At 41.9% G+C, this 576716-nt stretch overlaps 8 protein-coding genes across 33 annotated transcripts; 2 read left to right on the forward strand and 6 right to left on the reverse strand.

The window, feature by feature from the left end:
* Window positions 1-3254: 3254 nt before the first annotated feature.
* NAP1L4 (nucleosome assembly protein 1 like 4) lies at window positions 3255-31997 on the reverse strand. 7 transcript variants are annotated; one of them, XR_014184685.1, is made up of 17 exons: window positions 31881-31996; window positions 29907-29947; window positions 27645-27676; window positions 26358-26419; window positions 24706-24805; window positions 23635-23776; window positions 23412-23498; window positions 21812-21937; window positions 21006-21077; window positions 17335-17474; window positions 15105-15250; window positions 13612-13634; window positions 12853-12972; window positions 12533-12562; window positions 11223-11300; window positions 10052-10089; window positions 3255-4529 (listed from the first exon to the last, which is right to left on the reverse strand). XR_014184685.1 is itself a non-coding variant. In XM_082058815.1 (17 exons), the coding sequence occupies exons 3-16, from the start codon at window positions 27656-27658 to the stop codon at window positions 10084-10086; spliced, it is 1125 nt and encodes a 374-aa protein (XP_081914941.1). In that variant the 5' UTR covers window positions 27659-27676; window positions 29907-29947; window positions 31881-31996; the 3' UTR covers window positions 3255-4529; window positions 10052-10083. The 7 variants fall into 7 exon arrangements, 5 of the variants coding, with proteins under 5 accessions (XP_081914941.1, XP_081914938.1, XP_081914942.1 ...); XM_082058815.1 differs by having other exon boundaries at window positions 11223-11279; XR_014184684.1 differs by lacking the exon at window positions 10052-10089.
* A 5873-nt stretch (window positions 31998-37870) lies between these two features.
* Window positions 37871-73435, reverse strand: CARS1 (cysteinyl-tRNA synthetase 1). 2 transcript variants are annotated; one of them, XM_082059504.1, is made up of 23 exons: window positions 73363-73435; window positions 67295-67540; window positions 64339-64430; window positions 63404-63492; window positions 62997-63093; window positions 62442-62540; window positions 61324-61473; window positions 59934-60074; window positions 59090-59178; window positions 57866-57987; window positions 55854-55966; window positions 55198-55326; window positions 54862-54991; window positions 54440-54543; window positions 53334-53431; window positions 51719-51908; window positions 51123-51191; window positions 48171-48252; window positions 43687-43767; window positions 43238-43305; window positions 41832-41891; window positions 40451-40534; window positions 37871-39366 (listed from the first exon to the last, which is right to left on the reverse strand). In XM_082059504.1, the coding sequence occupies exons 1-23, from the start codon at window positions 73382-73384 to the stop codon at window positions 39232-39234; spliced, it is 2490 nt and encodes an 829-aa protein (XP_081915630.1). In that variant the 5' UTR covers window positions 73385-73435; the 3' UTR covers window positions 37871-39231. The 2 variants fall into 2 exon arrangements, with proteins under 2 accessions (XP_081915630.1, XP_081915631.1); XM_082059505.1 differs by lacking the exon at window positions 67295-67540 and having other exon boundaries at window positions 73363-73427.
* A 178-nt stretch (window positions 73436-73613) lies between these two features.
* On the reverse strand, window positions 73614-84252 carry LOC309441994 (uncharacterized protein). The gene is made up of 10 exons (XM_082057386.1): window positions 83815-84252; window positions 82425-82518; window positions 81475-81606; window positions 81149-81260; window positions 80485-80558; window positions 79698-79790; window positions 78686-78720; window positions 75751-76086; window positions 75232-75280; window positions 73614-74348 (listed from the first exon to the last, which is right to left on the reverse strand). The coding sequence occupies exons 1-10, from the start codon at window positions 83842-83844 to the stop codon at window positions 74053-74055; spliced, it is 1251 nt and encodes a 416-aa protein (XP_081913512.1). The 5' UTR covers window positions 83845-84252; the 3' UTR covers window positions 73614-74052.
* A 1358-nt stretch (window positions 84253-85610) lies between these two features.
* Window positions 85611-269260, reverse strand: OSBPL5 (oxysterol binding protein like 5). 3 transcript variants are annotated; one of them, XM_082058624.1, is made up of 22 exons: window positions 269126-269260; window positions 151715-151871; window positions 145796-145869; window positions 135678-135758; window positions 134918-135019; window positions 133124-133327; window positions 126583-126667; window positions 114534-114705; window positions 109177-109396; window positions 105120-105304; window positions 103621-103702; window positions 102893-102991; window positions 101831-101927; window positions 100794-100892; window positions 99449-99546; window positions 97344-97433; window positions 93504-93640; window positions 90608-90793; window positions 89930-90068; window positions 88703-88820; window positions 87953-88055; window positions 85611-86942 (listed from the first exon to the last, which is right to left on the reverse strand). In XM_082058624.1, exons 1-22 carry the CDS (start codon window positions 269138-269140, stop codon window positions 86807-86809), a joined length of 2679 nt encoding a protein of 892 aa, XP_081914750.1. In that variant the 5' UTR covers window positions 269141-269260; the 3' UTR covers window positions 85611-86806. The 3 variants fall into 3 exon arrangements, with proteins under 3 accessions (XP_081914750.1, XP_081914752.1, XP_081914751.1); XM_082058626.1 differs by lacking the exon at window positions 269126-269260 and adding an exon at window positions 230904-231036; XM_082058625.1 differs by lacking the exon at window positions 269126-269260 and adding an exon at window positions 230260-230448.
* Window positions 269261-283727: 14467 nt separating this feature from the next.
* On the reverse strand, window positions 283728-365343 carry LOC309442310 (receptor-type tyrosine-protein phosphatase eta-like). 5 transcript variants are annotated; one of them, XM_082058060.1, is made up of 24 exons: window positions 365246-365343; window positions 312431-312449; window positions 311227-311394; window positions 310330-310596; window positions 309511-309777; window positions 305124-305390; window positions 304223-304489; window positions 302851-303117; window positions 301396-301662; window positions 300220-300486; window positions 298215-298505; window positions 297830-297964; window positions 295155-295365; window positions 294892-295010; window positions 294237-294324; window positions 293134-293175; window positions 292117-292204; window positions 290925-291015; window positions 290011-290084; window positions 289716-289850; window positions 289186-289305; window positions 288255-288415; window positions 287647-287782; window positions 283728-286925 (listed from the first exon to the last, which is right to left on the reverse strand). In XM_082058060.1, exons 3-24 carry the CDS (start codon window positions 311354-311356, stop codon window positions 286767-286769), a joined length of 3849 nt encoding a protein of 1282 aa, XP_081914186.1. In that variant the 5' UTR covers window positions 311357-311394; window positions 312431-312449; window positions 365246-365343; the 3' UTR covers window positions 283728-286766. The 5 variants fall into 5 exon arrangements, with proteins under 5 accessions (XP_081914186.1, XP_081914185.1, XP_081914187.1 ...); XM_082058059.1 differs by lacking the exon at window positions 365246-365343 and adding an exon at window positions 362549-362702; XM_082058061.1 differs by lacking the exons at window positions 309511-309777; window positions 365246-365343 and adding an exon at window positions 362549-362702.
* Window positions 365344-411680: 46337 nt separating this feature from the next.
* Window positions 411681-497929, forward strand: PTPN5 (protein tyrosine phosphatase non-receptor type 5; the record flags this gene model as incomplete). 13 transcript variants are annotated; one of them, XM_082058634.1, is made up of 16 exons in its annotated part: window positions 411688-412105; window positions 415250-415381; window positions 415536-415682; window positions 416640-416800; window positions 459352-459533; window positions 460430-460549; window positions 462352-462435; window positions 468373-468611; window positions 471924-472113; window positions 475074-475158; window positions 478937-479016; window positions 479504-479641; window positions 482967-483077; window positions 487841-488001; window positions 491833-491946; window positions 496046-497929. In XM_082058634.1, 12 exons carry the CDS (start codon window positions 459372-459374, stop codon window positions 496137-496139), a joined length of 1578 nt encoding a protein of 525 aa, XP_081914760.1. In that variant the 3' UTR covers window positions 496140-497929. The 13 variants fall into 13 exon arrangements, with proteins under 13 accessions (XP_081914756.1, XP_081914760.1, XP_081914758.1 ...); XM_082058632.1 differs by lacking the exon at window positions 415536-415682; XM_082058637.1 differs by lacking the exons at window positions 411688-412105; window positions 415536-415682 and adding an exon at window positions 412194-412208.
* Window positions 497930-503961: 6032 nt separating this feature from the next.
* Window positions 503962-523979, forward strand: IGSF22 (immunoglobulin superfamily member 22; the record flags this gene model as incomplete). Its single annotated transcript, XM_082059238.1, is given in 19 exon segments — window positions 503962-504059; window positions 506467-506519; window positions 506522-506581; window positions 509114-509194; window positions 514942-515021; window positions 515023-515103; window positions 515567-515611; window positions 515613-515642; window positions 515646-515651; window positions 515655-515696; window positions 515700-515964; window positions 516313-516339; window positions 516503-516600; window positions 519772-519957; window positions 519961-520043; window positions 520045-520057; window positions 520061-520082; window positions 522655-522818; window positions 523788-523979. Coding segments are annotated over 19 exon segments (1560 nt in total). The 3' UTR covers window positions 523914-523979.
* An 8107-nt stretch (window positions 523980-532086) lies between these two features.
* Window positions 532087-563036, reverse strand: TMEM86A (transmembrane protein 86A). The gene is made up of 3 exons (XM_082058644.1): window positions 562895-563036; window positions 543147-543411; window positions 532087-538973 (listed from the first exon to the last, which is right to left on the reverse strand). The coding sequence occupies exons 1-3, from the start codon at window positions 562913-562915 to the stop codon at window positions 538546-538548; spliced, it is 714 nt and encodes a 237-aa protein (XP_081914770.1). The 5' UTR covers window positions 562916-563036; the 3' UTR covers window positions 532087-538545.
* Between the last annotated feature and the right edge of the window lie 13680 nt (window positions 563037-576716).

Consider the following 576716-nt stretch of genomic DNA (forward strand, 5'->3'; position numbering starts at 1 on the left):
TCCTTTGGGAAAGGACAATTTGCTAGGAGGTGATTTTTCCAGTGTGGGTCTGTTACCGGGAAAGCTTGTAGAAGCCGGGAGGCTGTGCAGAGCTGCGCTGGCAACTGCAGCACACGCTCACTGGGTTGTATTAACCTGGTTTGGCATCCCCACAAGGTGTCCGGATTCCCACGGTAAAAACCAGAGGGTAAGGCGGCTTGTGCAAGAGGCTCACCGGGCTCGCTGCTGGGTGGAGCGTGCGTTCTGCTTGTGTAATGGCAAGGTGAACAAGCAGAGAGGAAAGCCAGTCTGGAAACAAAAACTGGCACTTGGCAAGCAGTTCAGCCTTCATTCATACAATGCTTCACAAACAGTGTAAAGGCTTGGACCTTTTTTTTTTTTTCAATGCTCGTCAAACCAGTGTGATTTACAGCATTTTTTGTTTGGGTTTCCTGACCCATGAGAGACTGGAGGTGTTTAGGACAGCAATATGAGCATATGGAAAAAATAGCTCTGCCTGCCATTAGTGTGAAGGCTATGAACTGTTTGGGAAAGGGAGGATGAAGGTTCTTCCATGCACAGGTGACAGCTACAGTGACAGAGCTGTTTGCACACTGGCTGTAGTGAAAAACATGGGCAAAAAAAAAGGTAAAAAATGTGAGGACTGCAGCTTCAGGGAAGGAGGCCTGAACAGACACTACACTGCCAAAAAACAGTGCCTTCCAGACTTTATTTGGGAAATAATACAGATATTTATCTGTGGGAAGGGGCAGAAGATAAAGAAGCATGAATGCAGCACCTTTTTATTTTTTAATAGATTGCCATTTGCAATAGGCTATCAAGAGGTGATTTGGAGGAGCCCAAGTAAACTTCATGTTTTTCTAGAAGCCACACATTGGTGGACATAAAAAGCTGTGGGACCAGGTGAAGTTCAGCATGTAACACTTGCTCAAGCAGCAGGTCTCCCACCCAGCTGCATCATCTACTACTTGTGCCTTTAAGCTCAACTAGAAATGATGTTTCTTCTATTTTCTGGTTGAGCTATAATTGTTTCCGAAAGAGGTCAAGCTAAGATGCTTGAGAAGGTGAAATTTCAAGAACAAGTTCATAAGGTTATGTGCTACCTCAGTGTAACGTCAGCCAGCTGGAGCATGTCTCGCGTCTCAGAGTCACCTCCTGAATCGCCGAGCTCACAGGAACAAGCGATTTCCTCATGCCATTACTGGTCTGACCTCTTCTTACGTGTTCCTCTCCAGCGTGGCCTCCTCCGGACGGCGCTGTGCTGAGCTGGCTTCCTCGGCGAAACCTCATTTGCTTGAGGAACTGCCGTCAAGGCAGCATTTAACCAAGGATGAATTTATTACGAGTCTCCTTTATTTCAGAACAGGAAAAGCCTGTTCAATAAGGAGAGTGGAAACGCACAGAGACAATTTTAATTTTTTCCACCTACCACAAGTCCTAACCCAGATAGCAAACCCCAGATAACTGAACTTAACTGCAGTTGGCCTGAAAGCCTACAGCTCCTGGTTATCCCAAAAACCAAGCTCCCATGAAGGTTCCTTAATGCTCTGCAAAATGCTCCTGAGAAACCACAACCCTTCCCCAGTTTTCAGCCGGAAGCAGAATATTTGGCATTTATTCCTGTATGAGATAGGGCAGCGGGGTAGTACCTCCAAGGCTTTCTTCCTAGACAACCAAGGCACTGAGAAGCTATTAATCATGCTGCAGCCCCAGTAGGTGACATGCCAAATTAGTCTCGCTTGGAGCGCTTCCCGCTGCTTCAACTTTCAAACCCAGAAATGGAACGCTTTTTTTTCTTCCTCAAATGAGAAGCTCCCGACATGAAGATTGCATCAGAAGAGTGTGTTCCCACAGACTGAACCTAGAGTTTATCATGTTGCTGCGATGGTAATCAGGCTTGTATGCATGCAGACTCACTTTTTTGGTATCACCTCACCATTTTTAGAACTTCCCCCCATAGTTTTGCATAAGGCCCTCAACTTCTTTGTCTTAAGGCCCAGTCTTCAGAAAACACCAATACTGATTTTTTTAAATTTTCTTTTCCAACTGTTAATCACAGTTATCTTCTTTTTGCACATCCTCACTCTCTGTTTTTACCATCCAGCCTGGATTTGTCCAGCTGTGACATTCTGAAAACTAAACCATCAGTTCTCTTTTCTGCTGAAAGAACAAGCCGAGCTGTTCAAGTACCTGTTAGTTACTTTTCCCATAGACAAAGTCTATAAATAACCATCTGAAAACAGAGAAGTCTGTGAAATGCTCATCTTTGCCATTATCAGCTAGATCCGTAACGCCAACATCTTTGACAAGATCTGGTTTCCATTCAGCTGTGGCAAGTGGTGTTAACTCTGCTTTAACAAATCCCAGCTCAGCTTTCCCATCGCCTTTCTGGGGACGAACATCTCGCTAGGCAGCTTCAGCTACCCACCCATCCCATTTGCGCTCCCTGAATGCTGGCACATTTGCTCTGTGTTCTGGAATTTCCCGTCTTCTCAAAATTAAAGTTAGCCTTTCAGGATTCGCGCACATAAATTACTTATGTGTGCTAATTTGCAGATGTTTATCTCCAGGTAGCAGCACTTGTGTTTAACCATGTAGTGGAAAGTACTTCTTTAGGATGAGGGAACTATCATTCCACTTCTTTTGATGTAGAAAGAAAAAAAAAAGCTGGTCAAATACCTCTATTTGATGTGCCTAACATCATTGGCACTGTAATTAGCCAGTTTGCACATTTGCGAGCATCATCCAGAACACCTTTAAAGCCCAGAACCTACTGCTATTGCTGACCACCTCCCCCTTCCTTCGTTCCTGCCTTAACATTGTCACTTGAAAATTAGTGCTATGCGTTTTCTGACTGTAAGGTATTGACATGGGGATATCATAACGTCATAAACCCGTTTCCAGTCCCCAACACCTCATTTAGTCCCTGACAAAACTGCACAGATCACATTGCATCTTTGATAATGACACTGCCCCACCAAAAAAACCCAATTCCTATGAAACATTCCAGACAGCTACAAGTTAAGGGAAATGTTCACTCGCAAATTGAGCAAGTTGGTTCTGACTCACATCAAACAACTCCACAAGGCAGTATTTACAAGGGCTCCTTTTCTTTGGCTTTTGACAAAGGACATGAGCAGGACATTCAGACAAGAAGCCAAAAGAGCCAGCAGGCCTCTGCTTTAGCCCTACTGAAAGTCAAAGGAATATTCATTTTACCTAGAAAGTATTATGGACCAGAAAGGCACCAACAATCATGTTTCACAACTTTAATAGAATATTCTATCTAGTCTGTACAAATTGAAAACACTGTATTGTTACAAATGTGTAAGGTAAGGCTGGAGCACTCTACATGCCTGGTCACAGTGTTGATACAGCTGCTATTCAACTGCTGCCAGAGGTTGGCAACGGATGTTGAAACTAGAAACGTGTACCTGAAGTGCCACACAACAACAAAAGGTAGTTTTGAAGACTTCAGAACTTAAAATAAAACAAATTGTGGAATGGAATAATTTCAGTGTTGCAAGTAAGACACCAAAACTTCAGATTTATTGAATTGAATTTCTGTAAGTTGCCGTGTTCATAGTGAAAGGTCCTCCCATGCTGGACATTAAGCAATAAGACTACTGGAAATTTTCTGGTTCTTTGGCTGCAACCCACTTCCATCAACAGCAACAGTTTGGCCTTTGTATTTTGATCTTCATCCAGAAGAGTTGTCATTTTGATGCAAGTTCGTTTCTTCTGTCTAGACTACTACATTTGAGACCAATTCAAAGTATTTGTTTTACAAGTACCCATATTGTATGCAAAAGAGGAAGAAGTTTTTCAAGTATATTAAAAACTATTAAAAAGCACTAATTCTGTCAAAGTACTTACAAACATGAATAAATAAATAGTAAGATGAACAACTAAGTCTCAAATATGACACCCCCTTCAATGAAGTAAAATTACTTCAGTTGGTTTACTGAGATAATAAATATGACATTTAAAGCTGCTCAAGCACTAGTTCAATTTGTAGGTTGCAAGAAATATTAAAAAAGGGGGAGGGAACTAGCAAAAAGTCATATTGCTCTATCCGTTTCAGCTACCATACATGTAATCCATTTACTTTAGCTTCTCAGCACATTGCTATTCCACAATTTTCAATGTTTAACAAGAAAATGGATAATCCTCACTTGGTAGTCTGGACTATTCCCCTATGCATAGGGCAAAAGGCTCTAAAGGCCTACTGACATACTTAGCTACAGTGTACCAACGGCTGTAGAGTGTGCTTTATTTAAACCTCATATTTCCCAAATGCATTGAAGTTGCCACTGTACATGTTAAGCAATAAAGAAAAGTTAGTGAAAATCATGCATTTTAAAACAAATTAATTTTAAGCATTGTTAATAAGATTGTGCTGCAGCAATGGAATATCCTGAACTGCAGGCCAGGTATCCAAATATTTGTTACAAGTTGTTCAAATATCACTTCCAAGTGGTATTTCCTTATTACTGTTGTTTGCATTCAGCAGGTTGGCTGGAATCTTTCTGTATAAAGGGAAAAAGAAAAAAGAAAAAAAAAAGTAAAAAAAAAATCAAAATGGCATACAAGAAAATACTTGAACAAATAGAAGACATTTGCTATGCAGTTTTGAATTAGCTAGAGATATCATCAGCACATACAAAAAAGCTACATGTAACCTCAACCTAGATCATAAAGGTCCGAACAGCAGCCACCAGATTTACTGGGTTCCCCTCACCCACAACTGCTTGGTATCCAATCATATTTTTAAACTACGTTTGTGTTCTTTACATGCCATCCAATAGACCGAGGCTCAAACAAGAAAGCAAACCACCTTCTACTCCCCCCAATCAGAGGCTCAATATGAGTTTTAGTTCCTATTAAAACGGTTTCACAATCAACTGCCACCTCCTCAGCAACTCTGAGGAGGGAGGAAGGCAGGCTGCTTATTCCACAGCACGCTTGAGTTTTTCCTTAGAAGCCTTGTCCTTTCTGCTAAGGTGATAAAAATGGAATTAATGTGTTGTTTTTTTCTAGGTTCTGCATCACCAGCAGGTAACTATTCAACAGTTTAACACTGGGCAAGAAGTCCACATGTTGATCTGAATATGTAAGAGTAAAAACACCTTCATTAGGTAGTAAAACAACTTCCCCTTTGGCAAAAGGAAGTGTATTTGTAAAGGAGAACATGTACTCAAACAGCTAAGAACTTCAGGTTTTACACAGCACTTCTTGCTTTTTTGTTGTAAAATTTGAATTGTTAGAAAGCAGAAGAATTTATTCAGTGTATTTCCTGCTAGCTTCTCCCTAGTTTATTGTAAACCAAAGCAGTCACTGAAACCTGTTCAATTCTAGTAAAGTAAAATACAGGCATAAAATATGACAACTTGAACACCACTTACTGCAAATAAAATGTTTCTTAGAAACCATCCTAAAGAAGATGTAAGAAGATGTTTGTTCATTATACATCAAGGGACCACAAGCTAAAACAGCTTAAGCATTTGCCTGTGGTGAGGAACAAGTACCCTCGAAAATCTGCACTAAACCCAGACTGTTTTTTCTCTTCCTCACCTAAAAAGTTTTAGGGTTATAGTGGTCACTGTCATTCCCACTGTAAATCACAGATATGCCTAAGACTCTTTTAGACTTCTTCCTTGTGGTTGCCCTCCCCCAGCACCCCAAGTTGACTTAAGCTTTGCACCCTCTCATCTGCTTGGGGTTCCAAAGAACACTGATGTAAATTCATTTTCATAGATATGGGCCTAAATGCGGCATGAATTCCCTCTGTTTACACAGAACACGAAATTATCATCGTCCCTCTCAAAAAAAAATCTGCCTGCCACTGATAAGAAGTTGCATGCTATTCCTTTACATTTAGAGGCAGACAAAAACTGGCAACATTTTTATCAAAAAAGCTTTCAAAAACTGTTTTTCTTATAACTGCTTTGTATTAAAACATGGCCACAGCATAGTGCACAGCATCACTTCCCCACCATCATGCATTCTGGACAAGAGCCATAATCAAGTAATAAACCTGTTATTTAGAAAATACTTCAAATTCTTTCTATCTCCCTCCTTCCTTCCTATTCACCTGTTATATCAGACACATTTAGGCTGACCACTGCAACCACTCCGGCCAAGTTTTAATGATCAAGCAAAGCCCCTGTTATATTTTCTAATAAACTTCATTATGTTTATACTTGTCTTTATTTCTGTAAACACTTAAATCATATTATTGCATATAAATCTTCATCCTGTAAAAACTGAGTCACGGAGATGACAAAGTTCATTCTTAAGGCCCTTTCAGTATTTATTACTGCTCTCAGACAAAAAAAACCCACAGTTTAAGGGTTTCTCAGATATGAGTCAGTTGTTGGAGAATTTTGAGAGAAATACTGCTAGTTTATGCTATTTTTAGCTTACAGTTCAGGGCATAAACATTTATATTGTCAAGACTGATATGCAGGGCACAAGTAAAAAGGCAGTATCTCAGATCCAGATTCCAACATAATCAATTTTCTTCCACTATTTCAAGAGCACAGCATCACTCTTGCCGAGCAAGCCTGTACATTAGCTCCACCTTGCCTTTTGTTACCTGTCATCCTCACATAAAACATCTCTAGCCTAATCCCAACATGACCACAATTTTCTTCAAGTTACAGCTGCCACATCAGGCACACACATGTTGAAATTAATCTTTGGCCTCTAATGGCTCCTGTAAGATCAGAGACCAGACCCCAGGCTGCGAGTGTGATTGAGATACTACCTCCATACTCTCACAGGCAAGGCTATTAGTAAGTTTGAGCCTGCCCTTCCCATGGTGCCCAGGCTGTTGGTGATACGGGTCAGCCAGCCACTACCAAGCCATTTACTGGCCTTAGACCCTGTGCTATATATCTCCCCATTCTAGCAATGTTGCCATTCATGCTCTATTTCCCAAAGTTAACTTCCCAAGATATCTTAGAAATAGCAATGAAATGCATCGGCCAAGCAATAAAGACTAGAGAGACTTTAAATGGCAAAGATGAAGAGGAACTGCATCTTATTTTAAAATAAATTTAGCAGCAAACACATGTTCCCTACCAGTGGTACAGAGACCAGTAAAAATTCTTGTCTTAAAGAGATTCTCTATAGTAGTTATGAGCAATGATTTAAGTTCATATGAAAAGCTGTAGCATTTTTAAATTTTTACATCTGTAAACTATTTCATAATATTTACTTATTCCGGGCAACAAATTTAAACTACTTCAGGCCTTTGATTCCAGCTTGAGACACTGTTCCAATGGAGATATACAAGCTGAATAAGTTTACACTCCCACCTTTTTTTCTCTTTTGCTAATAAGCATCAACATATGACTACTTTTCCACTGCCTCTTATTTACTGCATCACTTGCTCAGAACGAAAAAACAACACCACACAACAACAACAAAAAAAACCCCTCTTGCCACAACGTACATGAACATTTTTCTCCTGGCATTTGATTACCCAGGGGAACAATGCAAGAAACTCGAGCTAATTAGCTTACGTACAGGCCACTTGCCCAGACATCAGCAATTACATCAGCCAAAGCTACTTCTGGACAGAGGACATGCATCAAATTTAGAGGGGAAATTTGACCTAAAACTCACTGAATCATAGCACTAAAATGGAGAAGAAAAGCAGGTCTGAAATAATGTTGCTTTCATGACTTTCACACACAGAGCCCACTGCTTCTGCCCATCCACTTAACCCAACATCCTGGAGGATGGGGGCATAAGTACAGAGTATCTGTGCCATTTATCATAGCAATTTAATCCTTTCAAACCAATCTTTTTCACATAAAGTTACTGCTGAAAGAGACACTGAATTTCTGTTCATGTTCAATATTTAAACAGATTAGGAAGGACACATTTCTAGGTGACTCAAAGAGCAATCAAGCCTTTACCTCCTTACTTTTACAAATCACTTCTCGGGAACCTTCTCATCTGCTAAAGTAGCCGTGCAGGCATAGGCAGCTCATCAAGATCTCATCTGACTCCCAAACAGACTTTGCTGCCAACAGTGAGATCAATGCAAACAGCAGGCACTAAAGCTGGTATCCTTTCCAGCAGAGAAGGAAGAAAGCCTTTCAATATTTCAAGTGTCCTACCACGAAATAGTCCAGTTAGGGGTTCTAACGCTAAACCTTATCTTTGTTCATTTTCTAATCAACGTTATTGAATGAGGAAAAGCAAGGATATCAAATATATACATGGGAAGTAAATTAAGATCTAAGTGCAGCTAAACAAGCAAGTGGTCTGAACTGCCTCCGCCACAACTGGATGGAACACTTCAAAGATTCTGAAAATTAATTTGCTGCTAACAGGTCCTTCTGCCACTGGTACTTAAAAGACAGAATAAGCATCTTGAAGCACATGCAGTCTCTGCCCACAGCAGCCTCTTAATTCATAATTCAAAACAGCATTCTGTATTACCTTGTCAGCTACTTCTCTATTAAAGCTTAGCATCAATAACGTGAAATAAAGGCAGCTAAAGGAAGAGGGCATGCAAGCACACAACAATATACTAAACAAGCTACATTATCTGTTTTCATAGCACCTTCTGAAGCTACTTCAAATCATCAGCTCAGTCTTCCAAAGCCACAACTTATACATAGCATAAGTGCTTTGTGCAAGAGATGATAATGACTTTGTTCTAACTGAACAACTCAAATGTACTTAAAACTGACAGGAAAGGAAGGAAAAAGGAAAAGTTAAAGTGGAGAGTGTTGACATTTATGTAACAAATGCAATAAGACAATAAAGGAGGAAGTAATATGGAAGCAACTGAAGAAATTTGATTTGAAAGGAAAACAGACCAAAGAACAATTATTTATTTGTGTACATGCAAACTATTCTAGATGCAAGAAAAGTGGGAGGGGTGGAGAGGGAAAAGTGGGGAGCAGGAACTGAAAGGCAAGGAGGGGCAATGGACTAGGAGAAAGAGGACCAGAAACTAGGATGGACAGAAGGAATGAAAAACAGGATCAGAGCTATGAGTCTTAAAAGACAAAAAAACAGAATTCCAAGTTGACTGGCAAAACCGGAGCCTGGCTAACAACTTTTAATTGTAAGAAGTGAAGACAGTTGTGTAACATAGTGCAGCAGGACTACATATAAACTGTTGTGACAAATGGATGTTGTACTATCGCAAGTGAATAAACAGTGCATGTATGCTGAGGCAGGGTGGCTGGCTTCTCAAAGCATATCAGATTAGAAATAAAATAATTTAAAAACACACATAAATTGAGTTTAACAAAGGCAAAGAGAGGCATTATCTATGCCGAGAGGGAATGAGCTGGAAAGATTACAGCCTCTCCTAAGTAACCAAAGGAAAAAAGATACAAACCTAAAGTACAGGGAGAAAAGGTATGGAGTGTGTTGCAGGCATTGTTCTCTATGAGGCACAGGATGAAAGGTGAAAGAGGACAGTATACAACAGAAGAATTTTTTCTTCATTTAAATAAAGAGACAGATGAGGAGGAGAGCAATACCTGATCAGAATCAGAGTCTTTAAGAGTGACTGACAGCCTTTGTTAGGCAGCATAAGTAAGAATAATGTTGGAAAAGACACACTAAGTAAGCTGATGACTTACAAGAGTTCTCAAGAAGAGCAGAGGAGACATTTAAGAAATAATTTGCAATTACACTAGAAACAGTAAAGAGATGCAACATCAAATCAGAAACAAGGAAAAAATCTGACAAGCATGATCTTTGATCATGTGCATATAAAATACAGTTTGACTGCAATAAAGGCAAAGCAAAGAAGTTGTGCCAGGATGGTAGAGAGGTCATTTTGAAAAAAAAATCATCTAATTTAATCACATGATTTAAAGGCATTCATCTCTACACACATTTCTTCCTATTTTTTTACTAATAAAACCTAAACTCTGAAGTCACCTTTCCCCCATTTCTTTTACCCATACAAGGAAAAAAACCCACAACACCAGAAAGCCCTACAAAACAAACTACATTGCATGGCTATGAATGGGACTCTAGGAAGTTAGGTATGAACAGAATTCCACCTTACCTAGAAATGTATGAATGATAAACAGACTTAAATTACACCTAAATGGGAAAAAATTGAAAGGAACCGTCAGCATGAATGAAAGTGAGATGTACAAAATAATACAGGAGGCAACAACTATAACCTTCCACGATACCTTTTTTTTTTCTATAGAATACCAAATCCTTTAAAGGCATATTCGATACTTAACACAAATATAATTTGACTCACATCTAACAATTTTCTCACCTGTCCCACTCTTTCCCAGAGATCCACCACTGAATTTTGACCCTGCAGAACAGAGTCACAATACCCATTTCGACCACACTAAACCTGTTTGAGCAATCTTTCCACAAGACTGACTTTCTTTAGTAGACAGTATTCCTCATTAAAGGAATCATTCTTGATATGATGATAAAAAGCATTTACTAGTGATATGATGATGTAGATAACCTCTATGTCAAAACAGTGACATGTTCAGCTGCTGTTCAGACTTTCACTGAAAGATCAAGCAGTTGTGCACACCCTTCACTTCTTCATCTGCTTTTATAAAAGTTAAAAGCTGATGTTTTAAGAAGTCTGTTATCACTGTCCCAGCTTCACTAAATGTAAGCATTAACTTTACCATGATGGAAGGACTGAAAAATACTTATCAGAAGAAGCACTAACTGTTAAGGCTGAATTTTAAACAAGGTCTCAAAGTTTAAAATTCAAAGTTGGGGACTTGTTTTTATTTCTAGCTGAGTACAAACATGTGGAGTCTAACCTGCAGCCATCAGGACAACCAAAAGAACAAGTCTAAGAAAATAAACAAGCTAGTTGAGACTTGTCAGACTAATTCTAAGTTGAAGTCCAGTCACAGAATCTTTGAAGTAAGACCTTTCTAAAGGAAAAATATTTGTCATTATTATACAGCAATACCATTAAAGAGAAAAGGCAAACAGTTCTGAAATTATCTTTTTCTTGATATACGTTGGAAGAAAAAAACCCTGTGTTTTCTCAGTTTATGGAAACATGAACCTTTCTTTTAAGAGCAATGTGAGTGCTAAAGAAGATGAAAACATTGCAGTCAGAAGACAGGGGTTGTGGGGTTTTTGTTTTTTAATAATTTATCAATCTTTTCACTACTATAACCTTAGTTATATTGCTCATCATTATAGTTTGTGTTATGACTAAGCAGACAAAAATTTCTTACCTTCGGATCACTCTCTGCATCATCATCTTCTTCTCCCTCCTCTTCCCCCTCCAACTCCTATGACAAAATAGAGATAAACTAACAGAAATTAAAACAGGTTAAAAGTGCAACTTTCTGTAATGGAGAAAAAAACCAAAATAAATTATTTTGTGTTTCAGATGTCAACATTAAAACTACTTGGGCTGACTTAAAAGAATTCAGCATCTTCAAAAACCTTAAAGTAAAATCTTTAAAAGAAGATTTAAAACACAGATTTAAAAGATTCAGCATGGCTTAAGGCAACCTTTCTACATAAGCTGCTGCAGTCTCACAGCATTTTTTTTTAACTGCTGACATATTATTTTGGAATTTTATAGTTCTGGTAGTAAGAATGCAAGTCAGATTTTGTTCTTTGTTTTGACTTCCTTCTAGACAGTCTCTATTTATTTGGATTACTGTGGACAGGGTATGTATTCCTGCACAGGATTTTACAGTATCTTCACTCTGTTGTACACACACCTACATTCAAGTAGTCACATCTGGCACTCGAGACAGATTAAAAATACATGTACACTTCTATCAAGACACATCTTAAAAAATAAGATGTTTAGACGCTCAACAGCCTGAGCCCGGAAGTCTGGATTACAACTTGCAAAGAGAAAAGAGACTGCATGCTGAAGGCTGCCAGCTCGTATCAGACCACCAGCTTGGTAACTTCTCATTTACTCTGCTATGGTGAACTTGATGACAGTCAAGCATGTGTCTTTAACCAATTAGTAAGAACACAGTAGAATAAAAAAAATAATCTGTAAAGGGCATTAGTTCATAGTACAATAGTATAATACAATAGTATTACAGATGGACCTCCTGGTATACTAAAAATTCTAGCCTAAATCAAGCCTTTACCCTGAGCATTTGTACATTCTCCCTTTTTTACTTTACATTTAGCAAGGCCCAGTCTTCAAGCTTATGACAACTAAAAGCTGACAACTGAATTCCAGTACTGCCACAGTGGCAGATATTTAAAAATAAGACTAAATATTTTTACCATGCAACCCTCAAGAAAAAAAGCTTGTCTTAAATTTTAGAGTCATGTCAGAAAGCAGCTTTCAAAATAATAGAAAAAAATGCATAAATGTTCTTGCAGAAACTATTTTTGTGAACAGGAAGAACAGGCATAGATTTGTAAGTCAGGAACGCCGAAGTCTTTTGGAAAGAAATATCATACACAAGAGCATTTATGAATAACTATTTTCTGTCCCACATAGCACTGTTTCTGGAACTCAAATGCAGTATGTATTTATCTATAAAAGACACAGTGTGCATCTCACCTCCTCTTCGCCTTCTTCACCTTCTTCAAACTGAAAAACAAACCCAAAGTGTTATTAGCTTCACTAATATTTGCACAAAATCTTCGCAGCAACAGGGCTAGTATATTCAAACACAGTAACTGAAACTAAGCCCCTTCCAGAAGGGCAGATTAACAGCTCATAGCAAGTTGAACAATTCTTTCCTTATGCTAAGTCACAAGAATCTATTCAGGTTTTTTTGTTATTCTCATGTCATTAATACTACATACTAGTCTAATCAAGGAAGGAGGAGAATGTTTCTATCTACACGGTGACTAATAAAATGCTGACAGCATACATACGTTATCATCATCCTCTATGGCTTCCCCAGTGAAATAAAGCACAGCACGAGGGACTATTCTTTCGCGGAAGAAGTGTCCAATTTCAAAATCTGCTGCTAAAATAAATTCTGAATCTTCATCCTGTAAGGCAAGTCAGTTTGATTTTTCTACTAAAAAGGTGACGTGCTACAGAGGAGCAAAAGTATTTAAAAAATACACATTTGAGAAACATCACACTGCCATCAACATCAACCTTCAGGTCACATGTACTTTCAGTATATTTAACTTTCTAACAATAAAAGAAATATTACAAGTCTAATTCCAGATTTGCAGAGTTGAGATTTATTTTAGAAGTTTCCTACTTTCTACATACAGGCTACTGGCCTGCTGGAACACCTTTTATTAATTAAAAAGTTTCACAAAGACTTTGCTGATTCTGACACCTCATGTCACAGAATTGTTCATCATATTGATTTATGTAAGTCAGATACCAGCCACACAGTAGAGCTGAGAGCCTAGAGAAAATGATGACCTCTTCACAGCCGTGATCATTATGGATGTATTAGATTAGCAAGACATGTAACAGCAACATGTCAACAGATTACTTGGAGAAGTCTGTCTTTCATTTCATCAAGAAGCAGCTCAGCTTTGGCAAAAACCAAAATAACGATTAAAAAAACCACAGTACTTAATGAAAGAATCTGAATAGTCACTATAGAGATGTTTAGCAAAAAGGATATGGCGAAGAGCAATCATGCCATTTCAGAAATGTAAACTCACCAACAACTCTCCATCAGCAGATACTGAAAAAAAAAAACACAACATTAAATTTAAGAGAAGTTTTTATAGTCTAGCGCACCTCAACGTTCAAGATAACAAAATGCAATATAAATAGAGACCTTCTCATAACAGAAAACACTGGGGTTATAAAGTCTCCAGAAGCTAACTATTAAACCCTTAAAGACTATTCATATTCATCCTAAATCAAACCCACAGATTTTGCACAGGAAATACCCTTTCTATAAAGATGGGTTCAGAAGGCATGTAGACCACATTTCTCCTCTAAAGGAACAACACATTTTGTTTATTAATGCTGTAATTACAGTAACTTTATTTTGCTGGAGCAGTACAAACCCTCTTGTCTCCACAAACTTAGGTGCTATGAAGTAGATTAGCATTTTGTCATGAATTTGCAAAGCACTGTTGACAAGAGGCCTGGTGCTGTAACTGTAACCAGTAAGGAATGGGGTAGGGTTTTATGTTTGTTAAAAAGAAACCAAACCAACCAACCAAAGGTCTCCCTTCTGTACTTGGGTGCCATAGTACTGTGATCCTACTGTAAAAGTGGTAATTTGGCCCAGTCTGTTCTCAAGTTGAGAATGCAAGTATCAACTACCAGCAGACGTCATAGTCTTATCTGTTTTATACAGCTACCTCCAGAGTACTTTAAAAATCTAATATAAAGCCATGATGAGGCAAACAAATCTTCCTCCCTTTCTGAAAGCAGCAACTACTCGTAACAAAAAGATAAAGTTCTTTAAGAACAATGTTATATAACAAACAAATTCCAACTCTAGAAATGCTTATCGCTTGTTTTTTATCCCCATGTAGATGGGCATTTGCAGTGGTATTTAGAAGGGACAGGTAGTTCATAACAGCCCATGACTGAATCAAGAACTAGCATCTGTTTTGTTCAGTACATCTCTGAAGTCCACAAAGTAAACTGCTCTTCCACTCATGTTTGAAAAAAATACGACAATGGGAGATGTATCAAGAAGAAATAATGTTTCTGGAATTCATCTAAATTGTTTTAAATATGTGAGTACACGTCTGACTTGAGATAACTAGGAGAATTAGGAAGCATTAGTCATCACTAATTAATCACAGAAGAAACCACAGGAAGCTCTATCACTTAACACAAAGATCTAAATGAAACCCTAGAAGAGATTTCTTTTGCATGCTAAAAACCTCAAATTGATGCATGGAGCCATCCTGTGGTAAAACAAGTCAACTTCTTTAGGAGATTCTGCATGAGACTCTTTCCATACTATGAATTCTGTTTACATGGCACACCTAATGATCAAACTCTACAGAACACCACCAGCATGACGTGATCTGTTTGAATGGGCCGTTTGCTACCCTCCTCTAGTTAGAAGAAAGTATACAAGGCAGCAGCATAAACAGTTTGTAGGTTTAAGCTGTATAAATACAAATACGCACAAATAAAACATGACAAATTTTAAGAATCCTAAATTCTCGATTTTCAAGCTTACCTTTTATTGGACTGAAGAAGTTAAAAAAAGAATCATTAGGTACTTGTTTAGTAATTGTCCGAACTGTGCCACGACCCTTGTGTTTCTGTTTTTTCTTGATTGTTTTAACTGTAACATTTTTTCCTTTCTTCCAGTCAATAGTACACCTAGAGACAACATGTAGGAAACAGCATTTTAAGACAAGACATCAGTGAAAACAAGAAACTAAGCATCAGAGCAACAGACATCAAGGCAAAGATGGCTTATCATTCTCTAAAGCTAGTTTTTACTGACACTGGCAACTTAAGTCTCTAGCACTACAATGCATCTACTTGACATCTTGTCTATCAGATTATATATATGTTAGACATAAATATTTCCCTAACATGAAAAAGCTAAATTGTCTTCTCAGAGTAATAACTTTCCCCACCCATATTTTAATACTACTTTGCCCCAACTACTACAGTTTTGTAACTGAGGACATGATTAAGCTATTAAAAAAAAATCTCCACAGTTGAGAATTATTCTTCCAACAGTCAGACCAGTAGAAAACAATATGTCATGTCCTCTCACTACAGGCCAAGGCAGCGTCCAGTTACCCTAAAAATAAATGCACAAAGAGTGGGCAGGGAGAGGAACATTTCAGCTCTTCAAAGAAGAGTGCTGAGGCTGACTTGGCAGTCAAGTACAGCAAGCTAGAAAGAGCTTACTTCTCAGTTCCTTTCTGCTACTGTGCAAACTGACACTTATGTCAATTAAGGGTCTCTCTCCATCCACCTGTAGTTTTACCCAGAACTGCACATGGCAAAGAATGAGTAGTCAACATAGCTAGTTTTCTTCTAATGGAAATAATGGCATCACAGTAACCCTTAAATGCCACCACATATCTTCTCCTATAGACAAAAGCTCAAAGTCAATGGTTTTATAGCTCATCAATACGAAAAGTCACAGAAAAATGTTTTCTGTTCTACTTATTCCAGTATCTATAACATTCATCAGGCAACATGAACCGAAATCAAAGTTTTGACATACCAGCAATTTTAGAATGGGATTCCTCCTCTGTAAGACTTAAACATAAAACATTTTGTTGGAATTAACTAAAACTATATTTTCTTCAAAATGGAGTAGCCTTTTACGTAGACACAACTCTCACTAAACATGCAAGTGGACATTTTGCCTCACTGTGGGTGAATACTGAATTCAAAAGCCAACATGTAGCACTAAAAGCCAATGGTTTTGAGGTTGTCAGGGTGCCTTCAAGAAAGCAAGAATTTGGCATATCTTAAGTGTTAGTTTACAATACCACCACCCCACAGAAAATAATTTTTAAAACCCCAAAACACATTAAAAAAAACCAAACACACACCAAAACCAACCAGAAAAAAAACCCACCACCAAACCATCACATAAAAACCCCCAGAACAACCCTGTAACTAAAGCCCTACATCCCATCCGTGAAGGTGGGGGGAAACCAAGAGGAAAACAAACAAACAAACCAACCAACCCGGAACATAAAGAAGCTAAGAAAAATAAGGAACAATAAATAAGGTGGCCTGGTGTGGCACTGGACATTGGTCACAGAGCAGAGATCACGGATTGGAAAAGAATAGATTATGTAAGACAGAGCCATCTTTTCCACAAAGTCTAACACGGTGTCCAATTCACTAGACTTCCAGAACAGAAATGAGAATTCAGCATCCTACAGACTATTTCTGAACACATTTAGCCAATAAATTTGCTGTGTTCTGAGTTCATTCAGAAGTACAGTCACAACTGCCAGAACCAAACTGCATGGCCAGTACATTCCAGCCTCAAAACAGGCTGTAAGAACAGATCCTACATACAAGCAATTCCTGCCAGATTCTAAAGTACTGCTGAAATAAAAATAGCTGAGGAGATAAGTGCAAGAGAGTCTAAGACTACTTATCAGAATGTGGGTGAGGTCTATGAAATATAACAACTAAAATCAATTTACACAACTATCTGGAAGTAAAAGGTTTGTCACCTCACCAATAATGTATTAAATTTGAAAGGTGTAAGATTCAAAACACACAGTATGTTAAAATGTATTTATATATCTGCTACATCTGCATACTGAGGCTAAAATTATCATCACCCCTACAAACATTCCCACTTTTTAAGTCAGCAAAAGCTTTACCTTCATTAATCATTGTCAGAGTAAGAAAAAACAGCATCTGGAATATATGGACTATTACTTCAGGAGGTTTTTTGAATTTCAAATTTTCCTTACCCCTCACAATCAACTATTTCAGGTCCTTCAAATGAAAAGGGATCTGTCTTGTCTGGCTCCGACTTCATCTTGTATGTTTTCGTCAGGACTGAATTAGAGAAGTAGTCATTGGGCCCAAAGTGGAACTCTAATGAGAAAGACTGGAAAAAAGTTCCATTAAAGTTTTACATTACCACTAATTCTTATCTTTGAAATAGTGCATCAGTAGAACTACCACTGAACAAACTCCAAAGAGGGGGTGGGGAAAGAACTTGATGGCAAGCGTATCTTTCAAACTGTAGGGGAAGCAGGAAATGAATAATATCAACTAATTCTGAACATGCAAGAAACTATAACAACCTTGGCTAATATTAACGCTCAAATGACAATCAGGTAATCTAGCAGATTTCATTCACATTTACATATAGAACTTTCTTAAAAGCAACCACAGAAACAGGTACTTTGAGAAAAGTCTTGGTTAAGTTTTCTGTGGAAGCTCTGTCATCACCTCTGTTTTAACAGGATATCGCCAGAATAAAGTATTTCTGCTTATATTTGAGTTCACCCCTCCTGTAGCACCTGAAAACTGCAGGAATTCAGTTTCTGACACGGAGAACAAAAGGCTCCAGTTATAGAAAACTGCAGCACACACAATCCATAAATTATCAAATACATAAAACTTTCAAAATCAACTGTGCAATACTATATATGCCCACCTCACACTCGAGATCAACTATGAACTACTTAAAACAAAACTCAAACTACCTTGTAACAGGGTAAACAAGATTTCAGCAGCATTGCTTTAGTTACTTGAAGGATGAAAAAGTCTGCTTAGGCAGGTCAGTTCAACAACACAGAAGGGTTGAGAGTCAAAATCCCTAACATCACCGTATCTACTGCACACAGCCACAGCATGCGTAACTACTACCTTGAATATTTTATTTACTACCCTGGCAATATGCCATAAGAGCTAGACCTAGTGCACATATGAAATAGATAATTGCCAAAAACACTAGCCTTGCATGTTGCATAGCTCATGGATATACTTCCCCAGGTACCCTACAGACTCAGATCAGAAAATGGCCTGTTATCACCCAAGGCTGTCTTGGCTTCCCCTCTTCTTAAAGGTCCACCGTACAGACAGGATAAATAAGTCTGGGGACAGCAGCCTGTTCATTAAAGACATTTATCCCTCACTCATCTCCCAAAGGCCCCTCAGTCTTTCCACACCATCTCCTTTCTATGATCACATGAATCTCCTAATGTGACAGAAATTTGGAACGACAGTGGTCAAGGAGTGATGGGGACTGGTGGCAACAGCAGCTTTCTCAACTCATGTGCTCACAGTTTCAGGAAAGGAAGCCACTGGGAACCAGATATGCCTTGAAATATCTGTATTTGTTTCACATAGTTTGTTTCAGCTTTACTTCCTTATTAAAGCAATTCAAGACAGCTAGTATGGTTTGGAGGCTGCAAGTGAGGCTTGCCTTAACTGAAGACAAAGATGTTCAAGGGATGAGTTACAAACAGCTTATCCACTACCAGTGACTAGCATTCATACTCAAATAATCCCACAAACTGTCACTGTGGTTATAAATAGGTAGCCAGTGGCATCACTTAGCATGCAGGATCCTAAAGACTAGCAGGACAAAAATATCTGCAGAGATTGCATTTTGGTATTTCATTCCATACCTGCCAATTAGGAGACAATAATAACAGGCTTCAAGTTTCACATACTATTTGAAGAGCTGTAATAATCTTTCCAGTAGTCTTTATGTGGCTGGCTTTGCTTTTGATATCAGCTTACCTTTGTAGCATGCATTTCTAGATTTCCCCTCAAGTACGAGATGTTCTCATGAAGTTCAAAAGAAGAGAGAACTTCCTTATTTTAAGCTACTTAAGTTATACCCAGACACATCATCCAAGTCTGAATATGCTAGCTAAGGATCCTGATGTCCAAATAGATATCTAAGTAAAAACTGTATTTATACAAACATATGTAAGTTTACTCATATGATTATATACAACTAAAAGCAAATAGTAAGTAAATCACTTAATGCAGATAAAAGTTTATATATACAGGCTATAGCAACTTTGTAAGCACCATTACTGTAGCCAGATAAATTACTTTTGGAGGATGGCAACTAGTTAATCACTTTGGGTCAATGGTATATCAGAAAATTACTAACTATCATGTATTTCTCTTAGCGGCAAAACCTAATCCCCAGCAGAATTAGCTTATTTATTACACACTGGTTATGTGAGCTTTCTACAGCACTAAGCTACCATTGCTGCAGCAATTTTCAATAGTCAGAGAATTTCAGACAAGACAGTCAACACAACTGGAGAACAGGTTTCACTTAGGTAGTTAGGAACGCATCCTTTTGTCTCCAAATACAGAAGGGACATGGAATTTGTCAGCCTTCCATTAATGGATTTAATGTAGCACTGGAATGGAACCTATTCACAGAAATATGCTGTCAAGAGGTTACGAACAGTGCAAGACAAGATGATGTTTTAAGAGCAGTTCTTCAATCTAAGGTACTGTAAAACAAAGCTGAATACGAATACAAAAATGCTGTGGGCAAAAACTATTCCCAAATCATCCAAACACCACTGAATAGATATGCTTCAAGATTAAAAAAAAAAAAAACCAAAACAAAACCACAAAAAAATGCACAACATCAAAACACCAACTTCTTAGAATACTTCACTTTGTGCTTAAACAATTTATTTTTGTTATAAAACTCATATCCCCTCCTTCAGCCCTAGAAATATTTAGGAACTTAATTCCCAATTTTTCTCTGTCCATACTACTTCCCTTGCCTATTAACAGCTCAAGTTTTTGGTACTAAGAGGAGAAAGACAAGGAGGACTAAAACAAACAACTTTGCTTCAGCTATTATTAACCTTTAAAAGGTACTTTGAGAGAGTCCTTCAATCTTTCTTACGTGAATCTCCAATGAAGAATTTATTGCATTTATTTTAGACTTTGTCAGAAGATTACAACTCCATAAGACAAACCAAAAACCACCAAACATAGGGAAAAAGGCCTTTCCCTCAAAGGGAGTTCAAGGAATAAGTATAGTCTCCATAAGCAACAGAACAACTTTTTGACAACCACAGTATCTGTTTCAGTACACTAAACAAGAATACAATTTTCAAAGAAGGCAAAGTTGTACTCTAAGAATTACTCATTATGTACACTCCTAAAAGACCATCTGTTTTTCTATATTTTTCAATAGGCTCATGGAAATATCCATCACCGTTTTTATTGGCTAATATCCATCACCGTTTTTAATTACTACATCACATCTCTTCTTTTGATGAAATACTCAATACAGTAAGTAGCACCAAAATTTCTTCCATAATTCATTTTCCAACCAAAAGCAGCTACACTAGCTACTCCTACTAAGAAAATTAATCTGGAATTTGAGAGAGAAAAGAAAGTGATAACTAGACAGAATTGGAATCTAGAAACTAGAACGATATCAGAGATAGCCAGGCTAAGGACGAAAGAGCAAAGGGACTGGAAAGCTGAAGATAAATCTTTAAAAGGTAAAGCATGAAGATATTAGCCTAGAAAGACATCACCCACATGTATTCCAGCTGAAAAGAATGGAATTAAAATTCTGAAATCCTGTTCACTTCATTACTACAATCTTTATGAGAAACAACCAGAGAAAACTCACCATAGGCTGCCCGGGTTCAGAAAACTTAACTTTAATATCCTGCAGGTGTTTCAAGATCGGTTCATCATACTCCTAAAAGAAAAAAAAAAAAAAAAAAAAAAATCCTATTCAACAGGCAATATGTAGAAAAACAAATTTTAACCGAGCTTGTTAGTTTAACCTGTTCTTAAAAAAAGAACCAAACCTTGTAATTATTCAACAATTTCAGCTAAAGTTCAGATTTGGATCTAATTTTCTTAATTGTAGTTGCAAACACCATGAGCCAAATTCTCAATTGCTAAGCCTCATCTTCAGTAAATAAAGCTGCTACCACGCTAGGCTGCATGAACATTACTGAAAACAAAATAACTTCATTCAGGATACTTATTGCTGGTGAGATTCACAGAAAGGCTTCAATTCTTCCTTGACAGCATTAAAAGCAATTAATATAACTGATGGCAAAACTATCTAAGCTATTTAACACAAATTCAACAAATCCATGGGAACGCTTATATTATCCTTGTAAAAATAATCCTTTATGGACTGAATTAGCAAACCTACAGGGGAACAGCTACTGTAAGTAGCACATAAACTTCCACTTTAGTATCTATGAAGGTTGTTACATGATAATTTCTTAAACAATCCATACAGTATTTAGCAGGTCGGGTCAGCTGTTCTGCTTGTCCATTACCAGCCTTTCATGCATCTTCAGGAATATTAAAAATTCTGAAGACTCTAAGATTTAGTCTCTCACGCACATTAACTGGAAAAAGTAGTAATTCACTTAGCATATGACAGAAGTTACTCTTTTCAGAGGAGAAACTTACTTGTACTACTTCACTTAGCATATCTACATTCCTAAAGATAGTAAACCAGAAGTCTGGAATTCCTTTGACGTTTGTCTCTTCTGCTTCCGCTTTTTCTTCTACTACCACTACATTTTTCAGGTCTCCCTGCGAAACAAATACAGAAAAATTTAAGAAATGAAATAGTGACTTCTTAATATAGTCAATAAATGGTGGTAGATGGACAAAACATTTGCTCCTCTGAAGCTGAGTTTAAGGAATGTTTAAAATTTATACTGTTTTTTCTCCATAAATAAAGTTAAGAGACATAAGGTTCATTTAATTTACACAACTAAGCATATGTATGTTTAATTCAGATTTACTTTCAACTCATCTGGAATTCTTCTGTACAATGACTAAATAGTCCAAGTGACCGTTTCACTGCCTTGACAAATAGAAATAATTAAAAACATTTCTATCTTTCTACAAATAGAAATATTTTTAATTCATCTCATGCCTATAGCTTCATGTACCATTTACAGTACTTCATCTAAAAATTTAACTTTGCCCTTTGAAATACAGGTTTAGCTTCCTAATTTTGCAGAATACTTGGAAAAGGTGGCTTTCATGCTTATTTTTCATTATTACACTGTCTTCAATTCTTAATCTTTTGTGATACAGGATTCCTTACATATAACTGACGTCAAATGTTATAAAAAAAAGAATGACTAAGTCACTTCACCCCCCAAAAAAACCCAAGAAATTCAGTCTGATTTCGTTGTATTGCACCTTCCCTTTTCTACCACTAGATGGCAGCAAATATGCAATAGCTTCTGAACGGCAGCTATTTTGATTATTAGCAGCCAAGAATATGAAACAGCAGTTTACTTGCCATCTAGACATGTTTCTGATCTTATAATTGCATGGAACGTGGCCTATCAATATTGTATTTACACTAAGCCTAACAAACCTTTTTTGCTTATGCACACAGAGTACAGTGTGATGCTAAATCTGATGACATCAGCAAGAAACAAAGAACAATTCACTTTGTATACAGAACAATGTGCAAAAGAAACGGAAGGAAGACAAGCCAAGGAAAAAATGCAAAGAAAACCCAACAGAATGGCAAACACAGCACTGTAAGTAGGTCATTCCTCCAAGAAAAGGAAGCAAACCAGGAGTACAGTTCTCCAAAAATGATGATAGGAGAGTAAAATGCATCCTATCCTACAGATCATATTATCCTTCCTAAATCTAGGTAATTCCTACTCAACAGGCAAGTAGTAATCCACTGGCCAGCATGCATTTTATTAGGTAAATTCCATTTTATGACTAGGTGACATTTGTGTGTCTAATCTGTTATCTATGAAAATGAAAGCTAACTATGTCCCCCACAATAAAGGAGACAGGCAGACAAACAGCCAGCCTTCTGTTATCTTGGGGTATCATGTAGCACTGGAATGGAACCTGTTATCAGAAAGGTACCGTTAACAGATTACGAACAGTGCAAACAAAGGCATCTTTTCAATTCACTCAAGTTAAATGAAAAAAACCCATGAGTTTTTCAATGGAAAACACTGTAGAGGAATTAATTCCGAATATGTGATTTATTTGTAGTTCGTGACCCACAGCTTGTACTCACAGCTAGTTTATCTTCTTCCTCATTTTCACTGTGCCACTCTGATTCTGCATCTGTGGGTTCAGCTTCGCCAGTAATAAACTCTCTTCTCTGTGTTAAAAAAAAAAAACACAACACCAAACAATAATGTAATTGAAGATGTAAAATTAGAGAATGTATGTAGAGATGTAAAATGGGAACTGATGCAGCTACGAGGAGACAAAAACCACACACATAGTCTTCCCACCTTATCAAAAAGGGGTTGATAGAGTGCTGCATATTTTCTCTCTAAATCGTGTACTTCTTCATAGAATTTAGCTTCTATATGGGCACATTTCACCTGGAGCTGTTTCAAGGCATCAATTCTTCTTTTCACTGCTTTTGGTAAACTAAAAACCAAACAGTTTTTTAAGGTTAGAAGTTAGTTGCCTCAGCATTATTTAACATATCACTGTGGAATAGGTTGCTTATAACTAAATGCATTTTTAAAATAAACTTCTATCAAACATATCTAATTCTTCAAAACCTATTTCAAAAAGTTGAAAGAATCCTCTCCTACCCAAGTTGTTCTCAAAGGTGTTATCTTCTGTTCCATTCCCTGGGGCCACCACCCTCCCCGTGTAGTTCAGAGATCTGAAATTAATACCTTTGTTTACACCTAATCTTTGTGACTAGAGTTATGGTGATCCAACTATGAAAAATAAGAATCATGCATTCTACAAAAGAAAGTTTTGATTCATGGGTCGTACTCAGAAAAGTACACAACTGCCCACCTGTACTTTACATTATTAAGCATTTATATAAAGTTGGTAAAAATAACTTTAGCATTTTTTTTTTAAAAGAGGTCTACCAGCTATTCCCAGTCAAGAAATAAAAGCACAAATATCTACTAAAGGCAAAATTCAGAAGTTTAAATCCACTCTAAATTTAATATAAAACTAAGCTCCAAACTAAGTATTTCTAAGTCCTGAACTTTCCACTATATCCTGGACAGCAATCTTACAGAAATGATCCACCAATGCAGCACATACTCTGACAGAATAAGGGTCACAGAAGAAACAAAAGGGGGCAAGGTGAGTTATTCCTAACCAAAATAATAACAGCCAGGGAACATACTGAACTGGACAAAATTTTGCTTGCGCTTTTGTGTAAATAATGTAAAACTTGACCCTTCCAGAGTAGGCCACTATGAATCACACTTAAAGCCAACCACTTTTCTTCATGAATCATTTGTTCTAATTTCCTACCTTAATTTTACAGTAATAACATTATATTACACTTTCAGTCTTTCAAGAATTTTATTATGCCCTGTACTTACGTTTCAATGTAACTTGAAGGAGTAAGTGCTGTGTTGTCAAGACGTTCCTGTAGAGCTGCCAGGACCTGTGGATTTTGCATCACTTGGTCTGCTAGCTTTTCTATGAAGACAGAAACCCACTTTTAAAACAAGTCTGAATACATAGCACTTTCACTATACTGTGTGTCTTAGAGCAGTCACAGTAAAAGTACTCACTATTTTCCAGATCTCAAATAGCACCACTGTATTAATAGTTAACTAATAATTCCAGCAAAATTACCTCAGGATCAGATTTCAGAAAGATAAAATTGGAAAATTACAAAAAATGCACTTTTCTCTCTGCAAATATACCAAATATTTGCTTTTAGAAGCAAGTAGCACATTGACAACATAAACAAATTTCATGTCTTCCCTTTTATGTAAGAAAGTGCAAAACAGGAGTTTCTCCATCCTCCCCCTACACTAGATGTAGCTCATATGCCACATAGATATTTGCAAGAGAAGAACCACTGAATTATACGTCCAACACACTTGTAGAAGTGTTTCTCAGTCTCACTCCTGAAAAAAACTGACAAAAACTTTGTGTATGACAAAGCAGCATAGCACCACAACCACTTCTTTGACAACTACTAATTTTTTTACATCAAGATAACTTTAATAATCTTTAAAGCTCCTCAGTCATCACAACAGTTCACATAAGACTATTTTTACAGGACATCAGAACTAAAATGCTTCTGGTTAGCAGTTAAAATCCTTACTAATAACTGCACAGGTGGTCATAGTGGGAAGATATTTGCTTTTCAAATCTTTCCATTCCTTCTCACTGCTCTTCTCTCCAGACATTTAAAAAAAAAAAAAAAAAAATCGCACAGAACATGCTAACCTGATGAAGCTTTTATATAGGTGGGTTTGTGTGTTATTTTGTGTTTGTTTGGGAGGGTTTTTTTGTTTTAGTTTGTTTTTTTCTTAACCCAACTTTACTATAAGAATTATTCAATGGCGTCTACCAGTTTATATGCCATTTCCAATTGCCAGTCAAAGACTTTCTTAAAAAATAAATTTTAAAAAGTGAGACCTAAAGAATATTCAGTAACCACATACATGAAACATATTTCATTATAACTTATAAATTTGATCATTCAAGTTAATAACAATGGAACTGTAACTTTTCTGTGCACAGGAGTATTAATTTGAAAAGCATTACTCAGCAGTTCTGTAGACCTTCCAAAGAAAGAATAAAAGCCTCAAGAGGACACATTATAGACATGCATTTTCCTACAAACAAGATAGTAAAGCACTAGCATACATACAGGTGTGCTCATTTCATAATCATGCTGATAAAAATTACATGTTGTTAAAAGCTAGTCTACACAGGCCTTATTGCGAGCATCTACTGTTATTTCACACAATAGTAAAGCATCTCAGTCACAACATATGCAAAAATACTTTCACTGTTACAAAAATATAGCCTTTATTTTGCTCTTGGCTGCAATACACATGGAAAACATCAAAGTGAACAGGTACCCTAGAAACCATTGCTTTGCTTTCAATAGTGAACATCTCTGTAGTTTTCACTGTAAAGGTTTTGGACCTGTAGATAAAGAAGCTTCAATACACAAGGCAATAGGCTTATTCCACCTTTTTAATGCTAGCTGCTACCATGTATTTCTTACCTTTTTTGTCACTTGCATTTTTAGCAGCCTCCACAGGATCTGAAGCAGTATCTTCTGTTTTACTAAAAGAATTAAAAATGTAACATACTAAAAAGGCATCACTTTACAAAAAAGTTAACACTTAAGAACAAAAATATTCTGAATTTTCAGTGTTTACTACAGGACAAGTTCTATAAACAAGTATGCCACTAAAAGGTATTTATGGCTTCAAGCGTCTCAAAACTTAAGAGTCTGGATATGAAACTAGTTCTCCTAAGATGAAAAGAATGCAAAGGAGAGAAAAAAACCCCACAAATACAAAAACAACCAAACACCACAAGCACCTATCAACATACCAAGAATGCAAAACAAAACAGAAAAACCCCCAAACAAAAAGCAGTGACAGATAAATTCATCTCATTAAGCAAATGGCTGGCCTTTCATCTGTACTGGGTCCCTCTGAACAGGAAAATGTTATCACTCACAAGTGGAAATACAAGACACCCTTTTAGGGTAAGTGATGAAGAAAAAAACAAGAACAGACAGAGTTAAGAAAGTAAGATAAATAAGAGATAAAAGCTCTTTGTTTCAAATTTCTATAGCAAGTTGTTTTGATTAAAAGTAGAAACAATTGCTTCTACACTAAAAAGCAATGTTCCTGTCCTCTCCACCTCTCTGCCGCAATGTCTTCCATCACACTTCCTGTGCTGGAGAGGGCCCAAAATGAGCTAGCAGCCAGCAAGCTTTCCCTGTGCTCCTTGCCAATTTATAGGTTGCAAAATACAGATTGAGTATTGCTGAAATTGACCCTCAGATACAAAAGGAAAAAGATATCACATATGCAAATGGGTAGTTACCAGATAGACTAGCTCATCCAGCTTACCCTGGTGCACTGCAAGTTTTGAAAGTCCAGCATCACATACGTATTTACACCAGTTTAACACTGTTACTTGTTTCAAAAATGCTACAAAAACTAGAAAATATGAGTGCCTTTTGCATGCTTAAATCATACAGATCAGAGGAACACTGAGGATCACTGTTCAAGTCTTTAGAGCATTTAAATATGAACACTGAAAACTGAATCAAGACAACATAAATTACATTAGTCCAAGAACAGAGTAATTCTGTATCCAATACACTATACAGCTTCTATACCTAAATGAGTGTTTTGTCCTTGCTGTATGGGAACACAGTCTAGTTAGAGAAAATATTATAACATTATTCTTATCCAAATTTGGTAATCTGTTCCTCATGGGCAAAAGGTACTCTCCCACAGAAGATCAGGTTTCAATAAACAGTCCAACATACCTGTTATCTGCCATCTGTGTGCCTGTATCCACCTGCAAGATAAAATACAGTTTAAAAATACTTTCATGGTAATTTGTTTACCCCAAGAGAATATGAAAATAGAACAGGTCCTTGTTTAAAACCTCGATATAAATTAATAGCTGCTGGTTTTGCTAAGAAATTCATCAGGCACAATCTCTTGAAATAAATAGCTCCCATAATACCCAATCCAAATTGGAACTTGCTCATAGTTTTCAAACAGTCTGTTATGTGCTTTCCTTTATCCCTCTTATATGTATTTTTTTTCCTGTTAGGTATTCCAGATGTTAACCCATTTCTACCAGGTCATAAGCATTCAGTCTGCAAACAAGTGTCACAGACTCCTAAACTAGCTCCACATTCTATTGAAAAAAAAATCAAGCCAAAGAGAAACAAATAAATATATTCTAATTCCTTGACAGTATCACAGTACATAATGAATTTTTAATCTCTGCATATACTATATTACTATGCCTGATCTGAAAGCAATAAAAGTTCAAATGAATTACAACAGAGTCCTTTTTTTGTCACCTGAGCAGAAAAATATGCCCACTTGTCTAATAAGGGCTATTTTTGTGAACAGCTGCTTCTGCTGCACTATACTGAATGACAACGTAAAACTGTTCCTACATAAAGAGAAGCAAAACACTGAAGGAAAGAAAATTATCTACCAAGAGAAGGGTTTCTGACAGCAGCCACAAGGGCAGAATCCCTTATACAAAGCTTTGCCTTGAATTTATTTCTTAGGAGTGAGAAAACAAAGAGGAAACATAGAAATTGAAGTTTCGGTATTAGTAATGATTGGAACCAAGTTTAGTGCAGCTATCCCAGCTCCAAGGTCTAAATTAGCTCTCCTGAGAAATCAGAGGAAGCCAAACTGCGTAACTTATTTTGCTGTTATTTCTTTACTGGGGCAAAATATTCAAGCCTGTATTATCTACAGGGTGTTCCAAAAAGATAGACCCCATTTCAAATTATGTGTGATATCAAATTCGGTCCATCTTTTAAAAACAGCCTGTATTTTAGTCATACAGGTTGGCTTTTTTTCCCCCAATTCTGAACAGTTTATCATAAACACAAGTAAGAACTACATACCATAGATAGGCACAGGTGATATTTTTCACTATCAAGAAAGCAGATGTTAGTCTGCAAGCCAAATTTAGAATAAAAAGTACCTTCCATCATTCATTAGAGTCAACCGATCTGATTTCTTAGATTCTATAAAGGCCAAGCAGGCTGATCTTTAGCCCAGCTTCCAAAACACGGCTACCAAAGAAGAGCTTAAGTGCTAATGACATCTTGAGTGGCAGCCAAAGCAGGGGGGCCAGAGATTGCATGCACTCTCCCATCTGGAAAACACTGATTCCTGCTGTAAGCTAAGAGAAGTAACACTTTCACAACCACTTCAATAGAGTTGAAAGCTCTGTTCACTTACAAAAGTACTAAAAGTATATATATATATTATATATTATTTCACAAGAAGTAAATCTGCTTGATATCTACCAAATAAGCACGAGCCTATCCTACAGATTAAGTCCAGGAAGAAACAGAAGGGGCTTCTTGTAGACTAGGTTTATTTCAGCAACCCAGGCATATTTATTTGCAAACACTCTTGCCTTAAAGGTAACAAGGGAAAGTGGCAATGCAAGCAACCATCCACTAGACCAAAACAGAAGAATTTTGCAATCTTACAGCTGAAGAAATAAAGGAGCACTTACAAGGAGCTCTTTCCAGAGCAGGCAGAAGACAGGAAAAAGAAAAAAAAAAGATAACGATAAAAAAGGTAATATATAGCAAATTGACCTAATATCAGAGTTCATCCAAAAAGTTGTACAATTCAACCCACTATTATAGCAAGGAATGATAAACACCTAGAAATACAGACTCGCATTACTTGAAAATTAGCCTCAAAGACTTGTCTTTTCCAACCCAGGCCCAGTGACAGAGCTAATGGAAAAAAATACACTTCACATCCAAATTCTTCTGCTTAGTTGTTTGTGCTGTATTTCCTGCAGGGAATTACTTCTCAACTCTGCTCAGGGAAGACAAGATTCTTGTTCCGTTCTCATTTATGTTTGGAAAACATGGAATAAAGTTCCCATAACTTGAATAACTTTTAAACAGTAGTTGAATTAATCTCCACTGGAACAGACATGAATTGGACATGTTCTGACAAAAGCCATTCACCTAAGAAACAAGAAAAGCAACAACAAAAACACACCATTCCCTGATGCAAATACATACTTTAAGTCTTGTTTTGCTCCTTAAAGTTGCTCCCTTGGTAACTAAAAAGTAAAAAGAAATATATAAATAATTACAAGAAGCTTTCTTACAAAACAACTTGTGAATACCCACTGCACCACAGCTGTCTCCTCTAAAGACTTACCTGCTGCCAAGTTACCAACAAAACTGTTCAGTAAAAGCTGGTGGGGACAGGGGATGGGAGAGCAAAGTGATTTTAGAGAGACAAAGTTAAATGCAGACAGCTAGTTGAAAAAGTACAGTAGCAAAGCACTGAGCCTTCATACTTGTTGCCTTAGTTGTTTTCCAAGCAAGTGAGCTCAGTTTACAGACAAGGCATGAGAAAGCTATCAGAACTCCAAGAAAAACAGAATGTAAGGTATTGTTATTATTGCTGCCACCACAAATAAGGGACCAAATCCATATCTTATTTCTGCTGGACTGTTCACTGTTTTCAAATAACTAATGTGTTTATTAGGCTTTTGAAAAAGAGCGGACTACAACAACCAGTTGTCCCACAAAGCTGGCTGCTGCAAAGCACAAATGTCACACACCACTAGTCACTTAAAACAGCAGGAAACCATAAGCTTGATGCACACCGAGACAGCAAAAATTCATTATAAGGACATGTCCTGATGGATGCAACTTTAAAGAAAATGTCTGTACCTTCTAATGGCAAGACATATTTATAAATACAAGAGTAAGTATTCTCTGCTAAAACCACCTACATTTTGTTGTACAAACCTTCTAAACACAACTAGAATATGAAACAGGAAACTAATGGAGTCTTGAACTCACAGGAAGACTTCTACCCACAATTGTTACTGTTTTTCGTAACTACAACAAATCAGAAGGGAAAGTCATGACTTCCGTTTGAGAGCTGCTGGGATGCAACCCTGTGGGAAGCCACAAACATAATAGTCTGATACTTTTTGTAAGGAAAATGAGAAGAAATAATGAAAAAAATAGTCAAGAGGAAAAAAACTCATTAACCTGTGCACAAGTCCTGAACATTGGCAATGCTTAATCTCACCTTGGAACTTTTCTGGAGGGAATACTATTTTGGTTAGATATGACTTTATAAAAATTTGACTAGTGGCTCTGGTTTACCTACAACTTAGGAGTAGTTACATTTATACAGTCCTAAAATTGCATTTGGCCCTTTGAAAGCAACTGCAAGGCTGATGTTGCCCCGGGTGAAAATGAGTTTGACACCCCTTACATACCTGCTTCTCTACCTTTTTATTTTGAAGCTTTGCAGGCAGACGTTACAGGAAGAGACTCCGACAAACCTCCGACAAATCCTACAAACACTGGTATTACATATATAGTAAACAGCTGCTGCAGCAGCAAAAATTGCAAACAGGGCCTCACTGGGGAGATGGAGAACCTCGAAATGAAAACTGAGCGCCCAAGTTCCCACACCCGGCTGAGGGAACGCAAGACCGCGGATGAGGTCAAACGAAAGAACCGCGCCTGACCAAAGCGGCTACGGGCCTGCCTCAACTAGGGCACCGCAGGGTGAGAGAGACGGAGAAATTGTTCACCACAAACAACAGCTCTCCCACCCTCTTCCTCCCCCACTTCCCCCGGGAGGGCGGGGAAGGGAAGGCTCACTGGCAGGCTACCCAGGGCGGGCGAGAGCGGCCATAGATGTGGCCAGAACCGCTCCGTCACCCCAGGGCCACTAAGAGCCACGCAGAGTCCCCGTTCTCCCGGTCCAAACTTCTCAAACCTACCTTAAGATGGTGCCTGACCGGGCCGGGCCCGCCCCTGTCCGCCAGGCGGCTCCAGCCGGCCCCGCCGCCACCGGGCTCCACCCCGGAGCAGGCCCTAACGGCTACCGCACGCGCGCCCCGTCCCGTCCCATCCCCGCGCTGCAGTCGCGGCGGCCAGCTCGGGCCCTCCGCGGGTCCCACCGGCCACCCGCTGCCCAAAGGCCGCGAGCTCAGCGCCGCGGCCTCGCCGAGCCCTCACCTGCCCGCGCCCCCTCACGCCCGCAGAGGCAGCAGAGGCAGCAGCGCCAGCCGCTCGGCTCCTCGCAGGCTCACCCGGGCTGCGCCGCCGCCAAGAAAGCTCTCTCCCGTTGGCTGAAGCGCGGGCGCCCCCCTCAGCAAAGCAGCCGCCAATTGGCCCTGGCAGCGCCACAGCCGCTGCGCCGCACGCGGGCCATGTTGACTACACCACGACGCGGCGCTCAGCCAATCACAGAGCAAGCGCGGGAGGGATGTGCGCGCGGGGCTGGCGGCGCGCGGGGAGAGCGCGTGATGCGGCGCGGGGGCGTGGGGGGTGAGGCGCCTCGTGCCTTCGTCCTTAAAGCGACAGCGGCCGCGAGTGGGGTGGGTAGCAACATGGCGGGGGCGCCCGGCGGCCGCCGCTGCTGCGCGCTGGAGGCCGCGCCCTCGGAACGAGCCGGGAAAGGCGCTCGGCGGGCGGCCCTGGGGGGTGGTTGGGGCAGTGGTTGGACCGCCCCGTGTCCGAGGGCCGCCTCGCCCAGGCGCAGGGGGTGACCTCCCGCTGTTCGTGTTACGGCTCCCAGGTGTTCTTTAGCCGCCCCTGGCGGTGCCGCGGCGTGAGCCCTTGGCTCAGGCCGGGCCTCGGGCGGGCCGGGCTCTGGCCGTGCTGGCCGCGGCGGTTGAGCGCTGAGCGCCGGGATGTGTGCGCCGAGCTGCCGGCTCGGTGCTCCCTGCAGATGGGAGGAGGCGGCGGGTGGAAGGCGTGTTTGCGGTGCCGAGGACCCGTAACCGCTGCATGTGGCAGCCGCACGCAGTCAGCTGTGCCGGGCCCTGGCCTTGTGCTTGGGACTGTCCGTGCAGGGGGCTGGGAAACGCGGTTTCTGAGGCGCCAGTGCCTGGGTGCTGGGATGCGGTGCTGCTTTCCAGTTTCTTCAGCTGCAAAGACAAGACCTGGCGATGCCTGTCACCTGCAGTGTGAGGTTTACTGTCCTAGCAGGTACATGCACCTCTGTTGGAGGGTTGCATTTTAACTAGATGAATACTCTGATAATGATTTTAAGAACCGCTCTGTATGTAATCTGCATGGATAAGACTAAAGTTTCAAAGTTGATAGGCAAATCAAAGACCTGAGTGCTTCCTATTAAAAAGCCCTTTCTGGTGTTTCAGATTGAGCACCTTTTTGAAAATGCAGATGTTCACATTTCCAGCGTTGTTTCTTAGTATAGATATGGCTGTAATTTACTCTTCTGTAAAAAAGAAGCAAAACAAAACAACAACCACAAAACAATAATCCCCTAACAGTCCGGCTTCTTTTTGTATGGTGACTTGTAAGCAGCAGATGTGTAGCATGATGTTAGAACAGTGCAATTTCAGCATTTGAAGCCACTTAAGAGTTTTAGTAATCTTTCACTCAGTAGGAAAAACCTTTATCCATTTATTGTGTCACTGGATTCCCTTGTTCTAAAAAATGTGTTCTGCAGGTCTGCAAATTCATCTTGGATTTCAGTAATTAATGACTAGGATTTATCACAATTGTGGGCAAAATTTGGAAATTATGAAACCAATATTAATTAATTAACAACCAAGCGATAGATTAATGTTGTATTAATTCAGGTTTTTGTAGGAATTTAGTGCTGGGAATAATTAAGGAATAGTTAGTTAAATAGGTACCAATACTGTAACTAAGGAATAAGGTAATTTTGAGTAATGTAACAAACCGTTAAAGAACTGCAGGAATGTAGAGTCACTTGTACAAACAAGCAGATTTGGTGGGCCAGACGACATGCTCCGTAGAAGGTTCTTCCATTTATTTTCTTTGCTCCCAACTCTTTTTCCCTATTTTTCCATACCAGACCTTCTTCTAACATCAGTAGGTTAATGGCCTCTTCATACTTCCATGAATTCTTATTTTGGGACAACTTTAATCATTACAGTGGCCACAATTATCAGTCTTCCAAAGAAGAGCATAATGAACTCTGAAAGGAGGATTTATCTGAAGGTATTCCTGCCTCACACTTTTGTTCTTGCTGCTGGTTCACAGCTGTTAACTATTCTTTCAAGCTTTTCCTGTCAGTCTCCAGTTTGTTAAAAGCTATTTCTCCTTTCCACACAAAAGATGTTTGGAGATGTAGGAGGTTTTGCTTGAGTTTTGCTTGAGATGTAGCTGCACCTTTCTGCTGTTGCAGGAATGCACTGCAGCCCTGTTCAGACTTTCTGTTGCTCTGCTGTATCTTCTGTGGCATGTGTAGCATTTGCCCCTTTGCATTAGTCACCATCTTGTTAATGCAGTTCTCATAAATGCTACAAACCATGAATTATATTAGAACTAGGATGGTCTTGTAAAAGTAGATTGGGTTTCTTCTGGACCAATTATTAAAACCTTGAAACAGTCCAGAGTGCTGGAAGTATTTGGCTCTCTTCCTCCACTGATGTCAGTTGAACGCATATATTTAAATTACTTTACATCCTTGCATTTAATGCCCCTCTCCAAAGGCATTAATCTCCCACGATCAGCAAGGGCTTTTTGCTGACTGTTGTCTAACCTCTCGTAGCACGGTGGTGGACACTAGGACTACAGATAGGCATGATCTGTGGAGTCATCTTGCTGTCAGGTGCTCATACCCTGCAGAGAGCTGCAAAAAGATATTTGCTGAATCACCCTGGCTTGATCTAAACACGCAGCCTAGCATACCCGAGAGCTGGGAGAACCAAAACTGGGAGAAGGGATTATGGCAGAGCTGCTGAACAGATGCACTAGACACTGGAGAGAAAGCTTAGGCTGAGATCTGAAACTGGCATTAAAGCGTCTGTGGCTTCTGCCCTTGGGTGGGTATTAATGGAAACTGCTCTCAGTGAGATGCCAGACATTCACAAACTAACTTGAGAGATAAGACCTGGTTCGTCAGTGACTTTTTCTGAAGGAAGAACTTTGATCATTGCTAAGTGGAGTCTTGGTACTAAATAGCTAATGTGCTTCTTAATTAATTTGTTCTGTCTCAGGAGACACATTAAGTACTATGCATGCTAAATACTATGCATGTGGTGCAGTGACTTGTATAGAAATTGCCCTGTGAAATCAGAGAGACGAGTAAAAATTCCTTTCCATATTTGTTTGGTAGAAATTCTGTAATTAAAGAGGGAGCTAAAGTTGGTCCAACAGCTACCACCACCAGAAAGTGTTAGCTTATAATGTAGAAAAATAAGCTGAAGGAATGTACGGTATGTTGCAGAGATTTGCTTATTTGCACAGCAGACAGCATATACAAACATTAGGATAAAGAGGTCAAAGACAGTATCATAAATGTAATTAAGCACTCATTAGTTAAAAGTGTTTGAGAAAATTGGAGGCAACAAGACCAGGGTGAACAATTCACAGATTCTTCTACCAGTATCTGAACAAACAGTGATGGAAGAACTTATTCTCGTCAGTGGAGCAGTATTGACATTTGACATCAATGTGAATATTCACATTGCAAAGGCTGAAAAGCACACTCTGAGCAAAATACAGAAAATTTGCTACTGCCAAGTTTGGCCTTCAGCCAAGGGTGCAATTAAAAACAGAAGCACCACACTTTTACCTTACCATCTCTCAATAAATTCTTAGATAGACGGAAAATAAAAAGTTCCATGTTTTACAGACCACTATGAGGTCTGTGTTCCAAAAATTCCAAGATTTTGCTGTGGGAATTTTAATTTTCGTAATGCTTAGAAAATCATATTCCAGACTAGCTTCCCTGAGCAAGTGCATGCATACATGTACATTGTAAAATGAAATAAAAAAAATTATAATACTGTGGAGTCCTCTCTCCATTTGCCTTGCTGAGAGACAGGTGACTAAGACAGGGAATGCAGATCATTGCTGTTGCATTTCTCTTGTGGTTGCCAGGTGAGTCTCACTAGGCAAGTGCAGTGGAATTCACTTAAGTGCCACCTTGATGGATTGCCAGGGAAGAGGTCTTACGCTGTGCATTTCAGTGATCACACAGATGAGCTGGAACACCTTCACCGAGTAGTCATCTTAGTGTGCATCCAATCCTGGCTGCAGCATTCTTTGGTGGTTACCAAGTTTTCCTTCACCAGGACCTTTGGCACAGTGTTAAGTTTTTGCTAAACTGTGGCTCCAGAGAGGATAAAAGGAACCAATCTGTAGTAGCTCTGCAACTTGTTTTTGGTTACAAATTCTTGGCTCTTTGCCAAGGTCATTCTTTCTATTATCCTGGTGCTTTTGGAAAAAAAAAAAAAGGAACTCAAAATATTAATTTACTCTGATTTTATTTGGAGAGCACAAATTAACTTGCTGTTAAGTAAAATCTTAGCAGCTTCTTTACAGGAAGAGTTGCCAGTTGTGTGCCTTTTTTTTTTTTTTAAATAGAAAATACTTAGTCCGGTCCACTAACTCATAGATGCTTCACGAACCAGACATTTTCCTTGCTGACAATACTGACTTCCAAGGATAGCTGAAACAGATAGGAAGAAGAAAATTTTAACTGGAAAACCAGTTCAAGTATTGGAAGAAACGTTCAAGTATGGGAAGATTTTGAGGGCTTTACTGCTGGAGGATTCAAGTGAGAAGCTTGCTTGAAGGCGGCAGCTTCAAAAATGCATGAACTAGATAGCAAAAGACTATGAAAAGCAGGGGAGAATAAGTAGTTGTGTTGAAGAGCAATGATCACCCAAGACACAAGGTGAGCCTGAAGAGGAGAGGATTTCAAAGGCTCTGATCCTTGTGATGTCTATGAAAAGAATACCATTAATTTTAGGAGACTTTTGATTGTGTTCAAAGAGAATTCAAAGACAGGAATGCTGTTTCTGCTGTAGCAGAAGATGGCTTTAGCAGCACTGATGTTTCGGATAAGGATTCTTTCAAATCATCATGGTTTAAAACAAATTGTCAATCAGACAAAACACAGAAATGGCAAGCATGAGCTAAATAATTTTGCAGGTAGAAGACAACATTAATGGAGCAGTAAATACAGCAGAGGTCCTTATCTGACATGACTAACTATGATTTTTTTAAAAATATTGAGCAAAGAAGGAGTATGTGCATGTGGGAAGCATACAGAAAAAACGGATTATAACTTTTCAAGAATATGACTCTGTGCAAGGAGAGTTGCCCCAGAAACAAAATGAAGCATTTGGGAAGGGAAAAGGCCATTTTAAAAAAAATGCTTCTACATTGAAGTAGTAGATAAACCATGGAATTGAATGAGGTGCTACTGAAAACACAGCAGGAAGAGAAAAAACTGCGTGTAGTAGGTGGAAAGCCAGTATATTATCATGAAGATGTCCTGAAGAAACTAGAATCCCAGACAGCGATGGATTAACAGTGGCTTCTCAGTAGTGACATGCTAACTATTAATAGCTTTAAACAACTGGTAACTCAGATCACCAAAAAAGAATTTCTGTAAGCAAATTACTCTCACTATTTGACATTAAGTAGCACCTTCAGAAGCAGTTCATGGTCAGAAAGGTAGGTAGAGCAGTGAAGTCTGTGCTGTCGTTAGAAATTATTCAGGTCTAGGATTCCTGTGAAGTTTGCAGAACTAACCCTGGAATCTGTCGAGGACTGCGGGGAGTTTGGAATTGGAGAACCTTATCTGGCTGAGAAGCAGCATCTTGTGACTGCAGCTTAGGCACATCCCATCCCTTAATGGATGTCCTGAGTGCACGAGTGTCGTGGAGGAGCATGTTCGGAAGAAAACAACGAGCTGCTAATGTTGAAGGGGGTTAGAATTTAGAATGGTGTAAAAATGCAACTGATCTTCTTCTGTTTGCAGACCAAAGGATGGAGAAGTGGCCCTTGTGACTGTGGCTGGCTGTTTAAAGTACAACTGTGCAGTTTAAACATGTGTTTATACACTTAATTAGAAATTAGCAGAATAAAAAAAATACTGAATGCAAAATGAAATTAGAAATAGCAAGCTAAAGGAAAAGCTCTGTAAACTTCATTTCAAAAATATGGTTGTGGCATAAAGATCTACATTCTTCCCAATATACAAAGGTCATATACAATTTGTACTTCACAACAGATTTTATTATACTACCTGCATACAAGACGCATGTGCTTTACTGACCATATAATTGTTTTCAAAGGCAAATACAGACAAACTGGGAAAAAAACCTACTAGACCTTTCTGCTACTCCAAATATGTTCATTCTTCAGAAGGAGGAATATAAATACAAAAAAGATAAAGCAAAGATGTTTTAATTAAGGACAGGAATATAGCCTAATGGTTATAGCATGGACCTAAGAGTTGAGAGAACAGAGATGTCACGCTATAACCTTCCGCAAGTCACCTTGAGGTTTATTAGTTGATTAATATAGTTCTGCATATCAGACACATAGCTGTTATATGCAGTTGTGAAGCAGGTGAGATGTTTTTTAGGATTTCGTGAAGTAGATACTGCCAGTGAAATGCATTACTAGGCAGCAGAGAACTGTCCCTGCAGACTTGTGACCATATGACATCAGAAAGATTATTGAAGCAGGGTTAAACTGTCATGTTAAAAACATCAGTCTTGAATAATAAGCAACTTATAGCTGTATTTCTTAATTGCAAACCAATCCACAAACCGTATCTCAGTAGGAAACCCTCTGTTAATTCCCCTTGGCTCTGAACAGGTATCAAGTCCTTTGGCAGCACTGCTGTTTCCTTGGAGGGTTAGCTCCAAGAACACACCACCCACTTCCACTAGCCCTTCATGTCTTCCCCAGCTGTTCGTTGAATGTCTGCCTTGTACTCCTCCACTTGATTTCAACTGCAGGTTGAGCAAAGATGAATATCTGTTCCCTTTTGCAACAAAGGGACTGTTAGCTTCTACTGTGCAAAGTGTTCTGAGTATACTTACAAGAATTTTTAATAACAGCAGCTAGAGTAAGTATCATAACGGAATTACTCAGTTTTTCCTGCTTATGTAAAGATACTAAAGTCATCTGGAAAATACTGTTCTTACTGTGGGACAAATTACTCAGCTCCCATTTAGTAATAAATTCTGCTGACTGTGATATATTCAAGAATGCAAGCTACAGTGGGGTTTAGATAGAGATCAGTATGCAGGACAAATTAACCAAAGCCTGGACAGCTATAAGAAACAGGAATCCTTACGTGGATTCACTGACTAAGCAGCACCTTCCCAAATAGAACTGGCAACCATTCAAACTGCTACTGTTGTTGCAAAGAAAGTTCTTACAGGTTGGCTTTTTTTAAGAACGGATTTTTATTGACTTTCCAGATGACATTATTAATCCACGTAAACAGGATTTTTACTTTGCACCTAATAGAAAGTGTAAACAGGAATTTGAGCATCAGTATATGCTCTCTTCTTCAATGGTGACCCAGCACTCGCCTTTAAAAAAAAGAGTCCTCTTGTTTTCAATTTGCACTTCCATTCTGAACCATTTGTAGATATTCCTTGTATAGCTTTTCTTGGGTTTCATAAAGTTTCTTTAGCTTCTTAATTTGTCCTTTGCTGAGTTCTTTGCCTTCTGTATCATGGGTGGGAAAGCCCTGAAACATAAAAAAAATAAGATAAATTCTTGGATTTCTTTTGCTCCTTATGAAATCGTGTTTTATAAAGATAGGGGGATAATGACATAATGACAAACTGTCAGGATGAGGTGCATCTTAGCTAATTTTAGTCACCTAAAAGTTTGACAACTTTGACTATTTGTGTATTTTCCTTTTTCAGGTAATGAAGAGTCATGGGGTGTATTTATTTTCTGTCCTGGACTAAGTAAGGGAAGCTTAGACAACTAACTTCTAGATGGTTACAGTTAAGAGAATAATGACTAATCCCAAACCAGATGGTTAAGAAACCACTTTTAATCATACTAGAATATTGAATCCAAGGTTTAAAGCAGAAGCAGTAAGAGCTTTGCATTCTTGATGGAGAAAGTATGATCAGAGTTTTTTATGGATTTCTCCTTGACTTGCAGGGAATTTTTCCAGTATTTACAATCTCCATTTTTACTGGCCTTCAGGGCCTGAATTTGCATGGGTGAAGAAGACAGGGAGAAGCGTGACCAATGTCATGGATGAAGTGCTGAAAAAGCAGTGCTTTATGTTTTCCAGGTAACAACTTTATCCTCAAGGGGAGCAATCGAGCAAAGTTCTCTCTGCAGCCCCTTGAGATATGCTTTGCCATGAGAGAGCAAAACAGTGGGCAGAACCAAAAAGGAAGCATAGGAGCTCTCTGAGAAACACGGATGTCTCCATCAGTTCTGGCAGAGTTGGGGAGTTTGTACATGCAAGTGAATTCCTTGCCTTGCAACAGAGTAATCCATGAACAAACATCATACATATTCCTACCCACAATACCTACAGAAAAATTTTCTCTGCAATGAGAGGGCCCAGAGGAGACCAGTGGACAATTAAAATACCCTTGAAATGATGGCTAACAGAGAGCCTTGCTCCTCAATGCAAAGTATGTGCAATAAAATCAATGTATCACTTTTTCTTTCTCTCCTTCCCTCCACCCACTACATTAATAGCACTACCCTGGAGGTTTTGGAACAAGATCAGCCAGGTACACATACAATTACATACCACTGGGGAAGGAAAACCACTCCCTATCTAAAGAAAAGAGTCTTACGTTTTCATCAAACATAGAATATTTGTCATGTTCTGATTTAAACATTTCATGTGGTGGAATCTTCATTTTTGCCAGTTTTGCTGCCTGTAATATAAAGCATGCATTAACTGCATTAGCATCACATTCATTACTGACACCCTGTCACATGCAAAACAAAAAGTAGACTATAATTTACAAATCAAATAGCATTTAATTCACAATTATTTATCATTTGAAAATAAACTTCCAGTGAGGAACAACTCAGTAAGTCTTAGCTGTGCTTGTATGGTGGAAAAAAAAGTTTTAAATCTGTAGAGAACAACTGAATAAAACAGATGCATAGCAGAACTCAAAATAACTCGCTTTAATAGGTCAAAAACTACATCTGATTTTTGCTGATTGGGTTCCTTAAAGTTTTAGGTATAAACACAAAAGTGAATAGTTGCTGTGAGTAAAGAATATTCAGCAATTAACTCACTGCAAAGGGAACCACCTTTATCAACAGTTTCCTGCTGAAAAGCAACAGTTTCTCTGCATGTCACAGCAGAATCAGGATGCAAGTAATTGCACTGAAAATAAACTGAACTTCATCTTATCTGTAAACAAACACATCTTGGAATCCTTTCCAAGTAACTTATGCCCAAAGCAAGGGAATCAATTTTTTGAAAGAATGCAAAAAGCTACTTAGAATTTGTGGATAATAAATACTATTTATCTGATTGTCTCTCTGTACACAGTGCTCTCTAAAAGTTTACTTCCTCTTTTAAGCCAGGAGCGCATTTCCTGTACTGTTAGAGTCATCAGCATAGCAAACAATCTTTTCTCCTTGTGAGTCCATCTCCTCTGGCTGTCTACTCCTCATCCAAAGCCTAAAACCTTTGAGCTATCTCAATTCCAACTGCAGAGATAAAATGTGTTTTTTACAAAACACTACATTTCAGAGTTCAATCATAAGGAACAGGTGGATTCTTAAAGAGAAAACAACCAACCAAACAAACAAACCAGCAACTGTTTTCACACATACCTACAGCACTGGAAAGGGAAGAAAATAATAAATGACACATGCAAAATCTTCTCTAACAAGCATGTAAGAAACTGCTTTGGGAATTAAGGAAGTAATACTGTCTATAGACTGAAATATGTGCTACAAGATCTTCTGAGAAGCCTTTGCAGTCTGTAGTTGTGTTTTCGAAGATGGTTTCCCTATAATAGGACCTGAATATTCAAATTGGAACTGCAAGCCAAAGTCATTCTGAGCAGGAAATTGGAGACAAAAAAAAATAAATGGAGGCCCAGCTAAGGCCGGGCAGAGAGCCTATGTTCTAATATAATCTTTCCTGCACGTGACTATCTCTGTTAACACTTTTCTTCAAAACCAGATTAAAAGGATCTGAACACTTACTTCCTGCTCTTGTTTTTTCCTGGCTGCTTCTTCTTTCTTCCTTTTTTTCTCTTCTTCAATCTATGAAAGGCAATGTTAATGAGTAAAAGGTAACTACTTGGTTGTTTTCTAGAAATCTGAGCCAGCTAGCTCCCCTGGATATCTAATTACAGGCAGAACTGGCAGCATGACCTGCAGCAAAACCACTATGCCTTATAATTAGGATTGTCTGATCCTTTCCACTGTACGACTTTGATTTCATTTGCTTTTCTTCACAGTTAAACCAGTTTTAACTGAGGAGAATGCATTTTGCATGCAGATTGCATACATACGAAAGAAAACCTACAAAGCCTGCAGAAGAAGTAGTCCTGCCATTTCACAGGGAAAAATGTTTTTCAAATGACTTTTTTAAAAGACCATATTTCACTGATATTTTAAGCTCTTGCCTGAAACTGTGAAGACATTACAGTTTCTCAAGAAGCAGTTGTACCGCTTGATGTTCCTACGGAAACAACTATCCAAATTTAGCCAACTTACAAAACTTTATGAAAAACAAAAATCTCATCTTGCACTTGCTGAGGAGAGACCAAGGGTTCTGACAGTACTGAACATAGTACTGTTTCCAGGGAAAATGTATTCTGGGTTCTACGCAGCAGCTACATACAAACTACCTTCAAATGTCTCTGATGAAAATATCTGTAATTGGCTGAAACTACATTTACTTCTTCCTTTTCTGAAAAACATCTACATGGAAAGAGAGGTGTTGGAAAGTCTTCCAAATATTTCTAGTCATGGAGGCATTTTATCATTCATTAAAACTGAAGAAAGACATATGAAGTGTTACTTTTAAATTTTACAAAGTCACATATTAATGCTAGGAAGTGCCAAAAGGAGGGTTTCTGTGCAGATCTTGTGCATTTGAATTAGGATTCACAATCTTTATACAGTAACGTGAATTATTATCCCCACATTCTGAATATCTCACTCATCCATACTACATTAATTAAGATTTAGCCAGGGCATTTTGTTCTCACATATCAGATAAATACAGTCTAGTTCTATGGAAAATGTCAACTTCATTTGTACAGACAAAAAAAGTCCCCATTAGCTTCTCATTGGAATTGTTCTTCCAGAGAGACAAGATAGTGTGCATGCAACATTCTACATCTCTTAATTATATGAAGATTTTTTAAAAAGAAACAAAAAACCTTAGGGCTATTCATTAGGTCCCGTACAACATTTTCAAGAAGCTACTGTTTCAAAAACTATTTCCCTGAACACCACTCAAATTTTAGTGCAAATTCTTTTATGTTATTTTCCTTGTTGTTAGTCTAAAATTTTTCTTACAAGTTATCAGATATGTAAAAGTATCCACACCTTACACATTACTTTAAATTTGAAAAATATAAAATGCTTAAAATAATAACCTTTTTCTTTTCTTCTCTTTCTTTCAATAACGTGTCCTTATCCACTAATTTAACCACAGTTGGAAGTCCTGAAGAAGCAAAAACAGATTAATAAGTTTCCAATGCTTGAATAGTCAGAGGTAAATGTATTTACCCCATGATAACTGTTTTCTTTTTGCTAGCTGAGTGCAAATACAACTGAGTAACTGCTCAAAAGTTACTAAGAAATTAGGTACTACAATTATATAAAAAATATTGCAGTGTACATTTTTATATTCCATTTATATATTCCAATATACAGATTTATAATATACATGCATACATACATCAGAAATATTATATGCTATAGTTTTGCAGGCCTTGAGTATGCTGGATTATTCCAGATTAGTTTTGACAGGTTGTTTTCCTGCTTCTTATGAAAATAGTAAGATTAAGCTACCTACAAAGTTGCAAGACATATAATTGGGTACCTTCATGATCTTCAAACCGAACACCAAGTTCAGGAAGGATATCATCTCGAAGAGCATCACTCAACTGCAGAACTTCAGTTACTACAGAGGAAGAAAAGTACTTTTAGTAAAGTAAGATTTATTGAAAAGTATAGTTATTTAAATACAATTAAAAATCACCACTCACACAGCCCAGAGAAAGGTCTTTTGTTTTAAAGTTATAAACCTTTTAAGTAAGTTCTGCCTTCTTTCAGCTGTACAGAGAAGCAGCATGTTTTTCTGCATGGACTTGAAATTCACAAATTTCTTCCAAGATACCCTCATTGTTCCTGAAGGGGAACAGAACGAAAACCCAAGCCAATTCAGGAATGGTGCAACACAGTGGAAGGATATACGACTTAGGAAGATCCTAATGGTTGCTGTAGAATTTCCAGTAAGAAGGGTTAAGAAGCCTTTTTTAGAAAAATCACAGATTAACATATCCCAAGCTACATCTAACAGTGCCTCTGAAGGACTATGATTTTGATGTTTTGATAACTACACATATTTTGTCAGAGCAACTGTAATCCAAACATCTCCTGTTTGTACAGAATAGGTTTCATCTAGTCTGACTAAGCTGCTTTTTTTAAGCAAACAAGTTGTAGCAGAACAGAAAATTTCTATTTGGCTTTCTGGATGGTGATCAGGACGCCATGACTACCATTTTTGTTCCTTGCAAACTTATTAGAGAGCCTTTAACGACGGCAAATGGTTAAGAAGTCAAGATGTTACTGAAATAGATGCTATCAAGCCTTAAGAGAAAAACAGATCTTCATACAAGTTATTTACCTGGATGAGAAATTGTATCATCAGCTGAGAATTAGCAGAACTGTGAAGAGGAATTAAATGCACCAAGAAGACCCTGTATGTTGCTGTTGTGAACTTAATTCAGGGGCATTTTTTATAGACGGTCTTGTATTTAAGAGGAAACGCTTACCAAGTGTGACAAGATAAATTCTCGAGTTAGATGATACTACGTGCTTGCAATAAGCAAATGTTCTCCCTTTCAGCAACTCTCGGCTGGTTAAATGTAAGAAGTAATAGGGGTCTCAAAGGTAATAATTCTGGCAGTAGAAGGTACCATCTAGAGACTGTACTCAACACTGCACATATCAGTAGATAAAACTACCATCCCTGAGCCTTCATCTCTTCCGTAATTCTTAGAGCCTCAGAGAGCTGAACAGTGAATAGCATCAACTATCCTAATCCTATAAAAAGGAACAGCCTCCCTATTTCATTGCATGGAAGTGTTCTGTGACTCTCTTTGTATAGGAAAGCACTTAATTTTATAGAAGCTCTTTTGTGTGCCACAACTAAGTAGTTATTTTTCGTAATCCAGAACAGTTATACACAGTGAAACACATTCATGTTCGATGCAACTCTAAAGAAGCCATTAAGATAAACGAGGGATAAGATCACCTCACTGGCTGTTAATACTAAAAGGTGTTGAGTCTAACCTAGGCAAAGGAATTGCATGTCATACCAAGAACGTATAAGATATACCTACTGCTTATTCAATAAAACAGTGTCTGCTAGGTTATAAATATTTACTTGTCTGAAATAATGAATAATTGGAAGTTTAAGAAGAAGAAATCCATCAAGATAGAGAATAATGAGAAATGTATAACAAAACATATTATTTATGAAAGGACACATCATCTGATCAGTCCTGTTATCCAGACGAGTCAGCACCATGCTTCTTAGGGCTGAAATGTGCCTGTTCTTTGCATGTGGTATCTCCAGAGCACAGGTATTTAGGGATTGGGCAGGGGGTTGTTTATGGGCTGCCTCAAGATATAAGCCTTTATCCTCACTGAGGAAACCAGTGGGGTAGTATCTTATCACCAGTGCCCATTGAACGCCCTGGTAGCTAAGCACTCTTTGAGCCTGTAACTGTTTCCCAGGCCTCTTTTCACATTTTCTGTGAGTTTCAAGCCAAGGGCCTCAGATGTGAAGCAGATGTTGTGCTGTTGTGAATGAGAACACTGTGATGGGGAGGAAAAGGAGGAGCTTGAGGTATCTTGAGAACGCTGGATGTCAAGACTGGCAGCAAAAGACAAGAGCAGGCACAGTTACAATGAACAAGTTTGTCCCGATTCTGGCCAATTCATGATACTTCAGGAAGAGGGCAGAGGGTTTCCCACTGTGTCCTAGAAACAACTTAGAGTAAGATACCACATGGCACCAGCACCCATGGCTGAAATGAAGACGCAGGCAGAGTTCAGTCATGGACACCTTTACCACAGGGCAGTCAATTTAAGCAACTGAAGACACTTGCTCCTTTTGAACATCTGAGTAATGATTTGTCACTCATGAGAATTCTTCCCAAGCATTAGGGGCTGCACTAGAGCACAGATCTGCTCCACTGTGCATCTTTGCAGAGACAATCATACAGGGTCTTTGCAGCTGGTCAAGTACTCAAGTAAAACATCAGGCTATGCAATATAGAGATGTTCTGACCAACCAGTCACTGATGTCTTTTGCAGAGGTTTTCTGTATTTCTTTTGCTTGTACAGCTAGTGCAGCTTTTTCGTGTGTACCATCACTGCTAGATATGCTCACAAATTAAGTCAAGACTCAACTGCAAATGATCAGTACAGATCTCCAGTTGCATACTAATAAGCTTACAAAATAGAGAATTAATGTTATTAATATGTTTGAATGTTAGCTTTCTGGACGATGGTAAAATTTTTGTAGAGTATATACATTTTGGTTCTTACAAAAAGAAAAGTTTTACAAATAGCTGTTCTGAGAAATGTTTTGTAAATATAGATACATTTTTAAAAGTTATATGCATATGAATGGGGACATTTGTATTACTCTGCAGGTTTTACAGACACAGCATACTTTTTATTTAACCTCTACGAATACTTGAAGCAATACAGATTGTGGACTATGATGGGGAAACCCCCTTTACTTACAACCATGTAGAGGCAATATGCCCAGCCATTAATCCGAAAAACTTTTAGAGTAATTTAACACATCCTGCATGCAAGAATTTAATGGATACAGGGAAACAAATCAGTTGCATGTCAGTGCAGGTCCTGCCAACCACCATTCAGCTTCCATATATCAAGTAGTTTAATGAAAGTTGCCTCCCTCGTCCCACTGCAGATTGTTCCATATCCCAACCAAATAGCAACTAGATCCAGCTTTATTCTTACTGCCCAATTTATTTCAGGCAAAAAATCAATACCTTCCAAGTAAGAAACTCATGTGCCAGTAAGCAATCTAGTGCTAAGTATGTTCTAAAATTGATCTACAAGAAGCCACATGATAGTTAAACCTTATCACTGTTAAGAGTGAGGATCAGTTTAGCTCAACCATCAAAAAGCAAGGGGGGAAAAAAGCCTCATATAAATTGAGTATTTATGTTAAATATTGAAAGACCAAAGGTCACATTTTTAGCTGAGGATACACACACAAACTTCTTGAATTAATTCAAATTACATCAAGTATTTGCTGTTGGAGCTAATATGCCTATTTCTCACCATCAATTAGACCTATAGGAGTCTAACAGCTGAGTAGTCAAATTAAGAAATACAGTTTTGTGCTTTTAAGGTAAACTTGTTAGCTCTTAGAAGAATGCAAAACAGTAGCAGCATTAGGGTTCAGATTCTTTGCCAACTGAATAGGTTATCAACCAGACACTACAAGTAATTTTATATTTCTGTATAATATATGGGTTATTTATATATGTTTTATGTATTTTAAAATGCCCTATTTTGCCTTCAAGTACAAATTTCCATGTAAAAAGTTTTAAGAAAACAAGGATCAAATACATATTGAAGACATGTAAAATTCTACAGGGAACAGCAGAAAATAGTAAGAGCACCATTTGGAACTGGTAAAATCAAAGAGGGCTTAATGGAACAACCTTTTTAACACTCTGTAGTTCTGCTGCCAACACATACAGCATGATCAAAGCTTTTCAGAGGTAGAAAAAAAAGTGCCCAAAACAACTCCTAGCAAACTCCCAAATGAATTCTCCAAGGAGAACACTCAGTTACCATCAGGGGAGCTACAATTCCAACTATACTAACAAATAAGAATGAATATCTCAGGCTACTTAAGAAAATCTCAGGCTATTTACACAGACAGTACCATTGTGTAGCAATCTACACTTAAAAGAACTGAGCTCCCTTGGGGTAGAGATCATGGGTATTTTAATACCTAGAAAGCAGGGAATCCCATAATCTACAGAAACAACTAGACCTCATCATTCCAGAACTTTCAGATTCTTTAGGAAATTAAAAGAAAATTACTTTAGTAGCCTGTAAAACTTTCTCAAATTAAAGAAACAAGTAGCAGAGATTCAGATATTCAAACCTGCTCTGATTTAAGGATGCCCTTTTTTTTTAAGATGCCTCTAAGCAAATAGAGACTATCAGCTGGCTCATCCCCCCAGTTTGACTCTTACAAGCTGAGTCTCTGGCACAACAATACAGGAAAAAGTGAACTCTCACCTTTCTTCTCTCTGGCAATTTGTCGCACTCCTTCTCTGAACTCAGAAAGAACTTGTAGGTATGGCATCACTGTAGATTCAATCTGCAGGATAATTATTTCTACAGTTAGCTAATCATCATTTAGATATAAAACATGTCCTTACCCACTTCATATTTATGTGCTCTTGGATGGAACTTAACCCTCAGGGCAGATATGCATCAATAAAAATTGTCATTGCACTATTGATGTCAAAGGATAGATGACAATTTGCATTAGCTGACAATTTTCCTTTTGTGCAGATAAAATCAATTTGTGGACTTCTGCCTCTACCCTTTCCTTTTTTGTCTCCTTTTGGTTACAGATCTATCAGTTCCACAGGGATATGCTAACTACAGTCCAGCTAACTATAATGCAGTACAGCAATAAAAACAGCATCCAGACAAATTTGTCCCTTCATCTTCTGTGTTGCCTTACTTAGGTCCAGCTGCTTGTCAGACATAATACCAGGTGAAAATGATGTTAGGACTTATTTTCATTAGAACATAGATCTGTTCCTCAGATGTTAGCTTATGTTAATCATATTTATTTCCAATACAGTGCAGTTGTCCGTATTCTTAATGACTCCCTCCCCAACAAAAAGTGGGGAGAGATTACTGTTGAATTATTTCAGATGTAAGTAAATGCTGGTCATGAAAGCTCAAAGAAAAAGTCCTGAGAATCCTGCTCTCAATGGTAGTGAATAGCAACAGCAAGCAGTTAGTGAAGAACAGCAGTGAGCAATTACAAAAAACAACTAGAGATCAGCACTGTCTGCCAACACTGCTCTGGAATCCCAAGAGAAGCCAGACACCCAGGGGACTGCTTAAATTAAAAGTGTCATTACTTTGGAGGGTGGGGAAGAGAGAGAAAAAAAAATGCACACTTGTTTCCCCTACAGTTTCCACATGTCCTTCCCAGCTGTTTAATCTCCATGACAAATTTCTGTACAATTAACAGGATAGTCTGTTGTGCTCTAAAAGTGCCCATGTGAAAGGAGCTGAGGGGCTCTGCTAAAACTTTTCATAAATGTGAATACTATGCAAAAAGCTTCACAACTGGAACCATTGCTGACGGGTTTGGCAGAAAGAACAGACTATGGAAAGTAAGCAACAGTCACAACCCCAGTACACCCTCTACACTGAAACCAGCTCAACACGCAAATGAAGTGGTGTCAGGAAAACATGCACTGTCACTACTTTACCAGCCAGTTAAAGATGAAAGATTTTTATTTCCAGAAATAACTAATTTGACAGCAACACTTAATGCATTTGGAAAATGAGACTACGGAACCTGAGGTTTTCTGACTTCAAATCTCTTCTGTCCCCTTTCAAGTAAATTAGTGAACCACAGTAATTAAGCTAGTTGTTCTTTCAAAGCATTTGAAGATGATTGCACCTTTTCTGGAGATAATGACTCTATTAGTTCCTTCATCTCCAATTTAGACAAAGAAACAAAAGGCCTGATCTACAGCCTCCTGTAATTAATGAGAAGTTTTCCAATCTTGAACGTTCGCCTGGTATTTTTTGCTAAGAAAAATAAGTATATGCACGGAAGACTGAAATAGGGTTTAATATTTAATGAAACAGTCAAAACATTTGTGATATTATGCATCTTTATAATATAATGCTTAAAACCGGTAATGTCTTAGGTGATAAAACTAGAAGTTTCTTATGCGTAACAGGTGTTAGCACAAGATTCTTCTAAGTGTGCTAACAGATGTTAGCATGGGATTCTTTGTGCACAAGATTCTTCTGACTCTACTACTCTTGGCAACATTATTTTAAAAGACTGAAAGGCCTTAGCTTCTTGTTCCAAACTATTGCAAATCCTTCCATAAAGCACATCTGTTGTAAACACTACCTAAATGAAGCGCTAAAGAGATATTTGATTTTCCTTTTCTCCAAAAAGATAAGTGTCAAGGTGCTGCCTTTCTTCTTCAAAATAGTTCTGAGCTAAATTAAATTCACTGTTGATGGGGTTTGGTATGGAATACTGAGCATCTTTCTTATTATCCTTGTTATAGCATTCCTGGAGATTTCCACAGCACAGTAATGTAAGTATTTGCACGGGCAATTATCAGATGAGTGTTCCTTCACATTCTTCAACCACAAGCGAGTTTTCCTCTTCCTTTGATGAATACAAAGTTTAGCTCTTTTGTTACACCACAATGTTTTATTAATAATTATTCCTTCTAAGGAGGAACAGAGGGACATATGGTCACATCTCTGAATGCAGAAAAATAGGTGAAAACCAGAACTGGTTTGTCCATGTCAAATATTTTGCATGAACAAAGACAGCAAAGTGGATAGCTTTCATGTGAAGTTATTTTTCCTGCCTGCACCACAAAACATTACTGTTATTACAGGGCTCATCAGCACTTTCATCAGGTATCTCCTAAGTATTTCCAGAAAAATTATGAATCACAGTGGAACTGCTGGGTGACCAAAGCAAAACAGCCTTCAAAAGCCAGATAAAAATTGTGGCTACAAATGAGGTCAGAAGAGATTGAAATGCAGATAAAACTCCAGCTGCCTCCAGGTTGGTTTCTGGTGTACCACAAGGAAGTTCAATCAGTGTCATTATATTTTTGAAACTACTTAACATATAAATACTTATAATGAGTCTTACACACTAGCGTGTGCTGTCTGTCGTTAACGTGGTTTCTTAAACAGACTCATCATTCAGAAGACAAGATAATTATTTTTCTGGTTGCTATACAATTTGTCTGTCTTTAAATCAAACAAACCTATAAAAATCAAGCTCTCATAAAAGAAAAATCCTGCTTCCTAAGCCAATTAATTACTTCAGATTCAAATGTTAAACGCAGAAAGAATGCGATTCAGCTACATATCAGTAATGTAATCACTTTATCTAACCTGAGCTTTCAAAGGACACAGAGTAATTTCGCATCGTGTACTTTGTCCTTCACTTACATTTATGTTTTGACTGCTCCCTCCAACAGGAAAACCAATTGTGTCATCACTTTCTATGGCACCAAAAATCTGGTCAAGGGGAGGGAAAAAAAAAAAAAAAAAAAGAGAAAGAAAAAAAGAGATTGCATACATCAAGTCCCAGGTATATGAAAAATGAGCAAAATCACAAGTACTAGGGTTTTGAAGCCACCTAGTTCTCATTTAACCCACAATTCACTGCTTTAATAAGATGATATTTTGATTTTTAATTGATAAAGCATACTAAGCATTTGCTTTCAGATTTAACTTTAAAGCTGTCAGATTTGACATTCTGACTTCATATATTTTCTACTGTCTAATTTTCTTTGCATGTACTAGGGGCTCTCCGCTATTCAACAAAACATTAGCTGAAATTATAATGTAACATAATGGACTCCAAATTGCTCCTGCTGCAGCACGCACTGCAATTTGGGGTTGTTTTGGTTGGGGTGTGTGTGGAAGATCTCTAGTTTCCTACAAGATTTAAGTAACAACTGTACAGATCCCTACATATTTGAAAAATACAACATTTATAATTTCACAGTGCAATAGCAACGTTACTACTTGCTATTACATACCTTTAGCATTTGAGTGAGATAGGAACTGATGTTTTGTAAAAGAAGTCTGTTTGGCATTTGTCTGGAAGATTTCTTTGCAGCAATATAGGAGTTACTCTGACTGACTAACGAACGCATTTCTTCTAAGACAGAGCGAGTGTCAATATTGTCACACAGTGCTTCATGAATTGCTGCCTTCTTGTCGTAAAAACTAAGAAGAAAAAGATTTTTTTTACTGTTGACGGCAAAAGCATCTGCAACCTACTCTGAAGAACTTCTGCTGGAAGAGTAAGGGGACCTAAAAGTGAGATAATGTTTTGTTGGTCATAGTTTATATTTGAAGGAAAACAGATGAGTGAGAAAAAGGCATTATCACGATGCTGTTGTTTTGCAGCTATGGCCAAAGGTAGTCAGGATAATCTAATTGGCAACAACCATCCAAATATCTAACACTTTTTCCAGCAACTGACCTTTTCATACCAGTTTTTAAAAGCAGTATAAACTGCTTACTTAGTACCTTCTTGTGTTTACTATATTTTTAAATAGTATTGCTCTCGTATCCCAATGTACCAGCCAAGTACTCTGTTTAGTATCTTTCCAGTGAGGAACATCAATTTGGAAATTAACTTACCACAAAGTGAAGTGTTACGAAGCTGTTACAAGCAGATACAATGAATAAATTTATGTAAACCTTTGTAATGTTCATGAATAGGCATAATAGATAAAAAAGTATATTAAGTACCATTTTATCACACAAAGGGTACTGCTGTTTCAAACAAAATCCTTTTTCCGTAAAAAAGAGAATGAGAAGTGGTAGAGAAAGAAGACAAAACCAAACATTCATGAAGCATATATTTTGTTCTTCCCACTCCTTTGTCCCTTCCCTTTGACCCTTCTATTACTTACTATCTTTCTCTTTTTTTTAGTAAAAGGGTTCTCTCTACCATCCTCAACTGAAGATGAAATTTTAGAGGACATCACTAAACTGCATTTGGTCCTTCAATAGGCAACATCTCTGTCCACAACAGTGAACTGAACTAGGAACATTTTTAGTACTGCAATATAGAGGCTTCTATTTTAAATTTCACTCATAATAGAAGTCATACAGAAACTGTTCGTATTACAAATGATAATGTAGTTTTGTTATAAAAGTGAAAGACTGCAATATTGATATCACTGTCTCTGTCAATAACACATTTTCAAACATTGGCACTCTGATCTTTTGTGCTTTTAGTCAGGTCATTTAACTTCTGTTTGACTCAGTTTGGTCACTGCATTTTGAAATGTATAAAATACTATTTTTTCCAGTTTTAATGACTGTGAATTATCAGTCACTTATCAGATAAAAGGACAGCATTTTAAGTAGTGAGGAAAATAACAGCTATCTAAAAAAAAAAGTTCTCTTTCCCTTCATAAGCAGGGCATAAACAAAAAGGAAATTAACAATTTCATATATACTTCATAAAGCTGTGGCAAGATTAAATTCCCTAGCTTGTATAGAGTTGGGGAACTCCATGGAAATGCTATGGACTTATAAATATCACTATATACAGAGTAAGAAATTTTGTAAGAAAAAAAATTTAAACACGTAGCTACACAATGGCTATTCACAGAGTAGTAGGAACATTCCACTCACTTCTTGTTCAGCTCTGCTTCCTGATTTTCCCATTTCTGAAACCGGCCTGTCACATCAGTGGGAGCTCGAAGAATATCCTTCACATTTAAAAAGAACTCCTATAAAAGAAGAATATAGCTAAAAATAAATTTAAATTAGACAGAACCAATATTTACTACAAAAATAAATTATTTCTTAATTAGCCTCCTAAATTTTATGGTTTCAACAGTTTCAGCCAGGATCTACTTGATATCTGTCAAAACAAGGAAACCCACACATTTTGCATAACTCTGTAAATCACAGTTGGACTATAATTCAGTTCTATCTCTTGGCTCTGCCACTGTACAATACGCTATGAAACTGAAACTGCTCAAATACAATACCATTTTTTAAAAGTTTAGGCAAGAGTTCTTATCGCAGATTGTTAATGTGTGGCTAGCAATGGAAGCTGAAAAATAATAATGGCTTTACAGTAAGGGCCTATTTTATATGGGCAACAGCTTGGTGAAAAGTCATTTTTCACTTACTCTGTGGCACAAACCAAACATTTTATATAAAAAGCAGAATAGCTTCAGCTGGAGAGACCAACAGCAATCGCCTCAAAATGCTGTACAGCCTCCTCATAGGAAATGTGGGTTTAAATCACAGCTCCAAACTAAACAGGGAAAGGAACTGTGCATGACCCCTCACGTACGCCCGCAAAGCATAGAGGCAAATGCTTGATATATGTGGTGAGGAGACAAGGTAGGAAGGACACTCCTTCTTCCCCTTTGGCTATATTTGTGTAAAGTCTGATCTGGTAGACATGTTACAAAAGTGTCTGTTGGACTGAGTCCTATAAGCAAGCTGAACTGAGAAACTAATCTTGCATATAAGTGCCAAGCTGCTCAGAGATGTTAGAACTTTGAGAGAGCACCCAGCTGCAGAGAAATGTAGCTGTCTGTGGAATTTACAGGAACTGAATGTTCAATGGTAGCTAAACAAATACTGTGACATCCCACCTGATGAACTCAGAAGGCAAACTCAGTCTGTGGATATGGCCTATATATCCTTGGGTTCTATTCCTTGAACCACATAGGACAACACAAAGCCTAGAAAGCTGGAGGAGGAACGGAAAGCTTACTTACATTCATAAACTTCTCATACTGAATAGCTGACTCCATGGTATTATTTGAATAATCCAGTGTATCCTTCCAAGAGTGCATGAGGAAAGCCAACCGCAACTGTCGCGCTATTAGGAGTTTCAAAATAAAAAAGGAAAATAATAATAATAATCTAAAGTATTTTTATGGCCTTCAACACTGCAGTGGCTAAGAACATATTTTTTAATATTCTTACTATCAACACATCTACCAAAAAAGCAAGAACACTATCCTCCATACAGATAATACCAACAAGGAACAGAAGAACAAGGAAGCCATTCTAAAGTTAGTGAAGAAGAACGACACCTGAAGTTAGTCATTTTTGGAAACTCTATTATATGTCTGAATAATAAAATTACCACAGTCATCACTCAAAGTACATGAAAAGCATCCGGAGTAATTTTTACCTGTATGTTTCTTCAGTGCATCTTTTATGGTAATGAAATTCTTCAAAGATTTGGACATTTTACAGCCAGCAATTGTTAAGTGGCCAGTATGCAGAAAATACCGAACCCAGTGATTGTTTTCAAAGTACGCCTGCAGCAAAAACAAAAAACCCCAAAGACACAACACTGTTTATATACATACCATGAAGTAGGATAATTTAAGAATAAGAACCGGAGAACTGAAGTTATGCTTATATAAAACACACATAAAGTTTTAAAAATTAGTTGATGGATTTATGCAATCAAAGCAAAGCATGTTGCTTTTTCACTGCAGAAACTGAAGGCCAGTTCATTCACCTCGGACTGTGCCAGTTCATTGTCATGGTGGGGAAATCGGAGGTCAAATCCTCCTCCATGAATATCCATCGACTCTCCTAGAATGCATCCAGCCATGGCGGAACATTCAATATGCCAACCTGGACGACCCTGTTAAGAAGAAGACATGACTTGGCTACTTAGTTAATTGTCTCTCTCTCCTGCCTGTGTATCATTCCCTCATTGCTCTGCCCCTAAGCAGAAAAAATGATAGTGTTACCAAGAAAAAAAGATTCTCAGTCTTAGCTTCATAAAAATATAGTGTTGAATTTAAAGATCAAACATGGCATATCTATCTGTGATGCTTTATCTGTTTATTATTCTTCTAAAAATTACATTAATATTTTTGATCACAAGGGAAAAAAAGGATATAGAAATTACTGCAGATAAAGCCTGTAGATAAACAGAGGACAAATGACCAGTAACAGCCATCATGAGCATACATGGTGATTTCTGTTTAAAAATTATCAAACAGATAGATGGATACATATTCTAAATTATTAAACTGACATAACAACAGAACCTATGATGGAATACAAGATCCCCATAATCTATGCATTATTAATATGAGAAGAGGCAAAGTATTTGTGTAGCATGCTATCTAATAAGGTGTAGAATCCTGCTTATAATGTCCTTACCCTTCCCCACGGAGAGTCCCATGAGGGCTCTCCTGGCTTGGAGGATTTCCACAAAGCAAAATCATTTGGAGAATGCTTCTCACTTAAGCGATCAGCTGAGATGCTCAGGTCACCTTTCAAAAGAGAAAATGTAAATATATAAATTTTATTTAAACACTAACAGTATTGATTTTTTGCCTCACTGTACCGCACATCAAGTTAATTTAAAAAAAATAAGAAATTTAAATTAAAAAATTAAAACAGTCCTCAAAATCCCTCATAATTAACCTTGATAATCCTTTAGGGTTTTGATTAATGTTTGGTTGGCAGAAAATGTGACAAGTGTCACTTGCACTGCCTTCTAAGTTTTAACATGGGATTTATCTACATTCTCTCTGTAGGCACAATTCCAATATTTCAGTTACAGAAAAAGAAATATAGAAACAAAAACTCCTATACCCATAGACAAATATGTCTGCAGAATAAATTCACTCTAAAGTTAGAAGGATCCAAATTAAGACTAAAATTGTCTTTTTTGCATGCACAACGTGATCATAGGATATTTCTTCCACCTCTAATCTCAGTTGCTGCACAGAATGGCTGGTATTTGTTCAATAGCTATGTTTACTGTTCTGATACCATCACAAATGTGTTACGCAGGATATGCTGTTAGCTCCTTAGGATCATTTAGGTGTTACTGTCATTATAATATCTTTAAAACACAAGGAATTTACCACTTCTGCAGTACTGTCAAAGACTAAAAGTGATAAACAATACCACCTACCACAAAAGAATCCAAGACAGATTAAAGGCAAAATTGTCAAGGTTAAACTTGTCATTTAATTTTGACGTACAGGCTGAGATACCTGCAGTCTCAATTGTTTAGAATATCTAACATTATGCACTTTGAATATAAAAGTATTATGTTTTTATTTACATTAGTTGCCATATTCAAAGCTTAGCATTTCTGCTGCCTGTAACAGTCAGAATGACATTATCTGTCAGGTTAAGGACAGTCATCACAAATGAGCCAAAGCAGCTAAGCTGACAAGCAATAACTTGAGGTATGTGTACTGTTGGTTAGTTACATTAATCACTCAGCATCAGTTCCTATTTCCAAAAGGACACAACAATTCAACAAAATTGACTAGTTCTGTGGTGGAAATGATACTTTCATGTTACCACAAAGACCGTGGTTTAGGCTGGCACCTCTTGTTTCATATAGAAGGTTTCAGCTATAAGGGTTTGCATTAAAGAAGGAATAAATCATTATATCCATTTTAAGTTGCATCTCTCAGATACTGCTAGTTTCACCTACTATGAGTACCCTAATTTCACCTAACATGACTGTTATACAAAAACCTTTAAATATTCTTCTTATAGATTTTGTGGATGATTTGCTACTAAAACTGTACCACCTTAGGAGGAGATAACTAATGAGTCTGGTTTACTGAGCATTTTAAGCTACTTCTCTGCTGTGGCTCGACTCAAAAAAAAAAAACAAAAAAAACCCCCCAAAACCCAAAACAACAACAACAAAACTAAATCCAAATGTAGGGGTTTTTTTCTTTAACACAACAAGGTTTACAAAGTAAAAAGAGTCCTCAGTACAAAAGAGGTACTCAAATATTTGTAATGAAATAACCACAGCCTGGTGTGGAGAGCTTTCACCTGGCATGTGGAAGACCCAACTTCTAGTCTTTGCTCATCCTCCTTTGAACCAGATGAACAGCCATATAACAGGTCTATAGTCAAATGACTGAGCTATTCACAATTCTGACCGAAAAAACCCACCAAACAAAACCATCCCAAAATTAATGTTTCTTGGTATTTTCCAATTAAAAACTTTTCTAAAAGTGCTGGTTCACGCTACAAAATCTTGGAAAAGAAATCTATTGGTAAAGCAAGTGCAGCAGGTAAACCATTCAACTCTGACAGTAACTTTGATCCAAGTATCAGTGAAATGAATTGAAAATATCAACACATCATCAGTTTCTTCAGCAACTTAATCAACTTTTATTTCCCCTATTTACCTTCACCCTCTTGAAGAGCTTTTTGGTCACCTACAGCTTCAGGAACCAACTTAGCATAGGAGTGTTTTTCACTAGAATCAAACTTCACAGTATCAAAGTATACAGATCCATTGGACACATACCTGAAAATTTAAAGATCATTATTTAGCTAACTTTCTACAAAGAATTAACTGAATTCTATTCCCAAAAAAATCACTGTCTTAAACTTAAGTTCTCTAGTGAAACCATATACAGTATGGTACTGCTCAGTATTGTAAAGATGACTTAGGTGAGCATAAGCTTGAAGGCCTTAGCATAAAGAATTCAAACAAATCACTGAAAGTCATAATAAAATTGATCAAGGGGAAAACAACTAACATCCTTTGTTAAACTCTTAAGAGGTGAGATGTTAGATAACTGTCCAAGAGAATATCTTCTAAGAATCATGTTTGTCTCACAGTCCACTTTGTCCACCTTCACTTTGCCAATTTTTTCCCACTACAGCCACAATAAAAACTCTGACACAAAAGTAAGTTTCAGGATCACCAAGAATGCTGATAATTCAGTGCAAACGATTTTGAACTGTCCCCCCTTTTTTTTCTTAAGAAAATTCTAAAATGTAGATTTAAAGGAAGAACATGCAAGAGAAATTATGACAGATTGAATAACAGATTTGTTTTCTTCACAATAAAAATACATCCATGCCGAAAAATTAAGATTATCAGAAAGATAACCCAAAAATTTCAGACAGGAATCTATCATGATACCTAGGAACTTCTGGAGTATTAGCATGATTTTCACAAATATTAGACAATGGCAGAAAACCAGTACACAATTACTTTTTTTTAAACTTACTTATTTACAAGTGATTTCTAGCCATCTACTCAGGCATCCATTTTTGAAACTCCTTGCTGAAGTCCAGGAGTCAAACACAATTCAAGTGAATGGGACTTGGACTATTTATTTTAATGAACGAGGATTTCACACGATAGGTTAAATAATCTATCTTTTCTCTTTGTAAGACATCATAATAAGCATAGAATAGCACATTTTCATCAGGTGAGAAATAACAGGTCTTTTGCAAAAGAACCTAAAGTTTCTTTATTTGATGAAACACTACTTCTGGAGAAGACTACTACTGCATATGGAAACCAAGAAAACAGTTCACTGTTTAATGTTGAAAGCAATTATTCTAGCTCTGATACAGTATAAGCGGTAAACAAAAGCATCCAGTAGCAAACCTACCCATAACCATTATCCACAATCCTTTTCACAAAATCCACAATTTCTGGCACATATTCACTAACCCGTGTTAAAACATCTGGAGGTAAAACCTATGGATAAAAAGTACAATTTTATATATTTTATATATAAATGTTTACACATATGCAAATATGCACTAGATATATATTTACATTGGTTAAAAAACGGCTCAAAAGCAAGTGTCAGTAGAATCTAAGACTCTCATTTCAAGCTTTGTGCTCAGAAACAACGTGCTGTGGCCACTTTTTCCTCAGCCTTTAAGGCAATGTTAATAACAGACTCCTGTAGGAGATGTCAGCTCTTCCACTTATTGCACTTCCGACAGAACAGGCAATAAGTCCCTCTGATTTGCAGGTAAACAAATAAACCTTCAGTGATCTGAACCATTGCATATGACACAGCATTTCATCGGTAACACACAAATCTGTCCTTGGTGGTTATTATCACATAATTTATTAGTGGCTGAAGACTGATAAGTAGTCAGTATCAATGCTGAGGTTGGCAGGGCGCTCTTGTGTAGCTAACAGACTCTACCTCAAACTTCTGGATCAGTTTATGATTACAAGCCCATGTTACACCAAGGGGAAGGGATGGAGGGCACACATGAAACTCGATCACCAGTCAACAAGCTTTGGTAACATGTGCAATGGATTTAAGACTGTTGGCACCGAAACAGAAAAGGTACCTATTCATGTTAAAGGAAATACTTTATCATTAAGGTTAAAATACCAGGTTTTTGAAAGTTATTAAGGAGATACATTGTATTCTGGATATTACGAGGCATGGCACATATACTTTTAGAACAGAAAACAGTTTGTTTACTTACATTGAGCGCTTCCATATCTTTATGAAATTCTGCTTCCCAGAATTTGGGGAGCTTTGAGAATATGGAATTGTCAGTCACCTGACTGCCAAATTTCATATCCAGCCAGTCAGACAGCAAATCTCTGGCTTCTTCCAACAGTATCTATAAAACAATAATTGTAAATGCAACTGATTGAAGACTTGCCCTGTTTAAACTCTGCAGAAAGATCCTATTCTGAACAGAGAGATTTGCTTAAGGAAAAGACACTTAGATATGAATACAGAGTAATCTGTGATTCTACCAGATTACTATCATATTGCTCTTCATAAATATGGATTAAACAAACAGAGGAAAGAAGATAAACTGATAAGTGGTATCTGTTTTGATATCAATTACTTAAATAGGCATGTGGAATTTACATTGGGAACACCATATGGGAACTGCAGTTATATCATGTCATCTGTTTCCCCCCATTACTACTGGATAATACTAACAGAAGCCTTACTGTGCACATTGCTAAGAAGCATTTGAAAGACTAATTTGAACACTGACAAGGATACATTTCAGTCTTATATTAAAAGATTACATTTTTTTGCAATACATTATAGCCCAGAAGGTGTGATTGCTTAGATTTTAATTGTTTTTAAAATTGTAGGTCAGTATACACTTTTATAAAGGCACTTCATATTAGAATAGGTGCACTTTTTTTTTCAAAAGATAATTGAGAGTTTTCTCAAGAAGGGACTAACCACCCTATGCTTCCCATAGTAATTACCACAAATACTCTGAAAGCAAGAAAAGATGAAAGTGGAAACCAATTGCTAAAAGACCGTAGTTATACTGACCGACTTGGTTACTGGGACAGTACCAAAGCCCAATAATGTCAACAAGATTACTATCACTAAATGTAATGGTCTTTGGATAAAAATTATCCCGAGTATAATTTTTGGGATGTATTTTCTTCTCTGATAGGAGATGGAAACACTTGTGTAGAAAACTGTCACTGATATTGGAATGTCAGTAATTTATACTGAAATTAATTCATCAAGACAAAAAATCAAAGAGAATGTCTAAATATATGCAAGAGAAAAAATCCCATTGGAAAGATAAAAATAACTGAGTAATTATCACAGTGACAGGGGAAAAAAAAAGTCATTGATAAAAAGAGCATCCAAAAAATATACAGTTGAATTTAAGGATCAAATTTTCTGTATTGAATACAAAGTACTAAAAAGTCCTCAAGCCCACCATCCCTCTTTTTAAGAATAAAATTTCCCATAATGTCGCAAGCGATTACCATAAGCTAAATATTATTTTTAAAGCCCCTAACAACTATAAGCCAAATATAACTTAAAAAGTAATAATACTAATACTACTACTAATAAAGTTATAATAAATAACTCAAACTGACCTCATGACATCTGTTGATCTCTTCTGCAGGGAGTTTTGCTTGCACAGCTTCTTGTAGAGGGTCAAAAGCAGACTTCACTGCATTCTGAATTCTTTCCAACATTTGCTTTTTATCTGGGTCAGTTGTCTCATTTAATTTAACTGAAAAGAGCTACAATTAAAAAAAAAAATTAGAAAGTAACTTGCAGTACAGTAGTGCTGTTTTCCATAAACAATATATGATCTTAGCCACATAGTACCTTGCTAGTGATAATACATTATGCCACATAAAAAGCTTTGATATTAAACTACTGAAATACACTCCGCATGAGAAATAAAGGTGAAGTCAAAAGAATTTAGTTCACATCCAAATTCAGTTTTTCAGAAAGATTATAAATTACTACATGATCATTACTGTTGTTTAGTAATTTTTATTTTCTATGCAGTTATCATCTTAATTACACAGCTGATTATCACAAATCTGAAAAGGAGAAGCTTTAATGTGAAACAGAGAGATTAAATGCTATGCTTAGAGAGTATGTCAGGCAATGATACTTGGGCAAAATTTCCAGGCCTCCTATTCCCAGGCCTGTATTAAATTCATTAGACAATCTCTTTGTAATATGCAGTTCTAAAAAGTGATCAAAGAATCACCTTTCCCCACCTTCCGTCCAGCATACACAATTTAGTAAATCACTAAGAGCCTTTTTGCTCTTTCCAAGGCCATCAATGGTAAAAAAGAGAACTCTCGGAAGCTTTAAAAGATTATGGACATAGCACCAGTTTAAAATATTTTAAAGGGTTATTTTTAAAGTTTGAATTCTATCACACAAACAACCAAACGCATTTTGAGTTTCTTACCCAGCACCCCAACAGCAACATACATGCACTCACAGTTTATGGACATAAAATCAGGTGTGGCTTTACACAAATAGATCTTGTCAATTTTAAACCAATGGAAAATCAAAGTGATGTGCAGTTCCAATAACATTTCTAATTTGTGTATTACAAGTTCAACAGAATAACTGAAACAAGCAGAAAGTTTAAGGAGGTAGCAAAGTCAGAGGCATTTTTTAGATGCTTTGTTACATTATTGAGTAAGAACCTAAGACACTAGAGGGTATTAAATACTACTCCTACCTCTGAGGCAGTTTTAACGTCTTCAAGTAGCTGATCTGGTGCTGATTTGTTCTCTCTATACCGTTCAAAAAGGTAATTTTGTCTTGCTCGCTTGATGATCTACAAAGCAGAAACACAAAAATATTTTCATGAAGCAACAAAAGTTAAGCAAAGTGCGAATAAAATCTATTACATACCAAAGGTATTTCAGAATCCCTGTAAATTTGACAAGCGACAAGAATTACACTCAGTAATACAAATTAAACATACCATACACAGTTAATCAGCCACCTCAGAGTTAATTAGGTATCTCAACAACATGCAAATAAAACACGTTATCTTTGTAAAATGCTTAGTCTTCGTTATTTATGACAACACTCATTTATATACAAGAATACAGGTTTTGCTATCATAAGAATGCTACAAAACTGAGAAAACTCAATGATTGTGTACAAAATGTATGTCTGAGTTAATAAGTGCAAGATTTATCTTGTCTTATCAAATGGCAATTACATATGACTCTGACTTCCATACTCAAAGCACAGTATTTTAGATTGCAATTTAAAAATACCTTACCTTATCATCAATATCTGTAATATTCATACAATATAAAATTTCATATTTGAAATAATCCCTCAATATTCTTCTCAGGATATCAAATGAGATGTATGACCTAAAAACATAAAAGATAAAGGGGTGTTTTTAGTGAACAGCTCAAGTCTATTTCTATTCTATGAAAAAACAACTTTAATCTCAGAAAGTCAATAATTTTACAGCAGTTTTAATCTTCCCTCATCCACTAGTAAGTTTTAAATCACACAATGACATAGTATAACATGCTTTTAATCTTAAATCTAAAGTGTTGAGTGTAACAAGACTATTTTCGAGTAACACACTCATCTAAATGAAGTATCTTTTTCTATTAACCTTTTGCTTCCAATAGGCACTGTTATTACCTATATCAAAATAAGGAACTGGAGTACCTGGCATGTCCCATGTGAGAAGCATCATAAACTGTTGGACCACAGCAATACCACAAGACCTTTTTTCCATTCTGAGGCTGAAATATTTCCTTAATTGAAAAGGAAAGTACAGTGATCAGATGAAATTGAATTGAACGAGATCTCAGGCCAGTAACATTACATTTGGGGATTAGAACATGACAATATGTCTTATGATTACAAAAAATAATAGTCACTCCCAGGCTTACCATAAGAAAAGATCACCACTAGCTTCTTCATGTAAGAGAGATAACAGGGTGTGGCTGCTTATGCTATTTGTACTCTTTACCAATCAAGATATCAGATTACAAAGACTTGGACTAGGCAGGGCATTGAAAGTGTATTTATAAAAGGGAAGATCATGCTTTCTTTTGCATTGAAAAAGGCTACAGAGTATAATAATTCCACGTACACTTGGATACTACATCCCATATGACATTATTATTCTTAATATTTCCTCTCTTTCACCAAAGATCTTTAAACAAGACCACAACAAGTTTTACCAGTTTATATGCAATAATACAATTGGCAAGACTTTTTTTCTTTTTCCACCACAGACAAAATCTACAGAAAGAAACTCTGATTTTGTTCTGTTCACATTGCCTTTACTTATGTGTATTACAGTTGAGCTCCTGGCTGTTTTACATGATGATAACTAGCAATGGGGAACCATCTATTATGCGATATACATATACATACACACACTTGTAGTAGATGTATATTTATTGTGTATATGATAACACTTGTGCAGCAAACACGCTTCACTGACATAGCATCTCTGGCACGTGCTTATTAACATTCCACAAAATTACCCAGCAATGTGTCTACCAATAGGGTAAATACTTAAGAAACAAACATTTGATGACTTGTCTATTTGTGTTTCTATGGAAATTTCCACTTCTCTTTCATTTAGTCACCTTATTGCGAGTCAGGCTGTTGTAGAGGCAGAGCCTAGAATGTTTTGTCCCTTCAGGGGGAGACCAGGGAGGCTGCACACGCTTGCCTTTACCTAGGGGAAAAAGTAGCTTGAAGAGAACTGAAAAGACACTTTTCACAAACAGATTTGCAATATAACATTTTCTTCTTATCACATCATTAATTTATTTCAAAAGAAAAACCAATACATATAATTAGGGAAAGCAGCTCCAACCCTACTAATCCAACTACTTCTGTTAGAGCTTCCTACAAAGCCACTAAAAACAAAGTAAATTATTCCAATATGGTTTATTTTCTACTCTCTGATGCCCTATTCCTATTAATTTTTGATCCAAGTAAAAGGAAGGAAGAGGGTATATAAGTGAGAGCATGTAATTCAGTTAAAGCATTAACAAGAGCTTTGAAATTTAATGAATTATTAATAAAGTGTTATAGCAGCTCTGGCCTTTCTGCAACACCACTGATTTTACTGTCCCAGCATAACACAGATCTCATACAGAATTTGCAAAAAATCTCCGGAGACCAGAGTTAGTCTCTAGAGCCAATATTGACAGAGTATGTGTATTCAAGGTGAGAGGGAGGGGAGATAGAAAGGTTTAGAGAGAACCTCAGCTTTTAATCATACATTGTTGCTATGTACACAGGGCATTTTTGAGCACATTCATTTACCACAAATATGCTCCATTCAGCAAAAAGCTACATTTTACCATTAAAGAGAGTAGACAAAACCCAGTGTAATATTAGTGACACTACTCTTCCATTTGTTTTCTTTTAAATTTTTAAGAAGCAAAATAGTTGTTAAATTAATGTTTTTTTCAAACAAAAGCATGAGTATGTCATCTGTTGAAGAGCTGCAGTTTGCTATGCACAGGGCTGCTTACAGCCATAATGATGTTAAACTAATTATCACATTAACTAGGAATTCAAGCAAACCAGGAAATTCAAAAACACAGCAAGGTTTCCAGCTTAATACACACAGCACTGTCTTTAGGAATTCTCATGGTATGCATTTTAACTGCAATTAAAATGTTACACAAACTATTCGTTTTGACAACAAAATTGCTTTCTGATCCTGTCTCTCAGGGTGCTGCTCTTCATTAACTCTGCTTCCCCCGATATCTTTGTATGAATATTTTGGCTGAAAAACTTCAAGTAATGCAAACATTCGTGGTATAAAAAATTTAATATATTCCTCATCTTCCTTTTTTGAATAACTGCCTAAATAAGAAAAAAATACATTAACCGTAGTACTCTGTCTCAAAAATGGGATCAATTTAATCTCCATGTTATGGATCCACAGAAATATGTGTTTATTCTAAACATTTTGGTGTATGAGATTCCCTGAACAGATTACCTCAAGTTCAAAAGCAGTACATCCATAAACCAGACCATATACACAGGTATGGATGTGTTTACTCTTTGATTTACAAAGATTATGCCGGCATGCTTAATTGCGGCTAACGTTTCCCTCAGGGAAAGAAGCCTGTGTGGGTTAGTCTAATAAAAGATAAATCTGTAAAGCTTTCTTTACTTACAACCACACTAAACATAAGAAAAAACCCAGATACTGTACTCAGCTTATGAGTTAGGTGTCACGTTATATCCACTACATGGACACCAAGGGCAAAGTAAAAGGCATACTGTTTAGTCTGTTCAAATACAGTCTTCCCTCTGGTTGAACTAAAGTTCATTTGCTCTAATCCACCCCTGGAGCTCCCTGATACACCCAAAAAAAAACACTGATAAAATATCCAAGGCCTAAGACATGTGGCAGATTCATGTGTAATTTCCACAGTGAACACTGCAGAACACCATTTCAGGACTTCTGATACATATGCACTGATCATGAAGATAACAAGACATAACCCTTTAGAAAGAGAGACTTAACATTAAAGATTTCATGGACAGGAAAACAGAAACCTTTTTTCTTATTGTTCCGCCCTGACCCACAGAAGTATGCAGACAAACTGTAGTTAGTATCATTAAATCTGCCATTAGAGCCAGCGATACAGCTGAGATCTCTTCACTGCTGAAAGGAAATCAATAGCCAGCCTAAACGCATGCAGGCACACACACATACGCAGCATCTACTTGCAGCAGTCTGATTTTAACTGCTGGTCTGCTAGGAACTGAAAACACATCTGATGAGAGGTTGTGAGAAGACGGCATTGGAGTAATATTAGTCAACAACCATCAACAAAAATGACAGACATCATGCATTCATTTGTAGGTATTGCAAGCACTATACAACAGCTCTGTGTTATTAATTATTTCATGACTCCCTGAGCAAGGATCTCACTATAAAGCAATTAAATTAGAGTAGCTCATTGGAAAACAACTCAAGAGAGTGATCCATCTCCCAAAAATGCCAGCACCCATGCTTACATAATGACCTAGATTAACTGGTTACTATTTCTTCAAATCATCAGCAATGCCTAAATTACCAGGGTTAAAAAGAGAACCCCAAACATTCTTTTTGACATTCAGTGTTAATCACAATCATAAGAGGCAGTATTCAGTTTATTTTGAATTTGTATAATGTACAACAACTATTTAGTTACCCTTGCAGTGGAAAAAAAAAAAAAAGTGGACTGAGCAAATCCTGATATTTTAGGAAGTAAGCCAAACCCCACATATTCTTTTACAATCAGTGGTTAGCTTTTTAAATAAAATACACATAATCAAATTCTGTACACTGAGGAATTCTAAAATTAAAGAAAAGTGGAAACAGAGCTTTAACATTCAAATAGGTCAGTATCTATGAATCACGCAGTAACTGTATGCCAGTAGAATTTAATGACCTTGAACATAAGTTCATACAGTAAATTTAAAAGTGTGCAAGAGTTTATGGAAGGGAAATTCTAGGAATTCTCGGCAATAAAAACCAATACAATGTCAGCTAGTCTATAACCTGCCCACCAGTTTCATATTACTCACTTGTTTGAAGTTTACAGGGCTCATTTTTTTCATTGCTGCCATCATAGATTGCTTCTATGTGTCTGTACCACCGGACAACATGGATATACTGGTCCACAGGTGGCCTTGAAAACTTTCTGAATACCTCCACATCTGCATGTGAAAATGTGAACCCCTGGATATAACTACGAGTGCTCAGGTACTCGTTCAAAGCCTTCACCCTGGCTTCCTCTTCACTAATGCTCAGAATAAAACTGTAGCTGGAAGCTGTAAAGAGAGGTACAGGACATTTGGTCAGCATCAAAAAAAGAAGGAGATCCCAGGACCAAAATATATCCTTATACTATACATCTTCCCCTCTAAATAAGCTCTGGCAACTGACAAGAAATTTGAGAAAAACATATTTAATACAAGCTGCTGAAAAACTATGTATTTCCTCTTAATAGGATTATGCTCACGCTGTGATAAGTTTTTTGGAGACATCTTTACAAAGAGTAATAAGGACGAAAGCACAAGTCCTTTTCATGAAGAAATGTTTGTTATCTACTTGAAATTGGAGAAAATTCTTCACACACGGCAAACATAATCAGTCACTCTTTTTCATGCTGCTAAAACACTCATCCTGCAAATATTTAAATATGGTTCATTTTATACACTGTGGATATGCTGTGAATACATCTACTGAAGTTTAGCGTATCGTTAAATCTTTGCAGGGCTGGTGCCCACACACAAACTCCCAGTATGATGCTCAGTTACACCCAACTTGCTCGAACAACTCAAAACTTAAGCTGTTGCTGCATATTCCCAAACTTCTATACCACTTCCTCTCCTCAGGCATACGAATACTAATTAATATGACTAAGACCTACTCAAATGAACAGAAAGGATATTAGGCTGTGCTCCTCCCTCACGATTTTTTTATTCCACTATTTGTTTGGTATAGAGGCAAACCAAGTTCAATTATGTCTCATCTTTGCAAACACAGGGAGGAAGCAGTGGAGGGGTTCTGGCACTCAGTGAGGATGCTCACAGTGACAGAAAGCCCTGTGCCAGCCAGTGGGTATGGAGCACTGCAGAGGATAAGGCATCTGGGCTAGCACTGACATTAGGTAAACCTGGCATTCAGATTTTCCTAAAATGATTCAACATTTGTTAACTCCATTCATATTCAAAGCACTGTATAAACACTGAACCAATATCCACTTAGGTAGTCAGCCAAGAAGGTAGTCTAAGATGTACTAAGATGTGCAATGAAGTGAGAGCGGCAGCATGAGAACACATGTCCCTGCTGCCAAACCCTGACAGAGACGACGGTCACTGAACAACTTTTGCACAAGTGGTTTCCAAAGCACTGGAGGTGCTCACAGACCAACACTCATGGAAGGGGAAGGATGAGAGGAGATGGGGAAGTCATGGCTAGGAGAGGATGTGGGGAACTGCAGAACTGAAAAGTTTTTCCAATATCATCAGTTAAGATTTTATGAGCAGCTTATTTCCTACATGGAAGTCAATTACTAAAATATTCAACAGGAACTCAGGATGACAGGGAAATGTCAGCTAGATATCAAGTATGCTTGTGTTTGACTCCTTTGAGTAAAAATGAGATATAGTGGCACACCAGCAGAATTAATAGAAAAGATCTGTGATTACAAAATAATAATTAAAAAAAACAAAGGTCACAAAAGATATTTAAAATTCATACAGAAAAGCAAAGTCAGATTCATGTAAACTCTCGATCACCTCTCAAGAGCTATACAGGTAATTGTTCAGTAAATATAAGGATAACAAATAAATAATGGTTCATAACTTGACCTTATAGGCTTGCCTCACCCAGCTGAAAGGGATTCAGCTTCAGCTCACATAGTTAATATAAACATTTCGGGTTCCTAAATACTGATGTTTATCTTCATAGAACTTCACATGTTTATACACATTAAATAATTGGATGTAGTTATGTCCATTAACTATGGAAACCTAAGACATAAGTCTTCCTTGAATGTGAATTTTGTATCCATGAATCATGAGGGAGAAGGCCCCAAAAAAAAAGTATTACAGGAATGATCTGTGTAGAAATGAAACTATATCTCAAAGAAAGATCTTTAAAGATCTATTGCAAGGAAAGCAACACTCAATTTGCAAAGTATTATTAAGGTTATTATGGCCATTATTCACATACTGGGCTGCTAATGGGAAACAAGTCAGTGTATCTGAAACAGTATAAGTGCTTTCCAACCACATCTGCAAACCAATCTAAAAGGGAAGTTGCACAAACTTACACATAAATACAACAAAGATGACAGAACTCATACAAGCTAATTTTGGTAAGGAGAGATGTAAAACATGACCTGTGAATGTCAGTGCCAGCTCAGCCCTGATAAGAAGAGCAATCAAAATTACTTTGAACAATCTTGGCACGCACATTGATACTTGAAATTACAAAGTCTGACGTTATTTCTAGTTGCAAGACCAACAGCAGCCTTGAAAGTATAACACACCAAAGAAACCAGTTAGCCCAGGGGACCTAGCAGGAGGATGTCTTTATGCTGAGACTGATCACTGACTCAAATTCAGCCCAAACTCAATCCGTGCCTGCACACCACAGCAAGTGCGGTACAGCATGAACACCCCTGAGCAGCTGGTGAGAGGGTTGCTCAGGGCACAGCAGCAGCAGCAGCTGAGCCACAGCAGTCTGGAGCGCCCAGCAGGCTCACTGTACCAATTCCAGTTTCCTACACTGGTTTCACAGGCTGTGCTGAGTTCCAAACTTCCTTTTCTAGACTGACAGGCACTTTTCCAAGCATGACAGCTAGCTTAACGCTAGCACAGGTGTGTTCTACTCTCTGCTGCAGACAACTGCAGAGATACAAATAAATTTGCTGTGTTTGAGCGAGGACTGAATGATCAGTGCAATTCTGCAATACCTCTGAGCATCCTATTGCAATACATACAGGATAATGTCAGTTTCACTTCTGGCATTCTTGTGAGTAACTCCAAACTGGACTGAACTAACTAAACAAAAGCTATTTTTTTTCCTGAAGCACAGGGTGCTCTCCTGGGAAGAAAGAATGTATATGTTAACAGTCTTTTGGATAGCAGTATACCAGAAGACCATTTCTTTTCAAGCAAAAGAAATCAGTCAAAACTATCTTTACATAAAAGTCTGTTCCAATTTCCTTTATATCCCTACTAAAAATAAGAGTAATAAATCTAAAGAATCTTGTTTGTCTGTGATTTATGTTCTGCATGCTTAGTTCACCTCCTTAAGTGTCTTGCATTGCCTTTAGTTCATCACACACTCCCACCAAAATATTTCCAGGTACCTCCTAAGCACTTCATCCTCTCTCCCCACACACTTCGGGATCCCCATCCTCCTGTACAGCTCCAACCCATTTTTGCTCAGTCTGCCAACTGTGTGCAAGGCACAGCCCACTGGGGCAAATGGACATATATAGGTCTGACCTGTTTTACCCCTGCTGCTTTAGGAAACCAGCCTAAGAAATAGCTCTTCTCTCTGACTGCAACTTTTTACCCTCCCAAAACAGAAAAATTACAGCTGCTACTACTCAATTGCACTAGGAAGTGCCTTCTTGACAAAAAAAAAAAAAAAAAAAAATCGCAGCAGTATTACAGAGCTATTGCAAAACACTGAGTATTAACTCATGTGAATGGAATGATCCATAGACATCAAATCATATCGCTCAAGAGCAACTCCGTTCAGAAAACAAGCACTGAGCATGAGTACTGGAGAGGTAGCAAAATACCCTTGAAAAAATCACAAGAATAAATGTTTATAATTTAACACTACTCCTGCATTAAAAAGTTGTTTCAAAAAAAATGCACTCTAGACATTAATAAATACACTTCTCAAATAATAATTTCCAGTGTATGATCTCCGTGGAAGATATAATTGTCACACATTCTTCTTTCCATCATGGGGTGCTTCAGGGACTATTCAAGGACACGGGGAATTTGTCTGCAAGACTGCAGTAACACAGAGACTCAAAGGCATAAGATCACTTCTACATTTTATTTGAACACAAAATATCTTTGAAGTTTAATCAAGAAGCGTAACCCACACAATATCAAATTTTATGGAAATTTTTCACTTTTATTAACTTGAAAACAAAAACCTCCGTTCCTTGAAGGTGTTGACAGCAAATTAAGTACAGCAAAGCCATAAAGTAGGCAGTAAGCTAGCTGACACAAAAACAGGGAGTTAACTTTGCTTGAGGGAAAAATCAGGTTTCCTGGGCTTCCCTGAACCTGCTAACCTTGTCAGTAATAATTAGATGTCAACTGAAATGTTTCAGGATTTCTGCATGGGCATTTTCTGAGAAGTCTTAGATGTTTCTGAATATTTTAAAATGTAATTTCTTTTCCAACTTGGCTTTCATAAATTTAAACACCTCACAGAAGGTAAATGTAACATAACATTAATAAAGCTCCAAACTGGCCATTTATCATTTTGGCTGGTCACTCTAGTAGCTTTGGAAGTCCAGCTATATGCTCAGCCAAGATGAAATATCCTTTTCCATAAATATTTCAGAAGAACGGAACCGATGCAGCTATCCCAGCTATGCGGAGACAGCATACACGCACAGAGACCAAAGACTTTTCAAGATTCAGACAAAAGGATCAAGAGGCCTTTAGCAGAGAAGAGATTTTTAAGATGGGAGTATCCCAGCAAGGAAGAGCTTGTCAGTCCTAGTCACTTTAGCCCTGTAAGTTCCACTTCCACTTTTCCTGAACTGAAACCAAAAGTAACGATTACAATTTCAGTAAAAGGCAAATACTATTTGCCCAATAATAAACATAGCTAAAAAGTTTCTTAAAGCACACCTGAACTGAGACTTTGGTGGGTTTTTTCGCCCCGCCCTTACCATAACAAAGGTACTGAAAACACATCTGAAAAAGCCAGTCCCTTGACAACAATAAAGGTTTCTGGACTCCCTTACAGAGGAATGTTACTTGTGATAAATAAAGAGCAAAGTAACTTTGAGTAACAAAGAAAAAGGGGCAAAAAAATTGAATCTACAGATCCTTGACTAGAATGACAGAAATTTCCAACCCCTTACATACCATAATGGTATTTCATACTTGTATGACTGGTATTCCAAGTTTCTATTTGCTACAGTAATGCCAAAAATTATAGGACTACCCTGGCCCTCCTTCCATATGGAAGACTGTAGCATAACTCATCATTGAAACACAAGCACAAAAATAAGTCCAGAAAAGTAAAAAACTTCAGACGTGAGTTCAAGGAGAGCACAGACGACTAGGAAGAACAGTAAGAGTGACAGAAGCAGGGGAAAGAGAGCAGACAATGTAGTGATAAGCACACAACTGACTAAGCTGTCTCTTCGAACCCATCAAGCTGGAAAACAGCTGTTTCCAAACTTCAGTACTGAGAAGCTCCGAGTTTTTTTCACACATCATCATGTGTCATCATTAGCCTTCACATTAGAGGCAAGGCACGACGTGGATCACCTCCCATGGCCTTTGCAAGGCACCGGAGGTGCTCTGATCCATAGGCACCAGTGTGAGAGGTGCAACCGGCACCTGTGGATCCACGTTTCCCACCACTCCATACACACACGAACCCAGCCACATGATACACTTTAAACTGGCATCAGGAGCTGCCTACGTGTCACCCGCCGCTGAGGGTCACAGGTGACCTCCCCAGGGACACCCACCCAGCAGCGGGTGAGGGGGACTGTTTCCACACATCACCTCTGCCCCTCACGTGTGGTGATGGCTGACGGCCGCCTGTCTCACACCTCAGAGGCTTGCGGCGGCGGGGCCCCCCGACCCACCCCTTCGGGATCCCGCCGGCACAGGCCCCCAGGGGCACACTGCAGAGGCCGCCAGGGCGCCGCCCCAACGCCCCCGGCCGCCATTTGCCGCCCCGCCGCCTCAGCCGCCGTGACAGGGCAGCCGGCCGGCGGCCCCCGCCGCCTGACGTCACGACGCCCACCTGACACCGTGACAGCGGCGCGGCCGTGACACCACTCTCCCACCGAGCCGTGACAACCCCACAGGACCCTTCTCCTCGCCCGGCCGGGCCCCCCCGGCGCCGGTCGCTGCCCTACCCTGCTCGGCGGCCGCTGCCATCCTGCTGCCTCCTGCCCCCGCTCGCGAGCTGATGCAACAGCGTGCCCGGAAGCGTCGCCCCGCCCCGCCCCGCCCGCCTTTACGCTACTTCCGACGGGAGCCCCGCGTCACCACGGCAACGGGGGAGCACCACACCCCCCCTTCCCGCCCACGGCGCCTTCCCGCCAAGCGCGCGGCCAGGCTCTGCTCACCCCACCGCCACGCGCGCACAAAGGTCCAAGAGCCAACCCCGTCTTCCGGCTCAACCGGGCTTTTATTGCCGCGCTGCAAACAAAAGAATTCCAAGCATGCCGATACAGAACATAACTGTTTCAGAAACAAAAGCATGGCAGTCTCCTCAAAACCAGCAGCAGCCTCTTCATTGCTGCTGCCCAGGCTGACAGCACGGTCCTGCCTCACACGGAGGGAAGGGCGAGCTGGAGCATCTCACGCTCAAATTGGCGCCCGAGTTTAATATCGTACAACTCAAAAGCCCGTAGTGAGCCTCACAACCAGAGTCCATGTCAACAGCAACGGCATTCGGTCACATCCAGCTCCCCGCGGGAGGGTGAGGAGGATATCAAGTCCATGCCATGGCTTTTACTACCAGTTTGTTGATGTCCTCATTTACAGGAGGTTTGTAAACATATATATGTACACAGAAACATTTTTTAAGTCCATAGTAAACATTAATCTGTAGCTTCTATTTTAGTTATAACGTTATTACTTTTTAAAGTGTTCAATATGTTATCATAAGCCTTGGTATCTAGATACCTTAACTCATCCAGTAATTTAATAATACATCGTTTCTCTCCCAGTGTGTTTTTCCAAGTGAGAAGCATCTGATAATACTGTTCTTCTCTATCTTTAGGAAAGTCATAAATAATTTTAGTAATATCATTTTCCTGTAGATGAGTTCTCATAAGCCGTTTCCATTTGTTGGGTGGTACTTCATTTATAAAGGCCCAAAAGCTATCTCTCAGTTCTGAAAGAAAAAACAAACACCACACATCAGCTTAGGTTTTAAAATACAGATTTTTTCTTTTCCTTTAGCTAACGTACATGCTTTCCCATTAATTTTCAGCCAATACATGCACAGACCAAACAGCAGCAGCAAGGCCACATTTGGTAACTAAGACACAGCAGGAAAAATATGTTTCCTACTAAATGATGCTGAAAGAAGCTAGAGGTATCAGTCTACTTATCTCAAAAGTAGTCTTTTAAGATGAGACATCATTCAGTAAAGGTAGTTTTGAGGAAGTTTTCATTGGCCTGCATGTCTTCACTTAAGCTTAATAGGGCTGCTCAGCAATAGGCTTGAACCACTTCACTGTTCTACCGGTAAAGGTTTGTCATGGGAGACCAGTGTGAGCAAAAACCACCGCTTGGACATCCAGCACATCACCGTGCTGTGTACAGGTAGATGTGTGGGGAATCAATACGGTCCACACCATGTGAGCAGACATTTGACAGAAAGATCTGCTCTGATCTACATCTCACTCATTAAAGCAGAGTGGACTGCTGCAATGCAGACTTGTTTAAAACATACAAAAACCATTTTCTGTGATTCTTAAAAGCATGCCTGCACTAAGGCCTGTGCAAAAAAGCCATGCTTTAAAGTAGAACAATTCACCGCAAGGATTAGAACTTCTCTCAACCACAGTAATAATCCTGTTTCAGCATATTTTACAATAAACTGAAAGACTTGTAGCTCTAAGCAATATTCATTAGCGTCCCCTGTGCTATTCCTTAATTAGACTGAAGTCAACAGAAAAAAAAAACAAAAACAAAAACAAAAAAAAAACCCACAAAACCAAGCAACAACAAAACATGAAATTCCAAGTACTGTCAATTTATGGAATACTTACCTTTTTGAGAGAGATCTTTAACAATTATTCGAAACTTTGGTTCTCGGGCCTGTAATATAAAATTGGACTGTTACTCCAACATATCAGGGCGCTTCACTCACGATTATTCCTGAGCTACTGGACAGTTTGCTTCCACAGCATGCATTCTAATAAGAGGGAGGGGCAGATTTCACAATACAGATGAAAGTATTTGAGTACAGAAAATTGCATACTGGAACAGCCATCCTACTAGCTCTAAAGTGAAGCAACAAGGCAACACTTTTGCTGCTATTGTAAAATATTAGCTGCTGTGTACATATTGAACAGGGAGATGAGAGAAAGAGCACATTAAATGAGGGACTGAAGTTTGCTTTCCTGAGATGTCACTTTCCGTACTTTCTATTACATCTTTAACGCAAAGCCTCCTCTTCCCTATTGTTCCATCTGAAAACAGTATCTATCGCTCAAGGAGTAATTATGAACTCAACAAAAGTCACGCATATCATAGAAAAATATGATCATAATTTCACCCACACTTACCATACGATTTGCTGGCATCCTCCCGCTTTGTATGTTAGACCGGGAATTCTGATGAAAACCAGGATTGTGTCCAATTTTTGCTGGTAGTGAAGACATAGCGATCCTCCTCCAGAACCTTCCCATGTGGCGCCTCAAGCCCCCACGCAGGATGGCAGCCCGCTCAGAAAGCACACCACCATTTTCCTCTGGTGATGTGTTATTCACTTCCAAGTTAACGTTGGTTTGTGCTTGGCCCTCTGGGCTCTCACCAGAGTTCTCACCCTCTGTCTTGGCTGCCTTATTTGCAGGTGCCTCCACTTCTGGTAAAATGAGGCTTTCAGTACTGCCCTCCAACTCCTGTAAAGAATAAGAATGTATTTTAAGAGATGCTTCATAGGTATCCCTTCAAGGACAGCATGGAAGAAGAAAACAGAACACCTGAAGTCACCAGATGTCAGAGAAATAATAGGAGAGCAGCTCATTTGGTGAAGTTACAAACACACAAGTTACATCCTTTAGAGACTTGGACTCCAAATTAATTCAGAGCCTGAATTCTCTGTTTCTCTGGCTGTTCTGCTCCCCTTGGACTGCACGGTAAGACACACAGGCTGCCCCCACAACAAACACAGGCAGCTTTTCCTAATGTTTTCACTAGCACATATTGCTACTTGCTCCTTTCTAGCTGTGAGGCAGGAGGAAATTAAATTGCCTTGCTGCACCTGAGCTGGCTTAACAGCAACAGGGGCTTCCAGCCTATTCTTGTATCAAGGATGATGCTCTCAGAGCTTTTGCCAAGCTGATGATAGCCTGTCAGCTCTATGTAAGCACACTAGCTTGGGCTTTTTTTTGGCTGGATTAGTTTTTATGTCACATTTACAAACTAGAACCAGCTGAAAGAAGCCAGTAAGCACTGGTGCATATTGCATAGCTTTTGTGAGGGGACAAAGATGAAAGCAAGTGAGGAGGGCTGCATCGTTTCTAGCATTGTCAATACGTTCAGCAACCATATGACAGGGAGCATAGTTCCAACTCTTGTGTTTAAGGTACAGTTCCCCCACAAGCATAAGTCAGTGTGACTTCTGTTTGTACAAGGCCAGTGACCCATGTGTGATGCCACCATGTGACTAACATGCGTAGGCAGGGATGTCAGGGGAACCACCCTACATATTACACATGTAGTTGTACAACATCCTCACTGAATACACATTCTGTTTAAGGGTGCAAACAGGTTAAACAAGTTGATCCTATTTGTACAGAATACTTCTTAAGTAGGTAACCGAGTGACTGAAGGTACACAGTATGACTGACCAACAGCTGCTGCTGCTCCATTTTGGAATGAAATAAAGTATCAGCAGGTTCAGCTTTTGGTTTTTGTTTTTTTTTTTTTTTTTTCCTCCTCAGCAGTATTAAGTTCACTGGTGCTTTGGATAGGACAGTGTATTGGTGCCAAAACATCTGGTCTCAGTACTGCAGTGTAACTCTCCTTAGCAAATAACATTTATTACAGTAGCACAAACACTCCAAGTGTGCAGACATCACAACTCATGCCTGCAACAACCCTTACATCAGAGCTAAGCATCACCATGCACCATTTGCAATTGCACTATTCTGCTACCATTTTATTCAAATTAAAGAGATGTTACATTTGCCTATTCCTATCCTACAGCATTTCAATCAGGTTTTCTGTCGTATTTCTTCATCAGCTTTTATGAATATACATGAAGCGCTGCGATTCTGGCCGGGGTGTCGGGGAGGACACAACCCAACAAAAACCCATGGGTGATTCACATATTTGAGGCACTTATGGACCTTCGAAAAAGAAGAGAGTTTAAAGTGATTTTTTCAACAGATCTTTCAATTCTGTTTCTTCAGTCTTCAAGTATTTGTGGCATAATTAAGATGCATTACTTTAAATGTTTAACTAGTAAGATTAGACAAGAGCTTACACAGCAGGTGAGTAGTACATGCACTGGGTCGGGGACAAGGAAGGCAGCAGGGAGAAGGTGCTGCACATGTGCTACAAAAGGAATCTGGATGCTTTTCTTAATTCCTCATCAAGACAAACATTTGTTTTACAGCTTGGTGTTACAAATAATTAACTATACTAGTGAAGACTGAGTTCATTTTTGCCTTGCCATGCTGTTACAAGCATAACTTCTAAATAGAGACCCTAAAGCAAGACTAGTTAAAATACAAGATAGTCTTGTCCTTATCTTGCAAAATGCTAGACTAGCAATAATCTTTTGAGACTGAAGGTTCTAAAATAGTGTTTGACTACAGGAGGCCAGGGTGAACCTAGCTTTAAAGTGGAACATGTGCCAGCAGCCAGTCTTAGCTTGATAAAATCTTTTCAGGGATGTACTTCTCAAGTGCTCCGCTCAGAGTCCTGAGCCCCTTACGAGTGTCTAGCACCAAGGAGTTGGGCTGCCAGGTCCTGGTCTGTAGCTTGTGACATGAGTCCAAAGGCAGAAAGACTCAGTCACTTTGCTGGAACAAGAGAAGTCAGTCTTCTAAACAAATAATGTCACCAAAATGCAAGGAAAGCTGGAACACCACCGTGCAGCATGATGGCTGATGTTGCCATGTGGAATACACACATGAAATGGCAAAGAACTAACTGGATCAAGGCATCACTTGGAGGCAGTTTGAAGAGAAACCTTGCACTCAGCCTATTTTTTTTTCCACTTTCAAAACATCCTGGCCACAGGCTCTGGAATGTTTCCAAGGGAAGTACTGGAGAGGCCAGCTGCAGTAGACACGTGCAGCTGATGAATGCATCAGGCCTTTGCTAACACCTGGTCCTGAGTGAATCACAACTTGTCGCATCCCAGGAATGCATCCTAGCCCAGGTACACAGCGTGACAGAAATTGAGAGCTGTGCAGCAGGTACAATCAAGCACTGCACACTTAAGCTGCACAAAACTGAGATGAAATACTTGATCCATCGTATACTTACCAGACCTTTCTCCACATCTTTAACAGTTGAAGGAGCTGGAAAACAAGATAAATGTCTAAGAAACTTTCAGGAATTGCAGCAACTTGAACATATATGAATTGACACAAGATTTATATGCAGGAGACTCATTTGTAACACAAACCAAAGCCCTAATACAAGCCATTCAGTTTCCTTAACCTGACATACATTACATGAGAGTACTATCCTTAGTTTGCACCAAAGCACAAACACCATACAGGGGGATGAAGAGTCCTGCCTAGTAATATACAGATCGCAAGATGCAGTTTGGCTTTTAAGCCACTCTTTCAACCTCCCCTCCCAGCTTATGCTTCTTAGCATTTTTATGGGCTATTGCAATACAAAGGAGGCAGAAATTGTCTTTACTGCAATACAATATTTAAGATATGATTTGAACAAAGTTAACATCCAAAATTCAGAATAATTTTCAACATTATTCTAACTAAACTAGTCACAAAAATACTTTAATATGCAGTAGTGGAAAGAAAGGTTTATCATGAAAACATCTCCATTTCCACTAAAAAAATAAATTCACACAGGAGCTAAACCTAACATTTATGTTAAGAGGCTCAAGTGATGAAAGGGCAACAATTTCTAGCAAAAATCTCCACAATTGAACACAATGAATGAAAGTAATTAATGATCCAATTAGTTGCTACTTCTCGCATCATGTCCCTGAGCTTATGCAGATTTGTCTCACTCTTTGCCAATACAATGCAAGTAGATAGGAAAAGTCCTTTTAAGGACCTTATGCTGATCTTGCTTTGAAGAAAAGGCATCTGTCAGTGAAGTAAAAATGTGTCAATTTTAACTATGAGCTTTCTGTTTACTGAACAAAACTGGTATCCATTATACAGGAGTTACTTAATTGAATCATATAGTAAATAAGCTAGAGCTTAAACAGGTCCCCATAAGGTAACACAAAAACCAGGGTAGCTTTGGTGCATGCTTTGCCTAGTTCTGGAAAGTTTATGGATAGTAATCAATCAGTTACCTTTATCACTCTTCAGCTTTCTAATGACGAAAACCAGCACCAGAACACCACAACCCAAACCAATCACAATACTCCACGCAAGAGCTGCGCTTCCTGCAAAGGAACAAGGAATAAAATTAGTAGTGAAGCAGTTCCCAAAAAAGATATTCTGAGGTACAAGTCTTCTCTGCCACCCTAGAGACCAAGCCAAGCTCAGCACTAGTACAATGACCCAGCCAGCTTGTCCTGGTAAAGGCGCTGGGACTATCAGCTGACCTGAATGTGCAAGTACTCATTCACACTGCACATAGTTACCCCAAAGGCAGCAGGGGATTCTGTATAGAGCTGCAATACAACTTGTACAAGGCTTTCTGCAGAGAGATTTAAGAAGAAATGGAAACAAGAACGCAAAGGATCACAGCAAGCTTCAGGTGCTATAGTGCTGGTAGCATCAGTTTATTCTTTTTCTATTCTGGCAGAAGCTACCCAACCAGCAGAAGAAACAGCCACTCCCTGTGCAGGTTCTCAGACACAGAAAAAATGAAAGAAATATTTGCATTATCTGTAACTTTCAGTGTCACTGTTGCAACTTAGAAAATCTTGGCAATATATGTAGCTTTTCACTATTAACATGATTTGTCACTCCAACCCCTTTGAGAAACTGTCTTCAGCAAATAATTCCCAAATCAAAATAAAAAAGCTCTTAAACATGTTACAGTAGTTCAAAACACTGTTTCTCATACTGCTGTTTTTTAGCCTGAGGCCACAGACCCAACAAACCAAGCAGAGTGATATTAGTGTGCCAGACCTTGATCAGGTAAGTTATATCCTAGGCCCGTAGTAGCATTGCAATTCTGCACAGTTTCTTTCCCTTCCGGATACCTGTAATGAATAGCAACACATGGTTGTATTGACATTTCCAGAGCAATATGCAGCTCTGCCCAGGCCTGATTTTTTTCAGGTAGAGCTCAGAGGCATGAACAGAACACACATAAACAGATAACTTTGTTAGAAGTACACCTTTAAACAAGATAATACTACAAGATTAGATGGAAGCAAAACAGATAAAGCTCATCTATGTTAGCCTTTAAGTGGTGAGGAAAAAAAACCCCACAAAGTAGATGCATTATTCATGTACAGTTTGTTTCCTTAAACAGGTGTTCCCACCTCCCAAAATTTTGGACTGGCTGCTACAAAGCTCACTCAAGTGCATTTGTGAGGAAGTACTAAACTGAAGACACTAAAGTGTAAGCTTACAGCCATAAGCAACAAGTACAACAATACCAAAATATCTTCCTAGATCTCAACCTCATGTAATTTGACACCAAAAATTTAAAAGCATGAATAATGCAAATTGGCTTCAGGGCAATTATTTACAGCCTAATAACATGTTATGTATGGGCACAGATTAGGCCACAGCTCTAGTGTTCCCTAGAAGGAAAAGAATCGCTTACATTAATTATCAAACTTACACTGTACTGCATCTCTGACATACTTCACAGCCCTCAGCAGGGCAGAAATACCCTGGTTTGCACTGGCATTCAGTATCACGCATCAGAGTACAGGCTCTCAAAGTTATCTGATCTAAAAATAAAATATAAGTTAGAAAGTAAACATAAGAGCTGTAACTCCCTGCCACTATGCAAAAAATAAACTCAAGCCATAAATGCAATTTATTTGTAAGTTCAATATTCTCAGTGACTGGAAGTCCAGAAAAACAAACCACAACAAAAAAACAGGCTTTCCACATTAAAAAAGGGGAAAAGGGTTAGGGTTTCATCGAAATCATGCTTCGTACCATCTTTGCACTGTCTGCACAACAAGCATTCTTCCAAGCCATTCTCATGAGCAGTATAACTTTCTCCTTCGATGCAAGGGAGGCACGTTCCTCTCAAATGCGGAGCGCTGCAGTGCTGATCAACGTAAGTACCTGTGGAAGAGGAGAACCCACAGCAGTCTCAAGGGATCCTTTACCAGCCAGAGGACTACAACAGGATGTTACAACAAAGTCATTTTCAGTTAAAGTTCAACCCTTCCTCACAAGTGAACGGTGTGCCACAGGAACCGAGCAGCACAGCCAAGTCAGGAGGCACATTGACAGCTTCCCCCCCAGACAGGGAGTGGTGGCAGAAGACACATCCCACCAGGCCTCTGTCAGGACTAGGATGACTCACCATGGCAACACAGAGTCATCCATGGGGCCACCACCATCTTCTCTGAAGGGACACAGCGGGTACACGGAGAATTGCTTGTAACAACCTCTCTTCTCCTTTGTCTGAGTTATCTCTAATCTGATATCTATCCCTCCAGTACTATCGAAGGGCAGCGTGCTTCTTGGCACAAAGCTTATTAACTCTGCACACATTGAGCAAGGAAGAGGCAAACCAAAGTCTTGCCTACAGATACAAAATTATCAAGATTCCCCTAGGCCTGTTCTTTGTGCTAACTAAATATAAATAAAACCAAACAACAAATCACCACCTGACTTTGAACGTTTCATCTTCAACTACAGGCAACATTTTCCTGACTTGCTGCCAAGGCACCTCTCCCAGTTATCACCTATTGCATAAGTGGCTCTCGCTTCAAAATGGAGCCTGGCCTTGACAGCACCAGGAAGCCACCACAGCTCCAAACGGGCTTACGCTTTCACCAGATGTAATGTAAAAAAAAAAAAAACAGTAACCATGCAGTCATCTCCATGGGGGAAAAAAAATGGCTGTTGTCAGCCCTAACTGCTTGAAGTCTTACCTGCGGGACAAAATACACAGCAGCGACCTTCGTGTAAGTATTCTCCCTCCCCACAGCCCTCTGCTCCGGTTCCAGGCACTATCAGCAGGGTAACCTGCAGCAGAGACAACCAGGTGTTTGAGCAATTCATCCTCCCAGGACACGATAACCATCTCAGGGAGATGTTCCTGCAAAGACTTGAAAACACCTGCAGAAGTTCATAGAAACCACAAAGGAAACTCAAACTAATTTCTTCTAAGTGTGCCGCTCACAGCGGTAATTACAATCACAAAGCTGGGGTTAGAGAAGCACCGTGCAGCAGCTGATGGGTTGTAGTCAACTGTTGCCCCAGATCCATTTTAAACTTCTATTTTCTTTTTAACAATCCATTGTAATTGAACTTCAGAGGCCGAGATGTCTGCCTTTGTGCAAGGGATTCGTTTCTTCCTCCTCCCACCCTGGTAATTCGGGATGGCCAGTGTTAGTCTTCTTACAACAAAATGGTGTAAATGTCCCAGAGACCTCATCCAACACTTCTCGCTGGCTCAGTAATCTTCATCAGAAGGCAAGTAGTTGAGTCATGAACAAAAATAACTCACAGTAGCCCTCGGAACATTAACATTAGAAACTTCCCGCCCCGCCTCCGGGAAACTTGCACGGCCGCACACTCGGCACAGCCTCCAGCGGGATCAGCTGCATGGCAGCCAGGTGTTCGCAAGGAGGCGAGCGGGTTGCGGCCCACGGAGGTACATCCTCACTTAGAACACACACGCGAGGGAAAGTGGTGAAACAGAGGCAGGAGGAAGGGAAGCGGCGGCCGCGGAGCTCCCTGTCGCTAATCGCCATCAGCTGCCGCTTTCTAAGCTGAAATCAAGAGTCCTCACTCCCCGGCTGCCGTGAACTTTCAACTCTCCCCTGAGGACTGAAAGTCTTTCTCATAACCGCGGAGTTGAGAAAACCACCAATTTCACAATTAGATAATGTGAGGAGTATTAAAGAACTCACGCCCGACTTCTAATTTTCCCGAGAGGGCGAGCTGCAGCCACTGCGCACAGAGAGACCCGGAGAGGCTCCACCTGCCCCAACCCCCCACTCCGGGGGATTCCCCGCAAACCAGGGCTGAGTTTACCCCCACGACAGCTCCACTTCCTTATCTTTTTAGGTTTAGGCCAGCTGCGTTAACTCAGGATTTCCAAAACTTCAGGCAACACGAAATAAAAACTAAGGGAAGTTACTAAAGTCTGTCGAGGAAGAGGATGGTAGAAAACCCCGCAAGGCCGGACTTGAATGAAGTTTTTCTCCTCTCAAAAGCAGGGATTTGGGGACCGGCTGCGGCCAGGTGGCAGCCCTCACTCGCGACGAGCAGCCGGAGGACGAGCCCCTACCCACAGACAGCGACCCCGGCACTCACCAGCAGCCCTGCCACCCCTCCGGCTCCCATGGCAGCGACCAACTCCGCACTGCCCGCTCCGAGCGGCACGTCCTGGGGCGGTGCCGCCGCCGCTTTATCCACCCCCGGGGCGGGCGGCCCCGCCCCTCCGCGGCTGCGGGGCCTTCGGGAAGCAGCGGGACAACCGGAGGGCGTGCGCCCCAAGAGCCCCCTGCCCGGGCGCAGGGCCGGGGACAACCACGTCGGGCGCTGGGCCGTGCCCCGGTGCCGCGCCTGGCACCTACGAAGAGCCGGCGGAACCCCTATTAGGAAATGGCCCGATTGGTGTCTTCCCACCGAAAGCTCACGTGCTGTTGGTCGCTGATCGCCAATAGGAGGGGCAAAGGGTGCAAGGGGAATTTTTCCAAAACCGCACCAACTGGGTGCGTTACTGCGTTTTCTCAGGCGATAAAAAGGTTCCCAACTTTTCAACAGCAGCTATTCCTTCTAGAGAAATAACATTTCTGGCCATGATTTTCCTCAATAATACCTTTCATCCTCCATTTGCACGTAACTGGCATGTAGGGACATTCACCTCCAGATGTTGAAACTGGATTAAAATTAATGGCACAACAATCTATAGATTGTTCCTTTTTGGATTATTTTTTAATCCCCTATGGCAGCAGCAATAGATGTTGGACATTCCTCATCTGCTGATGCATAATTAGTTTATGTAGGTTAATAGTTTCTTTCATTGAACTGCTCCTCTTGTGGTAACAGCATTTGTTTTATTTAACTGCAGCAACAAGTTCCAGTGAATCCCTCTGGGTGTGTAGTTTGGTAAAATGGAAACAATCCAAACAATTCCAGGCGCTTGCTTTTACACCTACTGAAGGCTTCCTGCTCAGCACTGCTTCTCTTTGGTATAGGTGAGTTTGGGGATTTTTTTTTTTTTAGTAACTATTCCTCAAACCCAGAATACATCTGTATCCAAGAGACATACATATCCCCACAGCAGAGGAGAGGCTCCTATCAGTAACTCCAGTCCATGGTCTCAAGGGGGGATGTGTGTGATGAGGACAGCTGTGCTGACAGGACAGAGATGTGCTGACTTGCTGATGCATTCAAGGGGAGATTTAGGCAGGAAATTAGCAGGTGTGTTTGCACAGCATGAGGAGCGAACACTTTCAAGGTGCATACAGGACTCAGCATAGCCGGGCAGGCATGATTAGCCACTGGACAGTCTCTCACAGGCAGAGGTCAGGGGGACACCCTCTCACCAAGGTTTACACCGCAAAAAAGGCATCCAATCTGGATTGATAATGTTGACTTTCTTCAAGGATGATACCTCAAGGATGAAGAATCCTTTGTTTTTTTGAAGATTTTTGCTGATAATGATGTGACTCTCACCCTTTATGATTTGTGATCTATTTCTTCAATGTCAGTTTCTGGATGCTGGTTCTGATCCTGTCCATGTCAGAGAGCTGTGGTTCTCACCATGGAACTATCTAGTCTCTATCATCAAGTTACCTCCTCAATATAAAGGTTTTCTAAGTCCAAGGCAAGTCTGTGCATTTATATGTACAACAGTGAAAATCAAAGCAACCACTTTTCTTTCTATTTTGAGGAACCTGTTACAAATGGAAGACACGGCCAATTTGAGTCCAAGGGGCATAAAAACGCTATTGCTGTTCTAACTTACAGCCTATGTCTGAGATTCTGTAGCTTTTGTAGCTTTTCCTCTAAAAAGCATGGCCGAAGAGTTATTTACATGTAAAATGCTACAAAACACAAAACCAAGTTCAAACACACAAATAATTTCTCAGATACACTGCTACTGAAAGTTGTGTGTAGTTTTATTTCAACATATCAAGCACAAACAGGTTTCCCCTAATTGGGGAATATGACGAGGAATGTACTTAAAAATTTGGAAACATTTACATTGAAAGATAGTCCAGACTGGCACCACCACTAAGTATTTTAAGGCTGTATATATAGCAGTACTTACCACTTGGAACTACTTCAGGCCAGAAAAGAAAGGCTTAGTTTTGTCCGCAGTCTACAGAAAATATTGCAAATCTTTAAAAAATGGTGTAAAATAGGAAGACTATTAACAGAGTTGAACAATGCAGTGGCAAAACCTTCCTCCTTCCTGACCTTTGACAATAAATGTGCCTACAACCAAACACTTGTACACCTATGTCACTCCCGTCATCACCTATCCTGGAGCAGTGGATTCCTCTCTACAATGCTAGTGTGTGACTTTATAAAACAGCCATATAGCAAATAATAACAACAATAATAAGTGACCAGGTTTTACGAACAAGGCGTGTCTGAGGTTACACTTGATGGGCCCAGGACACCAGTCAGCTCCGTAACCAAACGAGGAGCTTTCACTGAATACTTCCCCTTTCCTAAAGAGGAATGGCTCTAGGAAATTGTGCATATTTACAGTTCCCATGGAATGGAAAATAAAACACATCCTGAGGTCCCATTCTGTGTGTGCGCTGACAAAACAGATCATGACTTAATATCCCGGGGGGTGGAATTTCTGCACCAAGTATGCTCCCTCCCATAATTAAATGCAGCCGGATAGGCACCGTGGACATCAGTTCTTTAAAGCTCCCCAACTGCATTCCCTCACTCATAGAGCTATGAACCAGGCCGGCATGACCTTCCCAAAATGCTGGGGAGTTTACCATTTTGGGGGTATCAATACTGCTAATTATTAATTGCATCAGAAAATGACAAGACACAGAAAACAAATTGCACAATTAAAGCTACATTTGGCTTCAGCATTAAGGCCCGTACAGGTTAAGAGGTCCTTGAAGATGTACATGTAAAAGGCAAAAATGACATAATCTGCAGGAACAACGTTTTGCAGGTTCCTAGGTCCCTTTTAAACCTCCTTTTTCGACTTTATTCCACCTCTGCCGCGTTGGTTCTAAAGTGCTTTGGTGCCTCGCTGGGCTCCTTGCGTGAGTGGCCCCCCTCCTGCAGCCAGTAATCATTATTGCTGCCAAACGTAGTGATTTTATTTGAAGACATAATTAATGAATAGTTGACACGTAAGAAAGATGCAGAGGAGAAACCAACAGCGAGAGTCCAGGAGGAAGCTTTCAGAAGAGACCTTCCTGTGGAAGGACTTTTTGTTCAGAGCACTGAGGTTTCTGGAAAAGAAAGCAGCATGTTTATTTGGGTGTCACAGGGTGGTGTGCATTCACACGTGTGCGCGTACCCAGAGCTTCCTCACAGGGAGGGATCCCCACACTTCAGAGACACCCCCATGGGTACAGCACTGTGCCCTGCAGACTTCACCTCCCCGCTTTTGAACAGAAAGAGAAGCACTCCTGGCAGACACTGGATTGGGCAGAGCGTGCTGGTTGGCATAACAAGGTTTAAGGGCACAAACCCCAAGAAATCTCTTCATCCAGCACCCACTCACAAACCTATGCCATAACATTCCCAAATACAAGAACTTGCCCTGGACACCCCCAAAGCAGCATAGAAAAGCTAAAGCCTTATCACCAATGGCTCCAACACCCAGAAATGGAGGGCCCCAAGTGATCCCACCCCACTGAAGCCTGCAGGACTCACTGCAGCAGATGTAGCAATTAATACTTCCCCTGCCGTCCCCACAAGAGTCTGTGGTGCAAAGCCCTTTGCTAGCACTATGTTACACAGGTGTGCTCACTACTTTCCTCAAACAGCAAATAGCATTTTATACAAAAAGCGGGAATTTAGTGCTTTGCACTCATGGAGCCCAGTTTTGAGACCACATGCCTGCATCTCTGCAGCAACCAGAGCAAATTCATACCATGCTTGCTAAGAAGGGAAACCCGAACACCTTCTTGCCTAGCAGAGATTTATGTATAGCCAGGATCTGGCTGAGCCCTTCCCAACTTCTGCAGCTGTTTTGCAGTTAGGAGTGCCAAGAGACAGCTTAACACGCTGAGGTGATGCTTTATTGTCCCATAAAGACAGTCTTAAGAGAAAGAGATTTCTTTACTGTTTCAAGGAGGGAGTGGCTTTGTCCTTCCGGTGTGTTAATAGGCGTGTTAATAGGGTGCTTATTGAAACAGTGGTTAACGGCAGCCCTGCAGGTGATAAGGACGCTCCAAAGGCCACAGGTTATTTTTAGCTTATTAGGATGATTCATCTGATGAGAGAAAATGGTTACCTGTGTATGTCCTGTTGGGCTCTCTGTAAGGATAAGACGGCTGAATGAATTTCCTTCAGGTGATTCATCTCTTTTCCGCACTGAGCGCACAGGCTTTCAAACCCTACAGCAAAATATTGAAGGACACTGTATTTTGCATCACTGTCTCTGGTGATGGTGATGAAACACAAACTAGGTTCACCCAGCAAGTGGCTGGCTGTGATCAAATTGTCACAGCCAGAGGGAACATTTACAGGAGGAAACCTGGGGAGAAGGAAACCTGGGGAGAAGGAGACCGGGGACATACTCTTCCACCCCAAAGACACAGGTCAATGGAACAAGTCCTGTGATAGTGGCCTGGGGCTCCTTCTTGGCTCTCAGTAAACAATTTTTGCAGCATTCTTCTCAGCTGAGGGCAGGGGAATGGAGTGCTCACACCTGTCCTCATCTCTGAAATATTCAAGGTCACCACCAACAAAGGCAGAGAAAATGGAATGAGAAATGAAGCCTGGCTCCTCTCTGTTGATTGGAACTTCAGTGTATTTTTCCAACATGTTTGTGCCAGGAGTTAAGAAGCCCTTGTTGGCATGAATAGCATAAGGCAGAAAAAGTATGTACACAGAACAGAAAAGCAAAACATTCTCTGTGTTTGCCTGTGGGGTATGGGCCTACGACATTAACTGGGCTACAAAATGTCCCAGGGCTGGCTCAAGGAATAAGGTACCAAGGGAAGAACATTAAAGCCTGACCCAGTGATACCCAAATACTTGCCATCATCATCTGAGAGCTCCTGCACCGACTCAGGCGTTGAACAGCTGCTCTCTGTGTTCTGGCTGTGGTTAGACGGCTGATCGCTGGTTTTGCGGCGCCTGCAGTCTTTGGCAGACCTCTGAATAAAACAGGGATTAAAAAAGACTCAGTCAACAGTCAAATTGAAGACTCTTGTGTTTGACTTTAAGCAAAATAACCTGTGGTGCTGGGGAGTATCTGTGAGATTGTGAAGTTTGATTGCTTTCTCAGCAACTCCTGGTAGTTGGACCCCTGGCAGCCAGTTAAGGATATTACACACATGCCCCGTACAGAAGCATTTCCTCAAATAACATCCTTAAGACACCCATCCAAGTTATTCTTGTTGTAGCTTTAACTGACGCATATTAGTGAAGAATCTTGTAGTTTTTTTTGCTGAGTTGCATACCCACCAACCAGATACATAAGAGAAAGAATGAAAAGAAGAAAAATTTAGAATAAAATTTCCTGGGGAAGATTCCTCAGAAGGTGCTGGGAACATTTAAACATCACAGAACTTTTACACCTAACTTCTTGATGCACTTTGGAAAGTTTCTCCCTACCTCTTGAATGGGTAAACCAAACATGTCCAGAGACGTTCAGATTCGGGGTATTAGAAAAGTCTATGTTCATAATAAGATACGAGTTCCTCAGTGTAATACAGGTTATATCTAGCTAGTTCAGCAGTTCTACATTTACAAAGCATTTTCTGAATGACATATATTACTTCAAAGATAAATGCAATGAAATAAGAAAGTATCATCCCTGTTTAAGGGAGAGGATGGAGGAAGGTTTCTTGTCTTGTCTAAGAGGAAGTAAGTAGTAAAGGCAGATGGCAAAGACCAAAATTGAAGTTGCAGGATCTCAGTTGTGTACTCCAAAACCTTGCTCACACCCTCACTATGGGAAGTTTTCTGCTTTGGAAACACCAAACAGTAAAGTTCACCTCAGTCGTGCAAAACCCATTATAAGAGTCACTGTCACCAACACTGAGTGGAAGAAAAATACCAAAACAGATAGGATATGTCAACCAAGAATTACAATGATTTGCAGCTAATGATGGTATAACACTGCAGGTCTAGAGTCATGAGCTGTATTTACCCAAAACAAACCTTTCAGCCTATGCCATGCTTACATGAAAATGCTGCAGAAAAAGGCTCTGTATCTAAACAGTCTTAAAGAATATTATATTCCCCAAAGCAGGCTTTTTACCTTGTGCCGTGTAATTTGATTGTTTACGCATGTTGTTTTGTGGTTTGACATCCTTGTGGATAAGTGTCTTTCCATGGTCTGAAGTATTCCATCCTTCTCAAATTGGGCAATGTCGTTCAAAGGATCCCAAGGTCTTAAACTTTTGAGACCAAAGGAAAAAAAGCATTAGAAAAGCAAGAATACCACCAGGTGTGTTAAAAGCAATGCACCAATTCCACATTCATCAGGGCATTCACTCCTGACACGAACAAGAGTTTCTGCAGATGCAGTGTGAGGAGTAACAGATACTTTCTCTTATGTTCACATTTCCTAGCAATAAATAGGGGGAGTTCAGTCTCCACAGGCTTCACCCTTCTTGCCAGGGGAGGAGAGCGCAGTTGTCAACTCTGCTCGCAAAGTGTAAAAAAAAGTCTGCAAAATGATTCCACGCTTCACTGCACCAATAGGGATTTCCACCAATGGCACAGCAGATTTTCCACTGCCAAGCCCCCTTTTCCAGCTATTCCCAAATAGCATCAGCAATATGTATTCTAATAATGAGATGGAGCTCAGAAAGAAGAAGCCCAGGGCACAGTTTGGGGAAAGGCAGGACTCAAATTATGGGTCTGCAACTTAGCTTGCATCCCGGGGGACTCAAGCAGCGAGGCCTGCTCGTAACCCCCCAGGCGCAACACTCACTCCTCGTATTTGTAGCGCCACTCGTTAGTTGCGGCGTCGTGCCTGAAGAGCAGCGGTTTCCATTCTGTGCCGTTCTCCCTCCGCTCCCGGGCGGCATTCCTCTGCTCCTCTTCCAGCACAAATTTTTCCTGCGTCGCCTTGTGTTGATCTCCTTTGTTTATTGCACTGGTAACGTGCTGCCAAAGCCTAGAAATAAACAGGGAAGCAAGAGAAACCACCTTAAAACTGACAATGTATCTTGCCAACTTGAATGTTGGAGCAGACACTTTTCTGCTCTCTTGATACTCCAGAAGAACTGTAACAGGACTGCTCAGCCTCAGTTTTGGCTTGTAAATTAAAGGAACATTATGAGCATGGCACCACTGGATGCTGTATACAACGATCCACTGAACAACAGGGGAACTTTCCCTTCGATAACATCACCTACAATACTCAGCAAAATCTTCAGAGCTGTCTGTGGGAGTTATAACATAGTTATGCTCATTGAGGTCAGCGGCCTTTTTAGAGGTGACTGATGTGTAATGGAGAATCTGTTATCTTCCTTGCCCTTTCAATCATTTATATTTAGGAGCCTTTGTGTTAATGTCTATCCCTGAAACAAAGGCTTTATATTTAGAGTTTAGAAGCACTGGAAAATGAATTCATGTGCACAGCTTGCAGCTGCACATGCAGTGTTTTACTTATACATAGGATTAGCAACCAGATCTGTAGAAAGCTGCTTCAATCTGCAAGAAATGGATCTGCACTTGTGCTCACAAATGGTAAGCATGAACATAAGCATTCACTTGCACTTGTTGTCAGATGCCAAAAGATATGTGATCTTTCATATGATATCTCATTGAGTCTCTGCCCGGAGGAGAGGATCTGCCTTTTACAAGAGAAAAATAAATTTATTTATTTATTTATTTATTTATTTATTTATTTATTTATTTATTTTTAACTATAGCCAAGCTGTGATTTCCCTCTCCACACTTCCTCTAATCAGAGCACTCTAATCTTCATTTCGGATTGGAAATAGTTCTGAGATTAGCAGCTAGCCCTCCCAAAACATTACCGAGTGGTTTAGCACTTAGAATAGGCACTGGAGATACAGGCAGTTCTAGTATTCCTAGCTCCAAAAAACACCAGTCCTTCATTTAGAAGATGAATACATTACTGCATTTAATTTGGAGCTTGCTGTGAAGCTCTTAATTTAAAAGGGATACTGATGCTTTCTTTATATTTCTGTCACCATATATTGACACAACACTTCTAAAAAATCAGCCTCTTTGATAATTACCAGAGGAACACTTTCCTGACATTTGACACGTCCCTCCCATCTTCCTGTGTATTAATCTTTTCTCCCAGAAACAAAGGAAGGAAACTCAATTCAAACTCAAAGTGATGGGGGCAGGGGAGGGAGGAGTGAAAATAACGTCCTGAAAAAATACTGTGGTGGCGTAAAGAGTCAGTTCTAAGGAATGCAGTGGTGTAAAGAGAGTCCTCTAATTCCAGGAACCTCAGAGAGACACACACAAAATTGTTTGACAAGGGCAAATTATTCCATCAAGAGCTCCATGTGTCAGAGGAAGAGACCCTCCATGGTGAGCTGCATAATGGTATGAGCTTCAGAGACTCTCCAGCGTTCGTGAAAATAAACAATTTTCAGCACGGCAGGAAAGACTATGCAATTCAGATAGAACATAACCTGGATGAGATGGTAATTTATTCATGCGATCGTCAGCATTATAAGGAGCTCGGTGGAATGTCTGTTAGGAATCTCTAGAATTTTTCCTTTTGCCTCTTTTCCCTGGCTGCATGTATCATTATCAATCTCTGATGTAGCAAAGGGAGTCAGATTCTTTGTCTGCAAGACTGAGATTTCTCTTCTCTAAAAGAATCTTCTTCAGAAGAATATCAGAGAAATGTGATGCCATCTGCTCTGCTCTGTGACGACGAGTAAGTTACAAATACAGATTTTGTTGCCCATAACACCCACTGTAGTCCAGAACAAACTAAATGTTCATGTATTTTTATATTTGTGCACTCCCTTTCTTTTTTCATAAGAAGGAGAATCTTGGTGTGATGTGATGCAACATCAAAATTACATGCCCACAGGGAAGTGGCCAATGTAATGTAGGCAGCAAATTGCATGTGCTGGTTCGGGATGTTAGCTGGTATTGGCAAAGCATATTGCTGAGATGGTCGGAGTAGTTGGTTTGAAGCCAGCATCACATGATGTTGCTGCAACTGTTCTTGCTCAAGAACTGGCTCAGGGATGCTCACTGCATCAGGAAGTCAAATTCCTTCCATTTCCTAAGTTGTGTGCTAGGACGATAAATTGTGTGCCAGGACAATATTTGTAGGTAATCTAGATTACCCTAAAAACACTGGTGCAGACTTCACTGGAGATCTCAGCTGAGATTATGAGACAGGTTTAAACTTCTGTTTAATTACATTCCCTCATAAAATCCTGTTATGTGGTTCAAACTACTGCTCTGCCCATGCCAGGACTTTCCACTTGATTCCTGCACCTAATTTATGATCCTGTGGTTGAAATAACCCTTCTTAACAAGACATCCAACCTCAGACTGACATCTTGTGCTTTCATAAAATGTTCCACCAGTTACAGAGACTCTGTTCAAGATGTCTGGAGTTCAGAGACAGCTGTTATTTTAGCAGATAAAATACAGCTTCCACAATTTCTCAGCCCAGCCTCCTGGCTAATTCAGAGCTATACTTCATGGAAATACTCCAGAGTTAATAGACTAGAAAAAAACAGGTAAATGGCTGGGTAATATGTACAGGCAAAGCAGGTCACTACCTTTCCAGGACTGTACTGTGGAATTGGAGCCTTCTGATGAGAGCCCTGCTTCAAGTGGGGAAGCAGCAGCGAGGCGTTCTCAGAGCTCCTTACCTCTCCGACTCAAAGTCTGTCTGCTCCTCAAACAGCACAATATGGCGCTTCAGTCTCTGCCTTCGTACTTCACTGGTCGGATTCCAGAACATTTCTGCGTTCCCGTTTTTCAACTCATTTATATGCACTTCCCCATCCTGACACGGAAAATTAAGTGAAAAAGTTAAAGACAATCAGAAGTACAAGGCAGAAAATAATCCTGACAAAGGGAAGCTGCTTCTGGGTGATGACTGGGGATGGTGCTTGGTTAGAAGGCTTCTTTTCTCCTCTATCCCATTAAATCTCACTGAACACTTCCTGAAAGTTTCTAAAACTAATGAAGAGAGACATTCCTGGAAACACTGGCTGGATTAATCAGAGAAGAACTAGAAAGGGACCCAGTCCCTTCTGTTAGTGTTGTCAAGCGTACTCACAGAAGCCCTAAGATGCTCTTCTTTCCCTACTGTTCCTCCCAAGTACCACCCAGCACACATAAATAAGATCCCTAGTTCCTCTTCCAGCCTTTCTTCTATTCCTCAATGCTGAAATCTCATGCAGGGCCTACTGAAATACCATCCTCTCTAGAAAGGACAGCTAAAGCTGAGATACTCTTACACATGGGTTGGTTTTTTTCAGTTTAGCCAGGTTTTTGCTCCTGAATTTAATTTAGCACTTCAAAATGCCAGGAGTCTTCAATCCTTATTCCTTGCCAATTTACCTGGCAACTATTAAAGCAGCACTTCTCTAATCTGAGGCTGGCTAGACAATATTATTAAGCTGCCTCCCAGATGCAGCAATGTCATGGAGCCAGGCAGGGTAGTTTACAGGGTGCATAGTGAACAGCACGATGCTGACTGCAAGTGGGATGAATCAGACAATTACAGCTGCTGAACAGCATAAGCACTGGGCCATTCAGCTGCCTGGACATGGGACGAGTATCACTCAAACCTTTTTAAGTCATGGCTATAGGCTTTGCCTGTCACTGCCTAATTTGCTGCTGCATTTGTCCCCCTGCCACGGTCCAGTCCCTTGATGCACTTCTCAAAGTCCATCTCCCACATCTTCAGCTGTGAAACTCCTTCAACCCTGAGGGACTTTCGTCCCTCCCTGAAGTCTCCCTCAGGACTTCCTCTGCATGTCCTGAGGTGCCAGTTCTAGGACAGATCTCAGGTCCCCAAGACTCCCCCAGCTGTGGATAGGAGGAGGCAGGCAGACATTACCAGACATCACTACGTGCATCTCTAAGGGGCATATATACAGGCTCTCAACTGCTGCTTTCATCTGGGGCTAAAAAGCATTTTCTTCCCTTCTTTATTCAGGTGGGTTTTCAGGTCCTGAGGCAGAGAATTAGCCTCTCAGCTGCAAGGGTTTCTGTCAGGAAACTGGACGGTGCCAGAGAAAAGTGTGCAGAGAACAGGAGAGCAGGCTAATACTCTCAGCAGGGAGGGCGGAGAACAAACAACGTCCCTAATGCTGCACAGCAGCTACTCTATTCACAGCATGCAACTGCAAACAGCAGCTTATGGAGCCACCCTTTCAAAGCCATTAAACTTCTTTTCTACATCATTCTAATTTTGTGCACCACAAACAACCAGCACAAAGAACAAGGGAGGAATAAATTATTTTCAGGCTGATAAAAACCAAACACAGAAGGGTGGAAGCTGAGCAGCACACAACCATGTGGCTCATTGCCCCAGGGGAGCCAGATTACGTGTTCTCATGGATGGTGTTTGCAGGACCCACCACAGACAAGGTACTCCACACTCCATCACAACCCACAAGTGCCAAGGCTCATCCTGCAGGAAAGGGGGCTCAGAATGGAAAAGCCACCCAGGCACAGGGACCAAATCTCCTTGTATACACCTAGAATAGGCAAATCTCCCCATTTCCAAATAGTCATTAGCTTTTTATGTAAAGAGACAGATTGCCTGAGTGGATGAGTCCAATACCAAAGCCTACACTGGGGTTAGGGCCTTACTATAGAATGAGCTTTATCCAAGCACATTTCATCTGATCTACTCTAAATACCTCCTTTAGAATGAGAAAAATCTTGTCTCAGGAATGACAATTTATGTGGACTGGAAAGGGAGCATAGCTAAACTATAATGAAGATGTAGATGCCTAAATGTAGCTGACATAAATAACTAAGTATGCAGCCCAAAGCCAGGGCTCACTGCCTTTGCCTCAGTTATCAGGAGTTCCCAACCAAAACTCTATCACAGTATCACAGTATGTTTGGGATTGGAAGGGACCTCAAAAGATCATCTAGTCCAATCCCCCTGCTGGAGCAGGAACACCTAGGTGAGGTCGCACAGGAACATGTCCAGGCGGGTTTTGAATGTCTCCAGAGAAGGAGACTCCACCACTTCCCTGGGCAGCCTGTTCCAGTGCTCTGTCACCCTCACTGAGAAGAAGTTTTTTCTCAAATTTAAGTGGAACCTCTTGTGTTCCAGCTTGATCCCATTACCCCTTGTCCTATCATTGTTTGCCACAGAGAAGAGCCTGGCTCCATCCCCATGGCACTCACCCTTTATATATTTATAAACATTAATAAGGTCCCCCCTTAGTCTCCTCTTCTCCAAACTAAAGAGACCCAGCTCCCTCAGCCTTTCTTCATAAGGGAGGTGCTCCACTCCCTTAATCATCTTGGTTGCCCTACGCTGGACCCTCTCCAGCAGTTCCCTGTCCTTCTTGAACTGAGGGGCCCAGAACTGGACACAATATTCCAGGTGTGGTCTCACCAGGGCGGAGTAGAGGGGAAGGAGGACCTCTCTCGATCTACTAACCACCCCCCTTCTAATACACCCCAGGATGCCATTGGCCTTCCTGGCCACAAGGGCACAGTGCTGGCTCATGGTCATCCTGTTGTCCACCAGGACCCCCAGGTCCCTTTCCCCTACACTGCTCTCTAATATGTAATCTCCCAACCTATACTGGAACCTGGGGTTGTTCCTGCCCAGGTGCAGGACTCTACACTTGCCCTTGTTAAATTTCATTAGGTTAAATTTCATTAGGTGGCGTGCGCCTGTTGTCCCAGCTGTGCAGGGAGGCAGAGCCTGTCGGATCGCTTGAGCCCAGGGTTCGAGTCCCGCAGAGCGGCGCTGAGACTGCGGGAGGTGTTCGGTGTTGAACCCCGGAGGGGTGGGGCTGGGGGCACCAAGTGTAGTGTAGTGTAGTAGTAAACTCTAGTCTACATCCTTCAATGTGCAACTTTATTCTTGCTGGATTTTGGCTCAAGGATACCTTGGAGTGATTCACTTGTGGGTAGTAGGTGTGCAAAGGTGCTACCTGCTCTGCTGACTATTCTGAGCTGCCCATACAGATAGACGCCCACAGAATCTGTCTCTTCGTCCTTCATCTCATGAACAGACGAATAACCATCTATCATAACCATTTGCTGTAAAAATAATGAATTTTAAACCTTGTGAAGTTCTTCCCTGATGTTGCTGTAGCTGGGGAAGTATTAAACACAAGACAAAAGGAAGCCTCATGATTGTCACAATCACACGTAAAACATACTATGTCTCCTTCCATCAGTGCTTGTCACAAACCTGGGACCCTAAATAGTGATACTGGCTTTGATAGAAACACACCTCACTGGTCCCAGCTTTGGCCCAGGCTCTGGGCGTGCAAGCGTTACTCGCTCTGCGGGTGGATGGGACTACAGAAGTGTGAATGACCTTGAGAGCTGTGGCCCGGAAAGCTCTGCTCGCCTGCACTCCCTGGGGACGGCGGGAGGAGGCAGGACAGGGCCCCCACAGCCCCCGCCCGCCACGGGGCCTGCCAAGGGCTGCCCGTCCTCCCACGCACCCGCTGCCACCCGCACTCCGACTGTCAGCAGCTTCGATTATCGCACATTACCCAGTGTCCACTGAGACTTGCTAACACTTCTTCTCCTGATTTAATCTTCCCAGAGATTTGATTAATGCTTGCGCTGCCACCGAAGAAAGGCTGTCAGGGGAGAAAAGAAATAGAAAACACGATCAGTCCAGTGAGAATTGGGAGAAAGCCAAATGTGGTGATGTAGCAGGAGGGAAGGAAAGTGCAATCTCCTTGATTTCCACTATTTCTGGGGAAAGGCAGAATGAATTCTAAAACAAATTTTACTGTCTAGCACTGTGCCCTCCTCCTTTTGTCTGCAATACAAAAATCAGTGTAAGAGCTGCAGGAAGGGAGATAAGCCTTCAGGTGCCTTGTCTTCATTGCAAATACAGTTATTGTCAGCTAGACATCAGGATAAGTGTATGTGGGCAAGTCCTTCCCATTGTTCAGAATCACATTGCAGTTTGCAGCCTTATACTTGCAGCCTTGTCCAAAGGAAAGGAGCAGCACTAACACAACTGGTGATTTTTCCTGCTTATGGCGCAGCAAGAACAGTGTGGCACTGCTGCTGGCTGCATCTGCATGAAGTCTCCAGTGTGAAGAAGCTCTCAGCAGCAGCAAACAAAAGAAGAAAAAGGGTATTTCCAGAGTGAAGGAAAAGAGTCTCAGAACAAAGGAAAATTCCCCTCACCTCCTGCCTGCCCAACACAGGAAACAGCAGTGATAGAGTGACCAGCTCTTCCATTCATACCACACATTTCTTCAGATATTTAGGCAGCTACTTTCCAATAACATTCATGCAGAGGAACTTTTTTTTTTCTTAATAACAATATAAACCTAAATTTCCCACAATATCCATGGAAAAAGAAATCACAAGTATCTCAAGAATCAGTGTATGCAATCCAGTAGATAATTGGTATGTATCCGAATTAATAACAAAGTTACGGGGTTTATCTTTAATTTCTCACAATTCTACTAAGAAAGGTGCCTAAAAAATATCCAAAGCAGAACATGTAATTATGTCCCAGGGAACTTTCTGAGTCATGTTTGGACTAAGCATATTGTTTACAAGACAGAAAAGAAGGGGCTGCATTTTAAGCTCTGAAGTGTTTGTAGGTTTGAGATGACACTGACTGAAGTCAGGGAAATACTCCATTGGCCTTGACACAGCACATCATGCCTACACGAAGAAGAGGTTTTAAAGAGAAGTGTATGCAAATGTCAAGGAAAGACATGGAGCAACAGTTCACTTTGTAAGGGCAAATAAAGACAGAAAATTATTACTGTTCCCAGAAAAACACAGTCTGAAAAAGACTCCCCTAACTCCAGTAATCTCTCACGTTTATGTTAGCTAAGGCTGAAACTCTGAAGTCCTGCAGGCTCTCAGTTCTCCATCCTTTATTTTATGCTCAGGCAAGTTCGTTGGAACAGATGAGAAATGGATGCTCCTTAAAAACCAAGTTAACTGTCCAAGAAAAGTTACAGGTCATCACCTTCCCTCCCAAATTCTAACACATGTAACTACAAGAATGCTCTAAGATGTCTCAATTTTATCTGCATACCATAAATCTGTATCACCAGGCTTTCTAGGGGAGGGAATAGCTACATGAACAAGTCAGTACAAGGCAACGACAGTGCAGCTCATCAGTGTGATAGCCACTCAAAATTATCTGCCTGAAAATGGGCTCTTATCCTACCACCAAAGCAAGATCCTGTAGCCTTAAGAAACACAAGGTACAGTTCATTTTAACACCTGCAAGGTAAGAGTACATGTATGATGACTACTGGAGACGTACACTGAAGATCCACATTCTAACTTGGCTCAAAGTAGCTTGTACACCTCGCTGTATTTTGCAAGCAAAAATAATTGTACTTTTCTGAACAGAAGCTACGCTGTCATTGCCAAACATTCAGCTGGCTGGCAGTGAACAAGTCATGTGTAAAACTCAGGCTTCCTGGCTTCAAATCGAGTTGCACTAGGAAAAACTGACTGCAGGGTGATGCCTCCTCTCTGGGTAGGCCACCCCGTCATACATGCATATGTTGCTGGTACATAAATGTTCTAGTGTGTATGGTCAAACCTTGCCTGGAGCACAGGGGCAAGCCTGAGACTCATTCAAAATGGGGGCCACGATGTCTCTTACCTTTAGCTTGAATTCCAGTTCTGCCCTGTGGTTAGTTTTCTCACAGTCGATGGTAACTTTTCCTCCAAGCTCCATTGTCATGGTACCATATAAAAGTCCTGAAATGGAAAAAAGAGACTTAAGAGAGGCCCCACTGGAAGTAATCTGCTTTCTCAACTCAAACTGGCTCTCACTGAAATGCTGTGAAATTCGCTGCTTGGCTTAGAGTTCTGAAAAGACAGAAACCAAAGTTTCTTGAAAATGACTCTTTACTATAAGCATGAAGAATCCTCCCCTGAGTCCCTATTCCCCGCTTATTACACCAGTTAGGAAACAGCTTGACTCAGAGATTCTGATAGTGCCTCTGTGGCAAGCTGAAAGTGGGAAAGGGAAAATAAGGAAGACTGCTCAGCAATCTCATTTATACTGGTGCTTAGACAGCCTCGGTTGCTCCTCACAAGGTGGATGGGGCAGAGAGGAGCTGCAACGGGATGCAGCAGAATATGGGAGACTAGCAGTCATGTAAGGGATTCTCTTTTACACATGCTTACCATTTTCTGAAAAGGTCATTTGCAGAACAAGAAATATTGACAAGAGAAATATTTATGCACAGGAATAGTTCACAGCATAATTTACAGAAGCTACTGTTTCCAGGTAGCTAGACCCTCCACAAATATTAACTTAGAGGTCAACATGCCAAAACAAAAAATATGGAAAAAACAAAATTGGATCAAACTGCTGCAGGAGTGATTTTATCACTGTGGTTGAAATGGCACGCAGGCTTCCCATCCTACCGAGAAATGCAAAGTTACAAGAGTGAATCAGCAGCCATCCCTGGCCTCAGGGCACATTCAGCTCAACAGAGCAAAGCCACATCATAACAGGTAGTAGCCTCACTGAGGCAGCTCATACACTGAGGAATATAATGATTAGAGTAACAAAGGAATCAGAAGTCAGGAATTTCCTTTAGTCTCGAAAAATCAGAAAATATATTACACAATTTCAGTGTTAACATTAGAAAAACTTTTTATCCTCAGAAGCGAAGAAATGTACTCTTATTCTTTCCATCTTCACTTTATCTGCCGTGCATGTATGCAATATTTTTTGTCTCTACACAGTGTTAAAATTAACTTAGATGGGCCTAATTCTGTCCCCAGCTCTGCACAGACAAATCGAAAAGACTTCAGTGAGGATTACCCGTCTTCTGCTGAGCGCCATGACTCATGTGTGGAGCAACAGCTCCCTGGAATTACCAGCCCTGCGCCGCCCAGTATCCCAGAGGGGAGAAGAGAGCTGGTGAAAAGTCAGCCAGTAACATACCATTACATTATTCTGTTTGCTTCCTATTTGAACAGTCACAACGTACCTTTACAGTGGGCGTATGGCATAGTAATTATATACTCTTCCCCCCTGTTTAGAAACGTAAGCTTTGCTTTCCCATCCAAGAGTGCAGAAAGTGAGTTACCTAGAATTTAAAAGAACAAATATATATATATATATATATAAAGAAAACGCATGTTATACTTGGTCACTTGTCCTACTTTAGAAAAACACTTCCATTTAAATCTAGGTCACTAATAAAAGAAGAGATACAATAACTCAGGACCCCTGCAAATCATTTACTGTTGGAGGCAGTCAGTTCTAATGAAGTCTGGTGTATGGCTCATATTTGCTCTGGCATTTAGCTCCCGTTGCAGAAAGAGCAGTAGATTAAATGAGTCATCAGTGGAATGCAGAAAGCAGTTCCAATGCTTAGGAGATTTTCAGGTCCTTCTGCTCTCACAACTTTTCTGATTGTATATGATCCCAAATAACAAATAAAATTGCCAGAAGGACAGCAATGACTATTTACAAGTGTTTCAGCAAATATATTTACCAGACGATCTTACTTCAGAGGTGTTTGTCTTAAGGATTTCCAACAGCAACACTGTTTCAGAGCCTGCAGTTGAGCTGTCTGCATTGCAATTAAAATATCCCAGAAAGATTCAACTCTCAGAAATCTGGGAGCTAAATAAATGGTTACATTTACACAGAGACTTTTGCAAAAGTCAGTTGGATGATCACATAGCTATAAAATGGCTCATCGGTGAGCATATGCAAAGTGGTCTGACAAACAACTGCCCATACATTCTTAGGAACCTTTGCTTTCTGAAAACCAGGTTTTAAAAACTCTCCATTTTTCTATCCGATTTTTTTTTTTTTAACATCAGTATGATTTCCCACTGAACTGGTGGAAATGGGGAAAACCCAGGAGAGCCAAGACAAGGAATTAGGGTGTCCTGCTGGTAGATGTCTTAAGCATTTATTTGTTATTAACTCTCAACACACTCAGGAGTGACTGAAAACCAAACCAAAACCAACACCACAATGTTACCCGAAAGATGCCCAGGCTTAATGCCTTACCGTAAAACTTGGATCTAGCCAGAATGCTCCCCGTAATGCAGAATCCGTCCTTCCTATTGCTGACATGAAAAGCTGACACTGGCGGATGATGGGAGACCTAGAAGAAGAAACAGGCACAGGTCACATGCAGTGGTGTGTACAGGCTGAGCAGAGCAGTGGGTGCACACGCAGCCCCACACGGTGTTACACCTGCCCCAGGGGAATGGCAACACGGGGGCCACAGGACTGAGCAGAGACCTCTCAGCCCCAACCGTACCATTAACCTCGGTGCTAAAGGAGGGAACATTATATGTGAGACCATTATATATGAGAACATTATATACGTAAACTTTCTCCCCTACTCCGTATTTTCTGGTCCTTGTGCATTTGATATCACTTTGGGCCAACACGCACACTGTCACATTTTCAACACAATAAATGACAGCACAGAAGTTTTTGGCAGCATCTGAATAACCTCTATAAAATGGATGCAGTGGCTGAAATAAAATAAAACAAAATAAAAATTCTCTGATAAAATAGAAAAAAAAGTACATGAAACAAGGGGTCCCTGTACCAAAGTCCACATGGTTCTCAGATCCCTCTATTAACACTGTAAATCTCAAATTTTGTCAGGCCAGTTACCCTGTGAGCTCTGCCCTTCATTTTTCCCCGAAGACATAGAGATAATTTACTCCTGTTAAAATCATTATAGAAAGTTTAGAAATAAAGGAAGGTAGGATGTGGTGATGTGTTTTATGTCCCTTTTGACAGAGGCAACACAAACCATGTTTTATGAACAATAAGAAAGCAGTAAGGCAGAATCCTATGAAAAAGGTCTTTATTGAAGAGGCTAATGTTTCATGAGGGACACCTGCTTTTATAGTCTTGAGTGGCCACCAAAGCTCACATTATTACTGTAAAAAGAAGATCAGCAACTAGTTTTATCCCAATGTCCCTCTCTGGATGTTTACACAGAACTCCCAAGTTTCTCTCCCAGGGTGAGATGAGGAGCATGTTCCTAAGCACACAGGTTCAAGGAGGATGCTGCTTGCAACACCTGAGCACTCAAACAAAGCAACTTACCTGTTCTGCTATGTAAAATGTGTGACTGTTCGTCTGAGGGTGAAACCAACAGCAGCGGAATGTCTCTCCCAGAATAGGGTTGTATGGCTTCTTTATTCCCTGAAGAGCAAAGCAATCAAAACCTGCTACAAATGAAGATTTGTGATCCAGCTCTATAGAGATGGCCACAAAAAAACATAATAATTTTCTCCCTGATATTTTAAACTAAGTCAGTCACAAGAATCAAAACTGAAGAACTGGCTACATACATCCTCCTAATCTAATCTTGTAATCTGAGCCACAGATTCATCTGCTATTCTCACCAACCTTATCCTTGATACTGCCTGATCAAAGCTTTACAAGATGATCAAACGTTATTATTTCTGCCACTACATGCAGCAGGTGCATTGTGATGTGCAAACATGGCACTATGGTACTAATGGGCCTGAAAAGATAAAGGAGACTTGCTTTCAGCAAAGGGAAAAGTCTTGCATCAGAGGACATGTTATTTGTTGATGACTAGTTTTGCCTTCTAACAGTCCAGTGCAAAGGCTCTGAGGTTGATCAACACTATTTTGCACTCAATATCTACTCCAAAACCAAATGCAAGTTCAGATTTATAAGTAATGGTCAAAGTCTTCTGAACAACAGAAGAGGTAGTGTGTCAAAGGAAAGGCAATAAAGAAATACACAACCATAGCAGAAGATTTCAATGTCTGTTACAACCCCAATATCATGTATTCTTTTACCTTGGGCTTCTTATAGAAGCCAGACAGATACCACCTCAAAACTTGCTTCATTCGACTGTATGGATCATCTTCAAGGACAGCCCTGCAGGACAGAACACAAAATGCTCTTTATACTGTTTACACATCATATTCATTGCATACAAGTATAATAATATTACTTTCAATAATATTTCCCTAGAGCTAAAGGGAAGTAACTTCTGTGCTGCTGCCAGTGAAAAAAGTGTCTGCCAACACAAATGATTTTTTATAGTAACCTACATCACACAACACACACACAACTCTTAAAAAGTGTTGCTCCTTGCCCTGCATTCCTGAAAAAATACTAATAAAATTTCTGGAGTGCATCAGGTCTGATTGCCTGTTCAAGTATGTTAATGTGGCACTGCCACTCACATTAGCATTTAGTTACAGCTAATAGTCCTGTGTGAGTCATAAAAACAATAATACTTATGCCACCAAAATAAAAAATGACTGTTTTTCTCTCTTTTTCTTTGTTTCCCTCTTCCTTAAAAGATCTTTAAAGCTGATGTGCTATGTGGCCTCATTCAGTCCTTTGAGATTTCATACAATAATGTAGGTTGGAAGGGACCTGTCAAGGTCATTTCATCCAACCCTTCCCTGCTCAAAGATGAAGTGGGAAGTAAACATAAATCGAGTTACAGGTACTTCCAATCATTTAGTCAGATTTGAAAATCAACCTGGATAAGTTCTTGCAAAATCCATTCAGAAGGATCATGTGTATCACAAAGAGCTTTAACAAAACCTCCAAACCTCTTGAAGTTTTCTTAGAACTCAGCACTGAGGAGAACAATTTTCTTAACTTCAGACATTACAAGTACCACAAACAAGGCTTGAAGATACCACAATTCTAATATAACCCAGAAGCAGTAGAATAAACTTGAGTAACTAGTGCTGCCACTTGAATATTGCACACACTGATTTTAAAATATGCCAGGCATATCTCTTTGAGGAGGCTGGTTCTATTTGCAAGCATAACATTTTCTACTTTCTACTCTGCTGCTCCCTGCAGGTCTCTCTCATCAGTGTTGTTAAAAGATGTTTCTTATTTGTTTACCAACCAACATCATTATATTGCTTTTGGGGCTAGAAGTGTTTGACAATTCTGTATTCTCTCTGTCCTGTTCTGCTCTGTACACGAGCACACCAGAAGGTGGCACAGCTCTGCTGCAAGACGCTCAAAGGCAAGAGCTGAATTCCCCATCAGCTCCAGCCAATGCTGGTAAACATGTGCATGTACAAAGGTAGTTTTGTCTAAGTTTAACTGTTTTCCTTGCCCCTCGCTGGGGGACAGTCCATCTTTAAAAGATCACTGAAGCTGGCGCCTGGCTTGATTTACACTGAATCCAGCAACCTGGGTATTATTTGGGAGCCTTCCAAGCACACAAATGCACCCCAGCCAGCACCAAGCTAACACTGTAACTCAGTTTCAGAAACAGAAGAGAAGTGCCAATGTTGGGAACACTCAGTGTGCTGCTTACTGGGAAAGCAGGTCGGCATGGTAGTAGTAATCAGAGAGTTTGTTAAGGAACGAGCGTGGCTCCAGGATGAAGGTGGGCAGCACCACACGCGACAGGTCCATGCCAGGCCGCAGCTGCTTCAGCAGGATCCACATCAGGCTCTTGTTCTCCTCAGAGACAGTTTCTGTCTGAGACGATTCACCTGTCTGCAATGGGAAAAAGGAAGTTCAGGGCAGAAACATGAAAACCATTTCTTGTGGGTGCATCTACCTGAACAGCCCAAGCTCACCCAGGCACACCTGGCCCTGGCACAAGGGTGAATACTCAGCTACACCACTGCAAAGAGACAGCAGCTCTGTCGCAGGAGAAGTGAATCCTCAAAGCACTGAAGTGAGTGGTACGGAAAGCCCCGATCCCCTGCGAGAGCTGGCATGAGGCAGGGAACACACATTTGCTGTGCCCCTTCCTGAGCCACTGCCTCCACACACCCAGGACTGCACTGGGCCAACCTGTACCGACAGTAACCGAGGGGACTCTGCGCTGCGGTCCCTCAGGGGGTGTGGACATGCCCAAGGCTGTCACAGCATCACTGCAGCCTGGTGGGATGCATATGAGAAGCTCCTCTCAGTCCCATTCTCAACAAACGAGAGACTCTAAGATTTAACACTATAGGCATAGAAAAAATTTAGGAAGTAAGCAAGTGATTAACAAAGAATGGAAGCAGTCCTCCCAGTTCAAAATAAGAAAAATTGGTAGTGTAGGTACAGCAGAGGCCCCTCTGCCAGCAACATGCACAAAAACTACAGCACCCTGTAACGGTGCTCAGTGCCCTTTGTAGTAAAAGTGCAGGTTACAGTAAAAAGGCCAGGGATTATGTTGTGGTTTCAGTTATAACTGTGCAGTTTCTCTGCATTTACTGGGGCTACCCAAGCTTTAACATGGGGGACTTGGCCTTTCAAGCCACTGGAGAAAGTCAATTTTCAAACATGAATGTCATTTTAACGCATCATAATTTAACAATGAAAGATAATACTTTGGCTTTCTACTGTTTCTAGGCAAAAGATTTTTATGAGAAAAAGAGCATGGATCCATTTCTGAAATGGACTTTGGTTTGGGAGAGGACACACAGTGTATCCCAATATGATCTGCAAATGGTGTAAATCACTAAACACTCATTTTCACCACCTGAGCATTCCCAGCACTCCCTTCTTAGCTCCCAATCAGCCCTTTTACTAGTCATGCAGAAACACACTAAGTCCTGCTTGCAGGCTGAGGGGAATTTCAGATTGAGGAACAACAAAGCTCTTTCCATTTCACTGCTTTTCCATTACCACACCATTCCTCTTGTGACAGGCTGGTGCAATACACAGCCTGAACCTCCAAGAAGAAATGGAAACCATTAAAGAACATAATACCACAGCATCTGCTAAGGCTTACAATACATATGGGTCTCTCAGAACTTTCATTATTTATCCAGGTTCTCAAGTGTGTGTGTATTGGCAATATAAATTAATGCCATCTTGAAAATGCTGTACAAATTGTTACTTAGAATTAATCATTGCAGAAGAGATGGATGAAAAGGGAAGGAGAAGGTGGTGCAGGAAGAAGAAAACAATTTCAAGTAATTTCTAGTTTGCTTCCCCCTAAGAGATATCACCCTCAATAACCCTTTTTATAACTTCTTAAAACTAAAAGATTGGAAAAAAAGAGGGTTTTTTTGTTATCTATCTACCTACTAATGAGGTGTCTTTTTTATATTCTAGATCAACTTTTTTCAATCTCAAAGTCTTTCTTACACCTGTCTGTGCCACCACATGCCTATTGCAAACAAGGCAAAGCTGGAGCATCAGATGCACAAGCACACACCTTCAAAGGCATACAGATGCACAAACACATGTAAACCTTTCAAATGAGCTTGCAAAGCCAAGCTGAAAATTTAACAGTGATAGTTTGCATCTCCTCTGACTTTTGTCGTGCCAAATTTTGAAGGAAGATACACAAAAGGGAGAGATACACAAAAGAGGAGTTGGATTTCTTTGCCTCTGCAGGCAACAGTTCTGTTTGCAGGGGCCTTCACCTCACACGTGACATCTGAAATGGCAGCAAACATCTGCCACCTGGATTGGTGGCTCCAGACCACGAGCTGGTACTCTTGGGGGTGGTTCAGCTGTGGAAAGGGGGAGGAAAAACTGAACTTCTCCTGCACCCCTGCAAGGTGCTAATGGCAGAGGCAGTTTTTGTGGTCTCTCATGTAGGTTGTCCTGCTGTGAGAAGTCTGTGGAGAAATAAATAGGAGTAACGTAATCTGGACATGGAACACCTAACTATTCTCAGTGTTTTAAGTTATCACTCAGTGAAACACAGAGTGTAACTAGGATATATTGAACTACTTGTTTCCTCAATATTAGTAGTACACTTTCAGGAAAACATTGAAAGAAGAGCCTAAGAGGCTGTTGAAGGGTCTGGAACACAAGTGTTATGAGGAGTGACTAAGGGAACTGGGGCTGTTCAGCCTGGAGAAAAGGAGACTGAAGGGAGATGTTACCGCTGTCTACAACTACCTGAAGTTGTAGCGAGGTGGTGTTGGTCTCTTCTACCCAGTAACAAGCGATAGGACAAGAGAAAATGGCCTCAAATTACACCAGGGGAGATTTAGTTTGGATATTTTGAAAAAAATCTTCACTGAAAGGGTTGTCAGTCATTGGAACAGGCTGCCCAGGGAAGTGTTTGAGTCACTATCCCTGAGGGTATTTAAAATATGTCCAGACATGGTTCCTTAGGGACATGGTTTAGTGGTGGACTTGGCAGTGTTAGGTTAATGGCTGGACTCAATGATATCAAGGGTCTTTTCCAACCTAAATAATTCTATGATTCTAAGAAAGAAACAGCTTTCTAGCAATGTGGTTTTCTTCGAAGCATCAACCAGACTTCAGTTTCCTTGTTCGAAGTGATAGGCAAGGGAGCACTCAGAGCCCTCCCAGCACTGGAGCAGAGCTCCTCCTCTGCCTGCCCAGATGGATTCGCATCCAACACACCTTCTGCCTTCCTCAGAGGTGTCACAGTGACATCCAGCTAACAAAGGCTCTCATATGGAACAGAAATGCATCCTCCTGCTGTTAAGTGACATGAGAAATGGCTTTCCTACAAGAAACTGTCATTTAGGAATCAAGTGGTTCAAATGCTCCCTTAGGACACACAAAAAGGATGTTCCATGCATAATGAAAAAAATGAAAGTATCATATTTTGTATCATGCAAAGACTGAGCATCCTAATTGGCCAGAACACATGCCCAGAATAATAGTTCCCCCTCCCGCTGGCTCCACAAAGCACTGTGCCAATGCTATGCAGCTCTTTAATGCAATAACTGGTTAAAGCAATCGCTGATGCTGGAAACGCGCCAAAGCGCTGTAGCGGAGCTGCTGTTCATAATGCATAATTATTAGAGCAGATGATAATTCAACATAATTTAGCAGAAAGCTGTGCATTGCTTTATCCGTAAAGCACTGGAACTCACAAAACTGGTTCTTAGCTGCCATGCATCTAAAAGGCCGAATGCTAAATACTATGAACAAAGACATTTTAACAGAAACAGGCAGTGATTAAAATGATTTCTTTTTCAGTCTCAAAGTCTTTCTTACACCTGTCTGTGCCATCACATGCCTATTGCAAACAAGGCAAAGCTGGAGCATCAGATGCACAAGCACACACCTTCAAAGGCATACAGATGCACAAACACGTGTAAACCTTTCAAATGAGCTTGCAAAGCCAAGCTGAAAATTTAACAGTGATAGTTTGCATCTCCTCTGACTTTTGTCGTGCCAAATCTTGAAGGAAGATACACAAAAGGGAGAGATACACAGAAGAGGAGTTGGATTTCTTTGCCTCTGCAGGCAACAGTTCTGTTTGCAGGGGCCTTCACCTCACACGTGACATCTGAAATGGCAGCAAACATCTGCCACCTGGATTGGTGGCTCCAGACCACGAGCTGGTACTCTTGGGGGTGGTTCGGCTGTGGAAAGGGGGAGGAAAAACTGACATTTTAACAGAAACAGGCAGTGATTAAAATGATTTCTTTTACCTCTCCGAATTCCTCATAGATCTGTTCAATATAAGTTGTCCCTTTCCTTCCTGGAGAGACTTCCGCCTGCATTTCTGACTGATCGCTCTCGCTTTCATTTGTTTTCCGGCTGTTCTCCTGTGTTTCGTTCTCCGACTCTTCTACGTTGTCTCTCTCAGATTTGTCCGAAAAAGCATCATTTTCCAAATGGTGATGGTTCTCCAGGCCTGATTCATTCAAACTGGAACACACAGTTCATTACTTGCTTCAATTCCATTTACAAAGTCAGATTACTTTAGGCCCTTTAGATAAGGTAAAAACATCCTCCAGGACTCAAAATAGAGTGTGCAGCCAAGGAGAGTGTAAGAAATTGTTTTCCTGAATACTAGGGTTTTTATCACAGAAACAGTGGGAGATTCTCCATCAGAATTCTCCCCTCCAAACTGCACTTTGCAAAAGCTGCTCTACTTACCCACCCCTATGCAGAATTGCTGCTGGCAATGGGAGCCCACATACTGGAGGGATACAGAGCACACACTAAAAACTGTACACGGCTGATCAGAGAACTGAAATGTCAATCAGGAAAGATATTTCCCTTTACAGAAGCAAAGCAGTGGATTGTAGCATATGGGAAAAAATGACATTATGGGATACATTCTCTTTTCAGCACTACTGCTACTTTATTTCAGCAGATGGTGGTCCTAAGTCAGCCCTACACTAGAAAAGGCAAATTTAAAAATCAATAGAAGCAAGTGTTTTTTCACACACATACACACCCCCACAGTAACCTGGGGAATGTGCTTCCCCCAGAAAATGCTGTGTGGAAGAACTCAGCTGAAAGCAAGGACAGGACAATTACATGTAAGAAGAATATCCAGATTATAACAGCATCCAAGGGAAAGCACAGAAGGTGTAGCAAACATCATGTTCAGTGATCCAGGCTTTATAGAATGAGGAGAAAGCCAAAATTCTCTCTCAAGTAGCCTATAGCATCTCCATCTGAAAAAGCAGATGCAGTTCATATGACAGATGGCAAACATGATCACATGGGCCAGAGGTCAGACACTGTAAAGTATTTACTAAATGCCCATTTTTTTCAAGTGATATTTAGCATGGGCTTCAGTTTTCCCTATTTATACAATTCTTGACACACATATCACCTCTTCCATGGCCTAGCCTAGCTCGCAGGTGCTGGCTGACCTTCTCAGTTTGACCCTCCTCTGAATATTTCTTACCCAAGTCCTCAGGCAAAATTTCCCTTGGACAAAGCAATACGAAAAGATTTCCAGCTATACAAGGAGTTTCAGAGGATCTAAACAGGCTCTGGATCTTGAAGAGTTTTGTTACCTGCTGTAGTGCATCTCCCTCTCAAAGTAACATTTTTCTCTTCAATACATGGGAGTGTTCTGTCAAGGTTGAAGTCTCTCCATGATGGGGCTTTTCTCAGGCCATTCTGGCCATATTCCAATTTTGATTATAGCTTAATGTTGAAAGGTTCCATCCCTGGTTCTCCCTCTCTCTTTTTTTTTTTTTTAATTAAAAAAAAAAGATAATAAGGCATTGCTAGTTAGAGCCAGATTAAAAATCAAACCAACAAACAACAGAAGACTCAGAACGTAGAACTGGCATCAGCTTTTCAGAAGATCTCAACTTCCAGCTATGCACTGAAATAAGCTCATGATTTTAACACGCCAAGCAAGCCATATTGTGACAGTCACAGCCCAGCTTCTGGAGAAGCTCAGTTTCTAGAGTTCTTTTGAAAGTGTCGTCTACAGCTTTCTGTGCCTGTAGAAAATCTTTCTTTTAACTCCATATATGTATGTATGCATATATGTCTATGTGTGTATATACATAAACTGCAAGTTTTTTTAATTTACAGTTCTACTGTAAAACAAAACTAAGATCATAAATCAGACAGTCAACGACTGCTATACTCCAGCAGTAATAATTCACTATCAGACATTCCATGTCTTCATAATTCCAGTGCCAGGATGTTCCTTTTCTTTTTTTGCTGTTTTTTGCTAGCAACTAGCAAGTGTAATGACTGATAACTAAATACACTGGAAGTACAGAGTACAGCACATGCATAAGTTTAAGAAAATAAAGGAGAAAAAAGGTGAGGAGAGAGGTGTCTAGAGAGATTATCCCATGATTCCTCAGCAAAGATACTTCCTGGATGATAAGTCCAGGAAGTTATTAGTTGCTGAGCATTTAAATTTATTTCTAATTTATTTCTTAATTTTTCAATATGTTTGCCTGTGGTTGCTATGCTCCCTTACCTAGTGCAGTTTTTCTCCATGGAGCAAAAATGTTTGAAAGAACAATTCATTATAAGGCTTATGGTTCATGGCTGAGAAGTAGCACTTGTTTCTATTTCACATTTGTAAGAAGAGTGTTTTTCAGTGTCACCTGTCTCACACTTGGGAAATATTTCAAGTTTCAGAGGAGCAAATGACTCTCTCAGTTTCCTCTGCTCTCTCCTATTATTTTTTAAGGATTTCAGATTTAGTTAAAGAGGGAATTAAATTCACATGAAATCCCACTCAACTGTGTGCTGATTACCTACCAGCCACAAACAAGACAGGACTTAACACATCCAGAGCCAAGGAATCGTTTTGGAGAACCAAAGTGAAAACAGGTGCTCCTCATTCTGAGTATGAGGAACAAATCTGAGACGTTGAAGTGGAGCCAGGCTCTTCTATTCCTCCAAACAGAACCATCACCAAATATATACGATATTCTAAAAACAAAAGCCACACCATGAGCTTGAACTACACTCAATGTGAAGACTTCTCAGGGGCTTCTGATGAGATTTGGACCAGGCTTTAAAAGCTGGGAAAGAATGACTATGCTAAAAGTCAACACTGGATTTCTGCCATGAACATGGCATTTTTAATGGCTAATTTACTGTTTCAGTATATTGGGAGCTATCTTATACCATAGTTTTATTCTCTAGGGCATTCCTGGTAACTTCAGTAGGTGACCAGGACTTCTTTGGGTTTGATACCACTCTTCTACACAAAGCAAAAAAACCCTTTGGCTCTTGCTAAACAGGAAAACCAGCCAGATTCTTGGGGTTGCTGGAGATAAGACATGGAAGCCACAAGAAATACAACTTCATATTAAAAAGAAGAGTACCTGTTGCACTGAAGGCCTCTTGTCTTAAATCACAGATTTACACAGTATTTTAGCCTTTGATTCACTTGCACAGTTCTCTCCCTCTCATTTTTATACACTACTAAAGATACACATTTTAAAATCACTATATAATCTTGACTTCTTTCCCAGCGGGAAAGGAGCAAAGCAGCCAGCAGACAAATGCAACTTTGGCTCAACAGAAGATTCGCCTTTGCCAGCTCCCTTGGGTTTTGTTCCCCCTATAATATCCATGATCTCCCTTTTCTTTTTCTTTTATTGACAGAGCAGTTTGGCTAATTTGAAGATAGAGTTAAATGTAATTAACTGCCCCCCTAACAAGAGCATGCCAGTTTAATTGGTAAGATTCCCTGTAGGGAAGGCATTTAATTAGAATGATTGAATCCCTATGAGGAAGCCACTGTCAATGGTAAACCTAAAAACCTTTGCTCAGCACTTGCACAGCTTTGGTTTTGCATATTCCCTTCTTTAAATGTTCTTTATTGCTCCAGGGATGGCAGCAAGTCATCTCCCTGTCCCCCAGCCATCAAACTCCCCTGGGCTTTAAGCACTGGCCAGAGTCTAGGTACATATTAAAACCAGTGGTAGGACTCAGAAAGGAGAGTGTATTGTCCAGACAACCAGATGCTGAACACCCAGCGTGAACCAGACTCACTAACATCTGAGTCTGTCAGAAAAAATCTGGTTCCAATTGTGGGTACTCTGTCTTGCTGAAAATGCTGCCACATGTGCTACTACTGAGCCCAATCATTCAAGAGGGCTTTTAATGTGGAACAACTAAGAGGTAAAACAGAGGCACCATTTTAGCATAATTTACGCATAATATTTTATAATATTTTGTAATACAACTATAACTCTATCTCTGCACATCCTTACAGTAGCCATGAGTCTGCCTGTATGTTTTCAGTGCCACAGGCTCTTAGGATTTCTGTACACACATCCACCAGCCGAAAACCAAGTCCACTGCATTCCTGGACTCATTATCACAGCAAGTACAGCCCTAAGAGACTCTCTCTTAGGCAGAAAGAAATTAGAACATAAAGTATTACAGAAGAAGCCCAAGAACAACAGAAGTATATGCACAAGTACTATGTGACACACCCTGGCAACACATCAGATTGCCTGCTCTTCTACCATTGCTCCTCAGTAAAGCTCTTCTTCAAACTCTAGCTAAAAACCCAAACAGCAGGACTGGAGAACACCTGCTGTGAATATCACAGCCTAAGGGCAGACCAAAATGCTGCCATGGGACCAGAGATACCTTGGCTCTCAGAAGAGGACTCAGATCCCTGCTGTTATTATAACAGAGCCTAAGAAAACAGTTAAAGTGAGGTCCCACTGTGCAAGGCATCATCTTTGAGGGGTGCAAGAATTACCACCTTAAAAACTGTGTAACCAATGGTGCATTGCTGTGAACTCTAAGAGTCAAATTCCTATCAGCAGAACTAGAAAAAGACACTACATCTCCCTGCTTCCACTCCAAGGGCCACGTGTCTACACCAGAGGGATTTTTGAAGTTGCCTATTTAGCTATAAGCAACAGATAAGGCCTGGGTTTTTTAAAGCTTACAGAGCTTTGATGTGAGTTGTTCCAAAATGCTGCAGTAATACTAGGAATATGAATAGGAAGAAGGCTGTGCGGACATTTTTCCCTTATGTAAAAATTTATCTGATGCATCAAGGAAGAAATTGGAAACCACTCAAAACCCCTGTAGAGAGAGAAAGTAATTATAAAACTGAGGATGCAGTCTGTGCACTCTGCTGACTATGACACAGTATTACTAGAAAAAAGAACACATTATTAAAAAATAGATCAGACCCAGAGCTGTATGTGCTAGCCAACAGACACCATTAGTGATTGTGTGAGGAACCACGGGTGTACTGTAGTAGATGGATTCTGCAGTCTTTACTTAGGAAAGCTATTTTTCATGCCAGCATCTCCAGACAGCATTTTGGCCCAAGCAGGCAACAGCAGAAAATTGTTTATGTACACATGAGCACAGTTGAAGTTCCCCCCAGTCTGTGTGCTCAAGCGTCAGGTGACAACAATCCTCATATGCACCAAACCCACTAGTGATGGATGCAGCAGAAGAACATACAGGCTGGTTTTTAAACAGGTTTTCTTGGTGGACTCTGGCTGGATTATGCTAAAGTTAAAAGAATGACAAAGTGTGAGCCATGCAACAGCTCTCTGTGCATTAAGAAGTGATAATGCCTTCTTACTGGAAGAACTCCTGGTCTGAGATGGTGCTTGTGTGCAAGAGGTGGTTGAGCCCTGCATGTGCAGAATCACTGGAACAGTTCATTTCTCCATCCTTTCCCTGCTTGGAGGCACTGAGCCGGAAGAGGCTGGAGCAACGCAGGGCAAGTTCCAAAGCATCCAGCCAGCATCGGCCTGTGAAAACAAAAGGAATTATCTAAGCACAGGAGAGTAAATAAGACCATTCATTGCTTCTCAAAAGCTTGTTGCCTGGGAGTAAAGCTCATTAGAATTCAGGAAGTCATTGTGTACAATAACCTATTTTTCATATACATAATCCCTAGGTTATCTTGCCAGAAATCGTGCATTTTAGTGGCTGCATGAGTGGTACATCTGCACAGGTAATACAATGGGAAGCTGTCCTGGTTTCGGCTGGGATAGACTTAATGTTCTTCCCAGCAGCTAATTTAGTGCTGTGTTTTGGATTTATCATGAGAATACTGCTGGTAACACACTGATGTTTTAGTTGATCCTAAGTAGTCAAGAACTTTTCAGTTTCACGTGCCCTGCCAGGTGCACAAGAAGCTGGGAGGGGGCACAGCCAGGACAGCTGACCAAAACTGGTCAAACGGATGTTCCACATCATATGACACCATGCTCATTATGTATTTTTGGGGAGGACGTGTGGAGTTACAGCATTTGCGTTCCCCAGTAACCATTACGTGTGATGCAGCCTGGCTTTCCTGGAGATGGGTGAACACCTGCCTGCTGATGGGAAGTGGTGAATAAATTCCTTGTTTTGCTTTGCTTGCCTGCGTGGCTTTTGCTTTACTTATTAAACTGTCTTTATCTCAATCCATGAGTTTTCTCACTTTTACTCTTCTGACCCTCTCCCTGTCCCATCTGGGATGAGAGAGCGAGTGGCTTTGTGGGGTTTAGTTGCTGGCTGGTGGTAACCCATGACGGAAACTCACCCCAACTCCCTCTCCCCTAATAGCGTCTCTTCCTCTAAATTCCCACAACCTGTTCACATCTCCTTTTGCCCCTTTCTGATTTAGTCTGAAATGCAGGAAATGTGTACAGATACGGTCCTTTCAAACCACCTAGCAGCTCATGATTGCAAGCAATACACCCCGATAACACGTTCAGCATCTGGCATCCCCATGACACACACTCCCCAATGGCAGGGAGACACCAGGGCACTGCGCCGTGCAGGAGAGGCCCCTGCTTGGTGTGGGATCACTGAACCACAAGCAGGCTCGAGCATCCCAAAAGGGTGTAGTGCTGCAGTAACAATCTCTCGGAACAAGAGCCAGGAAGATCAATACTTGCCAGACTGATTAAGACTAGAGGCAGTTGCTTGTCAGGCTGTTTATTTTTCCTTTTCTCTGTATTTTTTTCCCTTTTCTCTATTCCTTCTCCCTGTCCAGTCCACCAGACAATGTGGGGGGAGCATCAGTTTTCCTTATCTTGTCACAAAAAATCTTTACTTGAAGGGTCTACTTTGTAATACCAGAAACTACAAGCATGACTCAGAGATGAGACAAACCACACACAGCTTCACCAGACTTTTTTAAGGCCTGAGCAGGTCCCACAGGCAGGCAGCAAAGGAAAATCACAGGAATCCATACAGACCCTTGGCTCCTTCTGCAATGATCCATACAAATCTGCAAAGCTGTGTGTTAGCATAAAAGCCAAATCACCACAATGCTGGAGTCACTGTGTTCGGGGAGCATCTGAAAATAGCCTGCTTCTGTAGCGCAGTCATTAATGAGGCCAAGACACCTGCAAATTGGCTGAACATTCAAGAACTGAGGTATCAAGGGAGTTATCCTCTAATTTCAAGCATGTAAAACAGAGCTCTTCATTACACTCCTCAGAATATATTTTCCCAATAATGAGAAGTGTGCTTGAGAGGCAATGAAGAAAACAAGGATTTTGCTCTAGCAATGGCAAGTGTTACAAATAGGTTTTCCCTGGACCACATACATTCTGAGGTCCCATTTGGGAAACGCTTCCATTACATTCAATTCCATCACACACTTAGCATCAAGTGCATGCATAAATCCCACTGGGATCCTGCTCTCTTGCGCAGAATTCCCATCTACTTCAATATGACCAAAATTTGGCTCTATAAGAAGATCAATGCGAGTTTTAAAAAAAATCCAGGTGATATGTCTACAAAGAAACGTTTAAAAACTTGAGTGTCTTTTAGTGGCTGCTTTGGAACAAAGCTGCAACCAGTAAATGAGAGAAAAATACCCCAGACTTCGAAGACTTACACTTGAACAGTGATTCACAAGCACCACAGAACCCAGTCATTTATTCTAATCTCATCCCATAAATTTCTTCAGCATCAGCTTACAATTTAATAATAAAATCACACATAATGGTTAATAAAAGATTAAAAAGGTTGAAGGCTGTTGGAATTGATTTCACACTATTTTGTATTTAACAAATATTCTTGCATTAAGGCTTCACATGTAGAGATTTATTCTCTTCTCGCCATGAGGAGGATTTGCATGGATAACCCATTAGAGTTAATGGCTGTGCTGAGCACAAATCCCTCCTACATATCCCCTCTCCCCCCAAACACATCAAGATGAAAACCCATTTCACGTTATTCTGTACAAGGGAGCACATTCCTGTTTAGGCTCAGCTCCTTCAACTTTACCTTTTCTTTTCCAGTTCTGCAGAATGAGGACTGCATGATTTGACATTTGTAAATGCTGCATATGTCAAGATATTTTTGCATTCAATGAGCTTGTAAAATCAGGTATTTTGATAGGTAGCTTGATTTGTAGCAGCATGAGCACTTTGGAGCAGTAATGGGGCTACAAAGATGATTAGGGGTCTGAAGCATCTTTCTTAGTTGGAGAGACTGAGAGAGCTGGGTCTGTTCAGCCTGGAGAAGAGAATGCTGAGAGGGGATCTCATCAATGTTTATATATATCTGAAGGGTAGGTGTCAAGAGGATGGGACCAGACTCCTTTCAGTGGTGCCCAATGACAGGATGAGGGGCAACGGGCACAGACTGAAGCACAGGAGGTTCCATCTGAATGTGAGGAGAAACTTCTTTACTTTGAGGGTGACAGAGCCCTGGAACAGGCTGCCCAGAGAGCTTGTGGAGTCTCCTTCTCTGGAGACATTCAAGACCTGCCTGGACACATTCCTGTATGATCTGCTCTGGGTGAACTTGCTTTAGCAGGTGGGTTGGACTAGAGGATCTCCAGAGCTTCCTTCCAACCTCAGCAGTTCTGTGATTCTGTGATGGGGGTCAGCTCCTCCGCCCTCTGGGGCACTCACACAAAGACAGGACCTTATGATGGTTACAGAAATGCACTGGCTATGTTCACACTTTCTAACAAGGGTGGCAAGGGTGACCCCAAAGTTCCCTTCAGCCACGTCGCTCTCCGGATCTGCAGGCAGAGCAGTCTCCGCTGGCTGTCACCCTGTCACTGCCACTGGTATTCACTGGTACTGACATGGTACTCACAGGCTTGGTCAAACCTTTGGGCTTCTCCACCACATTACCAGAGGAAATTTCTCCATAACATATCTAGGATTTTTATCTCTTTGGGTAACTCCCTGGAAAGGGTTATGAGTAACTTGAATCTTTTGGAAACCTTATTCAAGGAGCCTAAATTAAAAACAAAATTACAAAAAAAAATTCTGATTTTCCAAAGCAGAGACACAAAGCTCTAGAGGAACTTGCTATTCTTTAGCAGTCAGAGTAACTTGTGCCCCACAGAACACAGAAATGGCATCAGTTTGCCCTTGTTTCCATTTCTAACAGAAACTGAGTTCAAGGGAGGCACAGAATCCTCAAGGTAAGAAACGGGCCTTCAGCCATCAGGTGGTGCTGTGAATCCAAACAAATACATGCCACAAAACCAGATGTAAAATCTAGGATTTCCTCTGCAAATGAAAAGGTTACATTTTCTGCAAGTCAACAGTGTGTTAATTGCAGCACAACACCGTAAAATTATATCCTCTCAATTTCAGGGATTGCACACAAGATAAATGTATTTCATTGCTAAGGGCCTACATAAAATGTTTTTACATTTGAGTGATCCTGCTACTGAGCAATATTCTTCTTTATTGTGGAAATGATACAAAAATGCTAGCATTTGGATTACTTAATTGCTTACCTGACAGGTCTACTCACTCCCTCAGGAACTGCAGAAGGGGAAAAACATATGTGGTCACATAATTAAATGTTGTCATCTATAGTCACAGCAGTCTGCATGAAGGCTTCATGGTTACCTTACTTCTCACATTTTTTGAGTGGTTGACTCAAGTCAGGTTTTTTTGTATACAAGGTAATTGGGAGCTGGGAACTAAGTATTCCTTTTCAAATGTTATTTCCAAGATTGACCTTTTCTTCTTTGTATTTAGTATTTTGTCACAGACTTCCAAGGGGCAGCCCACAGAGTAAGCTCTGGCTCTTACCTGGGCTGTAGAGGGGGAAGGATGAAAGAGGGAGAAAGTAAAATAACACTCCCATGTATCTCACAAGCCACATAACAAGGGTTTACAAAACTCAGCAACAGAAATCTTTCATCCAAGCTAACAGAGTTCTCAGTGAGGATAACAATCAACAGAAATGACACCCCACCCAGAGAAGATCCCCAACTCTGACGTTCAAAGCCCAGCTAGATCATCATACTGGCAGCCAGCACGAAGGGGACGTTCCACATCACCCCTTTTCGGCACCTGAACTGGTCGGGTGGGTGGGTTGCTCAGCCACATTTGGCTCCCTCCAGGAATGATGAAGAAAGAGTGAGACTCTTTGATAAGGCTGTTCCTAAAGCACCAGAAGAGGATGTCCTACCAGAGGGCTAGAGCTAGCCTGGGTTTCTGCTCTCTTTTGTAGCAACCTCTCTCCTTGCACTGATCATGGGTTTCAATATCAAGTCCCTACATCACTTTAGCAAATGATGATCACAGCATTTGGCACGTGACAGATGTCCCAGGAAAGTGAGATGTCAGAGGAACACATCTGCACATCACTTAGATGTGCTCACTGAAAAAAAACAAAAGAGAGATGAAACAGAGTTGTCACCCCTAAGTAGGCCTGCAACCTTTTTTCTCTGCTATATGTGTTCACGGTAAAATGACAAGAGTCATCAGTGACAATTTGAAAAAGAAAACTCATTGAAAAATCAGTTAAATACAGCTGGGTTCCAAAGTTTATTCCTTCATGAAAAGTTTGGAGAAAAAAAAAAAAAAAGCTAATACAGGATGTGTGTCGCCTTGACTTTGCAAAAACAAAGCCAAATGTGCAGCCCACATATGGTTTGAAACCTTCCATATGCTTTCTCCAGGCCTTTTTGGCTCAGCAGGCTGGAAAAGCACCTTGTGGTCCTTTGAGATGACTCCTGCAGTACAGCTGAGCAACTGGGAGTCACTACGGCTCCATGCAGGTCGCTGGGCACTGCTGGCACCATGTGGAAACCTGGAGGCTGCAAAGCTGAACAGGAGCAGGCACGTGCTCACACCAACTTTCACACGCAACAGGAAATACTAAAACTAAGTGACAAAAAATTCCTTCTCCTCCTTGGAATAAAAACAACAAACAAACAAAAAAAGAAACCAAACAAACCCAACAAAATGAACAAAACCCAACCCAATCCAACAAAAAAACCCACAAAACACAAAACCAAAATAACCCAAACAACTGAAGTTTGCTTATGCTGCTAACCTAGGCTCAGTTCAAGAAATAACTTGAGTTTGTCCTAGTCTTCAAACAGTATCACAGTATCACAGTATGTTTGGGATTGGAAGGGACCTCAAAAGATCATCTAGTCCAATCCCCCTGCTGGAGCAGGAACGCCTGGGTGAGGTCGCACAGGAACATGTCCAGGCGGGTTTTGAATGTCTCCAGAGAAGGAGACTCCACAACCCCCCTGGGCAGCCTGGGCCAGTGCTCTGTCACCCTTACTGAAAAGAAGTTTCTTCTCAAATTTAAGTGGAACCTCTTGTGTCCCAGCTTGATCACATTACCCCTTGTCCTATCATTGTTTGCCACAGAGAAGAACCTGGCTCCATCCTCATGGCACTCACCCTTTTTATATTAATAAACATTAATAAGGTCACCCCTCGGTCTCCTCTTCTCCAAACTAAAGAGACCCAGCTCCCTCAGCCTTTCTTCATAAGGGAGATGCTCCACTCCCTTAATTATCTTTGTTGCACTGCGCTGGACCCTCTCCAGCAGTTCCCTGTCCTTCTTGAACTGAGGGGCCCAGAACTGGACACAATATTCCAGGTGTGGTCTCACCAGGGTGGAGTAGAGGGGAAGGAGGACCTCTCTCGATCTACTAACCACACCTCTTCTAATACACCCCAGGATGCCATTGGCCTTCCTGGCCACAAGGGCCCAGTGCTGGCTCATGGTCATCCTGTTGTCCACCAGGACCCCCAGGTCCCTTTCCCCTACGCTGCTCTCTAATATGTAATTTCCCAACCTATACTGGAACCTGGATCTAAATTTACAATATCTCCCAGAAAAAAAAAAACAACCCACACCACAACACAAAAAAACAAACCACTCACAACAAAACACACACATATGCACAAAAAAAAAAAACCCACACCAAAAAACCCCGAGAAAACAGGCAGTACTAAAACTGCTACGCTTTTTGGCTTTGAAATTCTTAACAGTCACCATCATTCACCTGGAACAACTCATAACTTAACGTGTCAAGACTATTTGCCACATTTTGCAACAGCTGATCACAGAGGAGCCAGCCAATCTTCTCTCAGCACTCACCAATAACAAAAATCTGCTCTGAGATGAAATCACATTGTTGCACACTGAAATCTCAGTCTGCGACTACACTTTTTTTCCATTGCATTCCCACTTTTTTTCCATTGCATTCCCGTAGCTACAGAACAGCTGGAATGAATCTCTTGCCAATTAAGACTTCAAAAGCCTCACACCCAGTAACCATACATTCCTCCAGAGAGGCATCACTGAGGGAATATTATTCTTCTTGAATTATTAAAGTAATCCAGCTTTTGGCCTCGTGCCTCACACTTACAAGATAGATGCTTTTAAAAATCAACCTGACGTAGACTGTCACCTGGAAAGGATGAATTCCTGCTCAAGTGCACACAAATCACGGATGATGAGGAAGAGGCTGATTTGGTTCAGTCAATGCATGTTAAGGTCATCGTATTCAGCTGACTGCTTATTTTGCTGTACCACTTGGGTGCCTGCGTGCATGACTTCTTACACTTCAGCTGTCAAGATGCAAGGATGTGATCTCTCAGCTGCAGGTACAATTTATGCACTGAACTAAATGAAATCTGGTTGCAAATGCCTGGATTTTAAACTGCTGTGAAAGGTCTAAGGAATATGAAGGGCAGACATAAACCTAAGAAGGCAATTTCTATTTTTTCCAGTACTGCCAGGATCCAATGATATATTTCATTGTCAACTTGGTTTCAAATTGCAATCTTCCTCCTGTTTCACTGCTTCTGTGCGTGACCCTTATTTCAATAATTTAGTTTCGTCCCCAGATCAGAGCATCAGTTTTGGGGTAAGGGCCAGATGCCTAGCAAAGAAACACCACCACTGTAAGCCAGACCATCAACATTTCTGCACAACTCCCCCATCAGGCCATGGAGACTACCCAAAGCACCCCTGAACGAAAGGACAGACATAAGGAACAAAACGTAAGTGTGGTTTACAATTCCACTGCTAAGTCTTTAACCCCTGGTAACCTGCCCCATGGCATCCCCCTGGTAACCCCTTTGGTGGCAGCACCTGTGGCAAGGTGGAGACCTGCACTATGAGATTTAAGCAGGTGATGCAAAATGCTTAAGAGGTCTGGGGCACCAGTTTGGAGACCTCAAGGGCAGCCCCAGAATGATCCAGTCAGGAAGCTCGGAACAGGTTTAAACTACTAATTCTAAGCCTCTCATCAGATAAAGCTGAAATGTATACACAGTCACTGCTTTGGAAAAAGCACTTTTATTTTCTGAAACCAGTAAGAAAGACCCTGTGTTTGTACAGATTTGTATGGGCTGACATGACCTTCCAGATGTCTTTAAACCACATCACAAAGCAGACTGCTGCTGCAGTCTGTGAATGGAAACACTACTGCAGCTCGGTGGTGGTTCTGCAGGCTGTCCAGAAGTCAGGAACTTAAATCCAACCAACAGTCTGTCACAGATGGGATTCTGAAATGCTGAGATAAAAAGTAGGCCATGTAGCTGCCGATCATGATATAGTTGCCTGGATAGCAGAACTGCACATCGAACATATGCCGCAACTCAATATTCCCCAACAAGTCAAGAGGCCTCCGTCAATTACTATTAAATCTGTCAAATCCTCTGTGGTTCATTTTCCACTACTAACATGGGAAACTGCATTATGAAGAACACAGTCAGGACACCTCCTTAGAGATGCTGTAGATTCATACAATATCGCATCTATGGAGGAGATGCAAACATACTACAAATATACACTAACATTATGCAAGGAACCAGATTCCACCTGCCCTATTTGTGTCAGCTAGCTTAGCTAATATTACCTTTATCTTCAGTCTCTCTTGACCATAACTGCATCATCTACGTTTGTCCAGTGTGTTGAAGGAATGAAACAAATTCAGGTGCACCCTCCTGGAGATGCCTCTTTACAATAGGTGAAGCTATATAACAATCTACAACCATTTCAGTAGTGTCTTCTGGGCTTAAAATCAAATTCTATTAACTGCAAAGTACAAGCCTTAATCTGCTGCAGTTTATACAGGTTTTTTTTTAGCAGTTTCTACTCCTTGTGTCCTTGTCTGCATATGTTTTACACCACCTACTGACACTAATACCATTTCCAAGTCACCCATCTCCGAGCGTGACACCCATGTGTTTGGCCATTTGTCAGTACATCTAGACCACTCAGTGGAGCAGATGTCCCCAGGCTGTCCCCAGGAAGGCTAACTCACAAAGAGATTCACATCCTCCCCGTCCTGCACAAGGCATGCTAGTATTTCTGGTGTAATACTATATATTTTTTTTTCTGAAGTCCACCACTAAATGGATAGATCCCAAAGCTTCACTTCACATTGACTGTCACGGTCACCTCCTCAGACTCTCAGGATCTACCAGGCATAATGTGGGCACTCCAAACCTGTGCAAGTGACTCGAGGGCGTTGCTAGTGCTGTTCAAGAGCATGTATTATTTCATCCCTAAGCAAAGGCCCCAGTTATTTCCTATATACACATTTACGATATTTGATTGACAGGTATTTCAGTTCCTCCTCCTTCCCTTGATCACATTAGTTTTCCATCTAACATTAAGACCCTACTGTAGAGAAGCAGCAAAGGAAAATCATAGTAAACCCTAAAGTAACTCTACTTTGATCTGCCTGGCCTCTGCATGCTTACCAAGAATCTTGGCCAATATCTTGGCTTTAAAATACATTTCAGGAACTCTCTATTTTAAGCTCTTATGATACCAGAGACATGTAATAACTCACTGAGCAGAAAGCTTCCCACAGGCATTTAAATACTGAAAATTCTCATGTGCCAGATATGGTCCCTTTTGCGTTTTTTCAGCAAGTGGTGTATGACCCAGATAGAGAGATCACAGCTAGAAAAGTCTTACCTCTGCTGATCTCTTGGGAGCTACTGCTGGCTTGGGAGCCTTTATGGGTAAGGTTAGTTAGAACAAATCTAAAGCTATTCTACTCCACATAAGTGGTCTATGGCAGTTCTCACAAAAAGAGAGAGTAGAAGTGCAGCCACAGGTCTCTTTGCCAGCCTGGCTGTAAGGTTTGATCATTAGTTTTCCACCAGAATGAAACTTTTCATTTAGAAGACAGCTGAAATGCCAGGAAAAATACTTCATGAGACGGCAATTTGTCCTGAACGCACAGAATGACCACATTGGTCCCTCTGTGCATTTTCTAATTAAATTAATGGAAACACAAGTTACACAGACCTCTAAGGAAACAATAATTTAGAAAATCTGGGTTGACAGACAGTTGTTGAAGCTACTTGGTTGCCTAAGGACTCTGTAGGACTATTCTGTATATCTATTCTGTGGGCTATCTGTATAACCAAGGTTTGAAATACCTATAATTTAGTAGCTCTACCCCAACAGCACTTTTTTTTTTTCCCCAAAGAGAGCATTATATCAATCTAGCCCTTTCTAGGCAGGTAATTTTTGGAGTCACGTGGGAATCCTGTATTCCTTTACACAAATAAGTTGTACTGTTCCATAAGCTACAAAAGCATAATATTCAAATAGATGTGCTTGTACGGCTCTATACAAGTTCCACTTATTTTCATATCATTCACTACACTGGCATATGCAAACGGCTTTCAATGTTGAGCTGGTATCCCTCATTATGAACAGCCCTCCTTGCACAGTCATAGGAAGAACAGCACCTGTAATTAAAGGTTTCCTCCTATTCTAAGTGCCATGTCAAAGATGCGTTGGGCATTGTCCCATTTCCAGCCTTTAGGAGTATGTAAAACTGAATCACTGGACCAGAGGGCTCTGCTTTCAAAGAGAATCCTTAAATCTTAAAAAAATCCTTGCATCCTTAAAGAGCATATGGGCTACAAGAGCACCCTTGGTGGGGTAAGTGAAAAATAAGCATAAAATGAACAGCCTGGGTTAATTTGCTATGTCAAAAAAAATTACAGTAGTCTGAAGGTCAAATGGAATGAAAACATGTTTTTAATCTTCTTATCTACTTATAAATCACTGATTTAGGTCCATTAAAGTAATTTATAGAGATTTGCACATAGCAAACCAGCATGCTTGAGTATACTGACCTAAATTTACCTTTCATAATTTTGTGAATTCCCAGAATGGTATTTTACATGTGGACTCACCAGTATCTGGGCCTGCTGTAGTGTGAACCATGGTACAGCAAGTTGTGGCAGTGGCACGTTCCCTGACGAGATCAATGGGGCAGCTGATGGCTCTTTAGCAAATTTGTGCCCCACCTGTTGGTACCTTGCTTGGTATCAAGGTGTGGACAGTCACATCCCCGCACCCTGGGGCACAGTGACCCCAGTCACCTCCGCGACCAGGGCAGCAGGAGGGCAGGACCCTGACAGGGTCTTCAGCCAAGGAGGTGCCCAGGCCCAGAGAAGCTGAGAAGCTTCAGGACCACACTCATAATGACCACAGCCAGATGCGACCAGGCTATAAAATGGGGCCCCACCAAAGACCCCTTCTGATTGGTCTTCTCAGAGCAGCAGGTCTGCGAACAGAGCCCTCCCCTTAGCCTGGGATGCTATCTAAGGAGACTTCCTGGGACTGAATACCCTTGCCTCTTTGGTGAGTGATTTTCCTTCTGCAAAGGAAAAGGGGCAAGTGATTATTTCCTTCTGGGTACCCTTGAGTGAAAGAGGCCTCTGTTTTTTGTGAATGAGTGTGTGCATGCTGTGGATCCTCTTTATTCTTACACGGTTGTACAATAATAGTATCCTCAAACGGTACCTGAGCCTGTGTTTTATAACATTGTTGGAGTGCTAAATAATTTGGATAAACCTCGTTTCTGGTTGGTGTCTCTGCTAAACAGTTTTGGCAAGAATAAAGTCTGTTTGGAGCTTGTTGCCTGCCTAAATTGAATTTTGGGGTATCTCCATGACACAAGATAACAAGAAATTCTGGTGCTTGAGAGACAGATACCAACAGTTCCTCAATATTACTATGTCATTTTCCTCCATCAGATCCCTACTTGGTGTAAGACTTAGGCAGATAACCCACTGAAGTCCTTGCTGAACTGAGAAAACAGTTAAGCCCCCTCTCATCCCAATTTTGGGAACAAGCTCTTTGATCCTTTAGTATATACTTAGGTTTTTTTTCCCAGCTACACGCCTAGGTTCATCTTCCATACATATGGCCAGAAAGGTGGCTCTTCGGTGAGGAATATGAAATGTGCCTGTAGTTTGCTTGATGTATTCTGGACATTGCTAACAAACGGCATCTCAAGCTGGGTGAGCTGCCATTTTTCCCTTTAGACACCACGTGTTTTTTTGCACCAACCTATCTTCTTAACTAGCACAGAGTATGCAGTCTGGAGAAAGCGAATGAAGACCAAAACTTACCATCCGATTCAGAGGCTGCTCTGAAAATCAAGTAGCTGCTGGGAAGAGGCTGAGTGATCGAACCAACGTTTTCTCCCTTTGGGCCCTGGAAATGCACACAGACAAAAAGACATAAATAAGGCACAGAAGATGCAACGGACCATTCAAAGTCTTTCTACCCTTCCTCCGCAGAGTGTCTATGTTTGTGATAGGAAAGAAAGAAGAAGCAGATGGAGTAATTTAGAGAGACTCATTAGTAATCACGATATTGCTGCTGCAGCTCCAAAGCAGTAATGAGCTCTGACGTAAATGGGGCTTGGTCTAACCCATGCTCAGCTCAAACCAACTCTGTTTATTCAGATCCTTGGGAATGGAAAAATCTCATTCCTGTAGCTTGGGACAGAAACAGTAGTATATTTGCTATTAGCCATCTTTTTGCAACACCTGAACAGACTGTTCCATGTGGTGCATGCCAAGTCATTCCATCTGCAGCCTGACACACTGGCAATAAAACACCTTTTATGTGTCACCATAGAAGTGGCAGAGCCCACACCTTGTGCTCCAGGAAAGAGGCAATGGCAGACTTTCTGGAAGGAAATAGGAGAGAAACTCCATCCTGCAAACCTGTCTTTGGGAAAGGAGGAGACAGGGAAAACGACAGGCTGGGGACCAAAGGTCTCCCAGCATGGGCAAGTGCTGCAGGGTTTCAGCCCTTCACCTCTACATCAGACCCTTTCGGAACCTTTATGCTGTGGTGCCTGGGGTGACAGCCTCTTCAGGCTTTAACAAAAACAAGCTTTGCTTGTTTATGTTGCCTTTAGTTTAGAAGTTGTGGAAAAAAAAGATTATAGTGTCTTGCAAACATCCTGTCACCATCCCTTCAGCACGACCCTCCAGAAATGATTCCCAGAGAAGCAGAGTCCATCTTGGATGAGGAACTTCTCTGAGCAGAACCACACGTTCCACCTTGATCTTCTCCCTGTTTTCTCTTCTCTTGAGCTCCAGAAGCTGTTAAGAAGAAGCAGTTCCTGCACCTGGTGAGCACACCTTCATACCCTCCATGGTACATACACTTCATGCCACAACCTGGCTGAAATGGGAAGTTCAAGATGACCTGGCAATACGCACTTCCAGCCCAGAAGGCCAACTGTACCCTGGGCTGCATCAAAAGAAGCATGACCAGCAGGTTGATGGAGGTGACTCTCCCCCTCTGCTCTCGTAAGACCCCACCTGGAGTACTGCATCCAGCTCTGTGGCCTCCAGCTTAAGAGGGGCATGGACCTGCTGGAGCAGGTCCAGAGGAGGGCCATGAAGATGATCAGAGGGCTGGAGCACCTCTGCTATGAAGACAGGCTGATAGAGTTGGGGTTGTTCAGCCTGGAGAAGAGGCGGCTCTGGGGAGACCTTATAGCAGCCTTCCAGTATCTAAAGAAGGCCTTCTTACAAGGGCATGTAGTGATGGGACAAGGGGTAACGGCTTTAAACGGAAGGAGGGTAGATTTAGATTAGATATTAGGAAGAAATTCTTCACTGTGAGGATGGTGAGGCTCTGGAACAGGCTGCTCAGGGAAGCTGTGGATGCCCCATCGGGGAAGTGTTCAGGGTCAGGTTGGATGGGGCTTTGAGCAACATGGTCTAGTAGACGGTGTCCCTGCCTGTGGCAGGGGGTTGGAACTAGATGATCTTTCGGGTCCCTCCCAACCCAAACCATTCGATGATTCTATGAAATAAATGCAAGTCCCTCGTCTTCCTCCCTTGGATTTCAAAGTGATCCAGACTCCTCAAGTTCCTTCTCTTCCTCACTTTGTAACAAACAACATGAAAGCAGGTTCTTTTTCAAACATGCAGACATCAAGTCAGATGAAAACACAGAGCAGAAAACATCACCAATCCTCGCATGACCACTATGCCAACTGCAGGGTAGAAAAATCAGTTTTCTCCAGGATGCTCAAACACAGATTTCCTTGAGTTCCTAGAGAATACCACACAATGCTGAAAATCTGTAGGGAAATTTTTGCAGTTTGAGTGTGACTCTCCTCCCTTACATGGTCCTTTATGGTATTCCATCCTGCTCCTTGAAAGAAGGCCTTTTCCCTAGCATTAGTTTGTAAGCAGGGAAACTACGACTGCTACTGAAAACTGCTCCTGTATACAAGTGTCTGGTAGTTAAACAGTGATTTTATCTGGATTTTTGTTATTTAGTTCCACTCAGGAAGCCAAAATTTTGAAAGAATGCAGAGTGCAAACATAAGACAAGTATCAAATTCTATCTGTATCTATGCCACGAAGATGCAGTGCTGAGAAGGCAAGTCTTCAGTCTAGCTCCTTGTCTCCACATCTGCAGGGCTCTTCTGCTGCCAGGAGACATTGAGATCCTTGTTACTCACTTCTTTTTCTCCTCCCCTCTCCCACAGGAGGTTCACAAAATTAAGACTGTTTAAAGGCTTAATAGTGAGGACTGGCAAAGCTGAGATTTGATTAGTAAACCAGAGCAGAGCAGCTCAAGACATTACTAGTGACATTAATGCAATCGGGCATCATTCCCAACGGCATTTTTCCTTTCAGTTGCTTGCAGCTGAGCAGGGTGTTCAAGAACTGTTGATAACACCACTACTTGTTCTTTCAGTGCAGAGATTGATATTTGCTCTCTTGGAGGAATAACCTTACAACCAAAATACTACAGATCCAGAGAGATGTTATTAAAAAAAAGGAGGAGAGCAGAAGGAGGGAATAACACAAGGTTTTAACAGACATTTAGGCAAGTGGATAAACACAAGGAGCCGCCAAGTCACTCTGTCAAGGAAACATATTCAACAGTAAGGCACGCTCATACATGGAGGGGTCTGCTTCCCACAGAAAGGAGAGGAGGCCATAAACATAAACATCTTCAGAGAGAAATAAGGTTGTGTATCTGCATGGGTGAGATAATGACGCTTTCTGTCTCCCAGCCTTTCAGTCTAAGACCTCCAAGACAATGATAATCTCTTACAAAAAGTGAATGTTATCCCTGCGACACTGGGACTCAGAGCTCAGCTGCAGCCTCTGGACAGTACAATCAAGAAACTATCATCTTGTGGTCATTCCTGTCTTTACATTTGATTTGAGACTCAAAGGCATTATCAAATAGCAATGGTTGATCAGGCTTTGAGAAATGGAGTGGACTCACACTGTTTTAGATAGTGTGATGAGACATCTAGTCTTGGAAAGACATAAAGCAAAGCTTCAAAAAGGGGAAAAGAAACCTTTTATAAACAGTACTGCGGGTAACTGTGCTGTATTATGGAACAGAACAAACAACTGTAAAAGAGCCGCATAAGCCCATTACTAGAACTCCTTTCTTTAAAGGAACAATTCAAAGCTCTTAAAATCAACAAAATTAAAATTATATATATTTCTAGATTCAGTGGGTTTGACCTTGATTCACTTAGTGCTCTAAATACATGCCAGAACAAACTGCAGTCAGTAAAACCTTCCCACACCACACTGCTCAGCTAGCTTCTGAGCAAGCTCAGAGGGAAATGCAAACTATTCCAGGACGCTAATTTGGGACAGCCGGGCAAACCTTGCCAGCAGACAGCCCTACACTCCCCCTGTGAGACCAGAGGACTGACACTCACACCCTCACACTCATTACTAGGTTGGCATTCTCTGGTCTCTTCCCTGAAGCAGCGTGGGATCGCGCTGCCTTCACATGACGGACAAAGTGCCTCTGGAGCAGTATTTGGAGCATGTGGGGAAGCTTTTCTTACTGCTGCTTTTGCTGACAACTGATTTGGAGACCTTGGTGGTTTTGGCCTTGGGTTTACAAAGCCATGGGCAGAGCAAAAAGGTAAGAGGTCTAATCTATTCTCCCTGTGAAGGAGTTTCAGGCTAAAATGCTCAAAAAGCCAGTGAAACTGCGTAGAATAAAGAACTCCCTCCTCTCAGGGATATGCTTCTAAGATAGCTCTAGAAACCAGAGAGCTTTACAGAAAAAACAGTTTCCTCTGCATATATTAAGCTTTCCACTACAAGCAATGACCTTACATATTACCTACCTCTCATCTGAAAGGCACCCCAAAATTTCATCTTGCTCTAACTGAAGTTAAATGACTGCACATCGTATTTAATAGGCTAGCACAACTGGAAGTGTCTAGGGCACCACTTGAACCAGACCTTTGTTCCAGGGCTGAGCCCTGCACTTAGATCCAAACATCTTCTGAGCAGCCAGGCCAACCAGTACAAAGGCGTCCATTAATTACCCTGAGTCAGATGAAGTCCACTGATGTGAGAAAAAACTGGACAATCAACTCTAGTCTGGAAAATCCTTAAAATTTCACAAGCCATTTCAGCCAAAAGTGAAAGCTGTTTAGGCAGATCCTACTCCTACCATGATGGATAGTAACCTGGGCATTTTGCTTAAGCTCAGGCTAATCTATATTTCATGAGAAATGGGCTTTCTTTGCACAGTTATACATAACCAATTTATATCAGCCAATTCTCCTCCAGTTGCTTCAAAAGGTGGCCATGAAATGACATGAAATGAAACAGTATTTTTAGCGGTTTCAGCCTTAAACTGCTGTCAGAGTGCAGATAGTTTATCTCACAACAACCACATCAGTGATGGTTTTCTTCTTCAGGTGTATTTTGGAGTTCACCTTGTGGTGAAAGCATCTATCACATGTAACAATCCAGACTGAACTCAGGTTTCAGGAAATATCCTACCGTGCAGCTCAAATGCAGCTTTCTAAGTATGTCTCAAGAGACTTAGAATACTGCTTTGACTTTAAAACTCATACCTCTTGGAAATTCCTCTAGTACACAAATATTTTCAGAGATATATTCTCTTCATATTTAATACACTAATTCCTATTTTTGTCATATATTTCCTCAAGAGACACAAAAATTAGACATACATAAACACACGCAAATACATATACGCGTTGATAAAAACTCTTCTTTCTTTTGGCTGATCAGTTCAAAGGGAAGGGCATTCTGCCATAACACTTCAGAACTGTCAGCAACGCTACTTTTCAGTACCTGACTGTGGTTTTGATTCTACTTTTTCACTAGGTCTCCTCACTGTGCTTTTCGGAAGAATTCAGTTGACCTGTCAAATCACAAGGACTTTTTTGTTGATGGACAGCAAATAATCCACAACCTTCTTGGGTGCATGGTCTGAATAAAAAAAAACATCAAAGCTCTCAAAACTGAATAAGGAGCAAAGTAGCAATGAAACCTTTGGGATTTAAAGCAAAAGCAGTGCATCTTGGCACAGATCAGAGCTGTGCTACTGTCAGAAGACAGCAACTCTTACCCTGGTTGTTCGAGTTCATTTTAATTCTCCCCTTCTACCTTACTAAAAATCGCAAGACTTTTTATAGTGATTGTATAGCTGTGCTTAAAACTGTTCAATTAAGTGCAGAGATGAGCAGGGCTTCTCCTCCATTTTGTTAGACCTTTGGATGCCAATGACAAATGCTGTCATCACTCTCGCAAGACTCTTTCCAAGTAGATTTACTCTGCTGACCACCTTGCAGCAAGGCAGTAACTTGTAAAACCTTGTTTACACTGGTGATGTTTCCTGGAGAATTTATGTCTGCAATAACTCCACTGAGTCACTGCTTTTAATGGGGAAAGAAGAGTTCAAGAATAATGTAAGTTTTGTCTTCAGGGTATCCAAAAGATGTTGCTCTTGGTGCCTCCCAGAAAGTTCTGGGGTCTTCTTTGCTCAGAGGCATTAGATAATTTTATTCTTTTTTTTGGCCTATTCTTAAAGGAAAGAAGGAAAAGAAATGCAGCTCTTTAAAATTTGTACGGAGCTATTTCAAGAAGTGTGAAAAACTATTAATCATTTGTGTTACATAGAGATCCAGAGGTCACTGCAAGACTTACTGTGTACACAGGACGAGACTGTTTCACCCTGGGAATACCAACAGACTGAAGAAGAACTCAAAGTGAAGGAGAGACAACCTTGCTGTTTCTCTTTTAAAGAAGAGAAAATTAAGGCAACCTATAGGAAGTCACACTTTTGTGGAACAGACAAATCTTGAGCAGACCAGACTTCCAAGTCCATCGCAAACAAACACAAAACCCCAGAGGCATTAGGAAAAAAAGAGTCAAATGATTAATCTAAAAAAGTCAAATGATTAATCTGTTTTCTGCCACTTTGCCAGCCCTCTTCCAGTGTTGTGCAAAGCATTTCGTGCTTTGCGCATCCTTGTTTTGGGGAAGTCAGTTAATTGGGTCTATTCCTCACCTCTTTTTAAAGATGTAGGCCATAGCTTGATACAGCTTCTAGGTATTGATCATTTTCCTGCACTAACATGCTTCCCCTTTCCTCAGTTTATGCATGCATCTATACACCAAGAATGACACATTTGTATATCTAATCACAAGGCACCATGTTCCTTTGATGTCATATGACCAAGCTTCAGTGTCTTTAATATTTTCATGCAGTCAACTCACCATCACTAACAGCAAGTGAAGAAGTGGGAAACTAGATAATATCAACACTAGATAACACTAGTGCTCAGACACTTGGTGACCTGGAGGAGGTTGTTTGACTCATCAGGATTGTTACCTTTACTGCCCAGATTGACTGATCCAAAGGATGAAAAAGTTTAAAACAGAAGCCATCCTTTTTGGAGGGTCTCTCAATCAGCTCACAAGAATGGAGTAAGATTGTCCCAACCCACTGTCCAATCTTTGGTGTCTTATAAATCAGCAGCACTCCTGGTTTCAGAACACACCACAGCTTGGTCCAACTCTTCAGAGTCCCACGAATCTGAAGGAGAGAAAGGAAAGAACAAAAAGTTGCATTTACATTGCTCCTTAAAAGAAAACTAGCATTTATTCAGTGTTCATACAGTATTTCCAGTATGCGTTTCTCCCAAGGCCACACTTAAGAAGATACACTGCATTATCTGAACAGTCTTAGCAATCTCATAGTAAAATTCTAGACCTTGTAAATCTCACTATCAGAATCTAGTCTTCATATTTTTATTACTGGCTTAGTGTTAGCAGCTTGCTTAATTTTTTAGGCAACCAGCACTGCTAGCCCATGTGAGAATGACTTGTTATTAATCACAGAGGACATGCCAATTAGAACATTGCACAGAAAAATGTTATAACTAGTCTAACTCGACTTATAAGTCATTTTAATAGTGTTCTGTAGAACAGAGCTATTAATGGGTTTTGTCAAATAGCCCATTTTTAAAAGCACCTTCTCCAGCTGGTTTACTTCTATGTCAAGCTCAATGTGCACTCTCTCTTGTATTGGAGACATTAAATCTGACCGCGTATATTAAAGATAACAGCTATAAGAACAGGGAAGTTTCTCAGTAAGGTTAGGTTTTGCCTAAGGTGGTCTTGTCTTCAACATACATAGGCCAAACCCCAAGTCTTCTGTTGGTGTTGTGTTTTTATGGCCCAGCATCACTTGCTGCTGAACCAGAAACTTCCAGCCACAGCAAACATGCAACAGCTCTTCCACTTTAAAAGAATCTTAATATTTAACTACCATCAACATTAAACACAATGGAAATACTTTGTTGCCAATTTAATTTCTCAAATAAACCATAAGTATCACACTTTCTGGCCTCTAATACTGATTGTAGAACAATGTTGGAGGTTTTTCACACTGGTCAAATGTGATTCTATTGTTTCATGAAATCCCTAAGTTACTTTTATTTTTCTTTTTTTTTTTTAAAGAGCTGTGTGTTTGGCAATGTTTGGAAACTAAGTTCTGCCATTATGAAAGGGGCAACCAATTCATTATTAGTCAAGAAGACTAAATGGCACCAAATGAGGAGAAAAAGAGGGTCAAAAATAACAGTATCAATACAAATTTATTTGGCCACATACAAAGTTTCAGGACTTCAATGAGAAACTGTCACTAGTTGAGTCTTTGCACAAGGAGAAATTACAGTTGTCATCAGGTCCAATATGTTTCATTCTGTGCTGTGGCAACATAAAATCCAACCGTCAATAGAACAAGCTGTATCTGCTCATTTCCAGGCTGTTACTCTGTCTATTCCCCCTTCAGTACAAAGCCACATCTTCGGAAGAGGCCAGCAGACTCATAAAGGAAAAAATAAAGAAACGTCATTGCTTCCTTTTGTACCTCGCACTTTTTGAGACCTTGTTGCTACTTAAGGACATGGAAGAGATGGATGAAGTTAGGTTAAGATGGAAAGTAAATATTCCCCATAACTCTACTTTCATAGCAGTTATTTAATCACAGCTTTAGAGCAACTTCAATTCAAAAGTATTCAGTCTTCCTTCACTCAAAAAAGTGCTAATGCATAAGTAAGTCTCAGACATATCAAGTACTTCTCACTTATTTTTTCCTACAGCCTCAGAATCAATTAAATACCTTCAGCCAGTCTGCTGTGATCACTACACTGGGATCCTTCAGAGCACTGAAGAGTTGTTTGGTAGCTCTTTTCTTCTCCTGTCTGTAATTTTTTTTTTGTACCTGATAGAGAACAGGGAAAATATAGCAGCTGTAATCATGGCCTCTTTTGGGGAAGAAAGATCATAATGCATTAAGAACAGCTATGTATAGCGCAGCTAGAACCTGACCCAGCACAGGTTCCCCAGAAATGAGCACAACGAAGAACAAAACCATAATGAGATAACAGGTATTTTCTCTGCTCCTGAAGTTTCACTAAACATAATCTAATTTGGCTTTTCTTTGGGGGAAATGGAAAGAAGCTGAATATCCGCCCTTCAAATTAAAGATATTAAATCTAATTTCATCTAAACCAAGTTATTTATGCTTTTGGTTTGGTAGACAAGCAAGTGTTCAAGCAATAATTTGCTCAGAGTGCCTAGGCATACCCCTCCTAACAAGACCAATGAAGAATTACAATCCTCTTGAGGTGCATAATAGCTCTGGAACATACAAAACAGAGTGAAATAATTACACTGATTTGTTCTGTTTGCAGTACATAATCTAATCCTCTGTATAAAGCCTGTAAATGCCCTTGGCCTATAATGACTCCTAGAAGAGTCAGAGGCTTCTCTGGGTCTTGGGAAATGACTCAGAGTAGTTCCCAATGGTTTGTTTGGAAGGTGCTACTTGTTTTGTAAAAGAAAGTCAGCTGATGCTGACTTGGCTGCTTCACACATACCTTCAATGTTTCCTTCTTTGTGAATTTGGCTGTGGGAGACACACACTCTTTGTCAGAACCATTGCAAAGTTTATATTCGATCTAAAAAAAGAGAGAGGAAACAGGAATGTGTTAACATGAAGATGTTCAAGTTATGCTCTAATGAAGAGTCGTTTATATCTTCCAGGAATCCGTGCAAGAGCTGATTGCAGACTTCAGCAACAGAACAGTAGGCAAGTGCAGAAAACACAGATTTGCAGTGCACTCCAAACTCCCTTTTTATACTCATAGTTAGCAAATTCCCAACCAAATTTTCTTCATATTTCTCCCATGCAGACATTAACCTTGGTAAAACAAAACAAAAAACCCCTCTATTCTTCTTCCTACCTTTGAAAACTGTCCATCCCTTTTCAGATCTGAAAGCATTTCAATTACTGGATTAAAAACTATGAGGAGGCGGGTATAGATCTTTCAGAACTAGACTCGACATTGGCAATGACTGTTGCCCTAGCTGAAATGTCCAGAAACATGAGTGGGCAAGAAATGACCTAATCATGTTACAGATAATACAGGAAATCATCATCATCTGGCCCTGCAAAGACAGGCACAGAATATACAGTCACTTCAAATCATGTTTGATAGTGTCAGTGCTGTTTAAATTCATTTTCAGAGGCTGCAAACTGATCTCCTAATTGTGCAGATGGGCTGAAAAAATGTTTCACTTTTGTTAGACATGGTCACAATATTAGTGTTCCTACAATAGAGTACGCTTAGACAGTATGGCTGTCTGGAACCTGACTCACGACGAGGACCCCTCCTTGGATACGTACTGTCAGCAAATTGTCCAAAACTTGGTGGGGTTAGTGGCATGAGAATTATGGTAGAGGCTGGACCCTGCTACTTTTTATGTGACCATAAGAAAGTTACTTTCTCTCTCCATACCTCTTTTCCTTCCAACCTTTCATGGGTCTTATGCATTCAGATCATGATCTTTTGGGGTCAGGCACTGTCTCACCCACTTATGTATGGTTGTTTTATTAAAAAAAGCCCTTGGCCACCTTGATTGCATGGGTATGACATGAGAATAAGCTGTACTAAGGCAAAAAGTATCAAATATAGTTCCCATTTACAAATTCACTGCTATGATGTGACACAAAACTACTGGGCTCTCAGACTCTCTCTCCTGTATGTCATGAGTTGATGTAATAGTTTTACAGCACCTTCAATTTTGAGAGACCCACTTTATTTTTCCCTTCTAGTGACACAGAAACCTCTCCGACTGCTACAGCCACAAACCATGCTGAATGTTAGCGTGAGCAGGAAAATATTTAATGACAGCTGGATCAGTCCTTTTCACATAACTTAGATAAAACATGCAAATGCAAAACCAGGACACAGCAACCAGGCCATCAACTGTGCTTCAGAGACTGGCAGGAGCAAAAATGGGAGATAAAGGTGCATACTCAACTGAGCAAAACTCACTCTGGATGATGCAGGATTAGAAATTAAGGGCAGAAGGTGCAATAATGTTGTCACATACCCTTTTAGTAGTATTTCACTAAAAATGAAAGTACACTTGACACTTAAGAATAAATAGAGAAATGAAAACTCTATGATGGCACATAAAGACCAGTGAAGTTCCTGATACTGTCCAGTGTACAAGTCAATACGGCATTGGATCCACTGAAAGAAAAATACAGCTTTGGAATCCTGTAACTGTTCAATATTCGTCATTTTTGTTTTAACAGAAAGCGAAGCCTGCCTCCTCTACTCTCTGATGCAAATCCTTTATTTCTGCACATGGGATTCACTGTGAAAACACAAGATTTATGATGGGGACAACTGCACTGATACGATGTCTGAACAGATAACTGTGCCCACAGGGTCTTTGTCACATTTCAAAGGGCAGTAGCAGACATTTGGGAGATATGCTATAAGCTTTTCTTTATGAGGAAACATTTCTAAGTGCTTAAATGTCTCTGAGCAAGAATCCTTTGGAATTACTAGGAGATTATGCTTTCATGATTTGAGACACGCGTCCTCTGAAACTGGTCAGAAGAATTCTCCCCCTTTCTCCCAATTAGCAGGGAGAATGTCCTGTCCTTGAGATACAACTATGAGCCAAATGCTTATCAGTAATTTCACTCCCTCCAGCCTGAGAGATCAGACGCAGAGAGAAACACTGCATACTATTCTTCATTAGCCAGAGTGCGAAGCAGAAAAAGCACAGATGTCCCTGAGATTTGAGGAAATCCCGCTCAAGTGTCTGCAAAGCATCAGGATATAATGGATGTTTTTTGCTTAACTAATTAAAACAAGCTACAAGTCACTTGCCTATACAATTACATATTAGCACTTATAAAAATAACAAATGATTGGACCCTAAGCTCACTTGGCTTGAGGAAACTTACTTGAAGATGAATTCAGAAAGGCTTCCAACAACCACTGCAAACCTGAGCCCTAAACCTGCTTCTCGTGGGGAACAGGCACCAACACACACAGAGGCACTTTCACTGCTCTACCAGCCACACCTGCCTCCTCCTCGGAGTCTCTTTGCGTCATGCTAAAAATAGAGTTAAATCACCACAAGACTTCAAACCTGGGACGCTTACACAGAAAGACATTGATCCACCTCTTCAGGAGGGCCGACTGGTAACTCCGTGACCAAGGACACCACAAGCCCAACGCCAGCTGGTACTGCTGTGCATGTCACGTAGCTGCAGCACACAACAGCAGATAAAAGGCTGATCTCCCCTTACACCACTGCAGCCTTTAGGAGCTCAATAAATACAGTGAAACTTGCCTGAAATAATTACAAACTGGTCTTTCAGTTGGTCAAAACAGCTGTATTAACAGCCTTGGAGGCTGCTGCAGTGGGCTCCTGAACCCCTGCACTGCCTCCATCAGGCACTGCCTCCTCTGGGGCTGAGCTACGTCCAGACATGCTGAATTTGCTGACTTTGCCTGTAAATGGAAACACAGCCACAGGGATGGTGCACACTAAGGCAGGCTTAAGGATGGATGAGAAAGAAGCACTAACTTAAGTGCCCCATCACCTGTGTAAGAATTTCTAGGTGTGGGAAAATAAATATCTGTGCTGCCATGTTCCAAAAGCTGTGATGTATCAGCTGTGTGACAGCACAGCTCCCCAAGATGGTTGTAAAATGACCAAGATTTATAAAGACAGAGAAAATGTTACTGAAGTCAAGCCATGTAACTAGGAGCCATGGACAACCTTTCAGATGTGCCTGACCTGGGACTACTGGTTTTGGAAACTGGACGCTGTTCCCCAGTTAATTTGTCAAAGAGTCAAACTGATTGCTTCTCCCTGTTGACTTTGCTTCTCGTTATGCTTATGAGGGAAAATCATCACAGATCCTAGATAGCAGTTTTCTTGCAGGTGATCTCCAGGTCTACAGAGTGAAAAGCATTGCATTTTTGGGTTTAAAGTTCCTGCCTTTTCACAAGAAAGGTGGGATCTAAGGGCCCAGGACTGCATAACACAGGCCACCATGCTGCTGGTAGCAATGTACACTTCCTCCAGGTTTAACCTGCTAAGTGACTTGAAGTAATATGATATCATGTTTTTACAATTATCTGTCTTAATAGTTTTGATTGTACCTTGTGCCATACGTAAGATTCAGTAAACCTGTGCCATCAGCTATAAAGATCCCTAAGACAAAGCAGGGCCTTACACTACTAAAACACATCAAAACCATTTAATGATGTCCTCCTATTGCTTTGCCTTTCTCAGCCTGGCTGAAAACTAAGAGAAGCCATTTGTCACCAGAACAAATCTTTCAATGGGAAAATGCGTGTGCAGGATATCAGAATTTGGCCCTCCCTCTCTACAGCAACACGTGAACAATATTAACCAGAATGAGACGTTTTACAATGGGAGGGTAGGGAATTGGTGTCCTTTTTAAAATAAAACCACAGGAATATTCTAATAAGAAAGCAATACATGTGTTTTTCATATACTGGTTCTCATAATTGTAAGGAGGGAAGACTGTTAACCTGTCAAAAACTTCCACCAGGGCACGCAGCAGCACTTGCAGAGGTAGGAAACTGTTGTCCCTCTTCATTCTCTAAGCAGATCTGTTCTTTCCAGGACTGAGCAATGACCTTGCCAGCTGATGACAGGCTGTACTGTACTCAGAGACATACTTTTCATCCCTGTTAAGCTTCTCTTCCCTTTCATTTCAGTTACGTAGCTCTGGAGATCCACTGCTGATTGTTAGCAGTTATGACAATACCCTTGCACTTCTGCTAGGCTTTGTAGGAGTCCTCACAATAGTGCTATTATGATCCAGTGTCTTTTTGGTGAATTCATTTCCAAGAGGAACCACATTATTTGACAGAGAAACAGTCTGCGATCAGCTCTGGCGTGAGGGATGGCAGCCCATCCGTGCCTTGGGTAACTGCAAGAGGAATATCCTATTGTTGAGCACACGCAACCCTTGCTGCATGGGATGAACACAAAAAAATGTGTAATGAGACAGAACTATTCCAAGTCAGAAACATCTAAATGAAGTCATTCTCAAGCTGTGGTCGGCATGTTAACAGCAGTGACAGCTTACAAGTCGCTCTTTTTTCTTCTTTGTTTCTAAGTGAGAGAAAGATGAAATCAGATGGGAATTTGAAGGCAGAACAAAAGTAGCTGGGGTCATAAGTTATGTTTCACAAAAGCAAAAATAGTTGTCACATGGGAGGCACATTGTTGCTCACATGTAATTTCTCCAGTATCTTTTCCACATAAAATTGCTGCAGATCTGTATCACTGCAGAAATAAAAGAAATGAAATGGAAGTTCCTGAAGTAGTAAAAACACTATGGAAGAGCTGAGTTTAACGTTAGAAATGAGCAGCTTCTTGTTACTGATGTGAATATTCACAGATATCAACCATGCTTAAACGATTTTGTTGTAAATTTACTGTAAGCAGTTCTTTTTAAAAACTTTTTTATTTTACTGTGAATTAACAGCTCATCCAAAGCACAGGTGAAGTCAGTGAAATGATTCCTGCTGACAAACAAGCTTTGCATTAGAAAGATTACCCTTCAGTTAATATGCTGCTTTACAGCAAGTTGAATAATTTTCACCTAAAACTTTATAGTTAAAAAAAGAACACCACAAACAAAACCCCCACAACTATCTTATTTTGACAATGCAAAAATGTTACAATGACATATTAACTGTGTTTACAACACTAAAACAGTACAATGATTAGCACAAATTGAAAAGCCTGTACAAATAAACAGCTGACATGACAGCAATATCTGAGGAAAATAATTAGTGAAATTCAGCTATTCAAGCAACTCCAGATATCAAGTTATACTACTGTGTAGTGGAATGCTTTGCTCCATTGCATCAGATTATAGTAATTAAAGAAAAAGCCATAGATCTCATGGGATTTCTGTATGATCATTTACGTGTGCCTTTCATGGGAAGAACATTCTGCAGGTTTTGAATATTTAAAGAACACTTTAGGCAAGATGGGAAGTTGCACTCTGAGAAAGACACTGTTTCACATGACTGGTACAGTTGTAGTGCTAAGCAGAAATCTGAAGCAAAGCTTTGATTTCCCCTCTGGCTATAAGCACAACTTTTGTTCCTAGGCTGAGTTTAAACAAACCAAGAAATTGAGCAATGAAAAACTTTCAGCTTAAAATATTATTTTCAAAACTGTTTAATGAATAATTTCAATTTTAGCACCTCCATTTACCCTCACTTCCCCCATCAGAAACACTAGAGTAAGGAATTATGGTCACCAGTGACCCATGGTGACATGATATGACTGCTGTGGCTTACCCAAAGTTATCAACTTTGAGACTTCATTTCTGTAAATGAACAGTTACTATTGTGTTCCCCTCTGTGAGGCACCTGGGAGTTCAGGCCTTGTATGCACCTACACAAGTTAAGGGTGCTCCCTGTTTCCTGCCTCTCAGTGCAAAACCCCAGCCCTCTTCTATGCAATTCTCCCAGGATACTCCAGGCTACTTCTCTGCTCATCTGAAATCACTGTGGACAACAGTGATTACCCAAAAATGCTGCACATGGAACTGAAGAAGCAAGGTGTGCCTGAGCCAGGCACAGGAACTGAGTGTTAGTCTTGATGGAGACCACTAGCTCCAAAATAATTCCATCCATAGCATCAACAGCACAAAGCACAGTAAAGAAAAGCCAGCAAGGGTCCAGTGAAGCATAACACCACCTGGAAGGGCCAGGTTCTCCAGGAGGTCTGTGTTTAGCACACATGGGGGATATTTCATTCCTGAGCCTCTCTGTGGTGATTCTGCAACATCTGGATCTCCCTTACAACTGATTCCTTGTTTTGCTGGGTAAGGAGAAGAGAGGGAAAGGTACCCTTGGAGGTTGCCAGAGTTGTGAATGATCTTTCATGTAACCATGCCTGAAATTAATTGAGAGATTAAGAGCATGCTTCATGGATCTAAGATGAGCTTGAGACAGCATGGGAGTTGCAGCTTAAATCTCAAGTGATCAGTATGAGGCCTTTCAAACTACTTTGCAGCTGCAAGAAATTTCTGGTTGCCACTTAGATTCGTATTTCAGATTATAAATCACACAATAAAGACTTGAACAACTCAGGCACATGCAAAACCTCATTCACGATGAGCAGAGCAATCTAAACTTTGACCTCTCCTACATGATGTAACTGTACACACAACAGCTACACTCCTACAATGTGATAATTTTAGACTTCATTGTGGCATTAGTGGGGAAGTGAAAAGAGTGAGGTACCACTGAGTGCCAGCTTCAAGATTTTTCTGACCGTCCCTTAAAATACACCACAACTGTCTGTAGGCTCTGCATGCATATCAAGACGCCCCAGCTGTTCTCCAGACTGTAAAATAAATAGGTACACATAGGAAGGCAAGAAAGAGAAAATGCATCACTGCATAATGCAATGAAAGGTGCCTTAAAGCATGCTAACAGTCCTGAATGAGGCACAAAATGGGAGAAGGGTATCTCCTGTCACTATCAGGCACATGCTGACTGTACTAACTGGCTGCAGAGACGAGCTTGAGGCTTGGAGACAGTTCTGTGATACCTTCATACTCCACTATGAGCACTGGTCCCAGAAAACAAGGCTAAAGCACCCTAAAAACCAGAGAAGCTAATATGAGAAACAAACAAAAATAAATAAGCTAATAATGTGGGCTTGTTTTTGTTTTCCCTTGAAAAAGGAGATGAAAGAGACCCCACTTGAAAAATGAAATAGTGAAAATACACTGAAGGAAAGTTTGCCATGTAATGTGTAGCTGAACTGTGCCTTAATTTTGCTTTAATAAAATTTGGCATGAGAAGCCACAGCTGAAATCAGAAATATATCTTGCTAAGAACTGCACAAACACACTGAAAGCAAATGTTCCAGCATCAAACATTTTAGTGTCTGTACAGACAGGACAATTGGGATGTGTTCACACCTCAGACATGGACTAGCAGTCCGTCTATGAGCTCAAGCACAGGGTAGTGTGGTTGCAACTAAACGGCTTCACAGCTCACAAATTCACAGACATTTATAGGGTTTTTATGGGACATTCTGCTTGGTGTCTGCTAACCTGAGAAACCTGCAGCCTGCTCCATCACGCAGTGTGGACACGGCCTGAGTGAATGAAACACAGAACAGCTTCCACCTCACTGATGAAGATGTGAAACAGAAACACAATTATTCTGCCTAGGAAAATGCAGGGACTCCAAGTCAGAGCTGGGAATTCAAGGTCCCCTAAGACCCAGTCCAGGGACTGAATCACTTGCCTGGTTTTCTTTTCCTTCTCATTACTGGGTGAAAAGAGTCAATGTGGTGTGGTACATCAAAATAGCATTGCTGAAGGGACACTGATTTCCAACAAGGCCTGCTATACCCAATGTGCCAAAAGAAGGGTAAGTATTCATGGCACAGATCTGTTACCTAGAACATTTACTTTTGAATCCATTAATTAAACCTGCACACCCTACGGTTTAGTTTCTAAAAATTACTTCCCTCGTGCTATTATGAATCTAAACATGACCCAATTAAAGCACATTCTTTCCTTTGGTTCAAGTAGGTAGAATCAGTGCTTATTTTTAAACTGCAATACTGTGACACTACCGTATTTACTGTTCTGGACACTTGACAGTAAGATTTCATTTTATAGTCTTAGAGGTGAGTGGACGTGAAAAACAAAATATTAAGGAAACTGACTACCAGTTTGTCTGAATTTTTAAATTACAAGACATTTCACAACATGGACTCCCTACTGTCACTGACACTGCAAAGCAAGACACAAGAAAAGCTACATGACTGGAGAAGAGCAAGGTAGCATACAACATAGCCAGGCACAGAAGACTGAAGTGAGAATGACAGGCACTACAGCAGAGATGCACTGAGACAGAAGGTCTCTGAATCAAACACTGTGTGTCTAAGCAGAACATTCAGGAAGAAAAATCTAGCTCTGACCCATTCAGTAGCCAAAGTGAACAGGCAAGCTGAAGCTTGGTGTTTTGGTTCCTCATTTGTTTTTTGTCCACTGGTGTTTCAGAGGAATTTTCACTATTGTAAAACTAAAGTCTTGGGTTGGTGAAAACAGAACTCTGGTCCAGGTTCAGACCCCCGTTTGTTTTGAGTCACCAATCTGATGCAGTTGTTCTGCACTCAATGACTGCTGTTGATGCTGTCAAGGAGAGACCCACCAATGCCTCCCAGGTGCACACAAAGCACAGCAGAAATCTAGATGTGCACCCCAATCTTCCAAGGGTGCCTCTCCTTTCAAAAACACACCTGTAGGAGACTGAATAGCAAGGCAGACCCTGAGGCTGGGAAAACACAGCTGGGTTGTGCTCTCACTCAGATACCTCTTAAATACATCCCTACTCTTGCGTTCATCCTGCATCTCAAAAATCCAACTCCTTTTCAAACAGCATTTCAGTGCTCTGAGTTGTCCTGTCAAGAAAACGTCCATCTTCTTTACATTCCTAATTCATTGGGAATTGAAGACCACTCCTTATAAGGTGCGTAAAACATCTGGCTTTAAAACAAAAGCCCTGGGTGCGGTTGCCTGGTCCTTGGGCCTCTCCACTGCCAGGATAATTGGAAGGCTGGGTTCCCATGAGGAACCTGACCGAAAAAGCAAAACCAAGATCGGTTTGCAGCTTGTCAGGTTACAGCAATAGCAGAGGAGATGTACACAAGCCCTTGTTGCATATTCCCAAAGCTCCTCTCATCCCTATCTCCCTGTGCTGACCTCTGCCAGGGCATCCCAGCAGAGCAATCTGCAAGCTCCAAGCAAGCACAGCCAAATGTATTTGAAGATGCAGAGCCTATTTTCATGTATTATAAGAAATCACTTGTCTGCAGCTGCTTCCTTCATGTTATATTTTCACTTCAGCTGGTATCATTTGCATTTTATAGCTTCATAGTTGAATACATTTAGTTAAAAATTTATTAACAGGCCTTGCTTCTATTTCTAGTTACCCTCTAGAAACATGGTAGGCAGCTGCAGCCAAAAAAGCCTGTACATGAAACTCAAAGCCAGATCTAATTTATAAGGTTGATTCCATCTCTACAGGAAATCAAACCCCGGGACTCAGTAGCTCTAGATGCAGAGCCAGGCTTTTAACACCCAGATCGAGAGTCTTTAGATCCAGTTTTACCTCTCCATAACAGGTTGGATGGAAATGTGTTCAGGAAACGTTAGCTAGTTTGTGTTCTTCTCCTGCTACACCAATTCCAGAGCTCTCCCAGAGCTCTGCAATATGCTCAATATTACAGCTTTCTCTTCCAAAACAGTGAAGGTTTATGATTGCCTTGCTGATCTGGAACAGCAGGAGACACCTCTGCTGACAAAATCAACCTTTTAACCAGACTTATTCATATCTAATTACACTGCCAAATGAGGCCCAAATAAACAGGGTTCTTCTATGATAGGTGCTACCACGTCAGAATAAAGTGTGGGCTTTGCTGTCATCCCAATCATGCAAAATCACCCATTTTCTTTCTCTCAAAACATGCACACACAGTTCCTGCAGGAACGGAGGGAGAGGCTTTCGCAATGACTTAAAAAAAAAAAAAGAATGATTAGTAACAGCCTGAGAAGAAACGAATGCAAGACTAGGGGGATGAAGCCCCTGCTCCACAGTACCTTACTAATGGAGTTTGGAGTCTGTGGTGTCTCATCCTTCAGTGCCGACGGGCTGTTTCCTTCCACGTCTTTTCCTGCAACAAAGAAATGCGATTCAGAAACAGAATAATACTGTGCAAAATCATGGCTCCTATGGCCTTATAAGGGTTACTGCTGCAGCAAGCACATCTCATGCACATCAGGATCACAAAAAGGGATCTTGCAGAGTTTAAAATAACCTGGATCCACATGCTTGGGCTATGCAACAAGTACTGCTTAAAGTTAGGTCTGAAAACACTGTGTTAAACCAACACAATGGTTGCAAAGTCCAGCATATGAAGGCTGGAAAAAAACAGAAATAAGGTTCCTTATGCATCCTTAATCAGCTCCCTTCTCTGTCTGCATTATGATGCAGTCTTTAACTACATTACCACAGTCTGTTCTTTTCTTACATACCCCATGCCTCATTCAATGCAAATAACAAATGGGATTTAGTTAATAAGCAGCTATTCAATACATTATCTTCCTTTGTCAGTAGCCGGCAACTATACACAGATGCACTTGACAGCATGCTTTGTTTGACAAATAATAACTATGATCATAAAATGTTACAGAAGACAGAACAGCATCTAGACATAATTAGTAAAACAAAATAAAAAAGCCTGCAGAAGATCAATGTCTTCTGACCAAGTTATTTGTTAAAATAAGAAACATTATCAATTAACAAGTAGTATTTATGAGCACTATGACATCTCCAGTCATTGAAGAGATACATTACCACTACCCAAATGTACCAAACTTGCAGTACATTATACACATTATATACTAGTATGAGTGTGTGTAGTCCTTGTCCAAGCAATAAAATGTAATGATAAATTCTGTTATTTTTTCCAACTGCAATCATGTCCTTACAGTAAATGAAATCATAGAGCTTCTATTAAAAAAGCCAAAAAATAGTATCTGATGAGACTCGCTTTTTAGTGCCAAGACAGTTATTGCTATGCAATTGCAATGTAGTTTTCTTCTCAAAATTGTTAACGATCAGAACTTCAGAATACTGGACACAGTAAAGAATCACCACAACAGTGAAATATAATCTAATTCTAGCACACTACAAACATGGAAACTCCTAAAAATGTTTTTCAACATTGTGCAGGCCAGTCTTGGCAACACCATGAAATTCAAAACTAGCAAGGGAAAATCCTGATTCTCTTGAAGTCAGTAGAAGTTGTCACAGATGTGTCAGAAGCCATAATGTTTCCGGGAGTTTTCAGAGCAGCCATTTAAGAGGCCAAGCACCATTAGCAAAGCCAGCCAGAGAAGCTTACTGAAAAATAAATATCCTCATGGCCATGTTCTGCACCTCTATCATGAGAAATGACAAAGAATAAGTACGTCCCTTTATAAGCGGAACTACAACTGTGCTACGGGGTTTCACTGGTAAACGGACAAAACCCATGTCCTTTTAACAGGCATTAACAGGCAGTTTGGTTTATCAGCTCTTCAATTTGAGAAAAGGCTTTGTGGGACAGCTGTCCCTAGAAGGTGTTCAGCCTCCCACATGGTGACTAAGGGTGGTACGGGTTTCAGCTGTTTCTCACCCCACGGCACAGCGCTGCCCCACATGCACACAGCTGCGCCAAGGCAGAGAGCAAATGCTTCCAAGCCTGGGAGAAGCGGGACAGCACGTGCCTTGCTCATGTGGGAACTGAAGCAGAGGGAGGACCTGTGGTGTCACACAGGAAGGTGGTGTAACAACAGGGAACCTATATCTTAACCCAGTTCCTTAATTGTCACTCCTTCCCTTGAAACAGCGAGCCCTAGATAATGCACGCAGAAATCTAATGTCCATGAGTAGGAGAAAATCCCAAGCGGCTGGATATTTGCCAGTCCCCTTGTGCTCCCATGACAAGAGGAATGGCCATAAGCACTGCTGTGCATGGACAAGGACCTGCATCTCCATACCTTTTATTTCTCTGATGGTGCTTTCCCCTCTGCAGCCCCCGCTCCCCCCAACAGAGGCAGAGGAGGTTGGAACAAACACACAAAGCCATGTAGCTGCTGCACTTGTTTCCCATGAAAAGGTTTTTCTGCACATGTATGGGAAAGTAACATATGGTCTAAAGTTCAAGCAAAGTTAATGGGAATCAGCTGCTGCCTGCTCTGAGGGAAACACATCTATTAGCATAACAGAATTCACATCCATCCTTTATTATGTTTCATTTCTTAAAGAAATCTTAACTCCAAGCTGGTATCCATACTAAAAGCCCGGATGTGAGAGATTTCTGCTGTCTCTCAGGGCTTGTACCTGAAAAATTAGATATTCAGTGCTCTTGAGGTTCTGGACCATCCTATTAACAGGGTATCATGAAACACTGGAACACTCAACTGTTGACTCCTGCTGTATCATTTACAAGGATTATAAGATATGTTTATGGAGAAGCGTTATACTGGTTTCTTATGACAAACACGTTAAGCCTATAGGTACTTGTGAGGAAAAGGTGGTTTTTGGGATGATAGCTGTATTTGTTGTCTCTCTCAAGCAGACCTGCTGCAGCCGTGCGGAAGGAGAGAGCCAGCCCTTGTTGGGTAAACAAACTTCATTGGAACCATGTGCAAGTTTCTCAAACACCCACGCACATAGTTAACTGCACAGAAAACCCAAAAGCGAGAGTCCCGCTCAAAGCACAACAGACATAGCCACCTTGAGAAAATAAATAGGAAACCACATAAAAACATAAAAGGAGCTAAATATTAACTGGCTATAGAAGCTGAAGTTCTTATCTCCTTGATCAAGAAAACATAATGCCCACAACAGAAACAGAGCTGCATCTCTCCTGATTTACACTGCTGCCTGCTAGCAAGGCATGCAAATAAGGGTCCTCCACAAAGTAGCCCAACAGTTTTGCACCAAATAATTGAAAAATATTTCAGGAAGCGAATCAGCAGTGCTTATGGAAGCAGCCTTCACCGCAGCACGAAGAAAGCTGCCAACACTTCAGCCTTGCAACTACAGAGTTCAATTACTGATACCTTGTTCTAACCCATTACTGCCATGCACAGGAAAAATAAACACTTAGTTCCTTTCCAGAACAATAACTATTCCTTTTCTCTGGTTTTCTGCTGGGTATCAATCCTTGAGGTCTTCCCCTTTATGAAGAATGATGCAGCACGCATGACTGACCGATGGCAACAAGAAGAAAAATAACTGGGTTATTTAAGAATTCATTACTAGCTCTATGCAGCACAAATTGTTATTTTATAGACTTTCTGGTGAAGTATTTGGATAACTACAAGAGGAAACACAGGCTTTGACGTGCAGCAAAACTATAGCAAATAAAGTATCAGCCACATGGCCCAATGTATGCAGACTAAACTTTAGTTCATGTATTAATTAAATTGTATCTCTGAGGATGCAGACAGCCTAATCTAAATTTTTATGTAAAGCCACTGTGTGATCTCGCAGCCCAGTCAAAAAGAGTGATTCTCTATAAGTTTTTTTAGCTACTGTCCCAATACATTTTCTACCCTCTGAGAGCAAAAAGAGAGGAAGATTCTCTCCCCTTTTTGCTATGTGAAAGAAAGACATGGACAAGGAACATGAATTTATGTCTCTCTAGTTTGTGAACTTTCTAGAAGAAGAAAATGTCTTCCTCAAACTTCCTTAAGTTACCATAATCATTAGCATTTTTGTATGCAGGCAAGAAGCAAAAAGTCCAAACTGTTATTCTAGGAAGTGCCCTCTGTATTTCCCATATGTTTCCTTTACAAAAATCCTCTCACTGAACTGAATCTCTACAACACGGCTTTCCTGAGGTGTAAACTCTGACACTCCCTTCTCACTGAATGATTTACTTGCACACCTTCGTTGTTGGAGGGCTAATCCTGAGTGTTGGTGCTGTGAGACCTGCAGCTCCAGTCACTCTGCAACCCACCAAATTCCTGGCTGGAAATCCCTGGGCTTTGCTGCTCGCACTGCCCACAGCACCCATCCAACACCATCAGCCCAGTGTCCTCACAAAGAAAATCTGCTGGGATCAGGCACCAATACACAGACCACTGGAAAAGCCTCAAGAACTGAAAGTTCATGTAAAAAAACAGAAAAAAATGGGGGACAGAGAAATATTGGACGCAGCTTACGGAAGTACAACTTTGGCTTATTTATGGTGACAGCACCATCCTTCAGAGGGATGGGAGAAGATGGGGGGAAGCATGCCAGGCTCAGAGGAAAAGGAGGCAGCAGCAAAGGAGCGAAAGGAGAGCCTGTCATATGAAATAGCAACTGAATGTGAAGAGTGACAGATACTCTTACAGGAAAGGTAAGGAAAACAACGAGACAAGGCAGCTCTGTGGGGATCAGTAAAGAAATAAAAGGAGTGAAAAAAAAAGTAAGGGTAAACAAAAACCCAGACACTCTGCGAAAAAACCTCTGGCTGAAGCCATAACTTCTGTTTGTTTAAAAGGGATGTTCTCTCCTCTACCAGCTCTCTGGCCTATGCTCTTCCTTTGCAGCAGAGGGATGCCACCCCCGCTGATGCCAGTGCTGGAGGTTGCCCGGCAGAACCGCGCAGCAGAACAAAAGCTCCAGTGTGGTTCAAGGTTCTGCTGAGCCCAGCAAAGGCTGTTTGGTCTGGCTGCCAGCAGGTATCAAGGAGAAACAAGGTGATGGGTGAAGCTGAGGGAGAGACAAACTCTTATAGCTACCTCCTCCAGCCTTCCCTGGTTTCTGAAAGATTACAGCACTGAAATACCTCTGTGAGGAAGTCGGTAACTTTTTTAGCACTGAAAATGCTGGTAAGAACTGAAGAACTGGGCAAACTCTAAGCTACAACTCTCCACCTCCCCAAAGCAAGGGGAAGTGACTACAGCCTGAGAAATCAGCACTTCAGCTATTTACTTACCAGACATTTGTACAGGCTGTACTTACGGGCAGTTAGCTGTTCAGAAGTCCCCACAGGTTTGAAATGTATGAGATTTTAGGTATCCCATTTTAAATAATTTTCAATTTGACTACCAAAGGTTGTTGAGGCTTCCAGCAACCTCAGTGACAGTCAGGATTAGTCAGCACTGCTGAAAATAGGCTCCCCATTGCCTTGAAGCAGACATCCACAAATAGAAACACCTGCGAAATCAGAGACCCTTGAAACCTTTACACTTAAAGAAAATTAGCTCAGGAAACCCGGACCAGGTTTTGCTCTACATCTGCAAAGCCCAGAGAGTCTGTTAGGTGCTACATCTATATGAGCACTGAGACCTTTTGAGAGATGCTATGTTCTTTCTCTAGATTTGAGAGTTCATGAAGGTGCTGTGAGATTTGATTATTTAGCACTGACATGGCAGCTGCAAATGACAGCTCTACAAACTTGTGATTGTTCCCTGAAGCACTTGTTTACAGACTGGAACGAAAGCATTGTTTGCAGACTGCAATCAAGGAAAGAATTGAATGCTTACTGCAAGCAAAAAATTCTGCAACAATGAAATGAGCTCTATTTCCTTCAAAAAGGATGCTAGGAAATTCAAAGCAAAAAAGATGTAAAGAGAACACTTAAAGCCAGTCCGTCATTCACTGCAACCTGTCAGGATTCTTGGTACTTGTCATGCTTGTAGATATTTACAGAACATTAACCACAGAAAGTTTGCTCTTGTAATATTTATCCTGGGCTCTAAATCTGAACAGGGAAACCTGCCATTAAACGTCTGCAAATAGGGCCAGTAAATCTTAAACGAGTTCAATGCTTAAACGAGTTTAATGCCACAACAATGAAAGACAATAGCATCATGAAAGCAGTACTGGCTGGGATCCACAATACCTGTGTTGCAACAGCTTCTCTCTCTTTCACATTAACTCGCTTCACTGTTTCCTGGCAGCCCGCTAAAGTATCTACTTGCATCCAAACACCTGAGACATGCGACTTTTGCACTGAAACACCAGAAACCAACCTGGGCTGAGTGGGTAGATGTCATTGTCGGCCCCGAAGAACAGATTGCGTGTCAGCTTGCGAGGATCAACCTTCTGAGGGGTGGACGAGGCTGGACAGAGGGAGAACCTGCGACGAAGGAAGTTCTCCTCCTTCATGGCATGAGCTGTGGGGGTTTTCTGAAAAGGAAAGATAGAAATAACAGTTCATTTCAAGACACAGGAAATCAAAGTTTCACACCCAGATGACTCTGCTGCTTTAAAGCCACCTAATCCTATGTAGTGTGCCAGATCTTTTTATAGAGTGCCAGAAGGCTATGCAGAAAGAAAAAAGAAAGTGATATTAGTTTGAAGCTACAATTACTGATTTGCTGACTCCCAGCATTTGCAAATGGCAGGGAAGGAGGACACTGCTCCTTGGTGAATCCAAGCAGTATAACACCCTCCTACCTACAAGAATCTATCTAAGATAATAGCTACTTACTCGGTCTATCCAGTGCACAGCAGCTAAAATTCGGGTTGTTTAGGGTTTTTTAATGCTTTGGAGTTTTTTTCATAAACGTAACTCCATTGGTGTCAGCAGAGTCACACCATCTCTGCAAAAATCCACATTTAATCTGAGCTGCATAGAGGAAGAGCTGCATGAAGGAAGACCAGCTGCACTGGCTGCAGAGAGCAGCAAGCAGAGATAATGAGTGTCAGACCTGCCCTTATTTCCAGTTACAGCACATAAAAATAATTTTGGTCTTCTTTAAAATGCCATTTAGATCAGCCTTACAGTTCAATCAATAAGATAAACCTTGCTGCTCTGTGAGGGTAAAGAATAGTATTTGTCTCCCCAAAAGCCTCCCTGCACCCTCATACAAGAGCCTGGTGGTACTGTGCTCTTTACCAACACTTGGCTTATGTGTTAGACTATCCTGGCTGGAATTAAAGGTTTCTTTTATACCCATCCAACAAGCAGTTCTTTCTTACCCATTACAAACAGATATTATGACTGTCTCCTTCCTGAGTTACAAGCTTTATTCTCTCTCCATGTGCAGTCAGAGGCAGGGCTCTCAATAGCAGTAAGAAGTGTTAACCCAGCCTTTGGATAGGCATTACAGACCACAAGGTCTACTGCTTCTCCTGTGGGCAGCTGCTATGGTAAGAAAAACTCTAGGATGGTACATGTTTCCTGAAAAGAGCTTCCAAGTTTTCCCATCTCCTTCAGGCTACTGGGAAAGCAAAGGGGAAGAAGTTGCTCAGGGCCGCAGTGCAGGTCAGGAGGGCAGAACCAGCATGTGAGGTGACCTGGGTAGCACTAGAGAAACTCTCCTCCTGTGTTTTATCTGAGATCTGACCCTCCACTTGCCCTGATAATCCCTACAGAAGTCCCAATGTTTCAGGTTTTGCATTTTAAAAATTTATTTACACATTAGGCTGCATCAACTTTATAAACTAGATGTGATTGACAAGGTGAGAAAGCATCTGCTCCTTCCTTCCTTCCTTCCTTCCTTCCTTCCTTCCTTCCTTCCTTCCTTCCTTCCTTCCTTCCTTCCTTCCTTCCTTCCTTCCTTCCTTCCTTCCTTCCTTCCTTCCTTCCTTCCTTCCTTCCTTCCTTCCTTCCTTCCTTCCTTCCTTCCTTCCTTCCTTCCTTCCTTCCTTCCTTCCTCCCTCCCTCCCTCCCTCCCTCCCTTCCCTCCCTTCCCTCCCTCCTTCCTTCCCACAAGCGATGGCCTCTATGCTCACAAGCTTAATTTGATCTAAACCAGTCTTGATCCCAAAAATGAGCATGGGTTACCAACACCACTTTGAGCACCAGCTCTTTCTCAGTCCAGCTCAACATGCTGGGATGGGTGAGCCATCAGACCTGAGGGTCTGCAATATCCAAAAAGGCGGTAATGGCTAGCAGCCAGAATAGCCCCCAAATGGCCATGCAGCTACAGTTTGAAGGGGCTGCATGTCCCCTGTTGGGTTTGCATTTTCTGTGGAGAATGAATTAAGGTCTGTGCACAATGTTCCCTAACACCCCTAGGTGTTTTCACGTCCCCCCCGTGAAGTGGCTGTAGGACACAACAGCTTCAGCAGCAGCATTGCACCAAAACCACCTCACATGACTCTCAGTGAAAGGCTTCATACTTGAACTCCAGGACACAGTGCGCTGGATGGGGCTGCCACGGATCGATGCTTTGCACAGTGTCTCACATGAGACTGTTTCAGGCCAATGACGCACAATGACAACTGGTAAAATGAGTGGTTGCAGCACTTCCCACTCACCACTGCCCAGCCTCCTGGCCATGCAAATAGCCAGCAAAACGCCCCTGCAAACGCATGTCCAGGCTCATAAAGTCCCCCGGTTCCCAATGCGGCCAACAGCATCTCTGAAGTAGAAGGTAACTTAGCTACCTAACATTTGGCAATGTAAATAAGCCTTTTTTTTGCATAGATACTCTTGATTGCATACAGCTGGGTGGGGAGAAGATGCAAAAGAAAAGCTACCTTTAAAAAAAGAAAGAGAGAGAGGAGGAAAATGCAGCTAGTTACATGTCTGAAAGCCAAATATTTAAAAATAATCCAGGCCTAAACAGCTGGGTTTGGAATGCTAACACTGAGCTATTTTCTGCCCTTGTTCCCAGAAGGGCCATCTCAACTCTCTGCCTCTGGAACTGCTCGTAAGTCTCTCAGAGAAAAAGCAGATCCATGGGGTACTCTCCCCAAAAAGCAGTGACCCAGCAACGCCGAGCCGGCTGTGTGGGAAGGCGTTCAGAAATCCCGGGTCCATCCAGTGGAGAGCAGGCTGGGAAACAAGCTACAAACATAAAACATCCATCCATCCGGCTCTTAGGCCCCTCTCTAGTGGTGGAGACTCTTCTTGACAGGGTAACAAAAAGGCTGCATTCAGCATTATTTTGTCTCAGCAATACCACAAGCCACAACAGTGGAGAACCAGCTCACACTACTGTCGGTGGCAAGACCCTTCCAGACACCGAGCAAGAGCAGGCTGCATACCAGGTGGACATAACAGAAGATGAGTTCTTTCAACTGCTGTTATATTTACTATGCAGAGAGACTGATGCTCTAATGTTTCTCTCACCTATTATTTCACACTATTCCACCACAGGATAATTGACAGAATTACTGTGCTGATGCTCTCTTGTTCCCACACTTAATTAAGCCACGGGCTTGACAGCAAGAAATCTGGATGGCCTGTTTATATGGGAACAGCCACTGGGCAATAACAAGTGAAAATACTTTTCTCCATTCCATAACTTGCTCTGGCTTTTCTCTTTCATATCTTAATACAAGCTTGTAGGAGCAGCTCATCTCTTTTGGGCCACAAAGATCAATTTGAGTAAGCTCCTCTTTAACTGTGTCCTTTTTGGCAGAAGACCTCCAGCGACTGAAGTTCCCTGAGAAGCAGCACCGGCGATGTGTCTGTCAGCCACACACACGTAACCACGCAACGCGCCGTATCACCAGCATCCCAGCCTGTTTTTCACAGATCATCTAACATTGCATTGCTCCAGCTCACGGGCACAGATCCTTCCTGCATTCGACCCTCCTTCAGACTGGCTCTTATGCCATCTGCTTTTTTATGGGCTTCACTCCAACTGGAAGTCGACAGCAGCAGAGGGTCTCCTTCAGCACACTACATGGTGTGTGCACAGTTCAACTTATTTCTTACCCAAAGTAAATGAAATGTAAGATTTGTTGGCCTGTAGTTCATTCCCTGAGATACCAACATCTTAGATTACTACAATATTTTTTTCAGAGAAAGGGTGAGACACACACACTCAGTCTACAAGACTTTACTTCATTATGCAGTGCAAAATGCAGGACAAAAATCACAGAAAAGGGTGTTTTTTTGTATTTTGTTTTTTTTTTTTTATATACATCAGACGCTTTTTTCCTTGGTGGGAGATAACGTAGTTCACACTATTAATATTCTACAGTACACCCGAAATATCAGAGAATCACAGAATCAAAGAATGTTAGGGATTGGAAGTGACCTCAAAAGAACATCTAGTCCAATCCCCCCGCTGGAGCAGGAACACCTAGATGAGGCTACGCAGGATATCTCTCTGTGTGTCTGTATCTGTAAATATACTGCCTTATCCTCCCTCCCTCCTAATCCCTTTTGTACCATTGGCAAAAGTCAAAGAAAACCAACAGGCATTTGAAAACCTGAAACCATTAGCTTCTTAAAAGTTACATGAAAATCAGTTGTTAAAGGAAGGAGGGAAACTGTGCCATTGTCCTCTGAAAGAAGGGCAGTACTGTGAACTGAGCTATTACCAATCCAACATAAGCCACAAAACCATACGAAAATGAGGCTTCATTAGCTCACTTACTCAGAGCTACGCGTTATATCTGTCCAGAAGGCTCTGCCTGCCCAAGCTGGCTTCAAATTACATAAAACTCATGAGAATTGCAGGGGATGCTGAACGGTAGATGTCAAGGGCAATTTTCCAAAGGGATGTAAGAGAGGGAGGTGGGAGGTGTGTTCAGTGTTTTTCACAACGGGGTCTTTAGATGTAAATAACCCAGCCTGTGCCCAGAATCACCTCTGTGAGACGGCAGGGTGTGAAGAGTTCCAAGAATAGAGCCTTGTACAAAATCTACTTCTATACTACTAATGTGTGATTGTCTAGAAGGCATACAAAAATTCACTGGTCATGAAGTGTCTGACAAGAAATAAGCAATCATAGAAGATGCTCGTCTAGACATGAGTCCTTCTGAGCATCAAATCTTGCATGGCTGATTTGAGGACAACACTGTTCTTCTGAAACACAAACTTACTTCTAAATCAGTATTTTGGAGGTTGCTTCAGGATACGGCAGATGCTTCACAGAAACCAGTTCTGCGGGGGCTTGGGGAATAGGGAGAAGGTAAAAATCAAAATTGGGCCAGAATTGTAGAAGGCTAAAAATTGCCATTATGTTATCAAATCACTTAAACAACACGAGGCAACAAATTCACCCACTGCTCCTGTGTTTCCTCCAAATCCAGCAAATGAGATGCAGAATTGTCTAAGAAAGACATCATGTCTTGATTTGAAGACATCAACTGATGCAGAATCCATCCATAAGCTCTCTTAGGAAGCTAACTTCATTGCAAAAAATCTTCACTCTAGCTCTTGCATTAATTTATCTGGTTATTAGTCTTGGTATATTAAAGTGCCCTGAAGTTTGCAGCTCAGGTAATTTCTGGCCTTCTATTCTGTGCTCTTGACCATGAAAATGAAGGAAAGGTATTGACAGAGCCACTAAACACAGTATTTTTCAGGATTGCCTCTTTTGCTTTGACAGCTCTCTACGCAGTAATGGACTATTAAATGTGGGCTGTTCGCCGGAGCTTAAATAGGAATAAATAATTCAGCAGCAAGAAATAAACTTCTTGCTAACCTTGTCTTTGAGACCACTTTATCTTTTAAAAATGAAAAATATAGCATATGAAAAGTCTGAGTCAAGCCCTCATGAAACACAGAACAAAGAAAGTGCTGAACTTAACAGGCTGCAATTGCCTAATGGGACTTTCACTCCCAGGTGGCTTCAGGAACAGCCAACAAAAGAGCAATGGGGCAAGAACAAAAGTTATTTTATCAACAAGCCTTGTGGCTGCCATTAAAGCAAATGGGACCTTCCAGCGCTCTCCTCTTCTGGCACCAGAGCCGTTTCGGGTGAAGGCAGCAACTAACACATTTACAGATGACCAGTGTTGGTGCAGAAATGCCTTTCACGTAGCTGCTCTGCATTTTGAGCCTTTTGTGCTTGCTGGGACGATAGTGGCAGCTTTCAGCATCAGGCCAGAGGCTTTTGGGGATGGAATTTTCCTGGCTCCATCTTCAAATTTTCTAAGTTCCTGATATATAATTACCACACAGCTGAACACTGTGCAGACATTATGCTGCCCCTACCCTCTGCAAACTGGTGGGTAAGTTGGTTTGCTTGCTCTCATTTCCAGCATTTTAAAATAGATTGGAAATATGCACATCTCTATAAATAGTTAATGAGGGGTTTCATATAGTCAAGAAGGCTGTGCTAGTTATGGGGGGTTCTTAATTTATTCAAGGCTTGTTTCAAACAATCTTTTCTTTTTCTGGTCACTGAATATTTCCCAGAAATCAAATTGAACCATATTTTGTATTCACAGCCGTCGTTCACTCCAGAATCTGCATCAATAAGGAAAATTAAATCTAAAGGTACTGACATTTCCTGATTCAATTAACCCTGAAGCGGTAAAAACTTCATGAATGAAAAGAGAAGGCAAATTGTTAGCAGACACATTTCTAGCGATCACAGACCTAAGTATTCACAAGGAAAAACAGCAGCACAGATCCTCAACAAGGGTAAATTATTAGTTCAGTGGTGCACTGGTGATTTACAACAGCTGAAGAACCACAATCAATTCAGAAAGTCTGTGAAATCTGTTTCTGGAAGCTTTTCCTAAAATACCCATTTCTAAGTTAACTAATTAGACAACAGTTAAATAAAACCTGAAAAATGCCTGTGCAGGCAATTTCTTTCTCTACCTAATCCATGTTATTTCATTAGGGATATGGAAAAACACACATTTTACAGCTGACACTGAATGTTTTGGGCTGACATGTTGTTAGCTGGAACCTGAAGCAATGGAACTTGACAATATCAGCTATTCCCCAGAATTATTTGGGTCAGCTGCTTCTCTGTGGTGCTGGTAAGGGGACCTCTCCTCAACAGTGGTGGTCCCTGGCATGCTCCTCCTAGACCATGTCCTGCTCTGCTGGATCTCAAACCACCCCAGGAGCTTGATGAAGCCCCGCTCTTTGCATCCTTCATGTGCTCTGGGTGAATACACTGGAATGCTGGTACTGCCGGAGTACTCCAGTTTTAAGGACTGCCATGCCCTCTGCTGCATGCCATGTCACTCAGCAATCAGTCCAGGCTGGAAAATAAAATAACATAGGTTTCTGAAGACACCCATCTGCAACAAAGGAACCAAGTTACGGAAAGCTAAAGATACAGATGTCTTATATTAAGATCATGTGCAACAGGAAGTATTTCTCTCAGCTTCTCTGGCAAGCTCAGAAATGTGGTCAGTTCATCCCTACAACTTAACTTGAAGCTCACATGCCCTGAAGAGTTCTTAAAGCTGCCTTTCTCATGCTGTTTTTGTGGAAGATGCCTACCACAGCCACAGCAATCTGCTCTTGCTCTCTCCAAGAACAGAAGATCAACCTCTTTGTGTCACCTCCTGCTTCTCTGCCTGCCTTTTCCTGCACTGGGCAGTGAAAATTTTGTAGTAATCAGGAGACAAAACTATTTCCTCCCTTAATCCTCTGTAAGATGTCTTGATTAATGTTTCCTTTGTGTACACCAGAACATTTGCAGCTTTAGGCACACAAGCAGCACTTCCACACATAATCTGCTCACAACTAATCTCTCTCTACAGTGAGCATTATGTACAAACACTACAAACAGAACAACTACAAGTGAAACTGTGCGATTCTGTGAAACCAGGCACTGAATGTCTACGCTGAGCAAAAAGCATCATAGATCATGTCTTTTGGGGCTCCCTATTTACTTCAGAACCAAGGAATTTGGAGGTAGGGTCACAAAAGGCAAAACTTTTTTATTTGACAGGTAGGAAAACCTCATCTTTAGAATCACCTCTGGTTTGGATAAACATCTCCTGTGAGCAAACACCAGCCCATGACTAAAGCCATGTTATGTTTGGGAAAGGGATCTAAACCTTATGGTTTATTATTCTAAACGTTATGGTTTATAAATGGGCATTGCAATAAGTATTAAATATACAATCCTCACGCCTTTTTTTCTTAAAACACTTGCAATTTACCCTATAAACATTATGCTAGAGATTTCTTCTGACTAAGAATATCAAGTGGGTCACCAAAATTAAAGCTTAATGGTTTTTACATTCACCTCCTCTGCCCTCTGAACTGTAAATTGATTGTTATACAGAAGGTTATTAATTTAACAAAGCATATTAAATTTCCCACTAGCACTGACGGGCTTCTCCTGACTTAGAGATTTCACTGGTCTTTCCCCCTGCTAACTGCATAGATCATACCTCACTTGCTGTAATTACAGCTAATACATCAACATTAATTATTTCCCAGGTAACGTCCAGAACTGAAGGGGTTTTTTACCCATACTACCAGAAGGATGAGAAAGTGCCCAGCACACACGAAAGACAGGAGTGAGCACCTTTAATGCAGACTTTTGTCTTACTCCTTTATTTTCAGTGATCATACTTTGCATAACCTCCTCTAGGCCCTGATTTCTGAAGGCATCTCTACTAAATAAAACTCAGGCAAAGGCATTTCCTTGAAGCACCAATCTATGCAGGAAGATAATGTGCTTTCTTTGAATCCTCTCCAACCTTTTAAAACCATGTTCTAATATATTCAACTGAAGACAACCAAAAGGTAAATCACAGCTGTTAAGCATACACCAAGCACCTGAATGCTCATCCTTCTTACTGAATTTTCGCTTAAAGTTTATAAATATGTGTTACTGCTATCTCTAGTTGACATTCTTTTAAGTAGGAAGACAAAGTCAAAATGCGGATTAGCAAAGACTCCCCACCAAAACATATAGGAGGAAATGTGTCATCACAGATCACAACTGATCTCCTGATGTAGTTTTTGTAACACACCAGCCAAGAAATTCCAGTAAGGATCCACTGTGAAACAGGAGCCAGATCTGTGTCTCTAAATTTCTGTTTATCTAGAAATATTGATATACTTCTTTAAATTACATTTTCATATAGATGACACAAGGATTCACGTGGCTATGACAGCTGCTTCTTGGCAGTGGACTCAAGAGGCTGTTGGGGATATATTTACATGTAAATTAAGGTATAAGAGCAGCTCAGGCACACATACATAAAGGACCTTTGAGCTAGCTAGCTGGAGCAGGGCTAACAGCGTGGCCACAGTAGCAAGGCATGCTAAAAATTGTACCTGAGAAATAAGGCAAAAACCACATGGCCAGATCGTTCTGAAATTCTTGCTAATGTCTGCTACTGAGCTTGTTCAAGTGTTCAGGTAAGCAGACACAGGCCACCATCACACCGCACTTGCAAAACAGGCAACCCCGGCACCCCTGCCGCTTGCGCTGGCAGCTCGGTCACAGCTCTGGCCAGCCCGCAGCCGCCTGCCAGCGCAGGCCCAGCACAAAGGCAACGCTCCCTGTGACTCCACGTGTCTCAGGCTCCAGCACGGACACTGTAGGAGATTAGGCACTAAAACACAGTGCTAAAAGCTTTGTGCTAGTTAAGGAAATAAGCACTAAGTTATGAATTTCAATATAAACAGTATCAGGTCCAAAGAAGATTTGACATATGACTCAAAAACTGTCCACCTGAAAAGCAGATTTGAAGTGCTCTGCTTCCTTTTTATTTCTGTTATTAATATTAATAGCTCACCCATCGCTTGACTTTTTTTTTGAGGCACACTGTGAACACAATGTCTCCAAGCCTGAGCATTTCAGAAAGCAAGACTCAGAGTCCCATGAACAGTATTAATGAGTTGCATAATTGTAAACCACATCCACCTTTGACACATTGAGCTTTCCAGTAATTATCCATAACTCAGTACACATGCTACTTGGGGAACGGATATCCCACAGACCTCCGTGCCATGAAGTTTTAATGCTTGCTAATTATTATGACCTCCCATAAAATCCTTTTAAACTGTAGCTGACTACCTAAGAGAACAGCTTTTTAATAACCCAGTTTTTGTAGTGATACCATAGGGGCTAAAGACCCCAGACTGCGGGAAGGGTCACCCTGACAGAGTCACCAGGACCAGCCCTGGTAAGAGGGAGCCTGGCCCTGCATGGCATCCGCCATTCCCACTGCCTGCTAGAGGGCTCTGATGAACATGGGTCTTTCCAGGGCGTGACAGGATTTGGGAGAGTCCCAGGGCAGTGAGGCAAATACAGTATCAGATACATTGAAACAGAAATGAGAAATTCACTTAGTTGCTTTAGCTAAAGCTCTCAGAGATTTAAAGTCATGACAAGAAGACATCACTTTGGACAAGCCTGCAGTAATATCATTTGCAAGCAGGCCACATCTTCAAGGTCAGTTCTTGCCTTGATATTTTTCTTTAAAAAGAACATATTAAAGAGCATCATTACAGTTTCATACCACTATCTAAATCACATAATGAGATCATATTCTCTTTTAATGGAAGGATCCTACTTCAAGCTTTAATGACATTTAAAAAAACCCAGGCTACTGCAAGCCTCACTGATGGCTTTCTATGATATCCACCTCTGCCTTTATATAATTAAATCTATAGAAGATTGAGCCCTGGGGCTACACTCCCACCACACAATTATGAGGAAATACCAAGCTAATTTTAAGACCTGCATTCACGCTTGATAGTGTCCTTCTGACATTATTCCCTTGTTTGTGAAATATTACCCCCCTTGTAACAAAGTAAAACAAACCCAGACTTCTACCTCAAGTCCTGTTGAGCCATTTTCAGACTCAGGCTCAAAACGGAACTTTGACATGGTAGTAAGGCAAGGGTAATGGCAGGAAAGGATGTTAACAAACCAACTTGGAAAACAAGAGCTGTTCAATCTCACAAAGATTTCCCAGAACCAGCTCCAGATTGTTTATGTCATGAGCATCCACCATCCCAAATGCATGTTTAGAAAGAATGAAATGGACAATCCTAAATGCCAAGAATTTAGGACTAGAAGCGTATTTCTACCTTGACCTCCTGTATAAGCACAAACTATATTTCCACCCAATGTATTTGACACCAAGCCCATTAAATCATAGCTGACTTGGCTCATCTGCCTCTCTAGTACAGTTAAGAGATGGAGAAATGACCACATCCCATGGCATGGTGCTCCGATCATGCTGAATTTTCCACTCCTACTTGTCAGATTCAAATGGGCTCCATAAACTGCAGGGCCCTTCACAAAAAGGGGTGAATAAACAAGATCAAATCAATTTTAAGCAAGTGCATTTATTTTTGAAAAGATCCTTATATAGCCCTGTTCAGCTTTTCAGACTTTTGGGCACTGTAGTATATACCAAGATCTGCTGTACAGTGGTTTAAATTTAGCATCCACCTATACTTCCTCTGATACAGCCGTTCTCCCTCAAATTCTACAGGAAATTAAGCTACTCTGCATTTTTACATAAACTTCACTGTTTCTCAGAGAAGAGAGCATCACGGTCTTCTTTCAACAATAGTTAAGAGATGGCACTGCAGTTATTTTGGTCCTGGATTTTTAATTAAAAATCTCTGTGGGAGGAAGGAAACTAGACAACCCACAAAGAGCATTTAGGGTGGAATTTATGCTGTGCTAAATGAGCCCGAAGGACTCAAGCCATGCACAGGCTGATGTAGCACGCACAATAAAACCCACTCTCTGCCTCAGTTCTCAAGCCGAAACCATTTCCGCGCCTGCCTCAGTCCTTCCTTCCCTCCCAGTTGGTCCATGATTATCCAGTGAAAACAAGCAGATAGGATAAACACTTTGCACTGGTGCTTTCCTTTGATTCAGCCAGAGGGAGCTTAGGCTCGCAGGTGAATGAACACACCCACCTCATACAAATTTAACCGTGCATTTGTCTCTGCTGATCTCCTCCTACCTGTTCAAATAATACTATCCCAATATTTTGCCAGTGACGACTCTGGTACAACTGTCCCACTACCAGATGTAGCCGCGTGCGTGTCAGGAATCAGCCAGCCAGAAATTCTTCGTGTGAATTATCAGCCATAAGCTAAAGCCCTGGAGAATCCCAGCAAGAAAGCAGTTGTGACAGAGTATGCATTTTGTCTCCGAATTCATTTCAATGAGAAAAGGAAAAAAAAATGCGCTCTGTAGGGATTGCAAGCTTCCTTTCTAAGAGCATCTAATACATTTCAATTGTGATTAGTTGGAAGCACCTGATACTGAAGACCTGAGTCACCTTTCCCTCATACTGCTTTTATATTGAAATAGTACCAACAGTGGCAGTGAAATTCCTCCCTGTTCATGCCAAGGCAGGATCCGACTCCTGATCTTGTGAGCAGCAAACCTCACAATATAGTTCTTGACAAAAGACAACAAATTTCAAAGACATGGAATTCAGACAGAGGACTCTTCTCATCACTTTAAAGCTAACCTCTACCGACACCAGCTTTTTTTGTCACTGAATGGAAAGATCAAAGCAAAAAACCCCAAACTGAAACAAACCAGTACTGCTCGGGTACAAACCCTTCTTGCTACAAGCACTGACAACTGGAAACACAGGGAGGTTGAAAGCACCCCTGGAGAGCTGGGGCTCCCAGCCGGGGAGGGTGAGGAAGCGCTAATGAGGCAGCACGACACCAACACAAGGATGTCTGCACCAGCTCTGGTGTTGCACCAGGGAGGAAGGAGAGTGCCAAGGAGGATATGGAGAACACGGGGCACCTGCAGACCCCCATCAATAGATTTATGGATCACACTGACCTTCATCAGCTCCGTGTCAAAGGTGTAAAGGTGGCTTTAAACAAACAAACAAAAATCCCCACTTCCCACACAAACACAAGCTGAGGCCTGGCACAGAAGGAAGATCAGGTCCTCAGCGTCCAGACTGGCCCTGGCTGAAAGGAAGCCAAACACAATGCAGCCAATTCACAACATTTTCTTTATCGCAGTGGTGAGAGCAGCCAGACAATGTTTCCAATACAGACCACAGCAATTTGTCATGGAGAGACAGGAGTTAGCAGGAAACACTCCCATTATCTCCACTATGAAAAGGAAGCAGCAAAGAGAACGGCTAAAAGGTGACAGAAAGATTTTATGATGCCAGACTTCAGTCTTGCTCAGGGCTGACCAGCTCATCTTTTCCACACCAAAAAAAAGTGATAGGCTTCAGCTGTGTGGGTCTTACAAAACTGGAATTAGAGCTGCCACACTGTAACTTTTCCAGAGAAACAAACCAAGAAAAATGAAAATATTTCAATGGCAACTGTGCTGCCCCAGATCCCCAGGCTGTCTAAATCAGGGAAGTTTTGTGGCCTCCTTAGCAGGGTGATGCTGAATTGCAGCTGTGAGTGCAGGGCTGGGCATCCAACATGTGGAAGGGAGGCAACCTCAGAGACCTGCAATGCCCTGAGGAGAGGGCAGAGGAGACAGAGTCTCCATGGTGCTTGCTGGCAACTGTTTGGTCTGTATTACAAAAGTAGGCTTCAAAGTGGTTGGTGCCCACAAGCTCCAAACACAGACATGTTTATAAACAAAAGAGCCCAGATGGAAAAGATTTGAAAGGTTTGGGAGGGTAACAAGGGGCGGAATAAACAAATATCTCTGAAGTGAAGTAAGGAGCACCTAAAATGGCAGATGGTCTGTACAGATTTTGTGGTGCTCTAAAAGGTACAAGACCTTTAATGTCCCATGGCTGTGTGCACATACTGAATTCTCCTACAGTGCATAAATACAAACTGCTATTACCAGTTGCCAGTAATAAATACTATTACGCAACAATTAGCAATCAGTTGGCACAGCAACGAAAAGTGTTAGGAGCTGTACAAACATGTAGTAAATAATTGCCCCTGCCTCAAAAAGCATTTTGGGCTTCTAATCACCTCAAGCAGCACTTGGACCCAAATATATTTGCTGAAGAGCAACAGACCAAACTAGCTAATGTCTGAGTGAAGCAGACAAAACTAAAGAGCACAACATTTTAATGTCTTCCCCTTGAATAGGTCAGCTCATTCTGTGTCCTCCCCAGCAAAACTAATCTTCCACTGCAGTCATCTCTTCATCTTTAGGGAAATGTATAAACATGGATATTAATGACTTCTGTGCAGCTCACAACACATCACCGCAGACATCAGTGATGTGATTGCTATAAGGACGATTGGGTGTTTTATAATGAACAATTTCATGTCTGGTTAAAAGTGGAGGCAATAAGATAATAAAAAGGAGCTTTACAAAACTGCTCACCAATAGCTTCTGCAGACTCATGTCGGAGCAGGGCTGAGCTGAAATGCTTCTGTCTGTCAATTTAACGTTAACTGCCCCAACTGCAAGCCTCACTGCCAACAACTGCAGGCAAGGACCTGCCTGATGCCTCTGCCTCTTCTTCCATGGCTGCCAATGGTGCTGAACTCTTTAAGGAGAAAGATCAGCTGTTGACAGCCTGTGGTTCCCACCTGATGCAAAAGGAGCAGGCAAAACACGAGTCAACCCAGGGAAAGAAGTAATTTAAACCAGCAAAAGCACCATCACAGATCACTTTCCTCCTAGAAAGAAGCAGCAAAGGCCATGGCGAGCTGGACACCGGGCTGGGTTACAGCCCAGCTGCAGATTTGTCCAAGGTCAGCTGCTTGCTCCTGATGATCATGGGCCAGTTTTACCAACCACTGCCAGCCTGTGCCACCCCAACAGCCCCAGCAGCACCCAGCCCCAGCCTGCTCATGGGACCCACCTCCACCATCATCGCAGTCACAGGGAGTCAATGAGCTTGGGGAAAAAAACAGCAAAGAAGTTTTCCTCCTTGCTCTGCAAAACAAGCCGCTTGCAGTTCAGAAAGCTGCTTCCGAAGCAGCGCTCGGTCTGGAGGTAATGAAGTCGAGAAATGCAGCACTGAAATGGCACTCACAGTAAGAAAAGGTGGGAATTAAATGAGATGGAGGTGACACTAACTCACAGGAGGAAACTATTAGGTTCTGCAAACATTTATTTCCGTCAACAGCCTGGCAATGTAACTGTGCCAACAAGCAGCACAATAAAGCACATTCCTCCCAGCATAGCTTCGCAGTCCCCTAACAGGACCAGCCCTTCTCCTCCCCACAGACTCCTCCACCTCACCATTACCTGCCTTAAAATAATCTCTTATCTTGCAGCAGAAAAGGGTCATATTGCTCTATTTACTCTGTGGTAGGAGAAAACCTACAAGTTTTAGTTAGGTCCCATGTTTTCAGACACCTGTCAGTCATACACCATTAAGTCAGTTCCTCTCCAGAAGACCCTAATCTGGTCCTGGCACTGCCTCCCCCCAGTTACTCTGAATATAAGTGTTTCCACACTAAATGCAGTTCTCCTTTGCTTGCAAACACCAAGAGTCTTTCCTACGTGGTTCCTGGTACAAGGCACACACCGATCATCTAGATAAGCAGCAGTACTGGGAAAAATCTGACAATAAACCATATTTGGGATTATATTATCTGACAGGATTTTTTAAAAGTTTCTCTCTGTACCTGTCACCCATTGATCTCCAGCGTGGCCTGCCCTGCCGGTGACTGAGGCAGATGACCACAGATACAAATGCCAAGTATTTCACACCCACCAGGCACTGTCTTTTCACTGGTGCAAGTGGCTTTTCAGCACCCAGATTTTCAGCATTGCTAGAACACCTCTGTTATTTCCCTGCCAGCTCAAAGGCACTTCCAAGTAAGCATGACTGGAATTTGCATCTCTGCCACAGCTCTGTTACACTGTCAATATGCTGCAAATAAAAACAAATGTCAGCTACCAGTCTGAAAGTGAATAAAGTCTGACGTACTTTATTTAAAAATAAACTACAGCCATGACTAACAGTCATGACTTTATAGCCAACACACTGACCAGTTCCCAGTTTCTTAATTGTGAATACATAATGACAATAACACGAAGTCTTTCCACTGTACCTCCAGTCACAAAGATTACAAATATAGGGCATATTCAACACTTGCTTGTCAAGGAGTTACTGAGGCAGTCTGCAGACCAAGACTTGTTCTGTACATGATTTTGTACCAGTTCAGCCATGTTAAATTACAAATATTGTTTGCTGGTATATTTCTGCCAATAAAACAAAAGTGTGGAGGTAGTCAGAGCCAAATAAAAGTGCTCAATGCTGGAATAGCTTGTTCTCCTTTCCCACAGGGCAACATGCTACACTGGTACAAGCATGTTCATACTGGCATACCCAAATCCCTACTAGGGGAGAGTTATATCAATGTTACAGAACAGTGGTTAAAGTATTGCAACTTCTTTACATAGGCAAGACCTAATTTTGTAGTCTATTTGCTCCTGATCTTGGAATTGCTACTAAATCTCCTTAATTCTACATGCAATCTAGACATAGAGCAGAACTGGGCTGACCAGGGTTTTAGCTGAATAGACTATATCACAAATCAACGCAGACCACTGAATAATAATAACAACAACATAAGGAAGATGTACACTTTCGTGTAGGTTCTCACTAATAAAGTGTCTGTGTCTATTGTCTATGTCTATGTCTATCTTATGTCTAGAGGACTCCATCCCTTTATGTAGGTAGGAGTTAACTAAGTTGTTTAGCACTGAAGGGCAGTAAAATGGCCAACCCTTGATTTATCAGGCCAAATTTCTGAAAATGTCAACTGAAGAAGTAAATCACAGGATGCCACTGCCACAGCTGCTTCTAGCAGAATTCAAGCCCCAAGGGAGCTGAATGCTGGCGTTTTGAGCAGACAGGCAGAAATGCAAATAGGGTGTTCAGGTACTTCTCAATCCATTACCGACAATTTCTGCCAGTCGACAGTTCCTAAAGCATAAGGCTACAAAGAACCCACTGCATTTGCATGAGACTGTGTCCAGCCTCACAGGCACAAGGACAGAAACAAAGAAAGAAGGGGAGACTGAAAGGAGAAGAAGGAGAGATGAGAGAAGGAGGGCAGGTAAAAAGAAAGAGAGATTGAAAGGAGTTTAGAAATAGACTACAGGAGGGGAGATTTTAAAGAGCTACAGGAAAGTAGGAAGGCTGGGATCAGCCTGGGGAAGGAGGAGGAAAGGACACTCACCACAGCGCTCGCTGTCTCAGACGGCAATCGCTCCTCTCCCACGCGACACCTGCGTTCAGAGCCACCGTCCCTACCCCAGATCCACACCGCCTGCTAAACGCACAGAGGCTTCCTGGTCCCCTCCTGGACGCTACGCTCCTCCAGGCTGCAGGTCAGCACAGGACCCAGAGAAGACACCCGCACGCAAAGCCTCTGCTCCAGGGGCACATAGCAATGAAATACACCTCCCACACGCTGCCAGCGCGCTGTCTGCGATCCCAGCTCTCGCTCGGAAAACCAGAGCAACTCTCTAACCATGGGGACTGTGGAAGAAAATCCTGAAAAGAAGCACAGCGTGATTCCACATGGCGATATATCCCAAGAAAGCCTGAAACAATAGCCCTGACGGGTGTGATCTGCCACTGTTAGTCAGGGGAAGTTTAAAGTGCAATGCTCATCGACAATAATATAATTGTCAACCCTGTTAACAGTTTCATGGCTGAACAAAGCAGCTGGGCAGCACCGAGACAATTAGAGCCAGTTGCAGCCACTTACCAAAGCGCGCCAGCAAGAAATAACCTGCAACTCTGTGACAGACCCTATTCCTGTCACACACAATCTCTTGCACTCTTTCCTTTTCTTTTTAGTGGCTTCTTGGCACACAGAATCACCGTGCAATCAGAAGAAGAAAAAAACAAAGCCAGTTCACTACTCTCTGTAATTAATCTGTAAGGAATAAAGTAAATCTTTGCAACAGTGGGCTGCTGGTGCTGGAAATCACTCAGTGCATTCTGCACAGGGCTCAGATACACGCAAGTTTGACAAAGATTTCTCAGCTGATGGCAGCTGAGCACAGTAAAAACAGAATTTCCTAAGCTGCACAGCACACAAACCTGCCATGCAGAGGTAGGTTTGCCAAGCACAGGCGCAGACAACAGGCACACTAGCACAGAATTACAGCTTTAGCTTTAAAAATAGCCCTATATATGTTGCTAGTTACAGTATCCCGTAGTGACCGTACACATATTTCAGTAGGCAAGCATGCTTAACTACAGCCCCTCTTCTTCCCGCATCATTCCACAGATGGAAAATACCCAAATGTTTTTCCTTCGTGGGTTTTCCCGATATTGCTAAATTAAGTGATAAGCACAAGACACACACCTCAGCCAAAGCTTGCTCCCAAGGCTATTTGTGTTGCTGCTGTTCTCCACAGCATGTGCTCTTCCCTGGCCCCCGTGCTGAAGGAAGAGTTTAGCAAATAACATCTGTATCTGCTGGTGTCACCAGCTGCAGTGTATCAGCCTGCGTCTTTCTGTACACAGTTCTACAGTGACTTCTCTGGGTTTATGTCAGATCAGATTCCCCCAAGACACCTGGCATGACGTGACTGAAAAAAATAGGAACTAAAAAGCTTTGGAAGAACTCCCAGTTGTTGCACTGATTTCTCATGAATAACTGATACTCAAAATGATGGAAAATTAAAATGACAATGATAATAGTAACAATAAGAAGCCAGCATTTCTGAGGTATTTCACACCTTCACAGTACTGTGCAAACAAGGATTAAAATGTATGCATAAACATCACTTTCTACGCTTGACAGTCCATAGTTTGCTGAAGCCACAGCGTCTGCTGAGACATGAAGATTTTTCATTAGATGAGAAATTTCGGCTATTGGAGACACTGTCGCTGTGGGAAACTGTTGAAATCTTCGTGGGAGGCAATGCTCATGTGTCAGGCAGCATGAACACTGTCTCGGGGGACATGATACACCCTGGGGGGCCCCATGCCAAGGCAAGGGGTTCACATTCCCTCTCCCACGAGGGGCTGGGAGAAGCAGGGCACCCAGAGACACCGCCTATGTGTCTTGGGGTAACGAAGCAGGGGAGGAACTATGCGGGGCACACACTGTGCACAGAAAAACATCCAGCCTTATTTAAGAGGGAAGAGAAATCCTGCAGTAAATTCTGGCAGTACATGACACAAAGAATGGAAAGTAACATTTTTTTTTTAATTGCATGTACCAGAATTGGTCTGGGCAGGGGGTACAGTAAATTCACCCAGTGCATTTGGGGTCCGGGAGCCAGTGTTCAGACTAGAGTGTTTTTCTCACTTTCAAACAGTTATTAAAGGAGCCCTCTGTGGTTGGGTATTAATAGCCAAAAGAAAAATTTGTGATGAATTTGAAGAAAAAGGCTCACAAACAACTGGTCCTACAAAGGGTCCGAGGTGCCCATCCAGACGAGGGGATGTGGGCGGGCTCATGACTGGGAAGGACACCCTGGGGCCACGCTTTTGTGAAGGCACAGGGCATTTTCGACGGCACATGAGATAACAAGGTGCCAGGAACAGTTTTGCCCGGGAAAAAGACTTGACAGTCTCTGCAGGTCCCCTCCAGCCCTATGTATCCTTTGGTTCATAATTCCTACATTTTCATCACCCAGTACTACAAAGGCAAGTCAGTCGTTCAGCACTTGCTCAGGCTGTCTGGCGTTTGCAGCAAGACCAGTAAATCCAACAGTGCTGTGGCCAGTCACCTCTGAGAGAGGGCAGGGAATTTTTGAACGGGTAGATACAGAGGCAGCTCTAAGCAACTCCTCCTGTACTGAACCACCAAATGTCACAGCAACCTGGAGGCTCCTCACAAACAACTTTGGACTGTGGTCTGCCCTTGGCAGCCACAGAATTGCTGGCTCCATGCAAGGTGTGACAATCTGGAGAAGGGAACTGCTGCTACCTCAGCCATGCCGAAACAAGAGGAAATCCTCAAATTTCTTCCCAGAAGGAAGCTATTATACCTCCCTTCTAAGGTATCTTGCCTCTTCTTTACACAGACTAGGTCAGAATTAACGGTGTAACAAAACTAATTTCTGCAAACTGGTGTGTGGTTGCTTTTCTTCCTAGCTTGTACTGCTCAAGCTGGACTTGGGTCAGTGGTGACTTGCTTGGGGTCAGTGTGAACAGGATCAGTCTTAACGCTTCTCAATCTTAAAGAGACTTGCTTGAAAGTCATTTTACACGTGCTTGGTAATCACATTCCCACTGTTTCTTTCTTTGTTTATGCTCCATTTCTGCCAAGCAACAGCTTCCTTCCTGTACTTGGAAAAGCACATCTGGGTCCCCAAGCTTATACCAAGTGATTTTCTTTATAAGTTTGGCTGAACTGTTTGCCTTCTTAAAAAGCAGGCAAAATACCTTGTGCTTAAAACAAAACAAAACAACAAAAAAACAACCCCAAAACAACAGTCAAAATGACCACTATTAAATGCTGTTAGAAAAACGGCAAGTAGCACATGCAGCTTTATGCTGCTAAATTAATAATGTAAAACCAGACTTTAGGGCAGACTCCCACATTTAAAATCCCTCTAAATTCTGATGCTTGCAACAAATCAATGATCAATTTATAACCAGAAAACAACTGAGCTGGTGCCTGGATTATGCAAGTACGCTCAGCTCCCACGCAACAGCTCACTGTGCAGTGGCAAAGCTGCTGTCAAAGTCAAAGACACTACAAACTGGAAAGAACTTGTTAACCTGTCTAGGAAAAACTCAGCACACTCCCGCCTCAAAGTCTACACTGGCTCTTTTCCTCTGGGCATGACTTACTCAGCGAAAGACAATGCCCAAGTAACATAAAACACTGCTCCTTCCTATGACCAAAGTAGCAAAGGCCCAAAGGCATCTCCCCTGTATGTCTTCTGATTTCCTGGAAAAAAAGGCACACCTTTTCCCTTCAGATTTCTCTGAATCATCAAGTGGACGGGCAGTCCTTAACCCTGTTCTGGCCAGGCAATGGGACACAGGAGCCTCCTATGTCCCTGCTCAGCCCTCCAGCCCCTGGAACCTTCAGCGATCCCAATGCCAGTGCAGTGCAGAGATGCCATGAGGTCTTCTCCAGCATCTCTGGCAAGGAGGGCTTAGCGCGACTGAGCCTACCAGGCCTTCCCCTGATTGTATAGTCTCCACAGAATATTTCTAGCTCTAAAAAAATCCAAATCAAAGCACATAAACACACCAGAAACAACTTTTATTTCTCATGTTAGGTCTGGGATCCTCTTGAAAGATCATTGAGCTGAAAGAGATTTGAGCTTTGCCTTCTCCTGTGGTCGCAGAGTGTGAACATACATACATGGACACAAAAGAAACATGCCAGGCTCTACAGGTCTGCTTTTCCCTTAAGCAAGATGAGATGGAGAAGGAAGAATTGCTTTCTGGTGTATGCCTGTCCGTGCTTCCTCACTGCTTCCAGACCCACCATTAACTGCACATTTTCACAACTGCACATTTTGGAATGACACAGGCAAGTTCTTGGTTACTAGTAAGCAGCACATTAAACCATTTTATATCCAGAATTTCAATAAAGAAAAAAAATTTTGGTTCTAAATTGCTGTTCTCAAACACTCTTACAGTGGCTTTCATGGTGCACCTTATCATGCTATTTTCAAACTAAAGCTATTTTTTAAACAAATATAAGAAGTTCATCTGCTTTCCTAAACTGCCTCCAAGACGCTCTGTAAAAAGGGCCAAGTCTTAACCAGCTCCCTATCATACCCTACAAAAAAAAAAAAAAGAGAAGTATAGAAAGTAACATTTCAGTTTTCCAGAAAATACACGCTTTTATTGCTATGGTTTAAGACTATTTGACAGGTTGCACCAGTGGCTCTACCAATACAGCAGCCAAACCAATTTCCTGCTATTTCTCCAATTCCGTACACTCATCTCATGCCTCTCCTCTGTTTAAAGTGGCTGCCACAGTCTTTTATTTGGCATTCAGATATATCAAGACAACCATAGGCATGAAACAGAGGCCATAGAAACCAAATAAAAGTTTTGACAAAAACTATAGCAGTAACAGCATTTCACACACTAAGCATAATTTCATAGAATCATAGAATGTCCTGAGTTGGAAGGGACCCACAAGGATCATTGAGTCCAACTCCTGTCCCTGCATATGACAACCCCACAGTTCACATCATGTGTCTGAGGGTGTTGTCCAGTCTCTTCTTCAACACTGTCAGGCTTGGGGCTGTGACACCTCCCTGGGGAGCCTGTTCCAGGGCTCCACCATCCTCTGGGTGAAGAACCTTTTCCTAATGTCCAACCTAAACCTCCCCTGGCACATCTTCCTGCCATTCCCTCAGGTTCTGTTGCTGGTCACTAAAGAAGAGTTCGGCACCTGCCCCTCCTCCTCCCCTTGTGAGGAAGCTGTAGCCACCATGAGGTCTCCCCTCTGTCTCCTCCAGGCTGAACAAACCAAGCAGCTCCTCATACAGCTTCCTCTCCAAATCCTTCACCAACTTCATGCCCCTCTTCTGGACACTCACCAGTAGCTTAATATCTTTTTTATCCTGTGGCGCCCAGAACTGCACACAGTGCTCCAGGTGAGGCCGCTCCAGTGCAGAGCAGAGCGGGACAATCACCTCCCTGCCCCGCTGGCAATGCTGTGCTGGATGCACCCAGGACACGGTTGCCCTCTTGGCTGCCAGGAACACTGTTGGCTCATGTTCAACTTGACGTCGACCAGAACCCCCATATCTCTGTAGAGCTGCTCTCCAGCATCTTGTCCGCCAGTCTGTATGTACAGCCAGGGTTGCCACGTCCCAGGTGCAAAATCCAGCACTTGATCTTGTTGAACTGCGCAGTTTCTCTCAGTTGTGTGTGATAACAGCCTGTGTCTGTGGCTTCACTGGAGTCACTCTGGATTTATATCGGTGCCAAGGAAACCAGTGTGCAGATGCGGCAGGATGGTGCCCACTGCCAGGTGCTCCCGGCTGGGAGGAGGAGCCCCTCTGGGAAGGGTCTGCGCTCTCACAATGAAACTGCCCTGGGTCAGAGGGAGCAGGCTGGAGATATGCCAGCCCTCTTCTATTATGCTAACAGTCCTACATGCTAAAGAGCCTCTTTTGCCTAAATATCACTCGTTTCTGTCTGCAAATTAATAGGGCCACAGGAAGTGGGTTACTGAGGCATGTTTGCTGCTTTATGCAACATACAGCTTTGATGGGATGCTGCTTCTCAACAGCAATGCTGCCACTGTCATCGATGTAGCTCATGTAAAGGTAACCTTTCTGAATCACAGCACAGAATTACCAACAGTACCAATCCCATAACCAGGCTTGAAAAGGTGGCTGTGGGTGTTTCTGTGAATGCAGTCACCTGAAAGAATACAAATGCAGAACTTGGCTGATTTGTAGTATTAACCTCTATCATACAACCCAGGAACTTCCCTGCCACCACCACTATCAATACATGTGATGCTTTGCTATTTCACTACATAGCTGACTTTTAGAAGAGCCGTATCTTCCTGCCGTCACTGGGGCTCCACTGTACTTAAGCAGCAAAACACTGTAGTATCAGGGTAGAAAAGTGAGAAAGTGCAAGGCATTATGCACTAGCAGCAATGAAAGTATCAGATTAGAGAGGTATCATTTTGGAGGTTCATAGACAGACACTTGAAAACATCTTAAAAAAAAAAAAAGAGAGAGAGAATGAAAGAATTACAGCCGGTATTTCTTGCATTTCAAAGAATTAAGGATCCCAGAAGTCAGAGAGATGCGAAAGGACAGCTAGCCAGAAAAGCACCTGAAGCTATTAAAAAATAATAGAGAAGCCTCAAATGGCAGCCATGGGGAAGAACTAAGAGCAGCAAGAATATGTTCACCACCCATCCCTCTAGGCAAATCACTCTGCTCCAAATGTTTCTGGGTAACAGGCTAATCTTGGAAACGCCTTTTTTACATTCTCTGTGCCTGTTTCTAGGAACAGAGAAATAAGCTTGCTAGGAAGTATGGATAGGTCTGGGACTTCGGGCCTTAATTTAGGAGAAAACGTAAACCTTTCTCCAAATACGTGATTTAGGTCCAGCGATTCAGGAAGAAGCAAGAAGATAGCTAATGTGTATTTATAAATCTTTCCACATTTGATGGCTGCTTCCAAACTCTCCATTAACAACTTGGTGAGTGTCCAGTAACAGGAGGTTTTCCAGGGCTAGAACATTGAGGAAATACCACCATGTGAAACGTGCACTATTGTAATGATATTCCCAAAAGACATGATATACTCAAGACAGGATTTGTGCTTGCCGCCCAGTTAGCCTGAATCACTGCCATACTGTCAATAAAGGACACTGCTTTGGTTTTGGGGGGTTGCTCTTTCTTCACAGTTTAACAAACAAAAGCTGCAAGGAGATATCTTTTTCTTGAAGGCAGATTGCAAATCTGCAGAGAAAAGAAGAACAGGACAGAGTTTGTCTTTGAAAAGTAAAAGATACCACAGAAGCATGAAACAAGGTGCAGTTTCATGCCCACAAAAACAAGGAAAGATCTTTAGCCAAGCTGGAAGGTACCAAGAGACCAGTGATGTACCCTGAGAGGACTCACACACACACAGAAACCCCTGCAGCAGCCGCTCTGTTCTCAGGGAATTACAGCAGCAGGTTTATTTGCAGTGAACAGGACTGTGCTCCAGAGCAACACTGCCCTACCAAGATCAGCCCCACACTGGGGGCAAACAGGGGAAAACTCGATGGGCAAGTCCACCTACCCAACTTTGCCAGCAGGGAAGAGACAAGGAGGACTGGCAGCCCCACAAGCTGCTGGGTTGAGAACTGGACGAAAACGGCTGTGGCTGGGTGAGTTCAGCGAGCCATGGACAAACGGGTCACTAAACCAGGCAAACCAGGAACAGCATATTGAAAATCAGAGCAGAGGCTACTAGGACCTGTTTCAGAGCCCACTAATCCCCAGCAGAGTGAGGGCAGGCCAAGGGGGCTGCTCGCCCACCCAAGCACCCTCCTCAGCTCCTGACAGCTATGGAGCACAACAGGAGGTTCACATTGAAAAGCTCCATATGGTGAAACATATGTGGGCTGCTACAGGGCAACGTAACACTTTCTAAACACGCTAAGCTATCAGTATTTCATGCAATCCTGAATTTTGTTGTAACTTTAGTTACTGAAACAGGTAGGAAAAAATATCACCCCTTAGTTTTATATCATACTGTGAGAAAAAGTCAGCAAAAGGGATGAAGAGGAAATTGCTTTTCCTTGTTGCCTAACACGCAAGAGCTGAACTCTGACTTCTACAACGAAGAAAAGAGAGTGAAAAAGCATTGTTTATCAAATCGTGTCCTTGCCTTCTGAGCAGTGTCAGCTCCTTTCCATGAAACAGCACGTCTCCCCACCTTGGGAAGGATTTTGTTCCAAATCCAATCACTCATTCGCAAGAATTGTAACTGAATCCACAGCTTTGGTCCATTTTCAGATTTACACTTAGTGCTTGGTGCAAACATGTTTTGTTCTAAACATGTAATATAGTAGGATACCAAAGAGGACCTCTCATAAGAAACAGGGTCACCGAGGATGAAAAAGCACAAAAAAAGGCTTTTCTTGGTAAGATTTATTCAGATCTAAAAAACTCCAGCTAAAGACAAATTTATCCAAACCTTCAGAAACTCAGCTTTCAAATGTTCCAAAGCTTGTGGGTTTGTATCAGAGAACTCGGTAGACTGAAGTAATTTTGATGCCTCCTAACATGACTTTGATACTACTTTACACAACAAAAAAACACATACTTCAGACTACACCAGTAACTTGTTACATGGTCAGTTTTTTGAGCACAGTCAGTGCTGACTAGTTGAATGTATTGGGCACTTACATTAAACTGCTCATTAGGCTTAATTTGCATTAACTGTAACTGCTTGAAGATGAGTTTATTGTCTGGAGCTACATAAGGACACAGTGTTTCATTAAACTAGGAAGGAAGGAACACCCATGAAAAGTAAACCACTTTATTTCTTCCAACACTCTTGTTTTCATTATGACTTTTTACACAGACAAACATAGTGTATTGTATCTTAAAATGAAGCCAGAACCATAGGACTGCAGACAAGATGACCGGTGTGTCAGCTGCTTTTGAATTCAACTCTAAGCAACCAGGGTCAGAAACAGCCTGTTCTGCTCCCTGTTGCTGAACACTTCTGCTTTAATGCTTTCAGATCTACAAGGTTTTTATTTTAAAACAGCTCCCCAAAAGATGTTACAGCAATGGTTAGAAAGCAAATAATGGAGCCAGATGCACTAAGAGACAACAGAGAGAGTCAAAAATCTCAGTAAAGGTCACTTTAAATATCATTATCTCTGTTGGTAAAGAACATGCCAGACATGTGGAGCCAGACCCACAGCTGGTGAACTGACTTTGATGCAAGTGAGGCTATTTACACGATGTCTTTTTATGTTTAGCAGAGAGCAGGATCTGTTCGAGAGGACAACCACGAGGCTCCAGGCTGTCTTTGAAGAGCTAACATACCATTTCATGCTACAGATAGCTGGGTATCATGTGTTTCATTGGCTTCTGGTTTTAAACCGTGCTCCCATGGTTAAGCAGAGCGGCTGCACAGCAAGGAGGGAATGACTCACGATCCAAGAGAAACCCCACTGCCTGCACTCCAGCCGGGAGGGCGCCATACGCGCCGGAGGCTCCAGAGCACGACATGTGGCAGCGAACTCTGACAGAACAAAGGCAGTCGGGCTTGAGCCCCATGACTCAGAAAACAGCTTTTCCCTCAGAAGGATGGACACCTAAAGGAAGGACCTCCAGCTCCAAGCCTACTCTCCGCACCAAAGGGCACATCTCTAAATCTAAAGCAAGCAAGAGTGCTCAGAAGCAGTGTTTCTGGCAGAACGTGCCATTTTTAAAATGGCAATTAACATGTTTGCCAAATTATATTTGTTCTGAAACCACACCTGTTATAGTCTCTTCTTCAAGAAAATCCTTTTCTGCGGCTGTGCTATCAGTGACCCAGAGATTCCCGAGCTGCTGAGTCCCCTGACTTGTCTTGTCGTTGGCACCATGGCAGCATGAGCAAGATGGGGTGATCAGCTCAAGAGGGCAGGGAAGCAGGACTGACAGACACATCTGAGCCAGGTTGGCTTCTGGAGGATTTTTTGTTGTATTAAACAGAGTGAATACATCAGTGAATGCAAAAACAGATTGTGAGCTGTGATCCCATAGCTGGAACATGGCGGTGGAAGAAGGGCAACACAAACATTCTTTCTCTGCAGCTCCCTGCATTGATCACAACAAATGGAAGGCAAGACCCATGTAGTCTTTGTGACTGCTGTCCCTGTTCCGGCATTTCACAGCTCTTCCAAGTTGTGCTGGTTTGACTGCAAATGAGTTTATTTTCTTCATGCAGTTAGAAACCTTTCTATTTCATACTAGCACGCTCATTATTTTGACTTAGTTTGAGAACAAGAGATAACAGCACAGAATTAATGGTTTTAATTGCTCTGGTCGGAGAGTCAAGGACACTCTGAGCGCTCTGCCCACAGGTGTGAGGCATCAAAGAAGGGGGGCAGTGATGGGGCAGAGCTTGACTGACATCCACACTGATGAGTATTCCATCCCATTATGTCATGCTAATTATTTAAGGAGTCGGGGCTTTCCAGTTTCAGGCTCTTTGGAACATTCTTGCTCTTGCTTGCCATAGGGCACAGCCAGGGGAGTTCGGTGCGGGATGTTTAGTTTGTCTTTTTGCTGTTTTGCAGAGGCCTGTCAGCTTTTCTCCCTTTTTCCCTCTTTTCGGGACTGGGGTGCAGCTTCCTGGGACTGGCTGTTCAGTGTGTTTGTAAGGAATTGCCTTGAGTATCTTTTATTTCTAATTTGTATATATATATTTACTAATAGTGTATTAGTATTGTGTTATTTTAAAAAACTGTGTCTATCTCAGTCCAAGTTTCTCCCCTCCCTTTTGATTTTCTCCCCTATTGGGGGGGGATGGACTGTGGGGTGTGAGCAAGGGGCTATCATGGTTGTATTGCTAGATCAGGTTAAGCCACGACACAAGTGGACTGAGTTCACAGACTCATTATTCAGTTTAGGGTCTGACAAAAAGAAAAACAGTGCAAGCAAACTGCTTCCCTGTGGGGCCAAGCAAGAAGGCGGCTAATCAGGAACCTGCTGGTGAAAATCAATGAAGAAATAAAACAAGACACATGTACATATAACCTTTTGAAATCTGTCTTCAAATCTTGAGTTCACAGCTGGTGAACCCCAGATCAGGATTTCCAGGGATGTTAAATGGGCCTGGGATGGCCTAGGAGGACCACATCCACATTATGATCTGAGGACCAGAGCATGACAACAGCTGCTTTGCATGACCATGGCACTGAGGTGGTGCTTGGGGAAAGCCAAACCTGCAAAAAGCACCAGCAAACGGGGCTGAAACATGCTCAGTGTTGTTTGTACTCAAGCCACCCAGATCTGCAGGCAGGACCAGTTGGGCTCACACCATCACACTCCTCACAGTCAAGGCCTTTGCCTCCCTCCTGAGCACTCTGGGCACCAGCTGACACTGACCACACACCAGAGGTGTTACAAGGGCGATGAAGCTGGACAGAAAGCAGGCAGAGACTGTTTTTTGCTCAGATCTCTATGTGATAACATCCAACATACCCTAATGGTTCAATGATAGACGAATCCAAAATCAGTATGTACGAGCTCTTCACAATTGCACACACAATACATACAGGTATATATTCATGTACACACCAATACATATATATGCATACACACAAGTATGGATTCGACACTATGCTCATATCATCACAGAAAGGCAGCAAGATACACCCACAATATTACACTGCAGTGATGATATCTTAACTGATTGCTATTTCAAGACACTGTCACTGGAAAAGATTTATATCCCTGTCACTGTGCCTGCCCACTCAATTAGTCTGTCTTTGTGCCAAATGATATTAATGGACAATGAATGGAAAATGTTAAAAAAAATCATTCACAGAAAAAAAAAAATCCTGTGTAAATACCTTATCTACAACAAAAGAAAAAGCTCAAGACTGCGAAAGTTTAGTGCTATAGTTCCATGCACAAAAAGCATCAGAAAATTCCAATTATTGTCTGTTGACTCTTGTGTATCAAAATATTGTGCTTATAAATGAAAAAGATCACTGCAACTTAATTGGCCAGGTAATAGTAGAGATTAGCTTATGGTGTATGGAGAGGCACAGTTAAGCTTATTAACATGCATTAAAAGTAACTTTGAAGTCATAGAATCAAACCAGGAAAACCTATCATGACTGCAAAAGTTCATCCTTCACAAGAGGTAAATGTCAATTTGTACATTCCTTCAGAAAACTAAAATAGGAAATTTCCCTATCATGCACCTCTCTAGATGTACAAGCACTACTGAGACACGAAGGAACCACAGGTCCATAAGAGGCTCTGCATCCAGGCTGGGACAGGGGAACCCAATCATGCAAACTCCAAAGGAAGCGAAGCCAAACTGAATGTGCAGCCCCCCATACCTTTCCAGGGGAGCACTGCAACAAAGCTCTCAGCATGACTGAAGATTCTGCCCCAAACTCTGACTGTTCCGTACTGAGTGGCACAGGCTACAAATGATTTTTTTTGCATTCATTTCATAGGAATTATGTTACAATAATTAAATATAGCAGAACTGTTCTGCTGGCTCCAGCAGCAGGCTGCTGTTAGAACTGCAGTCTCTGTCTGGGAGCACCGCACAATAACCTTCCAGTCACTTGGCTGGCAAAAGCTCCTCTTCAATCCTGAGTCACCAGTGAGCTACAGCAAGGCATGGAAGAGCAGTATCTAGTCTTAAATTAATTCACTGCTAGGATTTTCATAACGAGAAAAGGGCTTCCCTCAATGCACCTCACAGTCCTTACACGACAGCCACACAAAACAGAGCTCAGGCTTCAGAAAAACACATCTTCTTGGCATCTCACCAACTCTGTGCACTGAGCTGACTTTTACCAAAGCAGAAGAAAATTTCATAGTAACTTTCCAACTTCCCTTGATCAGACCATTCAGCTCAATCAAACACTGCAGGAGCTAACAAACATGAGCATCTTCATCAAAACAAATAAAACAATAGTTATAAATGGAGCTTCCTCCAAAGAGCGACGTATCAGGTATCAGAGAGATAGATTGGCAGGTGCCATTTATCTAATCCGTAATCAAATGAAAGGTAGGTATTATATAGTATTTCAGCAAAAGCAGAGAAACATGTGAGGATGAATATTCCAGTATTTTCACAAAGCATCTTGGTTCAGATCCTGCCCTGGTGAAAGCTGGAACCACAGTGCACCATAAAATCCACCCAGGTTTCTTTTCCAGGACAGCCTGAGCTCATGCACCTAAGAGCAGAGCAGTGGCTCTTAAGCTGCCACAACTGGACGCTGCTCCATTGAAATCACAATTCATTTACAGCACGGAGCCTTTTTTACAAAGGTTCCCTGAATAAACGAGGTGATCCCACTGGAAACATTCTAGTGCAAGAGAAATCTTTTTTAATAAGGACCAATCTCTGATAATCTCCCACACAGTGAATAATGCTGTACTCCACAAATAGCCTGACTGATCTGAATGGGTGGTTATGATGAGTAAGGTACTATTCACAGTGAGTAAAGGTGATAAAAAATGCATTTCTTTCTGGTTATCAAAATAAATGGCCTTCTACTATTGCATATATGAGACTAATGGCATGTAGGGAACTGACTCATGTTTTTTGTGTCTTATCTTTAGAAAGACTGTTACATCAAAAAAATGAAAATGTGGATTTTTACCTTGTATACAGCATGGATTCAGTATTCTTAGATAAGCAGAGAATGCAATTCCTGTCTCCTCTGCCTTACACCATTTAAATGACAGATATACACACATAGGTAGGCTGAACATGACTGAATATACCAAGTCACTAAGTTTCAAGTATCTAAAATGAGCATTGGGCATGGTAATAACCCATCCTGGAGCTAATACTTCCTGCTGTTCTCCCACCACCAACAGTCCATGTCCTGCCCTGAGCAGCCACTTACACATTTACCTACATAAGACCATAAAGTGGTCTGAGATCAGAACAAGTATCCTCCGTAAATGTTCACAATGGCTTTTACAGGACATTGAAGTGATTAACACCATCACTTTGCAGAAAAGTAATGTTTTTGCCTATATTGTCCTAAATGTATCTATTAATATTACTAACCTGTTACTACGCAGTACAAAAGTAAGGATCTGAACGAACTCCTGTAACACTCCTCAAATTTCTTACCAGCATGATAGGACTGACGTTTCCAGAAATAATGTGAAGTCAAAAATGAAACCAAGCACTTTGCTTTAACTTTCTAATACAAGGGTAAAATCTCTCCCACTTCTGCTTCTCTCACAATTTCTTTCTGAGCACTTCAGCTTTCTTTGCTCCAGAACATTTTAAGTGTAACCACACTTGGGAACAGTCAGCTGGTGTACTCAGCACTGACGCTGAATATCCAGATGACCATACACATGCAGCATGTTGTCATACAGATCTGATGGTCTTATGGATATACACCGAATTGGAAGTTAAAAATAAAAACCCAAATCCCACATCTTCTGCATTTCTGTTTTCTAGCCCATGTTTAACTGCACAAACATGTAGGGTGGGGACATTCACTCTCCCTGTTGGGCAATGCATGAACACATTTGGTTTCTGATCTCATGAGAAGTCTTGATCTACTGTCAGACTTGTTCACAAGGGATGTTATTCCAAAAATGACAGTGCTGTGCAGATGCCTTTAATTTGGAAGAACATCTTTTCTGAAGAAGTGTTCACCACCTAAATGATCAGCCAGGTAGTGATTCCTTGCAATAATTTTCCAAATGCGGTGGGCTTTCCAAGCCCAGACAGGCTAAGGTGTGCCAGTAGCTCAGCTCTTTATTTCCCAGCTTTCTTCCTCTTACCTGAAGCTGTCACAGGCCACACATCGTAAGGCATTACCAACAGTCCTTTCTTTACACTCACCTTACTTCTTTGTGGCAAACAACATCCCCAACTCTCAGGCTGCTGTGTTCACAAATAAAAATATAAATCTCAAACTGGAAAGAGAAAAACCCTTAAACTGGAAAAAGAGTTGAAACTATTAGCAAGTGCAATAGAGTGGGCTCAGGATGCATCTTATACCTGGAGGAATAGCATTAACAAGAAGATTGATGGAAAACAAGCAGCAGCTCAAATCCTGCCCCACTATTCTTCTCTGGCTCTCTTCTGTATAAATCCCTGACACACAACTCCAGCAGCAGGGGAACTAAGAAGCAAAAAGACTATTGCTCCACCCTGCAGAGAGACCATGATATCAACAAAAATAATACCCAGGCTTTCCAAGCAGACGTCTGCTAGGAGCAGACTAGGACCTGCAAAGATAAGCAGTACACATACACTGAGAATAAACCCAGTTATACACTAGAACACAGGAGGCTAATTTTGATAATACCTAATGGCAAATTTAAGCCCAGAGTAATTCTGGTGGCTTTCTGGTTGGTGTAAATCATGCTCCATCTGCAGCAGATTCCAGAGAACTGTAGATCTAGTAGGTAAGTATTCTAGCAGTTCTCTCCTCTTTCAGGAGGATCCTTCGTGCTGATATTTAAATTGCCCAATTTCTGGTAACCAATTACGGCTCCTAATTTAGGAAATTAGTCTGTCTGTTTTTCCTGGAAGGAGAGAGGCTCCTGCCAAGAGTGACTCAAAGCAGCAGCCTCTCTTAGCAGGACAGTAGTATCCCTACACTCGTAGGCCAAACATTTAAGTCAGACAACTAAAGGTAGCAAGTGAAAACATGCACTGAAGCTCCTTTCCATTCCCCTCACATATATCCTTTTTTTGGGAAGGGTGCACTATTTTTGGTTACACAATTTTGGCTCCTAAACAGCTATTTAAAGTATCCTTGTACCTTTCTACCACTAAAGTACCCACATAGGGATGCACCTGGGTCAAGGGTGCGTTACTCTCTCTGTCTCCCAAGACTGGCAACAGCTGCACGTGAAAGTCTCATACACAAATGGAAATACTGAAGGGGGAGAGGAGAATCCCAAGTCTAAAGGTTTTTAAGATTTGCAGCTCATGACCTGGAGCAGAATTTGGAGCAGAAGGCAAGACTGTAATGTTTGAGAAATGCCACTGCAGTGACTCTTGATACATGCCGTGCAGCATAAATGCAAGATGCAATGCAAGCATGTTTACCACTCTGTCTCTCTGGGGCTGCACAGCATTTGCCTATGCTTGCTGCCTTGACTCTCAGAAGTAAAACCAAAACCAGCCCTGAACACCAGCAGATCATCACACAGATGCAGCTGCCTCAGAAGACTTGGATTTGAGAGTTGCACAGCAACAAACACAAGCTGATATGCTTTCAACCCAAATGCTTCCTTCAAACACAGCGATCTCTGCTCTGTTCCACAACTGCCAATACCCACACAAAGCTCCAAGGACACCCAGCAGAGCACAGCCCATTTGTTGGGCTTTCTGAAGCTGTATCACTCGCTGCTGTCCTTAATATACTGCACCTGGCAAGGAGTGCCAACTAACTATAGTCATGGTGCCTTTTTGATAAGGGGCTGCAAGAGAAAGCAAATTACCACTTAAGGCAACATTAATTATGCAGAAATGAGAGACATGGAAGAAAATTATGTGAAATGGTTATTAACTCATGAATGTGTTATTCTTCCATCCCAGGCTGAAAGAGATCTCAAAAAGTCCTGTAATGCATTTCTTCCCCACGCCTCCCTGCAAAGCAAGACTAGTGTACGCAGGTCATGCCTGGCAGGTATTCCTCCAGGATGCTCTTTAAGACCTCCAATGAGGAACAGTGCCCAGCTTTTCCTCCACAGCCTCTTCCAACACCTCATGATCCCTACACTTTCATGGTTTTTCCTAATGCTTCAGTTGACTCATTCATACTGAGAATGAGAGTGCCATGGGCAGTGGCTGACAAACTTATTAACATCACTACAATGTCTTATAATTAAAGCTACCCAAGACTTCCCAGAATAGGACTACTACTTCACTGAATTTCAACTCTTCGTGTTGAAATTCAGCACCTCAGTCACCTGCCTCAGGGCTGGTTTAAAGGATACTTCAACCAAGAGTTAATCAGTGATTCTATGAATGAGTAGAGACAGGGTATAGTTTTCTTGCTACCAAGAGACCTTATCTTTGAAAACTTTAGTACTGAAACCCTCTCCCAACTCTCTGAAAGCAGGAACTTACAAATACAGGCCAGCACTGCTCCTATGGAAAATTATTGAAATTTGGCCAACCTTCCAACCCACCACTGAAGGGGCTCAGGGGTCCACTGCTGCTGCAGCCACTTCATAAATGAAGTCAGGTAAAATCAGTGGCAGCTGAACCTAGCTCACATGGCACTGGATCCAAAACAAGCCATAAACAGCTCAGAAACACTCACAGGTTGGACAAGGAACTTACTTTCCATGCTGAGCTTTTCCTGCTATCAACTGTGAGCCTGCCCTTGGCATGCTGAAGGCTGGAGGTGTACTGAAAGCAAACTATGGAGTAAGATACAGGGAAAGATGCGACCAGATCTAAGTCTCCAAAAACACAGTCTAGAACCTGCTGCTCTTCACTTTGAGCTTGGTGGCAAAGCCCCTACTAATCTCAGTGGAGCAGAACATGGTTCTGAGTACTTCATCCACCATCTGCTCTTCCACCTCTCCTGTAATCCCTCACAATTCAAAGATGAGGTACAAGGCAAGGAAGTAAAAAAATATGTGTCCCTGCTTTATGTATGGTAATCTGACTGCAAATAAATGGAGTACTGCAGTACTGAGTGCTGTTGTGTTTCTCTCTTCATGGGTAGAAAGTTTGTAAAATTGATAGATCAGTCAAGCTGAAGGCATAATACACTCCAGCCTGCAGCTGTAAACTCCATCTCACAGATGCCTGATATGCCACATTAAATCCCACTTTAATTACCTTTTGTCATTACTTTCCATCACAATGTATAGAATGGACTCTCAGGGACAGGCTGCCTGGAGGGTCATTCCAAGCAGCAGCAAGATTTTCACAGCTGGAGCATGGGAAGGGGCACGAATCACATCAGTACTTTTCAAAGGGACCACTTAGGAGGAAGTTCTCCATTTGCAGTCACTCAGTGCAAGAGAAACAAATAAAACCTTAAATGGGCTAGCAGCAGCTTTGAGGACTGATACGATTTTGGGAAAAAGGAAAAAAAAAAAAAAATAAACAAACCTTGATCTCTTCTGGTGGAATTAACCATAATATAACAACATACAAGTAAACAAAAGAAGATAAGCCAGGGTGGGACCCTCAGTACCTGGAGACACTGTCATCCATCTTGCCTGTCTGTATGAAACACTGTGTGCCAGTTTGCATCTTAGGGGGTTCTAACAAAGACAGAGCATTTCAAGAGGGCACACGGAAATAATTTTGTTAAACTTGGTCTAATCTCCAAATCTTTTTTTCATTCCTGAGTTTACACTGATGAGTAACTTAATTTCCATGATCATTCCTCTTAGTTCAATCTACATCTATAGCTACATCTGAATCTACCGAATTATTTATGTATACAGCTACCTGCATATATTAAGTTCTCTTTTTTTCACTTTGCTCCTGCAAGGATGATGTTAAATGACAGAAAAGAATCCTATTCAGGCTGTGTTCGAGGCAAAGGAAGGATTCTCCCCAGTCTGCCTTTCAAACTAGAACTCCCTAGTTAAAAAAAATAAAAAGCTTTAAGTGCTTGACTGCCTAACAGACCTATTCACACCAGTGAAATTACTCAAGTGCGCAAATGTTTGCAAAAGAGGGACCTGTCGCTGTAAGCTTCCCACACACATCTGATTACAAAGCATAAGCCAATGAGTGCATGTATTTGACAGCTCTCACACACACATATCAGCACATCCAGGGGCATTTGAATGTGTGAGGGCTGAACTAAGCACAGCTGTGTTTGGACTCTGTTATGTGCCTGGTCCTGTTGAGACCGTGCAGGATTCAAACCCCTGCCATCTGGAAATGCACGGCCAATGTGTAAAAAGCAAGAATGTCGCTGCTCTACTGGGGATGTAGCTCTCATTTAAATCTCACCTGTCCAGAACAACCTTCTACAGACAGTTCCAGGTGTCTGTCCTTGCTGAAGGCCACGTAAATTTTTACAGACAAGTTTTCTATATTACTCAAACTTCCAAATACAAGAATAGGGAAAATCATCATTTGGTCACTTAAAAAACCCCAAACACTTATTTTATCATGTTTTCTCCAACTCAAAAATTATTTGTGTGAGCAAGCATGTGAAAAGTTGAAAGAGAAGATTTTTGGTTCTAATCACTGTGGCATCACTCTAGTCCTTGGAGAAAAAGCTTTATTGAAATCCGTCGTATCTTTGTAAGGTATTGGACTTAATAATGTAAAGGACTTTCTTACATTTTTCAACTCTTTTAGCATATGCTCCCAATTATAGCACTGTCATTTTTATAACAGCCAGATATTCAAACTCACAGTTTCATAAACAAGCATCTTGGCAGCTTGGAACTACACAGAGAGGAAGCTGCAGAACAAAAACCACACCCTGCACTCTGCTATTTTCAAGACAAGCGAATCAGAACCCACCACTTCTTCATGAGGGGAACTTCTCTGGTTTCAGAAGACACCAGGACTGACCAGAGGGAAATACCTCTTACAGTGAAATACACAGCTATTTTCTAGGATTTTAACAGACTTCAGCAAAAATGAATTGTACCTTTAACACATATTATGAAAGCTGATGTTTAAAATGAATGAGACAAAAAACATGCAAAAATTATGCAAAGTAGTGATTTTTCACAAACAGCTGTCAGGTAGGTATTTATTCAAAAATACCCGAAACTAGCAGGCATTTCACAAATGCACCAACAGCTCTGAACGTGTAGCAAAGTGAGAGCTCTCAGCTGAAAAGTCTGGCATTTCAGAAAATAAGCTGACATCCCCCCAGCCTTGCCTCCCATAAATGACTAAGCTAAACAAACAGTATCTGCATGCTATCAGATATGAAAAATTATTGCAAAAGGTACTGCTGCTTTATACACAATGGCTCACTCAGAACAGTTACAAGGATAAGTTTAGGCTTTTATTTCAATGCGCTGCCTGAGACAGAGGTTCCTGGCAATAATAGAAGGTATTGAGAGGAAAAGGGAAGCTGAAATAAATCTCTTTGTAATGTGGTTGGTTTTTTGTTGTTGTTTGTTTTGTTTGTGGTTTGTTTTGTTTTCCCTTGAAAGTGGTTATGATTGCTGCAAAGTAGAAAGAACCCTAACAATCAAATGGTGATATATATCCATGGGCTGTGACGTACACACAGCAATGCCAGTTTGGGCAGGACCAGCCAAGAAAAGCTTCCTTGGACTTCTCTGGGTTTCAAAAGAGTTTTCTGGAGTAGAAGCATACAGTGACACCTAACCAAGTCGCTCAGTCCAGACCACAAGGTGGGTGACCACACAGACTAATTTCATAAGCATGGTATTGCATAGGTACTTCATAAGATAAACGAGATCACGTCTTGTACCCTTTGGTGAGGCCTAAGGAGATTTACTGAACAGAGGAAAATATTGGATTACCTTTGTGTTTCAAATGACCAAGAAAACCTCTACTGGGATCAGTGCAAGTAATGATATTTGTTAGTAAAAATTCAGTACCAACTAACCTGATAACCAGGAGTGGCTTTGCTGCCACACAGCTAGGAAAATCAGCCTGTGAACCGACAAAGACAGGAGTGAAATCTGCAACACCAGAAGTCAGCTGCAGTGCATGGTACCTGTTAAATTCTAAAATAGTTCTAAGTACATTTAAAACTCTCAATATACTTCAAATATAAGTTGCAGTCCAGGATTTCTACATTTCCATCACAATCACCATTATAAGGATAGTCTGTGGCTACAGAGCTCTCCAGATGAATGATTATGAACCAGTTATCTTAAGTGGTCTGACATGGCTCTTCAGATGTATTTGTCTGCGAGATGTGAGTGTTCCCTCCCTGCTGTCACCCCCCCAAGTCTCCTGATAGTATTTTCTGCATTCTCTCCTGTTCACCTTCTGTGCTTATGTTACATTGGGTCCAGTCTATGACACCAAACTCCCTGTGGCAAGAGCTCCAACTGCATCTCTCACGTACAGGCTGTAATTTCTCTGCAGGGCAGTTACCAGTAAAAGTTATGACACCAATTACTGTGCAGTCATATTCACACAAGGAAGGATTAAAAAGCCTTGGCTTGTGGAAGTCTTAAAAATGCCTGCTACTTGCTTTCTGTATTTTCCCTTTAGCAACACATGGAAATTATTAAATAGATCCTTTTTGGTGCCCTGCTTGCTTCGTGACTGCAAGCATTTTCTTTCCAGTTGATGATGTGGCTTTTTGATTTGGTTTGGATGAAGCGCAAAAGGAAGGAGTCATTCACTCAGAATAGCAGAATATTTGTTTCACATGACTCATGCTGAACTGAAGGCAACTGCACTCTGGTCCTGTACCAGGACCAACTCTCCACTTGCTAGCAGTAATGAACTGGCAGCATTCTGGCACTGCTGTTTTCTACATGTTCATTCAGCACCTCCTGCAAAAAAAAAGTCTAATGCTGTAAGCCCATCAGCTTAGTTGCAATAAAAAGGCAAGCTAATAAGAGAACATCCCAGCAATCTCACAGACTCCATTCCCAAGGCACATAATGAGAGGAGAGTCAAATCAGTGATCTTCCCAGAGGTATTAAAATGATATTTGATAATTTTCACTCACCTGAAATTGACTACATCTAATAACCAGCTGCACATTCTCCTATCTCCAAAGCAGTGCTCCCAACTCAAACCTTTCCTCCTGCACCCTCTCACATACAACTCTTTCAAAGACATGCAAATATGAAATAAGCTAATTGAAGTACATGGTGTCTCTTCCCTTTTCTCATATGTAAACATGTAAATACATGTATGTATGTACACACATACACAAGAGGACATGAAGAGAGATACTAGCATATATTCATGCTCAAAAAGGTATTTTGTCCCACAGCATCTGTTTGTTTTCAAGGTAACTGAGTATGCATCCTCAGGATGTGTGACTGTCAGCTTTAGGGAGCTCACATCATTTGGAGTAGCTCAAAATGCCTGGCTTCTACAGAACTGCCCTCCATCAACACCAGCTAAGCAGCTTTAAGCACCTTATAGGAGCTTACAGAGAGACGTGTCAATTTTCAACTGCAGTTGGGTCTGTCTCTTATGTCTTCCCACTGAATTTCTCATTTCAGAGAAATTAGGCTGAATTCAATCATCCAAGGACCTGATCTATCCACACACATTCCAAAAGGTGGTTTACATTCCAGATGAGCAGAACTGACAACAAAAAAACCTCATTTGCCTACTGCTTGCGCTTATTTTATGATAGGTTTTGTTCATTAAATCCAGGAACAACAGGCAAAGTAAATGCATTTGAGTAGATGCTTTTGCAAGCAACCACATCTATAGCACTGTAGAGCATCTCAGTCTCTTAATTTGTAAATGATTTTTGCTCTCATCCTGCAAATACTGGTGGATAGCCTCAATACAGGACACCTGCATGAAGAGTGCCCTCAAAAGAAGCAGGAATATATGTGTGCACTGCTCAACAAACACAGAGATAGCAGGAGTCTAAAATTGGCAAAAAAATGTAAAGCGCGTCATCTTCACCCATTCGGCAGAAGCCAAAGCAGCGCTGCAACCACCAAGAGACAGCTGCCTATTAGGCTGAAACCAGAAATATCTTCTGCTAAAGCTTGAAATGCACTGTTTATATTTATCTGTGGCTGAAATTAATTTTCTCTCCCATAGCTCACAATGTATTTCAATATACACAGAAAGATATTTGTCTCAGCTAAGATCACATCAGCCTAAATTTTGAGACAAGCTATTTACAGAAAAAACACACCTTTTAGTATCGCCCCAGTTACAGCTATTCAGAAAGAACAAAAAGGTCCTGGTGGTCAAATTTAAATTAACACTTCCTAAAAGCAGCTCAGAACCTCAAAGAGCTGCACACCTTTGGAGGTCTCCTCTTCTTTGTGAAAGCAATTAAAGATTTAATACCTCTGCTTCTGCCAGTTGTAATTCATCTAATGCAGGTCACTGAGACTTGTTTAAACAGATTTGGTTTTGTTCTTTTTATTAATGTGTTACTTATAAAACCGTACTTAGGACTGGATCAGCATTTCCATGCTAAGGACTCCTTTTCTAGAATGTGGAACATGCTTTTATGTGGTGCAAACCACATTATTCCCTGGCTGAAACCTATCACAGAGCTTTCCAGTACCAAGATGCTTTTTATTCTGCTTGCTTTTGTTCAAAAAAAGAAGATAAATTATTTTTTTTTTCTGCTCTGATACGGTCAGTTCATTTTCAAATCTTCATTTATGTTACTACAATAAGAACATGTTTTGATGAGAGAACTTCTCATTTGTTTTCTTCAGAAACCAGAGTAGGGACTATTTACATTCCTTGTTTTACCATTGATTTAATTAGAATGGGTCTGTATCTTATTGGTGTACTGGTTTAGCTGGAAACAAGTTAATTTTCTTCATAGTAGTTAGAATACTTTCTGTTCAGTAGCTAGCACGGTCTTTTGATTTGGCTTTAGTTTGACAATAATGTGCTGACACTTTTTTCCCTGGAATAAAGTTAATGTTTTCTTTCTAGTAGCTGGACTGTGTTTTGGAAAAGAAAGAACTTACTGATATTTTGGCTGCTGCCCAGGAGACCAAGGACTTTCTCTGTTTTCCAGCTGCAGGTGCAAATAGCAGCTGGGAGGGAGACCAGCAGGACAGCACCTAGACTGACATCCAGGCTGGTCAATGAAATACTCCCAACTGTTAGTGTCATGCTTTATATATAGCTGGAGTCAGCTCTTCTGGCTCATTAGTTCAGTTTTTGGCCTTTTGCTGTTTTGCCCTTTTGCATTTTTGCTCCCTCAAGGATCAGCTGTTCAGGACCAGGGTGCTCTCTTTTCTGGGACCAGTTGTTCGAGCATGAGTTGCTGGCTGGATCTCCATTCTTCCAAAATCAGCTACGCGGGACTGGTATTTACGCACAATTGCCTTGTGCATAATTATTTTACATTTAATATATTGTTATTAGCGTATTATTATTATTGTCTTAGTAAACTGCTCTTATCTCAACCCACAAGTTTCTCCCTTCCCTTTTTATCCTCTCCCCCAACCCACTTGGGGAGGGAGGATGGTGAGCAAATGGTTGCTGTGATTCTAGCTGCTGGCTTTCCCATTTTTTTCACTAGGAATTAAGAACCTACATAGTCTGTTTTATCTGTCCCAAAGTATCTGCTCCATTATCCCTTCTTAAATCACAGCCAGAAAAATCTCCCAGCTCTCAATTCTTCTCCTCTCCTATTCCTGGTTACTGATTTTAATTCAGAAATAAAACCTAAACCCATAACTCAACATGGGTATCTCTGTGAAGAGAGGGAGATCTACATTAACAGTGTTTTACAAACTCAAACACATTTGGAGATTCTTCTCCTGGGGTCTACCAGTATAAGACAAAGAGTTAATTTGCAACGTATTATCTCAGTATTCATGGCAGAGGAATGGGGCTTACTGGCAGGATCCCAAGTCATTACCTGTCTCATGTCTAGCTTGACAAACAAACAGGCATCTGTTATAAAAGCAAAGTTAGTCTTTGCATGAAAGTTGGGGTGTTTTTTTGTTGTTTTTTTGTTTGTTTGTTAATATGTATTCTGAGAGTTAAACTCATTGCTAGCATGTGAAAGGGGCTTCCAAACAGAAAAGATGTGACTGGAGGATTATCAGCAGAATAGAAGGAGAGCAGGGGTGTCAGACAAAAGCCATGTCTGTGACGTGAAAAATGGTGCTGATAGAAGCAATAAGGGAATAATTTCACCTACAATTACTGTCCTCTAGGTCATGATTTGTGCTGTTGTCATAGTCTGCAGAGGCCACAAAGTGTCCAGCTCATCTGCCAACATCATTCTGAAAAGACGGTAGTGAGACAATTTTCCCTGGGCTCTGATTTAAGAGGCAAGATGATGCCTGGTTCATTACACTGCAACAAATTCTTAATATGGAGCCCTGACACCATTCTCCACCCCCAGAATCAATAAACAACACAGATTATAGGTGTTGCTACTGACTTCGTCTTCAAAGGGATAGGCTCTGGAAAAGAGCCACAGGAGAGAGAACATTTGCCAAGACCAAGCTGAGAAGCAGAGCCCCACACCTTGGGGTGCAGGACATGCAGGAAGTCTGCAGGAGAGCTCCTCTGTGTCAAGAAACTCCATACCACATCACAGCAAGCCCAGGTTTGACAGTTCTTCATTAAGATCCTTGGCCATGACTCTGCTTTGTGAAGTAACAAGGGGTTGCAGGATGGAGCCCCTATTTAAAAAGCCAAAGACCCATAACCATTCTATTCCAGATGACCAAGATTTGTTTGATCTTCTATGATAAAACGCAGCTCCTGTTTCCTGCCTAGAGAGAATTTTCTCCTACCTTGAAGCATGACTAACACACTGAGGACAAAGGATACATGTGTACACAGTACTTTTGAAATAGATGCTACCATCTTCTGCAAGCAGACCAGGTAGGAACATGTGAAAAGAAACAACATCCTGTTACATAGCACCAAGCAAGAGCAATATGCCCAGAATATGTAGCTGGCTTGCTAATATTATTTTCTGTGTTCCTGCTGGAGATGTCACAAGAGGAGGAGCATCATAGAAGCTTAGACACTATGCAGTTCCAGACACTAAGTCATTTTCCTTGTACAGAAAGACTAGGATAATTATGAGGCTGTATTTGTCCTTCAGTGTGACTCCCCATGATGGCCAGAAGACTCCAGCGTGCTCACAAGACTGCCAGAACACAGCGCTATTACTCATGAGTCAAACCATAGAACTCACAAGGCTAACACACACACAAAAAAACCACACATGAGATTTTAAAACATAGTAGTTTTTCTGTTCTTTTATTTCCTTCCTGTTTTTCTAGTAGGAGATGGAAGATATCCAAGATGTTTTGGCACTGGTTGCATTTCTGGGCAATCCCCTAGTTCCCAGAATCAGGGCCTAAGGGAAAATATCAGCCACCCCAGCTCTAACATGGCAGGAAAAGGAAAGCAACAACTTCGCAAGACACCCATCCGAGACAAAAGACTGGCTCTTGGTCTGTTCAAATCAGCTAGCGTCGTAATGTGGATTGCAAGAGAAGCCTCCATGCCCCATAAACACTCAAGGGAGGAAAAGCCCTGGGAGGTACCACTGTGGCTTTTCTCCGTCCTTGTCAAAAAAAAAAAAAAAAAAGAGCCGGCTCAAGAAAAATCGATCGAGCTTTACAATTGTATATCTGAGGATGTAACATTAACACAGGAGCTGTGCCATCTTAAGCAGAGGCACTAGCTGGGCCTTGGCTTTGAAGAATTTCCTTGAGGCAGCTTAAGAAGCATTTTTAGGCTGAGATGCTGGATTTTTTACTGCAGCTACTAATACATGTTTCCTTTTGCTGTTTCTGTTATGGGTCCAGCATCTCCAGGATAGAAACAGGAGCAGGGAGCAGTACCTTTTACAGCTGCGGTAGCAAGATTGTCCAGAGCTCATCAATCAACATCCAGATGACACAGCTCAGTAAAATGCTCAGGAAGATGACTGGACTGTGTGAGAGAAGAACACCAATCACTATTTTAACCAGCCCAGAGAAATTCAAAGGGTCAGAAGTGATTCATTCTTGCCTATATCCTCAGTTAATAGCATTTTCAAGGGCTCATTTCAGAACCATCTAAACTGCAATTCCAAACTATATGCACAATGATTTGTAGCAATTACTGAACTTCTGTGAAAGAGAGGCTGGACTGGATGTTTGTCTCTAAATATGTCAAAAACAGCTAGGATGATCTGGAAGGCTGGTGGGTAAATGCATGCACCGGAAGCTTTCAGCACACTTATGAAAGCTGGCTTTAGTTTGGGAATATACTCACCTTGGTCCCCTTTTTATGGTTCAGCAACCATCTGCTACAGATGCTGGCTGAGAAAAACCTGCCAGTCCTTGGTCTGAACTGCCCCATAGCAGCAATCCTCCCTCCTACCCAATTCACTGCAGAGATAGCATGAGTGAGTCTGGTGCACCCTCCCCAGCTTTTGGCCATCCACTAGAGCCCACATCCAAAGCATCCCAAGGTGGGACTGTGAACCACAGACAAATGCTTTGCTTCTGGGATGAAGGATTCAACACACAACAGCACAGCTTCAACAGGGAGCTGCTCCCAAAAGGGGGAACATCTGCTCCTCACTGGGAGGGAAGGCAGCTCTGCACTCTTGCATCTTCACTGAGAGGCACAGTGAGCTGATTCAGGGAGTTTAACTACTCCAAAAGAAAAAGATATTTTGCAGGACCTGTTTTTATGTGCATGGGTGCCAGTTCATAAAAAGTGACAAGCAAATGGCGATGTAAAAGGAGTTCAATGGAGTGGCAGCTGGCCCTCATATCAGCTGAGTGTAGTATGAACCTATACCCCAAGTACTGGTACTATTTGGCATCTTTCCACAACAGATAGGATGCAGTTACAATAGACAGTTTAATTTCTTTGCCTATGAGTAACAATTCTGCCACTCATCCAACTGCAATACACCAGTGTCTCCTTTAGATAAGACAGATCCCACAGGCACCTCAGTTTACAGAAAAGTGGTCAGGGATTTCAATAATTAGTTTTAAATAAACTGCAAATTTGAAACAGACCTCACACTTCTTTGAATATAGCTAACAGTCATTCCCAGTTATTTAAGAGTGCTAGTCATGTTCCTCAGTTTGAGGAAGAAAAAAAATGGGCCATTTTTGTTACATCAGTGGTGGAAAGCACCTTGCAACTTGGACCTCCAAGTGGAGAGAATGTAAGAGATCCTCATTTCAAAGAGCTCAGCAGCCATGTTTTGCATGCTAGAATCTTCTCCAGCACTACAAGTGGCATATCAAAGATTTAAGATAAACTGAAATCTGGACAGACATTTGAAGAAATCTTGACCAGTCTACATTTGTGATTCCTTTTCAGCTTGTGCCAAGAAATCAATTTGCACACTGGATTTCCCAGGAGAATATACTTCATTCTGTGAAAGCAAGCCACATATTCAGAGTCTGGATTTCAAGACAGTATTCCTGATGTAGCTGTAATCAAACTGAAAACAAAAAGAGAGGACACTGAAGATTTGGGTCTGAGAAGAACAATCATGACTTTGCATTCAGACCTGATGAAAAGGAGACAGGGAAATGGGAAAACAAACCTTGAGACCAATAGTTCGAAACAAAACATCCTCAGCTGAAAATAGATCATTGTCTTAAATGTCTAAGGATAGATGAAAGTTTTATTTCACTTAACAGAAGAATACAGTCTCCAAAAACATCTCTGAATTAAAAACTAAAGGAACTAGCACAGTACAAGAATATTGTGACACAATGTCTAACTTTGAAAAACAAAACACCAAAACCCCTACCACAGAAGTGATAACATAGAAAGATCCAGAGAAGCATCTCTCTGAAGTATTCATTGCTGTGTTTTAGAAATCACATAAACTCAATTTAGAGCACCTTTCTAAGTCAACAATTCAGCAAAATATGCAAGTGCATGCTTAAATATTCCAGTTCAGCAAAACACAAGTATCTGAGCACACGAAGCGTTAGCAGGGTATAGGCTAATGCCTAAACCGTATATCAGACTCTATATTACAACAGATGAGATGGAAAGAAATTTACTTCCATACAAAACTCATTGGCTTCAGCTTCTTCTAGAAACAGAGAGCTCGGTTAGCAATTGCATTTCTGCATACTTCCCAACAATGAAAACAAGCTGAGAAGATTATAATGGCACAGAGAAATCAAAGTGAAAAGCCATAAGCTGTCCTCAGAGTGCCAATGTGAGCTGTGAGCCTGCCTGCACAAAGTTCAATCCCATCATAATCAAAAGATAGATGATCTTATCACATGGAACTGGGTAAACACAGGAGAGAAATAAGTCATACCTAGATGAGCTGACTTGAATGCGGAAACAGCAGCACTTAATTTTTCTTTAAATGTGACCACTTAGATTTAGAGCAATGGAGTGACTTTTATCAACATTTTAAATACTACATACCTGTATTAAAGTATTCTTTGTCTTGCCAGAAGAAAACTATGGGGTATGATTCTCATTTACAGCAGCAACAACTGCTTACTACTGATCTGTCAGTGTAAAGAGATATAAATGTAATTTTCCAAATGTGAAGATCCCTTTGTCTTGCCAGAGCAACAGAAAACATCCCAAGTGTGAGATGTTTGGGGTATGTGTGGTTTGTGGTGTCATGTAGTTCCCCCCCACATACTTAAAAGATAATTGAAAACAAGTTAAAATAAAATGTGACAAATAGGGGAAAACACAGATAGCCTCTTGATATTCTTTATAGCAGGAATTAATCTAAAAGCTGTTTCAAGTAATTAACAAAAACCATAGTCATTAAAACCTACCTAGATCTAATTGAAAGAGAAACACAAACTGGAGAGGTTCTCACAGTGGAGCCTTTCCAGGATCTATCTGAAATTGAACCGATCACAGGACTTCTGGTATGAACAGGAAAAAGCAACAGTAACAAATCAGGACCAGATAGCATTCACTCAAGTATTTTAAGAATACTCACAGTTGACACGGCTGGATTACTGGAAAATGAAAAACATGAAGCCTTTAGAAAAGATTTCAGGAGGATCTAGGGAACTACAGGCCTATATGACTAAAGCTTATATCTGGCAACATTGTGAAGTCTCTAATAAAGGACAACAGATACCTACATAAATACAAGCTCATTGCAGAGTCAACACAGCTGCTCTAAGGGGGAGTCCTGCCTTTCCAGCCTCTTGGAGTTCTTGCAATGTCAGGATTTTATCCAACCACATGGATAAAAGTGATTTATCTCGCATAACCTGGATTTCAAGAAGAGTTGTGACAAAGACTTTCATCTAAAGCTCTTGAAAGCTAAAAGCTGCAGGATAAGAAGGGAAGTCCTTGCATAGGAAAACAATTGTTTACAAATTAGGAAACATAGGATAGCTCAGTTCCCAGTGGAAGGAGGACATCAGTGAAGTTTCATTAGGAGCCCACAATGGTGGAGGAAAGACAGCATTATAAATCCATGGCTAATCCACACTTTGAATTCTACATGAAGTTCTGGTCCTCTCAACTCAGAGAAGATAAATTAGAGCTGGAATATGCTCATGGAGAGACACCAAGAATGATTCAAGGTATTGCTCTGCATTAGGAATGACTGAATAGTCTGGGACTTGTTAGTCTACAAAACACCTGACTTAGGCAGACTAAACAGAGGTCTGTGAAAGGATCACTGGGATCGGCATGGATTACAACTGATGGCTTTCTGTCTTTTCTAAGGCAGGACCCTGAATCTACTAAGTGAAGCCAACAGCATCCCTGTTCTTTACGCAAGTAGGATTGCCCTGTTAAAGGACACTATGGGTGCGAGAAGTTCACAGAAGCTCAGCGGGAGACTGAATCAGGAAACTGAGATTTGTTATTAAGCAGGACACTGGATCTTGAAACTGCTGCCTGGATTTCCCTACTCAATCATGGCTTTAAGTCTGATCATCTTGCAGCTGGGCAGGTGAAGCTATTCAGGGGCAACATATAAACCATGCTAATACTGCCTCCTCTAACACAGTAAAGGGAGCCGTACACTGAAGCTTCTACATAACACTGCATTCACTTTTACCTTCAACTTGGATCTCTTCCTCGCATCTATGAATACAGAGTCAGGATGTACACAGACATCCAAGCCGATATTCTTTCCATATGTTGCATTAGGGAACTGGCTGATGTTCATTCTGCAGTCGCTACCTGTAAGATGAGCCAACAGCACAACAGGAGCAGCAGCTGCTGCAGAATTATTGCTCATCTTTACCCCTTTTCCACTACAAAGACATCACAACTTTGTCCTGTGTAATTTGAAAACTGCAACAGGCACTTTATATAAATGCTGGTCACATTTTCCCAACTTCATTGCAGACTCTTTGCTAGTTTAGAAGCAGAAAGCTCATTAAACATGACTTGTAGGTCAAATAGTTAACTTACAGAACAACAGGGAAAGTCTGCATTAGTTTAGTCCAGAAGGTGGCTGCACTTAATCGCTTCTTTCATTGAAGATCTGTTTCTTTGTGAAGGATGGTAAAGAATTGCTGATCATTATTATCAATTTGTTGAGACACTTAAAATATCAGTCTCCTTACACAGAAAGCATTTGCTGAAGTTATCACCATTTATGTTGTCTGATGAGCTTTTACTCCTCTTTGCAATTTGGAAGCAGGCCACCCCATTAATAGATTCCTAGACAGGTTTGAGCAGGAAGGCATTAGTGTGGCCCTGCTAGTAATAACAGTATCATGGCATAAGTACCAGCTGGCCCACTGAAAGGCAATCCCACAAGCGTCTATAGGCTTCCTATGCACCAGGCTTGTGCAAAATTAAATTCCTGCCACATAAATTAAAATCATGACTGGTTTGTTAGCTTAATGAATGGCTGAGGTCTTAATGAACTAAGGATAGAAACACCGGCAAAGTCAGTGTTAGACCCTAAAATAGAAAAAAGGTGTTTCTCTGCTCCCTGCTGAATTAGGCTGGGGATGGAGCTGATCGCTTAAAGATGACACATTTAGGTCCAGATTTATAAAATCTTATTCCAGGTACTCCTGCAAAGAATTACCCTTGAGAGATGCCTGGAGACCAGCAAGAGCCCCATACCCTTCACACCTCACTGAAGAGCCTGAAGTTTAGGGGGAAGGCTCTGGGACTCTGTTCCTTTATCTGATCTACCACAAGTCCCCAAGCAGAGCAGTTGCTGATAAAGAATAATCAGCCATGATCCCAGCTCCTTTTCACAATGGTACCCTCAACAGCAATCATTTCAGCACAGGAAGCAGCAGCACAGACCAACTGGTACCAAACAGAAGGGTGAGATTCGTCACAAAGGGCAGTTTAGGAGTCATTTCTGCCATTTATCACTGCACTGAAATGCCTCAGAGTCCTAAAAGCATCCTTAGCTCCTTCCCATGTCGCACTCACTGATGTTAAGGCCATGAGCAGGAACACGATGCCAAAGGCACAGGAGATAAAGGTCCAGGCAGCTCCTCTCCCACATCCTGACTGACCATCCTTCAGCACCCCAAAGTCATTACTACATGGTTCCTGTGGCAGCAGCTCATTTTATAGCAGTTTAATTCCACTCAAGACATATATGCAATGTTGGAAATCTTTCTGCTACCATCTTCCTCCCACAGATCTGCAGCATGTGAGGCAAGATTCAAAGCCTGCTTCATTACTTTCTGGCTGAACATGTGCATTCAAGAAGCCACATAAAGAACTGTCACAAGACCCGGACCAGGTCCAAATGCAGACACTTCAGAGCCAGGTGAGTGTTTTGGAAGGAGATGAAGGTGGGTGCAGCAGCTGGCAGCTGTGCCACAGGGTGCTACTCACCTGGCACAGCCCTTACGCAACCCAGCAGGCTGCCAGGCTTAAAGCCCTTTATTGAAAAAAAGTGAAGGAGGCTTGATATAAATAAAAAAATAAATGCAATACTTTTGCTCAGCTTTTGTTACTCAAATATTAGCTACTTAAAAATCTAAGAAGAACAAAATAAAGTAACCAGACACACTTAAAAGTAGACTCCTGGAGTTATACATTTACCATCACTGTATTACCAAAGAACATAGGCAAAGTTAAGCAACTGCAGGCTTGAGGGCAACCTTTTAAAATGTGCTTCTAGTCAACTGAAGAGAGCTGTGAATTCCCCTACAGTTTAGATGTGAAACCTGAAGACATAAAGTACTTCAAGTAATAAGCAGTTAACTGCCAGTCAATTTTAAAATAATTAACACACATACAAGACAACATTTGTCTTGCAATTAGTTACATGCCACATTAGGTTTCTCAGCAGCCTGTTCATTTTCAGCTCTTTCCCTCTTGCTTCTCAACACCATCCAAACAAGCCAGAAATAGCTCTCTGATTCTTAAAATGCCCCCGCTCGTTTCTTCAATCGTTCTGCAATTCAAAGCAGCCTAAAAGCTATGTAATACAGCCCTCCTGGCTACAGTCCTTACGAAAGTATACACTAATCCAGTCTGCATTAGGGAAATTGTCCCTGCTCCACCCTTTTATGCCATCTTCTCCTTGGGAAACATCTTTCCCTGCCAGGCTGGAATAAAAAACTCAATACACCAACATTTCACCTGGATACAAAGAAGAGAGGAGATGCATCCAGAGACCAGTATGTAAGTTAAGCAAGGAAACAGGCCTGGGTGGGATGAGGTGGCTCAGAGTTTGGAGAAGTAAAGTAACTCTGGTCCCACATCAAGCCTGGCTGGAGGCTTTTGCTCTCAACTTCTCCCTGGGACCACTGTCACTTGGGGCCATCACCATAGCAAGTAATGAAGGCATAAAAGAAAAGCCAAGTGCCCAGCATGGCTGGGCCCAGGGATGCTGTGTGGTCTCATGTGCAGCCAATAAGTTTCTGTTATTAGCTATTCTGAATAGCTACTCTCAAAAATGCCTTCTGTTCTGTTTAAAGGCGGAGAGACCTAAATTTGGATCTGGCTGCTAAGCCTGGCACATCTCTGAAATTAAGCTCACCAGCAGCAGCAGCAACACGAAGCCAAGAATGGGAGCCAGCACAAAAACAGAAGTGCAGGCTGCACAGTTCCAAGGTGGAAGAGATGTTTGCCTCCTTGCTGGCAGGAGAAACACACTGTTGTTAAAAAAAAAAATAATCCCAAAACAAGACAACAAACAGAACAAACCTGACCCCAGAGTGCTTTAGGCACCCTCCTATTGAGGCAGATTATGAAAAACTGATTTTTTCCAAGGACACCACCAGACTTGGGTGGACAAATCCCACTGGTACAGGCAGAACTGCGGAGAAGGCATTTAAGATGAGGAAGACAATGTTTAAAGCCTCCATTCCAACAGGAGGGGAAATTCCAAAACTTTGTGCTTGCTGGGATGCATTCAGCTTTCACTTTGTGGCGCTCTGAAAAAGTCTCCCAACTCACTGCTATAGCTTTTCGTGCACACTGAATGTGGTCAGCAGGTTTGGGCTCCTCCAGCTTGTCCAGAACTCCCTTGAGGTAGGGGGAGGCATGAAAGGGTAGAAGAAAACATTAATCTCCTTCAATCTACTGGCAATGCTCCTCATAGTGCAGACCAGAGAGTAGTTTGCCTTGTTCATAATGTCAGCTCATCTTTAATATCATGTCCACAGTGACCCTACAGTCAGTCCTTCTTGGTGGGGCTGCACATCAACCAGCCAGCTCCAAGCCTGGCTAATGCTACCATCCAGCATATGACAAATACCCAGATTTATCCAAAAACTATATCAATTTAATCCATTTAAGGTCCGTGATGCTACCTCTTGTAGCACAATTGTAGCAGACTTATGCCAAGCAGGACTTTGCCTAGTAACGGGAGCTTTGCAAACTGCTTTGCAGAAGTGGAAGATGTGGAAGCTTGTAGAATATAGACTAGGGCTATACTTCCTAGAAGCTCAGGCCAGGTTTTAGTTCAGAGGATTATACATTTGACTCAAATTTGTCATGCAAACTTCCTACCTGGGATTTCCTAATTTCTGTTTAAACAAGCCTCTTGTGCTCACTGATCGGTGAAGCTGGCTGTAGTCTTGCAAATAACAGCAAAACCCATTCTGCTCTGAAAAAGCACTGCAAATATTTTGCAGAGGCAACAAAAATGAAAACACTTTGATAATTGCTGTTTTGCTGGGGAAAACAACATTTTCTATCAATTTTTTATATATATAGATATATATATATATATATGTATTTTTTTTTAAGGCACAAACCTTTGCCATTTCAAAACAAGACAGGTGGAGTACAGGGACGATTGTTTATCATATTGCACGTGAATGATTTCCTGCTACCTTTTTCTGTCCCTTCTTGATATCATAAGGTAAGCCAACACATTCCTAGGACAGTGAATACTCACCTTTAATAAACCAAGTCTATGTAATATCTAGCACAATGGAGCTTTGATCCTAGATTACAAGCTGTAGGTATTACCATACAAGTAAATAATAATATTCAACCTGGATAATAACAGAACCCTAGATAAGCAAGTCCTAGCAAATAGTTGCAGTGGGCAATTGCTTGGCAAAAAAACAAGCACATAAAAATGAAAAATAAAACCAAAAGGATTAGACCGATATTGCAAACTTCCTCTTGAATATTCTCCTAGAACTGACAAAAGACTCAAAACCCTCTGAAGAAAGTCTCTTTGTAAATCATATTTCCTAATATAATCTTCTAATAGCTGATTAAGCACTCCAGCCCAACAAGCCATGTCAGACTGTTATCTGATCTCTGCTCACGCAGATATTCAGACGGTTCTCTCGGGTATGTAGGCTGCCTGGCTGGATAAACCGGAGCATAAATCACAGAAAATAACAGAGCATCACATTCCCTGTCACTTTGCTTTTCAGTTAGATTTGTATAAAACCACACAGGACAGCAGAATATTTTCATAGGTAGGAGGCATTTAACCACTGCAGAACAAATAAAGCCAAAGGCCACAAAACTGCCACCCAGCCAAACCTTGCTGCAGAGTAGCATTGCTACATCAGTGGGCCAGACTTCCCCCAAACAGCGAGGAAAATGCTGATTTTTGATGGTGTTTCTGAATTACAGTACTTGCTCCCACTTATGCATGAATCCAGTCATTCCTGCATCACCTCCAAATAATACAGGCAAGTTGTAAAATACATTAATAACTGAGATTTGCCTAAAATCAGGTGATGCTCAAGCTGACTCCAGCAGGACTTTTGTTTTCAATTCAGTGAGAAGACTCAAGTGGTTTAGTACAGCTTCGGAGCTATGGTCTCTTCTTTGGCCAACATAAATAAGGCAGATGGGATGAGCTGCCACTCCAGGCATATTTCTGTCTGAATCATTTTGTAGACTTAATTGTGCTTGTTGGGACAAAACCATCTGACCTTGTCTCCTCTGTCTGTAGCAGAAATTCTGCTACTGACATTCAAGAGAGGAACCTCAGCATCTCATTTCACATACCCAGAAGTTCATGTTAAATAGCTAAATCTACAGGAGATTACCTGAAGCCAGCTACCTCAGCAAAGCCCTCTGGTAACAATCCTCAAGTCCAGGACCAGAAAGGGCACTTCCCATGTTCATTACTGACAACAGTGATATAGTCTCGAGCTAAAGTTACTCCTTTACTAAGATGCTTCACCTAAAAAGAGGCTGATCTTAAGCCAGGCAACCTCACTTACCTGCTGTTTCACTCCCGCTGAGAAGCTACCAGATGCTTTAAGTTCCAAACATGAAGTGTTTGCTTATCTGGAAACACCATTTCTTGGAAACTGGTCCCACCTGGGTCTCAGGGTGCAAACACTCATTCCCACAGTCTAACGAGGAAACTTTCTGATTCCTCCCTATGACCCCTCTAAAGCCTTCACTTTTCTCTCCTGACATTTCGACATCAAGGGCACACCAGAGTGTGACACTAACCTGCATGCACTGCACTGTCTATCAGCGGGGCCTTTTCTTGCAGCTGCTACCACCGGAAAATCAAACAGGATTTTTCCTTCCAATTAATTCAGCTGCTGAATTGGCTGGAGGAGTCAATACTGAGCAGTGCAACACTTACCCACCCTTACAGAATAGATCAGTACAAATGCTTGACTATGCAATTCACTCACATCAGCAAACAATTGTTCACATGAGAAGGCCCCTGATTTCAGGGAAATCACTTCTGCAAATACGTGCACTTCAGTATGAGTGAATGGTGCAACAGGAAGATTGAAAAAGCAAGCGAAAAGGGGTATAAGCAATTCAAATCGCTAAGTCCACCCTTGTGGTACCTTGTGTTTCTCTGTACAGTCTTTCTCCTCCCATCTCCTAATGGACTCCTTACCTCAGTCTTAAAGATCTGGCAGCTCCGAGGAAGACAGTGACCTGACCACTACTCTCACAAATAAAAAGAAACTCAGCTTTAATTCTGCCTGCTGCTGCTCCAATGAGAAAAGGAAAAAATCAAACCTGATCCCATTTCTTAGAGCAGCACAAAAAGATACCGTAGTCTGTGAGCTAGCAGGCCAAGTGTTCAACAAAATGAAGAGTAGTAAGAGAGAAGTATTTTGGTTTGGAACCATATGGGCAGCTTGGAATTAATACGCTGGCTGGCGTTTATCAACTATGATCAAAGGTGTATCTTAAAACTCACCATAGCAACACCATGGTCCAACCACTCACTGCCTATTTCTGAGAAGGAGGAAAAGAAATAAAGCAGCTAAGTCACTACTAAATGCATTTAAACATTTCTCACTTAAAGCTGGTGCAGGGAAGAGCACTGTTCACTCAGAAATTTGTCAGTTTGTATCTATATTTTGGATTCATCTTGAGACCGGATTGAGCTGCAATGGAGGGGGATGACAGGAGAGGCCAAGGCAGCAATACTGTCTCATGCTTCCTACCAGCTTGCAACGCTACAGATGTCAGACCTTTCAGCTCCTGTAGCTGACAGGCTCAGCAGCACAGCTTACAGATTTCTGAGGTCCCCAGTAACCATTTTCCCCAGAGCTCCACGGTAGACAGCTTCACATTTTGTGGCGTGAGCGCAGAGGCAATTCAATTTTTATGATATATCTTCATGTGGGACCTCTCCCTGTTGACACAACAGCATACACTTTGGCAGCTAACCAATAAACCCTACCACCGCAACAGATCCATCTCAGCCTTGAGGAGCAGATGGAGTCAGCTGAGAGATGTATCTCTGGACTCCCAGGCTCCTAAAGGGAGTGTCCAGACCCAGTACTGACCTCAAGTCACCAGTCTGTCTGGGGAAAGGGCTGACAGTTTCACTCCATTTCGTTTGAAGTCATACACCTGCTAAAACAGTGCTTTGTTTCCCAAGCTCTTCCATCCGCAAAGCTTAGGAGAGGCTCTTTATTGCCAGTGCCTGGATGGGAGCCCAGACACCAGGTTAGGGTTGTGCATGGTGTCTCTGCTCAGCACCACTCTTATCACCCTGAGGGGGCTTAAAGCCCAGTGCTGGCACAAAGAGACAAAAGGGGAGAGGAGCTTTTGTTCCACAGTAGTTACAGTTTAGAGATTGTGTGCTTGGAGGGGTCCAGAGAAAACAAACACAGACACGCAACAAAAGAGCTTCCTTTTATAATGCAGATTGAGGAAAAGCAGACTTTTCAGCAAGTTCCACATATACAGAACAAAGGAGGGTGAATTCACAAAGCTAAAGGAGTCACATCCCACCTTGGAGCTGGTCGTAGATGCACTGGCAAAATTCAGATTCTGATTTTCTACATTTTAATTCTCAAGAGTAAGCCAAGATCTCCAAGAGCGCTGCTGCTAATTCAGACACCTGAATAACACATGGCAGCATTTCTTACCAAGTAAGTCTGCCCGAGACACAGGCCATGTTAATATTCCAAAGCTGGCACCAAAGCTGGGAAAAATCAACACCGTTCTCAACCTTTAGCTGCAAAGGTATTGCTTTCTAGTGCCTATTTGTACCTCACATGAAATCAGCTTCGAGATCCATGTTTAAAATGGTTTCTAACAGCGTCTGACCGAGTAGCAACAGCCATACTGTAGAAGATAGCTTTTTTTCTTAATTCAATTTGTGCCTGAGAGAAGATGGGGAATTTAGCCAGATGGAGCAAAGCCTGCAGTACATTTTCCTCAGAGTTGTGGAAGGATAAGTCAACAAGCAACAACTTAGACTACACCATCCTGTTCCACCCCAGCAGGAACAACTTTCTAAGTGCCAAAAAAAAAAAAAAAAAAAAAAGCATATTAAAGAAAAAAAGGATCAAACTGTTTCCTCACAGCAACCTATTGCTTGCAATATTGTTTGCATAATACACGGAGTGCTGAAGAGAGGCTCCATCATCACCCCTCTGGAGTTTGGTCACAAGCTTTGGCATTTCATTAACTGTAAATCTGCTCATGCAGATGCAGCTACCGTATGCTCTCAGGTTATCAGTCCACATTTCTTGTTGTCCCAGTGAAATTTAAAACAGGTTCACCAACAGGGAAACTCATGCCATTGGTGAAACATAACCTTCTCACATGACAGCTGTGAGCTGCTTCCAGTCCATATGACATTTTACACCAATAAGGACTTTATCAGCTGAGACCTACAGCACAAAAAGATGATTCTGGGATTGATGTCAGCCAGAGCTGTTCCACTAACACCTGTGTGCCTCACTGCAACCAAAAGGACCTCACTCCACAGGCCCTGTGAGATATGAGACACTAACATCCATCCCCATGGCTTGGAGGTCTGACTGTGCAGCTTCTGTGTAACCAGAAGGAGCAATAACCTCAGAGCAGATGGAGAGATGCACTTGCAGAGGGTGTTCCTGCAAAAGAAAGCCCTGGGATGGGATGATGAGCTGCTGAGCTCTCACCATCTTTCAGAGTCCTTTAAAGGTTTTAGGAGTGTTGCTTGAAGCTGACTCAAACTCTGGCACAATTAGATGTTTAAAATTTCCTGGCTTTAGAAAGGTATGAGCAAATGCTTCATATGGCAAACAACTCCCTGTCCAAGGCCAAGCAGAAAACACAATACAAACGCTAATGCACCGAGAGTTAAGCAGTGATTGCACACTTGTTGCTGGTCCTCTTCCCCCAAACCAGAAGTCTAACAAACTGGCTATTATTTTCTCTTTTGTGCTGGTAGGTGATTTTTGCTCACACCTTAGAACATCTTGACCCTTTCCTGTAGACCAATACATGGGGGGAGACTTTCTGGACCTACAACTGAATTACACAGGGTTTACAAAGACACCAGTGATGTGACAGTGTTGGGGTAGGGGCAAAAATATCAGGGTTAGGCCCACAAAGGTGAATATTTAGGGGCATAGCACTGGGTTTTCATATATCCCAGAAAATGAAGGCCTAATTTCACTGGCACAGCCTCCGACACTATGTTAGAATGCATAAGAAAATAGTATGGTATGAATAGCTTGATCAAATTCAACTCTGATCAAGCTAATTAGACTCTTAGTAGACTTTTCAAGCTTTACACATGACACAGCCAATGAACTACAACCTATATTAACATGAGACGGTGAGAAAAATCCCTTTTTTTCGCATAAATTATGCTTGGAGATGAGGCTTTTACTTATCTTCCCAGAAATACACTCTTTCCTCCACATGTCTTGTCCTGGAAAGAAGAAGAGCTGCTGGGTTTCCTTCAACTTACTGGAAAGGGATGTTGGCATATGAAAAGGGGCCTCAGATGACATTTCCGAGAAGGGCACTGCAGACTTGCTCAGAAAAAGCTACTCTTGTGTGCCCTTCAGTGCTGGATAGCCTGTCATTAACAGTGACACATCCACTTCCCTCTGCCACTCACTTGGAGAGTTACACAGTGCTCATGCTCTGCCTTCCGGTAAAAGGGAAAAAAGCATTTATGTTCATACCTTTTAAAAAAAAAAAAAAAAAAAAAAAGGAGGGTGGAGGTGGTTGAGTTTGTAGGTCTCCTTCCACAGAAGCAACTTGTGCACCTAAAGCTAACCTGGAGAGCAAAAGAATGGTGAGATAAGAACAAAACCAAAAAACTAAATCCTCATTAACCCACCCTTTCTTACCTGAAATTAACTGATATAGGAAAAAGATTTCAAATCTAAAAGGAAAAAAACATATTTAGAAATTAAATGTACAAATGAAAGTCTGTTCTTCACGTATTTTGCTGCCAAAATAATTTCTAGTATCTTGTGTTTCCTCGGTGATATTTGTTAGTAATAATTACACTGAAACAGCACAAGACTACTGTCTCCTGCAAGTTTAGGTGTTAGCTACGAGAAAAAACACAAATATTGAACTCAAGTTCTGAGAAGGTTAAAAGCCCTCCAGTTTGCCTTGGAACACAGAAGACCCATGAGAATGAAACTGAGCTCTGACACTTGTTAGTCAGAACTCAACAACATCAGTGACCACATTAAAAATATCCCACTCTGCTGGGGCCAAACTTAGGAGCAATGTGACAACCCACAATACTTCAACCCTATTAATCTTCCATCATGCTTGGTAAAGGCCCTCAGACAACCTGTCTCCTCCAGGCTCCCACACAGCACATGGGCCAATGGCTTTAACACCAGGCTGATTTCTCGCAGACCGCTGATGGGCTCCTGTCTTTCATAAACACGAAGATCCAAACTTATGAACTGTAATTAATGAGACTGCAGATGAATCCAGATTGGGGAATCATGTTACAGGACAGGTTTTACTCTGGACTATCTCTCCTGGTTATCATAAGCAGCTGGACCACAACTTAGTTTCATCTGAAGGTAATCCAGTTTGCATATGCCAGGACTGCCTCACAACATGAAAGAGAGAACAGGAAGCGGAGGTTACTCCACAAGTGGAGACTGTATCTGCAAAGCACGATCCTTATCTGAACAAAAATGCTACTGGCAAGAGTCTCCTCCCACCACACCATGCACAAACCAGCCCTCAACCTCAAAACCAGACAAGACCTTAAGCATGTACTACACTTCAGTACATGCTATAATTCTGGTGGTACAAGCATGTATGTAAAAATAGAGTCTTGTTTTTTCTTTCCTGAGGTTTGTAACTCACACATGGATCACAACTCATCTAATCAAGACTCATAAAATCACCCCAGCTGAGATCTTGAGGGGGATCACAGGTCCCTCTCGCTAACACTGCATATCTTGTTTTCACACAGGATCCATACATGCCTGCTCCATGCAGGTAAGCTGGAGGGAGAGCCCACTCACAATCCAGTCACTGAAGATGCAAATGTGATAGCCTGGACCACAACACAAACTTCAGACATAACTGCTCAACAGTGGCTCTCCTAGACCCTACACACACAGCACTGCGGTGGGCAGAGAAGGGAGAGCATCCCAACACTGTATGGGGAGTCTCCAGAGCTGCCTCTTGGTTGCCTGCCTCAACCACAGCTCAAGTAGGCCTGCATGTCTTTGGTCAGCGAGCAACTAGGAAACAAAGAGGGCGAAAAAAAATTCCGTGTATCACATATGGAAAAAGAAGATAAAAGCCTATTTTGGGTGACAAAGGCCTGACATTTCAAAGTGATGGATCTGTGGTCTTTGTAAGGAGTCAGCCTTGCAATTTGCAGCCCACATTACAGTGCTCCAAAGCTATTCATGCCAATTTGCCAATGCTGGTATTGTCTTTGCATGCTTGGCACTTCTGGACAATTCCAGGATTTCCCCCAGTGCTGACCGGACACATTCTTCACTATGCTAAGAAGGGGGTGATCCATCGCCTCAGGCTGGGGGGAAATGCGGATAATTGTTTTTGAGAAACACAACCATCATATTTCTGGCTCATGGGGGAACAGCTTGACCCTGCTCTCCCACCCAGCAGACCACAGCAGCTACACTAGCTCAATGCAGCTGCGCACTGCCTGGTATTTATAAGGAATTTGACATTTACATTCTGATTTAGTAAAGCATAAAGCTCAATCTGTTCAAGAACCTGCTTTCTCTGATTTGCCTTGCCCTTTGCCTAGTTGGCTTTGGTGCATGCCACCCAGCACTGGTGCTTCTTGCGGTACGAGTCTTTGTGTTCAGCAGAATAAAAGGGAACCCTGAGCCTCATCCGCAAAACTGCACAGGCTCATCACCCCCCAGGGATGACCACACAGCTTCCTCAGAGCAATGGCAACTTTTCTGTTCACAAACAGTTTAAAAAACAAACAAACAAACAAACCACACACCCAAATCTCAAACCCTTAACAACAATCCTACCTTCCAAAATGTAACTTTCATAGACTTTGTCCCCCTTAGATTCATTGTGTGTTTATGCAATTGTAGGGTGTGTCCATACTTGCAGCTTTCCAGCACTGGCAGATCCTTGTGCAAATGAGATGCCCCAGAAAAGCCTGATTTCAATTATACGTTAACAGTGGGGTATTTCCACTTGAAAAATCCTACTATTTGACAGCACTATTTTGCCCCTTACTAAATACAGCCCTTCAGGTTTTCCAGTGCATTTGGTACATATTAATTAAGCTTACAACACCTCAGTGACGTTAATCCCAAACGTGCAAAGAAAAAAAAAGCCCCAGACTGAGAGACAAATAAAAATTACTTACAGATAGGTTAGAAAGGAGTCAAGTGGTAATGACTTTCCCTGGATGGATCAGCAATAAAGAAAGAAGCTGCTGAGAGCCATTTCCCACAACAAATTAACTTGGAAGGACTAATTTATCAGGCTGTGCTGGAGAGCGCAGGGAAGAGCGGAGGAGAGAAGCACCCACGCTGCAAGGGGCGGGTGACCCTGGGGCTGGGGGAGGCACCTGCTGGCGGGGCTGCCTGGAACACAGCAATCCTGTTTTGCAAAGGAACCCAGGGCCTCAGTGTTTGTTTTCACACTGCACTACAAGGTAGTAATGGTGCTGAGCTCCAGCAGCACTCATCTTCGAAGGACCAATCTATCCAACTTGTTCTTGTTCCTCCAAGCACACCAATATAAATGAATGATGAAGTCAAGGAGATTCCACATCCAGGACCTCACACACTCATTTGTATAGGCAAGTGAACACACAGCAATCTCTGCATGAAAACAGTACTATTTATACAAAATGACTATACTAAAGGAAAAAGCTATAAACAGAAAGTATTGTATTTATACTCTGCTATGGATATTAAAACACACAGTAGTCGTACATTCTAAAATGGGTGTGATTACGTATCAGCAAGGCTGACATAATAAGATAAAGGGGCATCTCCTTGGTTAGCATCACAGACCACATGCCCTACAAACTGTAGTCTATCATGGAATTTATAGCATTATTTTTCAGAGACTAAAATGAAATGTCTGTTTCTAGATAGCAAATAATGGGGCAAGGGGGTGGAGGCGGGGTGAAGGGGGCAGGGGCACATGGTCAGACACATATAACCCAAATATGAAGTGAACTGAAAATGATTTCACAGATATTGAACAAAATGCCTATGAGACGGTGTCTGGTTAGATAGACAGAAGGCAGAAACAGAGACGAAAATGACCTTGTTCTGCACAATAGAGTAATTCATATGGATAAACCAGATACCCCAAATTACCAGCTACTAGGACAACTGTATTGCAAATGTAGCTCAATCTCCAACATACCAAGTGCTGACTCAATCCTATTTGCAAAATGAGAAAACATGGACAAAATAAAGTCAGTCACCTTTCTGAACTTGACCATTTTCCACCTGGTAAAAACGTGTAGCAGCATACTGAGCAGGAACTCTGGGTGGTATAAATCAGCGCAGCCCTGTTGTCACCACGGATGGCAAAGGATAATGTAATTCTGCAGTAGTTGCTCTCCCACAAAATCAAGTGCACACATGGCTTGATCTCTGCAGCCTGTCTGCATACGCTTGCACACAGGCACACCCACAAGTTTCACCAACCCACCATGTTACACCTCTGAGTTGTTGAACACTTCACATGAGGGGGTCTTAGCTCTACTCTGCCATGGTCCTTTTCTGGGCATCAAGGGAAAAAAATTGTATGGATGACAGAGTTGGAAAAGCTCAGCTTCTATTTATGCAATAAAGATGTTTTCTTCTAAGGAGCTTTAATCTGCAAAACTGTAACTTTCACTTCCCAAATAGAGCTCAAATTCCTGACCTTGGCACAGCATCACAGAGGACTTGTTTTCACTCACATGGATTAACTGTCACTGAACGACTCATCCAAGATAATTGGCACAACCCCTCCTCTTCTTCAAAGCTAGCATTTCCTCACCTATTTTCCTTTCTTCCTCCAATGAGTACATAATGTACAATAGTGAGTACATAATGGATAACAGTGACTTTAATTACCACCACATCAATTGGCAAGTGTTATCCTGACTAAAGTCTGCCAATTACATTAAGGGAACGGAAACGCGGCACAGCGCTGTATAAAAGACACCTGCAAGTGTGCTGCTCCAAGTACCAGACGTGGTTATGTGCATTGCTACGTTCTCCACCTGCCACCCCAGAATAAGGTGCAGCAGCCCAGGAGCATCGCCTGGCACACACAGCTCCCTCACCTCCAGACTACAGGTAAGTGTGCCGGTACCGACCGCTTCCTACGGACAAGCCTATATCCGTGCTCCTGCCTCTCCCATGTGGTTTACACGCCAACAGAGAGGCCTGTGACCCATCCATACTATTACCTTGGGGTAAAGTCCAATATATTATTTTCTCATACTGAGGAAATGGCTTCCCTTGGCACTAAAGCAACTACTCATAAACTTGAAAGGTTTCAGGATTGTAAAAGAGAATACTAAAGAGATGTTGGCTATATTTTGTGTTTTAACTAGGCTGCTATGATTTGCTGTTTCATAATCAATTTCACAGTAATTTTTTCCCTTTTAAACCTCAGGGGATTGCTTTGAAAATAAGTTTGTTTGTTAGTAAAAACTGAAAAAAGCCACCTTTTCTGGCTGGAGAGAAAAGCTTGGAAGTGTGCATGGAACACAGGCTAGAATTTTAAAAATTACACAGTAAAGAGGGCTCCTTAACCCCTCTCCTTCCCTCCTCAAAGTTTCTATTTTTAAACTGAGCTTCACAATTTCTAAAAACTTTGGGATCTCCGAGACTGACAATATTTTCTGACAAATGGATGAGCAAAGTACTGTTTAAGAAGCACTGTTCCAACTATTTTGACTATACCTACATACTAGAGCTTTAAAATTAAACATCTAGTCATATGCAATCTGCAGCCTTGAACTGGTTTCTGTCTCATCTAAATTTGGAAAAAAGCTGGAAGAATGGCTAGAAGCTCAGCAATAGGGCAGTTCTGCCCACTCTCCCACCAGCAATTTTCAAAGGGCTGCAGTCCAATGTCCCACCTAACTGCACAAACACAGGCTTTCCCCTCTACCTCCAGCTCCACGTTCCCTCCTCTTGCCTTATATCCAGCAACCATGCAGCCTCCAGGATGTCCCCTGGTTTATGTGACAGAAAGGCAGGGGGTGCAGCTTCCTCTCAGATCAGCTCAAGTCATTGGATTTTATACATGGAACGCAATGGGCTTGCACAACTGCGTGTGCAGAGGAGCCACATCATCCTGGCTCAGGGAGAACATCAAATCACCTCCAAGAGTTAGGAACCCAAAGCCCACATCCTTTCCAGGGATTTACACAGCACAGGAAGCCTCCCTTGGTAAATCCCAGCCCAGATCAATTAAAAAGCAAACAGGTGACAGAAGTTAAATGCTGCTATTGTAAAGTACTTTCTTAATTTCGAGCACACCTCTGAAGGAAGGAGCAGCCTTTGAAACTACAGCACAGGAGCCTGTTTCTGCCCTCCCAGCTGGCTGGAACTGCTCCCACTTCTGCAGAGCTCTTCAGCAGCCACGCTCATTGTCATCGCTGCTCCAGCTCTCCATCCAGATCATCACTGTCCACCACCGGCTCTCTGCGACCTGTCTGAGCAGCATCTTGCCCCAATCAAGGAAAAGGACTTTGGGACACCACTGCAATATCAAATCTCAACAGCAGCACAACACATGCCAAGCTGCTTGTTTCAGATGATCTGAGGGAGCTGTAAGAGGAAGTGAAGGAACTGGGGGAAATTTTAGTCATCACACAATGCAATCTTCCCTGACTTCATCCACCAAAGACAAAATGGTAACAGAGCCTGAACAGGGCCCACAATCATTTGGGTGCCAAGCTGATTTATCTATAGTGATTTCTACACCAGCTCTTCAAGTCTCAGCTGCGCAACTTAATTGGGAATTTTTGACAGTGAAGGGGCCATTTCAACCCCAGTAAATTACTCACTTCTCACAAAAATTCCTTTCTGCTTGAGGGAGGAAAACTAATTCATCAAACACCTTGGTGCCTTTTCTGCTTGCCACGTGCCGCGATCACTTGCTTTGGCACAGCAGTTCTCTGGACAGCAAGCAGGCACACTGCTATCTTCCCCAGCAACAGCATAGAAAAAGGAAAACTCACAAATTATAGCAGTCTTGGGGCTGTCTTCATTTATCCTGCAAAGAATGAGATTTTTTTGCATGTCTGGTGCTAATTCTTTTTGAAAAAAGACATTGTATCACTGCTCCCAGCTTTCCTTGCCCCAATAGGGGACAGTGCTGAATGCATGCCCAGCTGGGGCTCACCAGTGTGCAAATAAAGCTCCGTGGAAGAAAGCCTTGTCAGCACAAGGTACCTGAGCTCTGCACATCCTGGGGGAAACAGGGAAAGGTTCTCTGCCCTGATTTTACACGTTTTGCATCATTTTATACTGCTAGAGCAGCTGCTGTCTTGCATACTGGAAAATTAATAAACTCCTAGTAAAGGGCATATCCTGCTTGCACGTACAAACATGGACTGTAGAATGTTGGGGACCTGCCATCACACTACACTGTCAGTCCATGAAACATGACCACACCAAAAGCCCAAATATGTACTAAGATAATGCTTTTACATATTCATGCCATGAGTGTAACCCATGGCCTTCATTTACTTCCTGTTCCCATCATTTGTTCTGTGCCTCCCCACTCCCCGATGACTTCAATGGGATTTAGATCAGGGCCTAAATGGATATATAGAAGCCAAAAAATCCATTTCAAGTTAAGGAGAGATGGGAAACAGCTTCTCGCTTTCTTTTAAAGCATTTAGACCATCTCCCCTGGGAAGGACTGCATCAAACAAAGGAAAGTAAGGTATGTGCCCACCTGAGTTGGGTGTCTGAAAGAACAGAATGTTACTTGTAGGAATAAAGCAAAGACTCTGGACTATGAATTACTACTACTTCTAATTCTAATTAAATCTTGATTTAACTGGGGCTGCAATTTTTAATCTGGATTTCGTTACTAGGAGAACTGCTGAAGCATTCCTTATGTTTCCTTAACATCACTTTATCCAGCAGTCCCTGGAATGTACTGAATGTCAATCGGTATCTTTTCCCTGGGACAGACATCTACGCTGGCAGCTTCTAGCACTGACACAACACATCAACTCATGTAAAGGGAAAAAGATCACCATTAGCTAAAAATATCTGAATGAAAACAAAAAAAGTGTTTCAAATGCTGTGGTATTACCCTGCCTGCTTTTCCTTGGCTCCATCTTTCTTTTCTGTGACCACTGAGATGGCATCTGATATTTGCATAGCTGCCTGATTTATTATTATATTTTCAATACAAGTGGGAGACATTTCCTTGAATTACATTTATTAACAATCTGTTGGGTTTGGGTTTTTTTTTGTTTGTTTTGTTTGTTTTTATTGTTTTTGTTTGGTTGGGTTTTTTTTGTTATTAATCCATTGAAATTCTATGAAAAACTAGTGAAAATATCAAGAAAAGGCCCAGTAAATCAGCTGTGAATGAAAATAGTGGCAGACGATGACATACTTCATTCCCCACTTTCCAGAAGCTGCTCATTAACTTCAATTTAACCTGGGGTGGAGACGAGCCGCAGAAATTCCCAGGGTGAGATAACACTAGTATGTGATTAACAAGAAAAGTAACATCAATCAGACAGACTTGTAAGAAAGATAGCACTGTCCTGCATATACAGGCACCGATGTTACACAATGTGTTTGCCCCAGAGCATCCTGCCCACCTGCTCCCTTCCTGTTCAGCTCCAACCTTCCTGAAATTGGAACCGTTTCTCCAGTCTCATTCAAAGTTTCCACCTTTATCTCTCAGCCTGCCTAAAGACAGTTCTGGCTAAACAAAGAATTTAGGAGCGGAAATGACTGTATTTTGAGAGAGACATACTCCAGAGAGCAGAAGGACCGGTACACAAACCCAAAACATAGCGATGCCGGATGCTTTCACAGGGAAACCTTCTGCGTCCTCTTTTACAGTAGAAATGACCTTTGAGAGGAAAGAATGATCTCCAGATATAAGTCATCCTAAGGGAAATATACTTTAAAGATAAACTTAAGATTTTTGTACTTTGTGTGCTAAACATAAACCCTCAGGGGTTTTCTAGTAAGCCTGTTCACCCTGAACACATTTGCTGGGTGAAGAAGAGCAACACGTTTGTTCAGTAGAAAACAAGTACAGCAACACACTGTGTTTCTCCGCACAAGCACGACAACCTTTTAAAACATTTAAATACAAAAGGTTAGAAATGCAGGCAGGAATGTGATTCTCATGTCCCTTGGGATGGCAGGAAGCTGGGAATGCTCCTTCAGCCCTCACACAGCCAGTCATTTGCTCCAGCCCATTTTAGCACTTTATAATGCAGCAGACACTGTCAGGACCAAAACGTGCAGAGTCCCAACACATACAATGCTCTGTAAAAATGTAAAACCCACTGAGTTGCCTGAAAGTGAAGTAATTCAAATGGCAAAACAGCACTTTCTGAAATAAAACCATTTCAAGCAGATCTGGCTTGTTTCCGACACCAATTAATAGCAATATTGAATTTTTGGGCAGCAAAATATGCGGCCTCTGCCCACTGGACTTTTATGTAATGACACTGTAAAACACTGAAAAAACCCCACTCACTTATCCAGAGACTACACATGCTGCTTTCCCCAACATTTCATTTTTTGAAAGTATTTACATTCTAATTCACTCTGAGGGTGGCTGGCAGTAGGAACTGCAGCACACAATTCCTTTGTCCACCGTAGCCATATAATTGTTATAACTCAGCCTTCTAGGTACGCATTCTTGGGTATCTACAGAGATGCTTTAAGGAGGGGTAGCAGCAAACGCCCTGTTACAAGAGCAACAAGCCAGAACTCCCTTGCGAGACACTTTTGTTCATTTCCTTTACCAGAAATATACCGGCTCTGTTGCCTTTTTGTACAAAACAACAAACTACCCTAATTCGCAGCACTAATACTCATCAACCTGCCACCAAAGTGCCTGCTGCCTCCACAAACAGCAGCCCGCAAAAAGCTGGCACCCTTCCCTCCCAGCTCCCACACGCCACCCGAGCTCCCGATCATGGCTGGTGTTCCAGCATCTCCAGCTCCGCTGCCGACGCTCATCTGCTGCCCAACCACTACTGCTATATTTGAGCCACAGCCTTGCCCCCAACAGTATGATATCGGTATCAATAAGGCCCGTTCGGGGTTGCAAGAAAAACAACAACGCAGTTTCAAACTGAGGCATCTCAGAGACAAAAATCAATAGGGAAGATTGGAGGCAAGGAAAATAAAGGATGCAATGTTGTATTTCACTGAATTGCTGTACTTTGGACATAACAGGGGATTGTTAATAGGTTACATGGAAAACCACTGCTAGAAATGAGGAATATACAGGATCTTGTGAACTTGATAGCTGTGAGATTTATCCTAGCAGCCTTTTAAATCAACGTAATGTCTCATTTTCCAAGCATCAACTTCCAATCATTTATTTTCACTACTGTATTCAGCGTTCAAGGAACGCTTCTGTGTATCTTCCCTATATCCTGCTTCAGGAAAAGACAAATCACTGGAACGAGGGCCAGTGGCATACAAAGGATTCTTGGGAAAACTGCTCTTTTATTTTAATATATTTGTACCAGCTGGTAATTTATCTTTTACAAAGCTGTGGATGGCTGAAATTTCATTGCAAGGAAACCATGCTCTGTTTAATAAGAAGAATAATAAAATGCCATGATTTGTAGAAAGTAACTTTTTTCCTTGACCTTTTTATTACTGGCAAAATGTCAGCAGATTATTAAAGTGCAGAGAGCACAATCTATGATAAATAACCTTGTATTGCCACATACCAGACCCAAACACCCCCTCCTCTCTGTCCAAACATATACCTCAGTTTTCCAAAATGGCTCTGATTTGTAAAGAATTACAGATAACTAATAGAGTCTGAATGCCAAGTGTAATACTGTGGGTGAAGAGGGCTTGCTCAATTCCTGGAAACATAAACAAGGAAGGGAAGGAACAAAAAAGCACAAGAGCCAGAATGCAGCCTTACTTCTGTATGTGGCAGCTGCAAGATCACTAATGGCATAATACATGCAATCTTTATCTTCACCTGAAATAGAGCAGCATGAAAATTTGGAAAGGACCCAGCCAAAAACCACAAGGCTGTCACCAGGTCTTAAATCAACTGCAATGAGAGACTGAAGGTGTTGAACCTACTTAACTAATCAAAGACACTTAAAGCATCACCTGATCATAGAATGCAATTACTTAGAGGGAAAAGATGTCAAAAAGCTGGAAAAATGAAGCTAGAAAAAAGCCAGATTAGAGAGGAAGTACACATCTTTTATTGTAAAGATAATTACCCTTTGCACACATTGATGAACAGCATGAAAGAACCACCAGCAAAAATTGAAATGCACTGCATGCCTAAGACACATGCTGTAATTCAACCATAAGTTACAGTATATAAGGTAAGAATCCCAAGCTTAAATCCTGTGGCTTGCAGGTGCAAAGCCAAATTAGATCAATAGGACTGACACTTCTGGCTTTAAAATCCAGGATGCAAAGAAAAGCTGAACTGTCCAAAAAGCAAACTCCAGCCTTCCTACCTGAGCCCACTTACTCACCTGATGAGCACCTTACGAGATCACCGTGCCAGCTGCTATGGAGCCTTTTCCCCAGGCTGCCCGAGTGCTGCACCTCGCTGTGCTGTAAGCAAGCAGCCCGGCAGCCTGCGACAGGCAGCTCATGCTGCACTTTAAACACTTTTAGCCCCTAAACACCGCATTTATTCTTCACTTAATTCTTCTAGGGTCCATCTCCAAATCAGCCTAAGGAAAAATTGTTTTACTGTCTTCAGTAAAATAAACCTTTTGATTATTTGATATCCTGTTTCATTTTCTGGTACTCAAAACTAAATGGTACATATATTTACAGTACTGGGCGTCTCATCTGTATCTCATCTAGAGATGAGACAGACTCACTGAACCAATGGCTTAGAGCACAGTAGGATTGCCCATTAAAAATACTATGCTATAATTCAAGGCTTCCTACAGGCACCGTCTGTTTGCAGCTCAGCTCATTTTCAAAACATTATTAAGAGCTACACTATTTAACTCACCATTTAATTTTGACGTTAAATGAAAGCAAAGAGCACGATGATGAAGCGTCAGTGAAAAAAGATGGGCCTGAAGATTTCCCACTAGCTTTATCCAGAGAGTAAAGAGGCATACTCTGGCTGGGACAGGACAGGTAGAGAAGGCCAAATAACCCAGAGAAGAGATCAGATCCACTCCCCACCCTCATAATAGAGTCTTGTAGGTCAGCAGCACAGGAAAATAAATAAAAACCCAACCCCAAAACTTACTTTCTGTTTATTATTTTTCCAGTGCAGCCAGAGGCATAGGGGTGCAAGCAACCTCCCCACAGCTACACAAGGCCTGTGATGGAAGCAGGAACTAACACTGATCTCCTGGATACAAAGCCTTAACCACACAATTATCCTACTTTCACTGCCTCAACCTGTCTGAATCCAGAAGTACCACATTACTGGGGGAGGGAAGAAAAGAGAACATTTATTGGGAATATTTCTGACCCACCTAGAAGCAGACACTGCCTCCATTGGTTAAGTCTCCCATATTGCAGTCCAAGGAATTTGGAAAAAGGGTATCAGCTTTTAGTGCTCAAAACACTCAACCTTCTGAAGTTCAGGTGAGGCACAGACCCTCTATAAATCAAGCAAAAAGCCCCACATTGCTTAATGCTTTTTAGACAGGGGACTGGAATGCTCAAGAGACTAAATAATTCACACACTGCCTTTCCCCGGGAGTTCACATCCAGCCCAGATTACAAGTGTCAAGTACAATCATGTGCACTCTTGATAGAGTTTGAGAGGTAAGAGAACAGCCCGAGTGCAATTCCCAGAAGACAAATGCTCATATGGGAAAAGTCCCTGTGGATTACCTTGGCAGCAGTCCTAGCAGGACAGCAAGAGAAGCCAGTGGAGGGAATACTGCAGAGAAGTGGTGTATTGGACCCCTGGGTATGGTACACAGGTGAATAAATGAGGGAACAAGCTTTTGTTTCCCCTTGACGGTTTCAGCTTCTGAAGACCCAGTGAAATCCTGTCCCAAATAAATCCCTTTTATCCCCACGGAGAGGCAGGGTCTGCTTTCAGCAGTTCCACATTCAAAGCATAAAGATACCATTCTCATTTGCAACCAAACATGCACAAAAACAAAGAGCTGGTGAGTTTTAAATAGTATACACAACTCTGCACACCTCAAACAAGGGAGCCAGAGGGAAGTGAGCGCCCGCACAAGCTGCCTGCAGCTCCAGTCAGGGCAGAGCAGCAGAGGCAGGGGCTGGTGTGCACCCACTCAACCAGCCCAGCAACCTGAGCTGTTGCAACTTGCTACAAGCAGCAAACTACACCTTGCTCTGCAGCATGGGCAGCGCACAGAGGGAGCAGGGCCCGCAGGGAACTCTGCTACAGGCCAGTGCCTTCAGAGCTGGCTCCCACAACAGCGTTTTCCTAGAAGTGCCCTCCTTGTGGAGCTCCAGGCTTTGCTTGAAGGTGCAATCTATTCCTTCACTCAATTTCCACACCTGTTTTCACTTGGAGTGCCTGCTGTTTCCTTTCAAAAATTGCTGCATCCCTGAGGTACAAAGGGCAGAAAGCTCTTCTAGCAAAACCTGGGAGTCAGCAATAGAGAGGGGAAAATAAATTATTAAGGACCACACTGATACAGATTTTCTTTCTCTCTGGAGCAAAACTTAAATCTTTCTTCCCCCATCCTGGCTATGGTAATAATGTACAACTATTCATTATCCTCATCTAAACTAGAAAAGCCTCTTTCAATTTAGCACTTAATACAATTATGGTAAATTAAATAGCATCTAGAAAAAAGTCTTACTTTTTCACAGCTATTATCTTACCTCTACGAAACTCTAGTTAAAAGTGAATCTAGCTATTAAACAGTAAGGGTTTGTATCTATTCAGAGAGCAGGAAAGCAAGATGTTCAGCTGAAAATTGTTCAAATTCTGTTTCCAAATTCAATACCACATCTCCAAGGGAAAACAGGAGAACTTCAATAATGATAGCACAAAGTCTCTTTTGCATTGTGGAGGCAGTACTTAAGCACCAGTTATCCATTCACTTTCATTCACCTCAAAGTTTCTTTTTTTAATATGAGGAAAAAAATACATTTTACAAAATAACAAGGCAAATTATTGTCTTGGTGTGCTTTCAACAAGAGTTCTCTGCGGCTACTGATATGTTATTAGTGTGATTTCTATGAGAGACACACAGGATAAAGCACACATGGCTGCCATGAAATCAACAGGAAAACACACCAACTTCAAGAGGGTCAGGATGTCAAACACAACACAGGAGAGATCAAACTACAGAGGCCAGGAGATCACATAAGAAGCCATGCACATTTATACACCATCTAATATACAGTGATAAGCAGTAAAAGCTTGGAAGATCCAGTTCTGTAAACACTGCCCTAAATAGGGACTTGTTTGTGTGAGTCCATGTCATTGCAGTCAAAGTGGTTTCATTTGCGAGGACCAAGTGCAGACACAGATTTCATACCTATTCACATCCGTACCATGGAAGGATGTGAAAATCTCAAACACAGATCTTTCCTAAAAGCTTAGTCTCTTTAAAGCAATTTATTTCTATTGCTACTCAGGGGGGGAAAAAAAAAAAAGAAAAAGACAACAAAGCAACTACAAGAAGTATCCAGGAGAGACTCTTGGTTAATGGTCATTCTGCATTCTCATAAATAAATACCACCTTGATAATACTTGAACTGATATTAGAAGCAATATTTTTAACACAATGGAAGCATACCAGCCATCAGGAATAAAACATTAAGAAGAAAATATCTTTATTATATTGTTGTTCAACAATTGTGAGAACATTAGCAATAAACAGCAGCGGGCACTAGAACTGCTCTCTGCTAACTGTGCGTCTTGTGGATAACAGCGAAACTTACATTAACACCATGATGTCAGTAGACAACAGCTTTATAGCAGAGAACAGCATATTGTGCACTTCTGGAAAAAGGAATCTTTAGCATTGCAGGGATTATCGTGGTTAAATTGCTTATGAGTCACAGCCAGTTGCTCAATGTTTCTCAGTTGGTTCCTACCTACCTTTTATTTCCTGAGGATGCACCAGTTCAGACTGATGGGCCAAGGCTAGTTGTATGAGGTTCAACAAGGCCAAGTGCCTGGTCCTGCACTTACTTGGGTCACAACAACCCCAGGCAATGCTACAGACTGGAAAGCTGCCTGGCAGAAAAGAACCCAGGGGTGTTGGTTGACAGTGGCTGAACATGAGCCAGCAGTGTGCCCAGGTGGCCAAGAAGGCCAACAGTATCCTGGCTTGTATCAGGAATAGTGTGGCCAGCAGGACTTAGAGAAGTGACCATCCCCCTGTACTGGCACTGGTGAGGCCCCGCCTCAAATCCTGTGTTCACTTTTGGGCCCCTCAGGACAAGAGAGACACTGAGGTGCTGCAGTGTGTCCAAAGATAAGCAAAAAATCTGGTGAAGGGTCTGGAGCACAAGTCTTACGAGGAGCATCTGAGGGAACTGGGGTTGTTTAGCCTGGAGAAAAGGAGACTCGGGAGACTTTATTACTATCTACAACTGCCTGAAAGGAGGTTGTAACATGGAGGGTGTTGGTCTCTTCTACCAGGTAGCAAGTGATAGGACAAGAGAAAATGGCCTCAAGTTGCTTCAGGGGAGGTTTAGATTGAGTGTGAGGAAAAATTTATTCAGAGAAAGCATTGTCAAGCCTTAGAAGAGGTTGCCCAGGCAAGTGGCTGAGTTACCATCCCTGGAGGTGTTTAAAAGATGTGTAGATGTGACACTCAAGGGACATGGTTTTAGTGGTGGACTTGGCAGTGTTAGGTTAATGGTTGGACTTTATGATCTCAAAACTCTTTTCCAGCCTAAACAATTCTATTATTCTGTGTTCGGAGAAGAGAATAAAACTGGTACTGTTACACCCACTCTCTTAGCCAATTAAAAGGAGTTATTCAGTATCTTGCTTACACAATAGGATTATTTTTATTTATATTAGTAGAACAGTCCAGCAGAAGCCAAGACAACACTTCACTAGACAATGTGTGAACTTACAATAAAAAATAGACCTTGGCATCACAGAACACGTAATCCAAGCAGACTTAAGATGAAAAAAGCATGGGAAGCTGAAGTTAGCACACCCTGGCCACATACCTTTTCAGAGTGCTCAGGAATAGCAGACCCTACACCACACTTCTCAGATACACTCATGGCTGGGGGATTCTCCCAGCTTCTCAGCACACCTCACCCTCTTGGAAAAGAAACCTTTCAGCACCTGGGCTGAGGGTTTCCACAAGCTAGAACTTGAATACCAGCTTGGAAAAAAATAGCTTAGATGCCTGACAGTCTGGGCTTGGTTTACACAGCCTCCAGCCCTGTCCACAACTAGAGCTCCAAGTCTACTGCAATGCACAGATGTGTGAATAAATGAGTGCAGTATAACCATGTGCCTCCTATGACCTGAAGTCCAGAGAGAAATTCAGGTGGTAACAGCAGTCTGATTACAGGCAACAAAGCCTGAGTGTGTCATCAGTCAAAAAAATACGGGGCCTGGTTTGCATCCACTCAACCTGAATTAAAACAAAGAGCAAGACAAGGAGGTTGGGTCAAATTAACAGATATTAAAATGGAATGGAGAAAATCTATTTTAAACCAAACTCAACAATAAAGACTGTGTATTTCATACCTAACACACCTGTGTCCTGCTCTAGACTGACAATAAACGAGAGCTCCATGGAAGGTGGCTTAAATTACTGCCTTCCCCAATACTGCTGTATTCATATGGTGCATTCAGTGTTCACAGAAAGCCTCTGTAATCCAAGTAAGGATTTACAAATTTCTGGAAAAAAAAAAATTACATCGTTCAGACCTGAACTATCTTTGACCCACATATGAAATAAAAGGTCATGAAATGATCTGCAAATCCAGATTTGTTTCCATAGTAAGGTAAGGGGAAAAAAATATTCACTGCATCAGCAGCTGTGAGGCTTGCAGCATTGTGTGAGGTTCTTTTCAAAACACCACAGCATGAAAAGGCAGAAAGATTCATCTTATAAAATGGAAATCTCATCTATTTGCATCCATGCCAGGAGTTTACCAGAATAACCCCCCCACCTAGCATTACTTCCAGTGGCAATTTCACATTCAGCTTCCAGGGATTTTACAGACAAGGCAGCAGCAGCTCCCTGAGTGAACTGTGCAATGTTTGATAAAGTGCTAAAAAGCCTCCATCACTTCCTATTACTACATAAAAGTGATTCTCTCCTGATGCTGAAAGTCATACCAAAAAGAAAAATAAGCAAAAAGGAAAGATTTAAAAAAAAAAATAAATTTTTCTTTTCATTCTGCCAAGATTACCCACAGTGACTAATAGCTACCCACATCATGCAATGCAGCAGAGTTCCCTTTTCTCCTCACTGGGATGTGGCAATTTTTTGCTGTGAAGAGAGAATTCCCTGTCATTATAATCTGAGAAATGATCTAAACAACTGAATAGCACAATGCTAGCGTGGGCTTCGCACTCTTAACTGGAATCAAACAACACAGGTAACAAAAGCCAAACTGTCTCTGCAGCGCTGAAGGTGGAAAGGAGCAACACCACAAACAGTTGTCTGGAACAAACTGCATTACCATAGAAATTAATTTGTCTTTTAGAGCAATCTTGTGGTTTTGCAGTGAGAAAACTGAAGGAGAGTTTGCAGGACACTGCTTTTGTGCTCAAAGTGCTGGGATGTAGAAGGACCAAGTCCACATTCAAGCTTTCTGCTCAACATAGAACTAGACATTTCATCACTCAACACCTGTCTTCATCTTATAGATAAGCAGCAAGTCAGCTTTTATCTCAGCCTCTACTGATCAATTTAGATAGCATACCCTTTGGGACTCTACTACAGTAGCATGCCATTTCAGGAATACACAAAAAGTAGCTATTACATTATTCTTTGGGAATACAGTTTCACATTGATTGATTCAGTGACAGATTAGATAGAATTGAAGCAGGCAGACCCGCTGCTAGGGTTCCCCACACCCCACCCCAGGATAGCTGCACACGGCCCAGCTTATTAAGGACATGTGTATTTCTCTTTTGCCTTTAGTTGCTTAATTTGACATTGATACTATAATCATGCAAATGGTAACTAGGTTGCCAAAACAGCCAAATTCACACAGCCCTACAGCCAATTCTCAAGAAGTCAGAGCTTGGCTTGGGGTTTAATAAAACAAAAACTATCAAGAAGGCTGCCAGCACAATACAGTTATTGATATTGCCTCATAGCACAGACCTCAGCGACACATTTCAAAAAGGAAGCTTAGGTATACACCTAGCTGTTTATTAAACAAGGAGGAGAAAAGAGCCTTTTCAGTCCAGAGTTTGATTTACGCATCCATAAATAGTTCAGTCCAAAAGGAGTGTAGGGGAAATAATGGCAACAGTTCAGCTGTAGTTCTACAAATACAAAACAAAACCATCTGAGACTAGAGAACAAAGGGTATGCCCATATTTTTTTGTCTAGGTTTCAAAAATTAAAAAAAAAAAAAAAAAGCAGCACACACAACACCAAAAACAACCAAGCAAAAAACACCTACACAAGCAGCTGGACTATTCTAACCTAGAGAAAAAGTCTACTTTTCACATCTCTCCTTTTGTGATGGGCAGAAACAATTTAAAATGTATTCTTACTAGCCTGCTGTCAGCTGCTTCCCATTATGCACAATATTCGCCTTTAATCCCTTCATCTTTTCATATGACACAGATGCATATACAGTACCTAGAGCCTGATGCAAGCACAACACCCCTGTACCTTGAAACAGTATTCCAGTAATTCAGAAATGCAGAAATTATCAAAGTAGTCTTGGCTTTTGAATGTGTCCATGATAAAAATACTCCTGGTCAGCAGGTATTATTTTGGGAAGGTTTTTCTATTTCCTGCCTCATCTGATCTCACATTCCAACCTTGGGAGAGAGCACCCATGAATTAATTTTGCTACCACTGCCTCCAGAGTAGCAATGGACAGAAGCACTTCAACAAGGAGTCTCAAAGCTGCTACTAGTTGAAGGCTGGCTTAAAATATACAGTATGCTAAAATGTGCTGTGTCCAATTAGTATCACAGCAGAAGCACGTGGGTAGTAAATCCTACAGACAGGAAAACTGCTCCTGAAGAGTAACCCATCACCATGGTGGGGAGACATGAAGAAAGCAGGCAGGGACAACGGGAGGACAAGACTGCAAAACCAGGGCAGCATGTAGATAGGTGTGAGGAGAACCCCTCAGGATATGGGAGAAAGTCCTCAGCAACTCATCCTCTGCAGTAACAAAGCAGCAAGTGGGAAGGTCTGGGCAGGAGGTACACTGCTCCTTAGCCCTCCACAGAGGCTCAGCAACTGCTTCTCAAAAGGGTGTTTGTCAGGATGATTGCCTCCTTCCTCCTTCATTGCACGGCCAGAAAGAGCCACAGTGGTGGGGCGGGGCTGGGATGAGGACAGAACCTGTGATTTAGACACAGCCCTGTACAATTAAATGAACCACAACCACACTGCTCCATAAGGAGGGCAGCGAGCTCCACACTCGGCAGCAGCTGGGAGGAGTTTGCTCAGCCTCAGAAGCTGGTTGCTCTGGAAAGCACAGCACAAACACCAGTAGTGACAGTCAGGAGCCTGCAAGAGAAGTAAGCAAGCCCAGCCCCACACTGAGACAGCCTGGCAAAGCAGCTCACCGTCATTCTTGCCCAAACCCACATGTATTTGGCATTCGGATTGTCTGTTCCCATTCCCTGAGCTGCTTCTTGTGTTCCCTTTACCTCAGTAACCACAGCAGGCATGCACAAACACCTACAGTGTGCTGCCAGAGACATCTCATGCTGAGGAGCGGAGGCGTGAGGAGCAGCATTTCTGGCTGAGAAAACACTGTGCTATTAATGCTCCAAAGGCATGGAGGTCAGGAGAAGAAACATGAAATGCAACCTTTTTCCCAAACAAAACAGGAGATCAAATAGCACAAATCTGTGCAGTTGCAGGGGGAGGTCTGTGCTCCATGGCTCAGAAGCAGCAGGACCCTGCTGACACACTTCAGGGCATTCTCATTTTCACCTCTGAAGCTCCTGATCCAGCCCTAAAAGACCTTCACCACTGGCAACACTGATGATCTCACAACTGCCTCCAGCAGATAACAAGTCCCTTGGACATGAAGCGAGTCTAACCCAATTCAGATGTGCTTATTTTTTTTTTTATGATCTATAAACACAATATGAATTAGTTAAGTCTGAATTTCGCTCTGAATACAGCACACTGACTTCAAACACTGCCCATTACAGGTTACAGAAATGGCCTTTCCCTAGAGGTCTCCCAGATTGCAAACTGCAGCACCATATCAGAGCCATTTTTCCCCAGCTGTAGCCAAGGAAGCACCTTGCTTTTAATAAATATCTAACCCAGCAATAGAAACTGAGCCACCTGTACTGTACAAGCCTCCCTCCTACTCACCTGATGAATCAGTGTTGCAATAAAGCACATGGAAATTAAATTAAGTACCATGAAAAGATTACAGCAGTAGATCCGCCTTTCAGTTACATCCATGTAGCACCATGATTAAATCAGTCCTTAAGTTCACATTGTCCACTTCAGATCAAAACAGGCTGCGGGCAGGATTAAGGCCTGCATTTTTTCCCTTGAATCGGAGAGTTGCCATCCCTACCTTGATCAACAGCAGCACAAAGTAAACCCTTGTGCTGAATCAGACTCCCTTGCTGTCCCCACAGCTTTTCAGCGCAGCTCAGTCATCATCCTCTTCACCAGGCTGGGGTGAGTGTACTCTCAGGGTCACCATCCACCCCGCACCCTGCAGAGAACATCCATTCTCCACTTTCAGCAAGAAAACTTACCACGCACAGAAAGGAAGCTGCCACAGAGCACAACTTGAGGCTTATCTCCCTCCCTCTCCACTCACACCTCTTTGGAAACTTGCTGCCAAGGAGGAAAGGTGGCAGCTGGGGACACACACAGTGCCACGACTGCTCTCTGCTGTACAGACATTGCTCAATACTATTATCATGTGCATCAGTGTAAAGATAAGAAAGGAATATTTTCACAACAAAGATACTGCTGCAGCTGGATGAAGTGAGGAGGTGACTACACAGCTTAAAGAAGTTTCCTCCTCACTGAAGTTAAACAACTGTTTCACACTACAGCACTTCAGGTTTGCTTAGCACTCAAAAAACATGATTTCTGATCCAGCAGACAGTTGTATGTGCTTATATTTATTTATTTATTTCTCCAGGAATGCCGCTTTGCTTCACTCAGTGCAAGCTAAAAGCATTTCCAAACTCATGTGTGGTTTTTAGACAGCAATGCAAATGGTCTCCAGAATGGTATCAGTACTAGTGCCTATAGGAAAGGTCATTACTATTGTCACTTACACATAGGCAATTAATACCATAGCAGACAGTCCCCTGACTATTTCCTCACCATCCTGGAACAAGTTCATTGCAAATGGGTTCTACCAACCAGACAGGCCCACACATCTAAAGAAATGATGTCACCTTGACAGCCTGCAATCCTCCATGCCATGCCAGGCACACATCAGCCATCCAGTCCTGCCATGCAGGCATGCCAGGGCGGTGGGGGCCACGCCGCAGCCCCCACCGTCAAACCCCAAACCGCAACAGGCACACAGAAACAGTAAAAACTGCTGCTACACACAACCTGGGCACAAAGCATTTGCACAGGTAGTCGGGTTACCTTCCCGGAGCTGCCAATGCTCAGCCTCTAACTGAATTCACTCCGCTCATGAGATGACTCCGGGGTACCACGTTACATTTCAAGATAGGCAGCTGGGCTGTGCGAGGGACAGGGAGAAGGGCTGGCGTGGGTGGCTAATGGATTTAGTGGGTTAATTGGGGGGAAGTATTTGATTATAAAGACTGTTTTGAGGAGGATGGCCTTTGGGGGTATGGGGAGGGAAGTGGCTTTTTGGGGAGCAAAGAGGTCGGAGACAGCCGACCCACAGGCTGGAGAAGGGGGGAGCCCGGCGCGTCTTACCTTGTCGGGGCGGCCGAGCCCCCCGCGCCGCCTTCAGCACAGCGCGGCCCGCCGCCGCGCCGCCCGCATCGCCGCCAGGACACGCGTGGGATGGGGCGGGGAGGACACGCGTGGGCCCCGCGGAGCCCCTGCCCCCACGGCAACGAAAGCGCACAGCGGCGGGCCGCGGCCGGACAGCTGCTCGGGGGAGGCGGCGGCGGCGGCAGGAAATACCAAAAGACTGATCCAACAACGCTCGGGAGGGAGGGAAGAGAGGGGGGGAATAGAGGAAAAAATAGAAGGAGGAGAAAAACAAAAAGGGAGGAAAAAAAAAAAGAAAGGAAACGTGCAAAATCCGGGCGGGATCGGCGCGGAGCGGGCGCGGCGCTCGGCTCCCCGCACCGCGGCCCGCGGGAGCGTCTCCGGGCCCGCCCCGGGCTCTCCCCGCCGGCCCGGCTGGGGCTCGGCTCGGTTTGGTTTGTTATTTTCCCCCTGGAGTTTGTTTCGTTCTTCTCCTCGACACAGGGAGAGGCTGAAACCAAGGCAGAGCAAATAAAGCAAAGAAAAAAATCCCCAAACCAAAACCATGCAGACCCCCCGTGCAAGCAGCTAGACATCCTTGGGGTTCACTGACACCGTGTGCAAGGTAATGGAGAAAAGTCAACCTGGGGAAATCACCACGCTGAAGCCCTCCAGCTGCAGGAGCACTTTGTCTCAGCATCCAGCCATATGCCGACACCGACTCAAAAGCACCCGTGCAATACGCAGCTCTGACATGCAGCTGTGCACGCTCCCAGCTTCGCCTGTACATCCAGAGTGAAAAATCAATCCCATGGCAAGCACGGATATCTAAGCTCCTCCAGACAAGGAGGACAGTCCAATCATCGCATCCCTGGCCACAGCCTGCCTGCCCCTTGGGGGAGTCATGTGTTTACAGGCAGTACAACATCTAGTAAAACGCCGTGAGCAGAAAACTACCCAGCCACACGCATTTAACTGCTGCTTCCTCTCCTCTACACTCTGCGGGTCCCATGGTTCAACACTGGACCAAGAACAGGCAGCCAAGCTGGACTTCACACATCCTTCATAGCTGTGGGGAAAAGTAATGCTAGAAGTCTACCCAGACTTGGAAGAGCAGAGTTAAAAAGCACCCCAAACTTTCTGAAAACAAAATCACATGATTGGGTAAATGTGACCAGCATGTGTGTCTGACTTTCGTCATCAGTTCTGAATCACCCATGTACAGCTGAGACCTTGGTGCAAAACATAGTAGGGAGCTCAGCCTCACGCCTCTGAAACCAGAAGTGTTAAACCAGATTCTTCAAGTGCTCTGTTACCACCCCCACCCCCTTCACAGAAAAAGCTAGATCCTTTTTCTCTTTACTGTGTGCAACCTCTAAGCCTAGACAAAGATCTACCAGCTCTGATGTTCCTCATGCTACCCAGGAAGCCAGCTTCCAACCCTATAGAGCAATAACTCATTAATTGAAAAGGCCTCCCAGATCTAAGAAAATAAATCCTGAATTCATCCAAAGCTACAAGCTCAACTTAGACCAGGACACAATTTCTCTCACCTCCTGACAACTACAGCCCATCCACAGACTTCGAGGCTTCACTCTGCATCACTTACATCAACATACCAAATGTTAGCCACTAGTATTAGCTGGTTTTCTCCTAATGAGCTTGGTGGGACATAGAGCAATATGCACTATACCTAGCTAGGAATACAGCATGGTGCCGAAGATAAAAAAATCACCGTCTATTTTTTCTCGCTTCTAGAAGTTCTAGTACAAAGCAGAAACAGAACACAACAGGTTAAGCTGTCCTTGCTACTTAAGAATCACAACAGGCCCCTCTACCTGTTAAATAAGCCCTAGAATCACTTGCGTAGGGAGGTAATTATTAAATTCACTTGTATTTGTAGTGATTTCTGCCATCATCGGCAAGGTGTGGAGAGTTGTTATGATTCCAGCTGCCTTCAAGTCTGTTGGGATTTTGACTTAATCCTCACCAGTATTTTACCTGAGGGCAAACTTGTATGTACCATGCAATGTGGCTGAGCACTGCACAGAGATGCAAGGACCAGCATAAGCCAAGGCCGCTCGTCACCCTAGCTCAGGGTACTGCCAGGCAGAGCCACCATGTTGGAGGCAGAAGCAACTAACCCTGGCTCTTACTGGCTTTCCCTCTCCTCGCTGCCTCCTGCTGTGTCTGCTCAAGGTGACACCAGGTTCCTCTCTGTGCCCTCTGTTCCCTTCACCTTTCTGCTTTTAGGGTTGGCTCCCTCAAATGCAGCCAGGTAGTTTGCCAGCACCTCGCCTGGTCTAAATGGCTTTTTCACTAAACTGTGGGCTTGAAGTTGCTCCTGCTGTCTGCATTCAGATTGGCTTTGTCCAGCCATAGCAACAAAAGCGGCTCCTCAGCTACTCTGGTATGGAGATCTAGGGTTCCTGGAATCCCTACACAAAACAAGTGGGACTCAGAGTCCACTTCCCAAGGACTTGTGTTTTAAAAGTTTTTAAAACTCTTTTAAAAGTGTTTTGGCTACAGTTTTCCACTAAAGGATTCTCTGCTCAGCCAAACATTTCATTATTATTAATATTTCATCTGTTCACTGCCACATTGCCATACAAAGCTGATTTGATAAAAAACTGAGCATTCAAAAACATTCCTGTCAAAATAGTTACAGACCCTAATAAAGAATAATACTTTATGTTTTCCTATGTGTTCTAGGACAGTGCATATGATGTTAGTGATGTGGCTACACAGAGCAAAAGGCTTGCCAGCTAAACAGTCAACATTTTGTAAGTAAAACTGAATAATCAGAGAAAATTTACATCAGACTGATGATTTGCATCGTGTAGCCATGGCATTTCTGATGTGGTCCAGGGAGTCCTGAAATTGGATTTCTGTGCTTGCACCAGATGGGTCCTCTGACGCTGACTTAAGACAAAAAGAGTGACATCCATCATTTCCTTGCCTGTCAGACAGGACCTGGACCCATTCTCCCCCTTATAAATCCTCTTTAGAAACGAGGGGAAGCTGAATCATACAAACACTAGTATTTTCAAAGACTATTTTCCACGGCCCTCTAGTGTCTCTTCTGTTAACAGCCATTCAGGAGACAGCACATCTGCTTGGGCTCTGCTGGTTATCATTACCTTGCCTGCACCATCTGCAGTTCATGCGGATACATCTGAGCTGCCCGTAAAAGCCTGACAGGGTAGCTGTGGAGCACAAAGCTCGTGACCCAACCCTGCATTTGGGGTGAGGTTTGCTGTGTGTGTCAGCTTCAGTCTTAACACCACCTGAGATCCCTAGCTTAAAGCTAATTCATCAGTGGCCCCCAGATATGACCTATCCCTTTGACAAAAGCTTTCTGACAGATATACCTGGCAGTTAGGGTTGAGGTTCCTTCTGGTTTCAATTCTACTTTGCAAGAAAAGAGCCTTTCTTTTAGGGGGTCTGCAGCTGTGATATTTCCTTTCAGCATTTGCCAGTGTTTGCAAGGCTTACCTTTCTCACCACAGCAACAGAGCTCTGTCTTAAGAGGGCCTGTAAATTGGTGTGAACTCTATCTTAAGCAAGGGTAACAAAAACAGCAAAGCACAATAAGCTGTAATTGCAGTGCTGTGAGAGTGAAGTAAGAGTGATTCAGTTGTGTTACTCCGGTCCTTACCATCCAATAACACAACCCAGAGAGTTTAATAGTATGGATGCTTAAAAACATTATCTAATGTCCTTTTATGACAACCCTAGGAGATGTGCAATACCACAGTATCAATGCTGTTTAAAAATTATGATAAAGGGAGACAGGGAGGTAAGCTACAGCAACAGAAAAATCCTTTCTACCAGGTCAGCAGCCTGCCCTTTACTCTAGGAAATTATTGCAATCCTTTCCCTTACATCTTCCTTTTTTAATCCTTCACCTTTTGCTAACTGCTGAGCTCCTCTTCTCCCGCAACAGACATCAGACCCCACCTATGTGAAATGCAAATGCAAAGTCATTTTGCAATGCCCACAAGACTTGGATTTTATGCTTTCCTGTATCTTACAACACATCTACAACTGTTCTACAAGCTCCCGTTTATGACTAGAAAGGTTATTAAATACCATAAAAGCCATCAGATATATTTATTGGCCTCTATTAAAGTGGAAATTGAGAGGAACAATCATATTCCTATCATTATAATTAGTACTATAGCCATAACTGCATTAATCAGACATCATATGAACGGTTGTTAGCATTGCAAGATACTTGCCCTTAAGCTTATAACACATAGCGAGACAAGAAGCAGGAAGCTTTAAAACCAATGAGTTTAAAAAGAAGTTATTAAACTTGGGTCTTTATCATTAGGCATAAGCTTCAACACAGCTGTATACAGTTAACGATAAGAAAAAAACTTTTACCCGCATGCGTTTTCCAGTGCAAAGTTCCTTAGCAAAAAATATTTAATGCCATAGCTGGATAGAGCAGGAGTTTCTCGCTAACAAATAGTAGTCCATCTGCCTAGAGCTCAAAAAAAGTAAGTCAACAGCTAAACATGTTTGCTTATTTTACATTTTGAAAAACAGAGCTGCTGCTAAACCAGGTTCCTAATTGCAGGTTTGCTAAAACGGGTCTCTGGGGAAGTTAGTTACAAAAAACCACAAACGTCTGCCTGGGAGCTGCTGGAGATTGGAGTCCTCTTGTGGCAAAAGGTAGAGGAAAATTTTCAGCAGCTGATGACTGCTGAAAGTTGGGGCTTTACACAGGAGGCTGCACGGTGAGTAACAGATCCAGGGAGTATCAGCTTTGCAGAGTTCCACGTCACATTGCAGAGCATAAAAGCAGCAGCGTGAAGACTTCACGGCTGGCAGTGGGCAAGCATCAAAAGCAGCAGAATGCCATGGCATTTTGATACTGCAGACAGTGCTACTGTTTACTTTAGTAGCTCCTGTCTGTTAGTGTGTGTTCCCTGCTGAGATGATGTTTTTGGCTGGTTTGTTGTTTTTTTTTTTTTTTTCCCTTTGTTAGTAGAGGTAACTTTTCCTGAGTGTTTCGCTAGCGAGAACTTTTCTCCTGGCTAATACATTCACTGTACAGTAACACAGGCCAGCTCCCATCCTTCTTCTTGTCAGTCTGCTGCTGAGATGGGTAGATAACACAATTCTATAATAAGATATTGTTTAGATCCTGCTGCTCTGTATTTCATCTCCTTTTCTGCTGTGTTATTTTCTACCTGCAATAGTCCCTGTGGCCTGCCTTGAGTTCAGCTTAGGAGACATTTAGCGTGAATGATGGATGTTGGCCATGTTAGCACCATGCTCCCTGCCTGGAGCAGTACTAGAGAAGACAGAGTACATAAACAATCTGAGGGTCTTTCTTTACACACACGCTGCGATCAGAAGATTTTTCGTATGTCCACATTTGGGCTTTGGGTTGCAGCAAAGAGGTTACCTAGCTAGGAACTTCAGCCAGTGGGCTAAGCCTCCAAAGGGCTCATGCGCCACTCACAGCTCTGATGTTCTGTAAAAGAGGGTTTGAACTTTCAGGAAAGAGCCTCCAGCAATCGGTTGCAGCAGAGGCTTTGGACACAGTTTTAAAGACCTGCCAGCAACAAGTTAAAAGATCATAGATATTCATACCTGCTTTGTTTTCTCTATAGAACCGGTCGTATGCTTGGATGGTGCCCTGCCTTCTACAACCTTAACACCAAGGATGTTTCTCAGGAGTCTAAACACAGTGCCATTTCAACTACTTCTACCCAGACCTCATCCCATAGAGGTCTCAGGTACCTTAGATTAAACAAGACTTCTCGGGCAGATCTCACCTTCCCTAACCTGCATCCTCACTAACATAAACGTCTGTCTCAAGGGGGCTCACCCTCAGGAGTCCTAGAGTAAGGTCTGTGTTGGGAGGTAAGACTCTACTTCCATGCACCTTGGTCTTCCTACAACTGGAGTTAAATGAGGTTTAGTTGTCAAATGAGGACTACCTTAGGTCCTCATTTCTAATTGCTCATCTGAAGGCTGTTCACATCAAGCACCATGAACCTGTTTTATTTTTCTCTAGGTGTCTAACAGCAAATTAAGCTGAATGCTGCCATTGTGGCTTTGGTGTGAAAAATAGATCAAAGTCTCATCTGAGAGAGCAGCCCAACACACTGAGCTGATCTGGTGAGCAAGGTCCCCTTTGCAGCTAGCAGCAGGCTGGAAAGCAGCCGAGATATTCAGGATCTGACAAACTGTCCAGTGAAATCTGGGCTAGATTTCAAACCCCTTGATAAGACATGACATGAAACCAATTTGCTATTCAAAAACATTCCAATAGCCCTTGTCCTTGGTCATATTTCAAGCTAATTGCAAACCAAGCTAGCTGTTATAAAGCCTTGAATGATAAAACTAAAACGTATGTATCTGTAAATATATGCATACATGCATACAAATATATGTGAATGAACTTTTTGCATGGCTGGATAAGATTGGAACATCCACATCAGTATGGATAGCTGACATGTTTTTGAATGATTACAGATTTCGTCAATAATTGATGGGAAATGTCCACATGAAATCAAACTTTATAAACAGAGAGGGCTTCTTAGTTTATTTTTCTTCCTGCACCAGAAAAACTTTGGAACAGAGGCCAGCACGTTTAACCTGTCTGGACTGAGTGCTGTTGTCGTACAGGAAACATTACAGTGAGAAGAAACATAAACACGTCTCTCTATAGAGGAATGCATTATCAGACTCACAGACACACAGATCTTTGGATAGGCCAGTACCAATCTCTCTACACATATCTATTTATTTATTGACTGATATTCTGTCCATACATAGATCTGGATCTAGGCAGATAGAAAGCCACAGCTTAGTTCTGCTTTGTTCATCACTTTATCCTTTCCAGAGAGGGGCATTTTAACTTACAGATGAGTGAATCTAGTTCCTGACACCAAACATTTGCTATTAATCTGGAATTCAGGCCAGTGAGTCACAAATCTGATCTATTAGTAGCTTTGTAATAACACTATATCATATTCCCAGCTTGCAGCTGCTTCCAAACATTACAGGATGTGTTTGTTCTCATACTTGACCCCTTTTATTTTGCCTGACTCTTGACTCACTCTTGCAGCCAGCTCATCTCTGATAAATTATGGAACCTCTCACAGCTTCTCTCTTGCTCTTTTCTCTGAAATCCATCTTCTGTCTCCATTCGTGATCAAGCAAAGTCTCCTTGACTGTTACAATTCATTTTAATGATTCTTAGTTATTGCTGATGGCTCCCATGAACAGGACGCCTGCGCTTGCCACAGGGACTTGAAGGAGATCAGGAAGAGAAACTACAATAATACTTTCTGCTACTGCTGAATGGCAGCTTGCTTATTGGTTTGTCTGCACAGAGGGATGCCAGTATTTTTTTCCTCTTTTTGCTTTAAACAGGGAGACCTGTCACGTGTTCCTGTCACAAATTACAATTGCAGATGTAAATCACTAAAGAGTGAAGCCTGGATGAAAAAATTTGTTTCCTCAAAACAGATCTAACAGTATCAAAGACCATGGTCTGACTTACAGCCCAAAAGGGCAACACACAAAGACTGGTTCCAGAGCAAAACATCCATTTCTTTTATGCCATAGAGGACCTCATTTGATCCCACAGTCACTGATTATATCTGTGCTATTGAAGTCCAAACACAATGGCAGTCTCACAGAGGATGGCTGGATTTAGCTACTATTTGAGTCTTGGAACAGAGGAACAATAGCTTGGGAAGAATGATGGTGACCACAGAGAAGGAGATATTTGCTCCATCATTTTGCCAATAAAATTATTAATGTCCCAGCTGTTTTCAGCCATATGAATGTCATTGTTCTACTGCCACTTACTATGCCTCCAGATCTCCTCATACAGTGAAATCAGGCTTGCTGTGTTGTGTGGCTATTGCTACATTAGCAAGCAGGAGTGGATCTGTAGGGTGAAGAAATTAGTAGTGAGGATGAAACATCCACACTATTTGCATTTCAGAGAGCTGGCTTTGGACTGGCTTTAATCTGGTGCCACCAAGTCAGCCTCTGTCAGCAGCTACAGCGAATTAGGTGTGCTTCCAGAGCACACCTTCCCATGCTGATTCACTGAAAGGGAATCCAGGTGTATGTACTCCGATACTGCTCTTGCTATCAGTAAATAAAGACAATCTGGAGATTTACCTCAAAACCACATTGCTGATCTCTCTGAAATAAAAAGAGTGACACATCTGCGATATAAGCTGGCTGCTGACTGAAGAAACAGATACTGGTGGAAAAAAATACTGCTGAATGTAAAGAGACAGATTTTTAGGATAACATGTCACCTTATCTACTGTCTGTTAATAGCTCCTTAGGTTTGTATAAGCCCTAGAGCACATTGCTCAGCCCTTCTATCATACGCTCTCTCAATTACTACCTGGCCGTGAGGGCTGGGCTACTTGTCCCCACTTCACACCTGTGGGGGACGGCTGTGCAGCACGTGGGGCAGCTGGCCCACCGGGGCACTGCTGGAAGCAGCACCCACAGCTGGAGCACCGCAGCCCCATATTCCACCCAGGCCTCCACTGCGTGCAAGCCTCGCACGGGGCCACAGGCTGCTTTCTTCAGTCAGCCACCGTCATATGGTGACACAGTTTTACGCTAGCCTTTTGAAGATGAACCGTGTTAAAAGTAGCAGCCATCCGCTTTGAACTCTCAGGGTAAAAATACAGGGATTAAAAGCAAGACCAACTTCTAAGAAGAGATGCCTTTTTAAAATCGCAGTCAGTGAAAAACACATCATAGTTTGGAACAACAAATCCTATCTGTGGTTACATAGACTGAGAAATTGTAGTAAATATACAAAATCTGTTAGTTTAAAGCGTTATTACTTGCATTTATATTTGCATGACTACAGGACTAGAGGAGTAATGTTTCAGGTATATTTCAGGCATAGTTCAAGACCATCAATGATCTCTTGCTACCCAGAACAAGAGACCCTCCGGGACACTATGACCTACAATTAATCCCTGTCCTGGTTCCCATTAGATCCTTGGGTACAAAGGAGAGAGTAGAATAAAGAGTAGAATAAACTATTATCTTTAGCTGATCTCAGAGAGACACAAATAATTGCATTTGCATATGGAGAGCTAACTTTGTAGTACTCTGCAAAAGTACGTTAAGTAACCCTTGGCAAAAGAGTTTTTTAAGGAGAGTAGAATCCAAAAGAAACTTCCTGGGTGTGGGGTGATATTAAAACCTTAAAGTTCAGCCTGTTTTCATCAGAACTGTGCCAGGCATATCAGCCAACTTGTGGTTTTGCAGCAGAACTTTGTGCTCCTCAAAACTGTAAAATTTTCCAGATGAAACTCAGCAGTTCTGGACTCAGTCAGAAAGCTTGTAGGAGACTTACATCAGCAGCAGCACAGATACAAAGCTCTGCTGGTTAAAGCCAGAGTGAAGTCCAGCATATAGCTTGGTTTTTAAAAATTTCATTTGCCAGTGGTGGGCAAGTTTTTTAACAGAAACACAGCAGACTGGATCTGTAATGGAGCAACGCCATTTGATGTCAGCTGGGGGTTTGGAGATCATTGTTTATTCTTTTTCCTGACCTGAGAAGATTGCTCTGAGCTTGGGTCACTGCATGATGTCGAATAGGCTGGTAAATTTTAGGGATATTTGAGCAAAACTGTTTTTTCTTCTTCTCTCAAATAGGTGTCTTAGAAACCTGCTTATGCATGTACACACAGTTTCTCCCTGAACAGATGTTGCTCTTCACGAAAGCACAGACTATCATCTGTGATGAATACTAAATAGCTTCAAAAAGCCTATTCTGCGAGCTGGTACAAAACATAGAGCCCAAAGGAAAGAAAGGAGGGTCTGGTGAGGAAAATAACATCCTCATAAGGCCAGATCCCAGTTCTGGACACTGCTACTGAATTTCTCCGTGCAAACCTTTTAACTGCTCACAGTTCTTCGTCTGCAGGATTGAATCTTTCCTACAGACTTTGTTTACTTACACTTTAAATTCTTGATGTCAGTGGATATCTTACCTACCATGCCTGCTTGCAATTACTCATATTCTGACGTAAATAACAATATTTTATTTCAGTTCAGTATTGCACTTTATCACTTGTAGAGAGAAACACAGTCACTGGATTGTTCTTCTCTATTGTTTTCCTGTGGGTTTGCCAGATTTTCTCTTAAAAAGCCCAAGGAGTTTCTGAAAGTGCCCATGAGTTTTTGGAATAAAAAATATTATTTTCCAAAGCTAAAAGGACCTGCAAAGAAGAAAAATTACTTTTAGAGAAGATACAAATCAGTCAGAGATGGCGTCCCTATTGGTGCTTAGGCTCTTGCCTGCCTAGAAATAAAACCTAATAAAGGTCTTTCCATGCCTTTATTCGTAAGACAGCCAGTAAGATATACCCTAAATAACATAACTCTGAAAGTGTAACGCCACAAATTTCTATTCTCCTCTCCTCTCTTTTTTTTTTTTTTTTTTTTTTTTTTTTTTTTAACAGAAAGAAAAGCTTGCTTGGTATGGGAGCAGTGTGCTTGGTAATGGAGAGAGAGGCTGGGGATGGAAAGGTAGGATAGTGCTGCCTGGGGAGGGAGCAGACTCCTAATTCTGTTCCAAACTGCAGGTAAATGGCAGCAGCTCCAGAAAACCCAAGGGATTCAATGTCTGGCAGTTGCCTGCCAGGCACTCAGCTCACATGTAAAAGGAAATTCTGTTCAGTTAAAATGGGAAGAGACCTTTCTAAACACAGAGTGAATATAAATAGATACCTGTGAGCTTGTCCATGCAGACTTTTTTTCCTGGTTTTACTGGTCTGACTAAATGGCTCATGTTAGACCAGGGTGGACACTCTGATTTTAGGTGCAGAATAGCTTAAAGAATTCATGCAGCACTACAAAATGAAAAGGGTAGGCCTTGATTTTAGACACAAAGCGTCCTCCTGGGAACTACTGCTGGTTTAATTACAGAGATTGAAACTCTCTCCCTTTCCATTTCTGTTATAACTATCCCATGTCAATAAGCCAAGTTTGAAGGCAGACTGAACTGATTGCTCTGCTGCATGATATTCACCTTCACTTGAACAGATGCCAACTCAGCTGATAAGTACTGTAGCTCTAATGCTAATACACATGAACTATTTCACTTCTCAACGAAGCACACAAGGAAATCAAAGGACCAAAGGCTGTGGGCCTGCAGAACACTTCCTAGGATACAAAACTTGAAGAATACAGAACTTGGCTGCTGGTGTGCATAAGACGAATATATTTAAGTCTACCTATAGTGAAACTGCAAGGAAATCGGGGGAGAGCACCTAAGGAAGTAATTTTTCTAGAAGTGGTTAGAGGTAGGCTCAGCTTTGAAATGCTAGAGAAACAATACTCTTGTTAACTAATTTCTCTCTTATTCCCAGAGAGACACGCTTAGGCTCTGGAAACAGGGCACTTTCATTGCCCCCCTCCCCTCCCCCCCCGAGGTGTAGCACTGACCTGATGAGTGGGCAAGGGTTGTTGAAGGGTTGTTGGAATGTTTTCAATGAGCTTCAGTGGCTTTCTTCAGGGACTTCTAGAGCTTAAGATGCTAAGAACAGTTTATCTCAAAGTATGACAACGAGCAGGAATGAAAAAGGAAACGGGACAGGCAGTCTGCTGAATTAATTGCACTGCGTAGATATTATGCCTTCACAAAATCCGTTAACAAAACAAGAGGTTTTATAATGACAGAAGTAAGTAGTATTGACTGCTCTGGATGAATTATATTCTGTGTTTTTGGAGGAATTCTGTGAGAAGCCTTCTCTGAGGGTATCAGAGAACATTTGCTGCCAGTTTTCTGAGCATCTCGTGATGTAAGAAGCAAGACTGGAAATCACCTCTGCAAAAGGGCATAAATACAAAACATATACCACCAGCTGGGTCTGAATGTAGCTGTCATCCACCGCCAGCTTTCCAGAGCCACCACAACACCCAACACATCCTCCATTGCAGAGAGGGTACCTGGTACACGTAAATCCTCACAAAATGGAGCAAATTCAGCCCATTGTGCTGTAAAAGTTCCCCATGTAACTGTTGAAGAAGTACACACAGTCAGCCACAAACCCAACTAACAACCCAAAGTGAGGGTCATAGTTGCAAAAATTTGCTTACAGGAGTAAATCTTATGGCCCTTCACAAACCTCATTGAAGAAACAGGATGGCTCTCTGCAGTAGCTGTTTGACTGACATCACAGAAAAAGTGATTTACTCACTATATGTTCCTTCCAACAGTGCTGCCTTTTGAGATGAATATTTCTAGCTAGGAAGGCAAATCTTTGCCAGAGAGAAAGTGTGGTGGAAGGGTAGACTAGATATGAAGTTCGCTAAAAAAGATTTAAATTTCCAATAGCAAGTGGATTTGGAGAGAAAATTAAGCAGTCTCATGGTGTCCCACGCCTATGGCTCCCACAAAGGCAGGGCTGGCGTTCTTAAAGTGATTAACGTGAGACATCCCAGACCAGTAAAAAAAAATCAATGGTTACCATATCTTGTCCAGATTCATGAAAATCTACTAACTCTGAATGAAGAAGGCCTATTAAGTCAGCCCATTGTGTCTTGCTCCAGTATTGTTCCTAGCCCTTGCTATATTTTCTTCACCCCCTCCAGGGGAGCCTGGCCACAGGTACCCATTTGCAGCACAAGGGCTGGAGATGGTGATCAGGGCACAGAAAGCCTGGAAAGAGATAACCACAACCAAATTGAACTAAACAGGTGCGCTGTTTGGGTGTTTGTTGGTTTTAACATTGCTTTTAAAATAGACAGGACAAGTAGGTTTTGTGTCTTTAAAGCAAACTGAAAGAAGAAGAATTTATATCAGATAGTATGAGCAGCTTTTCATGCGAGCTGCACTGGCAACCCCAGCTGTAGCGCGGTGAAGCTCTCCCTCTGGTCAGATCCTGAAAGATATTTTCTCTGAAAGGATTCAGAATCAAATGTGCATTTAACTCGTCTTTCCATTTCACACTCCATTTCTAGTGATTAATGATTGTGTTCTAGATGGATGAAAGCTAAAACAGATGTTATCCACTCACAATGCCATTCTGATAACCCTGAGTTAAAGGCTGAAATCCGTAGCAGATTAGAGGCTGAAATAAAAATGGATAAATAAGTGGGGAATGTGGGTGAACAAACTCTTATAGGTTTTATTTCTGTGGATAACAATGCACAGAAGCTATGTAATCTCTGTGCTAATCTGCCAGAAGAAAGATTAAATGGCAAAATTCCAGAACTGAGACTCACAACTCTCCTTTGCTAGACTGCCTCAATGTGACCATATATCTTTTTAGCAGAATGTCACTGTATAGACTCTATTATGTTGTTAATTTTTTTTCCAGCTTATTGTCTTTTTATTGAAACAACAATAACACTTTTTCTTATACATTCCTATGAGTTTATGCCATTAAATGCACTTGCGGCCACAGTATGATTCAAACAGTGCTGAGGAGGCTAGGAAAAGTATTTCAGTTTTCACTTAAATGAAATTTTGAGTGGCTTTTATCAAATAAGACACACTTTTTAGAGAATTTGGGACTATTTTCTATATTCCTTCAGACCTTGGAAGTCTTTTGGAGCAATGAACCTGGCACAGCTCTGGCAGTCAGGGAAAAACCTTAAACAGTCTCCCTTTTTTGTTCTTCACCTCAGAGAGCTAACAAACATGCCAAAAATCTGTGGCATATTAAACTACAGGCAAGATAAACCCACTTGGCTGAGGGCATGTTTTTAGAAATTGAGAGAAAAGGATGAGATCTGCAGCATCAGTACCCTAAAGAGCAGAGAACTGGTGAGGCATGTACCAGCTATATAGCTCAACATATCAACTAAACCTCTGTTCTGGGTGGGTTTTTGTTTTAAGATCTTCCAATTACTCTCTTTAAAGCACAGGAATGGCAACATGGATGCAATAATCTAGTCCACTATCCTGCCTCAGACAGTAGCAGATGTTCCTGGGGAAGGAAATAACAATGTGCAGTAGGCTGGTGTAGGATAATCTTAACCCACAGATCATCAGATCACAGCCTGGTCTTCAACAGTTAAGAGACTGCCTTAAACCAGGGTATTTAATAGGCTTTTCAGAGGGTTTTCTACTCTGGTTATGTTAATGATGAGGCAGGTCCCCTAAATTCTTTGCTTTATGTATCAGATCAAGTCTCATAAGACATTTACAATTGGAGAAAAGACTATTATAACAGTAACTCAAACCAGTTTTTCCAAATGCAGAGGGGGATACCCAGCTTGCCATGTGTAAATTGTTGTTCTTGGTTGAATTCACATTGCAAGCACCTCAACACCTCTTACATCATTGCCAAATCTGTGCTAGTTCTGGGTCTATCAGTAATGCATAACAAATCACAGCAAAGCAATCAGACAGAAAATTCCAGCTCTTCCTCTTCTCCTTAAGAACAGTCCTAAAGACACAGTCTTTGCAAAAAAGACCTTGCAAAAAGCATGATGGTTGCGCTTTAATGTTGACACAACAGGCATGAATTGAAAAGCAAGAAGGTAAACACATTCCCTTAAAGGTATGTTATAAAAAAACACTTCCAAACTTGTGAACCTCTTCCCACCACCTCCCAAGAATCATCTAGTTTTCTTACAAACCATAGGACGACTTAGCTGAGGAGTAACACAGCATTGCAAATTTCAGGGTGTTCACTCTCTGATGCAAAAATCTTCAGATCTCAACCCCTGGGTAGTCGCAGGGATCTCTGGTTCCAAATTGCTTTTAACCTTCTCCAGGCTCCACTTCAGTTCAGACCTCAGTTACAAGTATTAATAAATCTGCACCTTTCCCAGCTCTTCAGTGACACCTTCTGGGACAAAAATAGACCAAGCCAGTCTTAGGCTTTCTGCAGCTGTTTTTACCTACGTGTAGGAGTCAAATGCAATATTTGGAAGCTAGTTCCCAAGAAATGGCGAGCACACAAGAAATGCTACCCAGTACACTGCAGCTGCCTCTACGCAGCACCCTGAAAAGTGCCATCTCTCTGACGACTGGGCAGGAGATGAATCCCAGATGGCCACAGATCTGTAAGCTTTCACTTCTCCCAACACGTATTTTGATTTCCTGAAATTGCTAACTGAGAGGGAAGAATTCTCACTTGAAGAGCTAGATCCTCCCTGTAAGAGCAGTAAAGATGAAGGTAGGAGTTTATATTAAAATATTCTATTCTTTGTGAGAGTGATCTCGTCTTGGCTTGAGGGTAAGTTTTAGATGACCTCACGGCACAACACTTGCATTTCATTGTGACAGAAACACTGTAAAGGGCTGGGCTGCAATTCCCACTCCCATGCAACCACAGTCACAGAGCAGAGGGGCAAACAGGGAGGGTCCCCCAACCACAGGGGGAAATGCACCTCTTCATTCACTCTCAGGGGAACATGCTGAGAGGACAAGGAGGCTGTGCTAGGCAGGGAATTAATTTACTGAATAGGCTGGAGCTTACCTGACAAAGAGAGCACATTTAGCAAAGCGGTCTGATCTTCAGCACTCATACATGTACAAACCCAGATTTTGGTGATACTGTGCAAATTTACAGCTACTCAGAACAGCAGAAACATCTGATTTTCCTAAGTACATACTCCGTCTCACATAAATTTACCTTTGATCACATTGTGCTCCATCAATTATCCATCTGGTACTTTTTGGCATTTTCAGTCTGCCTGTCCCTGGCGTCTTTAGTAATTTACTGATCTATAACTTTTTAATGCCAAAACATGCACCTTGGGTAACAGTTCTTCATGCCTTGTGCAGCTACTGTTTTGCGAAGAGAACACGTAGTGCGTGAAAAAAATGACTCAAAAACCTGTGATGCTCTTCAACTTTGACACACACATGCTTTCATCTGACCTGAACAAAAGGTGAGCCAGGAGAAGGGTATCCTCACCACCCAGGGCAGCTGGCAGCACTGCAACGCTGACATAGATACTGTGCTCCAAGCCCAAAGGCAAAGGGTCAGCGGTCGCAGTTACATCACTGTGACCTGCTCTTGTGTTGTGTGTTGACAAGTTAAGCTCCTCTGCGTAACTTTTTCTGTATGCTGGCCCAACGCAGATTGCTTTCATCAATGCACATTTTCCTGAAACGGTAGGGATTTCTTGTAAAGGAGGGTGTATCCAGCATGACACATCAGAGCCTGGAGAATTTACTTATTATAAATGGGGAGTGCCGCACAGACGAGAGCCACAGATAAGGTTGGCAGTATGTAACATCAACAATGGAATCTGTAATCAATGCAGAAAGCTGTCACTCAGAACATCTCCTCTGGACTGGTGCATTAATGACCCATGTCCTTCTGCTGGAAGGATCCTAATATAGCCCACAAATCATGTATAGCTTAAAAAGAAAAGAGAACCAAAGAATAACTATACTGTTGTTTCCCTTCATTTTTTCTCTGCAGCGGCCAGAGGCTGAGCTCTTTGCCTAGATGTTAAGAGCTGCTAAGTACACTACCACAAAGTAGAAAATAAAGGAGAGAATTCCCTGTGTGTCTGTGCTCATCCTGTGGCTCTGGAGCAGATGAGAAGAGATCTTCATGTTCTTTCTTCCTGGCCACCTGAAGATCCAAGTGTCTAGAACCCAAGAACAGGGTTGTATGTGTGTGTTCACCACTGCATAAGTAAATTGTTTCAACCAGTATCATTTAGTGCTCGGGTCCTAAGTAGATCAGTTCTTGCCAAATAGATGGGGCCAGGTCTGGGAGTTGTTCTCTTGTTGTGGCTCTTGGTTTGGACACTGAAGAAAACACCACCCCTCAAAACTTTTCTGCTTCCCTCTCAAACTAGAGTATTATTATCTCCCTCCTATAAATTCCCAAATACACAAGTCTGGACACAAGTCTGATTTTTTTTCTTAGGCAAGATCATATATTAGAAGCCACAGAGAGCTTTTTCAGAGTATTGGGTTCTTGCAGTGTATCAGAGCTTATCTGCGTATCTGAAAATGGTCTGCTCTCACAAATTTTTTCAGGGTTAAAAGACAAATACCACATAAATTGTAAACCTCTATGATAACAAGAATGGTCAGTAAGAATATTTTCTGCTTTAAAGAGACAGGATCTTCCAATTATTCTTCACTCACTATATTGCGGCAGCCTGACCCAAACTGAGGCCCCAACAAGCTGGATTGTTTCTGTGCAGACACAGAAAGAAAGTAGCTCATGAGAGCCGAAGGTTTCCAATGCAAAAAATTAAGATTCATGTTTGACCTTTTTAAAAATTGCTCTCAGCTGTCCTCAAGGACTCTGCATATTTTCCTGTTAGAACTCTCTTACTAGCCATCTTTGCCATAGGCTACATCCAGCCTTGTTCCCCTGGAAGCACTGGTTCACCAGGAGCTGCACAGCTATGGATTAGTGCTCCAGAGAAAGGGGTGGGGAGCACCAATCTCAGAGCCTCTCGTCATGCACTTTGGTATCTCCACCCTCAAAACCAGGTTATGCCTTCTTTTTGCAAATGACTTAGAAGGGATCCCCTTTCTGCTGTCCAGAATACCTGTTCAGGAAGTAAGCATGCTTCTGTCCTCAAGTGTAAATGTATTGAAGAGGCTGTAGGTTCTCTCCTGTGCATGTGGCATGGGCTGCCCGGGGTGTAATGTGCCCCTCTGCCCCACTTGCAGGTACGCATTGGCCTTGGGAAGACAAAAAGTGTGACCAGACAAAGCCAACTGAGGTGCCTACACTCACTCTGGACCCAGTGAAGTGTGTGCTACTGGTGTCATTTGGCTATCAATGCATATTCCAATGTGCTCATATTTTAGGCACTCTCTGCACAGATACTAACAAGTTGCTCAAGGGCATGGCAGCAAAACACCAAAACTTAGGGTAGAATTACAGCCGCACTCAGCATGACATATCAAGAAGTGTGCCAGAGGGTCTGTTTATGATTTACAGCTTTTGGGTTAGTATTTGCCATTGGCTATCACTGGTCAACAAGAAAGGCAGTGTATTTTTAATAAACTTCAAGATAAGGGGTGGATAAACTGTCCTGATCATAGCAGTCCAGTGACTTCTGGGCAAAAGTTATCTTTCACAATTGTAGATTGTAAGGGATCCTAAGTTCATCTGGCATGGGGAAAGACTTCCCGTATCGTACCATGAGGTCTTATTTACTAGCCTGGAATAGGCACAAAGTCAGATAAATCCTCAACATGATTGGAAATAAACAGAAAAAATGCTCTCTGGGCTTTGTGCAGGTGCTCTACTGCAACTGCCAGCAAGAGGGCCTCTTCCCACTACCAGCATCAGTGACTACAGAACAGCAATCCTAGAAACTGAGTCCTAGGCAGGAACAGGCTGGAAGCACCACCTGAATTTTACACCAGTTAGCAACAGCTAAGCAGATCTCCCAGTCTGCCTACACTGGGTAAGGCCCTGTGCTTTGGAAAACATCGGAGCAGTGGAAAACAGGTAAAGTGCCCCAATACTAGAGCGTGCTAGGAAAACCCAAAGGCTTTGGCCTCCTCTTGTTACTCCACATCTTCGGAGCAGAGGAGGTGGCAGCTCTCACAAAGGGGTAAGCAGAGAGTTTGCTGAGCTCAGGCAGGTTGGGTACATCCTGCAGAGGCTCTGTGACCACACTAAGTGCCCCATCATCACTAATTAAAAGGCTGAAGAAACCCAAAGATTTAAAAGTCTTTGAAGACATCAGTCTTTCCAAAAGACACAGCAACAACAAAAAAGAAAAGCTAAATAGAAGTTTTAGCAGCAAAACTGCTTTAACAGCTACTGTAGGTCTAGTGAGACTGCAAAGGAAAGATGGAAAGTATATGGATTCGATTTATTGGTATAAATGTGGGGACATCAGCATAGCTGCAGAAAATGCAAGACATCATCAAAATCTTTGGAAATAATAAAAAAAATAAGATAGTCTTTTAGTACAGAGAAACAGGGAAAAGAGGAGGAGTTAGGAAATGGTATCTCAAAAGAAATAGATACCTGTGTTATTCCATAAGTATTTTGGGCTCAGTTTTCCCCTTGCATAAATCAGCGGAAAACTCATCTTCAGCAGCATATGCAAGTACATAATTAGCTTTAAGTACAGGCTTCGTGCTGATTGAAATAAATGTGTGTTTAATCACATTGCTGCATTTGTGCCTAAATCAAAAGTCTACAAAGGCTCTTAAAACTACACTGGTATAAAAGAGGTGTAAGAGGTCAAAATCAGATACTCCAGGGTGGAAGATAAATTGCTACTGCTGATGAGCTGTTAGAACAAATCGTGTTACCTTTTACCAAGAAATTACACTGTGCTATGTTATGACAAAGAGAATTTGTCTTTTTGGCCATTTCCTACTCTGGTTCCCATCAGATGATGACTCCTGCAGGAATCAGAGGCCAAATTACAGCCCGAATTCTTGGAACAAAAGCTAAAATGCAGCAAACTTTGTGCATAACAATCAAAAATACTTAATGAATGACATGAACCGATTCCATATTCCACAGATAAATGCAGCAGCTGACAATACCTAAGAGTTAATCAGGCTCACCAGATATTCTTACACTCTTTTTTAATTTAAAACATCAGAACAGATATTGCATGTCTAAATCATAAATATGGCAATACAGCAAAATACTTCAACATGTTATTTCATTCTCATGGAAGTAGAGCTGAGATTAGAAAACACACTGTTATGAGGCGGTGAAGAATACCACACCAACTTCTGGAACTTACAAGAATTGAAACAACAACTAAGAAATCCATATTTAAAAAAAAAAAGACAATTTCAGTATTTTTATCTGCTAGAAAAAACAGCACAGTAATTCATAAGAACATCATGAATGGCAGAATAAATAATCATTCAATGTTTAAATTGCCCTGTAAGTCAAGAACATAAAAAGGTCCACAAGTTGTTTCTGAACTAGTTTCTAACAGGATGCTTACAGAATTAGCATGCCAGAAAATTTCTTGGCAACCCACTGTTACATTTCTTCACCTTGTTTTCCCTTTGTCATTCTTCAGTCAAGAGAGTCAACTTCTGATTCTCCAAAACCAAAAATCCTAATTGAATTTTCTACAGGGAAAAAAACCACACACACCCCAAAACCCTTCCATATCCAGGATCTGCCCCTTTTTAAAAAAGCCAAATAAAAATCTCCTTTCCCTTGACACCATTCAGGGAGGAAGGAAGGCTAATATAAGCAACTCAGGCCTAAATTATTTTAAAAGTTATGCTAGCTTCACAGGTCTGGCTGATGCCACGCTGCCTGAAGACCCATGTTGACCACAGTATCTTCAAATCCCCTTGCACACACCTCCAGATCTCCCTGTCTGTCAAACCCATGCTCTGGAAAGGACCTACTTTTTGTTCTCTGTTTTTACTGCACTAACCACCATGGAGCTGCTTGGTGAAGCGTGGGAGGAAAACAGACACGCGAGATGAAGAGAAGTGAGAAGGTAATGTGGGTAGGCAAGGAGGACACACACACCTTAGTGCATCTGAGTGGTGTACGCAAGCAGGTAATAGTGGAAAACATAATTGTTAACAATTAACAAACACAAGATAGTGATTAGCTCATGGCATTTGCCATTAAACCTTGATGAAACTCAGCATATGTAACTATCTTCGTTAATGGGAGTCACCGCTAATGTATTTGTGCACAAAATCATTCCAAAACACCACTGACATGGGAAAATAACTCTTAGTTTTGTCACACTCTTCATAAAAATCATGGTAGGTATGACATTGTACTGGGACTTTAAGATGGAAAGCCTGCCTATTCCCAGCTGTAACTTTTCACATTGTAAAATCTTTGAAATAATCACTCAGTATCTACGTATTCAGTGTCTTGGACAAGCTTGTACTGCCCTGCAGCATGAAGTCTGCTTCAGCACCACTTGATCTCCAGCTAGCTAGAATAAATCTATCTCAGGAGCATCAGTGCTTTGCACTCATTTATTCTACCTCACTTTCTTGCGTGGAACAAAGACCTACGGCTCAAGCTAATACGTTACAGTGCAGGTTGCCATAAATCAGGCACATGTGCACACACTCAGGCACCTCATTTATCCACCTGTAAAAAATTAGTTGAGCACTTCTGGTTCAGCACAGGCACACATGGAGCTGTTGAAGCTGTACAGTTTCAATAAATGTTAAGGTAAACTGCCTGCAGGCTGCTGGCATGTCTCCCCATCCTGAGAGGGGAAAAAATGCTGTGCTTAACCTTTTCTGGATCCTTTATAGTCTAGTACAAAGCTCTGCAGAGAAAGGGAATAATAATAAAAAAAGAACCAGGAGACCAGCCATCAGAAACACTCAAGAAATGCCTAGCATGAAGTTTGGACAAAGCTTTGCTCTCTGAATCATGCAGAGCACTGCAGGACATCTTTCCTAGGAAGGCACCCTGGGGGCTGTTGCTCACCCTGAGCTGGGTGCTCACTTAGCAAAGTGGAAGGAAAAGCCCAACCCTTGGCTACCAGCTGAGGGCTGGGCCCAACATGTGGCCAGTGTGAGGGCTGCTCAGGTGCTGGAAATATAAGAGAACAATACTTTCTGCTTAAGATGCTGCTTCTACCTGGTAAATTATGTGCCTTTTTAATCTTTATTAGACATTTCCCTTGGGCATCAGGTTTGCACCACAGCTTCGCCTTAAGCCAGCTTCATCATAGCGATTTTGCCAGTCTCATGTTTAGAGATATCACACCTGACTTCCACAAAATTTTGGAGGCAACATGAAAAAAACAAGCAAACAAAAGGAAAAGGTGCTACTTTTGCACATTAATGCTTTTCTTGTGGACACATCTTCTAGAAATGCCCTATGCAGTGAAACACAGGGAACCCACACCTGGAAATGTTCAGAGTCAGGGTTCTGTTGGGAAGGCTTAAAGGGAGAGTTTAAGAGATTTGTAAGCTTTGTGCCAGGCTTAGGACTGAGATAAATGTGTCCCCAGAACACAGAGCTCTCTCATTTTCCCTATGGCCCTTTTCTCCCTGAAAGAGATTTTTAGAGAGGAAGTATTATTCCAGCCCCAAAGAGATTGACTAGTACAAATAGAAGCTAATGTAACTAAACCTTGGAATTACTAAAAAAAGATAAATGAGACCCCAGTGCTAACAGCAATAGAATTAGATGGTTGTCACATGGGACTGTTAACAATAGACGCTTTTCAAGAATAAATCCTTACACTTCCAAGAGATATGTCTTTTCAATCACTATCTCTTTTAAGAGGCTTCAAGATAAATGTGTGCAAAGCGAATTAATGGAGAACATAATGTAGTCACTTAAAATTCCTGATATTGATTCCATTTCATTAGCTGGCAAGCACTTTATGCTCCAGAGAGAGATTTTCCTGCTTCCTCAGGTATCTGATTATAAGAACAAAAATAATGTTAAAGAATCTTCCCCTTGGAGCCTACCTCTAGATATATTTCCAGAACTATACCTTCATGTATTTCTTTTTTCAGTAGGATTATATAGAAATTTTAGTACTGAGAAGGGGATGTGACTAGTTTTCCTGAAGCCCTGAAGCATTTAATTCACCTACTAGAAACACTGTCCATTAAACCTGTGCTGCAGTCCTCGTGTTCTTCAGAAAGAGTGGCAGAGAAAGCCAACAGATGTGTCAGGACAGTATTTGCTGTGCCCAAATTAGCAATGGGTGTGTGCACATCAGTTTGTGTCTTTAAGGGTTGTAAGGGTTGGCTTCCTGTTTATGGAAGTTGTTCTAGGACAAAGCTTGGGCCTTTTTGAGTCGTGTTGGCCATTTTATAAGGGCTACAAGAGTACTGAGGCAAGGAGCTGTGTTTTAGCCAGAAAACAGCAAATCTATCTTGCAGTACAACATGTAGGAGCAATTCAGCTTTTCTGCCCACCCAGCTGAAAACAAGGATGCACTGGCATCATTCGCCATGGCTATATGACTGCTCCAGCACTCAGGGTACCTCGAGCACCTTGCTATCTTTATCCAGCACAATGCTGTAGCATGTAGATATAGCCTCAGCTTTCACCGAAGTCATAATGGGTCTCTCATACAGAGCAGATGAACAAAAAAATCAAGACGACTGAAAAACACGTCCCTGACCAGAGAAAATCACTAAGGTCTACAGGTAACTTAAAGGCCTAATAAGAAAGGATATACTGTTCAAGAAGATTTCGGGTATATTGAGAAAAAATTTTTTTCTCTTCCTGAACTATTGCAAAATGCACACAAATTTTCAAAGTGTTTTGCTGATTTTCAGTTTGCATTTTTTGCTGAACAAGATTCAACCACTTCTACTACGGACTAGAATGGAAATGACAGAGTAACGACAGGAAATTGCTTCTTTCTGCTGCTCTCCACAGCAAGTGGTTTAAACACTCAGAAATCAGCATATTGTTCAGAAATGGAAATCATCCAAGAAATGAAGGAAGTACAATATGCCTTAAAAGACTAAATCCACTCCAATATTTTCAAAAAGGCATGCAAGGCTTGAGTTCATAACTCCCACTAGCACCAGGGACAGTCACAACACCATGGTACAGGCCTTTAAGACCAAAATTTCTGAGATGTGATTTCACGAAGCTTTAACCAGCATTGCCTTTCAAGAGCTTACAGCCTTCTGGGAGTATACATGAGAAAGCAAACAAACAAAAACGACCAGAAAAATAACTGAGTAATGAAGGCAATGTGTAAGCGAAATGTACGCAGAAATAAAAGTATTATTTGCATTCATTGCCTAGAAATGTGGCCACAATCAAGGTGATCAAGTTCTAGGCTTTTAAAGAATGGATAATCTGAGTTCTTTTAAATTAAATTCACTGCTAGTATGAACTGTAACTATATATACACACATTTTGACAGGGAAAAACTGATTAAGTTGAACTCTTTTTCTAAGTACCTAAGGATAAGAATAAACACTTGGAGTGAACTACAGGCAACTGTAGTCAATGGTGTAATTGCCACAGTCAGGGCACAGTGACCCAGATCTTCACAGTGTAGTTAATGCTGTACAAAGGGCATCACTGAAGGGTACAATGATTTGCCCTCTGGAAATGCTCGCTCTCCACTGACTATTCGAAGATCCCTACTAAACAGCAGTCTAACTAAAGTCAAATTAAAAAGTCCCTCAGCTAGTCTGACAAGGTAAAATAACTTCTGTAGAGTTAAAATTTGCCTGGAAGGCTTTTCTGACATGGCATTTTAGATTTGTTTTCACTGAAATAAAGATCATTTTATTATTTACTTCAATGGGAGAACATTCTCATCAATACAAAAACTTTCAAGAATGTTATGGTCATTATATTAAAGTGTAAAATCAATGATCTTTAAGGGTGAGCTATCAGAAAGAGAGCTGAGCTTCCTCCAGTGATTAATTTGGTCTGAAACACACCATACTAAAAGATATTATCTTGGATCCTAAGGCCTTTATGCAGAGGTTCATCAGATTTCATATTTCCACAAGAAAACCCTGGTTAACTGAAGAGGCTTAAAGCAGCTCCTCAAAAGGGGAGCACTCAGAAACTAGTTTGATTGCCTTTTTTTACCAGCAAGACACAAGGCAACACTGCCCAGCACCTTATTGCACAGAGCGACAGCCAACTGAGAAGGAGCCAGGTATATGACCTAACTTTATATTTCAATTGGAAAATCATCCTTTTTATGCCAAAGGCTTCTTTACCATCCTAAAAACAATCACAGAAACAAGACAAAGCTAGCTTTTCACTTAACACACTGAAAAAGAAGATTAAAAAAATCATTCTTACCCCAGTGTTGACACACACATACATAAAAATTCAGCCTCTAAAACAGTAATCTGAAAAGAGATAAGGACTGGCCAGGTATTCCTGGCAGGGTGTTGGTAGAGTTTTTCTCTCTTCCCCATCCTACGTGCTCTAGGACATTCCCCCACAGCTAGCTCTTCAATCCTGACCAAGGCACCGAGAATCAGTGGTAAAACCTCCTTGGCAGGGTCCTCTCTTTCCTGAGTAGCTGGTATCCCAGTTGCAGTCTCAGGATTGCCATGAACTGGGACCAGCTATCCTTGCATTCCCTCTGTAGACTGCACAGAGCCACGGAGCACACATGGTCATGCTAGGGTTGAGACTGCAGTTTGCCAAAATGAAGTTTGTAAACTACAGCACTGCCAAATATCATCTAATAAAAATAATTCTAGTGTGAGGCCAGAGAAGAGGGTTGCCAGTTTAAAACTCAAGGCTAAGGGTACATTTTTCTTCAAAGCGAAGGGAATATGAGGTGAAAAGAAGCTAAAAATCAAGCTGCAAAAATATTAGTGCCCCCGGGCATGTCCAGAAACAACTAAAGAGTGAATTATCTTTTGTTTGATGGAAGAGAAGGGCTCTGTTGCCCAAACTAAAACCAACTGAATTCCATTTATCTGAATTTACTACATTGCAGGCTTTATCTATGTCTGGCATAAATCCTGAAGTCGTTGGAAATCATTTCAGTACAATGGTTCATGTTTATAGTGAGTTTATAAGAGCTTTTGCAAAACGCTTGCAGTAGACACAAATTTGCATATTTGGATCTTCACTGGGACCAATATCAGAGCGCGAGAGAGTGGTGTGTTCCCTCTGTGGACACACCAAGAAACCACAAGGCAAAAAACTGGTGTAAGAGAGCTGATGTTTGACATTCTTAGGCCAGAAGCCAACGTGGCAAGCATAGCACCTGCAAAGCTCTTACAGAAATTGTTTAAACTATACCGTAGTGGTTGCTAAGGGTTTTGTAATCCTATCCTCCGGAAATCAGTAACCTATTTCTTCTCAGCTTCTGGCAGAGCACACACTTCTCTTGTTAATAAAGCAAAGCATCTCCAAGGAATTCACAGTAACTGGAAAAAAAGTCTAAAGTAAAGTAGTAATTTAATTTGCAAAGCTCCCAATAAAGGTATTTTACTTTGGGATACAACTGGCCCCTCTTCCATGAGGCAAACATGAACAAGACAACACTCTTAACCATGAACAAGGTGTTCATGAACTTCTTTGACAGCAGAGCCAAGGCCATGCAGAAGTGTGCTCCCAACTTGCGGCACGTTGTCCTGTCCCAAAGTTCAAAACCTTTGGCCGTCCTGCTCCTTTTGCAAGGTGTGCTGGCGCCCAGGGCAGCCCTGCTGCCAGTGACAGTGCCCTCCAAAGCGGAGCCTGGTTCTGATCTCACATCTGCTGAGGCACTCGGGAAGGCAGCAGCTGGGCACACCAGAATGCCAGAAACCCCAGATCCAACTCTACTCTAAACAGCCCCAGCGAGCTACCTCCTTGAAATCTCTAGTAATGTACACATAATAGATCCCAGCAAAATACTGCCTATCGTAATTAAAAATAACTGCTTCTGCTGATGGTCACAACAGGGAGCAATGAGCAGGTGTATGGAAAATAAGCAAGAAACCTAATGGGCCTGAAACATGGTAAAACCTCTTCCAGGGAAGCTCCTCCAGTCTGTTAAGTGGATTTTGACTCCATATTCAAAATCCCTTAATTTACATAAATACTAATCTTACTAAAATTCATGCTTGGTCATGTTCAACTCTGCCAATGTTAAAGAGACTTTTTTTTTTTTTTCACATTGGGTCCTCAGTCCTTCGGCAGTTCTGAACTCCAAGACTTCAGCTTTCTGTACTTAACTCTACAAGGCGATTATGAAATACTTGGAAAAATGTTAGTTGTTTTATGCCAGAACAAATGAAGGTCACATTAACTAGCTATGAAGAACTAATTTGTTATTAAATGTACTTGTGTGTCAGAAGCAGGATCCAGACATAAGAGCAGACATCTTTCAAGATAAAATTAATAATATAAATCTAATATTCATTTTAATGTTATAAATTATGCATACAGCAATTTTCTTAAGGCCAGAAAAGATCACTGTGATTACAGTCTGGCTGCTTGTTTGGAACAAGGCAGAAGATGTCACTGAACTCACTCATACATATGTATTTTCTGTTTTAAAGAACATACATCGTCTTGATTTAGCAGTTGCAAGTGATGAAGAGCCCACAACAAGCACTGGTAGGTTGTTCCAGTGATTGATTAACCACTTTCATGTAAAGATTATGTTTATCTGCTTATCCTCTGCTCGCAGTGCTGACTGCCAGACAGCAGAGCCTCTGACATGCAGTCGTCTCTGATAAGAGGTCCCCGCAGCAGGACGCAGTGCTGGGCAGAGACAGCTGGGATAAGTCAAGTGCAAACAGCGGCACAGCCTCTAGGCACTGCTCCCCACCTGAGTTAGTCTCATTGCAAGGCAGGCTCAACTAGCACAGGTTTGGGGCTGAGCTAAGGGACTTATGCTGCTTCTGGTACCCAGAAAAAAGCTAAGGGGAAGCAGTTCAGGTGTCCCTGTGTGGCGTCCTCTCATGCTGCAGACACCCACAGGCTGCAGCCAGATGGCATAGGAAAGGAGCTCCTCCTGGCGCATCATCAGGATGCAAGATGGACAGTTCGTAAGCCACCCACTACTGTCCTTCCCAAACCGCAGCCTGTGGTAAGAAGACTCCAAAAACCAGCTGCACCAGACTTCTCTCCTTGTGCTTCCCTTGCCTGGTTCAAATGCCTGAGGAGACTCCCTCCTCCCCCTCCTCTTACATTCACAGCACAAAGATGTGGCCACACAGAAACAGAGTTTGCTTCCTGCGCCCACCGCCAGCCAAGCCAGACAGCCCTGGCCCAGCAACCATCTTCTGTTTCATGCCGCCTCTGACCCACATGTCATCTGCTGCCAGTGTCAGCAGCGCTTCTGCTGCTTCCTTCCAGGTCACTGCCCTGGCTTGAAAAGCATATTCCCTCCACCTCCAAAACCTTGACACAGTCTGATTTAAAGCAGCCACTGTAGCATCTGCTGCTGGCAGCCTGACCCTCAGCTGACAGCCACATGAACATGTTTGCAGTAACAACATAAGCTCAGGTACCTTCCCTCTCACCACTCAAGAACATTACAGCAGCCACTGGAAAAAAGCCTTTTCCTTCTCGTTTCTGCTGCTCACGGAACATCTACTCTCTGCCCATCCTCACTGCTGCCCAAATAGACTTCTCTAATGAAAGCAAATCAACTTCAGGTAGTTACTGAAGGAGTAAAAGAAGAGACAGATTTGGTTAGATCAATCTGATTGCTGCCCTGAATCTGCTTAGACACATCAAAACTCCTAATGAAGTCTAGCTAATATTTAGCAGATTATAATAACAGGTCTGTTTCCAGCCAAGCATTTCTAGAGGAATATTTCTCTGCAGAACCTTTCAACAGAAGAACCTCCTGACATCTCATTGCTCACGAGGGTCTGAATAGACACGGCCTAACTCTTTTGTGTTGCACCTGGCTGATCTTTGTGCATGCAAAACCACTCAGCCTCTCTCCAGAGGGTTGCCATTTCTCCCCTCACCCCAGAGATTCTGGGGATGTGGTCCAGCAGATGCAGGCTGGGCCAAGATCAGTATATGGGACGCTCCCTGAAGGTGCAAAAACTTGTCTTCAGTCATTTCAGCTCTGGCAATGCACAGATAAATCTTATTCTGCATCCATCCATGGCCAGGCCAGAAATGGCTTTTCCAGAAGCAGCTGATGAACTTGGCAGACTGCATCCTGCTGCACCAAGAGGGGCAGAGGGAAAAGCAAATCCCTGGCAGGCAGAGCAAGGAGCATCAAAGCAGAAAGCTGCCATGAATCCTGTCAGTGATTTTTTGATGGAGGACCCAGGGCCAAATTGGACAGGCTTGCCTCTGCCTTCCACTGCAGGTTGAGCAGCATGTCACACCTCCAGATTGGTAACATTCTCAGCAACTGGACCTTGATCAGACTTCCCCCCTCCTTTTCATGGGAAAGTGCTGTAACATCTCACCAGCAACACTTCCTTTCCCAGCTGGAATAAGATATATAGAGTTACTCTTGAGGATTTGTTATTTGTGATTAGGGAAATGAGGAAAAAAATACAGTTTTTACATATATTGTCAGATACAAAATGTATTTTGTTTCTTATGAGAAGGCAACAGACAATCCATATTTAATGCTACATCATTTCAATTATGAAGCCCTACATTATTTTCCTGTAATTTTGTTCAAGAAAATTGGTTAAAGTTCCAAATTGCCTGATTTTCTGCTGCAGGAAAATGGTAATTTCTCAGCAAGTACTATGTGTTTACTTACAGTTGAATGAAGCTTGAATGGCACTTGTCTTTGTAAGTGGCCAATGAATGTCACTGATACTTGCCCATGGGGTTGGTTCCCTGCTGGGTGGTGAACTCGGCTGCTTTTGGCGGCACCCCACCGAATGGTGCGAGGCATAATTCTGCCCCAAAGTCTGAGATTACTTTTTTTCAAAGGTTTAGCTATTGGTCTTATTTTGCAAGTCTTCCAGGAATGGCAACCTCTCTCAAAGGTGACTCTGGGGGATTGTGAACACCTGGGAAGTCCAAGCATACTCATACTAATCAAGACATCCAACCACCCCATCCAAGCTACAGCCTTCCCCTCAGTGCAGACACTTGTCATAATGTGCTTGCCTTCAAGAGCTGTACCTCTCTGCTGAATGTTGCTGGAAAGTTAATACTACACAAAAAAAACAGAATCACAGAATGGTTAAGGTTGGAAGGGACCTCTGGAGGTCATCCAGAGCCCCACTCTGTACCATGCCATTGTCCTACAAGCAGCTGGACAGTCCCCACAGCTGTTGACAAAGGAAGCCCTGCACCATCCACCTTCTCTGCACTTTGGCATGATCCTACAGGCACCTGAGGGTTCCTTCAGCTGTGGACAAAGGGAGCTCCACACCACTGACCTTCATCTGTGTGAAACAATTCAAAATAAATTTTATGATTCATGAACCCATTGGCTGGTGTGTGCTGCCTTTTTTGGGAAACCTTTTGGGGCTCTGCCTTCACATAAGGATTGCACAAACCTCAACTTCTCAGGAAAGTGGGCTAAAAAATATTCAAAGCATATTAAGTATCCTATCTAAGATTAGTCTCTGCAGGCAGGGATATGTAAACCAAATGTGTGCTCTAAAGGAAAGAGCAGGTCCTTCAGCAGTGTAACTGAACCCAGTTTATGAGCTCATGAGAATCTCTTTCACATCTAGACTTCAAACCTCTGATGGGCTCTCTAGGACGCAGGAATGGACAAATCTTTGGTTTGGCATCAGAAGGGACAGACCCTTAGCACAGCAGAAAAACTGAAGGACTTGATTTGATTTATAGGCACCAACTGTCAAACCCTATAATAATTAATTTCATTAACAGGGCTGAGATCAGCCCTGAGATCTCCTTACCAAAAAAGTGTCAGAAAAACCCTCAAGTGAACCAGCAGAAAATGCTTTCATTATGCATCTGCAACACCTAGACTGAAAAATATTTTGCTACCATGCTGGCAGGACTGCTAATGTCACAAGGGCAGCTGAACCACTCGCTACATGAGTGAAATGAGCTTTCTTACAAGACAAGAAAATGCAATGTGCTGTGAAGTTGCGTGTGAGGACCTGTGCTTTTAAGGTTAAGGAACACAATGCATGGCAGCCAGCTGACCTACATTTACAGCTGAAAACGTAAAGTGAACCCACAGGGAGTTGTGTCTAACCTACAAACACAGAAGGAGTGCTAGTCAAATGGACCATGTCTTTTAAAAATATAAAATAAGCAGTAGCAGCAGCATAGGGACAGGCTTTTCCTGCTGCCATGCGTAAAAAGCAAACGAGTATATAGCACAACAGAGCCACTGCTGGCCTGGGAAATACATCTCAGAGTAACTCCTCCCTCCTCAATGTGCGGTGCTGCAGGGAAGGAAGCACACTGCTGGTATGTGGAGGCAGACAAAGTGAGCAGAAAGTGAGTTTGCTGCATGGGCAGAGCTGGACAAACCAGGTCCTGGGGCCCCACCACAGGCAGTAATGCTGTGGTAAAGCCAGTGCGGCTGTGCCTCCACTGCCACGAAGCCCATGGCATCAAAGTTCACACAAGTAGCAACACAGCCAGAAACGCCGCTCGCCTCGTGAGCATGGATAACCTTCCAAAAAACATGGCGATAAACAGCGCATTGTAGGTATGTTAGGCCATAAAAAGAGGAGAGAACAAGACAGAGGCAAAGCCTTTCCCAGGCACATTGGTGGTAATCACATCATCATAAGGAGAGAATCACACACATGGGACCAGATTTTTAACCCCCACCAAACAAAGTAGTTCTGTTGAGATCAGCGCAGTGCTGCTTTGCACTGAATGAAGATGTCCCTGTTGGCATAAATCAGCCTTTAGAAGAACAGCCTCCCAGTTAGTCCTGCCCCAAATACATTGACTTTTCTTGAACAGAGCCCTCCCTGTCCCTCTGTGGAGCTGCATGGTCATATGACAGATAAAGAGCACACAAGGTCTTTTTCTACTGCTACAGTACAAAAGGAAAGATGGAAAAGAAAAATGGAAAATTACTACAAAACAAAACCACATATCCTAAGCCTGCCTATTAAAGACAAACTATAAGTGTTAATTAAGCCACCATGCCTATAGCTAAATTACATCACGCCAACACTTCATTCCTGGCAAGCATGAGTGACAGCTCTATACTTTGGAATTTTATGAGACTAAACCAGAGCAAGGGAAGTAGCTCTGTTGGGCTCAGTAAAAGTACACAAATAACCACAGTAGGAAATGATCATTAATAAAGCCTGGGTGGAAAGACATCTCCTAGATTACTCAGTGTTACTTCCCTTTTAATTTTATTTTTTCAGAAACCTAACTCCCTTTTTTCAAAACTTCACCCAGACAAGACAATTCCTGGGCCCGGCTCGTGTGTTTTTGCGGCGTTTGGAGAAAGCCTGAAAGGCAGCTGTTAAACCAATGCAAATGCCTGATGCAGATGCAATAACCTCTCAGCGGCCAGTGCAGCTTATCTGCAGTGTGAAGTGGGGACTAAGTGCTGAGACACAGCCGCCTGCCCGACCTGAGACTCACAGCTTGTGTTGGTGCGAGTTGCTGCAGTGAGTGTCTATATATATCACAGACTTGACTGGGTCGACTTTGTTACGTTCACTCTTATGCAGAAATCACCATCCATACAGGGTCTTCATGGCATTTCTATGATACTCTGATGAAAAGTGTGATGTCCACATATTGGTGTCAATGTAAGGCATAAACTTGAAAACAAATCAGTCATGTTTTTATGTATCATATCTTTGTTTCTCCAACCAGGCAGAGCCTTGTACCACAAAAAAAGAGATAAGAAGTTGACTAAATGTTTCATTTTTCATATTAATGTCCACCATACTAAATAAGGGCAAGAAGAATGAGGTTTGGTTTGCGCACAGGCAGTAATATTTAATATAAAAACCTAATAATCTGTGATGGAATGTCTTGAGGACATTCCTGTTTCTGGCATGGATTCTGGAAGAAGGAAAAATAATTCAAGTGCTTACTGCTCGTCTCCTGACACAAGTGCAGTTTCCCCCATCCTTAGTTTCAAACATAATCATCTACAATGCAAAGGCTGAAGCATTTACATATTACTGTCCCTGACAATTTTATCCATTGAGCAAGTCACTTCCAAATTTTACTCCTACAGATAATATTTCAGCAAGTTCACAATAAGCAATGCTTTGTAGCCAAAGTTAAGCATTTTTTACTTCTGGTAAAAAAAGAAAAACAAACAGCTTTCTACTCATTCAAGGAAGATGGACTAGAAGATATTTCAAAGGTCTTTCCATGATTCAACAGCATAAGCCCCTATCTAAACCACTTTAAAAAATTAGAAAGTCAGTGGCTTTAAAGCCACCTTGGACAACTTCAAGCATTTCACTCTGATCTTAAACTACAGCAATTTACGATGACCTGAGGAGGTGACAGACCACACAGTTTGAAACACCCTGTCAGACATCGTTTTTTCTAACTACCATCTCCTCTAAGAACAGAGGTGGTGACCAGCATACATTCCACATGGCAAATTACATATTCCCTTAAACATGCACTGGTCATCTGGATTTATGAAACACGGCAGAACTCTCTAAAGGGAAATCAAAATAACAAGTATATAATCCCTCTGTAGTCTAGCCTGAAAATTACAGACATGTACTATCAGATAGAACATTTTCCTCAAAAATCTCTCCTAAAAAGTCAGCTGAAAGGAAAAAACAGGTATGTTGGGGAAGCATTATACATATTAACACTAGAGTACTGGCTGAAAGTTCACAACACTCTTGTTTTCACAATGTTTTAAGTCCCTTATATTTGAGTTCCATGAAGCAGTAACTTAAATGATCACGCAATCTTTTAATGTTTTTCCTCCCCCCGCTTTAGTTCCATATGTGGAGAAAGATTTTTTTCAATTTTGTGCCTTGTACTAACACTCCACGTGAGAGCTTATTTTAGCCTAGATTCCCACAAATTGCCACATTTTAGTGGTTCCTTCATCAAAGGAGCAATACCCATCTGGACACACTTAGCCAGCCACATTTCATCACACACACGAAATGATGCATGGTACGGAAATGCACCATCTGCCTGGGGTTTTAAGCTATCATGTTGTACCCATCATTTGCAAAAGGTTAAGGGGACACAAATCTTTGCCTGTATGGAGCAATGGGTGAGTTTGTGCAGTTTGGTCATTTGCTACTGTCAGTTCAGAAGTTCAGACTACTCTAAGGGGGCTGACAGTGTTGCAGCACATTACAAGTGGTCGTAGGTTGCTGTCTTACTGATAAAGCTTTCCCAAAGGGAGACCAGTTGGCTTTCTCCCTGCATCTCCTTGCCTCAGAAGGATCACATGAAAACTATGAAGGAGGAAACCTCTTGTGCTCAGGGAAACAGAAGAGTACATACAGGCATGCTTTGTAAACACATAAGATTGCATTAAATATACGAGTCTTGTAAAATCTGTATAATTTTTTGGTAGAAACATCCCAGGAAGGTCCCAGTCACTGGCTGCCTACTCAGATCAAAGTAGCTACAAGAGCTACACTGTAAGGGAGGACACAAGCTGCTCTGGAGAGATCCTGTCACCCATCCATCTGTTGTGACAGTGGGTGTAGAAAACACCCACTAAAACTAGTTGTCGCCTAGCTCCTGTTTTCTCCCCAACAGCAATGCTCTGAATATAATAATGAGCAAACTTCAGCAAGCTTTGCTCTCCAAGATGGTATTTCCATGGAGATATTCCGGAACATCTCCAGTTGGTGTCCTGGCTATGGATTTTAGTTTTGCTTCTAAAAGGTATGAGAAATACTGGGATTAAAAGCAAATAGGTTGTCTTTATTTCAAGGTGTGCAGAGCAGGGGAGGAAGGTTGGGTTGGGGTTGTTTTTTGTGATGCATATTTCTCTCATGCAAAGAAATTCTGATTTTGCTTTGCCTTCTAAACAAAGCCCCCTTCTCTGGTTAGTTTTCATCTGTCCCTGCATGTCAGGCATCCTGGAATCTGGATTGTGTGCCATGGAAAAACCATCCTTACACATTCTGTGAAAGAATTAAATTTGCTGGTGGGGCAAAATCCTTCCTGGTTTTACCCCATTTGATTGGGAATATGAAGAAGTTGCTGACCCTGCTGCTGAGGTCCGTGTGACATGCACCAAGCCTTCAGACTGGAAAACTCTGAGCTACCTCAGGTACCTTCTCCTGGTAGTGTCCGTTTTCTCACTCAGACAATCTTCTGCTCAGAAAGCCCAGATTAAATGTTACGTTTTGTATTCCCTGAAAATAAATGCCTTACTGTTGCAGAAGCTGCAGAGCATGTGATCAAAGGATGCCATATGGGCCATTTATTAACAAAGAAAAATGAAAGCACCATTTGCCAGGCTGTAATTAAAACTGAAGAACAGTATTCCAGTTTCCATTTCCATTGTTGATCTGGCTATTTGTATCACAGAGCATAAACAGGTTCTTGCCTTATTACTCCTAGCATGAATTCACAGCACGTCAGGTTTACGAATGGGGATTGGTAGTAAATATTTCATATTATGGTGCAGTAATATGCTGATATATATGTAAGGACATTGCCTGCCAGCCTCCTACTTACATACATGTTAACAGGATTATGTTTATATACATATAGAGAAAAATAAATTCACATCCGAACTAAAACAAAACCAACCAAGACAAAAATTAAATAATTGCAGTCAGTTCATGTGTCATTTTGAATTTCAAGCACTTTACAATACTACTGTAATTTGCAAGTCCACATTCTTAATCACCATATTGTAAAAGCATTACAAAAAAGCTATTTTAACCATCAAAAAAACAAATCAATTATTTTGCACCTTGTGATGGTTTTACCAATATTGAGTTAATTTCCTTCTTATTTTCAGTAGCTAGCACAGTCTTTTGGTTTGGATTTAGTATGATAATAATATGATAACAGCCTTTTTCCCTGGGATAGAGTTCATGTTTTCCTTCCAGTTACTGGACTGTGTTTTGGAGTTACTGATGTTTTGGCTGTTGCCCAGGAGACTAAGGACTTTCTCAACTTCTCAGCTGCAGGTGCAAATAGCAGCTGTGAGGGTGACCAGCAGGACAGCACCTAGACTGACATCCAGGCTGGTCAGTGAACCACATATAGCTGGTCATTAGTTCGGCCTTTTGCTGTTCTGCTGTTTTTCAGTTAGCCTTTGGCCTTTGACCCTTTCCCTTTTTGCTCTCCTGCTGGGATCGGCTGTTTGGGACCAGTGTGCTCTCTTTACTGGGACTGGCTATTCAGCATGAAACAGGCCATTGATTGGTGAGAGCAGTTGCATTGAGTATCACTTATTTCATATATCATAGTAGTAGCACTAGTAGTATTTATTTATTTTTTGCTTTTGTCTTGTTAAACTGTTCTCATCTCAGCTCATGAATTTCTCCCTTCCTTTTCAATCCTTTTCCGCATCCCACTTGGGGAGCAGGGAGGGTGAGTGCACAGTTGCCAAGGTTTTAATTGCTGGCTGGGGTTAAACCCCAACACACTTTCCACTCACATCTTAATTTAAAACCAAAAACTTTCCAAAGAAATAGCATTTTAAAAAAAGTCTGAGAATCATAGTTTTCTCTCAGATCCATTTCTACAGAATTGCCAAATATAACCATTAACAAAGATCACAAGCTTTATAATACTTTTAGTTGCCTCCTCTTCTGAGATTTTTCCACTTCTCTCCATTTTCTCCCCAAAAGACAAAAGGGTTAGAAATGCCCTTATCTTTTATCTACTCCAAGAAAAATGAGAGATCAGAATCCTGGCACATTTACAAGGTTGGGGGAGGCAACTAAGGTGCAGAGCACCACAGCAGACGACTGACAGCAGAACAGCCATAATCTGCCGCTCTGTTTTGTGGCTGGCTGCAGCCGTGGCCTTCACACTTCTACAAGCTGTGGGGCAGGCCAGGAAAGAGCAACGCATCCAATGTGACCTGTCCTTCTCCCCTGCCCTGCCACAAGGCCCTGAGCCACCCTCGCTCCCAGGGACTCCTGACAGAGGCCACCAGCACAGCGCAGGCACAAGGAATGGATATCCATTCCATGGCTGCTTGAAGTGAGGCCACCTTTACCCTTGGCTTGACAGTGACAGAAGTCACCAGCACTTTAACTGTTGTGGCACCTAGAGTTATTGCAAATGCTCAAAAAAATAAATGAGCAGCCTGCATTTAGCTTTTGCATTATTGCTGTCTGGCAGAAGCACACCAGCAGCAGGCCGGCAACAGGGTATCAAGGAGCCCTCTGGAGACTCAAGAGGACCATGCATTCTCCTCCAGGTAAGCTGCATCCTGCTTAGCGCAAAAGAACCATTTCTACCACAGGTTGCTTTCAAATTCTTCTAATTTAAACCTAAAACTAGCAGAATTCACATCTTCATACACAGTTTCCTTTCCTTTTCCTTCATTTTTAGTATAAATACAGCAGCCACAGCTTGCAACTTCACAGATGCACGCCTGACATTCAGAGAAAGAAATTTTCCAGGAAGGTGAACAGGTACCGAGCTGGTATGTCAATACTACGTTTTCCACATATATTAAACATAAATCTTAACCTGAAAGAAGCCCTAATTGAAACTCCACAGCAAAATCACAGGAAATCACAAACACATCTCTAAAACTAGATGATTGCATTCTGCAGAAGTCTCACCTTCCATTTAATGGCAGTGCCTGTGATTTCTAGAAGGGATGTTTGAAATCAAATGAGTATGAATGTCAGCTTCCCATGGCTCCTTTGGAAGCCTCAGCCAGTGAGAATGGGAACAGGAGCAGAGCAGAAACACAGGAGCAAGCAAAACAGTAGTTTTGACTATTTACAAGGCCAACAAAACGAACGTTTAGAAGACACACCACCAAAGTTTGTCAGTGCTACCTGGCACAATTGCACCGAAGTCATACTAAAACACATTTGCCACATAATTTCTCATTAAGATAAGACCTTATTTCACTCTTATAACCGCAACCAATAACAGAGCTACACGACTTCCTATACTGCCATTGCCTTTGTCATGAGAGCCAGTTCAACAAGGTCATTTCCTCCTGCAGCTGAAATACAGCTGAATTGCAGCTGAAATACAGCAGAATTGCACCAAATGAGGCCACCCATCCTCCCTACTTGGAAATAATGGGGAAACTCTTCCCCACAACTACAGCATGTCTCTCCTCCACCTGGAAAACTTGGCCCTCCTACTCTGACCTCTTCCCGTAGTTCTCAAAACAGCGCCGCAGCTTGGAAAGGCAGCTGTAGTGCAGGTGATTTTAAGAGGCTATAGCCAGCACAATTCCATCTATTTCTGGCTCCTTAAGCAACCCATTGCATCCCAGGCCAGCATGGTACTGCAAAGTTCTTCCAGCCAAGGCAAGTCATGAAGCTGTTCAGGTTCCCCCATGGTGCTCAGGAAGAACAAAGAAAAGCTGTACTAAGCACAGCCCAAGAGTACAGAAAGTTCTAGCTCACTAAGTGTTTGGGGACTGTGTATAACTTTACTCATCTTAAATTTAATAATTTGTCTTAGCCCTGAAGATGCTATATTGCCCCGCACTATGCTCAGTGGGGATGCTTGCAGGAAACGCTGCCACCCCACTTCCTCCCCCACCTCTCCTAAAAAAGAATGACGAAATATTAGAGAGAGGTGTTTTGAACAAGTACCATGATAAAAGGTTGTTTCCCAGTGCTGGCGAAAGTCACATTTTCCGACTCCACCTGGCTATTAGGGGCACTGCAGGTTGTTAGAGTGAAACTTAAAATATTTGGTAGTACTTCTGAAGCAGTAGATAGGCTGTGCTCTCAGGATTAGCTACATCTTTAAATATTACATAGCTGCTGCAGTCGAAAAAGCTGCATTTCTTCAATCTGTTCTACTGCTGAGAGTCAACCATCAATTCCTTAGGTAGTAATAGTTTTGGAAGCTCTTCCAGAAATGTTCATCTGGAGAGCTGTTTCCAACTGATGTAGGTGCAATGCAGTAGGCTGCCACTTTGAGCATCACACATTTTGGGGGTTACATTAAAAAATGTTAGCTTCCTTAGCTCTGCTCTATTTTTGCTCTGTTGCAAAGCACAACTTGCAAAACAATCCATAGCATCAAACTTCAGTGAAGTTATCCTTAAAAATAAAGGAAAAGATTAAACAGCAATTATCAGAAGACTTGAGCAAATACTAGCAAGCAGCTCTGGTATTTTGAGTTTCCACTAGCAAAAGAATAAAGCTGAAAAAAACATTTTAAGATCAACATCTCGCAGCTGTATTTTGTTCTCTCATGGCAAAAAGCTTAAATCAACGTCTTGCAGCACAGGAAATAATCAGAAGAGGAGACAAATGCAGTGATTCAACTTAGGTCATTGCAACAGTTAACTGAGCATTTTGTGACAGCAAGCAATTTACCAAGTACATTTTCACATAACTAAGCAGCAAATGAGACGCAATCCGCCAGAGCTGCACATTTAATTGTGTCAGCAATTCAATTATAAAGCACTTTATACATACATATGTGTGTATACGGACCTATCTTTATATACTTACTGTGCAGCAAGGCATGGGTGTTACGTTGGTCTCTAAACAATTGGTTTACAGCCTCAGGCAGAGCAACCTTCCTCTCACTCTCATCTTGGGCAAGTCAGTGTTTCTGGAAGGTGGCCAGGCAAGATCAGATTCATCAGCCAATAAAATTGTCTAAAGCTGCCGTTCCACAGGAGACTGTTCCTCCGGCTGCAGGCTCAGGAGCAGCCAATAAAGAAGAAAATCAGCATCAGAGTGCGGGCGATACTAAGGGTCTGCTCTCCAAAAATCCAGCTTCCCCCTGCCTGTGCTGCCGTATGCAGTCATCCTGCATGAAAAACAACTTGCACTTGACTTGCTTGGCTAAAATAGATGCACAGCTATTCTGAACACTGACAAGGGTAAAGAAATCAGTCAAGCAGTTGCCTCATGTGCTGGGAAGCAATATAGCAAAATCCGGAGCCATGAATTCCCACTGCTGGTGTGGGTATCGCATCAGACCTAGCTTTGCAGAGGGTGGTGGGAATCGCTGCTCAAGCAACTCAGCATTCACTTGAGAACAGAGGTGTTGTTCATGGCAGGTAGTGTGGAGACCACTGAAATATTACCTCTATTTTATCTTCCAGAGCTGGACCTGCTGTAGTGGCTGTGTGATGCTGTCCTGTCCTTGGACCCACGTGCTCATCCTGGACTTCACTGACATGTGGAAGAGCCCTTGATTTCACCCTGCCAGTCCTACAGCAGCAGCAAAATATCCCAGCATGGAACAAAACTTCGCAGAGGTGGCAGTCAGAGCTGGCTGACATCCGGGGAACTGTGGGTCTTGTCTTTACTAAGAAAACGAAAAACAAGTCAGTCTTAGTATGCGTTAGCTAACCTACAGCAAATCCTAAAGATGACCAGGTATTTGTCTCAGTTTTGCATGTTATCAGGTCAGGAACGGCCTTAGCAGGTCTTTACTTCAAAATTAACACTAGGAGGAAGAGCAGGACTATATGTCATCTGTCTGAAAATGCATATTTTGACAGTAGATGACCCATTTTGCTATGAAATGGCACAGGTGGCCTCTGCACACTGTTTTGCTCCCTTGCTGGCATTTACCTCTCCTAACTTCTTTGAGGTAAAAACTATTTGGACTTGTTTCCACAGAAGTTTTGCATCAAGGTGCTTAATCTGCAAAGCTGATGCACCACCCAGTCTGAGGGCAGACCAGGCCAAGGCTCACGTTTCCAGCAAGATTTATTCCTGTCTCCTGACACAAGTGAAAAGCAAATACCATCCAGTTGTCACCAGTAACATGACATACTCTCAACTGCATGTATTAGAGGACGAAGATGTCTGTAGTGCAGACAACCTCTTGGAAAGTTAAGACTTTGCAAAAAGCTACACTGTGTATTGAAATGAAAGGTTTCTTAATAAAAATGAAAAAGCAAACGGTAAGGAAAAAAGGGTTGTATTAGCATAGGGTCAGAAGACTGTCATTAAAAATAACCACTTTTCCTTTCATGTGCCATTGCCTTTAATCTCCTGGTTTGATATGGATGTATTTTTACTTATTTATGCGAGACAGTGCTACCTCTGCTCTCTTTAGATGGTGATTCTCCAGCTCTTTGGTGGACCACAACCAAAAGACGTTACCCCCAGAGCTCTGAAGGCTGTGTTACACTAGAGCTGGAAAAGAGGCTCCTAGAGAGCCACAGTGCTAAAATCAGGCAGCACAGACACACAGCCTAGCTGAATTCAACAGCCTGGACTTTGTACTCTGATCTTAGAAAGCTACATGTGCAAGCATTTATGATCTCAGTTTTCCTTTGATGTAAATTGGCACAGACCCACGCCAATTCACACAGGCTTTCTTCCAGCTGGGAATCTTCTGGTATCTTTGGAAAACCTGAGGTTTTATCTGAAGCAACTGTACGCTGCCATATTGCCCATTCAATGGCAGTGCTGGGCAGGGAGCACACACCACCCTGAAGGCAATTACATTCTGGGTGCTCCCTCAGAGGGGGTCTCAGTGCTGTGGAAAGAGGCTTGTTGAGTAGTAGCTTAGCAAAACAGTGTCCTGGCTGCAAAGAGGAGCAGGACATATCCTTACTGTAAGCTGTTGTCTTAAGGAAACTAAAGGAAACATGACAAGCAAGTGAGGAGCCCCCACGCCTTTGGGAAAAAGAGCACAAGGTCAGCAGCAGGCCAGGGCCCACACCAGTGGCATATGAAAGAGGGGGACACCAAGCAGGTTACCACAGCAGCCTGCCTCCAGGAACTTCTTCATTTTCATATAGCCAATAAATCAATTGGCCAGGCAGCTGTGCTGGTCTCCCATCCCACTGGCAAGCACTGGGTTGATTTATGTGGCAAGTTACATTGAGCTAGAAACACAGTAAATACCTACCTTTCTCGTCCTGCGTATTTGGAGTGTGGTCAAACTGCACAGAGAGCTGCAAACACGGGATTTGGTTTCTCATTCATCATTAACTTCGTTGCACTGTTTAAATGCAGTAATGGAGACCATTTTCTAAGCTGCTTTCTTCACATATTTGAGGTGGTTTTGGCTCTAATTAATTTGGAACAGGGCAGAGAGTTCAGAAATTTTCCTTTCCTCTCTCACATCCCCGTGTCCCACTTTACTTTTAAAGCGGTAAGGCACATCTAGATCAAGGTACAAGGAGGAGAAGGGAAAGAAAAAAATCTAACTAAATTAGAGTTGGCTGACAGGGCAGTTCATCATCACGATCATGTGCTCAAAGCTTTTCAGAAACCATAACATGAATGGCCATGCAAATCAGTGAGTCACTGCAAAAATTGAGGGGGAAAAACTCTACCTAAAAAAAAAAACAAAAGAAGCAGAACTCTGCTCACCTGCAGAACCTGCTCACTGAGGAGTTTCTGTAGCATGCTTATGCTTTGCCTGGCCATAGCCCATTTTTATTCTGTGTAGTGCATTTATCCTTAGGATGGCTTTGTGAAGTAGGACATTACTTCTGGGAAAGTTACGTTACTTTCTTGCTACTGGGGTAGCCCAGCAGCACGCAGGAAGCCTCCGGCACTTCAAGGAATTGAAGGCATATCTTGTAGTCACAGCTAAGGCTTTTCAAACTGCACTGGGCTTCTCTGTAACAAAAGATCAAAAGCTGCTTCCCTCTTCCCCATCCCTTCCAGCACCTGAATACACAGCTACATCAGCATGTCCTCAGTGAAGGGCTTGTGCAATCTTAGCCCTTTAACAGCAATGCCCTGCATCTGCGTATTTCATGGGCCCAGCATTTGCATGTTTTTTAAAAGATGTATTTTTAATTACATAGATGACCTCTAATGTTCAAAGAGAACATACTGATTTTTGTGCGACAGCTGCCTTGTAGTCAACCTTTCATGCTTTCTTTGCGCACAAGTGACAGTGGGAAAGTTTCAGTCTTTCTAGCAAGGAATGATGAAAGAGCATGTACAGGAAAAAAAATTAAAACAATTAGAAGAACTCAGACTGTTTTTTCTACACCTCATGTCTAAGCAGTCCTTGCTTGAGGTTACTATTCTGTCACCTCCAGAAACACAGAGAAATCCAAGTGCAGTCCCTAGGCAAGGAACTGCAATACATACCAGAAAACAGGCGTCAGTCGTAGAGGAGAGTAAGAGAAAACCATTTCCCTGTGTATTGTTTACACCTGTGAGAAGCAGGATACCCTCTCTTGGAGCAGGCACGTCAGCAGGCACACCCAGCAGCTCTTGCTTTAAGGAGCGAGGCTGCTTTGGGGTGGGCAGAGCCTGGAAGGAGTGACAACATCAAAGGACAGGTGTTTCAGTAAGACTGTGTGTGAAGGGTGCAGCAACGGTAGGAAAGGCTTAGTGCTCAGCTCCTGGTGGCTTCACACAATCCTACTCCAGGTGCAGCCCATGATGAACAGAAGGGGTAAAGCCAGCTCTGTCAAAGCTGGGGTTTTGTGTGTCAGAGTCGCTATACCAGCTGTCTGTAATAAACACCTTCTGTGTATGGTGTCCTGTGATCTATCATGACAAACACCAGCTTATATGTTAACACAGGAAAGGAGACCTTAAGCGATTCACAGTGGAAAAAAAAAAAAAAGTCACACTGCTCAGAACTCCAATTCAGATGAAGCAACTTTGCAAGCCTAATAGTGCAGCTTTTGGCCTTTAGTGTTATTTAGAGGAAAACCAAATTTGAACAGACTTGCCAGGTTTGTTTAAACAAAGGAAAGGACTGGATTTTTATTTACACACACACACACCCCCCTTAAATCAGTTTGACACTGCAGTATAGAATTAATGCCCTCTGGTTGGCAGTCTCATTACCATCTGTAACAAATGGAGCATCTAAAACCTTAAATAATTTATATTGTGACAGCAAACACAGTTTGGAAGGAAGAAGGCATTTGGGGAAACTGGGATCAGAAAAGGCTGGAGTGAGTCAACACGGGCCTTTCGGTTTCCATGGAATTATGAGCATTATCCTATCCGCCTTAACTTCAATCAAACTGCAGCCCAAACAACCAGGCTGACTCTCAGCACGGGAAATATTGCATCAGATTATTGAATAGGAAAGCCGAGCACTAAGCAAGGAGGGAGATCTCCCAGGCAGGGAACGTGATGGCCTAGGACACAGCAGGAACCCAATTTATTTTCCAGTTCACTTGCTGATTCCTGTCCTACCCTGGGCAGAACCCCTAACTGTGAGGGGGAGGAAAACTGTATAAATAAATGAAAAACTTTAACAAACAGCTGTTCTGGCATAAATATCTAGTCACATCTAATTTTATGCTCATTGAAACAAACTTTACCCATGCTTCCTCTGCTGCGCTTGGACTAATTTATCATGCATTATGTATGTTGCCCTGTCTCGGTGTTTAATTATTCATTAATCCCTCCATCTTCGCCCCCTTCCCCTTGCACAAGGATCAATCTGCACGATTCATCACCCCAAGCCCTTCATCCCCTCCAGGGTGTGAGCCCGGGGCCTGGCCCAGCTCTGGGCTTTGGGAACTTCTGCCACAGAAACCCAAATCCCGCCTGTTTACTGCCCGGTCTGGTTCAGACCTCGGGCAGGTGAAGAAGCGCTGTGTTAGCGCAGGAGGCTGCTGCAGGGAAATGTCCGCATCCCTGTAGGCTCCCCGACAATCCTCCTGCCCCTTCAGCAGATGCTGCGGGCTGGGGAGAGCCGCGTGTACTCCTAAAAAGTGCGGTGGTGCAGCCACCTACATGTGCCCCGGACACCGCGGTGCGAGGGTGGAACAACCTCCCCTCAGCGCCGCCCGCCCCGCTGAGGGCGCTCTCGCCTGGGATGGGACTCTGTGTTTCCATCAGCAACATCTTCATTTCTACCTTGAGGGACGTGTCTGAGTGAGGCGGTCCTAAACGCTGGGTGACACAAGAGAAGGTCCACACCGGGTGTTGGTTCCCGGGTTTGGCAGCGAGGGCGGCCGCTCTGAGGAGCGGGACAGCCGGTTCCAGCCGGTTCCACACGGCTCCGCCACCGGGCACCGCCCGGCCGGGCAGGGGAGCTGGGGGCTCCTCGGGTAAACGTTCTCCATAGGGAGCCCTGTGCCACCCAGGCAGCGAGGAGCGAGGGGAACGGTGTGTGGAACAGCCCCGCCGGAGGGGAGGAGGGCGGGGCAGCTCGGGCCAGCGGAGCCGGGACCCCCCTCCCGCCGCCCGGGCTGTGGGGAGGCGGGAGCGCGGGAGGGACCGTTTTAGCGGTCCCGGCCCCGCTCACCCTGCGCCTCCCGGGCAGCGGCGCTGGGGGGGAAGGAGCTGAGGTGAGCCTGGGGTGAAGCGGTGCGTGTGTGTTTTAATTTGTCTTTATTTAGGGAAAATTAATGTATTGTGGACTAAAATAGGTTTTGAGAGTGAGAAACAGAGCCATTTTGCCCATGGCAGTAATTGGTAGGCAGTCTCCCTGTCTTTATTTCAGCCCACAGGATTTTTACCTCCTCTTCTCCCCAGTCCAGTTGGAGAAGGTGGTGAGAGAGAGAGGGGGTCTCCAGCCAGCCAAGGTCAAGCCGTTGCATGTAATTATTTATCAAAGTATAAGCGTTGCACTCGTTCTTTTCTCTCCTGCTAGCTTTATGATTGTCTCTCCGCTATTTATTCTTCTTTAGATTTGCTGTACTTGTTTCTGTAGTCAATTTTCCTGTGTGTTTCACTCTCTTGAGTCCACTTTGGTTTCTCCACATCTTCGTGCCTCCAGGTGTGTTCCCTCAGGGTCACAGGTACATTTTCCACAGCAGAACCACCTCTGCGATTAGCCCACTGTTTTCACCGTGCTCTTATGTATAAACCCATGGAATAAGATACTGCTGTGTACAGCACAATGGCTTTTTCCGTGAGCCATTATCTTAAAAGCTGTTCTTAACTGCCGGTGCCACAGGAGTCCTGCTTATCTCATGTATGTGCTCAGTAGGATCATGCATGGGAGCCATGAAGAAAACCTTTGATGCCAGCCTTGTCCTTCCAAGTCAGCTCTTCAGTATGCAAGTCCATAGGCCCAGCCAAACTGAGGAAAAGTAAGAAATTATTACTGGCTTCTGTAGTTTAAGTACCAGATACCATTGCTTGTGTTTTATTCCAGCCCCCATTTCCAAACAGCCATAAACAGATTTTTGTTAAAAACCCCTTTCTCCTCCTTTTAGTAACAGTGGTGTGTTGCAGTGTAGGGAGGTATAAATCTGCTGTGACCGCTGTTCTGCTGGTCTGGAGCCCTCACCTGCGCTGTGCTGCAAGTTCAGTTAGCACAGAACACCTCAGTCAGCATCACCAGCACATGCATCAAGTATAATGTGCTTTTTTTAACTTTTAAGGCTTCCCCTCCAGCTTGCATAACATTATACAGCTGATCTCTTAATTTCCTACATGCAAAAATCGAGCTCTTTGTTCTGAAACCACACAGCTTTCATCTGCTGCCAAAGGGGAATCCATCTGGGCGCTGCGACTTCCACCCTTTGAAATGAGTCCTCCCCACACCCGGTACGGGCAGCAGGCCTGTGGCCACACTCAGGGTGCTGCCTGGGTTTGGTTTGCCAGCAGAGCTGCTCCTAAACCCTTCCTGGGAGCTAAACCAGCCAGCTTCCAGGGCAGGGGGATTTGCCCAGGTATAGCAAGACTCTAATCATCACCATGGTTTCTCTTTGCTTTCTGCCTTTGCTGTGAAGTTACTTAGGAGTAGTTGGCATTTCAGTTAACTGGATGAGTTATTCTGGGTTTTCCCACCCTTCGCAGCCCTGTTGTGTCTCCTGGATTCCTGTGCTGTGGATCTGCTTGGCTCCTCCTGGGAACTGGCCTGTGATGGGCAGATAGAGCCCTGCCAGTTCTTTGCAAGGCTGGCAAGGCACTACAGTGAAGCGCTGCTCTTGCCACTGCAACTTTTTGGGCTGGCTCCTCAGCTGATTTTGCGCAGCAAGAACCAGATCAAGAAGCCAGGCACATCCTCAGATGACTGATCTACCCCAAATGTCTCTTACCCCACCCATGGCCTTTAGCACCTGCAAGGCCCCCCAGCCTGACCACCCTCACACCTGCTGCCTGTGACTTTGCACAGCTCTGACTCCCACCTTATGTTTTGGTTTCATTGCTGAGGTTATTTTGCTGTAATTAGTCAATTCCCTGATATGCAAACACTGAGCCATCCGAGGCTGTCACTTCAGAGGACTTTTGTCAGATTTGTCACCAATAATTAAACAGTCTCCACCCAAGCAGACTGCGCTTTTGATCAAGAATATGCAGTTTGCTCCTGACTGTGGGCCAAGGAAAGCCATGATTTGATCACAGCGCTGGCAGATGTCCTGGTGAGCAGGGGAAGCTCGCTTTGTCATGCTTAGCAGCTCCTGCCTTTCAATCATGGGAAATCATAATTTGACTATTAGCATGTAAGAATTTTCCTTACATGCCAGCAGAGTTAAAAGGCCTCTGTCAGCTTAGAGCGTGATGCCTTCCCTACGGAGGCTGATGAGAGACTCCACGCTAATCTCACCCTGCTGTTTGCCTGCTGGTTTCTGGTACAGTCCCAGGTTATTACAATGTTATATTAGTTGTTATGGAATTATTTAACTATGTGGAAATTCTTTATTTTTTTCCCTTCTGTGTTGCATGAAACAAGAAGAGGCACCACAGCCTCACTTCTGCAAACATTTGTGCTGTACACCTGTAGCGAAACACGCAGGTTTTCCCCACCACAGCCCCTCGGCTCCGGCACAGCAAGAACGCATTCTGCTTCTCCCAATGCACAGGAAAGCAGTTCAGCCCAACAGTGCAGCTGCTGGTGAAGATGTCAGTTCATTTTGCCAATCCTTTTCGTGGTATTTCATAGGTGGCTGTGTGTCTTTGTTAACGATACCAGCAGTCATTGTCCGGGCTTTGAACCACCCACGAATTCCTCTGATTTTAATCTCCCTCCACCCATTTTCCAGAAAGGAACTACTTGTGGACATTTTGCAACACTGCCTTCAAATGCCTCAGAAAAATTTTGTATCTAAGAAGTCCAGAAAATGGTAGATAATTGCAAGTGCTGCTTATTAGGGTGACCATGTTCACCACACTGCTGTCTTGCACCTCACTCAGCTGCTGGTTATATTTATCTCCTGCCCCGGGTCATGTCATTGATTGCAAACTCTCATCAGGAGGTGGCCCTTCACTCCTCAGCAGCTCTGTCCGCAGCCCAGAAAGCAGCCAGCTTGACTCCTCTAGAGCCATCCTACCTTTTGCAAAATTAAACTAAATAGCGAAGGCCCTGAAAGTTGAAATGTTCACTGAGTGGAAGACCAATTCTGGGAAAAATTGCATTGTTGCGCAGTGAGAGCAGCCTCTGCAGACGACGGCGCTGGTGGTTGTGTTTTCACATAGGTTCTGGCTCTACCTAGTAAAAGCACTTACAACACATTGATCACTTCATGTAGTAAATTGCCGCTACAATCATTTTTCATCTGGAACCACCTGGCTACATTCTATAGAATAGAATTAATACTTCCATGTACCTCTAATGTAATTTCAGGTCAGTGACTTTGAGAGCACCTTAAAGCTCTGGTTTGGTAACAACATTTTGTTTTCCTCAGACCGACTTGTAAAATTTCAGCCTACTCATCCATGCACACTTACTTATTGGAATAAGTTGGTTAGAGGTAAAAAAATTTTGAAACATCCTCTAATTTCTGTCTGTGAAATGGAAAGTTGAGTACCTAAATACACACAGTGGATGGCTCAGTGCAACGCTCTTCAGGAAAAAGCATATACTTTCCACAGCTGCTTAAGAAGAATGCCCTGACTCAAATCGATAAATCAGGTGAGAGAATACTGTGGAAAAAATGCATCTTATATGTATTGACCTATTTCAATACTAAAATCTGCATATAGGAGAGCTATCACTGTTACGGTAATTTGTCTTCCCTTCTAGGTAGTTCAGGTTACCATCTGCAGAGAGTTTAGAGGGATATTGCTGATTGATATCCATATATATTCAGATTCCCTGTTCTCTGTCCCACATTTTCTAACTGGGTTCTTAGTTTTGCTCAAAAAAACAAAGTAAACTCGATTTGCAAAGGGCCTGTGCAAGATGTTTGCTCTGGGTATGCCTCAGTTCTCTCTCTTGTCCATCTTGCAAGGGTAGCAGTGCAGGGTTAAGGTCATGTTCCACATGTGACTGAAATCGGTGCTTTCTTTGGATTTCTCAGTATTTCAGTTCCCTTGCTACAAAACATATTGTAGAGAAACAAAAATATAATATACTCTTAATCCTGATTGAAACAGTCATTGTTCATCTTTAAAAAATGTCCAAACGGTGAAAAAATAAAATTGAAAGAATTTCACAAAGATTTTTTTTTCAGTTACTGTGGAACTGTTCAAATCTTTGGTGGCATTTTTTTAAAGGCAATGCTTTCTAAAACCCTAAAAAGCTCATTTTCAAAATACCAAGCGGCAATATCAAGTGTCTTAGTAGAAATAACATGACTGGTACTAACATGTTGGCAGTGAGCTTGACAAATGAAAATATTGATGATCTCACTGCGGCTAACACTATGAAATATATTTTGCTGACATCTCAGTCACCTTTTAGGAGACCATCATGCAGAGGAAGAACAGTCTGATAGCTTTAGACATGGCTTATAATTAAATTACAATGGTTTTAAAGGTTTGGTTGATCTTTCTTGTTCAGAAATTTTTCTCAGGATTTTGGTAACCAAGCTACAAATGGCTTCTAGAGCTCAGCTTTCCTCCTGCTTGTGCCACCATGGCCTGTCACTGCCAGTGCTGGGAGCGTCACCCAGGCCCGGGGGCAGCAGCTGAGAGCCGTTCAGCCCCACCAGGCCCTGCTCAGAGAGTGACTTCCACAGGACTGGTGCTGATATACGAGCACGAGAAGTTTGGATGTGAAGTCATGGAATCATAGAATGTCCTGAGTTGGAAAGGTCCCACGAGGATCATCGAGTCCAACACCTGTCCCCACAGTTCACACCATGTGTCTGAGGGTGTTGTCCAGTCTCTCCTTGAACACTGTCAGGCTTGGGGCTGTGACACCTCCCTGGGGAGCCTGTTCCAGGGCTCCATCACCCTCTGGGTGAAGAACCTTTACCTAATATCCAACCTAAACCTCCCCTGGCACATCTTCCTGCCATTCCCTCAGGTTCTGTTGCTGGTCACTAAAGGAGAGTTCGGTGCCTGCCCCTCCTCCTCCCCTTGTGAGGAAGCTGTAGCCACCATGAGGTGTCTCCTTCAGGCTGAATAAACCAAGTGACTTTAACCACTCCTCATATGGTTTCCTCTCCAAACCCTTCACCAAATTTGTAGCCCTAAGTAATAGTTCTGGTTAGTTCAGCCTAAGTGTTAGTTTTGGTTTTGATTTATTCCTCGTTCCAAGGCGGAAGGGTTTGTAAGCTGAGCAGTTTTAGATACGCCTTCCAGGAGATTGAGAGCATTTGCTGAAGCTCCCTCACACACCCATATCCACTATGGCAGTGCTTGTAAAAATATGTATCTATCATTAGAGCTTTGCATTCAAATCCCACTGTATTTCAGTCTGGAGACAGAAAAAGCCAAAAGTAACTCAGCAGATGTTGCCGGATGTTTTAAAAGGTGCATTTAAAACCTCCCTAAGGACCTATGTTAAAAAAGGCCCAGAAAAATCACAGTTAGTGCTACACACACACACATAAACAGATCCATTAACTGAAATAGCCTTTTAACTGTTACACATATTGAGCAGTATGAGCAAGCACTTTGTTGTTTGCTGTCTCTGTTGATGTATCTGCACTGTGTTCAGCATCCTATAAATCCATTATTGCCAGGAACAGCTGCAGAGCAGACTGATAACCTGGGAAATGAGAACACAGCCAATAAACCAGCCCCAGGCTGGTCCCAGCCAGAGCCCTTACACCTTGGACTACGTGCACCATCAGATAATGTCTAGATATCAACAAGACTCAAGTGTAAGAGCGCTTCCCAAGGAAGCAAAGGGCTGTTTGACATTGTCAGGCTATTGCTGGGCTTGAAGAGTTTGTGAAAAAAGTGATCTGATGAGGTGTACAGGGCTCTGCACCCAGCTCCTGGGGAGCAGGCAGGCAGGGGCTTGGCCAGGGCTAGAGGAGACAGGCTGTGCACCTGCAGCGGCGGGAGCAGAGGGGAAACAGCACATGGGGTGGAGGAAGGTTGTGAGAATCTGGGCAGGCAGCAAAAAATCAAGCAGCCTGGCAGGAAAGGCTCTCCCTGGAACGAACAGTGGTATCATGTGCCATCTGGAGGCTTAAAGCAGAAATGAACAGGCTAGTTTCCTTTCTAGAGAGACAGCCATCACCTTTTAGGTAGATACATGCCTTAATCAGAGCTGACATTATGTCAGCCTTTATCACAGAACCCGTTTTCCTTCTGATAGTACATTCCCAGCGCTGGAAATACCACATCAGAAAACCACCAGAGTGAAGAACAAATAAAAAATAAAGAGTCCAAATTTTTCTTCCAGAGCACCCGTGACTTGAACTCTGCCAGGGGAAATTTAGGCTGGATATTAGAATGAAATTCTTTCCAGAGAGAGTGGTCAGGCATTGGAATGGCCTGCCCAGGGAGGTGGTGGACTCAGCATCCCTGGAGGTTTTTAAACTGAGATTGGACATGGCACTTAGTGCCATGATCTAGTAAGTGGACTGAAGTTGGACCAAGGGTTGGACTTGATCATCTCTGAGGTCTTTTCCAACCCAGTCGATTCTGTGATTCTGTGACTGCTTGCCCATCCTGCCCTGCGCTGAAACAAGAGCAGAGACACGGCATGGTGCGTGGAGAGCGCTCTGTCCCTCACACTGAGCATGCAGCTCTTGTGAGCCTAGCAATCTTCTCGTAAGCACTATTAATATACCAGGGATGTCTGTGAAACACAAGTGTTACAGCCAAAATATCATTCCAAAGAATCTGGCTTCTCCCTGGTCACTTGGAAAGCTGGAGGTAAAACGTGAATTGAAGTAACTCTCTTTAGATCAAAATAGACTACGTTTTCTAAGTGAGAAGGGCTAATTTGCTGGCTTTGCTCTGGCTGTTGGGAGATGACATCAATTTAAAATGAAATAAACCCAGGAAAAACAACTTGAATGAATAAATGGGGTTCTGCCAGGTAACAGGGGCAGAGACGAACAGGCCTGGATCATGAATCTTTTTCTTCAGATCTGATAGTCTGAGAGGGGCTCCCAGTCTCTCCCCCTTGTGAGATGTACAAACAGCTCCTTCCCTTCTGCCAGCAACACAGGCAGGAAGCAGCTCCTCCTGATGCTTCCAAGTCAGGTTTTCTGCTTTGTTTTCCTCCTTCTCCTTCCCAGGCAGGAGGCTGGTATGGGCAAAGAGCTTGCCCACCACAACAGAGAATGGAACAGAGCACAGCACTGGAGAGACACACTGTTTCCTACCAACGCCATTAACATTTCTGCAAAGTGCTGAAAATGGAACCATTTAATGACAGAGGTTTCAACAACATGAGTCTTATGTGAAGAGGTGAAGGGGACTCTCTGAAGCAGAGCCACAGTAACTGGAACAAGGAAGTACAGTAACTTCTCTGGTGGAGATAAGAAGTGGGAGAACACTCTGCCTGCCTACCTCGGAAGTAAATTGTTGATATTTGCATGCCATTCATTCTGCTGCTGGACAAAAGTGACTGCATCTGCATTTTAAAATTATTTTTTACTCAAATCACCCAGGAGCTGTTAAGACTTAGCATCTTTCCCATCACTAAGAGGTGTTTTGTTTTCACTTGAGAAAAGAAGCATGTGTAAAGTTTTTAGGTGTTTTTCCCTTCCAGCCTCCTGTTTCTGAGCCTCTTCTGCAAGCACATCCACATCTATTCATCTCCAAACTCCACTCACTGCCTGAAAACACCCAGCCAGCAAGGGCATCCAAGGGCAGCATTATTTCTGACCACATCCCATTTATCAAGCAAAGAACAGGACAGAAATGTTACATCCTCTCCTCTCTGACCTCCACCTTTTTAGTCTCAAAGGCAGTAAAACCAGTCAATGACAAGACTAGGTACAGAACACGATTTCCAGACAGGTTCAGCTCTACCCACCCAAACAGACTAACAGTCCAAAGGGCAGCCAGAACAACTGGCTTTACTCAGTTTTATTATTTTAAACCTATGAGATTTAAGGGGAAAAAAAAAAAAAAAGGAATTTTGCTCTGTAAGTGTCTCCCTGAGGCTGATTGCCCCTGGCAGTGGTGGTCACCTGCTGCAGGCCCTGCACTGGGAGGTTCATTGTCACAGCTTTGCTTCTGCAGCACAAGTCTCACCAAGAGCACTCAGACAACCATCCTGTGGCTGCCACATGCTCCCAATGGAAGGTGATAAGGCAACCAGTCTTTGCTCTTCCCATCTCACCATGCAGTCATTTCAGCAGATGCAGCAGTTACCATGGAGGATCACAAGATTCTACAGAACATGTCAGCACCATGTGACAAACTGGAGAGCTGCTGAGTGCCAGTATCACCCTCCAGGCACATGATCCTCCTTGGGAGTGATTCAGATGGCAGCGAGGAATGGAAACTAAGAACTGTAGAAGAAAGGAACTTAACTAAGGTAATTTTATATATATCAGCGGTCAGGTGAACTGTAATCAAGAAACCAGCTAGAACATACAAAGATACTTTTGCACCCCCTTGTATCATTGCCCCCTGACAACAGAGCATCTCCTTCAAGAGATGAAAAAGTCTTCACTCCTGATTTTCTGGAAGTAAATGAGTCATAGAAACACTGGCTCTCCACCAAGGCTATTTCAGTGAGTGGAAATCTTTTGACTGACTTTTGATCAAGATATTATTCCCTTAACTAGTACCAAGCTCCTCATGATGATCTTTTGAGGTCCCTTCCAATCCCTAGCATTCTAAACCACCAACCACCAGAACACATGAGCATTAGGCCTGGTCCTGCCAGGCAGGTCTCAATGATAAATGAACACCCTTGCAGGGAGTCCCAGTGACCATAATACAAATCCAACTCAAGTGCCACCCTGGAGGATGGCAGCTCACTTTCTATATCCATTCTAGAGCCAATCTAAATGAAGTTATATTTTGGCAAATTAATTTTATTCAAAAGGAACTGAAAACCCCAAGAAAGGGACAAGACAGGAAAAAACCCACAAAACAACAACAAGACAGAAAGTGCTCTAGGATGATGCTTTTTAATTGTTATTTTTATATCTTTAGAAACAAATCAAACCATTAAAAACATTATAGACATGTGCTGAAATTTCCTGTACAACAAATATGAAAACAATAAAATTTGTACATCATTTCAAGATATTCAACAGTCACTTATTTGAAACACATCACTTTTCCCTTCTTAAGCAGGCCCCAAATGGGAAAAAGAGTAGAACAGAAATGCAGGAGATGAAATTGCCACACAGTGGAGCTTTCAGCCCGAGAAGCTTTAGATAAGCAATGAGAGAAAACACTGACCAAAGAGACATCTCAGCAACTGTAACACAGAGAACATCAGAAGGCAGGGAAAAAATATTTGCAGGAATTCAAGTCATCTTGACCAGGTAGATCCACAAGGTAGTAGGAGCACTACCTGTAGTCCTCCTGGAGAGAGAACCTATGAGGCACATCCCACTTATTCACATCAACACTATGGCCAATTTCATGTTTATAACATTTCAAGCCTTACCAACCGCTTCCACCTATACCTGGGATCAGCAGGTCATTTACTTCAAACTTCAGTCCCTTCTCACAATGAGTCAGTTTTGGGAAAACACATGCATACAGTTATATTAAAAATGGATAATCATTAGATGATGACACAAGTGAGAATTTGGCACCTGCTTCCAACATCAAACCAATGGGACAGGGAGGTTTGTTTTCTGCAAGAGTATCTGGGCAGTGGTTAGGCAGAAACACACCACTCGAGCTGGTTTTCTGATGTTCTGCTGCAATATAACGCAAACACACAATCTAGCACAGAAGATTCATCTTCCTCTCTTCTGTGCTATGTTAAACAAGGGCCTTCTGAAGCAAGAAAGCATTTGCCACCCTAAGGCAGCAAGTTCTTGGAAGACCTGGAATAGTGAATACTGGCTCTATGCTCCACACAGATGGGCAGTAATTAAAAGATTAAGAGGAAAAAGAATAATGTGACTGTAAGGGGCGAGCTGTCTTCCCCTCCCAGTTCCTTTGGAATGGTTCTGTTTGGTCCAAGTGGTTTATCTTTGTGTCATCTGACAGCAGCTTAGGAAGAATGCCAGGTGAGAGATCCACTATGTGGGGACTGCCAGTTTGGATGGAGTTGGGAAGGATCATTTTGTTTGTTTATTTACAAGTATTTCAGAGAAAGACCAAAAAAATATATATTCAAGAACACACAAATGGCTGCTACAAAAAAAGCTGAAGCGCACTGTGGTTTGTCCTCCAGTTTTGCTCACAGAGCACACCACGTTGTAAAAGATTCCTCTAGATATCTGTAAAGTTACAGTTGTGCACCAGGAATTCCTGTTTTCTTTCAGCTGACAGTGAATCCTGTGAGGTTGTCATGTTCCACTGCAATGCCACATATAGTCCTAGCATCTGTAGCTTTTTCTGACAACTCTGCTAAAACGAACAAATAACCAAAAAAAAACCCAAACAAAAAAAAAGCAGCAGAATTCAAGGAACTCTGGTTATTAAACCTTCATAAGATTTTCACCTCTTTATAGCTATTCTATAGCATTATTCATAAACTTCATATTCCTCTGCAATGCATCCAGTGCAATGATCCGAAGACCAACAAACATCCCCCCAAGCTACTTAAGAAGTCCTTCATTGGTAATGCCTTCATAAGTCTAACAGTTATGTACCAGCAAAATAAAGCCAATCTAATCCCTGACTTGTAACACCAGCAACAAGGGGTCTTCTGCTTGTTTGTTCCATTTTTAAAAGGACCAGTTAAAACAACAGCAGCAGTATATTGCAAATAATTATAAAAAAATTACATTAGATCAATGAGATGCAGGCAGGTAAGATGTATCTCAGTTTCGAATGGCTAAAACAACAGAATAATTGGTCTTTACAGCAGAATGTTGTGCAATTTGTTTTGGTAGAAACAGTAAAGCCAGTCAATCTGTTTGGGAGTACTTGGACACTTGGAACCTTAGTTCAACATTTTCACAGATTTATATATTTGAGGAAAACAACAACATTGATGAAAAGACACCGACCTGAGTAAAACTCTATTAGAATAGAGTGATCATTATTCAGTAAATCATATATTGCACCTTCAAATAAATCTTTATAAATTGTACAAAAAACCAGAATACCAGCCAGAAACAGGGAGGAGCTATTCTGTCCTTCATACACACCCACACGCAACCCCGCACACACATTCACATATTCACTTGCTCAGGTTTTTTTACTATAGTTAAAGCTCGGAGTGCAGACCACACTCCTTTTCCTCTAGCAGAGGCACTGAAACATTAAGGCAGGTGATATTTGTGGTGAAACGCAAAAACAAAGCTCACCGCCAAACTTCTGGAGAGTCCTGCCAACAGTGCAACTACAGTTACATTTGACATAAGCCTTATTTAAAAATCTGTGTTCTCATTAAGAGTTTCAGTACAAAAATAGAATCTCTGCTGGTTTTTTTTCCTAGAGTAGCAACTAGAAAAGGCACGATTTCCAAGTACAAATGTCCATTTGAAGGAGCTGTTTGTACTCCTTTTTAAATAAAAAGGAACACAGAAAAAAAAAATATAAATCACAGAGGCACATATCTATTAGCTAAGTAACCAGATACAGTAGATAAAATATGTTCCTGAAACTTAAATATATTAAAACAGCCCACAAGCCTGGTGTCTGTAAAATGAAATAATATAAAATTGTAATAAAAACTTTGTGTTATTCTTTTAATATTTAAATTCTAGTTCACTGTTCATACTGCAAATGCTATTTTGCCTATCAGCACTGTTATATTCCCAAGAAAAAGCAAGATTCCTGTGTTAAATTTAAATAGTTTTGCTTGATTTTGTTGTTTGTTTTTTTTTTTTTTTTTAATATCAGTCTGCAGCTTCTGCCAGCATTGTGGTTTTCCTCCTGTAGATCACATCTTCGAATGCAGAGAGAACGGCAGAAGCCGGACGTGAGACACTGCACACAATCCCAGGAAACGTGAGTAGAACATCTCCCTTTGCTCTGTGCAGATAACACCTGGAGACGCTGCCTTCCTTCCCGGTTACGCATGGTAGCCATTGGCCTTCCCGAAGCTTGACCCAGGTGTGAAATTTTCATAGATTGCCATTGCTGTCATGTTTTGGTAAATAAGATCGGTTTTCTTGTCTTTCTGGGATCTAATAATATCCATAACACACTGGTTTAGGAAGACGTACTGGTCCTGGTGGGAGAAGAAGAAAAAGGAGGGTAATATATTTCTAGAAAGTACATGATTTTGGAAGTAATTCTGCTCCTGAATATAGGTTTTGGTTTTCAGATGCACTGCACCGAATGTTATCAGAGAGCTTTATTTAGAAGTTGTACGTACAGTCCACAGAAAATAGGGCTGGAAGGGACCTCATGATGTCATCTGATCACCTCCCATAAAAAACTAGGATCAAATTTACTGTCATGCCAAAAACTCTTACACTTTCTTGATGGAGATTTTACAGCTGTTTCCAAATCAGTTTGAATTAATCCACACACTTCCTTCAATCAAAGTGATAATTTCAGCATGAACATGTGTGTTCCCACAGAACACAAAAGCAGCACACCAAGACCACTTGACTCAAGATAATTCTGGCTCACAGCTATAAAGATAAGACTGACACAGGTAAAACAAGCTGCAAAGAACTTTTTCGGGATTTGATTCTTTGCAGCTGCAAATGCCGGTCCCACAAAGTACTCTGTGAAGGGACTGCTTAGACATATCACAGCCCCTGGCTACAACTGCAGCTATGGAGAGAGATGAGGCAGGAAGGAGAGAAGTTAAATAAAAAGCAATTTCAGGTTGCTCGTTAATATCTCATTTTCCTGTAATTCTGAGCTACATCTTGAGTCCACTCTTCCTGGATTATTAAGCATTTTGGAAAAATATGCTGCTGGGTGACAGGCAGCCCCACCTCAGTCTGCACCATTAAAGGCCGGTGCATGCGAAGATCGTACACCACTCCGTACACATCCACAGTGTTCTCCATTTCAATCTGCTGAATCAGGCGGTCAATGGCAATGAACGTCCCTGTCCTCCCGACACCAGCACTGCAATGACACAGAGAACTAGTTACTGCTTCCTCTCAATCGCCTGCTCACTGGTGGCCCGATGAAAAGACAGTGAGGCTAGTAAGATGCTTTCTGTTATTTCAGCGGCACAGGTGTTACAAGTCTCTGCAGTCCAGAGGGGTGGTTCTTGACACCACCAAGAAGGAGGGAGGACACACTTCTGGGCTTCCCAGCCTTGCACATGCACAAGATTACAGAAAAAAGCACTTGAAAAGGCAAGTTTTGCAGGCTAGAGGAGACAGTCTGTTCTAATTAACTTCTGTATTGTGTACTTTGCTACCTACATAGCACTACTATGTTTCTGAACCATGAGAAAAAGGTTTTCATTTAGCAGGGTGAACCTTTAAGAAAAGAGACCTTTTTCCTCCCCAGCCCCGCTGAAAAAGAATTGTTTTTTAAAAAGCCACAAGGTAACAGTGTGTCTAATACAAACATGTTAAGTTGTTCCTACCTGCAGTGCACCAGAGTAGGAGAGTCAATTGGATTTTGACTGCTGTACTCGTGAACAAGGTGTCTAAAGTTGATGAGAAGGTCTGTTGTCTCCGGCACTCCGTGATCTGGCCAGGAGGTGAAATGGAATTGCCGCACTGTGTGGCTCTCTGGGGTGTTGGACTAGAGGAATATACATTAAAAAAAAAAAAAAGAAAAAAATGACTTCAGAGGAGCACCAGTTGGGCTTCCTGCCGTATATACTGGGCAAAGCTCAGCTTCATTAAAGATGCTTGTTATAAACTGTGCAGTCATTTGACCAAGGATATTTCAGTTTCCCTTTTCCACCTCCTCTGATAGAGAATACTTTGAAATAACTTCCTTTTAGTCCAAGATTTGCTTCAAGATCATCTCTCCTGCATTACATTTGTTGACAAAGATGGGGCTAAATGTTAAGTCTAGGAGATATCACAATTATCTACATAAACAAAAGTTTCGGTGCAAGTCTCAGGGAAACATGAGCTGCAGTATCACTGATGGGGCAATCAGTAATTCCCATTAGCGGGCTGGATTTTGCTGGCACATCCCTTTCTGCCACAGGGAGGGTCTTACTGACAATGTATTCCCACCTCTGGATATGTTACTAACAGTGTTTTGGGAAGCCAGGGCATACGAACAAATGCATATACAGAAAGATCACAGAAATCTCATTGGTACATAGTGTGAAAGGTTTTAAGAAAGACTTTTGACAGAAAGCAGACCAACACATTCAAAGCCTCATGTTAAAATAAACCACTCTTTCCTTTTTCCCCTCAGATAACTATGAATTCTATTAAGTTTTAGTGAAATTATTACATTCTGTCACTCCAGGGTTGCTTGACATATGAAGTCACAGTGATACAATAAACCACTTCTACAGATACTTATACACTAACAACTGAGGGGGTACTCACCTTTTCTACAGTGAAATCTCTTATTGTCCATTCTGGAAGGACAATCTCTGAGACCATAGTCACAATGATGTCACCATAGCTCTTGGGTTGTTTATCTGGCCAGTATTGCTCACATTTTGTCTAAGAAGAGAGTTAAAATGTTAGACACATTACACACAGCAGTGAAGCAGCTGACAGTTAAGTTTTAAATCACACACCACTTGAAGCAAGGCTAGAAAGCACATCACCCTTCCCAATGGCCTGTCACAAGGCAAGAGGAGCTCTACCAGAATAATTCTTTAGGGAGAAGAACACACCCTTAAAGATAGTGATTCCACAGCCCTCCTAAGATGATCTATTCTGGTAGCCAGCAGATACAAAAAATGGGAAAAAGCTAAAAACATGTGGCTTATTTAATTCAGAAAACAGTTTTCCAGGAAGCGTACGGTTGTTAGAAGAAAGTGGTCTGTCTCCAACCTGCTAGGACAACAGCAAAATTGGAAAGAGTCAGCTGTCCTCAAAGAGACCATTCAGGTCTAATAAAAACATACCCGAGCTTGTTCAACACATTTTGTCAACATAACAATAGAGTAGATATTCTTTTCCCAAATCATGCGCCAGAAGTCTTCTATAGTATTGGGTAAAGGACCCTGTGCAGCAATAAATGCCTTCTTTGAGTTATAGCCCTAAGAAGAAAGAATAAAATAAAATATATATATATATATATACATACACACACATTTGCATCAATGAGACATGTAAAGCTGATTTTAAACATTATGATGTGTTAAACCTGCATCATAAAAATACATGTTATATTCCATTTCAACTAACGAAGCAACTTACAGGCATATAGTTTGCATTAATATAATCATCAGTTGCAGAGCTTTGATCTGAAAGTTTAACACGAGAAATATCATCTGCAGAAAGATAAAAGAAAAAAAATTATGAATTTTAGAACCAGAGCTTTTCAGAAATATACTGCTTCATCTATTGCAAGGTTTCTAAATAAGAAGTGGTCTAGAACAATGTGCATTTTAACAAGAATATAACTTAGGGGATCATACAGAGCAGTAGTTTAAAATCTTTATAATGAAAGACTTCAGCAAAATGAGCCACCAGAATAAAAATACAGAATACTCAGAGAATTATTATTATTTTTTTAAAACATAGTTTGGATTTGCAAATTTATGAAATTTACTATAGTTTTAGTTACTGGAGAAAAATAGGTAATTTGTCTCCTGCTGCCATGGCAGCTGATGTTTTCCCTCCAAAGCCTCCCTAAGCACCCACCACTCTTTGCGCTCAATTCCATCTTACACTCCGCCACGCTGGGATGCCCACAGACAGCCTGGCAGGGCTTAGGATCTTGGTTCATCTGCAAAGCTGGCCCACAGGGTCTTAGTATTTCTCATAGCTCTGCACACCTGTCTGTCTGTAGTCAACCATGAGCCTCTTATTTTTTCTATCTGGACCGCATGTTTCTCAAAAATGGAAAATTAAAATTATTTCAAGGGCAAGTTCTTCAAGGAGCTTTCCTGAGGGAAAGTTTAGGAACTTTAGGGAATGTTCTCAAGAGAAAGCTCTTTAGGTTTGCTTATATAGTGATTTTGGGAAAGCAGCAGCCCAAATTCATCTATTTGGAAAGTGACATCAATCCCTCTTTGAAACCTCTGGGTACTATTAAAGCCAGATTAGCCAAACCCAAGGTTTTCACCTGAAAACCAGTAGAAGATGCAAAACCTAAGAGAGCAACTCACATGGTAAGACATTATTGTATCTATTTTTTCCCCTGTTCTCAGCAAGTTCAGCAGCAAATTTGGGCTGATGAACACCAGCAGACTTGAGTTCCTACAATAAAAAAAAAGGATTCATGAGCACCTGGTCCTAGTTTAGGAATCTTACAGAAACACAACTGAAACAATACAAATACTCCAAACACTCCTGGCCTTTGCTGTAAAAGTAGCCATATTAAACTGGAATAAATGACAATAAAAGTCAGCTTTTTACAGAGTGGGAGTGTGACAGTGACAAACCAGCTAGAGAAGGGATTAATACACAATGTAGGAATAGCAGTGTGTTTAAAACCCAGAGATGAGCTTTAAAAGCGTGGAAACGGTTCTGCAGAAATATATGACAGGGACATCAACTGCACCCTCACTGTGACCCTGAAGCATAAGCTTTGCAGATATTAGAGGGAAAAAGGGAACAAGTACATCATGAAAGGCCTGAATAAAGCCATATCTGTGAGGAAGGCAAGGGCAGAGCACCAGCCTGTAAAGTAAAAAAAAAAAAAAAAAAAAAAATCAAAGAGACAGAATTGGATCTGGAAAGAAGAAAGTCAATAGGTTCGAGGAGTTGGAAAATACTATATATATTATCTAACAGCAGACATGACAATAGAAGCCTTACTGACACTCAATTCCTGTCTTTTGTACCATAGAACAATTGTGCTTTAGGGCATTTAATGGGAAAACAGTTGTGGTCACTAAGGAAATTCTAATTGCTGTTTCCTTGACTGCTCCTCGAGCTGTTCACAGGTGTGGTTTGCAAATCACACCTACACATTCAAGGAGTCAGTGATATTAGCAAGAAACCTGTCTTGCTTTGTACAAAAACAAGATTAAAAAAACAAAGCGCAGAGAAGTTAAATAGCTTTCCCTTAGCTAACTCGGGCAAGGACTCTAGAGATCCTGGCTCTGGTGAGAACTCTGAGCAGCAGCCATGCTGGAAGCTCACAGGTAGAGATAATGGTTCAGATGTGAAATATTTACCATGCACTTCAACTAAATTTGGAGCTGAATCACGGAAGGGAAGGATAATATACATGCAGCTTAATAATCTTTACTATAAAGGACTCTTCTCCTTCACTAAGCCTCATACTCCAGAGGAATGTTAATTTGCCTTTCCCAAAATATTTGTCATGAAGCTCTCTCCACTGAGGACACATACCTCATACTCTTCAGCAAAACCACAGTTGGAGTCAGCTTGCTGTTTCTTAAAGTAGGACTCAAAGTTCTCCACTTTAATCATTTTTGATCTAAAATGAGAAAAGCCGTGTATTGGTAACTGGTATTAGGTAAATAAATTATGAATTCAGTTAATGCGTTAGAAAGTGTATCTTACTTACTTCTTGACTCTTCAGGGGAGGGTGGGGGGAAGAAAAAAAGGTTGATTAGAAACATGCAGCTGTATTTTTCACTATGTGAATCTAAGAATGAAAGCATGACTGTTAGTAGCAGCCACAAAACTGAGCATTTACAGAGGTCAGGATGTCAAGCATAGCACTTAACTGATCTGTTAAACCAAGGAGAGAAGAGCACATCTTTCAGGAAGAGAATATCACAGAAGGTGTCAGCCCCTTCTGTGCTCCCATCAGATTGGCCCCATGCCCTGGTGTCTTTTAAGTCAGCTGTCAAAGTCTACACAGGTCTTCATAGGACACTTCGACCATGCCTTTCCATCAGCACAAAAATTGGTGCAAGAACCAATGATGTGATTCAATTGCACTGCCTGTGACTTCCAATACAATGTGGTTACCCTCCCATTGACAGCTTTTACATTCTCAACATTATCAGAATGGCTGAGCACAAAGAAGTCATAAAACAAAGGAAAATTCAGGCCACAGCACAGAATTTTGCCTGTGTGCACTTTCTGCACAATTTGGATTGTTTCCTCGGTGTGCATGGAAGCCTGTGTCTCATTCAAACATCCTCTTTTTCAAGACTACTTGGAGCATTTGTGTGTCTAACAGAGATTCATGAAGGGAGCACTCAAATCCCTGTGGCAACTCTAGAAGTCTCAATATGATTCTTTTTAGTCTGCAGGGTGGAGTCTTGACATTCCACAAGGAATTAATACTGCAAAATACTATAAAAACTGCACAGAAAACAAGTATCAGGGTTCAGAGTAAGTTTTGCAAATATCACTTGAGCTCACGAAGCAATGCATGAAAGGATCTGGACTTACTTAATTGGAGAAAAGGACACTTCAGTATTTCTTTTATCTTTCCTATAAGGTGAAAGAAAACAGAATAGGTTCACAGTAGAATTTAATGGAATACATATGAGATTTCTGATGACAGCTATTTCCTGTGCCTGTTCAGAACAATTTCTTTCAATGCACCTCATTCTGTCCAAAAAAACCCCTCCTGGAACTAACCTTACACCTGGAGTAAGAATAAAATACTTCATCCTTCATTCAGTGATTTTATGCAGTGGGACTGTTTCTTTCTGCTGGAAGCAGAGGATAACATCTGCATACAAAGTACATGGTTTGGTGGAAGTAGTACACCTGAGGGATCAGCAACACTAGCTAACATCTCCGGGGAACTGCGACTTATTCCCAGAATCCCTACACTAAGTGTTCAACAGTGATGTGTCAGTGGTACTGAAAGTGGAAGCTGAATGAAAATAAGTGTCACTAACTCTGAAGGAAGCTCATTAGTGTCCACAGCTATTGGACACACTTGCAAAAATAACAGTAGTTAATTGAAGAAACTAAGAAAACTGGACCTAGGGCGCTACAGCTAACACTTTAGAAAGGATGTGCCACATGATCAGAAGCAAGAAAAAGCCTTTGTGGACTCTTAAGTCCCAGATTATTCAGAAAAGATTGGAAACAGAAAGATCAGCTCAAACCCTGGCAACTCATCAGCGCCTGGAAACTCCAGAATGGAAGTTTCATGTGACAGGCCATCAAGCAATTAAAAAGTGTGATTAATGGGTAATTTAAAATAAAACCATCTACGATACAATTACATATGTCTTTTAGCACAAAAATTTGTGATGTTTGCTCTCTTCTGACTGAATTATTTCAGAGTGTATAAATTCAGAAAAGCTAAACAAAACAAATCTTAACTCATTAGTTCGTAACTATAGGGTTGAACAAGGTAATTAAAATAGTTTGATACATCAACTAATCTGCAACATCCAATAACATTTTTAATGGAATGTATTTGAAAGCATTATGACAGAAGTGGATAAAGTAGAGAGGCCTTTTTAGGAGAAGATACTGAAGTGAAATAGCTGGTGTTCCTTATCCCAACAAATACAATAATGAACATGCATTACCTTCCCCTTCTCCAGAATATGAAAGCCCCGATAGCGACTACAGCCAATATAGCTAAAAGGCATCCAATAACAGCTCCAGCAATGACCCCTGATAAAAGAGAAACACTATCAGTCATTATTGATTTACCTCTTTGGTAATGATCTAACTCAATCCACATGCTACAAGAGAACACTCTGCTCTACCACACATGTTGGTATACTGTGTCCTTTGGCAGTACTTGAAAGTTTGAAAGTTTGTTAAGAACAATAAGCCAAGAATGATAAATTAATAAAAAATTGGGATCAAGGGACCAGTATTTGCATTTCAATACACCTGCTTCTAATTTACCAGAACTGTTAGAACATTAGATACTTTTCACTACTTGTTTCTGTACCAAAGCCTCTGTGTGCCACCCAATCCCTTTGAGCATGCTATGGGTAGCACAGCTTTCGGTTACTTCCACAGTGTAAGGCATACATGCAAAAAAGAGGACACCCACAAAACTACTAAGGTGTGAATTTACAGAGCAGTGTCACTGCAAAGCTACAAAGAAATAGCCCATCACAGAGAAACCAACAGGTGTTTTGCTGTTATTATGAAACTTGCCATAATTAAGGAATCTCCACACACTGTATGTGCCAAACCAACCAGTCCTGTATTTGACATTAACTATACCTGGATCCTGGGGTAGCAAAACCAGCTGAGAACAGGGTGAAAACGATACATAACTATCTTCCCCCACAATGATGTTGGCCATAGTAAAGCTTATATTAGTGAAACCTGCAACACATGCCCTGTTGATACGGGAGAAGAAAAAAGAGAACAGCTACATTACATGGTTTTAACAGCCTTAAGCAACATATGTAATCTTTTGATTAGATGATCTTTAAGATTTCAAGCACAGCAAAATTAAGCAAACAGCAGTTTGAGATAAATACCTGTATGAATGAAGTGGAATCAATGGTCCGTTTTCGTAGCCATACATTGTGTTTCCCTTGCCTACATTAACGATGTTTGTACCACTCTGAGAATGGAAAGAAGGCGATTTTGCCTGCTCTGTATCTATGACATATGTTACATAGGTGTCTGTCATCTTCTTCTTGAAATCTTTGTATGTGTTGTTCAATTTAGACTTCAAACACTCACAACCTTCAGGAAAAAACAAGGATATATGTGGTATACATAATCCACTGATTTTGTGTCAATCAGCACAGTGGCTGAGATGCTAATACAGTGTGTCACATTAACCACAGTTGTCCTTTCTCCATAAACACCGTGTGATATGAAATGCTGAGTGCAACAGACAAACTCAGAAATCTCTTCTACTGCAATACAATTTACTGAACTACCTCCCTACTCCCCAGTGTTGTTTTAAAATCCTTTCAGTTTTACTCCTACTGTGTATCGTAGAGCTTCTCTGTAAAGGTACATACACACTCTATCAACTAACATATGCAGAGAGTACTATGCAAACAGTGTAGAAAAAGTCAACTGGTATTTGGTAACATTGTGCTACCCAAACAGCATCCAGCCTCATTTGGGGTGACACTAACCTTGTCCTGACCTATACTTCCTTGCTGTGTCTTACAAGAAGTCTTACACCTATGCCTAAAGAGATGAGTCTATTTCTGCCTTCTCTTGACACAGATAAGCACTGAACCAGTCATCAGAACAGTTTCTCTTTCAAAAGACCAAGAAGAACAGGCTACCACAGTCAAACAGTGACCAACAGGACACCATCTACAGAACAGCATCAGTTTACAGTGTCTGTCATTAGAAAATGAACTCTAGAAAGTTGAGGCAAATTTCACAGTTGAGGCACCTGTGACTAAGAGGTAATAAACAAGCTCAGGTTACCAGTTGTCCAGCAACTCAAGAGCAAGCAAGCTGATGTAAACATTCAAAGTGTTGCAGGAGGAAAAAGAGTCTTGCTCATTTGACTGAAGTGTACATACATTGGTCTCTACTGACTGCCTTTACAAAGCTAAAAGCTCCTTCTAAAACTAGATATAGCATTGAATTCACCTTTAAAAAGGAGAAGCCTTACAGCAGCTCTGAAAGGTGGAAATGCACTAGTAAATTTTCTACAGCTGTGTAGACAAGGTTTGATCTGCCACCAGCAGAAAAGCTCTCATCAACTGTAACTGTGCAGGAACAGGGTGCAAGACAGCTCTTCTAATGTGCTCATTTATTGAAAGCCACCAATGTTGCAATTAACTCAGTTGCCTAGAAATGCGTGTTCAGTACTACCTGAGATACATTTATGTCCTGTCTGGTCCCTAGTTTCCATTTCTAAAGGATGTATGTCCCAAGTTATATCTGCAGCTCCTTGTGGATGTCTTGGATATCACCTGATGACATCTCCAACAGCCTTAGACACCATCGCTTACACAATTTAGTAAAGTCCCTTCTGCCTAAAGACAGAGAAACATCTCAAGCATATTAATGCTATGTCCACACTATAAACCTGCAGCAACACTTGGCCATAAGGACGTTTTTCTGCTCCTGTCAAAGCACTTGGAGTCTATTATAAATACAGGTGATCTTCCTTCCTTATTTCTCTCAATCACATCTTGAAAGTCCTCCTTTAATACCTTGCAATTAAAACCACACCGAAGAACACACTGAATCTCATCAAGACTGAACAGGGTTGGCAGAAGGTACAAGCAGAGCTGGTGCCGCATGCAAGAAACTGATGTTCTAAACAGCAACTCCTGGGCAGCTGCATAGGCATTTGAAAAATAGCAATTTTCTGCACTGATGTACTATATATATAGGCATTTCTTGGACATATGTTGTATGGAAAACAATAGAAGAAAGATCTACAGTCAAAGTGCTGCAAGATCAATTTCCAGTGTTAAGACAAAGGATAAGCATGAACATCAGTTTCCCCCAAGTGGGAGATATCTCCATCAGCTGCTTTATTCCTCCAGTACACTGGCAAAATGAAATGAAAAGAAGCTCAACTAGAACCTGTGCTGCAAAGGTAAACTCCTTAATTTTATGATTTATCACTAGATATTCACCAATTAAAGTATTTCTCTGTTTAGATGCTTTAAAGAGTTGAATTTGATACACTACCCTTTAGCTTTCCCTGGTGCTCAACCTCCCATGGCACGAAATGCTGACAATGTTATTCAAGCCCTCCACCTGCACCCATCTCTCTCAGTTAATGAAGTGTTTTAAGTCAAATCAAAAGGAAAGCGTGCTCTCTGTCTCAAGATCTCACTGCAGATATCTTCCAACTGAAGAAGGGAGAGGGAAAAGCTGCTTATATTAGCAGCTCCGAAAAATTATTCAGGGCTGGCAGGATACTACACAATCTTGTGGCAGGAATTACTGGCAAACTGAGATGGCAACACGGCAGTGGCAGCACACAAGACATATACAAGGGTAAGTCAGGCTGGAAAAGGCTGAGTGAAGAGTAGCTTTCTGAAAACAAGGAGTGATCTGACTTCAATAAAACAAGTTATCTGCCTCACGATTTTTGAATGGTGATTAAAAAAACTGAGACAGCATTTTCTCTCTCCATTTAACACCTATTTAGCGCTTAAAACAATGCTGTCTGATAAATTGTTTCACATAGCTACAAGATAATATCATAACATCTTACCTTCGTCTTCTGTTGTGATCATTACTGCATAGGCTTTTAATGGTCCCTTCCTTGACTCAAAGTCAGAGAATTCAACAGACAACGAGCTGTGACTGACTGCCTTGACTAAGGGAGCTTCGCTTGGACGAGGTGGATCTACAAACAAATACTTTTTAGTACTTTAATGATTGATAAAGTTTTCCAAACAAGAAAATGCTGTAATACTGATGCTGTTCATATAATGTATTATTTATTGCATGTCATATTAGATTTTGCATGAATGTAGTATTTCATTCATAATCTGTAGGCTGATAAACGTCCTGCATATCAACTTTGGTATTCTGCAATCATGAAGTTAATATTTTAATTTTATTAATATCTTTCCTTTTCAAATCTTAATGCTTACCAGTAATGCTTGTATTACATGTTTTCGACACTGAAGGGCTTTCAGAATTATTTGAAAGAGTTGTAATATTAACAATATAGGTGCTGAAATAATCTAAAGGTGCTGTCGTGAAGGTTTCCTCTGAGCCTTCCCTCATGCAGGATGGAGCCTCTTCTTCTTTCCATGTGCCATTAGACATTTGAATTTTAATTTTGAAGCCAGAATTGTTACCAGAAGGACATTCCCACTTCAGCATTAGGAAAGACTGATTTGCCACTGGTTCACACTGAAATAAATTCGCCGAGGCAGGAACTGGATAAAAAAAGAAGGAAAAAAAAAAGTAATAATAGAAAAAGAAGAGTAAGAAATCAAATATTGTAGTAAATAGAAAAAGCTGTCTATTTGTAAGTTCTGTGTGTAAACATTTGTAAAACTACAGTATTTCTTTCCACTTTTAAAAACATGAGGCTACTGCCTATAGGACTTGCTACCTTATGAGAAAGAGAAGTATTTAGCACACTAAGTACACAGACCTCTTCTGCACAAACTCCTCTGCAGACAGGTTTACTGAGAAAATGTAGGGTGAGTATCTGTCAAGATCAAAGTTTTCAAAACACTGTTCAACCATCAAACATACTACTCTAAGAACATTTTAAAGTAGTATGTAGACTGACACTAACCTCTTGTATAATTATGTAAAACTCTTAGTGGCCAATAGATAAGAAAATGGATATAAGGTCTGTGCATTAAGAGCACAGTGGTAGCCATCCCTCAACTACAACATGTCGGTTTATGTTCAATAGAGTCATATAGAACACAATATAAAAATTGCAACCCTGTGACCACATACAAAATTATATTTAAAAAGTCAGCGTAGCAGTAACACTGAGAAGAAAGATCCCTCTAAACTAAACATCTTGTAAGACTTGGCCTTCAAGACGAAAACTCTTATAAATTCTACAATTGTAATACATGGCAAATTTATTTCTTCTCTTGATAAAGAAATACTGATACTTCAAAATAAAGTGTTAAAAGGCTCATGGATTATTTTGCTATTAAAAGGGGTATTTTTTAAGAAACTAAGGAGAAGCAGAATTCTGTACAGGATGTAACAGAATTAGTTCAAAGATAGATATGAGCAACTGGGACTTATTTCACTGAAATTTATATGTATTTCTTTTCCTTCAGTAACACTGTCAGCTAGTCCTACAAACGTGGCCACATTATAGAAGGTTACAGGGTTTACATCTGTAGTAACAGCTCTGGTGATACTGGATATCTGGTTTCTAGAGGAGGAACCATGACTTTGGTTCTCTGTCCTGTAGGTGTAGCTAGAAGTGCCATCTGTGCTCCATGGGAAAAATCAGAGGCTAGCATACTCCATCCAGATATGGAAAATGGAGCTGGGCTCTGCGAAAGTCAAGACTCCACAAATGCTCACGAATATTTGCCAACAGAGACTGAAAAAGAAGAGGCACAGCCAAGCTTCCACATTTTGGAAGGAATGAGCATTGTAAGTAGGCAAACAGCACTTTCACAGTACCAGAGACTCTCTTAATAGGTTCATCCTGTAGCACCTCTGGAAACTCCACTGAGGATAGATTCACTTCACCCCAGTTGAAACAAGACAAAACAAACAACACAGCAGCACATATTTGCAAGAAGGTGGAAAAATGGTCACAATGCCAGCATGAGGAACAGAGAAGCACCTCAACCTTCTCTTTGCTGATAAGCTCAGCAGAGCAGCATGGCTGAGTGCCACACAGCACAGTGCTGCCCACAGCTCTGCTGCAGCCACAGGCCCCTCCAGTGGGGGAAGTCCCCCATGCACAACGCACTGTGTGGGAGCCCTTCAAAATAAGTAGAGAGGGCCTCATCCACAGGGAGAAGGCAACAAAACCTCCCACAGAATTCCCTTCCACACATGAGCATCTCTGACTGCAGGCAGGCCATGTGCGGCACTTCTGCTTGAAAGAATATAGGCAGAGCCCCACCAGAAACAGGGCTGTAAGAATCTGTGACTTACTTGTATATTGACTTACGGACATCCCTTCTCCTTCTGTCTCACCATCAGCTGCTACTGCAAATACTGTGAAATCGTACATCGTCCCAGGGATTAACTCAGTAATTTCAACTTCAGGGACACTGGACGTCAGGTTTCTAACAGAGATGGCATTTCCAACCTCTATCCTGTATGTGTAGGAGTTGGAAGCAGTGTCGTTCACTGCCCATGTTAAGTTCACAGAAGTCATGCCAACATATTCTGCCTTGAGATCATGGACTTGACTTGGCTCTGTGAAAGGCAAGACAACAACCTGTCAAGAACATCCACTCCCATACATGGACAGAAGGAACACAGTCACACCACTATGTCACTCTTTACATTGCTCATCATTTGGAGCGCAGGAGCACCCCAACAACATCACCAGATGCTCCTGGAGGGTTTTGCATCAATGCGCAGCAAGAGAGAACTGAAAAAAACTCATCTTAAGTAGGATTCATCTCCCTTTGACACTCCAAAGCAGGACCACAGGTCACCACAGTGCCAGCACTCCCAGGATTTTACTTGGGAATTCAGAGATGTGGTCAGAAAAGATAAAAGGCTGCAGAAGAAGGTGGGCAAAGAAGATTGTGGCATATCTGTGCACAGCAAAAGGTGAGGAACATCAAATATCACTGGAAGAGGGACAGAGGTGATGACACAGGCATTCTGCTGCTTTGCCACCCTTCATGCCCTGAGCTCACTCCTGAGCCAGCATTGCCCAAAGCTCACACTCTCCTGCTGCAGCCCAATGGCAGCCACAGGCCCCCAAATCATAAAAGTTCCCTGGGCTCTCCACTACTCTCTGTGTGGGAGCCCTTTAAAATAAGGGTGTGATTCCCCCACCCTGCAAGAAGTGAAGGCAGCAAAACCGCCCACACAAATCCCAGGCCAGGGAGACAGGTTCTTGGGAAGAGTTCGTTGTGTAAAAGGCCTTGGTGACCACCTTTAACAACTACTATTTTTGAGGGGTTTTATTTTACTTTTTCAAAAAAGCCTTGTGTTGCTTCCCACAAACATCTCTGACTGCAAAGAGTCAAAGCACAGTTCCTCTGCCTACAGCAGTACTAAATTACAACAGTCAGACAGGTAGGCAGAGCCCTGTGCTGCACATCAAAATACAGTACTCCAGAAACACAGCTGTAAGAATCTGTGACTTACTTGTATATTGACTTACGGACATCCCTTCTCCTTCTGTCTCACCATCAGCTGCTACTGCAAATACTGTGAAATTGTACATCATTCCAGGGATTAACTCAGTAATTTCAGCTTTGGTTGCATTGGACGTCAGGTTCCTAACAGAGGTGCCATCTGCCACCTCTATCCTGTAGGTGTAGGCGTTGGAAGCAGTGTCGTTCACTGTCCATTTTAAGTTCACAGAAGTTACACCAACATATTCTGCCTTGAGATCATCGACTTGGCTGGGCTCTGTGAAAGGCAAGACAACAACCTGTCAAGTTGCAAGAACATCTGCTCCCATACATGGACAGAAGGAACACAGGCACACCACTACATCACTTATTGTTCAGAGAGCAGCAGAACCTCAGAAACATCACCAGATGCTCATGGAGGCTTTTGCACCAATGGCTGCATACAAGAAAAATAAGAAAGAGGCATCTCAAGTGCCATTCATCTTCCTTTCCCATTCAAAAGCAAGAGCCTCGGTCATCACGGTGCCAGCACTTCCAGAGTTTACCCTGGCAATCCAGAAAGGTGGGCAGGAAGGAAAAAAGAGTAGAGGGGAAAAACAGTGGTGTATCTCTGCATAGCAAGAGCTAAGGAACATCCAGTATCACTAGAAGCAGAACAGAGGTGATGACCCAGGCACTGTGCCACTTCTCCAACTCTCATGCCCTGAGCTCACTCCTGTGGCAGAGAGACCATATCAAAAACCCTCTCTGCAGCACCTTATTCTCTGTGCACCTTCAAAACAGGGCAACTAGCCATTACAGCCAGGCAGCACAGGAGAGACTTTTGGGAATGCACTGGAAAGGTAGGAGCACACATGCAGGTACATTTCAGGACAATGCAAATTACAAAAACAGGCATCTGTTTCCTTTCCAATACACCCCATGGAAGGACCAGGCTGGGCTATAGCCTTGCAGGCCAGCTCCAAAGTGGTCCCTCCAAGACCACACCAAGACTTTCAATACTCAGCACATCAGGTACTGGATGGCCAAAGCAGTTCCCCTGAACTAGCACTGCCTAAATCTCACTCTACTGCTGCAGCCTGATGGCTCCTATCAGCCCCCAAATCACAGAAGTTCCCGTGGTGCAATAGGCTCTGTGTGAGATCCCCTTAAAATAATGGTCTGAGATGCCCATACTCTAGGAAATTAAAACAAACCTCCTTTCCCAAATTTAGAAGATAGAGGTTCTCAGAGAAAAGTCAGAGTTGTCAGCCTCAGGGACAAACTTCACCAACAGCTTTCTATCAGGGCAAGGCTGCTTATGCACTTTAACATCCCGTGCCGGGCACATTGGCCAGCTCCAGGACCAAAACATCACCTCTGCTTACAACAGTACTAAATTACAGTCAGGCAGGTAGGCAGAACCCTGTGCTGCACATCAAAATACAGTACTCCAGAAACAGGGCTGTACGAATCTGTGACTTACTTGTATACAGGCTTATGGACACTCCTTCTCCTTCTGTCTCACCATCAGCTGCTACTGCAAATACTGTGAAATTGTACATCGTCCCAGAGATTAACTCGGTAATTTCAGCTTCGTTGACATTGGACGTCAGGTTCCTAACAGAAGTGCCATCTCCCACCTCTATCCTGTAGGTGTAGGTGTTGGAAGCAGTGTCGCTGACTGCCCATGTTAAGTTCACAGAAGTCACACCAATGTATTTAACCTTGGGATCAAGAACTGGGCTGGGCTCTGTGAAAGGCAAGACAACAGCCTGTCAAGACAGAAATTAAGGAAGAAGAGCCACAGACACATTTCCCTGTTCCACACAGAATGAGCATTATTTGTAGCCAAGCAGCACTTCTACAGTATCAATGCCCGCTTTCAGACATTCATGCTGGAGCATCTCTGGAAAGGCCACAGGAGTTCTGGGATATGTGCTCTTTATTTCATTTCACTTGCTAAAATTATTTCGTTGCACAGTGGGTTTCCAGACAGAGACACACATGGAAATCACGGAAGGAAGGAGACTGTAGCATGATTTTGGTCTGTTAACTCAAAATTGCACCCAGGAGTTTGAGTCCTTCAGCTCAGCCTCTACCCAACATCAGCAGAAGGAAATGGGCTCCTTGAGCAGGTCCAACAGTTGACCCACCCCAGGGGCTGTGTCTGCAAGCCTGATTCAGCATCAACACCAGGCAGACAAGACTCACCTCAGGCAGCTTAGACAAGTTCATCTACTCAGCAGCAGCTCCAGGACACACTGCTTCTAATTGCTTTGTAGGGGTGTTGCCTATTTCCTTTCCCCTTCTAAATCAAACACACAAAAAAGATCTCCTCCCATCTGTCCCTCTGATGTGGGAAAGAGGTGCCATGGCACAAAATGGACAAAAACAGCAGCTCATTCGACAATGTGGCCTTAGACAGCATCACAGCCTACAGGAAACCCCAGGGACTCTGCAAAGAATTCAATTTTCAAGATAAAAAAAGCCTCTGTGAACCTGGCCACCACATCCCTGCACACTAGGTCCTTTGGTATAAGCTGTGATAATCTGCTCCCAGAAGCATTTTAGGGGGCCCGTTCAGCCCTCAAGTGTAGAGAAAATCATACAGTTGTAGCAGCTGAATCTCTGCATAGACTTGTGCAGCCAAGCTGACTCAAATAACTGCTTTCCAAGCAATACAGACAATCTCAGACCTTTTCCCTTTTACCAAAGACTGCTTGATACTCATGCTCTCAGGCACATGGAGCAATGCAATAAGAAAGAATACAAAGTTGGAAACCCAAGGTAAAAAAACAAGGCAATTTGGTACAAACTGCATGTTTACGTGGAATTGAGAGGCACAATTTACTTACTTGTATACAGGCTTATGGACAATCCTTCTCCTTCTGTCTCACCATCAGCTGCTACTGCAAATACTGTGAAATTGTACATCGTCCCAGGCATTAACTCAGTAATTTCAACTTCAGGGACACTGGACGTCAGGTTCCTAACAGAGGTGCCATTTCCAACCTCCATCCTGTATGTGTAGGAGTTGGAAGCAGTGTCGCTCACCGCCCACGTTAAGTTCACAGAAGTCATGCCAACATATTCTGCCTTGAGATCATAGACTTGACTTGGTTCTGTAAAAGGCAAAACAACAACCTGTCAAGAACTTTTGCTCCCAGAGATGGACAGAAGGAACACAGGCACACCAACACATCACTCTCTTTACATCACTCATCGTTCAGAGAGCACAAGCACCCCAACAACATCACCAGATGCTCCTGGAGGCTTTTGCTTCAATGGGCAGCAAGAGAGCACTGAAGAAAAGTCATCTTAAGTGAGATTCATCTCCCTTTGACAGTCTGAAGCAGAGGCACAGGTCAATGCTGTGCCAGCACTCCCATGGCTTCCTTTGAGAGTCCAGAGAGAGGTGGGCAGGAAAGAGATAAGGTTAGAGGGGAAGGCAGAGGGTTGGGTTTTTTTTTTTTTTTTGCTTGGATCATTGGGTTTAGGTTTTGTTGTTGTGAGGGATTTTTTGTTTTGGGATGGGAGGGAGGTTGGAGGGGATTTAGTGTTTAAAAACAAACACACCAAAAAGACCAAATAAAACAATGCGAAATTGAGGCTATGTTTCTTCTACATGTTAACACCCCATTTGCAGTAGACAGCCCAGGTAAGGCCTGTGTTATATTTCAGCCCTCAGGCAGAACCCTGTGCTGCACAGCAAAACACAACCCACCAGAAACAGGGCAGCAAGAAACTGTGACTTACTTGTATACAGGCTTATGGACAATCCTTCTCCTTCTGTCTCACCATCAGCTGCTACTGCAAATACTGTGAAATTGTACATTGTCCCAGGCATTAACTCAGTAATTTCAACTTCAGGGATACTGGACGTCAGGTTCCTAACAGAGGTGCCATTTCCAACCTCTATCCTGTATGTGTAGGAGTTGGAAGCAGTGTCGTTCACTGCCCACGTTAAGTTCACAGAAGTCATGCCAACATATTCTGCCTTGAGATCATGGACTTGACTTGGCTCTGTGAAAGGCAAGACAACAACCTGTCAAGAACATCTGCTCATACATGGACAGAAGGGACACAGGCACATCACAACATCACTCTCTTCAGTAGGAGCACCCTCGCCACATTTTCAGACACTCCCAGATGCTTTTGTGCCAATGGACAAAAAAGAGAGCACTGAAGAAAAGTCATCTTAAGTGGGATTTATCTCCCTTTGATGGTCCAAAGTACTGCAAGAGCTTCCCTTAGGAATGCGGAGGTTGGCAGGAACGAGAACGGTATGGCATCATTTCAGCTGGAAGGGACCAGCAACGATCACCTAGTCTAACTGCCAGACCACTTCAGGTCTGACCAAAAGTTAAAGCATATATTGAAGCCATTGTCCAAATGCCTCTTAAACACTGACAGGCTTGGGGCACTGACCATCTGTCTAGGAAGCTTGTTCCAGTGTTTGACCACCCTGTCTGTCAAGAAATGCTTCCTAATGTCCAGCCTAAATCTCCCCTGGTGCAGCTTTGAACTATTCCCACATATCCTGTCATTTGGTCCCAGGGAGAAGAGATCAGCACCTCCGTCTCCATGTCCCCTCCTCTGAAAGGTAGAGAGCAATGAGGTTGCCCCTCAGCCTTTTCTCCAACCTAGAAAAGCCCGAAGTCCTCAGCTGCTCCTCACAGGACATTCCTTCCAGCCCTTTCCCCAGCTTTGTTGCCCTCCTCTGGGCACATTCAAGAACCTTCACATCCTTATTAAATTGCACACAGTACTCAATGTGAGGCCACACCAAGGCTGAATACAGCAGAATCACCTCTTTTGACTGGCTGGCTATGCTGTGTTTGATGCACCCCAGAATGCAGTTTGCTCTCTTGACTGCTGGGGCACACGCTGCTGACTCCCACTGAGCCTGCTGTCGACCATCACCCACAGATCCCTTTCTGCAGGGCTGCTCTCAAGCCACTCCTCTCCCAGTTTATACCTGAGCCTGGCGTTACTCCATCACAGGGTGTAGAATCCCACATTTGGATTGTCAAATTTCATGCCATTAATCATTGCCCTGTGCTCCAATCTATCTAGATCCCTCTGCAAGGCCTCTTGTCCCTCGAAGTCAACAGGGCCTCCCAGTTTGGTATTGCCAACAAACTTGCTAATGGTGCATTCAACTCCTGCATCTACATTGTAGAGAAATATATCAAACAGAACTGGCCCTAGAATTGAACCCTGAGGAACACACCTCTGGCAACTGGCCACCAGTTAGATGTAGCCCCATTCACTACAATACTTTGAACTCTGCCAGTTCTTGACCCAGCACAATGTGAGCCTGCTCATCCCACAGTTGGACAACTCATCCAGATGGGTGCTGTGAGAGACAGTGTCAAAAGCCTTACTAAAATCCAGATAAACCACATCCACTGCCTTCCCTTCATCAACTAGGCAGACGACCTTCTCACAGAGGGATATCAAACTAGTTAAACAGGACTTTCCCTTTGTGAACCCATGTTGACCATGCCTGATAATTGCATTATTCTTTAAATGCCTTTCGATAGCAACCAGTATGATCTTCTCCATAATTTTTCCAGGAACTGAGGTTAGACTAACAGGGCTACTTCCCTGGGTCTTCTTCCCTCACATCCTTTCTGTCGATCAGAATAACACTGTGTAGCTTTCAGTCAGCAGGGACCTCCCCAGGCTCCATATACTTTTAGCAGATAATCCAGAGGGGTCCTGTCATAATGTCTGCCAGCTCCTTCAATACTCTGGGATGAATCCCATCAGGTCCTATGGACTTGTAAACATTCAGCTGATACAGCTGGTCCCTTACAGTTTCAGTGTCCACAAATGGAAAAATCACTGTTGCTGCATTTGTGGTCCTCCAGCTTAGGGGACCTGTAGCCCAAGGTCTACCCATTGAAGAGAAGCTGCTAAATTAATGTATACTGTGATTAAGTTACAAAAGATGTACCCATCATTAACCAATTGACATGATAAATGCTTTCTAACCACCTGCAAAACAAGGGGATATTTTTCAAGTTTTAGATCCTTCTGCGTGACAAGAGGGAGACAGAAGATTAAGTAATACATTGTTTAGAAGCAGAGTGCTTAGCTTATATTTAACCAGTATTTAATAGATGTACTGTAAGTAAGAAACTAATCAATTACAACTAACTTTATCAATTATTTCTTAGTATAGATGTATTGCATGTTAAAAATTTCCAAAAATTGTAATGAATGTGGAATAATTGTGTGAATATAAGCAATGCAAGAGCATCTAGTCATTGCAGCACTTACAGAGGATGATCCCCAGTGTTCCCCAGGGCCAATAAAATAAAGAATGCTTGCTTAACAGTATAATTGACTCTGCTGTTAAGTTATTTATTCGTTTCACCATATCATTAAAGACCGAGGCAAAAAAAACCCAACCAACAAGCACTGAATGTCTCGTTTTTGAATTCATCCCCATTAGTCAGGTGACCATCTTCAAGCATCAGTCCCACATTTTCTTAAGACCTCCTCTTGCTATTAACATACTTTAAAAAGCTTTTTCTTGTCTGACACAACACTGGCCAGTTTCAACTCTAAATAAGTTTTAGCCTTTTGTGTCTTCTCCCTGCACATACAAACCACAGCTCTGTGCTCTTCCTGCAAAGCCTGACCTTGCTTCCAGAGATCATACAGTTTCTTTTTCTTCCTGAGTTCCACGAGTAGTTCCCTGTTCAGCCAAGCTGGTCTGCCCTGCTTGCTTGACATTCTGCACCATGGAATTGCCTGCTCCTATGCTTCTAAAAGGTGGTTCTTAAAAACTGACCAGCACTGATGGACCCCTAAGCCCCCAAAAGCAGATTCCCAGGGTACTCTGCTAAGTAGCTCCCCGAACAGCTTAAAGTTTGCCCTCTTGAAGTCCAGCATAGCAACTCTTTTCTTATTAGGCTGAAAATTTTAAACTCAACCGTTTCACCATCACTGTGGCCGAAGCAGATGCATCTCCTCCATGTCCTCCTCTATTCACAAATAGCAAGTCTAGAAGGACATCTTCCCTAGTTGGCTCACTTAGTACATGTGCATGAGACTAAAAGGGTAATGTCTCAAACATTGTGGCAAAACCAGTTCTGCAACATCCAGCCACAGGAGATGGGACATAACTAGGAGCAGCAGACCAGAGATCACAATATGGTGAATTCCAATTTACATGTCAAGGACAAGCTAAGGAGCCACAGACAAAGGCAGGCTGGCTGATACAGGAGGTGAAGGGCATGTCGAAGGACACATAGCCCCGTGCTCTGATGGCACTAAGGGAGAGGACCCCAGACCGCCTGAGACCCTTCAAGGTGGCCTGAGACCCTTCAGGACTCTTCAGTCTTTCACAATCACCCCCCCAGTGACACCTGCACAAAAGATGATGCAAGTGGGTGATCCAGCGGTCTATAAGAAGCCCACCTGTGCAAGCACTGGTAGCACGCTCATCATCCTGAGGACTCCTCTGCCCACCAGGCTCACTGTAGGAACTGAACCAGACACTGGAGGATACTGCACACCACTGGATCTGAGACTACAACCCTATCATACACATCACAGAGCTATAAGGGTGGTGAAATCCCTCTCTCTCTCATTCTTTCCTATATTTCTATTCTTTTGCTTTCCTTTTTGTAAGTAATATAGTAACATAAGGTTTACAGCCCCACATGCTGCATACATTTTATGTTTACCAGTTGAGCCTAAATAACGTAAATCCTTCTGCCATCAAATCATTTGCCAATTTGAAACAAGCTGCAAAACAAAAGGCTTTTGTTTACAGAACTTAAGTATTGTGTATACTCCTTTCCAACCAATGGGACAGACTAATCCCAGTCACTTCTCCTCCCACCCATACCTCTGGGTAGTATGTGACAATGTGACAGGAATTCATCTCCCATATGAGGATGGAAAGGAATGAAGGTGAGGTTTGTCTGTCTTTATTTTATTTTATTTGTAAAGCAGGGATGTCTCTTCCACACATTAAGACCCCATGCATAGTGGACAGCCCAAATTAGGCTCCAGGATTAAAACATCACATCTATACACCAAAGTTCAATATTTCAGCCCTCAGACAGGTAGGCAGAGCTCTGAGGTGCCCAGCAGAATAGGGCAGCAAGAAACTGTGACTTACTTGTATACAGGCTTATGGACAATCCTTCTGCTTCTGTCTCACCATCAGCTGCTACTGCAAATACTGTGAAATTGTACATTGTCCCAGGCATTAACTCAGTAATTTCAACTTCAGGGAGACTGGACGTCAGGTTCCTAACAGAGATGGCATTTCCAACCTCTATCCTGTATGTGTAGGACTTGGAAGCAGTGTCGCTCACCACCCACGTTAAGTTCACAGAAGTCAAGCCAACGTATTCTGCCTTGAGATCATAGACTTGACTTGGCTCTGTGAAAGGCAAGACAACAACCTGTCAAGAACTTTTGCTCCCAGACATGGACAGGAGGAACACAGGCACACCAACACATCACTCTCTTTACATCACTCATCGTTCAGAGAGCAGGAGCACCCCAACATCATCACCAGATGCTCCTGGAGGCTTTTGCTTCAATGGGCAGCAAGAAAGAACTGAAGAAAAGTCACGCTAAGTGAGATTCATCTCCCTTTGACAGCCTGAAGCTGAAGCACAGGTCAATGCTGTGCCAGCACTCCCAAGGCTTCCCTTGGGAGTCTGGAGAGGTGGGCAGGAAAGAGATGATGATGCAGGGGAAAGTGGGGAAGGACAATAATTAAAAACAAAACAAAAACATCAAGGTTATGTTTCCGCTGCACACTAACATTTCATCCTTTGCATATAGCCCATATCAGACTTCAAGACTAAAATATCACGTCTATACACAATAGTATGGAATTACAGTCCTCACATATGTAGGCAGAGCCCTGAGGTGCACAGCAAAATACAGGCCATCAGAAACAGCACTGCGAGCGACTGTGACTTACTTGTATACAGGCTTATGGATATCCCTTTTCCTTCCGTCTCATTATCATTCACTACTGAAAATACTGTGAAATTATACATTGTGCCAGGGATTAACTCAGTAATTTCAGCTTCGGTGGCACTGGACATCAGGTTCCTAACAGAGGTGCCATTTCCAACCTCTATCCTGTACATGGAAGAGTTGGAAGCAGTGTTGTTCACTGCCCATGTTAAGTTCACAGAAGTCATGCCAACATATTCTGCCTTGAGATCAAGAACCAATCTGGGCTCTGTAAGAGAAAAAAAAAATAAAAATAAAAATTTTTAAAAATTCTTTTAATCTGCAAGAATATTTGCTGACAAACACGTAAAGCACTCTTCCCCTGCCCTACCCAGACAACAGATCTCTGTAGAACAGTAATCAGCCTGGGAAAATAATCAAGCCATCCTCATATTTTGCAAAGTGCAGTTGCTATCTCTGCAATATACTCTTCCCCTAACTTCTCAAGTTTCTCTTCATCTCAAGGAGTAAAACCATCTAGGTGCAGCAGTGATTATCATCCTGCCGCAGCTGTTAACTTCATGCAGGGTGCTGAGAAAGACTGAACTACACAACTTGTTGCTAATTTTTCCTAAGCTGGTCTTTCTAGCTGCAAGATTCACATAGATACACGATACAGCACCCTCTGTACTAGGTAGTGTACTTCAGCTGTGCTCTGTTACATATGTATTTCAAATCTGTATCTCACAGTACGGTTGAACTGTTGCAGCTCATTCTCTAGTCCAGTAAAGGAGGTGGATCCACACCCCTGTGATGCTCTTTGCACTCTGGACTAGAGCTCAGGCTTAAAACGCTAACACAGTATAAAAGCAAAAAAACCCTGAAGATTCACAGTCCAGTTACATTCTGAACCACTTACCTATTACATTGCTCTCATCAATTATTGTCCTGTTGAACTGTGACACATCCCTGGATGACCTTACACCTCCATAGGTTTTGTTCCCACTGGTAAAGTTTATTGATAAGTTATCATTAATACTGGTTCCCATTTCTTCAGTTTCATTATTTGAGCTGCAACCCTCAGTGCCTGAAAGAAAGAACACAAAGCAATAAGTATCTTTGCAAAACTTCTGGTTTTCCCATTTGCTAAAATATGGTTATTTATAAACATGCACAGACATGCAATCACTTCTGTTTTCCCAGTTCGTTTTCCTACAGAGATTTCACCGCACATTTCCTGGTTTTACCACTTTTTATTTCTCTCAGATGATTTGAATTAGGTTAAGAGATTGCCACATTATTTTGGTCATTCACTGACTCTGCTCATGGTTTGGATGAAAACAACCATGATCTGTTCTTTTTGTCAGTGCAGCTTTGTTTGAAGAGAACTGAACAAAACTGGCAGTGTGTTTTTCATCATGCCTGATCAGAAGCTAGCTGCTTTACTTAACCTGGCATAGCAACTTTGTATCTTCCCCTCAGTATATGAGCAAAAAAGTCCTCATATTCCCACAATGTGTTCCCACAAGTAAGGAAGAGACCTGGTATACCTACAGAGAACAACTTCAGGTGGGTACAGCACAGCCCAAAGAGACTTGGCTCAGGCCTGAAAGCGTAAAGGCTAACTCATGCAAGTCTGATGGTATTAAGGTAGAACTCATCTGTTAGCACTTTTGGAAACTTTTGCCACGTGAAAACTTGTCATCTTGGCAAGTACAGCAGGTGCCGTACTCACTTCAGAAAATCCTTAAAGCAACACTTTGAGTGTCTTTTTGTTTGTTTGTTTTGGGGTTGGATTGTTTTGTGTTGCCTTTAAGTACACTTCCCAGTCTTTCAAAGCACAGACATTTGTATTTGATTTTACTAGAACTCTTTACAAACTGAAAAGCAAAGAGATTAAAGTGCACATTTATATCTTTAAACATCTTTAAATGCATTGCAGAAATTACAGCCACTAAAATAAGCAAGTTTATATTTTCAAATGCTATTTCTAAAAATTCTTTTGAGGAAGTTTTTTTTTTTTAAATACTTAGCTGATACTGTTCATTCTTTCTTAAAAGAAATTAAGATAATGAGAGTTATATACAAAAGAAAATATAATTGAGTAACAGAATTATACTTACAGGCAACTGTACATCTGACCTGGAAAAAAAAAAAAGGTAGAAATTAAAGCTCAATTAAAATAAGGACGAGTTTAATTAACACACAGAAGGAGAAAAAGCATCAGTTAAAAAAAAAAAAAAATCTATTATTGCATTCCAGACTTTTCAACCTGCAAAAGAGATACCTAAAAATCTACTGACATAAAAAATAACACCAAAAGTATACTAAACTATTAGAGAGAAGAAACAAACATGATATACATGCTGCTAAAATGTTGGTTTCCACTTTTTTTTTTTTTTAAACCACACAGTTTATTTTGTCACAAAACCAGCTTGCAAAACATATGCTGGTTATTTTGCACATATCAGTGGTGAACTTGGCAGTGTTACATTTACAGCTGAACCCAATGATCTTAAAGGTCTTTTCCAATCTAAGTGACCATATGATTCTATATAAACTTAAAACCAAAACCTACAAGATTTTAGTTAAAAGACACTTCAACTCTATCCCACAAAAAGCAGCAGATGCAAATTAGATTTTTAATTCCTAAGAACTTTTCTTTCCTCCTATTGCAGTACAAACTTTATTACTTCTCACAAAATAATGTTTTGCATTTTCTGAAACTAACTCTGTGTAGTAAGAGTCCAGAACATTTAGTATATATTCTGAAATCTAGTTTACATATGTGTACATATCACAAAGTATCAGCAGTTGTCATTTAAGTGCAACCTGAAACTACTATGCTAGTAATACTGACAAGCACACCAGAATTTTGCTTTGAAAGAGTTTTTCAGTCTTTCAGCTCTATGCTGTTACCTCCGAAGAAGCCATTTCCCTTCCTGTTAGTGTGCAAACCGGCCTGGAAATTGTTTTCTTCATCTCCCTCCAGATGGCAGCACAAAATGCTCCTGAAGGAGCAAAATAAAAGCCCCAGACTGAGATCTGCAGGCACTTGAGAGGGAAACTCTGATTTCCTGAAAGCCCTGAGACTCTGGTAGCCAGCTGAGGCCAACCGACCGCAGCAGCCACTTTTGTCATGTAACAGACAGATCACTTCAGCAATTGTATCAGAGATTAAATATGATTCACCTTGCAAAGCTACACATGACATGGTGAAGACAAGTATGCAGAGATACACACACCCCATGGACAGGCAGGTCCCCAGCGCTGTGCTGAAGATCCACAGGTCACAGTGCTTTGTGCCAGGGAGGCTTGCAAGCACAGAAGGTTTCTGCCCCTGCCCTTTTGGGTCTGGTTTGGCATCACGATGGGTGCAGGCAGAGACGTATCTCCAGCCCTGGCTGTGCTAACACCACCTGCAGAAGGGCTGGTCCTTTGGTTGGACTCTATATGGTGTTGCTCCTAGAAAACCCAGACTAGCTTTATGACAGATGGTGCCTTACCCACACAATGCACCAAGCCTGCTGATTGCAGAGGTTGACACATTTATCTCATGTACTTGAAATTGTCTCATTTTCTCTTTCCACCCTGTCGTCTTAGACAGTTTCTTAGCTGTTTCTGCAACTCCACAAGCTAATTCAAAATAAGCAGCTATATCACAACAACCCAAACCTTGAATCCCAAATCACTCATGTCCCAGATCTCATATTGCTGGTACCTCAAGTAGCTCCGTCAGCAGTACCTCCCCACATCACAGTCACAGGCCCAAGCAGACATACCCTCAAAAAATAGTCAGATACCATTAAATCATCTTGTTCTCCATATGAAAGACTCCAAAAAGCACTCTTCTCAAAGGTGATGCAGGCCAGCTGACTACAAGCAACACTAGAAGCAACCTCTCCAGCTTTACAGGAATGAGAAATGTAGCAGAAGCCAGCTTCGAGTAGAGAGACCCCCTTCCAGCCTGCAACGGTCTTGATGCCACACCAAGAAGAGCTTGGGCACACTTTCTAGGCAAAAGAACACTTGTCAGCTTCACAGAACTAACACCTGGTCTTCTCTAGCACAGTGCTACTGACAACTTAGGACACAAAGGACATTACTTGGGACACAGATGTCCTACATACAAGTGTGAGGCTTCCCCTCAACCTTTCTGAATATTTGAGAGCCCAGCCAAACTGCAGGGCTACTAGGAAGCAAGGAAATGTTTGTCTGTACCCAGGTCAAGAGCCCTTCTGTATTCTTTCACAAAGAAGTGGCCAAGGAAGAAGAGGCTACAAAGGAAAAAGCCACTCTTAGGACAGGAAAACACTACCATGCAGTGTTCAGAGTACAAGCGCTAAGCTATATAGAAACAGGTGCTGAATGATGAGCAGCAGGTGAGATACCCTGAAAAGCCAGGCAATCCAAAACCAAAAAGATGCTATGTTTAATAAGAAAGGGAAATTGCAAAAAAGAACAAAACCAACAAAAACCACCACAGTACTGAGTAAGTCACAGTGATTTCCACAGCCCTACAGACAAACAGCAGAAGCCTGATATCATTCACGCCTGTCCTTCAGTTACTTTCTCTTCTGTAAAGCTGCCTGAAGATGACAAAGTTCCTAATCTCCTCCTGCCCACATTTTGGGTTCAAAAGCACAGCATCCTTCCAGAGCAACAGGACAGACATCATGACTGAGAAACAGGTATGACACTGCCAAGTCCCCTACACCCCTGTTTCTCACCTCCCCATTTCTTCCCTGCCAGCTCAAATAAGCAGCATGTTGATTCCTGTTTCACCCCCAGCTACAGCCACCTGATCTAATGGCAAATTATTACCAAGCTACCAGAAACTTGGTTGTACTGTCATGTGTGGGTTTTGTTACCAACGATCAAATAACAGAAGGACAGTTATGCTAAAAGTCCCGTCACGTGATGAGCAGCTTCCCATCATGTTACTTGCTTTTGTTTATCACACACTTTGGCAATACCCCTAACAATACCCCTCTGACTTTTCAGAACCCTATGTGCAAACCAAATTCAAAAAAAGCACATGGTGTCGGCAGCAGGCAGGCCTCCTCCTGAAACACAAAACCACACAAAACAAATGATCCCATTCCCAAGCGTCAGCCTGCCTGACTCAGTCATTCCGTGCTGTATTTTTCAACACAAGCCATGAACTGAACTGCTCTCCAGCCTTATGTTATTACTTAATGAGATGCTATTTATACAAAACATTTGTTTATTATTTCAGAGGATATTTGTGCTGAACACCTGATTCTCCTTGTGTTTGCATCTAGTATACCAGGAGCCCTGCCATTTCCGCTTTTCTTTCCAATCACACAAATTCACATTATTCATGTATAGAGTTGGGGTTTTTTTTTTTCACCAAAAATCTGGATCTTGGGGTGAGAGCGGAACATCCCTCCCCAAGAAAATAACCTATCAAGAAAAGACAAAATGCAAAACACTGAACATTTCAACTGAACAAAGGAGAGATGCGTATACACAAACTTGGCACTGTCATCAGCTACGGCAAATGAATCTTCTCGTGTGTCACACAGCCACAGCCTTTTATCAGGCTCGAAGTGTATGTTCCAGAGGAGCAGAATAATTCATCTTCACTCGCACAAGCTTTGTCTTGTGCTCCTTATGTGTGCAGTTTATTATTTACCAGGAGCTGGTGGTATGTGTAATACATGCAGTTGTTATACAATTGGTTACCTAACTGAAGAATTATTATTATTAGTCTCCCAGGTAATCTCATAGAGGAAGAAATAAGATGTACTGTAGGAAAACATCTTCAAAAATACTAAGTAATAGAGAAGCCCAAATTCTACCGATATTTGATAAGACTTAGACTAAGATATTTTCAAGGCAGGGTTTAAAATGTGTCCCTTGTACACATTGATTGGGAGAGCCACAGGAGGTGGTCACCAGCAGGGGAGAGGGCAGCGCCTCCCCTTCTGCTGGCCTCAAGACTCCAGATCAGCTTGGTTCTGCTGCCAATCAAGTTAGGGTTCCTGCACTGGAGGAAAACCCTCGTCAGCAGCAGCCCACCTGCCTGGGGTGCTCCAGTTTCCAAAACAAACAACATGGGTTTGGTTCATGTAAATACAAGGGTAAGAAGCTGGCTAAACAGTCAAAGTGAGCAAACCAAAAAATCTTAACCAAAAAACCACAAATCCTTTCCGAGAACGCTGCTTGAGGCTGCTATTTCTTGTGTGCTCACCCCTGTGTGTGCCTTATGACTCAGACGCAAAAAGCCAGGAAATTAATCACACCCTTCTCAAAGCTAACGATGTTTCACATGTGTACCTTCAGATCTCTTTTCCACCCACCACTCTCAGGTTTGGAGGAGCTGCACAAAAATACCACCAAGTTGTCACAGTGGTCTCCAAATTCTTTTTCAATACGCTTTCACAAAAGCATAATTAAGATCACTGCCCAAGTTACTCTGGTCTCACTTTTTTTTTCCTGCTATGCTCACCTACCATTAGTTGTCCCACATCCATAACTATGGGCTGTAGGGCAAGTCACCACACTGCAACCATCACAAAGGTTTTAAGCCTCCAAGCTTCGCTTTGCAGACATTCAGTCATTGCTGCTCAGCTGACAAACATTAACCAGCAAAGATGCTGTAACTCAGCCACTGGCAGGCTGCTCTGTCACCTCTTATATTTCACACTTGGCATAGGTTTATTCAGAAAGCGCTCTCACAGGAAGGTTTTATTCAAGGTCACAAAGTGAAAATTAAACCCTGGAATTCACAACAACGGAAGTGGGATTGCCCAGGTATTGCATCCACAGCCCGATAGAGCTTTCCAATACTTGCTGATTTTCTAGGATTTGTAAGGCACTGAGTGCTATTCCAGCTGGGGACATCTTCCCACTTCACTGGGAGTGTAAAGTCTAAATGAGCAGGCAGTGACACCTTTCTGCAGGAGACAACAGTCTCAGAGACAGGATGGGGTTCGGAAAGATGAAATGTTTCGGTCTCTTGCAACCCATCTCAGGGCTGTTTCACCTCATTCATTTCCACATTATGTTCAAATTAATGAAGTTTGTAGGCTTACAGCACCAGGCAACAAAAATGAGATCAGTCAAATTGGGGCATACAACTATGTGCCTAAACCTATATGAACCTAGTTCAAGTTTGTCTTGGGAAATTTCTTGGGCTTGGGGTGAAAAAAATATTATATTGGAAAATGAACAAGCATACTTGTGTAATATTTTGCCTTTTTTTCTAGCTCCTTCCTAAAATGTTGTAAATCTTCAGTTGCAAAGCATTTCTCTGCATTTAAGCAGACAACTTCTACGCACAAATCATTGTACTGTTATACTATTATAAAAATGCATACACATTAATACATAATTAAAGATATGTGAAGCCAAGAAAAGCAAGAGTTTTCCTCTGTGCTAATTGTATGAAAAGAAAAAAGATAATGTAGATTAAGCCTGTGTGCTGTAGATTTGCTCCAAGCTACGCTAACAATTCAGTTACACATTTCAGCAGCATTTGTGAATACTCAGCCCTCCTGTATCAAGTCCTTACTACATGAAGGAGGAAATAGTCAATAGGAGGCTAAGTCAGAAGCTAATATTTAATTATGTTACATAGCTTCATTTAGCATTATTTACTTTCAGGATTTGATGCTAGGGGGTTTGTTTGTTTGCTTTGTGTTTTTTTTTTTTCCTTTTCCAGTGTATACTGGCTCTGCTAAATTCATTTTAACTGTAACCCACAACAGGTTTTTCAATTCAGATTAACTCTAGATGATCTCAATAACATGACACATTCACTTCCAATGGAGAACTGAAAATATGCTGCGGCAAATGGCAGCATCGCGTGTTTTCCCTCTGGTATCTTAAGCAGGCAGTCACAGCCCATCCACAAGAAAACATTTCACAGAATGTTTGGTTTAAGTGGGTTTATCCTGGGGAAAAAAAAAAGCTCTAATTTTGGAAGCAGTACACTAAGTTTTTGCAAGATCTTTGGAGTCTTCTTTTAACCCTAAATGAGCAGCTCCACTAACGAGACTGCATGGGATCAGATGGAGATCCAGAACCCAGAAGAAAGAAACATGAGCTGATGCTTGTTATTAATTGGGTAGGGTTGGACTGGCTTAGGACACCACACTGTATGAGGAAGCTATACAAAACCCAGAACAGTCAACAGCCCTACAAAACTGCGCACAAGCTATTTCGAGCTATTATGCAGTTATGTGAAAGAGGAAAGCCTATTTCCACTTTGCATGTATTTATATTTTACCCCCTGACATTTCTAAATTCTGTCTTCCCTGAAGCAAGTTTTTCTCTAAAGAGGGACCAAATATAATTTTTTCCACTGGCTTTTATGAAAACAGATGAGGAGATTCTGGTTTGTGCAGTACTTCCAGTGAACTAAAAATGTTGCAGAAGAGAAAAGCCCTGTAGGAAAGCCAAAATGAGATACTGGGTGAAAATTTGTGGTGAAACAACCTGGAAAAAATTGTTTCTTCCTTTCCTGACTTTTCTCAAAATTTTACCTATATCTGCCTCTCAGATGGCCAGCCTGGGAGCGAGGAGTTTTCTGGGCAACATATCCAAAATAAATTTTCAAAACCCATAGAATGGATCTCATCTGAATTGTATGCGTTAGATCTGTTTTCCCCTTCCTCATTCCTACCTTCAAGAAAAGATTTCTTGGGTAAGTTTTGCTGTGGTTTGATACAAGGAAGTGATTCGCCTACCTGTCCACATAGAAAATAAACAAGTGACAGAAATACCCACGATCAAGCAGCACAGGGTTTGGTGGGAAACAGGCTGACAAAAGGCCCAGACACCAAACACAACTGCATCGCAACTGATAGCTGTCTCACCAGTGACCCTAGGAAGCACCATCAGACTTTCCAATGGCTTCCAGATGAAACATCAGTTTAAAACTTCTCTGTGCAACCCAGTAGTTCTTCTCTGTTTCCTCCAAACATGCAGCTCCTGATGAACTACAGGCAGTAGGTGCTGCAAAGCACCTTGCAGTTCAGTAGCCTATCTCCAAGCATCCTGCAATCTTCCAACCCAGAGAACAACAACAAAACTCCATCCTGGAGAAAGGCTGAAAAGTTTCAACAAGTTTAAATTATTCGCATAACCCAGTAAGTCCTACACGTAATTTCTCTTCAGATATGATCCTGCTGAAGGAGTTTACAGATAGAACAGTGTGCTTCCTTGAGAATGGTGATGAGTAATATTTAAAACAACTACTTAAGTAAAACCCAAGTTGTTATCCTATTCGATCTGTATATCATATTGACATCAGTGGAACTGCAGCTGGGTGTGTAATGAGCAATGCCTGAATTGAAAAATCTCCCCTTTTAATAGCAGTTTTCAGTTATCACTGCCAGTCATTTTCTTTCAAAATTAAGAAAACATCAACCTTTATTTCATGTGAACAAGGCACATTCCTGCCTGCAGCCTAACAGCACTATTTTTTCGCTCTGAGTCATTACTCGGGCACACCCTGGAAGAAGCAGGATACAATGAAAAAAAAAAGAAGAAAAAAATAAAAGACTCCTGTGGCAATGACACAATGCTAACTGTCCCCAAACCAGCAGGGCTGGCCACCCAGGCACCATGGATGGAAAACATACAGCAGAGCCAGCAGCTGCCTGGTCCTTGCAGTGCATTCATGAAAATCAGGGGCATTTCCTGACAGGGCTCCATTTCAGATCTGCTCAGATGAGAGCAACTGAGACTTACGTTTCTTATCCCAAGTAGATTTCACTTTCCTGAGCCAGACACTTTATACTCTACACGGTCTTTTCTCAGGAAAGTGTTAAAAGATACTTTACAAGGAGAACAACATCAAGTTGGACTTGGTTTGAGACTTTTCCAAGCAAAACTAGCTGTAAAGGGATTAAAAAACTTATACAAAAGGTCAAATACAACATGAAGAAAGATGATTGTATAGAAAACAAAGACCAAGTTTTTGATCTATGACACCCTGTCTGGGAGCAGGAGAACCATGGCCCGCGAAAGCCTTCAGCTTGCTCACACTGAGCTCAAAACTGTCTTGCTAGACAGAAAATACTTCTTGTTGTTGCAGTCTTAATGCTGGGACTTAAAAGCCTTGTTGTTTCCTGCCTTACTTCTCTACTTTTCTTAGGACAGTTTATATCTTTTTTCCCTTCAAAGGGTCCTGAAGCTTCCTAATTGACAAAGCAATGAGGTGTGCAGCTGGGAGAAACCAGCCTGTGACCACTGCCCGACACAGAGACCTCTCAGGCTAACCTTCATCTCTTCCTTCACGGTCTGTTACTGTTTATTGCCGTTTATTTATGATCCTTCAGCACATTCAGTTCCAACTCCACATAAAATGCTCCATTAGGATCCAAATACGTCACCTGTACAGCACTGCCCATGCCCCATAGCTGGGTAAATCTACTCAGCAGGAGGGAGGAAAGCAACCCCTTCTCACCACCCCCAAACAGCAGCTCTGGGTTGGTAATGCAGTCTTGATACCACTAGAGGCCCCAATAAAACCATCAAACTTCAGCCTGAGTGACTAAGATCAGTGAAATATGCCTAAATTCCCATAAAAGCTGACATATTCTGGAAAGTACAAGGCTAAGGATGACCACACTAGAGCATAAAGTATGGATGTAGATGTAAACGCTGGCTCAGATGCAGATCATGGGAACTAATCACACCATGCTGTGCTGGCTAAGGCAGGCTTAATGCATCTTCAAGCATCACAAACCTGTTATGAGGGAAGTAATTTTATACAATAAATTACTGGCTGGACCATAGAACTTCTTCACGGCACTTATCTACCATATCTCACATTTTCAGCTGCATTGTTTTGTATTGTACCATTTGATTAACTTCTTCAAAACAAAAGAAAATTGCCTCATAGCAAAAAATGTGGTGCGAAACCTTTTTCAACTCTCAAATCAGAGATCTGGCTGTTCTACATGGATCAAATTATCACAAACAATTTGATTTAACAAACAATGTTTTCCCATATGCTGTTTTCAGATGCAGCAACTTGGGGATGGGGGGATACCCCTGAGGTTTGCCTGCAACTGTCAGCCCATTTAATCCTTTAATGAATTTGAACTGTAGCAAAAGACAAATGGACTGCAAGCGATCTAAACATGTAGTAGTACTCCTGAGAGAGAACAAAAGATCTCATTGTACAGCTCCAGTAAGTTCATCTAGGGCTCTGATAGAGTCTCTCTTCTCCTTCTCTTTGAACAGAAGCTTCATAGAAACAGGAATGAGAATTGGCTCAGCCAGCACCCCATTGCCAGACTCGCCTCTATGAATACACTGGGGCTGCATGAGAAGTTATTCACTGACAACAACACGGGCTCTCTCTCACCAGTCAACAGACACATCTATCAAAGGTCAACTTCATGGCCATCTGGGAGGACCAGCTATGGTGGAAAAAGGCTGGGTGATGCAGGGTCAGAACCAGAGATCAGCCTGACACTGCAGCCCGGCCAGCTGCAAACTTTTTATTCTAAAAAAATAATATCCATGGCTTCTTTCTGCTTCCAAGACACATGAAGGAGTTCCTGCTGATCTGTATGCTTGGCTTAGCTCTGATACAGATCAAATAGGTCCTACCTCATTTCAAACTCTTATATTTAAGAGGAAGATATCTTTATATTATTTATGATGAGTCTCAAAACATGTTCATTTCAAATAAATTGCATATTGTATCAGGGTGCAGTGCTTGCTTAGCCTTCTATGTTACTTGAAACAAGAAACAGAGGAAGCTTTTGAAACTCAATTTTTACAACATTTTGGTCATTGTTCACTTAGAGCAACAATATCACTGATATGGCTTCCCGTAGCCTTTCCTATTTCCCTACAATTAGGGATTTTCTGCTACCTATATCACCAGAATACAAAAGTATGGTTCTTTCCATTGCATGGGCTTAACAGACAAATCCAAAGTTTTCATAAAAGATTACTGAAAATAACCTTTAAAAAATGCAATTGCGAGACAAATATTCCTTAAATTTACCCAATTTAATCCCAACTGATTTCAACTGCCACTAAATGAATATCCACTACCAGCAAGTTTAATGATGAAGCAAAATTATTTCAATCAGAAATTCACCTTCCACTTGAACATGTTTCTTGCAAATTTTAAGAGCACAAGATTTTAAAAAGAAAATTTCTATAAAAGTTACATTTTTGAAGGCACATAAATATATTTTATATACAGGCAGACTTCTGTCTAACAGATCGCCTTGGCAAAATGTTTTAAAAGCACTTTGAAGATTTATTAGAAATAGTGGTGCACTATTAAGAATAATTTTGTCACACAGGCCTCCACAACATTTGACAGTGTTACCTGTAATGGCAAACAAGAAGGGGGCAGCAACAAGTGCAGTACCACCCTCCAAACACTTTGGCAGGATGTCACTTTGGCAGAGTCTGTAGTAGCAACTATTGCCTCAACTGTGGCCAAAGAAACAGTGAGATATTAAAAAAGAACTAATACTGCACCAACACTGCAGAAGAGACTGGGGTAGGGGAGGGCTTCCTCAGTATCTCTCTTTTTCCTATCTATGTTATTAACCCATTTAGTCAAATTATTTTTTAAAAGCATATTTGGGATAGAAATTCAGGTCTAGGGATAGAAATTCAGGTCTAGGGATGTCCCCCGGTATCCTCAATGTAGTTCAGACAAGTCTTAATACTTACATACAGTATGGCAGGATGAAAGAAGAGTAGCAGGTACTAGAATCAATCACAACTCCTCATCCTCCTGCTTCATTTTCGTTGCATCTTCAATATCACCTAAACAGTTCCTTCAGTTAACTATTCTTTTGACTCAAACTGAAAGTCACAAGATTAGATTTGATTTTATTTCACCGTGATTATATGCTCAATGTCTTTGAAACATTAGATGTATTGTCTTTTGCTCCTATGTCCTCAACAAACCACAATCACAGAAACTGAAAAATATCACTGCTTCTTCTCTAGAAGCTTTCTAACCTTGAGTTAAACTGTAGAAACAGTTTCCCTGCATCACCATAAATGCCTTAGAAGTCTAGAAGGACAAGAACTCTATGACTTATATACGTACAGGTTTGTATGCATTTCACATGTTAAAGATGAAACAATGCCTACAATAAACTGTAGTAAAGCATTTCCAGCCAAAAGAATAACAAATTGGAGCAAAAACATTTCCATATCAGAGATATTTCTATCTGGCCTGACATTTAGTGTTTAATTTTTTATACTTTGCAATAGCTAAAGTATAACATCTCTATAACATTCAGGGAGGAAACAAGCACATACCCAAAACCAGATAGAGAAAAAAAATTATTGATATTATTTATTTGCTAAAACAAACAAAAAAACACACACACAGACAAAAAATTAAAGATATATTTCTAAACTTTCTCATCTCCATGTTTAAGGCTGAGAAGTACCACAGTTTTGAATAGAAGAAAACCCATGTAAATGTGTCTGTATGTCTGGAGCAGGAACTATGGAGGGGTGGAGGAGAAGCTCTTCAGTTCACTGTTACACATCTCACTGTGCACACATGGGGCAAAGCTTCATCTTTCCACTCAAATACTAAAGCCACATTAAACTTTAAGACAGATGAAACCAAGTCTTCCACGCCTGCATCACGTTTTATGCGCAAGTCACATTTACTGTATTTGCTCAGGTAATAGCCAGATTTCCCGTAGATTAGGGGGATAACATCTATAACCATCTATAAAGTGCTGCTTGCCAACAGTAAAGCCTGTAAAGCAGGAATATAAAACAGGAGATATGCAAACCTTAAGCACTCAGCAGCACGCAGCTGGGTGGGGTCTTCTACGGTCTTGAAAGTTTAGCACATTAAAAAAAACGTATGAGAAGAAGGGTGCTGAGTCAGAAGTCAAAGCCTTGTGTCAGGTGCCATAAATAATTGACCTTTGGTACCTGCCATGTGGCTGTTCACCTGCATGAAATGTGCAGCTAAGGGAGATAAGAGTGAAGAGGAATTTAATCACATTCCAGCTGCTAAAACCTTGTATCTTGTACCTTTTAATTGATGTGGCTGTGCAGACTTCCACATCACATTCCCTGAACTGCCTCCTTCCTGGCCTTGTGCTCTTTGTCCCCACCTGCCAACCAGGTTTAAACCAAGCGTGATTCACAAGCTGGATTCCCTCACACCCCCCCCACCAGACATAGTCAAAAATATCAGAGTTATATAACACTGACAGAAACGTGACTACCTGAAAAAGAAGTTTGAATAAAGAATGTAAAGCTTGCCTAAGTGTGATTACATACCAGAACAAAGCAGCACATCCTTCACAGGCTGTTGCAGCCTCTCATCTCTAGGAGATGCTGCTTTATCAGTGCTTATAGCAACTACATTAGAGCAGTTCAACTGCAGAAAACAAACTAACAAGAAAAGGCACTTCAGACCAATTTCTCTTATCAGCAAGAGGTGCCAGCAGGGTTTGATCTACACCCAGCAGGGTTTGATCCTTTCCCTGCATGGCAGAACCCCCACCCTGCGTGTCAGCATCAGTGAGGAGGCATCTTGCAGACACTAACTGGGAAGAGCTTTATCGAGATGAAAGACTAAGCTAAAATGATCCATAAAAATGAGACTGAAGGCATACCAAGCCAAGTCAAACTAAAGACCACTGTTCGCTGCACCCAGACTGCCCAGTGCAAAGTTAAAAGACTTTTCAATGACTGAGAAACACATGAGCTTGAATACACTAGTGCACACAAGGCTCCACTTCAGAAATATGCCTGATCCATCACCTGACTCAAGCTATGAAAATGGACATGTACCCAGAGAAGGGAATACCATGTATTGGGATACGAGCCTCCAGATGCCAAAAGGCCTGAAGGCAGATGTCTGTACAACTCCTAAAGGCTGAACTTTATTTATAAAGACATTTTGTCCTATTCTAGTGCTATATTTTCTCTGTATGACTCACAACCATTTAAAATCCACTGTTTTAACACTTTCTCCCCTGCACCATACAGGTTTTATCTCTATGCTGCTTCTATGTGAAGGCTGTGTTCAGAGCCTGCTTTAAATCCAAACTGTGAGATTTAGAGCCTAGTCCCTGTTCTGTCTCTCAAAGACACTTACCAAAGCACATTCCTTACAAGTAAGCCAAACAAACAGAAAAATGTTTGGATAACTAAGGGGTTTCCTTCTTATTTTAAAACAGAGGGGAGACCAGCAAGAGGGTGTTACCCAGGGGGTTCAGGCACAGGCTACCAAAAAGATAAGCCCTGATTATATGTGACGTTGCACGTAAGAAGGAAGAAATGCTGTAACCGATTTATCAAGATAATCTCTAGGTTGTTGAGTGTTGTGTGGTGTGGACTTTTGGGGTGGTTTTTCTCTTTCATTTATTTATTTGTTTACTTGGTTTTTTCCCCACATACCCCAAAAAAACAACCATCAACTAGAATGTCTTATTTTTTAGATGGCTCTAAAAATCAGGGATATGTTTCTAGAAAATATTTCAAGATTAAAGTAACCTATAAGAACCAAGTAGATAGGGTTTTGTAGGTGCCAAAAAAAATATTGCACTCTATGTCCTTCAAACAACCACAACCATATGGGATATGAGAATATGAAGTTACCTACTTTCATTCAAACGCTATTACTCTGGAGACAGGAATCCAATACCAGCAGAGACAACGCAAGCACAGAAGAAAAACACAAAATAATTACCTTTTATTGACAGAAGTAGGTGGCACAGTCAGTCATTAAGCCCAGCAATAATCCTGCACTGAAAGTCACAAGCACTACAGTAAAAGGCAGTAATTAAAAGGGAAAGTCTCTGATAACATCTTCCACATTTTTGACCCACCTACCACTGAATATCTCCTAGCCAATTTATCAAAACCTGAAGTTAGATTATATGACATCAGAATTTAACCTTCATATTTAAACGGAAGATGATGAATTGCATTTGTGGTGTTGTTAACTCTCACTCAAAGCATTTATATTCCAGGTTTACTGAAACTGTTTTACGTGAATAATGTCCTTTGTACCCTACAGTCAAACTACCCACACTGGTGACTGTAGAGTGAAACAGCTGGAAAAGAGAATTTTATTCCTTCTAATTTTTACCCTGATTTAACAAGAATTTCATCCAAAAGGGTATTGCCAGTTTTCTCAAAACCCCTCTAACCTCATTTCAACATACACTTCATGAAGAACCCCCCATTCCCAGATGGACAGCAACATTTTAAGCTCTTATATTGTTCTTTCACACACCTCTCCCATGTCATAGGAACACTTCAATATATATTAAGTCTTAGCGCCTATAATATGCAGCCTATGAGGTTTCTTCCATTAACTTCATTAGTATAAATTTTATTGCAGTTCCATCAACAGAACACAGAGTGCGTTTATAGCAAGTGTCAGAAAAACTGGGTGTAAATGGTAGCTCAGTCACCCCAGAAACACAGTGCCCACACAGCTACGGGACCCAAAATAGACCAAAACATCGTTTTCCAACTGAGCTGATCTTCTGCAGAAACAACCTTTCCAATAAAGCACCAGAGCTTCCTCCTTTATTTCAAACACTGAACAGATGCCTGAAAGCCAGAACAGCTTTGAATAAGGATGAATTTAAAATGACTAATCGTTTCCTATATTATTATAGAGAGTTTATGTTGCCTCTTAGATATCTTGTTTGTGTTACCATGTGAGCTAGTTCCTTCTACTGCAGTACCACAGCTTTTGGTGCTAAGCTCTCTTTTTAAAGCTATAGGCTTTAAAAAAAACATCCAAACAAACAAATGCCCTTACTTGTCTGAGGGAGTCAAGTTTGCTCATCGACTAAACTGAATCCACACGGCTTACAACAAACCCAATATGTAACAATAAAGAAGCAGGCCTAGCAGATGTTATTATTGCTGTTTCTGGATGGAACTTTTTTCTTCCCCTTGCTGAATCATTTATTCATTAAAAAAACACAGTTTCAGGGAAGACTAAACTATTCATGAATTTGGGCTGAACTTACAGAAGGGTTCACTCAAGGACAAACCCCTCCAACTTGCATTGAAACCAGCGCTGGAGATCGAAATGAACTATTTCGATCATGACAAAAACGTTCAGAGGCTGGGCATGGGGAATAAAAGCCAAGGCAACAAAGAGCTACATTCAGCCATAATAGAGTGAAAGTAGCTCCCAGTAGCCAAACGGTTACAGCACTCAGCTGGCACGCAGTAGATTCAGGTTGAAAACTCCTCACTGCCTCGCCAACAGATTAATTCTTCTTTATGCAGGTCCACGGTTCGGCCAGGCTGAGCTGGCTGCAGGGCCACCCGCTCGCTGGCCCACCAAGGCAACAGGAAAGTGCAGAGCAGGGCCGCAGCTCCCCTTCCAAGAGCCATCCATGTGGCCAAGACCTGTCCTCCACCATGTGTCCAGTTGCCCTTAATTACCACTGAGCAATAAACACATTCCTGCTGCAAGGGAGACCTGAGGTCAAACCCCAAAGAGGAAAAAGGGCTCCAACAGCAGACAGAGGGATGTGCCGCTGGGGAAAACATGGGCTGCCTCCCCTCCCACTGCCTTCCCCCCACCTCCTTCCCCTGTGGCTCTTGGGTTTAAAACACAAACCACACAGGCAAGAAGCCCAAGCTAAACTACTCAAACATGAGGTTATGCCAAACAGTCAAATTAACTTGAAACTAGCCAAACTGGGCTTTTCTGTGTTTCTGTACAGCTTCCCTGCCATCCCTATCTCCCCTCTCCCCCCCAACACTTGGCTGAATTGAATTTCCCCTTGAAAAATGTGGGGGGAAAGAAAAAGTAAAAAGGAAAGTTATTTTCCCCTATCTATGCCACCAAATGCAAAAATAAAGATGAAGATCTTTGTTTTCCTTTTTGTTATACAAAAAAAGTCTGGCCACTGCAGAACTGCATATACTAAGGAGAGGGTGAGTCTGGGAAACATTCACATTTCATTAGCACCTAGAGGCCAACAGCCCCCGGAGCAGAAAATATTGTAAAAACAACAAATAAATGTTAAAAGGAAGCACGGGGGAAAGGCATCTGTTTGCACGTCAGGGTGGGGAGGCAGCAGAGTATAAATGACGGGCATAAATTGTTCTTTTCCCTTTCTGTTTAGTTTTCTGCATAGTCCCACTGAATAGCAGTAATTTGGGGAACAGCATTAAGTTCCTCTATCAGAGGCCACTCCGTACATTCTCCTCATTCAAAAGCAGTTGGAGTACAATGGTAAGAACGTTATTCATTATTTCCTATTATTTAGGGTGGGACTAAATGCTACTCAACAAGCCTGTATATCAGATAGAGACATCTATAATACATTCATTGAAATTAATATCCTGGGGAGGGAGGAGTCGGAACCATTTAATCCTGGTTTTGTTTATAGGAAAAATAGTAAGAAGTTAGACCCAAAAGTCATATAATTAATCAAAGTTATGGGCAGGTCAACACTACAAAGTGACAGCAGATAGACCATGATGCTATGCTCTGCATAACATCAGTAAAGGCAAGTCAATGTACACACAGCAAAGCAGGAATCTCCAGTCTGTGGTATTTGGGGAATCTGTGTTCTAATACATGCTCTGATTGCAGCATTCCCAGTCCTCAGCAATATGCCCAAACAGCTCCTTTTACTGTCTTAGAATCATAGAATCATATCCTTACTGGAGAGAAAATACTGTGTTGCTGGTGTAGTTTCTTACCTAGAAAGCAGCCATTTATTCACAAAACTACTTTTTCAGTACCCACACAGTTTTCATGAGGCATTATACCCAATTATGTACCAGCAGGGATGCTGTCGGTGATTACTCAAGAGACTGGATGTTTTCAGCTCTATGGCTTTGGACACAAACTTGCAATCAGTTGAAAACACTCACTCATTTACCCAAGCTTGCCCATCTCCTGCATCTTTATGATAGATCTGACAATCAACACCCCCTGACAACAATTAAAAGTAAATAGATAAATATAAAAAAAGAGCCAGGCGCTATGGTTGAGGCAAGTTTTGCACTTCTCCCATACGACAGCTTCTGTGAACTGCTTTTCCCACCCGCTGCTCTGACACCTGGCCAGGCCGGCAGGACCCCCAGCCCTATTTACCAGCCCCAAGCAGGTGCATCAGCAGCCCCTTTGCGCAGGAGACCAGGCAGCAGCACAGGAAAACCTCCACCCTACAGCACCGCTTTTTCAATCGCCCCTCAGCATCAAGACTTCTAAAAACAAGATTGAGACAATGAAAGATCTCAGTGATATGATGGGAGCCAAAATTGCCTTTTTTTGTGTGTGTGTGTGTGTGTGTGTGTGTGTGTGTGTGTGTGTGTGTGTGCAAATGAATCAAAAGTTCCTGTCTGATAATGCCTTCCAGCGTGCAACTCCCAGGCTGTGGCACATGGCAGGCTGGGGTGGGGAGCTGCAGACATTCATGGCTCTAACTGGAGGACACTCAGTTCTTGTCAGGATCAGAATTTCAGTTTCAAATTTCCACTCTAGTAACAGCTACTGCAGAATGTGGTGGGGGAAAAAGTTATATATATATATATATATATATGTATGTTTATTATTTATGTAGAAGTTTGTATGGTCTAATAAAAATGAACAGTATTTGAGATACCTTTTCTGCTATTGATTCGGGATTAATTTTCTGCCCAAGCAGCAAACCTCTTTTTTGCAGGCACTGGCATCTCTTATGCCTCTATACACAAAAAAGAGCCGCTTTAAAATACAAGGGAAATTAAAAAATCATGACTTCTAGCATTTTTTTTCCCCACAGTTTCCCCACCCCCACTAGCAAGAGCAAGACTCTAAATATATAAATAGCCTGGCAAGTGTGTAGGATAAACCACACCCCAACTTAGGGCCACTGTCTTAAAGGAAACTAATATTAAAAGACCCAGGGACATGGAGAATGCGATTGGGCTTGCACTTGACATATTTCAGTATCTACTTTTGAAGAACACCAAGTAACTCTCATGAAAACGCTGCACCAGGTGCTTTCCCCCCACCCCATTTTATTTTTCGTGGACAGAGGCTTTTCAGCAGCTCTGCCAGCCCCACTGTTACTTGGCTCCTCCTGAAGCCACAACAGCTTTTAATGAAGAACAGCAGCTAACAGGACATACCCCCTGGGGTTTGGGGGAGGGAGGATTCTCCCCCAAAAAACCCGATACATAGAGTTTCATGATGTTACGGCAGGCAGATGCACAGAGCACATCTTTTTGCATGACCAAGGTCCCATCCCACTGCAGAGGGGTTCACTCCGAGAGGGACGTGGCTGCCCCAGCCTCTGGGAGGAGCCTCCCCTTGTGCAAGCGGACACCTGACACCCAGAATACACCACATTTCCAGATAAAAATGAAAGCAAATTTCCAGGCAATGCACACTATTTCTGTGGTGCTCATTGTTATAGGAAGTTGCGGGGAAGTAAGATCTCAGGAAGCAGAAAAGAGGAACTAAGTGGGACTAAGAAACTCTGAAGAGTTGTAATAAGATAGCTAAAAAAAAAATATCCCTAAAGGGCAGGATTAAAGCTTGCACTTCAGTTAAAAGGACAATTGCTATGTTCAGGGGAGATGGGGAACTAATACAGAATTTCTCTCCAGAGCTGAATTTTAAGTTCTTTTGTTCTGCCAGAGCTGGATGTATCTACCATTCACCAGCACTTTCCTCTCTGGCCACACAGCTCCAGTGACGGGTGAATGCCAGCCTGCACGCTCCCCAGAAAAGCAGTTAGCATTTTGCTGTGCATTGAATGAACAACAGGAAAATAAAACAAGGCTTCCCAAGAATCCAAGACTTCATTAGCTCTGCCGAAGCTGGAAGCTACAACCTCAGCCTGTGCTGTTCTGTGTCTGCCAAAAGCCTTTGAAGTAAATTCTTTGAAGTTGGCCAGAAGTGGCTCTGAACTGGGGAGAGCGAGGAGCAGGCTGGCTGGGGGGCCGGCTGGGCAGCTTTGATTCCCACACTGTCGAGTCCAAGTCAAGTGTGAATTCAGCAGATACACGGGCACTTTTTAAAAAAATCATCATTCCTTTTACAGATAAAAGGAGACTTCAATCCTAACTTAGGTTTACAAGATGACCAGTGGGCTGAACTGCAATTTTCAAGAACTGTAACAAGATATGGAAGTGTACGTTCAGTTAGGTCTCTCCTACTACTGCAAATATCATACCCCCAATAAAACACATCTATGATAGTACTGGACTATTCACCAAAACTGTCCACTGTGCATATTTCTGCAGAAATGATTGAAAATCCCCCCAAGTCCCCTGCAGTATTTCTGCTACAGGGACAAAAGCAGCACATAATGCAGGTTTGATTTTCCCAGGAACAAGTAAGAGTGGGAGCCATTTAAAACTGAACTTTTCTGGAACCTGTCTGCAAAGAACATCTCTGATCCGCATTTTCAGTATGTAACCTGGTATTTCACAGCCTGTAGTTTTAAGGGTTACAACTTTGGTGAGCAGAAATAAGACTTAAAGTACCAATCTGCCTGAAAGCAACCATGATCTGCTGGGTGCCGATCTCTGGGCAAGCGGCAAAGGAACATGATAATTTAAAAAAAAAAAAAAAAAAAGGTGAAAGTATTACACATTAGAAACATTTCATCCTCCTTATGATGGCTGAGAACCAAGGGAACAAACAGAGGCAGTTAACTGCAGTGCTGAACACACACAGCCAGACAGTTTGTTAACAAACTGGTTGAAATTAGTGAAGTTTCTGTTGCACTGGATTAAGGAATCGGGCACAGCAAGCAGACAGGCTTCAGGCAACAGAATTATGGAAGTGTTAGGCAGGTTTTGATTCTTTAAAAAAACAGTTAAAATTAATCCAGATGCACGTAGAAGACTGCACCAGAAACAAAGTGCCTGAGATGTTGGGACACTGAATCTGCTCATACTCAAGTATTGCTTCTGTTTGTCCTTTCCCAAAAGCTATGCATTCTTTAAATACAACCCATTTCCCTCATAATATAGAGCTTATTGTAGAAGTGTTTTCCATTCAGTCCATGACCAGCTGCATATAACAACCAAGAGAATAGATGAAGATTTTCTTTCAGTGTTAAGGTTTGCTTGCTGCATTTTATAACCATTACTCACAGGCCTTTTTACAAGCCAGTATTTTTAATTATTATGATAAGGAAAAAAACCTGTCAACACCATTTCCTCTTTATTTGCTCTGCTAATTTTGTGGCTTTCTGCAACAGTCTAAATCAAATAATTTGAAGTTTTGAAATTTTAAAAAGGGTTGTTTTTTCCTTTACAGTCTGCCATTTAACACATTAAGCTTTAGGGTATACATACTGTCCAAAAAGGAACATCAGAACACACAAAGCAGCAAAGTCTCACACTGAAAACATTCCCCTGGGACAAAAATGATGGAGCATTTATTGTACAGCCTTGAGTGTAAAGTTCTTAGAAGGCTGCTACAAACAGTGCAACAGGTTTCTACCCCATTAGTGGCTTGGCAATTTGTACATTAAATTTGCAAAGTTTGCAAGAGAAGTTACCAGTATGACTCAAACCTCTTCCTTTAATTCTTTTAAACTATTATTATTTTTTAAGTTAATTGCTTAAGATCTGCAATTTGAAATTACTTAATAGTTCCATTGAGCTGCTTTTAGGAACCCTTCTCATCTACTTGCCTACAAAAGCATGACTTGCAAGAAATTACATGAAGAAATATTACAATGATATTGCTGGAAGAAGAGATGACTCAAAGTAAGCAGAGCAGCAAATGAATTAAGTAAAAATATATTTGGCTGGCTGGCCATGGTCAGATATTAAAGGCATGAAGATCTTCATGCAAAGTAACTTCAGTTAACATCACATTAAAACCACTTAGTACTATTTTAATAGCTTTCAGTTTCAATAGTGTTTAACCAGATAAAATACGGGTCTTAGCACTGGGGTCTCTAAGCCTACAGACCTAAGAATTCATTTTGCCTAAGGACATCATTACATATAAATGAAAAGGCTTTGAACTAGACCCTGAGCTAAGCCCCTGAAGTCACTTGTTCTGTGCTTGTGTATTTAGCATGTCATCAACACAATGAGCCAATAAATTGCTGCCCCTTCCTTCCATGCTTTGTTTTTAAAGGCTTCATTGTATTTTATTTCAGTTTATTTAAGCAGTCAACAGTCAAATCTTGTTGTCTTTGGAAATACTAATAAAGCCTCTGAAAATACATTATATTAATTGCTCTGAAATTACAATTCAACAACTTAAAATTTATTTATTCACTCTAATCAGCAACCACAAATCAATAAGCCTTTAAACCTCAACAAGCCATGGAAATTAATGACATCAGCAGCAGCAGTTTTTACATTTCCAGTTTTTTTCCTGACAATCTGTGAGATCAGTGATAAAGCCAGGCAACACATCAGTTATAAAACTATTACTGAGCTTGCAGTGCTCTCCTGAACAAAGGTTGCAAACCTTTGGGAAAACCTTCATACTGAAGAAAAAAACCACATGAATGAAAAAGTTGAAGGCTAATCACTGCACATTGTGGCAGTGCTAGATTACTGGTCAGGCTTGACTATCTTAAGTCTTTTTTATTCAAAAAATGGATCTGACAGTAGCTCCCAAATGTGTTTTCAGATCAGCTGCTCAGGTTCTGACGCATACACGAGGGTCAGCAAGAATTGTTTAGACAGACTTTCTCCTATTGCATATGCTTTCTGGATCACCCCGAACACTCAAAATAAAAGACATGACTTATTTTCACAACGAACTGCTTACAAGGTTTATTGCTTTCATGGGTCATTACACACATGCCTGCCCTTTTTCACTGTTTCTGCTGCAGAGTGAGGATAGCAGTTCATCACTTCCAAAATAATTTTGAATTTACCAAGAGCAATGACAGAAGAGGAAAAATAAAATAGGGGTGGGGGGCGGAAACACCAGTAGTTTTAGCACAAGAATTCCCAAAATACACAGAGGAATGCCAAGCCATCTTGTTCTTTCCAAAGCACCATACGGCAACAGCAAAGAAGAGGAGGGTTGAATTTGATAAGGAAAGAGCTGCAGCAGAGCTGGGAACTGTGCTTGCTGTTTGCTTCCCTGGTTTTGAGTAAACATCCAAGCGTTTGTATGACTAACTGCTTCTCATCATTAAATTTGTGTGTAAACTTCCCTATATCAAAACATTTCATCTGTGTATATTTAGAAGAGAGGTTTCTGCTGCCTTTTTAATTATTTTCTTTCATGATCATAAAAGAAATCAGGTACAGATTACTTTTATTCTCTCATGGGGTTTTTTATCAGGTGCAAAGTCATAATTAAAACATGGTCAACAATACCTCCAATAGATGAAAATTGGTAACCTACATCTAACTACATACAGATAGGCTTCCTTATATTACAAACAACTGTACGTCCTACTTCTGCATCAGCTCAGGTCTAACACTTTGACTGGGCACTTAGAGTGTGAAGAGATGGCAAGCGGATAGGAGAAAAGAACTTCTGTTCAGCTTTGCTCTTCCCACTCCAACATGTAATTATTATTTTGGTCTTTTTTAAAGGGACGAAGTTTGCATTTTGAGGTCTGCTCTGCATGAATGGACCAAGCACCTCTCTCTGTGGGAAACTACAGACAAGCAGCAAGCTTGCTTCCCATTCTTGATTACACATCACACTCCTACAAGTGCTGTCCTCGCAGCCAGCCTGCTGGTGCTCTCTCAGCCAGGTTCCGATTCCTGCCCACCCACACAGTGCCCCTTGCAAACCTCTGCTCTGCTCCCCTGCCACTCCGTGTCAGGTGCAGGATGTGGGCAAGCTGTGAAGTCCTGAGTTTCACTGTGGAAGCTTGAAATATTAAGGAGCCCAGCTACTAACTCAGCCCCTGGCAGGCAAGGCAAGCAATATCTCAAATCACCAGGGCAAATTTTGTCAAAGGACCTTTCATATCCTTAGGAGAATCCCTTCTGCTTGGCCCCTCTGTCTAACATAGCCCAAACTCCAGTCTCAGCTCAGGAGCCACCTGCAACAACAGCCTGGGAATGGAAACTGTACCACAAAAAGAGCCCCAGGTTCACCTCACCTCATATCCCTCCTCAACCGTCTTCCATCACACCAAGACCCAAAAGCCAAGATGCATTTTTCCTACCAATCTTGTTCAAAAAGTTACTAGCATCATGATTTAAATGATGCTGTTCCCACAAATTAAAATTCAAGGGCACAAAAAATCACATGGAAGAAAGTTTATTATACAGTATTTCTATCACATTCACATCATCACTTCCACAGAGCCCTTGTTCATGGGTACAGACAAACACAAAAGAAAGGTGGAGTGGACCCACAAGGACATAACATTTACACTAAAATCATGTGGCAACAGAAGCTTAAGACTGTCAGAGCTGCAGAGAGAAGCTGGCTGCTTCTTAGCTTTTACTAACTGGTAAAAACCAATAGGCTTTAAACTTGGTCTTCTTACTAGAAATAATTCCTTGCCAGCAGGACTATAAGAAAAGTCTAAAAAAAATAAAATATATATGTATATATAAAAATCACTTTTTCTGTTAAAATATGTAATAAATGTCTCAGACAACATTAATATTAAGCCTCAAAAGAAACAAAATGTGTTTGGGGATACAGATAAGAGCCTTTCGGTAAAATAAACAACAAAGAAACAAAAATTAATCCCCTAATGTAAACTGGAGGAGGAAGAAAAAAGATTTGCCAGTAGATTCCCATGTTCTGACCTCTGCATGAACCTTAAGTAACCAGTCTGCAATTTCTAACAGCAACAAGAACGGAAAGTGCATAGGAAGATACTGAAGGATCCCAGTCCTTCCAACTTTTGCTAAGCAGCCAAAGCACAAGTCAGCTGAATAAAAATGTCCACGGCACAAAGCTGCAACACTTCATTGCCAAAATACCTCACTGCAAGTATTGTACTTAGGACCATACAAGTCACAGACCTTCTACACTCAAAGCCTCAGAGCCCCTGGCCCAATTTCTTCTGCAAAGGTTTCTGCACAAAATTTATGCCTCAGGGTTTAGCAAAACTATCAGGAAAAAACAGTTTGATTCAAAAGCATCAAGTACCCAAAAAAACCTATCGCACCTCAATGTTAAAACTAGTTTTAGCATAATCACCTGTATCCATGCCAAAAGAAAATGCCTTGAGACACAAATATTCGAACTATTTTAGTGTCCTTGAATGTGTGGATTTTTTCCAGCTCATGCTGAAATAAGTAACAAAGCCCATCTGCACCCATTGTATGTATAGAAAAGTTACATGAGACCTGCAGCAAAGTAGGTGTTTTGCCCTCATGTAGTATTAACAAGCAATAACTCTACTCAAGTTAGCATGGACAAGCTGGTGTGAAAGTGGCACAAATATTGGAATAAAAGTTAAGAATACCATGTCTAGATTATACTACGTGATTTTATAGAAGAGGGTTATTTCTAAACAATTAAGAAATTAACCTTTGCCACTAATCTCAGGTTCAACAAGGCATAAGCACATACTAATACTTGCTTTCTCAATATCACATGGCTAGTAGCAGACAACTCTCCCGAAAAAGTTGGTAAGCTCATTTTGCTTTGGCTGATAGGAAATACTTGCTTTGCTACAAAGGTGTGCAACGTTACCACCATGTTATTTCTATTTTCCTGCAAAAAACAGGTGCAGTAATGCTTTTAAAAAGGAAAACCGATCTATGTTTGAAATATGTTCTCGTCTTCACAGCTGTAAAGAAAAATTTGAAATCTGAAGCAAACTCATTGATCTTCAGTGTACTGTAATTACCATCATGTGGGCTTTGATTTGCTCTATTAAAATGGTTCAGGCACTTAGCTCCAAAATCAGTGTTTGATTCTAGGTTTACAGAGATGGATGATATAACACTGCGTAAGAAACTAAAACATCATGAATATAACTTCTGCTACTATTTACAGAATGAAGCCAACCCTACCCAAGTTTGGTTGTTGCTAAAAGGAGCAAGTCATAACCTCCTTTCCTCAGGCTGCCTTTACTGAGGCACCATCACTCACCTGACTACACAGCAAATCTGTTGAAGGAGCTTATTTGGCAGCGAACTACTCCGCCAGAATAATGGGAATAGCTTTCTGCCAGTTTTGCTATCTCACCCAGCCCAACACGGGGTCACAGTTGTGGGCCAGCTGAGTGAATGGGAGCAGCTCACGTCACTGGGTGGTGGTGAGGAAGTAGATGGCCAGGAGATTGCCTCAGCTGTTTCATAAAGCCTCACCCTCATGCAAACACAAAGGAAAAGATCTAGAGCTTATCCATCTCAGTGGCAAATGAGGCAGGAAAATGCTCACATTCCGCCAGCAACAGACATTTCACAGAGGTGACATATTTCAATGAGGTGAAGGAAGTAATCCGAATAATTTGCTTATCTTTCTATCCAGTGAAAGCTCTACAGGCTGCCTGAAACATGAAGGTCACCTCAAAAGCATCACTTCTCCAGTCCAGTCATTCCCTACCTGGCTGCCTTAGTTTTCTTTCTTTTGCCTATGTGACCCCGTTGAAGGCTACAAGAGGAGCAAGTGACTTCTTTAACAGTCACACAGATCAAGGACCTTCTGCCATAACATTGTACCTTTCTGGACATGAGCACATGCTTTTAAAAAGATTTTTTTCAAAAGCACTCAATATTCCAGGTATACTTTATTGTTATCATTACTGTGACGCATAAGGCACTTGCTGAGAGAGAATTCTCACAGAGCAGGAATAAATCATCTTTCAGCCAGCACCAACAGTGAAATGAATGAACCAGCTGGGAACAATGTGTAGCAAAATATTTAATTAGATAACCTGTACTACTCCTTAGTAGAGCTTAGTACAGTTTTTATTCACAACAGAAAAGATAACAGGTGTTCTTCAAGTAATTGCTATAAATATCACACAAATTAACTACTATGAAATACTTGGTTTTAAATAAACTATCCTCCTTCTACACAATAACATTAGCAGATAAGACAAATACAGCAGCTCAGAACAGCAGAAAAAAAGCAGGAGGAAATTTAGCACCCTTTATTTTGCCTCTCCATGCAAACTGCATGTATCTTCACTTCAGCAACACCTAGAAACAGCAACCCAGGCACCATTCTGCTGAGAACTGCGCTCACATCTGGCTAAAATGGCTCCTGCACATTGTGCTTCCAACCTAACTACAGTAATACTGTAGGGTTGTTCAGGTAGTTGGCATTTGCAAAGGATTTCCCCCTTGCCTCCAGAGGAAAACATTAGTTCTACTTCCCACAACCCATTTTTGAAAGATGAATCTACAGAAATTGCCCACCAGAAAAACTTCATGGTCCAGTGAAGGCCCAGCAAGGAATTCATGTTTTGTGGTGCACATGGAGGGCCCAAAACATAAGAATGGCAAAGTGGGATAATTTAACCTTCCCTGATTTAGAAGTCATTTCCAAATTGCTGCTTCTCTGGCAAGGAGACTCAGGAAAGTTGCTACAATTAAATAGGCCAAGCTTAAGAATTAACAAAACCCCAGCTTTGCAAAATAAGTCATATGCAGAAATGCAAAGCTAGCAGCACCAGAGAACACCCTCGTTTCCTTTGGTATAGAAAGGGAACTGGAAAGTGAAATGCCGGAAGAGCTAAGTGGTCACAGGCTGCAATTCCACTTCCCATCATCAACACCCAAAAGGCCTAAGGGTTCACTTCACCATACAACCAGACCTTCAGTCTTCCATTAGGAAGGGAGGAAATTTCACTTGAGGCAGGTGGTGATACAGAAAATAAAATATAAATTCTAAGAGGAAGGACACAAATGATTAAAGCCCTTCTGAGACAAGTGAGGGAGTCAGAAAAAGAGGGTGGGGGAAATAATGACCTTGGAGCTCTTCACAGCTTTATGAGCCATTTTATGAAATGGTAATTGAATTGTACAGAACCGGGCAAAAAATGCATAACATGCTTTCTTAAGTGAGATACTGAGAATGTTTTCCCTGTTATTTCAATAAAGTGAATGAAAAATACAAAGAAGTCATATGACAAAACGAGAAGTTGCATAAAAGTCACAATGTTCAAAACAAATGCAATGGCAGAATCAGTATTAGGTGTGCTTCTTTTTATGTATAATCACAGAATATATTCAAGCAACGCAAAATGCCACATACCCATTTAAAGATTAGACAGAAAGCTCAGGGCAAAACAGTACACTACCTTGTACACTGAGCCTTTCTGATGAGCAGAAGCAGAATTTCTGTTGCTGTGAATGCCAAAAAAACCCCATACTACTGTAGTCTTTTATCCAACATGTTCTTAAGTTCTCTCTATTGATAGAGGGAAAATACAAGTTAACCCTCCATTCACTGAAACCAGCATAAACAGAATTTTAGCCTAAAAGCTACACTATTAATTAGAACTTTCTTCTCATTTTAAGCAGTTAAGAATATTTTCAGGTACTGTGTTTATTCCTGATAATCCATGAAGACTTTTGGGTTTACAGACATAACTTACTGTTTCCTACAGTACCTTTTCCTTTCCTGTTTTATGGCTGACACATGCAACATGACTGAATACACAGAGGAGATGTGACTTGGCTAAGATGCTGCTAGAATCTCCAAGAGGACATACGTGTTTTGAAGTTGTTTCTGGTTTTGTGTTTTTGAAGAGCTTCCAGTAGTCATCACGTCAGGGGTCAAACCAGTAGAAAAGTATCATAAAAATCAATAAAATCAGAAGAGCTGCTGCTTTATGACCTCATAATGTCTGCTGGATTAGGTGCTAGAGGAATTTAGGCTAAGTTACTGATTAAACCTTCCCCAGAAGAACCCCCAGACTACACCAAGTGGCAATTTTTAACCTTCAGAAACTGTAACTGTCCTGAGATAGATCCAAAACTTCTGTGAAAACATGAAGGCAAGAGTTACAAAAGTCACCGATATCTTAATGTCTTTTTCTATTTACACATTTGTATTAAATGTGTAAATAGAAATCGAGATCAGGATGGAAAACTGAAGTAAAAAAGTGAAATAGAGAACTTCCAATCACGTATTCATATATCCAAAAGGAAGGAAAGGTTACTAAACATTCATAAGCAACACGGAAATACTGCAAGCTAGAGCACATAACCCAAGCTGAATGACTTAGTAAGAGTGGAGTATGCCTTACTCTGCAGTTTACCTATTTCTTCATAAATATTTATAAGGAAAATGTGTACCTTAATATTTAATATTTCCTTAATCTTAGAATGGTTTGGGTTGGAAGGGACCTTAAAGATCATCTAGTTCCACATCATGCCATCCACTAGACCAGGTTGCTCAAAGCCCCATCCAGCCTGGCCCTGAACACTTCCAGGGATGGGGCATCCACAGCTTTCCTGGGCAGCCTGTTCAAGTGTCTCACCACCCTCACAGTAAAGATCTAATTTAAATTTACACTCTTCCAGTTTAAAGCCATTACTTCTTGTCCTATCACTAGATGCCCTTGTAAAAAGTCCCTCTCCAGCTTTCCCGTAAGCCCCCTTTAGGCATAGGAAGGCTGCTATAAGATCCCCACAGAGCCTTCTCTTCTCCAGGCTGAACAATCCCAACTCCCTCAGCCTGTCTTCATAGGAGAGGTGTTCCAGCCCTCTGATCATCTTCATGGCCCTCCTCTGGACTCACTCCAAGAAGTCCACGTCCCTCTCATACTAGGCGTCCCAGAGCTGGATGCAGTACTCCAGTTGGGGTCTCACGAGAGCAGAGTAGAGGGAGAGAATCACCTCCCTTGACCTGCTGACCAGGATATGTAGCCAGGATACATTTGGATTTCTGGGCTGCAAGTGCCCATTGCTGGGTCATGTTGAGCTTCTCATGGTTTAACACCCCCATGTTTTTCTCCTCAGAGCTGCTCTCAATCTATTCTCTGCCCAGTCCGTATATGCACTTCAGATTGCCCTGACCCATGTGCAGCATCTTGCGCTTGGCCTTGTTGAACTTCACGAGGTTTGCATGGGCCTACCTCTCAAGCCTGTCAAGATCCTTCTGGATGACATCCTGTCCCTCAGTTGTGTCAACTGCACCACACAGCTTGGTGTCATTGGCAAACTTGCCGAGGGTGCACTCGGTCCCACTGTCCATGTCCCTGACAAAGATGTTAAATAGTACTGGTCCCAATACCAACCCCTGAGGAACACCACTCATCACTGGTCTCCACTTGGACATCGAGCCATTGACCACAACTCTTCGAGTGCAACCATCCAGCCAATTCCTTATCCACTTAGTGGTTCATCTGTCAAATCCACATCTCTCCATTTTAGAGACAAGGATGTTGTGTAGGACAGCACCAAATGCTTTACACAAGTCCAGGTAGGTGATTTCAGTTGCTCTTCCTTTATCCACTAATGCTGTAACTCCATCACAGAAGGCCACCAAATTCGTAAGGCATGATTTGCCCGTAGTGAAGCCATATTGGCCATCACCAATCATGTGCTTATTTGCCATGTGCATTAGCATAGTTTTCAGGAGGATCTGCTCCATGATTTTGCTGGGCACAGAGGTGAGACTGACTGGCCTGTAGTTCCCTGGATCTTCCTGTTTTCCCTTTCCAAAAATCAGCATTTTGTTTCCCCCTTTCCAGTCAGTAGAAACTCCAGACTGCCATGACTTCTCAAATATGATGCATAGTGGCTTAACAACTTCATCTGCCAGTTCCCTCAGGACCCACAGATGCATCTCATCAGGTCCCATGGACTTGTGCACCTTCAGGTTCCTCAGGTGGTCTTGAACCTGATCATCTCCTATAGCCATTCTCCCAGTCCTTGCCTTTGCTTTCTGCAACTTGGGCTGTGTGGCTAGAGCACTTGCTCAGGGAAAAAAAAGTCACTGAGGACCTCACAGCCTTTTCCATATCCCAGGTAACTAGGTCTCCTGTTTCCTTCTAGAGAGTGCACACATTTTCCCTAGTCTTCCTTTTATCACTGATGTACCTATAGAAGCTTTTCTTGTTGCCCATGACATCCCTGGCCAGGTTTAATTGTATCAGGGCTTTAGCTTTCCTAACCTGATCCCTGGCTGCTCAGACAGTGTGTCTATATTCCTTCCCAGGGTACCCATCCTTGCTTCCACTCTCTGCAGGCTTCATTTTTGTGTTTGAGTTTGTCCAAGAGCTCCTTGTTCCCCCATGCAGGCCTCCTGGTGTTTTTGCCCAACTTCTTGGTTGCGTGCCATCACTCCTGACCTTGGTGATCCTTGAATATTAACCAGCTTTCTTGGGCCCATCTTCCCTTCAAGGCTTTATCCCATGGTACTATACCAAGCAGATCCCCAAGAGGCCAAAGTCTGTTCTCCTGAAGTCCAGGGTAGTAAGCTTGCTGTGTGCCCTCCTCGCTGTCTTAAGGATCTTGAACTCCACCATTTCATGGTCACTGCAGCCAAGGCTGTCCTTGAGTTTCACATTCCCCACCAGCCCCTCCTTCTTATCAAGAACAATGTTCAGCATAGCACCTCTCTTTGTTGGCTCCTCCATCACTTGGAGAAGGAAGTTACCGTCAATATTTAAGGAAAACTAAGGACCAGATTTAGCCAGCTCTACAATCACAGAGCTCAGACCACACATACAGCTCCAGTGAAATGGAGAGGTAAGAGCCACTAGCCTCACCGTTAGCACTGGTGACGGGACAGGAAAGGACAGGGCAGTGCCTAAGCTCACGTCACAGGATTGTGATTTCAGCTGAGTGGTTTCTTGCTGTCATTTACATCAGGGTTATGTCTGGCCTGTGTTAGGTGACACATGGAGAGGTTGCAGAATGTAGACTAGGATATTAGAAGAATGAAGCATACAAAATGAAGCTCCCAAGTTCAGAATAATATTCTGTATGTTTGGTAGGCTGAGCACTTCTCTGTCTCACACAGCACGCAGTCATTGCAATCCCTGATTATTAATTCGTATTAGAAAGTACTGCATGACAGGTGCTACTTATAAGGACTAAAGGGAGGCAGTTGGTTATCTGGGGGGAAATGCTGGGGGCTATTGAGAACTTCTTTCTTTTAATGAGTAATGGTCCCTCCCCACCCCCTCCACAACTGAAAAGCTACAGAAGAAAAGCAAACACTGAGTAAGGTTACTGTTTTCCAATTTGCCTGTAGTTCTTCTAGTTACTCATTAACTTTCACACATATTAACCAAACAATACAAGAGAGACAGAAAGTGGGTGGTTTTACTCCCCAAACCAAGAAGCAAATTAAGTAAACAGTAGGTTTAGAAGAACCAATATTGCTTAGGAGAGATGCCTCCTTCCACAGACAACAGCAGTATAGCCTAGCCCCTAACTGAAAACTCAATGATGGATCCTTACTATGGCCATGAGGCCACAGAGACAGCAAACATGCAGTCCTTGAGACGAAGTTTTCTCTGAAAATTCCCACTCTGTAAGGCAGTCAGATCCAACACACAAAATGATGCCCAGAACAAAATAAAACCTAAAAATTATCACTGACCATTCATTCTAACAACTTCATAGCCAAAGTTCCTGCTGCCATGTTTCCTTAAGAAGCTGGATTACAAAAAAAAACAAACACACAAACCCCAACACACACCACAAAACACCAGTTAACTGTAATTTCAAGCACCTGACCTATGAAGTATTCTTGTCTGCTTGTAAGGCATCCCACTACAGCCAAAGCAAGACCTCAAAAGCAGGTTTAAGGGAGACACTGTTGATGCATAGATTTTGACATTTGATAGATTTTGACTTCAGCAGCTCTCAGGATTTAGATTTTGCCCCAGGCAGTACATGAAAGCCAGGGAAGACCCTGTGAGCAGTCCCACAGATAAGAAGCCAGCTAACAGAGAAGAGCAGTACTGTGATGAGTTCCTGACACCAGGGAGCAAAGAAGTAGGTTCTCTTCCTCCAGGAGGACACCAAGCTGGTACAGGGCCAGCACCCACCTGAGAAAGGTGCCAGCATCGCCACTGGCCAGCAACACCGGCATCCCTACAACTGTAATCAAGCAAAATCACAGCAGGTGCTAGAGGGTTTCTCCCCATAAAAGGGCTTTCTTTCTATTAGCAATGAAAGATGAACAAAACGAAGCCCATGCAGAACAAACCCCCCTGTTACGACCCCTAAAAAGATGCACAGTCTACAAAAGACAAACTAAAATGGACAGAGCAATGGATCTTTCACTCCCCTTAATTCAATTCTCTCCTTTAAATCAGTGCACTATTACCCTAGCAATGAGACTGTAACACTGAAGTTTTTCAGCTTGATGGTAAAATCATGTAGTGTCCATCCATCTCCAATAATAGCAATATTGAGACAATGAACTCTATTGAGGCATCTAATAAGGCAGATAGTCATTTGCATAGTACATTTTCTGTGACTCTCTGTAATGCAACATCTCAAAGACTCAATTCAGACTATTCTCCTTTCCCACAGACTTTTTTTTTTAAAGGATTCTTTTACTAGAAAAAGAAACTATGACCCCTCCCATAACAGAAGAAAGCAAAAGATAGGATTTTTCCTGCCTATGATGGGTACACACTTTCATCTGCATATTTTTATTTGGTTGGACTTGCTCTTCTTTTTTTAAACTCTATGTGCTTTTCATTGCCATTGTGGACTGAATGCTCAGAAGTATATTTCTGGGTTTTTTTTTTTCAACAGGCTTCTGAGCAGGAAACACTTTGGGATCTCCACCCACCAGCACAGGCAAATTTCATCTTCAATTCTTGTGCCACAGTCTTTGCCTTCATCTCTTCATGTGCTCCTCTCCTATGTGACTCACCGAATTATTTGCTGGGCATACTGGGACATACCACAGTGCTGTACATACGTTATCCGGCTTATGAGTACGGAGTTTTAGGATGAGCTCTGCTATGTAGTACTTGGGTAAACTTGACAAATCACTTCCTCTCCAACAGACTGTAATGGTTTTGGAGACAATGTACACGCATACAGGGTATGCTGTGCCTCAAAGTTCAGCTCAGATAACAGCTCCAAGTACTGCCACATAGAAGCAGTAATGATTACAACCTTCCTCTTCACAAAACTTCTGCTTTCTGCTCTTCCAGTAACTAATCTTGGACTTTGTCAGTGTTTTAATTAGCACAAGGAAGTACATATGATTCCTGGAGGTAACTAAGCTACCTATACAGGAAAGGGATACACTCAAAATACTGCTTCAGTAAACCAAACCAGCTCCTGTCTGCTCTGCCCTTTGTCCCTCCATGCGGTCACAGGCAAGCTCCAGGAGATTCTGCTAAATCCTCCATCCCATTTCCTCTACCAGAGCTCTCAATAGACACGGCAGGAGCAAACACACATCACTCCAGCTCCTAGGCTGTGATCTGAACATTGATCCACCTTCTGCAGTGACCACAAGCTCTCTGCAGCCACCTGTGGCCAGGGTGCAGACGAACCAGTCACTGAGCTACCAGGAAGCCCTCAGACACTCCTCTGACCCGTCCACAAAACCGGCAGTGACACACACTCCTCAGATAGGTCAAGCACGAGAGTCTCCATGCAGAAGACCAAGCCACAGTGTTGCTCTCAGGTTAACCTTGGGCAACTCAGTGTCAGGCCCCTGTGAAAACGAAACTAGATGGCATTTTCAACAAGTCAGAGAAGGTCAGTGGAAAGGGAGAAATGGCTGCTGTACAACAGCCCCAGTGAGGAACAGCACTGCACTCTTTGTCCAAGTTTCTGATTTTATCAGATTATGCCACAGTGTTAACATTGTTTATGGCCCTATTTTGTGTCTGTGAATCGCCCACTCCCAGAGACTCTTCCTCCACCCGTTTATAAATAGCACCACACACAGAACAGAGTTTGTGAAGCAGAAGTAGACTTGCTGAAACAAAATAATGTATATTGAGCTGACAAAAATCTTTCAAAAGCTTTTCTCATTTATTTATAGTGCTGGCTAGACAGGCAGATTCCCACATTTTGTAACCCTGTAGGTCGCTATCTCCATTGCTCATTCACAAACAATTCTGCTACCAAAAAACAAATTCTCCAGTTACAACTGAACTTATTCCCCAGCACACTGCTTCTTGCCATACGCCTTTGAAAAGAAAGATTTTTAAATAAGCAATATTATGTATTTTTCCTTTTTGAAGGCAATATCTGCCTAGACCATGACAAGACAATAAGGCATTATTTATATATCTGGAGACATTCAGACTTGGCAAGTGTGCTCTTTGAGTTCTAACAGTACAAGATAAGTCATTTTTTACCATGTCATAGCAGACTATGACTTAGAATTCCATAGATTGTATTTTCATAAAAAAATACATTCTCAGATTTCAAGTTGTATTTTCATAGAAAAAGACATTCTCAGATTGCAAGTATAAAATCCATCAAGTTTTTTCTTTAATTTCTTCTTTTCTCCAGGAACCATTTGCTTGCAGCGGGAAGTTCACAGTGCTATCATCCAGACAGCAATGCTGACAAAGAGATATGTGACCAAAAGCTTCATAGAACAGTTTTGTGGAGCCCAAAAGTATGTGACACCTTGTTGAGCCAACACATAACCAGCTGTAGCCCTGGGACCCAAAGAAGCAGAGCCTGGGTATTAGAGAAACCCAAATCCTCCATCAGATGGGCTGGATGGAAAGCGAGCCGCTAGGCTCCACTTTAGCAAGGAAAGCTTTCAGTGCTGGTGCTGAAGCCCTGGCAACTCACCCCATCTTTCCATCCCCACACTCAGATGTATCTGCAACATGTAAACTTGACACCAGAGAAGGATCTGGACCGGACGCACACCAGCCTAGCAAGGGATGGCTGAGCTCATAAACGCCCACGTCAAACCCACACTTGCAAATATACAGCACTACAGTGTCCCCACCAGTTCCCCAGCCCTTTTTACCATGCAGCCACATCAACACTAGTGATGCTGGGGCTGGAATAAGCCCTTGATTTTTCCACCAGTTGCAGAGATGCAGGTACACCAAATGCCTGTGAAAAGACATCCTGCCCCAGATGGATTGAACAGAAACAGCAGAGCCACTGCAATAACACTGGCATGTTCTATTCATAAAATTCCTTCTAAGTGCCTAAGGTGAAAGCATCCAAGTACTTTTCTATTCAGTTCATCAATATTTTTTTCCCCTGCAATTAATCATATGGTTATTTGTAAAGCTAATAGTTCCTTAACCAATCATAGAAGTTAAAAATTGCTACAAGAAGATTCATCTTTAAACAAAAAGGACAAGTAAAACAATGCACTCAAATACATATTTTGGGGACAGTTAAATGTATTAATATTGTGGCTCTTTTTTGTTATTTTGCAGACTCAACAAAACTCAACTGTTTATAATCTTAACAAAAAAGGAAAACACCAGTGCCTGGAAAATATCACAGTAAGTCTGGACATCATTTAAGCCAAGTATATGTCTATTTAGTGGGGTGTTTTTTTTTAATTCTCCTACTGGTTATCTCAACACACAGTTCCTTTTCCTCTTTTAAACAATACTTGATACTAAACAAATAAAACTAAATACCAAAATAAATTATTTCACACTAAATGCTCATTTCTTCTCTCCTGTTCACATACATATATACAGGTGCGTATACACAGTCACATAGACACACACACACACTTGAACTGGCTAACAGTACTAAAAGTATCACAGTACCTTATAGTTACACAAAAGCTGAGTAGTATTAGAAATTACTTTCTGGCAGAAAGAGAAAACAAGAGTAGGGTCCTCTCGCGCTTCGACAGCAGCATTGAAATTCAGAAAGCCTGAGCTGTGTGTCATGAGTTCACTGCATTACTTCAGACCCTATGCTTTTTCTCTACATTTATGAACAGAAGCTTTACTGGTGGGCTCAATACCTTGATCTTCATTATCACTCTGAAATACTGATCAAAGGATTTACAGAAGTAATATTTAACCTACTAAATGTGTTCGTAATCACAATCTTTGGTAACATTTCTGACTAACACAGAGCAAACTATGAGATCATAAAACAGGACTGTGACATGATAACAACGATGGGGATCTCCCACATAAGTTCTCATGCACACAAAAGAACTTGAAATAAGGGAGGAAAAAGAAATTTAATTAGAGCTGACTGAAAAGTGAGGCATATGGTTTACAGGAATTTTAGCATTCAATTAAGACATCCTCCTCCTCCAAGGCAAACTAAATAAATACAAATTAAAAACAAACTATTCTGTGACATGTATATGCAAAAATGAAGACAAGCATGACAAAATTTGGGTGGACCCTGTGCCATATACCATATACAATTACAATCCAAGTTCTGTAACAAACACTATTTTCTGTTCCCCCCATGTTACTAAAAGCCTTTCCACCCACATAGGTAAAATTTGCCTTGAGGTATAAGCAAAAAAGGAGGAGAGAAAGGTATAAAGAATAAGCCTGAATTTTAGAAATAGACCTTTTAAAAGAGAAATCATACTCTCAAGTTTCATATTGATAAAAATGCTAAAATATGAATACAGACATGTTTCTAAAATAATATTTAGTAACAGGGAACAGTGTAAAAGATGGGGCCATCAGGGAAGGATTTGCAGTCCAAATGACTGACAAATTGCAATAGTGAAGATGCATGAAGACTTAGAAAACTATATACATTTGATTTAGAAACAAATAGATCGCTATGAGAAAGACTATCCTCACTTGCATTAAGAAAGCTCAAAGATTTCAAAGTAGGTGAAGGCTTCACTCATTCTGTCAGTTACAACAGGATGATCTGGCCCAGAGAAGGGAGAGTTTAGGGAGGAAAGGTTGCAACACTGGGCTGAGGCGCAGCTCTGCCAGGGCAGCCCCTCTCAAGTGCGCTCGGAGATGTCACCAAAGCGTCTCCACAGTGACCGCTACAGCTGAGGACACCCACACACACTGCATCCAAAACCACAGAGCTTGGCTGGGACAAACGCCTGCAGCAAGATGAGAGGCAGAAGTAGGAAGAATGGTTTTGTATGGAAGGGAGGAAGGCCGTGATGCTCTACAAAAATCAAGGCCAAATAGTTAAATTAGAAGTCTGAATGGTAATAGCACAGGGTGTAATGTAGCATTGCCCAGGATTTCCTAACAGAAGACCCCTTTTCATTTGGCTTGCAACTTACCTCAAGTGCTTCAATTTGGAGGGAAATTTTTAAGACTACAAGTCATGATTTCGCTAAATATATTTACTTAATTACGAAATGTTGCAGCCAAAATGCTTCAAAATATTGAGAAAATGAGAATGAGGGAAAACATGTTGCTGTGCCCATACTAAACACCCTGGTGACCTTTCTTCTTCTTATGTTCTCATGCTTTACAGCAATGGTCTGAAGTCTGGCAAGAAATGGACTTCCCCCGACCCTTTCAGTCCTAAGGTAGCCTTTGCTATTGCTGGGAAAAAAAACTCACTGACATCAAAAATATTTGGGATATCAAAATAAAAAGCCCTAATTGACTTGTGCCTACTGGAGCAGAGAGGAATAAACGCAGCAAAATGCTACTTCGAGAAAAACTAAATCGAGAACTCAAAGATGCTCTCTAAGAACCCTAAGCATCCCATACATAGGAGAGGGAGACTGGGGAAGAAGCATGGGGAAAAATTAGGTGAAATAGTCAGAAGACAATGTAAGGAAGGTGCTTGGGAAGGTGGGGAAATAGGTGCAGAGAGCTGAGCAGGATAGCACAGCAGGATAGCACAGCAGGAGGTAGAGGCTGTACCAGACAAGGTTGCACTGCCATGGAAAGGGGCAGATTACTGTCAAATGGGGAGCTTTAACTCCAACACCTCCTTGCTTTTCAGAGGCAGATTTTGCAGCCATAGAAGTGTTCCTTAAATACAGACTGTGCATTTGCACATGTGCATGCTTAAAAATAACACAAAATCAGGCATTTCAGAACAGATATGAACAGAGATTGCTTTCATATGCATTTTCACAACAAGAAGCAAGGTAAGCCCACTCGTAGCTAGGGAGCTTTAAGCAATACCCTGAAGTATACATATAAGCAAACAGTAATACCTATCACATCCTCCTCTCAACAGTGGTAACTGTAGAGATTGGAGACTACTGTGTAGTGCAGCAGATGAATCAGTCAGGCTCATTCCTTAAGCTCTCAGATAATCATGGTTTTGACCATCAGCAGACACCGATTATCATCACCTCACTGCAAGCAGCATACAGCTGGTAACCTCATGTAGCAAGAGCCTGCAAGTTCAATACTAGCTGTCTAGAAATGCCTTTTATCACTTTTAAGCAGTATCCAAATCACAAGGGATAGTGTCATATTATCACAGCTGTCAAGTGCACAAAGGTCTTGGGGGGGGGGGTGAAGGAGAGAGCTGAATTTTACCTTTTTCTCATTTCAGGAAGGGATGTCTCATCCCAACAGGATCTAATTAAAAAGAAGGAGGCGGACTGGTCAGTTTTATTTCAGAGGCAAATATGGTTCAGCTCTATGTAATGAAACAGCACATACTTGGGTACCGCTTCAGTAATTGATACACACTGTTAACTTATGTAGGCTGCAGCAATCTTGCTCCCCATGTACACTCTGTGTTTACTCATCATCCTTCCCAACAACTTAGTTCCTTCTCTTTAGAAACTTGTCTTTGCTTTTGGTTTCATAGAGATGGACATGATGAAAGAGTGCTTACGCCCTAAGCTCAATTAGCCTCGGATGCTTGCTTTTCTATGTCCTTCTCAGCTGTACCCACACACGGTTCTCATTTAGCTCCTTTCCTTGCATTAAAGCAGGGTTAGGAACATCTCTAATTAGAGTTCTCCAAACACCACCCAATACATATAAACCACAGACTACCCACAAGACCAGTCACTGCACTATGAGACATCCAGAAACAAACTGTGGGTTTTCTTCCTCAGCAGAAAGAAGCATTTGCTGTGCAAAGGCAACAGCCAGGTTTGTTTCAGTTACATACAATATGCACAGTTTGGAGCTTCAACAGCCTGATGCTAGCTGTTTACAAAGTGGACATTTCACAAACACACTGATTTTTTGCACCATTTCAATATAACAAGTGTAATCTTCAGCCCTGTTTTCTCAGCAGGATCTGCACAGCCATGTCATAGGGTCGCAGATACAGTTTGCTCTCTAGCATCCCAATCCCTCTTGCTACCCCTACTTGCTCCAAGTAGCTGTGTCAAAACTCAGACTTGCTCCATGACACACTGAGCATCCAGGATGAAATTCGGTGTCCTTGGCAGGCATTTAGCAGGACGGCAAATTTCATTCTGGATGCTCAGTGTCCACATGAGTGGTTTACCACAGGCTGCCCCATGTCCAGAGGTCAATGTCTCTCTCACAGCACAAGAAATGCTTCCTGCTCTGTGCCTGATGTAAGGAACACCTTTCCTATCTACAAACTCAGCAAGAATTGACCAGTTCACTTAGAGAAGAAAGGGACAAGACCCTACAACCCAGCTTTTGTCTGATTTCTAACCCATTCATGACCAAAAAGGAATACTGTATTCACAAAATGCAGGAAGTTGTGCAAGGGAACCTTTTTTATCCTCCAGCTCTCATTTTTGACAGTTTGTGAGCACAACTGAATCCTGGTGGAAACAGATGTGATGGGGCACTATGCTGGCTTCCTACATGCACCTGGGGCCTGAGAAAGATTTCTTTTTTGAACTCATCGCCAGAGGTCCTAACCCCATCACGATTCCTTTAGTATTAGCCATGTACAAATGCACAATGTCCCATGGCATTTAAAACCTCTAGGCCAAAAACCACAACCTGTGCAAGGAGGACAAAGAGTGTGAAAAGAAGATATGAGGGGTAGCAGGTGAGCAGCTCTCGCATCCTCAGACAAACCTTGACAGCACAACCTGCTGCAAGTCGTAAAACTTCTCAGTCGCTAACTTAATCTTCAAAACTCTAGCAGGATTTTGGAAGTCCCACAGACTCCCTGGAAGACAGATCAGCAAATTCCTGACTACAGGAGAGCAAAAAGAGGCTTTTACTCAAACAGGAAACTTCTCTCTTTTTCACACATTTCTACAGCAGAAGACTAAATGTTCAGCTGACCAGTTTTCACAGCAAATCTCTGATTAACGTAGCTGGAACGAACTTTGATGCAATCTGAACACAGTAGTGAACAAATACCGCATGTAGCTGTGACTCTGAATAAACATCTGCACACAAGACATCTGTTTTCTTTTTCATCTCCCCCCTTTGTCCAAAAAAAAAAAAAAAATTCATTTGGAAGAGAGCAAGAACAACTAGCAGGGTCAGTACTCTGCAAAATATTGAAAAAAAGGTAGGTTAATGCAGAGCACAATAAACTAATTATATGCTTTAATCATCAAAAGCATATAATGCCTCACTGGTGGGATTTTTTTTTTAAAGCACATTATATGATTCTAAAGTTGGTTAAGGATACAGCTGCTTTTTTAATGCATTTTAAGCTTTCCATTTCATGACTATAGAAAACTAATTATTAGTTTCTTTAATGTGGATCTTTTACTACCAGTGTACAGCAGAGATCAGAAATTACGATGTCACAGAGGAATGGAGCATACACAATGAAAACACAGAAGCAATTACACTTTCATTACATAGTTGCAAATCCACACAAAAAGATACTTTGTGTTAAGATATTTGTATTTTAGATCAACTACCTTTCAGCAATAATGAAAAATCATTACAGCTGGAGAAAGATGACAAGAAGATAAAAATGCACTGACATGGTGCTGGAAGACATTTACCATTAAAGACTTATCTTATGAAGAACAGCTAAACACTTTATAACAACATTTCATCTGTAACTGTTAAGCTGACAAAGATGCTTGTTCCTAAATGGATTCAGAACATAAAAGAATTTCTTTAAATTTTATTTGCTTCCGTGAGCCGGCTGGCTTTTTTATTTGTAACTATCTTGTAGAAATTTAAACATCTCCAAATGCAAGTCCTTGATAAGTTACAGACAAAGGAAAGTTTTCTTTCCTTTAATAGGGACAAAGGAGAGTATTGTTGAGATTTATTATATATACACAATTACCTGCATTGTTATGGAGATTAAAGGACAAAGGGCCAACAGATCTAATTCCAGATCTTGCAGCCTTGTCCTTTCCCATAATTATGTCTTAAAATTGGATTTCAGTTAACACATTCACAGTACCAGGATCTACTAATACTTGGCATGTACTCAGTGATAGTTTCAATTATTTTAATGTGGATGTGGCAATACATTTATCAGTGATCATTCAAGCAAACACATTCAACTTAATAGTACCAATAAAGCACATTTTTTTCAGTTGGTTTTAAGAAGAGTCTTAAAACTAGTACAAGGTTCATTAGAAAGAATAAATGGCTAGCCTATTAGCCACTTAAAAAAAACATCATGAAAAAGAAACTTCCAAAAAAATTCCCATTTTTTTTCTTCCATCTCAGAAATAGTCCCAGAAATAGGATTTCGAACTGCAGAGAGATACTGAAAAAATAAAGTCTTTTCATTCTGCAGATGTTAATGCTGCCCCTTTATCCCATGTAAGATTATGTCAGTCTCCTTTCTTCAGCTGTCAGATGTAACATCTATTGGGAACGCTTAAGTTTAAGATAGCAGGCTGTGTTGGTAGCACCCACAGTATGTCAGCTAAAAAGGCCAGACCCTGAGCTCAAAGCTGGGCTGCTCATTGCTCCCTAGTGCACAGCTGCACGGAACTAGACCCTAGAGGTGAATTCCCCTCAAAGAATTATGCAAACTGAGCCACAGATAATGAACTTCCCCCCCCAAAGAACAGTGTGCTGCTTCCCCCTTCCCCCCCCCCCCGCCCCTTTTTTTCTTTCTTTCTTTTTTACAGTTTTGTTGAAGACACACATTCACAAATACTGCGGGAAGGAAACTGTGGCTAAACTTCTTGTATATCTCCTTTACAAAAAAAAGTATAAACCCATAGAAGGTGAAACCACCAAAGACCTCAGTTAACCAGTCGCAGCCTGCTTTGCAAAAAAATTGCATCGGAATTGACCAGAACAACTATGTTTTTATTGGTATTGAACTCCAAGCCTAGAATTAGAAGTAGTGCCTGATCCTACAAGGAGACAGAAAGAACACTAGATTTAGAAAGCATAGTTCATGTAGCAGGAAAGCCAGGAGCTGTCAATTCCCCAAGTCCAAATCTGGTTATAAATGGATGATTATAATATTTGCAGTGTCAAGGCATTAGAATTCCCATAACTGCTTTTACTGGAGAAAAATAATTAAAACGAAATTTGATGAGCCAAAAGGACCCTAACAAATTCATCACTCTTCATTTCATTCCTCCCTTGGTTTGAGGCATTTATACGTCCATAAAGTTCCTGCAGAATCAGAGGAAACAACTGAGCATGATCACAAAAGGAGGAAAACCCCTTATTAACACAATACAACGTAGCCTATGTAAATTCGATGCCAGCCACAGGCACCCATTTTTTCCCTTCATACTGGCTTTTGTAACAAGTCACATTCTAATGTTTAAAAAGTACACCAAAACCATGGCACGCCTAATATTGTCATAAAACCATTGGCAAGGCTGAGTCAGTTTCTTGTGATGGTTCCACACTGCTACTTTCTGCTATGGTGAAACTAATAATGTGTTTCTTTCGCCTGCATCCCAGAAGGTAATGACTTCTTCTCAGACAAAGCTCTATCTTGGTCTCAGAGAGAGCTCATTTGCCCCAAATCCCTGCCAGCACATAAAACAGGTGTCCTTTCCAATCACAGCTATTCTTCCAGTTTCAAATGTCACGAGTGGTGGAGGCCTCTTCTGTTCTCAGCTGGACACTATTCACCACTTTAGTATCCTCTCTGCCCTTTCCACTTCAAAATGCATAGGCCACCTTGCACAAAGACAAGCAGCAGAGCAAGCTTAGACAAAGAGGCAATCACTATTACTATGAATTCAGACAGCAACTAAAAAGTCATCTGTCTTTAAGCAGATACAGGCTGCATCCAGATGAAATTAAATGAACTCTCATAATTTTTCCCTTTGCCCCTCTATATCATGACATCTTTGGCAAAATTAAGTTCCAAGTTTCAAAGGAATGCTCTGGGAATCAGTTGGCTGAGCCACTTTGGGCATGAGGAAGCCCTGAGGAGGACAGGCAGCAAGAAGAGCAACCTCCATTTATTGGCAGGGACTACTGACATTGCAGGCACAACAAAGCACTAGAGGGAGGCAGCAGAAAGCTTTCACAGCCTGTAGTATCACCAATGGTCCCATACCTTGCCACAGATGTAGGCTGGCCTGCCCAAAGATGAAGCTGTACCTTCTGCCCCATTCTTTGCAGCATCCTGCAGCCTCATGAGGCAATAAAATGCTCCCAAGCCAACCCTCTGGCTGGGCCCTTTGCATGGCTCTGTCCTTATTTTCATGGACAGAGGCAGCAGAAATTGCAATTTGAAAATGAGGACTCAAAAGCAGATATGTAGAAACAGACTTGCCAGTGGTGACCTGTTTATATGTGTATATAAGAATAAACAAGGAAACTTATTAAAAATGATCTAACTTAAGACAATTCAAGTGCACAAAAGGAAATAAGGAGGAAAAGCTCAGTCTAAGCTCCACCACAATGGCAAATGCTAAACCAAAAGTCACTGGCATTTCTATAAGAAAATAATGCCCAGAGCCATCTCCCACTGCAGAAACAAACCACCAGCACACAGCGCAAGCCACAAAACATCATAACCTTGGCTATGAGTCTTCTTACCACCCATGTACCAAGATGTCCTAAAACCATGAATTATTAATCTTGCTACACTCTCTTAAAAAAAAAAAAAAAAAACACAACAAAAAATCACACTGAACTAGTAAAAGCAGAGGCTTTTAAATATGCATTGAAACCCGTCAGAGCATGCCAAGCTACGATCCCCCAGTGACTAGGGACAGGCAGGGCTTCTACAAAGCTGATTTGCACAAATAAGCCCTCTTTAGGGAACACTCCCATTCAGGCTCAGTTCAACCCAATTCCTTACAAGCTGGCAGACAAAAAAAACAAACCACTATCAAAATATTGCCAAAAGGAAGTAAGGAATTAATCCAAGAATGCACCTCATCACAGAGCCAGCTGTGTTTTAGATACAAACTATAAAATCCTAACAAGGAAAAGCTCCCAGACACTCGAGTCCTTCCTCTCACCTGGGCTGTGATGGGAGAGAGGGCTCCAGCACCTTCAGCCTCAGAAGAGACCCACTCACAGAGCCAGGACCAGATGTCACCCTCACCTTTTCTCAAACATCTACAGCCTCCAACACAGATACACTAAGAGATTGCATTTGCTTACCAGGCTACAACAAACAGACTGTAATTTACAATAAAGCTCCAGACCTGATGTTCAATTCTTTACTTGATGATTTTGTAGTCTCAGAAGCAGAAATTTCTTGCCTTCAGTGGGGGAAACAGCAATGAAGTTTACACAAATTATTCCCTGGCCCATATGATGCACAGTAAACAGAAAACAGTACTACAGTATGTAGATGGCATCCTCCTGCACACCACAAAGGCAAACCAATCAACCAAAACCCCATGCAGACTTTCCAATAAACAAAATACTCAACCCCACATTTAAAACACCCCCACCACAACTTACCAGACGTACTAGATATTTATTTACTTGTTTAGTGTGGCTAAAATTGTACCAAACAATAAGAAAACTCAGAAGAGTGCCAAACAAATGGGAGGTAAAAGAAGAATCAGAAAAAGAAACCAAGAACCAGCAGATATGCAGCACTGGAGAGAAAGGGATTTCTAGGCATTGTCTAAGAGAGCTTAAAGGTAATCTTTCCAGTGGTCCCCTCTCCTCCACAAAGCAGGACTTGTGTCAAACACAGGCCTTAGCCCCATTCCTTGCACACACCAACTGGGTTTGGAGTACCACATAAAGACAAGATCAGTTACAGACCATATAGGTCTGGTATGACAGCAGATGCCAACATCATTCCTTCCTCTGTTTGTAGCTGTAGCTGCTATTTCCTCTATTCCGAGACACAGTTAAAAGCAGAGTTTCCTTGTCTCCCACTACATTTCTACAGGCGGAGAAAGACGCTTTCATATGTGGCCCCAGGGGTCTCAGATAAATCACAGAGGGAAAATAACGATGGCTGGACTGTGTGGTTTCTAATACAAAGGGTTCTTCCAATTTCCTGGTGATGGTAGGAAAACAACCTTTACATTCAGTGATGTGCCAAATACTGACATTCATGGAAAGATACAGAAATTGCTCTGTGTTGCCCTACCTTTTCCACTAAATATCCATGAATGGCAGAGAAGATAACTGAGGCCACAAGTGTATCAATCCAGTTCTGGTTGGACCACATGTACATGCCCATTCTTTGATGGATTACAGAAATACCCTTTCCCACATCTTGTATTTTCCCCTGGAATTTTGGATTAATAGCCCCAGGAGGCCTGTTTATGTGCAGATACATTTGGGAACAGCTGGAAAGCACTTAGAGAAAAGCCTTGGTGCAGCCTTCCAGAGCAGTGCATCTGTTTTGCTCTTCTCTTCCTGCACATGCCTGATCATTCTTTCCCCTCCACACATTGCTTTCTAACGTTTCATATTAGCACATGCTCACCTACACTTAGTTGTCTTTTTCCCTCACAATTAATGTCCTCCCCTGCACAGTCATCCCCACTGAAAGTTAATTTCCTACTGATGGCCCCATTTAAGGCAAATTTCTCTTTCACTCTCCCCTTCCTACACAGCAGTAGGCCCTCTCTGCTAGAAAAAAAATCAGCTAGCTCCTCCTACACTTCCAGCAACCTTTCCTGATGTTCAAGGTACTATTTACATTCAAATTTTGGAGTGTAACTAAAAGTAGTCACATCAGGCTAACAACTAGATGTGCAGCCACTGACTGTTTTAATAGTCTTTCTCTCCTTTGCTCTTATCAGGAATCCTCTTTCAAGCAAGCAAGCAAAAACTCCAAACAAATGACATGAGACAGACTTTATACCTACAAACATCAAATTGCCAATTTCCAACCAGTCTCTAACATTGTTTAAATGCTCACTCTATGGACACACTGTAATTCTAAGATGAAGAAGGAAATGCATAAATTAAAATTTTATGGATTATGCTCTACATAATAAACAAACTAAGATTTTAAAACAGTAGCAATTTCTCTCTCCCAAATTTAGAATCTCCAACCAAAGAAATTTACATGCCATGAAAATCCTCAACAAAGACTTGCATGTAGCTCACATAATTGAGGAAGTACTAATAATAGCGTGGTTGCTTGCACAGACAACATTTCCACTGTGGGCCTGAATTCTGATCTCAAACATGCAGAAGATGATATTTTGTTGTGTGTTGCTGGCTGGAGACTAAAATCAAAGTACTGGAAACATCCAAGTGTGCTGCAGTGTGCAGTCAGCCTATGCCATTAAGGCAGCGCTACACACATCCAAGCCACATTGAAAACAAAGCATCTATTGAGTACTGCAGAAGGTGTTCATGTTGCGTGTTCTTGTAATGAACATAAGAAGCACGCAAAAATTAACTGTGTTGAAGTTTTAAACAAAAATGAAAGCCTTTGCATTTCAGCATCAACTATCAGTCATCACAGAAAAATAACTTGTCCTGACAGAGGAGAAGTTTACTCCTAAGCTCCTCCAACACAAGCAAACTCAGCTCACAGCCACAGCTTCCCCTTCTGGTCTACGCTGCCGAGTTCAGGCCTGCTAGGGTCTCCAGATCAGAGATGCCCACACCTGTTTCTAAAGGTGGTCATTAAAGGCTTTACCCCAAAAGCATATTACAGTAGCAGCAAGGGAGCCTCACATTTCTCAAGCTTTATTTTTCTTAAAAGATCTAAATAAGGTATATCTAGACCTATGTCAAAGTATTTGCAAAATATTTTTATTAAATGGTACCTACTTTTAACTTTTTTCTTTCATGTGCTGAAGATTACCCAGAATAATTTCACAAACTAAAAATGTAGAATACCATACAAGACAAAAAAAAAAAAAAAAAAAACAACAAACAAAAAAAAAAAAAAAAACAAAAACAAAACAAGGATGATTAACAATGGCCAATGTTTAGCAGAAATGCAACATACACATGGCAAGCCCCTATTTCAGATATGATGTTGCTTCATTTAAACTCCTCAGCTGGAAATTCAAATCACTAATTAAGTCATAAACCTATACAATTGACTCACACAGTATCAATAGGAGTTCTGTGCATGCAATAAGCTGTGAGGACAAGCTATTGGGTCCATATAAAAAGCATTTATAACTCCAAGCACACAAATACTGGAGCTTAGAAGTCCACTGCTCTTGAGTAGTAGATGTTGTATTGTCGTATCACTTACATGATCACTCTCAAGTCACTAGCTCCCATAAATAACAAAACTCACTGTGTGTTTTTTTAACAACTCCAACCTTGCCCACTATGTTGTAATTCATTAAAAATAAGGAAGATGCTTATCCTTGAGTAAAAGATGCCACAGGAAGATCATATGCCTGTCACACCACCCAGGAGCTGCCATGACACAGCCATTCCACAGCTTGGGATGCTTCCCAGCCCTGGCATGTGTTTGGTATGACAACACTGTCTGTGTTAGCAGCACTGTCCCCTTACCGATCCCACAGTCGTCTAAAAGGCAGCACACAGGCCAGATCCAGCCAAGAGCCACTTACTCGCTGCCTTTCCTCACATGGGCCACCAGGGAAACTGTAGACAAGAGGCAATAATCCTTACTGGCAATGCACAAAGTCCAGCTTATGATGGCAGCAACTGGCAAGACTGTGAAGCTTCTTACACCAGCTAAATATCTTACCAGATAGTCCCAAGCCATGTCCCCATACCTGCACACATGCCACACCACAAACAAATCACAGCAGACAACTCTAACATCTGCCTTAAGCTGTGCAAATAACCCACAACAAAGAGTGAAATTGTTCCCTATTAGAGACCATTCTGATTTTATACAGCAAGACTGTGTGGACACTACTTGGAACAGGCAACACAACCACTGTGCTTAGAGCAAGCATTCCCTCCAAGCAAGGCTTTATTCTGCATCTTCACTGCTGGCATTAATGGCCTATACAAGCATAACACACTTCCCTTACATGAGTTATCCTCCCTACCTGCCACAAGTGGCCACACTGAAATTCAATGATTCCAAATGAGTAAAGAATTTACAGAATGACACCATCAGCGAGGACTCAGTTTCAATCCTAATCCTCTAAGATGAAAGTTCCTACAGGGGCCTTTCACCCCACCTCCCTCTGTAGATCATGCAAATGCTCCAAATGTTCATAACTCCACAAGGTACCGACCAGCACCAGTTAAGAGGTCTGGTGCATGGAGACTTCCTTGCACTGGCCTTCATATTCACAGGTATGCCTAAAGTCACAACTGAGACTGTCAAAAACTGTAGTCTTCTGAGTTTTCAGACCATGACACCATGAGCTGAGGAGCTCCCACCTAAAATTGTGAGCCACAACAAAATCTGCAGATCTGACCTGTATTCTGTAGTATGTTGACAGGAGCTCTGACACTATCAAAGGATGACAGAACCTACTCGAGGGTCCCACAGGGGTCAGAAACACCCAGGTGACCATAGAATCATTTCAGCTGGAAGAGACCCTCAAGATCATCGAGTCCAACCATAACCTACCTCTAGCACTAAACCATGGCCCTAAGAACCTTGTCTAAATGCCTTTTAAACTCCTCCAAGGATGGTGACTCCACCACTTCCCTGGGCAGCCTGTTCCAATGCCTGACAACCCTTTCCGGGAAGAATTTTTTGAATGCATAGATGTAACTACATGTAACTGAGGAGAGGGTCCAATTTTTTGTATTATCATTTATCATATTAGACAACAATTAAAAGCTAGATTTAGAAGACAAGTAGACCATTACATCACACAATTTCATACCCTGCTTGAGAAGAGAAACCACACACAACAAAGGTCATGGCTGGCAGATCATCACACAAAGGCTTCTCTGCTTCAAGGAAGAGAAGTCAGTGAAAGCCACATGCCCACACAAGGCTCCTGTTGCCTGAGTGAGCCTGCAAGGCTATAGCCAAGGGCAACCCAGGCCTGCCCTAAGGTTTTCCAAAATGCTGGAATACTTTGATTCCTAAATCAATCTTAGCTCTTATTCAGGAAGAGATTTTTAAACCTAGGCTTGGTACAACAGCAAACAGAGATGGAATGACAAAACACTGCAAGGCAACCCAAACTGAATAAGACGCAAAAGGAAGAAGCAGCAAAGGTTTACAATAGCCATTAACTGTAATCAAAAGCTGACGCCAATGTAAGGTGAGGTCAAAAATAGTTAAAAATCTAAAGCAGTGGTACAGTTCTGCTCTGCAGCTCTCAGGGTGGGCCTGAAACATAGGCCACAGAGAACTGTCACCACAGATTACTGAGCACCTTGGTCCATACCGTGCTTCTGTAGCAGAAACCATTGAGGCAGAGAGGCCAAGCAGGTATGTCTGGAAGCAAAAGTTCAGCAAGCCTCAAAACATTAAGAGTTCACAGCAGTCACAAAGCATTCCTACAGAAAACCCTAGGAAGCTGTTAGCTGAGAAAAGCATGGGGTGAAAGTCTATGCCAGCATGTGATGAGTGGGTTGCCTGGAAAATTATTTTGATTTACATCACTGAAAGGTGCTTTTGGAAGAACCTCCTGCGACATGTTAAGGCACAGAGGGAGGTTTCAAACACAAGGGTGCTGGCAGAGGCCTCCTGTTGACCTGCAGTCCTACAAGACAGCAGGATTTTCCCATGGAAACTCCAGACTGCTCCAGAAGATTGTAACCCAGCGGGTGATGTGCACCACCAGCACAGGCAATGTGCAAATGACGTGTTACTAATTAACCAGCAGGACGAGGGCAGGCTACAATACTCAGTGGGGAAACGGGGGCCGTCCCTGCTCTACCTAAGGCGGTTTTCAGGGAGGTAAACAACCGGGGCTGCCTCACGCCCCGAAAGCAGACATAGGATCATACTGCCACCACATCCCCGCCTGTACCGACCCGGGCCGCCACCCACCCAGCGGTCGCGAGGGGCTCAAACCCCCGAAAGGCAGGCGGGGAGCACCGGGGAGACCGAGGCCCCGGGGAACCGGCCGGCGGCCGCTCCAGGTGAGCGCCGCCTCCGCCGGGCCACGCCGCCGTCCCCCCCAGCCTCCCCTTCCCTCCCTGGGCGGCACCAGCGGAACCGCTGCGGGACAAAGCCCGAGCTCCGGCCGCACACCTGCCCCGCCGGACACACGCCTCCTCCCAGACCGGCGAGTGCCGCCGCCAGGGCACCTTCCAGCGGGGGCAGGTGCGGCGGCCAGCGGCCGCGGCGCGGGAACCCCCTGCCTCCCGCGCCCTACTCCGTCCCCCGCGCCGCGGTCTCACCTCGGCCGGCAGTATGAGCAGCAGCGGCGGCAACAGCAGCAGGAGGCAGGGCAGGGGTATGGGCAGCAGCAGCCGCCTCATGGTGGCGGAGAGCGCTCTCCGCTGCGCGCACGGCCGCTCAGCCCAACGCCGCCTCCCCCGGAGACATAGCCGGGCTGCGCGCCCCGCACCGCCCGGCGTCCCACCCCTTCGCCGCCCTCACAGGCGGCGGCGGCGCCTCACTCCCCCGCCACTCCCTCTAGCGCTCCGTGACTGGAAAGGCGGGTAGCTAGAGCTGCCGCGAGGGAAGCCCTGCGTGGGGCGGAGAGCGGGGGCGAGCGGGACTGCCAGCCGGCCGCGGGAGGGCCAGGCCGGTCACCTTCCTCCTCCGCCGCGGCCCATGGCCTCACCGCCTCCTCCCTGCCGCCGCTCCCGCCGGCCTCTCGCCTGGGGCTTAAATGGCCGTCTTGTAGCGCGAACAGAGGGGTTGCAGCTGGAGCTTCCCCGCCTTCACTCCTCCCTCCCGGCGTCTGACATCTCCCCCCGCCGGGCTGGGCGAGGAAGTGGCTCCCTCCGAAAGTTTCCCGGCCTCCTTGCGCACCCCGGGGGAAGCGGCGCCCCGGGTGTGCCCCGCCATCTGTCCCGGCCTTCAGACGGTGCTCGGGGGAGGGCGGTAAGCAGAAGGGTCGGTGGTAAAACGAAGTTAACCCCAGCCTCAGGGGCCTCTACCGCCCTCCACTCCGCCGGCGGGAGCGGCGGCCGCGGCCCCACGTGGCCTCTCGGGATCTCGGGTGGGTGTGAGGGGCTGCTGGGACCGGCGGAGGGGATCGTGGTTTGGCCACTGTGAGTGGATCAACTAACTGCACCACTCATCACCCCTAGGCAGTTCCCCCCAAAACTCTTGTCCCTCTCCATGCACTGGTTTGGACATGTTTTAGCCATATCATCAAAAAGGACATGACGCCATCAAACGGCATCACTTTTATAACCTTAACTTACTTGCCAGGATTAATGCACTATTTCACATTTCATTCATCTTGGATAAGGGAAAAGACAGCATCAGTTTACACAGCATATCTTTAATTATGGAAACACTTCATTCTCTCAAAAGTTTTGAGCTCACGTTTGTAATTTCCCTGTCTTTCCTGAGCCCTCAAAACATATGATAGCGTTATGGAAGCGACTATTTCCACAGGAGTTCATGGGAAGACTCACAAGAATGAGGGGGCATATGCATACCTTACTCTTTCAGAGACTTCCCAAGCCTGGGCAGAGCCCCAGTGTGTGTAAGTTGCCAAACTGCAGCTTCTGACCAGACCAGGTTTCACTTGCATCTAAAATGCAACCAACTGCCTTCATAGTGGCAGATCAGGGCTACGCTGCACTTGAGCAATTATACTTGGTCACCCTTGGCTCCAAGTCAGTGAGAACAGCACAGCTTTTCTAATTGCATGCCTTTCCAGTAGGCCAACCTAGTAACTAATCCAGTTACCCCTGAAATTCAGTGGGAATCTCTCCAGTGATTTAAGCAGTAATGGCAGCCAGCCCTGAGGGAAGAAATTTTAAAAAAATGCACTGAGTCAGGAAGAAGTGGCATTCTGACCTGTTCAAATTTATAAGTGTCTTGAAGCTGATGTTGCCATCCCCAGACTCTACATGTCCCTGGACTCTAAAGTTCACTCATTCTTCTTTCCTTAGTAGGTCACATAACTGAGCTTAGAAGAAAGGGACGTTGCATTTCTCAGGCTATGTTAATTCCTTGCTCCAGGGAGCAACTGGGCAGTTACATGACGATTAAAGGAAGCTAAACTTTCACCACACCATGGCTGTCTGGATCCGGTATTGCTGGTGGAGCTTTTCACATACAAGCTACAAGGAATCTATGATTAGTTACTTTCTCATATAACACTTGTGGCTGAGACAACACAACTACTTGTATGTCAAAAGTACCTAAACCAGGAGGCCTATGAAGTTCTGTGAGACACTCTCATTTCTAGAGCATCCAAAATAGTAAAGGACTGCATTAAATTTGCTTGTAGAGATAACTAAGCAGAATATGTCTAGGACTATTGTATAAAATTACCTTAATGCATATCTTTAATTATTACCATAATGAGTGCCAGTCATCAGTAGGATTTCTTATGTGGTAGGTTAAGCTGGCACAAAGAGAGCATAGAAGGTTTGTTACTGTTTTATGGTACATAGAATCAAAGAGTCATTTAGGTTGGAAAAGACCCTTAAGACCATCAAGTCCAACCACTTCTCCCAGTCTTCCTGACTGACTGTTACCAGACCTCAAGGAAAGGACTAATTCCTTTGCAGAGACATTCCGTGGGTGCAGGAAGTACGCAGTGAGGGACATGGGGCGGCCTGCACTGCAGGGGTGAGCTACCAAGATTCACAGACATTTGAATAGGCTCAGATATGCTGAAGAAGATGGCAACAAAAAAGAAAAAAATAATGCCATGAAAACATAGGCCACTAAAAAGTGTAATTATTTTTTAATGTAAAACAGAAGTGTTATTTCCATTTCATTAATTAAAAAAGAGAAAGAACTGGTAGCAATCAACTTTTTTTTTTTTTTTCTTGGTATGTATGTACAGATTCTGCTGACATATTTGTCTCCCCCAGATTGTTTAAAATTCTGGGTGGAATGTCCCAAAAAAGCCTTTCTGATTAGATTTTGAGAGCTCTGTGGAAAAAAAGTCACACACATACCTGATTGCTTCCTTGGATCAATGCCTCTCCTCTTTACAGCATGCTCTGGTTGACTGCTGGCCATGCAAACCTCAGGGAAGAGCTGGATGGCAAAGAGCTGTGATTCATACCAGAATCAGAGACTTCACATACTGAAAATGGAAAAGAGAAATTTTTTAAAAGCCAGATTTTTTAAAGTCTTCCAGGTGTTGATTGTTCAGCAGCAATAACCATCACAACACGAATAATTTCCTAGGAATTAAAAGTTCAAGGTTGCATTTCAGGCCACAGGCTCTTCACAGCTTGTTACTAATCTGCTGGAAATTCCCTAAATTACAACTGCTGTTGCCTAATTGTTTCTATAGGTAAGTTTTGTTTATACTACAGGCTTTTATTAAAGCTATATGTGTGACAGGATTATAAAACTGGGTAGGTGTTGCTCCTGGCTAAAGCTTCTACTAGAGTTTCATCTGGAAGTTAATTTGTGCATCTGAGTCATAAAACCTCTTCAAAAGGAAGTGTCAGAAAGAAGCGTTTCCACATCCTTACACTCGGGTTTTTGGACAAGAAACTTAAGTTTAAAAGTCACCTTGGGCTCTTGCACACAAATACAAGAAGAATGTGCAGGCATATTACTTATGGGTGCTCTAGTTTATGCAGTAAGGTATAGTACTAGTGCTCTGGGCAGAGAGAAAGGGGAGACTGAAAAAATATAGTGACCCAAAGCTGTGTAATTTGGAACAGCTGATAACATTTGTCTTTCACTGAGACTGGCAATTAAATATAGTTTAAAAAAAAATCAGTATGCCTATATTTAACTGCATACCATAGCCAGCCTTGATCACAATAGCATATTCTCATTAGTTATTCACAGTTTCATTCATCAGCTCAATGTGCAGTGTCAGACAAAAGAGGCATCAAATTGTTGAGCATCATCAGGAAGGGTGTTGAGAACAATGCAGAGAGCACCATTTTGCCAATGCATAAAATCCAGGTGCACCCTCATCCTGATTAATGTGTGCCACTGCTCTCAGCATTGCAAGAAGGACATGGTGGACCAAGGGAAGGTCCCAAGAGTGATGTGGATGATGGTGCAGCTGTCTTACCAGGGGAGACTAAAAAGATGAGACTTTTCAATTAAGAGAGGAGAAGGCTACCTGGAAATAATATTAATGAAATACTTGCTCCACTAACACTAATAAGAGATTTGTTGAACAGGTACAATAAAGTGCTTTCTTACACAGCAGGCAATGAACTTGTAGACTATGTAGTCATAGCAGGTTTTGAAGGCAAACGATACGAGCAGTTCAAAAAGGGGGTACACGGATTCACAGACAGCATGTCTGTAAACAGGAAAAAGGCAGAGATGAGTCTTTAACTTCCCTAATTGATGACTGTGGATGCTGAGAATGTACCTCAGATAGCAGTCTGGTTTGTTTGAACTTCCTAAACGGAATATCCTAATGCCACTGCTAGAGGCAGGATACTAGGTTGAATGGATTCACCACTGGTCTGACCAAGTAGGGTACTTCTTAGCTGCTGACAGTAGCAATGTCAAAAACAGAGCGTCGCTGTACAAAGTACTTTATAAGCATATAGCAAGAAACGAGTCTGCTAGCATCAACTTGCTGTTTCAATACGCAAGACAGGTAAAATGGCAAGGAAACTACATGTTACTATTTTCATAAGAAAGGAAGCACCCTGTGTTATGATTTCAGACTGAGGTCCAAAATGCGCTGTGTGTGTTTTCATGCCATTGCAAGTCCTCAGATTCAGACAAGATGGGACCTGTGTGACTCACCCAGAATGACAGATGGACAACTGTCCATCATTGCTCAGTGCCCTGACGTTATGTAAGCCCAAAGAGATCTTTCTGAGTGACATTGCTTTGGCTGTTATTTATACGACATCTTCTGACCCCAAGAGTGTCCCTGGGGCTTCCATGTACCACTGAACTCAGAGATTAGTCGCTTGGGAACAACTCACAAAGCAGGACTACAAGCCCATTTTACATTGCAACAGAGGAATGAGGTGAGAATAAACTAAATTGTACATGAACACAATGTACAGTGTTGTCCCAAGAGTAAATGCAGTTCTACTACTTTTCAAACACACTTGAAATTAAAATGATTGACTAAAGGTCTTGATAGCAGAAGGGTTTTTGGTTGGTTGGTTGGTTGGTTGTTGTTGTTTTGCATACACAAAAGTACTACCAAAATAGAACATAAATTGGTACAAATATATTTTGGTTCATATGTTCATAGTTCAAATGGAAGATCACAGCACACAATTCAGTCTCTTTGCCTGAGCTCATCGGGGACATGTTAAACACTAGACATTAAATTAGAAATCCTCCTTGAGATCAGAGCAGTCCATGGAAAAGATGTTACACTCATGGAAAGGTTATTGAGATGAATGTCTTCATGAGTGCTGAGGACCTTCCTGGAGTATCAATCTGCAGGCAGAAGTTAAAGAATTTACAGCAAACACTACACTAGCCTCAGCAGCAGATTTTGTGAAAAAGCAGAAAGGGATTAAATACTGCTTTTGGGGATGGCCCTGCCACTAGAGGGGATGCAGAAACGTCTCAAGTGTTGGATGTGGCTCTAACCTGGTTTCTGCTAGTACAAGCTCTCCATGGCCTGTAGCTGCAGGAGGTACTGGCTGGGGACTGCTGTGTGGTATTTTAACTGCTAAATAGGACTCTTCTTTTCCGGCGCCTCCCCCCCCCAAAGCTCCTCACAGATAATTAAAGGTGTATTGAGCTGCTGTAAGAGTTATCTTTCAGATGGAGGGTAAAACACGAGCAGACAGGATATTCAAAGTTAACATGTCACTTTTTACAACTAGAAGAAAGTAAACTTGAGTTCTGGTTAGGCCAGGTTTGGGATGGTTTCCTTTTGACTGAGGGGGAGGAGGAAAGACAGGTTTTGTTGTCTTGGTGGGGCTAGCAAAGAGAATAAATTGAAAACAAGCTTTTGTGGGATTTTTACCTAACTTTCAACAGGACTTCAAAGTGAAGTAACTGAAAACTACTTTTGAAGGTGGGTAGCACCTTCAGTCTATTATGCTTATTCAGTGGCCAGTTTCTTCTGCATGGGAAGGCGAGTGGGTGGAAGGATAACTTTGAAATAATAATTGAAGGGAAAATATGCATTAAAACCCCACAGACTAGCACACCCCAAAGCATCTGCAACACCTGAGCTACTTCCAACATGACAGAACATTTTTTTAAGTGACTCAAGTTCAAACAGACACCAGCCTTTTAAACAGGTCGTCTTCTACACAGCAATGAATGGACTCTCTTTCAGTGGGAGCAGAGAACAGGTCATGGTCCTATAGCTTGTTGCACAAATGCAAGTTCTCATGTAATCACAAGGCTTCAGCCAAGAGCAATGTCACAGGTTCCAAAGGGCTCTAGCACAACAAATATACATCAGAGTTTCACTCAAACCCATAGAAAGGGCAGGAGGAAAGTGATGTTCATGATAGGCAGCCTCTCTAGGGATTACCAAAGGGCACAACCATAGCTCAGCTGCCCCACACAAGAGATAGAGTTCTGAGGTGGCATATAGAGCAAGAGGAAGCAGTGACTAGCAGGATTCTGGGAACTACCAGGAGCAGCTGGCAGCAAGATTTCCTCTTCTGCACCTGCTTTTTTTTTTTTCTTCTCTCCCTGCTCACTAAAGAAAAGCATGGATGTTTTTCAGCATATAAAACTTCAGTGGAATCACTTTCAATTACTATTTAAGTCCCCAAAATGACACCATATAATCCAAATCAAATAACACCAAGCTAATTTCTAAACTTGTACTACAAAACATTACAATAGCTGAGTCTGCTCTAGTGAATGAATGAAGTCACCTGTCTAGTATAAACTATCAGCTGTGTATATGATGTTGACCTCTGTCAAGGGCAGTGAAAAACGGAGTGGCTGGACATCTTATACTGTCCTGAAGTTCCACCTGCCGTGATCTCCTACAACACATCCTGCCACCTCTCAGAACTCAAAGCTTAAGAAACTTGTTGTCAAACCCATGGTTCTGTGAGACCACTTGCAAAACCACTGATACTTAACAGCACCAAGATTTCCACATCAGAGGATTGTCGTCTCTAGAGTCACAGATGACTGCTCACATGCCTAAGTGACAGATGTCCATTACAGAAGGAACAAATTAAAAGGTTAAAAATTAAATATGTTGAAATCTTTGACAAAATGACTAAGCCTCCTTTTCCATTTCTTCTAATATTACCAATTAGGGGGTAGGCACAGTCTGAATACTGTTTTTTTATAATGTGTTTTGCTTAACCCCCAAGAAATATAAATAATAATGTGGAGAAATTATGCAAGACTGAAGCTGTCTTCCAAGCTTGATACATACTATATCAGGAAAGGACCATTTATGGATACCCTAGGAGAGCAGTTAAGAGTCTTCAGGGTCATTTAACTCTTGCTCCATTGCAGAGATTGCCCCTAATAGTGACGTAGACGCATCTTCTTGTATCCATTTCGCACATGCTACTGAAGCATGGACTATTTGCATAGCCATTTACATTTGGCAATACTGTAATAAAGTGGGAGAAGCAGGTATTTGAGCAATAAAACTACTGGCTGGAGCACAACTGGCCTGTTTTACATATTACCAGTATTCTCCTGCACAAATACCTGCTTTAAGCTAAACATCTTTTGCTTTTTATAAAGCTATGCAAGACATGTCAGGAAGCAAAAAATCAAAAAGTGAGGAGGAGGTGAGACTGAATCCCTGGACTGTTGGTATCCAGTACTGAGAGACCAAGATCAGCAAGATATCCTAAGACTCCTCTTGGTGGGTATCAGTTCCTATTTACTGCACTCAAACCACTGTGGTTGAATTGGGATGGTTGCAAGCATCTTGGCAGTGACACCTAGCAATTGAGCTTGAAAAGCAAGATGGGAAGAAGGCTTAGAAGACATCTGTCTGGGAAGAAAACAAAAGCTGACATCAAAAATTATCAGTTCCCATTGCAGCTAGCATGGCTGAACTCCCTGGCTCTGAATTTGCATCCCTGCACTTGCAATTCTAATGCCTGGTGAAGGGCTCTGATCTGTTTTCATTTACTTGTCCTGTCTGACTGGAAATGATGTTTTGCCAACAACCTATTTACTGTGGCACCACAGCCCTAAATATCCTTTAAGACAAACTGAGGCTTAGCTGGCCAAATTCTTAATGCCGGTCTTTCGACTCTCAATAACAGCTGAGTGCCTAGCTTGCTTACATCCATTTAAAAAATCCCACACTCTGTTTTTCAATAACATTTTTAAAAATACCTGTTTTTTAAAAACTCCCTGCTAACTACCACTTGAACAACCAGTGCTATACAACTTCCTGATGCTACTGTGAAAAGCCCTTATGCTCACTAAACACTGGTAAGTGAAATAAGCTACAGATCAAATAATGAATATTGCTATTGCCGTTCCCCATGTTCTAACACTAGAATAAGAATAAAAAATATACACCAGCAGATTGCACAGTTTCCATGTGTGATGCTTCCACCTGCAATTCCTCAGTTAAACAACAGGCTGTTCTGAACAGTACTTCTGCTCCACAAGAAAACAAGGGTCCAAAAGGCAAGGAAGCCACATCAACAACTAACAATAAACTCTGTGGGAGGTACAGATCCTTTTGAAAACTCATGGATTAGATTCAGTCTGCTTCAATAGGTACTCATCAGCAATAGTCCAAGTTAATTTTACAACTGACAGCTTTAAAAGGTTGGATAAATAATCTGTTCTCTTAAAATGGAAAACTTCCATTTTCCTAAAGATCCTGAACTTCCAAAAGTGCAGCTACACAGAAATATGCTGTTGCAGCAGCTTTACAGGATATGAAAACAAGCAATCTTTTTTTTTTTTTTTTTCCCTATACTTGTCCTCCTTGCTAATTGCTGCAGAGCAGAATAACTCCAAAGCAAGCTAGTACAGAAAGGCAGTGGCTCTGCAGACTATATTCTCTGCCAGAAATGAAGTGGATTTGTTCTCTCTTTTAGCCCCCATGAGTGACTGGCTAAGGAGCTGTTCCTGTCACCTCTGTTGTTAGTTGGGAGATAAAGCACACACTCCTTTCATGTATATACTATGTGTCGGCCTACAGCAGTACAGTTACTCAAATTAACTGTGTCACTGTAAAAACACTGCTTTTTGGCAAGAAATAGCAGTGGCCAAGGAGAGAGGAAACAGGAAGAGCAGGGTGAGTGGGAAACGGATATCAAGGGCATGGCAGAAAATTACTGCCTTATTTCTCCACAAAAATCATACCTCCAGGTGATACCAAAGCAAGGAAATAAAGATTTGAAGCAACAGATCAGGAACAAATGAAACTGTCCAGGACCTCAATATGAAAGCAGCAAGTCAAAAGCAGGGAAACACTGAAACTTGTTTTTTTCTTGAAGAAGCATTGCTGCTGCTGCACCATCAGTTGAGTAGGGGTAGGACTCAGTCCGTAGCTGCAAGCACAGCACAAGTGGCCGTAAACACATTGCATGACTTTTCTGTCATCTTCTACAAACCAGACAGTGCTGAGGCTTTCTGCTAGGACTAAACTCTTCATTCTCAGTCTCTGGCTCCTTTGCTTTAATCCAGTCTAAGAGGGACACTTAACAACTGATACAGGGGAAAAATCTTTGTCATGAGAATACTTGCCATGCCTGTCTACCACAGCAATTTGACCAGCCTTGCCTGGGTCCCAGGCAGGTGGGTGTCTTGTAGTTTCAAGGTGGTATGTCCTTTTGAGAGACTTCACAGAATCACAGAATGTTTCTAATCCCTCCAGCTCAAGAAAGCAGGAGGTAATGGAGGATGTGCTTGTGCTTCTTAGTGATTATCAGAGGGAATCATAATGGAGCATTTGCACAATTAATTCATTTCCTATAACCAGCATACTTAATTAATCTAGGGAATAAAACTGATTATGTTTCTCTTTTAGAAAGCATATTCTTTCTGCACCAGAACATGATCTTGCCTTTACTACTAATATACAGTTTAGTGAGATAAATATGATCCTTTTTTTTTTTTTAATGATTGGTCCTAGCATCCATTTTACCTAGCCTATTAGCTAGTTCTGATTCTACAGGAAGTAATGTATCTCCAGGGTGCAACAATTCTTTGTCTAAAGGTAGAAGATTAAAAATGGAAGTTAAAGCCATAACTATGTTGATGTCAGTAATCAAGAGATTCTGATTAAGTATCAAAACTTCTGTTTGCCCCTCTTCTTCTGAAGAGGTCCTCAGGCTTTAGTTTGTCCAGGTCTTGAGAGACACAAGGATTAATCTTGATTGCTGTCTATATGCTTATTAAAGGTTTTGATTTCCTAAACAAGCCTTATAGTTAAGAGAGATCATTTAGATTTTTCTTTACTGGATTTAAGATAGGAAGGTAAATAATCTGCTTAGTTTGGTGCAGTGGTTCCTCCCTTTCTTGTAGGAACTGACCTCTCTGGCATGTTTTACTGGAGTTTGGGACACTGTATACAAGCATGGGCCGAGGTAGAGGTTAAGGCATGCACAGACAAAATAAAAGCAACAGCTATAGGAGAAGAGATGGGAAATTTATTTAGCAGTCAGTGGTTGTGCTATTCTTTTCTAGAGGGTAGTTGCCAAGTAGATGCCCTAATTTGTCTCCCCTTGTTCCTCTGCCCTCATCTTCTGGACACAGAAGACTGCCGTACGTGGCCTATTGCTTCTAGAACTCATCCACGAATGCGGTCCATATTCCTTCCTGGTCTCCCACTAACCACAGAACATGCTTTAGCCATGCAAACGCTTTACTGCCTCACCTAGGCTCTGGCAGAATAAGCTGGAAGCCAGCTGTTAGCCAACAGAGAACCTTGCTCTAAGGATGCCCTGCCAGTCCCCATTCCCTCCCCAGACAATATCAGGTAGACACTGTATTTTCTAAGGGACGCCTATTGACTAGTAAAGCTGGTAAGGAGGTAGAAGCTGCCTAAATGCAATGCAAAGTCTGATCTTGCTTCCATCCAACTATAAATAGTTGCAGTCATCTCTGTTTCTCTGATGTCATTTCACTTAAACTACAGCACCACCACCTTTAACAATTGGACTGCCAACCTCATGACAGTGTTTGGGTTTTTTTTCCCTTGCAGAAGGACCTGCATTTGCCTCACAAGCAGGAAACACTCACAGCTTTTCTTTAAAATTAAAGATGTTTGGATCCCTCCTGATTGCAGGAGTTGGCCTGGAAACATGATCCAAGAGCTCCCTAAAGGATCATAACCCAGAGGGCAGTGTTGTGGCGGGGAGGGTAAGAGCATATGATTTTTAAGTTCATCTCATGATCTCTGAACACCTGGCAGAACCAGAATGAGTCTGGCTTTTGAGGAGCTTTTGACACTTAAGAGGTCACAGACTTCCATTCAGTCCTTTGTCATTTTTACCTTGGATTGCAAATGGACATTCAAGATGCATAAGGTAAAGAAGGAGCACCTTGAAATCCCAGGTTCCTGCCACAGCTGAAGCCATTCAGCATCTGAAGCTCTGACCCTAAAGGTCTGGCCTGGCTAGACAGTGCTGTTTGGACAAGGAAAGTCTGCCCAGGTGCTTTTAATTATTAGGAAAGTAGTTTTCCAGAAATAGCTTGCTGGCTGTTTGCCAGATCTATTTCTTCCGACAGGAAAAGCTAAATGTAAACATCCAGCACTTCATAACAGACCACAGAAGCCTCCCTTCAACTGGAGCAAGACTCTGGAAAGGCTTTTCTATCTTCTAGTCTCTTTTACAAAAATCCAGGCTAGCTCATAAGCAGAATTGTCCCACATAGCTTATCAGATTGTTATATGGAAACACAGATTGCTGCAGGGAAATTCTGAGAGCTACTTCATGCTGCAGGAGACATTGCAGGGCTGAAGAATTTCCTCATTCTTCATATAGAAATATTCCCTGTGGACTTATGAGAACAGAGCAAACAGGGAGCTGCTGCCTCACAAACACTTACAAAGTCCTTGGGTAATGCCAAAAGAGACCTGAGTGGCAAAATTTGGCTTACCTGAAACTGGTTGAGAAGGAAGCTTGGTGGATATATATGCACATCTCCTCTCTTTTATTCACTCATTTAGCACTTATTTCTTCTCAAAACCTATTAATATGGCTACTGTCAGATTTTCCTAAATTTCAGAAGAATTACTTTTTGGTTACGTGGCAGTGTGCTTATTGATGACACAGGTATAGAGGGTACCTCATGGTATATCATGTGTTGTAACCTCTCTCAGGCTCCAAAGACAGTTCTTTAGGGAGCATTTCACCTTTCCCTTCCTTGACCTGTACCTGGGGATGTCTTACAGGAGGAAGAACCACTGGTGCGGCATATGTGCTCAGTCTTTCAGCATTGAAAGTTCCCTATTTGTAGAAACTGTAGCCAAAGTACATGACAGGAGATGCATTCTTATTAGTGCTTTAGTTTCTAGCTTGGCAATTTTTGGAAGTCATCCAGAGGATATGTTAAAGGACTGTAGGTTGAAATAAGGAAATGGCATTGTTTGATTGCTCAGATATTAATACTACTTTACTCTTCATTTCAACAATGCCCAGGGGTTAGCAGGAGCAAAGTTCCTTTGTTGGTAAGACCTGTACAAAGAGATGATGGATAAAGTAGGAGACACAGAGAAGAGCAGTTTTTTTACAGATGACACAGTAAGCAATTAAGTAGCTTGCCCAAGGTTGCAGAAAGAAATTGTGTGAGAGACAGAAACTGAGACTATGTCTGCTGAGTCATAAAACACGAGTTTACTCATCAGAATTTTTTCCCATTGCATAAATGCCAAGGAGCTCGGCTGTGATTTAATACACATAAGTTGCCTGAACTCAGTAACAAGAGAGTGGTTTCATTAGCTTAAAGAAAAGACGACCTTTGTCTTACAGAGGGTGGAAAATAAATTACTTATTTGCAAGAAAGGCAGTGGCCTAGTCTTCTGGGTCACTGCTGGGCAGTGTCACCATTGTGCTTAGTTCCAACAGGGAGATGACTCACTAGTAGTTGACACTGTGGTGCTGCTGTTGGTCTCTCTTGCGCATCCGACTTCCTTACTTTGGGCAATTTCAGCAGTTCTACCCATCCTCCACAGTTTTTCCACTTGTTCAAAGTTTTCATAGCCAAATTCATAGATCTGGAGAGAGCTATGTGAAAATATTGCCTATCTGCCACAGGTACAGGTAGATGCTAAGGGAGGCTTTCAGCTAAATGGTGAAGGCCCTGCAATTTGCAGCAAAGAGAGGAGGGAGGAGGTCAGCAAGAGGGAATCACACTGCAGCGCACTGCTGATGGAATTGAGAATTTATCCTCTGGAGACTGGTTGTGAAACATAAAGGATCATCTTGCTTCCTCTTCACAGGAGGTCAGACAAGGCAGAAAGCTGGCATCAGCCCCAGCCAGCTGAAATTAGCAAGAATTAGCAAGAAATCCAGTGTCCAAAAGTAACCTTTATAAAAATTAAGACCCGTATATGGTACCAAAATAATGCAAAGCAGGGCTTCCCATGAGGACTGCGGAAACATCAGCACTGTCACATTACACAGTTCTTCATGTCTGCTTACAAAAGGCAAACAAATAGCTCATTCAGTCACTAAAGAGCTTTGATGCTTTCTGTGGGGGCTCTGGGAACTGAAGAGCTGTTAGGACAAAGGATGGTAAACAAAGAAACAAAGGTGGGGCAGAAGGTCCCACAGTGGAGGAAAAAGCCTCCAGTTGGCAGGTGTTTGACTGTTTGCTCTGCTATCAGCCTCTTATCTGGCAGAATACTCACAGCTATTTAACTTGCAGCATTTAAGCAGTTAGTTTAAGGCAATGTGGCTGCATCTGGGCTTGGAGAGTAACAGACAAAATAAATCCTCTACTATACCGCTGTCTTGAGGTACTTCCAAAAATGCAAGAATGAGCCTTGCTGGCATTACCTAGGATAGATTTTTGTTAAACATCTCCCACCAGTCCACGTCAGCTCTGATGGGAGAGATAGCAGCAATGTGGACTCTTGAGAAAAACAGGCTTTGAAATTGAATGTTAAAGGTCTGTGTCTATGAGGAAGGCTTTTTTTAAAAGGTCTAAATGCATTAGGAGCTCAGATAACACTGATTTTGCACATTCTAGAATGAAAATCTGGGTGTTAGAATCCATATATAAGTTTCTAGAAAAGTAATTTGACTTTCAAATTAGCATCTGTTCTCATCTCCAATGGGATTTGTACATGTCCAGAACTTACGTAAAAGCAATATAGTCCTTCATAGGAGGCTAAACCTGAACATTTATTAACATAACTTTAGATGTTCACATTTGTAAAATGTTGACCTTCCTCTAAAATATTATCTAAAAGTTGAAAATGTAGTGCTTTCTAACTCCACCAATAGTTTGGGTATGAAAATTAAGACTATGTTAAAACAAACCTAGAAAAAAAAAATCTTGAAAATTTGGGTCTGTTTGGGTGGTTCCTACAATTTGTCTTCTCACAAAATAGCCTCTTTTGCCTACGGAAAAAATTTAAATGCTCTTAGTTTTTGAATGTTGTCCAACGAAAATTTCTGAAGGTTATTTTTTTCCATTTGAGAACAGAAACATGTCCGCTTCATGCTCCCCTGCCCACAGCTGCTAAAAGATATGTAAAAGCACAGAAAAAGGCCCAACCCAAAACATCAGTTATTAAACTTCCCCCTTCCTCTAATTTTGCAATAACAGTTCAGAAGCATGCACAATTAACTTTTCATCATGAAAATTATTCTCATCTAAGTTGCTAATACGCCCATAGAACTGATAAGCTAAGAATATTTCCTGGATTTTTTTTTTCCAGTTGGTATATATTTCCATGCCAAGCAGAAATGTGTTCCCTACCCACTCTGAAATCTATACCCAAAGACACATTGCCTGTAGAACGGCAGACTTTAGGAGGCTTTTTCTCGTCTATTTTTTCCTATCTGATGCTTTTGGTGGTTATGGAAAGTTGTTCAAGATGCTGATCACTCAGAGTGCTCTGAAAGAACTTTTATTAGTAACAACCATGGCTAATAGGCCAAGGCAGCACATAAACAAGAGGTTTCTTCTTTCAACATCAGGATCCCTAAACAAAGGGACCTATTGATCTTCTAAACTATAATGCAGGGCACTCGGCTTTCTATATTTTGCCTACAGAGGCTGTTCTTAACTTCCCAACAGGAATATTATGCCAGGCTGACTTCATAAAGCACTCTGAAAAAGGTTTGAGCTCTTATGAAAACTGGAAATTCCATGGCTATTCTTAATACCCTTATAAATATTATTAATGTTCTCTGATTAATATTCTGTTAGGAATATTGTGTATTATCTTCCTCTATGAGTTTTTACTGAAGTAGCATTATACAGACCCTTACTACATAAGCACACTCAGGTAGTGGCAAGAAGAGAATTTTGAGCACCTGAGCACAGACACCCACCCCACTTGTCACAGGACCCCACGAGGACTTCAGTGAGTGGGAGCTCTTGTTTCTGCCCAAGGGGCAACTCTCCTGCTCTTCAGTCTCATGAACATTGCTAGTGTTGCCCTTACTTGAGTAAACTGTCCACAAGTTGACACTCTCTACTTAAGCATCAAGCCAGCCTGCCTTGCTAGTCGAGGCACCATGTCATGCCACCGCAGTGCTGTGTTGCTTGGGATTCGAGACATTCAATAGGACTGGCCACACTGGAATTCGACCAGGTGAATAGTGACAGCTCTGCTATCATGGCAAGTACTTGTGTTATGCGGGAAGTGAGACCTGACAGATGATATCAAATCTCCAATTAGCCCACTACCCAGTAAATGACAGTGGCCAATAGCAGAAGCCTAGGGAATAAAAAGAGAAGAGAATCACAGCATGCTAAGCATGTAGTAATGCTTTCCCAGTCTCTCAGGCAGGTTTTCTCCAGCATCCAACAACCTGTGGCTCACAGCTCTGGGATGTAAAGATAAAGGAATCTACAACTACATGGTTGGACCCTGACATTGATGCTTTTTTGTGGGAAAGAACACAATTAATCAAGAATCAAAATACAGATGTTTCTTTCTTCAAAAGTTCATTCAGACTTACAAATACCAAAATAATTTGATGAAGGGCTGGAGAATTTTATGGAAAAATAAATTAAAAAGCAAGAAAGATAGAACTTCCCGGCCTGGCCTGGTCTCATATTCCCTTGTCTGCTTCCCACCTGTTTGACCCTGTTGAGCTAAATTGGTATCAATGATACAGTAAATTGCAAACTAGGTGAGATTATGCTGATGGTACAGGCAGTCATCCTGTCTTAGCTGAATCACTTTCAGAGCAGCAAGAGGAAGGACTAGGAAGACCTTTGCAATGTGCACAAGTATATCAGTGCTTTTATGGCCTGGTGACTGGAAGCCCTACACATGGTTCAGCTGATAAGGCAATCACAAGGCTTTCGTTCTCATCGGAATAAGAACATTTAATCGTTGCAGCATTATGTCCCATGTGATAAATTAAATTTCCTGCCAGCTCAGCAAACAGTTTTGATACTTTGAACTGCATTGTACATGCTTTCCTTTCATCACAGGATGCATTCTGTCTCAGCATCAACAGCCACTTAGGCCAGGGAGCTACGTCTGCTTCAGCACAAGTATCAATGTACTGCAGTCAGTGAGCTGTGGTATTCAGAACCACCATCAAAGAGCAGGCAGCTGGAATGGGATTCAGATGACCAAGCAGAGGTACACGCAGTGCGGGCAACTATGTCAGTAGTCACTGCATGCTCCTTTAACTGCCTGCAGAGATAAAAGGCTACTTAGTTGGCACAGTGCAGCTCATTTGATGCAAGCAGCTGGGCAGTCAGCAGCCTAAAAGTGCCTCTTTCTCTGCACTGATTTTTAAGGCTGTGCAGAGAATTAGCTGAGATGTAGACAGCCACACAGCAAATCTCCGTGGTCAGGAAGGAAGAATCTGACTTTCAGTTCCCTCCCAATTCTAGGCTAATAAATGTCTTTGCCACGGTAGGCTTGAGGAGGCTTCTCTGTTCCCCCTGCTGTAACTCTATCAGTGTGTTTCAAAATGCTTTATACTCATAGGACAAACTTTGCATCTTCATTCAAGAATTGCCTAAAAACCTAAAACAGAGAAAGCTGGTCACATTTTTCAATATGTTCCCCCAAGGAAGAGGGGGAGCAACTGATGGCATTATTGAAAAAGCAGAGCGTTTTCACATCATAAGTTCTCAACAAGTTTAAAAGATTGCATTTTGGTAAAGTTCACCAATTACTTGTGCCGATTTTGTAAAGAAAGTTTTAACTGTTTTAGATATTTGTTAAATTTTCCCTACATTTTTTACTAAATAAGAGTGGGTGACAGTTGTGATTAAGAAGATTTTAAAGAAACAAAAGTTCTGTGAATGCTACACTACAAAGCAAAAGGTAGATGGGAGAACAATACACAGTGAAAAAAAATGGTCAGGGCACAGAAATTCAGTTGTCTTTTGGTCAGCTCTATTCACAACTCAGTCCCTTCCCAGCTTTTCTTGCATCATCTGGGGTTCATAGCATTTTAGAGATTTGCTGGCTCATGTTCAGAAGTATAGGGAGTTTAGCTCTTAAAATCAACTGAAAAATACACTTTTCTTAGTTATATCAGTGAAACGTCACAGGAAGATGAGTTTGACCTACAAACCTCAATTTCTCAGCATCCCAAACTCTAGCCTTACTTGATCAGAGTAACTGAACATGCCTGAAGAAGGAAAGTTTAATTTGCTGGAAGAAGGAATTAAATGTGTATAAACAGAAACCAGGTTTTGGCAGGCTATCCATTTTCCTAATCCCTCAGTATTTCCCCAATTACTACACAGCCCAATCATTCTACATAAGTTGTTTTTATTAACACTACAAGAGGCCATCTGTCTACAAATACCCAGTCAAATAATAGAAACCAACATAAGAATAATCAAATTCAGCTACTGACAGATCTACAAGATTTGTGCACAGAATAAATATTTACTTCTTTAGGCACTTTAATAACATTCTGGGTGTTTTCCAAGAATTTATCATTTCAGAGTGGCAGGGAACTGTAACAATTCTTTCTCCACCTATTTCAAGAATTTTTACTTTCAATCACCAAAGATGATGTAACATGAGGTCTTTCCAATCTGTGTCACTGTTATCACACCCCTAAAATACAGTGCATGCTGTGAATGTTACAAACTTATAGAAAACATAACAGCACATTCTGATCCCCAAAATTTTGCCTCTCCTAGAGGTGTCTCATTTGAAAAAGCAGAGTTCCTCTACAAAACTATGGCTGTAGCACTGGGTGAGTCCTTTGGATGGGTCTCCTGAATCAGTTTAGATGGATTTGATTTAGTAATCTAAACTAAAATACCTGGATTAGTTGAACAGTTTCGGATTTGTTTTTAAACAAAATGATTTGCATAGAAGTTTCCTTTTAAAGCTTCATTTTTAATTCAGCATTGTTTATCATATTCAATATGGGGAGGCTGCATACAGCTGGTTAGCACTATCAAATATAGCAACTTGTATCATATCGTGCCATTATTTTTTGCTATCCAAAGTTTCTATGGGGACAGAGAAGATTGGAAAGATTAACTATGAGTTGCAATACATCTCTGAGCAATGAACATAACAAAATGCATGCAAGTGTGGAAGGGTGTGGCTTCCCTTCCTGTTCAACAGCCTAAGAAATGATAGTAATTGGTAGTATGCAGCTATTTTTCATCTACTCCTCAGCTTCCATGTTTCACCACTGCTCATCCAGATGCCCGAGAGAGAGGAATACGCACTTATCCTATGAAAGTCACAGTGCCTCCCAGGGGAGGCTGCTGCTGCACTGTGCACAGAGAGCCATACGGCTGTGCACTTCCTGCTTCACCACATGCAGGCCAGAGCCTGTTAGCAGAGCACTTACTGGGTTTTGCCCTGGTGCTGGCAAGTAAAAATTCAGAAATGATGGAGGCACGTATGATCGCTCTGTTACATTGATTTTCACTGAACTTGCCTCAGAACTTGACTTGCCTCAGTGGCCATAATGATTCTAACCTGTAATCGTGGGTTTTAAATTAAGTGTCAAAATACATTAAAAGCAGCTGATCGCAATGAAAACAAATTTAAATATGATGAAGAAAGACTGAAAGAGTTTTATGGAAATGGACTAGATTGTCTCTTGAATTATTATCTCTGCTTGAATACACAGATACTTTCAATAAAGCCTGTCTGTCTTAGAAAATCTTGCCTTGAAAATATTTGTGGTTTTAAGAGGATGAAAAATATAGGAGGGATATCTTCTCACAACTACCTTATCCTGTGGAGTTATGATATACTGAGAATGACAACCACAGTAACTAAAAAGGTATACATATAGCAGGTTTGTATGAAAAAATACATAAATGTCTGCAATATGGCCCAAAGTATTATCATTACTGTTTAGGGAAGTAAAATGTTTCACCAGGGAAAACTACAGCAGCCAAAAAAATCAACTATTATGTAATAGGTTTAAAAAAAAAAAAAAAGAGAGAAAGAGAAAGAGAGAAAAAAAAAAACATTCTGCATCTCCTCATGGTCCCTGGGGTATCTATCCAGACCAGATGTTAGGAGGGAAGGATGTGTTTGTACAGCCTACTGCACAACATATGACACAAGGACTGTGCTCGTTGCAATAGGGTAAGTAAAGAGGTGTCAGAAATGGTGAGGAGCTCATGCTCAAGGCAATGTGGAGGAAGAAACTCCTGTGCTTGGTTGTAGGTCTCACCTTCAGAAGATGAGATGCCTGGCTGTGATGTTTGGTAAATCAACTCATGTCTTTTTGTGCCTCGGACACTTGCACAATGGCTTAAGCCAAACAGATTTTTTTTTTATCATAAAGAGCCATGTTAAAAATAATGAATTGTTAATTTAAAAATCAAACGGTCATACTAATAGATATTAATTATATGCTGCTATGTAATAATATAGTTGTTATAAACTATATTTTTATCTGCTTTGAAGTTAAAACAGTGCATTTGGAAAACAGTTCTTCAACTACAAAAACTACACTAATAAAACGTATTCTCCTGCCTGTATAACCTATACTGTTATAAGGGACTCACCACCCACATTCAGTAGAAGTAGTTTTTTTTACTACCTCAGTAGAGTGAATGTGTTATGACTTCAGAGTGCAGAGAGAAACCATCAATAAAAAACGCTCTTCGGCTGTTAAACCCACACACCATTTTGCTGGGCCTGAGAAAAGGATGGACAAGTAGCAGGAGAGTTAATGTCAGGAAATAATAATAACACTAATACTTCACTAATTACTCTTTTCCTCTGCACTCGATCAAAAGTGAGATTAGGACTGCAGCTAACAAAAAAATAAATCCCCCAAATTTATGTTAAGAATAAGAGGATACATCTGTTTCCTGCCTTAGCCAGATCTGCTCACCCGTGTCATCAGAATAGCTGCACTGAGATGCAAAGTTCTGAAGATTAAAGCTGAGGGTCACTATTTTTACTCAGAAGAGTTCAAGAATATGCATAAGAGTAGTTCATTATGTCATCTCTGCCTGTGACAGTGCAGAAGTATTGCCAAACGGGGAAACTCCTAATTGTAAAAAGCTCATCTGAGTGAATGCAAGTAAGAGATTAAGGAAATATCTGGCCCAAAAGAGTTCTTTACTCCATTTCTGGAAGTCAAAATGACAAGTTTACCATGGATTTAACTAAGCATGGCATTGACATTTGGCTTTAAGAGGACTTTGCCAGTATGTCCAACATGTCTCAGTTCCTAGAGTGGAAAGTCCTTTACATATTTTAGAGCTGGGAGAGAGATATTTTGAAAATGGAGTCTTTCATTTAATTTTTCTTCTACATATCCCCTAGATTGGGCCTATTGGCAGGGTTTTTTAAGAAATGAAATTTGCTACAAAAATTATCAGAGTGGGAATACCCAGTCACACTGACAACTTACCATCTGTTCACTGGTTACTCATGAGTGGTTGGAGTCCCCTTTGTGCTAAGCACTGCATGTATGCATAGCAAATAAGAAAGTGCCTGCCCCAAATAGCTCAGAATAGACAGAGCTAAGATTTGCAACACGTACATTGCAGAGCTGGGAAATGAGCCCAGGTTCTCTCATTTAAAATCTAATTCCAATTCATCTTTCTTTCTGAAATGGATTGGAAACTGTCCTGTGTTTGCAGGGAAAAAAGGTCCATGTCACTGACTAATACACAGGCTTTTAGTAGTCGCTGGCTAAACACAGGAGGATGTACTGATGCTGCAAATGGAAAGGCTAAATTATTATTTAAGCTGAATGCATGTGGAGGCTCTGCTACAGCCTGCACTGTTCAAAGTGATAGAAGCAGAAGTAGTCACTTGTTTCACACAGACTTCTCTCCCTGTGAAGCCTCCTGTCCTAGAGAAAATAATGGCTTGGGTTTTGCCATCCTTCTTCTCCCTTCGCAAATATAACCCCCAACTTATTGTCATTCTAGCAGCCTTTTATCTTCAAAATGCCTGAACCAAGTTTCTACAAATCTGAGATTTACAAAAGAAAAATACCTTTGGAACCCATTTTCTTTGTCTTGTCTTTTTGTTGTTGCTGTTTGGGTTTTTTTTTTGTTTGTTTTGTTTGGTTTTGGTTTGGTTTTGGTTTGGTTTTTTTGTTCAGTATCTCAAGACCTGGCTGGGCAGTGGGGAGATTTGAGCAGGGAGGGAGAAAGGGAGAAATGATCCCTGCTCAAATAAACAGCCTGCTCCTGCTCCTGCTCCTGCTCCTGCTCCTCACTAGTCCCTCACCCAAAAGATCTACAAATATCACAGAATCTATGTTGTAGAAGATTTAATCTACAGAGCCTGGTGTTACTGCACTCCTAACTCAGTCATTCAGTTAGATGAAACAAATCCCAGGCCAAGTATATGCTAGGGAGGTGCAGAAAGTGCAGGAATTGCACGTATTGGTGCAGCGATTCCTTCTGTAGCAGGCAAACAGCAAAAGCTGTCGCGTGCCCAAGGTCTGTGTTTGTCCTACTGATTTGCAATCAGATCCGTTTCTCAAAGTCCCTCCACAGAGGAACACACAGGAGGTCAAAGCTATTGTTGCAGGCCAGGAGCTGTGGTGATGATCATGCATTTGCTCTCTGCAATAACATGGTATCACCACTAATTCCTGAGCCAAGGAACTCCTCACAAAGAGCTCTTTTACCCTAGCAAAAGGCATTTAATTATAATGTAAATGAAGAAGTATGGAAGGTGGTGCCTAGGTATTTGACGGCGTGATTCACAGTGGTTACTTTTGCCCTTTCAATGAAAGTGATGTAATTAAGAAAAGCACAGTCAGATGGAGTCTGCCTTGCAGAAGGAGACTACAGTGACTGAAGCACATAACAGAATGATGGAAAATCAGCACTCCTCCATGGTTCATGCAGTGAAGCACTCACAGTGTCAACTTTGAACTATTCTGTAGTGTATTTTGAATAACACATTATTTATATGCCTGGAATAAAATATAGGAATCTTAACGGTATTTTGATTTGACTTTATAAGTGGTTGACTCATAAATCCCCTTAATCAAACAAGTGCAACCAGGCTGAAGATTAAGGTTGGGTTTAGGGTTTTTTTTTTAAAGTCATCACTGCCAAATTTCAATTGTAAGGGAAGGTGTTATCTGTGCAGTTTCTAATATTACTGCTCAGCATGCAATGAGATTACGGTATTGTTAAACTCAAGGAATTCCTGTTCCATGGTGTTGGTTTTGGCTGATCCAGTATTGTGGGTTAACTTTATGTGATGTATTTTCTTTAGAACAAATTTCCTACAATTCATCAGCAGAGGTTCAAGCTGCTCTGCTAAGAGTTTGTGATTTTTTTGGGAAGTGGTTATGAATACACCAATGAAAAGTTAACAAATTGTCAGGAACACTCCGTTGGGAATAACATTTCTAATTTTTCTTTATTCCTTATCTTTTGTTTATTGTTTATCCTCTTTTCCCTTTCAAGACTATATCTTTCCAGCCCAGCAAAACCATTTGGAGCTGTCTACTTATGGCACAATCCTAGAGAGCTGCAGAAGAACCCAGACCAGGCAAGAACAATCTAATTATCCGCTAGAATGGAGGCCGTGAGCAACCGAGATTCAAAAGCAAGCCTGCAGTTAGTGGCTACTGTAGACTGTTCCTGGCTCTCTCACAGACTCACTGGATAACCATTGCCAATTGATCACAATCAGGTATTTCAGACCCAGCCATAAAGACAAACATCAACAAATTATCAGTGGTGCCATTGGTGCAGAACAACCAGCAGGTCACCTGTGGAATTGTCTCCAAACAAAAATAAAGGTGTTCCTATGCTTCACAAAGGACAGCCCAAACACACAGTCAAACTGGAATGAGCTCTCTGACAGTCATCTGGATCATGACAAGAATATGTCATTAAGTATTTAGTCAGTGGGAAGAGGCATGTGACTATAGGTAACATAGCTAAGTCATCAGTCTTGGTAATTACAGATAAGAAAACAGCCGAGCAGTGGAGAAAGATGGATTAAAATAATATGGTGTCAGTAGGAACAGGTAGGGAAAATAATTTTGCTTTCAAGCACAAGAATGCTTGTTATTTATTTTCCTCTGAAGTTCTTTATATTTTATAGAAACAGACCATTTTGAAAAATTCTAATTGGCTCACATAATACAAATGCCTGTCCAAGCCTTTTCAAATCCATTGAGAGATGCAGAGAGGACTATAAGAAGAAAAAAGCAATGGAAACAGTCAATGAATGATCTTCATCATACATTCCTGTTCAAACGTACACTTTACCTTAACAAGTGCAGTATACTGCAGCTTTGAATTGGATACAGGAAGAAATATTTACCCCAAAAAGTTAGATTTTGCTCAACCATGAAAGCTGTTCTCTTTAATGTGGCAACAACAGGAATACAAGAGCTTCACATTTCCCTTTTATATGTTTAACCTTTGACAAAAAGGTTAAACACTTTCCTCACAACTGACTCACATCAGGAAACACAAGAACTATACTCTCCAGATGAAGCCTGGCTAGCTGTAAAATGCAATGTCAGCGTCTGAAGCAAAGTAAAACAAGGATTCCTTGTGCAGTACCTGGTACTCCTACAAGGGCAGGAAGTGGGTCAGCAAGACGGCGTTTCCAGGCTGGAGAGAGCTGAAATGGTGACAGGAACAATAAGGAAGTTCGGAGCAGGGGGCGAATTGGCTCCTATTTCAAACATCTCACTGAGACCTATTTTAAATGCATTAATGTATTAAAATCACCTTAGCAACATAGCAGTAAAGTTTACAAAACATTAAATGGAATGTCTATGAAAGCTTTCCCTGTTTTCCATTCTTTGCCTTACAGATATTTTAGGGCCAGATTCTCATCTGGTGTCAATATACCCCATTCCCTTCCCTTGGCTGATGAATGTACACTCAGGTTTGGCTGGATGCGTTAGTTTATTCATTGGAAAACTGGTGGCCAAACTCCTGACCCGTAGCAGCTCCCAACAAACTCAATCAAATCTGCAAGTACTTAGTACCTCTGAAATTCGGGTCTGGGGACCATATAGTGCCACTGATTCTTCCTTAGTGCCCTAACTGGCTAGAGATGTACTCCAGGTTAAACACAGGCCCTGTGAGCTGGAACAGAGTTACTTGTGGAATGATGAGGAACAAATGATGCAGGAAATTAAGAAGTGCTGAGCACTGACCTCTACCCAGGATAAAGCATAAAGAAATAACTAGAGGTGAGCCCAAGGGTGACTCCCCTCCTCAGCTGAGTATTTGGAGGGGGCCACCTACACAGGTAAGAGTGCATCTGCAGGACCCAGCATAGGAAGTCCCAGGAGTACAGTTCTTCCATGTGGAGTATGTTGGGGAATGGGAAAAGAAGAGAAATTGCTATGAAGATGGCAATCGGCATCTGGAAGCAAGGTCTGCCTGCATCTGTGGACAGAGCATGGCTGGTATGACAGCTGGGCAACACAAATTCTGAAAAGGTCTTGGTGGGGCTAGATAGTGCTACTCTCCTTCCCCATGGCATACTCTGTGAGGGAAAGGGGAATGTAGGATGTGAAGAACCAAGCTCTGTTTTCAGGAGCAGATCCTCTCTGAGCTGACCCTTGAGCACTGAACTTGTCACCTGCCCCAACTTGATCCCTCCACTACAGTTCCCAATGCTGATCAACCTTCTTCCTTCTACATTTTGATTTGACCCACTCTTCTTTGACTGGAGAAAGCCCACTAGAAATAGTCATACGGCTCTAGGACTTCCTGCTCTTCCAGGCTTGCTAGCTGCCCCACCTTTCCCTGCTGCCAGCAACCAACCCACCCCTTTGCCCTGCTCATCCTTCCCATGACATCATATGGCCTCATGCTACCCATGCTTTTGGTGGTGGCAGCAGGAAGCAAGACACAGGGCAATGCTTCCCTTGCTGGAAGCATGCATTTTAGGGTAGAAGGTTGGGCTGGCACCTCCACTTGGCCCAGGACACAAAAGCTCTTGAAAACCACAGCGCAGTGTAAGGAGCTTAGGAAATGGTTGTGGCCAAGTTCCTGGTTCCATTCTGCACAGGAAGGCAATTGTGAAACTGTAGCACAGCACAGCATGGGATAGTGTCTGGGTGTCTTCCAGAAGCGTTCCCTTCAAGACAATGTGCAGAGAAGATGTGAGGAAGAGCCTGTTCCAGGACTCCCGTGACTCAAAAGGAAGAGAGCTGCTTGTCACAGCAGCACAGACTCCTTAGCCAGGTTGGTGTGGGTGCAGGCTTCACAGCACATTAGGGCATGGAAATGGAGTCTTCTCTGTATTGAGCCTACAAGGAGGTGATCCTAAGCCATGAAATGAAATTATAGAATAAAATCAGATCTGTAGGTGTGATCTGTACAGCATATCTAGAGTGACCATGCTATACTACCTGCTGTCCTGAAGGTCTATGTCCCACTTCCTTCATTGTATGTGCAGTATAGCAAAGGGTAAATCCTAGCTCTGGAACCTTGTGGACTTCTCCCATGACCAAGAACAGATTCACTTTAATGGATGCAGAAACTGGCTCTTAATTAGTGATTCAATTTCCTTCTGACACCAAAGCAAAATAAACAAACAGGAACTCTTCTGCAGTTGCAGAATATTCAAAAATCAGGAGTTTTCCTGGATACTGAGATGAAGAGGGTGAAAAGGTACTGCCAGTGCACTGGTCTGCAGCACAGGTTGTAGTGCACAGTGGTAACAGGGGATGAAGCCACCAGTTCAGTGTCCCCCAGGAGACCCACCACTGCAGTAAACTACAGGGTTATACTGGGTTTACAAACGGCAGTGAGGACTCTGGCAACCAGCATATTTCAAAATCGTCAGACACCTGGGCTCCAGCATTTTGGTGTCAACTGTACCCATCCCACCCTTCTCACAAGAAACCTTTCAAGCCCAAACCCACAGCATTTTCTACAGAAATTGTCATAGAAACGCTGCATTTTCTGCAGCTTGGTGTGCGATGTTAGCAGGCACCAGGTGGCGATGTAATGACAAGATTAACAGTGATATCACAAAATCATGTTTTAGTAGAAGTGTTCAAATTATTACCTAGACACTTTAATATATCATTATCGATCTAAAATGAAAATTTTATCACTCTCTAGCAACTGCCTCATCTGATACACACTGACTTTCTGATCCTCTGTAATGGGATAGATTTGACCTTTAAAAGACTAAAAGTAAAGTTACCTCAGTGTGGATGACAGCTTTCAACAGGAGTTTTTGAGACATATTCTGAGTGGATTTGCTCATGTTTTTGCATGTGCATGTGCATGTGTGTTTCAAAGAGTAGGAATAACTTCTGAATGGGCAGAATGAACTCCTGTCCTGCTCATGGAAATGGCAGACACTGCATCACTGTACTTTGCAACAATTCTCCACTGGGGGAGAAGGGGAAAAAAGGAGTGGGTAGGACAGACATACAAGGGCTGACTCAGTGAACAGATGTTCACTTAGTGGAACAAACAGAAGAAAGTAGCAGGACAGTAACAAGCATCCCAGCTTGCTGACTGGAATAGCTGGCATCAGGTGCTCAGACCTGCAGCATTAATGGGTTCTCCAATTCAGGATCAGGAGCAAACAGACCTCAGGCCTGTTTCTCTTCTCATCAGAAGTAGCACAGTAAAGTCAGCAGAGCTATTCTGACACACATTCCCATATCTGGATGACAGATGGTAAATAAGTAACACATTTTTAGGAGTGAGAGTGACTAACCATTGGAACAGACTAGCAGGGGAAGCAGCAGATTCTCCATTTTCTGAGCCCAAACTGGATGTCTGCTTTGTGCAGGCTGTGTTTTAGTGAGACACACAAAGCCAACTGCAAGGACAGCAGTCTATGGTCTGTGATTAGAGAGCATACTATTCAATCTGGTTCTTAATTTTATTAATCTGTAACAGTCAGAGCAAATAAAGGGAGAATTGTGCCCTGCATGATTGTTTCTCAAGTTGGTACATGAACCAAGCTTTTAGTGTAAATGCTTGCAATGCAAGATTCAAATTTCATTATTTTCATAATCATCATCTGCTGGTATAATCACATCATTTCAAATTCACATTAGCTCATTTAAACTGGTTATAATACAAGTCAATTAATTCCTTTTTTGAATGAATACTTTTGCTCTGCATTGTGATTTTGGATAACCAAGACTGAACCCAGTTTACAGGCAAAATCTGTGACCTCAACATTTTTGTTTTATTTTTGCATTTCTGCTCATTAATCCCACCTAAGATTCCAGCCAGCTTGCAGGAGATGGACCTAAATCATATATCAACCACAAATCATCTGCCTCTCTCTGCAATAAAGTATGGCCTTGGAAATTCAAAATAAATAATGGTCATATCAAAGATTCATTTGCACATAATCTCTTCCTACAAAGCCTGTGAGCTAGGGCTTTTTTGTTGTTTTATTTTTTTTCTCATCAAAAAGACATATATTTCTCTCCAAACAAATAATGTAGTTTGTAAATGTTTGTTTATGTGTTCTCAGACAACCATGTTTACTTCTAATGAACTGTGGTAGAAGAGTATCCAGCGAAGATGGATCCACTCTACTGTAACTGGCAACTGGAAAAACTGATTCAGAAAACTTAATCAGCCAAGTTTTGTAACAAGTTCTAGATGAATCCGTTTTAGATAAATGGGCTAGGTCACACCTATACTTTCATTCCTTTTAAGCACAATGAATATGCCACTAGCCATAAAGTTTTGCACTGGTTTGATTAATTCTGATAGTCTAGTACGTGGAAGAGCTAAGATATAATATCTCTAAATGGTGACATTTTATTCTTGGTGTTTCATTATTATCCATTCAGTATTCATTGCAATACGTCTCATCTTGATTAATGCAGTGGATATTCATGTGAATCTCCCTTCACTTCAATTAAAACTGTGTTATAATTAATGATTGGTGTAACTAATCGAAATAATGCTTCCTTTTTCAATCACATAGTATATAAGACTTTTTGTCTTCTCATTAGTAAGTTGCATTAAAAAAGTAGACAAGAACTCTGTTTCTTGAGATAAGGGATATGAAAAGCTTATTTTTTTCTGCTGTTTAAATATGTAGACAGCTATGAATAATTTGTGATTTTTCTGTACACATATGTGCCTATCTCCATCTCCAAGCATCACTGCACATAAAAGAGGAAGCATCCTGTTCAGAAAGCAGTGGTCCAGAATAGTCCCAGGACACCTCCCTGGACTGTATGCAAGAGAACAGAGTGAACTAGCTCTCTGTGGCTGTCCATCAACAAGCTCCATTTTCAGTCACTGTGTTGTTCTGCCCTCTGTGTCAAACCATTGAAACTATTTGGGATCTCTGCTGCCTTCTACCTTTAGAGCTCGGCACAAAAGACAACTTCTTTGCTGTTCCCAGGCAGAAAAGCCCAACCACGACCTGCCCCTCTCCTAATCTCTGTCTCCGATTTCTCCATCCTCCCTCCTGTGCCTTACTTAAAACTGGGAAAGTACCACTGGTTGGGGCAGTCTCAAAACTAAGTCTCAAGTAGGGATCAAATGAAGCCTGCATTGAAATGCTTTCCTGGGACTGATTACAGGAGGCAACAGATGACCAGTATAACCTAGTGGAAGTATGTGTGATGGCATAGTAGCACAGCCAACTCACAGTCACCCTCTCCAGTGCAGCTACAGCTTGGGACTCAAACCTGAAATCGCTGGGGTGTTACTGTAGAGCATCCAAATTGAATAGTTAATTTAAAAGGCTATGTTATGTTCCAAAAAGCTCACTTCAACAAGCAAACTCATTTCCTTGTTCTCTGTTCCACTCCCATCTGTCCTGTCTTCATAACTTTGGCTCCTTATGTGAAGTTAGCACCTAAGTCATCCTCTGTGAGGAGGTAAGGGCGTCATTTTCCTTCTGTACTGTTGCTGGGTTTTGTTTGGTGTTTGGTGGTGTTTGTTTGTTTTTTCCCCTCTTTGGAACTGTCCTTGCCATTTTGCAGACAAGTTCCCAGCTACAGAGAACAGTGCATGCCTGCTGTGGGTGTTATGTGAACGGAAATTATGTGGTTTGGATTTTTACATGAGAATTCCAGGAGAAGGGGAAATATTGCAAATAACCTCCATAAATCATTTTAAACAAAGCTCAGGAAATGCCATAATGATTTAGCTGGCAATATCTAAAAAGAAGTTCACACTGTTCTCTGATTTCTGGTAAGTAAGCATGTTTGCTTAAGATGTAATTGAAAAAGTACTGTGTTACCATTTACATTTTCCATTTTGTATCTCCTGTCCAGGCACAGCTCACTGCTGGCAGCTCTTAATTTATACTATGCAGTATTTCATCATCCAAACAACAGTCCCTCTGGGCCTACAAAATAAATGCTTGGAGAGAGATAGGTACCAACCAGAAAACAGCTGGGGAAGGCTGGAGTGAAAGGCTGGTGACATCTATAGAGCTGCAGAGTTACTGCAGATTCCTTTGCCCTTCACTTTCCTCAGTCATTCAGGCTGAGAAACAGCTCTTTATGCAATGTGGGATTCCACACTTAAAACCCCAGTCTGACTATTTGTTGTCCTGTACTGCCTCACACATTTATTTATGTCACTGCAAAATCCTGCCTAATTAGTTTACAGTTTTTTAAGAAATATTCTTTGCAGGTGAATGGACAGACAGTGAAGAACTAGGCTTGTTTAGTCTAAATCAGTGATGAATATTGGTTGAGAAGGAGATATACTCTCTACTGTAAAATACCAGTTTTAGTAAACAAGTTTAATGAAACAAAGAAATTATTACCAACTAGAAACGTAGTTTCAGGACAGCAGCAGATGTCTTGTTGCTATCAACCTTTGATATCCAAAGTCATGCTGGAATGAGCTATGGAAAGAAAAAGAACAAAAGTGGGAGCATAACAGTAAAATCTGGGAGTTAGTGATCATTCTCTTTACCGATCTTCCTCTAGGTTTAAAGACAGAACAGTGGATGAGCTGTTTGGAGACCATATGCAGTTATAAAATTCTATCTTGCCTCATTGGTTTTATAGAAAAAACACAGCTGTCTACAGTCAAATCTATTTACTTGCTTGTCTCTCAGGCAAGTTTTATGTTGTTCAATAAAAGCTCACCCATCTTAATAAACAGATAAATGTTACTTATTTAGTATATAAAATCAATAACAGGACATCCCACATTAATTCCAAGGTGTTAGAAATCACTTATTTACCTATTAACTACTATTTTTACTTCTATTTTTATTGCTTAGCTGCCTCAGGAGAGATAGGGTTCCAATATATCTATTTAGTGAGAAATGGTCCCAGTCTGATACTATGTTACAAGGCAGTGTCAGAGAGAATACTACCATCCTTTTTTTCTTTTTTTTTAACCAGTAGGAACTGAGGCACACGGTAATTTGCTCACAGGCTACAAAAGTCTGTGTCAGAGCTGGAATTTTAATGTAGATCTCTTGAGTCTCGGCAGTGCCATTTCTATTGTCTCAGTGAAAGCTGACTTGAATTTCTGTCACATTTCTGAAGGGAGCTGGCCTTAGGCCTCCTTCAGCTTCCATACATGACTGCAATGCCTCAGAGTTGATCTGAGTGACAGGAGGCACTTTCTTTCCCTGCTGGCAAGATAAGGGTGTTTATTATTTTCTCAACCTGTGTTTTGGAAGGTTACTTATGCAGGCTTAGAAGTTCACGTGTGACTCTTCTGTGCCAGTCCTCAGTCATGGTCCCTGCTGCTGAATATTTGCAATGCTTTTTTGATCCACAGCTTTGAAGAGAGATCTATCAGAGAAGAGGAGGGATTGCCACAGCTGTCTTTTCTATAAGTATTTATTTATACTTGTAAAACCAGATGGGAAAGGTGCTCATCCTGTGCCCTAGGTGCTCCTGATGATTATTTAAAAGCACAGCATAACAGAAAGACAAAACAAGTAGACACACACAGCAGCAACCTTTGCTTAGAGCCTACATCAAAAGTGAGAGAGTAATATGAAACAGGAAGAATATCCAGACACCCAGGGTAAAAACAAACAATCAAACAAACAAACAATAAAACCCCCAAGAACAACAAAAACCCGCAAACAACAACAACAAACCCACAAAAACAAAAGCCCAACATTACACACTAAGAAAGAGCCATGTTTCCAAAAGCCCTGGAGTTTGCCAACTACTAACTTGCGACTGAATCACAACAGACCAGGGAATTCTGCACAGAGACAGGGTAGAAGGACTCAGGTCAAGTCCTATGACTATCACAGAGCAGGTCCTTGGAACATCCAGAATGTGGCTTATCTGTGCAAATAAAAAATTAACACCAATTTTTCTTGACCACTGAAAGAAAATTCTAACCTGGAAAGCCTAAGCAATTTCCACATTATGGGTCATAAGTATCAACAACTCCATATAAAAACCCCTCTCTGGCTCCATTTTCTTGCTCATGCTCCTAAAAGTACCAGGGATATGGCAACTTCAGAGTCTCTGTTCTGACCCAATACAACGATACTCGAACACAGGATGCAATCATTTACTTGAATATCATGCTGGGAAAAACAACAACAACAATACATTGACGGATGTCTTTACCCCCTCCCTCTCCTAATGAAGCTTTTCAAATAATCCAGTGCCATTCACTGGAGGATGTTGTTATCTCCCAGGAGGTGACAGCTGCCTTGCAAGAGTATTCCTGAAGTGCTTTAAGTGGCTTTCAGAGGAAACTGTGACATTTAGATGCAGACACTACAAACCAGGAGGTTTAGAACACCCCACTGGCAGGGCAGCTGAGAGCTGGGCATTCACAGTGTGCCTCGGGACACAAGATTACAGCCCTTCTCAGATAGGAGGCAGGAACTGAGAACTCATTTTCAAACACATCCTAGTGAAATCTCAGCCACTCCAGTTGCAATTCTTTTCCTTTCTACAGCCAAGTTGGCAGTTAAAGACTAAACCTTGTACTGGAAGAAAATACACTACTGTTTTCTTCGAGAATCATGTCCTATTTCATATTGTCCTTAGTTTGTTTTCTTGGAGACCCAGAGTGTTTTCTGTAGGTTTTGTGTATTCTAAGCAAGCTTTTTGAAATGTCTCTGCATTTGACGTGTTGGAAAATATTGGGACAACATAAAGGTTCACTGAATTTACTCTTATTAGACCTATCTAAACATGTCTGAACTGATGACAAACTCCCCCTTAGGAGGATGGGGACAATTTGCTAAATTCACTGATTTAGATTTTGAAAGGCATTCTTCTGCTAAGAATACAGACTAGCTTCAGGCATCATGAACCACTTACACTATGGGTCTGCACCAAAGCCTGTGACAATTGCAGCCTTCTGGAATTTTATGTTAACCATTCTTTCCCTCACAAGGCACAACCATTTCACCCCATCCAGGTTTCCAGACTCATATTAGCACTGTTCTTTCATATTTTGCATTTTGCCATATGTTCTACTGGATTCCACATGACATCACTAGACATGAACATAGTGGATGAAGGGATTGCTTCAGCCTTCTGACGCCACATGCCCTGGCTTTTGCTCCCTCTCACCAATAAACATCAGCTTGGTAAACCAAACTGGAATGGTTCCAAGTCACATCAATGTTAATTTGCACATGTCTGCTGCTGTGGTGCCTTACATGAACTGCAGTACAGCTGCCTTGTGCTTTTCCCTTTGGTCCCAGCTATCTGAGGTTTCCTGTTGATACTGAATGGGTACAAGGTAAAGCAACTAATACAATATGCCCCGGGACTCATCTGATCACAGGTAATTTAGAGAATCCCAGGGGTTGGCATGACACCCCAAATTATTTAGATGACACAGAGACAAGTCAAACTGAACTCAAACCAATTCAAACCAAACTGTTCAGGAAACATAATAAAACAAATTCACTTTGGGACTATTGAAATATCTAAGGCCTCCATTTCCTAGCCAGCTTTTATTGTAACTTTGCAACCCACAAAAAGGAAAACATATCAATATTATCATGTTTGGCCCAGTTCCTGATAAACACAAATTTTCACATAACAGAATTTCATGTGGGACAAAATGCTTACGTTTATTTGCTCTTCTACTGCAGAGTGGGATAGAATCCTAACCATAAACATATCAACCTCCAGATTATTTCTGCTTTCAAATGAAAATATGGAGGCATACAGAGACTGAACTCTGACTGATCCAACGACAAAAAAAGGGTAAATCACCCAAATTACTCTCAGGAGCCAGGAATTCTGACTCTTTGTCCACTGCTGTAATGACTGAATGATGATGTCAGTCATGATAAAAACCATATAACAGGAGAAGGTGGGCGTTGGAACACCTGTAACTGGCGACAAGAAGGCTAATCATATACAGCCTGTGTAATTTGGATACTTTAAAAAATACTTTCTCCAGCCCACACAGGAAAACTGTATCACTCCATACTCCTACAATACATTGTACTATATTTCTTCTTGTTAAAACAGTATCACAACAGTTTGTGTAACACTCTTGCTAACACATTCTTAAGTTAGAAATAGGAAGTGAGTAATAACTCAAGCAAGAGCATCTCTTGTGTTACTTTCATGTGTGAATGCAATGTATTAGTGATACATGCCACTACTCTGAATCAGCAAGAGAGATATTAGATTGCTTGATTCCTAGGTGGCATTAAATTGAAACTGAAGGTCACCCCTCTGTTGCTCTCCTGCTCTCAGGGACACTGCATCAATAAATATAAAGAGGACTTCCATGTTGTGTAAGAGTTAATGTCCAGAGAATTAACATCTAAGTGAATGAATTAAAATGCTGTCAATTTAACAAGCAAAATGGATCTCAGGTAGAATTTACTTTGAAATATATTATAGATCTAGTCATGCCTCAGTACTGCTTTAGGTGAGCCTCTCATCATTACGTTGAAATGAAAAATGGGAAGGGAGTTTTCTGTTGATACTTTAGCAAATAAACAAAAACTTATTCTTAACTCTTTTGTTTCCCAGCTGTCGAAGCGTTCCAATAGCTACCTGAATTCAAACAGCTCTAGCCAGTCACACAAAGAACATGGAACGAGAAAAGTCAAGCTTTAGGCCTTTTAAGATGTAGTCCACTCTGGATATAAGCAGACAGAACTCGAATCAGCTTCAAAAATAATTGTCCTGCCTTATGCCATGGACAAAGGTGACCTTGGAGCATATTTATTTTATATACCAAGTCAAATATATGCAGGTATGAGCTCAGAATAGCACCTTTGAAGCTAGGGCCTGGGGGCAAGAGGTTAAGGAGGCTGTAAGGCAGGCTTTGTCCATAGCCATACCATCTTAATAAATTATGAAATTTCAAAGTAAAGTAAGCTCTGAAGAATTCAAGAAACTCCAGTATTTAATAGTTTTGACCTATCAGTTAGGTTTAGAAAGGATTTTCCTATTACTTCAGTTGATATATTTGCATCTTCAACGACACTAAAGAACAAAATGAAATTGCACTTGCATCACACAATGCCCTATCTTGACTCTCCAGACCAGGAATGAGACAGAGTCTCCAGGCTATGAGGACACCTTTTTCCCAAATATACCATCCACTCCACAGAGAACTGATCTTGCAGGAAGCTGAAATCTACTCATCAGGGACATCAGCACAATGACCGCATTCTAGCTGCTGCTTCCTTACATGTTGTGCTTCACCACAACCCTCCACCGTTCCTTCATTTGTGACACCCTGGCATCCACTGGTAGCCACTGCCCCAAGAGGTAGGGAAGCTCTGGAACTTTACTGAGAAGAGGGAGGAACATTCCAAGAAAAAGAGCCATTTCCAGTTCCTTCACCACCTTGTTGTTAGACCTGAGAGGCCAAATGGCTCTCTTAGATAGTCCAGAGCCTGACATAAGATCTAGAGGGAATGAATTGTGGGGAGGTGTTAACCACCATTTAGCCCTGGCAGCAGCCAAAACAGTAATCAGAAGCAATACTCAGCTGCTGGAACATGCACTCCCAGCACTGAATGCCAGAGGGACACTGCTAGCACAGCAAGTCCAGTAAAAACACAGAGATCAGAATAGGTGTCAGAAGCAGGGACAGGAGCAAGAGCCATCCTGGGCAGCAGCCATTGAGGAAAGAGGGCAGTCCCCAGCAACTTCCTGCCTATATATCGAGCATGATGTTCATAGTATGGAATACTCCTGTTGGTCAGATTAGCTGTCCTGGATCTGGTCCTCCTCGGCGCTATTTTGCACCTGCAGCTGGTCAGTTGGAAAGTCCTTTGTCTGCTTGGCAACACCAAGACATCAATGAGTTCTTACATTCTTTTCATACCAAATCCCAAACCCTGGAAAGCTACTTGGAGTAAACATTAACTGTATCCCAGAGTGAAAAGTTTTTAACTGCATCGAGAAAATGAATGCTATTTCAGTCGAACTAGCACAGGAGGCAAAAGAAAGACAATCTGTAAACATTCAATCAGAGTAGGATCAATCTGGGTCATGCAGAACACAATACAAGGATACTGCAATACTTACAAGGTCCTGACACCTTGTCCTTTTCATACTGTTTTAAATCACATACATTAGGTTCAGGATACTTAATTCTGCCATTTATAGTTGACTACTTCCTATACCTCCTCTTGCTTCTGCCATTATGCCTTATTCAGACTAGAGAATCCACGGGTAAATGCTGCTGTTTGTTACAGCTGTGGAACCCTTCTGAAGTTAGCAGGATTGAAAGCATTCCATTAAAAGAAAAGTTAGCCAAAGTTATGCTAATACAATGAGAGTCACATCTGATGTTTTATTTTTCTGTCCTACTTAAATTTTGGTCTCATGTTTTACTGTAACCACGCAATCCAAAACCATTATAATGGCAGAAAAAAAAAAAATCAAATCGAAACAAACAAACAAGCAAACAAACCCCCAAATATTTAAAATAATGAACTGTGGGTTTTTTTGTTCTTCTGGATTTTTTGGTCCTTTAAGACTCACATCAGGAGAAAAAAATATTTTTACTTTAAAAGTTATGATTCTTTCAATGTAGCTATAGTTTAGCCATAACAGCATCAAATGCTTCCATACCTGCAGTAAAATTTTGCAGTTTCTTGACACTGCCTTTGAACTCCATCATATGACAAGTATTGACTCATGGAAATACCTCTCTCCCAGGCAGTTCCTGTAGGGCAACAACCTCTGCACAAAGATTCCTCTCACATCAACAGCTAATCAATGCAACACTTTTCTGAGGTAAAGCTTCATCACTATTCCACAGATAAAATAATGATATGCTGAGAGATTAAGATTCAAAATCATTCCCCCTCTCCATGCTCCAGATGCAAACTTTGGCAATCTCCCAGCTCCAGGCTGAGTTGTTACCTGGGCAGGTGCTATTTTCTCAGTCTTCTTTACCTGACAACCTGATTTATGTGGAGGAAAAAAGTAGGTAGTCAAGCCTGAAGAATGACAGAGGGGTTTCCAGTCAGTTCTCCTGTCGGGGTCCCTCTCTGATAAAGTCTGAGAGCACACTGATTTATTAAGCACCTTTTGCTATTTGTCTGAATCTTCACAGGGATTTGGTGGCACTACAGTGAAGTCAAGCTACGTCCCCAGGGACAGAGTCTGCTACATCTTCAGCTTCTCCCTTTGACAGCTCCAGTCAGAGGGAGACTTTCTCAACAAGCAATAGCTAAGAGCTACAGTGCTGAAATGAATCCCTCCCTTTTCCCCTGCAGTACCAAGCTATCAGGTGGACATCTACAAGCCAGGTAAAACACATAAAACAAGTTTTCAACAGCCCATTTTCAATTAATCAGGCTCCATTTCCCTGACAAAGAAGCACTTTGCAATAGGCCCTAATGACCACTACTCACAGTTCTCAAGCTTGTTTATTCCTTTGTTCAGATTACATTATTTCATACAGGAAATAGATGGAAAGATGAAATGTAACTAGTATTGCCATTCAGGAATAGAGCAACAGCCCAGTTTGCTCTGAATCCTGCCTCTGTATCTGTCTTCTACAGAATGCTCAAAAAGAGGACATGAAAGGAAGGCGGGGGGCGGGGGCGGGAGGGAATAATCCACCTTCTTCAGTGCCATGGACTTTGCCACTTTTCTTAGAAAAGTCTTTACCTGACCCACATGGTCACGAGCCAGTACCACGAAACATGACAGCCAGTGTCATGGTTTAAACCCCAGCCAGCAACTAAGCCTCACACAGCCACTTGCTCACTCCCCCCCAGTAGGATGCAGAAGAGAATCAGAAGAGTAAAAGTGAGAAAACTCATGGGTTGAAATAAAGACAGTTTATGAGGTGAAGCAAAAGCTGTGCAGGCAAGCAAAGCAAAATAAGGAATTCATTCACTACTTCCTATTGGCAGGCAGGTGTTCAGCCATCTCCAGGAAAGCCTGGCTCCATCACATGTAATGGTAACTTGGGAAGTCAAATGCCATCATTCTGAATATCCCTTCCTTCCTTCTTTCTCCCTCAGCTTTATGTGCTGAGCATGACATCATATGGTATGGAATATCCCTTTGGTCAGCTGGGGTCAGTTGTCTCAGCTGTGTCCCCTCCCAACTTCTCATGCACCCCCAATCTACTCACTGGTGGGATGGTGTGAGAAGCAGAAAAGACCTTGACTTTGTGAGAGCACTGCTCAGCAATAACAAAAACATCCCTGTATTATCAATACTGTTTCCAGCACAAATCCAAAACACAGCCCCATACTAGCTACTGTGATGAAAGTTAACTCTATCCCAGCCAAAAGCGGCACAACTTGTAACTGTCAGAGCTATATAACTTGGAGTAAGTACACTTGCTTTCTTTAATAATACCTGTTTGTTTCTTACCTCCTCTTCAGAGGCCTATGACAGTTCACCCTCCACTTCATTTTAAAAAGACACAGCAACAGGGTAGGAAGATAGATGCAGAGTAGGGATATAGGTGTTATACCACTATATATAGTGATATAACAGTTGGCCACAGGTAATTTTTTTTTCTTAAGAGGAAGCTCACTTTCCAGTTTAAGTTTGGATGACCTTCCAGTTTCTCTTGATGAATTCTATGCTTGAGTGCCATATGGATTCTATGTCAGCTACTCCTACTGCGAGTATCATACACATCAACTGGTAAGCATTACCCAAGCACTAAATAACAGAAATTGCTTATTACTTTCTCAAATGGTTATTATATAAAATTAAAATTCTGTGTTCCTTGCAGTATATAAACTTTAACAGCGTTCATATTTTGCATGTAGAGAGATACAAAATTACATAGCAGACAGTACTGTTAAGCAGTAGCAATAAGTCTTTTCAAAGACAGTTACTCCCAACTGTTTAGTTTTAGTAAAGGGGAGGCAAATCAAAGTATTCTTGAAATTGTATATTTATACTCTCTTTTTTTATTTTCCAACTGAAAGTAAGTCAGATTATATCATGGTTATATGCGCAGAAATAGTTTTTGTAACAACAAAAACAGGCTAAGAATTAGAGATAAATGCATGCATTAAGAAGACTGGTGACATCAACAATGGGTTCCTGCATATAATCTGTAAACAGCATTCTAGAAACCAGTAAGTTTCATCTACTGCAAAAGGAGTATCTATGCAAGAATAATGCCAAAGTTGCATTAGAAAACTTTCACTTGACCTAGGCTATTACTATTCAGGGTTTTTTTGTTGTCATTCTTCATTATTAATATTTTTCAAATGGGGAAAACTTAAGTCATAAGATCCCATATATCAGAACTTGCAGTAACTTTTGAGCGCTGCCTGATGAACTAGGCTTTGTCAAAACAGGCAGAAAGAAAGGGCGCTGCTGCTGCTGGCAGTTCAGTCATGCTAAGTGACAACAAGAGTGGGAATGAATACCAACTAGAAGAATTCAAAGAAAAAGCTTGAAAACAGCTTCAGCTTCAGGTGCCAGACAAAGCAGTCTTGCAGAGCATATGCCAGCTTCTGACGACTACATACAATATGCAGGTCCTTGGTTTCTTAATCAAGTTATTTTCAGCAAAGGGATATTTATCTTGTTTTTACATTACCTGCCATGACATATAAGTTAAAATTCTTAGCTGATTATATGACCTGAAACCTAATTAAACCAGAGAAAAATCTTATTTTTTTCCAATATACTGAAAGCATTCTTTAAGACATCAAGATACTCTTAAAACCAAAAAAGTTATTATCCATGGTGGAAATCTCTTAGAAAGACAATACCAAACTTAACTCTGCTCAAGGTATTGACCATAAGGCCCAGATCAGTTTGGCTTCCCTGGTTTAATATTTTGGTTTGCCATATGGTGATCCCTTGGGGCCACATTATTCATGTACATCACATTCATATACAAGTATCTGTACAGCCATAATTGCTGGTATATACTGGCAATGAATGAACTTCAGTAGCAAAGGATATTTATTTATCCCAGACACGTGGAAAGCTTATCACTGAAATTATTATTTTCTGAACGAGTTATCTGAAATCTCACTTTTTCAAATATTTCTAACCTTCGTGGGACTATTCCAAGTCTTCTATGGGACTCTTGGACCAAATGTACATGCAGTCTCCTGCTACTGGTGCTTGTATTTCTGTTTTCAAGGCTGATTCTTGACATAAATTTTCTTCAGCGTGGAGCAAGAGGAGTATTAAATCAGAGAGATAAACATGTAAAAATCTTTAGCCATACTCAGTTATATAGACAGACTTCAGCTATCTCAAGTGTCTATCAATTCTGCTTAGCAGCAATGCTTGCTCCAAAATGCATGTTTACTAATATTTGCAAGAGTACAACAGATGTACAAAATCAGCTAGGCTACAGTGAACATTAAGAAAGGGCAGCTGATTGCTTAATCGAGAGAGAGAATTTGTTAGAAACACTGTTAGCTGTTTGCTGGAATGGAAATTTTTATAGTCAAGAGGCAATATTCTCTATAGTGAGAGACTTTCCTTTCAGAATTGTGCTTTTGGCCCCCTTTGTTTCCCCTGAAATCATAGCAGCTGAGGCTAGACAATGGATTTTTACATATAGGGAGATCTGGCTCCTGACTGCTGTTGGTTTTGCCAAAACTTTTGTGATTTAACTATTTCTATGTAAAATATACAACAGCAAGAATGCAAAACCATGTAGAGCCAATATTTTGAATTCCAGATGTGGACAGAAGGGATCCTGCAGAGGTCAAATGAATCCAGGGATACCTGAGGTACTTTAATGCTTTGGGAAGCTTGATGTGTACTAAAGGGCAACACTTTAGAGTCAACTGTATACAACTAATTGATTTATTTATGCTAGGTTTCCACAGCAGCCATTAGTCCTTTTCTTGTTGGCTAATACAACAAATTTTCATGAGCTGTATGTATACATATATGTGACATACTGTACTTCTCAATGGATTGCATTTCTGTTTGCAAAATAGGATGTCTTTCAGCACTGAAAATGCAGCCTGTGTAGTTTCACACTTTTGTAAAAGTCTCACTTGCTTTGTTATGATTGAGCCCTGTTGAGTTGGTGTAGAAAACTACAATCCTGGCCTCAGGAATTTACTAACCAATTCAGGAAAAGATACTTTAATCAGTAATAACAAATATCGCGGAAAATGGAGAAAGAACAATACAGGTGAATAAGATCAAGCAATTACAGAAGCTAACAAAATTTTGATTTTAGAATTTCTCCATTAAACCTTAATACCTAATATTTTGTTAATCTTCTTTTCTACTGTTTCAAAATCAGCCTCGTACCAACTGAGCAATCCTAAACTCACGAGAGTTCCAAAAGTGATTTTGAAATTTTAAATGCGCTGCATTTGTGAATTATGACTTGATACTGTCAGTGCACAGAACTCCCACCAATTTCCTTAAGCGGTCTTAAGTTGAGCCGTTACTAATGCCAGTGGGTCTGTGAACACCATCTCCAACTGCTTTTGAAAATACATGAATTGTCTGTTTGATTTTTGTTTCTTCTCATGTTCATACATCAAATGGTCTAAAGCTCTTCCATTTCTCATTATCAGACCATTTTCAAAATTGTGTAATACATTCTTACAGTATCAGAGCATGAGTTCTCTCCTTCAGCAAAGGTATCTTCCATGCTGTAGCCATAGAGTTCTGCAGGTACACTGCCATCAGGGTACCTTTTATCCTCAAACAAGGAATAGCAAGTTGTCTTTCTGATTTCCTCTGAGCCATATGCTTCAGCATCTTGAAAGCATCCAAGCCAAGACTTCTTTTGCTTTTCTTGAACTTCTAAAGTGAGATAAGCCCACAGTCCCAAAATCCTTTTTGGATTTTTTATTTCTGACTTTTGTGCAAATTGTGGTTCTTACCTCAAGCAGAAATTATGCTTCCAAAGTTTTGAATATGATCACGTTAGCCTTCTGAAGTGTGCATTTATCAAAATAGCTGCTGGAGACACAAGCTGAGAGAGGGGAAACCCCAGGACATGCACCATATGGTGACAGGGACAGCAGGAGAAACAGCAATTACTAATTAAAACAGTTCTCCACGGTTTCAAAATGGCTTTTCCATTAAGTATTAACAACTGTTGGTTAAACCTTCCTTATGACAACTTAATTCTGAATAAACGCATTTCTTTGTCAACTTTGGGAAAGTTGTTGTTTTGTTTTTTTTTCTCCTGCCTTTTTTAACATTTGAAATATAAGGAGTATTATAGTAACCATGGTATCCTGATGACATAATGGTTACCATGAGAACAAAGCTGAAATGGTGTCATCAGAGCCCATTCTCTCTGCTGTGTGTTGAGTTTTGTATCTAATAGAGATGGCCAAACTGCTGCCACCTGGCCTGGCCAATTCTATACTGTCTTCACTTGGGTTTCAAAGCTTGTAAAAGCAAAGCTGCTTTGTGCTGCTGCCTTCCACCTTAGCACAGCTTGTTTTGCTTCAGGGCAGTAGTGCCACCAGCTTATAAGGTAAGTCTGCACAGCAGCCAGCTAAGAGGATAACTGTGTTGTAGTAGATTCCCCTGAGACAGTGGCATTTGTCATGTCCCTAGGCCATACTGCAGTACAGCCTTTAGCCATGTTTAAAATAGCAGTTCTTGATCTTTGCTTACCAGACAAACCAGATTTTAAATCATGTTTACTTAACTGTGCTAGAAGATATCTTTGCTAACCTATGCAGGGTATCTCATTGCATGATTGTCTGTGGTCCAGTGCTGCAATAACCTTTGCCTGGAGAGCGCTTTGTTCCCATGAAGGGGTCTACTGGCTTCAGGGGGTACTAGCTAAGTGCTGAGATGCACCACACCCAGCTTGTTATAGGACAAGAGTGCTGAAACAGGTACCCAGACTCAAGACAGCACTGTGACTCAATTTCACACGGTTCATCTCTATGAGTGCTCCTGAGTGCTGGCAATTCAGATTTTAGTTTAGATTCACCACTACCATCAGTCTGACTGCTGGGAACACCAAGGGCTACTCTCCCCTGGGGCCAGCACACTCCATTGCTACAGGGCAAAAAGGCACTGCCAAAATGCTGTACCCGGAGGGTAGCTCCAGCTTCAGATAAGCAAAAGCTATTCCCAGTTAGTTTCCTCAGAGAAGCTCCTCTTTCTTCTATTGCAAGAACCGCTGGACATGACTCACTGCATATTGTTTGTTCATTTTGCTATATATACTTCCCAAATGCTATTTTAAGTTGCATTTCTTCCTTATGCTCCTACCAAGTTTACTGCATGAAAACAACCCTCTAATTTTAATTTCACATTTAACCAAAACAAATGTGGTGTGGCACTGTTCACTTCAATAAAGCTATCTTGATTTACATCATGCATACAGATGTAAGAAAAGTGGTCAGTGGGGAAGACATGGAGGGTACTACAAAATAAAGTGGCAAACTAAGCAGGCAGCACTTCATACAAAGCTCCCTGGTTTATGCCCATTTAACAAAATGTTTCCACATCAACCCAAGTGAGTTTATGCAGATGGTTCACATACATTTCCTTCCTCTTGTAACCAGAATCTACTGTATAGGTTCTTCCTAAACCTTCTGCCCATAAAGTTTCTAGTATAGCCCCTTTTTAGTACCTACTACCTGACTTTTACCCCACTGTTTCACACAGTCCTTCCTGTTTCCTTGCCTTAACCTTATACTTGCTTATCAGAAAATCAGGATACAGAATCATTGTCAAAGGCTAAGTGCAAAGATTCCCTCTAAAAACACAGAATAGTTCAGGCTGGAAGGGACTTCTGGAGGTCATCTGGTCCAACTCATACTAAAAGCAGGAAGAACTGGGAAGTGAAATAAGGTTGCTCAAGGTGTTGTCCAGCTGAGTTCTCAGTACCACCAAGTATGGAGATATCACAATCTCTCTGGGCATCCTGTGACAGTTTTTAATCATGCTCACTGTGAAAGTAGTCACAATTTCCTTATATGTGGTCAGAATGTAGGTCTCGCTACAACTTAAGAGCACTTCCCTCCTGTTCTTTTGTTTTGTAGTCTGATTCTGTCTTTATTACTCACTGTTAGGCAGGTGAAGAACAGCACTATGATCCTTCCTTTGCCTTCTCTTATCCAGGTTAAAAAAAAAAAAAAAAAGTAACTTCAGTGCTTTCAAGCTCTCTTTGCAGCAGCACACTTCTAACCATCTTAGGGACCCCTTCAGTAGACTCTCTCCAGTTAGTCTTTCTTCTGTACAGGGAGACTGAGAACTCCGAATGAAGCTTCATGAATACCCCACAGAGGTGAGAAATAATTTCCCTTAACTGCTGACTATGCTTTATAACCTGGTATGCAGTTGGCCTTCATTGCTGCAAGGATATGTTGCTGATTCCAGTTCAAGTTGTCATACACTGGGACTCCCACATTCTTTCCTGCAAAACCGCTCTCTGGCCAGATGACACCCAGTTTGTGCTGTCACATGAGATTACTCCATCAATAAAAAAAAATACAGTACAAAAATACAAGACTTCACACAAAAGCACAAAACTTTATATTTGCTTTACATCACGAAGTTTCTGTCATTCCATCCCTCAGCTTCTTGACACTCCTATGAATGCAAGCCCCAATTTGCTTTCATTTGTGAAACAAGGGTATCGTCTTTCCCCTCATCTAGGTCTTTGATAACGATGTTAAACAGCAACAGCCCCAGAGGAACATCACAACAAATCACCAGATAAATTTTGAACTGTTGAACACTGCCCTTCAAGCCCTGGGGCTCAGGCAATTTTTCACCTACCTTGCAAGCTCACCTGTCATTCCATACCTCCCCAATTGTCTACAAGGATGCTATAGGAGACTAAGTCAAAAGCCTAGCTAATGTCAAGGTAAACAGCATTACTGCTTTCCTCTTGTTCCCTGAACTAAACTTTTCATCATACAAGACAACCAGACTGGTTACATATGATTCGGCTTTGGTCAGCCCATTCTTGATGTTCCCAATTACTATCTTCTCTTTCACATGCCTAGATATTGTTTCCGGGCAAATCACCATAACCTCCCCAGGGACTGCAGTGGGACCAAACATCCTGCAGTAACATAAATCTTCCTCCTTGCCGTTTTTGAAGATGGAATCACATTTGCCTTTCTCCAGTCACTAGGGACATCCCCTAGTTGCCAAAACCTTTCAAAGACAGGAGAAAGCAGCTCTGTACTGATGTAAACAACTCAGCACCCTTAGATGCATCTTGGTTCCATGAACATTTATTTATAGATATTTTTATATGAAAGGTAAACCTGTAAAAAATACAACAGATATAGTAGGGCACAGGTCAAAGTCAAAATAAACTATATAAATAAATAAATAAACTACATATGCCGCAGTTCAGAATTTTTAGAATAACCTTTTGTAGAAAAAAAACCAAAACCAAACAAAAAACAACTGACCCTTCACTACTGAAGAACCTGCTCTTGGTAGTTTGAGGATACTTACACAGAGTAAGTCCATCTCCATCACTTCTTCCTTGCTTTGCCTCAGGGTAGGGAAGTGATGGGGAGATGCCACTCGACTTGGGGCCAAATGTAAGCTGCCCCTAATATGGTGCAGAGAAGTCATAAGGAAATGTTCATTTTGTATGACCTCACATACCTGATGCAAAACTACGCTGGTAACGTTTCTGCCATCAGTGTAAAGTGGACTTCATCAGCATTCTCTGCCATCTCTGGTTAGCCTTCTGCTTCCTTTATTCCACCATTTCTGTTTGAGATCTGTCCTGTTTAAAAGAAGACATAGGCTGAAGTAACCATGAGAGGGTAAAGAAATATAAAATCTTGCCAAGTTCCACTGGACTTTTGCAACTGGAAGCAGGATTAATCCTTTCCTTACACTGCAAAGTGGGGAAAAGAGAGGGAAAAAAAAAATGTGGCCTATATGTATCAACACAAATGCAGCAGGTCTGACTAATTTAATAGAACTGAGCCATTTGGGAGCAAGGCCCAGAGCTGTTGCATTATGTATTAACTGCTACTTTGCTACATTCCCTCAAGACAATGCAAGTCCACTAGGGACTGTGTTGTTTTATCTACTATGTTGTCAATGGGACCGTCCTTCTCTTTTAAAAAGGAACAACTCACTGGCAACAAGAAGTGTGAGAGCTACAGCTGAACAGCTCGTCATTCTTCTGAAGGTATCACCTTGGTCTTTGGAGGGGGCTTTTGCTGCAGAAAGCTCCTCCTACTCTCTCAAGCCACAAATCCTCAAAATACGCCACAAAGATTACTCACAATGGTGTCTGTGATTCCACAAGGCTTGCTCTTACATCTAAGGAGAACTGGGCTGGTGTTAAGTCATGGTTGCTAGGGTAGATTGGCTGTTTTGCTGCAGATGAAACGCAGTGAAAGGAAGCAACCTCACCGGTGCACTCCAGATAACATTTTAACCTCAGTGTGTCTATTGTGTCATGAAACTAAAACCTTCACTGACATTTTACTTCCAGAAGGCTGATTTGCATTTATGAACCTGAGGTTTAAACATATATATATATATATACACATATACCCCTGTATCAAAAGCAGTCCCAGAGAGCAGTGTCAACCCACATCCCTCATCCACTAACAGGAATTTCAATTAAGAAGCATGTTGTTAAGGCCCTGACTGCTCTTTGCTGTGTCCAGTTGGAAGGACAAAAGGGAAATAAAAAACAAAGTCATTTAAAAACCAGATGGACTTGATTTTTAATGACGTCCTGACCCACAAGATCACATGGACATACAGCATTAACAAGGACACAAATACAGCAGTGCACCAACTTCAAATGTTACAAATTCCCAGCTATTCCTACCTCAACCCTTACCCAGGATCCTTTACCTCCTCCAACAGCTGCCTCAGACCCAGCTTAGTGTAAGTGCTTCACTCCCAGCAAAAACAAACTTTAACCCCAATTTCAGCTTTAGCATCTGTTCCATGACCATAACAGTGGATGCTCCAAAATTTATGTAGCACCTTCTGAACACTACTTCAAACCTGGCTCATCAGCTGTGCTTCACCCGAAGTTCAACCCTGATCCCAGCTATAACCCAAAGTCAGCAACTTCTGCCTGCCCAGGAGAAAGCTGCTGCCAGAGTCAACACTGAAGTGCCCAGCATAGCTGACAATAAACTCAGCCGAGTGGTCACTGAATCTCTAACCTTCACCCTCAGCCTTATATCTGATGTTAACCTCACCCCAGTCTCACACTTAAACTCTTCCTAATTGTGGTAGGCTAGTGATTTCTGCCTTCCCCCACACTGATCTCCACAGACTCAAGCCAGGCCCTAACCCTGCTAGACCATGACTGGCAGAGTGACAAACACCAGAATAAACCCTAAAGCCAGACTGCTACCAGCCTAAATTCTAGCTCATCATGCCCTCATGGCTCAGCCATATACCCAACCCAAAATGTTGACCCCTTTTCTTCTGACATAATTTTAACAAAGAGTAGCTGCTTGACTGATTCCAACATGTTGTCTGCAGCGAGCAGTTGGCAGAGTACAGGGTACCCAAATTTTTCTATTCAAAATCAGCTGGGGCGGGTTTGGGCTGTTCTGGGCACATGTGATTTTAATGTCATACCTCCTGCATTCTGGTAAGCACAAGAAGCAAAATGAATTCTCACAGTAAAGCAGAGAAGCCCTGCTGCCTCTCAACTATTTACTGCTGCTGGCCCCATCCCCTTACAAAGCTACTGTGCACCCCACAGCAGCGAGCAGCAGATGGCTGGTACAGTAGTTAGGAGCATTTGGCACCGAGGAGAGCTAATTCTCTGATCCACTGCAGTCTTCCTGAACTCCAAGAGGAGTTCCCATCACAGGCTCATTCCAGGTTTTCATGCCACTGACTTTTGGAAGGGAAGAGGATACTGAGCTAGTCCAGTAGTAACTGATGAGTCCAGTTTTGCCTTTTACATCAACCTCTGACTCACCCTGCACTGATACCAACTCGCAATTCTCTCTTAATTGGGGAAAGTCACTGGGCTGGTACTCACTGACAGAATTCTGGGTCATAAAGTCATTCTCTGACTCAGAATAAGGTTTACAACAGCTGTGGCAGTGATATGTACTGTAGGTGAGTCATGTTGAACTATCAGCACGAACATAAGAACCTTATAAAACAAATGCATAAAGAATTGCACTGACCTACCTAAATTATAATCTTACTTTTGTTATTCTATCGCAAAGGACTTGATGATGTTTTATTGAGCACTCAGTTTTCACGAATGCAAAATTTAAAAAATAAAGTTACTAAGACACTTCTCATCATATGAATCCCAAGCAGCTTTTTAAATTCAGAGGCTAAAATTTTAGCTGATATAAATCTTCTGGCAGGCATTACATTTGTGGAGGCATACTGGTTTAAAACGGCTCAATCTGATTCTAGATTCATTGGCCGAAACCCCATGTTTATAGATTACGTAACTGCAAATGCAGATATGTCTCAAGTGCAGCATGCAATGTATCTAACAGCATATAACAAAATAGTCCATGCATAATCAAAAGTGGAAAATGCCTTCTTCAATTTAATATGTAGGAAAGACTTAGATAAATAGATAAATACTATTGGATCTTCCAATCAAGGATTCCAATAAATAAAATTAAGGAAAAATATAAAATATTAAGTAACTCAGAGGAATTACTGACTTTCAGAGAATGGATACTGAAGCAATTCCACTGACTTAGTAGGACCCCATTACCTGAATATTTATTCCTTTGACTCTCTAGTAAGTTAGGTTAGGAGAAGTATTGTAACATCACAAATCAAACTCAACAATGTTCATGCCAAAGCACTGGGAAAACCTCTGGTCTCCAGCCAGAGCTTGTAAAGTATGTGTTTTAACAAGTTAAACCTTTTTAGGGGCAACTGCTCTGAAAAGCAAAAGGATCACAAAGCTACCCCACAGTAACAAGTAATCACTGGAAAAAACAAGTGGGTTTAAAGCAATCTTTGAGATCCTTTCCTCCCTCCTATTACTTCTGGACAAGAGTCCTAGAGTTAAGGGATTAGGTGCCGGGTTTTAATCAATATAAAATGGGTTGCCTTTGGTGAGGCAAAGTAGGTTTATAGGAGATGCAGCATCAGCCATGCTGCCTATATATAAGGCCATGATCATGGCTCTGGTTTGAGAAGGTATCAGCCTTCCACCTTTTGCCCCAAGTCTTTTCATCCAAACTTGAGCTGACAAGAGGCACGCTCCACATCCACTTCATCACAGAGTCACACTAGCTAAAACATTTGCACTAAGTAAATGTGCTTTAGGCACTGTTCAGATGTGGCCCCAGGAATTTGGGGGCCAAATGGCAGGAATAAACCCCTGAGGGTTCGCTGCATTTTGAAATGGCCTTTCGGCCCCCTCTGAGCAGACTGGGGGTGGCGGGAAAGAGTTGACAGTCTGCGGCTGTCGGCTCCCCTCGCTCAAGGATCTGAAACTCCCAGGGGAGGCTGGTGGCATGGAGGCCGGGCCGCAGGGATACCACAGCACGCCGTCCTACCCTCCAGGGCCTACTGGGGGGAGCCCGGCCGCCCCCTGGGGCCTCCCTGCGGCAGCGGCGGCTCCGGCTCTCCCGCGGGCCAGGGCCGCCGCTCTCCGGGCGCCGCCGGCCGCTCCCGCCCGCTGCCTGGCTGTTTCATTCATGCTCTCTCCTTCGCCATCTCTCTCTCCGACTCAGGGGAAACGGGAGCGCGCGTGGGCGGCCGCTGGAAGGCTCCCTGTCAGTCAAGCGGCCGAGCTGCAAAGAAGGCGAGCGAGGGAGAAGGAGGGAGAACAGCTTTCTGAGGGGAGGGGGCGGCTGTTGTCGCTGTCAGCCTCGCAGCCCTTCCCGGGGGCATCTGCGGAGACCTTCCCGCCTCGGGAGGAAGCGGGGGGGCCGGCCGGCTCCTCTCCTGCCCGTTCATCACCTGTCTCCCCTCCGCACACACCTACTCAGCGGCGACTTGCGGGGGGGCAGGGGGGAACGGCGGCCGCTCTGTCTGGCGGGAGTGCCGAGCGGACGGGTCTGTGCCTCCGGCGCGGAGGAGGCAGGGCGCTGTGGCGATCTTCGTGTACGTGTCTGCCGGGGACTGCGTGGGCGACGCGCCGGCGGAGGGGGCTGCCTGCCCCTGCCGCTCTCCGGGGGGCGCCCGGTGTGTGTGTCAATGGAGCGGGGTACGTGGGGCGCTGGGTCCTCCTCAGGTCGCCCCGGGGCTGGCGAACTTCCTGAGGCTAAGGGGCGCTTCCTAGTCCCGGTACCAACCGCACCACAGGGGCTGGAGTGAGAAGGTTTTGAGGAGAGGCATTGGGGCAAGTTGTAACGGTTTTAACTGTCGTAACGGTTGCGGGGGGGCGGCCGGCGCGCGCCCCTCAGCGGGCTGAGGCGGGCAGGGCGCTGGGCGGCGGGGAGCGGTGCGGGCGGCTGCCGGCGGCGGGAGCACCGGTGCAGTGCGCAGCAGGGCTGGGGGCTCGGCAGGGGAGAGGCGCGGCTTGTGAGGGCCCGCTGCCCCCCGCCGCGCTTTTCCGCGCCGCAGCGGGCGGCTCTGCCTTTGTGCTTCCTCCGCACCTGAGTGCGAGGCTGGGAGGGACGGCGCAGGTGGGGGCGGGCACGGTAGACAGCGGCGGCAGATCCCCGGAGCCAGTGAGGGGAGGTAAGGCTGTGCCGTGCTGCGGTGGCCGCTCCCGCGGCTGTGGGGGGCGGCTGCGCCTTCGGCCGGAGGCGGGGGCGGCGGGCAGGTCTCTTGCTTGGCTTTTCCTGCAGCCGCTTCTCATCTCATCCCACTGCACGGGGAGAGATGCAACAGCAGCTGCCCAGTCCCCTAGGGAAGGACGGTGCTCGAAGGTGGGCAAGCCGTATGGGCCCGGCCGATGCGCGTAGGGGCGGGCTGGGGAGGGGGGAGCAGCCGGCGGTGCGTGCCCGCTCTCCCGGGCTCCGCGCAGCTGCCCGTGAACCTGCGAGCAGCGCTGAGGGCGGCCGGCAGCCCGGCTCCGCCGGCACCGATAACGCCCCCGGGGCGCCCGCTCCGCTCCCCGCCCTCCCTCCGCCGGGCCCGGGGCGTGGTGCCGGCGTGCGCAAGGTTGGGTGGTCGCGATATGAATTTTCCCCGTTTTCCCCCGCCAAGGAACATGCCAAGATAAGCGAGGCAGACGCTGGTGTATGCGCTTAGCGGATCTCGCTCGGGAAGGACCGGGAGGCTTGGGGGAGGCTGCGTTCAGACTGGCGTAGTCGGTAGTTAACTACTGGCTGCAGTTAAAATTTTAGCAGCAGCAACAGCTTTGCGATGCTTTCCGGGAATATTGCTGCCTTTGAGCTGATGTGACAGACAGCCCGTGGTACGCTGCCACTTTCTGCTAGATGGCAGTGCTGAGAACAGGATAGTTGGCGTTGTAGGTAATAGTGTTGGGAAGCTGGAGACCTATGTGCAGCTGGATTTTGGTGGAGTTACGGGCAGAAGAGGCTTCACATGTGCCCTGTAAGCTTATTTGGAATTAACAGGATTTTTTAAAACTTTACACGTGATGAGCTTGTTATGCAATTATGATTTAGTAAGACTGTGATCTTATATTTGGAAAGGAAAAACAAATTTAGTAAGTTAAGCTTTTGTATTACAGCCTTATTGACAAAGTTTCTGAGGTTTGGATACACATAATTGGCAAATTTAGGCTGTCACCTAATTGGCAAAGATTTACAGCTGAGAATCAGACTCTGTACTTGCATTAGAGCAAGAAATTACGGACTCAAAAGAAACGAAGTTGTGTGGTCCGTCACAGAGTGCTGATGTACTGTGTGGAATATTTCAAGTCCAGATTTTTCTCTCCACTTGCCCTATACTTGTTTTCCAATTTGTTCCTTTGGAGTACCACAGGGCAATGCTGTTGCTAATGTTTTCATTGATGCGTTTGAATTAGGGTTGTATATCTGAAGCCAGAGATAGTTCAGGGCTTGGTACGTGCCCATTGAGAGAAAATTTAGCATATTGACTTGAATGTGAATAAAATGGACACCAGAACTCTTATTTTACATTCGTATATGAGTCTCAATGTTTTCAGTAGATACGTGCAGGAAGGTAAGCACATTGTGTTACCTTGTATAATTAATTTTGTTATAATTGACTGGGCATTTTTCTTTGTAGTGTTTTGTTGTTTGTTTGGGTTATTTATCTATTTTTACTTCTCACTTAGTGTTATTGTTGTGGTTCAAGGGTTAAGCTTTAAAATGTTTGTCACTCCACTGCAGAGTTGCCAACTGGATGTCATGCATGTGAAACTAGAACAAGAGCCTTTAAATAGCAAGACCATCAATTTAGTATCAATTTAGTGTGATAAATGGTAGAACACCAACAAGAATGCAAGTCTGAGTGATTATAGCATGCATCTTTTTATATTGATAAGGTACAAAGCAGAAAAGCGATTAAACACATTCAACTTTTAAGTACCTAAACTGGTTTGAAATGGAAGAGCTGTTTTCTGTTATGTGCTTTATGCTTAAAAAGAAAAGGGGTGGAGGAGAGAGGGAAGAAAAGTTATTTACAAGCATTTATTTTGTTTTCTGGATCTCAAAATTCCATTATGTAGCAGGATGCTTTCCAGTATCTGCTTTCTCAGTATCTGGAAAGGCAGATGTTGCTGCAGCAATTACACTGATTTGCAGCACAAGGAAAAAAAAAAACCAAACTGTACTGATGTTCTGCCTCTGCCTAAAAAGATCAGCCATTTAACTCTGTTTTGAACTTCTCAACAGAAGAGATGAGGTAAGGAAGTTAAGTTTGTTCAACAGAAGGAGTGAAGTTAATGTACAAATTAGGAAATATTTGTTTCCAGAATAAAATGCCTAACTTTGCCTAACAGACTATGTTAAAGAATTCTACTCACTTGGCTCTACCTCACAATTGTCAGGGAGTTTTCCTAGGTGGTGTTGGTTGCTTGACCAGATCACTCTGTCCTGTGGAACACTGAGTCAAAAGGCGGAAGAAGCAGTGGAGACTAGAACCCTGTAGGCTTTTGTAGAAGAGGCTTAGTGCATTATAGCTTTCTGAAATCTGCATTACAGAACCCCATCTTCACTAAAATCGCTGCAAATTTTGCTGTCGCAGTTCTTTTGGTTTGCTTCTTATTCTGTGTAGACCACAGCAAAGTGTGACTGGCACTCAAGATTCAACCTATGATAGCACGTGGATTCTTGGTTTAAGCTGACGCTATAAAGAGTTTATTTTTAGTTTTCAGATACAAAGTGTTTCTACTTTAGAGGATATTTGAGACTCCCTGCAAACAAAACATGAAAGTTAAGAACTGAAGAGCTCATTTGTACTAAAGCATCTCTAGCAGAATAAGGCCAGAAGAGATGCCGGGTATGTGTATGCTATATGCATGTGTGCTACGGCATAGTGAGCGAGCTATGATATTCAAGAAGGGCGGGGGTCTTGCGTGTGTCTGGAAGGTGACAGGGTTTATCATCTCACTGTGGAGCTCAGGCACAGTAATTCTTTTTCTGGGTCTTTACAGACTCATCCCTTACTGATATGGAACCAACCTGACCTGTGGTTATGAGCAACATTTTAAAGAGCTAGTATGGTACTAATTTGCATGTTAGAAGTCAGATTCGAGCTCCTGTATTGTAAGACTCCAGATTTGTGACCAGCTAGAATTATAGTAAGTGGTTCTGTATGTTCTTTTTTCCTCTTAGCCCTGCCTTGCTTAGTGATCTGCTGCATGTAACCTGACTACTAACTTGTTTGGGGCAGGAGCAGCCTCTCGTAACTTGTTTCAGTGTGGCTCAAATCCCTGTTTGCAGCTCTAAGAGGCTGGTGTAGCAGAAGGCCTGACGCTTGCTTAAGGTCAAAGGTAGCTGCCCAGACTATTTCATACTTTTAAGAGGCAGAGTTCTAGCATTTAAAAAAAAAGTTTTTTTTTTTTCTTTGTAATTCCTTATCATAACTAGTTTTATTCTGTGTTTTACTACTGTGCTTATGGGTATAACAGCTAGACAGTGCAACCTGCATTTTTATAGCAGTGCAAACAACTGCAGGTGTTAATGCGAGCTCTTGTTTTTGACACAAACTCACCCTTCAGGCACAAACAACTCGGTTAAGATACAGGAAGATTGTGATCCCACTTATATATCGCCAGATAAACACCTTCAGACTATCCTTGTTGATCACCGCAGTATAATAAAGCCATTTAGACCATCTTTTCTAAAAGAATTGAATGTGTGATGCTGGGTTCAAATAGCAATGAGTGCTAGGAAGAGTGACAACTGCATGTGATATCTTTCATGTGCATGAATTTGTTTAGGATGATACCTATCTTCATAATCCTGTGTGTGCAAATTTGGTACTTCTGGATGTGCCGGAGGTTCAGACAGATTTTCAATGCTTCAATGAGAAGTTACTAATAGCTGCAGTATGCAGAGTCTGCTCGCTAATTTTGCCCACTGTCACATAAGCAGCTGACATGTCACTATCCAAACTGATGTCTGTGTGCCTATACCACTTCATTAAACTGCATAAGCTATGACATGGCTAGTCATAATTACACTGCTTTTTAAAGTTATTCAAATGCTGTAATTCATGTATTGCTGGAATTGTTCTACTGCTTGTTTGTCCACAGATCATGTTTCATTAGAAGTGCTGATGAGCTCCCAGGACTCTGAAGACAGCAGTTTTGTGCAAGATAAGAATGTTCCTTAAAGAAGCTGATGGAGGATAGAACTCCAGAGTTGTTGGCAGACACTGACAGCATAAGATGGCATCGTAGTCTAGTCTGAAACTGTAAGTCTTAAGGAGGACTAGATGTCCTTGACTTTACAAGAAGTTATTGTGCTGAAGAAACTTCAGTGGGCTGTAGTCTGCTTTTGGGACCTGTGTAGATGGCATTTGTTTCTATTAAGTTATACTGACCGTGGAGCAACTAGAATTTCTCTACATGTGAGTGTGAATTTAATCCCTCTACATTAGAAGAAGTAATTTTATTTACCCTAGTGAACCTGACATCTGCACCCATAATTTCTGAATTACTTTGTTTCTAGCACTGCTAGGAAATCTAGGAAATGGATGCTGTAAGCTTTACAGCATGACTGAAACTACTGGCTCCAAAGGAGTTTGAGTTTCAAAAGCTGCATGTTCCAAAGTCGTTGGTTCGTTTGCAGAAGTCTGTTTGGTACCTGCAGTTGACAAAGGTTGTGAAATCACTGATGTCATGAAACGTGCAAAATATTTCATGTAAATGATGTCTTTGTGAAGACCCTTGCAAAGTCTATTTTATCACTGAGACCTTTATTCCAGTACAAGGTCCTATCAGTGGGAAACAGGTTACAGGTCAGGAGGTTGGGACACTAACACTGGTCATTGTGCCTGAAATACATTACACGGTTATAAGTCCAGTGTTAAATACAAAAATAACACTATAATTGGCAGATATAAGATTGATAATTGCTCGGGGTGGGATCAATATTAGTGGATATTTTAGTGGACAAGTCAGCGGACTTAGATTTTATTCATTTCAAAAAGTGGAAGAATCTTAACTCCATCTTCCATTTCCTTTTGCCTTCATTGCACAGTTCTTGTAAGAAAACAGTCTTGCAAAGTATATTTCTATTTATAAGTAGTCGGTGATCAAATTCTTTCATTCATTTCTGTCTGACCCTGAGAGATGCAGGAGGTTGATGTATTTCACTGGGAAATGGAAAACTAATTTACATATGGAAATTTGCTAACGGAAGTGCACCAACCTTATTTTCGTCACATGTACACCTCTTACAGAAGCAGACTGTGAACATGGAAGTGTATATCCCTAAATATTCAAAATGGCTATTCTGGTAGGTACCCTTGTGTAGACAGACTCTTGGATATAAATTACTATTGCAGAAGTTGTTGAAATTACATCTAAACCTAAAGGAGAATAAACGACAAAATGAGCCCAATAACAATGAAGCCGAAGTGTAACAAAAGCACTAAGATCTTCAAAGTACATGCGCTTTGATAAAAATCTGTGTTTTAACCTGTAAGCCCAATGTGAGAAGCTAAGGTTAAATGTCCTTTTAGAAGTCCACTCCCTTGTTTGGTTTGTATCTGTATAGTGAACAGAATACTTCTGTTTAGGGTAATACTTTCTATTTACAGTTGTAGCTGTTTATTCAGGTAATGATGCATCTTGTACTACTAGTGCGGCAGAGAAGTGACTCTGTGACATTTGTTACTTCTTGAAATGCATGTTTACTGAAATCAGAATTATATCTAGAAATTACAATCTCCCTAGATCCTGTGAGCTCTGTGTGTCTGGATATGTATACTCTGTCCTCACATGCAAGGGGTACAGGTAAAGATAACTTGTGTTACATGTCATTACAAATTAGATGTTGAAAATTGGTGTAAGAATAGCACTAATCGCTAAACTTAAGTCACTAAAGTATAAAATTGTTCAAAATAAATGGCAAAGGAGTAGACATGGGACAGTGGGAGCTGTTGATGTATGCAAACCAACAAAAGAGGTGCTTGAAGGAAATTGCCCTTTAAAAAAAGAGAAAGGAAATTATTTATAAGGATTTTGGTAAAAATCAGTAAGTATTTTAGATTTTTTTTTTGTACTACAGGAGTTGTAATTTATGTTTTTCCTGTCAAGCTCCTAAGTATTTGACAGTGGAGTACTTGCATTGTAGGACAATATCAGACTATTAAATCATTGCAAATGGGAGATAAAAGAAGTATTGCAAAAAGTTCAGTATTAGTCCATGAGTTTAAAAATATTCTAAAATTGTCATTGAACTAAAATTTAAATTTAAAGTCCTTTGGAAAGCGTTTTTTTATTGAGGAGATTTGGAATTTTGAATGTTTTGGTTACCTTCCATTATTTCATCTATACTTCCTTTGAGCTGGTTTTATTTTCATAATGTACCTGTATTGTTTCTGATATTCTTAGATGCAGAAACTTGAAAATTTCCCATCCTTAAAGACTCAATCAATCAAAGTCTATAGGACCATTTGTATTTACTAATATTAAGTTTGTGGCTACCTTCGTTCATCATTGAAACTACAGAATACTACTTATGTTACTGTTTAATGTATAGTTTAATTCTCTGCTGATTTCACCTCTTAGCAGGGGCAGCTTAGATGATGAATTCATTTGAACAAATGTGTACCTCACTTTCAAAATGAGGCTGTATCTCACTTTTTCCCTAATTCCATATCCCAGAAAGTGGCAATCCTTATGGTTTCTACCCTGAGAGACAAACATTTCCTTTTTCCCTGCAGGGAGTTGCTACTCCTTTTCAGTGGGAGAACACATTCTGTTTGTAACACCAGTGATATCATGAGCCTCTAATGGTATCTTAAGAGTTTGTTAGGAAAAGAAATGGTAGCATTTGCAAAGATGCAGAGAGTTTTTTCAGATATCATTTAATAATCAAAACTACTGAAAAAAGCTCACAATTTTGCATGCTGAAGGTATTTGTTCTGAGCTGTATCTCTCAGGTGCTATAAATAATAACTATTTTCATAATAGATGAATTGCAGTCTGTAAAAGCAGGTCATTCCAATTACTACCTTTTTTCCCTTCCCACTGCTTCAATGGCAGGAGATCTTCAGCAACCAACAGCTTTGCAGACTTTTTTAGGTAAAGGTGAATATTATATGGGTGTGAGGTAAGGGAGGGCTCCATTGGAGTATAACAGGCTTTGGATCCTTTTGGAAGGCAGGATTCCAAAAGCTGAGGTGGGCTAAACCAACAGTAACTAGCCTTTTTTTTATTTTCTTTTTTTTTTTTTTCCTGGCAGGCAGATTCTTACCTAATTTCAGTTGTTTTTTGTAACCTCATTCCTGCCTGTTATCAGCTTGCCAGGACCACAGCTTTATGGGGGCAGGAGTTGAGACACTGCTTCTTTGGTTGAGAAAAGTACCGGGAAGCAGAACAGCCCATTGAACCTGCTCACTGATCCCAGCTGGTCTTTGAAAACTGGGTTGTCATCAGCAGTCTATGGGTTGTAGGTTGACAGTTGTCATGTGCAGCTGTGGTGACAACACTCGAGCACCAGCTTTTCCATACAGTCACTCTTGGAGACCTAGTCTTACAATTCCGCTGTTGGGTAGATACCTACTCAGGAGGCAGGCAGCTGGATCACCCTGGATGTGTTCCATGTGTTTCTTAATCAGTAATGAAATTTTGCGTCTCATAGTGGTGGACTCGATGATCCTTGTGGGTCCCTTCCAACTTAGGAGATTCTATGATTCTATGTATACTTCCATAAATAATAAGGAAAGCAGACTATTGCAGATGTGCTAATGGCAGAGTCCTTATGGGCTTGAGGTTTCATTTTTCTCTATTCTTGCTAGATTTAAGTCATACCGTTTAGTCAGGACACTTACAAGCAAGCTAGGCATCTTGATTCAGTGTCTCTTAAGAGAGTACTTGTTTTGCCAGAGATGTTATTTAAAGCATTGCCCTGCGTATATGATACCACTTTTGAATTTACTGTCAGTTCACTGAATTACACTTGCCTAGTTTTGGTTGGATTTTTTTTGTTTTGTTTTTTTGGGGTGTGTGTGTGGTTTTTTTTTTTTTTTTTTTTTGTTTGTTTGTTTATTTTTTAATACAGGTAAATAAAACATGCTGAATATTTTTTTTTTCTAGCATTGTCCAGAGATTCTGGGAAAGCAAACCCATTTTATTTATCAGGCATTACTTTTTTTTTTTTTTCTGATGGTTCTGTGGAGCCTCTTTTAGGAACAGAGACTTGCTGCTTCCATCCTGTACCTTGACTTGTTGAGTATGGCTAGATTTGTTTATTTTCTTTTCCAGAACATCTTCCATTTGGTACTCCGACAGCATCTGTTCCCTCATTTTCAGTCTCAGTAACAGTGCATATTACCAGCCTGGGGCTTGGCTGTAGCTGTCTCCTTTAGGAGCAAGGCCTCCCTTGCCAGTACAGATCACTGCCACCATTCCATTACACTGACTGAAGTGTTTGCTCCTTGAGTTTGAGAATAGCAAGCCAGAGAGGTGGAATAATTTAACTAATTGGCTTGTTTCAGTCCTCTTCTAAACAAGGAAATCAGAGCCTGCAAACATTTGTAAGATGAAACATTGGCACAGACATGATCATTTCTGTGAAACTGCAGATGTGACTGCTTTGTTATGAAGCTGCTGGGAGCTTTGTGAATTATTGTAAAAAATCCTGTGACTAAAAGGCATGGAATGGCTATTTTTTTCTGCTGCTAAGTGTTTCTGCACTTCAGAGCCTGTTTAGAATGGCCACATAATTAAAATCGTTAACATTCTCTTTCAGATTAGAGGGGGACTTCTCACATACTTACATGATGCCTGACTTGCAATGATATACATAAGGACATGACTGCCCAAGTGCTGTGTGTATTTTAGCCCATTTTAGCCCATGTCTTAAGCCATATTGTCAGACCCTTAAGTGCTCTGTTCTTAGTGGTAAATTCCTGCAAGCATATGTAACATTCTTCATGCTATGTATGTTTTTTTTAACCTCTCTAGATTCTTAATTATGTATTTTCTCCCCAAAGTAGGCAGTGCCATTTGTTTTTAACTTGTATCTCTTTTGCGCTTTAAGCATTGTGTACAACAGTGTGCGTCCTGAATTTTTTAGGGAAAAACATTGTCCCTTTGAATTTCATATGCATTCTCTGGCACCCTAACCCATCAAACTCCTGATTGGAAACACTGTAGATCTTACTACTGAATACAGTCTTGGCCATTTGCCGCCGTTCTGCATGGTGCCAGTGGGCAGCAGATCACAAATGGAGACTCAGTGCTCTGAAGTTTTGTAGTGATACTACGTAATGAGAGAACCAGCAATTAAGCAACAATATCTTTTATCTGCAGTGTATTCTGTGCAGCTCAGACCATCAGTTTTCAGTCTGTTATCATTGAGTGGATTAGATTACAATATATTAGTTTGCATTGGATTAAACTGAGAGCTGCTGCTTTGTGTTAGTCCTGCAGGTGACTTTAATGTTTCATAAAGGTTTTATTTAACCCCAAAAATTGTGCCAGTCGTAAGATACTGATTCAAGCGTGGTGCTGGTTTTTGTGTTTGGACAGAGGAGACAATTATCTGGGTACTCAGGATTTAGAAAAAGATTCTCTTCTGCTTGGTGAGCTTGCTTGAAGTCAGGTCCTGCTGTCAGTGTCTCTGGCTTTACTGTGTTCTGTCAGAACCTACTGGCATTTATCTGGAGGCCTGGGATTTGTAAAGTTGTGCCTATGAGATTGCTGATTACACTGGGAAGAGAAGGCAGTCCAAAGCTAGCTGAAATAGTGTCTGCTGTAATTTTGGAATTCACTTTATTAAGGCATCCCACTTACTCCCTTGGTTGTTGATACTGAAGAGAAGTAGAAATTGAGAGCAGATCTCTAAGATGATTTACTGTCCTTGAAACTGGATGTTTATTCCAGTTCAGAATATAAAATTTCCTATCTGGGTCTACAAGCTTTTTTTTTTTTCCTTCATTTTTTCAGCCTATAGCAGTCTGCTGCTCTGCACATGGCTCTCATCCTTTCCATCTGTGTCTGTCACCTCTCCAGCCCAAGTGTCATCTCCTCCATCTATGTATTTCTCTCTCTTTCTCTCACAAAGAGCTGAGTAACCTTCTGCCACAAAGGCTTCAGAGCAAGGAAGTGCAAACTGCCCTCTTTGTCCACTACATCCTCTCAGATTAGCAGCTTCTGTTTGATGTTGTCGAAGTATGAAAGAAGCAGCTTTTCCCTGGAAGCTATAGAATCGCCTACGTTCATAATTTCTGAAGACACAGCATGCAGCAAGTTGCCTGTAAATCCAGTGAACAACTTAGCTGGGAGAAGTCTCTGTTTAGCATAAAATTAGTGGCAACTGAGCGCTTCAGCAGAAACAAGTAGCTGAGGCAAAAAAATGAGTGATAATGAGAAGTTCCAAACCTCTGGAGAACTAATTACCCATGTGAGCTGAAGTAAATCAAAGGGGTTCAATATGTGATGACCTGCAGACGAACACACCTCAGATAATTAAAGATGATATATAAGTAGCTAGAACCAGGGAGATTATGTAGAAATTACTGCATGCCGCTGCTTAAAATATTTTTTTTACTTTTTTCCCACTAATATTTACCATGGTTGCTTTAACACAGTAGCTGTTGTGGCAACTAACATGATTTTTTTTGGGAAAAAATTGATCTATTTTTATCCTTTTGAATGGAGGAAATACTGTGAGGTAGGTTAGGATAGATACTGCATTGTTGTGATTTCTTTAGTCCTTTTGTTACAATTTGTTGTGTGTTTGTCCTTAAGCAAGGTATTCGGTGCATTTGGAAGGGATAAGGATTTCCAGTAAGTTTTGAGAGTTAGTGGCAGTTTTTCACAGGTTGATAACAGTCTTCTAGAGCCTTATATACCAGTAACAGCAGTAGTAACTTCTAGATCTTATTTAGATTTGGACAAAAAGCCTTTTGAGGAGTGTTGGTGGTTAACTTTGCTTTCATGACATTCAGTACCCTTGGGATCAAGCTTATTACGGGCTATTAGCCTAGGATGTTAGTAGCTGGTAATGGACTGGCTGTTGAGAATTCCCTGTCAGTAATAGGGGACATGCATACATATAATGCCTTGTTTGTAAGGGACTTTATCATGGATTGAAATGAGCTGATGGTCACCACTACATTGTACATAAAATAATAATTTGCTTCTAGTTTTTGTTCCTCTTTTGCTAGTGATTGCCATGGACATCATGCTCTCTGATTCTGAGAACACAGTGGGGATTTGGAAGTGCCATCTTGAAACCAGTATTGGTCCTGGAAAATGCCATATTAATCAATGTAGCTGCTTCTAGGCCATTTCTTGAAATATTGAACTTAAGGATTGTGTCTACGTGCTTGTGGTTGCCAGCTTTCTTTTTCAGTTGCTTCATGATTTTAGGAGCTGATGCTTCATAAGTTACCAGAGATAGAGATGAGCAGAAATCTGAGATCATATTGTTAAGGAACTGATCTCAGACCTTAGGTCAGTGTAAATTTTAAAGCTGATCCGCTGTGCTAATCTCTTATGGTGTCATTTTGGAGCTGTCAATTGATGATAATTCTGAATGCTTAACCCATTTTGTGTGAAGATTTCTAAACCTTTTTCTGGCACATTGTTTCGCAGTGACACTGGTTGACGTGGGGAGTGATTTTGGGGAAGCAAAAGGATTGGAAGGCAAAAGCAGCTCTTTCTCTTTTGTATCTTGTGTGTGCAGTGATGCCACAAAAAGCAAGGGCTGGAAAGGGTGAGAGAGCAATTGTTCCTATCCCTTGTACACCTGCCAGGTGTTCATCTTTGAGGAGTATGCAGCAGAAGCAGAGCCCCATCTGCTGAGGTTCCCCTTTGTGTGTGAGTTCCTTAAAGAACGGACCTTACATAAATAACTTGTCTGACCTGTGTTTCTCTGTATATGCCGTATCATGTCTGTGGGTGTGTTGTTAACAGCTGTACAGGAAAGCAAAAGCAATACATCAAGTCAATGCTAGAACTGGAGAAACTAAGCAATCCTTTTAGTTGTATGCAGGTCATTATTTTTATGCGAGGTTTAGTATCATCACAAAACTTGGACCCAGATAACATCAGAAGTTACTCCAAAATGAAGCTTAATTCCTCTTCATGTTGAACTTCATGGCAGAAATCCCCCAGGTGGTGGACGGAACAAGATCAAACTAAATGGGGATGGCTTGCAGGTTGTGAAATTTCAAGGCCCATCCACACAAGCATAGGTATTTTTTTTTCTGTGTGAAAGGATCTTGATGCTCTGCTGGGTGGCAAAAGCTGCTATTCTCCTTTGACTTGAAGTGGTATCTAGGGAGAGGAAAACAGTATTGGCAGCAACTTCCTTTGCTTTGAGCATTTTGTCTGTATATTCCCTGGAGAACTCATTAATTTTTAAGGCTGTGGCAGCGATAGGTTAAATGGATATAGTAGTGATACACTGATGGTTTGAGGTGCTGTGTTCATCCTTTTGGGATAACAAGTTCTGCTTCCTTCAGTGATATGTGGCACCCTGAGATCAACGGGGCAATTTAACAGGAGAAGGCAGCTGTTAAATTAATAGGAAGTTGCCATTGGTACAATGGTAGAAACCAGAAAACTGTTCTATTTCTAGAGCATTGTCTGCTCTCTGATCAAATCCTTCTTAAGATTGACTTATCATGCTAATAGACTTATCCCGTTTGCAGAAAGGGAGAAATCGTCCAGGAGGGGCACTCACTGGGGAGACAACAGTGTGTGAAAAGCAAGGTTCTAAGTTACACTATGATTTCTAATCAGTAATTGCTAGTCGGGATCAGTGTCTTGATTGTTGACTTGGAGGGTTTTAATGTTGTGAATGGATAAGCTTTTCAAACCTGAGTATATGTTTCATGTACATGTATATATATGGCCATTTTGTAGCTTGTAGTGTCCAAAAACTTAATACATATAAGTAAAATTAAGACAGCACTGTCTTAATGTGGGAAGTCTTATATGATGTGGTAGGCAGCTCCTGAGTCCTGACCTAGGACCTGAGTTACTATATCCAGCTTCCTCTCTAAGAAAGTCGTAACAGACTGCCATTGCCTTTTGAGCCAGAGTTGGACTTCAGAAGACACATACTGTTTTTTCAATGGGTAGATACTTTGAGGGGGTAGTAATCAATGCTGAGCTGACAGAGCCCAAGCAGCAGAGACTGAGGCATGGCCCTGGGGACCCTGTTACCATTTTGCTCTCACTTGGACACAGAGCCACAATGCTTTGTGGGAGATCCTCCAGTGCCCCACTGCCAGTTGGCTGAGGTTCGCAAATGGGGCACACCTGGCTGCAGCCAAGGCCTGAGGCACCCTGAAGGTGCACCTCTGGGAAGGTAGCAGAAATATTGCGGGATACAGTGTGGGGTATCACAGGACATTTAGGGGCACTGGTGCCTCAACCTCAGGGCAATGAAGGATGGAAGCAGTCAGCATATGGGCCTCCATTTGGTACTGAAACCACTTACTGGCTTTATCTTGACCTTACTGGCCTTACTTTAGGAATGACACCACTTACTGCAGATTTGGGTGATCATGAAGTGCCTTTGTCTGCTCTGTCCACACTTTTAACACTGTCTAATGCTGCTTCGCCTACCCACTACTGCAATCCATTTCCAAGAATTTGAAGTCAGAGGCATGCACTCTGCTCCAGCTGATGGAGTTGAAAGCTGTAGGAGCTCCAAATTTGATACTGTGTATTTTGTTATCAAAGAAACGATGCCAAGATTCTGTGAAATACACCACATATATACTGTATATTTCATCATGTTTGGAAGTTTCTGATACTTGTCTTCCTGACCCTGGGCTGTAGACATCATCAGCCCTGGGATGGAAGCAGGATCAAGCTCACTGAATGAAGAATAACAGAACAAATGCAGAGGGACTGTGTTCCAGACCCCAGAAACAGCTATGTGCTTTAGCACCCGTTGAGAAAAATGAGTACTTAGACAGTGGTAATCCCTCATTCTTTGGGGGTGTGCTAACCACCCATGCATCCCACTGAGATTAAAGTCACAGGGATTTACCACCTCCAGGATTTGGCCTTAGATGCCTGCCAAAATGTTCTCTGCTTTTGGAAGTTGCAATGGTTCTATGTGTTTTGTTTGTTGGGTTTTTTTTGTTTGTTTTTTTGATGTTGGGGTGTTTTGTTGTTTTCTTGGTGGGTTTATTTAGCCTTTTTTTTTTTTCTTTTAGTTTTCAAATTAAAACATAAAATCCAATCTACCCTGGTACTAACACTTCTTTCCCACCTCCCTACCAGTCTGTCTTCCTGGACTTGAACCCTGTATATCATGTTTCAGTAAGTTTCAGCATTGTTTTGCTAACATATAATTAGGATTTATAAAAAAATGCTGACACAACCTTAACTAGCCTATTGCAAATGTGACACTATTAATTAAGGACTCTCTAGGGTGCAGTATGCTCTTTGGTGGATTAGCTTCCTGGATATGTAATGGCAGTTTGCAAACTGAAATTCTTCTTCTTTTTTAGTCTATCTCTTGCTACTATAAAAAGCAATTCTGATAATGTCAGATTCTGTTTTACTTTATTTTACTTTCATCTCTGGTAAAAAACAAACAAACAAACAAACAAACAACCCTGTTTCACCCTTCTACTGTACTTGAGGCAGAAGGATGAGTCAGCTGGGGAGATCCTGGAGAATTAGTACAAAACCAGATTGCTTTGTGTCCAGTTGATATTCATACTCGGTAACCAGTTGAATTCCTGTCTCAGCCGTTGGTGAAGCTCAGTTAAGCTCAGAAAGGCTCCCGAGACTTATGTGTAATTCTGGCTTTATTTCTGTCCAGTAGTTTTATGGAGGTTGAGATCAGAGGTGCTGTGGGATTTACTTAGTTCTTGGTGCATCTGAAGGCTAGATTATTTTGCTTTATCTCAGAAAAATGTTGAATTGTTTTGGTTTGTGGGATGCTACAGTACTCTCTACTACGTACAGGTTATCCCTATAACATCACTGTGCAATAACTTTCTAAACAATTTGATGTATGGACATAATCATTCTGGAATAGCTATTTTAAAAATACTCATCCTACCATACTATGGCATAACTTGTATCTGTAGACAAGTTTGTAACAGTTTAATAGTGTTGGGGTAGTCTAATTATAAGATCCAAAGTGACTCATGTGGAAGAAATTATTTTGTGTAGAATTGTTTAGCTGAAATGTCATCTTTCATAAAGATCAGCATTTATTTAGCTATTATATACTACCTTTTAAAGTTTACCACCCTAAAACTTACCATTTTGTTTTCAAGTTGTTTGTTGCCAAATACTTTCCAGCCACTTCATTTAAATGCTTAAGTGAGAATTAATCTTTCTATCTTTCTGGTAAAAACCTGGCTGTTTATCTTAAAAAAAAAAAAAAAAAAAGAGAGAGAGTGAGAGTAAATGAATGAACGTGTCCTTTAAAATGCTTCTCTAAAACGGCTGTCCTTTTTCAAGTGATGTTATAGTTTCAAATTATCCCCGCCAATGCCCCCAATCTAGCATTAACCGTGAAAATAACTGATTTAAAAAAAAATGGAATACTACAGAAGACAAAAGCTTATTTAGTGATAATGTATTCTTCTGTCTGTTCTACTGTGAGTTGACTGACTTGTAGATGTACTTGGCTTATACTGTTCGAACACTACAAATGCTAGGAACCATGAAAATTTTGGCTACCTTTACTCATGCCATATGCTTTGCTCGTATGATACTTGCTCATAGCTGATCAGACTGTTTTGATGGGAGACTCAATGGTGAGAGATCATGAATCCACACTAATATTAATATTTAATGCCAAAACAGTGTTCAGTGCAATATTGCACATGAGTGCAGAAAAAAATATTCCCAAATGAAATCAAGCTCTGCAGCATCCTTATGAATGCATGAAGACTGTGCTCTGAGCTTGCTGGATTATCTTAAGTGACCCTATCAACCACACTTACAGCATGAAACAAAAAAATAGCAGGCTCCTTCAGGTAGCCAGTTCCTGCAAAGGATATAACTAGGTGTGGGAGTTAAGATCTGTAGCGTGAGCATAATTGTCAGTGGATGGGGGTAGGAATGTGTATGATTCTTTTGAAGTTAGGCTGGAATGGGGAGGTTTATACTTTGCCTTAGAAAATCCCTATGTAGATGAGTGTGATGCAAGTTTTTAATGCGAATGTAAGCCATCTAGCTAAAGTGGCTCTACATATCTCTCCATGATGTTTCCACTAACCATTTAACAACCTCTCTGTACATATGTTGAATTCAGAATTACAGCACTTGCATTTGTATGTTGCCTGTGATCTTTTTCTGCTCTTTGTTACTTATGGCCTATACTGTGGCTCACCCAGAAGCATACAATTGTTTCCTTGCCTGAATCAACTTAAAATTTCATGAGCAGTGCTGTATGATTTGGATTGAGATTCATGTGGGTGGAAAGGGACTTTATATTATTTTAATCCAGCTGTAAGCTTAAGGGGTAAAGGAAGGGGGAAGTGCAGCAGTAGGGATGCAGAGCTGAGTAGAACTGGTAGAAGAGGAAAGCGCTGTGTGTCAGGACAAGAACTCCTTTTTCGTATCAAATTTCTTTGATGCAGCTGCAGTGTGTATCACACGGAGTGGTGCTAATGACCAGAATGTGTTTATCCCCTCTTCAGCCTCTTAGAAAGATGACCTTGAAAGACTTATGTGGATTTTTGTAGGATTGTGAGACTGGTTTCAAAACTCTGTGGATCTGGTATTTTTAATACTTGTAAGAATCCTAGGCAGAAGAATGTAGTAATTTTGATGCTTGCTGTTAGGCTTCATGAAATCCAGTGAGAGGGAATTATCCTTACTGTGTGAAGACAGAGCTGAGGAGGAAATTGTGACCACTAGTAGTGGCTGGCTCTGTAGCAGGGTTTTTTCTGTTATGTGGGAGGCTTAGGCTTCATCAGAGCAGAGAATTCAATTTCCCCATTTTACTGAGGTTAGATTTTTACAGAAATGTAACTTTGTGTACCTTGCAGAATCTGCAGGAGAGCAGAACTGATTTGTGTTGAGACAGATCCCCCACAAGGCTCTGAAAACAAGTGCACAAATTCAGAGTAGCTGGGTGTAAATCTGAAATAGCTGTCATGGAGATTGATGTTCTCTCTAGGAGTTAATCTAGATTTACATCAGGGTAACTGTGACCAAAATCTCTCAGAATTTCTCTTTGCTAGACTTCAGTAACTCACTAAATTAATTGCTAATTAAATTGAGATTGTTGATTATTGTGGATGCTTCCCACATATTTCTTCTGTCTTACCGTCATAGAATTTAAAGAAAGAAGAGCTCCACTAGATCAGACCAGATCTTACCTGTTCTGAACTCCTGCTTGTCAGAAGTTGTTCCCTTCAACTAGATATTAAGACACTGAGCACAGTCAGCAGACATTACACTGGAGCACTGCAGTCCTCAGGAATCCAAACTTGTGTACATCTGGGACAAAACCAGCAGAGACATGGCAGCCTGTATTGCCTAAGGCACTTAATGAGGAAGAGGTTAGAAGAGGGTCCTACAAAGCAGTCCCAGACTGCCCTTGAAGGCTGGCCTTACCACTTATCTGCAGTGGAGCAGGGCAATGTGAGTCTTCTCCTTGACATAAATACAGTGGTCAGTGTTCACCACTGAGATATTTAAGAAACAGCATGAGCTGCCTCCCCTCAAAACACTTCTTCCCTTGTGTGTCAGAAACCACTTCAATTTGTGCTTTGTTAATTCTATACAAAGCAGGTTGTACCATGAAGTATCTCATGGTAAAATACTAATTTGCAGCATCCAAGGCCACTGGGCAGGGAAATGACCAGAGTCACTCCTTCAAGGTCTGACAACATTGAGGTGCCTGGAAATTCTGCCTCCCTTTTCAGATTTCATCCTCAACATTACACTAAAAAGGCACACCTCTCTTGTATGTGTTTTGTATGGTTTACATAAAATTGGGATGCCAGAAGAATGGGTTCCATGTGATTCTGCTGTAGTCTGGGCAAGGAGTTCTTATGAAAGCCTTACTTGAAAACTGAATTCAGATTCTGCTTCAGCATCCTCCAGAATGGAGGCAGAGGAGGACAGTTAAAGCAAGCCAACTGAGAACCTCTCATGCCCTTGAAGATAGTAAACAGATCTTTGTTGGGATTGAAAGCAGAACTAAATTAGGCTTCTGTTCAATAAAAGGCCTTTATTCATAAAATAAACATTTTGTTGGGTCTCACTAAAAATTGTGTGTAAGCAGCATGAATCTAAAATGGCACCCTTGTCTTTACAGACAAGCTTAACAACCTTCCAGTCCTTGGGCTTCACTTGGAACAGGTCTGTCTCCTAACAGCTTTTGGTTTCAATTGAGAAGGCCTGATGATACTGACTGATGAGCATGCAAGGAAGATGTAAGAATACAATAAATTGGTGATCATCTTTCTTGCCTGCATAAGAAAGTAATGGCATTGTGCCAAGCAAATATGCGCATTAGATGACTAACAGAGCTCCCACACTGTCAGTGTAGGCAGGGAATATGCAATGCAGCCACATATGTGTCTCTGAACCATACTGAGTGCTTTTTATTCTTAATGTTTGGTTTTGTTTTTAAATAGGAGATCAGATCTTTGAGCAGGATGTTTATCTCTATGCACAGAAAACAATGTTGGTCATAGTTTTTAATATACGATCAAGTTTTTAAAACTACCAGCTGATGTATCTGTTGTGAGTGATATCAGAATTTCAAGTAATTGCTATAAATGTTCACTAGGATAGCCCTGCATATCATATGTAATCATCTGAGTTTACCTTTTTTTAATGGCTGGAAAAACCCTTTTGTTTTTCCAGTGGGGATGCTGTTGGAAAGTTTTGTATTTAACTGCCCTGATTGAAGTTTAATCTTTCCTACTTTGATAAAATTGGTATGAGGTTTTGACAAAAATTAGCATGTGGTAACAAAGGAGCTGGATTCCATTTGATACTTGCTTAGCCATAGTTTTGAAATATAGATGCAGATACTACTGAGCAGAACACTCAGGGAAGTTCCATAAATTCCTGTAAACAGTGTGCAGTTCAACTTTGCATTTAATCTAGCAGTGACCTTCCACTGAAAATAGTCCCCTTTTCACTCCTCCAATGATGACTAATCCACCCCCAAAATTAATTAGTTTTCCATCAGTTCTGCAAGCTGAAGCAGCAGCCTTGTTGCTGCATAGATAAGATAGATGGGTATGATGCAATAGAGGAGAGTTAACAGGATGAAACAAACCCCTCTCTGCAGCAGTGTAAGATCAGATCATCTTAAATGCAACATGAAGCTAACCTTAAGTGTTAGTTTTTTAAATGGTAGTCTCATTTAAATTCCTTGAGAAGTATTAAGGACCCACTGAGCTAACTCTGCAAACATAGAATGGGAGACAGTCTCTTGAGCTGAATCTTAAAAAATGAAGGCACTGGGAACCAAAGATGAAATCACAAACCACCCAGTTACAGCTCTGTGGCCTGACAACCAGATGATCAGGTATTCAATGGACAGACCTTGGTTGTTCCCAGAGCTAAAATTTTTCCAAGTTTATCACACTTTTCACTAGCTTGTCTCATAAGCATACAATATTTCAGAAAGCAGACTTCTAAAGTACAGGTAGAGAAAGAGAGAAGTTTCCAGCTCTTTCCAGGACTCTCTTTCATTGATAGTGGCATAAACTGTCAAAATCCTTTTAGCATTGAATAACTTTCTATTTGATGACAAATTAATTTCTAAGACTTCAAGAAGCAATGAAGCTGTATTTCCCTCGGATAACTATTTAGTAGCCTCGTAATATGGATTGGTCGCTATTTCCTCTATTTTAAACACTTGCTTCTTCTTGATCTCTGTGAAAGTTGGCATCTAGATCCCTCATCCCAGTTACTTTTTTTTTTTTTACCAGCAGAAATTGCTATTAGGTGGACTAGCAGTTAAGTTGCGTTGTGTGGAATGACTGGAGTCAGAGTCCACAGGTAGTCTGCATTATATAAACTGCGCTTTCTACTCAGCTGGTTAATTAAACTTGATTTTCAAATCCCAAGGCAGAAACCACTTATGTACACACTCTATTTTAATAACATGTTTCTATTCCTCTGTCTCAGGAGACTTGGCTCTGTCTTCAGGTACGTCCATCCTTAAGATGGAGAAAAGGGAATATAAGGACAAAAGTTTGGACAGTGTGTGGCTCTGTGTAGTCCCTTTTCAGGCAAATACTTTGTCTGACTTGGGGTTGTAGATAGAGCGAGGGAACATCTTATAAAGCAACATTACAAAATTGCCTGAATGACATGAAATAGATTCTGCGTCCTTCCAGAACAGGGAAAAAGTGAACAGTAATAAACCATCTTATCATTTTGCATTCCAACCTCCGGACTTGTGTTACTGTTCTGTGATGATGCTTTTGCACATTAACCTGCTTTGCTGCTCTGTCAGTGCTACAGTATTTATCTAGATAACTGTGTACACAATTTTTGCTTGCATCTGGGCAGATTATGCCAGCATTTTCAGCAAAAATTAACCTGGTAGCTTAAAAACATGGAATGTTGCTCATACAGAGCACAAGATAAAGTCATACTTGCTCCAATGAAGTAGTCTGAATGTGCTGCTTAGTATTGGTACCAGAGGTTTTGAACTTGCTTATCAGTCCTCTGTGACACATCCTCTAGAGGCTTCACACAGAGCAAAATGATGTGCTGAAATCTTCTCTTAACTCAAAGCCTGATTTTGCTGGCACTTATGCACATGAGCAAGTGTTCCTGTGACTGGTTTTAGCTGCTCATGTCAGTATAACGAAGGACATGCAACAGTTTTAAAAACAAGGTTATGCAGTTGCATTGCCTTTATTGTTTAAGGTGACTAGCTTCCTGTAAAACTACTTTGCTTTCAAGGTTTTCCTCATAGTCATGGGCACATGGCAGCATGTTTCTTCTGTAATGCAAAATAGATGTAAAATGCTATCAACTCTGAATATTTTTTTCACATCAGTTTTGCATTGGTAAGAACTGCAAGTTGTAAGGTGATAGAGAATAAGACTGTGTCCATTTTCAGAGACAGGAGTGATTCCGAACTGTCAGTCCTTTAGTAGGTATATTCTTCTGATCGTTTACATGCAGAGACAGAAAGATGGGGCATGTTAGGCAATAGATGGTCTTCATTCCTTCAACAGTTTAAAGTGACACTTGTCCCTAAGTTACATGATGGGGGAAAGGGGAGGCAGAGGAGAAATGCTTGAATTGATAGGCAGTGTAGAGAAAGGGATTAGTTATGGAGTCTGACAGGGCATCTGTACTGAATGCAGACTGCCACAGTTGCATATAGGTTAGGAAGAGGTAATTCTGTGTAGAAGCTACAAGGACCTAGAGATCCAGGTTTTGTCCCTACAGCTTCAGCATTAATTCTTATTCATTTGGCCTCTCTGGAAATGTCATGATAGCAAGTTCCTTGCACAGTGGTGTGTGTAAAGAGAACACTTTTATAGCAGCATTTGAATATTGTGGTGAACTGCAGGCACTTAGGAAGGTCAAAGAACAGCATTTGGGGCTGTCATTGCAAAGAGCTTTCTGTTAAAAACTAAGATGTGTGATCAAGATACAGTCTATCAGCTGAGCCACAGTAACTATGTGTACCCATTTGTGGCCTGCTTCTGTAAGGGCACTAAGCACTTCCTGGCTTGAATTTAGTAATGTTGTCTTCTGTTTGCATTGGACTGAGACCATCCAGCATCAACTACACTTCCACTTAACAGAAGTAATAACTTTATATACTGGGGTAACCTGTTCAGGTACCAGAGACCTTCGTGTCAAGACAAGGTAAGAGATAAGGAGAGCTGCACAGATAGCCATAGCGTCTTTTATTAGAGCGCTTGGTGTAATTTGGGGTTATAGTTTGGCCGTCAGTCGTGATTCAAGAGGCACCAATTCCTTTTTTCCAGTAGCAATCACTTATGAAATCCAGGGTTTTTTTTGGTTCTGCACCTCAGGGACATGCTGCTGGAGTGGAATGAGCGCCTTGCGAAGCCTGTTTCTCCGGAACGGTTGCACAGAGCTGCTGATTATGTCATCACCAGAAATTTCAGGGGAGCAATGGGGGTGCTGGTGGTGGACTCGGAACTATCAGCATCATCTTTTTATGGTATCGCTAGTTGTTTTTTTGCTCTGTAAAAGAAGGTTGATTCCCCTTGGGACTTACTGGCAAGACATATTTTCTGGGTTTGAGCTTAGACTTAAGAAAACCCATCAGAAAACAAACTTAATAAAAACATTTAGCTGAAAATAATTGGTTGTCATTTTTTCCTGCGAGGGAGGGAGAGGTGTTTCTGAGTGGCTATAAAAGTATAAATACCATCTGTATGCTTTATGCCTGATTTTTCTGGTTTTAAGAATAACTTTTGGATTATGTTTTGACACACACTGTGTACACAGACAGTATTTCTTATTCTTGGACCTATGTAGTTCCTGTATACTATGTTTGTATTACAAGTAAGATACACAGCGTTTATCCAGGCCTTTATAGCAAGTTTCATCCCTTGACTCAGTAGTCTCTTGTCCTGGGTAGCAGAAGATTGCTTAATGCTAAAATGTGCTACCTTGGTTGAGGTGATTTTTTTCTTCTTTCTGAGTGCTTCACATATGACTCTGCTGACTTGCTTTTACCTGGATGCTGTCTTATTGTATCTTGCTGTCTTCTAAGAATGTGGTTTACTTTTAAGTATGTTTTTCTTTTAACATGCAGGTGTGCTTATCTTCATGCAGTAGTGACATCATGTCCCAGTGCCAGTGCTGAAGTCTGAGTATCTAGATGGTCTTTGATTTATTAGCCTGTTATAAACTGGAAAGATCATGTTCTGGTTAAGTCAATTCTCTGTGATTTCAACAGGACCTCTGTAGAAGGGGGTACTTTCAGGATTCAGCCCTTTATACTCTTGTTCTTCAGCAGACTTCTTGATTGGGTTTGTGACAATAAAGTGTTGGCATCAATAGAGAGAGTTGCATTGGTTTCTCTGGGCTTTGGATGAGACTGGCTTGATGCTCTTAGTGTCAGGTGCTTTAGAAATAGACAACAAATCATATAAGCCTTGGAGGTAGAGCATGGTATTATCTCGACAAAGAATACACCTCTGACCCCTCCATTAGCAGAATGTGTAATGAAAGAAAAAGTCCTTGCAGTTTGTTAGAGGTGAATTTCTTTCTACATGCGTGCATGACCCTCTCCATGTTTTTGCTATGCTTTGGCTGAGTGGCTGTATTGGACACAGTCTCTGAGGCAATGATGGACTGTCTGTCTCCATATTATGTATTTGGTTAGCCCTGCTGTGGGGTAGATGTGACACATTCAGCAGTCCTTCACAAGTAGTAAAGGGTCTATGTCTTGTATTCAGACACCTTTAAGCAGTCTCTGAGATTTTAATGAAATTGGCCTTTATGATTTCAGCTGAAGCCTTTTTCCATGTAGAGCAGATGTTTCCTAAGGGAGGTTAGCTTATGGATCTCCCCTTTTCCTTAAATACTAAAAGACTGTATGGTACATACCCTTTGGATCCCTGTTCCTGTATGCAGGCAGTAAGGAAAAGCAAGTGGATCAATAACAGCACAGGAATATGCTTCATCTCCTTTCCGTGCTTCCCCCACCCCACAGACCAGTGGCTTGATACCGGTGGCTTGGGTGGACATCACATCATGGTCGTTTAGAATATATTTTCAAGAAAAGTTTTTTGACATCTGATGGTGTTAAAATTTAGAATTTTCACCTTTTTTTAAGGATTCTTATGCATAAAGGATGTAAATGGTAACCCAAGAGGACCATCTGTCCTGGAGCAGACATTGTAACTGAGCTACGATGTGACTGAAAGAACTGATTTCATATCAGGTTGTAAGTGAGGCAGGGAAGACCAGATATATCATCCTGTCACTTCAGTACAGGTGAAAAATACAGCCACACATTCTTTCAGAACTTGTCCTAATCTTCTTGGAGAATGAAAGGAACAAGGAACAAAAAAAAATGAAACAAAAATTCATTGCAGGTTGTAAGTGTTTTGCAGAGCCCAGTTGGCGTGGAAGGTACTTTTTCCTAGATCTTCTTGTATTGGACTATGTCTTTCAATCTAGCTGTGGTTCTTGCATCATGCAAGGAGTCCATTTTACCTCCATTACCTACCTGATGTCTATGAAGCTTGTTTTAACTAGGGTTTCTAAGGTAACACAAAGGTTTGAACCTTTGTCACCTAAAAATTCCTTTTAAATCCAGTCCATAGCTGTCTCAAACATTTTTAAAATTTATTTTGTGGTAAGCAGTAAGTAAGTTGTTGTTTAGTCATTTGTTTTCAAGTCATTCTGGACTTGGGTCTAAGCACATTCTGTCTCTTACTAGGAAGTGTTTCCTCTCTGATCAATTGACCTCTTAGAGCTACTGAAGTTTGGAATTTCAGTCATGCATCTGGTGCAGATAAACCTTTTTTTTTCTTTTTATCAATTAGGATGGTGATCTATTTACCTTCTGGTTACAGCCTAAATATGTCTTAGTGCTGCACTGAACCAGCCTTTCATACCATCTTGCAGGTATTGATGCCTTACAGACTATTGCAGTCTGGTTGTTTTTGCAGTACAGAAAACAGTTCCGCTGATGCGGGTGTGCGTTTGGAATCTACTCACTGTGAAGGAGGCCCAGCTTATGGAAAGAGGGTGCTGAAAGCCTTTATTAGGGAGTATTTGGAGGATAAAAACATGTTCTTTATGTGAACAAGCTGTAAGGTGAATGGGTTCATTTCACCTGCTATATGCTTTACTTCTGAAAAGCCCTTTATGAGCTGTTACCTTTTATTACTTACATGAGATCCTAAGAAACTTCAGGTAACATACAGGTATATCTCCTGGGTGTTCACATTCTCTTTACAGGTTAGATATAAGTGATCAGCTTTGACCAGCTGACAGTCAATGCTTGCCACTCATTTGATGGCAAAAAGGATGTGCACAGAGTGTCATGCTACTGTTCTTTACAGCCTCTGTGTTATGCAGTCTTGTCTAGATCCTTTGAGGCTAGTGTTAAGCCTAGGCCATAAAACATCAGTATTATTTACTTTTATATTGAAGTGCTGTGTAGGTGTGCTTCATTGTATTAAGACATGTACAAACATGCAGTAAATGGCAAACATGCACTTTTTGCCTCAAAACACTCTTGATAGTTTATCATAAGTAAAAACATTATATTGTATGTTGTCTGATTGTTATGGTTATACACTATATTAATTTCAAAGCAAGATGTAAATGCAATTCTGAGAGTTATACAAAACAATGAATTCAGAAATCACTTTGCAGAGTTTATCAAATTTATCTCTGCAGTGAAATTTGGACTAAAATGTAGTGAAAAGTATGGAGTTAAACCGTAAGTGAATTTGATCCATCCACCAACATAGAAACCACTCACACCTCCTATTTTTAACTGCGTAGTTTAAAAAATAAAATAAAAAAAATATATATGTGTGCTATAAGTCCACTATGTGATTTTTATGCATAGTGATGATATTCACAAGGCTTTCATGTTTCAGTTCCTATTTCCTCTCTACCAATATGGCTGCTTTGGGAGGAAATGTGTGAATGGTTCTGGTAAGAATAATGCACTTTTTTTTACAGGCCCCCCACCCATTTTTTTTTTTATTTCTCCTGGTTTGTATGGGACTTCACTTCTTCCCATTTTGTTTTCACTTAGGTTTTGACACTGCCCAAAGAGAAGTGTTCCCCTCTTTATTTGCTTCTCTTCGTCTCCATTGAATTCTCCTTGGCCAAAATATCACGTGTTGATGCACATAGTCTGCAGGTTGTTCATCTAAAAGATCTTTAATTCAGCAGTGATTCTGGCTTACTCTTTGTACGTGGGCAATACAAAGGGAAGTTTTTCAAACAGTTTTGTTTTTAGAGCAGAATAAGGCGTGGGTAGTTGTGCCTTGCAGAAAAGCTTAGCCTGGGAAAAACTGATGTAGGAGGGGAGAAAGAAAAGATTGACGGTCATTTACCATGTGACATCAAAGTAGAATAGTTCCAACAAAAAAACTTGTGGTAGAGCTTTCCAGCTGAATGTGAGCTGAAGGTCATGCACTTGCCTTCATGTTAACATAATAGTGTCTGCATGTGGAAGACTGGTAAGTACCGTGAAAGAAAGTCTATATAGGCTGCCTCTGGCAGGCGTGCTTGCTTGAAAAGGTAGCCTGAAAAGGCCTCAGTCTGAGGTGGCTGAACAGACTGGTTTTTGCACAAGAGGCAAGGAAAATTAGGAAATATCAATGACAGTAAATTGAGTGAAAACTCAGGAAATGGTGTATGCAATACAAATCCACGTCAAATCCAAATCAAGTCAACAGAGGGTGCTCTGATAAATGTTTGAAGTAAAAGTCATTGTCCAGGCATTGTTGTAGGGCCATAGACTTGCCCTTGTTTCAAATTTGGCTAAGAAAAGGGTATCATTCTGTTCAGCTGACACAAACACACTAATAAACTTCAGTATTGCAAAAAATGACATGTAGAATGTGGCTGAAGGTTTCCAGTGTTTTAGTGCCTAAATTGAACAATCAGTAAAACACATACAAAGAAAATGTTGTTTTCATTGCAGGGCATGTGAGCTAATGAGAAACTTCTAATGCATTGCTTGGTAAGGGTAGGTTGCAGGTTAAATGTTAAACCTCTGTTTTCTTCAAAATTCTGAAAAATGCCTTTGGAAACTGTTAGGATGTGTTTGTGCTGGTCAATGAAAAGGAATGGTGAAGCCATAAAATATGACGGACTAGATTGAAAAATGGTCTTTTTAAGCAAATAAAAGGCTATTTATTTCACAGAATTGCCTTCCACTAGATTTTGCATGTGCTGACATCCAACATAGTGCATGAAGCAAAAGGTGTGCAGAGTGACATAGAACTGGATGATGTTCCTGGAGGAGGCTTGAAACGTTTTGCTGTAGCTGTGGGATGTAGCCAGGAGCTGCTGTGGTGCAGGTGAAAAACTGGATACAGATAAACAAGGTCACATAAGTCTGTGGGGATTAGCAAAATTAATGTGCTAGTTTTGAAAGAGTGTGCACTTGGGTTGATAGTTTGAAGTTGAGGTCTTTCAGTTAAATCTTTGTTAAAGCTTGTTTCTTCTGCAGTGTGTACACAAAACTCAACACTGGTAGAAAATTAAACAGATGAAAATCTCAATCCATCTCTGAACAGTATCTAGGAATCAGAGCAATGATGAAAATGAGGGAGTTTACAGTGCAAACATGCATTACCTCTGCAGGTTTGTATCTACAAGGACCCTGTTTTCAACAAAGAGTTAAATTAAAAATCAGTCTATTGTTTTTGACAGGTGTCAATTTAGTAAATTATCATGTGCCAGTTTTAGTTATATGGTCCTTATTGCTTTAGGTTTTGACTATCTGCAGTACATGATGTTTTTTTCTTATCAACCAGAGTGTAATTCGTTTTTCATTTGATGGTGTTGCACAAATAATCCTGATGACTTGAGGGAGATTTATCACAAAAAGGAGAGCAAAGAAGTAAATAAGGAAGCCTTATTCTGGTTCTGTGTGGTTTATACTGCTTCTGTTTGAGAAATAAAATATAGCAATATACTCTCAGTGGAAAGAGTGCTTCTGTGGGAACATAGTGGAAAGAAGAAGAGGTGGTTCTCTTTAATTAACGGTTTGACATACAAGTTGAGAGACCATTCATTTAACATTGAGCTTTCATTACACAGACATTCCATGATTTCACTGTAGTTTGATAACCAGTAGTCAGCATTTCTAATGAATGCTTGATTCAGGAAGATATTTGTGCTTATGAAATATTTATGTAGTAACATGAGCAGAGTTTGGCTAACCATATGCTTGCACGTGGAATGGAAACAGAATCATGAAAAGAGACACTGACTTTGGCATGAAAAATCCCACCCTTTTTCTTATAAGGTTGTTTTTCTTCCTGTTCCATTATAAATCATGAAGAAGTGGCATTCACAGTACATTAGGTGAAAGTGGTGAAAATGTCAGTTGCAGCAAGGAGAATCAAAAGAAATGTGACCATGGTTGGAAAGTTTAGCTTTTACCAATAGATTAAATATATATGTAACATGCATTCACTGTATGTTATATGCTATATGGGTAATGAGGGTAAGTAGGCATAGCAAAATTTTGTCTTTGTCAAGGTCTTAAAGGAAAAGCAATGACTTGGAAGATAATGTTTGGAAGATGTTTTTTGTGTGGCATACCTTTAGGAAGGGCTGGACAAGTTCTTAAGCATTTTTTTTTTTAAATTCTTCTTGTACTTGATCCTTTCTCAAGCTGCACATATTGAAAGTGAGTTGACTTGATGCTCTTCCTTCTCCTATCCTGTGCATAAAATAGTTTTCTTGCTTCATAGCATGTAAGGGGTATAAGTCTGGTAAACTGGAATTTGCAACTTACAGAGACGTGAACCATTTGTCGCTGTCCTCCAGTGTATGCTTGTTGCTCTGCTAGCTCAATTAGCCCAGCATAGCTCTCACAATATAAAAGATATCCTCATATCCTTTTGTTTAATACCGAAGATGTTAATCTGGGATTTTATGAGGCATTTAAGGAAACTGATTATTTGTTTTCCATGGAAGTTCCAGTGAAAGTTAGTATCCTTTGATCACCTTTCAGGCATCTGGCATGAAAACACAATAGAATCCATAGGCTGGTACATCGCTGGGTCTCTGTATCACTCAGTGCCTTTCTAGGTCGCCATGGAGAGATTGCAATTCATCATGTCATTGGCAATGCTGACTGTTTAATACGGGTAGAGTATGAACTTTTAAATTATGAACTGCTACAAAGGTTTATCCTGAACTTCAAAAGGCCTAGCAGGCCACATCAACTGTATTAGAGCATACAGATTTCTGCAAACAGCAGTTTGTAGTGGTGTGTTGTGAGGTGGTTTTTGTTGTCATCTTCATCATAACAGTCCAAGTAAAAGATACATACAGGCTGATCTAGCATGGTGGTTTGGTGCAAAGCTCCAGCTTGTGATTTGGTATTCTACAGCACTTCTAACCACTATGGTGCTGCTTTCCCAGCAGCTATGAGCTTTTCCTGGGTTTCTGCAAGGATGTACCTCTGTTTTCCTCCAGGTGCATTCCACCTTACCTCTTTCTTCCCCAGACAAACACTGCATTTCCAGTTGCAGTGACAGAGTGATTGTTTTTTTTTTTTTCCAAAATTGGTATGATGAATATGCCTGTTGTTTGCTTGATAATGCTGTACTGTGCTTGCTATGAAAAAAATAACCAAATGAAGTGGAATGCACCTGAGTTTGGGCTCACATATTAATAATCATTTAACCACACTAATTGTTTGGTTTGCTTTCAGTCTTTGAACATTGATACAAGAATATCACTTGTAAAGTTTAAAGATTTATCAAGAATCATGAATGTATCTTGACAGGACATTGAGGCATACGTAGTATGGTATGATCCAGGAGTGCTAGCAGAAGTAGGCAGCTGTATTTCAAAGGTGGACCACAGAGTTTGTTTTTTAAGACCGTTTCTGGCAGTGCCTAGGAAGATTGAGATCTGAAGTCCAAGGTAAGACTACATTTCACTGAGTCTCCATTACTATATACAGAGCAAAATAGTACCTCTGGGCTGTCACTCTGAGGATTTTTCAGGACTGTTCTGCCAGTCTTTCTTTCACCATTCATATTAGGACAGCCTTCTCCTCATGTGTTCTTGCCCCTCTCCCACATTTTAAGCTTGATCTTCAACAGTAGGCACTGTCACACATCTGACCATGTGCTTGACATGTGTTAGAGTGAGATCTGGGTGGCATAATCTTTCTGTGTTTGTTCCTGGTTTCTGATGAAGGAAATGTGGGCATATGGACCTGAGAAGAGCAACAGTGAACTCCAGTTACTGTCCTGCTCTGGATGGTCGTAGGGGGGAAGAATCACAGTTGTAGTTTGTTCCTGCTATGCAGTTAGACATAGCAGCCTATGCACACACACCATGACAAAAAAACAGGTGGGGATTGAAGTGGTTTCAGTAGAACTAGGATTCTATCTGGCTGGGTTGGGGATTTTGAAAATCTCCCTAGACCTTCTGAAAATCTGGCTTCCTGATGTCCTATATCATTTAGGGAGGAGGTACCCACCATCACCTTTCCTGCTAGAAGAATTAATTAAAATCAATGTCTGATTTCTTTGGCTTTGCCCTTGCTCACAGTGGCACCTGGGAAATTACAATCACAGAAAGGTTTAACTGGATTTTTTTTCTGCTTCAGAGTTTAGAGCAAGGTATCCCAGAAGAGAGAGAGGGAAGAGTCTCTACCCTAACTCAGAGGTTACTTAATCCCCAAGAGGAAGGAAGTTTTCGGTGTACTGCACTTGCATATGCTGTCTTGCTTGATTTGAGCTACTGCCAGATGCTGTTTTTAGTCTCCACTCAGTCCTTCTGCCAGGCTTTCACACTCCTCCTCCTCCTGTGGGTTTCTCTTCTGTGGCCTTGTATTTATTTTCCTTCTTTCATTTCTTCTCTCGTCAGATATTCTCATTTCAATTATTCTCAAGCATACACCTTCTTTCATCGCTTTTATATTCTCTTTTCTGTGCTTGTTGCTGCTAGTCCATTGTCTAGCTTGACTCTGGTTTCCATATTACCTGATGAGAGTGTTTTTGTAGAACCTGATTTAATGTTACCAGACATTTTAGAGGTCAAAAACACCAAAGCATCTGTTTCAGGGATGTGGAACCCAAAATGATACAGTGTTTTGAATAGAGCACAATGTTACATACCAAATTTTGTGCGTGCCTCATGGTCACTGTTTGGGTTGGTGGACTAACTGGCTGATTAATGGACAAACTTATCTCAGAACTGCATGCTGAAATAAGCTGAAAATCAGCCTGTTAAAATGCTAGTAATTTCTGAGAACCTTGCTGACATGTGTCTGTTTGTAACAGTCTTATAAACGTTTTTTTTTTTTAGCTGAAGCAAGCAATCCTTTTCAAGTCTTAATGTCTGTTGTAACAGTAGAGGTTTGCGATACTGTGTTTTGGAAATCATGTTTTCTAGACCGCTGCCTTACCAGATTGCAGGTTGAGGTTTCATGGTTTCCTTATGCCTGCTGATGACATCTCTGTCGCCACAGGAAAATGCAAGAAACATCAATGAGAAAGTAGTTTCAATAAAGATAGCATTAAGAAGAGGGTGGGAGGGGAATGCCATCCCCAAGAAGTAGAAGTTTTAAGGATGGAATGTTTTCTTCGTTGTATCACAGTTCCCTCTCAGAAAAGAAGTTTTGCGAATGTGAGACTCTATCTTTGTACATCTTCTTATCTCTTTCCACCTACTCATGATCTCTGATCTTTGTTACTCTGCATTTGCTCTGCATGTTCACAGCCAGAAGTTCTTAAAGGAAAGGAGAGACACTGCAAAGCTGATGAAGAGCAGGTGTAGAGTCATGTTCAACTGTCCAGAAGCAGTGAGGAGCAGTCTCCCAACCCTGTTGCCTGAGAAGAGTTGTCAAAGCAGCAGTGGTCATGGCATGGTCTCACCTGATTGTTAGATTTTCAGCTGCGGTGTGTTACACTAGGAAATCTGATTGAATACAACCTGGGAGTTCCTTGTGATCCTTTCACCACAAAATGAGCCTTCCAGTTGCGATCTGGCTATGTTGCATAAGAGAGCCATGTTCAAGCATGTAATGGAGGGAAAGAACAGGAAGGGGAGTCTGTCGTGATGAACCTTCCTTAGGAGCATTCAGAGTAGAACTGAGGAGCTTCAGCTTTCAGATTTAGTGGAGAGAGATTCTGACATTCCAAAAGAACAGCTTTTAGGAGGACGGAAGAGGAGTTCAGTAAAGATTCACACATTTGTCTTTTTGGGGCGCATTTTAGCAACATCTGTCAAGCTTCCTTTAAAAATGCCCTGCAAGCTATGGCCTAACTGTGGATATTTTCCATACTTACTTCCCAGCATAACAAGTTGGCATTTTAATTTCACAAACAAATCAACCAGCTTATTAGATTCACCTACCTGCTCAAGGAAATGGAAAGCAAATAGATTGAGTTTCACAGAATGTTAGGGATTGGAAGGGACCTCGAAAGATCATCTAGTCCAATCCCCCTGCCAGAGCAGGAGCACCTAGATGAGATTACACAGGAAGGCGTCCAGGCGGGTTTTGAATGTCTCCGGAGTTTGTTCTCATGTACTTTGCCATCATAGATTTCTGGTTGTCATCTAAGCTTTAAATAGTCTATTCTGTTCAGGTTTTGTGTTGTACTGTATTCTGTATAATTTCATCCCTGAAATTGCACCCACCACTACGATATGTGCTAGCACTGGGTTGTTAGACTGTTCTCACCATGGGATCTGAATGCCTCTTCACTGTAGTCTATTTGGCTTCTTGTGTGCTACACCCCATGCTGTGGTAGCAAGCTGCCTCAATATTACTATATTGTGGTTCTTTGCACCTACCAGAGAGCATGAATGCTGATCAGGTGTCCTTAATAACATGAATCTGGCACTGCTTTATTTTCATTTCAGCTGTTTAGCTAAAAGAATGTGTTATTTAAAACAAAAAATTCACCTGAAAGTAAATGGCCAAGTGCAGTTTTATTTAGTCCTGACAATAGAGGCCATTTGCTGTTGATGATTGCCATCATGGCACGCTTTAAGTGAGAACAAACATACTACCCCCCTCCAATACACACAGGCCTTTTTTCCTAACAGATTTATTCATTAAGCATATGTTCAAAGACTACAGCTATTACCACTTCTAAATAGAACCATTTTTTCATTGCTTTTCATAGATACAATGCTACAATGTTATGAAAAACCCATTAATGTTCCAGATTTAATTAACTAACATATTCTATTAGAACTCCTTTCTGCTTCTGCAGTTGTTTGACAGTAGGCAGATAAATACTGTATGTTGGAGACTGACCTTCAAATGACAGTCCATAGTTGCTGCTTTGCAAAGTGAGTAGAGTAGCAGGTTGAATGTCTTTGTCTTCTCTATCTGCATGTTAGAAAGGTCTCTTACTTCTGAGCCCAGAAAAAGGAGAGGAGATTGTTGGGCTTCGAGGCTTGGTCTCAGCTTCCTTGCACAGGCAACATTCCTGCTGAAATAAATAAAGTTTCATTTGACTGAATTTTGCAGGCTTTCAGGAAGAGAGATGGCGCTCCTGAAAGACACTAAATGCTTTCCATTTTGTATGCCTCCTGTGGGAGACAAAGATAAATACAGAAAGCGTATTCAGAATAGGTAATTCTTCTTTCTGTCACATTCAGGCAGGGGCTCTCAAAATGGCCCCTTTAAGCACTCTGTGTGCCCACTGGCAGGTTCTGAATATCTTTTAGGGGAAAACACTTGTGCAACAGTTCTTAGGTGAAGCTGCCTTTGTTCTTGAGGTTTTTCTGCATGTTACTGAAGTGCTATTCCTATTGGATGCATGTATAGATTCAGTAATGCTATGCCTTTTCAGTTGCTGAGACCATTTCAAGATCTATAGAGATTAAAAGATGGACTATAATGTTATAATTATCCCCCAGAAGTAGGACTTTATATTTTCTTGATTAATCTTCTGTCTTTTGTGTCTCTGCTCAGCATATCTGAAACAGATCACAGTGCTTCTACCTGGGCCATGCATAAAACGTTGCTCTCTTGTCCATTCTGCTTATGATTTTCCCAGCATAATTAATTCTGTCTTCAGGAAAAAGGACCAAGATGGTGTGTGGTACATAGTTGTCACTGGGAACTGAGAGGTACAAGGAAAAAATCTTGTGGTAGAATCTGGCTCCTGTGGATGAAGACAGAGGTGGTGAGTTTGAAAGGACTGCATTGGTCCTTACAAGCTAAGAGTGAGATTTACAAGATTACTCAGTGCAGGTTGAACTTCTTCATATACCTCACTGTGGGAAGAGATTTGGTATGAGGTGTTTGGCATCTCCTGTTAATGTAGATGAAGTGTTCTGGATAGCGTAGCAGGAATACATCTGTGTATATGAAGTCCTGCTTCCCATTGACTCATATTGTCAGCCATACTTCACTATAGATGGCAATTGACTGCCTGTATTTCAAAATATATTATATACCTAGCAGTTTCAACATGGAGACAGAGGAGTAGGGCAACTAGGAATCTATAATGGTATGTTTGGTGCCTTTGTGGTGACCTGAGTTATAAATGTTATGAAATCAGGAGCTTCTGAAAAGGAAGAAATGTTTTAATCAAGGCCTTGAGAAAACAATTTTTTTGAATAGCTACAATTTGTGTTGCATAGATGAGGTGGTAAAATAACTTGCTGTCTTTTCATGCTTAGAATAGGACATACTGTGAGACCCTTTATATCTGTAGCAATGGGAGGTTTTAAGTGTGTCTCCTTGGTGGCTCTGCCTACCACAAATGCAGCATACCTGCCACCTGCTTCCATGATCCATGAGATCATAGTCAAGTCCTCTCCAGAATGGTCTTTGTTTCAGGTATCAAAGAGCATTTCCACACTGTTTGCTGGAGTACAGAACAAAATCCCTAGGTCAGCTGATACCAAGCTGGCCCTGAAGCTAGAAGTAGAAACGCTACATTGATACAAGATCCAAAATTATGTCTCCTCAGAACTTTGCTTGCTGCCTTGCAGACCTACTGATTAATGTCAGCTCTTGCTAAGGTAACTCAGCATGAGGCTGTGTGGTGCAAGGTACAGTCACCACAGATCAAGCAGAGCCTTGGAATGCACGCATCCACGAGAGGTTTGTTTCTTTGGATTGTTTTGCATAGTTAAGCTTATGACTGCAGGCAAGTGGTGCAAAATCCTCCCAGAATAATTGCAATGCTTATCATGAGCATGGGCTTTTTTCTTCTCACCTTCTCCGACATAAATCCGTAACAACTTGTGCATGTCTGCTTATCTGTCTAGACAAAACATTGCTCTGTGCATGTTCCCTTACTGGGAAGAGGATGAGAAAGCAAGCTGTTGTATTTTTTTAGTTCACTACTTAAGGCTGCGTATCTGTGTTGATGAGCACAGTATAGGAACCCATATAGACTAGACACAAGTAAACAAAGTGGATGGTTACCTTCCTCTGTGTGCACTGTTCACCTTTTGTGCTGCTGTGTGGTCAGCTAGCGAGAAGGAGAGATTAACGAGTCTGTTATAGTTATCACATTTTAATAATCTGAGCATGCCCCTAACATGAAGGGACTGCAGTTACAGAGGTGGAAGAGCACTGAACTGGAAGGAATGGTATTTCATTGTGCAGGCTTTGCATGTGGGCCCATAATGGAGTAGCACTGGGTGGAAACAGCACTCTAATACAGAGATAAAATTGAGTGTGGACATACTGTTTCTAGATGTCCACACTCCTTTTTTTTTATACAAGTGCTTATTCTAGAGCCAAAGTTATAATATCTGAATGATACCATTGCTTTCTGAGAAAGCCAAGCAGTGCAAGCATAACCTTTTTAAAAGCGTGAAAGAAAGTGAAATGATCATACTGGTGATAGTGCCCTTGAGGCATGTATCAGGTTTGTGGCTGAAGATGATTGTTGAGACTGGTCTTGATATAATTTACTTTGCTCAGGAAAGAGAATGCCTTTTGAAATAAACGTTGAATGTGATAGTGGCTTTCCTAAATGTTTTTGCTGAAGGCTCCAGGGCATAAGATATTAGTCACTTAGTAAAGCAGGCTATACCCACATGAATGGCATAAAAATGTTCACATTTGAGCCTGGCAGGAAGCCAGCATATCACCCATCTGCTTTAAGGTCCAAACCCTCTTATTCATCAGAGCAGAAAGCAGACTTAAAACCTACAAGACACCAGGCTAGTAAGTCACTGAAAAGAAATTAGAAACACACAATGGCATTAGCATTAGAACTGTAGAAGTTATTGAGTTATGAGAATATGCTTTTTTCAAGCAATGCAAGTGTACTAATACCAATTCAGATGATAGTATAACTAGTAAATACTTCAAAAAGTGTATGAAACCAGAATGTGCTTATTTCTTTTAATTGTCAGATTCAGTCTTGTGTCACAGAAGCTGTTTGACTGGTTTTAAATTACTGCTGCTATTTTTTGATTATGCATTCAGGCACTTTTAAGTATATCCTGCAGTTAAAGGCTAAAGGCACAAAAATTATAATTTGGGTTTGGGAGGGAAGAGTTGTTTGTCCTGTTTCAGAAAGACAATTCCACCTTGTACATCTCAATTGGCATCTTTGTGCTGTTGAGAGTTCTCCCTGGCTATGTTGTCTGTGCAAGGCTGATTCATGAGCAGTCAAAGCCAGAGCTCTATAACTGTGGAATTATGGAGCTGCATTGTGGGTTTCCATTTTCAGTGTTAAAGGGAGTTTGCAGGCTGGGAATAGTTTGGCACAACCAGCTCCACTGAAAGTAAACTTGCAGTGTGTTTATAAAAGCTCAAGGCACCTGCAAAATTATCTCCAGGAACTTGAAAACTTTCACTTAATAAAACAGCATAACAAAGAAATGTATCCTTTATTAAAGAAAGAAAAGAAGCATCTAATTGTTAAGCAGTAATCAGACAGATCTTCTGTATGGGGTTTAATAGGAAAGGAGGAGTGAGCCTTGCACAAAAAAAAAACCCAAACAAACAACTTTGAATAGAGCCCTGATTGAAAGATGGCAAATGTGTGGGTATGATAGAAGTTAATAGTCACTGTCTCTGCCTGCTGAGGGTCTGCATTCACTTTTTTTAAGAGCTGTAATTTGACACCATATTTAATATTTTAATTGTTTTGAAGCAAACATTGCTCCAGGGATCCTAGCTGCCATGAGAAATGACATATCCTTTAACTTGATGTATTTCTCAGGAGAGAAGTAAAAAGGACCGTGCTTGAAAACACATCTTCTGCTTAAGACCTGCAAGCATTAGCAGAATCATTAAAAATAAACCTCTTGTTTATTTGATTTAATAGTGGGAGTACAATTTATATGTGGACAGGGTCATAACTAATCATGCATTGGAAATTAAGAGCAACTTCTCCATTATTAGTAGAGACATAGTAGTTTATAGTGACTATTGGAGGAGAATCAGACCCCAGCAGCTGGTACAGTAGCTATCAGGTACTTCCCATGTGGTTGCTTTATCTGACAGTCCCTTGCTGCTTCTGGTGGCTCCTAGCAGCTCATCTTTACTGAACTGGGAGGCCTGGTTGGCTGGAGCAGAGGGCCTGATGATTTTGTTTGCTTCTTGCTCCCATGTAAATGACGCTTACGTCTGACCTGGAGTGCTGTCAGCCAGCTGTATTGTGAGCTGCTTTGCCCTTGCAACTCTGTTTCATATGAATTATGGACTGGAGATATGGTAAGATAATCAAATAAGTTACTTTCTCTCTTACTAGTTGGGCTAGGTGTACTAAGCAACCAATAGCACTGTGTAGGACTGTCTGGGAGGAGTGCTATCTTGAGCATCTGATTTCTTCAAGGAAGGGTTTGACAGCAGCTCAAATGAAGTCTCTGTTTCACTCTTCAGTGAAACAAAGTCTCTGGTGGCAGGCTGCATCCTTGCTTCTTCAAGGATGAATTCATAGGCCAGAGACCTGTCTTGTACTTAGGTTGTTTGGGGAAAAAAAAAATCAAACAAAACCAACCAGCCAAACAAACAAAAAACCAAACACCAAAAAACCTTGTATGGAGGCAGAAAACTTTGATAATGTTTTGAGTTTTGCTTTATTCTTTTCCATATTTCTTTTCCCCTGCAGTCATCATATTTTTTCATGAACTCTGTACTGAGCAACACGATGATGAGCCATACTAGAAGGTAGGGAAAGGAATTTAGTATAGAAAGGCATGTTAATGTGATGTCATTAATATCTTCTCAGGCTGAATATATTCTTTGCACTTCAGACCTGTACAGCACAAGTGTGTTTTGAAGCAAACAGACTTGTGCTGGAAGAATTACTGAGAAGCAAGGGTGAACATTACCTAAAACAAGACTCTTTCTCACAGAGAAAAGCAGGCTTACTTTTTGAATTGCTAATTCTGTTAAATAAAACAATATTCTTATTTAGTTCCTAAGAAGCCTCTAGTTTTTCTGCTGAATACTAACAGTAGAGGTAGTTAAGAATTAGTCTGAAAATTAATCACAGTTGTCCTGGTTTAGTTTGGAACTTAGTTTAAGCAGCAGTTTTCAGATCAATGATTTAATAAACTAGGAAGCTTCTGGGCATTTTCTTTTTTCATGAGCTATAAACTGTACTGTCCAGAAATCTAATTACAGAAAAAAAGACTACCTTGATAATTAAATGTATGTTTCCATATGTGTGGCCCAACCTAAGAGCAACGTGGACCCTTTGTAACCATGATGAAAATGTATGATACCACTGATAATAGCAGCGTCCCTTTTTACATAAAAATTTAATAGGTAGTAGGAGATGTTGGTTCCTGTTATGCTTGAGTTTTATGGAAGCTGCAAGAAAATGGCTAAGATTTTTCTCTTTGTCTTCTTGAATGATGAAAGTTGTGGCTGATGGACATTTCCACTGCAGCAGCTCAGCTGAAGATGCCCGTAGGAACTGGAATCTGTCCAGAGGGTGTTGGTACTTATCATTGTGGCACTTCGCTGTGGCAGCCAGTCATTTACTGCACAGAGCCTGTTGGACTGCTGAAAACATCACAGTAACTTGAAAGCTCTTCTAAATCACAGAAACAAAGGAAAACCTCAAGGCCTGATCTGAAACCTGAGATTTGCAGAACATCTGAGCAAGCACATAACATCAGTGACTGATTTGGAATCAGATGAGGTTCACAACTTATTTGCTGGCTGATCTCCTCTTGTAGAAGAGGGGGATGCAGTTTGTCTTGCAATCTGAAATTCTTATTTTCCATCCCTCTCTAGCAGCTTGCAGGCTTCCTTTTATATGTGACCCTGCAGTATCATAATGGTCCTGGGTAAACATGAGCGTTTTTTCTGACTTCACCTCTTTCTCTTGCCTCCTACTCGTCCCAGATGAAGTGGCAGGTGGACTGAGTGGGAGCAGTGTGAAAGTGAATGCAGAGAAAAGGTGACTCAGCAGTTCAGAGGGAGCTGCTGAGTGGAAAGGCAACTATTCTCTTAACACGCCTTGGCATCAGGTTCCTGTTCCCTCAGAGGTGAGAAAAGGCCGCTTATGGATGGAGCTGTGCAGCCCACCAGCAGGGAGAAGGGGCTGCATATTCTCATCAGAACTTACTTGAAGTGGAGAGGGAAGTCTCGTCTCCAAGTTTGTTGACAATTTTGCCAGTGAAAGGGGAGAAGCCTCGGTTCACTGCCTGGCTTGCTCACAGATTTTTTGCATTACTTTCCTCCTTTCTTATCTCTTGATGCATTTTGGTAATCAGAGTTTGGCTTAAGCAGCAGCCAGACTCTACCAGCTGAGCTTGAGAAGTGCAAGTCTCTGATGTTTTTCCTGGCTAGTAGATGACACCCATTTCCCTCTCTGTGCTTTTGTTTCATGAACTCCGCAGAGAATGTTTGCCTTTTTCTAAATGAGTATGCTGGCTTTGAGCATGCTAGCTGCAACACATGGACAAGCAAGTGCAAAGGAAAATTGATAATATTTGTGGGTTGTCCTCTGGCACACAAGGATAAATTAACCTTTCACTCAGAGTTAGGGAGGGGCCATTGCAGTGTTTTTCTAAGCAGTTTTGTAGTGATGCAAAAAGTTGTGGTATTTTAGTATGAGTTTCTGTGTTTTTCTTTCAGAAGGAAGGACTGAAGCAGATTTTTCTCTATAGACAGAACAACAGCAGGCAGACACACTTTATATCACTGGTTGTGCTTAACTAAAAGCTCGGTTTTAAAGGTTTAATGTGCATTGTTGTCACCAAATTTTCCAGACTTGTATTCTGGAGTTTGATCTTTCAGATGAACTTTTTTAAAAAACAAACAAACAAAATGTCCCTCCCCCCCCAAAAAAAAAACAAAATCAAAAAACAAAAACCACACACATAAAAAAAAACCCCAAACAAACAAACAAACAAAAACCCAACCATGGGTGGTGTTCTCTTGAATCTTCAGAGAGCCTGAAGCAGTGTCACTTGAGAGCTCTTGAGCAACTGCATTCCTCTTGATGGATGTGTCAAACCAGGAATCAGAATGAATTAAATACCAATATTCTTGGCTACTTCCAGTGTTATCATTTCAGCAAAAACATCTAGCTTCACCAAATAGAATCCTTGAGTGTTACAAATTAGAGTTATTCTCCACACAGCTATGAATACCTGTAGCATGATCCAGCTAATTCTTAAGGTCCAGGGTAGATATGCTTACTGCAAACTGAAAGCATTAAAAATCATAAGCTGAATTTCACCTCAGAATAAGGAATTTAGGAGACTGACAACCAGGTTGCTGTTGTGTAGGCTGAGTTTTGGTGAAGAGTTTTCCATTCCTCTGTAATGTGTCAGAGATGGTAGTTACAGTTATTTGGAACTTTTGATTGGATTAATGGTATGTCAAGTTTATTTCTTCTTTAATTTCTGTTGCACAGAGAGGAGAATGAAGTCTGCAGTTAGAGTTTGCAGTCCTACAAAGGACTACTGGATCAATTGAACTGGCTTCCAGTTAGATACCAAAGTGATTTTGGAATTGCTTTGATGCCTTGCAGTGTTTAGTGGTAAACTTTGTGGGATACGTGGATCTGTCTGGGTTCTTGCTAGTGTTTGAATTAAGCTGCCTGATACCTTCTGAAATAGCGCTCTATGTGGTTTTGCATTACAAATGCAAGATCTACCAACCACAAGTTCTTGGCAGCTAAAACTTGGTCATTTTCCAGAGTGGAATTGGAAGTATTGAGGTGATTATGTTGTAAATCCCTTCTATCTCCAGTCAGGCGGTAGTAGGTAGCTGTTCGGTGCATTTAGAAAGGTTTTTCTTTGCAGCTCCTAATCTGGATACTTGTAGCAACTAGATGCTCTCCTCCTAATGTTTTATTGAGCCATTTGGAAAAGGTAAATTTATTGAACTCTTGTAAGCAGAGCACCTCGGGGACCAAGTAGAAATAGTTTCATAGCATGACTGGGAAGGTAAAAAAAAAAAAAAATAATAATGAAGGAGCCAGAGAAAAAGAGATGCATTCTTAGGATAACAGCAAGTGTTGGAAATAGCATTCCCAGCTTTCAATGGAGCTCATTACATCTCGAGTGTTATGTTTTAGTATAAGTTGTTAGATGAGTTAGGAATGCAGAGAGTATCAAGAAAACCCAGACTTTCCCCGGCGGTGAATTGTATCTGTCTATAAACAGTAATGATGCAGCTTCTGTTATTACATTTAGCTTCTTAATATCTGAGATTGGCTGGTTATAAAAAAGTTCAGTAGAAGTTTCTGAGTTGTAGTGACCCACGTAGAAAGAGGAATATAAGTTCACAAGTTGTTTGCCTTGTGAGTATGAAAGGTCCCCTTCCTCTTACCTAGTTCCTCCATACCACTGCGGTGCAAGAGAAAGATGGACTTTTGGTCCAAAAGCTCATTCTGTTTCCGTCCTTCTCATACTGCAGTGGTAAACAAAACAGAGAATGTTTTCTCAGCTGATACCTCTCTCCTTAAGATCCATTCTTTGATTAGATGAGCTGTCTTTTATCCTCCAGCACAGGCTGCCTCTCATTCATGTGCACTCTGAGGCAGCTCATTCAGCTTTGATGTGTCTTGCCAGCATCTGGACTTGCCTGCAATCAGTGTGTCTTGTGACCTGCAGATTTAACAAGGTCTTGACGAGATTTGTGAAGTACAATGCCAGGGCTGTCCCCTGCATGTGCAATTTGTGAAAATAATGCGAAAATAAACAGTTGATTAGCAGACCCATATCAATAGTATATATTCATCTACTGTTTTCTAATCAATAGCAGGTCTCTCTAGCAGGAAATTGGAGGCAGTGATTTTAGTAGGCAATTGCATTTTTATATGTGAAGGTGCAGAGGCTATATGTGAATTTTGGACTCTGGTGCGAAGTGGTGATAGTCTTGTTGGATGTGAAGTCTTGCTGGCATGTTCACATTTTGCAATGCTTCCCCACTGTGGTCCCTTTCTATAGAATAAATTCTTGTCATGTGCAGCCATAATGAAGATATAGGCAGCTTCAGGGGGATATAGATCTCCACACATGCAAAACCAATATGGGACAATGCAGCTGAACTGCTGTGGCATGTTGACTGCTGCAGCCTGGGAGTTGGCAGAACAGGAAAGGTGCACTTTTCCCTCCTATCTTGTATATCTGGCAGCTGGTTCCACAGAGGTTGGGGATTTTACCATGAATGAAGAATAAGTCACTGTTAACAAAATTTGTATTTCCCAGTGAAAAGGCAGTACCACCCAGTCCTCCGGAAGCATAATTCCCACAAATAAAGTGTGGTAGATGCAATTAAAAGTCTGATAACTGCATGATCACTATATTTTCAATGTTAGGGTACATTTTATTTCTATTATAAAAATCCTTTTGGTACAGAGCAACTTTTTTTTCATCCCAAAAATACTTTGTTAAATGAAGTCTGCCAGTGGAGCTGTGTCAATTCCTTGAGCATTAGCACCTGTGCACAAGAGAGGACACAAGTTCCTTTTGAAGTGCTAACTTCATTAGGAAATACAGGCAGGATACATGGTTCTGGGAGGTTGGTTTTTGTTTGTTTGTTTGTTTGTTTGTTTTTTTCCTCTGAAGGCTTTAAGTATGAATCAGTTGAGTTACAGAGCTGCTGATGCTTTGCCCATAGCAGCATTTGACTGGATCATGGCAAGTTACTGCAGGGCACTGTTGACTTACCATTACTACAGTGCCTTTTAGTGTTTCAGTTAAGTCTAGTACTCTATGCACATGTTTTTCTGAGAGTGTATATAGGTGTTCTTGTTTCATTCTTCTGCCCTTTATGTACCCGCATATGAAGTTAGAAAAAGAAAGAGCTGGAAGGCACAGGGGTTTCAAAATGGACATTGTCTGAGTACAGAAGCCAGCTGTTACCTTGTGAGTGGACAAAGATTTTTCACTGTATAGATTATTCCACAGCAAAGTGTTGTGCCATTTATTTTTGGCAGCTTGTACTGGTGACTATGTTTAAGGAAAGAATACAGGCTGAATGGATCAGTGTTTTGATCCAGAAACTTCCTTTCCTTGAACAGCAAGGGTGAGGTTAAGTTTATGGTACCGTTTTGAAATTTCAAGTTGCTTTAACAAGCCATATGTCTGCTACAGATGCCAGAGACTTTTCAGTTCTTCTGCCAAAGGGTTTTTTCTAGCAAGCATAGCCTGATATCAAAGCAAAAGTATTTGGGGAACTTGAATCCCAATCTCCACGATGCAGGGATTGAGGAGGATATCACATTGGTGGTTAGCTTTAACTGCCAGTCAGATCACTGGCAGAGAAGAGGCTTAATTCACTCCTGCTGGATGTAGTCATCCTTATCAGCTGTCTTAGGACCTTTGCACTGACCTTGACACAGGAAAACTTTACTGATACCTCACTCATTTATTACCTAATCTGTGCACTGAAATAAACCAGGGCCCGTTAGAGCAAATAATACACGAATATAGCATTGCAAGATAAAGTGTGAATTGTAATTTAAGTATTCTTTAAAGCTGATGTAGTTAAATCCATGTAGAACCCTGGGCAGGTGTCATTGTATCTGTTAAATCTTTTTTTATTTGGAGTGGCAAATTTTTGAGTGAACTTAAATTAGTCCTTTGTGTACCCAAGACATTAATCTTAATCTATACATTTGTATGTATGAATTCAGACAGTTCTCCATTATTTTAGTTCTTGACCTGGTGCCCTCATAGCCTTACTGTATTAGTGAAAATATCTGTTGATAACAGCTGAACTGCATCAATTCAATGGAGCTGGAATCCTGGGCTCCTGGGTCCATAGACCAGATCTCTATGCAGTGAAAATAATTGAAAATAGAAGTAGCCTGTTGTCCTTCATATAGAGCAGTCATAAGAAATAGAATGTGACTCTTACAGCTATACAGCTGTTGCTAGACAACACTGGAATACCGGGAATTAGGCTTCTGGGCTGTGGAGAGGCATAGATCCCCATGGTTACAGATGCAGAGCTGTCTCCTAACTTTAGTTGTTTTTGTTTTGAAGGCATGTGGTTAAGTAGCCTTCACATCGTTATATTAGAGTCAGGGTTCTGTTTCCAACATAGACAGAAGTGACCTTATAAAATCTCAGGCTGTTACAGGTATGAAACAAAGAAATTCTGTTTACCTGCTGCATAACGCAGGTGAATGAGCTTTTGGTCAGTTAAAAAAAAAAAATAAAGCTTTTTGAAATATAAGATATTATGATTTGTACAAAATAGTTGGAAGCTTATCTGAATCTGCATTCACTGGCTATTTGTTTTGGTTGTCTTCCCAAAGGTGTTTTAATTCTGCTCTGTGTATTTTATCATGAGCTTTGGGGAGGAGTATTCAAGGAAAGTTACTACGGGTTGGAAAAACAGCAAATAGGTTTGTTGGCCATTCTTGGATACAGAGGTGCATTATTTAATTCCAGTAAAGGAACAGTAGGACTTAAAACATGCTTAGTGAAAACAGAAGGTTAGAGACTTTAGGAGCAAACCATAATAAACAATATATAAATAGATACTTTTTAATGTCTGTATCTCAGCCACAGGTGCATGTCTTTTTGCACAGATGATGAAAATAATTTCTGATATCAAGATTCTGTCCCTGCTAAATTTAAAATTCCTATTCCAAAACACAGACCATAAACATCCTGCAAAAACTGCAGGAAAAAAAACAGGCAAACAGTAACGAGGGTTTTCCCCTCAGTTCTTGTCCAAATCCAGTGATACATGAAGCAGCTTGGAAGCTTGGAAATTTTTAATTTCAACTGTTAAATTTTAGTACATTGTAGAAAATGAAAACAAAGGTCAGCATTGAAATATTTAGGTAGCCTTAACTGTGGCTGCTGAATGTGGTCGCTGTGTTGTCCTCCTGGAGAACTTTGGGTCCAGCTTTATGTAGCATGGTGTCAGAAGTCACATGTTAAGCGTGTGTTCAGTATTCCAAGAACTGCGTCTGGACTCTCAGTGTTTCCTGGGGGGTGTCATGGACTGCAGATTGACCATCTGGATCCTGAAGGGTAGAGAGGTAGAGTTGCTGTAATCTTTGGAGCTATATTCCAGAAACTGTCTGCTTTTCTTTGAAATGTGTTATTTTCAAGTGGTTGTCTTCTAGCATTAAAGACATACAGAAGAAAGTGAAGGAAGTTTTACCACCCTGAGAAATACAGGATGGGATTGTTGACAGTTCCATATTTTTCCATGTTTTATTGACCTGTATTTAATATGAAATTTTGTCAGTGTTTATGCAAATTACTGTACCGAGTCCTTGGCAAATAGTCAGTTAATTGTGGTATGACATGCATGGGTATATGTCTGTCTAGATGCATGTTCTCTATGCTCCTTGGAGCAATACCTGTGTAAAGACAATGAAAATAGCTACATGTAACCAGTTATACTCAGCATACCCTCCTGAGGCCACTACCTGTCATAAACTGATCAGAGATATTTTGAAAATGAGAAACCAGTAACCTGAGCTCCTGGGCAAGTAGCTGGTAGTACCTTGCAGGTGCTCCTTGTGTTATCTCTGAGTCTCTCCAGTCATTACAAAATTATGACCCTATTTCTGTTGGGCAGCTGTGGGAATGGAGAACCTTGCAGAGAAAGACATCAGCATCTCCCAAACACCTTGTTTTGTGCAGGAATGGATGTCCCAAGGTTTGTTTCGGTGAGGAAGACAACCAAAACAAACACTCTTACATTTTTGGATTTTAGAAATCAGGAAGGGGTATTTTCATGGATCCTTACTGTACCAATGGCCAGACTCTTAGCTTACACATAGATCCTAGTTTCATTTGCCTAATCAGAGCTGTGGCTGGTTTGTGGATGCTAATCTGACTTAAAGATACTATTGTGAGATATTTAGAGAAATGTCTGATGAGAGGAACGTTTTGTAGACACTTGACCCTCAACAAGCCACAGAAGGGCCAATGATGTGGCTGTTCCCTGGGGCAAAGGTGGCTGCCTTAGGTAGGCTTAAGGCTACAGTGTTGTATGTAGGAAAGCCTTGGGGCTTTCCTCTTGTAGAAAGATGTGAATCAGTAGTACTTATATCAAATGGGTTTGATCTTTCACTCCTTTTAGCTTGTAAATTAATTTATATCTACACAGAATGTGTTCAAAATACTGTTACTGAGGGACTAGCCACTCCAGTGCATATTTCCACTGAATGGAATAGCATTACAACATTATTAAATAGCACTCGAGTATGAATTCTTCCAAGAAGTAGGTTACTAGGATAAAGTCTATTTTATTAATGCCTTAGGACACTCAGCCAAAATCCAGAGCCCTTGAGCACTATTCAGACTCATAACATGAAACAGTCTCTACCTCAGAAATTTGTAATAAAATTAAACAAAGCAGACAACTATGGGGAAATAGAGAAGTTGCAGCAGGGAGGGACAAAATGGGTTCTCTGCTACCGTGTATCTGGGAAGTGTGGAGCTAGAAAATAGCACAGATGATTCCTTTTAAAAGGTAAAAATGAAAAGGTGCAGTGATGTAAATGAGAATTTATTAACAACACAGCCCAGAATCTGCACCTCCGGAAAGAAAGGGAAAATAATTTATCCGCCCACACTCACTTTTTCTGACGAAGGCAGGTGAATGCAGCTGCACTAATAGAGTGTGACGCTCACAATCCTGAGCTGCACTTACTGATGCAGAACTGAGAAGTAACCATTGTCTCTAGGAAAACAATAACCTTTGCAGGCTCTGCAGTGGCTACAGGGTTACCTACTATTCATTCCCTGCACATGTCATTTTCATGTGAAGGTCTTCCCAATCCAGCCATTATGGAGTCAGTGGATGAAGCTGAAGGACAACAGGGACGGCTGAACAGGAAGGAGCAGTCCCTGAAAACCTCACAGAAAACAGCACTGCTTGGTTGGGCTGCCCGGTGGAATGGATTAATGCCTGGAGACAGCATGTATCTGTTTGTCTTCTCACAGATCCTGGTAAGGCAGCTTGTCATTGCTTTGAAATGCTGGACCCTTCTTGGGAGGTTTCCTTCTCGTTGGTAGTAGATGCAGCAATGCACATAGCTACAGTTCTCTCATTTCTTCTGCCATCTCTCACAGCCCTGCCTTTTGACACCCCAAACTCCCATCCCATTCCCTGCCCTTCTGCAAATGCCTCCTTTGCCAAATGACCCATCTCTCAACAAATCCATCTTCTGTAGCTGATATGTATGGAGGTAAATAACCATCTTGTTAAAAAGTAGATTGGGAGGTGTTTCCTTTAAAGTTGTAGTTTGCACTTTTTGGTCAGAGGTGAGGGTATACCTCTCTGTGGGGTGTTAAATACAGCATCTTTGCTTTTGTAGTTTTATGTTAACTGTGATGTGTGCAGCAATCTTAAGTGGTTCAAATGAAATGTCTCAACATGGGTATGTTTGTGTGTATCTTTTTATAGGGATACATATGTGAATATGGCTATTTGTGAGAGCTTTGCATAGTATGAGATAAGCCTTAATGGTCTTCGTATGTTATTAAAAGTTTGTTGAATTACTAGTTTTGATCTAAAAGTAATAGTGCTGGAAGGTTAGAAGTCAGAGGAATCTGTTGCTTTTTCAATGTACAGGCTGCCATGGCCAGTCCTTTTGCTAGTGTAGTGGCAAGTAAGCTTGCTTAATGCAGTGATATACATCTAGTTAATGGTAGCTAATCATTTAGCCTTCAGTCTTTTTATTCTTGTTAAGCTACAGCCTAGAAAATACCTGACTTCTTAAAGCAAAAATTATGATCAACATGAAATCAATGAGAACTAAATTAGTTAATTATGCAGTCTTGAACTGAAAATGAATGTTTGTATAATGAGATGCTCATTATGTATTTTCTGATTGATTGCACAGCTTCTCTGCATGATGCTGTGGTACAGCACTTATGGGACCATCCCAGCAGCCCAGAATGCCTTTGACCTGCTGTCTTACTTGCTTACCCCATTTAAACAGTTTTTGTCAGATCAAGGGGAGGTAAGTCCCTGTACTCCTCTCTGATTATGTAGTTAATGTCAGTAGCCTTGGGTGGGGCTTCTAATACCTCTTCTGATAAAAAGTATAATACACATGTATTTGATATAATATAGTGTGTATCCTGAAACGGTGAACAGTTTTCTGAAAGATATCCATATTTTATCTTCAAGATACAGGGCTGAATGTTTGGCTGTGATGTTAGATCAGTACAGCAGATTTTTCGTAATGTGCAAATGATTGCAAACAAAACAAAGCAATAAGAAATCAGCACACTAAGGGTTAGCCAAAGGGAGAGCTGGAACTTAATTTATTAGGGTGGATAGAAGCTTCAATTCTGGAAGAATGGATCAACCCACATAAAGGGTGTAAATCAAAAGATAGTCACAAAATTATATTTTTGTTGAGTGTTTAGAGCATATTTATGAGGAGTGAAAATATTTCAGGTGTACTAGGTGTACAGATTGAATTATAGCCACAAAGCTACCCCAGTAAAATTACTTAGCTTCTCACCATGACATAATCACACGTATACCAGTATGATTCATCTGATAAATTGCTGGGGTAATTATACCCAGTGCAGATTTCTCTAGTGTGGACAGAACATTAATTAAATGCTGAGCAGCTACTTTCAAAAATCAGGCAAAATATAACTGCCATCAGAATGTTTAGATTCATTGTACATGATCTTTGTAGCAGAGGTTATGCAGTACAATTAGGAAGTCTGACTCAGTGCCTCTTGTGGCTGAAGTACAGTGGAGACTGTTTTCTGTGTTCACTTAACAATGTTATGAACTGCACGTCACCTGCTCTTTTGTTTATTTGAAAAAAGCACTTTTTCTTCGGCATTTCTCAGCTGAATTTATTATGCATAATCAGAGCATTGCCTGGATCTGTTTGCAGTGGGTCAGTCATTAGCAAATGGTTCCTTACAGAAGAATCATGATTTATAGGATTTTGACTTAAAATAAGTATTCCGTGTGAAGGAAACTGATTCCTAGAATGTACCATAAGAACACCCCAAGTATGGCTCTCTGCAGATGTTCTTGCATGTCTTTGAGGACAGTTTATTGCAGCACTATTTACAGTGCAAATTTAGACTTGAAAACAGTAAAGACAACTAAATCTTCTGACAATAAATGAGCAAAGGAGAGCTCTTAACTCTGAATTTCTTTTTAGCCGTACTAGTGGGTCAGAAACAGAGTAAAATTCCTTGCCCACTGAAGCCCATTAGGGTTGTATTTTGCACCTACCATAGAGAATAGGTTGAATTAACAATACGCTACTTGAATATGATTAAGACATTGGAGTGACTTTCAATGCCAGTGCTGTGAGTGAACCTGATGGTATGTCACAGGATGTATCCAAAATGTGGAGAAGTCCTCTGTGGCCGGGTTTTATGTAAGGACCCACAAACACAGGAACAGTACTGAATTTTCTTCCAAACCCTTTGCCATGGTATAAAATTACACTGACTGTGGCAATGAAACCTTGGTCCAGGCTGCAAAATTGAATCATGAATCCAGATCTCAATTTTGGAAATGTTTGAGGATGGGAAGCAGATTTCCTAATTGCCGTCACAGTGAGCTCTGTTTTTTAGACCTTCTGAGATGCTGAGGCTTAGTGATGGTTTCAATTTCAGCCTTCTCCAAAGCCTGGCATTCTTCTGTTGGTGGTGGCGGCTTTTCCATGGATAAGAGTATGGTGTAACGAAATCTATATGGGAAATCCAAGAAGGAATATATGGTTTGTCAAGAACATGCATGCAGACACTCTGAATTATTGTCAATTCTGTTGTTTCACAGGACCTGACTAGAATTGGGAGCATTGTGGTATCATACATCCTGCTGTCTTTAGCTTCTTTAGGACTGTTACTTGTAGGATCTCTGGTAAGTTATGACACTGTGCAAACTATATTCATGCCCTTTTTCTGTGAATTTTTATCAGATTTCTAAATGAACTGAAGTTGTCAATGTTATGCTCAAGTTGATTGTAAAGCAATGTCTTTGGGGCTTTTTCTATATAATTATCTGTTTGCTTTACGTAGAGGAATCATGACTACACTTATCCTTACTCAATTTCTTGATGAATTGGGGATTATGCAGATGGTTTTTATTCTTTCCATCTGCAGATGTGCAAACTATTTTCTTTTAATTATAAGGGGTGTGGTGTAGTAATGGGACCATCTAATATTGCTACCTTCTGAATTGACTGCAGAGCAGCCATTGACTTAAGTGGCAGAAAGAGCTGTTCCAGAGCAACAGTGTAATTGTGAACATAATGCCCTTGTAGATGTAGGCCAAGGCCCCGGCTGTAGAACAAGATCAGTGGCATAACTACATTTAATCTAGTTAGCTGTCAGTTGTTTGGAAGCAGGAGGAATGTATTGTGTGTCACAACATCCTCATAGGCAAGCTCAGGAAGTGCAGACTGGATGAATGCATGGTGAGATGGGTCATGAACTGTCTGGATGGCAGAGCTCAGAGGGTTGTGATTAACAGTGCAAAGTCTGGTTGGAGGCCTGTAGTTAGTGGGGTTCCCCAGGGGTCAGTAATAGGTCTAGTCCTGTTCAACCTGTTCATCAGTGACCTGGATGAACAGACTCAGTGCACCCTCAGCAAGTTTGCTGACAATAATGAACTGGGAGGAAGGGTTGATACACCAGAAGGCTGTGCTGCCATTCAGCAAGAGCTGGACAGGCTGGGGGACTGATGAAGTTCAACGAGGGCAAGTAAAAGGTCCTGCACCTGGGGAGGAATAACCCCAGGCAGCAGTACAGGTTAGGGGCAGATCTGCTGGAAAGCAGCATTGCAGAGAAGGACCTGGGAGTTGTGGAGGACAGTAGGCTGACCATGAGTCAACAATGTGCCCTTGTGGGCAAGAAGGCCAAATGTATCCTGGGGTGCATTAGGAAGAATGTGACCAGCAGGTGGAGGGAGGTTGTCGTCCCACTCTACTCTACCCTGTTGAGGCTGCATCTGGAGTACTGTGTCCAGTTCTGGGCTCCCAGTTTAGGAAGGACTGTTGGTGGGAAGGGACCTCTGGAGACTGCTAGTCTAACATCTTGCTTGAAGCAAGGCTGTTGCCAACACTCAGTAAGGTGAGACATACATTTTTCTGCACAGATTTTGAAAACCTTTGGAAAAGGAGACATAAAATATTTCTGGTTGCCTGTGCCATAACAGCATGGTGCTCTTAGGGAATAACTTTTTTTCCTAATATCTGATATGAATTTCCCAAAGCTGAATGTCTGAGCTGAATTTCTGCAGCTTGTGGCCGTTTTCCATTGTGGTGTCAGCTGCCACTAGCAAGAAGAGTCTGACTGCATCATCTGGGAGCCGCCCTTCATGTAGTTGCAGGCTGCTGTTAGGTCACCCCGGCCTCCTCTTTGCCAGGATGAACAAGCCCAATTCTCCCCACCTTTTTCAAAGGTTATGTGTTCCAGAGCCCTGACCTCCTTTGTAGCCCTCCACTGGGCCCACTCCACTTTGTCCTTCTCTTTCTTAAACTAGAAGGCCTAAAACTGGACACAGTATTCAAGGTGCAGCTGCATCAGTGCCAAGGAGAGGGAAATAATACCTCCTTTGGTTTGATGGCCACACTCCCTGGTAGGAAATTTATCATATTTCGTAGCGTAGTTAAGTTCACTCAGAGTCCGCACAGTGGCAAAATCTTCTGTTTAATGTGTTGAGTGAATGTGTTTTTTAAAACTATTCACAAGGCAAAGTAATTAGTGTTAATGTCTCTATTATTGTGATCATCATAGACAAGGAAGTTAGCCAGGCTTAATGCAATTTTCTGCTTTTTCAATGCTGCTGTTCCTTATCTAGATGAATTTAGTTTTCAAAAAATAAACTTCTGGTGATTTTGTAATTGCAAATATTAAAGAACAAAAATGAAACATCTGAGAACTGTGATGAACAGTCTGAATTCCAGGTAATTTTGCAGCAAAACATTCAGAGCGGGAAATCAAAACAGCGGGGGTGTGATTTCTCTTCATATCCAGCCTAATTTTTGTTGGATGGAAACATTTTACTGCTGACCCATTCTTAGCACAGAAACTAACTGTACATGAAAGCTCTTTGCCCAGAAATTCAGATCTCAGTTTGAACTGCTTAGCGTATGTAGTAACTTCTCACAGGTGAACACTTATACTAGTGTAGGTGAGAGCGGACTTGGCCCATTTTTAAGTGTTGGTTAAAACTTTTTTGTAGAAAACAGTTTTATAACAATTTTCATGTAGGCAAGCTTGCTCTGCTTTGTATTCCTGTGGTCTGTGCTAACAGTCTTCTAGCTAGAGTGGAGGCACAAATGTGTCTTTGTGACAGCCTGTTTTCTGGACAAGTTGCAGAGAACCAGAACATAAGAAATGTCCGTGAGCACACTAATGGTCTGTCTTGCATAGTATATTCTCTCTTACAGTGGCATTAGGAAGGAGAGGCTGTTCGGAGAGAGCATATGAAGCTTTTCTGTTCCTGGCAACCTGTTAACCTTACTGTCTGACATAAAACCATGGAATGGTTTTGTTTGGAAGGGACCTTCAAAGGTCATCTAGTCCAACCCCCTTGCAATGACCAGGGACATCATCAACTAGAGCAGGTTGTTCAGAGCCATTGTCCTGTCTGGCCTTGAATGTCTCCAGGAATGGGGCATCTACCACCTCTCTGGGCAACCTGTGCCAGTGTTTTACTACCCTCATTGTAAAGCATTTCTTCCTTATATCTAGTCTGAATCTCCCCTCCTTTAGTTTAAAACCATTACCCCTTGCCCTATCACAACAGGCCCTGCTAAAAAGTCTGTCCCCATCTTCCTTATAAGCCCCCTTTAAGGTCTCCCTGGAGCCTTCTCTTCTTCAGACTGAACAGCCCCAACTCTCTCAGCCTGTCCTCATAGGAGAGGTGTTCCAGCCCTCTGATAATTTTTTTGTCTGTCCTCTGGACCCTCTCCAACAGGTCCATGTCTTTACTTGAGGGCTCCAGAGCTGGATGCAGGACTCCAGGTAGGGCCTCACCAGAGCAGAATAGATGGGGAGAATCACCTCCCTCAACCTGCTCGCCATGCTCTTTTTGATGCAGCCCAGGTCATGCTGCTTTGCATTTGCTTCTATCAGTATTTAGGAAATAAGGTGTAAGATAGCCCTTAGCAGAACACTGAAAATAATGTACTGATGGAGCTAAGCAGGGTTTCCAGAATACCAGCCTGGTGGTGGCATGAAAACAGTTTTCTTTATTTTCCCTCTTTCTCAGCTGAGTGATGCATATTTTCTTTTTATGGGTTTTAAGCAATGTGCTGTCCAGAAGGGACCTTGAAAGGCTCCTTTACCTTAAGAAGTGCCTTTATGATGAAATCTTTTTTTCCCAAATGTACTCTTCTGTCTTTATAGGTGGACCTGATAGATCTCATGTATATACTAGATGGCATAACAGCAAAAAGGAGCTTATCCTGTTTTTTTATTCAGCAACTGTGGTAACTTACAGTAATGCTTTAGTAGTTCCCTGTGGAAGTGAGAAAATGTGCCTTTTATGCAGGTATTTTGTTGCTTTATTATAGAGTAGTAACTGTTGAGCCACCTAACGAGGTTGAGTAATGGTGGTCAAGTGGATTCTCGGAAGCGATACCAAGAAAAGAGAGGCCCTGCCTGGTCTATGCACTATCTCAAGTCCAGCTCATTCCTATATCAAGAAATTTGTGACTCTAATACATGTAGAACAAATTTTTTGGGAGACCTCAGCTAAGGTTTTGAGGCACTTTTCTGAAAATACTGAGGTACCAGAATGTGTTGGGAGGTTAGCAATCAGAGTGAAAATAAAAGACTGGACAGAGGTCTTAAGCCTTGTATTAGTGATGCTGTCTGTTTTCTGCCTCATATAATGGTGTTTTAAGACCCAGGCAGCTGCAGAGGATCCGCATAGTCTCTAGTCCTCCTGAAAAAGTTTTCAGAGCTCACTGTTTTTCTATTATTCAGTTTAACCCCATCACTTTCAAGTATAACTTCATTTCTTCCAGTGTCTTGGGCAGCTCCCCATTTATTACACACTTCTTTCAATCTAAAGAAAAGCTGCGTGGTTTCTAGGGTAAACTTTTTGTTCCTTTGGATTTACAGTGTGTTAAATCACCAGTGAAATCAATCCTGTGTCACCATACCAGCTCTAGAATCTGTAATACATAATTAGTACCTACACCTTCAGCTTGACCCTCAGCACAAGTGTTGCTTTTAATAATAACAGCACTCTCCAGCAGTACAAAGTTGTTGAGCAGATACTCCACACAGTGAACTGCTCAGCTATTACAGTCTTGTAATATGTGAAAGAGCCATGGGTAGTACTGTGGGACTGCCAAGCTGCAGAAGTCATCTTGGGGAATGAAAACAGAATCAGATCTTCAAGCTGCTTGCTTGTCATCCAACAAGCCAAGCAAGTAGGACACGCTCAGTTCAGGTTTGGCCACAAATTTGTGTAAATAAAAGTCTAATAATCATATTCCTATGTTTGCTTTTGTAATTATTGTGTAGTTTGATTAACTGAGACAAATAAAAATAAAAAGTGAAGTAAGTGTTAAATGAATACTGCTGCTTTGTGAGAATATAACATTTGCCAGAGCCGACTATGGACAGAAATTAAAACTTGATTCACTTCCTTTCACTCTTTCTTAGAGAAATGAGACTACATGAAGACACAGGCACAAGAAAATAATTTAAAATCCTATACAACTTATTGTGCTTTAGTAGCCTAGGAATATAAATTTGGCTTTTTTTAATAGCCCATTTTCTAAATTCAGCTACACATTTAAAAGCCTTATAAGAAAAGGATGGAAGAGGCTTTACTTTGGAAAATATGGCCTGTTGTTTTTTCTCTCAAAAGGATGCCTGTCAGTACAGTATAGTTTGTGTAACATTTAGCCTGAATGATGCTGCTCCTAGTTCAATGCTAGAGGGGTGAAGCTGGCATAAGGTTCCAGATCCTGGAATTCAGTGGTGGACTTGAAATTTTTAGCTGAGGCCTGAGTGTAGGAGTAAACAGTCTACTGATACAATCTCCAAATCATCTAGACTGCCACAGCATCCGTGCAAACCAATATGATACAGTAATTTTTTAGATTCATGCCATTTCAAACCCTTCGTTAGTTTCTATTATAAAATTTAATATTACATTTATGTCTTAGAACTTAACAAATTTCATTATTTTATGTTTATACCATGTTTAGATCAGATTGTTAGATTACAAAACAGGCTTTGTCACTGGCCAGAAACGGATATGGGCATTCTGAGCCTCAAAAGCTGGTACATCTAAATGAAGGCCTCTTTATAAAAATGATTGGTTTATACATGAATTCAGGGTACAGTACTAGATTATCAAAGATGTGCAATTCAAGAAAATTATGTTTACTTTTCTAAACACAGCTATATTTAAATTTTAGATGGAAAACCATTAAGTCAGGAAAGGTATGATTTGTAGAATAGCATAGTAGATTTTTATTTTGTAAACAAGCCTTGGAAGGGTAAGAAACTGAACAAAAGGACAGTGCTGTCACATTGGCTTGCATATGATAGTCACAAGCACATTCCACTTCCACTGTATCCCTGAGTTAAGCCTGACCAGCTCTGTGGAAACCTCTATGGCTGAAAGCAGGTTTGAATGGGTAGATGTGAACCCTTATAACATGCACCACAAAGCTACTCCTGCATGGAACATTCCTGTTCTCTTCAGTACTCTCCAATTCTCATACATTATAGTAAGCTGGAATGCTGCCCTAAAGACCCATCCTCTAGGCTGTGTGGAAGGGCTGGCAACAAGCAGAAAGCTTTTTAAAATGTTTGTTTCCTCCAGTTTTGGCATCTCCTCAGAGCCCGTCCAGACCTCACCTTTCCACTGCAAGAGGACAGACGCCAATCTGTAAGCCGGCAGCCTTCGTTCACGTACTCAGAGTGGACAGAGGATAAAAATGAGGACGACTTCCTAGATTTGGATCCTGTACCAGAGACTCCAGTCTTTGACTGCGTAATGGACATAAAAGCGGAGACAGATCCAGCTACTCTAACGGTTAAATCTGTGGGCTTGCAAGAAAGGTAGGGTAGATGTGATTAATAGGGCAAAGTCTGGTCCAGATTTTGTGAGTTTACGAGTACTGTGTGTAGTAGTGAGCTTTCTTGCCTTCATGAATGTCATTATAAATTGTGGTTTTAAAGCCAAACACCTGCTTTATTTCCCATCTTGTTTTCAGTCCAGTCATAAATATAAACATATTGGCCAAAAACCATACAGTTTCTGGATGGCTTTCAACAAATGGCTTTCCCCCTCTGCCAGGGGAAATTTAGGCTGGATATTAGAAAGAAATTCTTTCCAGAGAGAGTGGTCAGGCATTGGAATGGCCTGCCCAGGGAGGTGGTGGACTCACCGTCCCTGGAGGTTTTTAAACTGAGATTGGACATGGCACTTAGTGCCATGATCTAGTAAATGGACTGGAGTTGGACCAAGGGTTGGACTTGATGATCTCTGAGGTCTTTTCCAACCCAGTCAATTCTGTGATTCTGTGAAATGTTATTCAAAAGTGTCATTTCTTTCCTTTGAAATATCCATTTCTGTTTGATCAGTCACTTACCATTCCCCAAGGTGGCAACTGCAGGGCATGAAAGCCACTGTAGGGTGGTAAAAGCTTTTACCTCTGAAAGAGATGGATCTTGTTGTGGTTTGTTTTGGTGTGGTTTTGTTTGTTCGTTTGGTTAGTTTTTTCTGTCATTCATGCTGGAGGATTAGTCTTTTCTCCAAAAGCGACTTGTAGGACAAGTGGTAACCTACAATAATTCTCATGTAAATCAGTTAGTCCGAAAGCAAGTTAATTCCTTTTACATTAACCCAGTAATGGAAGTGCGGGGTGAGCTGGTGTTCACTCCTTGAACTATTGGGGCAACAGAGCTTCTCAGAGAGATTCATAGCTGGGAAAAGGCATTTTTAAGATAAAAGGAAGGTCTTTTTCTGATTTGTGTTCTTTGAATTGTCTTAGTGAAATATAACAAAGATCTTGATGATAGAAATCCTGTGAAGAAATTCTGCAAAGGTGATGATGTTATGAATAAGAATGAGGTTATTGAAGGGCCCAGCTTAGCAAAGTATCATCTTTCTTTATTTCTAGGTTTTCAAGCTTAATTGGAGTGCTAACCATTGTTAATTCTCCTATCTAAAACTTAAAACAAAGGGCAGAAAATAGGTTGGTTTTTTTTTTTTTTTTAAGTATGATGCTGAGTTTGCAAAGGTCCACATGACACAGGAAAAGGAAATGTTACAGAAGCAGCTTTTAATTTGCACTCTTTGAGTTTAGATTTCTTTTTTTCACGTTATCCATGGTTACAATGTTTGTCCTAAAATATCTTGCCTTTTATATTCTACTTTCAGTATGAAATTGCAGTAACCTCTGGGGCTTGTCCCTGAACCTGCTGCTGTCTGCAAGTTTTGCTGTTGTTTTTCGTTATGGGCAAGATTGGGCTTGAAATGCATCAATCATTTGTGCTTTTTACTGTCTCTTACTTCATTCCATCTCTCTCATGTTGAAGACATCTTTTCTCAGGTTATGGCTAGCCTGCAGGAAAGATACTCACTGTTTCAAGAGACTTGGGTAATACCAATTGGGGAAGAGCAGCTGGGGAGTATGAACTTGTTCAAGTGATGAATTACAATTAAAAACCTGCCAAAGAAGTAGCCATGGGAAAAAAAAAAAGTGATTTCTTTAAGTTCTCACACTGGATAGAACGTGTACGCTTAAGATGTGAAATAAACTTATTTTCAACATACACACGTGCTTGAGAAGCCAGGCATCATTTCAAGTTTGAGCTGTGCTCTGACAGATTTCATTTACATCAAGCATTGCTCACGCTTCCTTTGTTTGATGTTTTATTGAATTATCTACCTGTCCGTCTTTTGCATCAGTTCTGCTTCTCCGTCTTACTTCCCTCTCATTCCTTAACCACCTATGCCATTAGAGGGGTAGTCGCTAGCTAAATTCAAACAGCACTGGATGTTACTCTTAAGAAGAAACAATCTCATTTCCTCATGCTGAAGATCTATTAATATCTTTATATACATAACCTGTTCTGCCTTAAAAAAAAAAAAAGAAAAAAAAATAGAGTATTTGTTACCAATTGCAGCTGTTTCTGGGGAGGAATGTAGCAGCTATTTAACAACACATGGGAGGGTAGGGTCAAAATCTTTTCAAAGGGTGTCACTAAAGATTCAGTATATACTGCTAGTGGTCATGTTTAATCCAAAATCATTTCCCCATGACTGTGAATCATAGCAGGTGGCTGGCTGCACAATCTTTTGGAAAAGCTCCTGCAACCAGAAAAAGGGCTGTGATCCAAGTAACAACTTCTACTGTTGTCTTTGTGAGCTGGTCATGCCTGCATTCTTACGTGTTTTTTCAACATCTCCTGCAAACACCTCCAAACTAGATTTGGCCAGTTGAGAGTAATAAAAAATAGATTTACTGTGAGAATGCATAGAATATTACACCTAGTAATCATCGTCTTGTGTGATTTTATTGTGATGTTAAAGATATTTAAATACAGATTCACTGATGACATTTGAATCTTACTTTTTTTCTGGGATATGCAAGATTGACAGAAGCTCAGAAATGCTTTAAAACTGCATTCAATAAACAACACAGGCATTTTGACTTTTTTTTTTTCTTGTTTTGCTGTATCGCTAACTTACATTTAAAGCCACTAAAAATTTTATGTTTAACAGCATCTTTGTTTTTAATGTAATTCTTAAAATGTTGGGACCTTCGTTTTACCCTCATCCTGATGTACTGTTGTGGAAAGTTTTTCACACAGGAGAAGTCATTCACTGTAATGGGTGGCTTCTTATTTCTTTATTAATGTTGACCTGGTAATGTTTATCCCAAGATCTTACCCCACTGATGTTGTCTGTGATTCTAATAAGTGGTTGTTCAGTAGGATCTGGTCTGACAAAAAATAAGACCAAGATTTTCACCTGAGGTGTGTAAAATGTCAGTCCATATTTAGGCATGCAAGAACTTGGCGTGATTGACACAAGTGTGAAAACTTTCCTGCAGTTGCCTGTTTAGCACCTTTGATAGGCAAGTTGGATCTATTTAGGTGATGAAGTATGCAGTTACCTCCCTGTAGACAACACTTTGAAAGTGTTGACCTTCATACTCCAGTGTACAAAATCAGCTTCTGGTCTTGTCTACACAAGAAGCATCGCTCACTTTTTCACAGTTAGTGACCAAGATGTACACAGCAGAACCAGCTGGGTGCTTTTCTAAAGCTGCTGTTTATCTGTCATTGGGACTGTGTCTGTAGCTGACAACGATGGGTCAGTCTGTTCTGTTGTAAGCAAACTTTGATCACTCTGTTTTGCAGGAGAGGTTCAAATGTTTCACTCACGCTGGATATGTGTACCCCAGGCTGTTCTGAGCAAGGGTTTGGCTATGTCATGTCACCACGGGAGCAGTCAGCCCGAGAATACCTCCAGACAGCGTCAAACATCCTTACTGAAGAGGAACTGCACAAGAAAGCACTGGATCCTTTCATACTCCAGGCAGAGTTCTTTGTGAGTATCTGACCTCTCTGTTCTAGGAGCATCAGAAAAATGGGATGTTGTGTCTCTTCTATGAACCCTGCTATTATTTTCTGCAAGTCTAAAATTAGTACCTGCAAACTCCACTTCCATCAGTGAAGCTTTTAATGCAATCCTGAAATTTGTCATCCCTTGAAATGACAACGTCTGAAGGCTTTCAAGGATATTGTCACTTAAAAACTAGAAAATCTGTTCTGGCAACAAAACAAAACAAAAAACAAGTCTCTTTTTTCTCTTAGCATGCTACTTTTTAACAAAAAAGTCAAATTTTTCACTAGAGTACAGAAGAAAAGCCAAGTTTGCTATAGGCAGAACTTCTTGATATGTGTCTGGAGTTGCCCTAGGGATGAAAGTCATCCAAGTGCATGATCTTTGCTGTTGAGTGCTTGGCATGGAGCTACTTTCCAAACCTGAGTGTTCTCCAGATAACCAAAGCAGAGGAGATGATTATGTCACTCAGCAGGAGCCATAGAAAGTATGTCTTACTGGGTTTTTTTCTCCACAAAGATTATTTACTAGTTGTAAGCTGCTCTGTTAGTTAGTTGCTTTTAGGATTCTGAAGTATGTTTCCTTGGCTCACTGTATCCACTGTTGCTTTGGGAGAAATAATTTTTTGCCTCATTTTTGGAAAAAATATACAGATGAAGCAAGCAGTTGAAAATTGGATTTCTAAGTAGTTTACAACAAAGGCCAGATACATTTCAGTGTAGTGAGTACACTGGAATTTTAGATCTTTGCATTCTATGAGTCTCTCTTCCTTAGCTGCTTGAGTGTCCACGTGATAGGCATTGTCGTATTTACTATACCTGGCAAAAAAATAAAAGCAAAATGCTGCAGTGGCTATCAGTACTATGTCTACTAGGCAGGGTTGTAAATTCCTGCACAAGATGGGAGGTAACCAAGGCACAGTCTTGGCATGCTGGAGTATTTCAACGCATGTAATCAAGAGCTACTGAAGTTAGTGCTGTCAAGTCAAATATTCTCTTAAGCGCGGAATCTCAGCAGAGCAAGAGGAGGATGATGGTTTGCAAATTAACAGCCCTTTCAGCCTGTCCTCTTTATGACCTGCAAGGGTCTGAAAGGGCAGGAGTAATACTTTGAGTGTCATTTGCTGCCCTCCCTCACTGTGTGATTTCAGGTTTGTTTTTTTTTTTTTCCATTTAGAAGCACAGGAGGAGACTAAGTAGTCTGGACTTCCATTTTAAAACAGACTGCTGGATATCTGTGGTATTTAGTTCACTTAGTGCTGTATGAGTTGAAGAAAAGCAGCTTTTGTGTAGGCAAGCCCTGATTCTTTTAAAGTAATGCATCTATTGCTGTTCTAGGGAAGAAGTGTTCACTTAGTGAGTGTCTGAATTGACTGCTGAACAAGTTCACTTTCAGTTTCATCAGTCGGAAAAAATATGCTTTATTTCTTTGACAGATTTCAAATTAATTTGCCTGGTGTTTAGAAAAATAATTCAACAGCCAAACTATCCCAAGTAATTTTCATTCTTTAATGAAAACCGAAAAAGCATAGATTAAAATGCTGTGCAATCAAAATGTCATTTCTGTAATTAAAAATTGTAAACTAGTTGTTTGAGGTTTTTTTATGAAACGGTTATCACCAGCTAGCTCTACATTATGTATTTTCAGTCTGTCTAAACTACTTGGTTTTCCAAGTCTAGATTTTGGAAGAAGAGTCAGAAGGGATGTCACTTGCAGGACTAGGTCCTGAAATTTAGCATGTTTACTCAGGCAGAAGTCCCGTTGATTTCACCAAGAATTTGCCTGAGCAGTGAGTGACTAAGTCCCAAAGAGAGACCATGGAGCTTGGCTCAATAGTTTTGATTGACTAAATATCAAATAGCAATTGAGGAAAACATGACGATTTAATTCCCATGCAGTTCCCCAAATTGATAGGAAACTACTTCAACAAAATGTGACATTAATTGCCTTTCATTAAGCCCAACAGTACACTCTGTGCTATGTAAAAGATGGGATACAGATAGTCAGTCTTCTAAAGCTCTGAAATTTAACATAGTCCACAGCTCTGCTCATCTTCCCGCAATGAGGCTTGTCTTGCTCAGCCCTGATTCCCATTACCAGTGTGTCCAGTACTGGCCTCTCAAATCCAGTGTGCAGCAGCTGGGCTGACCAGCTCTGCTCCCGAGCTCCCATGCGTCCTTTCTCTGCTGATGCTAGTTGACACATCCCATCTCATCACGTGCCTGCTGACTCTGGTTGCTGGAAGGTTCCTGTTTGTTCCTGTCCAGCGTTGGCCACTTACTTGCAGGAGATGAGTAATGCAGAATAAGAAGTCACTCCATCTTTGGGTGTTCTTTGGGTCAGCAGTGTAGAGAGCAGGTAATCCCTGAACACCTGTTTGCTTTCCTTGCCCGTGGAGATTAAAATGCGATGAGCACAAAGAGTGACGCTTCGCCAGCTCCATTGAGTCAGTACGCCAACCTGTCATAAAGTGTGTCATAATTTATTGCTGGTAAGAGTCAGTAGCAAATTATTTCCTTCCACCCTCTGAGAGGAAGAAGGATTGTGAGTCAGAAAGGATGGTGTCTGAGGTCCATCGCTTTTGGAGCAGAGTATCTTATGTACCACCTTTTGCTTAGTTCTGTGCCTACACTTGCAATTCAGTTCTAATAATATTAGTAGCTAACATAATGCTATTGCGCACATTACTCAATGAATTAGTCACTGTGAGTGTTTTCATATTAAGGATTTCAGAAAAGAAAGCAAATGACAGTAAAAGGAAACATCAATCGTATTTTGGTGGTAAGTTGCTGGAAGTACTGTACCATACGTCTCAGTGGACTTCATCACTTTGCCTTCCTCACAGGCAGGATGTAGTGGGCTTGGGTTTCTTATTCCTCTTGTGAATTTAATAATACTACCTACTGTGTTTTTTGGTTTTGTTTTTGGGTTTTTTCTTTTAACAGGAAATTCCAATGAATTTTGTGGATCCAAAGGAATATGATATTCCAGGCTTAGTGCGTAAGAATCGCTACAAGACCATTCTCCCAAGTAAGTTTCCTGCTTTTAAGTCACTGAGTGTCACAGTTTAAGGCAAAGCAGCAATAAACTGTGGCAGATGCTCCCTGTTATCCTCTCACTTCCCACCACCCCTTTCCTTTAGATCGGAAAGATGATAGGAAAGATAAGGGGAAAGGAAGAGAGGCTTAGACTTCAAGTTGGAGAGTTTTAAAGGGTTTTACTAATGCTACTAATAAATAGAGAATATATACAAAATATACAAAACCAATCTCGAATGCTCGATGTGGAGTTGGCGTCACACCAGCAGCAGTAGCTGGGTTTGCGGAGCTGGCGGCTCCAGCAGGTGCAGCTCAGGCCCCCAGAAGTCATTGGTGGGACTTCACAGCAAACCAGAACCTGGTTGCAGGGATGCAGGGCCTGAGGCCTGTAGACCACAGGTGGACAGGCAGGGTCCTCTCTAGATGCCGGCCATGGTCAAAGAGAGCTCGACCCTCATGATCACCCTCTTATATAGGGGGGTATGACAATTATGGGATGGGATACTCAGTTGATCCTTAGTTGGTCAGTTCTAGTCACCTGTTCCATCCACCCCTCCTCAAACACGCCCCTCTCACAACGAAACATGGGAAAACTTATCAGTCTTTCTTGGCTACCATAGTAATAAATCTAAACATGAGCTTCTTCAGCATTCCATTGGTCTTCTTATCAGCACTGAGTACAGCATCCTAGGAAAAATATGCAGGCCAAAACTCAGAAAAGTGCGGCCACCTAGAAGAACTTAGCTGAAAGAAAAATCACTAAAAGAGAAGTGGTCTTGTTTTTAACAATCCCAGGACACTGAGGCAAGGTGGTTTATTCCACAAGCTGGGGGCTTCACACTTTCCTTTCCAGAATGCATCAAGTGTGCTGTCACTACCATGTACTGTCCAAAGGCCATATTTATGAAGCAGCAACATGGCTTCAGAGCATGAATCAAATTTCAAAAGAGGTACAGAGCATGAAGAACCTAAGATTCACTGAACATCAGCAGCATTTAAGTTTTTAAGTCATTATAATTGCATTATTTGGTGCTGCTTAAAAATTCTACCCAAGAATTTGATGTGTTTATTCAGATGTTACTTAGTGGTTTCTTTGATTAAACTCTTTATAAGTACCAAATTCTAGCAATGTTATTTTCCTGACTGATGTTTTTCTTGGAATCATGTCTCAAATGCAAACTGGGAGAATACTGGGAGCTGCCCTGATGGCATTAAGATGATACAGAAAATCAAAGTATTTTTCTTTTGTATTACACTTTATTTGTAGCCAGGAATATGAGTTTTGAGAAACATTTTCATACAAAATTTTACAAGTGTCATCATTTTGCCCTGTGTCATACTTAAAGTTACTTTGAAAAGTTATATAGTAAGATGTCATTGTTGGAAGATGCTACCACTAGCCTCAGTAGCTCTGTTTGCAGAGCCCAGAAGGTTCAATGTCAGGTTAACAAAGATAAGTGCCAAGAAGCTAAAAATGTCCTTAGCTATACTTGTTACTCCAGTCAATGAACCTGGATTGGAAATTATACCAGAAGAAATTGTTCTATCTAGACTTACAACTCCAGCAGCTGCAGGCAATGATCCAGTGTGCACAACCCTTCTGATGACTTTCTCTACCTTAGACCAGAAGTTCAAAAACACTGAGTCACATTTCACGATTTCTGTGCTAATGACCAAGGTGAATCATTCAAGTATTAATTCACTGTTGTTTTTTTTTTTTTTTTTTCTGGAAAGGGAAGATTGCAAAAGTGGCTAGTGATTTCCTATTTCCAAACTGCGAGATTTTAGAGTGATCTATATATTCTGAATTTGGTATCTAATGTGTACTTTGAGAACCAGATCCATTTTAAACATCTCATATTGGATGGTTAAACCAAAACATCACAATTGCTGCCATGTTGAACACCCTGTTCCAGGGTTGTAAACAGATGCCAACTGGCCTGCTAACATACTTTTCAGAATGATGACTCAATGGATTAATTATTTGCTGCAAACTTCATCTCTGCATATGGATGTCTGCTAGCAGCCATCATTTTGCTTTGACCTTTCTAGATAAGTAATTTCTACCCTTACGTGGAAACAACACCAAGTTGTACGGGCATGTTGATCTGCTGGAGGGTAGGCAGTCTTGACAGAGGGATTTGGACCGGCTGTGTTGATGGACCAAGGCTAACTGTATGAAATTTAACAAGGCCAAGTGCCAGGTCCTGCAATTGAGTCACAACAACCCCAAGCAGCGCTACAGGCTCAGGGAAGAGTGGCTGGAAATCTGCCTGGTGGAAAAGGATCTGGGGGTGTTGATTGACAGCTGGCCAAACATGAGCCAGCAGTGTGCCCAGGTGGCCAAAAAGGCCAACAGCATCTTGGCTCGTAGCAGGAATAGTGTGACCAGCAGGACCAGGGAAGAGATCGTCCCCCTGTACTGGCACTGCTGAGGCCGCACCTCAAATGCTGTGTTCAGTTTTGAGCCCCTCATGACAAGAGAGACACTGAGGTGCTGGAGTGTGTTCAGAAAAGGGCAAGGAAGCTGGTGAAGGCTCTGGAGCACAAGTCCTATGAGGAGAAGCTGGGGGACCTGGGTTTGTTTGATCTGGAGAAAAGGAGGCTGAGGGGAAACCTTATCACTGTCTACAACTACCTGAAAGCCTCCTTTAGCGAGGTGCGTGTTGGTTTCTTTTCTTAAGTACCAAATGAGACAAGAGAAAATGGCTTCAAATTGCACCAAAGGAGGTTTAGATTGGATATTAGGAAAAAATTATTCACAGAAAGGGTTGTCAGGCATTGGAACAGGCTGCCCAGGGAAGCTGTTGAGTCGCTATCCCTGGAGGTGTTAAAAGACGTATGGATGTGGCACTTAGGGACATGGTTTACTGGTGGACTAGGCAGCATTAGATTTACACTGGGACTTGAGGATCTTAAAGGCCTGTTTTCCAACCTAAATAATTCTATGCCTCCAAGGATTAACAAGCTTGTTCCAAGCTCATTATGATCTGGATATCTTTTCTGAATGAATTCCAAAGCTAGTAACCTCTGTGCAACTTTGTCCCTGGCTGTGACCAAAGGATGGCTCGATATTGCTGAGGAAAAAAGAGGGCTGCCTTTTCACTTTTATCCAACTACATCTGTTTCCAAGGGCTAGGTGCTGGCAAGGAGAACTAAATATCCCCTTTATGCTTCAAAGCCGGGGCTGCCAGTAAACTGTCTGTGCACAAGGTAGAAGAGGGAGCCAGAGGCAAGATGAGGCAGAATCCGGTACTTTTCAGGCTTTGACCATCCACTGACTTTTTTCTTTCTGAGCTGACCAAATGTAGCCTTACCTATAGCATTTCTCCAAGCTCTGCAGAAAGCACTAGTGGCAGGAACTGCCGAACAAGCTGCAATAGAGCAGACTCAGACAACTGATTTCAGAAGGAACAGCAAATGCTTGATTACCAAACTTGACTCAAACCCAAAACCTGAATTTAAAAAGTAACTAAAATTCCCTTACCAGCTTCACTTCCTGGAGCAGCAAACTGCTTTTCCAGAATCACTCTGGGACATTGACTCTGCAACAGGAACAGTTAAGCAGGCTTCAGCAGGGGATAAAACTATCAGAAGGCAAATTACCCCAACCACCCTTTCCCCATTTTTATGGTAATGTTTTAACATGAGAGCTCTCCAAGGCCATTCACATCTTTTTTGATGGCCATGAATGCTGTATGATATAATCTTGTGTCTCTCTCTCCTCAGAGCAACTGATAAACTATTACTTATGTCTTTATACCTTTCAGATCCTCACAGCAGAGTGTGCCTTACCTCAGCTGATCAGGACGACCCCCTTAGCTCTTACATCAATGCTAACTACATCAGGGTAAGAGCTGAATAGTCCAACATGTCTGCTTAGCCTGTGTCAGCCACTGTTAATATAAACAGAATTGCAACATCCACTGGCTTTTAAAGGCATCCTAGTTGAACTGATTGCTACTCTCTCCTGCTTATATTAACTGAAAACCAGTTCTCAAAGTGCAACTGTACAGGTTCAGACCAGACAAAAATGCACTTCTGCATTCCTTGATGCAAATTGCTTGTCAGCTGGCCTGACCAAGATGCTGGATAATAAGCCTGAATAAGGCTCTTGACCTCACCAGAGGCCCCTCATGGCTGTTGGACACTCATTGCTGGAATTACCTGAGTCCATAGTGTGCCTTTGCTCTATGTGCCCACATGCAGGAGAGAGAGAGAGAGGGGAAGAACTGATGCCATTCCAACCAGTGGTAGCTGTGTGTTTTAAAGACTGAACCTTCAAGGTTGTGGTGATCATCCCTGTTAAAACTGATCTCTTTTTGTTTTGTTGGCAGGGCTATGGAGGAGAGGAAAAAGTATATATTGCTACTCAGGGACCGATAGTTAATACTGTCAGTGATTTCTGGAGAATGGTGTGGCAGGAGCGTTCTCCCATCATTGTCATGATTACCAATATAGAAGAGATGAATGAGGTAATGGTGTTACATAGTCTGTATTTTTATCTGTACTCTAGCAGATATTTTCAGCACAGATGCTAAGCCAGAGAACAGAAGTTGGTTCAGTGGCCTGAGTGATCAGACCCAGCATTAAATTCGTCAGACTCAGAGAAGATGTGGGCTTCTCTTTCAGTTCACTTTACTGTAAGTCTTATTTTGCTGTCTAACTTAGCCTACTGCTGGTTTTGCCATTTTTCTTCTCCCAGCTGGCCTGAAACCTCTCCAAACCCAGCTCTATTTGCAGACAGTCTTTCAAGTTCCCTCCGAAGGAATCAAAAACAATAGTACCCCATAACTACTAAGGTTGCATATCTTTAATCAACAGAGTTGGTACTGCTTTATCATGTATTTGTTATGATCAGTGTTTATATCCAAATTTCATTGAGGCTGTCCCTGACTTGTGAAAGATGCTAGTTGCCATAATCAAGAACTAGAGCTGACTTGGAAATGGAGCACCTTTTCCTGAATGCATCTGGGAAATGCTTCTAAAATACAGAAATTAAGATGCTGAATTTTCTATTCATCACCTGCTTTCTCAAATTAAACTGTCATAGTGTTTCTGCCAATCCACCTAGCATGATTTTTGTTTACAATTTAAAATACTGCTGCTCTCCAGTTGTTCACTACTTAGCTGCTGAAATATTTTCCCCACAGCAGACTTGCAAGAACCATGTGCCTGGGCTTCAGTTCACAGACAGGTAGCTGAGCCTAGATCTGCCTTTATTAGCAGTGTAAGGTGTGAGAAAGGAGTCTGGGCATGTGTTGGGCTCTGCATCCTCCTTCACCACTGGCAGCATGGTGTAGTGGAGAGATCCAAATGGTGTTTCTTAAGCTGCAGCAGCAGTATTTGCCAAAGCTTGTCCCTAAGAACCCATTAATAATTTAGGTGAGAGTTTCCTTTGGAGAAGAGGGTTTAGACACTTAGAAGCCCAGGAATATGGACTGACTTCCATCACGTACACAGAGCTGTAATGGCTTGATTGCTAGCTGGAAACTTAGTGCCCATAATTATGCATATGCAGAAACCTTTAGCTTTCCTCAGTTGTGAAGTAAATAAATTTCACCTTGGATTTTAGTGAAAAAAAGACATGAACAAGACAGACACAGAATTGTCATACTTTGCAAGTTAAAAATGGTCAGTTATTACAGCCAGCTGATTGGCTGCATACTGTCAGGTCATTGCTGATGTAAAGTACAATATGTTGCTGATCTAAATGTTTCCTTCACAATAAGTTTTTAAACTCGCATCTGCCTCTGTCTGAGAGGCAACATGGAAGTAATAAGTTGCTTGTTGGGCAGAGTTGGCAGTTTATGGCAAATAAGATGTTAAAGTGTCATGACATAGTGTACCAGAATCATATAAGGACTTTGAGGTTTAAAGAAGAAGATGCAGAGGAAATACTGGTCCTGAATGACACATCTGGTGATAAGTTCTTCCACTACAGTTTTCATAGCAAGATTGTGTAACAGGAATGTAAAATAACCTTTACATCTGTGTTTCCTCTTATCCACACTGACCAAGTATGTCACTCATCACATGAGTCTTGGGAAGCAGTGCACTGCAATGCTCTTGCCCTGTATAGCTGGAGTTTGCCACAGCCTGTCTATCATAACAGAGCCGCTGAGTCTTTTTTTATACCTTTTGTGTCAAAAATTAAATAGTGTCAGGAATCTTAGCCATAAGTGTAGGGCAAGTCCTTTCATGAAAATCTCTCCTATATTCATTCCCTATCTTTCATAACACATGTATGAAAATACGAATAACAGGACTCAGAAGTATGTATATTCAAAACCAAAACCTTTGTTCAGCAATGATGCTAGTGACAGAGGCTTTGTGTTCCTCCTCGGTGCAATGACTTTGCTAATGTGAGTATTAAAAGCTCTGTATCTCAGCCTTCTGTCACATTGAATCTGAACTGACAGACAGCCCACAAAAATGAGTGGGCAGTCTTACTCCACTCGTTTGAGGAGAGCAACGTCTGTGCTATTGATAGCTGCTAGTGCTCTTGACAATTTTTACAATGGATTCTGCGGTTTAAGAGGAGAGGAATCAAAAATGCAATCTGCGTAAATAACTTTACAGAGACACAGTGGGCCACATTCCCAGTGGGTTATTAACTGGTGCAGATGGAACAACACTGATTCTCTCATGCAAAAATTTTGCCTCAGTAACTTTGCAAGATACTTTTCTGTTGTTTTGTCTTTCTCCCGAAGTGAAATTATTTTTGGTGGAGGAGAGCAAAAGGATTTAACTTGCTTTCTTCAAGGTTGTGTACAGCTGTGTAAAATAGGAAGTTTACAAGCATCTTTAGCTGCGTTTGTCCAAGAGCAGATTCTTATTCTCCTGTGACAGCAAGATTGCTTCTTCCATTATCACAATGGAGCCTTCTTCTTGGACCCTGCCTTGTTCATGTCATTATTTGTCCATGAACTAGTTCATGCACTATGTTGAAGTGTTTGTCTCTTCCTTTGCATATTGATTAAAGAGAAACCACCGCACTGAAAACCACAGTCTCTTTCAGTCTTCCTTCCAGGATAGGAGTGTTCACAAATTCTCACCTACTCATTTCTAGTGTATCAGTACCACAATGTGGATTTGCAAATGGACTATAGTTTTTCTTTCTCTAATTGTCAGGTTGTGCTGGCTGCATCTCTCTATCTCTCTTCTTTTTTTTTTTTTTTTTCCGCAAAATCAAATGGAGTAGTCTAATAGCTATTGCTTCCTTTTAGTTCCTTAGATTGGAAAGATCTCAGTGTCCCTTTAAAGTGGATTTTGGTTCATAATCTAATACCCAAAGCATCTCCAGTTGTGTTCTTTTGTACAAAAACCTATCCAAATGATCAGCTTATAAAGGGTTAATGCTCTCTGAGTATAGAAAATAGAAAAACTGTATTTTGGTTTTCAACATCAGCACGTACATACCACAAAGATATTCGTAACTAGCGAGCATTATACTAATCATTATTATCTTAATCTAAAAACACAGGTACATGGCCTCTGGCCTTTCTAATGAACCTTCAAAATGCACATCACTTGCCTAAATATAAATAAGGATGTGCATATTTAAAAGCATTGGTTAGTCATTACCTGATCTGTGCTTTTAAGTCATGCAATTAGGCTATTATGAATGCAGCAAAAATCACCTGAAATGTGGTCCTGGTTTACAAAATGAAAGCTTGTACTTATAGAATCAACAGTCATTCGTATTTATCTATGCATGTGCTATATCCAATTTCAGAGTAGTAAAAATGAACCTCCTTTCATGTCTCCTTAACCAGATTTATTTTATATTGCACACAGAAATGCACAGAATATTGGCCAGAAGAACAAGTCACCTATGAAGGAATAGAAATCACAGTTAACCGAGTCATACAGGCAGATGATTACCGTTTAAGGCTCATCACCCTAAAGGTAAATCATTCCAATGTACTTACATAACTTAGCTGTCTAAACCATTAAATGGAGATGTTCGTGGAGAGTTGTTTAGAAACTTGCACAGTTTATGCTGTCCAAATATAACTTCGCATGACTGAAGTCATTATAGCTTTGCCCAGTTCACCAACACACAAACACTACAGTAAAACAAGCAGTCAGAGATTTAGACCACAAATGTACAATCTAAAAGCTAACAGGCCAATCACAGTAGTATGGGCTTCACTCAGTGGAAGAAACTGGTGACTCATTCTGTGCCTGTGTCTTCTGTGTTGACTGGTCATTTAGAGTGACACATTAGCTCAGGGACAGCTTCTTACCAGCCTGTGCAAGTCAGACAGACGACGCTTGTGGAATAACCCACTAAGCTCTGTGATGATGTTCTGTAAAATTCAAAAGCTTGCTTATTCTTTGAGCCATGGACTTAGGCAAAGGGTTACTAATTACTAACTTTAACCTGCATGGCATCTTACATGTTTTGCAGTATGGGAACACCCTTAGGAATTAGTGAGGTTGTGCTTCTTGTCATTTTATGGTCATTATTAGGTTGCTGTCAGGCTGCTGGTTACCCACCGGCTGTTTATATCTAAGATGACTTATGCTGTTAACAAGAAGTAGGGGAGTTGAGAACTAGCAAAAGGGTTTTGAATGTTGTTTACCTGTTTTCAGTTTCTCTCAGCAGTGGAACTGCTGGCCTGCTTGGCACTTGTCAGTGGTGTGGTAGCAGCACTTCTGTTCACCATGGCTGACCCCTTTTAATAGGTACCATGCTAATTTATTCATGGAGTGATTTAGTTGACTTTAAATATCTTTCCACTTCTAGACGCTAAAACTGCTGATGACTTTTAAAAACACTTGCACCATAGCTTTCTCCATTTCTAAGCATTACTATCTTTACAACTAATTGTATATGTAGTTTTACATACTAGTAACCATTCTATCATCTTGTAGATGGAGATTTAAACCCAGGTTTAATTTTTTTAACTACTTAGATGCTACTTAGTCTAAAGTACCAGAGTCCTATTTTACAACTGTTTTCATTGCTAGGTTCTAGAATGTCAAGCTGCGTGTTTTAAAAAAAAAGATCTATTTACATAAACTTTATACATATTTCATCTACCAGATCTACTGCTGACCTCAGTATAACACCACAATTTCCTTCCAAGCTTAAGAACTCTCCTTTTATCCAACCAGTTTCAAGTCTCTTCAGCCATATGGTAATAGGCAGAAAGCCAGCAAATGAAATCCCATGTCTGGATTGAGAGTGTGGAATGTCTGTCACTCATGTTTTTGGCAAAGGCAGCAAGGAGAAAATCACAGTCCCTGACAAGTGGGAAATAAAGAAGTACAAGTATGTTGCAGACTTGCAGAGGTCTTAAGTACAATTTATCCAAAACACTACAGTGCAGCGGCAAGAATAATGCAGAGATTTATTCTGCTGGAATGCTGACATCTAACAGAACTGATCAATTTTTAGTTCTGGTGAGAAAACAAAATTTCCTCAATAAAAAACTACACTGTCTGCCAGAAGAGTTTTTTGTAATAGTTTTAAATTGTTGAGGATGGCATTTTAATTTTAAATGAATATTGCACTTTTTTTTTTCATCTTGACATTAACTTTAGAGATTTAGTTTGAAATGTTCTTCCTCATCCCTGCCTTCAATAAAAATAAAAAAACTTTCCTTCTATATTTCTGGAAGGAGATTTTATTATCTCCCTATGGAAAGATAATTTTTTCTTCTCAGGTAATAGCCATTTCTGGTTTCAGATGGGAATTGCAAAGGAGTGGCTTTTAATATTGGAGTTGCAGTAGCATATCTAAAACCCAGTAGCACTTTAACAGGTGTTGCACAAAACCTTAAAACAGTCCTGAAGAGCTTATATACAACAACAGAAGCGTAATAGGCCATACTCCCATCCCACAAGTACCTTTCATGTTAATACTCATCCCTGCAGAATGTTTTCTTCCAATAGCAACCTCTCAGTGTTTTCCCAAATTCTCTTGTCCCTACTCAGTTCTTCCTTTGGTGAAGTTCTCCACGTTAAAGAAGGAGCTTCAGAATTTAGAGTCAGATATGAGTATATCTTTTCTGTATATATAACTGTGGATCCCATGGGCGGAGGGGGAAAAACAAAACAAAACAAAAAAACACCAGCAAACTGAAAGCCAGATTATTTGTCAGAGTTGTCATAGTCAGTATGTTCAGGCACTAACAGAAAGGAAAAAACAGTAGCCAGGGTAGCAGAGTACAGTGAAGTCATAAGGAAAGTAGTACAGATACCACACATTTTTCCCAATCATAGCCAGAAAAAAACCAAAAGTTTTCCTATCACAAATGATACAAAACCCTTTATTGGACATATGCATCTCCAAGGATGTAGTTCCTTCCCTTCTCAAATAATTTTGATATTTTTTTTTATTTTTTTTTTTTTTTAGCTCATCCTAGTTTTTCAGTTAAACACTGCTTTTGTTTTCAGTACTAGAGGGGCAGTGTCTCTTTCCTCCCACCCCTAAATGTCAGGACTGCTAAGTTTTAGAGCTGAAATAAAGATTCCATTTCTTAGGTTACCTTGCCTAGAGCTGTATATTTGTCATTTAGCAGCAATATTGGAGTTGTGGCTCTGGACATATATATGTTAAATGACTTGGCAGTGAAAACCAAAGAAGCCATGAATTTACTCCTGTTTTCCCTTAAACAGGAGTGGTCAGAAATATGATACCACCACCAGAAATCTATGATCACTGCGTGTGTTACAGGGTGGACTGTCATGGTTCTCTCAGAATAGGGGACTGGATTTGGCAAACTTTAGGAACTTAGAAAATGCTCAGGCAATAGGGCAAGGCATGTTTTCCTTTCTTGAAGGAACCTGTCAGTGTCTAACCACTGACTCATGATCTCAGCAACAGAGTACATGAGATGGCAGACTTCAAACCATCAGTTAAATCTTGCTTCCTCCCGGGTGTTCCCAAGTCCTCTCAGTCCCAAGGAAGCACCAATAGAGAATATTTTGTTCATCTCAAAACAGAAGTTTACAGAACCACAGAAATGAGGCTTCTCTAAGCAGAAGCATAAAACTGGTTAACAGCACAGACAAAACTGAAGACATCCAGAGTTCATCATTAGAACTTCGGCTGTTTCTATCAAATGAGTGATTTTATGTAGTGATTCATGTTTTTCTTCAGATGAGACTTACTTTTCTCTCAGTATTACTGACAACATTATTATATTTTTTCACAACCCACTTAAGAATCCAGTGTTTGTAACTTCTGTGGCTCACACTTGATCACACATTCAAAAGCAACTGTGTGCGTTTGTGCTTCAGAGCAGTGTTGAAACTTGATCAGATTTACTGTAGTGAGCGCAAGTACTATTCATGACAACTAATTATGCTCTCTTAAGCAGAATATCTTCTCACTAGGGTAAATAATCTAAGGCCAGGCTCTGTGCTACTCTCTTTTCCTAAACTGAACTAAAAGTACTCTTAAGGTTCTGATGGCTGTGCTTCAATGAGCACTTTAAACACAGTATAAACTGGAAGAGCAGCTAAATGAAGCCCAGCCTCCCTTTGTCAAGCTCTCTTGTTCCTACCCTTGTGCGATCTCCCATCTGCCCACACAAGCGTTTACCTGTGTGGTAAGCCAAAGGGGGAAACTCGATCTATCCATCTGAAAATTAATCCAGCATGAGAAAGAAAAGAGATTTGATCACTTCCTCAATCTAGTTCACTGTGAAGCTATGCAAAAGCTTTGTCAACCAAAGAGCACTTTTAACACCTAGTGACTGACAGTCATAGGGACTTAAGAGTATAGATGACAGAAACTGTTTCCAGATTTTTGTACCTGGTTCTTTAGAAACAGACAAATTTGTTCTTTTTTTCCTCTTCTCATAAATTTTGCCAGCTATGTTTTTAAGGGAACAGTGTGGAAGCTAACACTTCTGTTCCCGGACCTTTTCAAGATATTTGCTTAGCCCTATGCCAGCTGGCTTATGTCATGGCTGAAAGGGTAAGGCCTGTTCTCCAAGCTCCATGTTACTATTTGGCACCTTTAGAAATCAGGTGGAAGGATGTCAATTTGAACACACAAAATCAGAAGCACATGGTGCTGCTTGGCACTCAGAAAAGATAATGACACATTTGCTGTATTCATAGCCATGCTGAGACACGGAGAGAAATGGAATTTCTTTCTCTCAAAAAGCCCTGGACTGTAGCTGGATACAATTCCCACCCTCCAAAGTGTCTCTGAATTTCTCACCATGTCTAAGAGAAGAGTAGAATTGACAGAAAACTGATGTGAATCTGTCTGTTAGAAGAGATAGAAAAATAAGGTCCCATCTCTCTGCTTCATCTATCTAGCTATGAGAGACAGAGATATGGCTCCTGGCTCTCTGTCAAATACATTATGAAAGGATTTATGTCACAAGCACAGCTCTGGCTTTGCTGAATGAATCTGTCAAGAGGGAACAGACTGCCTGGAGTGTTTTGCACACAGCTCTTGGCACTAAAAGATCAGCATACTTTGGCGGGAGGATTATGTGTTTTCTTCAAGGCAGTTTACTGAAGTTCAGATGTGATATTTGAAATCCTGATTTCTGTGTTATGTGGCTTGCCTTTTGGATCTCCTGTTCCATTTAGCGTTGATTTGCTCATCTCATTCTTAAAGGTAAGGCCAGGTTTCAATATCAATTTACAACCAGGAGTTCTTTTAAAACTTTGTGGTGTTTGTCTTAACCGGATTACAGAAAGGAGAAGAAGTCAGAAACCTGAAACATTACTGGTACACGTCTTGGCCAGACCAGAAGACACCAGATCAAGCCCCTCCTCTGTTACAGCTAGTACTGGAAGTGGAGGAAGCAATGCAGAGTGCAGAAGAGAAGAATGCCCCAGTCATTGTTCACTGCAGGTACATAAATGTTGTGTCAGATTTCTAAGGACCCTTTTGCATGCAGTGGCAAAGTACAGATATTGTCATATTGGTCATCAGCTGGATATTGGGGGGATCTTGTCCAACTGCTTTTGAAATATGCTTGGAGTGTCTAAAATTTAATGACAATAATTTTCTATTACAAAATGTTGCATTTGGATACAGACTGAGCTTGAACACAGAAGCTGATGGTGGCTCAGTTACAAGTAAGAATAGTCTCATTTTATTTGCCTTACCAGTAATAATGCCTTTCATGATCTTAAAAGGGCCAGGTTACCAAAGATTAACATACTGTGAGTGGAACTGAGTAGGAAGACACATGCAGGCAGAAAAACGAGAACATTGAACTTTAAGCTTCAAAACTCCCTGTTTTATAGATTCCTTCTTTGATTTTTAAAAAATCCTCATTAGGCCAAAGGCAATAATTTAAGTGTAATACATAAAACAGATGAAACAGTGGCAAAGCTGATTGCAGTAAGTACTAATCAACAGACAGGAAATGTATAAAATTGCTTCTAAAACTGGAATATCTGTGAAAAGCCCCTGGCAAAGATGAAAACTGAATATGTGGAAGAAGCAAAATCTTTACAGTGGTTTGAAGCCTGATGAGAAAATTGCAATTATCAATCACAGAGCAGAAAAAATAGATGAAGATAGATACTTCTGTCTTTAGAAAGATGTAGGATGATACACTTATCATTTGTAGACATGATGAAGTACATTCTCTTGTGCTACTAACTCAGGAATGTGTTAAGCAAGCTACTAACCATTATTAAATCAGCTATACTGGGTGATTTACATGTGAGAGTGTTGAAAAAAATGGATCCGCAGGCTCTAAAGTTTACTATAACTGTGTTCAAGTTTTTGGAAAATTGGAGAAGTTCCAGGAGTATAAAAACAAGTCCTGTTTTGCCACTGTCTAGAAAGATTAAATGTGATTGAAAACTATGAGTCAGTTCTCAAAACAATTATTTCAGGTAAATAGTGGAAAGCCTGGTAAGTCATGCCGTAATCTTGCCAGGGTAATCCTCCGTAGTTTCAATAAAATACATTTTTGCCAAATTAATCTTTGAGATTTTTTGTAAGGAATTTTACCTAGTTTTGCATAGCGTTTTCCAGGAAATGGCAGGTGGTTGCTATCCAGAAGCCATAGGATCGTTCAATGGGAATGTTTTTAAAGAGACTCTTGGCATGAATGGTTGGTAGCCTGGATTCATCAAAGATCAACCTATAAGCTGATATGGAGTTATCGCTGGTAAAATGTTCATGTAATGCCACATGTCCAGCTTTTCCTGCCTGTGTTTTAAAACAGATTTTGACAAATTTGAGAGAGTGTAGAGAAAAAAAACAAATGGTTTTTAAGAAGGTCCCCTTTGCCCTTGGAAATCTGTGACTCTATGAGCTCCTTGAAGTATTATGGTATTTGCTGCAGGTAAAAATTCTGGTCACCATGTCGCTCTTGCTTTGCATACTTGTTTTGTCCTCTTGTATGCTGTCATCTCCATGAAATGATAATTTGTGGAGAAATGGGGGCATTTTAATTTGAAATAACTATTAAGAGACATGGTGATAGGATTTAGAAGTATTTTATGTGATAACTGTGAACTAGAACCCTTTCAGATTATTCTCAGTTGCAGTCATTTTAGTTGAAGAAGGAATTTAATACATTGCGTCTATTTGAGCGTGCTATATGCAGCAAGCCACCAGCCAAAACCAGTGTTACGTTGAGTATTGTAGCTCTTTTAGCTTTTGTGGGAGGTCCTCAGTAGAATATAATCACTGTGGTTTTGGCCTTCAGTGATGTAAAAATAATGCACCATTAAGGAAAAAATAGATACAAACCTAATCATGAAGCCATTAGAATCAGAGAATAATTTGGGTTGGAAGGCACCTTTAAAGATTATCTAGTCCAACCCACCTGCAATGAGCAGGGACATCTCCAAATAGAGCAGGTTGCTCAGAGCCAGAGTCCAGCCTGGCCTGGAATGTCTCCAGGGATGGAGCATCTACTGCCTCTCTGGGCAACCTCTTCCAGTGTTTTACCACCTTCACTGTAAAAAATGTCTTCCTTATATCTAGTCTGAATCTAGCATCTTTCAGTTTAAAACCATTGTGCCTTGTCCTATCACTACAGGCTCTACTAAAAAGTCTGTCCCCAACTTTCTTAGAAGTTCCTTTTTAAGTACTGAAAGGCTGCAATAAGGTCTCCCCAGACCCTTCTCTTTTCCAGGCTGAATAACCCCAACTCTCTCAACCTGACCTCATAGCAGAGCTGTTCCAGCCCTCTGATCATTTTTTGACCCTATTCTTAAAAGCAGCTTCATATTAAAGGCAGGCTAGCAGTCCTGTTGAGGTCTTGTGGATAATGCGTAACTCTTGGGCAGTCTTGGAAAGGTTGTGGCTTGGTCTTCTCCACTAAAACACCTGCAGCTTGTCCTGGGACAAGTGCTGCCTCAGTGCTGTTTGCTTTATCTAAAAATATATGTTGTTCCCTCCATTTACGAACACTCTGAGGTCTATGGATGGGAATTAGTATACAGGAGCTGTGTACTGTGGTCTATTTGGTTATGGCATAAATTGAAAGATGAAGGGCCTTTTTTTATTACCATTGATATATGTCCATATGCAGCAAATAGTCCTCTGAATCCCTGAAATATTTGAAGTATTGATGAACAAACTAGATGTAGTAAAGAAAACAGAAGTGAGGACATGAGGTCCAGAGAGTTTCATGGACCAAAATTTTAAGTCAGGGAGGTACCTCCATCACCTTTATTTGAAGACTGAGATGAGTTCTTGGTAAGATCCCCAAAACTTCCACAGAATTGCCTTGATCACTCAGTAGTAAAAGTTAAAATAATTCCAGTGTAGCTGTTTCCCTAATGAGCATAAAACAGCTTATAAAACCTGTTTGTACAGTCAAACAGTATTAGGACTTTGTAAGCACCAGCTAACTGCAAACTCCATTGTTGCCTGTACATTTTTCACCAGTGTTTTTGTATTATGACTTCAGTGCAATTTAAATGGAGGCAGGATTTCTTGCAGTTGTGTCAAGTAATTATTCCTGAGGATGCTCACTTAATTATTTAATGCATAAGAAGGGCTGTAAGCTTTCACTGCTAGCTTTTTATTAGGTGATAAGAAGAATTAACAACTTTGATGGCACTGTGCCTTTGACAATAAAATCAATTCTGGTCATTAAGCAGGGACTGAATCTGATACGAAGGTGTTCAGGGAAGACAAATTTCTTTATTCATGAGTTTATTGTATCCTACTGATTCAGAGAATTACTGGATTGTAGATCTGATCTGCAAATGGCATCACACCATATTGCTGTTAACTCTAATTATTTAAGCAAGGGGTTTGTTGGGTTTTTTTGCTGTACCTGTGATTCAAAATAGCTTTCAAAGAAGCTGTTAGGATTAAGAATCTAAAAGCAAAGGTTGCCTTCAGAGCAAGGGTTGACCTCAAACCAAGTCTAAGAAATACTGTTTCACTGTTATTTTCAATGGTTCAGTGACAGGTTCAATGACATATCAGATCAAACAGTACCTAGCAGTCCATTTTTTAGCACTGTACGTGCAGCGTTCATCCTTTTGCTGCGAGAGGCTCACACTTAATTGGATTGTCCCAATGAAGTTGGTATCTTTTCCTAGTTATGGCTTTATATTTGCCAGCACTCACCTAACCAAGGTTGGAGGGAGGCAAGGGGTAATGGGTTGTGGTTGCTGGTTTAATGGTGTTCATTTAACAAGAACGTTCCAAAGCTGTTCTAACATCTCCACTGCCTCTTTCTGCTTTTCCCTCCCTTAGTGCAGGCATCGGGAGGACTGGCTGCTTTATTGCAACTAGTGTCTGTTGTAAACAGCTGAAGAGCGAGGGCATAGTTGACATATTGCGAACAGCCTGCCAGTTACGGTTAGACAGGTAAGAAAGCCTGTTTCCTTTCCAGGAAAAAATAAAACAATCTTTACTTGAGGAGAAACAAATGGAAAGAGGGGAGAAACAAAGGCAAATGGAGGCCAAGAGAAAACATTCCTAGAAGGAAGTTTTCCTATTCTAAGCAGTTCTAACTTTAATCTTTGCCTATTTTATGAGAAGCAAAACTTGATTAATAGCCCTAGAACTGAGCTAGATTCACAGCTGGCATCAAAAGCTGCGTGGCTGTGCAGCTGCATAGCTCAGTGCAGCAAGGGATGACCTTTCACCAGCTGAGGAGTTGGCCCTGCATTCTTACAAAAGCAAAGGCTCAAAGGTCTGCTGTACTTCAGTTCAGAGGCACAGATCAGCACTTTTCTCCCAAAAGGAGTAAAGAAAACTGGCCTTGCGTAGTTGGAACTGTGAGCACTGTTGGGAGGGCATGGCTGCTTGGGACTTTGTGGGGAGGAGGAGAGCATGCACAGTGTGGAGTGTTTGCAGACATATAAAAGGAGCTGTGAAAATCTCCAGAAATTCAATGGTTTCCAGTTAAGCATTTCTTAACACACCACCTTGAGTTTGATTATGAAGTAAACAGACTTGAATTTTGCACCAGATATGTTATTTTTCCTCTCCCACTGGTTTCAAGTGCCATCAAAACATATCTCAGTGCTCTCTCTAATCATAATGATAAATGTAGTCGGGGGAAGAGATGTCACGAAAAACATACCAAAGATTTTTCTGAGGGAAAAAAAAAAACAAACCTCAACCCCATGCTGAACTTTATTGCAGAGAAATTATGCTCAGTGGGAGGCAGAAAATGAAATGCTTGCTGCTGTGCTGAGGCTCTGATATACAGGGATCTGCAGGGGCCTGGAGGTTTGGCTATTTCCATGTATTTCAGGCCAGACAAAGAAGGGCTTATTGATAAAAAGAAAACCAGAATATGAGTAGTGATTGCTGATTATCCATGGCCCAGTGGAATATCTGCCTGGATCTGAAGTATCTTGTCTCTGTGACTAATGTTACACAGGAAAATAGCCGTACAAATGGAGGTCGAAGACACCTGCTTCTGCTTACAAATGTGCTTGTTACAGAAAGCCAATTAAAAATACTGGCTTTGCAGGGAGAGGGGAACTGGCAGTCATTTGCAAAGGCTGGAGAGGGGCGATCACACTTAAAAGGATGCCATGGAGGAAAAGGAAGTCTGCAGAGTCCTTTGTAGCTGCCATGTACCTCTCAGGAGTGGGACAGGATAGGAAAAGGCCAGTTAAATGTCATGGGAGAAAAATGCTCAAGATAGAAAGAAAGCAAATCACCATCCTTACTACTGAAGAGCATGGTTTCATCTAGGAGTGAAAAATGGGGTTTGTAGTCTCTTGGAAGTCATGCTGCCATCCACTATTGTTATTAAACCCCCACAAAAGCTGTGAGTGACTTCAAACGCAGCGTGAGGGGATGAGACAGTGTCCTAGCAGCTATAGGAAGGAAGACCTTCTCCATCTCTTTCTCCTGTCTGGTGGTTACTGGCTAGGGAAAATAGGGTGGATGGGAAGGAGTCACCAGGGACTTAGGGAAAGAGGGTTGGATGCAGCCCAGAGCAGACGTGTAAAGGAATGCACGTCACAGGGCTTGACATTAGCCCTGAGAACTGCCTTTGAGGTTGCTGTGGGGCTGAAGGGCAAAAATGTTTCTTTCCCTTCATTCCCGTACAGATCTCTTAGAAAAATCCTGTGCGCTGGGCTTTGCACCAGTGGTCAACAGTTGGTCATAAATAACCTAGTATGAATAAGGGCAGGAAGTGGTCATTCCTGCATCCTTCTCACAGTGCTGAGAGATATTTGCTTTTCAGCATTGCAACTCAGATTTGAAAGGTTTCTGTGGCAAATAGAGGTGAAAACATAATTTCTCTATTCTGTGTCAAAGCCTGGACAGTGAACACATGTCATGGTGTGCATGTGTGTGGGAAGAGGGGAAAGCCAGCACATAGCAGGGAAGCAGATAAGAAGGAAAATAATTTCCTGTGGTCTGAAACTCGATGGCCACCCTTGTGCTTCTGTTGCTACAACTTCAGGGTGCAACCTCAACGTTAATGGAATTGCATGGGAAGTAATTGCCAGAGATGACTAACGTTCCTTGTGTGTCATGGACTGACATAAATATATTTCAGTGCTGTGTGCAGCACAGAAGAACTCGGAAACACATCAACTGTGAGATTGCATTATGTAGAGCAGATGGGAGGGAGATGCTCAGCTAGGAAGTAGTTTCTTTTGAAACTCCAGTGTGGGTTTCCCACCTTTGCTGATTGATGAGAGGTTGGAGCATGGGTCCCTACCCTTCCCTGCTCATTGTCAAGTGTTATTTCAAGCAGCTGCTTATCAAAATAACTGTAAGAGGTTGAAGCAGGAGGTTGTCTTGCCCATGCATCTGCTTCTTACTGGTATGTTTACTGCGTGAGCCACAATTAATCGCAGAATCACAGTATGTTTGGGATTAGAAGGGACCTCAAAAGATCATCTAGTCCAACCCCCCTGCTGGAGCAGGAACACCTAGGTGAGGTGTGTCCAAGGAATGTGTCCAAGCAGGTTTTGAATGTCTCTAGAGAAGGAGACTACACAACCTCCCTGGGCAGCCTGTTCCAGTGTTGTGTCACCCTCACTGTGAAGAAGTTTCTTCTCATATTTAAGTGGAACCTCCCGTATTCCAGTTTGTACCCATTGCCCCTTGTCTTATCATCAATTGTCACCGAGAAGAGCCTGGCTCCATCTTTGTGACACTCACCCTTTATACATCATAAATATTAATGAGGTCACCCCTCAGTCTCCTCTTCTCCAAGCTAAAGAGACCCAGCTCCCTCAGCCTTTCCTTATAAGGGAGATGCTCCACTCCACAATTTTTAAGATGGACCCCATAGAAGAGGGCAGTCCCTATGGAAGGTGCTAGCAGTCTGCTGTCCCTTTGGCTCAGAGGAAGCAACTTTTCATTAATTTCCTTTGGTGAAGGTTTCTGAGGGAATGTACCACATACGCTCTTCCTCAGACTGACGCAGTCTGCTTGGCTCTGGTCACCCTTGGGTTCCTGTGTTCCTCAGCATCACTTCTCATTTCAGCCTCCTTTTGCATTGCGTTCCTGGGATCTGTGTACCAGCACCAATGCTGGCACGATTCTGCATCCACCTTCTGTGAATTTGAGCCATGGGGTTTAATTATTTTCATAATAGATTATCAAGAGGTCATATCACTGATGAGGTACTCTTAGCAGAATTTTGAGTGTCAGTAAAATCTGCTTAAAATGGACAACTTTATCCTTGTTGTGCATTTGTCTTCCACTGTAGTACTTATGTGTTGATTAATATGCTACTTGCAGAAATACACAGACTAATGAGACATGAAAAGCAAATTGTTTCTGCTTGTGCTTGCATTTCCTTTCAGGTTTGCAGTTTTAAAGAGAACAGTGAAAGCTGAAATAAAAGCTGAACCAAAACAGATTTCTGTGCTGGGAATTTTTACTGATGAAAGTGTGCAGTTATAAATCTGAATTGTCTTTTGTTAAAGTTCCATTGTCTGTTCTAAAATCCTGCTGGCCATCCCCTAGTTCTGTGGTGAACTTGGCATGGAGGAAAGAGTGGGAAAGTTGTATGCTGCACTGGTTATCTGGACTGGCCTGGCCAAGCCCTCTATAGTCCTGAATTCAGTCTCTAGTGCAGCTCTGAATTCTTGGATAAGCTATTCCCCCTGCTCCCATCTATCTGTCTAGAGCTTTGAGGTAGGAGTTGCTTTTCATGGTGTTTACAATGGTGCTTGGAGTATGGTGCTCCTGTAATATGAATGTACCTTACTGGATGAGGGCCTCTGCCAAGAAAATGAAGGTAAAGCCCATGCCTGTTCTGACTACCTGCTGTTCCTTGGGTAGCAGAGGCTTTCAAAATGAAGCTCGAGGTCAGACTGCCAGTCGACTGCAATCAACGGGTGCTTTTCACTCATTTTGGAAAGTTTTGAGATAGACCTTTTGTATGTAACATAAGCTTCATGTTAGATGTGCCATTTCCTCACATGTTTGCATGTAATAAGGCTGCTGTTTCCCTCCCCTTTTTTTCTTTCCTTTTCAGGGGAGGAATGATCCAGACTTGTGAACAGTATCAATTTGTGCATCATGTCATGAGCTTGTACGGAAAACAGCTTTCTAGAGCAGCAGAAGAATAAGTGTTCATGATATTCCTAAAGGCTAAAACCAAGAGAGCTTTTGACTGCATTCAGATGTATTTCAGATCTGATAAGAGACACATGGTAACCTGGCTGTCTTAGCTGGAAAAATATATTGGTTTACTTTGATATTGCTTTTATGCTCTTGTTTGCATTGACATTTAAGAGCTGAGGTACGCCTTGTCTTAAACATACATGACAGGACATAATCTTCACCAAAAAAAGGCTTATTTATACTGTAAATAAGAATACTAGCTTCATTTGTTACAAAAGCAACACAAAAAAATCAGGAAAAAAAAAATCCACTGTCTTCAGTTTGCTATTTTTAAAAGATCATTGCTAATATATCCAAATACAGTGTGAAACTTTTTGAATTGTCATGCTGAAATGTGCCGTATGTTGACTAAGCTTGAAAGTAACTTTTTGCCTCTTTCTGATTGTTTTTACATATAAAATTACCGAATACTGTGTGTATCGTAAACCTTCTGAGCCTCTGTGTTGGGAGATTCAAGTAGATTCACATTGAAATGATGTTTCACACATCATGTTTGCTTGTTTATTTTTCCTAAAGCAGTCCACCACCATTGTTACCAGAACTAAGGGGAAGAAAATATTTCAATGATGTGAGTCAAATTCTTACCTGCAGTTCTTACCAGCAGTGTACTCCAGTATCATGACAGCTGGGTGAATCTGAGGTGAACAGTAAAAGTTAATCTGAAAAGAAATTCTTCACACTTTTTCTTTGTCAATATTCTGGCATCTCAGTCTACAACCAGATTTGATTTTTGTAAATAGTTTTTCTTTATATGTAGTCAGACCACAATCCGAATACAATTTTCCCAGAAATCTGAAGTTTAAAATCAGGTGAGGAATTTTGTGACTTGAATTTATCTTTATTAAAAATGTAGTAATAAAATCACTTGTATTGTATGAAGTTAAACTGGTTTCAAAGCTTTGCAGGTGACCAGGTGCCTAGTGCTCATTAAAATTAATGCAGATCCTATAGGCAGCTTAAAAAAAAATCAATCTGAATGTGTTGGCTGTTTTTTGATAAATTTGCCCTCAAGCCAAATTTAGACAATCATTTAGTCCATTCTAATCACTAGTCTGGGCAGCAGTGTTTAGTTTTCAATAATACAGACTGCTGCCCCTGCTTTTATTTTTAGACCTCAGTCAGGCTGTGAAGACTGGAGTTTGTGTTTAGTGCTTAGAGGTAAGCACATGTTTAAGTGCTTTGTTGAGCAGAGAAAAATTGAGGTACGCAGGACCCTTAACATGAAAGATAAATGTTTTGTGAATAGAAGCTGTAATGATCTACTAAAAATATTTTTACTTCTCTTTATTTATAACAATAACCAAAACCCACAGCTTTTATTAGTGCAGGAGATTCTGAGAATTTACTGCACTTCCTAATCAGGAGAAGGTAAAGCAGCTCTCAGAACAATAAGGGCTGATCCTGCTCCCACTGAGATTTTGCCATTGACGTCAGTAGGTGCAGGTTTGTAGGGCCTGAAATGTTATGCCTACAATTTCATCACTGTGGGGAAAGTTTCCCAATATTGCAGTACACATCCTTTGTGTTTATTCTGTATCCATGAACCTGTAAAAATCCTGTCAGCAGGGTTTGCATGAATGTGTGGCAAAATGTGTTATCTTTAAACCACTTGATTTTATTGCTGTATTTAAAATATTTCCTTCAGTGAGAAGCTAGCTGGAAGAACTGGCATTCTTTTTAAAAATACTGGTGGTAGTCATTAAATAGAGCAATAAACTTAAGCTTTTGAGCATAACATGACTGTTAGTTTTATGTAAACCTTGCTAGCTGTATTCTCTCCCTTGCTACCAGTTCTTTTGAAGGGATAACACTATTCCATCTAAGCACTCCTTAGAAATAACAAAAGCACCACTGACGTTCTGAATAATATTGTAAGTGGAACTCCCTATAAATGTTGTTTTCAGCAGTTTGGTGCCCTTCAGTGTGAAAACCGACTCAGTGAATAAAATTACGTCTTCTGTCACCAGGTTCCTGTGCATCTGCTGAAGAATATTTGTTGATGATTGATAGGATTGTGCATATAGGAGCGAAGTTCAATGTGTAAGTTACCTCCTGTACAAGGACACTTTCTTAGACGAGAATTGCTTTATGGCAAACAAGGTATAAAGGGCTCTAAGGTACTGACTTTTGAGGTTCTTGCACTGATCTTCAGCAGGTACTAGTTGGCAGTGCTTCACTGGCTGGTGTATAAGTCAACAATTTATACCTGTGAAGGAAATCTAGCCTGCTGTCCACTCTCATTCTACATCTGTGGAATGTCATGGGAAAGTAGTAGCTGATGAAATCAGCCTGCTTTGCATCAGTTCACTAGTACAAAATAGATGTCAGCTTAGTTGCACAGTCTGGTTATGAGGGCTGCACTGTTGCTGTCTCACACCAGGCAAAAGCGTGCCACTTAATCAGGACTGAAATGTTCAAATGCCTCTTGAAGCATTATTTTGTCTAACAGATTTGGAGCTAATCCTTCTATTTCCTCTTTGGCCTTACTGTAATTAACATATTTCTCTTTTTTTTCTCTATTTTTTTTTTTTTGTTATAGAATTTGAGGTCTGAAGGACCTTATATCAGCTGTTCTGATCTCTTCTGACAGCAGAGGTAGTCTTAAGAAGTGCTTAGGATTAGCAGAAAGGAGTTCTGGCCATGCAGAAAGCACTTGAGATGAGTGGGGCTGCTGCTTCTGTAATCAGAAGGTTTGAAACTGAGCTGACAATAGGAACTAAGCTAAGCTATGTGTCTTACTAGACTTCTCTTTTTGCTTTCTCTGTTAAAAGCATATTCTTAGCACACTTCATCCATTCTCTTCAGCTCGCTGCTCAGGTCTCTGTGTACCACAGACTACAACATTAATACCTACAACACAGTTGTTTCCCAGAGGGCTGAATTCTTCTCTCCAGGTAGGTTTGCATGTAACAAACTTGAGATTTTTTTTTTTTTTCCAGCTATGATGTCTTCTGTTTCATCAGCTTTTTCACACTTCAGGAACAGGGCAAAGATTAGCTCAATGCCTTGTTTGTTCCCTGGTCATTTGGTTGTTGACCATCACATTTAAACAGTGTTATCCTGTTTATGTTCCTGTCATGGTAACAGACTAATGACACACTCTGTCCTTTTGTAGGTACTCCAAGATCAGCAGATACACAGAGTTATGTAAAAACAAAAACTAAGATTGCACTTGGGAGCAAGAGCTATCCCCAGGTAAAGCACATGTCTGACTCTCTAAAGGATCAAGATAAATATTACTTGGCAAATTATTCTGAAATGTCAGCTACTTAGCAGTCATGTATGGTAGAGTGTCACATTTACTTGAAAGACTTTCAAAAGTAGCTAACAGTTCTGGATGTTTCCTCTACAGTCAGTCTGCTTTGGAAAATCTTATCCTTAACGTGAGAATTTGCAGTTGCAAGAGGTCTTAAGACTGAAGAGATGACCAAATGGAACCTTGGTTCCTGTCACTCGCCTGCTGTCTCTGTAGTGGAGGAACCATGCAGCCTGCACACAGGTGGTCTTAGAAAGTGTGTCTGTTGATTGGTGAGTTGGCAGGGTTTAGAAATGGACCTGCATTATTTTTGGTATGTTCTTTCCCTCAAAACCATTTTAAACAAAGGGAAATGATAAGTTTACAATTTGTTAAAACACTATTTCTGAGATATGCTGGGGATAACCTTGTTTCCTCTGCCAAGTCTGTAGATGTATTTGCTGATGTCTGCAAGAGCCACTGTCAACTTAGAATAATGTAGGACAGCTCAGAAGTCAAAAAATTACTCCATTCAAAAGCACAGAAGAAATACATGAATGAAAGCAGCGTTTGCAGCTTTGTGTGTAAGGGACAGGCAGACAAAGAACTGCATGCTCTAGACAACACAAGTGTTGTTTTCTAATGTCTAAAACCAAATGTCACGTATTCACAAAGAGGTGAATTCCTTGCACACAAGGAACAAGAAGAGTCCACTCTCCTCTGAGTACTGATACAGTTCAGGCTCCAGCACCTGAGTGCAACAGATGCCACATTCCCATGGCATGGTTTGAAAGTCACAGAAGGAGGTACAATTAGCTCTAGTGCAGAACCTGCTCAAGCTTGTGCACTGTGTAATCCCCAGCAGGGCAGCAGTGTTAGGTTTATTCAGATGACAGCAAAGATTAAAGCAGAGAAAGGCCAAATTATTTACTCAGAATTAAAAGCCATGTTGGCACCAGAGTTGGCAACGTGGCTCAGAGCATTTAAGAAGATAAAGCTTAAACAGTCTGGCAAAGGACTCGAGTATTGCAATTCCTGGCCCTTTCTCTCCACTGGACCATGCTACTCTACTTCTGTGTTACGTATTGCTGCTTTCTCTCTTTATCTGCCTCTTAGTTCATAGGCTTAAAATAGAGTTAAGTAAGTCACTGTATTGAACTAGTTTTAATCTAATATATCGATAGCTAGTGGTTTCCAGGGATCGCCTCTTCCCTTGGAGAGATCCTGTCTTGCCAGACACTCTTCAGAAGGCTCAGCCTCTTGTGCCTACCTTTTGATCTCAATACATCCCAGAATTTTGGGGACAGAGAAGTCTGCAGTAATGTGTATCTTACTAAAGGTATTTCTCCTTTGGGAAATGGTAGTGTTTGCGCGAGTCAAAGTTTTCTTATTATGTCTGACCTTACCTCCCTTAGCCCCAGTGGCAGCTGCAAAGTGTCTGCTTTCCTCTGACAAAGCAAAGGCAACACATCTCTTCAGGGATTAGAGGGTATTCCCCTCCTCACATAGATCCTTTTGCTCTGTCTCCTTTGCACGCTTAGCTTGTTTGCCTCTCAAGTGGACAGAAGAAGACTGTCAGGAATTAAGTCAAAACTAATAAGGCAGAAGAGAACAGAAACCTCTTGTAAAAGAGTTTTGACTCCATTTGTCTCAAAAAAAGGAAAACCTGATATGATTGGTACATCTGCTGTCATCTTGATCTTTAGGCTGTTACGAGGAATATGGAGAGCAAACACTCAAGCATCATAAGAGTGAGGATAATGCAGAGATCATACAGAGTCACTCCTCCCCTGTTTGAGGCTTATGTCTGGCAGTGTGGCCAGGTTTAATGATCCAAACTGGAAGATCTTCTCATGTGCATTGTTTTTTCTCCACAACAGTGGGTGTGTGCGCTTGTGTCTGTACACACGTGCCCACATAACGTGCCATAATAGCTGGTGCAAGAACATAAGCGTTAGGGAGGATTCATGAGCACTGATAAATGAATGTAGAAAGGAACTGCCTGGGTTTTGAGTCAGTTGGACAGGTCGGAGGACTTGGATTGGGTTGGCAGTGTTTTGGTTTTGTTAGGGAAAATGTGACCTCCAGCCCAGATACCAGGTTTCGCTGTATCTAAGTTGGGCTCTTGTTTCTGAATTAGTCTATTGAAGAGGTAAGTGAAGGTTGGTTCCTTGATAGATTTATTAGACAAGCAATAAATAATACCTTATCCACTTTACAGCATGACTGATCACATTTCCATGCACTTCTGATTTGATAAATGAGTCTGTGTTAATAATAACACTAACTTCTAGAGAAGTGAGCACAACGTCTTCTGTTGTGCTGGAATTTCTCTTTAGTCTGTGAACCACAACATGTGCTTATTTTTGCTGTCTGTGTATATTTTTTGCTCACTGGAAAAGTTGATGATGTTTCAAACTCTGCACATTTTTTCTTTCTTTTTTGTTTTTGTTGGAATTTTACCTTCCTCTTGTAGACTGGCAGAAATCATCCAAAATAATCTCCTGATGAAGGTGGTATGTTCCCTGGGAGTTTTGCCATTGCTTTTTCAGTAGTTTTCCCCTAGAATTAGGCTTCTGGAAGTTGTCTAGATTTCGATGTTCTTTGGTATTCTATGTTCCTGTGTTTTGCAAAGCATAACCTAGGTGCCTCCTTTTCATTTGAATTTAACATAAATAGAGCATCGATAACAGCAGTCTGCTCCAAACAGAAATCAAATGCAGCTGGTGAAGAGAAGTAGTTTATTACCACTAGTTCAGCCTTTGTTGCAAGAAAGATACTTGGTTTGTGTCCTTCAGAATGGATAGACCCGTATACACATAAAATGGCCTCTTTTACCTCCACTATTTCAGCACTGCTGCTGTTAACACAAGTGAAGTAAAAGATGCCTAAATACACAGGCTGAGATCTGTAATTCATTCTCCTCTTGAAAAGTACCTTGCTTGTTAGGAATGAAGTCATTCCCCATATGGAGAAGGGTGACACAACCTCAGGAGTAGACGAGATTAAAGAATGTGCTCTGTAATCTAACATTACGAACTGTTTTTCCAAAGAGCTTGGTCCCTGCTTGAGTAGCTGAATGAACTAGCTGGGCTTGGACATGGTGGAAACAGCTGCCTGTGTAACTTAAAAATAGTCAAAGCCTGGACATTTCACCAAGGTGTGAAAGGAGCACTGGGGACTGACAAACACCAAAGCAGGAATGTTTAACTGTTTTAAACCTGGATCCACATATTTTGGTTTTAACATGAAAAACAAGACTGGTAAATTGTTTAATAGCCTGCCTCTGATGAGAATTTTGAAATGGTGTAACAATCAGTCGTAAGAAAACCTGGGATTGAGGAAGTAATTTTTATTTTTAAATAAAAAGGTATCCTTTTGGCCTACAGAAGGCGTGCTCCTTTTAGCCTTGTACTCAAAGTTTTATCATCCTATTATTCCAAGAATGTGAAACTGCTGAAGCCAGTGTAAAGGATGTAACGACATAGCCCACAAGATGCCAGTATGTATTTAAGTTTTGAATTACTCAAAGCCATATTTGTCCAGTGTAAAGGGGCCCAGGCACCCTCCTAGGACTGAAACAATCTACGGGACTTCATATAAGCTGAGGGACACAGAAGAGTCAGTCATGGCCTGAAAGCTCCTGAGAGCTTCTGTCTCTTAGTAGGAATGATCAGGACCTTAGCAACTGAAAAAAAAAAAAAAAAAAAAAAAAGAAAAGATACATAAACATATTCTCAAGAATGTCCTAATAAAGGACCTGCAAAAACTATTGTGTAGGGAAGACTCAGTTACCTACAAAAGAACTGGTCAAACTTGTCCAACTCTCTCTTAACTCTCTCTTCTGTAACTGAAACTAAAATTACCATTTGCTTACACCAAGACTTTGCATGTATTTCAGTGGTATTGACAAGTCTTTTCCTGAGATCTGGTTTGCCTTGTGTGTACTGAATCTGCTAATAGGAGCCATGGTAAGTAAATATAGTGTGATAACCACACTATATATCATGGATGAAGTTAATCTTTCTGCAGGGTACCTGTGAGTTGATTCATGGTGTATTTGTGTTCCTAAGCACAGAGGGTTGTCTGCATTATCATTTTGTTTTCTTTCTTGCCCACAGTTAAGGTATGGGCAAGTTACGTTGTGGTGATGGGCAGTAACAGACAATGTCATATCCTTCAAGTGGAACCTTTTGGGCTCTAGAAGCTGGTTCCAGTCTCTTCAAGAAAAACAGGAAATCTTGCCATCTGATGAGGCTTCCAAAAGCTCATCAGTTACTATTAAGGGCAATTTTTCTAACAGAATGCTTGTTCTCCAGACTGGAGGATAAGGAAGGGTAATGGTCAGCAATTTCAAAAAGTGTGTTTCTTACCAGCCATTTCTGCTCCTTAATTGACACAAGCTACTGGATCTTAACCTGTAACATTTTCATGTTCAGAAAATCTGTGGCCAAGGATGAAAAATTTGATCAGGTAAAAGAATTATAATTAAAGGGTATTCCATTTTTAAGGCGAAAGGAGGAACTGTTAAAATGGTGAACTGGCTTTTAAACCATGTTGCTGTGAGCTTTGTAGGATTTGAAAATCTGAATACATCTGAAGGTGTGCAGAGAGCTGTGCAGTGGAGCAGGTGAGTAAAGCGAATGATGTATGCCTTCTCATTTTAGCACCTGATGCTACAAGTGTGAATTTGCTGCATAACGATTTAGGGAAAAATATGCTCATTTCTGGGGTGTTGGTGATTATAGAATAACATCTCTCATCTCTTCAAAACCAGCCTGAATCATTGTCATCACCAACACTAGTGGCTGTTGGTATGCAAGAGTGAAAGGGTGAGAACAGGACAGTGAGAGAGGGTAGTAAGGGGGATGGAATCTTGGGGCACATCAGGCAAAAGCAAGAGTGATTTCTTCCTCCTGGCTTCTTGGTTTGTAGGAAAGACTTTAAAAAATGTGTCTCTGTGAGAAAATTTCTGAGCAGAAAAGGAAGGAAATAATAGAGTCTTGAGACACCTGATATCCCTGTGTAATTTTAGAGGGTATATGTAGGTATATAGTATAGGATAGAGACTCTTCACTTGTCTTTTGTGCATAAGGAGTCAGAGGACATTTGTCTCTCATACAGGCAGCCTTGAGACAAAGGGCAGCTCAGCAAGGAGACCAGGATATATATATTCTGGTAAGGAAAAGAATCTCCTTGGGAGGATGCCCAAAACAGCACTTCTGGCATAGATAGAATTTCTGCTGGCAACAAAACAAAGTCTCAAGGTTATATGGTCTTAATATTGTCTTCTCTGTGGACTGTATCTTCTGTGTTGCAGTGCATAATTACAGCTTTTTCATCTGTGCCCCCAGATATCAGAAGGGCTTGTGTTTTGGGTTGATTTCCTTCTGCCCCAAGATCCCTCAGCAGCACACAACTGTTTCAGAGACTACCATTCCTTACGGTATCTATCTTGCCAAGGACCACTTTTTAAAACTAGGTAGCTACAATTTCTAGATGACGAGTACTCATCCCTCAAAGACTAGAACTGAATACTCCCTTTTCTCCAAACTGCCTTTCATACTGGGACCAGTCTTGGCGTAACTATAGGCAGCAGAGTCCCCACTGGAAGAAGGTTTTTTGTTTCGGTTTGATTACCTTGGCTTAAAGCAACCTCCTTACTGGTTCTGTCTCAGCACTGCAGTGAGGACAATGACACAGTTCCCAGCCACATCTACTGAAGGCAGGGTGTGCATTGGCCCCTGTAGCATTCACACATCCCACTATATGTGATACGCTTAGGAGAGCTGGGGAGGTCTTTGAGTAAGGAGAAGTGCAATTAAATAGTCTAAATCAATAAATTGGAATAATCCAAGCTGGTAGTGGAGTTTCTGGTTATTTTCCTTGTGTAAAACAGAGACCTCTTGCTATTAACCACAGAAAAATGTCTCCATTCCAGTGAGACGTTTGCATGGACTGGTCAGTCTGGCTGGAAAAAAAAATTACCATGTTTTACCTGAAGAACTAGGTGGGTTCATTGTCATGGAAAAATGCAGCTCTTTGGAGCCTCCTGAAATGTGCAGTTTAAAATTTTGCCTATATATATATGTGGATTCATAAAGTGATAAAAACAGACTTCTGGGATATTCTACAAGCTTTTTTCACCTTTACTGTCTTGATGCATAGTGACTTGCTAACAGCAAGGGCTAGATGGCAGCTAGTTGGACAAGGGAGTCTAGGGAAGCCACACTTATCCTTACACATGTCAGGAAAGTATGTTTATTAATGCTGCCTTCCAGAGCTTGCAGCCCCTAGAGCCCTGCCAGGAATGAAACTACCACTATGACACCAGAAGTTGTGTATGTGCAAACTGAGACTGAGACACGTTGGTCCATTGAAATCTTCCATTCCCAAAAGCAACATGCGTCTCAAGCCAGCAAAAGTGTTGAAGGCAAGTGACATTCCTGTTCTGGGCATCTAAAACTGTCTTTTTTTATAACTAAGTGTAAGTGGGACCAAAAGAAGGTATTGCCTTTCTGTGTAAAACTTGTTCTGAATGATGTGGGGGTGGAGGATTTGTCTTAAACTATGGGCATTCATCTAAACATAGGACATGAGCAGCACTCAGGAACTTAGTAGAGCTTGTGCAGAATAGATTGAGTCCTAACGGGCCTTTTGATTTGTCCAGTTTTGATACCATTCTTGAATGACATCTAACATCAAAGCACCTTGCAGCACCCCTGTGCAGCAAGGCAGCCTAGTTTTCCCATTCTGTAGATGAAAAAAACAGATACAGAGAGTACAAGTTATTTGCATGAAATCCTGCAGAGAGACTGTGAAGAAGCAAGGAATTGACCAGCAGTCACTCTTCTGGTGCACAGATCTTCCTCGATCAAGAGTTGGAACTGACTGGGGCAATTCTTTTTGTAACTTTGTTTCAGGGTTGCTTATAGTATCCACCCTTTCCTACACCTGGTAAATAAATTCTTCAAACGGTACCTCTTTGTTCTGCTTGATTAACATATTTTTTCCCCAAACGAATAAGTTCTTTCTAGGAAGTCTTCTGCCAAATTGGAGTCTTTTAGCATTGTGACATGCTCTTTTGAGATCTTGCTGGAGAAAGCATTCCTGAATTTGTGGAAAAGCCATACCCAGTGACAACACCCAAGGGTGAGTAACAATAATTTCTGTTGATGGATGGGATGCCATCCAGAGGGACCTGAACAAGCTCAAGAAGTGGGCCCATATGAATATCATGAAGTTCAACAAGACCAAGTGCAAGGTCCTGCACCTGGGTCAGGGCAACCTCTGTTACCAGTACAGGCTGGGGAATGAAGGGATTGAGACCAGCCCTGTGGAGAAGGACTTGGGGGTACTGGTGGATGAGAGACTGGACCTGAGCTGGCAATGTGTGTTTGCAAACCAGAAGGCCAATCATATCTTGGGCTACATCAAAAGTAGTGTGGCCAGCAGGTCGAGGGAGGTGATTCTGCCCCTCTGCTCTGGTTAGACCCCACTGGGAGTTCTGCATCCAGCTCTGGAGCCCTCAGTACAGGAAAGGCATGGACCTGTTGAGGAGGGTCAAGAGGAGGCCACCAAGATGATCAGAGGGATGGAACACCTCTCCTGTGAGGACAGGCTGAGAGGGTTGGAGTTGTTCAGCCTGGAGAAGAGAAAGCTCCAGGGAGACCTAATTGCAACCTTTCAGTACTTAAAAGGGGACATAAGAAAGATGGGGACAGAGTTTTTAGAAGTGCATGTTATGACAGGACAGGGTGTAATGGTTTTAAACTAAAGGAGGGGAGATTCAGGTTAGACATGAGGAAGAAATTTTTTACAATGAGGGTGGTGAAACACTGGAAGGGGTTTCCTAGAGAGGTGGTAGATGCCCCATCCCTGGAGACATTCAAGGCCAGGCTGGACGGGGCTCTGAGCAACCTGATCTAGTTGGAGATGTCCCATGTTCATTGTTCATGGTCCATCATCCTCTACAACTGGAAGAGTGGTAAACAAACACAGGTGTAAACTGCAGTTCCCTATACCCACCCTCACTGTTTTTAGAGTTCTCATGGATCAGTCAAAATCAGTGGGAAAGCTGCTGCTGTTCATTCCAGCTGCTGGAAACCTGTCCTTACGGATGGATTTAAGTACAGCAGTTCTTGTTTATGCAAAACTCATGATCGAATGATTTGGCTGGGCCTGGAAGAATGTAAACTTTAATGCATAAGTAAATAAGCCTTCCCATCATGTATAATGTCTCCTATATGGCAGATCTGTGACTGTCTAAAGTGACAGAAAGATCATATGAGTCTTTATTATATATCACCAAAAAAATCACAAATCATCCCTGTCAGTGTGCAGAGCACTGCTAATGAACAAATTTAATTCCCAGAGTGGTATCTGTGATGGATGTAAAATTGTAATAAGTACGGTAAGTAAAGTAAAGCAAGGTTAATCTGATCATCTCCATAAAGCAGACAGTAAAAGAAACCACACATTTAAAATAAACCCAAACAGACAAAGTAGGTAACAGGCTCCTATTCCGTTTCACTCCTCGATTCATTCATTAATTCCAGTGTTTCTTCATGAGTTGTAGGAGACAAAATTTCAAGTAAACCAAAGCCTGATGTAACATGAAAAAGAGAGAGTGGGTACCAATAGAAAAAGGATCCAGAATGTTTTGGGTGATATTTTTAAGAGGTGTGTGCTAAGCTAACATACTTTTTTCTTTATCTCATTTTTTTTAATTATTCCTACAGTAAAAATGAAAAACTTAAGCACTATAGAATTCCTCAGCAGCAATAAAAACATGCCTGTTTGCAGCTGGCCTACTGTAATACTGCTGTGTGAAATACCATTGTGTGTTTATAGGGCAGTTTTTCAAATCATCAGAAAAAGAGCATCAGAGCAGGCACCATTATTTTTGTTACTCAGTTTTGTGTTCAGCATAATGAGGCCCTAATGCCTCTTGTGTGCCACTCAGGCAAAACCAATGCTAAATCTTAATTCATAATATTCAAAACACACGTCCCAGTTCATCCCTGTTTAATTTGTGATGTCCCATGGCTGCAGAAGTTCTGCCCTCCTTCTGTTCTTTTCCTTGCTTCCCTTGCTGTGTCCCTTTCTCTCCACTCTCCTTACTCTTAGTCTGCTCTAATCCACCTCTTTTATCAGACAGTCTTTTGTTTACAAGTCTGACATCCAGGGCGGGTCAAACTCTTTATTTTCCTACACTACTGAAGAGTTAAGTCCAAGAGCTTCCATTCACACTCCTCTAGTTTCTGTATTGCTTATGCAGTTCAGGGGTGATACTTTCAGTGCAGAGCACCAGAAAAAAAGGATGTGTCTCAGAAGACATGGCTTCATTTTGCTGCCTTAGGCCCAGAATGGACCTGATCCAAAATACATCACTGTCAGTGGGAAGACCTCTGTCTGTTTCTGGAGCTTTGGAAAAGCTGTGAGGGATCTTCAGGGAGGAGGGACCATTTGATTTGGCCTCAAAATTTCTGCCCTCAAAGATCCTGGATTTTCAACAGGTCAGTTCTGTTAGTGACTTTAAAAATACTGTTTTAAACACAAATAAAAAGAGGAATTCACTAATACATTTATCATATCCACTTCTCACTGCCCCAGCCTATGTGGAACTTCTGCTTATTGCTTTCTCTGTTTTCTTTTCTTTCCCATCTGAATGTTTGTCATGAAATGATACGGATAACTACAAGTGTGTGGTGTCCAATACTCACACTGATGCCATCTACATGGTATCGTTGATCATGGCTGAAGGTAAGCTCTAGACATCTGACTTGACTAGTGACTAGACCAGTTACTAACAACTAAGCTTGGAAAAATTTTGAAGTTAGGCAAAATTGAGAGTCTTTGCATGGTAGATTTGCTGCAAGTACAGTGGGGTGAAGCAGGATGAAAAGATCTACCCCCTGCTGACTTTAAACTGAGCACTGTGTGTCTTGCCCTCTGTGTCCACTGCACAAAAATAACACGTTGCCAAAGGTGCAAACATTGTGCTTATTATGGGGAAGAACGTTTGTGTTCCCTGTATTCACTAAGAAAATATGATATGAAGTATATGGCATGAAATGTATGCTGTGCATCACCAATGTGAATGGGAAAGACCTAGGCACCTACAGTCCTCTTGTGACTGACAAGGAACTCTCTTCTGTTGTGCTGGGAGTTATAGGTAATCTTTGTTCTCAGATACATGAGGTTCTGTGTACAATGTCAGCATCTGTAGACAAACATTTGAGGGTCAACACTGGTGGGACAAACTGTGACCTACTTTCTCTTCCTATATGTCTTTGCAACATTGGTGATTCACTGGTGTCCTTAGGCTCAAACAGAAATCTAAGATTGTTCAAGTCATAAGCCAACTCACAAATACCAGAGCACCCATGTAAAAACACCTTTCATGAGACAGCAGATTTCAGTTTGAAGCCTAGTTATTACACATAATAAGCTAAATTCTCCACTGACGTCAGTGTGGCAAGGGTGTGAGTCACTACTGAATTTGGACCAGTTTTAGTGGAAAAGAGGTGAATGATAAAATGCACCTTGGCACTGTCCTTTTAGTGGAAGCAGACTTTGCTCAAACAATGTTATAAGACTTAGGAGTGAGTGGCTGGGCCTGGGCATAATGAGAATGATCTTTTTTTTGTCTGCATGTGCTTCCTGCAAGCAGCCAAACGTGCCTGCTGTGCCAACCACGTTATATACAGCAAAGTTGCTTTAATTCAGTGCTAAGTGAAAGTGATGCTGCCCACCTGCTTTACCTTTTTATAACAGTAGGACCATCTCTTAAAGATAAGCTTTGCCATGAATACAATTTTTAAGTATAATATTTGTCTTTCTGATAAAGTCCTTAGCAGGACTTGGGCACAGGCTGTTTGGTAGTGTAGTAGATTAACTTACTGAGCCAAATAGTGATCCTGTGCCAGGTACTGCAGCAGTCTGGACAGATAATGCAGGAACATGTCAGTCCTTCAGCTTGCCAAATGGTTCCAGGTGTGCTTGTAGATGTCATCTCCAGCTGCTTGCAACCGTTTACTTCACAATGACCTGTGGTAAAAGAGAGAGGAAAAAAAACAAAACAAAACAAAAACAAATAAGCAAACAAAAAAACAGCTAAGGCAGAAGAACTGAACAGAAAAGCAGTGAGTCTGTTCGTAATCAGCTTTATAGGATTACGTGCAACTTTTATAGAACATTATGAACTGTAGTTAGCTTAATTTCCACCGAAGTTGAAGGAATGAATTAATCTTCCTGCTACCACTCAAGAAAGAAATCAAAATTACTTCACTAACATCTTGCTATCTAGTGTAGGAAATCTGAGATCAGGAACTAAAAATAACAGAATGCATGTTTGTCTTTTGGGTATTTTAACAGGTGGACCCCCAACTCCTCACAGAACTGAAACCTCTGAAAGTGACTAAATGACAGACAGCAGTGTTTGAAACCCACCCACCAAAGAAAGTGCAAATCTTCATCTAGAAGATCAAAGGGAAAGAGTTGAAGTGGGATGATAAGTATGAAATTTTCACATCTGATTGGCCCACACTGTGAAAACTAAGGTGGTTCAGCCCAGTTACTTTAAAGAACTCAGTGTTGAGATTGAAGTTCTAGTGCACAACACTCCGCTCTTCATTGATCATAAGTAATGAAAAGTAAGCATCTTTGGGCAGTGAGTTGAGCTGCAAAATCCATAAACCTAAAATACAAAACCCCAGAGCGTGAGCTCAGAAGACTGAAATCTGCAGTCTCATAAAGCTAGTCTGTGGATGGGCAAGCAGAGGAGCATCAAGACCTATTTTTCACACTGGAAATCTCAAGCCTGAATTCTCTCTTGAGCAGGAGCCTGTGCTATACCCTGCAAAGGCAAAGCCACTTGTTTCTATTTATAAGGGATATATAAGGTGCTTGCTGGTATGTGCCCTTTTTCTTGCCAAAACCCTTCCACTTTCCCAGGGGTTCCAGTTCAGTTTGTCAGCAATCTCAATAACACCCAAGTGAAAAAGAAGGGAAAAGCCTGTCTGGAGTGTGTGCTGACTTACGAAGATCTCACCCTGAAGGGGATAAAGAATGGACAAGTGATTCAGAGGTCTCCTAAGTACACCATGAAGCATGAAAGCAAGAGAGAAGAGCTTATTATTAATACTGCTGAGCTGAGCGACTCAGGAAATTGCACAGCAATTGTAGGCTATGCAAGACAGTGACCCAAATGAGCAGTACAGTAGTGCCAGTGTAAGAGTGGAAGGTAAGTGTAAATGAGCCGAGAAGAGGAGGAATGGTAGTCTCTACACTGGTCTTCACTGAATTCTGCAGAGGAGCAGTGCTGCTTTGCTGTGGCAGCTAAGAAGCTGATGTGCAATGACGTTGCTCTGCAGTTTATGCTTTAACGTGGAATAAGCTGTTAATCTGTGCCCCCTCTTGGTAGCATTAAGGTAATAATTAAGGGCTTCCCTTTGCCGTGTAAAGCAGTAGGAGCATAAAGCAGTAAATATTCCATTTAAGTCATTCCACATGTCACCCAAACCAGCTTAGTAAAGTGTACCATGTTTTTTTATTTTATTCAGGGTTGTCCTAATGAATTCTTATCCTGTGATTCTTTAAAGTGACCCATGGGATGTTTCACTGCAGTCTGCTGAGGACCAGCAGCACAACATGAGGCTGGAAAATATTTAATATCACATTTGTTTTGTTAATTGGTTTTGCAGTAGCATTATTGATGCTGTAAACTTACTTCTATGATCTTTACAGAAAGACAGAAGACTGTTAAGTGCAGGAGGAAAAGTTGGAAAGCTCACCTTCATGCTCTCAGCATAGGCTGAGAAGAATTTCAGAGTTAGGGTGTGGATTTATTGGCTGTTAGTATTTCAGATTACTTCTATTAGATATGGACCAGCTTTGAACTATGCCTAGGTGGCTTCCATTAAAAGTGCAGCATTTTAAAACCATGGAAGGAGAGTGATACTAGTATATCCTTCACAGGTTCAGGAACAACTGAATGTTCAGTTGGTAGGATGGTATGAAGGAAACTTCAGGGGCCAAAAGAATCTCAGCTCTGAAGTCAGGCAGATTTTCTCACATGGAAGATTGATCTGCCCTAGTGCCCACCTGTCTCTATGTCCAGGTGTATGTCTCTGTCTCTGTGAGGCTGGTCTATTAATAATTGTCCTGAGTTTTCTTTGACTGATGATGCCCTGCAAACCCTGTCCTGGTGTACAGACTTGGGTGGAGGTCACTCCATTAGTTGCATTTTGGCCATGTATTTCTCATTTTGTTTTCCCAAAACAGGCCAGAAGGGAGCAGTTTCCCAGCCCTGGGCTTTCCAGGTGTGCAGTCTGAAGAGGACTCTGTGGCCAGGGTTGAGTGTGGTTGGCAGGGGGCAAGGAAACCCTGGCTCCTGGAGGATGGCTACCAGGCCTGGTATGCAAATAACCTTGGTGGGCCATGGCCAAGGTGGCCTGGAGGGACAATGCGGGCAGGGGCCTTCTCTACGTTGTCCTAAATGATGTGAAGGTGGAAGGAATATGGCTCAAGGATGGCGAAGAGGTAAAATGCTCATGGTATCATCAGCATAATGAAAGGCTGCAAAACCCTAGTGGAGGTTTTCTTCAAACAGCTACTGTGTAACTTGGCCTGATATTAGTAAAGGGCTTCTGACTAAAGACAAACAGACGGACCCATCAGGCGGGAATAGATCTAATCTTGTCCAATCTACTACAGTGTCAATCTTACTAAGTTTCGACTTTGGATCTTTGGCTTTTTCAAAATTTTCCTTCGCAGTCTCCTGTAAACAGTCTTTCACATTTGCTAACCCATTTTCTCAGCCCGTAGACTTGCGTTCTTTCCTACAAGACTAACTTCTCACCACCCACCCTTTTCCCTCTTCCAATCTCTGATTTTCAGAGTAATCAGTAAATGTATCCTTTGCATGCTAATTTGCACCCTGCATTACATGCCACGTGGCTCCTGTAGGCAGATGCGCAGATCACTGTGTCTACCTAACACTGAATTTGTTTTGTCCATAGATCACAGAGCATTCTACCAGAGTAGGAACTAGAGATCCTGACCGTTTATAGTCATCTTAGAGCAGAAAACGGTGATCAGATGATTCAGGGACAGGGTTGGAGGTAGTGTTTGTGGCAATGTGAGTAGTTTCCTGCCTCAGTCTTCTTGTCAGATTATGGACATGAAAAAGATCTGGATAGCGAAGCAGAGAGCCATACACAGACTCATTGTGGACAGAATGGGAGAGGAACGTGAAGGGAGGTAGATGTTCAGGGCCAAGGGGCAGAGAGTGGAGCAACAGCTGCCATTGGAGGCAGCTGCCCCATCTCTTTACTGCTGTCTACCAGACGTGCACAAACACTTGCAGAGTCAGTGCTTCCCCAGGTCTCCTTACCTGGGCTTGTACCATTTTACAGACTTATCTACATACACAAGCAAAAACTCTTCTTTTTGCTTCTTTGTTCCCGAAGGGGAGAAAATTGAGCAGTCATATGGATTGATTTTAAGTGACTAAGCCTAGGTTTCTGTGTTTATAAATCAGTGATCAAGAATTTTGGCCTGAGACTTTACTTCAAATGTTGTTGTCATCAGCAATGAGAAAAACACCTTTTCTGGAATTATATATAGAAATACATAAATATGTTTATTACTCAGCTCTTGGCAGCCAGATGGCGCCAGATGGACTCTCAGACTTGTCTGCTGCCTGAAAAACAGCCTCTTTCTCATACCTCTGCCCAGAACGGGGACAAACATGGCAGTACGGATGCTGTGTCTGCAGCACTGAATATTTATTATACCTGCCTTGCGGTAAAAACATATCCATAGCAAAGCTTTGGTATAGGGAGGGCTGATTTGCCTGCACTCAGAACTATTTTTGAATGTCTTTATTCTGACTTCCAGCAGAAGATTGTAATTTCTAAACATACACATTGTGCAATGAAAATACAAGTAAAAACACCTAATATGTTTAGGAACCTGGCTATTTTTCTTTACTGTGTGCAGGCCTTCCTTATCATTTCCCCATATTACTCTGTAACAAATGAGGGAGCATTTTCTTTACAAGCAGTAAGTAACTTTTCGATTCTTTATTGTGGTGATAGATAGATATCCCGGTGTGACCTTAGGGAGGAACAGCACAAAGAGCTGCTTCTTGTGTACTGCAAAACTTTGAAACTGCCTGGAATCAAATCTCCAGACCCTAGGGAAGTGAGGAGCTTTGGGGATTCCTATTTCCCCAAGGTCCCTCTTTTTGTGCTGAGCTGAACAACAAAAGAAGATCAGCCAGCTCTGTGTATAAGAAACAAAACTAAATTAAATGAATCAAAACACACTGAAGATTTGGGTGTCCCTGGAGACTTTCACAAAAAACAGATTTCTTATAGTAAAAACATGAAGGAGTGTATGAAGAGCCCAGCTCTGGATCACCTTTTCTGGGAACTCACAGGTACAGAAAAGATGTCAAGCTATATTTGCAGCTGCAGCTTTTAAATGCCTTCTGTTCTTTCCAGATTCTCCTGTTATTGAAGAATTTGTCCTCGAGCTTTCTGCTGCACACAGTGTTTCTGTGAAGACTAGGCATACAGCAAGCCATCAAGGTGCCTCTCAAGGCAAAACTGATGCCCAAAGTCACATGGCTCAAAGATGGCGTTGAGGTGACAGAGGAAGATTTCTTGCTTCATTGAGAAAGCCACTGACTGCATAGCTCACAGTCAAAACCTGTGGGAGAGAAGACGGTGGAGCCATTAGGCTGAATCTGAAAACTCACTGTGGCTCAGCTTCCGACAACCTTTGCCTCAACTTCATTGGTAGGTCCTAAATTAATCATTTTATAATGGGACAATCACTGGTAGATATGTTTGGTTACAGACACTGTAATTCAGACTTTTTTTATAAAAGTCTTGCAGTGGGGTAGACACTGAGTTATCAAATCAAATTATTCAAGTCAGTTCAGTTTTGCTGTAATCTGCACTGATTTACACTGTGAGAGGATATGGCCCTCTAAATAATAGTCCTTCATGTCACTCTGGTCAGCTGCTCACACTGCAGACAAACCAAAATTCCTGTAGGGGAAAGCAGAGTTCCTGCAACACATGGAGAAAATGCAAAATGAGATGAAAAGCACATAAAGGCCAGGGAGGAGAGCAGGTGACTCACTTTGTAGAGAGGAAGATGACTGGAGAAAAAATCCTGGATGAAAATAGGGGTGGTGTAGAGCAACTAAACCAAATGTGCTATGGAGAAGGTGGAGGAAGGGAAAGCCTACTAATTCAAAATACATGCTGTCAACTCTGAGGGTCTCATCAAGCCCCTGGAAACAGAAGAAATTTTTGCTGAAGAACCTATTAGCCAGCTGGTTTTAGTGTGGTTTCACAGTCCCACTTCCCATCGTTTTTGTTGTTTCCTTCCTTGCCATTCCCCAAAAGGACACTGTCCCCTGTGCTTCAGGGGACTAATTCCAGGGACAGAGCTTAGAAGCGGCTTTGTGCTTAGGCTAATAACCAGGATCAAACAAATACCCAGGTCCTTTCACTGCAAGTGTTGAGGACTCAGAAACCCCTTGACATGGACTGTCCACAAGAGAGGACTAACACACTGCTCTAGCATCAGTTACGTATGCTTAGTGGGATACGGCAGAAATGAAAAGTGGCTTTCTCTGGAAAATATTGTGGGGGAGGAGAGAAAATAATTTAAAAGGGAATGCTTAAAACCATTTTGTTTTGCAGCCAATAAAAGAAATACATCAGCCGAAAACTAGCTTGGTTAGAAAACACTGCTGAACTAGCTTCTGGAAGTTATAGTTTGGGTACCTGTTGTTCCTATGCTTCCTTTATGAACTTGGATCCACAATGAGACAGGATTTGCAGTCCCCTTTCCCCAAGACCAGAGTGTATCAGAGTCTTTAGAAAGTGGTTGTGGCCATGAATAAACCTAAACATGCAAGTTACCCTCCTTGATTTCTTGCTATACATACGTGCATATATATTTATGCACACACACGTAACACATACACACAATCTGGAGTCAATGGATTCTGATTGTACTGTGCTAATTTGATTTTCTTCTATGCAGAGGTTCTGAGACAGGTGTTTCAGCCTCACGTTGTAGATGTCAGGAAAGAAGCTGTCACCATCACCTGGAACTGCCTGGCCCAGGATGGAGGCTCCCCAGTGCGAGCTTAGATCATAGAGAAAAGGTAGAAGAGCAGCAAACTTTGTGTCCCAGTCACCAAGGAGCCAGTCCAAGGTCAGACCAAGATTATTATCTGCTTTAGGCAGGCAGAAGGAAAGTTAGATAAGCTTTGGATGCAAAGCAAAGTATTGATTAATCAAGGAAAATTTCATCATGATATCGAGCAAGATACACATTTTGACATCTGCTGTTCAAAGTGAGATTTTCAGCCCTCAGATAGAAATGGCTTGATACTCATGAACGAGAGGGCAGAACACTCAGCACCTCTGAAAGTCACATGTATGGTTTTCAGTGCCTAATTTCAAGCATCTATATTTTACATTTCTCCCTACGTAATTTTGACTGCTTTTCCCTGACTTAGACCAGAACGGAATTAAACAAGTGACTGATTTTGTTGTATCCATCAGATCGCAACCATATGATCCATGCTTCGCACAGCTTGTATAACACATGGGAGTGTTCCTATCAGCAGCAGCATCTGACTAACAAGACTATTGCTTTTCCCTTTCTGTTAATATTTTGGTTCTTTCTTGGATTCTTTCCTCTGTCTCATTCAAAATGTTGGACTTTCATATTATTATAATTAAGTTACAATTGATCAGACTGTCCGAAAATATCTTCCTTAAGGCATCAACATTACTCATGGTAAATAGTGGAAACACCTCTTAAGCCAAATTATTCAATTCCTTAGTTGTTTCTTTTTCAAGACCAAATGGAGGTTTAACCTTGCTTGAAGGCTAGGTTGTGGAAGGCTTGGCCACTCTATTGAGTTTGTTACATTGTGAGAAATCCCACTGAGGTCATTGGAGCAAGGCGTGAAGATATTTTTCCCCATCATATATGGTTATACCAGGCTATAGACCATAACCTAGTGGAAAGCAAATTATGCATTTTTTTCCTCTTACTATATGCATCAAAATTCCTTCTCTTCCTTAAGGAGACAGATATGAAATGGAACAGACCATTGGAGAAGCAAAAGTTAGACCTAGTTAAGGGGCTCCGTGAAATTTCTTCTTGGTTTATCTCAGTCCGAAAGAAAAAAAATCAAAAAAACAACAACAACAAAAAAACCACACCCAAACCTTTAAGAGCACTTCTATGGGTGATTAGACAGTTGAGTAATTGCAACATGTGTGTGTGTAGGTACCAGATTCAAAGTGGATGGTTTTCTGGAGGATACAGAATGAGTTCTGTGCGATAGCTGTGAAGCATGCAGGCTGGACTTAGCATGCCCTCAGCCTCATTGCAAAGGATCCCATTCAGTATGCTTTTTTCACTGTGTAATGTCTAGTTTCCTAAACGTGCTTGCAATTGCAAAGACTACGTCTCTGCATTTCTGACTGAAGTCTGAGGGAATGTGGCAATTCCGGCCTGGCTCAATGTAATGGACTGCGTTGTGTTTACAGCTTAACTAAAGATTAAGGAAGGCCTTAATGCTGTTGGCTATAAATGTAATTATAAGTGCTGAAAGTGTGATATTATTCACTTAAAATGTGTAACTATTAAGATAAGGACACAGTAAGAGATTCCCACCTCGGGGGAATGGAGTATATGCAAACAGCAGAGATCAACATGATAAACGTGCTCTCAGGTGTGGATACCTTTAGTATTTAATGTTCATGTACAGGTTGCCAAAGGCCCTAATGTATAACAAAGAAAATAATTTCTCATACACGTTACTATGCTCCTTTCATCAGTCCCACATCAACACTTTTAAAAGAAGAGAAAACTCTGGTGGAATTCATGAAAGTCGCTTACAATCTTTATTTTTAATACTGGATTTTTAGTAGCAAAGAAACTGCCTAATTCTGGACTGATCAAAATCACAGACAAACTCCAAATATACGTTGAAATGGGCAGATTTTATTTTGTGCCAGTTATAAAGAAATCTTACTCTATATGATCATATAACTGAAGTAATTTAAAAATAAAAGGCTGTCAGAGGCCATCAATAAATAGGTTAAACTATTGATGGAATCTTGTAATAGATACAGGAGTGGGCCTTAGTAGTCACGTGTAAGTCAGAAAAAAACCTGGCCAAATGTGAAAGCCTTTATAGCTAAAAAATGAGATAATTCTATGTAGTAGACAAGAGCCTTGAGGTTAAATAGTTACTCAGATGGGAAAGCATTCAGGTTCATTTACATCAGAAGACAGCACAAAACCAATTTGCAGCCTGAAGCTATGATTCTTCTCTTACTTGAAGACTTGTGTTATTTCACATTAGGCTTAGGAGAATGTGCACTGTCCATATGCACCTTATTCTTTATGACCCTGTGTTATCATGTGAGTGTTCTGTATAAAAGCCATTAGCATCAAGTTTGTCATGGCTTGCTGCACTGGTTGACATTTTTGGTTTGGAGTGGGGTGATGTTGTTGCATTTTAGCTGAGGCTTTCAAAGCAAAAGGTAGATATGGACACACAACTCCCTATTCATTTGATTAAAAACATACAGCTATTTTAAAATATTCAATCTTTTGCTCTTCTTACCTATTATGGAGATCTAACTAGACTGCTGCAAGGTGGACTAAAGAGCAAAAAGTATGTTCCATATTTTCAAAAATGGCTATTTATTAGGCATACTGTAATCTTTGGCAAATAAAATAAAAGAACATTAACAGGACCTTGCAAGCCAGCAAACAAATTCACTAATCCATGCAGCCTAGATAGCACCCGACCACTTCACACAGAGACTGTAAGGGGGATTTATTAATAAATAATACATTCTTTATTAATGGATTATTATTTATAACATTATATAGCATTACAAATAATGTTATATAAATTATTTATTAATAAATAATAAATAGATATTAAACAAGCAGATACACCAGGCACTCAAAGCCATACAAGACAGGCTATAGGACATGTACTGCAGAGCTCACCAGTCAGCTAGAAAGAGACAGAAGCACACTTTTAATGCTAGACAACTCTCCCAAACACCTGGAGAATGAGTGGTCAGTGCTCATAGAAGGTAACCTTTCCAAGATGAATTCAGTGGTCCCATGTCAAATGTTATGAGGATTTTTCTTAATTGGCCAGCCTTGCAACAGGGTCTATGTCTATGTGCAATGTTAGGAACTGCATTGTTTTGTTGGACAGAATTTGCTGTGTTTATTAAGGCTCCTTTTACCTTAAAACCTTGCAGGTTCAGCATCTTGAAACAGGAACAGCTCTTCATTCACATGTGCAGGCACAGGCCTGCGGGTACAGCAGTGTGTCACAGCTCATATATTGTCACAGAGCCCCCAGTCCGCTGAAGGTGGTGGATTTTTCCTCAGCCTGGCAGGACCCAGGCCAGGGACTTGTGTTGTCAGGATACATACTAGAGATGTGAGCTAAAGACACCAAGAAATGGACAAAATGCACTAAGATCTCGATCTCTAGTACCACTTATGCTGTGGGAGGCTTGCAGGAGAGATAAATACTACTTCTGAAACCAAGCTGTGAATGAAGCTGGTATGGGAGGTGCAGTGGAGTGACAGGAAGGACTTCTACCTCAGGTAAGACCTGCAGTATCCATCCAGCTGAAACCTTAGTCTATCAGCTGTTACTTTCATTCGGTTTTAACATATACCTCATTTTGTAAAGGGTTATCAAATTCATCTTGCACAAAAGAACATTTAGCATCACAGCACATTTCTTCTTGCAGAGTTTTCAGAGGTGCTGGGGGGAGATGGAGGGCAGCACAAGCTGTGCAGTCCTAGAGCCAAATTAAAATCATGCTGCCATCCTTTTTGCTGAGCTGTCCCCTGAATGAGTATGTCAGGTATAATGGCAGTTGTTTCTTCCACCATGTGACCTCTCACACCACATCTCACATGTAATTACAGAGGCCACTGTTGGAAGATTCTGTGATTCTTGTCATGGCCACTGTAGTTTGAGTATGGGTTAGGAGGGTAGATACTAAAGTAAATAAGCCATCATGTTTGAAATGCCTGTTTTTTCTAAGTACAGTGGTATTAAGACAGGATTATAATTCATTCAGGTGCCCAGTTTGAATGGGATTAACAGTCAGTGTGCTAAAGCTGAAATAAAATTATCAGAGGTCATGTTTCAAAGACACTAATTATGTCTTGAGAATGAAGGTATCATATTAAGTCCCTAGATAGCTTACTATTTGAGGTAGCAAAGTATTTAAATCTTCATTGTTTAGAACTTATGATTGCTTAATTATTCATTAGGAAATTCAGATTTTTTACATCTAAGATACTCCCAGGTAACAAAGCATGGTACTGATGCACTCAGTAGCAGTAATACCAACAAGAAAATATGGATGATTCGTGAGTCATGTTGTATAGTGCTGATTCCTGGAGAGTAGAAGGACATTCAGGTTTGACTGAGGAAGTCTCAGAAAGCAACAGCCAGGTGACTGACAGAAAAATGCTCGTTTCTTTTCTCGGTCTCCACTTTGGAACTACACAACCATCTGCGCAGCATGGTTTTGTTACCACATCTCCAAATAGAGAAATACCAAAAAATCCCAGAGAGACTGTATGCTCCAGACAAACTTCTCTGGTGTGGAATGGCAATATGCAGTACTGTACTGAGGAGTATGAGAAGTCATCTAAGAAACAGACATTATACAAAACTGCTTGTGTCAGAAGGTGGTCAATAGCATCATCTAATGAGGCATTAAAGCTGCCTCTTCTTTTTTTCTTGTGTTCTTGTTCGCTTTTTACATGAACTATTTTAAAATGTTCCTGTTCCACCTGCTTCACCTGAAATGGTCCTGAACAGGTACTCATCACTAAGATGCTGATTGCTGAGACACTAATGTTTCTCTTCTGGTGGTACAGGTGTTAGGAAAAGAGCAGGCAACATTGCAACCGTTAACTGCCTTCTGCTGAAACAGTCTGAAGTTTTCTTCATCCAGACTGAGACATGACTCAACAGACTGAAGAATGGCTTTACCTTTCTATACAATCTCTCACTCTTTATTTTTTTAATTTCTCTCTCTCTGTCTGTCTTTTATCCCCCCATAGGTTTAATCTGACTGTGAGGCTGAAGAGCCACATGGTGGTTTGTGCTGGGACAGCAGCATGCATTCATACATCTTTCCTTGTGAGGCTGCGTGTTGTGTCTTGTCAGAGGAGAAATCCTGCAATTACACTTTTCTTGGGCATCTGGTGAAATGCAGCTGCGGGGCTATGGAGGCTGTAGTTGTCCTTTGGCCTTTATCACTTGAGCTGTCACTTTGGTTTAAAAGAAGCTGACTGTTGGAGAAAGCACATGCAGCGCTTTAGGTTCATGAAGTCCTGCATAACTGCTCACTGCTTTTATGGCTAGTCTTTGTAAGCCTCCCTGTGGCAGTAAGGGTAGAGGGAATCCTATGCATGCAAGTTTGTCAGCTGCACAATCCAGCCCTCCGCAGCTGGAGCAACAGTGTTCAGCAAACCGTAAAACATTGGGGAAGCTCTCTGATTCATCACGAGAAGCAGAATTTTTTGAGCATGCAGCTACCACTCATGCTAACTGAAGTGAAATCATTCTTGATTAAACCTTGGGGAGCGATCAGGTTGTAAAGACAATGCTTGAGGTCCCAACACTGTCCTTTCTGAGGTACAGTTCCTATTAACATGGATGTTTAGCTCATTTCTGTAGAGGCAAAGGGCAGTTTATATGCTTTCCTTTTTTTTAAAGCGTAGACTACTGCATAAGCTGGGGCTGTACAGCACCTTGCAGAATCAGACCCAGTGTAAAAATCTATCTCAAGCTAAATTGTACAAGCTTATCTGTATCACGAGCTGTTTCGTCCAAGCTTTCAAGATGATCAAACTAATGAATGGTAGCACAAGGTTTATGTGGCATTTCTCAAGCCAGCTCTGTGCACTTTGCTGTGGACAAAGCCTTTACAGCTTGAAAAAATCTCTAAAATTCTTGTCCTTGAAACATTTTTCTACTAGTCTGATCGTGTACAAGTGGCTCCTGTAGACAGAGGTGTCCCTTTTGTGCTCAGAGATGTGGTTTGCTTCTGTTTCCACTCAAGTCTGGAAGCAGAACCTTATAAATACATGTTTGTCTTGGCCAGGGATCCCTACCCCCACCAGTGATGTGATGTGGGAAGAGGAGGAGGACAAGAACCATTCCCAGTCCTTATCAACAACACCAAGCCATTTATTTCTGACCTGTACCAGATTATCCTCAAGAATAGTTCTAGAGAAGCCCTTTACAACATTCAAATGCAAGTTGCAGGTACAGTATAGAGTAAACTTGAGCATCTCAGTCACCTCTGAGTATTGACAAGAGGTATTCCTCTGCTGACAGAAATTTCACACAATTTCTGCATTAATACTGGAGTTGCCAAGGTTGTTTTTTTTCTTGCAGGGGGCAGGAGGGGCAGCAGGGGAAAGAAGACAGGGAAAAGAAAAAGATGCAAATCATACATACCCCCTATCCAAAAAATGCCACAGGAGCAATCCAGAATGTTGTTTCCACTCAAGGGGAGGAAGACTCCCTAATCAGAAAGGATTTTCCTACCTCTCATCACTGCATTTCCCAAGTCTTCATGCTAGCTCAGAGGCAAGAAGGGGAGCAGCATGGTTAAGAGGTGAGGGATGAGGAAGGTACTGCTGGGGCTTTGCTCACTCTGCCCAGTGTGGACGGTTAGGGTGCTCAGTTATTGCTCCGGACATCCCCAAATGCTGCCTTGTTTTTCACACCATTATTTGATTGGGCAAATCCCTGTGAAAGCACTAACACAATGGTGTCTGTCCCTGCAGCAGTCTGGTGACACCGTTTCTACTTCAAGTGTGTTTATGACAGTGAAGTGGAGACAGGCTGACTTGCTCCTTAGAGAGACTCCTATTATTAAGATGATCTTCTGGGGCGTTAGGGACCTTTGCAGTATATTTTTGTACTTGTCATCTCTTCCAAGAGTGCTTTTTAAAATTAAACAGCCTTATTTATTCATCAGGAGGGAATTACACACACAGGGCAAATTGGTCCTCAGGTTGTTCAGGGTAGAAGAAATCAAAGAAAGAAGTACTTTCCTTGACACACAGGGACTTTGGAATACAGGACATGAACAGAAAAATTTTTGCCCCAGAAAAGGACAGAGGGAGGGTCCCAAACAGAAGAAGCCAATACTTAAATGTGCTCATTAATTCTTAGATTTCCCCTGAGCACTCACTAATCTGCAGCTTGTTCATAGTTGAGGTGTAGAAGATGACTGATTATGGTGTCCTGAACTGTTATGTCAGTACTGCCAGGTGGTTCACAGCCGCAGAGAAGGTCCACAGCAGTAAGTACACTGTTGCGGGCCTGCTCCCAGGGAGGAAATACTTCTGAGTCATTGTCTGCAATGACACTAGGGACACCGACCATCTGGATTGACAGGAGCAGTGGTACATCTCCAAAGACAGAGGTGGGTATAAAACTTCATGACAGCACTGGAGGAAGATGAGTACTCTTATACACAAGCCTGTGGACTAAGCTCAGGCTCCCTTTGTGGTCTTGGGTAGTTCACTAAACTATTCTGCACTCAGGTCCCCAGCTGGGGAACAGACACAAGAATACCTCCTGTCCTATCCATTTGTCGGCAATCTCTTCAGGACCAAGCTTCCTTTTACTATGTGTATGTGTAGCACATTGCACAGTGGTTCATACAGATGCTGTTTGAATTAAAATTCAAGACAGTAGGGGCCATCCATGTGCAGGGAGGATGATATTCTCATGTCTTGACCTAACAGAAGATTGGCCTTACAAGTCATTTGTCTTGTTGTGTATTTCCAGTCTGACTGGGATTTGTTTCATAAATGAAAAACAAACAAATCTATCACATGTAGGAGACTGTGTGACAGTCTTTCTGTGGCACAAGCTATAAGAAGTCCCTAAAAGGACATTAAATGAAACACTCAGTGGTCACCCCATCAGGTAAACACCTTCTCCTTTGTTCAGTCGCTCCCTGCTCAGCCCTTATCAGTAATAAGGATGTCTCATTAGCAATACTCCCAGACAACTCTGAACATGCCCCAGCTCATCAAATCAAACTGGTAAGTGATCCTTCTGCCCAGTCTGGGGAAAAGCAGAGTACAGTTGCTCTGAACAGTGAGATGCAAGCCAGATTTTTTTTGCTTGCCTGTGGTAATAAACAATACAGTAATACAAAACAAATTATATAAATATATATTACCAGACTATGCATATATTTCTTCAGAAGCATATCCACATGCTGCTACAAGTCTTCTAATCCCATTAAAAGTAATGGGCAATACACTGAAATAACAGAATAAGTAGTATACTAAAATGAGTAATCAGGTGTCAAATTGTGTATTTGTAGTTAACAATCAGCCTTCCTTGATAATGTAACTAGACCATAGGTATGTTACTCCAGCTACACATGCAGTTGAGAAAGCGCAGTTCCAGTTATGTGGCTGTAGTTGTGTTTTTGTGTGGAAGTACTCTCTAGGCCTGTATTTTAGAGTCTGAAATAATTTCAGTAACTTCTGTGTATGTAGGTGAGTATAGAGGAGTAGTAAATGGAGGAAAGCTAAGCTGGTTGTACCTTGCAGTGCATTCCCTTGAACATTCCTTTGGTAACAGCCTACATGTCTTCCAGCAGGACACAAGCAGATGTCAACTGATTTACTATTCTTCATTATAAATGGCAAGTCACAAGGTTTTTTTGCACAAACATGAGATGGTAGAAAAACTGAAGGATAAGGAGGAGATAAGCTGTTTCCTGAGAATGAGGTCTCATAAGAGAATTTTGCCATACAGTGCTACGTTTAGGAGATTCTCCAGGAGATTTACCTAATGGGACCCCATGCCAATGCAAGAGGAGATAATAAAGACTTCAAGAAATGTCTTTAAATACATGCTAAGAATGAAAGATTTTCAGAGGACACTGGAAATAAAATTGTACATGCCGTTCCCCTTGATTCCCCCAGAGCATTCTGTAGACTATTAATGCCTCAGAGCAACACCTGCTGAGCAATATCCCTTCCCTTACAAAATCACCTGCTTTGCTTTATAATTGGGTGTAATTTAATAATGCATTTCTAAGGTGCCTTGGGAGCCAAATATCCAAAACCACTTTACAATTTAATGGCATTAGTGAGAGAAGGCATTGATATATCCCTATGGAGCAAAAGCCTGACACCTTATTTACTGACCAAGAAACAAAGAAAATTAATTGCTTTCTTACAGTTGCATAGTAGATTAATGGGAAAATGAGATTTCCAGTTCCTCCCTCTCTTGCTTTTCAGTCTGTATTTGTTTACATGTTGAGATAGGTATGCTGGTCAGATGCTGAGAATAATGTGGTGTATTGCTCATTCTTCCTCTTCCCTGAGTTTTCCCTGTTGGGAAAGAATGCCCAGGTCATGAAATGTCATACCCAGGCTCTTTGGATTTGTACTCAATCAGAAGACTCTGTCTTGATGGTGCTGGCTCTGTGTTTGCACGTTTGCATGTTCAACAGACAGTGCAGCACAAAGCAACCTGTAGTTACTCTGTCCTCAGCGAAGTGTTTTGACTTTGAGATGGAGAATCCCAGGAAGGACTGTGCTTCCTGTTTCATCGCCCCAATGACAAACCACAGTATGAGTCAAGGCACCAACTCCACCATGAACTGTGCTTTCATCAGCAACCCCCACCCAACAGTGACCCATACAAGGGTAATATTAGCATCACATCCAAGTCATGGTTCACCTCAACAAGTAGCATCTGTCTGCTTTGTGATCCCTACAACTTGCAGCTGCAAGCTGATCATCTGTGGTAAGTCAGACTTGCAGCCACTGTGATTTGTTGAGGGTGATTCCCTCCAGGTTGAATAACTGTACATTTCATGTCTCTCCATATAGTTTACACCCTGCTATTTTCCAGGGCAAGTGCACTTACTGGATCTGGTGCTATGGATCACACTTCTCTGGGCCAGTCAGGCCCTCATCCTTGTCCACAGAGGAGGAGATTGCTCAGTCTGTAGGTACTGCAGCTGGAGCTGCAAGGATCACATTGTAAGAACTTACCTTCATATCCAAAAAACAGCCTCACTATGACTTTGTCTTCCTCTGAAGTCACTGAGATTTTTCTTCAGTTGCTTGAAGGTAATATTGGGCCCCTTAAAATGGCATCTTTTGGCTAGCAGGTCTCATGACCTTGGTGGCTCAAAAGCAAATATGGCCATTTCTCAGTCCCTAGCCAGGCTTGCCCTGCACCTATGACATACTTAGCACCTGCAAGCAGTCAACTGATGAGTTCTGACAATGGCTTCTGCTTTTTTTTGCAGATACCACAGACACTGCACTGGGTAAATCTCTTCCTTTGTCAAATGGCAGGATTTTGCCAACACTGTATGAAAGCCATAAAAACTTTAATTTCTTATTCCTCTCCCCTTTCCCTGTTGATTTGTTTTTTTTTTTTTTTCCATGCCAGAAGCTCCTACCCAGTGAAGCTTTAAATCAGGTTGTAAGACACAGCTTGGTTCTGCCTGGCTCAAATTGATCCTGTGAGACTGAACACTTCCAGGTGCATGGGGTGAGGTTTTACCAACAGTAACCCATGAACCACACGTGGTTTCCCCATGTCACCATGGCCGAACTTGGAGCTTGTAGGATGGTCTTATAGTATGTACGGCAGTGGCTTGAAACAGCTGTGTCCTTTGAGTTTCATCAGGCAATGGTAGGCTTACCCTGCTTATGATTCATTAACTAGGGAACCTTCAAGGTTAAACATTTGAGAGCAAGAATTATCCATCCTTTTGTCAGTTATGCCACTGGAGTATGTTTTCTCCAGTCCCCCTTTCTAGAGAAAGGCCTTGGGGCCTCAGGATCTGTTGGTGTTCTCTTAAAAGGAATGAGAGAGACAGAGAGACTGCAAGGCACAGCTTGAAATGAAACTGATACAGCACCAATAATGAGGGACTATATTTGGAAAGATCTTCTAAGGTTATTTTTGTCCGTGATCATTGCTTCTGGACAGCCTGCTGACAACTGCTGATTTCCCAGCCCCCGGGGTTTGGTTCTCTCTGCTAATACAGAAGTAGCTCCCTGTGGGTCAGTGGAGGGAAAGGATGTGCACGCTGGGTTTCCTGCTCTGATTTTCAAGTAAACTTATTGTGCAGGATACATGCAACACTTCTTTCACTGAAGCCAGCCATTGCCCACCTAAAAGACTGAAAGTAATTCTTTACCATTTTTTAAGAATTCCTGGTGTTATTGGGTCTCCCACTTCCCATGCTCCCTGATGCTCTCCTCTCTGAAGCCACAGTTTCCCAGTCCCTAGAATCAGTGGGAGCTTTCCCTAGCTGGCATTGCTGCCAGCCAGGCTGATGCAAGAGGAACCCTGGCAGCACTGCTCACCCTGGTTCGGGGAGGGCAGACAGGCCTGATATGCATGAGAATAGCTTTCTGTCTCCCCAGAGATCTGATTGCTGCATAGGACTTACCTTCTGCCTTCCCACACAGAACTTGTTGAGGTGCAGACTGTTACAATAGGAACATACCTCTTCAAAGTTATTCTAAGCAGCCTGTTTATAAGCAGAGCCCGCTAAGGAGCAAGGCTTGTGAAAGCACTGTGTGAGGTGCTAATTTATATTCAGATTCCTTAATGGGAGCCTATTTCTGAGGTGTCTTGAGGCTCCTCCTTACCTTGACCTAAACAGGCTCTTGGGAGGGTCTCTCTGCTGCTCGGCCTGTTTGCAGCTGAATAAAGTGGAAAAGCTAGGAGTCAGAATAAGAGACCGTAAAACTGACTTTAGGAGATAAGGAATTAATTGAATTCAAATTGAATTTAACTGCAGGTTTATTTTAGATTTCAGAAACTATATTCTTGCTGATTGTAGTTCTGGAAGAGGGGTAGTAACTGCCTGGAGTCAGGTATGGTAGGCTGGAGGACATTTTACTATGTGTGAAAGCACTTTTCGTTAGGCCTGGAGTGCCTTCAGACCAGGACTGGGAAGACTTTCTTTAGAGACTATTTTTAGAGACTTTCAATGGTCTTTACCTGGTGACAGGCTGTCCTAAGAGGAAGGAATAAGGAGTGTTCTAAGAGATCAGCAAATCTGCTCATTTGAGTAGCTGTGCAGGAGTCTCAGTTGCTGACACTATAGGAGCTAAACTTCTATTTCTCAAATATCTGTCTCCACTCTTCTTAATGTGTTGTGGTGGGTTGACCCTGGCTGGACGCCCAGTGCCCACCAAAGCCATTCCATCACTCTTTTTCCTCAGCTGGACAGGGTAGAGAAAATATAACGAAAGCCTCGTGCGTTGAGATAAGGACAGGGAGAGATCACTCAGCAATTATCATCATGGGCAAAAGAAATTCAACTTGGGGAAATTAGTTTAATTTACTACCAATCAAATCAGAGTAGGGTAATAGAAACTAAACACCTTCCCTCATCTGTCCCTTCTTTCTGGGCTCAGCTTCACTCCTGATTTTCTCTACCTCCTCCTCCTCAGCAGTGCAGCAGGACAGGGAATATGGATTGTGGTCATTGCATCACACATTGTCTCTGCCATTCCTTCCTCCTTAGGGGCAGGACTCCTCAAGGACTCCTCACCTTCTTCCCTGCTCCAGCGTGGGGTCCCTCCCACTGGAAACTTCTTCACAAACTTCTCCAATATGGGTCCTTCCCATGGGCTGCAGTTCTTCATGAGCTTCTTCAATGTGAGTTCTTTCTAAGGGGTGCTTCCCTCAGGAACAGACTGCTCTAGTGTGGGTCTTCCATGGGGTCACAAGTCCTGGCAGCAAACATGCTGCAGTGTGGGCTCCTCTCTCTCCATGAGGCCACAGGTCCTGCCAGGACCCTGTTCTAGTGCAGGCTCTGCGTGGGTTTGCAGCCTCCTTCAGGCATCCACCTGCTCCGGCATGAAGTCCTCCCTGGGCTGTAGGTGGATCTCTGCTCCACCATGGGCCTCCATGGGCTGCAGGGGACAGCCAGCCTCACCATGGCCTTCAGCACAGGCTGCAGGGGCATCTCTGCTCCAGCACCTGGAGCACCTCCTGCCCCTCCTTCTTCACTGACCTCAGTGTCTGCAGAGAGAACTCACATGTTCTCACTCCTCTCTCTGACTGCAGTTGCCCATTTGTGCAGCAACTCTCTTTCCTTCTTAAATATGTCATCTCAGAAGCACAACCACCAGCACGGATGGGCTCGGCCTTGGCCAGCAGTGGGTCCATCTGGCATTGGCTCTATCAGACATGGGGAAAGCTTCTAGCAGCTTCTCACAGAAGCCACCCTTGTTGCCCTGCCACCACCGAAACTTTGCCATGCAAACCCAATATGTGTATGCTCCTCTGTTTCTCTTTCTTTTTTTTTTTTTTAAGGAAGGACACTTGTATTCTTCTGCTTAGCTATGTTTTCAGATTTAGCCTTTTTCTTAATATTCGAGAAAACAAATAGGGCATTGCTCCACCTCTGTGACACACAGCAGCATCTTTCCTGCTGTTGTAGCTCAGAAGGGGCAATATCATTTTCCTTAGGGTGGGAGGTGGCAGGCTGCAGAGAACACAAAGCCTGTTAGACCCAAAGTGAATTATTCAGAACAGTGATGAACTGAACAAGGGGAAATGAAAATGAGAGCTCCCTAAATCTGAACTGTTCACCTCCTATGAAAACTGTGACCAGACTTTTTCCTTTATGCAATGGAAAGCTTTATACAGCTTTTTAGCCAGAACTTTGTGAGACTTGCGCTCAAAACACAGGGTTGGTTGCAGTACTTACGGCACTCATCCTTTATTTCTGTTTCTTAAGAAAAACATGATAATAGCTTCCTGGACACAGTGACAGAAAGTTTGCAGACATCAAAACACAAGATGTAATTAGTGGAACTAGCTCTGCCTGGTCCAGCATGCAGAACAGCATTGCTGTGGCTGTGTAGTTTGTCTGTGTTTGTGTGGCCCAAAATGCCACTGCCCTTGGCTTCTGTAATGGTCGGTTAACCCATGTGGTAGAGTGGGGCCTGTGCTCAGTAGGAACACTTCTGATGTTTCCGTCTTCCTTCCCTCTAAGTGGTTTTGGACAGCAGGGTGCACGTTAAAGGTGATCTTTCTAATACCATCTGCTAATGTATCTTAATGAAAAGGAGCCGAAAATGCAGTTTTCTCTTCTATACATCAGTCTGCTTCTGCACTGGTCAATGAGAATCTTGCTTGTTAGTTCAGGAAGATACTTGGGTTCTGTCTCCGTGTCCCCAGATAGCCCAGCAGGACCTCCATGATGATCTAGGCTTCATTATGTCAAATTGTATATAAACATAGAGTAAGCCATAAATCTGAAGTACTTAAAACTTTGTAATACCGAGTAAATACAGTCTGCAGCTTTGCAAATGAGAGTTGCTTTGTGAAAGTGCTGGCCATAGAAGGTAAAATTTGAGATCGAGAAGGGTCCATGAACTTCAGTGCTGGTGGCCAAGACTGGATAAGGAATTACAGAATATCTGAACCATTGAAGGATCAACATATTGACAGATAGATGAATATGCATTTATACATGGTGCTGGTTCTTTTAATTTAGAGCAAATTCTTCCAGGAACCAGCTGTGGAGTAAAAGCAGACACAGACACAAATTCAGCCTGAGAATATTTTGCCATCTTTGTTCCATCTGGAACTAGGAAGGAGGTGTGAGGAAACAGGATGCTCCTTCAAGCAGGCCTCTTAAGTTTTTGAAAATAATGGGGGTGGGGGCGGGGAGAAGAACCCACTTTTGCCTGCCGTTTACCCCTTTAGGCTGCTTCGGAAAGAATTTGGTAGTATTTCTGCCTGGTACTGATTCATTCTCACCACTCCACTTCAGAAGGGGAGTATGAAGAAGTCTCTGTCAAGCCTGCGAGCAGATCCATTTAATGGACTGGGAGTAGTTACACCCTGTGTTTCTATGCTATAAATCCTTAAAACCTGTTCCACTGGTGACAGATGGCCTGGCTCAGGATTAATGAAACCAAATATCTGTGCCACTGCATCAAACAGCTGAAGAAACTGGCATCAGATCTCCAAACTGAGAAGAATGTCCACAGTACCCTACTTTTTCCACCTGGAAATGCTGCTGGGGCAGTGGGGGAGGAGAGACTTGGCCATTTGTCTGGGATTTCCAGGCAGCAAGCTGCCTTCCCAGAGCAATCCTTTGCAGCAAGCTGCCTTCTCCCTGGAAGTGTGGACAAACGGCCATTGTATGTGGGACTGGCTGTAGCAGTGACCGTGCTTCAGGGCTCCGCGCCCCAGGGCACCCAGGACGTGTTGGAACACGAGCCGGGTGCCTTTGTCATGGTGATGCCTGGTCAGTTTGTGTTGGATGTGTGCCCTGTGGGGTGCATGTGGCTGTGTTTTGGGGTTCCCCAGATGGGAATACTGTAGCCAGCTGTGACAGTGTCAGTCAGCTTCAGTGGGGTGCTGGGTGGCTCCAGGGCAGAGCCACATGACTGATGGACATAACAGCAGAACAAAACCGCCCACCACAGAGGTTCAGTTGACTACTCCATGCTGAAACTGTCACAGAAACAGAAAATAAGCAAGGAGACATATCTGCACAGTAAAAATACCCAGTAAATTAATATTTTAATTGCTGTTACACACAGAAGAAATGAGAAAAAAAAAATACATTCCGAAGAAAGAATTAAAATAGTAAAATCAGCATAAAAATATGTTAAGAAAAGATCCCAGATCAAGTGGCCATATTGCATGTGGTGACCTTTACAATCACGGTAAAGGAAGTAAGTGCTAGAGACTTTCACAAATGGCAAAATGTTCGACTCCCAGGGGAGAGCAGCTGCTTCAGTCCCATCTTTCAGTGCACTCTGCCCGGAATGCGCGGGAGAGGGGCTGGAGCAAGAGGCTCGCATGGGTAAACGACATGGAGATTAGTGTTCAGGACAGACCAGCCAGTCTGCCGTCTCAGCTAGGCACAACTACTGCTTACCCAACAGCATTTGATTTTTTCTTCCTTGTTTGTTTTTGTTGTTGTTCTCTAGTTGCAGTTTTATTTAACAAAGCATCAGGTTCTGCTGGACTGACCCTGCCAGCACCATAGTCTTGGAGCAAACCTCCCCAGGTGAATTAGGAGCAAGGCCTGGCCTGGCAGGAGCCTGCACAAGCAAGGACTAGATACATGTGTTTGTACTGATTCAGCACCATTGCCCAGTGGGCTGGCTTTGGTTTCTTGCTTTTTAGCTATCAGGAAAAGGTTTATGTTATTTCCTGGTGTTCTCTGTCTTTTGACTGATCTGAATTGGTCCAGTCGTGCTCCCCATGCAGTCTCGGTGGTTCAGCCCCTGCATCCCTCTTACATGACACTGGCCTTGTGCTTCAGCCTCGTTGTTGAGCCATCACACCACTCCAGTAGCTCATCCTCCAGCAAGCACAGTGTCACCACAGAAACAATACAAGCCACAGAAGTTTTGGCATTCCTGCCAACTGGCCACCTTTTTTCATTTGTAGTCTATCTAGAGTTATATATTTCTATTCTTTACAATAAGAGCAAAAATAAAATAACATTACGAAAATTTCATCCAAACTAAGAAAACTAAAACCCATCAAACATTTTAAAGAAACCATAAAAATTTGCATTGTGTTTGCTTCTGAGTTCATATCAAGATAAGATTTTACTGCAGCTGCTTCAATGTTATGGTCCATTTCATATGTACACAGCTCACGTTCCTTGGTGTGTAATTTCTCACATTCACTTGTGTTTGCACAGCAGCTAGTTCTACCAGAACTAAGTAGTTTCTAGCTGTGGTCCAGATTTGAAATCAGTGAACAGTGGCATTTTTGAGAACATGATGATGGTTTAGAGCTGTATTTCTAGATCAACTTTTGTTCTGGGCTCTAGGACTGGTGGTACAAGCACTTCCTTCGCTACAGACCCTGCTGTTTCTTTGATTCAGGTGAAAAGGAAGTAATTCAAGAAGGATGCGCCGACCTTACTGATTCCATTATGGCCTTCCCTCTCTGCTAATTTTAAAGCTGGTAAAACTTACAATCACAGAAATTAAGCACCCCTTTGTAAGTTGTCCCATGAAACCGAGCTGACCTTCTGCAGAACGAAGGTTGAACAGAATAACTTCACTTTCTGTTCCAGTCTTTTCATCAGCCATAGCAGACTGTGAGGGTACTGTGTTTTGGCTCAATTAGATTTATCCTTGCTAACAGTCAGGGATGAGACCAGACTGCAAAATTTGGATGCAAGGTTCAGGTCTAGGGATTTGGTTGAGGCTTTTAGAACTAAAAACGATTGGCAAAACTGAAATTAGAGTTCAGACTTTTAAGTTCAAGTGCAGCTGAGCTCATCCTGTTAGTGTGAATAAATATTTTGCATTTGCTTTCCATCTGATGCAAACTGAAAAGACACATTCCATGCTTTAAGAGCAGTCCTGCGGATCCCTGAAAGTATTTTTAACATTAAGGTAGGATAAATACTTGGGATTATACAGCACTTCGCATCTTCCAAGTTCTTTATGAGCATTAGTCCTCACAGGTAGGTAAGTGCTAATTTCCCCATTTTAGAAATGGGATGAGGGCCTGGTCCCCTGCTGTTGTAACTTGGCGTAGCACTGGCTCTTGTAGACTTGTGCCTATTCACACCAGATGAGGACCCGATCCCAGAAAATTTAAGTGACTTACCCAAGGCCGCAAAAGGAGCAAGCATGGATAAAAGGCAGAAGTACCCAGGAGGACTTCTGTCAGCAGAAGTCAGCAACCTCCCATCCTCTTCCAAGAACACAGTTAGGCTACCTCTGCTTAAAAGAGCCCATCTCTGTATCCAGAAAGCAAGCAAAGAGAAAGGGGCACATGCCACTGAGCTTTACAGTTGCTGTTTGCTTTGATCTGCTTCCTCCAGAACAGCTCCCAAAATTACCATGATAGCAAGCTGAAAACATACAGGTATTAGTGTAAAACTAAGGGACCAGAGAACTTTGAAGACCTACTACAAAATTCTGCAAAGTTTGTCCTGGGAATTTTATATAATTGTGTAAAAACGTATCAGTTACCTCCACTGATTACAGCACGAAACCTTCAGCAATCTCCTTAAAAGCCATGCTAGAGTAATTCTTACACCAATCAGTCTTACAGTTGCCTCAGTATGGAGATGTAAGACCCCAGGTATTAAGCACAAATACAGTTTTCTTGGTAGAGTAGGAGTAAAGCTGTTAAAATCCTCTGGCTTTGTTCTTCTCAACCTGCTGTTTTTACACCAGCTTCACCCTGCTGACATCAGTGTGACTGGCACAGCCCAGCAGCATTACTAGCAGTTAAAAACCAGTTGCAATTAGCATTGCTTTGACTTCATTGGGAATTCTGTGTAAGATGGTTTTATCTACAGAAAGAGATACAAGGCTTAAATAAATGTGCTACATCTTTTATATGTCCAAATAAGGAGCCAATGGATCTCCAAGAGGGTAATATCTACACAAAGGAAAGAGAGCAAAAGTAATCAGACCACGTGTGTAACGTCAAGCGAGCACAGATGGGAATTGCAGAGGGGTGTCTGAATACAGCAGTGTGAAAGAAAAGCCTCTGCACCTAGCAAGGAAAAGAAGGTGATATTGCTGGGGGCAGGCAGGCTGCACTGCTGGGGTGCTTCATTCCCTCTGTAACGTCCCTGGGCCAATGACTGAGTGTCTCTCAGAGACTGTACCCCTGAAAAGGAGAAGAATGGATCAAACCTCACAGTGTAACAGTGCAAAGAGGCATCAGGAAAGTCCCCAAGGGCAGTGCCACAGTCATGTCATTCCCACTTCTTGTTTGCTCCCTTTCAAAGTGAAGATTGCCCTCATTGGGGTTGAGGGAACAGTTTTAACCCCCAAAAAAGGTATTTAACAGACTGTCAGCAAGTGCTTATTGTTTCTAAGGGTTTACAAAAACTCAGGATTGTGTCAAATCGGTGTCCACAGCAGCTGGTCTCTTCTCAGCAGGAAAGAGCCTCCAGGAAAATGGTCTCATTCAAGTAATAGGGATTAAAAGGAAGAATGCAGAGCAGGAGAAGGATTTTGAAGACTGAGCGCCTTCATTGGCAAACCTCCAAGCCAGCCAGGACTCTTCCTGACTTTGTATGCTGAGAGCTCTGCCTCCTGTTCCTGGGAAGGCTGAAGCTGTTGCAGCACTGGGATGGAGCCAGGGTGGCTGGCCAGGATGCATCCAAGCCAACCCGCTCTAGGCAAGGGGACAGTGAGGGAACAACAGCTCACTTTGGCTGCACGTTTCTGCTGTCCCAGCTGGAGCCACCCAGAGCCTCTGCCACCGGAAACTGCACCTCTGACGGCCAGTGAAGAGGACAGATCTCCTAGTATCACTTAAAATACCATTTTCTGCAAATAGCCAGTGGCTGATGGCAGAGCAGGATAACAAAGCAGGCCATGATGAAAAAGCACACAGAAAAGCAACTCAGTGATCTTCAGAAAATTGAAGACTACTCATTTCTAGAGGGGAAGAAACAGATAATCAAAATTCTAACTTATAAATAAAGGTTACGTTATCACACATGCGTTTTCCTCAAAGCAAAGGGAAGCTCAGTGTGCCAGGGGCTTCTCTAAAGAATTGCCAGCTAAGGACTGAGCATACTGGACTGACCCCTGACAAGGAGTTGTAAATCAGACTGAAATGTGCTTTTTGCTCACGTGCTGGGAGGACAGTGGGGTTCACCCCAAATGCTTAGATTTCTTCTTAGCTGTTGCTGGAAAGATTTGCAAACAGTCAAGCTGAATAACAGCAGGTGACATCCACAGAGAGCTACACCGTAGGGTTCAAGCTGTGGCTGGGAGATAAGCAATGCTGATGAATGAAGATGTTTTATGGTCTAAATTCCCTTAGCAGTTTACTCCAGACAGGCCCCGGTGTGGCAGTGAATGAATACGGACAATATTACACAACAGCATTAAAGGGAAGAGATTACACGGGGCTGTGCTATTTACAATGCTTTCGCTCTCAATAATGCAGCTGACCTTTCTGATCTCTGTCTGAAAAGCAGCAGATGCCTCCATGGGGTCAGGGTGGTTAATCTAGATTTTTTGTAATACTGGCTGCATTTCCACTAATGCAGAAGTCATGGGGAGGCAATGCCTGTTCCTCACCCAGTCCCACCACGCGAGGCCGGAAAGGAGCAGGAGACCCACTTAGCACCTTTCAACACCAAGGGAAAAGCTCACAGGGTTGGTAGGGTTACCTCAGCTGCCCCCTGACCCTGCCGCGCTCCTCGGAAAGAGAAATTCCTGCTCTGCTGACTGTGCCAGAGACTTGGTGCCAGAGTTTCGCCTGGCATGGTCTGAGCACGCTAGGTATGGAGACGGAAGTGATTTTCAGCCCACAAGGCTGGTCTGGAGGGCTGTCCCTCCTGCTCGCCCTGCTCACACGGGTGTGTGCAAGGGGCTGTTGGGGCATGCATGGATTTGAGTTGTGCAGTCCCTGTTTGGCTGCAGGTTTGAAGATGTGTGGGAACCCTCAGCAAGCTTTCTTTGCACACCTGAGTGCATTCATGTCTTAAGCCATTGGGGAGCATCACAGCACATGGAGCAGCCCTAGGAGGGACAGAAGAAAAAAAACATTCAAATAGTTTCAAACAGAAACAGAGGTTGCTGGTAGATATCCTAAATAAGAGAAAAATACGCATATGATCACAAATGAACTTGGATTAAAAATTCAGGGCAGCCTCTTCCTTTATCTCTTTAAGAGAGTCTGAAGTCAGAAGTAATCTTGCTTCAGCAGATGCACAGACAAACTAACCAAAGAATTTGGAACAGAATCAAACAGGCTTTCCCAGCCCTGTTGGCACATTCTCACTGCATCCATGTAAGTTTGAGAAGGAAGCAGCAGGCACTTTGAACACAGGACAGAGTTTTTCAGGAAGCTCTGCTGGAAAGGGGCTTTCCAAAAACAACTGGCGCAATTGTTTACCACCACCTGGCAAAACACAACAACAATTTACATCCCAAATCAGGGCCTTGACCACAGGAAATGCTCACATGAAGATTCAAGAGAGATACTGCAAGCGGCAGTACTGTAAAGCTTCATCAGGATCTGGAATATTATCTGTTAGGATACTGGGGAAGAAAGGCATAGAGGTTAGATTCCTGTCTGCTGTACTAAGGACAGTTAGGGCATACATTAGTAAGAGACACATACTCCAAGTCCTGCTATAGAAATCAAAATTCCTCATGTGCCCATTCCATCTCAGCTATCACTGGTGGCTGCAGACACCATATAACCACATGGAGAAGAACACACTGGCCTAGCTATCTGGATGTCCCTGAAATCCCACCAAACTCCTAGTTCTGTCACACGCAGCAACCTTGTGTTGCACCTACAGACCTGCCCTGGAGCAGCAATCAGCCGCGATCAAAGCTCACAGCGCTGAATGCCAGCGCACCCCTTGTTTTGTGCTCTCTGCCTGGTGCTTTGCTTTCATCCTGGTTCTGCTGGGGGCTCCCCCACATGCTGCTGTTGACTCCAAAGCTCAGCCCTCATCTGGATATGCTGTTTTTACTCTACCTCCAGGCTTCCTTTCAGCAGAGGCAATAGATCCAGTTTGCCTACTGAGTTTGTAATGCACTAACAGAAACAAATGTTTCTTAAATTCATTTTTACCTCTGACTTTAGTAGAGATCTGTGTGTGTCTGCCTACTATAGAAAGTAAGTGTTCTAGCACAGTGCATGGCCAAATCTCCTCGCCATCAGCCCTCCTCTTCCCAGACATTCAGCATCAGTTTCAAGACTAACAATAAAGTGTAGTAATATAGCACTTCCAAGGAGGAAAAGTTGAATGAGTAGCTACTGCAGGGACAGTCTAAGCTTTCTGATGTTGACTCCACACGGAAATAAGCTGTATTCAGAGAAAACCATTGGGAAAAAAAAAAAAAGCCCCAAAGGTAATGCTTCAAAGAAGCAAAATCAACACCACCAATGTGCCTAGAGAAACGGAGATCTCTCTCAGGGGTGAATGCAGCTACAGCACCTGAGATATAATCCACGTGTTCACAGACTATTGGTGCTCCACCTAGCTCCTCTTTCTGAAGTCCTCTTCATCTCTGGTCTCTACAGCTGACAGTGCAATAAGCATTTGGGCTGCATAGTAAGTAGCCATGATTTTGAAGCGTGAGTAGGGCACAGGAAAGCAGAACTTGTTAAGTGCAATGGTCAGATCCGACACCATGAACAGCATCGCGCCGATGCAGGCCGAGAGCTTGGTCCATGTCCAGAGGTCGTTGCACAGCTGCATGCCCGCGATGGCTCGCCAGCCCATGAAGCCAATCAAGGCGATGTAGACAGCTACCAGGTAGGTGAATGGGCCTGAGAGGTAGGAGTACAGGAAGGCATAACAGGAACTGGAAACAATGCCCATCAACAAGCCGGCTTTGAGGTCCAAAGGCTTCATACCGAAGGCTGAAGAGTACAGAATGTGTGTGATGGCAAACATCAGCAGACCTGGAAAGAGGCATTGACATAGCAAGTGTGACCTTTCATCAGTGACTGGCAGTTGGTAGCAGAAGAAAACATGTGGCCATACTGGGTTTTAAATATAACACAACAAGCACAGGCTTAGATGTCCTTGCAGTGTTACAACCCTTAACACTTTCAGTGGGAACCATACTGACTACTTGGAACCATTTTAATGTAAAAATCTGTACATGGGAGATCAGCCTTAACACCACGCTCCCATCCCAAGAAAAAGCCCCAGCGTATCCACTACTGTAGCCAAGTACAACGCTCTTGTGATGCAAACCTGTTTGCTGAGAGGCCAGGTGAATTAAGCTGCTGCAGAAGGAACAAAGCTTGTTTTTCAGGTGTTTCTTCCTCCCCTGCTTTGGAAAGAAGGGTGGGGGCAAGGCAGACCAAAGATTAGCCCCTCTAACTATCCAGAGTGTTTTGCTCATAGGTCACGTGTGGAACAGGAAGGCTGGAATCAGAGCAGTGTAGGAACAAAATGTGATAAAAAATACCAGTCCCTCCAAACCCAGACACAAAGCCTGACTGTATTTAGCCACAAACCCAAAGGCACTCAGGGACTAAATCTGGCTTCTGCTCCATCTCTGCCCATAACTAGGAGAAACCTAAGCTGGAAGGAAGCAGCTGGCATATTTCAGGGACTGCACCAATGTGATCTGCCAATAATTTTATGGCTATTTGCAAGATTCAGATGAAGCTCAGCTGGAATCAATCAGTGAAAACAAAATGCCAGCTTCCCTTTGAAATGCACCACGCCTAAGAAATGCCAGATGTGGGTGTTGCAAGGTACTGCCCCTATGTTGTCCACTTGCCACTCATCCATTTGTCAAAAAATGTCCCAATGTATTGGTACAGCTGCTGACTACTAACTGTCATTCCAGTCATAGGTAATGGGCCCCAAATGGGCTTCTCTGGTCCTCTGCTTCCCAGCCCCACACATGGTGCAGCTACAGGCTGTCCCACTTTATCCTGGCTGAGTTATGAGAGTAGCTGGAAGTTTTCATGCAGCTCTAAAGCATGAAATGGAGAAAAGAATCTGGGAAGCCGAGTCCTCCAGCAGGACATTTTGTTTACATTTAAGGCATGATGCTGTGGTGTAAAGGGCAGCCACTAAAACCTGCTGCTGGTAGACATTTCTTCATCCTCATACTCTTGTGTTGAGGCAGCTTAAAGAAGGGGGAGTGTCTCCCAGCCTTTGGGGAGGACCAGATCAGACATCCACTGAAAGCTCAGCCATGGTGGGGTGAGAGGGGAACCCACAGGAGGGAGGGGGCTGATAAGGATCTGGTCTGCAAGGTGAGGCAAGAGAAAATTGACGGTGTGAAGGGGAAGGACAAGAAGTGCAAAGGAGGGCAAAAAGAAGCTGACGTTTCATAGAACTATTACACATCATGGGCACAGCACTGAAGGAAACCGAAGTGGGGTTTAGGACAAGAGATGTTTGTAGAGTTACAGTACAGGAAAGGTTAGAGCCCTGGGGGTGGTAAGGAGAAGAAGGTTACTTCACCCTAGCAGTGAGGACTGGCATTATATGGAGAGTTCTAGGATGGGGAACTGAAGAACATGTTGTCCTTCATGCAGGCACCTGGAAATGAGGAGGAGGAGAGGACAGGATGTGGCAGTGAAGCAGAAGCCCAGAAAGGCAGGAGGAGTTTTGTGATTTGTGGTGAAGCTGGTCATAAACGAGTCAGCTCCCAGGTTTGCTCATTCAACACCCACAAATCAAGCCAGGAACTGGGGAAACCTGTGATGGCTGCACAGGGAGGGGCAGCGCATGTCTTAGCCTTCGACTTGGTCCACCCAACCACATCAGGCAGATCAGCCCTTCTGCTCTCTGTCTGCTTCCTTCCCCTGGGTTTCCTTCCCCTTCCCTGCCCCCCAGAGTTTCCTCTCGGGCTGGCAATAAGGCTTTTTTGTTAGTCTCTGTCCTGTTCACCAAATGCATTATTGTTTCTAAGTGTCTGCTATCACAGGAGGTGGATGTTAACACTGTGAAGTATCTTCTACACTAGTCAGAAAATAGAGTGTTATCAGTGAACTGAAACAGCAAAAATGAAAAAAAAGTGTGCCAGAAGCAGGTTCCCAGGCTCTCACTTCCCTATAAAGAAATGAGCAAATGTCCTTGTATTAAAATAAACTCAGTGTCTCAAAAGCTATTCAAATTAGCCCAGCTTCCAACCCTTTTTTTTCAGCCTGACAGCTGTAGAAATTGAACTGAGAGTGCATTTTTATCTAGTATTTCCTCTTATTCTCATGAAATTTCAAATTCCCACCAACAATGATGTCAAAAGGTTGAATATTGCCAGCTGTCAACAGCAGCAGCCTGCTGAGTTTTAAATCGGAGAAAATACGCTTTGTAGGAGAGGTGAGGGATGAGTGGGTTGATGTGCTTTATCTGCTAACAGCTGGAACGCAGCTATTGAAGGTGGTAACTCAGATTAGTATGGACTGAGGCAGGCATGGGACAGCCAGCATGAAGGCTGAGGTTTTCAAAATGTTTCAAAAGAGCCTTTCTTCTCCTTAAGAAGAAAAATGTGTCTAAGCCCACAGAGCAATTCTTCTCAGTTGTGAGACTAGGGTCGAAAACCCAACTTATCTGCACATTAAAACACATTAACCAGATACTGAATTGCAGTGACTGGCTGACCTTCGTATAACACTAAATTTGAGAGGGAACTCGGAGATATCCCAGCTACATGGAAACAGAGAAGCTCAGAATGTTCAACGTACAAAAACAGTCATGGTGAGAACTGGGCCTTTGCCAGGCCTCAGGTCAAGGACCAGTTCCAGGAGGCAAAACAGAAGCAGAAGCAGTCGGGCTGAGGTGACCTGTGCTGAGCTGGGTACCCCTGTTAGGGGGAGGCCCATCGGTGGGAATGCCAACACTCAGCACAGAGGGGATGGCACCCCAAAAGAGGGCTGGAGCTCCTCAGCAATGTGCTCAAGATTCAGCCAGATAGATCCAATCGTCAGGCCCTAATCTAAAACCCACCAAAATCAGTAAAAATTTTTACATGAACTTTTAATGAGATTGAGATAAACCCTTGGGAAGCAGGATTAAAACCGCATTCAGAGCATTTGGCCTTTCATATCTGGCATTGCACACACTTCCCTCTCATGAAGAAAGAGCTTGTGGGAATCCCAGAATAAAACTAAATACTGACCTCAAGAGAGGGGGAAAAAATAAGCCTTTGACTTTCAGAGCTGACAGCAGAAGTCAGAAAAGTCCCCTCATCACATTTTCTAGTGGGACAGTCAAAGCAGCCAGTTAATGGTGAGTGTTATGTGAAATCCCTGTGCTGGTTAAAATAACTTCAGAAAGCCCACCAGTCACTTCAGTAAAGGAGTCAGCTGCTGCTTATTTCTTGTGACAGTCCAAGTGAGTGTTGCTACAGGCAGGCTCAATGTAGCTTTAAATGATTACATCATTTATCATTATCATTTATCATAAATCATTAAATCATTCGGCAAACTAGCAAAATAAAACAAGCTTGTTTTGCTCTGAGAGATGTAGATCTATCTGTAGAGAAGACAGGCCACGTGGTAAGGTTTGTCCTTGATTCCCCATCATTTACATGTCTTGCAAAACAGACATCTTGTACAACAGGCTACATGATTCATATTGATGAACCTGCAAGTAGGACAACATTTCTGATGCTTTGTTTCTAGCATCCACTTAAACACCTGCCCCAGGCTATGGGCTTGTCTGTAAAAATATAAGGATCCTCTCCACCTGTTCTACACTGAGGACGTATTTCTGATCCTTGCAGCAAAGGGCTGACAGATCTCCCTGCAGAGAGTGAGGAGGTAGATACTTCGCGTGGATTCATGGGATCTGCTGAGTGCCGTGAGCATTCCCTTTCCCCCAGGGATCCTGCTCATGCCACATTCTCAAGCCTCAGCCAGCTGCGATGCTGTGAGCACGTGCCAGGGAACCAAACCTGCCCCAGTTACCTCAAAGCTCAAGAGAAGGACTCATCCACAGTGTGACTCCACTAACCATGATGGATTTTAGTCAAGGGATGTGTGCTTCCCACTGCCTGGGGCTTAAGCTGTACATGAATAAACAAAATATGTGGCCCAGCAACTCATTACTAAATAGAGTAACAGCCGGACACTGTGGCATCCCTTTAGGACTGACACCGCACTCACCATGAATGAAGTAGCCCTGCTCTTGCCAGATGAGAAAGGCATCTCCCACTGCCGAAAATATGAGTCCCGCTAGGATGCGGCTGGCGCTCCGGTGTGACACTAAGAAGTTAATTCCATGAGCCAGAAGGAAAACCCACAGGCAGAAGATGGGCAGACATTTGATGAGGGCACTGAACCAGGAGGGGCTGGAAGTTGGCAGCCAGAGCACAAAATAGACACAAGTGGCTTTAAAGAAGGGCACCAGTTTGGGGCCTTCACTCTTCACCTAAAAGGAACAAACATTAAAAAAAGATAAATTAGTGGGATTATCAGAAGCAGCAGTAGAATAAGCTGCATAACAGAACTGTCTCCTTCCTTTTGAAAGCTTCTCTTTCATGTATACTGCCAGCTAGCAGCATTTCTACTCTGAGAAAGGCTGGCTGAACTTGACCATGATCCTCAGCCTAGACCTTTGGGACCCTCTCTGCTGAAAACACTTCTTGGCTGGCAGGATGTCTTTTGCATGATGGAGAGGGAGGAAAGTTTTAAATATCTTTTTATTTGTTCTACAAAAAACATTTAGGCCATTTATCAAACTCCTCTGGTGGTCCTTGCCACCTATCTTGTGTTTTAGACTAAGCCCTTTTTACACGTCCTTTCCTGTAGCTGCGAAAGTACTGCACTCCCCAGGAATATCCCAGCAGCAAACAAGCCAATAAAAGTGCAAATCTTCTCTCCCATTTTGATGAAACCTCTTGCTTAGCTGGTTGCAGATCACCCTGAGGACACAGCCTGTCTTCTAACACATTTTTCCTCCTGCTCTGTAGCCTCCTGCCTGAAGCTTGCTGTTGGCATCACCACATGACTTCAAAACCCATCACATCCACCTCACAGGTGAGGATGTCACTTCCTCAGCTGACTAATATCAACCATGTGTTGCTTTGTTCTAGCATTACACTAATAATAGACTGCCCATATTGCAGGAAACATTTTGACTCAGGGCTCTATTGTGTCAATCCAGACACAAAAATGCAGCATGAGCACTAGGTTACTCATAGCAAAGCTACAGCACAGGCCAGGTGCAGAGCTACAAACTCCACACTCTGGGTCTGGTCTTAATGTACAATTAGCTGAGACCACTCCGGACAGTGATGATACATATTGTGTTCACCTGTCCTCCTGTGATACCTCTGCATTTTAGTGCAGGTGGATAAAACAAAGCTATGCTTTCGATTTTCTCCAGGACAGCAGCTGAGGGCCAAAACAAGGAGCAAAGGAAGAGACTGTGACTGCCTCAGTTGCCTGCCTGAGCATTGTCCTGGAGTCTTTTAGGTGGCCTGTTTCCTCCTGCAGCTAAGAGTGCAACCTCCAGAGCTCCCCTGCAGGCAGGCAGTTCACTCTCAACCTTCTCATTTCTTTAGTCAAGCAAGATTCAGTTGCTTAGTATCACAACGACTTCCCACTGCTCGTGGCCAAATCACACAGAGGCCTTATGCACGGGAAGAGGACATGGGAGAAAATGAAGAGGCACCGGAGCTGGGTTCACAGTGCAAAATTCATCAAAATCTGAACATCCTTGTGTGACACTCTGGGGTTGTTTATCTCACACAGGAGCCCATGCTTCAAAAACCTCTAACAGAAACATTGGTCTTTCTTTCCAAATCACTTGGCTGTATTTCTGCTTCCTGCATCATGGCACATTGCCATGACACAAAACCAGCATCCGTTTCCCTTTAACACAATGCAAATTGGTGCAGATACCTAGAATGGCTGAAGACTACACAGCAAATACCTCCATACTTACGGTGCTCAGTTAATAAAGCTTAAACTCATCAAAACTCAGGAGCTTTTACAAACACAAGCAAAGGGAGTAAGGTGAAGCTGGGAGACAGGGGCAGAGGCAGTGAAGGACATCTTCATATGCAGTATCTATAGAGGGAATGCAATCTCTGAAGCAGAAAGACCATAAATAAAGGGCATCCCAAGAAGACAGTGCTTTCAAAATTTTTCTCTTATCTGATGGAAATTTCCCCAGCATATCAGCAGTTTCTTAGCAGTAAGGTATTTCATTATTCCTCTATACATTATTCATAGGCTATTGCCAACACAATCTTTAAACACTCCATTAAACAACCAGGCTACACAATTCACTCACAAAAGGACATCAGCAAGCTGTTAACTTTATTGTATTACATGGGGAGCCCGACATGAGCCCTCTACTTTGGTCGTCTAAATTAATCACCATTTACCACTTGTCTACATTCCTTGGGAGAATTCTGGCAGCAAATAGCAAATGAACTGGAAATAAAAGTCATAAAAGCCCACACAGTCTCACAACACTGGGGGTGTCTGGGAACTATCAAGCGTCGTAGGGGGAAGAGTGGAGCCAAGCTTCCCAGCTTCCCCCTCCTTCAGACGCAGCACCTTGCCCTTCTGAAGTGACACATCAGACTCAGACTATCCAAAGCCAATTCCCAGCTCCAGCTCTGTCCCCTCCCCTTCTGACTCTTTTCTATTAAAAATGTAGTTGGTTACATTCATCCTCTCACAGTTGCAGGCAACAGTTGCTGCCAGCGCTTCTGGCAGGGTTTCCTCCTCTCCCCCACCAGTTGTGGAGGATCCCCACCATGCCATAAGGAGCCTGACATCTTCAGCACAGAAAACTAACAACCTCCAGAGCTACAATGTGTGAAAGAATTTCAAGATCAACAGTGCTCCATGTCCCTGTAGCAGTCTCAGCTAAGGTAGGTAGTTTTGTACCTCTGAAGACAAACATTTACGCTGAAAGATATAGTTCAAGTTCAGCCTTGTTTGCAACACATCACAAAGGCACAGTTACAAGCATACAAGAGAGTATTTGGGTTAATAAACACAGGAAGTTTTATTTAATACCTCATATTAAAAGAAAAACACCTGCTAGGAGCAGTTACCATTACAATCACAGCTTGCCCTCCCCTGTGTGCATGCATGATGAGACAGGTTTTAATTACACTTGTCATTTTCCCCAGGAACCTTGTTTTAATGAATGTATGATACGCACTTGTGCAGAAAGATGATGTCTGCTGGTAAACTTAAAATTACCGTTTCTTACTATTTGAATGTGAATTTTCCAAGTCCAGCCAGCATTATCTTAAAATAACAGTTTGTATTATTTCCATCCTAGTAATAATTAAGGAATTTTTCAGGCATAAGGAGTCAGATTCCAGTCTCAGTTACACACCCATAACCATGGAATTTACAGTGTTACGGAGTTCTCATATAAGAATAACTTTGTATATCTAGAAGGGCTACAGGCTTCTTGTTATTAATGCTTTACTCCTTTACATTTTTTATACAAGTATACTTCAAATGAGTGATTTCCAAACATGCCTTTGCCCATTACTGAATGCTGCAGCTCAGTGGAGCCACTGTTATGGTTCTGACCAAAATGGGAACCCCACGAGGAACACCCCTTGCTGAGACAGAGGCACCTGTGCAGCTGAGGGCTGGGCAGCCCATCCTGCTGGGATGGTGTGGCACTGGAAATACTTGGAAGGAGTCTCCCAAGAAAAATTGAGGCAACCAGAGGGTGAAGCTGGGGGATTGCCGTCTGTTTGGACATGTGGCTGAGGCTTGGGAAGAGGTGATGGGGCAAATTGCCACCTGGAAGACAAGTCAAAGCTGGTATTGAGAAACCATGTACCAACACAAGTGGAGGCTGTGGCGTAAGGAAAGCCAAGCACATCAACCATGACTGGACTTGCCTGTATGGGAATGGGAATGGAATGGGAGATGAGGCTGTGCCATGGTGTTGGAAAAAGAAGCATTTGACACAGGTGACAAGATGCTTTTTGCTAATGTATGTGATTGTCACAGCTTTAAGCTGGGTTTTTCCATTTTGTTACAAGTTCTGTTGCATTTTTCTTCCCACTTCTTTCCATCTTTCACTACTAATTTACTCTGTGCTGAAATGCAGCACAGAAAACACTTTGAATACAATGACAAGGCAGTATTTCCAAGCTTTGAATTTCTAAACTGAGTATAACTTAGGACATTTTCTCAACTACTATCACTATTAAGTTACTTAGAGTCTTTAAAAAATAGTTTAAATTTCTGTGAAGCCACTATCTCTGTATTTGTGGAATTATAGTGGAAGTATCATTTATTAAATTATCTGTATCCAACCAAATCCAATAAAACCCTCCAAGACTTAGGCAGACTAGGAGGAAATCGCATCCTGGCTCTCACCAAGAGATTTTGGACCAGATGATCTCCAGAAGTCCCTTTCATTCTCAATCATTCTGTGATCTTCAAAACAGAACATGGTATTGTGACATGCAGGTCTCTGAAGGCTCAGGGCTTGAATAGCCACCTCCCTTCTAGGGATTCATAGGTTTACAGTATTCCTTCTTGTTTTGTCTGTTCTCATTCTGCCCCACTTTGAAATACTGCACATTTCCTTCTTGCTGTTGTTCAACAGTGACAGATGACACCCACGCAGGCATGGTGGTGGAGTTGCTCTCTATGTGACAGAGCAGCTACAATGTACTAAATTCTGCCCAGGAGCGGATGAGGAACGAGTTGAGAGTGTATGGGTCAGGATCAAGGGGCAGGCTGGCAGGGGTGATACTGTTGTAAGTGTCTATTACAGGCCACCGGATCAGGCTGAGGAAGTTGATGAGGCCTTCTATGGGCAGCTGAGAGTGGCCTCACAGTCTGAGGCCCTGGTTGTTGTGGGGGATTTTAACTTCCCTGATGTTTGCTGGAAGGACCATTCAGCCAGCCAGCCACAGTCCAGGAGGTTCCTCCAGTGCATTGACGATAACTTTCTCATGCAAATGGTAGAGGAGCCGACCAGGAGAGGAGCGCTGCTCGATCTCATCCTCACTATCAAGGAGGGTCTAGTCGAAACGGTAAAGGTTGAGGGCTGCCTGGGTTGCAGTGACCACGAAATGGTGGAGTTCAGCATCTTGTGTGGCAGGAACAGAATAGCAAGTAGAATTGCAACCCTGGACTTTAGCAGGGCTAACTTTAGCCTTTTCAAGCAATTGCTGGGGGAAATCCCATGGGCAAGGCTGCTTGAAGGTAAAGGGGCCCAAGATAGCTGGGTGGCATTCAGGGATTGCTTCTTCCAAGCTCAGGATTCCATCTGGAATATTGTGTCCAGTTCTGGGCCCCTCAGTTCAAGAAGGACAGGGAACTGCTGGAGAAGGTCCAGCGTAGGGCAACGAAGATGATTAAGGGAGTGGAGCATCTCCCTTATGAGGAAAGGCTGAGGGAGCTGGGGCTCTTTAGCTTGGAGAAGAGGAGAATGAGGGGTGACCTTATTAATGTTTATAAGTATATAAAAGGTGAGTGCCATGAGGATGGAGCCAGGCTCTTCTCGGTGGCAAACAATGATAGGACAAGGGGTAATGGGATCAAGCTGGAACACAAGAGGTTCCACTTAAATTTGAAAAGAAACTTCTTCTCAGTGAGGGTGACAGACACTGGAACAGGCTGCCCAGGGGGGTTGTGGAGTCTCCTTCCCTGGAGACATTCAACACCCGCCTGGACATGTTCCTGTGTAACCTCATCTAGGCATTCCTGCTCTGGCAGAGGGATTGGACTAGGTGATCTTCTGAGGTCCCTTCCAAGCCCAAACATACTGTGATACTGTGACACTATCACACAAGTATTCCCACCATCCTGTGATTTGGTATTGGCGTAAGATATCTTGAGAAGTTAGGCTAGCCAATGAAGAAACACAGTTACAGGGGAAGTGGCAGACTTGGAAAAGTAACTCTGAGTAATAAAGACTGACAAAAAATTCCCAGTGTGCAAAATACAAGATGTAGAACACAAAGATGACCAAAAGCTTCATACAACAGCTCCTAAGCTACATCCGCAAATTAGTTCTTGGCGACTCGCCAAGAGCCATGGGGTCCCCGCTGGATGATCTCTTCTTGCACCTCCCTGCTATGCAGTGCTAGGAGATGCTCATGATTCATGTCTGTATAAAGCAATATTCACTACAGGGAATGATCCAGGGAACATCTGTGCTGCTCCTCTGCAGCACAGACAGCCTGTTCTGAGTGCTGCAGGCACAAAACCACACCAAAAAATTTACAGCTAGCTCCTCTACCCCAGAATAAGCTACACCCACAGATAACAGCTACATTTGTAAGACAGTGCCCTGATTTTCTTTAATGTTTTGGAGCCAGTTGGCTGTATCTACATCACAAGTGGGATGAAGAAAATCCAGCTGCCACAAGGAGGGAGACATCATGCTCCTGAGGTACAGAAGAACATCAGAAGCTTGTTGCTCTGAAATCCTGAAGCTGGACAAAGTTTGCTATTCCTAAGCCTCATGCTGGTCTCAGGAAACAATGTGGGGTATCAAAGAATGCTCTTCTCTCCCCAGGTCCCCTAAATCAGCCTGCACAGAAAATGAGTATACAGCCTCTTCCAGACACCAGCCATGTGCCAACCTGCTGTGGGGATATGGCTCACACCCATTGGGTTGCAAAATAATGCTTTCCAGGATAAGTGTTTTAAAAATAATAACCCAGCTATTCCACTGAGACCAACACTTGAGCACAACTGTGTGCACTGGCCAAAAAAAGCTGGGATGTTGTCCTCCACCCATCCCTTCCGGCAGCCTTGGCTGGCCAAGTACCATCTTGTGTATCCAAGGCTGAGCTGCTTCTCCTGGCTTTCAGCATCCTGCATCATGGATCCTGCCTTTGTTCTGCCCTACTGTGACAACAGCTCTTACCCCCAGTTGTGTGCCAATACATATTTATGTGGCTTTGTTGCCATTTATTACGCTGCCACTGCAAGCCCATGGCTCATGTTTCTCATCACCCAGAACATGAGGCTCTTTACAAGTCACTGATGATCCTCCATGCAATCTGAGTCCCTGAGGGAGAGCTACTTCAGCCTATGGATGGACCACAGTTAGGACAAAGTATATTTACATGCAATAGGCTCTCATCTATAGAGCGACAAGGAACAAACACAATTCCCCATCAGGCTGAGCCTATAGAAAACCCATCTTTGTGCCTAACCAAAATGAGCAGACCGTAAGGAGAAGCCCATGTGTGCACAGATCCTAGCCAGAGGCAGCCAATATTCCCCTAAATTCAATGACCCATCAGCTTTTGCTGAATGAAGGAGAATCTCAGCAGTGCTTGGCAATCCCTGGCCACGAACCTGCATGAGCTGACTGCAAAGCCACCATACTGTGGGCTTGCTTGCATGTTCCCACCTTCACTTATATGGTACCACATCAGACCTTCTGAATGTGTAGACACTGCAAATGATAAAAATCAGGGAATTTTTAGACAGGGGTGCCAGATCTGTGTGTAACAGGGAGGATTCAGCTGTTCAGTACCCAGACTCATCATTTACATCTTCCCTACCCTGGACGGATGCAGAGACTGTCGCAAGGACCAGCCCTGGTGTGGGCCCTGGCCTGGCCACAGAGCAAAGGTCCCAGTGGCCACTCTGGCCACTCAGCTCTGCATCCCTCCTAGGTGGTTTGTAGCGGTGAGAGGAGAGAGGGATGAGACGTAAAGGGACCAGCCAGCTGCTGCTCTTCACTCCACAGGGTTGCTAAAATACTAGGGCTGGCTGGGACAGCTCTAACTGGTACAGTCTGGTGAGTGTTGGTGAGTGCAAAGCGCTTCACCTTCAACTCCACTCTCCTGCAGGAGCAAACATGCTCCTGAGGCAGAACCAATTGCCTTTTGTCAAGGAACACACTGGCTTGTACATGACCTAAGATGTTCCTCAATAAAATTCTGAGAAAAAGTGCTTGTTTGCAGAGGGTGGTGAAGAGTTACTGAACCAGCCATCCAACCTGCCAGAAATACTGTGTTGGCGCAATATATTTGTGCAATGAATAAGAGGGTTTATGTTTGTGTTGGAGATGCCACAGGCCAGGCATTCAAGGCAGATAGCTCCTGAACAAGCTCCACATGCTGAAGAAAATTCAGGGTGATAGATAAACCCTCCTCCTCTCAAGTGGAGACAAGATCATAGAGACTCCATCTAAAATGGACTCATAAAATAGCGAACAAATCACCCAGAAGATGGTACATGATTTGCCTTTGGGAGAATGTGTGTGCTAATAATCCTCTGTCTCCTCATGCCATGCGATGAGTTTTGTCAGGCCTTGTGGTGCTCTATTGCAGCTACTGGTGCTCCCCAGCACAACTCAGGGCTTTCATTTCCCCGACAAGGGCAATGCAGGGAAAGTCAGCTCGTGCTCGACCATCCAGACAGACCTGTTTGCAAGAGTTCAAAAAATCATGGTTTTGTCTGACAGAAGAGCCCCTATCATTGAGCACAAGCCAGAAGTAACAGGGCTCAGCCTGAACTTTTCCCACCTGCAAAGGACCATCCTCACAGGTCAGCCACCTGTGTCAGGAGCAGTGGTCCAAGGCAGCTCTTCCACCCCCAGGGTCTCTTCAACTCCTCCTGCAAAGAAGGTTTGTTGGCTTCTCTCATCCCAGCCTCTACTCCAGCAGCTCTCTTCCTCCCCCAGTCAAGCAAAATAAGCTCCAGCTGCACTTCCCAGCTTTGTTCCACAACAGACTGACACAAGGTTGAGAACTAGAAATATTCTACTTCTTTTTCTTAAGACCAAGTTATGGCTATTTGCCAGAAAAATGCAATTAAAAATTTGGCATGGGCTCTCACAGTTCTTGGGTGGTGAACTCAGCTATATCACTGCACAAGTTCTTGGCATCAGAAAAGTTGCCCGTTGGTGGAGGCATAGGGGAGCTGGCAGTGGGTGAGGATTAATCACACTGGCATCTAACAAGGGCCCCTGTGCAAGGCTGGGCTGCTCCACACACAGCATGCAGCTGAAATGAAAACCACAACAAGAATTTTCATCTCCAAGCCAAAATCCCACCCGACTTCCAGTCACATCAACATTCAGCCTAATCTCCGGATTAACCATGGTGGGGATGAAAAACTAACAGCACCAAGGTTAGAACTTCCAGACGAGCATCTTCCCCCCACATGCAGGAAGAAGGGAGGAAATCTGGAGCGGCAGTTTCCTCGCAGCCGCCTGTCTGCAGGGCAGGGTTTGCCTGCACCAGCCTCCCCAGGGGAAGCCACAGCTCAAGTCCCCGCAGTGTGGCAGCACGCCTGGGCGCCGCGGGGCACGGCACAGCCGCCCAGCCAAGCGGCAGCAGGTGAGCATCGAGAACGGGACGTTTTGTACCGAGCCAGCTGGGGAGCACATGAGCAAGGCTCGTCACATCGTGGAAGTGCCAGCGATGTGAGATTGCAGACATGGCTGTTGCAGCCATCTCTTTCCTGATATTTGCTCTCCAAGGACGATTTCTCCACCACAGACTGCTGTCTGTCCCTAGCCGTAAACACTGCTCGAGAGAAGTCTGTGCAACCCAATGCTTTTCCTTAGCCATGCTGTGATCTAGCACCAAACCCCCTATCAGCTGTTGTCTGTGAGTAAATTTCTGAAGGGGATTGTCTAGGATAGGTTTTAGGAGAAAACTGCACTGAACACATGATGTGTGAAGGATATTAAAATAAATGGCTCAGGAAAGTGAGAGAGAAGCATTAGGCAAGTTTTGTGGCCTTCACCAGAGGACAACAAACAGCTACAACCATGAATCCTTGTGCTTTGGTCAGGCAGGGAGATGAGCAGTAACAAGCAAAGAGGGCAGGCAGACTTCACTTCTGCCCTTTTCCAAGTTAAGGCAGAAGGAGCCAAACTGCCACTGCGTAGAAACAGCAAAGCCCATGTTAGCACAGCTGCAATACTAATACAACAGCAGTCCCATCCTGTCTTCAGGTGCTTAATGAAGAAATCAAAAAACACTGAGTGCTGAGCAGCCACACTGACTGTCCTCAAGAGGCTGCTGACGAGGCCGGTTTGGCCCAGCAGCCAATATGACCTGGGACCTCTTGGACATTGCAGCTCTCTGCTGCTATACCAACACATAAAAACAAACAAACAAACAAACAAAAACTACAACAAAAACAAACAAACAAATGCATCTGCAAACAGCTGGGATGTAAAATAGTGCAGGAAAATGTCACAAATAGGAAACAGGCATCTCACCTTCAAAAGACTCCTTGCAGGAGGCTTTAGAAATGTGAACTAACAGTCCCATAACAGCCTACAGTTGAGGCGGGCGGTTCTGGAGCCGACGAAATAATCCCAACCGCATCAGGGCACTGCCTGTGCCATGTGTTGCATCAGCAGCCCACCCCTGCTTCTTGCCTTTTAAACTATGACATTGCCCAAAGCTGTCTTGAGACACTGGACCACGGTATTCCCTCCAGCAATTAAGGAAGTTACAGCATTCATAAAGGTATCTCTTGTACTGAATAGAAGAAGAAATTCTGTTAACTTGGCTAACTGTGGTCAACAAGCTGCGCAACAGTGTCTCTGGCACCTTCCTCCACTAAGCAGAACCTACTGCCATCAGACCAGGCAAAGTGAGATACCGCTGCACCAGCCAATACCTCACAGAGCTACTGGGGTATCTTGCCCTTGGCTTTCTGGGACTGCAGGGGAGCCTTCAGGATGGCAAAGCTTTTCTTTAGGAGATGTCAACTCGTAAAAATCAAATCACAGACAAACACATTTCACCTGAAGACCCAGCTTGGATGTAGGTGTTTTTGCTAGGGCTTGTTTTGTTTGGTTTTGCTTTTTCCCATTACCAACCATCATCTGTCTTGTCTAATAGACTGGCAGAAGACCACAAGGAAGGCTGTTTTAGAAACCTTTTTTAACCTGTGGTAGTAATTGACTCCACACCTGTAGCAATCCCATAGATGTCAGCAGTTTTGGAGATTGCCATCTGAGTACAGTCGGCAATGTACCATTGCCAATGACCAACAATGTTGAACCAGTCAAGAATTCAAATGTCTCTGCAGGGCTGTAGGAGCTGTCACAGACTGATGCTTTCAGGGTGGTCCATTGGCTCTCACAAATGAAAGCAAAAAAGTAGCATTTGCCTGACAGCATCTTGTCGCAGAGCAAAGATTGTTTTTCCCTTCTGGGATTACAGATCTTCCTTTTTGTGTACCAGAATGCAAGACTCTCCAAGCATTTCCTTTACTGTAACACTCACAAAAGAACCCCTTGCAGATGTTTAAAAACCTGAACCACAATGGGTCTGTCTTTTCATTTTGCTCATCAGAGCTGCAGTGCATAGGCACGCACCCTTCTTCAGTGAGCAAGGTTGGTGGGGCTGCATTCCCCAGAGCTGCCCAGGACCTCAGGAGGATGCTGTGAAGCCACAGGGAACTTCAGAAGCCAGCCAGCCAGCACCCTCAAATGCGCAGTTGGTGGCTTTCCCAGGCAAATCTTCTCAGGAAGGAAAGGGGCAGAACTAAAATCCAGAAAAAAATTTCGACTGCTTATGGAAAAGTCTCCGCAACTCAACCTGAGGATGGTTTCCAGGCTATGAGCACACATTCTCTGGAGACTTGTCATTATTTATATTGCACTCTTCTGTGAAAGAGAATGCAGATTTCTGTTACCCAGCAAAAAACAGTGTTAGGTTTTATGTTGCTCTAAGCATTCCCTTGGAGGGGCTGGGTAAGCCAAATGTGCTGGCTGGAGGGTGCAGGGCCGCAGCAGAAAGCAGCACCCCCTTGCAAGGTCCGTTGCGGCAGACAAGTGCCACGCACTGACATCTGTTCCATGCTGTATGGCAAGACTGGGTCCTCTCTCCAGATGGGTGCAGACCCAAAATAAAATGCCCCAGGGCGAACTGTCAGTTCCTTCCTTGTCAGCACCAAGGGCAGGCTAAGCCTCTAGGTAATATCAGTGAGGGGTCTGCACACAGAGTGTTTTGTCCCTGGGACTGAAATCCACCTTTTGCCTTCCCATCTTCAGCCTTATTTGCACCCCATAACCCACTGCAACATTTATGTACTTGTTGGAGGGCCCTAGGCACCCTATTGTTTGGCTGCAGCAGGGGGATGCATGGAAGAATGGGTGCTCAGGGGTAATGGGCACTTGGCAAAGCTCTACCATGCCACATGATGCTTTACCCATAGGGACTGATATTTGGAAGGGAAGAGAGGCCCTTCCATCCAGAAGCATCTTCTTCAGCAGAGAAGACCTCATTTTACCTGCGATCTATGGGGAATAATGCAGGTCTAAATGAAGAGTGTTGCAGCCATTGGTGCTGTAACAGCCCCTTATGGCAACAGCTAAAGAGCCATCAGTGTAGCAGAGAAGGCAGGTGGCACATGCCAGGTTGTACCAGCCCTACCAGCCATTCCCAAAGACATGCCAAGGGTGAAACCACCTCTGGCACCCAGAAGGCACTTCCGTGGCTCACCTTTCTGGCTCACGCACCAGATTCATGTACAGCTCGCAGGTGAGGTTTTTGCAAAAGCAACAGGAAGGCAGAATTGAGCAAGAAGGGGAAGGTGGCTGCCAGTGGCTGGGAAAGCTGTCGGCTCTACCCAAGAGATTTTTGCTGTATGAATCCTCGGAAGGGGCTGCAATAAGATCAGCAAACCTGGCAAAAGCAAGCAGGGCTGTGCTTGGAAACCCAGGAGGGACAGCTCAGATTGTCTTGTGCCTAATGGAAAGCCGAATGAAATGCTCAACCTGTGTAACATGTCCTGAAAGCTGAAAGCTTGTGAAACACTGATGTTCAAGAAAATTAGAAGGGAAAATAGCAATGTACCCCAATAAAGAGATGTGTATTTAGAGAGGTGCCAGTCTGGTTCCTTATAAAAAAGTAGCAGCCCTCCTCATGTTATCATGGGACCAATATGCTTTAAGAGACAGGAGGAGGTAAGGTCAACGAGTGACAGTGGAGCCACAGATTTTATTTCCAATATCGATTCTTCTGCCAAGATGTTGTGACCTGGGTAAGTCAGTATCAGACACAAATTACATGAAGATAAATTGGACTTTCCCAGCCAATCTCAAGAGATGTGGGGTGGGCAGGTGTAAACACTAACCTGTGAAAACGGTAACCTGTGCAAACACCCACACACTCCCAGGATTCACACTAATATATCAAGGGTTTCATTTGCAAAACCCCGGCTGTGAATGGGCTGCATATACATATGAGGACCACACTCACAAAGAAGCATGCAGCTGCTTACCAGTGTTATGTCCTTTATATTGAGGGTGCAAGTCCACAGATGCATGGGACATTAGCCAAGTGGAAACTTCACAAACATCAATTCAGTGATAAACGTGTCATCATTCTTTTATATCAAGGTGTGGGGAAAAGCCACGCAACTTGCCTAGCTTCTTTTGCAATGGAGCACAAATCAGCACTGCTATCCAAGCACCCTGCATGGCTCCGATTTATGCCGTAATGAAATGAAAAGAAACAAACAAATAGGGATACGGCAGCCAAACTATGGTCTCAGCCACCACAAGCCCAGTTCTTCTGGGCCATGGGACACAAAGTGACCCACTTCAGGCTGAGGATCTGCCTGGTGTCTCTAGTATGTGCTGAAAAATGTGCAGCTGGCTCAAACTTCCCCTCGATCTCAAGCAACAATTCAATCAGGGGCTACTTGCAACTAGCAAAAATGCACTCATTTTGATAGATAATCAGAAATGTAATGCCTGATGCCAACCATATTCTGTCTCCAAAACTGGTCCCTGGTGAGGGGCAAAAAAATGAAACCTCACCATTCAAACTTGAAAAAAGTCCCAAGGCCAATTCAGTAACATGGCTTGTCTCATCTCCACTCACTCTTGGAAAGTACATGGTTTTGCAGTAACCTACAGGAATTGTTTTTTGGAAGAAAGTGTAGTCTGCTGGTAGAAACAAGGCATTTCTATAAGCTTACAGCAAGATGAATCAAAACAGCCAGCATCCTCATTAACAGGCAGATTGACAACTCCAGAGTCAGCCTGCAACATCAACGCAAGACAAATTTTGCTTACCCAAAGAGAAACTGCTCCCTGTGCAACGCTGGGTCAGAGGCTGCAGTGCGAGCCCCTGGGCCCCCTGCAGGTACCCGAAACCCTTCCCACCCCCGCTCGCTTGCAGTCTTCCAGGAAAACTCTCACCCAGCTCACCTACCACCTGTCAGTTTTGGTGGCATGTAATTCTCTCCCAGACAAAGTTTTCTGCTCCATGTCACCTGGATACATGTTCAAGTTCAGCATTACATAGAGAGATGCTCCAGACTGACACGCAGAAACTTCCCATTATCTTAAATGCTATAAATTAAGGCAGTATAAGGAACTGATATAGGAAGGGCATAAGCAAGCAAGAAGCAATAACCATCACCTTCACTTTGGCCATGCTGCAGTAAGCAAAGCCTACATCTCTACTGTAATTACAAATCTATTGGGCATTGTGTGACATGAAGGGCAGTAGGAAAATTAAATGCTAATATAATAGCCACTTAGGCCTCCAGGAGGGGAGTTATATAACTACTAATCTTTTTGCTGTTCAAGAGTTTCCACATGCCAGCAGAAGACACATTCCAGATGCCATCTTTTTCTAAGAGTCTAATTTCACTGGAATTATTATTTCCTCAGTATTATGCAGTTACCCACAGAGAAAGATAACTTTGGCTCTTCTGTTGCACTCAGTGTATTTTGGCTATAGATACTTGAACAGGAAAAGAGAACAGAAGAAATGCATCTCTGTCCATTCAGAGGAATTATGTGTAAGTACAGGCTTCTAAACTGGACACATAACGTTAATGCACAAAGCACACTTTGAACAACAGACGCGTGTGATTTGAGTGATATACTTGAGTTAATGAAGCCTTTAATCTACAGCACTGCCTGCAGCAGTGATCGGCACTAACTGCTTAATGCAGCCACATTGGGACTGGGAAGAGCATGACAGAAGCCCACACTTTGGAGCCTCCAATCTCAGTTACCCGTATCTAAGCCCACCCTTTCATAGCAACAGCTCCAGCAAAGAATGTCAATGTCATAGGAAGAATGCGCAAGTTCAGTCTGAAAAAATAAATCATGGCACGTAATGCTATGCCTGGGCTCTAGCTGGCATAAATCAGCACAGCTTTTAGGCTTCTCCCAAAAGGTGTGACTGACATAAATGTTACTAAGATCCTGCTAAGCTTATGTAAGGTGCTGATTCCCTCCGTTCATTGAGTTCAGATGTTTAGAAATCTTTTTTATAATTCGTTTAAGTTGGCTTGGTTTTTATACAAGTGCCATATTTCCGTAATTGTCTTTGTGGTATATAAATGCACATGTTTACAAGCCTTCTGTGTAATAAAAATTTCAACTTATTATGTATTTAAGGAATCAGGAAAATTACAATGAAAGCAACAACGTTGGATATAAACAAAGAGAACATGTAAAATTAACCTCTCTACTGTAGGAGTTATTTCTGACTTGGATGGCTGCTAACATTTTATTCATTAATGCAGAAATAATACATCCTCTATTTAAGAAGCAAAGGCTGAAATAATTCCACGTGTGATCTAGCTTTCTTGTTTTCAACAGCAGTTTGAGGATTATAGAGCACGCTCTCTAATAATAAATCTTTAAAACTATGCTTAGACCTACTACTGCTACAACTGCCCATAGCAGAGTCTCTAAGCAACGTGATTTACATCAGGTCTCTGTATTCACCTGAGTCAGTGTGGTTTGGCCCCTCTCAGAAACTCTAGTGATATGCACCCAGTTCTCAAGCCCTATTCAATATTTGTCACTTACTATTATCTTTCCAGATCATTCCTTTCAGGTTTTTTGCCAGGTTTTCGCAAGTGACCTTCATACACAGTGACATCCTGCATCGACCCAGAGGGCGGACAAGGGCTGTTCCCAGGAGGGTCACCGCCTGCTTCCCACCTCAGGGGGAAGGGGTTGAGGGCTCGACTTGCTTGATCCAACCAAAACGACATATTCTTGCCCAACTCAGCTATCTCAATTTAAAGATGCAGATACATCATATGACGAAAGGGAAGGGATGGAGATTGTTAATATATGGCTTCTAGGCAAAAAGCTGTCCCAAACAGGGAGTTTTACCTCCCTCCAACACATAGAACTGCACTAGGCCAAGTAAAAGTCAGGTACAGAGGGGATGTAGGGATGAAAGCCCATAGTTCATCTTGCCGAAAAAGACACACCAGTAGCATCTCTAACTTCCCCCCTGCCAAAAAGACCAATACTAACCAATTAATGTCTTTATGTTTCTCATGCCCTGTTTTCCTCAAGGTGGTGTGAAGACCTATACTAAGTTTAGCCCTAACTTTAGGGGAAAAATAAGGTTCCTTTGAGCAAGGAGCATTATGTAAATGGCAGAATGACTGCATGTCTCCAGGCTCATTTCCTGCACGCTTGTAGCCACGGCTGGTAGAGAGGTCCTTAGGGCAAGGGCTATCTCTCACAAGCTCATGCTAAAAACTGCTTAACCAATAGTGAAAAAAAATCAGGACAAAAATCACTAACAACGCAGTCTCAGAAAGGACTTTTATTAAGATAGGACCAGTGATGACTGAACAAGGGAATTAAACCTCACATATCCGTAAAGCAAATGTGCTGTTTATTAATACTGCTCTCCAAATGCAGGCTCCCAGCCCACACGGCTTTATACAGAAAAAACAGCTCTTAATCAGAACAGTATCAAGAATAATAATTTTTAAGCAGGATGCACCTGCTTGCCTAGCAGAGCAAGCAGTGAAAGCTTCCCTCCAAGGTGACTTCCAAGCAGAGTGAGCATTGCTCAACAGCTGGAGCAGGACTGGCAGACTAATGCATCTTGTCTGCCACAGCCCAGTGCCAGGCAAGTCTAGACTCCGGCATCAGCAGGATCCCAGAGCTTTATACCATCTGAACACCTGGCACAATACGTTAATAGGCATTTTGGCCCTAGACTTGTTTATTTGTGGGCATGCTCCCCCCTCAGCACATCTGAATTGTGCAGCACCAGAGACAACAGCTTGGTCAGCTCTGCACAATGCCATGGTCTCTCCTTGCACATAGGACGGACATGCCAAACCCCCGTGCCATGACGCACACCTGACAGCCAGTGTAAACAAGCGGTCCTAGCCACGATCGCTCCCTAGCTTCCTCTCCATGGTGCACGCCTCCTTGCCTGCTCTCTTCCAGCTATCAGTTGTACAGCAGACCTGGAGCTCAGGGTTTCTGACTCCTGTTACAAGAGTGTCCTAAAGAAGGAAAGAGGGGGAGATACAGAAGATCGGGTTGTGTGTAAGTAGTTAGGGCCATCTGCTGCACTTATGCACAAAGGTCATAGCTTCGAAAATGGGAAGCAAAATCATGTCACTCTTGGCTGTGCACTTCTAACGTCCTCTCTATTGAGGCTGATGCTGCAGTGTACTGGAGAGGACATACACTGTAGACAAATCAATTCCTCTGGCTAACATGATTACGCCTCAGGTGCTGCCCCCACAGAGAGCATCCTTATCATATATCATAGCAGCGATAGCCATGCTGGCTCCAGACACCTGGTCTATCTATGCAGCAAAAGGCAGTGCAGTACAGAGATAAGGCCAGGGCCCCAGGAGTAGCACCTAGCTGTGGCCAGATCGATTGCCCACTGCTGCTCCCTTCAGCAAGCGACTGGCGGGAGCGAGCTCGCCAGCTGTGCAGCCTCTCTGCTTCTCAGCCCCAGCGCAGCTCCAGCTGGCAGCTGTGCAAGGGCCACACCGCACTCCTGGGCAGTGCACGCTGCTGCGTGACACCGTTTCAGCCTGCCCTTTGTGGACCACAGCACAGCGTGCTCCTGTGGATGAAGAGCGATGTGAAAACTCACTGAAGGTGATGTGCAAAAGGCTGCTCCTAAGCAGACTGAAGGCTGATAGCCTTTTTTTTTTTTTTTTATGAGCTCTTCAGAGGACCAGACACCATCCACTCCCATCTCTACAGCCATGGTAAACAGCTGCAGCTCCGGTCACAGCTCCCAGGGTCATTGTCCCTCCAGCTCTCTGCAGCTTCACACCCTGCGTTAGGTGCCTTTGGTGAAGCATCAGCACATCAGGGACGAAGCCATAGGAGAAATGTGCTTTGCTACATGTCAAAAAGGCAAATGTGAAAAGCAGATTTTTTTTTTTTTAATTTTCCCTCTCAAGTTACCTTCCCTAAAGCGTAATTTCTGGTGCAGGTAGAGCCTGCTGGTCTGAACTACATACACCTTTCCCAACACATCCTCATGGTTTAGTCATTTGCCTTCTCTCAAAGCTCAGCTGAAATACACTCTGCAAGACCACCCTGATTCACTAGCCTGAAAAACAAAGTACAGTGTCCTGTGGATTATGAAACAAATTCTGCCAATTTTTGAGCCATATTGGTATTGTCCCAGCACAAGATTTTACTTCCGAGGTACATATACACAATTCACTGTAACCAAAAGTATTACATAAGGATGAATTTAGCTTACGGCACAGAAGCACAAAGATACCAAATCTCTTCAGGAATTTTTTAAAGGCGTAACAAACAAAAAAAAGAAGTTTGGCACTACAATGGTATAATTTGCAAGCTACTTCCTCTCTCTCTCTCTACAGGTAAGTCACCCCCGGGCTGCTGATGAACTTACCAGGTTAATAACTGCAGGAAACCTCATCTAAAGTATCAGACAATACAAGCTGCTGTGCAGAACTGGCAAAGCAATTTAAAAGTTTTGAGCCCTGGCTTTGTGAGTTAAGAATGGGAAAGAGACGGGATTTCTACCTGTGAGAGAGAACGCAATGGGCTGGCCATTAACCACAATATTTCAAAACAGGATGACAATGGCTCCACAAGGAACCAGGATACCTGCAATAGGTGTCAGTGCTTCAGCGAAGCACCAGGCAACTTTCCCACCAGGAGTTCGCGATTCTTACAGCGTGCATCAGTCTGCTGGTGTATCCAGACACATCCCTCGCTTTCTAGAAACAGGAACATGCAAAGCAGCATATTGAACAGTACAGCTTCTCTGCTGTTCTGACTGAAAGCATTTTGTCTTCTTCCAACACTGAACCAACCCACTTTGCCTGCAGGGCCAGGACCTGGTATTGCTGGTCCAGCCTGGCGTGAGCCACAGCTACCCCAGTTACCAGCTTTGCTCCATCAATCCAGCTGCGCTGCTACACACGTCACCTATTGACAGGACAGCGGCGAGTCGTTACCTTATTGCTGGTTACATTAATTAAGAGCCATGACTCCCCCGTGAGCCAGGCAGGTGACACCATCCTCATCTCACATCGTTAGACGGTGGAAGTGCCAGACTGGCTTGTCAGAGGACACGAGGTCTCGGTGGCCGGAAAGGTCTGCCGGACGCGGTGACCGACACAAGCCTTAGCCCAAGCTGTCACCTGGACAGCAAAGCCATTTCCAGATGGTAACATGGAGGTGCCAGCGAGGGCAGGGAGGCCGCGGGGGCAGGAGGATGCTCCCGGGCGCTGCTACGGTGCAAGCCGAGCGCAGCTGGAGCAGAGCCGCTCGGAGCAGGTGTGCGCTGCGTGGAACAGATGCGTTATGGAGGCTTTTAAAAACATAACTGACACGAGGAGGAGGAGGAGGGGAGCCAGCGGGGGCACCGCTGGAGCAACAGCTGCCGGGGGGGAACCGCCGCGCGCCGAGGCCGGGGTGAGCATCAGGCACGCGGCGGGGGGGTCTCCGCCAACGGTCGCTCGGCGGCAACGGTCGCTGCCTCGCGCCCCGGGCGCTCACGGGGAGCGGCGGCGGGAGCGGAGCGGAGCACCCACCTCCTCGGGGGCAGCCCCCCGGGAACCGGGTAGGGGGCACTGCAGGAGGGAGGGGGCGGATACTGCCCTGGGGGCGGCCCTACCGGCCGGCCGTGGGAGGGGGTCCCGCTCTCCCCGCCCGCCGCGGGGCCCGCACTCACCACGGTGACGGGGGACACCATGTCGGCGGCGGGGCACGTCCTGCTGGCGCTGCTGCCCACCCTGCCCGCTGCTCGCCCGCCCGCCCGCCGGGGCGCGTTTTTAGACAGCAGTGACGTCACCGGAGAGGGGGCCCCCACGGCGAATGCGCTGCGGGGAGAGGGAGGGGGGCGGCCCCGGCCCCGCCCCGGGGCGGGCAGAGCAGCCGCGGCGGACAGGCGCACCCCGGGCCCGCTGCCGGACGCTGCGCGGTTCTGTACGGCCCCCGGGGGCGGTGTCAGTGGCGCCGTCCCCCTCTCGGCCAAGCAGCCGGTAGCGGCCGGGTCCTGCGCCGCGTCCCCTCCCCGGGGGCGGCCGCAGCGGAGACACGGCTTGCAGGGTACTCGGCCTGCAGGGTACCCGGGGGAGGCGGCGGGTTGCGCCGGCCGTTGCGAGTCCTAGTCGCTACCCGTTGCTGGGCCGAGGGAGGCGCAGGGGCTTCTTCCCGAGAACCGGCTGCAGCACTAGCCAGGGCTCGCTGCTCCCGCCGCTCGCTCTCGGCCGAGAGAAGCGTCGGCCCGCTGCGGAGAAAGGCTCCCCTGCCTGCCGGGGGTGCAAACGGCCGGGTCTGCCGCCCGCCCGCCCCTCGGAGCCCGTCCCGCCGCACCTTGGCGGTGCGAGGACACCCCGGGCAGGGCCCGCCCGGCCTGTGCTCCGGCACCGCCCGGGGCTGCCGGTGCCGCCGGTGCCAGGCACGGAGCGAGGGGCGGCACATCTGCTCTGCCTCGGGTCCCTCCCGGCTCAGCGCCCACCTCCGGCACGCCTGGTCTGCTGCCTGGACCCGCGCAACCCCGGCCCTCCCCGTGCCTTCCCGCGCCTTCTGCCCCCAATTTCCTGCTCCTGCCCTTTCCCTTCGCATCCCGATTTCTTGCACAGACCCCTGTGGTCTTCCACCCTTTCTGCTTCCCCCTTGACTCCTCACCCCTCCTCATTTCCCCCTTTTTCCCTTTCCAGGGGTTTTTTCTTGTTTCACAGCTGACCCCTTAACACTTTCCATCGCCTCTATCTTAAGACCGGCAGGTGCTTTCTGAAGGGCTTAGCCGTGTTTTCCAGCCCTGTCCCGGCTCCGAGCGGCTGGTGATTGCCCTTGTGCCCCACCCCGGAGCAAGTCCCTCCCAGCTCACCTCCCCATTCCCATCCTCCTGCCAAGGTCATCCAGACGCTGCAAAAACGTTAGTGTTGGCACAAAGATGGGGCGAGGAACATGTAATGTGGGATACTTGAGAGTGGGACGCAGCAGCTCAGGCTTGTTAAAGTCATTCTGGGACTGCCTTCAATTTGTTTTGACTTGAGGATTAATATTTCAGGATGAAGGAAGCCACTTCACATGTGATATGATCTTGCTCAAAAGTTTCACTTCATAACAAACAGGTACTTAAATAGTAAATAGTAGATGATTAAGTAATCCGCTATTTGCAGCCTAAGCTAAAGTCATGTTCAGTATTTATCACATCAAGGGAACATTTTCTTCTATAAAGTAAAAGAATCTGTACAATTGTTTTGCAGTCATTGTGCAATAGATTGGTATCGTGTTTCTGAGGACAAAATGTATACAAACAGCAGTTCCAAGATCCCACAGAGGCAATGCAATTTGTATTGAGAGACGTGTAAACAGAAGGCAGTGTCTGGCCCATCACCGCCTGATGGGACCAGGATGGATGCTGCAGCCTATGTCATTTATCAATCTGAGAGGGATTTCTATCCGAAAAAAAGAAACCGTGTATCTGCATTATTAGATCAGAAAAGCATTGCAGTGAAATTTGTGGCAAACAAACCTCGATCTGATCCAAGTAAACTGTTCTCTGTACGGCAAAGACCCGTGTGGGTACAGCCAGGGGACTGAGAGCTGTTCTTACAGTTTCAGTTAAAATGAGGGGAGTAACATTTTCATTAGGCAAGAAAGATGAACTTTTCCTTTTTTCAGGGAGCAAAATGAACTAGAGAATGGGAAGAAAATTCACAGCTTTTCACAATTAAGGCTTTGTCCTGCTGAAATCAAGGGGGACAGTCCCTAGCAGAAGTAGCACAAGGAAACAGAGGTATTTAGATGTCCAAAGATGCAGTTAATTTGGTACCATACAGGATTTTCAGAAGGACCAATGAACTCTCAGAACTTGAGTTCCTAATTGCTCTTGAAAATCCTTCTGACAGCTTGATTATGTAGTGGCATTTAAATACCTCAGAAAAAAAAATTATCCTTGGTCATTAGTCAAGCTCCTCATGTCCTTATCCTGGCTTTTATTTAAGTGACAAACCAGGCAGTGCAATGGGAAAGGCCATGTTTGCTTTTGGGTATTGCTTCTGCTGCTTCAGAAGTGAGAGAAGGTATCAGAATGAAGGCGGCTTTGCATGAGTTCTGTTTTTTCTAATGCAGTATCTGTCTTCACTGGTTACCAGATGAAGCTTTGCTGGATCTCGCAAATGAGGAATTTCTCCATGTCGTTGATGCAGCCATTCAAAATATGTTAACACCTGAGGGTGGGGTTCCGTGCTATGTTATTAGCTCCAATAAACCTATCAGAAGTGAAGAGAAAATTGTGTGTGTGTCTCAAACAGTCACTGGGAAACTCAATCTCATCAGTTTTGGTTGGGAGGGGATTGACCTTTTGTGATTTCCAGACAGTTCCTTCCACAAACCTTTTAAAATAGAGATTCAGAAGTCCTAATGAAAAATATGGTATTTGTAGGTAATAAAGAGGTGGCCCCTATGACAAAGATTTTAGAACCTGAATATAAGGTGAATTTTTGGGTTTTGTTTATTTAATACTAGATTAATTTCTTGTGACTCACAAGATTATTTTTGTTATTATGTCCATTGTTCCACTATCAAAATAAGTGCTACATCAACAATAAGTAATTCTTTTTAAGAGAGGGACACCTTGGAGTATAAATTAGGAATTTGGATAGAACATAAATGTTTTACATTTCATGTTATATTTTATCTAAATTACAATTTACCTACATTTTATTTAGATAACAGACATATTTTATGTTTAATCTAAGTTAGGGGCACCTTGGAGTATAAATTAGGAATTTGGATAAAGCAGAAATAATTTACTTTTTATCTAAATGCAAGCTCTGATAGAACAGGTCCTGGCATAAATCCACTCCATTCACTATGGAAGCATCAAGCAAGAGATGAAGCAAGCAAAGGCAATACAGGATCAATGGCTTCATAACACAGTCAAATTTGTCTTGGTCTGTTTATGCCATGCTACCTTTTTTATTTCTGCTGGTGCTGTTGCAGTTTCCTGTCCTGACCAGTGAAGGAAAGAGAGATCTCATGTGGCTTATCACAACATTTTGTTCTATATCAACTGCAAGGATTTAACAAAAAACAGAAAATAGTTCTGATTTGGAGGGTGTGTGGTATTTTTAATTTACTGTCAGTAGGCGGAGAGCAGTGATTACAGGAGCATAAATTTATGGGGGTTGGGAATAGCAAAACAGAGCATATTTGTGCTTGAGAATGTGCATATTTGTGCTTGAGAATGCTTCTACTGGGCCATGTTTGTGGTGTGTGTCATGGTTTAGCCCCAGCCAACAAGCAAGTATCACACAGTTGCTTACTCACTCCTCCCCTGCCCGGTTGGACAGGGAAGAGAGGGGAAAAAAAAAAGTAAAACTCTTGGGTTGGGATAAAACCAGTTTAACACAACAGCAAAGGGAAGAGATAGAGACAAACAATGACAATAATATACAATACGAGGGATACACAGTGCAGTTCCTCACCCAGAAACCGATGCCCAGACCGCTCCCAAGCAGCAATTCGCTCCAATGGCCAGCTCCCCCAGTTTATATACTGAGCATGACACTACATGGTATTGAATATCCCTTTGGGTCAGCTGTCCTGTCTGTGACCCCTACCAGCTTCATGTGAAAATTAATTATCCCAGCCAAACCCAGGACAACGTGCTGGGGAAAAAAAAAAAAAGCAAGCAAGAGAAGTCTTATCCTCAACAAGGTTGCTACACAAGCCAATTTTTTTCTGAAGGATCCCATGTTGTTCTATCTGCTGCACATAGCCCTGTGACTCCGTGTGTGTGCAGTAGCACCATGGCTTATGCAGGCCTATTTTTTATTTTTAAAATTAACTGCCGTAAATTTCCATAATAGCTTGACCCTTTTTCTTCCCCTCTGTATTTTTTCCACTGGTTTGTTCTCCTGCTGGAGAAATCTAAGTCCATGGACTCTACTAGTCCCTCCTATCTGGAGTGTCAGGAAGACTCAGAACTTCACGTTGTTAAACACAGTTCAAGGACACCCAAAAAATGCGAGTTCGCGGCAGGCACGCTCTTCCAACTCTGCTTGCCTTCACAGTGCAAGGGTCTGTGGACTTTTACATGAAATAGCATGTATGGGTGTTTCTAGGAAAGTGTTGGGACAACCACAAACTCTGTGTTTTCTAGCTGTTTGTTATTCAGGAAGATTGTCCTACGCGCAGCAAAGGCTGAAAGAGAAGCAAAACACTTTTCACGTTCAGGTACCCCTGGAATGAGGGGGGGGCCCCATCTGTCACTCTGCTGGAACAGGCTCTGCCAATGGGCCATGGAGGCACATGCTTTGTTTTGCATTTTCAGATTTACTGTTAATACCAAATTGCCTGGGAATTAAACTACTGAGGAACCAGAAACAAGTGTGTTGTTAAGTTCTGGAAAACTTTTAACTGAGACCCAGCCGTGTGAGGGGCTCCCGAGTTGTGTCCTTGCTGGCTTCTTTGAGCACAGTACACCCAGATCCTGGGACGACAATGTTCATGTCATCTGCTGCCAGATGCATCCCATGTGGCTTTCTGTTTTGTCATATCCAACTCTAGACCCATTTGTGGTTTGCATACAGGTCATTGCACTGGTTCCTGATGCTTTTCATGTCAGGTAATCTGGCATTTCCCTCTGCCTATGAGGACATATTGGACTGTTTCCTTTCTATACAGATTTATTTCCTGATGCCTAGAGAAATTCAGAAAGTGCCTTTGCTTCCCTCATGATGTCCATTCCCATAATGATAATAAACATAGAGTATTACATTTAGACTGCAGAATTAATGTCTGGGTGAAATAAAAGAGGGACACGCCTCCTGAGAGCACTTTTTCAGGCAATTTACTGAGCCAGAAAGACAACACATCATCTATTTATAGGCTTTGTATTTGAAAGTTTTCTTCTCAGGCATAAAATCACTTTGCTGTTTGCACTTCATAAATGCCGTTCGTACATGCACATGTACAATGTATATGTATATGGAAAAGTTAGTATTTCTAGAGACAAGCATGTGTATAGCTAAGCAGGACCCAGAGTGCAGGTCCATTATGGGAATTTGCTTGTTTGTGATTGGTTTATAACCTAATAGACACGAAAAGATGCACATTAAATTCTTATTTAAAAAGTTAATCGAGCAGGAAAATGATTCTCCATTTTTAAAAATTTTTCTACAGCATGGGAGTAAATAATAAAATTTTAAATGTTTACAGTTTGTAGAATCATAGAATAATTTGGGTTGGGAGGGACCTTTAAAGATCATCTAGTCCAAACCCCCTGCCATGGGCAGGTAAACCTTCCACTAAATTAGGTTGCTCAAAGCCTGTCCAACCTGACCTTGAACACTTCTGATCATGGGGCATCCAAAACTTCTCTGGACAACCTGTTCATATCCACCTTCATCGTAAAAATATTTCTTCCTTACATCCAGTGTGAATCTACCCTCTTTCAGTATAAAACCATTGCTTCTTATCCTGTCACTACAGGCCTCAGTAAAAAGTCTCCCTCCATCTTTCTTGTATACTAAAGGGCCACAGTAAAGTCTCCCCAGAGCCTTCTCTTCTCCAGGCTGCACAACCCTAGCTTTTCTTCACAGGAGAGGTGTTCCAGCCCTCTGATCATTTTCATGTCCCTCCTCTGGTCCCTCTCCAACAGGTCCATGTCTTTCCAATGCAGAGGGCCCCAAAACTGGGTTCAGTACTCCAGGGGGGGGTCTCACCAGAGCAGAATAGAGAGGCAGAATCGCCTCCCTCAAACTGCTGGCTACACTCCTTTTGATGCAGCCCAGCATACAGTTGACTTTCTCAGCTGTGAGTGCACATTGCTGGCTTGTGTCCAGCTTTTCTCAGTCCCTTCATCTCCCAGCATGTCTTGATATGAGGTGTTGCCCTGACCCAGGTGCAGGACAGTGCACTTGGCCTTGTTGAATCTCACAGTGTTCACAGGCCCACTTCTCGAGCTAGTCCCGGGTCCCCATGAATGGCATCCCATCCCTCAGGCACGTCAACCATCCCACACAGCTTGGAGTCATCTGCAAACTTGCTGAGGGTGCACTAGAACCCACTATGTCACTGATGAAGACATTAAACAATACTGGTCCCAATATGGACCCCTGAGGGACACCACTCATCAGTGATCTCCATCCAGACACTGAGACGTTGACCACTACTCTTGGGATGCGACCATCCAGCCAGTTCCTCATCCACCGAATAGTCCATTCATCCCTACCTCTCCAATTTAGAGAGAAGGATGTTGTAGGAGACCATGTCAAAGGCTTTACAGAAGTCCAGACAGATTACATCCGTAGCTTTTCCTTTGTCCACTGATGTAGATACTCCAACATAAAAGGCCTCTAGGTTGGTCAGGCACAATTTGTCCTTGGTGAAGCCATGTTTGCTGTCTCTAATCACCCCCCTGTCTTTCATTTCAACATATCTTCTAGGAGGATCTGTTCCATGATCTTACCTGGGTACAGAGGTGAGGCTGACTGGGCTGTAGTTCTCAGGGTCCTCCTTTTTACAGTTTTTTAAATGGTTAAAAAGTCCCCTTCTTCCAGTTGCAACAGACTTTGCCTGACTGCCACAACTTTTCAAATATAATGGAGTGTGGCTTAGCAACTACATCAGCCAATTCCCTCAGAACTTCACAATGCATCTCATTGGGTTCCACAGACTTATGTATGGTCAGGTTTCTCAGGCTGTCTCAAACCTGATCTTCACTATGATGAGAACGACTTCATTTGCCCAGCCCCTTCCTTGAGGTTCAGGGACTTGAGAGATGTGGGAAGAGACATCACCACTGAAAACTGGGACAAAAAATTGTTGAGTACCTTAGCCATGTCAGTTGTCACTGCTTCTCCTGTCTTATTTACTGGGTGGGAGTAATACATTTTCTTTAATGTTCCTTTTTACTTTGTGATGGTGGTACATTTTATTTAATCTGCCTTTTCCCTGCAATGTACCTGTAGAAACCCTTCTTATTATTCTTTGCATCCCTCGCCAAATTCATCTCCAGTTGAGCCTTAGCTTCCCTGATTCCATTCCTATGCACCCAGGCAGCATTCTTGTAGTCTTCCCAGGATACATGTCCCTGGTTCCACTGCCATTGTTTTCTTAGACTTTAGTTTGACCAGGAGGTCCTTACTTGGCCATGCTTCTTTCCTGATTTCTTACATGTGGGAATTGAGAGCTCTTGCGCTCTAAGAAAAATCTCCTTAAAGAGCATCCAGCTCTGATCAGCTCCTGTATCCCCGAGGGCTGTTTCCCAGGGGTCCCATCCACTAATTCCTTAAACAAATGAAAATTTACTCTCCTGCAGTTCAGGGTCACAACTCTACTCTAAATTTGTCGCATATCCCTCAAGACTGTGAGTTCCACCAGGCCATGATAATGCCACCAATCTTGTCATTTCTAATTAGTTTATCTGTGTTGGTAAGCAACAGATCTAGTAACGCCTCACCTCTGGTTGGGCTTTCTATCACCTGGATTAGGAAATTATCCTCAAGAGACTCCAAGAGGCTCCTGGATTGCTTACAGCTTACTGTGCCACTTTCCCAGGAGACCTCAGAGTGATTGGAGTGTCCCAGCAGGATCAAAGCATATGAGAACAATGGCTCCTGTAGTCGAAGTAAGAATGCTTAGTCTACAGGCTCCTCTTGCTTGGGTGGCCTGCAGTGAACACCAGCCACGAGGTTTCTTTTGCTGGCTTGGCCCCTACATTTTACTCATAAGCTCTCAACCTGTTCATCACTATTTTTCAAAGACAGCTCTGTGTAGTCAATCCATTTTTGTACATGGAGGGCAACCCCTCTGCCCCTGTGTCCTTGCCTGTCCGTTCTGAACAGTTTATAGCCATCAACTGCAGAGCTCCAGGTGTGTGTCCCACCGCCTTGCAGTGACAGTGATTAGATTGTAGGTTTCTAGCTGCATGGTGGCTTCCAGCTCTTGTTACCCAACAGTTTTATATCTCTGCCCTGTCTTTTAAAGCTATTGCATGTAATGTGAACAAGTTAAAAGAGATTGAGAAGGATTCAGTAGAAGCTCTTAAATAAACTAAAAAATCCAGAGCAGCCTACATCAAATAAAATTCTGATGCAGTTACAATTTCTGTTCCTCACTCAGGTGTGCCAATTTGCCAAGTTAGAAACACACCAGAAAGAGCTCTGATTTATCTAGTGATAAATTCAGTAGTAATTTAGTGATATACTTCTTTACAGCCAGGAGGTGGTAATAGCTGGAGTGTTACAACATGCACAAAAAGAGGTGAAGGCTTGTCCTGGGAGTCATCATCAGATGATTTATAGGGAAAGAACATGATGCAATTAAATGGGGAGATTACAAAACAGAATACAGGTAGGGCAAATGATCTAATGTTTCTTTTCATTAAAGTAATTTAGCTGAGCATCTGGCAGAAAACCTGTATTCATGCTGTAAGCTTTGAGGAAGAAGTGGGAGAGGACCCCAGCCCAACCCAAAGCTAAGTGCTGGTGGATGAGACCAACCTTTGGTGGCATTTTAGGTTTTGATGGGCTTATACCCATTCTGAGTGCATGGTGGCACAAGGGATGAGGGCAAGGCAGAAGCTGGGAGAGGAGCAAGGAACTGGCCTGGAAAAGGTGCATGGTGGTCATTAGAGCCGTAGCAACCTGATAGTGTTTGTCTCAGGTTTTCAAAAGTGATCAGTGGCTTTCGATGGATGGTCTAGGTACCTTAAGTACTTATTTTTCGGGGACCATTTTCGGTTTTCTTCTCTGTTCTATATTTTCTAGTTGCTAACCACAAATTGCAGCATCCAAAGTCACTGATCACGTCAAAGTCCTATCTGTGGGCAATAGGCATTTTCTGAATTACCCTAAAATCAGTCTGAGTCACTAATGAGTTCAGGTAAAGTTTTATCACTATGTTTATTTAAAGCAAATCACTGCTACATTTCCCAGATGAAAACGCTGCCAGCACCGTCAGCAAGCAATACATTGATTTTAAATCAGCAAGACTGCCATTGATCTTAGCAGCTATTTATTGCACATATTCCCAGCAGCCACTTTCTAATGGAATTTAAACAATTCAGTAGGGTCGCTCGAAGGTCTCAAGGAAGCAAGGGAAAATTTTGTCTGTTGCAGGAAATACCTCCCAAAGACAGTGCCTACACTCACAATCATAAGACACTCAGAGTGGTGCACTTCTCGTGTTTTGGTGAATCCTAATGATTCATTTTCAAGACATACATAGCTCTTGTTTTATCCAGCTTGTCCTGGCATTATATGTACAGTTTCACCTCTGTGTTATTGAATCCCTGAGCTGCTGGTTGCTGGAGGCTGGGAATGTACAAAGCAAATATGTCTAGCCTCTTGGCCTCTTCTGGGGCTCTGCAGCAGTTAGCTGCTGTCAGCCTTAGGATAGACAAACTGTTAATTTGGTGCGGTACATCAACCCTTATATTAGAAATACTGATATAAGAATTAGTCTAAATATTCCTCTCTTTCTGCTTTCTTTCCTATAGAATATGACCTTTTTCATTTCAGTTTGAATCTTGCACCAGAGGGACAATTTTTGTTTGAATATACCATTTCTCATGGTTTAACAAGAAAAAACATGCAGAACATTATTCTGTGGCAAAAAATATGTTTGTTACCAATGTCACTCTGTTTTTTTGCACATGATCTCAGCTCTGAAAGTGTTGCACAGATACACGGGCAAAAATAGGAGGAGTAGGAACAGAATAATGACTGTAAAATATTTAAGAAAAATATTAGTTTATCATTAAACTGAAAGGGATAGTGCTTTGTTTGGGACTGGAGGAGGTGTCCAGCGTATGCCTTGAGTCGGGCGGGTGCCCTGCCTTCGGTGCTAGAAGAGCCTTTGCTGGCACCACGCCGTGGCTCGTTTCAGCTTTTAAATCGCTGCGTGCACAGTGGTACCTGTTGGGGCCATTATGTCCTTGTGCCACTTGGGCAGGTGCCCTTGTCCCGATCTGTTTGGCTGGGTCTGCTGAAAAAAACTGTGTGCACACCAAATGGCTCCACAGGCCACAGAGACCCTCACGGATGTCTGTGGACTCAGGTTTCCTGAAGAAAGACAGAAGTGCCAGACCTACTGAGAGGGTACCTGAGATTTGTACAAAAAGCACGATGACACTTTTCTCTACCTCTTACGTATGCATAATGCACATTACCTAAAAGCTACAAATAACATAAGCACATAAACACGAACCTGTAATTTGAGCCAAGACTTGACCTGTAAGAGTGTTCTGGTTGTATTTCTTTACATACTACAGACTGCAACATAATACAGCAGATAATGAAGGATGAGGGCAAACAAACACTTTGAATAAATGGAGGCGTCCGTCACTTGCAAACCTCTACTGCCTGGCATTGAGCTGAACCTGGTGGATGTTCTGAGCCCCTCTGGCATGCTTCTCATGTGTTATAACAAGGACTAGAAGAACAATATGATTGTGTGATGTTTCCTAGGTTCTTTTGGGAGGTCTGGATTATATGCGCGGCTGGAAGTGCCCCATATGACAGATAGCGGGAGGGAAGGAGGGTGGCAGCACGTTCTGGTAAATAAGAATAAAATGGGAGCTGGGCTTTCAGGTGGGTTTCTGTGCTGAATCAATAGATTACCATGAGCACATTTCATATTTTTCACACCAGTCTGCATCAATGGATGAAAGCTGTCTTCAAATCTGGCTTTTCCCTTTATAGCAAAGTAAGCTTGAATACAGCTACACTCAACCAGAGCATATTCCTTTTTCAGAAATACATCATTTTACCTGCGATCAAGCGAAGCAGTAGCGCTCAGGGGTAATGCAGCCAACAGGCAGCTAGAAGTGTGGCTGGTGGGCAAGGAAGGCGTTTGAAGCAGAACCCCGCTGTGAACGCAGCGGGGGCTGGGGGCAGGCTGCTCTGGAGCGGCCACACTCCTGAATTTCTGGCTAATAGCTGGCCGAGGCTTTTTGGATCTTCATAATACTGCCACAGTTCCCTGTCACTATGGAAACTGGTTTTTGAAAAGGCACTAGTTTAAAAAAGTGAATTGAAACCAAAACTTGTGCTTTGTCTTAGTCCCTGGCTCTGGGGTTCCCCAGGGAACAGGCAAAGGCTCCTGGAGGCAGGTCTGGCCTCCTCAAGACCCAAAATCAGGTTCCTCTTCATGACAGAGCCAGGGCTGCATCAGCAGCTGATTTTTCCACATATACGGGCAGAAACCATGAGAGCTGTTAAGTCAGCAGGAAAGACCCCCAAAATAGCTGCAGAGGAACCAAAACCAGTGCCAAAGTAACACAGTGGGGTCTGTCCCTCCCGCCATCATGCAGGCAGTCAGGGACAGACAGAGGGGTATGCAATAAAATTGTGTACAGCTCAAACAGGGTTAAACAACTTCAGGAGATGATTCTTAAAATTGCTTTGCTCTGTACAGTCTCGCCAAAGCTTAGATATGTGAGCAAACACTACTGTGTGGTTAGTGAAGGAAAAGGACAACAGTATTGGGGGCTTACCCATGTGCTTGGCATCCCTGGCTGCTGGGCCTTTCACAATCTGCTTCAAAACCAGCAGAGGTGAGCGTAACCAAAAGGGCTTTTCTTTCTGTGTGTGGGCTATAAAAAGGTCCTTATTGAAAATGGCTTTGCCTTGAAGCCTACACTTCAAACTTAGCTGTGTTTATAATGCTTTGGGTATGTCATGCTTGACTCCAGTGAGCCAGCCATGAGAAAAAAAATGGCCTTTTAAGCCTCTCATAGCAAAAATCACACAAAGGACTTACACGTGAGTGCTGCTCCCATACTAGACCTGGTGGCACAGCCATAATTTTGATAGTATTTATGCATCGCTGTCCAGCATTGGAGAATCATACCTGTATCTTGACACTACCACTGTCACCTGGGAATCACAAAACACTTGCAATCTGTATTTTCAGCCCTGGAGGCATCACTGGAGCCCAGAAACTCTTTGCAAAGGCTCAGTGAGCCAGTACACTTCTGTCCTCACCATTCCTGCTCCTTTCCTGATTTCATCATGCCCATATAACTCTGTGGGGCTGTGCTGCATTACAAAGAAAAAATTGGGGGCTGGAGAAGTCCAGGAGTGGGGCACTGAGCAGCATGAGGGGGAGGAAGGAGGGAGGGAGGTTTTTGAGTGAACTTTGACACTAAAGAAATCCTCACTGATCTGCCTTTCTGGGATGGGTTCAGGAAGCCCTACGTAGGGCATACCCCACCTGCAGCCCTTACAGACACCTAATTAGCAGGTGCCAGGGTCCAGGACATGATTCAGAGTAATTAATTTCCATATAAATTTGGCAGAAGGAGGTGAAGACTCCCCCAGGGAAGACCCAGAAAGCCAAATAATAAAGAGCTTGGAAGAGAGAGTCACAATGTTTCCATCTCTCTCTAAAATTCAGCACCCAAACCCCACTCCATGGTAAGGTCCTGAAACAATAAATTCCTGTTTAGGACAAAGAAATGGAGGAAAAGAAATGTTACAGTCTCATGCAGTAAAAACAAGAGAAGTAAGCAGCTGGGCTTCTTTTTCAAACAAATTTAATGCTGCTCTGTTATCATGTCGCCACGCTGGATTGCTTGGACATCTCAAGCCTTTTCACCTTCCCTTCCCCGTTGCCATGTCAGCATCTTGCCACAGAGCCCACAGATCTGAAAAAAGCCTGCAAGAAGCCCAGGGAGAACAAAGAGCACCTGCTCGTGCAGAATTATGGTGCAGACCCTGCCCCAGAGCACAGGGGCTATTCCCAGCCTAAACGTCAGAGGCTGCCCCTTGTCCAAGGCCAGTGTACCATCTCCAGCACAAGCAGGAACCTGTATGATGTGGTCAGGGACTGCTGGAAAGGACGAAGTCAGTGGTGGAAAGGACTTTCTGAGCCTCAGGTGCCCCCAAATACCCTTGGACCAAAGACATGAGCCAGCAACCTCCAGCCCATGTGAGGGAGCCTCTGCAGGCCCCTTCCGCTTATGGTTATTTTTGGTCTGTTTTGCTTTCTCTCCCTTAGGGTTTTCTCTTTTCCTGGGCATGCTGTCAGGCCCAGGCACTTTGCCAGCAGTGCAGTTCAACATTGCTGGTCATGCCGTGCCCTGGTCTGAGAACTTCTGCTCCCAGTGTTGTTGCTCCAGTCTCCTCCAGCCAGAACTGCATGGTGGCAGTTTTCAACAAGAAAATGCATCCACACAGCCATCTGTGGTGACACTCATTGCTTGTTCTCATCAAAAGCATGTTTAAAAAAGAGAAGTGAGGCAGGCTTCTTGTCTGGCTCCTCTCAGAAATTACCAGTGTGCCGACATATCAAGAAAGGAGCGACTGGAAAGTAGCTTAGAATAGCTACTAGCATTGCCCTCTTACCTGGAATCGCACTTGTTTGTCTATGAATGTTCTAGGTGCTGCAGTGCACAAACTCAGAGGAGCTCCTTTTTCAGTGACACTGCCCCTGCACTTCACTTGTTCTAAATTGCTAAGCTGGAAGGCATAGCCTTGAACTTGGGCCAGTGTGTCTTTACCATAAATATCTGTGGTAGCAGCTTCAAA

Source organism: Streptopelia decaocto, assembly GCF_964273445.1.
Source record: "Streptopelia decaocto genome assembly, chromosome: 7".
Classification (NCBI taxonomy): Eukaryota; Metazoa; Chordata; class Aves; order Columbiformes; family Columbidae; genus Streptopelia; species Streptopelia decaocto.

Excerpts from the sequence above, each read along its gene's own strand:
- LOC309442310 (XM_082058059.1), bottom strand. The coding sequence starts at position 362,629 with ATGAGGCGGCTGCTGCTGCCCATACCCCTGCCCTGCCTCCTGCTGCTG. Across the intron at positions 304,490-305,123 it reads GTCCATAAGCCTGTATACAA|AACCAAGTCAAGTCTATGAT; the intron begins GTAAGTCACAGT and ends TGCCTTTTACAG. Across the intron at positions 292,205-293,133 it reads GTGTCCTTTTCTCCAATTAA|ATCAAAAATGATTAAAGTGG; the intron begins GTAAGTCCAGAT and ends TTCTCATTTTAG.
- LOC309441994 (XM_082057386.1), bottom strand. The coding sequence starts at position 83,844 with ATGGGAGCCGGAGGGGTGGCAGGGCTGCTG. Across the intron at positions 82,519-83,814 it reads GAGGGGTGGCAGGGCTGCTG|GTTACCCTGCTGATAGTGCC; the intron begins GTGAGTGCCGGG and ends TCTCTGCTGCAG. Across the intron at positions 76,087-78,685 it reads AAGATGTGGAGAAAGGTCTG|GAGTTGGAGGGCAGTACTGA; the intron begins GTAAGTATACGA and ends TATTCTTTACAG.
- OSBPL5 (XM_082058624.1), bottom strand. Across the intron at positions 145,870-151,714 it reads CATCTACCCACTCAGCCCAG|GAAAAGACGTGGAAGGAAAC; the intron begins GTTGGTTTCTGG and ends TCTTTGTTGCAG. Across the intron at positions 126,668-133,123 it reads AGTCAATCTGGGCAGTAAAG|GGCCCAAAGGGAGAAAACGT; the intron begins GTAACAATCCTG and ends GTGCATTTCCAG.
- NAP1L4 (XM_082058812.1), bottom strand. Across the intron at positions 21,078-21,811 it reads TGCTAAGTGAAGTAGTACAA|GAGTATGATGAACCGATCTT; the intron begins GTAAGTTTCTCC and ends TTTTTCTTTTAG. Across the intron at positions 11,280-12,532 it reads GTGAAGAAGGCGAAGAGGAG|GAGTTGGAGGGGGAAGAGGA; the intron begins GTGAGATGCACA and ends ATTTTGTCATAG.
- CARS1 (XM_082059504.1), bottom strand. The coding sequence starts at position 73,384 with ATGGCAGCGGCCGCCGAGCAGG. Across the intron at positions 63,493-64,338 it reads ACAGCCTGACTCGCAATAAG|GAAATATTTCAGCCTCAGAA; the intron begins GTGACTAAATGA and ends TTTTCAATTAAG. Across the intron at positions 62,541-62,996 it reads TTACAGATATTGATGATAAG|ATCATCAAGCGAGCAAGACA; the intron begins GTAAGGTATTTT and ends TCTGCTTTGTAG.
- TMEM86A (XM_082058644.1), bottom strand. The coding sequence starts at position 562,915 with ATGGTGTCCCCCGTCACCGTG. Across the intron at positions 543,412-562,894 it reads TGGTGTCCCCCGTCACCGTG|GTGAAGAGTGAAGGCCCCAA; the intron begins GTGAGTGCGGGC and ends TGTTCCTTTTAG. Across the intron at positions 538,974-543,146 it reads GCAGGGCTACTTCATTCATG|GTCTGCTGATGTTTGCCATC; the intron begins GTGAGTGCGGTG and ends GCCTCTTTCCAG.